The following is a 489,604-nucleotide window of genomic DNA, read 5'->3' as shown; positions in this document are numbered from 1 at the left end:
CTAGAACCTCATATCAAATTAAACAAAGGAGTAACCCATCCACCAAATAATTCAGCTTGAAACATTACTGATATGCAGTGACATCTACTGTAATTTATTCCAATTTATAGACTATCCAAAAGGATACCACACTCATATATTAGCAAAATGAGATTAGGAAAGCATTTAGGGCTGAGACTCTATTCTACTTTCAGATTTAATTATAGGTATAGGTGTCTTGAAGAGAAAGATAAAATAAGCTTAATAACTGTAATAACTGTTCTGTAATAACTATGGTAATGTCATGTTCTGATTATAAAAAATTCTCTTATCTGTTGATGAGAGGTTGGAATTATACAGTTTATAATAAAAATTTAGAAGTCATTAATAGATTGTGCTAGAAGTATATACTTTCCTATATGTTTCACACATAAAAGAGACACTACTACATTGTTTAATTTGTTGAACTAAGTAGTTGCTTATTAGATGTCTTTCTCTTTACCTAGTATTGCTGTCTGGTGCAACATAATAATTATTCTGTTTTCTATCAATTCATGTGTTAAGTTCATATTTAGCAGAGGCCAAATATCTATATAATTTGTGGGATAAATAAAAATTATATATGGGATATATAAAAATTATTATTTTTAAACTTTCTCAAATCTTGTGCATAATGTTCTTTTCCATGAGTGCTTCAGGGCCTCACACATACAGAAACATTTTTAGAAAATGAAAGCAATAGAAGCTGAAACTTTTCTGCTAAAGCGAAGGTTCTCAAACATTTTGGTCTGAGGATCTGTTTACATTCTTTAAAATTATTAGGATCCATAGAGTTTTAGTTTGGGTGGGCTATGTTCATCAATATGTTTTAAAATTGTTTTAAAAATAAACTCTGAGAAATTTAAAATTACCTATTTCACTTGTGGACTTCCTGAAAGGGTCTCAAGAATCGCACTTTGAGAACTGTGGTACTAGTGATATCACCATTTTGCTTTTTAGTAAATCAATATTTTATATTGGGCCAAGTCTATTGGGCAACTATTTTGTGGAATTAATTATAATTTGCTAAAATTCCAGATATGTTCACTGCTTAAAAAAGCTAAAAGCTGCAGCCAAATAATGCACAAAATGTGTCTTAATGAAAAGCAATGCTTAAACATCTTCTGTTTGAAGATGCTTTGCTTCCTGCTTCACCAACTATTCTTGAATGGGCTGATTGAATTTCTGAATAAAGCACATACCTTTGCTCTGGAATAAATAAAATATACTCATGAATTCTGATGAAGCAGAATGAACCAACTGGGCAAAAAAGAGTTAGACTGACACTGAACCACACAGAATCATATTACCTATCCACACTAACTGTCCATTAACCATTCTTTCTAGGTTACAGTGATATTGTAGATAGTCATGAATAGGCATAAAAAGCCTCATGAAACTTTCAGCTGCCAGTCCTCAAGCTCAGTGGTATTCTTATGCTACAAATTAAAGACTGCAAGGGCAATCATGTCACCTTGGCGAACTCAAAACCAACAGGCGAAAGGCTGACCTCATCATAAACAGGGAAAGAGATTAATCCAAAGCATGCAGTCAGCATCAATATTTCAACCAACCTATTAAGTGCAGTCAATTTCAGTTGGGGCTGTTCTACTCTAATGCATAATTCAGTAGTGCAGCCCTAGCAGGGGGTTATTTTCTCTACAACCTTATGGCCTTTTAAGAGAAGCACTTCATGCAGTGGGATGGGTGGCATGAAGAGTCAATGCATAAAACAATACATTAAGCGGCACATTTCGTGAATAAGCCACATGGCACTTGGGGAAATTACATGCTGCCTCTTTGCCCACAAAAACCATTCCAGCCACTGAGCAAAAGCTTGCCTAGCTTAGTAAAAAGCACAACTGTTTGATGACTAGCTGTGCACAAACGAAATTCCTGCCTTTCTTTCATCAGACAGAAACCACTCTTCCTCCAGGGAGATTTGGTTTGATGGTTAAGGGTGGGAGATGTCTAGAAGGGCAGAAAATTGTCTCTCTGTATGTGCAAATGATAGTAATGATGGCAGAGATGAGGCAGTGTTAGTAAATGAGGTGGAACAGTTTGTTCATTAAAAGAAACTAGGAATGGCAAGAAGAAATCTGAATTCTGAGAAATAAAATAATTGAGTCAAATCACTTAACTGATTTGCCACGTAACATTTATTTCTGGCTAATAGATAAGGGTTGGAAACAAACAGAGATTCTATTCAACCATTTGGAAATCTTTACAAATCCATCAGTTAGTCAGCATCTTTCTCAGAATTTCAAATTTTATAAGGATATAAACATAGGCTTTTCTTTTAATTTGCATCTTATTGGAACTGTAATCCTTTTTTTTCTCATTGTGTTTCCTTCCTTCAGAGTCTCATTGCTGCTAACCAAGGTGGAGGATGGTGAAAGTGGTAAAATACTTATGAACCCTCATGCACATTCATGCGGGTTAACATTACTGATCAAACACACTGGAGCCCGGTGTTTTATTACTGTATACATGTAAAACTTGACTTAAAGGATTACCACAGTAACAATACAAGATAAGAAGCATGCATAATTCATTGATTATAAACAAGAATTCAATCCACTATACTACTCTCTACAAGTCATAGATGATGTTTTATTTGGAGTCTAGATGTTGAGCTACTGGCAATCATGCAGCAAATAGCATTGGTTGGGCAATGATTATAGCTCAGGAATTGTAACACAGCTTCCAATTCCAACAGGAGTAACATCCCCTTTCTATATGTCTTTATTCTTTAGCTGATCAATGTGTCATGAATGAGAATGAGAAGGTTGCTCCTGTTTCAGCTATTTGTCGTTAATGCTGGTTCTCAAATTAGGGATGAAAGATCAACATGAATGTAAGTTACAAAACGTTACTGGTGTTTGTTGTTGTTTGTTGTTGCATCCACTATGCGGATGTTTGTTGTTGCATCCACTATGTCATTATGTGATTTGCAAGCGTTTGATTATGTATGGCATTTCCTACAAATATTAATCCTAAAACATTCTCCAGTCTGAACAATCAGTCCATTTGTAGCTGGGTGCTGATGTTACAGGGAATCCTCAACTTACAACAATAATTGAGCCCAAAGTTTCTATTGCTAAGTGAGACCATTGTTAAGTGACTTTTGCCTTTACAACCTTTCTTGCCACAGTTATTAAGTGAATCACTGCAGTTGTTAAGTTAGTTAACATGGTTGTTAAATGAATCTAGCTTTCCCACTAACTTTGCTTGTCAGAAGGTTTCAAAAGGTGATCATGTAAACCCAGGACACTGGAACCATCGTACATGAGTCAGTTGCCAAGCATTTGAATTTTGGTCACATGGCCATAAGAATGCTGCAATGGCCATAAATGTGAAAATGGTCAGAGTCTTTTTTTTCCAGTGACATTGTAACTTTGAGTGGTTATTAAATGAACTGTAGTAAGTCAAGGACAACTTGTATTTTACATGCCTGATTCTATTTTTTTAGCAATGTATGAAAAGATTCGGCTACAAATAATGATTATATTTTACTAACTGTTCTGGAACACCTGATTCTCGCAAAAGGTCATCTCTATATTTACAGTGTGAGTGACTAATAAAATAATTGCAAACACCTCTGGATACTCTGAACATGCATTTATTAAATCTGAAGAGTGTGCCTGTAAATGGTCTTACAACATTTTTATGAATTCTTTGCCATCAAGACAAATCCTATCTATGTGTAATTTACTCCCAGGTACAAAACAAAAATTCAAGCTAATGCTTTCATCTTTTCTCTTGTTGGAAGAAATATCCATCTGGTTCATTTCCAAGCTGGGAGAAAGACACTGGAAACATGGAGGTTGACTGGAAAGATGGATTATTGATGAAGCAGAACCACATGTGATTCTGTGCAGCTGACAAATGGAGTTGAGAGTGGGTGGGTTTTATGTCTTCTTTGGGCTTAGTATTGAGCTTCCTGTTCCTGTGCAAGAACATGTCCTTTAATATTCTTTCGGTTGTTGTCAGATTCCTATGGGGTCATGTCGGGATTATGTAGGGGTCATAGCTGGTTCTATAGGCAAAAGAGGAAATGCAAATCCTAGGTGTTTGTCTGAAGTAATCTGGTCAAACTCTGGCTTATTGTTTATCTGAGCTCCCGGGTTTCTGTGACTCTGAAGTTTGGATTGCAGCAAAGGGGTTTGTGTTCTGAAAGGGTGTTGGGCAATTCCTATTGTGGCTAATTGGCTTTCATCCTATGTTGGATCTTGGGTGAGGGGCAGCTTCTAATCCTATCACTCTGCTTTTGTTAGCTGTCAAACTTTGCTGCAAGCAGTTTCAAAATATTCTGTCTTGAATGGATTTCTGCCTGTAGCATTTGCTTTGCTTATGAACAGAGCAACCTAGATAGTCAGTTTCTTCTTTCTCTTAAGTGCTGGTATCTGCTGTGGACTATTAAGAAAGACTTTGGGGTGCTTCTTGACTCTAAAAACACATTTCTCCTATTTCTCATTTAGGGAAATATAATATTCTGCCTTTTTAGTATTCCTCAAAATATTTCATTCATCTAGGAGGAGGAGACTTCCCACACTCCAACAAGTAGTTACTGCAATAGTTGGGCTCTCAACTTGTTATAATGACTTTCAGTTGCCAGATAATACAAATACAAAACTGTGTAAACTGAGATTTTTACTCTATGTTCTCCTGGCGGATCTGGCTTATTGGGTAAACTTGAGACACTGCTGCTGTTCCAAGTTTCTCTTAGGATCATCTCAATTGTGATGGGAAGACTCTTGATCTCTGTGAGGTAAAACATGCCAAAATGATTTTTCAGATTCTTTATCTTGTGGACATTTGTGTGACGTGTGCCCTTTGGACTTTAAGTTTTGTATTTGTGCTGCCCATGGAATAAAGCCCAAGTCTACAACGGAGCAGCTGCTGTAAACACATCTCTTTTTGTGGGCAGTAGTGAGAATTGACTGTAGTGTCGTATAACCAACAATGAGAGTAAACACCCTTCTGTACAAGTACTGTTGAAATATGAGCTCAAAGGCAGCTCAGCACTCCTGCTTTTTAATAATGTTCTTTGTAACAGTGATCCAAAAGCTATCAGGTGTTCACTGCCATCTTTCATGAAGTGTGACATAATTACAACAAGGCATACTGGGGCTTTACAAGCCAGCTCACTGGTAAGCGCGATCTGAGCACATGTCAGATGTCAAGATTTTCTTCTATGAAAGCTTAATCATATAGTTTGTCTACTGCTAGGCCTATCCCATTAGTAACGTGTTAAAAGGGTATTGCTAAATTTAGCAAGAATTTATTATAATTAGCAAATCCTAAAAAAATAATAATGTAACATTCCATTTATTTTATTTTATTATTTTTTCTATAACTAAAAGAAAGTTCAGGGCCATATAGTTTGGAAATACGCGAAAGAGACAATGGCTAAAATGATAGTGATGATGATGATGATGATGATAACCTCTCAGCTCAGCCAAGTGATTCTGGGTTACTTACATTTCTAAAACCAAAAAAACAATTATTTATTGCAAAGAATTAACTACATACAGCAGTCAAGATAGTTAACCAACTAATAATAAAGCTAAGAATCAGGGTCCTTAACACATCCTGAGCCCCAACCTAGGTATATAGTCAGATACAAAAGATCAAGAGGGTTGAGGTGTATTTTCTGTGCAGTTCACACCCCTTGCACCAAATCTGGATGTCACAAAGCAAAGCCCACATTTTGCAATTAATACCCGCACCTCGTTTTGACTGGCAGAGTGCTGCAGGAGACTGAGTGCTGTCATACACCCTGGCCAGACCCACCCAGCCATGCCCACCCAGCCAGTGATTAGGGCAGAGAACCGGTGGTTAAAAAATTTAAAGCCCACTATTGGTTAAGGCAAGCATAGATGCCTTGCATCTATATATCAGAGGTATCTTGCCAATTCTTCAAGGTAAATTGGATAAGAAGACTGTCTCTTCAAGATCAGAACCATAATTTTAAAGAGATGGGCTAATAACAAAATCTTGCCAGTCTGACTGTGTCTCCTCTTCCCTTCTTATGCATTTCTAGATTTGTTTTCTTTTTTTCAGGATCTCATTCAGTAAAGATGTCCACTAGGTTTAAAATCTAAACATGCCACTTGACTTTCTAGTTGTTTGCTTATTAAACTAAGCTAGGGCTGGCTCTATCATTAATCCCGATGAGGCGACTGCCTTCTATGGCAGACGCTGAAAAGCAATAGTGCCAAGCCTTCTGGCCATTTCTCTCCATTTTTATTTATTTGTCTAATTTATATAGCCATCCATCTCAAATATACCTGACTGCAGGAAGCTTTTTGGCTGAATTCTACCTGTCATATTGCAATATCCTACATCTATGACTTGCAGTTTGCTTTGACTCTTCAAATGGAAGCAATATTTCTATCAAATTTCTATTTTATTTCTCTGTGCAGCACCAAAGGGAAGAGAGCCTTACCTTTTCTTTTGCCTCAGATGGCAAAAATATGTTTGTGTCAATCTTTTCCCTATGACGATTTTTCTTCCTGGAATTCTCCTCATTCAGACCTTAGTTACAGTGTTTACCTTTTATCCGAAAGTATCAAAAGGAGTTTGAAATTGTGAGGGAAATAGGATGGGACTGTTTAACTTTTCCCTTCCTGGCTGTTTCTTTCTCATACATTGCATTTGAACTGAAAACATATAAAATCATCTCTATCATTTTTCCTGTAGGACAAAAAGCAATACCTATGATGATATGATTTTGAATATATCATAATCCTGATGAATTGGTCATGGATTGGATCGTCTGGTTTATTTATTATATTTCTATACCACCCACCTCTCCAATATAATGATTCTGGGCACCTTACAATATAATAAAAGACAATAAAGTAAATAAAATTATAACCTCAGTAGGCCAATTGCTACATTTTGTTCTCTTGATTTGGACTTAAAGAAAATTATCCCATTTCCAAAAGGTTTAATCAAGCAAGGGATAAACATGCTATTCCACATTATGAAAGGCAGAAAATATAAAGTTCTGCATGAAGAAAAACTGATTTTATATATTATGCAAATTGAGCATATTTTGCATTTAATCTGTTCTACTGTGGCTAATCATCACGGCAACAAAGTTACTGAAGCTCTATGTTGCTGGCCATCAAAATATCTGTTCATGTTTTAACGGAGGCGCAGAACTGGCTCTGAGATTTTTGTCATCTTTTCCCTTCCATCTTGACATCTGGAAAAGCTGAGGTGGGAAATTCTTTGAAAGAAAGATGATGCTAAGTTTTTCAGAATGCTAAATTCATCACCCAACAACAGGATTTGATTTATGCCACAATTATAAGACCCTCATTTTTCTGATCCAATACATTTCAAGGGAAAATTTAAGATTCCAATAAAATTGCTGAGCCAATCACAAGTAGACTAGTTTAACTAGTCCAAATGGTAAGAGAAATTTCATGATCCTGATGGAGTTGACGTAACTCAAATGGAGATGTTTTGCAAAACACTTGAAATCTTGATCACTTATAGGGGATCTCCACACACATTGATTGCATCCCCAAATACTTTTAGCCCTATTACTAAACTAATCCATTTTATTTGTATAATATATTAAACTATACAGTCATCAAATGGGCAAGATCTTTCCATGATTAAACTCATTATATGAATGTACTAATTTAGATCACCCAGGAAAGGACAACATGCAACTACTTTTCAAACAGAAGCTGGAAATCCAGTAACCCTCAAATCAAAGGCTGATTCCATCTAGAGCAGGTCTGTTAATCTCATGGCCCATGAGTCAGATGTATCACACATTGGCCATGCCCATGACAGGTTTAGCAAAGAAGGAAAAAGTCCTAATACTTCACATGTCACCGTGAGTTTGACACCCCTGATCTAGAGTAATGCCACTCCATCCATAATAATAGAAATTACCAGGTTCAGGAAGCCCTTAAACCCAAAGCCACTGTTTTGCTAGAGCTGACCTGAAACCTGCTTATCCCTGTCAATACCACTATGGTCTCCAGGCACTGAAATATAGCCTCCACAGGATCACTCGGCCAGCCAAGGGCAGGAGTATCAGCCTATGGATGATATCTCACCCCATGCCCTTGAATGGCTTCTCTCAGTGGCTTTATGTAGAAGTGAGGGAGTGGAAGGAAGGCGACTCCTGAGGTACCCCATCTAAGAGAGGTCACAGGATAGATATTTCTCCCCTCCCTTCAACACTGACTGGGTCCAACCCTGGAGAAAGGAGATCAACTACTGGTAACATAATACTGTGTTCCCAACTCCCAAACTGGTCCATGGTTGGTAGATGGTATTAAAAGCCATTGACAAATCAACCAAGGCAAAGATGAATGTACTTTCCCTACCTTGTTTCCTTCAGAAGTCCTTATACAAAAGTATAACCGATGCTGTTTATACACCACACCATGGTTTAAAATTCAACTGGAAGTGGTCCAGAAAACCTACTTCATTCAAGGCTCTCTGAAGCTGAAAGGAAATCATTTTTTTCAATTACCTTCCTAAAAAGAAGAGATTGGAAACAGGGGGAAATTATCACTTCCTAAGAAGGAGACACACCACTGCCTTCATAAGGCATGACAGAACTGCTCCATCCCTCAAGGCTGCCATTTTCATTACTCTGACTCTAGTGTCAGAGAAGGCAAATTAAACTCCTCTAAGGCCAGAAACCTGAAGAATTCCTCTGCATATTTGCCACAGAATCCAAGAGCTCAGACTGGAAGTTCACTACATAGCAGAGAGGCTGGTTCAGAAGCAAAAATCCCATCTGGTTCCTAAAGGCTAATTTTACACACAGGTCATCACATCCAGTCACCTGTGAGGCAGCGCCTGTGAGGCAGCGCCTGTAAACATCACCAGAGTCCTGGGTGACATGAGCCACTCCAATCCTCCTTGCCCTGGGATTAGATCTGATGCCACAGAAAAAAACCAGATAGTCGTATTGCAGAGGGCAACCTCTCCCTCAGCACCCATCCAGATCTGGGTAACTCATGCTAGGTTTGTCCTTGTGGAAGAGAGATGTTATTACAGGCAGGCCTGGCATTTAGCAACAGCAGAGAAAAACATGGGCCTCCAAATAACGAGGCCTTGACTGAACAAAGTTCTATATCATTACTCTACTGATAAAATGAGTGTTAGTTATCTATTATATGAAAATTGATTCTCATGTTTCATCAATCTTATTTTATCCAAATTTTCTTCTGCAAAATAGTTTTTTTCTGCAGAGAACCCACCTCTTGCAGATCTTCCAATGCACTGCAGAAAATGCTCAGGATGGAACATATCTCCAGGGCATGGGTTTCTTATATGAATGCAGTATATGTTGCTAATAGGGATGCATTGCCGTCCCATTCCCCCCTCCCCATCCCGTACTAAAAGTACATCTGCTGCTGGCATCCAGGATCAGCATTACTGAGCACTGCCCCACACCCCACTCTTACTCCCTGAGGCTTTCTGCTTGATTGTTTCCTCTTCCTGTTGTTATCTGTCTTGTCCAAGGAAGAGGGTAGTGAGAAGAGCCAGGAGAAGTAGCTGCCTTCCTCCTCCTGTTCAGTGTTGCAGTGATTACACTCAAAGATTCAGTCAAGTGAACAGGCAGCAGCAACAAAATATGGAAATGATGGCAGCTGAGGAATGGTCCTACTGATAGCATCTTCCCACAGGCATTGGAAAGAGCACTAAGCAAATCCTATATATATCCCTGCATGGGAAGAAGACTGGTAGTTTGGAGCAAGATGTCTTCAAGCTTTCCAGAGCTTGTCACATGTGAAAGATATGGCAGATGCGCAAAATCTGTTGTTTGCTCTATCTGTCTCCATCTTGGGAATGCAGGTTGCAGAGAGGCTGGAGTTGAATGATTAACTTAGAAATCCTGATTCCCCCAATTCTCTAGCAATATAAACCGGGGCAAAGTACAAGGAAAAGGCTGAGAGGACTAACAACAGGGAGTGGGGGAAGCTAAATGATACATTTTAAAACCATATTTTGTAGTAGGATGGGAGCGGCAACGATTTCAGCCCACCCTCTCAGCTTAGCTCTGCATAATCAAAATGTCGGGTGGGAGGTGGAAACACGCTTCTGCAGGGCTTGAATTCTTTTGATCAGACCCGAGAGCTGTGGCAGAAGAGTCGCCCAACCCAATTATTACAATGCCTTCTCCCCAGCTAGCAGCGAGCGCCTTGAAGTTTCAAAGCGCTTTGAAGCAGTGTGAGACCCACCGTACCCCCCGGAAGAAAGGGAGACGGCTCTCTGAAGATCCCACGCCGGATTGCTTTTATCTTCCCAGACGCGCACACGGCCCAGCTGTCGCAACGCAGCTCCCGCTCGGTGCCATAATGAGCCGCGCTGCCATTTATTCATTTATTCCGCGCCCTTCTGCCGTCGTCGGGAGAAGCGCGTTAGAAGAGTTCAAAGCCACGTGAGCCGGGCTGAGAAACCCGTCAGGGGCACCGCAACGCATAGGGCAGGGTGGGGAAGGCGGCTAGATAAGGCGGTCATGAAATATATTTGGAAAAACCTCCAAAAGAAGTATGCCGCTGAAGAAAGGTCAACATCGTCAAGTCAGATGCTATCCAGGACCAGCCAAAACCAAGTGCCTGGATTCCTTTGGCATCAGAGATGTGGCTGTGAAACCCAGGAATCCTTTGAGTCAATAGAAGCCAAGTTGCTGGGAGGGCAAAATGGTTTTTAGGCTTGCAATAATAGTCCTGTTTCGACATGCTCAAGAAACTGAATTGAGACACTTCCTATTTCTCTGCCATTTTTCTCAGTGCTCTCCCTCCCTCCCTCCCTCTCCAAAATCAGGTTTTTAACGATTTTTGAAAGTAACGGCAAAAAAAGGAAATATTTTTGAGATGTATTATGTGTGATTCACCATTTGAGTTTAAGTATTAAAGCCTGGCAGGTTTTAAGTTTGTTTTAGGAACCTGACAGACCTGTAACAAAGTCTTGGGGCCAAATGGGTGGCAAACATTTAATAATGATGATGGTGATGATAATAATAGTAATAATAATAGAATAATAATAATAGAATAATAATAGAATAATAATAGTAATAGTAGTAGTAGTAGTAGTAGTAGTAATAATAATAATAATAATAATAATAATAATAATAATAATAATAATAATAATAATAGCTGCTGTGGCTGCTGCTGCCGCCGGAAAAGCAAGCAAAGGTAATACCAATAGTAATAGGCACCAGGTGAAATCCCAAAACAACCAGAGCACTATTTGGCCACCATTGGCATTGACAAATGCACCATCAGTCAATTGCAAAAATTGGCCTTATTTGGAACAACTCTCATCCTGCAACTATACCTGTAACATCATCAAACACCCCGATCTGCCTTTTCCAGGTCTTTGGAAAGGACTCAGTAGGAAGACAATCCAGTCTGAATCAGATTGATTATACAACAAACCCAATAATAACAATAATAAAAAATAAAAAGTCATAAAAAGATGGCTCTCCTTTCTTTTTGCCTGCCAAAGGATTTTGCTTTCCAGGGAGTGTTGCACATCAATCTTACATCCAATTTTTTTTCCTTACCTGATGGGTTACGATTACAGTTATTAATCAATGGTCAATAATGATCTCTGCAAATTAATGTACTCATGCTGTAAATACAAGGTAATGCTTCAATGGATTACAACCCTGACAGGCAGAAACCTTGTTGGGGGTTGGATTGTAACAGTACCGGCAGCAAGAAAAGAGCTGAAAAAGTATACCTAATAGAGGAAGATACTATAGTTCTTTAATGGCACAGTTGTGCAATTTTTGCAGTCTGAAGGTCATATTTAATTGTTGGGCAGGGCATGTTATAAAAATGGGTAGGACCATGATGAGAAAAGTAGGTGTGGAAAGTGAAAAAAAAAGGTAAGTATGGTACAGAAGGCACTGTGCCAATTGTTTGCACTGCATAGGCTGTATATATTCCCATCACAAACCTCCTGATCAGTCTTGCTACAACTCTGCTGTAGGAACTGTGTTGGAAACCCAGTGTGTTTCCAAATAAAAACAATACATGGACCAGAAGCTTAAGGGTGAAAGAATGATAAAGAAAGCAGCAGAAAGAATGATATGGTCATAGAGTATGAAATAAGGATTGCCTGAATATTAAGGCAAAAACCAGCTTGAGGGACAATATTGTCAGGAAATTGATAAACTACATATAGGGAGTACAACCATCTACGCTGCACACATTCAGCTGTGGTCTCTCTGCAGCAGATTATTCTGCTTCAGTGTGGGGCGTATCTGCATATGTGAAACAAGTTGATGTTGCCATCAGTGAAGCAGTAAGTGACAGGTTGTCTCAAGTCTACACTGATTGAAAGAAAAGATGTCCTCTTGCTGGCATTGCCCCACCTAAGATTAGGAGAGAAATAGCAGCAGATGTTGGAGAGAACTAAGCAAGAGAATTATCCTTGCCATCCTCTCAATCGACATGTGCCCCCAAGTCTGCCAACTTAGATCTAGGAAAAGTTTTTAGATCTAGAAAGAACAAACATTTTGGGGGGTACACAAGAACAAAATTGAATTAAAAGATGGAAAAAGAACACCACCGAGTAAGGAATAATATTAAAGGAGGACATAGCTGAAGGATCTAACCTCTCTTATACTACTTGGAGGATCCTGAATAGGTTAAGCGTTGGAGTACCTAAATGTAAAGCCAAAATGCTAAAATGGAAGCTCTTAGTGGATAGCAACACACCAGAAACGTATAATGATTTATTTTTGGTGAATGACAAAACCAAGAAGATGGCTTCATTCTGGCAATTTAAAGTTTGATCTAGACATGGAGGAAAGGGAGGAGGAGGAGAAGGAGGAGGAGGAAAAAGAGGAGGAGTTAAGGGAAACCATTTTGAATATGGGTAATCTGGTGAAGGAATGGAAAATGGGTAACTATTGAAATTCTTTTTATCTTCAAATTTTGGCTTTTGAGAAGAGTACTGTCCAACTTCCGGTTTGAGCTTCTTCAGCGACAGACCGAAACCTCATCTCTGCGAGGCTTCGATCCGTGCTTGCCGCTGGAGCGCCCCGAGCCGGCTGGTTTCGGGGCTAAGCCACCCCGTAGAGGTGGTGAAGAGGGGGGAGACTGCCAGCAGGGTTGAGGAGAGCCGCTTCTCTCCTCCCCAGCTGGCCATTACTCCCTTTCCCGAAGGCGGTTGCAGCGGTGGTCAGAAATGGCCACCACAAAGAAGAACTCGACCGGAAAAGAATGTGCAGGAGGAAGATAAGAAGAGAAAGTTTTGGTTCACCAGGTCAAACAGCAAAAGCAACAAAAAAGGTACCTTGGAATTGGAACTGTTAAAAAGCAATAACATTTTTACCTAAGAAGATTTTTAAGCTACGAAGGAGAGAAAAGGGAAAAGATTTGGTTTTCTCCTTTTCCTATACTGACACCCAAGAGACTTAAGCAAGAAATTGGAAAAAAATCCACTTTGACATCAATAGGCATTTAATGCTGAAAATAAAAAGTCAAAGGGATAATAAAGATTTCTGGATAATTAAAAGCTTTTGAAAACAGGAAAGGAGAGAAAAAGAATAAAAGGGTAGGATCTGGAAGGGAGGAAACTGCCTGGAATTAAAAAAGAACTTACAGCAAAATCTCAACGAGACTTCCAAAAGATACATTCTAACTGAAATATCACAACTCAAATCCCAGGAAGAGAAAGTCGAAAAAGAAATAAGAAGATATAACTCGGGACTATCTGGATTGCTTGATGATTTCTGGATTCTTGGATTTCTGGATTTCTGGATTCTTGTTTTGAATGACTAAAATCAATTGGGTGGTTGTTTAAAACTGTTTAAAATGGCTCCACTTTTAGAAGAACTGAAAATGGAACTTAAAAAGTACAAAGAAGATGCACAAGAATGGAAAGGTTCTTTTGGCTTCGTATTTCAGTTTTTAGAAATGGAGATTTGGAATTATGAGATACAACAAGAAATGCCTGCAGAACAAGAAGATTGCGACAAAGAAGAAGCCATCTTTAATGAACAAGTAATCTTAGATGGGGGAAAAAAGGAAAGCGGGGGAAAGAGAATGGAAAGTTTAAGATTGAGAAAAACAACTCCCCCCCCCAAAAAAAAATAGAGTGAAAAAAAAGTATAAAATCAGAAAGTAACAGAAGAGGGAAATTCAGAAGAGAGAATTAGAACTAGAGAGACAAGGGGGTAAAAAGGGGAGGGAGAAGATGAGAGGGAAGAAAGAAAGGAAAAGAAGTTATAAAGGACAGAAGCAAACTATAGAGAAACAGGGTCTATTTAGAGATAATGGGTGAAAACTTAATGGAAAAAGGGATTCTGTAAAGGTACATAAGATAGTATGGTTATATTAGAAGCAGAAATAATTTTAGAAAATATGAAACAATGTATGATTAAAATGTCTGATAAAATAGCTATTGTAATTCAATGGAATGCTTGTCAATAAATAAATGTAACAAAAGATATATTTAATGATTTATAAAACATGTGAAGAGAAATAAGGGAAAAACTGATTATGGAGATTATATGTGTTTTTAAGGAAGTATGATATTTAATTGAAAAGAAGTGTTAAAGATGTTAAGATTTTAATGATTATTAATGATAGAACTGAACTGGAATGGAATGAGGGTTTATAATTACATATATTTACAATCTTTCTTTTTTATTTTTTTAAAGAATATAGTGTGTATTATAAGAATGTGCCAAGCAGAATTCGATTGGAAGTTATGTATTATGTATTATATTGAAGGTCATAAAGTTAAGGTATATATTGAAGTTTAAATAAGAGTTGAATGGATGTAATTAAAAGATATAAAGGTGTCATACTCCAATTAGTAACTACAGGATAAATTTGTTTAATGAGAAAAGATAATATGAAATTGAAACAGAACAGACAAAAGTATAAATATAATGATTTGAATTGAGATGAGATCATCAAAATAAAATCGAGAAAATCAAAAGAGGGGAAAAACTATATAGTAAATGTAAAATAGTATAAGATATGGAATAGAATACAAAAAGGAGCATGAAATTGAGTTTTGTGTCTGTATAAAGAAGTTCAACTCGGGACCATGCTATTTTCAAAAAAGATGTTTTACTTGTATTTTGTATGTGTGAAAACCCAAATAAAATTTTATTTAAAAAAAAGAGAGAGAGAAGAGTACTGTCTGAAAACAGATCCTTCTGATCAGAAAGCTGTAAGTTGAAGCATTCAAAATCAATAGCCACTATCAGTTTGTCCTCAACAGATATTATTTCCTGTAGGATTAATCCTCATGTTTTGGGGTTAATGCTGAAAATTTGAAAACCAGGAGCACTGATGAGCAGCCGTGTGGATTTTTTCATGTCTGTCTTGAGTTAACATTGGTGAACTAGGGAAAGAGAGCTGGGAGGTGCTGTGCTCCGTCCCCACTGTAGTAGAGGCCCTGCCCCGCTCTGTTACCAATCCTTAGTTTCAGTGCTTGCAGCCAGAATACAAAAATGCCAGGTTCAGCAAAAGAAAAGTAAGGATGGGCAAGGGCGTCAGCACCAGCAAGCTTGGGAGAGATCTGGCTACAGTATAGGCAGCAACCCAGGGGAAGCCCAAACAAGCTGGCACCGCCTTGCCCTGGAGCTCCTGGCATCTTCAGCACCAGAGCAGTTAGACATCTTAAGTTTCCACCTTCAGTTCCTTGATGTTCTGCTTGCCTGGTCTCCACCCTATTCCTTATCCAGCTGGCTCTTGCGGCCATCTCACAAAATGCATGGCAGGAGTTTCCTTTCTTCATGCTTGTATCAGAAAAAGCAAAAGTCTGCTCCGGCCTAACAGAGCCTGCTTTGACATTTCAACCCTCCTTTAAAATATCTGATTAAAACACACATGCTGGGGTTGTTTCACACATGGCAGAGTACAGGAATTCTGCTTTTCATTTATTTGAGAGCTTTCCCTTTTTTTACAAGCTGCCTGTGTGGGGCATGCACTTTCGTTTTTATCTATTTCCTGCCATGAGCTGGCAGGAAACCCTGTGGGTTTTTTTTTTTTTTTTTGCCAATTGCTACTGAATGGAAGTTCAAAAAATAAATACTTCTGCTTCATAAACTTGGCCAGTGCTTTAGATGCCAATATTTTATTTAATCAGAAAGACAAGATAACATTTTACAGCAGAGATTGTATCTAGCTTTTGGCTTGCTCAACCTATTTGGGGCTTCTGAGCAGAAAACAGCCTCTATGTTGCTGCAGATAACCTCATTAGACAGCCTATTATAGTTATAATAAGGGTATAGGATTTCCAGAAGTGGAGTTCTTCTTTCATCCCTAAAATGATAAGCCTTATCTGCCAAAACTCTCTCTGCTGTGCTGCTGAAGGCAACCAAGGCATGCCCTTCCCTGCCTCTGTACTTCCTTCCCTGCTGATTAATTAATACATTGATTTATTGCAAATATCCAGCCAGTTATTATTGAGAAGGTATGATGGGGATTATGCTCCCATGCAGAATTCTTTGGAAATCAGGCTTGGGTTTGTTTTGACATAGTGGGGTACTACTGTTAACAGACTGGGAAGGGCTAGAAGTTCCAGGAGGAGCATGGGGCAAGGACAGAGGTGGAATTCAAATTTCTTAACAACTGATTATGTGGGCGTGGCCTAATTTGTGGGTGTGGCTTGGTGGTCATGTGACTGGCTGGGTGTGGCTTGTATGTAAATATTGTAAATATATATTTATATATATTTATATAAAAAATTCAATTTTTTATTTTACAAAAAGAGCAACTTTTATCCAAAATCAGGCAAAGCAGGCAGGCAGATTGAGCTGCTTGCAGAATCACAGCTTCACTCCCAGATCTACCTTTCTGCAATCTGCTGCCTGAGTCTACACTGAAAAGTAGAAACTTCAATCCTAAGAAAGGTTCAGCTCTGCTCTCAGGCCACTTCTCCCTCCCCGAACCCCTGAATACCACCCCTGACTAGGCCTCAGGAAAGCCTCCTGGGCGGGCGGGTGGGGAGAGGGGAGCCAGCCAGTGGTGCAATTTGCCAGTTCTCCGAACTGTGCAGAATCGTAACAACCGGTTCTATAGAACTGGTATGAACTGGTAGAAATCCAACCCTGGGCAAGGAAGACTGGTGGAGGTACCTAGGCTGACTGGAGGAGCCCAACCAGACCTGCTGTTGTTTACCTATCTGGTGACTGCATGCTACTTTGGAGGTTGGGAAGCTACTAGGTATTGCAGCCGTGCCCTGATGCAGACAATGTGCCAGCAGTAAGGACCCAGTTATTGTTGGTGAGATCCTGGTCCCACGTTTGTTTGTATCCTAAAAGCAGAGGGGCTTTGGAAAGCATAGTTTAAGAGCATAAGTTGGGACCAGATGCCTTTCCTTTGAGCAGTGTGAGGGGGTGTTTGCACTGAATGATTGTCAGATTGTTTGATGTGGGTTTGGAAGGCATATGAGTGGTTTGTGCATGCACTAGAAAGATTTAGGAAGAAAGAAGCGAACTAGTGGATTGCCAGATTGTTGACTTCCAGTTGATTGTTTGGCTGGAATTCTATACCAATGATTTTTAAAAAATATGTTTTGCTATTTGGAGTTATTATTTTTCAGTCTAGCTCATTATACTATTTTGTCATTATTATTAACTGCTTCTCCCTGTTGTAGGAGGTTAGACCATCAGACTGGGATATAGTGTATATGCAGGTGGGGGAGCTATATTGATACTAGTTGTTAAGGGCTAAAGGAGATATGGCTATTTCAGGGGATGGAGGATCTATAATTTGTTATTTGTTATATCAGCATCTCTGGCTCAATTCCTGATAACCTCGGCCTCGAGTTTTTGATAAGAAATGTTGGTTCCATTTTGTAACAAGGCTCTTCTCACCCATGATTTAGTGGTTGATTAGCACGGTAGACATGACATGGATTATCAAAAGCAGCTTGAGTGGGGGCAATGATGTAATCCATTTGCTCACTTTGATTCTAAAGTCCTTTACCAACCTCATCACCAAGGCTGAAGTGCAGGCATAGCGTTGACCTATAATGACATTTTGCTTGTGATTTGGGATTCTTCTGTTGAAGCATAATGTGAGTGTTTGTTTATTAAGTTGGGCCATAGAGACAAGATTAGAGATTCTGTTGGTATAATTGACCTACTGCTCAGGACAATCCCTAAAACTGCTGGACTTGGTCTTGGGACTGGTATTGGTATCTCTAGGCCAGTGGTGGGATTAATTATTTTTACTATTGGATCTGTGGGCATGGCTTGGTGGGCGTAGCAGGGAAGGATACTGTAAAATCTCCAGTCAGAGGTGGTATTTGCTGGTTCTCTGAACTACTCAAAATTTCTGCTACCGGTTCTCCAGAATTGGTCAGAACCTGGCTAAATACCACCTCTTCTCTAGGTCATTTGACTTTGGGCAACTTTAGGTTCCATGCCCTTTATCTAAGAGAGTTTAGGCTTTTATGGCATCCTTTGAAAGTATGGGATTATCTCAGGTAAATTTAGTCCTAAATTATGCAGCTGGCCACATATTGGACCTCATTTTTAGCTCATATGAGTTGTGCAGTGATTTGGATATGGATGGTATAACATCTGGTCCTTCATCATCAGGTCATGTTTTAGATGACCACCTAAATGACTGACCCTTGAGACCTCTGTAAGGAGAACAGTTAATTTATATTATTTGCCCTAGGTGTCTTATGGATCTGGATGGATGATCTGACAATAGAAGACAACTCAAGTTCTTGATCTGATTGGCCCTGAGCATCTTCCATCCCTATTTCAATCTTGGTTAGTCCCTTGGTTTATGGAGTATCTCTGAGATTTAGAGGCAGGAACAATATCTGAAACAATGGTTGAGGAAAACAAAAAGTGAACCTGACCAAGCTGGGTACAAACTTTGATTTAACATCCATCATGGCAGGAAGGGAGAGATGAAATGACCTTGTTTAAAATTACAAGTTCCTTTTTAGGGAAGGAACAGCAACTAAATGTGACTGGCTGGATCCAGAATATTGCTAATAGCTCTCTGCTGGAGAGCAGTCTGGTAGTATTCAGAGATACGGTGGCACTCTCCCTCCTAAAGAGGTACTTCCTAGAGTTAGCAATATTTTATAATTATAATATTGGCAAATCATCTAGAATAAACGATTACCCATTGTAGTCATTTATGTTGGGATTCAAGCCTGAGCATCAGATAGAGGTGGCATTGATCATATTGATAGATTTTCTTTACAAGCTCTAGGTGGAAGTAGTGTGGCCATTCTGGTCCTGCTTGACCTTTCAGAGTGATCGACTATGATATCCTTCTGGATCATCTGAATTGGCAGCAAGAGGCAGTGCTTTATAGTGATTTTACTCTGCATAATTGGGGAACAAAAGTTGGCTTCATGGGTCTTTGCATGTGAGGAAACTTAGAGATTAGGATTTTTTTTTTTTTTTGGAAATATCATTAACTATCAACATGAAATCACTGAGAGAAGTCATCCATCAGTTAGACATACAACACCACCAATATGCTGATGATGTCAACCTTGCTTTGCTACCTTGGCTGTACCACTAATGCCACAAAAGTCTTATCTCAGTGTCCAGTCTAGATGAAAAGAAACTGGCTGAACTGAAACACAAACAGCATGATGTTGCTGCTCGTTCCTAAAGAATCTTGTACAGTTCCAATGTTGACTTTCAAAAGGATGGCACTGCTCCTAAAGGAAAAGAGCCATGACTCGGGAATCCTCCTATGCCTGCTGCATGAGCAGGTAGAGATCATGGCCTAAAGATTGCTTGCTCCATTTTTATTTGGTATGCAGGTTGCAACCCTATCTAAATTGCAGGGATCTTGCAAGTGTTAACCAGTACCCTTAACTCTTAAGGACTAAACTGCTAGTACGTATTCTACATGTGACAGCCTCAGAAGACCTTACATACAATAAGTTATCAACTGATACAAAATAAAATAGTTTGATTATTGTTGGATGTTGCTTACCAACAACATTGTTACCTTTGCATTTTAGGCCCTGCATTGGTTGCCATTAGGTTTATAGGTACATATCAAAGCACTGCTGGTTTAACTTATGTGGCTTGACGCAAGATCCCTGCGGAACCATTTTCACTTACTTGAATCAGTGTATCCGGGAGAAGATTATATTTATTTCCACCTCTGTAAAGTTACAGAGATTCCACTTCTCTATTGCTGCATCAGACTTTCGGAATATTCCCCTCTTGAAATAAGGACGTGCACCATCTTCTCAATATTCTGGAAGCTGCTTGGGATAGAACTCCTCTAAGCAACATCTAGTGATTAGTTATTATCATTATTATTTATGATTATTATTATTTATATGTGTTTTTTCATTTTGCTTTGTATTTGTGTTATTTGTTGTTACTACATACTAATTACATTTTTTTCATTTTAATGATGCTTACCATATATGCTTTACTTGCTTGTAGATTTTTACTGGATTCCTATAAACCACTACAAGCCTTTATTGATTTGATGGTATACAAATAGATCAAATAAATAAGGAAAGAGAAAGTGGTAGAGACAATACACTTCTAAAGATTTATCAAGGGGTCCTCACTGTTGAAGAAAAGAAGATATAGTAAAGAGCAAGGTCCAGCGGGACTTTTAAAAGTCTGTAAGATTTATCTTTTACTACCCCCTACTTTAGGTAGCTATAATGCTTAAAAAGTAGGAAAAAAGAGAAGAAGGTGATCAGCAGCTGGCTTCATTACAGTGGTGTTGAGTGCACAGTTGGAAAATCTGAAATATCCAAGTTAAGAACAGATCATCATCAAGAAGAAAAATTGCCTATGGTCCGTGATTGCGAGAGGTCATAAACAACTGCACAGCAAGTAATTGTGGCATATATGTTTTAGTGGTAATCAGTACTCTAGTAAATAATAAATCTAGATAGCATTTTATAAATAGTACAAAATTCATGGATGACATTATTTTCCTTCAGTAATAATTAACCTAGAGAGTTGTAGGCCCACAGAACCAAAGCTAGAACGAGAACCCTGAAAAAAAGAGGAAAGCATGTTTAGAAGATTCTTAAAGTTTACAAAAGTAAAATACGATCTCAAAATACAATCCAAGGAGTATGGAACAAATTTAATTGGCACAAAAGGTTGATGAGATGTTCTGGATGAGTTGCCTACATTTTGGGTGGTCTTCCAAATGTTACTGAACTACGACTTCCAGAATTTCCCTCCATCGGCTATGCTGATGGGGATTGCTAGAATTGGAATTTCTCCATCCTACTATACAAGTTCTAAATAAGCGTATTACAGGCAGGTGTAGAATTAGTTGGAAGCTTCAAAACATCTCCTGCTGGAAACTAAGGCTCACACTGCCATATTTTGATGCAGTTTTCCTGTGTCTATCAATAGTGTTTAGCCTTGATAAATACATGAAAGCATAAATGCTGGCTACAGAGGACAACAAATATTCTTAGCAGCATTCCTTCATTGAAAGTACTTGGAGACACCCAACATGCTATTAGGAAGTGTGTTTAAAGCAAAACACTAGAAAAAAAGCAACAACAATTTAAAATTCCTTGAAAGATTTATTGGTTTGTTCTTTGTAGCAATTCCTGGAAAAAATATGTTATATTTTATAAACTGCAAACAAGGTGCAGCAAGAGGGACCAACTTTTCTCCTTTTACTTCCTTAATGAATTTCTACTTCTGAGATCCCCCATTTTTTAAATGCAGGAGTTACTTGATACATGGATTAAATGCTACTTCAAGTGCTTAGGTTTTAGGGCAATTAGAGGTTTTAAAAAGTGGAATTCATAAGGGGATATCCAGTCTTGTCAATAAAGTACTTTAAAAAGAGATATAGGAACATGAGCCTAGAAACAAACCAATTAAAAGCTTAGCTGCCATTTCTTGCAAAAAATAAATTTTTAAGTCATCTTCAAAGGCAATTTTGCATTATAGCATGTGCCAATAATCTACCTGGAATAATTTTGCCAAACGCAAATAGTAATCTTCCCATTAAAGCACACAGGAGCCTTATCCATGTATTGAAATTCCCAGGTGCAATGGGATCGCACACCCTGATATTTCCAACTTCAGCGTCCCTGAATAATGCTACTTTGGAGAAGGCAGTTAAGTAAAGATCACTTTATAGAAGTACTAAAACCATTAAAGTTGGCTCTTGTTCTTTGGATGGCATTGTTAAGTGTGGGTGCCAATCTTCCAATCCTTCCCTCCCCCACCCTCATTTCTACCCTGGCCTGTCAGTTCTGGTTTCTAATAGTATGGAGGTCTGGTAGTAAAGAATCCTAAATGATTCTATCATGAGGACTAGCTAAGATCACTACCCTTTGGGAGGATTTTCAAAAGCAATAAGAACAATAAAGGTGAATTTCACACACCTGCCTAACCTCTGGAATGTTCATAAAACGGTTGCCAAGGTGTGGTACATGGTTGCTAGGTGGTGCTGAGTACAGGTGGAGCCCGGTGAATCATGTGACAGACAATGAATAAGCTCAAGTGCTGTGGTGCCAAAGGGTTTCAGGGAAAAGTAGGTGAGGCCCGTGGGGGAAACTGGGAGAGTGGGAGAGAAAGCACCAGGCAGCAGCAACTTGGGTGAGAAGGTGGGGAAGAAAGTGTCTTTCAGTGATTTTCCAGGAAGAGGCCAGCTTAGAAAACAAGAGATTTTATCTATACTGAGTATGAACTCAGTGACAAATATTGGTTTACTCCCTTGTTATCTTGTTTATTCCAAAACCCGATTGTACATGCATGCGTACGGACGTCTAATGGCCATTCGATTTTCTTACATTCCATTTTGTATTTCCATTGAAAAGAATTAATGCATTTGGCTGACCTGAAAATCTTTTATAACCTGGCACTTCCCTTATGCCAATAATCCTTTGATGTTAATGTCATTGGGAAATGATTAATCTCTAAGCAGAGTTTCTCAACCTGGGCCATTTTAAGATAAGTGGTATAAAGTGAGCCTTGATGGGGTGTGCTGTTCAGAAGGTGCCTAATGCACTGAGAGGAGATTCTACCCCATCCCCTTGCTCTCTTTCTTGCCATCTTTGTCAATTTTAATGTTAATATTCATTATCATTTTATTTTAATGTTTTGGTCTGGGGATTTTAACTTGTAAGCCATCTAGAGATGCCTCTAGGCGAGTTGGACAGCATATACATTTAATAATAAAATAAATAGAATTTACTTTATCCAGAATTACAGGAGTTGAAAGTCCACCCATCTTAAAATGGCCAAGGTTGAGAAACACCTATTGTTATGTCCCTGGAACTTGCCAAAGTCCCCACCCAGGTCCGTTCATGCTGCGGGGGCGTTTGCTGCCCCTCATTGGCTGGCCTCCCTCGACAGCCGGCTATAAAAGCCAGCTGCAGGGTCCGGCCAGCCGCTGATCGCTGGAAGCCTGCTCCAGGCAGGGCTAACATGTTCAGTCCTTTACTGTACCAATAAAGTCTTGTTGCACCAAGCCCTGGTCTAGCCTCTCATTGCTCAACTACAACACTGGCGACGAAGGTGGGATGGCTACCAGAGGCAATTCGCAACAGCTGAAATCACTAAAATAACCGCTGAGCCGCAGCCGCGCCGCCGGAGAGCTCGGTCAGCAAAGAGCGAAAGTAATAGCGTCTGTAGCCGCTTTATTAGCAAGCTACAGAGGAAAGTGAAGCGCTGCGAGCCGCAGCCGCTCAGCACAAAAAGAGCGCGAAATTCAAACGGCTGTCGTTTGATTTCTAGCCGAATACAGCGCGGTGCTGTTATTCCGAGCTACTGACACTCACGCAGGCGCGATTTTCAAAGCGCTATCAGAGGCGGCAAGCCAGCACCGCCCACGCCTCCCCAGGAGCGCGAATTTCAAAACGCTGCCAACAGTCGTTGCAGCTCAGCCAATTGTAGCCCAGAGAGAGAGCAGAGAGGTCCATGAAGCCTCTCCAGAGCTGAAGTCACTAGACTAACAAGAGCACAAGTGCCACTTGTGTCCCAGAGAGATTTCTCAACAGCATATCACACAAGAGCCCTCATCATGAACTCCAACCCAGCCTTCCCACCGTTCAAACCGGAAGAAGAAAAATGGGAATCATACAAGAATCGCTTTTAACCACTACATCGACGCTTATCGGTCTGGCTGATGCTGGGGAGCACAGAAAAAGTCATTCTTCCTCAGCTATTGCGGAGCCATCGCTTTTGATACTGCCACAGCACTCGCCGCTCCACGTGAGTTAAAAAATGTCCCCTGGCCAGAGTTGCTAGAAATTCTCACCAACCATTACTCCCCCAGGCCCTCACAAATCGCGAGGCGTTTCACTTTCCGGATGAGGAAGCAAGCAGAAAAGGAAACCATCAATCAGTATATGGCTACCTTGAAGACTGCAGCCCTCCACTGCGGGTTTGGGAACTATCTTGATGACATGCTCCTCGACCAGCTCGTCTGCGGGGTCAAAGACCTTCACCTCCAGAGGCGACTACTCGCCAGGAAGGACCTCAACCTATCCCAGGCCGTCGAGGAAGCCCTGGCAGCAGAGCTGGCAACCCAGTCCGCCTCTGAAATTCAAGGCCCCGTTCCCAAACAAACCTGCGCCACCGTCCATTCAGAAGAAGTAGTCAACGAAGACGACCCTAACGAGCAAACAGACATCCACCGCCTCACTCATGCCAAACAACCACAGGCAGGAGCCAGGCTAGAAACCAACAGTACACCCAAACACATCATCCTATGCCTATCCTGTGGAGGACCTCACTCAAGAGCTACGTGCAAATTCAAGGGGGCCATCTGTAACCAGTGCCACAAAAAAGGCCACATTGCTAGAGTCTGCCAGGCCGCGCACAACTCAGCACAAAAGGTTCCTTCCTTTTCCCATTCTGGACCTCAAAGGCAAGTACTCAATTGTCACACTTGCTACCATGCTAACCACACCTGTCACTCTATTAGTAAAATAACACTTTCCGTTCTATTAGAAGGTAAACCTTGTCGTATGGAGGTTGACACAGGGTCAGCGCTCTCAATCATCTCTTGGAGCACCCTCAAGAAAATCCAGCCCAGACTATCCAGGAACCAGCTCCAGAAGTGCCAGATCTCCTTGAGGGATTACCAGGGAAAAGACATCCCAGTGCTCGGCAAAGGCAAGTTCCTCGTTAATTTTAAAGCTTTTAAAGGCCACTTGCCTCTAGTGGTAGTTAACGGCAACCTTCCCAGTCTTCTGGGGCTTGATTGGTTCCCCTACCTTGGCCTAGGGTTAACAGGAGTCCATGCTGTCTCAGCTTCTGACACTGACTCCTTATTCACTGACTACTCAGATGTATTCAGCAATGAGTTGGGGTGCTATAAGGGGACCCCCATCTCATTTACAGTTGACCCCCAAGCGGTTCCAGTCCGGCTGAAACCGCGTAGAGTCCCATTCGCCATTCGACCTAAACTGGACGCAGAGCTCGATAAATTATTAAAACAGGGGGTCATCGAGCCGACAGACTTCGCCAAATGGGAGACGCCAATTGTCACACCCCTCAAAAAGGATGGCAGTCTGAGAATTTGTTCTGATTACAAAACAACAATCAACCGCTTTCTACAAGTTAGCGCGTACCCAGTCCCGGTCATTCAACATTTACTGCATACCTTTGAGCCTGGCAACATTTTTGCCAAATTGGACATGTCGCATAGCGTATCAGCAGTTCCCGTTGACAACCAAATGGCGGAACTGCAGACCATTGTGACCCACAGGGTGCCTTCCGGTGCAAGCGTCTCCAGTTTGGCGTAAGTGTTGCCCGGGGATTTTCCAATCCCTCATGGAGCGTATACTACAGGGCCTCCCTGGCGTAGTACCCTACTTCGACGACATATTGGTCTCGGCCAGGGACAGACCCCAACTCTTCCAGAGAGTCAGAGCAGTGCTAGACAGATTCAGACAGCATGGCCTCAAATTAAAAAAGGAAAATGTGCCATTGCCACTAGACAGGTGGACTTTCTGGGCTATAAGATTGACGCCTCAGGCATCCACCCCTAGAGTCCAAGGTCAAGGCAATTCATGAGGCACCCACGCCAACCTCTAAAGCCGAGCTACAAGCCTTTTTGGGATTATTGAACTTTATGCATCATTTCTACCTCACAAAGCATCAGTAGCAGAGCCTCTACACAGGCTCTTAGATAAAAAGCGCCTTGGCACTGGGGACACGAGGAAGACACCGCTTTCCGCGCAGTCAAATCACTGCTCACATCTGACGCGGTCCTCATTCAATTCGACCCACACCTTCCACTGGTACTAGCCGCGGACGCTTCCCCTTTTGGGATTGGCGCCGTATTAAGCCATAGACTACCCAACGGCTCTGAGGCACCGATTGCCTTCTTTTCCAGAACACTCTCAGCAACAGAGCGTAACTATAGTCAGATCGACAAGGAGGCTTTAGCCGCAGTGGCCACGGTTAAGAAATTTCATGAATTCCTGTTTGGCCACAACTTTGAGCTAATCACGGACCACAAGCCTCTCCTGGGTCTTCTTTCTGGGGACAAGCAGACTCCCCAAGTGTTGTCTCCCAGAATGATGAGGTGGACTTTATTCCTGGCGGCTTATTCGTACAAGCTCATCCACCGCCCAGGAAAACGTTAAGTCACGCAGACGCCCTCAGCTGCTGCCCCTGCCAGCTCCAGCAGAAGACCCGGCCCGGTCCACGCCATCTTCGATGTCACCGAACTCGACCTCCTGTCACCGCTCTAGACATCGCCACCAAATCCAAGACGGACAAAACCATCGCCCAGGTACTGGACTGGGTGAGGAGGGGGTGGCCGGGCTCAAACCTCTCAGCCGAATTCACACCTTTTAAGACCCGTCAACAGGAGCTGTCTAGCATACAGGGCTGCCTGCTGTGGGGCACCGGGTGGTTATCCCGCCGCACCTTCGCACACCAGTCTTAGAGGCACTACATGAGGGCCACCTGGGCATCGTCCGGATGAAGGCGCTGGCACGAAGCTACGCCTGGTGGCCGGGCCTGGACGGCGACATCGGTCAAGTGGGTAAGCTCATGCCAACCCTGCCAGGAATCCAGACCATCCCCTCCAGTCACCACCCCCACAAAGTGGGAGAGCGCCAATGCACCTTGGTCAAGGCTACACATTGACTTAGCGGGTCCAATTCATGGCAAGACCTTCTTGGTGGTCGTAGATTCATATTCAAAATGGATCGATGTGGCCCAACTATCCACAACCACCACGCTAGCAGTTACCAAGGCTCTAACTCGCCTATTCGTAACACACGGGTTACCTGACACCATTGTTTCAGATAACGGCCCCCAGTTTGCCTCAACAGAATTTAGCCGTTTTGCCACAAATCTTGGCATCCGACATATCTTCACAGCTCCTTCCATCCTGCCAGCAACGGATTGGCAGAACGAGCTGTCAGGTCCACAAAAGAAGCATTAGCCAGATTCAGCAAAGAAGATTGGCATCACAGGCTCTCCCGCTTCTTGCTGAGCCAACACTCGACCCCTTGCATGGTCACCAACAAATCCCTGCAGAACTTCTAATGGGTAGGCGCCTAAGAACTGTGTTGGATAGGCTCCACCTCACTATTGTCCGGACACCCTCTCGCTTCAATGACGGGGTCAGAGATTTTGTCTTGCAGGAACTTGTATTTGCGAGGAACTATGCCGGAGACCCACTGTGGATCCCAGGAGTGATAGTAGCCATCACCGGTCCCCGGTCGTACCGAGTCCAGCTGGAAGACGGCCGCATCTGGAGAAGGCACCTGGACCAGCTAAGGAAACGACAAGGTACCCTCGCCAGTGTCGGATCGTGGGCTCAGGTCGACCCCAGGTGCCACACCAAGCTTCCATCGAGGACCATGCCAGAGCCACTGCACCACCTACACCCGGACCCGGAGAGTTGGCAGTAGACCGGGACTGCCAGATGGATCCGCCACCGGCACCAGCAGACGGGACCACAACATCGCCAACCAGTAGTACCACACCGGTGCCAGTACAAACCCCAGAGCGAGACCGCACCCCATCACCAACCCTACCGGGTTCCTTGGACTCTGAGACACTTGGTAACTCACTAGAGTTACGACGCTCGGGGCGCCAGCACAGACCGCCCGCTTATTTAAGTGACTATGCGTGTTCGCATCTGGGGGAAGGGGTGTTATGTCCCTGGAACTTGCCAAAGTCCCCACCCAGGTCCGTTCATGCTGCGGGGCGTTTGCTGCCCTCATTGGCTGGCCTCCTCGACAGCCGGCTATAAAAGCCAGCTGCAGGGTCCGGCCAGCCGCTGATCGCTGGAAGCCTGCTCCAGGCAGGGCTAACACGTTCAGTCCTTTATTGTTCCAATAAAGTCTTGTTGCACCAAGCCCTGGTCTAGCCTCTCATTGCTCAACTACAACACCTATTGTATGAACCAGCCTGTTTGCCAACCACATGCCTACCTACTACTATTATTTATTCCTTTGAGCAAACTGATCTTTATTCAATTATGCAGGAGTTCCTTCCTTAACACCAATTGTTCAGCAGTGTTAAAACTTATGATGATGCTAATCTGAACTGGTCCTCCTATATATGTTGGCCACAGTATCCCCCGTGATCACAATTATGGGATCTTTGCCAGCTTCCTCCAAGTAGTCAATGAGGAAGCTGACCGGAGGTCATGAAATGGTAACCATATGATGTCCTTGTTTAACACCCCTCGCCCATTCACCTAACAACAGCAAGTGGAAGTGCCAGAATTTCTGACAGTAAATGAATGGCGTGCTTTCTTACAACATTCTGGTCTCAGTTGCTGTTAGCTGACTACCTGTACGCAACTTGGATAATATGCATTATACCCCGTCATGTCCTATTCCATTTTATTCAGGAAAGTTGGTAAGTTCTGAGAACAAAAGGGAGTGTCAGTGATTCATATGTGGCATGACTGCTACAGGATTGCTATTGGAAAGAGGAAGCACAAAAAATGTCTGTGAATTTCCTTAAATCAGCTTATCAACTGACATGGTTTGATAATTTTTAACCTCTGGTATTCTGAGTTTACTAGAGTCTTTCTCTTTAGATGGAAATTCCAATGAGTGACAATGAGACAATTTCGCTGTGTTTGGGATGTGCCTTCCTCCTCTTCCTGCTACAGAGGGCCATACAAAATGGTTATCTTTGAACAAATACCTCCTTGTTCCTAACAGAGACCAGTGATTTTCACATCTCAAATCTGATGCAGATTATTATACAGGTATGCGGATTTAAGGAAAAGAACCATCCCACCAATCTGCATCCAGTTCACAAAATGAAGCCCGGAAACTTTTTGTTCCTACCATGACAGAAATTTAGTCTAGAAATATTTAGCTCTTGACAGTTACACTCTGCAGTGGCAGTAGTAGTAATAAAGGTTGATACATACAATAGCTTTCATAACAGGCTTATATAAAGCCCAAACCTGCCACCTACTGGAGAATTCATTAAAAAATCAGAAAGGCCACAGGTAGAAAATCAATGAACAATGAAGAAAAAGCAATGGAGTCATGACTAGTGTTGTGTGTGTCCTGAACATACAAAATCGTTGTCTTCTCTCTTTTATTTCTGAATCAACCATGAACATTTATTTCTGAAACTTCACTCTTGCTGCTGCAACTAGTTGCCTTACTCAAGCTAAAGCTTAGAATGTGCGTAGGTCACATACTACCATGTTTATCCAACAATACACCCCCCAATAGGAAGACCCAGCATGTTTTCTAGGCATAAAATAAAATTAAGCTCCTCCCCCCAAATTTAGGCCTAGTTCAAAACATGCGAAATTGGGGGGGGGAGGTGGGGGGGGAACTTGCCATCAGGAGTGCCCCGCAGGCAGCTACGCCTCAACATCAGCTGCTCCTAACAGCCAATCATGGTGGAGCACAGAGGGCTCCCTTGCTCCTCCTTTACCTGGGTCAGCAGGCAGGCGGTGTTGGCGTGGATGTCTGGCATTTCAGCTGCTTCTCAAGCCTCCGTAGCTTCCATGGTTCCCACTGGTGCTGGCTCCTCTCTTGCCAACGCTGTCTCCAACAACAGCATCTGAGTCACTCCTGCTTTCCCCCCGTCCCCGTAACAACAGGAAAAAAACACATTTTGAGGTACCTGGGAGCGCCGCGTGCTGTGTTTTGGTTTAATCCCAAGCGGCTGGGTGGGCGTGAGAAGAGCCGAGTGAGCGTCTCTGCTGCTGCTACCCTTGGTGCTCCAGCCTTGGGCTCTGCAAGTTTGCAAAAGTCCTGGTGCGCAGCCCGTTCCTGCATTCCAAGCACCCAGGCTGAGCTGCAGCTGTCCCTCTCTTGCCAACGCCGTCTCCAACAACAGTGGCAGCAGCAGCGGGAACCGTGGAAGTTACGGAGGTAGCTCCCTCACCCGAGAAGTGGCTGAAACGCTTCCACAGTTCCTGCCGCTGCTGCTGCTGTTATTGGAGATGGCGCTGGCAAGAGAGGGACAGCTGCTCAGCCTGGTTGCTTGGAATGCAGGAACGGGCTGCGCACCGGGACTTTTGCAAACGTGCAGAGCCCAAGGCTGGAGCACCAAGGGTAGCAGCAGCAGAGATGCTCGCTCAGCTCTTCTCATGCTCACGCAGCCTCTCAGGATTAAACCAAAATGCAGCGCATAGCGCTGCCAGGTACCTCAAAATCTTTTTTTCCTGTTGTTACAGGGACGGGGGAAAAGCGGGAGCGACTCAGATGCTGTTGTTGGAGACGGCACTGGTGCACAGGTGTGGGGGGAAAGAGAAATTAATTCACCCCCGAAAAGACATCCTAGTCGTTTTTTCGGGGCTCAAAAAAAAAAAAAAAAAGGCCCGGCCTTATTTTGTGAGAAACACAGTACTAAAGCATCCTTCAACACTGTGGAAGTCTTCAGAAGTACTGCGGTACAATTCCTTGCTTGCTTACCAGGAATCCAAGAACATCTGGAGGATGATAGAATGAGAAGACCAACCCAATGAAATACATTATGACCTTAAGTACACATGCTTATATCTATGTTCTCTAAATAGGAAAGAGAACATGGAGGTCTCAAAGCTCATAAACTCCAAAGACCTATCTGTATTAACTAATGTAAATTTCTGTAATTCTTAATCTGGTTCACAAATACCTGCCTCTTAATTACTTCTTTTAGTATACGGCATTTTTCAGATAGCTGTATAGCTGGATCTGCAGATGTTGAAAATCCATGAAACACCCCAAAGCAATTTAGAGCCGTGATAAGAAGCTAAATTGATGACTCCAAGCTGCCTGCTTGTGCAACAGGATAAGCATACTGTGATTCAATAAAATTGGAGGGGAACATCAGTGAGCTCATCAGATGTGGAACCATCCCTGCTGCTTTCTATATCTATCACTTAGTGACTCAAGGCTGAATGTAGAGATTTTCTGTATTGTTGAGAAATATTATGATGTAAATAGAAAAACTGTGGCTGAATCCAGACTTGGTCACAGGAAAAACCTCAGTGAAACTAGACAAGTTATTACTAAATGCCAAGTTTCATTGATTTCACTAATTTAAGCTACATTCAGTCAGCTAACTATAGCATTGGATATATAATTTACTACTTTTATAGATCAGTTTCTCACGTTGAACTTATTTATAGAACAACAACGGTGCTTTTCCCAAAAGGCAACTGGTCTTTACTTTTTTTCTCTTTTTCTTTGAAAATGTTTCGCTTCTTCAGTTCTTCTTGGATGAGAAATGAAAGTTTTCATAGAACCCCACCGCCAAAAAAATCTATTTGCCTTTTGGAAAAAGCACATTTGAAACAACCATGATCTGGATGATTGATAGACATTAAAGAGCAAGTGTAATTGTGTTGATCAAGAGTTTAAAAAAATATCCAAAAATCACAAACCCATTGGGACAACACTTTTTATTATGGCACCCATAATTTTGTAATTGCAACCTTTCAAGCTTTTCTGAACATTTCTTCAAATAAAATGGTAAATACATAGAAAAAGAGGAGAAAAGACATTAAACTGGAATGAATACCAGTTGCGCTTTTCTTTCCTTTTCTAATTTTTTATCATTTTGCTTAAGGATGGGTTCTGAGACCACCTAAATTCTGCAGATTATTACTGACCAATTAAAGCAATACCATTTTTAACATTGCAGGTAGCCAAATGATTTTCTCCTAGTAAGTTTCAAATATACTGCACCTGAGGTTTCCGTATCCAATTAATTGTTATGGTTCATTGCAGTCAAACAGATATTCAGACTGGATTTGGCACTTTGTCCACATATTTGTCCCATCTCCTCCCACTCCTCCTCAAACCGTAAGTTTGTTGCTTGTATCCTAACAATTTTTATTGTTTCCTAGTATGATATTTTTAATGTATTTTATTTTTTTATATTTTATTTTATGCATTACTATTAATCTTCCCTTCCTTTCAGGCATCTCCTCCCACTTATGACTGTAACTTTGTTGCTTGTATCCTAATGATTTTTATTGACTGTTTCCTAGTATGATTTGATTACTTATTGTACCCTGACTATTATTAAGTGTTGTACCTGATGATTCTTGACTCTTGACGAATGTATCTTTTGTTTTATGTAGACTGGGAGCATATGCACCAAGACAAATTCCACTTGGCCAATAAAGAATTCTATTCTATTCTATTCTATTCTATTCTATTCTATTCTATTCTATTCTATTCTATTCTATTCCTTCCCAAGGAACTGGAATAAGCAGATGGTGTTACAGATATTATTGCAGGATGTAAACTGTTCTGAATAAAACTGCCTTTTGCAATCGACTAGTGGTGAATTTGTTAATGCCGATGGTGTCCAAGTGGTGCTCCAATTATTTGGAGATTGCACCCCAAAGCGCCTATTACTATTGGTAATGACCTTTGCTTTCTTTTGCCACAATCGTTTTATTTCTATTTGCAGGTCTTTGTATTTTGTTATCTGTTCCAATTCCTTCCCTTCTATTCTGCTGTTTTCAGGTATTACATTTATTTGCCACCTTTCTCATCATGAATCCGCAGACTGACATCCCCCAAATGTTACTAGACCTGCACCCAGAATTTTCCAGGCAACAGCGCCTCTATTTTTCTAGGAAACTGTTCCTTTTTTGGGAATTACAAAGACATGCTTTCTCAATATATCAAGGAAGAAATTTGGATGACAGCAGCAAAAACTTATCCAGAAGACACAGACTATATTTTATTAAAATATAACTACAACTAATAAAAAAAATCTGTACAAAATAAACATTTAAATTAACTGAAAAACAAAGGCAGCTCTTGAATGTAAAAAAATATCATGAAACTGCTTTCAGAAAAGTTAAAGAATAGCCCATTAACTGCAGGTTTTCAGTTAGACACATGGGGTAGGGGAAATGTCAGAACATCAGCCATCTTGGGAACGTGACTCTTTAAAAGCTCCAAGCCAAGGTTGAACACAAGGAAGACCGGGATCTGTCAGAAGATTTGCAGCTGTCCTGCAAGTATTTTCATCCTCATTAAAAAAGAAATGTAACAGTACAAAGAACTATTGCCCAGTTTTGTGAGATGAGTGACGTACGTAAAGTTTTATGGATAAGGGAAGGGCAGGAGTAAAAACTTGCACAAAAAGGACATTAAAGCAACTCATCTTGAAAGCTAATTATTGAGCTGAACATGTCCCCAGCTCTAAAAGTACAGAGCTCTCCTTCAACAAGCCATATTTCTGCATGCACACTTTTCATGTTTCTGATATAAAATCTGCTGACTCCTAGTTTCAGAGAAAAGATTTAGTTGTTTGAACTTTATTTAGTTAAAAGGAAGTTAATCTTTAATTTAGGACGATTTGCTCCCTGGCCACAAAAGGGAAAGTACACACACACACACACACACACACACTTTTCAAAAGTTCTCTTCCCCATCCAGCCAGTCTCCAATCCATCTATACACCTGCATGTGAAAGCATGTGACTGTGCTTGTGTGTATACACACAGATCAAAAGGTGCTCTAAAGATATTTAAGGCTAGGACTACAAAATAAATTATCAGTTAAACTGGTAAGTACTTTAGTAAAGTAAAATAATATAACATTAATTTCCTATATGCATATGATGACCATTCTATTTTTTTCCATACAAACCACTCTCATATGCAGAACCACATAAATACATTCACACACATTTACACTGCCTTTTTTCCAGTAACAGGAAAAACAGAAAATGAAGGTAAGTTGGGAAGGGAAAAGAAATACTCACAAGGAATAGCAGAATTCACAGGGAATAGGAGTTAGAATAGCAGTAGTAGGAGTAGCAGTGGTGAAGAATGGACTAATGGTGAGTAGTAATACTGTAGTGTGAATGTTTGTGTGCGTTGTCTAGGGATCTATATTGTTGTTGCCCCTTTTGTGTTTGTAGCCCAGTAAATTGAGTTTAGTTAAAATAATCCCTGACACTGCAGGTAGATTATATCTTCTCTGCTATACACACATTTAAAAGTTAATGATTGAGAGGGGAAGTTGTCCTGCCTTTGGACAAACAGGGCATTTAATAAATCTGAATATCGGAAAATCCAGTTATGCACATGCTACCTTTCATAAATGGGTAAGAACTTTGGTTCTCAACATATATGAGGTCACAAAGCAGAATATATTAAACCAGAAATAAATGAAGCATTTGCTTCTTCTTAGTTCTTTGTGTTGAGATATTTTTATTCCAAGCCCATTCACAGTACTTTTTAGAAATGAGGTTCCACTAGAAAGTGGGAAGGTTCCTTTGGTTTAACCCAGAGTTGTTCTTTGTTACCCATCCATTTGCATAAGAGGAAGTGGATCTAAATATTTTGCATAGAGGTTCTGCTGATGGAATTTTCCCAGTCTTTGGAGATATTAATGTGAGGTCAAAAGGCACAGAACATGTTGGAATGCTGTCAAAATTCATCTTGCCAGTTCCAAGTCTACTTTCGTAGGTCCAAGAAAACAACAATGCCTCCCCTTCACCTGCAGATGTTATTGGAATCGTATTACTCAATCAAGTCTCTCTGTGAACAAACAACAAAGGAGATTAAAATACATTTTTGCAGTCTTTCTACAGGGACAGTTTGTGCCAGGATTATCCACCAAGAGGAAAATCAATGGAAAAAAAATCCATTTTCTCACTGCTGCCTCCTGCAGGTTCCATGCAGCATTCACAATAATCAATTGCAAACTACAGAACTTTGCAGTGAAAGAGGAATAAAACAAGAGGAGAAACAAACGGTACTTGTGCATAGATCAAATGTGAAAAAAGGCTGAAGAGAGCTCCTGCAGCCAAAAGTTCAGACAGATACACTTCAATATAAACAAACTAAAGACAGACATGCAGGAGAAATGAGACAGCAAATAGGGATGAAAATCCAATGTAAGAGATATAGGCAAGAATGAACAATCAGTCCTTCAGTTCTGTTGTCAATTACCTTCGTCACCTTTGTCTCCTTTTGATCTAGGCTCCTGCCACCATTCAGACAAAAAACCCTCTTCATAGTCACCAATGTCTTCAAACTCAGCATCAGATGGCAGTGCAGATTTTTTTACTCCGTCAACTCCTTCATCCACCTCTCCCTGAAACAGGATAAAAGAACTAATCAGAAGCAAAGCAATCAAGAACCCAGACTATTCCGGAAGGCAGCTGACCTCGCGGTGAAGCGGTGTGGATGGGTGGCAGCTCCATGAAGTCCCACGATTACTTCAAGCCTGGAGACTCTATGGGGCTGAAAGTCACTCAGTAGGGGTGATGAAGATAGAGAGGATGCTTCAGTGGTTGCGAGGAGAGCTCAATCTCCTCAACTGACCTGAAGAAAACCCCTTGAACTGGCAGAAAAGAAGACAGCCATTATGGCTGAACCAAAGCCGGGAAGACAGCTGAGACGGAAGTGAAGAAAGGAAAGATGTTGTATCAGTGTGTTCAGTTCGGGTAAGGATTCTTCTAACTTTTGCCATGGAATTTTCCCTAAAACATCCCATTTGGAAAGTGGGACTCAACAGAGGTAAATAGCGGTGACTAATGACCTGGAGCTACTATCAGACTTGGTAAAGAAAGAAAAGAAATTGCAGGCAGAACTAATTTTAAAAATAAAGGACAGACTGGATTGGTTAGTTTTGTGAAAATTAAATTGTTTCAAATTTCTGGATTATACTCTTATTACCACCTTGACTTGAAGAACTTTGGGAAACTATTGGAAAATATTTTTATTCAGAGACATTTTGTTTGCAGCAAAAGTGGAGGGGGGGAAAAGTAACAGTGACACCTGCTGGCTGAGGAAGGCAATACAGAGTTGGAAAAAGTGGATGAAGTGAAAGCTGTTATGATCAGGGTAATTGGCTGGAATATACTAACCACCTGCAACTAATTAGAATAGAATAGAATAACCGAGTTGGAAGGGACCTTGGAGGTTTTCTAGTCCAACCCCCTACCTAGACCGGAAATCCTACACCACTTCGGACAAATGGTTATCCAACATCTTTTTAAAATGTTTAACTGTTGGAGCATTCACAACTTCTGGAGGCAAGTTGTTCCACTGATTAATTGTTCTAACTGTCAGGAAATTTCTCCTTAGTTGCTTCGCTCCTTGATTAGTTTCCACCCATTGCTTCTTGTCCTGCCTTATTAATAGATTACAGATAAAATTGAACAGATGGTCTAATCAAATAATGTAAAATTCATAACAAGCATAAGTGAAGATGAATAGATATTGAGAATAATAGTTATAACTACCGTGTGTATAAGACTTACTATTGGTATTCAATAGAGAATATAGAGATTCTACCCAGACAGTATACTGTTACTATGAATATAGAAATCCTATACATAACCAAGAAAATTGTACAATGAAAAGTAATTAATAACTATTCTATCTTCTGCAGATGGAGCAATTCAGATGGACTATTTGGTACAGAACCCAACATTCAAAAATAATCATTTGCAAATTTCTAGGTTTTATTCCTGAAAATAATGGTATGGGTAATGCCTTGGTAAAATCTTGATGGCAAGCCAAATCTTTTCTTTCCAGCTGAGAAAATCTGAAAATGAAACATTTCCCTTTCATTTTTCAGATTTATCTAGCACTTATTATCCTCAAAGTAAATTAACAGGGCAAAGTTGGACTAAAGGAAACAAAAGCTAGCTCTTAATTTATCACATTTCTGTTTCCCAAGTTCTCACCTCATCATCTGGCTGGAGATATTGCCTGGCAAACTCCAAGAGTTTCTTCTGTGTGGATGTCCAGTTATGATAACGCAAGGCCTCCTAAGAATATCATAGAGAAAACAATCAGACAGAACAGGTGAGAGAACAATAAACAATATTTGTACTTTGTACAATTGAAGCCAGTGTTGGTGCCATCTGAAGAAAGATACAATCTACCAAATAGACACAAGCATGCAAACACTTGTCTAGCCTCCAAGTTAGAATAGTTCTGGACATTACTGCAGCTGCAAATCATGTAGTTTAAGGGCTCTGGCACTTCCAATTGTAAAGCTGCAGGGAGCAATGAGGTCATTGCATAGGGAAAAAGTAATTGAATAGTTAGGAATGCATCTAACATGCACCCCTCCTTTCAAAAGTTTCCATTTGGGTACTATAGTGGTATCAATATGGAACAAAAATGAGAAGCCTTAGCAGATCAAGTTTGCTGTCAGTTACCTCAAATTTCAAGATCAAATTGTTGAACTTCTTCACACTTAAGTAATAATTAAGTAATCAAACTGTTTTCACTCACTTACATCCTCTAGTATCCTTCTTCTCTTGGGACTTGTTTTATTACAATCAGAACCACAGACAGTAATAGCACTATATAATAATTATCCAAAATGGTTACTCTAATCCATAGTGGACAATCTACTTTGCTTTATCCCTTCAAGGAACAAAGACATCAAGCCCCCCTCCAATATCAGAAACTAGAAAATGTGACATGCACCATTTCTGTGGCCTTCCAACATTTTGCAGACTCCCGATGCTTCAATCTCCCATCCTCCCCAGCCCCCATTGCATTTCTTTTACAGATTCTCAAATAATTAGACGTGAAGGTTAATTGTTACAAGTTCAGGAGCGAGGGGAGATTGATACTAGTTCTCCCACCGTGCCTTTGATAATCAACAGGAAAAAAAATCTAGAGAATCACATTGTCCCTGGGATGATGTAAAAGGGTCCCCACAAGCACTGCATCCAAAATATATCAGTGCTCCAAAACAAGGTAGTAATTCTTAACCCAACCACCATTCCTGTTCCTACTGGTCGTGGGTTGAAGTCCTCCTCTTCCAGATGCCAGCGTTCACGATAGAAACGATAATAAACCAGATTTTGCTGCATGACTTCATCTCCAGGATCAAAGAGCATGTAGCTAGCTACACTCTGAACTGCATTCTTAATATCATTCACTGTGCAGAGAATAATATGCCAAATTAGCGGGAAGATACATCTTAAGTACAACATGAAAAATAGGGAGGAAAGAAAAAAAATCAGGAAAAATAGTTTCTCACCAAAACAGTATGTCTTTATAAATATGGCCTGAAAGCAATATTAACCTCTACTGATCTTATCAATTTTTAATCACAATGTATTCAAAAAAAGTCACTGCACTTTCTTAAAAGAGAAGAAAAACGATTTCTCTCTGTATTTCCGGGTAGGGACTATTTGGCCATCCAGAGCTTTGAATTTGGAAAGGGGACCTTACTTCACTAAGAGAACTTTTTTTACAAGCTTAAAAAAATAGGACTTATCCTAAGGTACAACTAGAAAAACTCATGTTTTAAACTTTGAAGTGTCATTGTCAGATAGCATAGATGAGGCCAGATGGAAAAGCAATCTAACTTTTTAGATTCCAAACACTAGATTTTCTGTTCTTGATATGGGCAACATTAGATTGTTCAATGAGTAAAAAAAACAACTGGAAATTCTGTGAGTGGGGGATAGGAGACAAAGGAGGAAGTGGAAAAATATCTACTGTCCTGTCCTATCTCAAACCAGTGGATTTTGACCCTATGCCTCCACAAGGCGGCACTACTTCAAATCCTATCCTCTCCTTGAATCAAGGCTTCCAAATCAAATCAAGAACTCACATTTGTAATATGCAAACTGAAGATAGTGATACATCGTGGCCACAAATTTCTCCACAAAATAGCCACCAACATTTGGGGTCAGGTCAACTTCACAATCTACTTTACATTGCAGGACAACAACAAAACGATCTGGGGACATAGAAAGAAATAAAGAAAAGAATTTTAAAAATTAAATCACTAATCCATCATCACTTAGAAAAACAGTTTTTGCAACCCAGTTCCGTTCATATTTATGTGGATTCCGTGATCAGCGTATTCAATAGGGCTTCCATACAGAAATGGCCATAATTTCGTTTCAGTGCCAACACCTTTGGCATTATCTTTCTACGCTTACTTCCAGTATTTGCAAATTTTTAATGTATTTTTGAATTTGGCTCCACTTTACCATTCTTAACATTTTCGTTTCATCTAGATAGCCTAAGCAACCACTTTCTTTCTTTTTATATTATTTATGCCTATTCATATACTGACACTATTTTACAAGGAAAGATTGCATTTGCAGATGGTTTGTTGGCATTATGAAGTTATCCCATTTTGGGGTCAGTCAATGCAACTAACTGTTCTCTTTTACACAGTTGATGAGGGCTCTTGTTTTGGAAGTGAATATAGGCTGGATTTATTTACAGAAGGAGGTGCTAGAGCTAGGTAAGGGGGAATTAGTATTTCAGAAGTACCTCTCTGAAAAACCAACAGGTGAGGTGGGATAAGATGGTATTTGAAATTTTGCAGATATGATTACAAAGGTCAAAACAAACAATGCAGAATTTTAAAATGTGTATCACTACATCAGAACTGCTCTGCATCCAAATGAACTTATACTGCTGTAGTACTTGAAGTCATTCTCGATCTAGAGTATCTCTTTTACTCTGTGCAATAGCTCCATAATGAATCCTGCATCTGTGAAAATCCTTGCTACACCCAAAACCAATTAAAAATTAGGAGAAATAATTGTATATATGTTGCATAATTGACATTTTGAACTTTATATCAGCAAGAAAATGGATAGTGGATCAGCATACTGTATGTATGATGGCTGATCTCTCCCTGGTGCCCTTACCTGCTATGGCTGGATAGAAATCCTTAAATTCAGAGACCTCATAGCTACCCTCGCAGCCAGCTAGGCAATTTTCATAGGCCTCATAGTACTTGGACAGTGCATGCTCCATGTCAGCAATGCTACTCCTAAAATCTCCACTATTGTAAAGCTTCACTGCTCTGACAAAAACCGTCTGCAAAGAATAAATGGAAATTAACAGGGTGAGTATATTTTGTTCTTATTTAGGTATTTAATCTTCTTAAATTTAAATTAATATTTTCCCTCTTTCTAGTTCCTGCATTTCTTAAATTGACCTAAAAAGGCAATTTATTTTTTTTTTTCTAAAAATGCTGGCAGGCTACATAAGGTTGCTTCATAGGTCACATGGACAGTCAGGAGCCGTCATAAATATTTGCAGGAAAGCGGGCAATGAATATTACTATTCCCTCCTACTGATCATTAGCAACATGAAATCCAATTAATTCATCCCTGAATATTTAGAGCAGCATTCCTCAACTTGGTACCTTGTGCTTATTGTGACTGCAACTTCCACAACAGTAGTTGCAAATCCTGCTCTTCTGGAGGACATCAAGTTGAGGAAAGCTGATATAGAGTGGAAGACATCAATTTAGCAAACAAAGATTTCTAAAATGACATTTTTCATACATGTAGCAGAAGGAAAAAAAACATACAAGAAAGAGCATTAAAGTGCAATCCTCCAACATCATCTGTTTTGTGTTCAAAACTCACTGGGCTTATCTTTCCCAGGTTCTTGTTGATTTTGTTTGGTGATTGATATAAACTTCATTTTGAACTCCAAAAAACTTCAGATAATTGAATATAATGAAGAAGCGGATTCTCCAACCCCTATTCAATTGGGGTTCAGAACTGAGCATAAGAAAGAAACTCTATTTATGATGTTGGTTGATGGCCTTATTGGGAAGTGGGCTCATATTAGACTTCTTGGCTGCCTTTGACACTATCAACCATGAAATCCCTCTAAATTATCTGTGAGGATTGGAGGCACTATGTTTGAATAGTTTCACTCCTTCCTTTGTAGCCAGTTCTAGTTGATGGTTGCAGAAGAGAAGCTGACCCTATCTGACTTACATGTGGAGCCCATGTAAAACTTGATTCTCTCCCCATTACTTTTTAATGCTAACATGAAATACTTGGGATTGGTTATCCATTAGTTTAGGTGAGGTAACATCACTCTGGCCCACTTTGACAATACAGCTGTTTTCTCACTCCAGTATCAGAAGGTTCCAAGTATATGGATAGGTAGGAAGGAGCTGAAATTAAATCTAAGCAAGTGCAATTACTATTTCTTCACCGATATTTTCTGCTAGCTCTGATGATATTGCATGAAGGAATGGTATTACTCCTAGAGCATGTCATGATTTGAGGGTCTTTCCCGCAACTACTACTAAATTGGTAGGCAAAGGCCATAGCTGGAAGGCATTTTACTGACCTAAAAAAATGGCAGGGCACCACAATTTTAACCTATCACTATCTGGTTGGACTTCTGAAGTGTGCACTACAAAATTAGCAACTCTTTAAAGCTTTCAACTGTAGCCCCATTTTGGGGATAAATTTTTTTCTTTCCATAGTATTCCAAATAAGTACCTCATATGGTTGTGCTTCCAAGTCTACAAGGTACTCATCTACATCCACCATAGTTTTATAATAATTGAGGTACTTTTGAGTCATCTCATGCTTGGGGTTTTTCTGTAGGAATGTGTGAGCAGCTGATACAGCTTTCTCAACCTTATTTGCCTGGAAAAAAAAATCACAAAAAATTAGAAAGCAGGACAAAGTAGACTTTAGGCTTCTGAAACTTATTTTATTCTTTTGTTTCCACTAGAACTGTTGCAAAGGCATATGTTTAGAGTTAAATAACTTTAATTGCAAGAATTTGTTCTGAGTTCCAGGAACCTAATTCAGGACAAAAATTCACTACTGGTTACCACAAGTATTTCAGCAGCGAGCCATGTGAATTCATCAATCAATCAAATGATCTAGGCTTAGTTAGTCCAGTATACACTTTGTCTGAATATCCCAATGAGATTAGAGGAGCTTGCTTAAATAAAATGTACTTAAAACATATATATTAAGTTGCTTTTAATAACTGCAACAGCTATGAAGGTACACTTGTCAGAAAGTTAGTGTTAGACTGGGTATCAAAGATACTCAGATTTTTTTCCATGTTCAGACATGAAAGTTTACTTTGGGCCAGTTAACAGGATTATTGTGGGGAAAAATGGGAGGAAAGAGCACTAAAATACTACCTTGAGCTGCTGGATAAAAAGAAATGCATGGATAATATTTTGTTTCTCATTTTACGGTTCCATCACTGCCAACTGTACGTTTAAAGATTGAAAAGTTGACCAGGCTTTCATAAGGTGTGATCCATTAAACTGAGCTCAGCCTATTAGCCATATCTTGGATAAATAGGTCATTTTTGACTGCTGCCTGCAACTATCAAACATTCATTTAGAGATAAGTTATTTAATCAATGACTCTCACACTTTGTGCAATTTTAGAAAAGGCTTTTTATTCATCAAGCTGACCATTCTCCTTTTCTCTGAAACTGTAATCAGAAAATAAAATTGGAGATATGTATGCAAAGTTATGTCAATCATTTTGACTTTTGATTGTGGTGAGATAGACATGTATCACTAATAACTTATAAGTCTACAGTGGGATCAACAGCTGGGAGATGCCATGTAGTTCTGAATAAAATATTCCAAACAAGAAATATAAAGGGACAGTTCAGTATGAACAGAGGACTGGAATATTAATATTGACAGAGGAACTTAAGTTTAATACTTTCACTTTTAGTAAAAGGCTAGTGCATGGAACAAAATGGAGCTATGCTGTAAATCCACAGTATAGAGCAGGGGTGTCAAATTTGATTTAATTGAGGGACGCATCAGGGTTGGGTTTGACCTTTGGGAGCCAGGGTGGGTGTGGCTGGGGTGGGTATGACCAGCTCAACATCACTTGTGTCGGGGGCGTTGGTGATGACATGAGCGCTCTGCCAGCAAAAATGGACTCCCAAGCTTCATTTTCGGCTGTGACGGCCTCTTGCAACCCTCTGCCAGTGAAAACAGAGCTTGGGAGGGTCAAGCGTGGCCCTCCTGAGCTCCATTTTCACTGGCAGAGGACTGCGGGCTGGTCCTTCACTGTTTCTAATCACCCAATGGGCCAGATCCGGCCTCCGGGCATTGAATTTGATACCCCTGATAAAGAGAAATAAGGAGGGAACACTTTTCTTCTTTGAACTGTACTATAATATTGGAATGTTGGACTCAAAAAGAAGGAGCTATTTAGTCTCTCAGAACCAATTAAAACATTGATAAAATAAGAAATAACATTATTTACAATAAATAAATGGGTAAGAATAATGTACCGCAAATTATTGAAAACAAACTTAGTAAAGTATTTACATTTACTTTCATCCAATAACAAATGCTGAACACAATTCTAAAATAATTAGAATTGAATTACAGGCATCTGAAAAGATTGAAGAGCATGAAATTAACAGACTAATACAATAAATCTAATTGTACAACAGAAGATGAAATCAAACGATACAAAAAATGAAACTGAACAAAGCTTTAGAACCTGATGGCATCTCTATAAGATACCACAAGAATTGTCAATACATTTTGATAAATCAGTAACCCAGGCAATAAATTAGATACAGCAATATGATAAAGGAAAGAACATTTCATTCCTCTGATCTACAAAGAGGGACCCATTCAGTCCTTCATACATTAAATCCATTAAATGTAGATATACTTTATAGCAATGCTTGCTAAGAGAGAAAAAAAAAATGACATTTTAATTGAATTGGTACATCTTGGTCAGATTGGAATTGTTCCAAAGAGATGCATAACATATTCCATTAGAAATATATTGAAAGGCAACAATAATTTTACTTAATGTGAAGAAAGCTTTTGATAATTTGGAATCAGTCTTTCATTCTTACGATTCTGAAGAAAATGAATTATAGATCTTTTTTTCATATGGATACAGAGTATTTATGAACAATAAAAAGCCAAGGAAATGCGGGGAAGGTATATTACAAAAATATATCCTAGTGAAGATAAGGTTGTCCTCTTTTTCTTTTTTTTATTCTTATCCGTAGTTATTGGCAAAGACGATGCATAAAGAAAATAAAAATTCACAAAATTTCAGGAACTAAATCAGCAAGAACATAAATAAAACTATATGCAGTTGACATTACACTTACTCAGCCAAAAATCTGAATAATAATAAAGATTTATTTAAAGATTTTCTCTTCCAAATGACTCCAATTAAAATATAAAATATGTGACTGGCAGAAACAATTAACAGACTTTACATAATGCAGGTAATAAAAGTACAAAGTGGCCCGGTAGTTCTGAATTTCAAATTATATTACGTACTTAATCAAAATTACAAATTGGATTGTATCACTTTACTGTTAATTTATTTCTACTGAGAAAGCAGATCTCCCAAATAATTTGCACAAATAACTGAGGATTGATACAGACAAAAACAGACAGTTAGTTCATATGAGATTATACAATAAGCAGCCCATTGATCATCTGGAATAAATATAGGAAAAAAAATAGAAACTTAAAGCATTTAACTTTAGGACTAAGTATTTATTTTCATAAAGAGGAAATTTGACTCAGTGGAAAGATGACAAACTTTGCAATATTTAATTACTGACAAAATGAAGATGAAATTATTTTCTCTTCAGGCTAGTCATAACTATCTGGTTCCAACACCTTCCAAAGAATTAATTAAAAAATTGGAACATTTAAGAGATTTGACTGAATCTGAAAATCTTATAACACAAAATTTGGAGCATTTATTGAACTTTATAAGTTGTTGGTGAACTACTCAATAACAGAAAACAGTAAAGAACTATTTATTTTACTTTTATTTATAGAATTTAATACCACATAATTTATAATTTAATAAATAGAATTTAAACACAATAATTGATATGCAACGGTGAGACTTTCAAAGGGAGAAAATATTAAATTTATACTAAATATTTACTTTCATAAAAGTATTATATTTTTCTGCTGATATATTTAGTATTGATCACTAACATGAAAATGCAAAATGGAACTATCAGCTTATATTGCTTTTTCATATACTGTGGCAAATTTGAAAAACACAACAGTTTGAGAAAATGATATAGAAACAAATTCTAAGAGCTGAGTTTCCTTTCTAGCTTATTTCTTAATTAAATGTTGCTGAACAAAGTATAACATATATGTCAAATGCATTTTATATGTGGTTACTGCCACAAGTACATTTTGTGCTTCTTATTGGAAAGTATGCATAATTCCTTTGCAGATGAATAGCTAATTAAGTTTATGGGAGTAGGCCTTAATCCAGCAGTTTCCAATGTTTCTGGCTTTGCGGACAGACAGGGGGAGAGAGGGGATGGTTCCGCATAAGCAGCGGTGATCACACAGAGCTCCATTTGCACAAGTAGTGTGCATGTGTGCCTGCCCCTTGCACAAATGGACTTGCGCACATGCACGTTCACCTGCTACTCTTACAAGTGGAGCTGCATGCACATGTTCATGTACCACTTCCGCGGCCCGGTTCCAAATATGCCATGGCCTGAGGGTTGGGGACACACCCTTAATCCAAAGTAACTTCATTTTCAATCTGGCACAGACTTTAATGCAATCTGAAAACCATTTGGGGGTTATGCTTCTATATATGGGCTTGCATCACACTCAAAATCCATGTTACACATAAATATGCTAATGTTTTAATGATCTATTAAATATTAATGTCTTAATATGCTAATGTTTTAATGATCTATTAAATAACAATGGATCTTCCAGGGTTTGAACAGAAGTTACTATAATTCCTTATTATACTGATATGGTTTATACTACAGTGGTGAAAAGTGTATTACTGCTTGTATTTGCAGTTTTTCAAAGCTCATAGAATATATAGAATGTATTCAGTTACAAGGAATATTGGCTGGAGGGACTAGGAGAAGTGGCTTCTCTCCTATAGCCCTTGTCCTGTGGACATTCTCCCTTCAGAACTGAAGATGACCCTGATCCTGTTGGCAAGATCTTAAACATCTGGTTTTGTGCCCTGGTCTGGGGTCCAAAGTGTAGGAAGAACCTGTTTCCTAGCTATATTGATATTTAGACAATTCTTGTTGGTTGCCATATATATTTATTTTTGTACCATATCACAATTGTTTCTAATTGCTTTATGTTCATTGCCCAGAGTCAATTGTTTCAAATGGGCCACTATAGAATTGGAAAAAAAAAAAGTATTAAAGTATTGAAAAATCTTATGTAACAAATCTACTTCAGTATAATTTTATGATGTTTGCAGATACTCTTTTTATTCATTTTGCATAAACTAAATTAAATTATGACTAAGTTTCAAAGAGTTCTAAATGATAGCTGCTGGAAAATAAACAGGAATAAGTTGGCACAACATTTCCATGGAATCAACATTTTACAATTTTATCTGCAGGGGCTGTAGGAGTTCTGTTGAACTAGAATAGTATATATACCATAGAAAATAGATGGAAAATAGGGGAAAACTAGGCTACAGGTACTCCTTAACTTATGACCACAACTGAACCCAAAATTTCTGTTACTAAGCAAGATAGTTCAGTGAATTTTGTCCCATTTTACAACCCATTCTTGCCACACTTGTTTAGTGAATGACTGTAGTTGTTAAGTTAGTCACACAGTTTTTAAGTAAGTCTATTTTCCCCATGGTTTTGTTTTCAGAAAGTCACAAAGGGACCATTGTGACTTCGGGATTCTGCAACAATCATAAATATGAGTCACTTGCTAATTGTCTGAATTTTCATCATGTGACCATGGGAGATGCTGCAACAGTTGTAAATGTGAAAAATAGTCATGTCACTTTTTTCAGTCTCATTGTAATTTCGAATATTCACTAAATGAACTGTTGTAAGATAGAATAGATAGAATTCTTTATTGGCCAAGTGTGATTGGACACACAAGGAATTTGTCTTGGTGCAAATGCTCTCAGTGTACATAAAAGAAAAGATACATAAATCGTGGACTATCTGTAGACTGTTTTGTGGCATACAGCAATGTTGATCAAACAGACTTCGGCAACTTTCCTGGAGGTCATTCCTAAGAGGTCTGCTAAGACCAGAAGAATAAGATTGGCATCTATTATGCACTCCCTGTTAATTAAATGGGGTGTAATTAAACCTTTGAACTAGCTTGAATAAACAAGTTAGTGAAGAAGGATGAATAGTGATTTATTTTTTTTAAAGGACACTGGAATAAAGTGATCATAAGAAACGTACTGCCTCCTTCCTTTGAAAAATAAATGGGGGAAAACGGAGATTCTCAGAATATAAAATTCGGTATGTAATAGTAATAAAGTGCAGTATGTTCCAGGAGCCATCCTGATACTCTGGCTTTTTCATCAGCCTACTTGTTTCTCCCTGAGTAACACTGAGACCTCCTGAGGCAGTATCATGAGTCAAACTGTCTATGACTGAAAGCGTCTGCTACCAAAGTTTGCTTTGCAGCCTATCCTAGACATGTTGGAGAAATATTTGCCTCTGATGAATTATCTCATCAGTAAAGCTTCTCCAGCCCCCACCAATGTCTGTTTCAGTCATCATCGTTTAGAATTTCAGGGTGCTATGCTCTTTGCGGAAGAGAAGGCTTGTGTCTGGAAGGATCTCATCTGCTTCAGGCGAAGAAAGAAACTACTGTCCTCAGGATGGCAGAGCATAGAAGCAGCCTTCTATCTGCTGACCTGTTTTCCTTCAACCATTCAGGGAGACTGGGAAAGGTTTTATAAACACTGAACGTGCACATTAGTCCTTCCTTGACGATCTTTTCCTTTCTACTAAAGTCCTAGTTATACATGGATATATATATGGATTTCTTGACAATAATGGGGTCATATGCCAAAAGTGATGGAATATATGAGAAACATATGATACTTCCTTTTAAATCACTCTTCTATAATCATGGCTTCAATTCCTCCTCTAACTCAGGGGGCGCCAACCTTTTGGACCTCAGAGAGCACCAAACTCATAATTTAAAATCCCACGGACTAGAGACCCTGGGAAAATCCCCCAAAAAGTCTGCAGGAAAATTCTCCACCTCGTTTACCTATCAATCAGTCATTCTTTATTTGGGATCACAGCTCCGTTTTTAGGGGGAGGGAGCGGGAGAGGGGGGGGGACTCTTTTGGCTTCATGAAAGGAAAGCAGCAGAAGCAGCATAAGTTTTTCTTTCTCTCCCCCAAACTCCACCAGAAATGAGTCTTCGTGAGACTTGTCACGCATCCCAAGGACTCATTTCTGGCGGAGTTTGCGGGAGAGAAAGAATTTTGCTGCTTTTCTTGTGTGCAGCCAAAAGCAGAAGAAAGAAGTGGAAAGAAGCAGTTTGGTGGGCAGGCAAGAAGCGTGGGGCAAGTTCCCCGCTCCCCTCACTACTTCATGTTGTTTGCAATGCAAGCAATGCAAGCCTTGCGTTCCGAGCAGCCTGGATTAATTGCTTTGGGGGATGCTTTAGGGATGTCATTTCTTTGCGGACCACCAAAATTTTCTTGCAGTCTACTAGTGGTTCCCTGCTCACTGGTTGGCGACCACTGCTCTAAAGCACTATAGGACTGTCATGCAGCAATCTATCATGAGTCAAAGTTTGAGTAAAAGATACTAACTTCAGGGTATGGCTGAAAGTACTACTTTTCTAAGATAAACCTGGGCATCAGGATGTTTAAAGGTAAAATGAGTTTACCAGTTTTTTAAATTAAATATTTTATTTCCTTTTCTTCCCTCTAAGTCTTTTTAAAAAAATGTTCTTCTGTATTGTTTCAAGTGCTTTAAAATGTCTTCAATATATTTTAAGCACCTTTCTCTATCTTGTATTCGTCTGCCCATCCCCCCCCCAATTCATCCTTATGTGCATTCAACAAATTATGAACATGCCAAGAAAGCCAAATAAATTAACCTTTTATCACAATGAGTCAGTATTAAAACATAGCTTTGGAGAAATAAGGGAGACAATTCCCCCTTTGCATATTGCAAAATGTGCTCATATATTTATTTATATGAATGTATGGAAATTTTATCAAAAAATATGAAACAAGGGATTTCTATATATTCATAAACTAAGTCAGCATTGTTTAACATAGTGTTTCCAGATTTTTGAGGCTTCAATTCACACTATTTTAATAGACATGTTGGCTGATATTCATGAAGTCCATAGAAATCTACTTTAAATTTTGAATGTGTATCAGCATGGTGTTTGTACCTCTGGCTTGTAGGACATGTGTGTTGGCTTGCTAGACAATTTATAAATTAAAGATCCTGGCTTGCACAGAATAGTATGAGCATGCATTCGGTAAGATTGAGTTTTGATAGTGCTTAATACATACTGGCCAAAATGTGCCCAAATATATCAGCTTTGTCCTTACAACTACTAGGAACACTATATGTGGCAGAGTTACTATTAAGGCTGGTAACGTAATCTATTCATTCTATTTTACAAAGAACATTACATGAAAGCTTTGACTGACCAAGTCCATGATAGATGGTACATGACAATTAAAGATACATTTGATGATGACTACAGTATATAAACCTGGCACACTAATATATGCCCCTGGCAGACATCTATCTAGCTGCAATGTGCTCTTTTGGGGCTGCACTTCAAAATGTTGTTTTATGACACTTTCAATAAGATGGCTATATGTACAAGAGCATTATCTGATAATTTAAAACTTCATACCATAAACATTGAAAGGAACTTTTTTAAAGCATTAATATCATTTTTTGATATTATTAATATCAATATGTGGTTTGACTGTGACAAGCTAAGTTATTGCAGAAGTGCAGTTTGCTGTTAACAAAGAATGTAAATTAAACATGAAACTCTCAGCATATTATTTTAGCTTTCCCAACCATAACATAGACAACCAGTTAGTAAAACTGAGAGCATTTATTGCAAAAGGATGGAAGAATGATTGAGAATATAATGTGAATGAAGGCTGTTATTAGTATTTAATACTCAAAATAGTTTCATATGGGATGGCTATTGTTGACTAGGATTAGGACCAGAATCTAGAGTAGCAGAAGAGAGGGGAAGTCAATGCCAAAATCACGTATTTCCCCCTTCTTACAAGATTCTTATCTGAGAGCCTCACCTAACTGAGTGTTAGTCTGGCCTAGAGATTAAGGCATTAGGCTAAATAGGAGGAGGTCACAGGTTCAAGCTATGAAAACCAGGTAGGTGACTGCCAGTCATACTCTCAACCCAATTTACATCCCAGGGTTTGTGTTGCAGAGCAAATAAGAGGAGACATGTGTGTTGGATATGTTTGGTGTCTTGATTATTTGCAAAAATAATAAAAAATACAATCAGGATATAACTAAATAAAATAAATGAACTCTTTTTAAGATAATGGCTAAGATGTTCCAAGTGAAGAACCTATAGCGCTATCATTCATAGCTGATCATTAGGACCCCGCTGTATGTTTACAACAGAGCAAACTGAAATGGAATTAACCTAGACAAAGAGCTTGTCTACATGGGTCAATAATCGTATGTTTTGACAACAAATCATACTCCCATTGAGAGGTGCTGTATTTCGCTGAAAGATGATACACTTAATCACTGAAAAACTTTATTAATCATTTCATGTGTTTCATTGCCTCCTATGTAAGTCATCAGTTTTTATTTATTGTTGTGGTATAGAAATACACTTAATAAAAGATAAATAAATATGGAAGATTGACATGTCGAATGGAATAAATTGTAAAAAGCCTGAATTAATGAAAGAAGGAAATAAGTTTAAAGAGCAAAAGGCAACATTTGAAGTGATAGATAGGCATGATAGAAGCAAGGATAGTTTGGGAAAATAAGAAAACTTGGAAGATATAATTAATGTGTTAGTGTAAAGTAAATTTAGCTGTATTTTTCTTTTCTTATCTCATGTCTTTAAATTGTTTTGCCTAGTAATTCTTACTGCCTTGAAGCAATTTGAATGTTTATCCCAAAAGGGAGCAGTGTGTGTTTTACACAGAGAAAGGCAAGGTATCACACATTTCAGAACTCTTTAAATGTATAGTTTATAGTAATATACTATAAATATATAAACTATTTGCATATTAAACTTGAGTGGGAGTCATAGCAATTCAAGACAAAATGATGGAAGGGAGAATGCCTCATTTTCTTTTAAAATATAAATTCTCTGTGGTTTAGAGAAGAATCTTTCCTTGTCTGATAATTTGATATTCAAACTAATTTAAACATCAATAACTTTCTTCTATGGATATCAGTCAATGCCCACTGACATATAAATATTAAGAATGCCCAAAATAAATTTTGTGCAAGTATAACACGTTTAGACCCAAAGGTACTCTTTCAGGAGGCAACTGGACCTTCTTGTTTTTTCTTTGAAGACATTTCGCTTTTCATTCAAGAAGTTTCTTCAGCTCTGACAGGATAGTGGGGAATGGAAGGATTTCTATTCCTTGCAGACAGCTGATCATTTGCATCCTTTTAGGGTCGTTGAAGCACTTGGAGGTTTCTCTGTGCCCTCAGGGTCACCTGAGTAGTGCTCCTGGTTTTTGTAGTGTACAATTTTTATTTTCTTCCTCTGGAAATCCATTCCTACTTCCACACCATTCAAAGTAGAAGTCTGAACCATTTTCTCCTTTTTGGCCTCCACGCACCTCATTTCCGGCTTCTGGGCAACCCATTTTTGGCCTCCGCATGTCCCATTTCGGCCTGTTCCAGGCAGCAGGGATCGCCACTGATCGCTGCCACCCATCATTGCCGTTCATTGCCACTGCCATTTGGCAGTGATGAAAGGCAGCGGTGATTGGTGGGGTTCGGCAGTGGTGGTGATAGATGGCGGCGATTGGCGGCGATATCCACCTCCGGAAACGGGCTGAAAACAGGATGCGCAGAGACTGAAAACGGGGTGCACGAAAGCCGAAAAGTCGAAGGCTGGGGGCTGGTGGGTGGGCAGGGCTCTGGCAACGTTTGCTCTATAAGACGCACAAACATTTCTACCCATTTTTGGGGGGTGGGGGAGTGCATCTTATACTGCAAAAAATACGATAGTCATTAAGGCCTGAGACCAGAAAGCAAAGACTGGGAGTTAAAGTATTGTCTTAGCCATTAAAACCAGCTAGATGACTTTCAGCCAGTCACTTTCTTTCGGTCCAACTCACCTCACAGGATGTTGTTGTGGAGAAAACAGGAGGAAATTGTGTTGAATATGTTTGCCGCCTTGAGTTATTTGTAAAAATAATAATAAAGGTGGTATACAAATAATATTGGCACAAACTTGTAAACACAAACATAGATAATGATGAAATAGCCACATCTAGGTGCATCTAGGTACAAAACAAAATTTACAGATCACAGAATTTGATTCATATAAGTACACAGAAATTACTATCCATGATAGAAAAGAATAATAAACATTATAAAAGAAAGATGGAATTCTCCATAACCTCACGTTACTATGAATATGAATGAAGAACTTGAATGGGAAAAACTAACAAACAAGCAATCCAACATGCATAAAGAGATTGGTGTTCATTGCTTTGCACATAAAAGCTATTTTCATTTGACAGTTTCTTCCTTGGAGAAACCTGCCTCATGTGCATTTAATACCAAAGTACTATGTAACCGTTGTGGTACCTGTCACATGACTTTCTGCTAAGAAAAAGAGTAAATCAATTAACTTGCCAAAGAGGGAGGGAGGGAGGGGTCAAATGAGTACTGAAACTCATTCGTTCATACTCTCTTTGCCCACTTGAGAAAGTCAGGGATCTGTGAACCAGAGAGACGTGGCATTAAATACTTTTGTTATAGAAGAACTCCTGCATCAGGAAAGGAGGCAGAGAGAGGGAGGGACAGAGAGAAAGAAAGAGAGAGAAAGAGAAAGAGAAAAAGAGAGAGAGAGAACAGAGGAAGAGGAAACTGAAAAGACCAGAAGCTTCTGCTCCCTCCAGATTTAAAGGGCCAGAGCTCTTCAAAATCAGAAAGAACCACAATGTAAAAAAGCAAAGGCAAAAAAAAAGAAACACTTTTTTTGACTGGCAAATGTAGCTACACAAGAAGCTAGAAAGTGACAAGAAGAAAATGACTTCACTCTGTTTCATAGAGCCAAAGGAAAGGGCTTCAAACCCAACAAGGAAAAAAATCCTGGGATGACATAAGCATGACACTTCTGCTACCCACCCCCAATATGGATCCTCAATTCCAGTGAAGTTTTTAGTTTCATTTGGAAAGCATGCTGTCAAAGGGAAGGCTGTTCAATATGGAGAATTTACATGTTTCATGATCATCCCTCTATAAAAACATGTATTTTGGAAGGATCAGGGAGTTAGAAGAGATCTACGTGAGGAAAAATGTATGCTAAAAACAAACTGAGACTTTGGCTAATGTAATGGCTGAAAGGGAGCTGCCAAATGGGTTGGTTAATATGGAATAATGCTTAATATTCATATGCAGGCTTTTGTGCATTGACAACAGAGCACTCACTGTTAAGTCAGAATAAACCTTAGCTCCTTGGAGTTCATAATTTTTATTTCTCATATTAGTATTTTATCATAAAAAATACAAAATACTAAAACAAACAAAAGCATACATTCAACCCTAACAACAACAAAAAGAAAAAAAATGTATGCAAAAAAAGGAAGAAAAAGTGATTAGTGCTTTTTTCCCCCTTTCAGTACTCAGACAGGGTGAATCCTACATATTAAATGGAGTTCATGTTTTTACTGATTACATTGTGGAAATCAGAACTATTGCATCATTTTGCATTATTTTTTAAGAGATAAGAACCTATTTAATACATCAACTTTATTCCCACCAGCCCCTGAATTTCGTTTCTGATCTGTCTGAGGTAACAAAACTTTTTGCGATGAGTCCTGCAGATTTCTAAAGCTGAGCACCACATACAGCCTCCCCAGACATGCCTTCTGTTCATTCTATGACTGAACTTATCTACTTTGGGCAAACAATAATGTTCCAGAATTTTTAAAGTTAAATGCCAAATTTTGGGAGCACACAATCATGATTTCAGTGCTGCATTTGGCCAGAGAGGAAAGGAGGATTCTGCCTTCTCTTCCACTGGTGCATCGATTTGCATTAAGGAATTTAACTTCCCAAATTGTTGGCCAGTGTGAGTACCAGAATGTGGTCTTGGCCTAATTGAATGAGCACTTAAATTCTCCCACTGGCATTGATGTCTACTGTTAGAATACGGAGATGGAATAAATTAAAATCAATTACCTAAATTAGGCCTGACTAACCTGTCATCTTTCTGATATGGTTATGCCACAACTGGTCACCTCCAAGGAGATTTGCCTTAAATAAAGCCATTCAAAGAAACAGCAAATGGAAATGAGTCCTGCTCAAGGGGTACAAACCCCATAGTAGCAGTGCTTTATTTCCAAAAGGATGAAACAATAATATTAATAGCAATATTATTCTTTGCTACACACATCCGTTTTAATACTTGATAAATGGAAACACCTTACACACACACACACACACACACAAATACATATGCACAAAACCTACTATAGGTACCCTTTGACTTACAACAGTTTGTTTAACAACCATTCAAAGTTACAATTGCACTGAAAAATGTGACCTATGACCATTTTTCACAGTTACAACATTTGCAGCATCCCTATGATCATGTGATCAAAATTCAGATGCTTGGAAATTGGTTTATAGTTATGACCTTTTGATGTCTCAAGGTCATGTGATCCCCTTTGCGTCCTTCTGACAAACAAAGTCAATGGGGAAGCCAGATTCATTTAACAACTGGTTTACTTATCAACTGCAGTGATTCACTTAACTGTGGCAAGAAAGGTCATAAAATGGGGCAAAACTCATTTCACAACTGTCTCATATAACAATATAAATTTTGGGCCCAACTGTGTTTGTTAAGTTGAGGACTACCTGTAGTCAGTCAATAAGATAGAAAACGAACTTTCCTGCTCCAGGAGTACTTTGGTCTATTCTTAAATGACTCTAGGACAGCAATCCTCACTTAACAACGTTCTCTTTTAGCAATTATTTGAATTAAGATGATCTTGAAAAAGTAACCTTACCATTTGTCTTCACTTTTATGATTCTCTCAGCATTCCCACAATCACATGATGGGAGATTTGGGCGCTTTGCAACCAGAAAGCATTTTAGTCATGGCAGCTCTCCTCAGTCCCATGACTGCCCCTTGCACACTTTACAGCCATCTTCTGACAGCTAGTCAATGGAGAACCGGCAGTAAAATTGCAAGTCACCCTCATGAGACTGTCCTGCTTAACCGGGACAAGGTTGCAAGCCCACCGCAATCACGTTATTATGTCTTAACGATGCTCAGTTACTAAGTTGCCTGTTCCAATTATGGTCGTTAAGCGAAACCAAATGCCAGACATCGATTAAGCTCCTCCTACAGAATCATCAAGAACTAAGCAAACGCTTAATTGGAACCGTCCATACTTAATGGTGCAAAGCTTCTGCATTACGCGCCCCGAAGCGCGCGCTCCCTACCTAATCCCATGCTCACCTTGAAAAGCGCGTAGTGAAGGTATTGGTAAGGAGTGCGCCGCTGAAAGTCTCGCAAAGTCTCGGTCGGCGGGTAGGTGAGCTGAAAGACAGGAAGGTTGCTCTTACATCTCCGCAGGCAGGAGGCCCGCTGGAGGACGAGCCCGAAGTATTCCATCTCCTGGTCTTGGAGACCCTCGCCGGGCGTGACCCCTGAAGCATTTTCGCCGCATCCCGCGCTGCCTTCAAGCTCTGCAAAAGAGTCGCTTTTCAGAAGCAGCTCCGAAGGAGACGGGCTGCCCTTGGCAAGCTCTGTAAAAAGTGGGCCGGTGCCTAACTTTTCGCTCCCCGCGCATTCCTTATGGCAGTGCGCCTCGCTGTCCTGGAGCAAGCGGTGAAGGCGCAAACTCGCCTCCAAGTAGCGGATACTCTCCCTCCAGTTTTCGCCCTCGTACTGCTCTAACGCATAGGCGTATGCGCTCTGCAGAGGCATCAGCTCAGCTTCTGGAAAGCCGCGGAAGCTGTATTTTTCGTATTGCGCGCCCACTCTTGGCGCCGACGCTATTAAGAGTAGGAGAGCCAGCCATCGTCTCCGCTCCATGCCGACTCTGCGGCCGGCGACTCTCTTCCCCTGACCAGACCAGCTACTTGGAGGCCCATCAGGAGTCTCTGGGAAGCAGGGGGAAGGCAGACGGGACAGACAGATTTGGATTCCGCAGGGTCTTAAGCGCGCCCTGATATAGTTCCTACATTTTTAAAAAAAAAAAGTGGGGGGGGGGCCTTCCAGGAATTCTTTCCTTTTAAAGTTGAAAAAACGCCTGATTTGTTTGTTTTTAATTCTATCGGTAAAACGAGGCAATGTGATGATTATTTGGCTTCATAATGAGCCAAACCAAAGTGCAACCCCCCAATTTTCTTCAGGCTTCAGGAAAGACACACAAAATGTATTAAAAGTATCTCTTTTTTAAAAAAAAATCAAAATACAATAAAACAGTTAAAATATAAAACTGGAGCAAGTCACCTGCAAGATAGAAACAATGACAGAAAACAAAATGAAAGCCAATATTCCCAGAAGTCCAAAGATGTACACTTGAATTATCTTCAAGTGCATTAGATTATAATAGATTAATTGGCAATGCTGATTGTGAAAGATGGGAAATGCTAGGTTAATACTTGATTAATCAGACAAGTCATTCTTTTTCAGCTTTTTTTTCTGATTGGGCATTCAGACATGGATGGTATTATCTTGGTTTCAATTAAGCTTTTGAGAATTCAAGATGGGTTTGCCAGAAGCAAAATATATTTTTAATACAACACAAATTGAAGAGCCACAGAAGAGAATAAAAATAAGAAAGAAGAATTTTAAATCATTCTTGGATGCTTCATAAACTTTATAATATAACTTTTGTAATAAATTGCCATATAGATGTCTTTTTGCAAATACCTTAAATTACAAATCATAAATCAGCATACATAATATTTTCAAATTGTATATTCTCATTGTGGAGCTAATTTAGCACAACTACCCTGCCATAAAATAAAAAAATCCAGATGTAAAAACCAAAGGATGAGTAGTTACATGCACAAACAACTTCTATTATTTAGAGCCATGAAAATTCCCTTGTTTCACTTTGACTTAAATGTAATAAAACATAGTTTCTGGTAAAAAAAACACAAGTAAAATCAAAATATGTGTGGGAGAGTAGATACAATGGATAACTGCAACATATGAATTTGTATGTCTTCTATAAGTTGTTAAAATTGGCCTAACAAATCTATCTTAACCGTATAATGGTACACCCAAAGTAAAACAGATGTATACCCTTCAGAGGAACTTTGAAAACTGAGGCCGGGCCTTTGGTCTCGTTGCAAATGGTGGTAGTCAGAATCCTGGTTTGAATTAATGTTTTTCTCAGCTGCCCCTTTTAAAAAATCTGCTCCACTCTTTGCTTTGTAATACTCTTTTAAAATAAAAATAAGACGTCATAAATTTGTGGATATTTCAGCAATGTCTTACTCAAGTGTATGATCCAACAGATCATAAACTTTCTTGCAGCTGTTGTTTTTATGAAAAGCAAAGAAGAAATCCTGTTTTATAAGACACTTCTTATAGAATTTTAGAATCAGGAAATTCTGTCTTTTTTCAAGTTTTGATTCCTTACTGTAAAGCTTCCAGCCATTGATTTTCATCTGATTGTTGAGTGCTCTGGAGCAATGGCCCCCAACTTTTCTGGCTTTGCAGACTGATGGTGGTAGTGGCAAAGGTGGGGAGGGAGAAGGAATGGTTCTGCACAAGTGGTGAGTAGGTGCGCCCGCTACTTGCATATGCATCAACATGTTCATTCACCCATAGTTTGTACAACCTAGTTCTCAATGGGCTATAGCCCGGTACCGGGCCATGGCCCTGCTCTGAGAATAAATTCACATCCTGCCACCCTCCACTCTGTCACCCTTTTATGTGGGTGATCATGTCTTCTCTTTTTTAAGCTAACCATACCAAATTCCTTTCACTGTTTGAAGAATTTAGCTTCCTAACCCATATCATTTTTGTTGCTCAGGGGTGGTCTGATTTGTGCAAAATAGAGTGGTATTATCACTTTCTGAGAGCGTGACCCTATACCTCTGTTGATGCAAGCGAAAACGACATTGGTTCTTTGGGCAATGGAAGAACATTGCTGGTTTATGCTTAATCTGTGACCTACTAGAATATCCTTCTTGCAAATGCTTCTAAGGCAGGTAAGTAACTATATGTGATTGCACAACTGCTTTTTCCTCTTTTAAGTGTAGAACTTTACACTTTTCATTGTTGATTAGGATTTTTTGGATTAAGGTCCAATGTTCAAGTCTATCAAGATCCTTCTGAATCTTGAGCTTGTCTTCTAGGATGTTAGTAATCCCTCCCCCACTCAGCATTGTGTCATCTGCAAATTGTATGAGTATTCTTTCTATTCCCCAAATCTAAGCCATTTATGTGTAGGACTGAACCTAGGACAGAACCTGCATAACTCCTTTAATTCAGACATAGACCCATTAAGAACTACATGTTGGCCTCAGTTGCTCAGCAACTGGGAATCCCATTGGGTAGAGAGGTCATTCATCCCACATTGTTCCACTTTATTAACAAGTCAAATGCTTAATAACATCTAAATACATAACATCTGCAGCATTCCCTTGTCCCAACATCTAATCACATTGTCAAAGAAACCATTAAGATTTGTCTGGCATGGGCTTTTTGTGACAAATACATGCTAATCACCTTGTTTGTATTTTGTGTGCAAACAAATTCTTTTCTAGGATTTTCTCAGTTATTAATGCGAAGTTGATATTTGTATAGTTTCCTGAGTCTACTTTCTTTCCTGGTTTAAAATAATGAAGCAGCATTGGCTTTTTTCAAGTCTCCTGGCAATTCCTCTATGCTCCAAGCTTTCTCAAAACTTTCAGTCAGTGAATCTGAAGTGACATCTGCCAGTTTTTATAGAATCATGGGATGTAATCCATTTAGGCAACATTCAGTGCACCTGAAAATTTGGGCTTCACCATTGATATGCAACTTTTTTGTCCTGACTTGATTATGCATGTGGGGTCGAATTAAGGGAAAATATTAGAGGCTTGGTTGTTTCCTTGCAGATGTTTCATTACTCAAACTAGGTAACATCATCAGTGTTAGTAAGAAAAGAAACATTTGCAAGAAAACAATCAAGCTCAGAGAGCACCAAGAACTTTCTTTAATTTTTCCCTGCAAAAAAATCCAAAAACATACTGAAAAGTTCTAGCTCCTGTGGATTATCATGCAGAATTGGCATGCTGATAGATTTCCAGGGGATCTGTTTTGGATAATTTTGGATATTTGAACAGGGGTCTTTTTGTATTTTTTCTTTCCCCAAACATTACCATGTTTTATAGTGCTTTGCCTTTTGATCTCCTATTGATAGTATGGAACAGCATGTTTTGCTTAGATTAATAGGAAACTGAAGTTAGAATGGCCATATTTTTTTTTCTAGTTTGATTAATTGCAATTGCTTATTAAATCATATTTGATTGGGTTCATGCCACAGACAATTTTAGCAGGTTGTACAAACAAAGCATTTGAGAGGCTGTTTAAAGACTTGTATGTGTCCCTATATCTGATAGATCCACTTAAGTCCAAAACTAATTTATAAATATTTTTTAAAAGGTCATTTACAATTAGTCTTGGACACCAGACACTGGAATTAACATACATTTAAATTCATATCCAAGTATGTCAAATAACATATACAAATAGCAATATATTTTATATTTATTTTCTAATTATACTTTTCTCTTTTTAAATAATACATAAGCAGGTGATTAAAACTTGGAGGATTAAAAAAAATAGCAAAATTTTGGTTTAAAAAAGCAAAGCAAAAGTTATTTGGTTGTATGAACAACATAAATATGTTACATTTTGCCATGAAAGCATACATTTGTTGTTAGTCGCAAAGTCATGTCTGACCCATTGTGACCCCATGGACAAAGTTCCACGGACAAATCCAATAACTCTCCAATCTTTCCATCTATAAACCACGCCAACGCAGTTATCAGTAGCAGTAGTATCATTTTTATTGGAACAAATAGGCACGAACACATCTTATCTAAACAGGACCAAAATGATTATCAAATAACTATTTAGAATGTCTGCTTTCTGCCTATGTCTACCAGACATTTGCCTGGGGCTTAAGCTATCCCTGCCCCAGGGTAACTTAAGCATTTCCATCCTGATCTTCAGAGCTTCGTCGTCCAAAATCCATCCAGTTCGGGAAATGTGTATCGTCCTCATTCAGATTATTTCCCGTAGCAGCAAGTTCAGCTGTTGGAGAATAGACGTGTGTTAATGGAAGGCCGGTAAAATGGTTCTGACAGTCCTGAATCTTTGGAATGATTCGTTTGATTCTCTGTATCCCAGAAAATAATACCATGGAGTCTTTGTGCTCTCTGGGTTTGACTGTTTGTGTGGTAAAATTGTTAGGGCATTGATGTTATTGCCTAGTTAGGCAATGAAATGTCTGCAAGCAAATAGCCAAGCTCAGAGAGCACTAAGGACTCCACAGTTCAGTCTTGAGTTACATATATTTTCTTCTATTCGAGTAATACTGTCATTAAAAGCTTTGGTTTCCAAAGTACATTTTTGGAATAGAAAGGGGAACTTTCAGAAAGAAAGACTAATTTTTTCTTACTACATGCAGTGGTATCAGTTGCTATTAAAACTTAGTTCCTGCAATGAATATACTCTGAATTTTATCCTCAATCTGCTGTTCACATGGCTACTTGATTGAAGAGACAAAAGTAATGTTGGAATTTTGAAAATTAAAACTAGAGATGTTGTTGCCTGCCAAGGTAATAATGGAACAAAAACTCCTTCCCTCAAAAATTACTCAGGCAAGTTAATTAATATACTAAGAAAGCTGCATTAAAAATAGATTGACACATCCATTAAAATGTACTTTTGGAGGAATGTCTGTTGTAATGAAAAATACCAAGTAGTGTTAGTAGCAGGAGCTGGTTACTTGTCAATTCTATATGAGATCAACTGTAATCCTCCTGTGCAGGATATTTACACCTTAGCAAGAATTCTCCCCCATTCCTTTTAAAACAAGAGCCCAATAAATTACTAAATCCATACAATACAAACAAAGAATAAGCATGATAGGAGGGAAATGACTGAAAACTGAGCAAGAATTTGATTTATTACTATCTTCCAGCCATCATTTCATCTGTAAAATCAAATTTTATTCCATTGCCTTAAAAAACCACATTCACAAAGGTGGTTTTTCAGGAGGCAACTGGACTTTCATGTTTTTTCTTTTGAAGATGCTTTGCTTCTCATCCAAGAATACATACAAGTGTTGTATTAACAGAGGGATACAATCAAGATCAAGGGAAGTACTAATACCACTCTATAAAGCCCTAGTAAGACCACACCTAGAGTATTGCATCCAGTTTTGGTCACCACACTATAAAAAAGATGTTGAGACTCTAGAAAAAGTACAGAGAAGAGCAACCAGGATGATTAGGGGACTGGAGGCTGAAACATACAACAAATGGTTGCAGGAGCTGGGCTTGGCTAGTCTAGTAAAAAGAAGGACCAGGGGAGACATGATAGAGGTCTTCCAATATTTGAGGGGCTGCCACAGGGAGGAAGGGGTCAAGCTATTTTCTAAAGCGCCTGTAGGCCAGACAAGGAATAATGGATGGAAACTGAACAAGGGGAGATTTAACCTGGAAATAAGGAGAAACTTTCTGACAGTGAGAACAATCAACCAATGGAATAGCTTGCCCTCGGAAGTTGTGGGAGCATCATCACTTGAGATTTTCAAGAAGAGATTGGACTGCCATTTGTCAGAAATGGTGTAGAATCCCCCGCTTGAGCTGGAGGGTTGGACTAGATGACCTACAAGGTCCCTTCCAACTCCGATTATCTGTTATCTGTAAGAAGCTTCTTCAGCTTTGACAGGATAGTGAGGCATGGAATGATTTATATTCCTTGCAGATAGGTGGTAATATAAATATAAATTATAAAGGAACATAAATCCTCCCATTCCCCGTTATCCTGTCAGAGCTGAAGAAACTTTCTGGATGAGAAGCGAAACATCTTCAAAAGAAAAAGCATGAAAGTCCAGTTGCCTCCTGAAAAATCACCTTTGAGACAAACCATGACCTGGATGACTGAGAATCTCTACAAACTTTTAACCATATTTACAATTCAGGTGTTGCTGATACAAAAAGAAAAGTAATGCCTATCTTCATTCTTACTAAGCACCCTCTTCAGAAATGTCCCCCCAACCCGTAATTAAAAACTTCTAAGAGAGTGGAAAAGAGGATGTGCCATTTATCTTACAGTCATACAGGTGAGGCAAGAACTGGGAGATCAAATGCTTCTGATCCTGAGTCAGCTGCATCGGCCAGTTGCGCCGGACCAGTCCCACACCTCTTTGCATCCTGTCTGGTCCTGGAACAGCCTTTGCTTGAGATTCAGATCTTAAAATGTTGATGCTGAGGAAAATGGTCAGCAACAGTCCAGCAAACATCTTGCCATGCATGTCTAGGAAAAAAAAGTAAGAATGCTGTTTGTTGAGTAGCCCATCCCCTCCGGTCTTTTTCCTCTAACCCCAAAATGACTTCTTCAGTCCACTCTCCAGAATGATAATTTGCCTAGATTTTCTAAACTGTGCCCTGGAAAAATGCAATTTTTGTTTTAATTCTAGTTACTCTAGTTATATAGGAGCCTCTGTGGCGCAGTGGTTAGAGTGCAGTATTGCAAGCTACTTCTGTAGCCAGCTGCCTAAAATTTGGCAGTTCAAATCCCACCAGGCTCCAGATTGACTCAGCCTTCCATCCTTTCAAGGTGGGTAAAATGAGGACCCAAATTGTTGGGGGCAATATGCTGACTCTGTAAACCGCTTTGAGAGGGCTATAAAGCAGTATATAAGTGCTATTGCTACTCATTTTAAAATTTTAAAAAGTTACGTAGCACCTTCTACTATAGCACCAGGCTTGAATTTCAAATGTGTCTGCAAATCCTCCATCCACTGCATGAAAAATCTGGCTGTGTATTTGCTAGTTGCTCATTCTGCTAATGCAAAAATAAAAATGAGGGAAGAAAAATACACGGAGGTATAAATAAGAATGGACTGATGATCTGGAGTGGATATTCCAGAAGGAAGGTGTCTTATTTAATAGCATGGCAGTACTTATTTGAGTTTGACTGACTTGTGGGGAGATAGAATTCAAAAGATTCAGAGGAAAGCATAGCAAACCATATTATTTCCCATATACATGTAAAAGACATGAATTGTTTTTTGCACTAAATAGCTGGCTTAAGGTGGCCTTCCTTGAAAGCGTAATTTGTTTTGATTTGTATATACATCAAATTGTATTGTTCCAACAACATCTGGAAATGTAATTGTTTTGATCAAGTTTAGTGAGATAAAAATAGTAAAAAAGCCAAAGCTGAAGGGGCTTTGGGTGATGCTGTGCATGAAAATCAGTACCGGTACTAATAGTAATTCTGAATCAAGGGGACTGTGCGGGGAGGGACTGGGGATATTGTGGGCAGATGAGTTGTTGGAAGATGTTATGCTGAAACATCAGTAGTGGTGATTGAAGAAAAGGCGAAAAGCTAAGTTGGATTTCATCTATCTCAGAAAAATTGCAGCTTGAATACTGCCACCTTAAAGAAGATCATGATTCAGTCCAGATTTTTGTAGTTAGTGGCTCCCATTGGAACAAATGGTAATTGTTCTGATTAATTTTAAGTCTAATTGTTTTGAATATTGATGGTAGGGCTGCTTTCAATGGTAAAACACCAGCCTTACAGGCCTGCAATTCCTTCTTCATTCCATAGCAGTCAAACAGGAAATATGTCAAACTAAAATCTACGGAACCACTACAACTCAGTATATGGATAATATTGGACTAAAAAGATGAATGGCTTCCCATATTACTAATTAACATAACTGTAGGCTATTTAATTTTTCTCTTTTTGATGGATTTTGGGGTAAGAAAGAAGATAGGGAAAAAACTGGTGAGAAGGCATAGGAGAATTAGGCATACAAGACAATATGTTAAGTCCTCATCAATTTTCTATGAGACAGTAGATTAATAACAGTCCATTACTCAATTAGAGCCACAATGTTATACCTAGATTATTTCTGTTTAATTTTAATATTCTGAAGGGAACCCCTTCCCCCCAAAAAACAACCTCAATATAATTTATGCAGATATGTGAAATATAATTTATACAGATATGTTTGTTTGTCTGTCTATAATATCAATGATATTCTTCATAATTTTTTTCCTGTTTCTTGTGAATATTTTCTTCTTCCAGAGCTTTATTTCTTTAAATCACATTTGCCCAATCTGATATGCTCTGGGTATGTGTGAGATAACAATTCTCATTTTTCTTACTTGGCATCTCCAATTTTTATGATGTGGGATTAGTAGGAAGGAGTAAAGTTGCATTTAAACATCACTCTAATTGTCCTGGGAATATAGAATGATAAATATTTAAAACTTATTCATATCTTCCATCTTATTTTGCTTTTTAAAAATCAACGACTCATTCACAATTTTCTATCAAGAGAGCATAGACATTTGTGCGCTGGTACAGTTTAATGAACAACCTAAGCTTCAAAAGATAGAAAAGAACTCATATACATAGTTAATAAGCCAAAAGAACGAATCTTCTAAATTAAATTAGCATTTCTGTGGAGAAATAAGATAGAAACCCTGACACAACAAGAGAAAGTATGATATGACTTATAATTTTTAGTCTGGCAATTTGCCTAAGCCAGAAATTCCATTATCTTACCTATGGAAAGGTTCGGTCCAAGCTGTGCTTCACTTGCAACACGAATTCTGCTTCTTCCAACTTTGCAAACTGTTCTTTTAAAGACCAGGGAGTTGGGATGGCCCTATCCACTCAAGAAGAACCTCCCATAGTTCTTCAGCAACACCCTCTAATGTCAATGTTGTCCCACCCACTTCTTCTCAATGTTTTAATGTTGCTTTCTGGATAGCAGGATTATTTTAATTAAAATTACTTTTCTTGAAGCCAGTAGATCTGCAATTCCTTGTTGTTGTTTTTGACACAAAAATATTTTGCTGATAGAATAGGAGGACAGGTGGAGGCCAAAGTAACTTCTTGACCAGGTTTCCATTTGGAATGGAACAGAATAGCATGCCAGGCTGTACTTTAAAAAGTAGCTGATAGGGACAAGATGCATATGATCTGATTTAAAGTTATATTTAATCATATAATTATTCTCCAGTCATTCAATTTCTCTTACATTAAACATTATAATTTAGTGGCAATATTTGGACATATTAGGGTTTTTATGTGCACCTAAGTTTTTGGTTTATGCATCCCTGCATGGTTTCTTTTAAGGAACCATAGGAGCCCTTGTACAATATACTACCCCATAAACCTTGGATTAAAAAAACACCATTGCAAGTTTATTATGAAAGTCAAAATTAATCAACCTCTAGGGAGATAGTGCGCTGCTCTGATGCATGGACAAGCTGGATGAACATTTGTTGAAGGTGCTGTGGCTTTTCTCTACTAGATTGGAATTGGCCTGAATGACTCAATGTTTTTTATGGCAGCTTAAAGTTGGATTCAAAAATCGTACTAAATCACGGTTTCTTGAAAATCCACAACAAAGGATTCACAGTGATGAACAGTAGTTTAGGCTGTAAGGCAAAATAAATGAATTCCACTGGCATGAGAACTTACTGGCAGAGCTGAGTCAAACCATGTCCATTGCTTCCTCAGTGCTTTCCCTGCTTTTCATGCATCTTCCACACTGCCTGCCATAATAGAATTGTTCAAAAATTCAAAAACATTAAACATCAATATTTCGATGCAATGATAACAACACATATTATTAGAGAAAATCACAATCAAACAAAATTGCTTTGAAAATAACAGTAGCATGAAACTACTTCAGCCACAAACATTTTCTGTTTTAAGACAATATTCAGTACTCAAATATAATCTTTTGATTATCTTTGCTTCACTGTGTCATCACTATAATTTTCCAGATTCCTTTATGGACAGGGTATTTCACTGATATCTAGATAGATAATTCAGAATTTTTTTTAAAAAAAATTATTGTCCTGTTTGGATAAGCTCCTAGATTTTATCACATTGTTGCCATGGAACTATTAGAGCTATAAAGCACTACATTTGTCCCAGTCCATTGATTGATGATATATCCCAGGCTGAATTGCCAGTTTCATTCAGCTGATCTGAAATGCCACACTGGGCCTTGGTTTTGGAAAATAGGCATTCTCACAATGGCAGTAAGCATTTTTCAGAAGAGACCTTTTATGCAATCTTCTCTTGATCCTGATGATCTATAATGGCCTCCACCTTCCAGTCCTTTGCTGCCTTTGCATGGCATACCAGATTTTTCTTGTCCTTTGTTCCTGAAGAATCCAGTGTGGCTGAAGCATTAAAGTAGAAAGTTTGCAACAAAAAATAGTACACAACATTCTGGTTTTTTTTTTTAAATTAGCACAAAAAGCTATAGCCTCTCATTTTGTCACCTTTGGGAATTTTGTTTGTGTAAGGGATTTGAGGGAAACTTCTATTTTCACTGTCTATTGGGAACATGAAGGTATTCATTTGTCCTGGTCCATTTGGTGTAAGGAAGTCATGTGAATCCACCATCCTGGATCATCTGAGCTTAAGGAACTAAACTCAGCAGCAGCTGTTTCCTGTGCCCCGAGCATATTCTTTCCTGATTGATACACTTTTCAGGAATGGGCCTAGTTAACGTTCATTTGAGTGCGTGGCTTACAACATTCAGACAAAGGAATTACAGCAAAATTAATAAAAGACTCAAGATAAAAGATAGCAAACGTGATGAAGTGAATGATCTCATTTTTCCCTGCCAAAGGCTTGGTTAAGGAACCAGATCTTCATGGATCTTCTAAACCACAGCACAATGGTGTTGTGATGAATGGTGTTTGTCAATTTTGGCAACTTTAAGATGTGTAGACTTCAATTCCTAAAATTTTGCAACCATCAAATTTTCTCCTAAATTAAGTATAGTAAAAGCATCACATTTTCTGTAAGGATCATTATTACAATGTTTTCAAAGATAAAAAAAGTAAATACATTTCTGCCTATTGTTTCAGTACCCAAAGAATAGGCAAGTTTGCAAATCAAATACAGCATTGCGATGCCAATGATTATATTTTTTTTTCCTGTAGATTTTATTTTATTTTTATCTACCTTCTCTCCTGGTAGATAAAGTTACTCATCTAAAAAAATATTTAGAACTGGAATGATGGTTTTGCCCATCTGAAGTGACTATGCTCGGTTCAGAACCATATACAATTGTATGAAAACACTTGGGGAACTTCAACTGCCATACTGTCCTATAATGATATTGTCAACAGATCCTGAGAATGATTTAAAACTTATTTTAATTTCCCACCTTTTGCAGCACTTTCAAGTAACTTTTTAAAAGTTTTGTCTATTTCCTTATATCTTTTTCATTCAGCTTAGTTTCTCTACTCTATTTTTATTGTATTATTATTAAAAATGATAAATTTCTTCAATCCTAACAAATTCTAGATAGCAAACAAAATATTTTTTTAAAAATAAAACCAAATATGAAAAGATACTTTATATTGAATATGGATTGATTGGATTCAGTCAAGAATTTTCTCTCTGAAGAATCAGTTACAATGAAATGCCCCAGAATGGTTAATGGAAGATCCTCTCCTTTATAATATATGTTGCACACTTCATACATCAATAAAAAGAAGTGCAGTCCTCATTGCCCACTTGTATCTGTTACTCTGATGCCTCAACTCCTCTCTGTGGACTTTCCTGCCTTAGACTACAGTATGAGTAATGGACATTTAACAAGGCATGTTATGTCTATGCTGTGACATTTTGGACCAGCTATGGAAACCAAGGCCTTAGCTCAACTGCTCACCAGTTTCTTAGACTTCTTTCAGTTGTTGGACTCCCAATCTTGTTTATTTCATCATCATTGATCTCTTTTTTCATTGGTTTCTCTGAGAATAGCAACCACCAGGTATGTCTACAGATATGTTAAAAAAAGTCAAGATGGTAATTACAATGGTATGACTGAAACTCTACCTTACAACAAATGCAAACATAGGCAAACTTTGGTTGCATCACAACTACCATCTTGATTTAACCACACTGGTTATTAAAGATTTAACAACCAACCCAACAGTAATAGAAGAACTCAAGAAGCCTAGTTATCTAAATTTGTCCCCTCCAAAGAATTGGCTTCACAGAAACAAGTTTCTCTTCTCTTCTCTCTCTCTCTTTTAAAAAATGCCTAGCATGTATCAGTCTAATCAGAAAAAATTTAAATCATTGCTAGAAATAGTTCCTGACATGAGGAGGCATTAGATTTTTTAGAGTGTCAACGAGAAGATAGTGAATGGTACAGGTAGTCTCACTTAATGACCATTAAAAGTTATAATAGACCAAAGTACTTACAATCCAGTTCAGAGTTCCAATTGGTGACTACCACCTGCAGTCACATGACTACATTTCAGGGCTTGGCAACTGGTTTGCTTTAACCACCAGTTGCGGAAATTCATTGATGAGTGCTGTGAATTATCACTTTTTTTTTTTTTTTTTTGCCAGAAACCAGTCTTTTAAGCCAATTTCCAGCAAAAATGCTCATAGGAGTTGACTTGCTTAACCACTGCGGTATTTACTTATGGACCATCATAGAGAAATGTCATAAAACTGAATTGGTCTCATGAGTGCCTCAGCTTATGACTCTCATGACTTATAATGAAAGGACTCCATTATGATTGTAAGTTGAGGACTACCTATAGCAAAATGACTTCCTTCTCCATTCCCCATAACCGCAGATATTGCTCTGTAAACATGTACAACTACACAGATTAGTATTTTTAATTTTTCCCACCATAAGTAACATTAGGATTTCTTCCTTCTACCATCTTGCATAGCGCACGTCAGCACACACTTTGTCCTTTCATACTTGGGAATAATTAGAATTTAATATTAAAGGAAAAGGGCAAGTAGATGGGAAAATGGCCATTTCATACTTATCAGAGATTGTTCAGTTCTCGCAAGATGAACACAAACAATTTATTCTGCCATTACCAAATGACCAGGATGTGCAGAATTTCTAACTAAAAACATGCATCTATTTGTGTTCAATTTATCATTTTCCACCTGGATGCCCTTTGTTGTTTTAATAGTTTCTGGAGTAGAGATAAAACTGCCACCTTTTCCCTCTGACTGAAAGCACAACAAGCAGGTAATCAACTCCTACACCATTTCATTAATGCATTCTATACTAATAGAACATTAGAAATATTTTCCCCACAGAATAAAATAAAATGTCAATTTGTAGGAGATAATGATGGGGAAAGCAACCTTTAAAATGTGTCAGTTTAATATCTGGTAATTTCTATGTGTCATGCAAAATGCTATTAAAGCCAGAAACCAACCAGGAAAAAATAATGTCAAGAGCTGTGAAGCATAGTTCACCAGAATGATCTATTTCCTTTTCAAAGTGATGACAAGAGCATTCTCTGAATTTGGAACGTATGCACAATGAACGAACCACAATGGACTATTCTCACACTATTACAGAAAGTAGAGTGAATTTTCTAGAATTTTGGTTGTTGCTAAACTTTGGTTGTTTTTTTTTAAATTTTAATTTTTTAAAAACATAAAATAAAACTTTATAGATCATTATATCAATGTCAAGACATCTTTTATATTTCCTTACCATCTTTCTATATTCATTTCTTTCATTATACAATTTCAACTTAATATATAAATATATATAGATATGAATATAGATATAAGTATTTACATAATTCTTATTCTTTACCTAATTGCCATTTTGATTTCTTTTTGTTCTTAAACCATTCATACCAGGCATCACAGACATTATATTGACTCTTCTTTGTCTCTTAATTTCATTGTTAGTCTGTCCATCTCTGCACAGTCTAATTTTTTTTTTATAACAACACCCCTCTGGTGGTACAATTTCTTGCTTCCAGAATTGTGCATAGGAAATCCTAGCAGCTGTTAAATTATGTAGCATGTATTTATCTTTTTATTATATTTTTCCATTATTATACCTAATAGGAATAGTTCTGGTTTGGATTCATTTTTCTGTTTTATTTCTTCTAAACACAATCAAATTATATTCCAATATTTCTTGACCTCTGGGAAGGTCCACTACATATGAAAATAGGTATCTTTTTCCTTCTTACACTTCCAACAGCTAGGGCTTAGGTTGAACATTTTTGCTAGTCTAGCAAGAGGAAGATGTCACTTATAAAACATTTTATATAGATTTTCCCTGTATGCTGTGGACATAGTTAATTTTTAATTTAGTCCCCACTTTTAATCTGATGGAATAGATTAAACCTTTATGGTCTAATAATCTTATAGCCAATTTCTTCTAATTTGGTTCTTATTTTTTTCTTTGTTGTTTCTCTCAGCTGTACCTTTCTGTAACTCACTGCAGTTTATAGAACCTTGCTATATAGCTTTTTAAAAAATGTTATTTGAAAAGATGCTACTGAAATCTTGATTTTGTGAATTGTATTATTGACTAGCACAGTTCTTTTCTTTTACAATGTCTATAACACAAAGGGCCAAGTTCAGCTTGATGGGATTTGATGAAGAGCAATTCATGAAAGCTTATGTGTTTTATTAAAATATGTTAGTTGTGAAGGTGCTACCAGATTCCTTTTGAGTTTTCAGAGGAATTGTTTCCTATATTAAAATAATTTTTGAGTTCAGGAATCACACTCATCCTAAAGTAATGTTTCACAAACCTCAACTTGCAGAATTCCTCAAGCAATTACCAAATTTAAGAAACATTGTTATAAAGTGTCCCAAAGGTGCTTTTCAAAAGGCAACTAGAATTCCTTGGGTTTTCCTTTGAAAAGGTTTGACTACTCATCTAATGACTAAGTTTCTTAGATGAGAAGCAAAACGTTTTCAAGGAAAAACACAAGGAAATCCAGTTGCCATTTAGGGACAACGGGACAACAATGACGTGGATGATTGAGAATCTCCATAGAGGTTGCTGCTATATAGTGTCCCAGATTTCCTACAGTATTCAGAAAGGGGAAAAGAAAATGCCTGTAAGATTAAGCCCTGGACACTACGCACCCTCTTGTGTTTAAACAATGGCATTGCAATGATGTCATCTGCACTACATACTGTGTTCTGGGTGCTTCAACACAATTTAAAAACAAAATGAGTGCAAGCTCATGAAAGCTTTTAAATAAAATTAATTGGTTGAAATAGGTGCTACCAGACTATTCCTGATTTTTTGCTCACATAGCTAATCTATCCTGTCCCAGTGCTGCTCTTTTACTGCTTCTTCCTGTGCTGATCTTGTTGTTTTAATTATTCAGGATCAATGGCAGCCCTGAGCAAATAAGAGATGTAATATTATGTCCGTCAACACCTAAGAGGGAGCACAAATGCCAATATAAGTCCAAACCTCAAATGTATAATCTTTTTATTAAGTTTAACATTTGATGATGGAGCAGCTGCAGCCAGATTATAAAATAATTTCATGTACACCACCCATAAATTGGAAAAAATAGGCTGGTTTTGTTTAAAATAAAATTATATTTTAATATAGTGCTTTCTGGAGGACAGAATATAGCCCAAAAGCTTAAACTCTATGAATTTTGTTTTCAGGGAAAACAACAATAACAAACCAATTGAGAATGATATGCAATTGGAAATGATACAGAATTACAGGAGTCCTTGACTTACAACAGTTGGTTTAGTGCAGGAGTGCCAAATTCAAGGCTCATGGGCCAGATCCAGCCTGCGACTTGCTTAGGTCTGATCTGCAGAGCCAGCCTGGAAATATCAAAGGGCCGGCCCTTCTGCCAACCAAAACAGCATGTTGTCCCCCCATGGCCCATTTTTGGCCTCCATGGTTTCCTGCAGCACTCTGCTGGCCGAAATCAGGCCACGGGGAGATCTCACAAGCCTCCCCAAGCAGCCTATTTTCAGGCTTATGAGGCCCCTCCATTGCCCATTTTCGGTCTCCACAGCCTCCTGCAGCACTCTGTCGGCTGAAAATGGGCACCCTCTTCCCTTTCTCTTTAGCAGCATCTGCCAACCAGAACTAGGTACCCCTCCAAGATTGGGTTACTCCCCTCCCCATATTTCCACTCAAATACTAACTAGGCTTAACTCTGCTTAGCTTCAAAATCCAGATAAGGACCAGATGCCAAGCTTTGAACTATTGAGATACGTATTGTATCTAAACCTAAATCTAAATCTAGACTCTGCTTTCTGAAACTGATCTAATTTTTCACATTTGATTCATTTAACATTTGTTCTTTTTTCTCCTCCAAGGTGATGTCTAAATCACTTGGCAGCAGCATAATGACATAAATACAGTTGTGTCAAAACTGACTAGGCCCCAATACAGCAAAGTGTCTTATATCATCTTTCAAGTCATTTTCTAAATAGCTCATTAGAAGATACATCGATTTCCGTGGCCTATTTTGGCTGGCAGAGTGCTGCAGGAGGCAGCAACTTCTTTACCTTGTCTTTAGTGGTATCTGCCAACTAGAACTAGGTACCCACTAAGATCTGGGTGGCTGTTGTTCAGAAGAGCCAAAAACATCTGGCTCATCACCAGGTCTTTGATGAGAGTGAGCCCACTCATATCATGGAGTTTGTCATCTTTTATCTTAATCTTTTTTACTTGTGATTGATTTAATTGTAATTTTTTTGATTGCTGTGAGCCACCCAGGGGCATTGAGAATTGGGTGGCATTATCAATTTTGTAAATTATTACTAATACTAAGTCTTCCTCTATGGCTGTGTCAGAGGTAGTAATAGAGATTGTTGGACAGTTAGTTTTTAGAGACATCTGGAGAAATGGTCAGTGCATTTATGCTCTGCTCCTATACAAAAGACTCAAGCCCCCCTCCACCTGCCCTTCTGAGGTAAAATACAATTCTGATGCGTCCCTCAATGAATGACCCCTGGTTTAGTGACTGTTCAAAGTTACAATGGCAATGAAAAAAGTGACTTATTATCTTTTTCACATTACCATTGCAAACCATTTGAGTCATTTGATCAAAATTCAGGTGCTTAGCAACTGACTCATATGATGGTTCCAGTGTCCTGGGTTCATATGATCACCTTTTGTGACCTTCTGATGAGCAAAGTCAGTGGGGAAGCCAGATTCATTTAACAGTCATGTTACTAACTTAATATTGATTCACTTAACTCTGGCAACAAAGGTAATAAAATGAGGCAAAACTCTCTTAACAAATTGAGCTTAGCAACAGAAATTTTGGGCTCAATTGTGGTTGTAAGTTGAGGACTGCCTGTGGTAGAAACTGATTGAGATGGATTTAAGGGGTTTGTTTGTTTAATAATATAAACAGAAAAAATCTAAATACAAAATTACCATTGTGTGAAGCATCTCCCTTTTTGGTTAAGAATTATCCTTATCTCTCAAGTTGTAACACTGGCAACAAATAATTTAATCTTGCTAACTCTATATAAGATGGTCCCAATGTAGATGCACCAGTTACACCATTAGTGATTAAGGCACGCAAGTGTTGGCTGATGTTGAATAATTGTAGTATTAGTTAATAAAATTGGAATAAAAAAGTTCCATCCATCCATTAGACAGACAGGTTGATTTATAATGGAAAGCATAGTTGGTTGTTAACATATAAAAATCCCATTGGTTTCCTAGCAGAAACAAGATACCAATGCAAACATCAATGGATGAGAAAAGCCTTAATGAGCCACTGACTTATATTGCTTATTTAGAAAAGTATTAACAAGCGATCAGTTATTGAAAGTCTGTTGACAAGCCAGAAGTAGATGTAATAAATATGGTACTTGGCAGCCAAATCAATTTTCAGGCCTTTTACAGGTGCATTACTTTTTTTTAGATGCATTACTTTTGTGATTACATCCTGTCAAACATTTCCTTACGGTAATTCACCATCACCTCTGTCCAAAATCTGTTGTGTGCATAAGCATTGCATACTGATTCGAAGAACATGAAAAATACATTGGAAAGTATGTATCATTGATACATGTGGCAATTGTCCTGTTTGGAGGGCCATCCCACCCTTGGCCCCAAGGAATTCTAGGTTACTTGGTTAGGCCTCCTTATTGATCTTATCAGCTATGTCTATGTTCATATTTATTAGATGATTCAGAAATGTTTTTATTTTCTGCTGTCAAAATGCTTTGCTAGTTTCATGGCAACCATATTCAAGTTAGTTTTTAAACAATAATAAGTGAATGGCTTATTGTCTCTGGACAATTCAACGTAAATTGTATAAACTTTCTTAAAATGCTTAGGAATTAATATTCAATAATTGCAACCCTTGGGTCATCACCAATACCTTCAATAGTGACAGTTTCTAATCCAAGAGATCTATCTGCCTTGGAAGTAGCCCATGGAAAGTTGTGTAACACTCAAAACGTTTTGAATTTTCTATTAAATAAAATGCCATTTATATCATGTTTTACAGAATTCACCAAAGTTCAGTTTGAGTTGAGTCCTGGATTGGTTGCCCTATGTTGCACTGTTTTAGAGTTAAGGGTTACAGGACAATTAGAATTTTAGCAGTACATATAAGAATGATTTTTTTTCCATAAAATGCATGAAATTTCTCAGAAACAATGTCCTGATTTTCTTGAGGGAGAGGCGATTATACTTTTGAGTAAAGTGCTTTTGTCTTTATTGGGAATGATAAATTTCTATTAATACAATTAAATATTTTTTCAAATTATTAAGCAAATATACTTTCAGCTACTTGAAATGTATACCGTATCTTATTACCATTTTTAATGTACATACCTAACATTTGGGAATTATGTTGTATAAAATTGTAAACATGACTACAGTGTACTTGGATAAATGATGCAGTAATTTTTGAGATTGGAGGAGCAGAAAGAGGAAGCTGGGGATATATCATGAAGAATCTATATGCAATTGCTGACGTCAAAGACAAAGGTACACAACCAGGTTTTTGATATTTTCACTATTACGATACAGCTGTAAGATTAACAAAAATCACACTGAGAAATGGAGTACTACTTTGTAGCATTCAGACAAGTTGAACTGCAAACGTTATTCTTTTTGGAAACACTTTCCATTTCCTTGAATCTGGCTTAAAGGACACATTTTTGTTTGAACTCAATTTCTTTTCAGTGTATTAAAATATAAGGCAAATATTTCTGAAAATCATTTTTATTTAAATAAAAGTTTAAATACATTACACATAACATCAGGATTCCAACCGAGTTATCTGTTGCTTCACACAGCTGTTAGTTGCTAAAGCAGTACTTTGCAATGACATTCTTTAAAAACTGCACCTTTAAAAGTTTAAGATTAAGATTTAAAAGATTAAGCTAACACCTTTCCTGAATTCAGTCACCTTAGTGACTATTTAAAAGAGACTTTGATTTATTTAGCCCCAATACCTTTGCACAAAGATGCCTTCAGGTACACAAAGGTAGGTGAGACCTAATCTTTCACAGTTTGTAGTTATTTAGCCTCAATTTCTGTGACAAAGGTGGCTTAAAATATTAGATGTCCCTAAAACAGCCAGAATATTTAAAATCTAATCAGCAATGTCTTAAAAACAAACTTCTGGCATGACATCAACACTACCTGACCTGGTTTAAAAATGAGGGACAGCAACACAACACGAGTTCTTGTCAGTTTATTACATTGCCGAGTTACACTAGTCCAAACTAAAAGGAACCTGATGTGATTACATTATGCAAGCTGGCTTGGTTAAAACTAATGAGGCAGGACACAAAGAATCTTTCATCGCGGGGAAGTCATCTTCCTTGGAATTTTGGTGACACACAAATCTTAAAACCCATGGACTTTCAGCTGGTCGTCTTTAGCCAGTCCAATCTGAAGGGAAAAAATGTTTGACTTAGATTAAATATTAAAAATGTGACCCACTCTAGTAAAATTAACAGCTGCATTTATTTTACCCTGACAGCAAGATAAAACCAGCTACTTCTGAATAAAATCTTTTGACTTTAAGTTTAGTAGCAGAAATCAAACATATAAATTATGTGCACAAGTCGAACAATATTGAATGATAAAACTCATAAATTTTAAATAGCTGTGTTCACCTCAATGAGGAATTGGCATATATTCTTCCGTTGGTCCCCTTGAAGCTGAATCACTTCTCCATACTCTGGGTGCTCAATCACAGTACCATTGCAGGCAAATTTCTACAGAAGGAAAAAAGCAGATATTAACTATTTAGTTCTAAGCACTTAACAAAGGTAAAGTAATTACTGTGGATTAAGAATTTCACAAATACCTTCTTGAAGGCCTTCACCAGTTTCTTTTTATCATAATCATCGGCAATGCCTTGGACTGTGGTGAGGGTTTTTCTGCCGTTCCTCTGCTGGATCCTTATATGGATGTAGTCCTCAGTCCCAGCAGGAAGTAAGTCATCACCCTTACTTGCATCAGCAAAGGGGTCTGAAAAAAGTTGAAATTATATATATAGATAAAATGTCAATCAACAAGAGGTGCAATTTCAGGATGTATCAATGTTATGTGAATGGAAATCACCCTCCTAAACCGAACAAGGGCTTATGCCATAGTTCGAGAGGGGAAGAGTGATTGAGAGACTTCAAGGTATGAAAATGGGCATCTTCAGCTACATATTTGAAGTTCAGCCACTCTGAAGCAGGAGGTCCCGGGCATCCAGTTTTGAATCAATTAAAAGTTCGTAAAACTCCTTTCTTCTCACCCCTGTTAAAGCAGGAAAAATAGTTCTTCCCCACTTCTTGCAGATGCGGAAACAAGGCCGCTTCCAGCGGAGACATTCTTCACGTTACCACGTGACTCGAGTGAGCCCTCCCACTTGCAGGGTGACGCAACCGTCAGGAATTCGCAAGTGCGTCAACAAGGGGGGGGGGAAGAACAGAAGGCGCAAACAAGATGGCGGTCCTTCCTAACAATGCCGTCTTCTTACATTCATCCTAACAGCTATCAGTATCCATCTTTCAGGCGCCTGTCTCTGTTTCCTATCCCTTCTATGAGGCGCATTTTAGGCCAAGCTAGGCCAGGCTCCACCCCCCACCTCTACCGGCCGAGTTCTTGGAATAGCTGGCTTCCTTCCTAGCTTGAGTTCGACCAATGAAATCGCTCACCGCCCCCCCGTGGAAGAATCCCCCCCCGCTACCAAAGTACCTCCTCCTGGCAGGCCTTCCCCTTCCCCCCTCATGTCCAAACTCCGCCTCTCGCCGCAGCCCTCCGCCTTCGCTCACCCCCCGTCCCAGCTCTGAGGACAATTGTTTCCCTCCCCCCTCCGGGATTCTCCGATGACCTTCCCGCTCCTCTTCCCCCCCGCCATCGGGGCCCAAGTGAATTCCACCTCTGGCCTGACGCGGCCTCCCGCACCGTCCGTTTTCCCCGCAGCTCGCCAGCCATTCCCCGATCCCCCTCACCGAAGGAGTGGAGGTTCTGGATAGCGGACATACGACGCGCTTCGCTTCCCCTTTTCCCCGGGTCGGAAGCAACAACAGCAACGGCGACAGCAAAAGGCGGGGCGCGGCAATAACAACAGCAGCGACGACGGCTCCTGAGCCTCTCGAAACGCCTAAAAAGGAAAAGGCAGCAGGAAGGGCGGGTTTAAAACGTCCGACGGGTTATATACAGCGAGGGGTTTATGACGTCAATGCACCTCGGTAGGCGGGCGCAAGGATTGGCTAGGAAAAGGAAAACTTGGAGGGGGGGATGGGAAAGGTTGGGCTTGTGGGCGTAGCTCAGTCAAGCTCAGCTCCTCCCTTCTCTAGCTTCCGCATTTTATGATGCAGGCGGTAGCGCAAACTGGACAAAACTGGCTCTCCTTGTGACGCCACGGATGTTGGCGGGGATTGGCTGAAAAGCGCGGAAGGTGGGGAAACGGCCGTACGTTGCAGCGGTCGCGGGGAGTCTGCACCATTTTCAAGAGACGGGAGGGGCAGTTCAAATATTTCCACAAAGGAAATTTGACAGTCGGCGCATGCGTGATAGGTCGATTTTTTTTTAATGCTGCCCTTCCAAGGGTATTTTCTATAGGGATTAATTATGTTAATAATGTTTTATTTCTAAAATGAAAAGTACTGGGATCTTGACATTCCACCCCATCAAATTTAAATACATAATAATTTAATCAAAGAAAATGTATTTTTTAAGCACACAGATAACAAGATCTTTGGTCCATTTTGGGGGAAAATACTTGAACAAAAATCTATGAAGTAAAATCCGTTTTGTTAAACCAACAATATAATTTCAGTGTCTGAATCCAGCCTGCTTTGAAACCCAGAACTGAAAATTGTAGCAATAATTCCCAGCTTATAAATGAAAAAGTCAGATATAGCAGTAAATTATCTCTCAGTTATTATAACTGAGTTTTCAAAATATATTAAAAGTGTTCCCATGATGCCTCTTGCAAACAAAACTGAAGAGTACAGTGGAATCTCAGGTCACAAATGCTTCTGTCCCTGACCAAATTGGGTTCCGACCAAAAAATCTACCCAATTTTTGAATGGGTCACAATTCAAAAATCTGGTGGCAAACAAACCCAGCTTTGGTAGATTCCCTTTCTGTACAGATTTCCCCTTCCACGCAGTCTGCAAAAAATTTTTCCCGTGCATTTGCAGTCGGTCATGCTTCCAGTCACGACCAAATCGGGTTGCAACCATAGTCCTAGAATGGATTACAGTTGCAACCTGAGGTTCCACTGTAGTTTAAATTCCCTTTTTCTGCTATTGTTTATGGAAGATTTTAGTGTAACCTTTAACTTTGGTGAATTATATTGATCACACTTATAATATTGGCTGCTTCAGAGAATCCTGAACAGAAACATCTTTTGCACTTGGATGATCTCTGTCAATTTTGAAGTAGGGATGTAGAGCATCCTTCCTTGGTCTCTTTGACCTCTCATAGTAGCTTTTGATACCATTGACCGTGGTATCAGTTTGGGGCTGTGTGGCACAGTCTTGTGCTGGTTGCCTCCTTCCTTCAAGGTTGGTCCCAATTGATGTTGCTACAGAGTCAAAGAGGCACAGCCTCCTTTGTGCTGTGCTGCAGAGCTCAGTACTCTCTCCATTCCTTAATGTTTACATCAGGGGTGTCAAACTTGGTGGTGTCCCATGACATATCAGGACTTTCCCTCCTTCACTAAACTGGGCAGGGGCGGGGCCAGCACATGATGCATCTGGCCCTCAGGCTGTGAGTTTGACACCCCTGGTTTACATGAAACTGCTGGATGAGTTCATTTGCTACCATGGGATGAGGTAGCATGTGTATGCTGATGATATTCAAGTTTACATCTCTGTCTCTGATCCGAGAGATGCTGTTGCTGCCATTGCTGGGGACTATGAGAGGGGTGAGCAGACTTTGGCTGAACCCTGGTAAGAGTGTTGAGTTTCTGGTTCTGGGACTATCATCTTTAGATCTAAAGGGAATGGCATGACTCCAGACAGTCCCAATGTATTCATCCTCTTGGATGTGTGACTCTTGGCCCATGACGACTGACTTGGGGACATGGATGAGGCAGTCCCAGGTTCCTCAGGCCTTGGAACAGTAGGCAGGGAAGAACAGGAAGTGGGGAGCAGATGGAGAGGGTAGGCAATGGAGCAGAGGAGCGGTGGCACTCTGGAAATGAGCAAATGCTTTCCTCACCCGATTCCTGAGTTTAGAGAATGGAGAGGAGTAGAGTCAGTGCAGGGTGACCTGACTACGCAGGATGAAAGAGCGAGAGGAGCAGTGATATTCAAGCCAGTAGCTGGGACCACCCAGCCCCCAAGGCATGGGAGGGTGCCAAGGCAGTCCACAGGTTCAGGAGTGGTTTGATGGGAGCCTAGCGGCAGAGGTTGCCAGAGAGTGATGGAAAAGCTCAGTGGTGGCTGCTGGCACTGGGGCTCTGCTAGTAACGCCGAGCTTTTCGTGCTCACTTCTAACAGGATGGAGGAAGGGGAAGTTAATGGATGCTGATGAGGCGGAGTGAAGTTATTCAGCCATCCTGGGGAGCCAGACTATGGAGCTGTTGTGGGAGTGTTTGGGTGAGGCAAGCTTCCGGGATGCTGGCTTTTGGCTTCGGGAGCCAGGAGTGAGGCAGCTACCTGTTTGGCCAGTGAAGCCACTACTTGACCAGATGCTGGTTATCCCGCCTATGCGGTTCTCCCTAGCTAGCTCGAGGCTCCGCCTGGATGTCAGCTATAGCAGTTCCCAGGAGGCCTAGCTGGTGAGGGGAATGGTAATGCGGCTTGCATCAGCAGAACCAGGACTGTGGAAGGGACAGGTTATCAAGGAGATGGCAAGGTTGGCAGACAGTCACTCCCAGCAGATGAGACAACGGCCAGCTAGTCTCCATCTGGCAGGTAGTAAGCGTCTCTCCCTGGAGGGCCTGAACATCATCCAGCCAGTTTGGGCCCTTCAGGTCAAGGTGGCCAATAGGCTATTGGCAGCTGTAGCCATGGCCCTTGGAGCTCCTGTACTTGAGGGCCACCTTTGATGGTGATCCTGCCAGATGGGCTCTCTTCTTGAATTGAGTAATTAGCCACCTGAACCATTATCCCGATCTATACCCCAGCCAGTGCGCCATGGCAGAAGTGGTGATGGCTGCACTGGAGGGGGAAGCTGCGGATTGGGTAGCAGATCTTTATAACAAGAACGCTCAGCTTTGGGGGATGCTGGCCTGCTATTAGAAGCCTTGTAATACTGCTTTGAGGATGTGACCCAGGCTGAGGGAGAGATTAAAGAGAGGGCCTGACCGGCGCCAGACTATGTCCAGGAATTCTGCCAGCTTGCCAGCAAGTTATGACAATGGCCGGAGTAGCTGCTGGTCTATCAGTTCAAGGTGGATCTTGATCGGAGTTTGCGCCAGGCCTGTGCATACTGGGGTCTACTTCCTTGGCTGAATGAATGGTACCAGACAGTCATCAAATTAGATACCAAACTGAGGAAGTGCCATTCCAGTGGGGACTTGGGGTCTAGGCTAGAGGTTCCCTGAGAGGTTCTCTGATAGGCAGCTGACCATCAACCAACCAGGACTGCCTGTGGTCTCCAGTCCCCCAGAGAGACATACTCACTTGCCTATTCAGTGCTTTAGGTGTGGTCAACCAGGCCACCCGTTGGCTGAGTTTCCGGCTCCTACAGTGAGGGAGAAAATTGGATTCCCTGGCCCAGGGAAGCTAGGAAGACACCCAAGAAATCCAGGGCACCAAGCAATAGAGGCCCTGCAGCTGGACGAGGGAAAGGCGCCAGGTGAGGGAGAACACCCACTGCTCTCATATGACAGCCTGGATATGGGGGAACAAGTCCTGATGGTTAGTGCCCCCATCTGTCTTTTCATGATCCCAGTGACTATCATGGCCTCTAAATCAGAGGCCTGTGAGATGTTTGAAACATTGATAGAGTCTGGGTGCACCCGGTGCCTGATTAACCTGTCAACTGCCACCAAGTTGCGGGTTAGGATAAGGAGGTTGGTCAAGCTGCTGCGGTTTGAGCAGGTGGATGGTTCCCTGTTTTTGGGGTGGTGGTGTCCAGCCATCCATATCATGGAGCTGGTGAGATTAGAGATGGCCCTGCATTGGGAAATGATCCACTTTGTCCCTGTGCCTAGAATGACCAAAGCAGTGGTCATAGGCTTGGAATGGTTGGATAAGTGGGGCCTAACTATATGGTGAGAGGGAGGGTACAGGAGACTGAAGATAGGCCTAATCCTAACCCTAACCCTGTCAGTACCTCAGGACCTCCATTCAGATGGCAGTCTCTTGCGTGCTTACCAAAAGCATATTTTGAAATGTTTACAGAACTTAATCTGATAGAAATTTGGAGAAAACTAAACCAAGAAAAAAATATACTTTTTAGTCCAACCCACACAAATCATGGTCATGCATTGATATGGCCTGGATGGGAGGAGAAATAGGAGAGGAAGTGGAAGATATTGAAATTTTACCAAATTGCTGACCATAACCCACTTAAAATAAGTTGGAGAGGTAGAAAGAAAACAAGATGTAGATGGACTCTAAAGATACAAATATTAAAAGAGACTGAATTTGTTCAGAAATTGAGAGAAGAACTATCATTTCTTTAAAGAAAATAATGGACAACACACGTTGATACAGAACCTATGAGATACCATGAAAGCAGTTACTCGTGGGATCATAATATCATATAAAGCAAAAAGAAACAAAGAAAAATTTGCTCAACAAAATAGTTGCAGGAAACAGTCAAGAAACTAGAAACTAAATTACAAAATGCTCCACAAAATACTAAATTAAAAGAACAATTGATGTTAACTAAACACAAACTTAACCTAGTAGACCATGAAAATAAATAGCTACACATTCTTTGAACAAGCTAATAAACCAGAAAGGTGGCTCTCACATAAACTTAAGAAAGAGAAAAAAGAATTATCCACCAATTACAAGATGAAAATGGAGAATATCAGCATATAATAGAAAGAAAAAAAAGATTGTACACCAGTATTTTGAGAATTTGTATAAGAGAGAGGAGAGAGATGAAGAACAGATAAGGAAATATTTGAGAGAGGAACAAGACCCATTGATAGCAGAAGATCTGAAGGAAAATTTAACTAAAGAGATAACAATAATAGAATTAAATCAAGCAATTAGAAACCAGACAAAAACACCAGGACCACATGGTCTCCCAGGGGAATTCTATAAAATGTTGAAAGATGTATTAGAACCATTGATGACCTTTATAATGGTGTTATGATAAATGTTAAGATGCCGGATACATGGAGGGATGCACTCATCTTGCTAATCCTGAAGGAGGGCATGGATACAAGACAAATCTAAAATTATAGACCAATATTGTTATTAAACACCGACTATAAAATATGTACAACCATCATAGCGAATAGACTGAAGAGACTTTTGAATGAATATATACATACAGACCAAAATGGATTTCTACCAGGCAGACAAATTAGGAACAATTTGAGGACAGTAATAGATATTTTAGAATATTATGATGCCCACCCAGAGAAACAAGTATCACTTGTCTTTTGAGATGCTCAGAAAGCATTTGATAATTTGAATTGGCAATTCGTGATACTGCAAGTTTATAACGTGAATTTAGGAACTAAATTTGAGCACATAATAACAATATATTCCAATCAGAAGGCAAATATTATAGTGAATGGTGAAGCTACCCAGAGCTTAGAAATAAGAAAAGGAGTTAGACAAGGCTGCCCACTCTCTCCTCTGCTTTTTATGTTATTACTTGAGACCCTTCTTAGACGAATTAGGCAAAATTCGGAAATAAAAGGATTAAAAGTCAAGAAAGAAGAATACAAATTACAAGCTTTCGCGGACGATATGGTCTTTGTTATTGAAGATCCAATAGAAACAGGAAAGGATCTAATTAATGAATTAGAAAGATATGGGGAAATAGCAGGTCTGAAAATTAATAGACAGGAAATTAAACTCTTGTCTAAAATCTTAATGAAATTACAACAAATAGAACTAGAAAGAATAGCAGGACTACAAACAATAAAGAAAATTAAATATCTGGGTATATGGCTGACCATGCAATGTAAAACAATAAAGGAGAATAATTATGATAAAGTATTACAACAAACAAAAACGATTTGAAATTATGGGCTAAATTGCAATTATTTTTACTAGGAAGGGTAGCAGCTATTAAAATGTCAATCTTACCCAAATTTTTATATTTATTTCAAACGATCCCTATTAGACTATAGAAATCTCTTATTAATGAACTCAATAAAATTACACTGAAATTTATTTGGTTAAGCAAAAAGACCTAGAATAAAGATAAAATGATTACAGGATGTAAAAAACAGAGGAGGATTCCGAATTGGGAGTTATATTTTTGTGCAAAGCAGCCTACACACCATCTGGTGGTCAAGTAGAAATTTCACAAAGAATTTAATTTTTTTTTTCCTTCTCTTTTTTTAAAACTGGTCTAGCTCCACCTCGTGGCCGGTAATGAATTTACAGGAGGTTTCCTAAATTTAACCAGTGTTCAACCAGTTAAAATTCTATTTTTTTTACTCTTGTGGAAACATCTAGTAACTTAATTCAAGGGTCCGGCACTACCCGCAGCCCAACCTGTGCTTAGCAACAGTGTCTTCCAGATCTAGCGAGTATCACAAACAGGCAAAATTTGTGCACTTTGTGCCAACGTCTTTCAGACTTCACAATGCACCTTATAGTGCCAACTTGTGTAGCAAGCAACATTTCCTAAATTAACAGGCAAATTTGTGCTTTGCCTGAAAGTCTTCCAGACTCCGCAGTGCACCCTAAAAGCAGTCACATTGTGTACTGTGCTAACACCGCCCAGACCCTGCAGCGTCACCTATGTGCTCAAGTATTAAACATAGCAGAAACTCCTACATTCTGCTACCTACGTGCAGTGCAGTCTACTGGCAAAAAGGGAATTACACAGAAAATCACTAAATTTTCCAAGATTAACCTTTTGCCAATTTGAAGCATGGCAACTGCTTCAGCCATGACAGATGTCTCTGATGTACCAGAGGACTCGAACCCTCCAAGCACCCTCGAAGTTAATGTGGAGCCTGGTTCCCAAAACCCAGTTTTAGATGTCCAAACATCTGGAGATGCAACAATACCTCAGAAAGTCTATGACCTCAGACAACATAGGAAGCCTACCACATCCATGGACTCCTTATTGAGGGAGAAGTGGGACAAGGAGCATTGTCATTATGTAGTATCATGGACAGAACAGGAGAAGATCTGCAAAACTCCCAAACGCAGGCTGAGACGTGGGAGACTACGCACATTGCAGGAAGACCTACAGGACCTTCTCCCACAGTGGAGAGACAGCAAAAATAAACTCAAGTACATCCAGTCGAGGCTGGGTGACCCAAACCTTGAAGAACACCTTCAGTGCTTTGAGGAAGTACACAAGGAATGTGAAGAATGCATTAGGGAAGGCAAAAATGCCCTGCAAGCAGTGATCAACAAAGCTCTAAATCTGGAAGAAATGTCAGGGGACAAGGCCACATGTGACATAACCACACGATCACAAGCAGCTTCTTCCCACTGTTCTCAGAAAGCCTCCTCCCTCCATCCCAAACTGGCTAGATCGCATTCGGTTCCAGTGTCTCATGCCAACTCTCTGCTGCTGGGTCTTACCATCCTTCCAGAGCATCCTCCTGTCGCAGTGGTGCATCTAAGGCCTCCAAAGCAGCAAGTTACGCCAACCGAGCTGCAGAAGCTGAGTGGAAGCTGCAGTAGCAGATGCAGATCTATGTGCCACAGAGGAGGTGACATGGCAGAAGGAGGCAATAGCAGCTCAAGTAGCTGAAATGGCCAAAGCCCAGGCCACAGAGCAGGCCAAATTGGAGTTGGCCAAACAGCAAAGAGACTTGGCAACGAAGATGGCATAGGCTACAGCATGGTGGAAGATGGCTGACAATGCCCCCTTCAACTTCAACCTTGAAGAGTTGGGAGAAGAAAGCCCAGATCAAGGCCTACGTGGATGAGCAGCACTTGCTACAAAATGAGCAGGTGGAACTGCCTCAGTAACTTAAAAATCTCCCACAACCAGGGGCATACAGGGGTGAATCTCAACCACAGACTCTAAATGTCAGTCATGCAACTGATGTTGTAAGACCTAAAGTATGAGATTCACTTCCCACCAACAGCAAATCTTCCCCAACTGATGTTGCATAATCTAAAGTCTGAGATTCTCTTCCCAGAAACAGCAAACCTACCCCAACATCTCACGGCCTGCTGGGTAAGCAACTTAGCCCTCCAGTGATCACAACGACTTCTTGACAAATAGACATGCAACCAACCACAATTGCCACACTCAATCCACAGGCAAATGAGTTCTTGACATACCCACAAGACAACTCTAATGCACAGCATGGAACCCACACCCAACCTCAAGAGGTACTACCTGCAAACGTGGGGACAGATAATGACCTCATAAAGTACTCTGAGGAACCACGTACCGCCCACAACACATGCCCTTGAGCCAGAACACTATGCCTATAGGATGTCATACGAAGAGATGACCGGCCCTCACAGTGAAGTAACAGAGAACCATCACTAAGGTGTGAAAGGTTAGACTTAGCAGCTAACAGTGTGTACAAATTCAATGAAAAGTCAGGTAGAGAATACCTACTGTGGAAGAACATTTTCACAAGTACTATTCAACGTGAACAGCTGCTGCCCAGCGAAGAACTTAAATTTATATTGGCATGGCTAAGACCATGGTCTAGTTACATGGTGAAACACATTTACACAGGCATCCTCAACAACCCAGACACCACTCTAAAATGAGTGTGGGATGCTCTGGACCGAAAATATGGTGATGGCACATTGATGGAATTCTCGCTCCTAGAACGACTTGACCATTTCTCATGTATCGCCATCCATGAAACCCAAAGACTGGAGGAATTTTCCAACATCCTTACGGAGCTGCGAACAGCCAAAGAATGTTCCAACTTACCAGGACTGGCTTGCCTTGGTCTCTTCATCACGCAAAAAGCAATCATTGCCAAACTCCCAAAAGAAATATTGGAACGATAGATTGTTTTGTCTGATGCCTTTCTGGCCACAAACTGCAAAAGAGAATCACCTTTTGCCTTTTTCCAAGAATTTGTTGTCCGGCAAACAGAGTCCTGCAACAGCTTTAAAAACCTCTGCCTCAGACACAGTTTCTTCCCAACTAACGAAGAACACAACCGTAACTCTCCGCCTCTCAGGAGTATACTGCAAATCACTAGAGATCACAACCACACAACAACACATGACACAGAGGTTGCAACCTCCTCTATAAACAGTTCGGGAGAGGACTCATCAGACACAACCCAATTTAGATCTCCAACTACTAAGAGAGTTGAGCTTTGTCCTTTACACAACACTCAACACTCACTGAACATTTGTCAAGTGTTTACAAAGAAATGCCTGGACCAAAGGAAAGATTTGTTATGGGAGTTCAGATTATGCTACAAGTGTTGCGAATCTTCTAAACATACACCCAAAGACTGCACAGCCAAGGTGCAATGCCATCTATGCAACAGAAACAAGCATCCAACCGCTCTACATCCAGCTCTGAGCCACCACATCAGACAACTCCTAACCCTCCTTTGAACAAGGAACCTCAGTGTACTGCAAAAGCACACCATGCACCTTAGCGCACCACAAAAGCACAATCAGAGCCAGTGGTGGTTGTCAATTGCACGTCAGTGTGCAATAACACACCAGCCTCTTGCTCGTGTCATCAGATCTGCTTAGCCAAAGTCTACCCTGATGGACGCCCAGAATAAGCAGTGAAGATGTATGTAATCCTAAATCGCTCACTAGCCAGGTCTGCATTCTTTGACCTCTTTGATATTCAGAAGGAAGAAGCGCACTTCACAATATCAACATGCACTGCACCCAGATGCATGGCGGGGAGGAGAACTACTGGACTCTGTATAGAGTCATTAGATGGACGTTTCCAGTTCCTACTGCCGCCCGTGTTGGAATGGGATGGGATACCAGATGACCGCAACCACATCGCAACATCAGAGCTAGCTAGCAACATACCTCACCTGAAGCATATGGCTCATCACTTTCCCACCTTAGATCCTGAAGCCAATATTTTGCTCTTGCTGGGAATAGATGCCCCTGACGCTTTAACATACACTGAAATAGTCAGAGGCCCGAGATACTCACTCTACGCCTTCAAGACAGACCTGGGTTGGGGAATCTCAGGAATTGTCTGTGTCGATCAGATGCAGGCCCAAACACAGGCAGATGCCTTCACACCATCCATTCTGACAGCCTTCCGACGCACTTTAGCACCATCAAAAACAAGAATACCAGTCCATCCTAAAAGACTGCTGGTGACCAGTAGACTTTCACTAAGAAACCCTGAACGGCTGCCTGCGACCACCAGACTTCCACGAAGACGCTCTATACGGGCAGATGTCTTCACAACATACGGTTCAACCACTTGTCAACACTCCTTAGAACCATTGGAAGCAAGAGTATCTGTCCACCTTAAATGGCCACCAGAGGCAACCAGCAGACTTTCACCAAGAAGCTCTACACCAGATTGGTCACTGACTTAGTGCTGCTGCGGAGAAAGGCTGAACTTGAAAATTGAACTTCAAGCTTTGCATGCTTTGCTTTGTTTGATACTTTATTACTATATACTGTTTCTCTTAGTTATATATAACTGTTTATTTAATTATATAGTTAACTGCTATTCAGTTAGTATTACTGTTACATAGTTAACTGATATCCAGTTAGTATTACTGTTTACTGCTTATCTTAGTTATATAGTTAATAGTTCTTTAGTTAGTAGTGGAATTTACAATTCCAGGTGGGGAGTGTGCTGTCCAGACAGATTAGAGTTAATGGGATTTGGGTTAGTTAGTTAGGAATTGAGAGCTGCCCCTTTAAGGGAATGCATCATGGTAAATGTAATTAAGGTATCCTGGGGAATGTAGTTCATGTCATGTGATCACATCTGTAACACTGATTGGTCACTGAATTGACCCTTAGTGGGTTGGGGGAGGTTTCTTCACTCTTGCCTGAACACAGCCTCATGGTAGCATCTCTACCCCCTGCTTCTACGATATGGGATGAAAGAGATAACCATCTTTTTAACCAGAAAGTCAGATATACAAAGGATTGAACATTAAGAAGAATCTTGTCATAACTGTGAATTATCTTGAGAATGCCTAATGAACCAATACAAAGACTTTGTATGGATGCTTTGTAGAGTTATCTATCTGCCCCTGTACATTACAGAGGACAGTTTGTACCGGACAGAATAATGGGAGAAAAATAGAGAACACCACTACTTGAAGATACCAATTTGGCTTTCGACAGTGGAAGCACTTATTCATCCAAATATTGTTAATATGGGAAATATTATTAGATGCAAAGATATTTTGAACGAAAAGGGTGAGCTCAAAACTAAGCAAGAATTAAATGAGCAAGGGATTGATATGGTTTGGTATTCCCATGTACAGTCTAGATATGAAAAAGATTTTTTTTGGTTATACCATAGAATTAGACAAATGGCAGAATCTATGGGAGAGAAACTATAAATTAACAATGTCAACTGCATACAAAGAAAATCTATATAAGATTTTTTATAGATTGCATTTTGCACTGGCAAGACTGGTAAGGATGTTTAAAGATAAATCAACTAAATGCTGGAAATGCCATCAGGCACCTGAATCATATTACTATATTTGGTGGTCATGCATAGAAGCTAAAAGATATTGGACAAAAATACACACGTGGTTGGAAAAGATGATACCGCAACACATTGATTGAAAACCTGAAATATTTCTGTTGGGGATTATATCTGAAACTTATAATAAAGAAAAGGCACACTTAATTATTCATGTATTAACTGCAGATAGAATGTATTTGCACAACATTAGAAAAGTGAAAAGATTCCAACAGATGAGAATGTGATCAGGAAAATATTAGGAAGTGCAGAAATGAACAGGCTAACATTTGTAATTAAAGAAAAGGAACAAACTGAATATTATATGATATGGGAACTATTTTATCAATGACTCGAGAATAAATATGTAAATTAGAAATTAAAGAAAATTAGCGAAAAATAGTAAGCATGTGAATAACATGAACAGATAATCACACTATTTCTTTGGGTACTTCTATTCTTCTCATTCAGTTGTATGTTACTTCCAGATTCAAAGGGATGAAAATAATGCTGTTCTGTATCAAATGATCTGTGCAATAAAAGGTTATATTAAAAAAAACCCCTAAATATGCTAAGATGGGGATTATGATAATTAGATATATTATGCATAGTAGTATAAAGTAAGAATAGAGTATTACTACTATAGTAAAGAATGTGTATTAACTGTAATTGTTATTGCACAAGATATTTGTACCCATATGATACACTGTGTCAAGCCTGAGCTATGGCTTGCCATAATGAGAGGAGGGTGGTGGGAGGCATGTTTGGCAGATGAAGACTGCAGGGCATCCAACAGCTGACGGTTGGATTGCGGTGGCCCCGCGTGGCATCCAGCTGACGTTTGGACATGCAGCTCACAACTGGCACATTGGATCATAACCCCATGATGTGCATAGACGAGGCAGCAGGATGCCTGAGCCAGTTGCTGGCCGGAGATTCCACTAGCAGTTGGCTGAAGAGGGAACAAGCCAACATGAGGGAGGGTTTCTGAGTGGGTGGAGTGGCCAGATGTGCAGGTTGTTTTGTAATGGGATAAAAGTGGCTCTGGCAGGCAGAGCTCCCAGTGCTAGCTTTACCTGGGATTATCCCAACTCACAGTCTGTTGCTGCTGCCTTGTGTTTTTCAAACCTGGATTAAAGGATTTACTGCCTGAGGTACGTTTCCTGCCTTTTCTGTGTATTAGATATAAGTGCTGGCCAACGACTGTTTGAGAGAAAGCTAGCGCTGGCCCTTTGTATATATAACCTTCTGGTTTCTGGTTGATGTGTTGTTGTTACCTCATCCTGCCTGTGAGGGTGTGGCATTGGTGAAGATGGCAGAGGGAGTGGCACAAGACTTACCTGTGGATCTAGAGGTGGTGGAGGTGGAGCAGCAAGGACCATAGGCAGTGGTGCTTGGGGATACAGAAGCAACTAAGATACTGTCATGCCCCTGGTGGAGACTGACTCTGAGGAAGAGGAGGAATAGCCAACAGGGAGTGGGAGTGTGGGTCCAGAGGTGGTGGAGGAGGCCGGGGGAGGGCAGAGACCAGCTAAGCAATCAGAGTAGGATCCAGGCCCATTCCCTATCCATCCTAGGCCACACAGGGAGGAGAGGATCAGGGAAAAGCGAGATCTACTCAGGAGGAGATTATCATGATCCTCCTTGTGGCTTGCAGCTGGGAGCTATGTATATAAGTTTGTAACTGCGTAGTCAGAATCGCTGGAGTCAAAGTTTATTGTTTTCTTTGAAGAAGGTTTATCTTTTTTGGCATTTTCCCCATGGACTCTTCCTGTTATCTTCCTGGAATGTATGGCTAATTATCTTGGCTTGCTTTGGAACTCTCGTCAATGTGGTTTGTTTTGGTTATCTCTTGCCTCATTATTTACTTTTGTGATTTTAAACTGTGCCTAATAAAACAGTGAAGTTAAGTTGAAGGTATTACTGGACTTTAATGTATGTTTTGGGTTTGGGGTTATTTTGAGAGATGATGGGTCATCACATTTTGACTCCAGCCACCCCTTCAACTTATTTTTGCTTTTTGTGGGGTGACCATGGATCATTTCAGAGCAGAGATTGCCTAGTTAAGCCAGCAAGTGGCTCTTTTCACTGCACAGATGGTACAAATGCAAGCTGCTCAGCCACACCGAAAATGCCCAGTGGCAGTGCCAGATAAATTTGATGGTTCGCTGGCCCAATTTCCAGCATTTTTGGGGCAGTGCCAGCTTTACATGAGCCTTTGGCCTGAGGGCTTTCCTACTGAGTGGGATAAGGTGGGGTTTTTGATTAGTTTGTTGTCAGGATCTGCAGTATGTTGGGCAATGTCTCTGTTGACCCAGCCCAACCAGGTGTTGGACAATTATGCCGAGTTTTGTCGTCAGTTTCAGGCCATGTTTGAGGACCCTGTTCAAAGCCAAACAGCAAACAGACATTTCAGAAAGTTGAAACTCACTCATGGATTATATTGCTTGTTTTCAGCTGGTTGCTCAGGATGTACAATGGAATGATTACAATTAGACCAGTTCCAGGAGGGTTTGTCATCAGAGCTCCTGGATGAGTTGGCGCACACTGAATGCTCTCGCACCCTTCAGGAGCTCATGCATCTGTGTCTTTGTATCAGTGCTAGACTTCAGCAGCGACGGGTGTGATGATGGACAGAAACCGTATCTGTTTCCCGCAAGATGGCGCCCTTGGTAGAAGTGCCTTTGGAGGAACCCATGCAGTTGGGGGCTGGCTGCCCTCACCTGACTCAAGTAGAAAAGGATAGACATCGTTGTGATGGTTTATGCCTCTATTGTGGCAGTCGAGACCATTTTGTGGCCAAGTATCCTGTTAAGACATCCATAGCAGTGACGCCTGCGGAGGCGGGAAACAAGCATCGCTAAGCCTATGGGGGTCTGTAGGTCAGGGTGTAAAGTCCTTAGGCCTGCCATCTTCACCAACCTTGCCATCCTTGCCACCGTTGACATCTCCACCACAATTGTTATTGGTGAAGCATCTTGTGCTGACAGAAAGTGTGTTCATGCTTGGTGTGGGAGTGGTGGAGATCCAAGCCTTGGTCGACTCAGGAGCCACAGCCAATTTCATGGATGCTCATTTTGTAGAGCAGTGGTTCATTCCTCAGCAACAGGTGTCCCCTCCAGTAATGTTAGAGGTGATTGATGGTCGGCCCCTTCATTCGGGACCTGTGGTTGCTGCAACCAAACCCCTCTGCATGCGTATTGGACAGCATGTGGAAGAAACTGTGTTCTACGTTACCGCAGTGCCTTTTTTTCCTGTGATGCTGGGTTTGGAGTTGTTACAGGCCCATGATTCACAGATTGTCTGGTCATCTGGAGCTGTGCAGTTCCTTGATAGGAAGTGTGCCAACCATTGCTTGCGCTTCTGTGCAGGGAGTGTGGCTACACCCGTGAACCTGGATCTACCTGCAGAGTTGGTGGACTTTGCTGATGTGTTTGGGGAGAAAGAGGCGGATCAGTTGCCTCCGCATTGGGCATATGACTGTCCAATCGACTTGTTGCCTGATGCAAAATTGCCGGTGGGTCGGATATATTCCCTGTCAGAACTGGAGTTGGCTGTGTTGCAGGATGTTATTGACAAGAACCTCTGGAAAGGATTTATCCGGCCTTCTACCTCCCCATTGGCTGCACTGGTGCTTTTTGTGAAAAAGAAATCAGGGGATCTATGTTTGTGTTGTGATTACCGTAAGTTGAATTCAATCACAGTGAGGAATCATTACCCACTTCCCCTCATCCCTGAACTGATTGAGTGGCTTCATCAAGCTAAGACCTTTACAAAGTTGGACTTGCATGGGGCCTACAATCTGGTTCACATTTGTGCAAGGTATGAGTGGAAAACAGCTTTCTGGACAAGGTACGAGCATTTTGAGTATACTATGATGCCTTTTGGATTAACCAATGCCCCAGCTGTGTTCATGCATTTCATGCACAATGTTTTCCATGATTTGTTGGATCAATTCATGATCATTTATTTAGATGACATTTTAATTTACTCAGACTCTCTGCAGGAACACTGGCAACATGTGTGTCTGGTGTTGCAATGTTTGTGTGATAACCACCTGTTTGCTAAGCATGAGAAGTGTCAGTTTGCACAAACCACGATTGACTTCTTGGGACATTATATTTCACCTGCTGGGATGGAAATGGACCCGGAAAAAGTACAATCGTTGCAGGCATGGGAACCTCCACAGCGGGTTAATGATGTGTAACGACTGTTGGGGTTTGTGAACTACTACCACACATTTATTCCCCGCTTTGCTGCCTTGACTTCTCCCCTTTCTAATCTGCTCAAGAAGGGGGCGAAGTTCCATTGGGGTGCTGAGGAGCAGGCAGCTTTCGAGGCATTGAAAGTCACCTTTGCTTCCAAGCCTATCCTCAAACACCCTGATCCAGACCAGCCATTTGTGGTGGAAACAGATGCTTCTGATGTGGCTGTTGGTGCGGTGCTCCTCCAGGCCTATGCTCCTGCAGGCACCCTGTTCCCGTGTGCTTATTATTCCCGGAAGTTGTCGGCTCCAGAGTGCAACTATACGATTTGGGACAAGGAGCTATTGGTGGCTAAGGTTGCTTTTGAGATATGGCGGCACCACCTGGAGGGGCCTCGTCACCAAATAGAGGTTCAGACGGATCATTGCAATTTGGAACACCTACGTACAGCTCGGACATTGAACCAGCATTAGGTGAGATAGTCCTTATTCTTTGCTCAATTTGATTTTTGGGTGACCTATGTTCTGAGTGGAGGGAATCAATGCACCGACTCCCTATCTCAGTAGCCTGAGTATACCTGAAAGGAGGATAAAATCTTGTCCTGGATGGTGATTCCATTGGAGCGGTTTGCGGCCACTGAGGAACCTGTGGACCTCCAAGTGAGGATTCAGGAGGTGCAGAAGCAGGACCCATTTGTAGCAGCTCGACGTCAAGAATTGGATGAGAATGGGAGATAAGAGACTTGGGTGTATATTGGGGACCTGTTGCAGTTCCATGATCGCATTTACATGCCTGGAGTTTCTCTTCATGGCCTTATCCTACATCAATGTCATGATAGTCCGGCGGCAGGACACTTTGGGGTGTTCAAAACACTGCACCTCATCTCTAGGACTGTAAGCCCTATTTCAGAAATCCAGAAACTCAGTCAACAAACACATTTACTCACAGGTTTGGTGAAAAGTAGTTTATTGTAGATTGTTTTCTTCCAGTGAGCAAACAACAGCAATCCTGAGCAAAGCCAGTGCTGAGAGTGAATGCCTCCCAGCGCCTTTTATGCCCCATCCCCTTCCCAAACGAGCATCTGCCTAACTAATTAACCACATGCCGCTGCCCCACAATCCTATATTCGACACCCAGAACACACCGAACCCCGAAAGGCTAACTCATAAGCCAAAGAAAAGGAAACCACAGTAAGATGAGTTCACCCCCTCATCTCTGGAACACAATACAATCCTTACGCCCTGTAATTAAAGATAGTTCAGCAGGAACTTGCAATGGATCCACATCGTTACATGCTGTAACTGGAACAGGCAACAGTCCCATGTTGTTTCAGTGAGGGGAACAGCTAGTCAGGTAGGAGGTGCAGGTTCAGAGACTTATCTCCCTCTCCCTATTAGGTGGCTGGCAATGTGTCGGGCATGATTAGTGAAGCCCAACAGGTGGCCCCCTCTACCATGGCTCCATCTGTAATAAAGATAATATGGTTAGGATGATGTAATGCCCCTTGTTAATACCTCCTGCCTGCCTTCTTAGAATATTTTTTATGGAATTGTTGATGTAGATGAATAGCAGACACATCTTTATATGATACCCATGAAGCATCTGCTAATGGACAGCCCTCCCACCTCACTAAATATTGTAGAATTCCTTGCTGACATCTGGAATCAAGTATTTCCTTAATCTCGTAATGATCATCATGGATTGGGCCAGGGGTCCTTACACTGGGCTCTTGTCTAGTCATATCAGCTTGTTTAAGAAGACGGATATGAAATACAGGGTGAATCCTTTTAAAACATGAAAGTAGTCGAAGCCCAACTGTGACCGGATTTATAACTCGTATCACTAAGAATGGTCCAATATATTTTGGACCTAACTTTTTATTAGCAAGACCCAACTGTATGTATTTCGTTGAGAGATATACCCAGTTGCCTACGTTATATTGGACTTGTGCGGATTGTTTTTTATCTGCCTGATGTTTGTACTCTGCTTGTCCTTGTTTTAAGGCAACTTTTATTGTTTCCAATTGTTTACGTATCTTATCCACCCAGGTTGAAACAGTACTTGGTTCCTAAGTTGCATGAGGCCATTCTGATATTGGTAAAAACTCCGTACCACTAACTGTCTGAAACAGAGAAAATCCCGTACTGCTATGGATTGTATTATTGTATGCTATTTCAGCATACGGAAGTAGGTCCCCCCGTTACTCTGTTGGTAATTTACGTAACACTGTAGATATTGCTCTATAGCAGCATTAGTTCATTCCATAGCTCCATTGGTTCACGGGTGTTAAGCCATACTTAATCCGTGTTAATTTATACACTTAATCATGTGTATAAATTCTCTCCAGAATTTTGCTGTGAACTGTACTCCATGGTCAGATAAGATTTTGCGTGGTACACCATGTAATCTATAAACACGCTTTATGAATAAATCTGCTAATTGCCTAGCAGAAGACAATCCTTTACAAGGGATGAAATGTGCCTGCTTGGAAAATAAATCAATGACATTCCATATAACGTTGTAGCCATGAGTTTTGGTAGTTCCACTATGAAGTCCATACCAATGTCAGCCAAGGTTTTATGGGGTCAGACATGGTTTGCAATAATCTTGATGGTTTCCCTAATTTTATTTTATTAACCATACAGGTAGGACATAATTTCACATAGCATTCTATATCTGTCCTCATACCCGGCCACCAAAATTGTTGTTTCACAAAGTGCAATGTTTTTAAAAACCCATAATGTCTTGCTGTTTTGTTGTCATGACAACGTTTCAGTACTGTCAATCGTAGACTATTCAGAACATACATTTTATCCTTTTGCCATAGAATCCCATTTCTCATTTCAACTTGACTTTTATTATCGATCAACCATTGATTTTCTGCTAATATAGTAGGCCAGTCACTGGTGAGTATAGTAGTTTTTAATGACTTGGCATGGTTACTGCATGGTATAACTGGTTGTATTATATTAACCCTTTGTTATTGTATTGAGGAAGCTGCGATAAGGTGCCCACCATGAAATTTTTTCCCGATGGAACATATTTTAATGTAAAATTAAACCGTTTAAAATACAATGCCCACCTAACTTGCTTTGGGGATAATCGGTGTGGGCTATGCAATGCTTCCAAATTCTTATGATCGGTCCACACCTCAAACAGAAAATGGATGTGGACCTCCCTCCAGTAAATGTCTCCAGGTGAGCAAGGCCCAATGAACTGCAAATGCCTCCTTCTCCCAAATTGCCCAGTTGCGTTCAGTCAAACTAAATTTTCTGGATGTATAAGCACACGGCTACAACAGTCCTTTTATGTTTGTCTGCAATAGGACAGCTCCCACTGGCACAGCGCTTGTATCTGCCTGGATAATAAATGGCAGATTTGGATCAGGATGTTTCAACACTGGCTCTTGAGCAAACAAACGCTTTAAATTTTCAAAAGCCTCCTGACATGTAGTCCATGGTAATCCAATTCTTGTTTTCGATTTTTCAATATCAATAGATTTAGTACGCAATAGTTTAGTTAAGGGTAAAGCTATGTCAGCAAAGCGGGGTATAAATTGATGATAGAAATTTGCAAACCCCAAAAATCCTTGTAATTGTTTATTTGTGTTCAGGGCTTTCCACTCCAACACAGTTTTAACTTTTGTGGGGTCCATTTCAATACCCTGTGCAGATATGCAATATCCTAAATAGTCCAACTGCTGGGTGTGAAACTTGCATTTTGACAATTTGACATACAACTGGGCATCCAGCAATTTTCGAAGCACCTGTCGTACTAATTGAAAATGCTCATATTTATAACAATGTTTGTTATAAATGTTTTGTAATGCAAAATGTTTTGTAGTGCAATGTTTTTAAAAACCCATAATGTCTTGCTGTTTTGTTGTCATGATAACGTTTCAGTACTGTCAATCGTAGACTATTCAGAACATACATTTTATCCTTTTGCCACAGAATCCCATTTCTCATTTCAACTTGACTTTTATTATCGATCAACCATTGATTTTTCTGCTAATATAGTAGGCCAGTCACTGGTGAGTATAGTAGTTTTTAATGACTTGGCATGGTTACTGCATGGTAAACTGGTTGTATTATATTATCCCTTTGGTTATTGTATTGAGGAAGCTGCGATAAGGTGCCCACCATGAAATTTTTCCCCGATGAAACCTATTTTAATGTAAAATTAAACCATTTAAAATACAATGCCCACCTAACTTGCTTTGGGGATAATCGGTGTGGGCTTAGCAATGCTTCCAAATTATTATGATCGGTCCACACCTCAAACAGAAAATGGATGTGGACCTCACTCCAGTAAATGTCTCCAGGTGAGCAAGGCCCAATGAACTGCAAATGCCTCCTTCTCCCAAATTGCCCAGTTGTGTTCAGTCAAACTAAATTTTCTGGATGTATAAGCACACGGCTACAACAGTCCTTTTATGTTTGTCTGCAATAGGACAGCTCTTACTGCCACATCGCTTGTATCTGCCTGGATAATAAATGGCAGATTTGGATCAGGATGTTTCAACACTGGCTCTTGAGCAAACAAACGCTTTAAATTTTCAAAAGCCTCCTGACATGTAGTCCATGGTAATCCAATTCTTGTTTTCGATTTTTCAATATCAATAGATTTAGTATGCAATAGTTTAGTTAAGGGTAAAGCTATGTCAGCAAAGCAGGGTATAAATTGATGATAGAAATTTGCAAACCCCAAAAATCCTTGTAATTGTTTATTTGTGTTCAGGGCTTTCCACTCCAACACAGTTTTAACTTTTGTGGGGTCCATTTCAATACCCTGTGCAGATATGCGATATCCTAAATAGTCCAACTGCTGGGTGTGAAACTTGCATTTTGACAATTTGACATATAACTGGGCATCCAGCAATTTTCGAAGCACCTGTCGTACTAATTGAAAATGCTCATATTTATAACAATGTTTGTTATAAATGTTTTGTACTGCAAAATGTTTTGTAGTGCAATGTTTTTAAAAACCCATAATGTCTTGCTGTTTTGTTGTCATGATAACATTTCAGTACTGTCAATCGTAGACTATTCAGAACATACATTTTATCCTTTTGCCATAGAATCCCATTTCTCATTTCAACTTGACTTTTATTATCGATCAACCATTGATTTTCTGCTAATATAGTAGGCCAGTCACTGGTGAGTATAGTAGTTTTTAATGACTTGGCATGGTTACTGCATGGTAAACTGGTTGTATTATATTATCCCTTTGGTTATTGTATTGAGGAAGCTGCGATAAGGTGTCCACCATGAAATTTTTTCCCGATGAAGCCTATTTTAATGTAAAATTAAACCATTTAAAATACAATGCCCACCTAACCTGCTTTGGGGATAATTGGTGTGGGCTTAGCAATGCTTCCAAATTATTATGATCGGTCCACACCTCAAACAGATGTGGACCTCCCTCCAGTAAATGTCTCCAGGTGAGCAAGGCCCAATGAACTGCAAATGCCTCCTTCTCCCAAATTGCCCAGTTGTGTTCAGTCAAACTAAATTTTCTGGATGTATAAGCACACGGCTACAACAGTCCTTTTATGTTTGTCTGCAATAGGACAGCTCTTACTGCCACATCGCTTGTATCTGCCTGGATAATAAATGGCAGATTTGGATCAGGATGTTTCAACACTGGCTCTTGAGCAAACAAACGCTTTAAATTTTCAAAAGCCTCCTGACATGTAGTCCATGGTAATCCAATTCTTGTTTTCGATTTTTCAATATCAATAGATTTAGTACGCAATAGTTTAGTTAAGGGTAAAGCTATGTCAGCAAAGCGGGGTATAAATTGATGATAGAAATTTGCAAACCCCAAAAATCCTTGTAATTGTTTATTTGTGTTCAGGGCTTTCCACTCCAACACAGTTTTAACTTTTGTGGGTCCATTTCAATACCCTGTGCAGATATGCGATATCCTAAATAGTCCAACTGCTGGGTGTGAAACTTGCATTTTGACAATTTGACATATAACTGGGCATCCAGCAATTTTCAAGCACCTGTCGTACTAATTGAAAATGCTCATATTTATAACAATGTTTGTTATAAATGTTTTGTACTGCAAAATGTTTTGTAGTGCAATGTTTTTAAAAACCCATAATGTCTTGCTGTTTTGTTGTCATGATAACGTTTCAGTACTGTCAATCGTAGACTATTCAGAACATACATTTTATCCTTTTGCCATAGAATCCCATTTCTCATTTCAACTTGACTTTTATTATCGATCAACCATTGATTTTCTGCTAATATAGTAGGCCAGTCACTGGTGAGTATAGTAGTTTTTAATGACTTGGCATGGTTACTGCATGGTAAACTGGTTGTATTATATTATCCCTTTGGTTATTGTATTGAGGAAGCTGCGATAAGGTGTCCACCATGAAATTTTTTCCCGATGAAGCCTATTTTAATGTAAAATTAAACCATTTAAAATACAATGCCCACCTAACCTGCTTTGGGGATAATTGGTGTGGGCTTAGCAATGCTTCCAAATTATTATGATCGGTCCACACCTCAAACAGATGTGGACCTCCCTCCAGTAAATGTCTCCAGGTGAGCAAGGCCCAATGAACTGCAAATGCCTCCTTCTCCCAAATTGCCCAGTTGCGTTCAGTCAAACTAAATTTTCTGGATGTATAAGCACACGGCTACAACAGTCCTTTTATGTTTGTCTGCAATAGGACAGCTCCCACTGGCACAGCGCTTGCATCTGCCTGGATAATAAATGGCAGATTTGGATCAGGATGTTTCAACACTGGCTCTTGAGCAAACAAACGCTTTAAATTTTCAAAAGCCTCCTGACATGTAGTCCATGGTAATCCAATTCTTGTTTTTGATTTTTCAATATCAATAGATTTAGTACGCAATAGTTTAGTTAAGGGTAAAGCTATGTCAGCAAAGCGGGGTATAAATTGATGATAGAAATTTGCAAACCCCAAAAATCCTTGTAATTGTTTATTTGTGTTCAGGGCTTTCCACTCCAACACAGTTTTAACTTTTGTGGGGTCCATTTCAATACCCTGTGCAGATATGCGATATCCTAAATAGTCCAACTGCTGGGTGTGAAACTTGCATTTTGACAATTTGACATACAACTGGCCATCCAGCAATTTTCGAAGCACCTGTCGTACTAATTGAATATACTCATATTCATTATCTGAATAAATTAAAATATCACCCAGATAAACCAAAACGCCCCTATATAAATGTTTGTGCAACACTTTGTTTATCAGTTGCATGAAGACCACTGGAGCCTCCTGTAAGCCAAACAGCATCACACTGAAATAATAACTACCGAGAGGGCAATTAAACATTGTTTTCCATTCATCTCCTGTCCATATTCTCACTCTACAGTATGCTTCTCTTGAATTGGGTTTTGTAAGTATTTGTCCTTTTGCCAAGGTAGATAGTAAGTCCTTAATCAGTGGTAATGGATACAATGGTTCCAGATAGATCGCATTTAGGCCTCTATAGTCACCTAACCCCGAAATGCTAACTCATAAGCCAAAGAAAAGGAAACCCCCCCAATCGCTGGAACGCAATACAATCCTTACGCCCTGCAATTAAAGATAGTTCGGCAGGAACTTGCAATGGATCCATATTGTTACATGCTGTAACTGGAACAGCCAACAGTCCTGTGTTGTTTCAGCAGGGGGAACAGCTAGTCAGGTAGGAGGTGCAGATTCTGAGACTTATTTCCCACTCCCTATTATGTGGTTGACAATGTGTCGGGCATGATCAGTGAAGCCCGACAAGGACATTTTGGTGGCCGAGACTTAAACATGATGTTACAGGATATGTGGTGTCCTGTAGGATCTGTTGCCAAGCCAAGTATGCTCCTGGTGTGCCCCCGGTCTATTGCAGCCCTTGCCCATGCCAGAACGACCATGGGGGGCAGTTTCATTGGATTTCATCAAATGGTGCTACAACCATTTTGGTGGTGGTGGATATGTTTACTAAAATGGCCCATTTTATTCCATGTGCGGGTCTTCCATCGGCCAAGATAATGGGTCAATTGTTTATCTCCCATGTTTTCCGGTTGCATGGGTTACCAGACCGCATGGTATCAGATCGGGGGGTGGGTACAATTTATGGCATGCTTCTGGCAGACCCTACTTGCGAAACTGCAGGTTCAGGCATGTCTGCCGTCTGCTGATCACCCTGAAACTGATGGGGGGACAGAGAGAGTGAATGCTATTTTGGAGCAGTACCTCCACTGTTTCAGCAATACTCAACAAGACAATTGGGTGGAAGTGCTGCCGGTGACAGAATTCACTTATAACAATGCTCAAAATGCATCCACCCGTGTGTCCCCTTTCTTTGCTAACTATGGGTTTTATCCATGCCTTTTCCCTTTAGCCCCATCTGATTCCCCAGTTCTGGCAGTGAATACAATCTTGCAGGAGTTAAAAGCCATGCACTACATGGTCTGCGATCAACTGGAGAGACCCAAGGAGGACTATAAACAGTTTGCAGACCCACATCATCGCGATGTTACGCCTTTAGTGGTAGGCGATTGGGCTTGGCTCTCTACTCAATATTTACCAATGACACGACCATCGAAAAAGCTCGATCACCATTACTTGGGACCTTTTCCAGTCAAGGCGGTGATCAATCCTGTGGCTTATCATCTCTCCCTGCCACGGACCATGCATATCCATCCTGTTTTTCATTGTTCCCTGTTAGTCACTGCATCGGCTGACAGTCCGCATAGACTGGCTCCATCATAGCTGACCCCAGTAGCCCCTCTGGGAGAGGAGGAGGATGAAGTGGATAGCATCCAAGATTCATGCCAGTTGTGGGGCTGATTTCAGTATTTGGTGGCATGGAAAGGTTATGGACCAGAGGACTTCACCTGGGTCGATGACACTGATGTTCATGCTCCTCGTTTGGTCCAGGATTTTCACGCTCAGTTTCCTCAACGTCCTCGTCTGCCTGGTCCCTGAGAAGGGGGCCCTGTGGGGGAGATAGTGTCATGCCCCTGGTGGAGACTGATTCTGAGGAAGAGGAGGAACAGACAACAGGGAGTGAGACTGTGGCTCCAGAGGTGGTGGAGGAGGCTGGGGAAGGGCAGAGGCCAGCTGAGCAATCAGAGGAGGATCCATGCCCATCCCCTATCCATCCTAGGTCACATAGGGAGGAGAAGATCAAGGAAAAGCGAGATCTACTCAGGAGGAAATAACCATGATCCTCCTTGTGGCTTGCAGCTGGGAGCTATGTATATAAGTTTGTAACTGTGTAATCAGAATTGCTGGAGTCAAAGTTTATTGTTTCCTTTGAAAGAGGTTTATCTTTGTTGGCATTTTCCCCATGGATTCTCCCTGTTATCTTCCTGGAATGTATGGTTAATTATCTTGGCTTGCTTCGGAACTCTTGTCAATGCGGTTTGTTTTGGTTTACTTTTGCCTCATTATTTACTTTTGTGACTTTAAACTGTGCCTAATAAAACAGTGAAGTTAAGTTGAAGGTATTACCAGACTTTAATGTATGTTTTGGGTTTTGAGAGATTACGGGTCATCACAGATACCATTGAAACTACCAGAGACTGGGATTGAGGGTCTCCACCAGCAGGTGGTGCAACCAAAAGAATGTGGGGAAAAGGTATCAGGCAACTAGTGCCCCTTGCAGGAGGAGCATGGTTCTAGGGACTCTGAGGGTGCTAGACAACATAAACCACCACCTATATCCCAGTGGGCCCCAGGGGTTTTGAGAAGTGGAGAGAGGAACATATCCTTGAGGATGATGAATGGAGTTATTCCCCAGTTGCTCCCCAGGACTGGGGAACAGTACATTAAACGTGCTTAGGGAAAGGCTTGGGGAGCTGAGCTTCAGAGATGCTCCAGTTCCAAGCAGATACTCACGGGAGATGACTGGAGGGCCTACAGGCAGCAGACACACTCAGCGGACATCAGCTTTTGGGTCTCCCAACTACAGCAGCAATCAATCTGTCCTTCATAGTTGTCCCATGGGTCCCCGGAATCATCATTGGCTGAGGTAATGGGGTTGTTGAGTCATCATGACAGAGCTCATGTAGGATCTAGAGAACAAAGAGGTCCATTTGTTCTCCCACTCATGGCTCCACAAAGTTCAGAAGCATGTTGGATGGACACAGCCCTGGTAGGGTTGGGGAGGGTTCCCCCCCAGAGAAGGTGGGGCCCCTTCCTATGTAGACCTCATTTGACAGCAATCCGGACCAAGTAGCCTTGTTTGTGAGTCAGTTCATTAGCCACCTGTATGATCACTATTATCCATCTCAGTGGGCAATGGTCATGGCTGTGACAGGGGTGCTGACTGGGGAAGCCGAAGAATGTGTGGCAGAGCTACATAGTGCTCATGGTCGAGAACTGGTGGATATCAACATGTTTCTCAAGGCATTAAGAGCATGCTTTGAAGGACTTCTGGTTGGGTGCTGTGTCGGTGCGGAGCTGATGAGCAGATCGCTGCTCTGATTGATTCCGATTTTTTCTAGTTGGTGGCTTTTTGGAGCATGCCGGACCCCAGATGGGTAGGCAAAAGAAAGGGGAAGACACGGAGGTCTTGGGGAGGTGCCCACAATCCCGGAGACTGGAAGAAGAACCCCCTGAAAACTAACTACAGAAGAGGGAGATTGTGACAACTGTGACGATTGGAACCAGAGACGCAGCAACCCAGCCGATTAAAAGAAGCGAAAAAAGAGAAACAGAAGGCTGAGCACTGGAAAGGTGTATTTAAAGAAAATCTTCAGAATATTGGTGCATACTTCAAAATCTCTGGGATACAACAAAACTTACGTGAGAGGTTTAACTATTGGCTATAGTATTAAAAAAAATAAAGAAAAAAAACAAGAGAGAAGAGTGGAGAGAGAAACTTAAAGACTTACAAGTAAGTAGACAAGTTGATCCAAATAATCAAAACACTAGTAAAGAAATAGATTTGGTAAAACATAGTATAAGTTTAAATATGCAGGAAGACCTGGCCCGAAAAGTTAAATTAGTAAAACAAAATTATTTTGAAAATGCAAACAAGCCAGGGAGATGGTTAGCCCATAAAATAAAAAAAGAACAAGGAAAAAGAACAATTGTAGCTCTCCAAGACCAAGAAGGGAAAGTATGTACCCAGGCTAAGGAAAAGAAAGATATTGCCAAGGACTTTTTTTTACAAATCTATACAATCAAGAAGTACCAGAACAACTTATTAACCAATATTTGAAGGAAAAAAGTTTACCGGAAATTACGGATGAAGAGAAATGTATTTTAAATAATAAAATATCCACAGAAGAAATTAGAAAGGCAATTGGAGCCCAAAAACTAAATAAAACCCCGGGCCCGGATGGAATTCTGTCTGAATTATATAAGGAGTTCCAAGAGTTATTGGAGGAATTAATGACAGATCTATATAATGAAGCCTTGAATAATGCTAATATACCAAAATCATGGACTGAAACATATATAACTCTTATTCACAAAGAGCAATCAGACCCACAAAAAATCCAAAATTATAGGCCAATATCACTTTTAAACGTAGATTACAAGATTTTGGCCACAATATTGGTGAAAAGATTAAAGAAAATATTAAGTAGGGTTATCCATACTGATCAGAATGAGTTTCTGCCATATAGACAAATAAAGACAAATACAAGAATAATTATGGATGTTTTAGAATTCTATGTAGTACACACAACTAAAACAATAGCACTGATGTTTTTAGATGCCCAGAAAGCATTTGACAATTTAAATTGGAATTTTCTTATTAAACAATTGACAGGCATGAAATTTGGTGAAAATTTTTTAGGATTCATTAAAACAACATATAATACTCAAACTGCAAAAATATTAATAAATGGGGAAAATACAGATAATATCAGGATAAACAAGGGTGTAAGACAAGGATGTCCCTTGACTCACCTACTTTATATATTAGCAGAAGAGATACTATTAGAACAAAACCAAGAGATCAGGGGGTTAAAAGTTAAAAGAGAGGAGTACAAACTTCAAACATTTGCTGACGATATGGCCTTTATAGTGGAAGATCCCCTGGAAACGACACCTATCTTGATGAAAGAAATAGAACAATATGGAAAGGTGGCAGGGTTAAAAATTAATAAAGAAAAAACAAAAGTGATAACAAAAAACTGTACAAATGAACAAAAGGAAGAACTAACAAAAATTAGGGATAAAGGTGGTAAATAAAGTAAAATATTTGGGGATATGGCTGACAGCTAGGTGCTCATCAATTAAAAAAGATAATTACAATAAATTAACAATCCAAATATTTAAAGACTTAGATAATTGGGCTAAACTACAAATATCTCTATTAGGCTGCATTGCAATAGTAAAAATGAATGTTCTACCAAAATTGTTGTTCCTATTTCAGACCGTGCCAATCAAGTTGGAAAAAAGCTTTTTTGAAGAACTAAATAAACATATATCCAAATTTATATGGCAAGGGAAAAAACCCAGAATAAAATATAAATTATAACAAGAAGATAGAAAGAAAGGAGGCTTTGGTCTTCCAGATTTCAAAATATATTACTATGCTGCGATAGCAACTTGGCTTAAAGACTGGGTTAATTTGATAAATAAAAGGATCTTAATACTAGAGGGTTTTGATCTCCAACTTGGATGGCACACATTTATGTGGGATGGAAAGAGTAAACACCACTTTCAAAGGCATTATATAAGGAATGTGCTATTAACTATTTGGGAAAAGATAAAAAAGTACATAACTGTAAGGTCCCACTGTGGTTATCTACAATGGAGGCAGTTACACATCCAAATGTTTTAGATTTTGATAATGTAAGATATAAAGATTTATTACATCAAAATGGAGAGTTAAAGGCTAGGAATCAAATACAAATTCTAGGAAGAGAGATAGCATGGTGGCCCTATGCGCAGATACAATTGCATTACAAAAAAGATAAAGAATAATTTGGCTTTAACATGACCTACCAAGAATTAGATAAAATTTGGCAAGGAGAGGAAAGGAAGGTGATTAGTAAAATATATAAATATCTATTGGATTATAAATTAAAAGAAGAAACAGTCAAGGAGTGTATGATAATTTGGGCAAAAAATGTGGGCCGCAGTATTGAATTAGACAAGTGGGAACATATTTGGGAAACAAACTACAAATTAACTATGTCAGCCTTGTATAAAGAGAACCTCTATAAAATGGTGTATCGTTGGTACTTGCCACCCGCGAGACTGGCTAAGATGTTCCCAAACCTCCCCCCAAACTGCTGGAAGTGTAACTGTGCCCAGGGAACATATTTCCATATGTGGTGGACCTGTCCATATGCGCAAAAGTTTTGGAAAAATATCAAAAATTGGATTTTAAATATAACTAAACAAGAAGTAAAACTTGAACCTGAAACTTTCTTGCTGGGTATGATAGATTCAAAAATGGAAAAAAAATACCAATATTTAATTCTACACATTATGACAGCAGCTAAAATAAGCTATGCACAAAATTGGAAATTGTCTACCATCCCTTCAGAGGAGATGGTCATCAAAAAAATTTACGACTGCACAGGGATAGCCTAACTAAACTACTAAAAACTAACCAAGATAGCGATTACTATAAAACATGGTATTGCTGGTATGAATGGTTAAAGAAAAGACAATATTTGAAAACTGGATAAGTTACATAGTTATGGAAGACGTGCGTTTAATCATAAAGCATTTTGTGAAACAAAAACATTGAAAGAACGAAGAAGGTATTGTAACAAGGCAGATCATGTCAATGTTAAAAAATGTTAAAAAAAATGTTAAAAAATGTGTAACCATTGCTCAACTTTTGCTGCAAAATGTATATATGTATATATATCTGTTTATATGTTCATTTGTTTTTTAAATGTTTTAAATGTATGAATCTTAAATAAACTTTATTTTTTTTTAAAAAAAGAGCATGCTTTGAAGATAGATGCAGAATCACATAGGTGGAAGGAGAGCTGGTGTCACTGTAACAACGTGGAAGGCCTGTGAAAGGGTACATACAGGAGTTCAGCTGCATAGCAGGTAAGCTGCAGTCATGGCCAGAGTGCATGCTAGTACAGCAGTTTTGACTTCGACTGTACTGAAATCTAAGACAGGCATGCCTATATCGAGGCTTTCCTAATCAGTTCCTGGACTGGTTTAAAGCAATGATTGAACTGGATAGTGGGCTGAGAAACTTTGGCAAAAGGGGTTGGTGTTGGTTGGAACACGAAGAATGACAGACAGGCCAAGAGCTGGGGTACAAAGCAGATTCAATGTATAAAATCCCACAGACCCTTGGGTTAGGCCTCTGCTCCAATGTTTTTGATGAACCTATTGGGTTACCAGGCAGCTGAGTGTTCGATGCTGGTATCTTCACCCCAAAAACAGATGGCCCGGTTGCCATTGGGAGGAGTACAGGCAAAGCAACGAGTCAATTGAATTTGAACCAGGAGCGGCTACAAAGAGTATCTCAGGAGGATATGATGGAGTTGATGCCAGGATTGGCGGTAACATGGGACCAATGGCAAGCCCTCGTTCCCCTATGGGTACAACCCTGAGAATCCTGAGAATCCCGTGGTGAACAGCCCTGTCTATCCCTCATCGTTTCAGTATTTCTTCTAAATGGAAGATAGATTGTTTGTATAAAATAAAATAAACTTTTTAAAGAAAAGAAAATGTCACCACAAAGACTATTCCACATAGGAAAGAAGGTGTACCTCTCCTCCAAATATTTGAAACTGAAACAGCCATGCAGAAAGCTGGGCCTAAAATTCCTGGGTCTGTTCCCCATAGTTCACTCCACTCATGGTGCAGTTGAAGCTTCCTTGCCTATTAGGGGAGATCCATTCGATTTTCCATAGCAGCCTGCTGAAGCTGGTGGTGACATCAAGCATTAGGCCCTCAACCCCGACTCCGATAGGCCCATAATAGTGAAGGGGGAATCTCATTATGAAATAGACCAGATATTGGATTCCCAAGTGTATAAGGAGAAATTGCAATATCTAATCCTCTGGAAAGGGTACCCCATGTCTGAAGCCCCATGGATGAGGAATAGAGATGTGAGAGTGAAAGGGTTGATCAAGTTCCATAGGGAGAATCCCCAGATGTCCAGGGAGGGAACCTCGGGAACTGACCCTGACCATGTATACACTATCCTGTACATGTGCTTAAACTTTTCCAGATGTGTTCCTCTGGTAGAGGGGAGCTGCCTGTCAACGTCTGAGATGGTGACATTGAGGCCACGCCACTGCACACTGTTTCAAGTTGCCATAAGCGAGGAGTGGGGAGGGGATTGTACGGGATTCACAGATGAGTGTCCTGGAGGAGGGGCATGCTGAATCTTTATAATCAGCTGGAGGGCAGAAGACTCTAACACTGACTAAAGTTGTGTCACTGCATGCCAAGTTGAGAAAAAGTAAAGGATAATTGTTCTACTGACAGTGTGGTTTCTTCTCTTATTGACTAGGCTTGGAATTACGATAACTAGCCTGCAGTCTCAGTTGGGATTTGGCACTTGGAGTAGATAACACCTCACCTCTGTGAGGTGGCTGTCTGTATCACCTCCATCTTCATCCTTCATTTTATTTTAATTGAATTTTAAATTTAAGTTCCTTATTTTTTTTTAATGTTTTATGGTGCATTTTATTCAATGTCTGTAAACTACCTTTGGTGAGATGGGCAGCATATAAGTTTGATAAATAAGTGTAAAAATATGCAACCCAATGATGATCTGCTCAGAGGGCAAGTACCTGAAATATGTGCTGGGCTCCAGATGCTTTCCAACCCACTTTGGAGCCCGACACATTGGCAGGGTGCATGAGGGCATGATATCAGCAGCCACGGCATGCTGTAGACATGATATAGAAACCCATGTAAAACAATGTACAGTATGTGCTGTTACCAAAATATAGCCCAGAAAACCGTTAGATAGAGGGGTACAGTTTCTTGCCTGATTCTGGTGTGACTTCTTCCGATCAATTGGATCTGCACAAGGTTTGAATGCGGTGAACCACCCCAGTACAAATGGTGTGGCAGAATGAGCAAATGCAGACATTGAGCGGTATTTAAGTTGTTATGTCACATATCAGCATATGTGACTGGGCAGAACTTCTACCATTGGCAGAAATAGCCTACAATAATGCAATGCATAAGAGCACAGGATATACCCCTTTCCAAATAGTACATTGACTAGACTTTGTGCCCATTCCAGAGTGGTCCTGAATATCCCAGAATCCCGCTACCCCTCAACTTGGGCTACAAGTATACAAAGCACATGGAAAGGTATACAAGAAGCGTTAAATGAAGCTTCTAGAGCATACAAAAAACATGCCGATAAAAAACAACCAGACCATACGTCTTTCAACATAGGGGATCATGTTTACCTATCTACCAAGTATTTAAACATGGAGCTGCCATGTAAGAAACTAGGCCCTAAATATGTCGGACCTTTCCTGGTAGTACAGGTGATCAATCTGGTAACTGTTCAATTGAGATTACCCTCAAGTTACTTTGTGAGTGACTGCTCAGGAGTTCAGAGGCAGCTGAGATATAGACTCATTAAATTATTCTTTTAGCCTAGTCACTGGGGCATTCTCTAAGCAGTTGAAAATAACAGATGCACACTTTATTCCCAAATAAATACCATCTTGGTCAGCAATACATTAGTAAATGGAATTATGCAACGTAAGGTCAGAAATAGTAGAGAAGTACAGTACCACAAAATAGTTTCTGATATTTTTATGACTAATAATGTTACTCACTTCAGATTAAATACCTAAGAGTGTATAATGTATTCTCAATCCAAAACAATTTGTTGCTTTTACTTCTTTGGATTCCTGAACTGACTTACATGCAATTGTTCTGCCTCTGGATCTGATGCAATCAAATCTGGAGATGCAGGTCTTTATACACTGCCCTTTATTCCTGGGATGAGATTTTAAGTTTTTAAAAAAGAGTAGTTTGGAATGGAACATTTGCTCAAAATGAGGCTTTCTATTGTGGCCTTTTGAGAGTGCTTCACCTGGCACAATCCACGTTAGCCATTCTGGTGTTTTATGTATAAAATTGTAGTTTAGAATGCCTGCTATTTAAACTTCACAAATAGTTTCCTATAGACAATTGCTGTTTTCTCTGTTTGGAATAAAGAGAAATGGGGACATAACTGTTATGAAATAATCACACAAATACTATGACCTTGGTATTTGCATCAGACATCATAACACAAGTATATGATTGGGGCATTCATTTGATGAAAACATTATGCATGCATTATTTTAATGCATAATGATCATGATTGGCTCCACGTGTTACTGTAATTTTTCTTGTCTTGGGTTTGATTCTGGGATTGCTTGACTCTCTATAATAAAACAATGAACAAAGACATCTGGGTATTATTTTTCAAAATACCATCCACCATAGCACAATGAACAGAGACTTGCTAAAACCTGATCTTGTTTTGTATAGCATGTAGGGGTGCACAAACAAACCATTAGACAGAATCATTGGTTGCCTTTGTGTTTAGTTTCCTCCAGAAGAATGTAGCTTAGTCAGTCTTTATAGGTTAAAGTGTAAAGAATTAATTAACTCTTTCTGTTTAGAATAGATTTAGATAGGTGATGTTAGTTGTTACTGCTTGAAATATGATTTGCAAGGTCCTGTTGTCATGTAACTATAATTTGTTATGGATGTAAGTGAGTTGCAATGCTCATTTGGAAGAATGGATTTAAACTTAAGATTGCATAATTTGCTTTATGAATTGCAGTAAAAAGAGTTGTAACATTAGATTCAGTCACCTAAGTGCTTTGACAATTGTCATGACTATAACCAAAATTCTGATGCCAATTGGAGTTGTAAATGGAAAACTACCTATCTGTGAGCATGTGAATGAAATGTGCCTGACATTCTCTACTTGCTCATTGCAAGCACTAGATGAATTAAATATTTTTGTGAGTAAAGGGCAGGAAAGAAAAAAATACTATCCATAACATGTAAACAAATTAAAATGTTATACTAACTAGCCACATCTTTATAATAATTGTATAATACCAAAACTTCGTATAGTAGATAAAGAATTTTTCTTCAGCCTTAATGCCTTCTAGATGATGCACAACTTCTACTAAGTATCTTCAACTGAGTAATGTTTTTAATGTTGTAGTCTAATGTTATAGTCTAACGCAGGCTTGTCCAACCCGTGGCCCACGGGCCGCATGTGGCCCAGGTCACCTTGTAATGCGGCCCAGTGCCCACCCCAACCTTTGTGCCAGAGCCAGCGAGGTGGAGGAGGAGAGGCAGGTGCGAGGAGGGGCGAGGCGAGCGCCAGGCCAAGCAGCAAGAGAAAAGGCAGGTGCTGTCAGAGCGCCACCTCCTGCTGTTGCCGCCGCCGCCCCCACCCCCGCCGCTGCTTCTGCCCCTGCGCCGCTGCTTCTTCCCCCACCACCGCCGCCACTTCTTCCTCCGCCACCGCTGCTGCTTCTGCCTCCACCGCCACCGCCGCTTGTGCCCCCGCCGCCGCTTCTGCCCCCACCACCACTTCGAGGGAAGAAGCGGCGGCGTGGGGCAGAAGCAGCGTGGGGGCAGAAGCGGCGGCGGTGGGGGCAGAAGCAGTGGTGGGGCAGCGCGAGGGGCAGAAGCGGCAGAAGCAGCCGCGTGGCGAAGGAAGAAGCGGCGGCGGGGCAGAAGCAGCGGCGGGGGCAGCGGCAACAGGGGCAGAAGTGGCGGCAGGGGCAGAAGCAGTGGCGGGGGCAGAAGTGGCAGAAGCAGCCGCGGTGGTGGGGGAAGAAGCGCCCGGCGGCGGGAGCAGAAGCAGCGGCGGGGGCAGCGGCAGCGGGGGCAGAAGCAGCAGCGGTGGTGGGGAAGGCTTCTGCCCCCGCCGCTGCTGCTGCTTCTGCCTTCCAGTCCTGCCTCATCCAGCCGGGCCATTTGCAGGAGAGGTAGGCGCAAGGCGGGCAAGCTTTCTCTCCTCCCCCCCCCCTCAAAATTTGGCCGGAAAATAAACCGTGATAAAAAAACTGTGAGAAAAAAGTGATAAAAAATAAATAATTTTTAATAAATAATTAATAATAAATAATAAAAACATCTCACTGACTTCAATTCCAAATAAATTTAATATGTTAACTATTTTTTCTATGGTTTTTTTGGATGATCAGGTATCGTTACTGTTATTTTATTTTATGTGCGGCCCAAACCAAATTTTCATCTTCTAATGTGGCCCAGGGAAAGTGAAAGGTTGGACACCCCTGCTATAAACCAAGAAGGAAGGAACAATGCAAATTTCAAGAAATCAAGAGAAGGAGAATAAGGAAGGTGTAATACCATCAAATTTTGATGTTAATTTGAATTGTTTTCATCATAAAGGGATTACAAATCCTATTCAACAGAAACATTCATTCTATTATCTGAAATGGGTCCTCTCAGTTGGCTTGTCATCCCTCTCTCCTTCCTCTCCCCATAATCTGTACAATGACCTAGCACATAAAAAAAATAAATTCCAAAATTAAAACTGGCAATACTATGAAATTGTAAATAATGAATTCTCAGGACTTTTTCATCATGGACACCTTTGCTTTCTATGTAGGCTGGTAGAAAGGGGAGAATATATATATTTTCTCTAAGCCAGCAAAGCCAAACTTGTCTATGTAGCTATCTGTTTTGAAGCATTATAGCAGACCAGGAATGAATGAGGATCCTATATAAAAAAAATCAAGGCGCAGGTAGCTAAGTTTTTTTCTGGCTCCAATGTATGGCTCACTTTCTTAGTGACAGCAAGCTTACCTGTGCCCAAAATCTTTGAGGGTCCTCTCTTCCATGGCTGTTTCACTTTAAGCTGCTGTTGCTATTCCTTATCCTATTTCCACTTCACATGTACAGCCTACTTTTTTTCCCATGAGGGTCATCCATAACCTAGCTGCCTTTCTGACACATGGCACATCATAATGTAGGACAGCCATTTTCCTTCCCACACATCTATCTTAAAGCATGCCATAAATAATGTAGAAAGCAGAAGTATGTGTGACACACTATAATAATAGCAGCTGGGTTTTGAGTCACCAAATCTCACTGCAATTTACTACCTTGCTTTTGGTCTGTAAGCCTCAGAGGGTGATTGTTGTATTGACCAAAGTCTTATATTTCATTGTAAGCCAAAATGTATTTTCAGAGATTTACTTTGGAATCTCTTGTTGAAACTATTAATGTATTACTAGGGATTTTCCACCTCAATTCTTTTGCTTGTAAAATACAATGTATTGGGGAAAAAGCCATGGAAAATTCCAGGCATTTGAAGATTTTACATTCTTTTGCTTTTGTTTTTAGAAGTTTCCCCTGTTGCATTAATCCCTATGACTTACTTACTGGAATATCCACATATTTCATGTAATATCACCTTGTTTATCATTTTTCTTCTAATTTTTAAACCAAGCATATCCAAAGACAATTTTCACAAAATTCTGAATTTAAATCAAAAGGTATAGCAATATCTCTGCAATATTTGAGAAAAAGTATATTTAATTTGGTAAATACAATTTGAAACATGTTGTAAGGTGTAATTTATTATAATTTATTGTAATTTATTATACATTCCAACATTAAGTCATCTAAGGTATGATGAAGAATGTATTATTAAATTCAAGTATTACTGAAATTCATAGACAGTTCTCTGTGGATTTTGCTCCATACAAGTGATTATTATATGTCTTACTGCCTCATACAGTACATTGAACTGATAATAAATCTGATCGTTTTATAGGCATAGCTGAATGGGAATCATGATCCCTAGAACTCAGTTAACAAAAAATGTCTCAAGGTGGAGGTTTACTATAGGAGTCTTATATTTGCCTCTAATGCTTTGAACAATAGAAACTTAATTCTTATCAAAAAATTGGGACAACAAAAGCATGTCTATATTATTATTTTATATATGTGTAAAATACCATTTGAATTTCATGGGCATTTTAATGGATTCTCCTCTGCCTTTTTATCCTGTTATTCTGTTATTAGTCTGCTCAATGGAAGCTACACTCTCCCATCACACTGGAATTCACTGACTTTCACTCCAGCTTCTGCCCACCTGAAAGCGAGTAATCGTGAGAAAATTGATAGGTACCATTTTGTTGGGCACATTTATGGGGTCATAAAAGAAACCACCAATTGGGCATCCCCTGGGCAACCCCATGATGTTAGTGGCTAATCTTTTCAATCTGGAAGTGCCTTTGGTGCTTTCAACACGAACAGGAATGGAAGATCATCAAAAATGTTCACCATGATGGTAAATTTTTTCATAGAATTTAGAAATGATGTTTACATAACAGCTTTTAAGGACCAATGCAATATGTAGTATTTCCGTGCATTAAAATAGATTGCCAGGCCATTAATTCAATATATTTCACATATATATATATGGGAGAGAAGGAGAAAGAAAATTGGTTAATTAGGACTACAGGAGTACTCAAAAAATCTCCCCCCCACCCCAAAAAGGAAAGATTAAAATGCAGGCACAATAACTTAAGAATTTAAACTAGCCTACATTAGGAACATTGGAAAAGCACTATTAAGGCCAAGTATACTTGTAAAATTATTAGTTCTGAAAAAGGCAGAATATCCTCTAGTAAGGAAACTGTAGAAGCAGTAATGAGAAAATGTGGGAGTACTACAGATGCATGCCAGTATCATGTGGTTCCTCCATAAAATGTGAATGACTGAATCATAGCAATTTCACAACAAGGGCTCAAATGAAACACCTCCCCTCCCCCCGGATTTCTTACTAAACCTCTTCCATTTTTATGGAATCATTCCCAACCTATTTGAACCATTTGTTTTCTTTCCATTATCTTTTGAATCATTGTACTTATTTGGCTTGGGAACTGTAAGGTTAATGTGAGCATTCAGTCTGGTGATATTTTGATGAGATGGACTGAGATCTGATCACAGAATTTTGCAATGGCACTGCAAACTAGCCTCAAGGATTTGGGCAGGAGGGGACGACCTTGGGCTTGGTTTCCAAAACAAACTTTTCTTCATGTTATTATGAGGTATAACCAGACAATCCAGTAAGGGGAAGGCTAAAGATTAGTTTTGCCCTTAACTTGCCTATATAAGGAGACTCTCAAAGATTTACTTTGCTTTTACTCTTTTGTTTTGCACTGCTTCTGTAGGTGAAACCATGCCTACTACTTTTTCCAGCCACAGCATGTCATCTGGAAGCATGCAGGGACCCAGGGGAAGACGTCTGCTTGCCTTGGGCAGGTCTCAGGCAGTGCCAAGTATCCACAGGGTTGTTGGGGACATGGCTGGACTGTCATTTGGTGATGGGCTAGCATTGACGGAAACAAATCTTCTGGACATGAATAAAAAGGGCACCATGAAAAATCTGAATGACCGTCTGGCTGCCTACCTAGACAAAGTAAGTAATCAGATAATGTTTTCCTAATGACAATGTCAAAGAAAAAGTAATACTATAAAGGTATATCTACCTCTGTTTTTGTGGAATATGGAAGAATATAAGACTGCTACTTGAGAAGGAAGATGCTAAGTGACAAACCTTTTACCATTTTTTTCTGGAAGAAAGATTCATGTTGTTATATCCAATTATTCAGTGCTAAAGGAAAGATGTTGATAAATGTTTAGATAAATTATTAGTTCATATCCCTTCCTCTACCCAAGAAAGACAATGTTTGTTAGAAAATTATGGAAGAGCATGATTTGAGAGGATAAGAAGAAAAGAATAGAGTCAAAAGCCAAGAATTTTTCTTTGTTTCTGTCATGGGTGTTCTATCTGTTCAAGCACACCAGTGAATACCCAAGGATTAATTTTGCAAAGCTGAGTAAGGGTCAAGATTCTTTGAATGCACTTTATTTAGTAGTATATTTCAAAACAAAATTCAAAGTACCTGATCTACAATGGAACCCTGGCAGGCTATGGGAGATCTTTTTTTTTTTTTGAAGCATTCTGATCTGCTTTATTTAATGGTTTTATTTATTGAATAAACTTTGTTTTTATATGAGATTGGGGGCATATAACCCTGGGAAGCTCACAACATAAAAATAAACACAAAAAGAAGATAGGAGTATTAACAGTAAAATCATATTTCATGGTGCTCTAAGGCAACATCCCCATACATCTGCCGTCAAAATCAAACCTTATACCTTCCATTAGAAAACCTCATCTTGTGTGAAACAGAGGTACTCTAGAACACAGCACAGTGATAATTATTTGAGCTTATGGACTAACAATAAATAAATACATTTCTATAAGTGATTATGGTTTGTGTTTCACTGATTTTTGTGGTAAAATTCTTTAGTTATGTAAGATTTATTTTCTTTGCTTTATATTGCAGAAAGTTATAAGCGAGACACTGAATGCAAACAATTTAGAAGTTAGCAAGGAAATTGTAGGTTATTTGCAATAATTGTAGTTATTTGCAATGGCCAGTCATTGCAGTTTTAAATGGTCTGGTACATCATCTTTTTTTGAGATAGAAGTGGGGTATGCAAAGTATAGTTTTCCCTGAACTCCATGTGTTTGCTATCACAGAAACATTATTTGATTGCACTTTGATGCAATGTGTCATTAGCATGACAACATCCAAGGTGGAATTGTCTTCTCACCATAGAGATGATATTCTATGTCTACATGAATTAGAATCTCTTGTTTTACTCTTCTAACAACTTCTGTCACTATCTCTTGACATTTTTCTCAATTTATGAGCCTCTTTAAGAGCTATAATCTAAACATGGTTTTAGAAGGGGCAATAATTAACCCAGAACATTTAACAGAGAAAAATAGAGGATTTTGAAGTATAATTAATCCTCCAGTGCAGAAACAACTGACTAGATTACAATCCACTATCTCAATATGGGAACATGGAATCGTGTTTGATTTTTAAAAGGACAAAGTATTCTCATTATCATTCTTTCTACATCCAAATTTCAAACTGGAACCAACCTAGGATTGATCAATAGGTAAGTATAGGATTAAGGTCTCTTTCTCTTACTTTTTCCCTCCCTTTCTGTACTCTGTATTCTTATCAACCTGAGTAAAGCCATTTCCCCACGGAGGATTTCCAATGGCATTACTAGCCATTGCTGGGGGAAAATAAAGCCTCCTTATAGTCAGTTAAAGGTGTGATCAAGGAAAGAAAATTGCAGGAGGAAGGAAGGGCTGATTTTCTTCTCCCCTTAATTCCGTCTTTCAGGGGTGGGATTCAACTTTTTTAACAACCAGTTCTGTGGGCGTGCTAAGTTGGTGGGCCTGGCTTGGTGGTCATGTTATTGGCTGGGCGTGGCCAACTCAATATCACTCACATTGAGGCACACATCTCCTCCCCTGGCCTTTCATGACTGTGGGGATGCTGCAACAGTCGTAAGTGTGAAAAGTGGTCATAAGTCCCTTTTTTCAGTGCCATTGTAACTTTGAATGGTCACTCCACACAAGCAAAGTACCAGCAAAGGAGGGAAAAAAACCTCCAGAGATGCTCCTGAGACAGGAAGTCTAGTCCTGCCAAGAATGTAGTAAGGGTTAACAGAGAGGCAGTTTCTGTAAGCAACACCAGAATATTTCCTTCCTGCCTTCCTTACAGGATTAGGCTAGTCATTTCTTCTAACAACCAGTTCTCTGAACTGCTTAGAATGTTATCAACCAGTTCTACCAAATAGGTGCGACCTGGTAGAATCCCACCCCTGCTTCAGTTAGGGAAGTCAGACAATTATTCATTCAAGTCAGTCTGTGTATCTGTTGAACTATCCATTTATCTATTCATTCCAAAGCAGACAGTTCAGAGAACTGATAAATTGTGCCACTGGCTGGCCACGCCCCTTCCTGGCCGCCCAGTTGCCCCGCCCTGCCCAGTTATTCCTCATCTCATCCACCGTTGCTAACCTTTGCTAATCTTTGCCCACCATTGCTGCCTGCCTTCCACTGAAGCCCTGATCTCCCTGGGCAAGCAAGCCCTGGTCGAGGCGACTCCTGGGACAGCCTAGGCTGCTGTGCCCCCTGGGCTTGCCTGGATTGTGTCACTGTGACCTAGCTAGCTAGCTGTCCCCCACACCGCATGCCCAAGGTAGTGTTGGCTGGGAGAATGTTCTCCTTTTCCCCCTGGTCATGAAGAAGTTGCCATGGGGCCATGATGGTGGGATGCTGGCTGGGAGAGAAGGGAATGTTCTCCTTCTCCCGCTGGTGCTGACGTGGCTGGATCCGGCCTGGGGAATGCCCCCCCCCGGGGAAACACCCCACCATTGCCACCCTGGTGTGCTCTGCTGATGCTGAAGCTGCCCAAGAAAACTCCCCACTGCTGGGAAGTTCTGGGATGCGCCACCACCGCTTGCCTTCTCTGCAGCCCCTCTCGCCGATGAAAACAACTGGAGCATGCCACCGCCATCCCCGCCACACCCCCAGGTATGGAGAGCCCCAGATGGGGACTCTGCACATAGGGCATTGCTGGAGCTTAGGGGGCTGGCTTTCCCCTCTGCCACCAGCCACGGGGGGAAGGTTGGACAAGGTAAAGCCAAACTACTGCCCAGGCAAGAACTGCCAGTGGGGATGGGTGAGACTGCAGGGCGAACTTGGCTGGAAGTTGTTAGTAAATCTTCCCAAAAGAGGGAGGGGAGGAAGTTCCACAGCTGTTCAGGATGATTTTATAATAAGAGAAGACCTGGGTACATTTTTATTAGACAGCCTTTCCTAACAAGACTGATTTTTGCTTGTATCACTGTTGGTCTCAATGAGCAACTCATCTGCCTTTTGGTGCTATGCAGTTTATCATGCATTGCTTAAATAGTTCATTAAATCCCCATCTTTTCTAAGAGCAAGATAATTATGTTTATGAATTGCTAATATCACCCTCTCTTTGGAGCACTTTCCATTTTGACAACTTAGGAAAGAAGTATTGTCTTTTGAGTTTACTTGAATTAAATGCAGGTGTAGGCATCTGGGGAGGGTTAATTTGAAAAGAGCAGTAAAAGAGAAGCACATTTCTGTACATAACAGAAAGGAAAAGAAAACATTGAAAAGTGTTGAGGAGCTGAGGGGTGTGATGTGAGTCAAGGAATTCCAGACCAGAAAGATTGTTTTGTATTCCAGTTAAATTAGAAATGGTTCTTTGTGAAGGATCTGTGGAAATTTTGGAATATTGCAATAAGGCCAAAGGAAAAAATATATAAAGCAGCAAGATTAAATAAAGGAGAAGAGAAAGATATCCACTAGCTGACTACTTTGAAAATACCTTTCAAATGTGTTTTCAATTGAAGGATTGGAAACATTTGCTTGACTGTTTGCTTTAATGTTCAAAAAGAATAATCTTTATCAGTATAAGCAGAGATGTATTCTTCAAGCTTTAATGCATTTTGCAAAAATCATTGTAGTAAACTGAATACCACTGTAGAACAATTAAAATATTTAATGGAGAATAAAATAAGATTTTACACAGGCAAGAAAAAATGTATAGAATAGATGGTGCCTGGCTCAATTGGAAGTAACTGTGAGATGGAAATTTATCTAACAGATCCAACCTAGAAACAAGAAGAAATTTCCTGATAGTGAGAACAATTAATCAGAGAAATGGGATGCCTTCAGAAATTGTGGATATACCATCACTGGAGGTTTTTAAAAAAGAAATTTGTCCATAATAGTATAGGGTCTCATGCTTCAGCAGGGGTTGGACTAAAAAAACACCAAGGTCTCTTCCAACTCTGTTATTCTTTATAAATCTCTCCATCCAGTCTTTCCAAGAGAATGGTGATAAACAATATTTGGAAATGTCCATCAGATCTTTGGATAGCAAAATCCCATCTTATTGGCTAGTATCAAGGGGAAGGTGACTTTGAAAAAGCTTCCTCTCTCACCATAACATGAAAGATGAAGTGAGGACTGGATGGCGAGGCGCCCCTCCATGTGAGTGACTTTGAGTTGGCCATGCCCAGTCACATGACCACCAAGCCACATCCCACCTGGTCACATGACCACCAAACCATGTCCACAAATTAGGCCACGCCCACAGAACCAGTTGTTAAGAAATTTGAATCCCAGCCCTGCTTTTGATGATACTAAAGTCAAATAGCTAAAGCGCATCTAGAGATTTTAGGATTCTGCAAGCTATTCTTTATTCTGATATTCAAATTCTCTTTCATTTTCTTTTCCTTAAAACAAGGTGCTGTCCCTTGAGAAATCTAACTTTCAACTGGAGCAGAACATCCAAGAATTCTACACAAAACGAGCATCAACTGGTACCCCTGATATGAGTGCCTATTTCAATACCATGGCCCAGCTGAAATCCCAGGTATTATATTGAAATGTTTTTTTTCTTTTTTCCTGTTAGGGAAAATATACTTAGACACAGGATGTATTAGTGACCTGAAACAGGACTGTCTTGAAATATTTTGTTTTTGAGGAAGAGATCAAGATGATGTCTGTTAAGTTGGGTTGATTGAAGATGCAGAACTCCAGCTAGTGACTAACAACTCTTTATTGAGTAGACCAGTACATAGAAGTGAAGTGCCTATCTGATAACTCCCTCTTTTAAAAGAGATTACTTCATTTTCTCACCTGGAAAATGAACCAATGATTTTAAAATAATTCTTTTTCTGCCAAGACGGTGGACTGGAGTGAAGTCTTTGTTCCAGACTTCACTCCTCATTGAATATTCAACATCCCTCCTCTCTTGGAAAGAGCATTACCCAATCTGTGAGGTTTACTTGATGTAGTCACACAGGTAGGTGGGGCTATGGTAGTTGCAACCTGACCTGCACAGCTCAGTCTGTTCAGCAGTGGTGGCCTGAGAGGTCAGATCTGCTGCTGCTCCGGAGTCAGGCAATGGAAATGCCTGGAAGTTCTCACTGGGTGTGGCTGACACCTCCAGAACTGGCTTCTCAGAGACTCACTTCTGGACTCCTGGTTCTTCAGGTGGGTGGGTGCATTGAACATTTGGGCTTGAGTTTAGTGTAGATGTAATTTCATACTGGTTTTCTGACTTTTCAGGGCTTTTAGTTATTAGAGACAGTTCTTCTTCTGATTGTCTTAGGTCAGAGTGTCCTAATTGTCCCCAGAGTTGATCAACATGCCTCCTCTAGATCTTACTGTTCTCTAATTCTACTCAGTATGATCGGGGACCTGTAACATTGATTATTTTGGCCAGTACTCAGGCAGCATCACTGGTACAATTGCAGGCACAGACTAAATCCCCTATGCCAAATGACTGGCACTGGCTGGTTGAATCAGTGGGTACCTCTGCATTGTAATTTGGGTGTAACCTGTCCAGTTGCAATCTTAGTTTGCAGCCCATTAGCAATTTCTGATGATGCTAGGGGTTATGTGTAGTAACAAGTAGTAACTTATTAATTTTAGCTTGCCAATCTTCTGGGCCCATCTAGGCAAGCATCTCTTTGGTTGACTACTCTCTGTGCTTGACTACTTGTGGCCATATGGAATAGCGCAGACAAAGCATGGCAGATTCCTTGTTTTGCTAGAAAGGTTTCAAATAGCTTTGCAATGAATTGTGGCCCATTGTCTGATATTACAATGTCCAGTAGGTTGTAGGTGGAGAAGAGTCTCCGCAAAGCTTTGATGACCACTTCTGCTGTTGTGTTGGTTATGATTATTACTTCAAGCCATTTGGAATACACATCTATAACTATAAGGAGTGTTTGCCCTGTACAGGTCCTGCCAAATCAATGTATACCCATGACCATGGTGACTTTGGGGTTTCCCATTCATGTGTAGGTGCGGTGGGTGGTACCAGACTAGATTCCTGGCAAGGCATGCACATAGCAACCCATTCCTCTATGAATCCCATAAATTTGACTTGTGGCACACCAATTTGGCATTTTTCTTTCTTAACTTTGAGTCCAGCTTTTTGAAATCAGTTCAGGACTATTCTATGGATTAGTTCTTCTTTGTTGTTCACAGACACAAGGATATCATTAAAGTATGGTACCACCCCTGGAATGCCCTGTAGGAGGCATTCCATTAAGCTTTGAAAAAGTCCTGGCACCACACTTACATCAAACTGCGGCATTTAAATGCCCCCTGTGTGTCACAATGGTTTGTGCCTCTATGATGGCATCATCTACCAGCAGTTGTTGATACTCCTTGGCTAGATCAAGCTTTGCAAAAGTTCTGCCCTTTCCTAGGGAATGTAATAAATACTGTACAACCAGCAAGGGATTGGCATGCTGCTGAAATGCCTTGTTGATTGTGCATTTATAGTCTACGCAGATATGGATTGAACCATCTGCTTTGACTGGCGTGGCAATGGGTATCTCCCATTTTGCATGAACAACTGGCTCCAAAATTCCCTGGGCAATTAATTTGTCTAATTGGCTATCAATTTTGGACCGGACAGCAAAAGGGACCCTTCACGGCTTTATTTTAATAGGGGTAATTTTGGGGACTAACTTGAAAGAGATAGGGGTTCCCCTGTACTTGCCTAGACTCCCATTGAAGACATCTGTGAATTCCATGAGTAGCTCCTCTTTTGTAAGGACTTGGTTGCCCTGGTGGGGCTTGGAATGTGATGCCAGGCTGATCTAATAAATGGCTCTATAGGTGTAGGTGTCTTAAACTCAAAACGAGCCTATCTCTCATTGCCACATTGCCTCTTCATGGCTAATGAATTTGCAATTGGTTGCAATTTCTCTCAACATTGCAACAGTCATAAATGTCTCACCTGCTAGTACTTTACTTAAACTTACACTTGTATATGTACGTATAATGTGTTTTATTAGTGTTGTACATGAGTGATTGCATGACCTCTATAGATACCATACCCTAAATAAATTAAAACAAGCTGGAATCATGTATTGCACCCATCTGTTATCCTGGAGTCCTTCACTGACATTAATCAGAATTGGATAATTAGTATACTTATTTAACAATTTCCTTGCTAAATGGTATTTGATAATGTTTTGAAATTTACCCCCCATAGATTCAAAAGGAGACTTTGAAAAATGCTGGACTGCTCTTACAGATCGATAATGCCAAACTTGCTGCTGATGATTTCAGGGTGAAGTAAGTTTAGTTAATAGATGTTGTCCTTTACTTTTTCATCACACACATAGCCAATTTGTTTCACAGTAGGTTTCCTAACTTTAAAAAAAAATAGCCATGTACCTGTGTCTTTATTTCTTGGCATCCTGACATGATGAAAATATTAAATGATTTCTTAACGATTTAGGTAAACAGGTACAAGGTAAAAACATGGTTATTCCCCCCTTCCATGTGAGCAGCTATTTACAGCTGATAACAAGCAAAGCCTGGGCTGCTGGCTATACATGCTGTAGAAAAAAAAAAGTGAAATGCTAATTAGATAGGATTTTTTCCCCTTATTCAATTATCATTTATCATTGATTGTGACATACTTTTCTACCAACTCACAGAGGTCAGCACATTAATGTGATAGATTAGTTGTGCCCTTAAATAAAGTTTGATTATTGAAAAGCTATCACTAATAGGAAAGAATTAAAATTAAAATGACCCCCTCAAACTACTTATTACAATTCTGTGCAAGGATGCTCATATTTCACTCTGGTCTACATTTGAAAGCAAATCAGCCAGTTTCACACCTCTCTTATATGTTGATCACAGTATAGTTACCCTTGGGATTCAGCACTGTATATATCAGGTAAAGCCTAGTGGCAGGTATGCATAAACACACAGGTGATCTTAAGTATCATGTTTGGGACTTCATATCCATTTAATTCTGGTTTATTCATAAATAGTGGACCTGAGTTTCCCATGGCTGACTTGCAAGATCTCTATGATACTTAACTCTCTTGACTGTAATTGGGTGAAACGGTGCATCACAGGGCAAAACTTTTTCATCCAAGTTAACTGAAAAGGACTAATTTATAGAATGCATCCAGAATCTGGGACCCATGACTAGTGTGGCATTGAAGCTTGTCAAATTTTATAAAGCATTTATGACATAATGCAAAATGTGATAAAACCTTCCCTATGGTTAACTTCTGATGCTTGACTGTGCTATATTGTTCAATATGGGCTAATTTCAAGGTAAATACATTGCTGAACATATCCTTGTATTTTTAAGAACTTTTCAAGTATATTAAAATTGTTGTTGGTATTGAGGAATCTGGTAAGGAAATATCTCTGAAATGATGACCAAACAGTCTACTATTAAATATAACTCATTCCAAGACCTTTATTTTGTAAATCTACTCAGTTATTTAAAGAAATGTTTGTTCCAGTCCAATTCTTCAATATTTTTGGAGACTGTTTAGGAAAAATTGCTAATATATTTCAGCTAATGCTTTCCTTTTCCTTTTCCTTTCTTTCTGTGTATTGGCTTTGGAGATCTACTAACTGATTGAGTATCCAAACTAAAAATATGGCATTATATTTATAATTGTTAGGAAATCTTGATTTCTGCATGTTCTATGTATCTCTAACCAGACATGATTTCCATGATTGATTACAAATTGGACTGAAGATGACTTTATATATTCCATAGCTTTCTTCCTATAGATATATGACCCTCTGTAGTGGACGGTGTGAAGAAGTAGTTACAAAAATTGAAGCATGCGTTAAGCTTGGGAAACAGAGAAAGCATGAGATAGAAGCTCAGACTGGGCAATGAGATGTGGTCTTTTTTATCTCTTTAATTGTCCTTAGATCTAATACCTTCTGAACTCTAGCCAAAAGAGATTAACTAAAAGAGATCTGGGTACGACCATTGTTTTTTGCTTTGAAGAGACCTAGGTCCTTGACTTCAACAGTGACTAGAGAAGCAAGCATTTGATGTTCTCAGTTATGTAGCCATCAAGAACCATAGTTAGAAATGTGCTTTGAGGACCCTTTTGCCTTTTGTAGGCTGCAATCTGAGGTAGCCATGCACCTATCTTTGGAGGGAGACCTTGGGGGGCTGCGTAAGGCCCTAGAAGAAATGAATGCAAGTCGAGCTAGCTTGCAGGTACAAGCTGAAAATCTCCAAGAGGAGTTGGCCTGTCTCAAAAGAAACCACAAGGAGGTAAATATGGATATAGCTGTGTGAAATTTGTCTATGATATTATGCAAGTTAAGTTACATTTCCTGGATAAATGTTGGAGCCACACAGTGCTTCAATAGTTCTTTTAATTACATGGCTGCTGGAGTACAAATGTTTATCATGTTTCCTTTTGTTAGTTTGGAATCTAAGTAATAAGGAACACAGGTTAAAATCTTTTTTTTTCCTAATGGGCCTACACAAAGTTCCAATTTGAAGGTGAAAAGATGTTTCATAATACATGTAAGAATTGCATCTATTGGCAATTCTTTAAAACAAATGCAGTATTTTCCAGGATTGCTCTGCTACTGCAAAAAGCAATCACTCATTCTAGGAAAAGAAGCAGTTGCTTTAAGGAGTTGTTGAGAGGTATGACTAGATGCCTCTGTGTGTTCCAATGCATCCTCTATCTTATGAACCCTAAGCGTTGCACAGTCCTACTTACTAAATAGTAAGGAATATGAAAATAGTTTGAACATTCTATTTACTTTCTCCCTACTGAATTTTTTCACCTATGTTTTATAATATTTAGGCAGGGCTATAGTAATACAATAAGACTAACATGCTCAACAGCCGAAAAATACTTTTTTCAAAGGCAGGATTGGAAGCGTAGGTGGGAGGGAAAATGGTATTAAAAAGCAATGAAAGTAAATTATGCTGACATGATTTGAATTTCAATCTTGCACCCATGAAAGTCATAGTGCTGATCCATATCTTGTAATACAAGGGCTACAGACTAAGAATGCATGATATTATCCTCTCCTGACCAACCATTGGAGACACATCTGCCCACTCTTTTCTGCTATGGGACACGTTACTGTCTGCCTCACTTGTTCTTCTTTTAAATATAGACAAACCTTTCTATCTAATTAGTTATTTTGGCCTATGGTTAAAACATTGCCTTCCCTACTTTCACTGATCGTTGGCTTCCACTACCATTTTTAAAAACCAGTGTAACTGTGAAAAGCTGGACTTCTTCAGTTGTATGGGTCTGAGAATCCAAAGCATGTGTAGTCTTTGCTTCCTTGCTTGTTTATGCCCAGTTTTTGATTCAGTCTTCATGCAAAGAAGACACGAGGAGAGAGCGCTCAGAGGAAAAAAAGAGAATAGTAGTCACGCTTTGGATTCTTCAAGTTTAGAAAAAGAGAAAATCAGCAAACTGTGAGTGAAGCGAAGGGGCAGAAGCCATGAACGGAGAGAGTCAATATGCATTTATATTAAGAGAACAAGGCCCATTTGAAAAACAGAAGCATTGTTCATCTTGTTTAAACCAAGTTCTTTAGGCCAAAAGGTTTCACCATCCACCATAGGCAGGTGGACCAGAACATGTATTGCAAAGGCTTACGAAAGCCAGTCATTACAACTGCTGGGTAAAATAATGGCACACTTGACCAGGAGCAAAGCCACAACAGTGGCATGGAATACACAGGCCCTGATTGAAGATATCTGTAGAGCAGTAATGTGGGCATCACCATCTCCATTCATCAGGAACTATAAGCTGGATACTTTCGCATCAGCGGAGACATCCTTTGGAATGAGAGTAATACAAAGAGTTCACACGGAGGTGGAAGCTCGGGACCAGGATATAGCCCACCCTTAGGACAACTAGTTTGGGTATGTCTCATGCTTTGGATTCTCTGACCCATACAACTGAGAAAGAGCATTGGTTCTTACATGAAACGCATCTCCCAGTTGTACAGGAGGAGAATTTAAACCCACCCAAGTAAGGTCAGTCCTGAGCACAGAACAGTCAAGAAAGAGCACCAAGAAATCTCCAAGTCAATCATCAGCCTTCATCAAAAACTGAGCATGCGTAGTGGAAGGAGACAGGACTAAGTTTTGATTGACTCAGTCTTCAAGCAAAGAAGCAGAGACTACCCACGCTTTGGATTCTCCTCCTGTACATCTAGAAGATGCGCTTCAGGTAAGAATGAACACTCTTTTTGAACTATTTCATAGATAGACTTGTGAAACTCTTCATGTGTCTTTTTTTCCTTTTTAACTGAAATTGATGAGACTATCACTTTCCTTTTCTAGTCCAAGTGATGGGGAAAATAATGTGATGTTGTATTGATCTAGGAGGGGTAAAGAAGAAGAGGAATCCAGCAATTAGGGGCCATAGTAAATGTGATCTGGACAGAACATCAGACCATGCTGGCCACAAGTAGAAGAAAGCAATGAACTTGGGACAGGGACTTTTTAAGCCTTTGTCAGGTCTGCACCTTCAGCTTCTTTGCTTCACTGGCATCCTGTCATAAATTGAAAAGTGTAGCGGTGGTAGAGGAATGGGGAAGTTAAGCTTGGGCTGGGAAGGGAAAGAAAAAGCTGGTAAGAACCAGAGGTGTCAAACTGTAATAATCCAAGGCCAGTGACCTGTGACTGCCTACACCCAAGAATTTTAGAGCCTGGCATGCAGACTAATCACTTGGCCACAAGACATGCTGATAGAGTTCTTCCAAGATGGGCCGAATGATGACTTCTATAATACCTACATCTCCAGGGCTGTTCTCCATGGATGGTAAGCCAAAGAAGTTGAAATCAACCTAGTCTGATCTCACAATTTCCCCAACCATGGGTGGTGGAGGTTCCCATCAGAGAAGAAGAAAACCCCAAAGCTTGGGGAAGGGGCCCAAGCCTACATCACTGTTCCTGGATGCTTCAAATGCAGAAAAGAGAGGCACCAAGCAGCTGACTACTGATCATCACACCCAATGTAAGAGGCCACCCCAACTCAAAAGGCCACCCCTAGATTCTCAAAGAAAATGGGAAAAGCAACCCTGAGGACTTTGGAGATGGCTCTAGAAAGAGAGGAGGTCATTGAATTCACCCCATCACTTGGCAATAGCAACATCAACCAGCAGCCTGGTGGAAAGTGACACTGACACAGATGACACCCCTTGGTAAGTCACCCGATGATACCCATGATTATCCCGATAGAACTGATGGTGTCTTCCTTGGGAGATAAGGGGACCCTGGTTGTCCTCCTGGACTCGGTCAGCCCTGGCTTAATCGAGAAACTGGGTCTGCGACTCAAGGAACCTAAAGTACCTGTGGCTTTCTGCCAGCTGTACAGTCAGTAGCAGGGAAGGCATGCAACATTTGTTATTGAACTGATAAAGATGAGGATTGGGTCCCATAAAGAAATCCTAAGATTTATTGTGGCACCAGGCATGGACACCCCTCATATTAGAATTGGCGTGGCTCCTAAATGAAACTTCTATGTAAATTGGAGGAGAAGGATATTAAAGATTCAGTGGAAGATATCTCCAGGAACCCCAAAAGAAAACAGGCCGAATACAATCTTACACTGTTTGGTGGGAAGGCAAAGAGAGAAATTGAGAGTACGATGGGGGCCCCTCCAAAGTGCACTCCTGAATCCCCAAAGAATGCATGCATTCCTTCCTCATCATCCCATGGACTGCTCCATAGAAATATTGCTGTGGGCCAAACCTTCTAAGCCTGAACTGTATTCAATGGCCTTGAGAAAACTTGAGGAGCTATTCATAGACAAAAACCTGCAGTGGGGGTTCATTCAACTGGCCAAACCCCAAGTGGACACCCCACTTTCCAGGAAAAGAGAAATGGGTCACTTCATCTATGCATGAATTACTGCGGGCTAAATACAATGTGGGTTGAGAATGTCTATCCCCTAGCTGTAATGAAAGGGATGCTGGCCCACTTGGCAAAAGGGAAAATTTTTACTTAACCGGATTTGAAAGAGGTGTACTACTGCATAAGGATTAAAGTGGGGGACAAATGGAAAATCATGTTTAATTGTCCTTTAGGTTGCTTTCAATTCCAAGTATTCCCATTTGGACTGGGAGCCCCTGCCATCTTCATGCAGCTGATTAATGAGATCCTGCAAGAGCACCTATATAAAAGAATCCTAGTTTACCTAGAAGACATTCTTATCTACACTGAAACTATGGTGGAACATATGAAACTAGTTGGAATGGTGCTCAAAAAACTTCATGCCATCCAAGTGTATGCTAAACTTTCTAAGTGTGAATTCCACAAGAGTAAAATTGACTGTTTGGGATATTGGATCTCCCATGAGGGGATAGAGATAGAGGTGCAAACTGTTTTAGAATGGGCTCCACCATGCATCCAAAAGCAATAGTAGTTTCCTGGGATGCACACATTTTTACTGCCAATTCATCTCATCCTTCACCCCAAATAGTATTGCCCATCACCTATCTTTTGAAAACCAAAGGGGAAGGGAAATCTAAATCTAGCCAACTGCTAAAGTGGACAATGGAATTCCAAACAGTGTTTGAAAAACTCAAGCACTTGTTCATAGTCGAGCCTGTGCTATAGTACCCAGACCTGAATACACCCTTTGTCACCGAAACGGATGCTAGTGATCTGGCAATAGGTACAGTATTGCTGGAGAAAAATGACCAAGGAGTCCTGCAGCCATTAGCTCACACATCCAAGAAACTGACCAAGATAGAGTGGAGATGGGCACTGTGAGAAAAGGAAGCCTATGCAGTATGCTGGGAACTCTTAACATGGAGACATCTTTAGGGGGGAGTAAAACTCCTTTCAAGGTGTGGAGAGACCACAAAACTCTGGAAGTATTAAGAACTCTCAGAAGGCTGTCCCTGAAACAGGTCTGTTGGGCTCAATACTTCAACTGCTTCAATTTGCAGTATCTCTCAGGGGAGAGGAACTATAGATTGTTAAAGAGAAAATTTATATCAATTGGATTTAATCTTTTTGGGAGATTGTGGTTTAAAAAGCTCTGAATAATCGGGAAGGAAAAGAGGATTTCTTAGAACAAAGAATGCCATCTGAGTTGAATTTAACTTATTTTCTTTTAAAAGACCCTGTTTTTTAAAAATACAAGGAAAATTGATACAATAAAACAAGAACTTTGAAAAATTGAAACACTGAAGCAAAGAAAGATACATGAATATTCTTAATTGTTGATTCTGATATGGACTTGGCATCGGATTAGTTGAGGATTAAAACTTGAGAGAAGAAAACAAAAGCGGAATGTTGGAAATTAATTTTAAAGATACTATTTGGACTAATTAGAAAACTGCAAAATGGCGATATCTCTTCAGACATTAAAAATGGAACTTGGAAACATGAAAGAAACTCTACAAGAAAAAGGTGAAACTTTGGGCTTTGTTTTTAAACTTTTTGAAGAGACGATTGTAGAGTATGAACAACAAAGGCAAAGGACAGAAGAGGAGGAGGAGCTAATCTTAGAAGGGGCCTATTTTAACTACCATCGAAAACAAAGGAATTTGGGAAGAAAGAGAAAATAGTTGGAAATAAATACCGGAGGTTTGAGAAATTGAATAAAGAGGGAAACATTCAGAAAATTAATAAAGAAGAAAAGAATCAGCAGAAATTCGAAGGGCGGAATGGAATTATAAATAGAGAGGGGGTTAAAAACTGGAGTGAAATAAAAAAGGGGGAAATGCTAGGGGAAAGAAGGGAAAAGAAACAGGATCTGGGGACAAAGAAATATGGAATTTTTTTAAAAAATTGCTTAACTAGACACAGAGATAATGGCTGAATGATATTTAGAGAGGGGATTCTGTAAGGTGCTGGGGAATAACATAAATAAATTTGTAGTTGTGAAGTAGGGACATATAGATTGATAAGATGGAAAATGGAATTGTTATTTTTTGGTAATGCTCTTTCCTTTATGTATAAGAGATAAATGCAATAAATATATGGAATTAGTTTCTCTTTTTGTTTAAATATTAATGAAATAATTAATAGAATATGTGCATTAAATATATTGAAATAAATGAAATGATACAGAAGGAGAGCTGAAATGGTCAACATCAAGGTTTAGGATTAAATGAGTTGACTATATGTCCCTTTGCTTTTTCTGAAATTGTAGATAAACTTTAAAGGGGAAACCGTGTGTCATGTCTCCAAGGCATGTTGGAGCCGTGACACCACGTGTTGTGCCATGTCAGACTATTTGTGATTAGAGGAAATGATGGGGCTAAAAATAATCTAAACCTGAGTTGTTCTTATTGGGAATCATGGCAGAGAAGTATAGTAATGCTGATACCTATCTAATAATCCATGTAATCAGGGTGGCAAGAATGATGTTTGCCCCCAAATTGGAAAGCTCGAGAAATCCCTAGGGAAGACGGGGTGACAGATTAGATACTACAATGCGCTGAAATGGAATTGAAGGAATTCCATTGGAATTGAAGGATAAAGGTGAGTTAGAATACTATATAATATGGAATACATTTTACCACTGGAGGGAAATGAAAGGGAATTTACAAAATGGAATAAGGACTAAAGGAGAAGTAGGAAGGATATAAGAGTTTATATGATTTCCCTGAAAGATAATAGAAAGGAATTAAAAAGTATAAAGATTAAATGTATATATGTATATAAATGTATAAAATCCTTCTAGAGTACTTAATATAATATGTAACGACAAAAATGTATGTTAAAGAAGTCCACCATGTTCAATGTTTTTAAAGATTATACCTAATAAAATTATTAAAAAGAAAGAAAACGAACCAATTGTTTTATGTTTTTTTTGCCCTTTTCTTGTAGGATTGATGTCCCTGTTAAGGAGGGCAGAACGTCAGCTCTGCCATCTTCAGCTTCTTTGCTTTACTGACATCCTGCCATAAACGGGGAGCGGGGGAGGAGAAGAAATTTGGGTTCAGGCTAAGATGAGGAAGACAAATGGAAGTGGTGGGGGAAGGGGAGATAAGCTGACAAGAATCAGAAGTGTCAAACTGGAATAGGCCAGCTGCCAAGGACACCTACACTGTGGGGTGTGAAGCATCAAAGTGGTTCCCAAAACATCAACATGGAATACTATTGGGCATTGTTGAAGAGGGGCAAGGAAAGGCGAATAACACAATCTTAGTGTGGGAATATTCAGATCTAGCTTTATTTTCACTGCGACTGCTTGTCTTTAGTAGAAGAACCTATCACTTAAACCAAATGAAGTTAAGGGTGTTTCTTTCATACATGTCTAGTATGTGGCGGATCTGACAATCAGTTTCATTTCCAGATGGTATAGGCATAGAAGTTTTGTAGCTTAAGCAAGCAATGTGAAGAAGCCCAGAGCTGCATTACATACTGTAGTTTATATTTCAGTTACATGTGGTAGCTGGAGTCAATTTCATGATCCGGGAAAAGAAGCAGTCCTTTAAAACATTCCAGACTGGTGTTTGTGCTTCTCTCCTCCCCAGTTTCTGAAGCATCTTGGAATCAAATTCAAAATGCTTTAGAACCCCTGTATAATCCGGATTTTTCTTTCTATTTTGTTTTGCTTGCTTTGGTTTCAGTTCCTTGCTTACCTTCTCATTTTAAATAAAATTAAGCATAAAACAAGGCATGTTGACTGAATGCTCTCACAATTGTTTTGTAGAATCACAGAATCATAGAATCCTAGCATTGGAAGGATCTTAGAAGTTTTCTAATCCAACCCTCCCTCCAGGGCAGCAAGCCTTAAAACCTCCCAGACAAATGACTATTGGATAGAATGTGATCTAGATTCTCAGGAGGGAGAGAATACATATTCCTTCACAATATCCAGTCTTTGAAATCCTTCAGTGAAGAAGCAGGAGCTAGGAATCAGCCTGTTGCACCGCTTAATTTCCCAAATGCAACCTTTTTTTTTTATCCAGGGCCCACCTATGACAATTTAATTTGATTTCATGTAATTAATATTTTATTGTGACATTGCTGGTTGCTATCCATTGCCATCCAGTTCCTTCCCTGATGAAATTTTGCTGGTTTCCAATACATATAAACTAATCCATTCTGAGCTCTTTTTTTTCACTCTGTAGGAGTTGGCTCCTCTCCAGGCGCATCTGGGAGGCACTGTCAATGTGGAGGTTGACTCCATGCCTGGCATTGATTTACAAAAAACCCTGAGTGAGATCCGTGACCAGTACGAGGATGTCATACAGAAGAACCGCCAGGAAGCTGAAGCTTTGCACCAATCCCAGGTGAGGAGAGGTTTGGCAAAGCAAAATACTAAAATGCCTCTCCCCTTTCAGAAGAGGAAGGATACAAACATTATGTCAACTTATACACCTCTGTACGAGCTAGAAAGAGCATAATGTAAAAATTAGAAGAAATTTGTTTTGACTGAATTCTCATGACATAGTAACAAGCTATTCTCAAGTATTTCCCTTCTTTGATTTTTTATTTTTATAAAGATTTTTTATTTGTACCACTTGTAGGCCTTTACCCTAAAAACTGTCATTTCCTCCTTTTTGTGTTGCTACTTTTACACCATAAAATGTGTCCTCAGAGAAAGAGGATATGATTGATAGAAATAAGGGAAAATACAAGTTTCCGTTTTTTATCTTAAGCATATATGTTTTATGTTTAAAATGCACGCACAATTTTCTCTGATGTAAGATGCAAGGAGTAGCAATGAGATTTTGGATGATACTGCTCTGTGCTATGTAATTAATGGTCCAACTGATATCTGTATGGAACAACTTCTAAAAAGTTTATTGCTGTTCACTTATAGAATCTTGCCAGACTAAAGCAATACTCTGCACAACTATAGATATATTCTGTGAATTGCTAGGGAGAATCTATACTTGCCCTCTTCTTTCCTGAAAGCTCTGCTGTCTGGGAAAGAGCCTGTCCCGCCTGAAACTCCAGAATACTTTCCACCTCATACCCTATTTGATCTGTTTCCTTCAGGTATAACTAAAAATGTGGTCTCATTGCCCAAACACTGTCTGTGTTTAGGTATATGGAATGGAAGCAGAAGCTATGCTATCTTGCTTCAGGCATCAGCAGGTCATGATAATGGCCTGGACAACATGAAGAGCCCGTATACCCTTGTTTGTAATACTCCTAGTAACTCAGATTCCAAGTATCTATTTCTTTTTAAAGGGAGGAATACAGGATGAGGGGATGATGATGATAATGATGGTGAAGATTGTATCCAATACAGATACCAATTCAGGTGCATTTCAGTGATACATTTGGGCAGAAGTACCAACCTAAGTTGACAAGGAGGGAAATAACCTTGAGACCCAAGCGTATATATTATTCTTTTTTAAGAAGACAAGTATTTTACATGCAGCTTCCAAGAAGAGCTGTTTCTGTAGCATCTCCCATTCCACATTGCCAGAATATTCAAAAATATTTTCATTCAAACTACCAAAGCTCCATGTTTCTGCTATGATTAGGCTTCAAACATTTTTGGGCGGTAATAAGACTTATGAAATCTCAGAAACCAGCTAAGGGACAAATTGGCAATAAATGGCAGCAGAATTAAAGGTCTTGCGATCAATGCTCTGCATTTACTTTTTTTGCTGCTTCATAGCCAACAGAAGCCAAACTAATGATATCATAAACAAGCACAGCATTCATCTGCATTAGGCTGGATTATTTAAACCATAAAAATGTTGGACAGATTGCCTCAAAAGATGAATGACCTTAGTAGAGAATTTAATCTGACTCATTTTATAATATGGTCAGGATATCTATTGTGTAACTTCTCCTCCCTTTCACAGTGTGATGCACTCAATCAGGAGGTTTCTGTCAGCAATGAGGCTCTACAGAGTGCTCAGATGAAGACGGTGGAGTTGAAACGGCTGGCCCAGGCTTTGGAGATAGAGCTGCAGTCTCTTTGGAGCATGGTCAGTTCCAAATATTTTCAAATTTGTGGATTAGATGCTAAAAGCTCAAATGCAGGAGGTGTTTTACTGTCCTAAAAATTAATATAAATTTATTTCTCTCATGGCGCAAAGAAGGGATGCCTCAATGTTGGGGACTGATGGACATATTTGGAAGTTTTAGAGCAGGTTATGAAAATGTTCACAAAGTTTACCACTTAGACGGCTGATTTCCACCCTATCTCTTCTAAGATGCTGCCTGTCATTTCTACAAGCATGAGACTGTCAGGCTTCCTGTTTTTATATTTTAAGAATGCCTTGAAATGTTCCTTTAAATAAAGATTATGTACAAGATATTTTCCTTGTAATAGGCAAGTTTCCAAATTATTTTATTAAAACAATCTAAGACAGGTTACTGTGGACACCATCAGCTGGTATCCTCAATGACACATTTGTGTAGGGCTCCTATAATATCTCCTTGAAGGCAAGTCATGTTTGCAAACTGGACTCAATCTTCTATTCTCTCCATCTATCCTCTGCTTCTCCTGGGCCCTGCAAAGCATCTTTAGACTTAGCATCTTCAGAAAAACAAAAATATTTTTTTTTCTTTGTTCCTAGAAAGGAGCCCTTGAGGGGACCCTGGCCGAGGTGGAATCCCATTATGGGTTGGAGTTGTCACAGTTATGTAATCTTGTGGCTGCCCGGGAGGCAGAGCTTCTGCAATTGAAGTCAGATGCCCAGAACCAATCTGAGGATTACAAGCGACTGATGGATATTAAAAACAGACTGGAACAGGAGATAGCAACCTACCAATGCCTTCTTGAAGGGTAAGGAGTAGGGAAGATTGCTGCCATCTGTCCAGCTTGTTGATCCATTTATTTCTATTCCTACAATTTAGATGTGGGGGAGGCAAGTGCTGATATCTATATATAACAAACAGCAACATTTGCACTCAACTGGGAAATATCGGGAGGTTTGGAAAAAATTGAATGAATATGAAGAATTTATTTTTAAACCAATGATCTCTAAGAGAGATTTCTTCCTCCATTCACTGACAGCCATGGATTGCTGGTTGACAGTTGAAGAAGGGAAACCTGGTGGCGAGTGAGAGGAGTGAAATAGAATTTCCCAGAGGAAGACTAGTTGGCTGAACGTGGCATGGAACAGAAAAATATCTTTGCCTATCTCCAGCCAGTAGTCACCATTTGGTATTAAAGTCTTTTAGAGTATGTGTTGTATAAATTTACTATATGAACCCATGTGGAATGCAACTTGGAAAGAAACTTCTAAGCTGGAAATGATGGAGCATATTTTTGTTTAAGTTTTAAAAATAATATATTTAATTGTTGCATTATTTGTCTATTTTCTAAACTATCCTTAGATTCTAGGTAGTTCACTACTAGTCAAATGTTTTAATAAATACACAATTAAATCAAAAACACGTAAATAAAGCTTCCAGAGTAATCATAGGCTGGATCAAGTCCCCTATGAAGAAGAACTGTTAAGTTTGAGAGACTTTTTAGATTTTTTTAAAAGACCAAACAATGGGAGGCAACACAGCTTGATAACAGTTATGACTTCAAATAAATTCCTGGAAAGTAAGGTATCAATGGCTACTAGTAATGATAATTACAGATTATCTCAAGTATAGTCCTCAATGTATCAGTGGCTGGACAAATTAAATTGGAAAATATGGTTTTTCTGAGCTTCCCCATGAAATCTGGTGGGTTACTGTAAGATTAGAATGCCAGATAATGTGGTTAAATTGTTGAACCAGGTTTGGGAAAAACCAGCTTCAAGATCACCTCTCAGCCATGGAAACCCTGTGGGTAGTTTTGAATGATCATATTGTTCAGTCCAGCTGCCACTGGAGAATTATTTTTGTGGGAAAAGCTGGTAGAGGAAATGTTATATGCAATGCAAGCCTCAAGCTTGTCGAAAAAGGCAGGGTAGCTAATAAATAAAAATAAAATAAAATGTCAGACAATATGGACCTTGCATGCTAAAACAACTTCTGTTACCATTTTATTCTTTGCATCTTTTATCTGGCCTCATACATTTTCTTCCAATCTTGCTCCCAATCACAAATCCTTTATGTTTGTCATATGTGTAGCTCCTAAATCTCTGCCTATAAGGAGTTACATTGCATCTGTATAGAATTATCTCTTTAATATAATAATAATCCATTACTTCAGTAACTGAAAGAGCATTGTAGGCTTTTAGAACTTTTCCTCTTAAATATGGGGCTAATCTGGCCACCTGTTCACTCTCAGGTCAATCTCAGTTTCATTCTCATTTACAAGAGGTAGCAACTCTTTCAAAGCAAAATATAGTAATACAGGCTTCTATATCTTCTTCCTCTGTTAAGTTAGGGATTTTTATCTCTTTGGAACCACCTTCCCTCTCAACATGTTCTGAAAATCCTAGATGTGAATATGTCCCTTCTAGTGATTGTACTTCTTTAAGATTATGAGATCCCTAAATTCTTTTCTAGCCCTCACTCTTCCCTCTTTTTGCTACTTTTCCTCTTTCTCACTCCAAAGCTGCTCTTCTTTCTCTTTTTTTTAAATTAACAAACGTTTCCTCTTTCTGTTGCTTCAAATATCTGAGCCTAGCTCTTTTTCTGGCTGGTCTACCGTCTTCTTTGCTTATTACATGAAGTAGATACCTGCTTCTAACAAAGCAGCAGCCTCTTCTGTGTCTAAGGTAGAATATTCCTGGTTTATTTTTTCCCCCATCTCTGTTTAGTGTAGACTCTTGTGAAGACTCTAGTTTCTGAAGTCAGGATGTTAGTTATTATTTGCAAAGTCCGATGTCTGAAAGGGCCAAACTCTTTTGCTTTTGGAGTTAAGGTTTGTTTGTTTTTTGATACAAAGTACTTAATGAACTTCTCGAGTTTGAGCCAATTTCATCCCTGCAGATATTCCACTTTTATCACTCCGTGACAAATTATTTTAATCTATACCTAATTTGTCTGGCTCAAACACCAAAAGACTAGGCCACAACGCAGGTCCCTAGACAACACATACAAGCACTCATATACTATTATTCACTACTCATTATCTTCATCCTTTCCCACTGCTACTCTTCCTTCTGCTATTGTAGTTCCTGCTATTGCTATTTGTGCAGGCGGCTAGAGAATAACATTCTTTTCTGACTGCTTTAGGCTGCTTTACTTCCACACACAAACACTCCTCCTTCTCTCCCCCACATGTACTGTCAGCTCTTTCACAGCACAGCTTTTATAGGCAAAATCTGCGCTGCTGCTGGTGGGAGGGCCTAAAGAGAAAAGCCAAGAATAGCACAGGTGCCTTTCATTTTTCTGAGTGGCTGGCTCTCCCACAAGTCTGCTTGAATGTGACTAATACTGCTATGATCTGTAAGACTGTAGAACTGTGGCTTGATTTTGGTACATTCATTCCTGACCTTTTTTATATTCAGTATTATTTTTACTAATAAACAAAATATTTGTGTGTGTGTGTGTGTATAAATAATATTGCCTAGGGGCTAAAGCCCCCCCCCCCAAGTTTACTAGAGTTATCCTGTGAAAAGACTATTTATTAACTGTAATTTGATTGTAAACCAACTTTTTCTAGCTTGACATTATACTTGTATTGAGACTGCAATTCCCAAAATACTAAACTGGCATGAGCCATTCCTTTGGGAAATGGATGGGGTTCAAGTAGGAAATGTGAACATTACACACAGACTCTTTATTAGAGAATTTGGTAACCAGAATCTTGCTTACAGATCTGGAGTTCTTTTTTTTTTTTTTTAGGTCTGAATCTGAACCACCAACTTCTCCAGGTATGCTAAATAATTTGATATTGAGGTTGCTCTATAGGGAATATACATTCATGCACACAAAATGAAAATCAGTTCATAATTGTGCAGCAATTTTAGACAGAGATTCTTATGCAGATCTATAACAAGAAAACTGTTAACAAGGAAACTTTATTTAGTCACTGAATCTTTTCTAGAGTGGAATGAGTCTTGCAATGGTTTGGATATCCCAGTTTACCTCTCCTTAACCCGTGGTCTTCCAAAGTTGTATTCAAGTTCCATGAAACCCAGTTAGCATGGTCAGTGATGCAAGTTATACTTTCAGTTTGCACATCAGCAGTTTCCAGACTTTGTCACAGCATTCCTTAAGTTGGTGTCCTCCAGGTGTGTTGGACTTCAACTTTTAGCAGTTTTACTGAGTATTGCTTTTACATCACACACTGTAAAAATTAACAATGATTTTTTTTACTGGGTGTTGTTATGTTCAACTCATCTTTAGCTGATCCTGCAGAGGGCATACTTTCATTCTAAATTTAAATTAGTTTCAGTCTTACTTAATTATCATGTCTCCTAAAGAAAGAATCCTCTAAAGATCTCAGCGTTGACATAAAATCCCATTCACCATGATTATTTGCTAGTGATGATGATTATTAGCTATAGTGGTGTAGTGGTTAAAATGCAGTATTGCAAGATAATTCGGCTAACTAAGCCTTCCACTCTTCTGAGGTTGGTAAAATGAGGACCCAGATTGTTGGGGGCAATATTCTGACTCTGTAAACTGCTTATAGAGGGCTGTTAAGCAGTATATAAGTCTAAGTGCTATTGCTATTATAGATATGATATTTGTTTGATGAACTGCAATATGAACACATGTTGCATGGATCATGGTTCCATTCCCAATGTTGTGCAAGGCAGGCATCATCTTTGAAAGGAGGCTAAATTGGAATATACTTAATGAGTGGTTAAAATTAGTATGTATGATATATGTGGAGTAATCAAACACATTCTTAAACCACTGGTGGAAAAAGCAGTATGGGACATAAATAAAGCATCCCATGCTGTGTCAGTCTTCAAAGACATTATAATGGGATAATTTTAACTCTGGGATATAATCTCCAAAGACTACTAATGATAAGACTTTTCTATCATAATGATATTGTCTTTGACCCTCATAGAACCATTTTGGCATCTTTGCCAAAAGTTAGGGCTATTTTATTTTACTAGATCCTCATAAAAGTAACAGATTTCAATTTGTAGGATTTTTTTAAAAAAAATTAGGAGAACCGGGTGGAAAAGACATGGAAATAGAATTAAATAACTTTGATGACAATTTTTTGGGGAGTGCTACTAACACTGTCTACATTGTCTTTTTACTTTAAGTCTATCAATTATTGACTAAAATTCCCTTTCCCTAATTTAGATGAGAAGATATTGTTATTGTTATTATTATTATTGAAGATGATGTGTTTAAATAACAAATAGTCAGGGGTATAGCAAAATATTTGTATCTACCTTTAATATAGATTATATGTTGAGGAAGTGGTTCATTCAATGAAATAATAAGGGATTCTTTACAGTTAAACTAGAGAAAATTTCTTCTAAAGACAATCTGAACATGAATAAATCATAGAGGACTGGATTCTCAAAAGAACTTCAGTGAATGGCTAAAGTGGAGATCTGCATATGTGTCTCTAGTGTAATGTCCAGCAAATGGATAGTTAGTAATGCCTATCACCTATTACTTGTACTATGTAGTTTTTGCAGCCTCCTATCATAAATATGGATTGACAGCTGTATGGAAAAAATTGGGGGCTCAACAACATGTATAGATATATAGATTTTGTGGGAAACAGAACTCAACTGTGTTGAGAATACAGAATTAATAATGGATAAATTCAATAGGATGATTATGGTGGCTTTAGATGGTGAATATTTAGAATAGAACTGGTTCCAGTAAAGGTTAAGTCTCTCTGATAAAATAAAGATGTGATATACTATGTTTAAATTGAACAAGATTGAAGTGGTATAAAGCAAACCTTGTACAAAGTGTGATTCTTAATCGCAATAGCACTTAGACTTATATACCGCTTCACAATGCTTTACAGCCCACCCTAAGCAGTTTACAGAGTCAGCATATTGCCCTCAACAATCTGGGTCCTCGTTTTATTGACCTTGGAAAGATAGAAGGCTGTGTGAGTCCAACCTTGATCCGGTGAGAATCGAACTGCTGAACTGCTGGCAACCGGCAGTCAGCAGAATTAGCCTGCAATACTGCATTCTAATCACTGCACCACCATGGCTCTAATATAATATGTAACATTCATTTCAAAATCCCAATTGAAGACATAACAGGTATAAAAAAAGCTATAAAACACTATCTCTCTGAGTAAGATGAGTAGTTCAAAAATGTGAAATATGAGTAAACAAAACAACTATTTAGCTGAAATATCAGTTGACAGCTCTGGTTCGTATTTGTGTATATAATCACAGTCTGGAAAGGTGCCCTTTTGTGGTTTATCCATTCCCTAACACCTTAGATATTCCATGCTGTCTTTCTCTTCCCTCCATCCCTGATACCGGTGCCTTCTGTCACTCCTTGCAGAACCTTCTGTAAGCCGACGGGTGAAGACTGTCATTGAAGAACTGGTGGATGGCAAAGTGGTGTCATCCCGTGTGGAGGAGGTGGAGCACCAACTTTGAACGATGCTGCCTTTCCTATAGCAGTGTTGGTGGCACAGTGAGATGTTGATGATGAGAAAGAGGGGAAGGGAATAGAAGCTCTGGATGAGTTTTTTTTTAATTGGCCTGCAAATAAATGAGCCTTTCATTTTTTTGCCTAGATATCTGTTGATTGTGACTTTTTGAATTATCTGAAGTCCTTAAATTTTATTAAATTAAATTTCTCAATAAAAACACAATGCAACATAATGTGTCTTCTTTGGTTCTGTATTAGTACAGGTAGTCCTCAAAATTAAACCACTCATTTAGTGACCATTTGAAGTTACAATGCACTGAAAAAAGTGACTAATGATCGTTTTTCACATTTAACCACCCTTGCAGCAGCATCAAGCTCACATGTTCAAAAACCAGACCCTTGGACACTGACTAATAGTTATGATGGTTGCAGTATCCTGGGGTCCTGTGATCATCTTTTATGACCTTCTGAGGTCAAGGGGAAGCCAGATTCACTTAACAACTGTGGCAAAAAATTCACTAAACAATTATCTAGCCTGGCAACAGAAATTTTGGACTCAGTTGTGGTCATAAGTGGAGGACTATCTGCATAATCTGAATCATGAAGCATTAGAATATCTATTTTGGGGGAATCAATGGATCCAGGTATTAAGAAATATAAAATATGATTTAAAGATGAAATGAAATCATCAGAAAATACTATTTCCTGTTTATTAGACACACTAAGAAATGCTTAAAGGGGATGAACATTAAATTTTTACGTTGGTGTTACGAGAAATTTGAAAATCAATGATTTGGTGCTATCCACTTATATCTTTGTTTTGCCTTCATATTACTATATATATGTTGCTATAATTATGGGGAAAGATATTATAGTTAAGAATTACATCATTACATTCTGAACTATATTCCTAAAACAGATTTTATTATTTCATGAAAAGCTTTGGCAAAGAGGATTATTTTACGTATTTGGAAAGTAATTTACTCTCCTGATTTTAAGCTGCAGGATACGAGACTGTTTTTGAAAAGTCTGCAATTCTAAAAATGAGAAGATGACACAGGATATTGCTTCATTGTCTAAATTTAATGATAAGTTTAAGAATTAATTTTATGTTATTATTTATAGTAATTATATGGATCTTTTTTCAGTCATTCATTTTTTTCTTTCTATTTTGTCATATTTAGTTAATTTTAGGCACTGCAGCATGGTTTAGGTTTTCTTTCTTCATTAAATTTTTTTAGTCTGTTGGTGATGCTCAGTATGATTATTTTTTATTTCTCTCTTTAAAAATAAATTGTTTAAAACAATTGTCTTCAAAAACCAATTGTCTTGTCTTGCCTGTGAAAAAAAAGCTGCTAGTGTTTTTTTAAAACAAAAAAAAAATGGGAAAAATGTTCCAAATGGAGGTTTGCCGATTTTCTGTTTCTTCTGCCAACAAGGAGTTTTGCACAGTTCTGCTTTCTGCTATTTTTGGGAAAGAGGCAATCCACCTACTCTATCACAATGTTGTATATTCTGTGGAGTGCATCCATGTACTGCTGATTACAGCCATTTGCTGCCATTTTCTTGCTATTTTAATTGGGAACTGGGATAAAAATGACAAAGTTTTGCTAGTATCCCCTTGCTAAATCGAGTGACTAAAAGATGAGCAAATCTCACCTACAAATGGGATGGGCCAGGATGAAATGTTAGCTCTCTCCTCTACCTCATATATCTGTCGGCTCGATTAACTTTTGATACAAGTCTGACAGACTTCCAGAAGATGAGTAGACTTGTGTTCAGCAATAGCTCCAGTAATAGTTTACCAATGCTAAACACCATAGCACTGGCAACCTGTCTTCTGCACAATATGGATATGAATAAAACTCTTACATCTTTGCACAAGCCCAAACTTTCCACACAAGAAGAGAGGGTAGAAGCATAGAAGCAATCTGGAAGTAAGGAGAAATTTCCTGACAGAACAATTAATCAGTGGAACAACTTGCTTCCAGAGGGTGTGAATGCTCCAACACTGGAAGTTTTAAAGAAGAGATTGGGCAATCATTTGTCTGCAATGGTATAGGGCAGGGATCTTCAAACTTGATAGCTTTAAGACTTGTGGACTTCAACTCCCAGAATTCCACCTCTAGTCATGTTAGCTCAGGAATTCTGGGAGTTGAAGTCCACAAGTCTTAAACTTGCCAAGTTTGAAGACCCTTGGTATAGAGTTTCTGCTTGGGCAGCGGGTTGGACTAGAAGACCTCCAAGGTCCCTTCCAACTGTCTCATTCTGTTATTGTAGAAAGTTGTTGTTCTTCTGACAAACTGGGTGATACTATGTGGGAAAGGAAGTCATGGAAATCAACCAACTCTGCCATTACATTGTTCTGTAATAAAGCTCTAAGAATATGACTTCTCACAAGCCTGTAAGCCAGAGAAGCACCTGCCATGATTTTCTATCAATTGAACAATTGGAAGAACACACATTATATTTTAATCCATTGACTCTATGTACATTATCACTATACATTTATTTGGGAGGTCTGTAGCTCAGGAGTTTTCTGCCTTTTTATGCAGAAGATCCCAGCTTTAATCCTTGGTATCTTGGCTAAAACAATCTCAGTTTGTAGGTGAAAGGTGGTTTGCCTCATGGTAAGAGAGTCACTGTGTTCTGAATACACCAGACTTTTCAAATGGCTACTCCCTATTGTAATTGAATTACAGCTGCTTGCTGGTAATTCTGGGAATTGTGTTTTCTATATATATATGGAGCACATGAGGTTAAAAAGAATATTAGACTGAATAGATTAATTGTCTGACTTGGTATTTTCCATATTTCTATGAAAACAATTTTATGGTTGGGCAATGAACACTTCTAAAAGGGTATTTTATATTGAATTTAGGTTTGTGTTAGAGTCAGATGTATTTAAACCTGAGCTGATTTATTTAGTTTATATCAACTTCCCTACATATAACCACTTCTAGCCACAAGATGGTGGTAGAGGCTATATAATCAGATCATCATTGGTATTTAAATTCTGACGCTTTAAATATCAGGACAATTTAAATTGTTAAAATTAACCCTTGAACCTGTAGTCTTCTATGAATTTATTTGTAGCCTTAAATCTAAGCAATTATATTGAAGACCATAGTCATATGCAGGGTATTCAGGGATTTTTATTTCTTAAGAATGTGAAATAGAACCTGATATCGGAAGGGAAAATTAGAAATGGTTCACATCAACTGCTTAGGCCCTAGTTAGTAATGGAAGCACAAAAAACTGAACTACCGTAGCCATTTTAGTGCACTTTGATATAGCCTGTTCCTACTGAAAAATAGGTAGCGTAGGGCTGAAAATTATTTCATGTATCATCACGAGGTGGCAGTGCGCCTATATCGGAAAATTAAGGGAAATGGGCTAAGCTACGTTTTGCACAGTTCTCCAGTTAGGGGAGCAAGAGGGTTAAGAATATATTTCACAAACCACCTTCACAACATGTCAAAGTGAATTAATTCAGGGCCAGATTAGATCAAAGTCTGATTCAGAAACAACAATTACCCTGTTTCTTTAATCACTATTATTATTACTGTTACTATCACTATTACTATTATCTCTTTTATTCATTAAACATGAAACTCAGTCAACTGAACATTTAAAAATGTATCACAAATACCAGTGACTGGCGCTGATGATTGATACAGGTTGCTGCCAGCATCCTAGGTATCAACCAAGTATCTTCTTAAAATATATGATGTTCTGAGTAGCACAATTTTTTGCAGTTCTGCTGGTGTTATTGCAGGAAGCTGCAATTTCTCGGTGTATTTTGTAAAATTCTTTGACATGGTACTAAGTGCCCCAATGACAGTCGGTATCACTGTTACCTGTTTCATCTATAATCATATAGTTTCGATGGCCTGGTCACAATATTTCATGATTTTTTTCCAGTTCTTTTTCTTCAACTCTGGCATCTCCTGGTAGACTGATATCAATAAATTGTATGTTTCGGTTTTCGACAAGAGTGATATCTGGCATGTTTTGTGCCAAATGATGACCCACCTGTTTTTGTTATATTATTATTATTATTATTATTATTATTATTATTACTATTATTATTAATAATAATAATAATTATTATATTTTCTAATAGCTAAATAGCAGAGTTGGTGGACGAGTGCAATTCAATCTGGGGGCCCTGGCAGGAAAAGAAATTAAATAAAGTGAGGCCTGTCCAGAATTTTGTATCTCTTTACTGGGGATAATGAGAAAGAAATTTCTAGGCCAGTGATGATGAATCTTTTTCTTGTGATATGTGTGCATGCCGGCACCCACAATGCAATGTGCCCTGCGCATGCATGCACACCTCCCACCCCCTTACCTGCACTGCGCATGTGCATGCCTCCCAGCTGATTTTCGGCCCGTTTTGCAGAAGTGCTGATACAGGCCCATTTTCAGCCTCCCAAGGCTACAGAGGTTTCTCTCGAGCCTGAGGGAGGGTGAAAATGGCCTTCCCCGGGCTTCAGAGGCCCCCCAGAGACTGAAAACAGGCATTTCCAGTATTTCTGGAAGGCCCCTTTTTCAGCCGCCCGAGGCTGCAGAGGCCTCCCTCGAGCCTCTAGGAGGCTGAAAAAGGCCTCAAATGGGCTGAAAATCAGCTGGGAGGCGTGTGCATGCGTAGTGCAGGTAAGTTTGGCAGGGGCTTGCGTGCCCGCACAAATGGCTCTGTGTTCCACCTGAGGCACGCATACCATAGGTTCTCCATCATGATTCTAGGCCATTGTAGGGCTCTCTAACTGTTGCAGAATTAGGATTTTTATGAACCTGCCTGGAAATTTCTCAGAAATGTTTTTCATATGCTCAAAAGGCATGTAGTTTTCTATTTTATTCCCAGTGCTTGAGAATTTATTTGGAATTTTCCTTGGTATGTTTTGGGGTTTATTTTATTGCTGGAGAGGACAACAGGAATCTTGCAGTTGTGATGGTTATAGTTGTATATCTTTCCATTAATGTTGGAGTCTCTTTGACTGCCCATGTTTGTAATTTGAAAAGCTATTTTTCTTGGGAGTCAAAGGGAGGGTAAGTAGGCAGAGAGGCTGCAGACTATGGAGAGATTATTTCAATTAATCTGACATTTGAACAGACAGCTTGCCCATCTTGTAATTAAATAAGAACATGGTTATCCCATTCCATTCATAAACATTTCATGATTTTTTTTGTCTTTAGAGAAGCCAATTCATATTTATCACATTGATGAAGAGCTGGTAGAAATTTATTTATTACAGTGTTATCTTGCCTCTATAACTTGTTATAACTATAACAAGTTCTATAACTGTTTCCCACAACAACATCCTCTGAAATGAGAAAATGACTAGCCCAAAATTAGTCAGCCAACTTTCATGTCTAAGATAGGATTTGAATTCACAGGCTCTTTGTTTCTCGGCCAGTACCTTAACCACTACATCAGCTCACTGTGTGTGCAATCTGAGATGACTGAGAGATAAGAATTCATTGACTTTGGAAAATTTTAGGTGCCCCATTGCTATTTTAATTTTTGACAAAGAAAAAGAGATCAGTCGCCTATTTTTGTATGGAATTTTAATTGTATTAGGAAGCAAGGACAAATTATAGGTGTCTCCTTCACTTTTATTAGTCTTGGTGAAGAAGCTTAACAACAAGATTTGTCTTTTGTCAGAACAGCCATGAATCCACAAAGGAGCAAGGGAGAGCTCAGTCACAATGGCTTACAGAGGAATAGCTTATCTGCAAGAACCACGACAGTCCAGATTTCATGAATCCCATTAATACTTACCTGGGAATAATCTCCTTTAAACATGATGGAATTCCATTCCAAGTAAATCCACAGTGATTTCCACACTGCACCGTTTTTATCACCCAAATTCGGAGGAACTCTTTTAAACAGACCCACAATGTTCTTCACTGTACCCAGTCTTCAAAATTTGGGAATTGCACATGAATCCTTCAGCTGACCTGTGAGAGAGCATTAAAGAGTGACAATTGTCTCACCTAAATCTTGGCTGTTCTTTCATGATTTATGGTCATCATGCTTGATAAAAGGAAGGAAATTTACCTTGATACTTTCACCCCACAGTTTAAAAGAATAGTGAAATGTGAATGTCTTGTTAGCATACCACTTTGGCTAAATCTCATTTGGGGGGAAGAGATAAAAGAAGATTCCTAGGAGGCAAGAAAATGGTCTAAGTTCTGTGGAGTTAAAATGTTTTGGCTGAAAAATCAGACTTGCAACGGTTTTGGTTGTGCTGTAACTGAGCTGGAAATAAATGGACTCGGCTGCTTGTCATGGCATCAGAAAGCACAGAACTGATTCTGGAACACAATATATATGTGTGCAGGAGGAACCTACTCTTCCAACCAGTTGTCCTTCAGATGTATCATGAGTGCATCTTCCAGAATATCTTGACTGAATGCCCACCAGTTTCAAATTTCTACTGTTTTGACTCTAAGAAATTAGGATGAAGAAATTAAAAAGGACAAAGATGATACAAGGCAAACTGAGAATGTCCATCTCATATGAAAGCCATAACTTCGGTGACAGTTTGGTGAAGACCCTCTTATGACTTCTAGTCCATCAAGGATCTGAGGATAAAGGAAACAATTTTTTGATGATAAACATCTGGAGGGCCAGCTTAATGTAATGGTACCAGATGAGAAACTGGGAGATTGTGGGTCCCATCATAGGTACCAACCCAGCTGAGTAATCTCGAGCCAGTCACTCTCTCTAGGCCTAGGAAGGAGGCAATGGCAAACCATTTCTGAAAAATTTGCAGAGAAAACTGCAGGGACTTGTCCAGGCAGTCACCGTAACATTGACTTGAATTCATAAAATTAAAATCAGACAGAAAAAAATATGAGATTATTTGTTCCACCCCTAATCATTCCAGATGTTGGGCATCCCTAAAACCGATGCCCAACATCTGGAAAATTGCCATCCTTCTGCATCAGTAAAATCAAATAAGCACAACTATAAGCACAGCAATGGAGGTACCCGGCAATGTAGCCTATTTGGGGAAAAAAAAACCCCTCCAATTCAGCATTCAAACCATATTTCTGAATATGTGGGACTTTAGACTCAACCTTGAAAAATGCCACATGCTTTCTGCCTCAACAGATGAATGAACTAGTTTGCATTTCTTCCACGAAGGGGGAAAAACACTAATGAAATTCTGAACCAATACAATGATGTCCTTCATCTCACTACCTCAGCCAAGCGTTTGCCACTTTCCATAGCAGCTGCAGTTTCTGCATCTCACTGAGTTGTGATTTGTGCTTCGGTCTGGTACTGTAGTTTGCTCTATAAGTGTAATCCACTGAAGTCTCTTTTTTCCTTGACCTTTGTGAGACCTCAGTAAAAAAAGAGAATGGCTGGAAGCAGAGGGCCTTATGCTGGTTTTGCGATATTTGCAAATACAGGTTGTCCTTGACTTACAATTGGTTCCCTTAACAATCTCAGTTGCTTAATGACTGATGCAAAAGAGTTTGTAAAATTGGGTCAGTCTTGGTTTATAATGGACAGGTTCCTTCATGGTTTTATGTTGAAGACTACCTTTGGTTACTTTTCTATGACCCCTGAACTAGTTATGGATGGGAGTGCAAGAAATCTTTAACCTCAAAATATGTTTGTGCGCGGAGGGACGGAGGAGGTAGCATTAAAAAAAATGGTGATTTTTCTACACAAGTCTTCATTGGCTAAGAATGAAAGGGCAGTTCTCATAACTGCCCTCGCTAAATACGTAAGGAAAGCACAACACCTGTATATCAGATCAACCACAGTGAAGGCTTTTCATTTCCAGTGTAAGGTATAATTGATAGTTTGGGCTTCTGAGACAAAACTTTGGCATCAGAAACCCAACCCAGAAAAAAGCGAATTGCTGAGAGCGTTTCCAAAGACAGGCCTGTCCCTGCCTGCCAGGATTTCCTTTTGCAATTGCACATGGAGAGGGAACCTGGGTAATGGGTGTGGGACCTAAGCTGCAACTCATAAGTAGAAAGGAATAACTTTGCAAATTAATATTTGCATTGACAGTTTGCTTTGCTGTCAGCACATTGCAAAATTTATTTCTAAATACATATTTAAGGTTGCAGATCTATACACTGAGATAAAATGTTTTACAACACACAAAGTACAGTACTACTTCATGCTGGATATGTTGGCATGTTTGAGTATTCTTGTTGCGAGTGTGCATAGTTGAGTGTTCCCCATAAAATTATACAAGCTCACTGAAACTTAGTGTATCAACAAGAAGGCAGGGCAAGGACCCTTCATCCTAGTTTTGTTCTAGTGCTGAATCTATTTAGAGGACAATGCAGAACTTGCATATCATTTATTTTCCCCAAACTTTGATATGGTACCATTTATTGATGATTTCAAGATGGCTTGAAAACATTCAATTTCAAGTAAACCAACAATAAATACATGCCAAACCAATATACATAAAACTGAATAAAAAGATATTTCTTAATCACTTAAGTACACAATGCAATTTAGTACTGTAATGATTTAAATTGACATTTCCTTAGTTTTTGCTGTGGTCATTGTCTTCAACTTTCTTTTCCCAGTTATGATTGTTGGTCATCTATATTATCCACTGAGAAGGGATAGAAACAGACACGGAAAAATTTGGCAACATTCACAAAAATCTAATTTATCTAATGTAGATTCCTGTGATATTCAACCCATCTATCTATCTGCTTTCCATCTTCCACCTTACCCACTTCACTGGCTAGTAATGAGATCCACAGTGTGGCAGATTCCAAAGTGAATGTCAGTCTGAATGCAATCTCTATGAATTTACATCGATCTGAAGCCTTGTATTTTATTGGTATTTAACTTTCATATACTGAATATGCTATTCAGGTGATGAGGTTCAACACATTTGGAGGAGATCAAGTTGTGGAAAGCTACAACAGGTTGAGTTTGCACAACCTTCTAAAAGGATTCCTCTATGTTCTGTCTTAGACCTAGTACTCTTCAACACCTTCATAAATGATTTAGATGAGGGGGTAGAAGGGGAACTCATCTAATTTGCAGACTATGTTAAATTTGGGCGAATAGCCAACTCTATAGAGATAGGCTCAAAATCCATAAGGATCTTGCGAGACACGGGGCCCTTTTGAACAAAAGACAATTTAGTGATGAAAAAAGTAAGCTGCTTCAGTTAGGCAATAAAAATAAAGCACACATGTAGAATAGATGGTACCTCACTCAACAGATTATAAAAAGGCTCTAGGTGTCCCAGTGGACAACCACTTAAGTGTGAGCCCAGCAGTGAGCTGCAGTTGCCAAAAAAAGCCAATGCAGTCCTAGACTTCATCAACAGAGGGATAGTATCAAGATCATGTGAAGTGATGGTACCACTTTATACTGTGCTAGTGAGGCCGGATATGGAATACTGTGCCCTGCTGTGGTCACTACAATACAAAAATAAATAAATAAATAAATAAATGCAGAGACTCTAGAAAGAATGAAGAGAAGAGCAACAAAAATGACAAAGGGTCTGGAGCCTAAACCAATTAGTGGTTGTAGGAATTATGTATCTCTAATCTAACAAAGAGAAAGATTAGGGATGATATGATAACAATATTTCATACTTGAGAGACTGTTATAGAGAAGAGGAAGTCAACCTATTCTCCAAAGCACCTGAGGGCAGAACAAGAAGTAATTGGTGGAAGATTGTTCAAGAGAAATGCAACCTAGAATTCAGGAGAAATTTCCTGTTAGCAAGAACAAATAATCAGTGGAATGGCTCACCTCCAGGAGTTGTAGGTTCTCCTACACTGGAGATTTTCCAGAAGAAATTGAACATTTGTCTGGAATGGTAAGGGTTTCTGGACTGGACTAGAAGACCTCCAAGGTCCCTTCCAATTCTGTTATTCTACATTCTGGCAACAGCATATGTTCATGCACTTTTCTTGGCATTAGCTCAAAAATGCTTTGTCACTGCCTTCTTCTGGGATGTTTTGGGGTCCTAATATAACCCAAAGCCCTGGAATTTCTTAGTATATCCCTACAAGTACAAACCACAAACAACCTGCTGATGTTCTGAACCCAGACAAAATCAGCCATTTTTTAGTCACCCATTAACATGTAACATCCTAGATGAAACTAAAATACAAATTGGTAATTTGTGGGTCATTGACTTGTAGGAGCTCAGCCAATGTTCACCATGTTGTATGAATCAAGCAATCAAATAGTTCGTTTGCACGTAAGTGAGTACAGCAGTTGGGCTCCATGAACCTGGGTTTGTTTAGGATGTTGTTCAATGTAGGCCAATGAAAGACATGCAAATGGTGAGAAATATACTATTTTATTCTGGAGTACTTCATATCCCTTGATATTTTGATCTGCTAAGCAGCAGTACTGTTAGGGTAGCCAACTTTAGGACAGAAAGTCTCATGTAAACAAGTTTAATATGACCCAAAGTCAATACTGCTATATAGTGAATGAATAATGTGATTAATATTGCTAAGTATATGGATATGTTGTTCTAATGATTGAACAAAGATATTCTCAAAGTAACCAAAATTTAAATGGTAGAAAAATTAGTCCTCTGATTCTGGTTTAGTGAATACTGCCATCCGTCTGACCCTCATTATAACTGCCCCATGGAGCTGCTGTTTTGCAAAATCCAAGTGCTGTGTACAGGAAATGCAGGAGAGAAACAGGTAATGGAGCCTCCTTGACAAATTTCCAGTGAATTAAACCCTTTGAAAGGGCCCTTAAGAAAAGGGTTGGGTGTGGAAGGTTTCTCTAGGCATTGGGCAGGGTTGCTGTTTGCACACAACTCACCCAAAGTGAATGTTTGAAAATCTGCTGCTGTTTAGCCCCGAGGGTGCCTAAGCACTGTGGGTGGGAGCAGTCTCAGTTTCTCGCTCTCCCTGTTTTCCACTGTCTTTGCCAAGCCCCGCAGGAACCACGGAGGGTTGGAACCAAGGCTGTAGACTGAGACACACCCTGGATTCTGCTTTGTCAGTGAAATATCTCACCGGAGACAAAGAACAAAGAGACAAAGCCTTGGAAGAACAGGCTCCTTCTTGTTTATAAGGTCAAGAGGTAGCCCCACTACTTTTATCTCCTCTGGGCCCCTTGTCCACGATGGCCATAAGTTGTAAAAAGGAAGGAAGCCAAGGAAAAAGAATTGTCTTTCCTTAAGACCTGGGCCAGTCCTACCATTAGGTATAATGAGGTAGCTGCCAGGAAGACAGAGTGTGGAAGATAGAGGCAACGTTTTAGAAGAGAGCTTGGTATCTGCCACATGATTTGCCCCATCTCTCCTATATTATCTTGTTTTGATGAAGCATTTGATGGACGCTACTATTCACCAATTATCAGCCCATTAAGTTAATGGGAATAGGAATCCAATGTCATATAGATCAATACTATCCTTAGTGAAAGTTATCCTAAAAGAATCTTGCTGATCTGAATGTGTTTCTCCCCTTCTCCCCCTTTACCTTGGTGAGAACTAGGGAGGGTCTTGTCTGAGCTGTTTATTCATGTTACATTTCTGCCCCAGACTCAGATTTTTGTATGTGTGACCATTGTCTAGACTCTGATTCTTTCTTCTGTCTCCAAAGCTTATTCTCCCAACCCACTACAAATAAGAATAGGTTGCAGACTTGTTGGCTTTTGTATATGAGTAGGAAGGCAGGATATCACCTTGTCCTTCAGCCTTGATAGCAAAATGGTTCTGACTAAAATGTAAGCTCTTGTTCTAAATGTTTTTTTTAAGCATCATTCTTCTTCTCAACAGAGGACTGTTCAAAATAGTGTGTTGCTCAGAGTGGTAAATACTCCCTTCTAGCACCACGACAAGAGGCACACTATCCCAAGCTATTTTGGCACAATAGGCAGGGAAAATCCTCTAAAACGTTGATAATTAACCATTTGCTGACATTTCATATTTCATGGTGCCAAAATTAGTTGCCTAAAGCATCCACCTCATTTGAACTAAATCACAGGTAGCTCCAAAAGTAACTTACCTGGCATTCCACCAGAGATTTATATATTCAAGGTGGTCCATTAAAGTAAGTCAAATAACAGGGCCAGTGCAAAAACAACAACAACCCCCCCCCACCTTGCAGATCACCAGGGCTAATAGGCCCATGCAACTGATCTTGTGTATTGCAGTAAAGCTCATCTATTTTCTCAATGAACTTGGTGGCCTACATGACAAGAATAATAGATGTGTGTTGATCTTTCAATGGTCACTGGTCACATCTAACAAAGAACCAGTTAAGTTGCATGGAGCTCAGAGATTATTCTTGGTGGTTCCTAATCAAATCCAACTTCTAAATGCTTCCACACTTTCCTGCAAAATCATTTGACAAGCTTATAACTTTGCATATAATTCACACAAATACTTGCTTGGGTTCAGTCATTTAGGTTTTTAAAAGACAGACCCCTTTGGATCTCTCTCTCAGTGAATCTTATATTTCTTCTGTATTGCCCAGCCTTGTACCTTCAGTTATAAGGGCTTACAATTCTTATAAACCATAGCCAGCGTGGCTAAAAACTATTAGTATGACACGCCAGCATGTTCCATCTTCCTCTTTCTTTAACCAAATCTTTCTTCTCTTTTATTACGCTCCCCCTCTCTCCTTCTCTCTGTTTTCTACTGACTTCCTAGACTCATGCAATCATTTTGTCATGGCCATGGTCAGCATCACAGCAAAAAAGGAAAGAAATGTTACTTTTTCATGAAATTGATGAAGAATATTGGAATGTTATACAAAGGAGAAAAACATTCCAGTCCAGAAATGTCCCTATTCAGGATTCTGTGCATTTGCTGTTCCACCTACTTATTTCCATTGCTATGGAATAAAAGACACCTGCTTTTCCAATAGACCAATAGATTACTATGAGCTTGAATTGAAGACCATTCATCACAAGGCTAAGGTAAAGGAAAATCCCATTTGTTTTATATGGTTGTCTGGAATCTTCTCCTAAGAAGAGAAATATAATGTCATTTTAATATAATGTAAGCACATTATTCATACTTTTGACTGGGACCTTGGAAATCGGATTCAAGCAGTGGTGGGATTCAAATTTTTTTACTATCGGTTCTGCGGGTGTGGCTTGGTTGGCGTGGCAGGGGAAAGATACTGTAATATCTCCAGTCAGAGTTGGTATTTGCTGGTTCTCCGAATTACTCAAAATTTTCGCTACCAGTTGTCCAGAACTGGTCAGAACCTGCTGAATACCACCTCCGGATTCAAGGCACTTCTACTCAATCACAGAACCTGCAGGGCACTTTTGGGCCAGCCATCCCATCCTTTCCTACACACAGTGTCTTGGATGGAGAGAAAAGGAGGAGAATTCCTATGGATGCTTTTTTGAACTTCCAAGGAAAAGGCCAGATATAAGTTTAGTGATAAAGAAATACATATTTCCCCCCTCTTCAAATGTGAAGAATGAAACTGCAAATTCTGTTAAAGGATAATAGATGATGGTTGTATCTTAAGTTGTGGTTTAACTATCTCCAACTCAGGTTTGTGGAGAACAGAAACAAAATATTGTGCCAAGGCCATATTTGTGTAATCTGGATGCATCTTTGGTTTTAACTTTCTATAAGATGTCAGGTCTTTAAAAGCAATAATTCATTCTACTTCCTTGGCAGCTTGTAATTTCTATTATGTTTGCAAGAAACATTGTATTCAATGTTGTATATAGTTTTTCATGTATATACAGGAACAAGCCCACTTTCCTGGGCTTTTTATGCCATTATCCTTAATACGTATTTTGAAGATATAGAAAAGAAAAGAACTTTCTGGGGAATTTGAGCATCTTTTTTTCCTTAAAGTGCAGAAATGGTCAATATGCAGATTTAACAGGCAACTTAGAAAGAGTAAAATATCAAGAGCCTGTTCAGAATTAAGCATATAGGTCTAAAAGATGCTGCTGCTTTAGGAACTACATGATAGGTCCCCTAATTTTCACGTAGTAATAAACTTTCTGCTGCATCAAAAGTTCACCTGATTGCATTTTCATTTTTTTAAAAATAAAAACGTATGTGCCTAAATCATCCTTCCATGAAAGAAAGGCATAATTTAATTTTCTTTCCAACATGCTTGTTTTCTATAAGCAGAGACAACATATTCCAGCATTAGGGAAGAATTGCCAGTCAAACCATTCCTGACCACCATGGCTCCTCATTTATTGATTTTCCAAAGTAGAAGGTTGTGTTCCCAAAGAAGGACAGTGCATTTTAATGATGGCACATTTCTGTCAAACAGGCAGTCTCTAGGTTTAGCTGACTTCTGTTTTTGCAGAACATGCCCCAGCTTAGACACTGATTAATGGGAAGAGTTGGGTGCTTTCTCTGGGAGAGGATTCCAGAGCCCTGCCCAGGGTGTTCCTTTTCTTTCAGGTGTTGCCAAAGTGATTAAGCAGATGGAAAGCGATATTTGTATAAACCTGATATGCCGCACCCTTTATGAACCATGATTTTAACCGTATAAGGAAGCAACTTGCAGCATAGGCATTTTTGTAAGAGGAGCCTGAGCTGTCGGAGATTATCTAGGTCAACAGATAGTCTAACTTTGTTAAAATGTGAGAAATATTTTATCTGGAACCAGCTAAATATATGTCTGATCTTGGGGTCCAGTTCCTGCTTGGTTTTGGCCTCTTTTAATAGCTGCTTGATCTGGAATCTGCCTGCCACTGAAATTTCCCATAATGCTTTAAAGCAGTGCTAGCATTTGTAAATGATAGGCAGCTCCCCAGATGTAGCTGCCATCACCAGGCTAACCCTTAGCCAAAGTAATTCTTCAGATAGCACAAAGTTTACCTAGTACTCCTGGCTGCAGGTCATCAAGGATGGCAAATATTGATTTAGCCTAATGCCACTCCTAGTAGAGCTTAGAGCAGAAAACGAGCAAGAACATGGAGAACTTGGATCTCTGCACATTATGGACTGCAAAAAATAATAATAATTGATTGCATTGCTTCTACAAATCTCTAGCCAAACAGTTCTGTTTGACTTCTCATCAGGTTTTCCCCTGATTATGTATTCCAGGAATGACTTAAGATGCTTAGATTAGTTCCCCCACACTTATGCTGCTTGAGAAGTTATAGTTCCAGCACATTTGTAGAATATAAAGTAGGGCAATGAACGTCTTGATAATCAACACAAAGGGCCTTCAGCGTTCTAAAATCTCTTATCTTTTGGTTTGGCACACAAGTTACCATTGCATTCTCTCCCCCTGAAAATAGCTAGAAACTGAACCTAATTAACCTATAGTTTAAATAATGGATTTATGTAAGGCAAAGAAAACTGTAGGGTCTATATGTATATGAATTGTATGGACCAAAATTGGCTACTTGAGAAGGAGCATATAATGTCAGAAAATGATGGGGAGGTCTTCTACATGCTTGTGCATGACATTCAGCTCTATTATCTTAAAGACAAAGAAGAAATGAAGACATTTCTCAGGGTTGCTGCCGAGTTTTTAGGTTGACAGCATGGGTTACACAGATGCTAGTAACTCTTAACATTGTGGTTCAACAAACATTTGGCCAAAGGTCTAAGCATTTATTTATTTGTTTGTTTGTTTTTGTCAATTGCTTACAAGGTAATAGGTATAAGTAAAAACATAGTTATGAATATATGGATATATATAAGAAAAAGAAAAGAAAAGAAACAATAGGACAGGGACAGTAGGCACGTTGGTGAGCTTATGCACGCCCCCACAGACCTCTTAGGAAAGGTCAATAGTAGACAGTCTAAGGTTAAAGTTTTGGGGGTTTGGGGAAGAAACCACAGAGTCAGGTAGAGTATTCCAAACATTGACCACTCTATTGCTGAAGTGGTATTTCCTGCAATCAAGTTTGGTGCGATTAACCTTGAGTTTCTATCTATTGTTTGCTCTTGTGTTGCTATGGTTGAAGCTGAAGTATTCATTGACAGGTAGGACATTGCAATGTATGATTTTACATACTATACTTAGATTGGACCAAAGGTGGCATAGTTCTAGATTTTCTAGGTCTAAAATTTCAAGTCTGGTGGCATAAGGTATTCTGCAACGAGTAGAGGAGCGGAGAACTCTTCTTGTGAAATATTTCTGGACTTTCTCAACTGTGTTAATATCAGATACATAATGTGGGTTCCAGACTGATGAGCTGTATTCAAGTATTGGTCTAGCAAATGTTTTGTATGCTCTAGTTATTAATGTAATATTACCAGAGAAAAAAACTACGTAAGATGACATCAAAACCTAAGCATGACATCAATAGCCCTATGCCAAATAACTCTTGTTAAGCATATACAACAGTGACCTGAGCTCCATTTTGTCTTTTTCAGAAGGTCCATTTCCCTTTCAAATCATGTCTATTTTGGGGGGCAAATAATGGTTAGTTGACTAATAGTGGTCTGTGCTCAATTCTATTTTCTCAGCAGGTTCTTTGCATGTATCTTTTCTTCTGTTATTTAAATAGTATGGAGTAGCTAGTACATCCCAGCTATATTGCACCAGAGTTGAGCTTTGGCAGCATTTAATCTTTTCTGCAGTTAATCAAAAAGTCATCTCAGTACAGAGATGAGAAATTTTGTGGCCTATCAGATATTGCTCAACTATCTCCCAGCAGGTAGCAGAATTGTTGAGACTAAAGTACCAGAAAATATGGACTGCAACCTATTTTTCAGCTTTGTCTTATGTTTACTATAAAGTAGAAAGCATGTAAAATTATACACAACTATTTTCCAGCTGATAGATTTACTTCTGTTTGGCTTCTATGTGTCTAATAGTGCTTTAGATTCATTGTAATCCAAGCCTTATTCCTCTGCAAAGTAGGAGCAACACTTGGTAAGGCAATTTGGTGCTTAGAGCATTATGTCAATACATCCGTAGTTAGGAGTTGTTATCACCAAGTGGGGATATTTGAAAGGCTGATTATAGGGATATGGAGCTATTTTGTCCCAAAGTTGAAAAGGTGCTTTGGACGTGGCTTTTATACTTGCTCAGCTGTCATTTTTTTCTTTAACTCATATAAATATTGTGGTGGGACTGAATAGCTACCATGTAAATCAATGGTATCTTCTTTAAGGATGAACTAACAGTTGCAGACATAGTGGAAGAAAGGATTGCTTTAATCATTTATGATTCTCCTTTACTCTCAGGAGAAAAAACAGGGTTATTTAAAGACAGAAGGACTGAAATGAGCTCAGTTGAAATTTTGGAATTCAAGGTATATAAAGCCAAGCCTTTATAAAATACTTTCAAAGAACTTCAAAAGATCAGTGATCTCTTTCGCAGAAACAGCTGATTCTCTCTTGGTAACCTTTGTTCTAGTCCTTACAAATCTTCAGAGAATAAATATCAAGCTTGTTGCCCTATAATTTTCTCTCTTATCCACTCTTTTATTCTATTTGAGAGTTTCTGCACGAGAACATGCAATGGCTGATGAGTATCTTGAACTGAATGCAACTGAATGCATGTCAGTCACTTAGAATAAAATGGTTCAGAACTAGGAAAGCCTCTTTGATCCAGTCTGGATATCTGAATTTTTCTCAGTCTCTCTGAGGATTAAATCTGGGATAGAACATGTGGGGCCATTCAGAGATTGTGGAATATTTACTCCCAGAAATCCTAACAGGGTAGCCAATCATGAGGAATACAGTAATACATGGGCAAACAACCGATACAAACTCAAGGTAAACAGCTCCAAACTCGATTGCAGAAAAAACGACTTCAGCAACAGAGAGCTAGACAGGAAAATTGTTGCACCTGGAATGCCTTACCAGACTCCATTGTTGCAGCCTCAGCCCCTCACAGCTTCAACCTCAAACTGTCTAGCGTGGACCTCACCCCATTCCTAAGATGTCCTTAAAGGGGGCATGCATAAGTGCACCAGTGTACCTACTGTCCCTATCTTACTTTATCTGTATTTACTTCTTTTGTTCATGTTCATACCTATACTTGTTATCTTGTACATGTTTGACAAAAATAAATTGTATCATTGTATCATGCCAAGTGTTATAGTTCAGCAGTTTCTGGAGGTCCCTTCTAGCCCATCTCTGAACTTTTAGTTCAGGGGTCCCCAAACTTGGCTCCAGCTGTCTGGAGAATTCTGGGAGTTGAAGTCCACAAGTCTTAAAGTTCTCAAGTTTGAAGACCTCTGTTTTAGTTAGTTTTTAACTGTGTTATCATGTAACTTGCTCTTTGGAGCTGATTATTGCTGGTTTTTATCTTGAGAGCAGCATTGCTCCAAATAAAATTTGTTCCTACTTAGATTCTTTTTCTTCAAAGTATAGTTTTTTTCCCACAACGAGTAGATGTTGAGTGAGGAGAGACTCCCGATATGTTTACTTGCCCCTAAGGGCTAATTGGAAACTATTGTTGCAAGTCCAGATACAAAGCACAGGCTGCTCTTCCATGAGGCATGGAGGACCATGGGCCCATAGAGTTGGTGTATTTTCATCCACAAAGATGCATTCCCTCAAAGGAGTGGAAAGCTACCACACAGCTTGTTGAGTAATTACCGAATTTTTGAGAGAACAATTTGACATGGGTGTAACTCAGTGGGAAGGAATGCAAAGCCTTGACATCCACGCCTGTCCTCTAATTAATTTTTTTTGCAAGCTTCAACAAGCTTGATCTGGGCTTGGTGAATGCTAGAGCAAGAAGGCTGAAACAAACAAAATGAGTGAGAAAAATTACATGTTCCTTTCTGACATAGACATGGCTATGATTCAGAGGGATGATATGTAATCCTTTGTATGGCAGGTGGTAAATCCTTTCAGAATACTGGTTTTAGGCATACATCCAAAAGTAAATACACTTATCCCTCATTTATTGCAAGGAATAGTTCCCATAAGAAAGAACATTTTCACAGGGACAAGATTTTTGATAGGAAATTTTATTTATTTCAAACATTTCATGGCTCAAGCTGAATAATAACACTACTCAGTCCACTACCTGGTTCAATTATGTGACTAAGAGATGATGTGATTGACTTGCTGAGGCTTAACTTACGATGTGAACCCAGCCAGGCATTGTGATGGTAGACCACAGGTGATACAGCACAATGTTTAATTACAACTAATAACAACTTGACAGCAAATTATAATTATTCCACCTCAGGTTGAATTCAGATGCTGAGAAATCCAGAACTTTAATGAAACCATACTTCTTCCCAGAAAGATCACAGATTTTGTCATGCAGTGTAGTTTTCTTTCTTCTTTATTCCAGGTAAAAATGGCATGAGACTACAGTGCAGTCTCACTCATGTATGAACTGAGCCATTCTTTATTATAACAGTGAATGTGGTTTTTCAGTTAGCTAGGAGAATGAAGTTTACTATGTTATTATGAATGCTAAGTTAGAGCCAAAATGCCCCAATCTACATTATCATTTAATAGGTAGGAACCTAGATGATATCTGTAGCTAGAAAGGAAAATTGTTGCACCTCTTAGTAGATAGTGCTAAGTAGGTTTAGATCAGTCTTTTTTCCCAATCTCCTCCTTAAATATGTTCTAATTTCTGGCTGCAATTTCTAGGAATTTTTGTTCAAATTTGGAGTCATCCAGATGGAGCAAGACAAAGTCAGTTGTACTAGTGATCTGACTCCATATAAGGCAACTTTATGTACAAAGTGTAGCTTCATAAGTGACATAGGTATTTATTGTCCTTTCAGAATGAACACAAATATGCCTGCAAAACTTGTTAGGATCCTTGTGACCTGATATACAGTATTTTAGAAGCTGATCATGAGCACATTATGAAACACAATGTGGATATAAATAAAACCAAACAACAAACTTTGAAAATTTACAAGTGCAATTGCAAATATCTGCATATTAAAAATGGTTATGCGAAAGTGATATAAAGAGGTATAGAAGTTTTGTCTCTGGTATTTAAAATATAAAGATGGATATTTCCTACTAGCAAGTTACTACTTGATGATGTAGTCGTCAAAAGAGATGGAGACATTACTCAACCAGGCACAAGTATCTCTCTATTCCTGTTCAGATTAACAGATCTGTTAACAGATTAACAGATAATCAGAGTTGGAAGGGACCTTATAGGTCATCTAGTCCAACCCTCTGCCCAAGTGAGAGACCCTACACTATTTCTGACAAATGGCAGTCCAATCTCTTCTTGAAGGTCTCAAGTGATGGTGTTCCAAAGAGAAAAGTCTAGAGACTTTTCTCAATCTGTTTCTTCCTCCATGTCCATGAACCTTGTACAGAGTCTTTAACATGTTCAGTTATTCTAAGTACTCTTACATCACTTGCTCAGACAAGGAAAGAAAAGGAGAGAGGACAGACAAAACTAGAGAGGACAGCTGAAAATTACTGTCCAGATTTTCCCCTCTTCTCTATAGATCTGCACATGACATGATGCTTGGCTTGTTTAATAAACCATTGGCTTTTTGCAAGCTGCTATCCCATGCCATAAATTAGAATTCAACTTGGAATTGCAATTAAAAATAAAATGCTCTGTAAGTCTGCTGATACTATGATGACACTGCAGATATGCCATAAACCATGTTCTTTAAGTATTTGGGTTAACATATTGTGCTAAACCAAAACTAAACCAATAGTGTTAATTATATTTGGGGTTACCAATAGTTGGGTTTAGCTATCTCTTTCTCTTTTCATTATTGTAGGGATCTTTGTTTAATAAACAATTGTCAGTCCAAAAATCATATCACAGGAGTTCTAGATCAGGACAAAATGCTAGGTATTTTAAACTCCTTGCATTGGGACTTTGTAGAAAAGCTATTCTTTTCTGACCTCATAAATTATCATGCAATGTTTGTCCTCAAACACTTCCATTTTGTAGCCTACCTTTGCTATCATCCTTAACTAATCATTCACCCGAGATCTTTAATTTGTGGTCTATTTAAACCAAATGACACCATATTACAATATTCCAATGGCAGTATTTCTCTATGCTCCATTCAGCAAAACATTATACATTACAGAGCTAAAGAGATAGTAAATAGGCATAGTAAAATATTTTCATTTTACTACTAGAGATGCCCATATTAGGACCAAGGTGCTGCTAAATATAAATATTTTCCCTAGGGTTATCTTGAATAATTAACCTGTTATCTATTTTACTTTTTTTTTTTACTGTTTGGCACCTGTTTTAAAGAAAGCATGCATAAACTTGTACTATGTAGTTAATCCCCTAATTTAATTTTTCTTGTTGCATAAATTATGTCCTGCTTATGGAAGTTTTGATCGGTCTGTTTCTGTGACATATTGACATGGTGCAGAAGGCAAAATATGGCTGTTTCACTGAAAAATAAATACGTGTGTGTGTTTGTGTGTGTCTTTCATTACTTACATCAAACATAAATGTAGGTGATATAGGTGAATCTGTATAACAATTGACAGATTATTTTGCGGTGAGCACCATTAGTAGTCCAAGTCAGAGCATCTTCAGGAAAGTGCACTGATTTTGTGTGATACACTTGTGGTTTTATTAGTTTATTTCTTCAAAATGTTCAGAACTATCCCCTGTGATTTTATGGGGAAAAATAAATTAATCTTTTATACTTCTGTCCCAATCAGCTTTACCACATTTAAGAAAGAGCATCAGCTTTCTTTATGAGTCTTTTTCATAATTAGCTTCAACTATCAGTCTGAAATTTGCCACAGATAACCCATTTTACAAAGCACTCTTGGTTGCAAAACAAAATGGAATATAACAGAACATCCCTTCCAATTATTGAAAGAGGCTGGTTTGGACATTATTCTGATTTTTTAAAAACTTTTTCCGTGCTTAATTCTTCTAATGTACACCTGGACATTATTGTCTCTGCACACTCCTGTTAGAAATCTTTTGACTTTCTATATGTCATTTTAAGCATATGTATTGGTTATGTGATTTCTCATTTTGCCAGGAATGTAGGGCAGCCTCTTCTATATTTGAAGCAGAAGTCTAGCACCATCTCTGGGTAAAAACTGGAATCACACATATGCTTTGGTTTTCATTCCCATGCAGTATAAAAACCAGTGATTACAAAGCAAACACCCTAAAGATGAAAAGAGAGTTTAGAATTTAGAAAGCAGTTAAGAGTTAGGAACAAATTAAGTTTTATGTTTCCAGAGACTGAGTGTCATTGATGTATAGTGATTAAAGTTCTGGATTAGGAAACAGAAAGACCTAGATAATTTTATCTCTTCAGAGTAGACTAGATTAGGAAACCAAACAAATGCTAATGATTCTTTTATTATATGTTTATACTAGAATCTTGCAAATTTGAAAGTGCCTCCCCTCTCTCTGACTATACATACAAGAGATCAAGGGATGGTCTTGCTCAGACGCTTTCTCAGATTAGAATTCAGATTTCTTTTATCTGACTGTTCTCCTTGTAGTGAACCTTCCTCCTTTTTCTCAAAGTTATCTGCCCATTGCAGGCCCTGTTTTTTTAAAAATATATATTTTTGTCTAAACTTTAAACCCCCAAATAAAAGCCAATACAAACTGACAAAGTAAGAAAAAGCAAGGGATTTTTGTTTTGAAAGTTAAAGAAATGCAGAAAAGAAAGAAAAAGTGCAAAGAAGCATTTCCTGGTATTTTTCAAGAACAAACATATTTTAATCTTTCTCTAGAGTTGCATCAAAAATTTTTTTATAATCTACCCTGATCATCAAAACTATAAGACACAAATTCATTGCCCAAGAAAGGTTCTAATTCTCCTTTAGGCATGGAAGCCACCTGGGTAACATTTGACCAGTCACTTTTTCTCATTCTTAATCACTGTCAGCTCTGCAATAAGATGGTTAATAAGTAAACCTCCATTTTGCATCAGACGTTGAGAGCTTCACTCTAAGTGAGCAAAATTAACAACAACATGAACTCTGCAACAACATGGAAAACATTTAAAGAAATCATATTTCCAGTGATTGGTGGGAAGGTAACCCTGTTCTGTGTGCCTTTGGCATTTAGTCATGCGGCCACATGGCCATGGAGAGGTCTTTGGACATAGCTGGCTCTTCAGCTTTGTAAGAGGGATGGACACCGCCCCCTAGAGCCAGAAACGACTAGCACATATGTGTGAGGGGAACCACCTTTACCTTTAAAGCTACAAGGTGGGAAGAGTGCTTTATAATGCTTGCAGAGGTGGAAAAAATGGACAAGAAAAAAATAGAGTAGCAAAAAATAAAGTCAAGCATGATTCTGTAGTGTGAATATATTATCATTTTAAAAAGCAGGAAAAAAGTACAAGGTTTAGTTTCATAATAAAAAGCCTCTGCATGGAAAGATGGAAGAGTGTCCTGGTTTTTAGTTCTACCCGCAACAGACAGATAATAACACAATCCTTTTGGGAATGATTTTGGGCTATATGTTTTATATTTAATCATGCTTGATTGATATTTTTTTTACTTTCTTCTTATTAATATGTACCAAGCCAGCAATAATAAGATATGGAAACTGTTTGTAAGTGAAGCATAGTGGCAGCTTTTTCCAATGCAAGGGAAGAAGGTGTCTAATTTGGTGTGGCTCTAGTTTCACTATGCAGGCACGTAAGTACTAAGCTATGCTTAGCTTGTTAATCTGCAAATAGTTCTGGTTTTCATATGAGGGGGTGGCCCATATGGCGGGTATTAAGCTTTGGTCCAATTACTGCAGGGTTGTCAAACTCAAGGCCTAGATCTGGCCTGTGGGGCCACCCTGGAAACAATGAAAGACTGGCCCGTGGCGCCTCTGGCAGTGAAAACAGGCTCGGAAGCTCCATTTTTTCGACTGTGATGACCTCCTGCAACCTTCTGCCAGTGAAAGCTTGGGAGGGCCGCAATTCCTTGGAACTGAGGGAATACTAGATCCTTGTTGGCTTCAGAAAAATAGTTGGTCATGTGGCCTGAGACACATCATCTTTCTTCACATACTAACTGCGCCAAGCACAGTAGAGAAGAAAAAAAATGGTGCTAGTATGTAACATTTATGTTCCATTGTGGAAAAGGTATTTTGTCTCATACTTTTTCCAGTCTGTAAACTCAAACACAAAAAGCAGCCTTAAACTTAATTATACCATTAGGCCATCTGATTTAATGTTATCCCTATAGGCTGGCAGCAACTTTGTGGGTCTAAAGATAGTACATTTTCCTTGACTTTGCCAAAGATGACAAGTAAACCAAGCATCATCATCAATCAATTCATGATCTTTGCACTATAGAGTTTATGTATAAATTTTTTAGATATTTTTCTTTTTAGGATGACCTCTTGTATTGAAGTATTTTTACAAAATCACAGAGCAAAGACAACGACATGAGGTATATACCACAATTTTAAAATAAAAGTACCAGTTATTTATACCTCTTATCTGTAATTGCAATCTGGTACAGGTATAATCATTTAATCCTGATTGATTTTAAAAATACAGACTTGAACTGTCTGTTCCTGCTGAGAGCAGACATTCAAGGTTATGAAATCTTTCCATTATCTGACACCAGATGAGGGAGCCCTTGATACATATTTGGGGTTGCTGCTGATCCTTCTTACCTAAGATCAGATAGTCTTTTGGCATTATTTTAGCTTTCTGGCTGCATTTGTGTGATAGGAAATGAGTTACAGTCAGAATTTGTGCCTCTCAAGATCATAGGGTCACAAACAGAACCTCTGTCTCCCAGACGAAACAGCATTTCTTAGCCAAGTAGGATCCAAATATTTTAAATTAAAACTCCCATTGTCTTTAGACACAGTGGCTCAGTGGCTAAGATGTTGAGCTTGTCGATCAGAAAGGTCGGCAGTTCAGCGGTTCAGATCCCTAGCATCGCGTAATGGAGTGAGCTCCCATTATTTGTCCTGTTAGATTTGAGCAATGAGAGGCTGAACCAGAGCATGAGTGCAACAATACTTTATTATAACAATAAAGGGCTGACCGTGCTTGCCACGCCTGGAACTGGCTCGCAGCAATCAGCAACTGGTTGGACCCCGCAGCCTGCTTTTATAGCTGGCTGCTGGGGAGAACCAACCAATGAGGAAAGGGGGAAGAACGCCCACACAAAGTGAGTGGACCTGAGTGAGAACTCCTAGAGTTCTCAGGACATAACACCCCTTCCCCCAGATGCAAACATGCATAGTCTTTGAGGTAGGCAGGAGGTTTATGTTGGCGCCCGGAACGGCGTAACTCTGGAACATCGTCTGTCCGTCCGGGGTCTGCCTGGGAAGGCAGAGTCGGCAAAGTGTCACCAGTGTGCCCTCGGTTTGGGCCTGCCCGGGGCTCGTAGGGTTGATCACTGGGGATGTGCTCCGTAGACTGGATCGGGCTGGTCAACTGTCTGGGCGCCGCTGTCTGTGTTCGGGCTTCGAACCGGCTGTAGGTGTGAACTGATCGCCGGGCGTGATGTGGATGTGAGGCTGAGGATGAAGCCTCCCCCGTCTTGTGCCTCTGGGTCCCTGCTGGCGATGGTGCTGAGGCGCTCTACGCAGTTGATCTAGGTGCCTTCTCCAGACGCTGGCCATCCTCCAGTCTGACCCGATATGACCGCGGCCTGGTGATGGCTACGATCTCGCCCGGGATCCACAGGGGGTCTCCAGCGAAGTTCCTCGCGAAAACTGGCTCCTGTAAGATAAAATGTCTAACCCCGATGTGGAAGCGAGGGAGAATCAGGGCAGTATTGTGGGTGTAGTCTGTCCAATACAGTCCTCAGACGCCTGCCCATCAGGAGCTCAGCTGGGGACTTATTGGTGACTGAACAAGGAGTTGAGTGCTGGCTCATCAGGAACCGCGAGAGTTTGTGGTGCCAGTCACCCTTGTTGAACCTTGCCAGGGCTTCTTTAGTGGTCCTGACGGCCCTTTCAGCCAATCCGTTACTGGCAGGATGAAATGGGGCTGTGAAAATGTGGCGGATACCCAGGTTGGCAGCAAAACGGCTGAACTCCGTTGATGCGAACTGTGGGCCATTGTCGGAGACAATGGAGTCGGGTAGCCCGTGCGTTACGAACAGGCGTGTTAACACGTTGGTGATTGCTAGTGTGGTGGTCGTGGATAGCTGTGCTACATCAATCCATTTGGAATAGGTGTCCACGACCACTAGGAACATCTTCCCATGCAGAGGGCTGGCCAGGTCGATGTGAATTCTGGACCAAGGAGCGCTGGCGCTTTCCCATCTAGTAGGGGTGGCAATGGGGGGAGCAGGATGGGATTCCTGGCAAATGCTGCAGGAACTTACCCAATTGACAATGTCCTCGTCTAGACCCGGCCACCACATGTAGCTGCGTGCTAACGCCTTCATTCTCACGATGCCAGGATGTCCCTCGTGCAATGCTTCTAGAACTCGGGTACGCAGTGAGGCCGGGATGACCACTCGAGTGCCCCATAGTAGACAGCCCTGCAGACTTGACAACTCCTGCATGCGAGTCTTAAAAGGTGTGAATTTGTTATCAACATTGCCACCCGGCCACCCCTCCTCACCCAGTCGAGCACCTGGGCGAGCGCTTGGTCTGCCTTGGTTTTAGCAGCAATGTCCAGGGCAGTGATGGGTAGGTCCAACTGGGTGAGCTCGAAAATAGCGTGGACAGGAGCAGGGTCTTCAGCCGGGGCAGGCAAGGGGCAGCGACTGAGTGCGCCAGCGTGGGACAGTGTTTTACCCGGCGGTGTATAAGTCTGTAGGAGTAGGCTGCTAGGAAGAGAGTCCACCTTGTCATCATAGGGGAGAGGACTTGAGGGGTCTGCTTGTCCCCGGCTAGTAGGCCCAGGAGGGGTTTGTGGTCCGTGACCAGCTCGAAAAAATGGCCAAAAAGGAATTCGTGAAATTTTTTCACGGCTGCAACAGCTGCTAGGGCTTCCTTATTGATCTGGCTGTAATTGCGCTCTGTTGCAGAGAGCGTCCTTGAGAAAAAGGCGATGGGAGCCTCGGCGCCATTGGGAAGCCTGTGACTTAGTACCACCCCAATTCCAAAAGGGGAGGCGTCTGCTGCCAGTACTAAAGGGAGGTTAGGGTCGAATTGAATAATAGTACCGCCTGACGTGAGTAGTGATTTGACGGCATGAAAGGCATGGTCTTCTTTGTGCCCCCAGTGCCACGGTGACTTTTTATCCAGTAATCTGTGTAGGGTTCAGCTACTGATGCTTTATGGGGCAAAAAGGATGCGTAAAGTTCAATAGCCCCAAGAACGCCTGTAGTTCAGTTTTGGAGGTTGGAGTGGGTGCCTCGTGGATTGCCTTAACCTTGGACTCCAGGGGGTGAATGCCAGAGGCGTCAATTTTATAACCCAGAAAGTCCACCTGTCTAGTGGCAATGGCACATTTTTCTTTTTCAACTTGAGGCCATGCTGTCTGAACCTCTCTAACACAGCTCGAACTCTTTGGAAGAGTTGGGGTCTGTCCCTGGCCGAGACTAAGATGTCGCCAAGTAGGGTACTACACCAGGGAGGCCCTGCAAAATCCGGCCCATGAGGGATTGAAAAATACCCGGGCAACACTTACGCCAAATTGGAGATGCTTGCATCGGAAGGCACCCCTGTGAGTGACAATTGTCTGGAGTTCCGCTGTTTGGTTATCTACAGGGAACTGCTGATATGCTTGAGACATGTCCAATTTAGCAAAAATGCTGCCTGGTTTGAATGTGTGTAATAAGTGCTGGATGACGGGCACAGGATAAGCGCTAACTTGTAGAAATTTATTGATTGTCGCCTTGTAGTCCGAGCAAATTCTCAGGCTACCGTCTTTTTGAGGGGTGTGACAATGGGCGTCTCCCACTTGGCGAAATCTGTTGGCTCAATGACCCCTTGTTTTAATAGTTTATCCAATTCCGCATCTAGTTTTGGCCGAATAGCAAATGGGACCCTACGTGGTTTTAGCCTGATTGGGACTGCTTGGGGGTCAACTGAGAATGAGATGGGGGTACCGTTATAACACCCCAGCTCTTCGCTGAATACATCTGAGTAATCAGCGAATAAGGAGTCAGTGTCTGAGGTTGAGACAGCATGGACTCCTGTTAGCCCTAGGCCGAGATGGGGAAACCAATCGAGCCCCAATAAGGTGGGTAGATTGCCGTTAACTACCACTAGAGGTAGGTGACCTTTAAAAGCTTTAAAACTGACCAGAAACTTGCCTCTGCCGATTACAGGAATGGTCTTCCCCTGGTAGTCCTTCAGGCCAAACTGGCATCTCTGGAGCCGGCTAGTGGATAGGCTTGGTTGGAGCCTCTTAAGGGTGTTCCACGAGATAATTGAGAGCGCTGACCCTGTGTCAACCTCCATGCGGCACGGTTTACCTTCTAGGGAAACGGAGAGAGAAATTTTACTAACAGTGTGGCAAGTGTGCTTGGCAAGGTGGTGCGTGCGACAGTTCAATACTTGCCTCTGTGGTCCCGAGTGCGAGGGAGGGTGCCTTTGTGCTGCGCTTTGGGGGCTTGGCAGACTCTCGCGATGTGTCCCCTTTATGGCAGTTATTGCAGGTGGCTCCTTTAAACTTGCAGGTGGCCCTCTGATGAGATCCCCCACAGGCTAGGCACAGGGTGATGTGCTTGGGTGGACCGATGTTTTCTTGTTTGGCTCCTACCTGCGGCCGTCTGTCGTTGGATAGGCGGTGGACTTCGTTTCATCACTGATGGTTTCCTCTGCTACCACCTCCTCGGAGTGGACTGGAAGTGATGTCAGCTTGGCACTTGGGCCCTGGATTTCGGTGGCTGAGTTTGTTGCCAGCTCAGCTGCCAAGGCCTCCTCGACTGCTTGTGCGAGGTTGAGGTCTTTTTTTGCGAGAAGGCGCCTTTGCAGGTCTCCCCTTGACCCCGCAGACTAATTGATCGAGGAGCATGTCCTCCAGGTAGGTTCCAAACCCACAATGCAGTGCTGCTGTTCTGAGAGCGGCCATATATTGATTGATGGTCTCCTTGCTTGACACCTTCCTCATACGGAAGGTGAATCTCCTGGCAATCTGTGAGGGCCTGGGGGAATAGTGGTTAGTGAGAATTTCAAGTAACTCAGACCACGGAACGTTTTTCAACTCACGAGGAGCCACGAGCGCCGTGGCAGTATCGTAGACGGTGGCTCCACAGTAGATTAGGAAATACGATTTTTTCCGATGCTCTCCCGCATCCGCCAGGCCAACTGCATTGATATAATGATTAAAGCGGTTCTTATACGATTCCCACTTCTCCTCGTCTGGTTTGAACGCCGGGAAGACTGGATTGGAACTCATGGTGCTGGGACCGGTTGAACAACCTGTGGAAAAATCTCTCTGGGGCAGCAGACAATGTTTTAGTGCCCGTGGTGGGCAAGTGATTTCAGCTCAGGAGAGGCTGTTTGCAATCCTCTCTTTCTCTCTGGGTTAACCACGCTTGGCTGTTAGCCGTTGATGGCGTTTGGATTCGCGCCTGTGTGGGCGCCAGTGACTGGCTACAGCGCTGTGTTGTACCTTTAGGTTTGAAATTCAAATGACAACCGTTTGAATTTCGCGCCTGATACTGAGCGGCTGCGGCTCGCAGCGCTTCACTTTCCTGTAGCTGGGCTAACAAGCGGCTACAGACGCTTCTAACTTCGATTCTGACCGCTCTCTCTGGCTGCGGATCAGCGCTTGTTTTATCGCTTGCTGGCCGCTTTCTCTGTCAGCGGATCAGCGTTTGCTCTTTTGTTTGCTCTTTTTGTTTGCTGACCGCTCTCTCTGGCTGCGGATCAGCGTTTCTCTTATCGCCAGCCGATCGCTTCTGGGCTGCGGATCGGGCGGCTAGTGACTCAGCGGTTGCATGGTGCTTCTGGTAGCCATCCCATCCTCGTCGCCAGTGTTAGATTTGAGCAATGAGAGGCTGAACCAGAGCATGAGTGCAACAATACTTTATTATAACAATAAAGGGCTGACCGTGCTTGCCACGCCTGGAACTGGCTCGCAGCAATCAGCAACTGGTTGGACCCCGCAGCCTGCTTTTATAGCTGGCTGCTGGGGAGAACCAACCAATGAGGAAAGGGGGAAGAACGCCCACACAAAGTGAGTGGACCTGAGTGAGAACTCCTAGAGTTCTCAGGACATAACATGTCCCAGCTTCTGCCAACATCGCAGTTTGAAAGCAGGTAAAATGCAAGTAGAAAAATAGGGGCCACTTTGGTGGGAAGGTGTTCCATGCACCTTCGGCGTTTATTCATGCTGGTCACATGACCACAGAGACAGCTCTGGCTCTTCGGACAGTGCTGGCTCTTCGGCTTTGTAAAAGAGATGAGCAACGCCCCCCTTAGAGCCAGAAACAACTAGCATGTATGTGTGAGGGGAACCTTTACCTTTAAAGCTACAAGGCAGGAAGATTTCTTTGAAATGCTTGCAAGGGTGGAAATAAATGGACAAGAAAAATATAGAGTAGCAAAAATAAAATCAACCATGATTCTGTAGTGTGAATATGTTACCATTTTAAAAAGCAGAAAAAAGTACAAGTTTTAGTCTTATAATAAAAAGCCTCTGCGTAGAAAGATGGAAGAGTGTCCTAGTTTTTAGTTCAACCCTCAACAGACAGATAATAGCACAATCCTTGTGGGAATGGTTTGGGCTATGTGTTTTATATTTAACCATGCTTGATTGATATTTTTTTTTTACTTTCTTCTTATTAATATGTACCAAGCCAGCAGTAATAAGATCTGAAAACTGTTGTAAGTGAAGCATAGTGGCAGCTTTTTCCAATGCAAGGGAAGAAGGTGTCTAATTTGGTAGGGCTCTAGATTCACTATACAGGCACGTAAGTACTAAGAATCCAGTTGCGTTATGGGATCATATGAAATTGTTGGGGAATATGGAGAGAACCTTGAAGAAGGAATGCAAGGATAAATATATAAATATCAGCTTAGCCTGAATTAGAGGAGAGGCTGAGCAAGAAACTCAATTGCTTTCCTTTAATATAAAGAAAAGGTGGGAGTCTATAGAGAAACCCCATCAGATTTGAACATTTCTACTAATATACTCTGTAACAGGGGTGTCAAAGTCAAGGCCCACTGGCCAGATCTGGCCTACAGGGTGCTTAGATCTGGCCCATGGGTCTGTTCAGGAAACAGCAAAGGACTGTCCTGTGGTGCCTCTGCCAGCGAAAATGGAGCTCAGGGAGGCTACACCCCGCCCATCCTGGCTTTGTTTTCAGCCATGACAGCCTCCTGCAGCCCTCTGCCAGTGAAAATGGAGCCTTCCCGGGCTCTGTTTCCACTGGCAGAGGACTGCAGGAGGCTGTCGCAGCTAAAAATGGAGCCTCGATGAGTGACATCGAACTGGCCACACTCCTGGCCACACACCCCAGTCCCCCAGTTCAAACACAACCCTGATGTGGCCCTCAATGAAATTACATTTGACACCCTGCTCTATAACAATAAAATAGACTTCCACTTGTCCTTGTGGACTATTACCTTACCTAGTCTATGCTGGAGACAGATAGGTACAAAACAAGAAGGAAATTGGGAATGCAATTTAAGCAAGGCTGAAATGTTGGCCTGTTCTACTTTATAGAACAAATTTTCCTGCGGCCCACAAACATTTTAGTAGGATATGGGTTGGTCTTGGATCCCATGTTAAAATGCATACATTATACATCTTGGTGCAGAAAGATCTATGAAAAACTATATATTGCCAAATTCAAATCAGTGCGTTTATGATATAGACAAAACTGAAGAACTTGCTAGGAGCTTTTGATGTACAAATTCAAGAGAATGAATAATGCACAGTGGAGGATGACTCAGATCAAGGAACCAATTGCTGTGAGTTTTGTGGGCATCTTGAATCATGAATTTCCTTTCATACGTTACGAGTTGTTATGCCTATGGAACTGTAATTCTTGGATCTCTAACTTGGTAGTAACTACCTAATCAATGCTCATGAGTTCTTTATTTATTCTCAAGTAGACCTTCATTCATAGCTAATTTAATTTTCAAGATTCTTTTATTTTTAAACAGAAAGTTAGTGTGCTATAAAGTGAAGGGCCAAATTTTTGTATTCGATTTATACTGGGGCTAGCTTCCCATAAGTCCCGTAGATATTTTTAAATCACTAATCCTAATGACAATGGGAAAGTACACTACACTAAACTACAATTTGTTATCCCCACTTGCAAACTCTGCGATGTCCCAGGAGCAATGCGGGCAAATATGGTGCCCTTATTTGTAGTGTATAAAACAGGGATTCTCCTGGCTTAGTTTTCCTCCCTTCCCATCAAACTTCTGTAGCTGATAGGAAAATATCTACTAATCTTTCTCCTTGCATTGGGAATGTTGCTGGGCAAGATATAAACTTTGACAGAAGATTAGACCAGCTGTAAATGGAGTTTTTCAGCTGATATTGGACTACTTTCGAACATGAATTTAGTGCTATTCTAGATTAGCACCAACTCTCTATCCAAAATGAGCTCAAACAACAATTGAAAGACATGGGAAGACCTGATCCATGAAACTGAAGGGAGCTCTTCTGCTTCACCATACAAACTCTTACAACAAGAGGGATGTTTGCAATGTATAATCAACAAAATCAAGATAGTGGCTGTATCAGTGTGACTGAAACTCTGTCTGTGTTTATATATGTACATGAATAAACAGAGACGAATGAGTACACAAAAGTATTAACTGAAATAGAAAAGAAGTAGAGCAGAACAGAATATAAAGCTTTGTTTGTCTGATTGTCATTAGACTCACAAGGAATTTGTCTCCAGTGCAGAAGCTCTCAGCATATATGCAAAACAACAGGGTAATAATAATCGCAGCAATGATACCAATAAGAGGGGATAATAGAGGAGATGAGAAGGATAATAATAATAATAATAATAATAATAATAATAATAATAATAATAATAATAATGATGATGATGATGATGATGATATCCATACAACATGGGTAAATATATTTAGATATAAGACAGCACTGTGAGAATTAAATGTTCAGAAGATTGATGGCATGTGGGGCGGGGGATGTTCCAGTGTCTAGTTGCTTTGGCATGCGATGTGGTGTTGCATGTGATACACTTTGTAAAAAAGGATATTTGAATGCATTATCATAGCATTAAATATTGGCAAATGCATTATCGAATGTGCAAGTCCAGAGCAACGTGAGTGCTTCAGGCCCTATTGGGGCAGAAACTGATGGGAAAGGGAGACTAGCATTACTCACACCCCCTCCTTCTATGCTATAATGTGCATTGGGAGGAAGGAATATGCAACTTTGGTACTGTATATCTTGCAATGATGGGAGTGTAGTTCATTTTGTGAAGTTGCCACCAGATATGTCGCATTGCCAAGTGAAAATTAGAATTGTAGCCATATTACCTCTTTGCATGCTATAATGCTCCTTCCTTTTTTGAGATTTTGCATTCTCAGAGTCTCTCTGATTCTTCCTGGATGCAATTACTGTTCTCTAGCTAAATCATGCCTGAAGGAAACATAAAACCCTCTTTTATGTAAGGTATATCTTCTGAAAAGAAGCCCCTGTATGAATAGACCTAAAGTTTAAAAAAAAACATTTGGAGAAGTTGACCTTGATATTGAGGATGATGAAAGCAACTGGGAATGCAAGTGAGAAAATGAGGCCATTGCCATAATAATCCCATGTTGAGGTTAAAATAGCATGGAACTAGATAGTTTTCCTAGCTTCCTTAAGTTTATTTTGATCATAGCAGGATGTCTTGTTTTGGCTTTATTGCTGAGCAAGACATCCCTCACCATTAGATAATAGATCTCATCCTCCTTAACAACCAAGAGACCTCGGTGTTCAATTGGACAAAGTACAAGCTCTGAAAGAAGCCAGTACCAACCTGGAGTTCAAGATCAAGGTTGGTACAACAAACAAGAAACTGGACCAGACCAGACTGGAAGTTTGCATTTCATTTTAGAGGTCTGGCAAAAAATTGTTTTTCCATTCTAGGAGCATTTCTTTCCAAATGCATATTTATTCCTGCTTTAATATGTTTTTCTTTAAGCATTTTCTTCTACTATAGTACCATGTCATTCCCCCCCACCACAAAAAAAATCCCCATATTTGTATGCAGGTTTTTCGTGTGTGTGTGTGTGTGTGTGTGTGTGTGTGTGAATTACATCTTGAATCTGGGAAATGCCATATTTTTTTCACATTGATTTTTTTATATATATTGTGAAAATATTCACACACTGCTGCTCGTCAGAACCATTTTATATTCATAGTGGATTGATTATGAGCCATCAACAGAGGGAGTAACCTGAACCCGAGTTCATTATTTCTTAATGCCACCCCCTTGAACTTTACTTGTAGCAGACTGATAACCAATGCAAATCATTTAACATAGATATAATGTGTTTAATGAGGCATTCCAGTCAAGGATTTGACCATTGCAATCTGGACTTTCAATAAAGTTTGGTCTTTTTCTCTGTTTTAGGAGGTGCACATTGGCCAGATGGTTTACAATAAAATAAATTCCAAATGGTGACACAATTAGGTAATTACAGGTGAATTTATGCAGAAAAGGCAGATCCATTTCTTAAAAGCTTTCAGTCTGAAGCACACCTGTGGAAAATATGAGGAAGTAAAGGATGTCTGATACCAACTACAATTCACGTCACACCAGCCAAGGTTAGACATGGATGAGAGGGAGCTACTTTAAACATCTTCATTTTTCAAGTCTGATTCACTTACTTTACAGGCTGTTGCTAGTTGGAATGAGTGTAGTGAGATGGGAAAAACTTTGCATGCAAAGTAAGATTACAGAAAGGCAATGAACTAATATGAGAAGAGTGTTTGGTACAAACTCATGTAACTTTTCTTACCCAGCTGTCATTGTTGTGAACATGAGGTCATGCACAATGAAATAAAAGGGTTTCATTCCTTTTTTTTTTTAGGCAGGATGGTTTCCCTCACTGGAAAAAGGTCATATGTGGTAAACTGAAGCTCCCCTCCTCATTTAGAGGCATGGGATTGACTAAATCGATGAACTGTGGAACAGAACCCAAACTAAAATCTTTTATATTGTTAAATGATAGGGCTCTCTCCCCCCTCAGATAGAGAACTAATTTTGTGTGTGATAAGTACCCAGAAATAAAGCTTAAGCATCTGTTTTTCCTTTCCTTTAACAGTTTAATCTGCAGAAATCAGCAGGGGATGATTTTGTTGGAATGCTGATAAACATGAAAGTCTGCTGACATCTGCAGATCAAATCAATGTTAAAAGCAGAAGAGAATGTTGTATTTAAAAAAGTAAAGCGTAAAGGAGTCCCTGCGGATTTTACTCTGCTAGTTGTTGCTGACTGTAGGGGGCAATTCACATCTCTGTTTCAAAGCCACTGAACCAGTGCTGTCTGAAGACATTTCTGTGGTCATATGGCCAGCATGACATCACAAAAATGCTGTTTCCTTCCCACTGAAGTGGTACCTATTTATCTTCTTATATTTGCATGCTTTCAAACTACTAGTTTGTCAAGAGTTGAGGTGAGGATGGGAGCTCATTCCATCTCATGACACTTGGGTCTTGAACCTGGGCTACCAGCTTTCCAGCGGACATGTCCAGCATCTTAACCACTGAACTACGCTGCTCCTATTTAAAAAGTGTTCCTCAATTTAAAAAAAAGAGCACTCAACTATATAATTTTTTAACGTTTTACTAATTTTCCTTTACTGTTGATACTTTGTAAAGCCATATACAGTGGTCTTATCATTTGTTCTCGCTCCCTCAGTGATTGCATTTTACATACGAGATAAATAGATACTTTCCATATTTCAATCAGTGGCCAGATTACATTTTACAGATGATGAAACTGCAATGGAAAGACAGTGGCAGAGCTAAAAGCCATAATCTCATATGCAATATAGCACAAAGAACAATCCATAGTCTATTCAAATCTATCAACTGAACTATGTATTTTACAGGGGAATGCTTGGGAAAGGTCAGGGCAAATCTTAACTGCAGGCCACTGTTTACGATGTCTGTTTCTAAATGAGTGCAAAAGATTACAGTATATGCTAAGTGGGATCTTCAAATGATGCTCTCCTGTGACCCAAGGGAAGAACCAGATTCTGGTAAAAGATCAAGCAATATCCTAAAAAGTCAAAATGTGGAAATAGCATCAGCAAACAGATTATATATAGGGAATAAAAAGAGTTAGATCTTTGTTTAAGTCATGCCAGAATAGACAAGCAGAAAAGGGGATTTAGTTTGCTTTTATTCACAGACAGACAGGTATTATAGCAGAATGGAAGCTTCTTTCATACTGAAGAAGCTTCTTGGATGAGAAGTGAAATATTTTGAAAGAAAAACCAGAAAGTCCAGTTGCCTCTTGAAAAAGCACCTTTGAGACAACTATGACCTGGATGACTGAGAATCTCCATAGACAGTTTTACAGTTTTCGTCAATCTAGCATCAACAGCGATTAAGTTGAAACCATCTCCTATATAATTTATATACTGATACTGAACTACTTAGACATTTTTGCTTAAAAAAAAATTGAGCTCTCTCCAACTGAAACTAGATCTCTTTCGAATGCACTCTGTGGTAGACACAGAGATTCATACTCTGGGGAGTGTGACCACAGGGAGAGGTAACCACAGGTTCTATGTATGATCAAAAGAGGTTCTGCAAAACTCAGTTCAAAGTATTAGGTGCAAATTTGATGGTGAGGCATTAATACATAAAAAGTTCAAATCCTCCTCTCTCTTGTCTGCCTCTCAAATTCTTTCAGCCAGTATTGATAATGCAAATCTAACCCTGCAGGCTGACAATACTAGGTTCTGAGAATTTCAAGAGGTATAATTTCAAAACTTTACAATACAAAAAATGAAATATAAAAAATGATACAAAAAAAGTTGTTGAGATTCTAGAAAGAATGCAGAGAAAAGCAACAAAGATGATTAGAGGGTCTCTTAATCCTTAAACTTCCAGCATGATGCTCCCCTTTTGGATCTCCAAGCCAACTGGCAGAACCAGTCTTATAGAGCCAGGCCCTCATAGAAAGTAAGAAGGATAGGAGCAGATTTCATCTCAGGAGGTAAGATGTTCCAAAGATCAAAGGCCATGACAAAAAAGATTCTTCTTTTGGACCGAACCAGCTCGAATTTTTTGACTGATGGGGCTTGTTGCATGCTCCTTCTGCCAACACGGGTGGGGTGGGCTAGTTCCATTGGTAATATACAAAGTAATTCAGTGTTGGGATTCAAATTTTTTTAACACCGGTTCTGTTGGTGTGGCTTGATGGGCGTGGCATAGCTTGGTGGGTATGGCTTGGTGGGCATGGCAGGGGAAGGATACTGCAAAATCTCCATTTCCTCCCCACTCCTGGGAGAAGATTACCACCGGTTCTCCAAACTACTCAAAATTTCTGCTACCGGTTCTCCAGAACTGGTCAGAACCTGCTGAATACCACCTCTGAAGTAATTCCTCCTTCCATTTTCCTCTAGAACATCAAGAATGTGAGGTAGGCTGGAAGGGGAGACAGTGATCGTCTTGAAATATCCCAATGAATCACATGGCTCAGATGGAGTAAAATCTCAGATGGAGTAAAATCCAGGACCAGTCTCATACTTTGCTATTATCCTGTCTTACTGGCAGACAGCATGATGTCACTATAGGGACCATGGGCAACATTGGAAATAATTTAATCTGGTGGCATAAAACATTTGTTGTAGATTCTTTCCTTAGTTGTTACAACAGGGGAGGACAAAAGCCCTCTCTGGCCACTTCTGCTAACAATTGTTAGTACTGTTTTGTACTATTTTGAGGTAGGAAAAGTAATTAGTATACGTTCTAAAATAAATTAGAAATTTCCTCCAAAATCTAGGAAAACTGATCTTTGTCCTACCTGTTGCGTATGCACATTCATAGTCGGAGGGTTTCACTCCGCTCCACATTATGCACGGGAAAATACTTTAAATTGATTGGTCAGTGGCTGACAGCATTCTATAAAGGAGCACCAATCAGCATGCTTTAGCTTTAGCCTTTACTGTGTTCCTGTTCTGAGCCAATAAAAGGCTACTGCTTGAATCTTTTGGCTTCGCCTCCATTTTTGCCCAGAATCCAACACTACCCACAACATTGTCTTGGCCTCTGTCCAAAGAGTGTGGTACAAACTCAGGTTCCCATCCAAAGACAGCCAATTCCTGGAAGAACTGAAATGCTGCTAATCTTTTACCATGAGCGGCAACACAATTGTAGTTTGTGCGATTTGAGTGTTCTAGATATGTAAAGCTATTTTAGGAACAACACAACATTTTTTACATTTCCTGTCTTAAAAGTGGGAGGAAACTGTATCATTGGGACACACACACACACACACACACACCCAAAATATCCTCTCTTCCACCACCCCCAAACCACATTAAGGCAACAAGGGCATATAAGTGGATTTCAGTTCCCTGAATTCTCAACAATGGATGGGAGAATTCTGGAAACTGAAATCCCACATCCGAGTGTGACTTAAGGGAGGGATTGCAGGTGCTGCATTTGTAATTTACTGCTTTGTACAATGTGGCTTTGTACAGCCACAGTGGCTTTGTACAGCCACTGTGATTTAAAAAACATGTCTAAGCACTTCAAAGGGTTGAACATTGTGTAAATCTAGCCATTGTTTAACATCTTCTTGCTGTCAGGAGTGGCATTTGGGGTTTTTAATTGTCTTTGGCTTCTGAGATGAGAAGGGGAAGGTGAATTTTCCAGCACATTAAAGGGTTAAGGGATTTCAGGGGCAAAATGAGTAAGTTAAATGCTCCAGAGACCTAGTGTTACTATTTAGGTCTTTCCTTTGCCAACCAAATGAGGAACATAGCTCACCTGGAAATGTGTGGTTTCAGTTTGAACTGAGAGTGCTTTGGGGCTATGTGCATGTGAAATGATAGGTTGCAGATTTCCCACACTTGCTATAGACCAAAATAGCTGCAGGTGTTCTGGCTGACAAAACTTTACAAAGTCACTAATATTCAGCAAGCAGAGGAAGTCACCATTGAAATCAATAGGAGAGATTTTAGGGCAAGTTTCAGATGAATAAAGTTTTTTTCTGGCAGCTGAATCTAAATGGACCAAGCTGAAAGTATCGGTTCATAAGAAGTACCGAGTTTGCCAAATATAGCTTTGTAATCCAGCCCCAGTGGCAGCCTTAAACCTGCCTGAGTACCTGGCACTCTAGGTGAAAACATGCAATTATTGCTGTCCCCTAATATGTAATTTTTTTCCCCTTTTGGGCTTTGGCACACTACTTAATTTGGTACCCTAGGCAATTGCTATGTTCACTTACATGGGTTGGCACCCTTTGGTCAATACTAAAAGCTGCCACCAATGTTCTGCCACCTGGCTGTTCTGAGGTAGATTTTTGTATGCTCTAAATTATCAATTTAGCTAGCATTGGTCAACTCTGATTGCAGAAGTCAGATGATTTAGAACAGGGGTGTCCTGTGTGTAATTAGGCACTCTGCCCTCATACGTTTGATATTGTACTTCCAATGCTTTCAGTTAAGGCAGTACATGAGGGTCAGAGACATCAGGAGCAATGGATATGATTCTTTGGTATTAGGTCCTATATTTCGGAAACAATTATGCCTGGTTTTCTAGATCTGCTTCTCATTCTATTTTTTAATGAGGATTCATATGTCAGGATATGGTAACAGAGCAGTATTTATGAACATGCCTCATATTGAAACAAACTTTAGAATCACAAAGCAAGGAATACATAGAATCCATTGTGTCCCTCCTTTGGGTCTTCATAAGACAGGCATCATTAGGTACACACTGAGAATCAGTGGCTGATGCAATAACACAGAGGAGCTTCATCAATGAGGGGAGTTGAATCCAAAGATACCTAGCCTTGGTCTGATACTCTAAGACAGCCAACTAAATTTGTGGCCCTCAATTGCATATTGGTGGGAGGAGATGGGGATTGTAATTCAACATGCCTGGAAGGAGCGAGATTGAATAAAACTCTTCAGTGTAAATTGTCTCTACATTTCCTGGGCCAGAAGGAGAAGTTCAAAAAACATACAAATCTTTGATAAAAGTATTGGGAATGAGCGTAAGCAGTGATTTACAAATCGGTAAAAAAACCCATAGATTTCAGTTTGTCTCTGTTAGTGGGACAAAATTCTGGCATGTCTTTGATGATGACAAGAACAATCTGTAAAAAGAAGTTCCCTTTTTGCAATTTTCTTTTCTATGAAACTTTCCACAACTTACATAATTTGTAATGTAATTCCCCCCTCCTTTATGTTAGCATAAGTTTCCTTGAGGTTATTATTGCTGGAGATTTCCTATTGTGAGTTATTTCAATGTAAATTGTACTATCAGACTATTAGGTGGATCCAACAAGAAACATGGCCGGATGAACTAATTCTATTGTATGACAAGGCTACATCAGCAGAATCTTGCAAGTCCAGGTACAATTGTCCTCCTTTCTCCTTTACTTCCTGAGAAATTAGGGAGGACCTTGCCAGTATCCAGCTGTGAAATATGCTCTTTCTTATCAGACTGCTCCCTAAGCAATGTCTCTGAACCTAGTCTCCCAAGACTATTTTCACAATTACATTATCAGCAATTCATTTTGAAAGTATACCTATCATTTTGTACTTTTTGTTTGAGATCTTTTGCAAGTATCTTTCAGAAACAAAGAAAATTTGGGGGCACGTTTTGTCAGAAAAATGATCAGGGATGCATTTGCTCGGCACTGAATTTCATGTTGAAGCAGATTCTGCTTTGGTGGATTGTTGCCCTTCTTGATCAAATAAATCTGTAACATTTTGTTCAGAATTCATCTCTTTCCCAGTCAGTCCCCAAACATTCTTGAGTGCAATTAAGAAGGCAAGATTCAGAATTAGGGATGTCATATTCTCCAGCAAAAGCTGCGTTGCACATTGTGTTGCACCAGAAGTCTAGATGCTGCTATTGCAAAGAGAAGAATTCAGAAAAGGCTAAATCATGGCTCACCTTTTAAATGTGATTCACCTAGATGAGATAGAAGCTTAGTGTGGTAATGATGGATATTCCTTATCACAGCTGTCATGAGTTTGAGCAATCCATTCTGCTTTGCATTTTCCACCAACCCCTACTTCATATTTGTACATATCAGCTACAGATTTCACAGATATCAGAAACGCCTTTATTTCAGGAAATAATTTGAATATAAAGATACAATTTTCCACCAGTGAAGAATAATGCAAGAATAATTTACCTTGTCCAGTTGTGCTCTTTTCTAACTGATGGTCTCTTCATGATCATTGTTGTAAAGTGTTATGCAAAGTTGTCTTTGCATCCCCCACTTTAAAAAACACATTGAAAAGCATTATCAGATCTCACACATTACTATTATGGGAACCAAAGATAAACACAGGATCAGAGGTGATATTCAGTAGGTTCTGACCAGTTCTGGAGAACCAGTAGTGGAAATTTTGAGTAGTTCGGAGAACCAGCAAATACCATCTCTGATTGGTGAACTTCAACTTCTAGAATTCCCAGCCAGCAGGATAGATGGTGAATTCTTGAAATTGAAATCCATACATCTGAAGTTGCCAATTTTGAAAAAAGCTGTTTTAAATCAGGTATGGAGAGCCTAGGCTCTCCATGTATGGAGAGCTGCACTCCCACCAATTCTATCCATCACAGTTATCAACAATACTTCACATATCTGGAGAGTTATAGGCTCTTATTAAACAATAGTATTCAAATTTGAAACTTTATGCATGGAAAGGGATTTTAAATATCTAATTATTTTCACTTTTCCCCATCACTTCATTACACTCTCCTTATTGTTGAAAGTAAATTTGGAAACAGTTATTTCTTAAAATGATAGAATGTAAGCTTTAGAACAGAGTTCCCCAACCTTTCTGGCTGTGTGGACTGGTGTGTGTGTGTGGGAAAGGGATGGTTCCACATAAGTGGCAGGCACATGCACCCACCACTTGTGCAAATGAGCGTGTACATGCCCACTTACTACTCGCACAAGTGATGATACATGCATGTGCCCATCCAACAGGTTTTTCAACCTTGACAATGTTGGGATGTACAAATTTCAATTCCCAGAATCCTTCTGTCAGCATGCCAGCTGGAGAATTCTGGGAGTTGAAGTCCACCTAATTAAAAATGACCAAGATTAAGAAACATAGATCTAGTCAAACTCTGAGTACAACAATAAATCCCTATGCAGCTTTCACAAATAGGGAAGAATATAACATTATAGACATCCCGAAAAGTTTGGGCCAATCAGGAAATAGTCTAGTCCTTCACTTCAGCAAAACTAGAGATCAGATTCTGGAATATATTCTGTTTATCAGAATATCCAAACATAGCCTGTGCTTTCCCCTTGGTAAAAAGTACTCAACGTATTCAGGCACAATCAAATCCTATTATTTTCCTATATTTAAGAATTACCATTGAAAAATAACGAACCATTTATGTAGAACCATTTTTTCCTTCCCACATATAGGCTATGATCGTTAGAACAACAGTCTCCAACCTGTCCAGCTTGACCTGGTTGTGGGGGGAGGAGAGGGGATGGTTCTGTGCAAGCAGTAGGGGTATATGTGTGTGTGTGTGTGTGTGTGTGCCCATGTGCAGCTCCATTTGTGTAAGTGGGAGATGCAGGTGCCGCTTGCACAAATGGAGCTGTGCTCGCATGGCCTGGTTTCAAACAGGCTGCGGCCCAGTGTGGGGCTTGGTGACCCCTGCCTTAGAAGCTCTTTGCTTCAATTTCCAACTTGCCTTGAAAAGAAAACGATCAATTGAACAAACTTACATATATGACTTTGTCATTTAATGTACGAGAACAGAAGCACTCTGTAAAATCTGCAATCTATAAAGTAGCCTTCCGAACTGTCGATGTTCCAGATTTTGTACAATAACTGCAAAAAGCCTCCGGCTCTCTATAGAGTCTCATTTCTGATGTGATGGTCCCCTCCTTGCAAGATCGCATTTTCATTGTCTCTCCCTGGGTGCATTTCGCACATAAAAATTTCATCATGTTCAATCAACTATACCCTTGAGCAATGCTAGTCCTGTTTCTGAGGCACACTTGAATGTTCAAGGGGGAAACACAAAACTACCTTTTATAGGACAAGGTGTATCTACAGGAAAGAGACAAATGCATGATTAGGCCACCGAGGAAAAAAAAGTGATGATTGTAGAACTTGGCTTTGATGTCTGAGATGATGAAAGCTCTGGGGAATGCACGGGAAAGAAAAGGCCTTTGACATAACGCCCCCACAGTGGGAATAAAAGCAGCCTGGAAGGAGAGAGAATTCTTAGTTTTTCAGTCCTTTCAGAATTTTAACAGAGCAGGTTTTTTTTAGGTGGCTCCATTCTCTGGCAGGATGTCTACCATCATCAGGCACTACACTAGCACTTCCTCCTCTTCTATGAAAGGGCCTGTAGGTTTTAGTGGGGAAAACCTGGCCCATTTTGGTAGAGGGTGCCATGCCCCTGGCAGTCATAGTGGAGCTCGTGGTGTTTCAGTCTCTACTGCTCGCTGCGTCTCTGGGATTGGAAATACCTCGGGTGGTACTTATGGGGGCAGCAGTTACTGCAGCACCTTTACTGGTGGCCTTGGTGGGGGCCTTGGTGGAAGCCTTGGAGGAGGATTAACTGGTGGCTTTGTGGGTGGAAGTGGAAGTGATACTCTTCTGACTGGGAGTGAGAAGGAAACCATGCAGAACCTCAATGATCGCCTGGCTGCTTACCTGGACAAGGTGCGGGCATTGGAGGAAGCCAATGCCAGCCTGGAGGTCAAGATTAAGGAATGGTACCAGAATCAGGCACCTGGTCCAGACCGTGACTACAGCCACTATTTCAGGATTATGGAGGACCTGAGGAGCAAGGTATGGCAAGGAAATTTTATAGGAAACCATAAAGAAACATATGCTATTCTTCTGAATGTAAGCAACCGGTGTCCACAAACACTTGTTAGCAACAGCATTGGGCAGAGTACATTTAAAAGAAAATACTGTAGCACATGAAAAGGAAATTAGCAAAAGTGACTCCTTTGGTGGGTTCCTCTTTTTCAAGTTGGTCTTAAGAGACCAGAATTTAATTGCTGTGTGAGTGGAAACGGCTAATATTTTTCTGGTGAATAGAATAGAATAGAATAGAAAAACAGAGTTGAAAGGGACCTTAGAGGTCTTCTAGTCCAACCCCCTGCCTAGGCAGGAAACCCTACACCACTTCAGACAAATGATTATCCAACATCTTTTTTAAAACTTCCAGTGTTGGAGCATTCACAACTTCTGGAGTCAAGCTGTTCCACTGATTAATTATTCTAATTGTCACGAAATTTCTCCTTAGTTCTAAGTTGCTTCTCTCCTTGATTAGTTTCCACCCTTCTTGTTCTGCCATCAGGTGCTTTGGAGAATAGCTTGACTCCCTCTTCTTTATGGCAGCCTTTGAGATATTGCAACACTGCTATCATGTCACCTCTAATCCTCATTTTTATTTTTATTCCTTGTAATTTCAGAACAAAGCATTCCTTTCCATTGTGGATGTTAAATGATTAGTCTGTTAAGTGTGTATGAACATCAAATTGGTGTTATAAATGAGTCAATATTTTTCGACAAAGCTTGACTTCGTGCAGAAATGACATGACCTGTTCATCCCACTAAATGTTATGGTCTCTGTAAATCTGTGAAATCTAAAATTGTCTTCACTTAATTATTACCATCATTATGTACCATAATTATTGACTCAGTATGTTTCAATCAATACTGAGGTGATTTATTTGAAATATGAACAATTATCTCTATATGCTTTGTGTTTATTTTCTCATTCATAACATGTTTCTAACAATTTTTTCCAGTGTGATGCAATATTGTTCACATCAATGTTTTCTATAAGCATTTTTGTGCCTGTTTTTTTCCAGACATGTACCCATGTTTGTGAATACTTTGGGACTTGAAAATTATCCTGTAAAATCCAAAAATGCACATATTTTCACACAACATTATATTTTGGATTACATGTATATTAGTTTTCTATGTATATCATTGAGACATACATTGAAAAGTTTTCTACTTGATTTCTATTCAATATGCTAACAGTAGATGTTTTAAAAAATTATTTCAACATTTTAAAATACATTTGGAAAGCTTAGAAAATAGGATAAATAATCCTTGTTCATTATAGAGAAAGGTAAAAATATATTTCTACCAGTATCTAAAGTCCAACTAAATGTGGGAGAGATAAAAGTGAAGACAAAAACAAAAGTAGACAAGGCATCAAAGGAGAAATAAACATGAGACCAAGCATATTTATAAGTAAATATAGATAGCCAAAAGTGAACAAGTCTTAGTTTGTGAATGTAGGTCTTGATTATCTATAGACTGTAGTACAGGCAATTGAATGAGAATTATTTATGTCTTGAAACAATCTGCCAAAATGGGAAGCTAACTTTGATAGCTTTGCATGATCCATTAAATTTTAAACTTGAAACCTTTTAAGATGTTTTGTTACTCAGTTCAAAAACTCTATGTGACACCTTCACAGGGAACATAGGAACAATGCTGTAGGAACATTTATTTGATACAGCTTGGCAAAGTTTCAGTGGCCTTGCAGAGGAAAATGCTGTTTTGCAGAGTGAATCAATGGGGTGCAGAAAAAAAGGACAAATGTTTCTTCTCTCCCTCTATCTTCTTCTGGATATTTAGCTTTATGCTACAGAAAAAGATAAAAGCATCTTGCATTTGACAGGGCATTTTATCCATAGATCAATTGTTTATAGGCTCCTTGAAAAAAAATCATATTGGACAAGTGGTAGAGATTTCTTTACATTCAGCTCTATTAATCCAACTCCAAGGATCACAGTTCCCTGTCTGCAAAAGGGAAATCAACTCTGAGCACCTGGGAAGTAGAACAAATGAGACATTTTCACAAATGAGGTAGCTGGCATTAATCTTTTAGCTCCAGGAGAAATGTTGTGAAATGGTTGCTTTCAGTGTGCTTCCTCTGAAATAGCAGATGAACTCAATAGTTTGGTGTGCTGACAAGACATTTACTAAGATACAATGTTGATTTTGGAGCATTACAGTCACAGTAGAAACTCTACTCAACACACTAAACAGCTGAGGATTATCGTTTTCTGTGGTGAGGGACAGACAACTGCAGGCACAAACATTTCAAATGTGAAGGCATTCCTATAGAAACTCTTGATTTCAATCAGTTATTTCTATACTGTTTTCAGATTCTTTCTGCTACAATTGGGAATGCTGACATCCTCTTGCAGATTGATAATGCAAAACTGACTGCTGACGATTTCAAAAACAAGTATGTTTTTGGTGGGTTGCTATCAAGCCATCATCATGATGGCAACAAATATTGTCTCTTCTACATTTTTCATCATCACTCACTCATCCCTTCTGATTTTAGGCTTGAGACAGAACAGGCATTGCGCATGAGTGTTGAATCTGACATCAATGGCTTGCGAAATGTTCTAGATGATCTAACCTCAACCAGGATTCACCTAGAAAAGGATATTGAACTTCTCACGGAGGAGTTGGTTCACTTGAAGAAGAATCATGAAGAGGTAAGATACCCCACTGAACTTGCAATTAGTTTATATTGTATGGTAATCCAATAACATATATATTTTTTTTAATTTAAGTTTTATTTGGGTTTTCACACACACAAAAACCATAATATAGTAAAACATCTTTTTTGAAAATAGCATGGTCCTGGGTTACACTTTTTTATACAGACACTAAGTCAGTTTCATGCTCATTTTTGTGTTCTATTCCATATCTTATTACTATTTTGCATTTTCTATATAGTTTTTCCCCTCTTTTAATTTTCTCAATTTTATTTTGATTATCTCATCTCATCTCAATTCAAATCATTATATTTATACCTTTGTCTGTCTTGTTTCAATTTCATATCTTTTCTCATTAAACAAATTTTCTCCTGTAGTTACTAATTGGAGTATGACACCTTTATATCTTTTAATTTTATCCATTCAACTCTTATTTAAACTTCAATATATACCTTAAAGTTGTAACATTCAATATAATACATAACTTCCAATCGAATTCTGGTTGGTACATTCTTATAATACACACTGTATTCTTAAAAAAAGATTATAAATATATGTAATTAAAACCCCCATTCCATTCCAATTCAGTTCTATCATTAATATTCATTAAAGTCTTAACATCTTTAACATCTCTTTTCAATTAAATATCATACTTCCTTGAAGACACATATAATCTCCATAATTAATTTTTCCCTTATTTCTCTTCACATAAGTTTTATAAATAATTAAATATTCATTTTATTACATTTATTTACATTCCATTAAATTACAATAACTATTTTATCAAACATTTTAATCATACATTGTTTCATATTTTCTGAAATTATTTCTATTTTTAATATAACAATGCTATCTTATGTACCTTTGCAGAATCCTTTTTTCAATTAGATTTTCACCCATTATCTCTAAATAGGCCCTGTTTCTCTATATCTTGTTTCTGTCCTTTATAACTTCTTTTCCTTTCTTTCTTCCCTCTCATCTTCTCCCTCCCCTTTTTACCCCCTTATCTCTCTACTTCTAATTCTCTCTTCTGCATTTCCCTCTTCTGTTGCTTTCTGATTTTATACTTATTTTTCAATCTATTCTTTTTTGGGTTTGTTTTTCCCAGTCTTAAACTTTTCATTCTCTTCCCCTCCTTTCCTCCCCCCCCCACCTAAGATTACTTGTTCATTAAAGATGGCTTCTTCTTTGTTGCAATCTTCTTATTCTGCAGGCATTTCTTGTTGTTTCTCATAGTTCCAAATCTCCATTTCTAAGAACTGAAATACAAAGCCGAAAGAACCTCTCCCTTCTTGTGTGTCTTCTTTGTACTTTTTAAGTTCCATTTTCAGTTCTTCTAAGAGTGGAGCCATTTTCAACACTTTTAAACAACCACCCGATTGATTTTAGTCATTCAAATGCAGTAACCAAGAATCCAGAAATCACCAAGTAATCCAAATATTCCCGAGCTATTTCTTCTTATTTCTTTTTTCACTTTCTCTTCCTGGGGTTTTATTATTTTGTTGCCATGTTTCAGTTAAAATGTATCTTTTAGAAGTCTTGTTGAGCTTTTACTGTGAGTTCTTTTTAATTCCAGGCAGTCTCCTCCCTTCCAGATCCTGCCCTTTTATTCTTTTATTCTCCTTTCCTGTTTTCAAAAGCTTTTAAGTATCCAGAAATCTTTATTATCCCTTTGACTTTTTATTTTCAGCATTAAATGCTTATTGATATCAAAGTGGATTTTTTTTCCAATTTCCTCCTTAAGTCTCTTAGCTGTCAGTATAGGAAAAGGAAAAAAAAAACAAATCCTTTCCCTTTTCTCTCTCCTTCGCTGCTTATAGATCTTCTTTGGGAATAGTATTACTTTTTTATAGTTTAAATTCCAGGGTATCTTATTTGTTGCTTTTGCTGTTTGACCCAGTCAACCAAAACTTTCTCTTCTTATCTTCCTCCTGCACATTCTTTTCTGGTCAAGTTCTTCCTTGTGGTGGCCATTTCTGACCACTGCTGCAATCGCCTTCAGGAAAGGGAGTAATGGCCAGCTGAGGAGGAGAGATGCGGCTCTCCTCAACCCTGCAGGCAGTCTCCCTCTTCTTCACCACCTCTACGGGGTGGCTTAAGGCCCGAAACCAGATGGCTTGGGGCGCTCCAGTGGCAAGCACAGATTGAAACTGCACAGAGTCACAGTTTCGGTCTGTCGCCGAAGAAGCTCAAACTGGAAGTCCGGTAATCCAATAACATATTTGCACTCATAGCAGATAGTGCCCAATGAGAAGTTTGCATCACAGCTATTGAACAGTTGAGAGCATAGAAGTCTTTGGATTTGTGATTTTATTTGCAAAATAAGACTTTGGCCTGATTCACACATAAACATGCCACAGTTGATTTGCCTGCTCTTGACTCTTCTTTACTTGATTTGGCAACTCAAGTGTGTACAGGAAGTCCTTGACTTACAGCAGTTCATTTAGTGACCATTCAAAGTTACAATGGCACTGAAAAAAGTGACTTATGACTATTTTTCACACTTATGACCTTTTCAGCATCTCCATAGTCATGTGATCAAAATTCAGACCTTTGACAACACCCATACCTATGATTATTATTGTGTCCCAAGATCATGTGATCACCTTTTGTGAATGTCTGATAGCAAAGTCAATAGGGAAGCCAGATTCACTTAATATCTGTGTTACTAACTTAACAGCTGCATTGATTCACTTAACAACTGTGGCAAGAAAGGTTGTTCAATGGGGAAAAACTCATTTAACAAATGCCTTACTGAACAACAGAAATTTTGGACTCAATTGTAGTTATAAGTCAAGGACTACCTGTATTCTGATGCCATTGAATGCATTGGGCTTAATTCTATTTTATTTTTCTGTTCTATTTTATCACCTTGTTCTCAAGCAAGTAATTAAGTATTGAATTCACATGAAAAAAAAGGAAAAAGGAAGTTTTTTCTTGAAGGTGGCCTCAATTCTGTGAGATTCAATTCTGTTATTTTTCTTAAAAGTCCCTCTTTCTTTCTCCCTGAAAGAACTTTTTATTGTTCTGCTATTTATAGCTATACCAGAAGGTAAAACCCATCTTTAATTGAATAATTCTTGGTATGTGTTTTTCTGGAATCAGAAAGCACCATATGTGTATATATAATTATAGGTTTCTTGCTATAGTCATCCCCATAATGAAAAGCACTTTAGTGGAGAAGCCAATGGTGAAATAGTTTTTTTTTTAAAGAGCTCCAACTTTTTTTCAAGTTTTGTTTTGGAATATGCCCTTCTAGATTTTTATCTTCTTTTGTTTCCTTATATCATAAACACCCATGAAGCCCTACGAATACCTAAAAACCTGCTAGCTAAACCGGTTCCTTTTAATATTGACATTTTGCTATTTGGGATTTTATCCATTCTATTATTCATGACAGCTTGCATTCTGAAAAGATTTGAAATTTGGAAAAACAAACTTAACTTTGTCTTCTAAATCCTATAAATTTTTGAATTTTATTTTTGTTTTTCCCCTGCTGCATATACATCTACTAATTTTTCTTTGCAGGTTTAAAATGTATGTCATTTGGGTAATACGTTAATTTTGAGAGTCATAATATTTTACTTACACACACACACACACACACACACACACACACACACAAACACGCCTCTCCAAAATTTATTATATAATTATATAATTTATTATAATTGTTTGAAATATATCTTTATTGCATCTCGTCAAACACAATCCCAGATATTTCACTTTTTGTTATCTGGCATCTGGGCTCCTTCTATTAATTTTGAATCCAGAAAATTCACCAGAACTTTAAATTGTTTTCATCAGCAGTCACAATAATAATAACATCGGTATTGACAAAAAAAGCATCGTCAAGTCAGTTGCAAACTGGGCAGCTTTACAGGGCACACTTAACATCCTGCAATGCAGAGGTGGTATTCAGCAGGTTCTGACCAGTTCTGGAGAACTGGTAGCAGAAATTTTGAGTAGTTTGGAGAACCGGCAAAAGCCACCTCTGAATGGCCCCACCCATCTATTCTCTGCCTCCTGAGTCCCAGCTGATTGGCTGGGTCTTTTTTTGTTGCCCTGCACAGGAGAATGGAGCTGGAAACAGGTTAGTGGGGTGGGGAGGGAATGAAGATTTTTCTTCCACTGCCATGGCCACCAACCCACTTCATGACCACCAAGCTACTCCCACAGAACTGGTAATAAAACTTTTTGAATTCCACCACTGCTGCAATGATACGTTTAACACCATCAAATATCCACACCTGCCTATCCCAGGTTCTTGTGAAGGACTTGATAGGTGGTTAAAAATGCCGAATTCAATCTGAATGTTTGGCTGACTGTGTGACAAACCATAATAATTCATTAAATTTATATGCCATTTGACCCACAGTAATTATGGGCAGTTTAGAATTGTTTAAATCATTTAAAAACAAAGAACAACACACACACACACACACACACAGAGAACAGGACAAAACAGCAATTAATGGCAAAGAAAACCAACTCAAAGGGGAACAAGCAAAGGGAAGAAAGGACTGCCAGCTCTCCTGGCCAAAGGCCCTAGACAAAGAGCCTATCAAAGCATTAAACACCTGCCCTTTGGAATCCCAGCAAGATGGAACTGTTTGATTCTTGTTTGTTCCAGAGGGCAAGCAATGCTACAGAAAAGGTACACTTCCAGGATCCTGATAGATGGCATTGTTTATTCAACGAAACCCAGAATCTGCCAACCTAGCTAGATCAAACTGGCTGGGTAGAAACTATGAGAGACAAGAGGTCCCTCAAATAACCAGACCCTGCTTGCCACATGTCTAAAAAGATTACTGATGCTTTATTTTTCTTGTTATAAATATATCCTAAAGCATTTATCTGTTTTAATCCTTTCTTTTGGGATTATAACCTGTCTGATCTATATGTACCACGTTTGGAACTTCTTTGGATGTTCAACAAATATTAAGATAAAAATTTCTTTGTTTTCAACCTGGTTGTCACCCAGATTTTCTTGGATAGATGAGCGGCCAAGTAGACTGGATCAATAAATAAACCAATTAACCAAAAATTAGATACCACGATGGATTGAAATCTCCATGCTAAATAAAGTAAACTAATATTACTTATTCTAGAAATAGTGTGGTTCCTGATATTACTCAGGATAATAGGAGGACTTTTCTTTGGTGTTTCTCAAATAGGAAATGAGACTTCTTCAAAGCCAAATGGGTGGAGAAATCACTGTGGAAATGGATGCTGCTCCTGGTGTGGACCTGACGAAGATCCTGGCAGACATGCGAGAACAGTATGAGAGCCTGGCAGAAAAGAACCGCAGAGATGCTGAGCAGTGGTTCTTCACCAAGGTAGGGACTTCCTTGAGATGAACATACTCTCTTGAAATCACTATTTTGATATGTGCACTGTGATGTTTCAGTGGTCCTTTCTTAACAGATTGAAGAGCTGAATCAAGAAGTTGCCATCAATACAGAACAACTGCAGAGTGGCCAAACAGAAGTCCTAGAACTGCAACGCAGCCTTCAAGGACTAGAGATAGATTTGCAGGCTCAGCTTAGCACGGTACAGGAACAAGACTGTTTTTGTTTTTCGCTATTTATATTCTAAATAAGAAGACTAGAGTATGGTGCAAAATATGTTTCTGCTTCACTGAGAGGACAGAAATACTCTTGTTTCTTCCCTGAGTTGCTCTGTATTCCTGTGTTGAAAACTACCTTTTCGCTTGTGAGTGAAACTGTTTTTTTTCCATCACATTCTCAGCCTGTTGAGCATTCAGCTGATTTTACTGTTGAATGGGATACAGAATGGTACACTTATGTTGCTGCTCTCTGTTATATATCCTTCTATTACACTCAAGCCTTTTTGGCTTCCCAATCTAAACAATCCTTTATGACATCCTCACAAAGAATGTAGTCCTAGTGTGGAAATCCAGGGAAGCTGTTATGGAGAGTCATTTAGGTCATGGTTGTCCTAATGATGCTTTTTCAAAAGTTGCCTCTTGAAAAATGTCTTGGGACATATTGTAACAGCTATGGAAAATAAATCTTGTAAGTTTGAATTTGCTTCCTCCTCCTTCACCCTATCTTCATGTGAACTAGAGAGGGGCCTGTTTCTTGCAATGGGCTCAGTCCCTGATTATCTGAAAGTTGCTTTGATACTAGCTTTTCTTTCTGTCCTTCAAGGCCATTCTCTATGCTCCCTATGCTCAAGACTTCTGGAAAGTCAATTGGGGTATGAAAGCTGAGGCATTCCTATATGCTCTTTGGCTACTTCATAGTTAAATAATTATCCACAATGTCAGATTCCTGTCTAGAGAACTTTATCCACATTCTTTGTTCTTTCAAACAAAACTTCAAAAGCCAATTCTTTTTTTATGAAACAGATAAACAAATCGGGTGAGGAAAAATGAGGCAGTTTTATTTGCCAAAAACTTATTTGTAGTTACTATATTTGTAGCTACTATAAGAAGGTACCTTTTTGATAAGAGGATCAATCTACATGCAAGAAGTTCTCAGTTTCTATAGGTAAATCATTTTCAAAGAGTGTCCTGAGGCCCCTGTAAGTAAGCTTATCAAGGCAGATAGATTTCTTGGGTGAGTGGGGGGATGCATTTCTCCCAGGATGTTCATGTTCTCTTAGGTAATGCACCAGGAAACATTGGTAGGATCTTCTACTGGAATGACATAGTGTGCTAAATTAGAGTTGGGCAATTGTATTAGGGTGACAGTGTATTTGATCTTTGAATGATATTTTGGAAGTAAAACTACCAAAGCAGACAAGGCTATGACAAAGAAGTGGTTGAGGGTAGGATAGAAAAGTTACTTTAAAAAAGAAATGTAAAAATGTTAAATTAAAACGTCAAATGAATACTGTACAAATAAAGTGAAGAATGTTCTTATTCTCTTATAATACAGAGGAAAATTTAGCAGCTCTAGCAGCTAATATCAAATTGCTGGGGTGAGGGCTGCATGCACTTTTGTTATGCCACTATTAGGTTAATCCATTATGAGGTTGATTTGCATTAGGCTTCCAATAATATGTGTACCCAGCCATTTGGCTCAATAAATAATAGTTTGTAACCTAGTGCTGGTTTTGCCCCATATAATGTTTATATTCCTTTTTAACACGGATTCTCATTCATCCCTCTTCCCAGAAAGCAGCACTGGAAGGGACTTTGGCAGACATAGAATCTCGTTATAGCATTCAGCTTGCTCAGATCCAAGGTCTTATCATCAATCTGGAAGAGGAACTGGCTACCTTGAGATGTGACATGGAGCGCCAGAATCATGAATACAAGATTCTTCTTGATGTCAAGACACGTTTGGAACAGGAGATTGCTACCTACCGTCGTCTGCTGGAGGGAGAGGAAGCTTAGTATGTCAAAATGGTCCCATCATTTGTACTCAAAATGACTAATTGGGAAAATGATGAAGGTTAGGGGTCTTTCAGAGTAAAGTTCACCAAACTGAAGGGTTTCTGAAATATATTCTAATGCCTGAGTAGGACTAACAATAATTATTTAAGATGATTTTTGTAGTTTTCCCACCATTTCAAACTTTTGTTAGTGCATATTGTTGATACAATAAGTTGGGCTATTGTGATTGCAATGGTTGTAAATCAAATACAATTAATGACAAAGGCGGTGTTCAAACAAGATCTTATTCTTTGTCTTTTGCCTTTACTAGTCTATCAATAGAGTACTGGGCCACAGGTGAAAATGCAATGATTATAACTAAAGTGGTCCAGCATTCTAAAATAGCTCCTGTAATTTTATTATAAAGAAATTATCATCAATTAAATCAGACTTAGATCAAGTATCATTGTTTCTTTCTTATTAAAGACTAGCAACTTTGACAATCACTTCTGTATTTGTTTTTTTGCATAGCTTTTTATGTTTCTCTAATTGGTCTTTTTTATTTTTCTTCTTTTCATGTAGTATTTCTCCCCAGTACTCATCAGACATAGAGGGTAAGGATCTACTAGAGTTTTGATTTTTAATTACTGTGTTGCCTGAATCTATTCTAGTTTTAAAAGTTTCCTTCTTGGAGTATCTAGATCTGCAAAATGAATAGACAAGTTGATGATTCAGTTATTGTGAACAAACCTACAGGTCACTCAAATCTCCTCATCCATATCTCCCTGCTTCATCTCCAGATTGAATTCCTTGCCATTGGTAAAAGATGTGTCCTCACAACATTTTCTATATCTCAGGGCCAGCCTACCATTAAGTCAGGCTGAGTCTGGAAAAAGCAGTCTTCAAGGAATCTAGCACTTCCCAATTGTTAGGCAAATATTTTATATTCCATGGAGAGCAACTAGGTGAAAGGTGAAAGTGCCTACTTCCATCAGCCATAGGGCTATATTAAACTATGACCATTTCTGCTTTTGCATCATCATCCCACTTGGAAGCCAATGGGTTTTGGTTTTTTGCTGTGGTAGAAATTCCTATTGGCAGCTTCTAAAGCTTCACAGCATGTGGACTATGGGCTTTGTGATCTGCACCAGTGAGCTGCAGCAGAAAGTCTGCCCATCAGGTGCTTTGACTGATCCATTCTTTCATGCTTCATGTGTTTGAAAAGAGATTGCAACATAAATTGGATGGCAACTTTGCAATTACTACTGTTTACTCCCATATCAGAGCTTTGACTCTGGTAGAAGAAAAAGAAGGGGATCAGACTGGATGCATAATGTCAATGGTTGATCAACAGTATCAAATTCTTCCTGATCCTCTTTATACAAAGAACACTTGAGCTGGAGATATTTTGAGAAACTGAGAAGACCCACTGTTGGAATACTCTGCAAAAATGACATGATTGCTTTGCCTAAGGAAAATAGAGCGGGTTGAGCAAAAAATAGGAGAAAGAGAGTGGGGGTAAGACATATTAGGAAAAAGTTGAATAAGATGAATCCCTGTCGCATTTATAAACATGCACTGCTGGGAATATATATAGGTGTTTGATTCTCACTGGATCAAACAGGCCATCTCTAATCAGCCTCAGCTCCTTTGCCTCTACCCTGATTATTATTATTTTATTAATTTTTTAATTAAATAGTCTGGTATAAATACTGCCAGACTAGAAGCCTGCTGCTTAAAGCAAATAGGTAGATGAAGCCTTGCTTCTTCCCCTGAAAGGAAATAAATTATGCTGAACTACTCAATCTCAGTTCTAGAAATGAAAATGTATCCAAAAATTATTTAATTATCAGATAACAGTATAAAAGCCTTAGAAACAGCTCTATTTTCTGTAAACAAAGCACTATTCTTGAAATCAACATCCAATGAGCACTGAATCAATGCAGACCATTGTCTTCTTTCCAAATGGTAAAACCTTCAGTGTAAGTGCTCTGAAAAGGAAATCACTTGGGTGAAACATTAGCCTTGCTACCTTTTGTTTTCTTCTGAAAATTCTGTTTAGCTGAGTGCTGAAGAAGAGAATGTTGGATGATGGAATTCTTTGTCACTTTTCTATTTTCCAATTAAGTTTTGATTCCTCCTCTGTTTCCCTGCAGGATCCAAAACTACCCGTCAGATTCGCACAATTATTGAGGAGATAAAAGATGGAAAAGTGATCTCGTCCCGTGAACAAGTTCATGTCTCTGGGAATTAAACCCACACAGTGAACTTATCAGCTTTTCCTTCTTTGCGAAGCTCCTCTTACTACCAGATTTTTGCTCAGTTCTTTTTCATCTACAGTTTGAACTGCCTTTGGTTTATTGCATGAGCTCTAATAAAGCTTTGTTTTCATCCATTTCATTTAAAGAAAATGACTGATTTAACAAAATCCTTAGGTTTTTTTTTAAAGATCTTCCTTTTAAAGTAACTGACAGAATAAAGTACCAAAACAGAATCTCTGAAGTGAATTTTACAATGAAGAAAAGTTAATAGGCCATTGTTGCCTATATCATATCACCTTTATTCTTTTGAAACCAAAAAGTACAAGGAATTATATGTACTGATAGCATCTATAGCTTCTTTTACCTGTTCTCTCTCCCTAATTAAGTTTAGTTCATTGATTATCATGTCGCTGACATAAAGTTCTTGATGACTCTGGAAAATAACCAGCAGGGAAATATTTATGAATACAAGACAATGAAACAGACAGTTATATGTTCTTAATTGCAACATACACCAGAATCATAATCATGGTATTATTTTTCCTAAAATGCCCCAGTTAAAGCCATTGTCATGCATTTCATCAATTTAAAGTTTTAGTTTATCTCACCCAATCAGTGTTCTCCAGATCTGTTGGAATATCTGTCCCATCAGTGCTGAGAATTGTGAGCGCTATAAGCACACACATATGGAAAGATACCAGTTACAAAAGACTGCTATAGCTAGTGTAATCTTCAAATTTGCCCACTGCTTGCAAAGTGAACACTTACAGTACCACTCTTGACTAAGTTCTTCTGAAATGGCAAAGCCTGCTTAGTTTATTATGGATTTAGACTGCAGCAACTTAAAAACAGTATAAACATAATAAAAACAATACTTTCACATTGAAATATAATACCACTACAGTAATATACCAGGCTTACCTAGCTTGAAGCAATGATACATTCCCCATTGTTATTATACACATTCTTGTTACACTATCTGAGTAAGCTTAATACTGCGACCATCTCTGTCTTGGTAGTAGTTAAATTCCTGGAGAGACACCATTCATCATAACAGACATTTCTGGCCTCAATATCCCCACAAAAAGAGAGAAAACTCAGGGGTTTTATTTAGGTCAGGGCTGTCAAACTTACGGCCTGTGGGCCAGATGCATCACACACTGGCCATGCCCACGCTTAGTTTAGCGAAGTGGGAAAAAGTCATTATACATCGTGTGATGCCACTGTGACAATGCGAGTTTGACACCCCTGATTTAGGGGATGGTCATAACAGCATTTGGTTTTGAAAGACTCCAGTACTTAAAGTAGGAATTGTAAAACTTGTCCAAGAAAATGGAATGGATACCAAGATACCACAGAGTTAGATGTTTGGTGTACTAATAGCAATATACATTATCAAATAATGATGCATTAATGTATGCAAGCATGGGCAAGGCTAATATTTTCTGAACCATAATGTGCAGATTGAAGAGATCTTATGTTGGATTTTTTTGAAGTAAACTTTGCTTGTCATCACGTCAGTGCAGGTCTTTTTTTTTTTTTTTAATGTGCCTTGGGAGAAAACAGAAAGAATGATTCATTCCTATGTCCAAAATAATTTGCACTTTGCAGTCTGGTTGAAATGTATTTATTGGCTAGGATTCAAGATAAATAGAGATGGGTTCCAATGGCATTTGAAAAGCAATTTTGTGGGTAGAGATCTTGGCTCAGACCATTTGTGGCAAACATTTCTCCAGGAGAAACAGAGCTTTTCCAGCAGTTTCTTCACCTTGTTTGGTGGAATTGGTACAAAGACAGAAATATTGCCACCGAAAAAGCTCAGTGAGAGTCATTGGTTCAAAATATTTTTGCTTGGGATCTGACTGAAACTAGTAGACTGCAGAATGCTGAAGACAGGAAAGTAACCACCTGATCCTCAGATGGGCAAAACTACTAAATTGTATTGCAAATTGCAACAGAAATTTATTTTTTAAAAAATGCTACAATTCAAAAAGCAAATCACCTTTTCTCAAACGGAATTACAGTCATCTGCCTGGAGAATTCTGGGAGTTGAAGTCTATACAACTTAAATTTGCCAGGGTTTGAAAAATACTGGTCTAAAATATTATTCCTCAAGCTGGTATCCTCCCATCAAACACAGACTATCATCCAGCCCAATGGAGGCAAGAGCCAAAAATGCCCTCTTTGTAAACGGTGCGAAGAGAAATGTATATGAGAAAAGTTCCCACACAGTTGCTGTCATAGGCCTGTGTTGCTTTGTCAATATTTTTTCCTGTCCATTAGTGATTTTACTTATTTAGTTATCAAATTTATTTGCTTTATAAATTTATTTTATAAAATTATTTTTCTTTCCATTGATTCCATGAAGTCTTTGTTAGGTAGCTGCAGGAAGACTATTTGTTACCAAATGTTATCACAGGATAACATTTGTACCTCTGTACAAAACTATACTGTGACTCTTTTATGATAAAGTTAGGACCTAGAGCCTTTTTTTAAAAGTGATGTTTTACTATCAGTCTTTCAAGAAAGGCAAGCTCAGAAAACAGGGTTATTAAGAGTCTTAAATGTTCTCTACTGCCATTTAGGTATTGTAACAGAACCTCAAGAGCTGTCAAAACTCTCTACTTCAATACATACTTAACAAAATCAGGATGGAAAGTTGAGTTTCTTGTTAATATTTTTTACTTTCTCAGAGCTCAGATTTATTTTCTGTTACAGCTTAACATTCTTGACATTCTTCACACCTAAGGAAAATCTAAGGCTGCAGAGTTATAGACACTTGTCAATAAGCTAACTGAACATAATGAGATTAAATTCTGTTAATGAATGAAATTCCACTGTAAAGAAGTAAGTGTAGAGTAAGAGTAGCTTGTAGATGATTTCAGATTGTTTCTCAGCCAAACCACTTTTATAACCAAGCTGTTCACATTCATTTGTAGAATTGCATAACTTAATTGCATTGCTTTAATTGCTTTATAGGAATGGCAAGAAATTTTTCATGGTCAGGGGCTATACTTTTAAAGTATTACCTCTTTCTTTTCTTTAGCTCTTTGGAGCAGTTTCATCTTAGGCAGAGTAGTAAGACTGTACAGTCCAAGTGGCTGGAGCCATAATTTTCTTTGTTTCTCAATTGTCAAAATGTTTTTCAAAAACTGTTTCTCAATTTTCTGTAAGTTATTTTGTAGTAGCTAATTTAAAAAAAATTTTTTTAAAGCTTTTTGTAATGTGCAAAATTTTAAAATAATAGAATAATGAGAAATGGTACCCTCAATTGTAAATGATTTGTCAGATTTCGCTGGTGCTGAACTGAAGCAATTCAAAATATAACAGAAATGGACATAGGATCACATGCTGCAAATTTTTGTCTTACAACAATAGTTCTTAAGTTGATGTTGGGTAAACATATAAATAAATAAATAAATAGGTAGACAGACAGATAGATAGATAGATAGATAAATAAATGCAAAAACATAATAACATAGATTAAAACAATCACACAAAGAAGTACAGACTATAAATAACAGATAAAGCAAATGAGCTGGAATCATGTAACTTTAGAAATCATTCCAAATTAGGGTCTCTTTCATTTTTTGTTTGATGTTTCCAAAGATGTTACATAGCAGCCCCTTCTCTATTTTCTTCCAAAGTGATTGTAGATTTGTAAGTATTTGTAAGCATCAAAGGCGATTTGAGACTTTCAAGCTGAAATACAGATCCAATGAAAAGAATTGCAGGGTATGAATGTGATTTATAGTTAGAACATGTCTCAACAGTTCCCAAAAGCACAGCAATTAATAATTCAAAAGTGAGCTGGTAATTCTAATAGAAAAAGAATATGTTTAGTTTAATTATAATTTAATACATGCTGTTGGTACAATTATTGGCTGAAAAGGAGTCAACAAAATTGTAAAGACTTGTTTCAATCCATTTAACTTGATGTGTACTTCTAAGGAAAAAACTCTCATCTCTGGTCTCTTTGCTTCACTCTTAGGATGTCTTTTCAAGTTACAGCTTTTCTTTTGCTCAGAGAGGTCCTGCTGTTTGAAGGAACCAGCACATATTATTTGTAGGTGGAATTGTTTGGACCTGCTTTTGAAAACAGTAAAGGATTGGCAGAACATTCATAGAACACTTTCGTACAAGCTTGCCTGGTCTTTCATAGGTGTATGTAATGGAGAATGGAATCAGGAGACCTCTAAAGAAACCTAAAGAAAAGACCTCCAAAAGTAAAACCTGGCAGATGCCATAGAATGTCACACTTAACATGTGAATAATATAAATGGTCTTTATATTGATTATTTGTAATCTGTGGTCCCACATTTCTGTGCATTACATCAACTACCAAAATAAATTGGGAAATAAGACTTTCTTTTAAAGAAAATCAAAGAACATTTCTAGTTATAACGGTTGTAGAAACAAACAAGGAAAAAACTAAAGCTTCCTGCTTCTTTGACTAGGTTTTCAATTATAGGAATTTCCTCAAATCCCTCTCCCTTTATGACAGGGTTTGTAATATAGCTGCTTTATCAGGTGGTCTTAGTAAAAGCTTCTGGCTTCCCTCAATAAAATGGCTTCAAGTATTAGAACAAAGTGGATGGTTGACATTATGGTAAATGAAAAACATGGGACACTTTCCACTTTTTAAACCAGGATCCTTCTGCTCTATTCCCATAAATTATCTACTGTATATACAGTGCAGAATGTGAGAATCCTGGGTATTATATCGCCTTTGCAAAAGTGGCATGGAAGCATAATGTTTGGCAACAATGTCAAATAAAGTTATGGCAAGTGTAGTTTCCAGTCCTGTGCTGGTTATCAAATATATTGATGTTATAAGTTTGAGCTCAAACATGACAGACATGAAAAACAGCACGCTTGGATTAGAAATTAATGGAAATATTGTTTTGTTTGTTTTCTGATATTATTTCACTTTTTACACATTTCTTACACATAGATAAAGATGGTACAAGTGATTTTAGAGAGAGGAGATCTGAGAATGTGGGAAAAATCAAACTTGATGAAATGTGTTAATCCAGCATAGGATTTGGATTACTCCACTCTTAAAAATGTGACTTTGAATCAGCCAGATTCATGATGTGGAACAAAGATTGATGCATCTTTTTCCTGCACTTTGCTGTCAGAAGGAGAACTTTGTTCTCTATCTTCTAGAAATAAATTTATCTATTGGATTTGGAATTGGTGAAGATAGTTGAGAACTGTATTTGGACTTTTTAAAAATAAGAATTTACCAGAATGTGCACATTTGTATAAAAGCAGGAGACAAGGAATTTAAGAGCTGAAACATGTATGTAGGAGGAAGCAAAAGGGAAATAGTCATTCATCCTCATGAATACATCATCCTGATCACTCGTTAAAGCTCATTTTCTCTCACCTGAATTTGGGTTGAAAACATTATTTTTGAGTTTGATAATCACGTGTTCCTAAAAGGGCTGTCTGAAAACTGAAACTCTTGAGCAGGAAAAGCCAGGTTTCTCATTAGCTCATGTTTCTGGGCATGGGGTGAAGCTATCCAGAGTTGAGACAAAATTCTCAGCCATGTTCGACCTTCTTTATCACTCATAAGATGAACAGATCCCTGATAGTTAACAATGGATAAGCTTTGTGATAATAAGACCCTCATCAGTGCCTATTTCTAACCAAGCTCTACAAAAAGGAATTGTGCTAGAAACAGTTTTGGTCTTACACCTACCATTGAGTTTTGTAGAGTTAAGAGGAAAGCAAAGTCTGTGAGGCCATATTTATTTAGGACAGCTTGTTATACATTCTCCTAGGGTCAAGAGGCAACTGGGTATTGTTTTATTGGCAGAGTTTTCATTTTACATTCCAAAGAAATCTGAAGAAGGTGAGAAGTCCTAGAACAAAGCCTAAAATGTTACACAAAGAGAGATATCTGATTTTTAATACAAGTGTAAGGGAAGAACATTTAAGAGTCCTTTTACATCCTTCACATTTTTAAAAGGTTCTCCTGGGTGAAAAACCCCTTTCTCTGAATAATAGATGGTGATGCACTTAGGAGGAAAAACGGAGCAGTAAAATCAAAAGAAAACCCCACCCTCTCCTAAGGCATAATCTTTATGCCAGAACATGACATCAGCATGAATAAATGCATCGAGGGAAAGGGATAGTCCTGGAAACTGACTTTGATTCTGGGGGTGTGGGGGTGTTTCTGTGATGAAATCTTGAGGAAATGCCAAATATTTGTGAGTTTAGCAACACCTCCATCCTAGATATAAGGCAGGAATTCAGAGAAAGAGCCACTATCCCTCTCAAGCTTTTAGAATTTAGCAGGGAAGTCTGTATTGTGTGGCTCCATTTTTTGGCAAAATGACCACTTCCATCAAGCAATACACTTCCTCCTCTTCTTGTAAGAAAGGGACTTCATGCAGTTTTGGTGGGGGCTCTTCCCGTCTCTCCTCTGTCCCTTTGGGTGGAGGATGCAGAACTTCAAGCATCTATGGAGGATCAGGTGGCATCTCTGTCTCTTCCTCTCGCTATTCCTCTGGGGTTGGCAATGCCCTTGGTGGTGGCTATGGGGGTAGCAATTACTGTAGCAGCTATGGTGGTGGATTTGGCACCGGTTTTGGTGCAAATCTTGGTATGGGCTTTAGTGGAGGCTCTGTGGTCAGTGGTGATGTCCTTTTGACGGGAGGTGAGAAGCAAACTATGCAGAACCTCAATGATCGCTTGGCTAACTACCTGGATAAGGTGCGGGCATTAGAAGAAGCCAATACCAATTTGGAAATTAAGATCAATGAGTGGTATCAGAAGCAGGCACCTGCTCCAGACCGTGACTACAGCCACTATTTCAGAACAATTGAAGATCTGAAGAGCAAGGTATGACTTAATGCCTATTAGAGGGGAAAAATTTTCTCAGCCTGGATATAGGAATGAATTCTTAAGGTCAGAAAAAAGAATTTGAGATTCAAAGATTCAAAACCATATCGGTTTATAAATAATAGAAAAAACAAATATGATGTTCAAAGTCTGTTGTTGACTGCTGTCTTAATTCTCTGTCACTGTAATGCAAATGAAAAAGCTTGCATTATTACAGTTCTCTGTGTATTTGTTGAACAATTCACACTTATGTAGCTTTATCACATTGTTTCTCTGCCTCTTGCAATCCTTCTACAAATCTAACATTGCCGGTTTGTGCTTAAAGTCCATAGAGAACTGTAGATTGTTTTTGCATTACTATGGTGTTAATGTGTGCTTAAAACAATAATGACAAAACTTCTTAGATGCATGCATCTCTAATTGGTACACACTTTGTCAAATATATTTTGTGCCAGGTTAATCCACATTCTGTATCCAATGAGGATAAAGTCTCTGGTCATGTGCATTATCTAAATATTTTTTATAAATATTATAAATCAATATTATAAATTTTATTTCCATCTATACTGTTTTTGCAAAATTAACTTCAGTTCTTCTTATCACGGGGTGAGGGATGGAGTGATTAGGCCTACTATTGAAAGGCAAAATTCACAACAGTCCATCTGATTTCTGGTACACTGAACATGTTAGCAAAATGATTCTAGAACTTGCAGTGGGAAACCTGGATGGATTTGAATTACATTTTGGTGAAAATTCTTATACATCCTTAACAATATGAGAGGTTTCTATGGTAGATTTTAAGTTAACACTTGTACATCATTATCTAAAAAGGACAAGGGAAGACCTAATAAATATAAAATATGTATGTACTACAAAATGTAGTTCCTGCCATAGAAATCCATCTTGCTCTTGTGGGGAATGGTGTGAGCAAGTGACCTATGTGCCTCCAGGATTACTTGTCCAGGTGGTCACTATGAATGGCTAAATTGAAGATCATTTTCCTTCTAAACTGGCCAAGTTTTAAATCAAGTGGATCTCAGAAAGGAAGGATGCACTTAGCTATCAATCAAATAGATAGCGGTCCTCTGCAAAGGTAGATGTTATGGATAAATGATTACCCTTGTCTTTTATGACATTTAGAATAAAGGTAAGGGAGAAGAAATTGATTTGTTTGTTAATCAGATCATTCCTAAGAAAATGGCAAACTGAGTTCCAAGAAAACAACATCGAAGAGCAGATTGCTCTAGGATATGAATTATTTAATTCTAGTTGTCTACTGATGGAAGCCTCCAGAAATCATTAAAAAGTTGCAAATGAAGTCTGTATCATTCTGAATAGGAGCCTGATGATGCATACCGGATGTTACTCACATCCCAAGCTTGAATTCCTGAGAGCTCTTCAGGGCAGGGCAGGGCAGGGCTCTGATACAGCTCACCTTTTGTATAGTCTTGTCTGATGGATTCAGACTCAAGTACTGAGTAATAATAACAATGATTTTGTACTAGGATCAAATGAAGGATTAGCAAAGCTCTTTGAACACTAAAATTTGCTAAACAAATAAAGATCAATATGACAAATGTATTACATTTGCCTTGTGAATAGGTACTTGTCTTGATAATTGTTTTCTTAAGTTTTTGTGGGTACTTACATATATGGTATTATCCTGATTATGTATGGTATTATCCTATAAGTATCCACTCATATTTCTGCTTTTTCTGTTTACTGCTTTTATTTCATGATTGCTTTTGTCCTGTATAGAGTTAGGATGCTGTCATAAATGGTAACAGCAATGATGGAGAATCCATATGTCACTGAACTATAATTCTCAACATCCCTCACTATGATATAGCCATGGTAGCTATATTACTGGGATCTATAGATTAGCAACTTTAAATTCACAGCTTCTCTATTCCTGAGTTGGTGAATTGGATGATGATAGGAAAAACTCTTAGGATTGCTTCTTAATTTACCCTGTGTTTCCTCCCTAGATTTTAGCAGCTTCCATTGACAATGCTGGTGTTCTCCTTCAGATTGACAATGCACGCTTGGCTGCTGATGACTTTAGAACCAAGTAAGATTTTGAGTTTTTTAATTCATGGACAAATGGAAAACAATAACACCAGGCTCTTTTACATAGTTTGCTAAGCGGATGGAATTTTGTACACACTAAGTAACTAGATTTTTTTCTTTCACATTTAAGAGATAAAAGTTAGATTAAAGAATGAAAAAAGGGGTCAAGGCAGGTAGTGATACCTAAAGATTTTGTCTGGTCTCCATTGAGAATAACCAGAACACAGCTTCATTTCTTAATCCATGGTTAGGAACACAGCTCCCACAGGTCCCAAGTCACTCTTAAAAATTATGGATGGTCCAGGAATCTCCTGCATTAATTAATTTTTTAAATGTTTGATTTTTTTTAAAAAAATATGGCTGCAATCCTATGAGATGCAATGCTCTTTAACTAGATCTTGACAGACCTTACTCTTGAACACAAAAGTCTTGCAAGATTTCATGAGTATTTAAGAGATATTGCGTTGCTACATTAGATTTGGCAAAATCTCATGATAAAATTGTTGGAATTTTGTAATTGTTGGAAACTTGTAACACTTGAAGCAATAAGTTTTGTTGTCAATATTGGGTATTCAGAAATTGAAATCATATATATATTAGTGCTCTGTCAATTCTATTATATATTTCTTAGCTGAATAAGCTATCCCTTGGAATTGTACAGCTCTGCTCAAAATATATGCCAAAATGCACATTTTTAAAAATGCAAATATGCGTATTTTGTGGGACAACATATTCAAATTCATATGTTTTAATAAACTTTCATTCTTTGGAGATGACTATAGATTAAATAGACCCCTCTAGAGGTGGTATTCAGCAGGTTCTGACCAGTTCTGGAGAAGCAGTAGCGGAAATTTTGAATAGTTTGGAGACCCGGCAAATACCACCTCTGACAGGAGATTTTATAGTATCCTTCCCCTGCCACGCCCACAGAACCGGTAATAAAAAAAAATTGAATCCCACCACTGAACCCGTCTCCTCCTCTTCCATTCTTTCCTTTTCTGGATTTGTAAGGCCATCCAATTCAGAACACTGGGTTGGAGTACAGTATTAAAAAGAGATAAAAATCAGGTTTTAAGTAAAAATCCCCCAAAATAATATGGGAATAATGGTGATACAGAAGTGCTTCCTAGGTTCCATCAGTTGGCATATTTTCCCAAAGGGATTTGAATCACACCATATCTGTTAAACTAAGCAGGTGACAGATGGTCCCTCAGGTAGCAAGACCATGAAACACTTGACAGAATATAACTAATAACTTGACTTGACTGTTCACTGTTCATGTGCAGTTTCTAAACCAGAATTTTTACATGGACATACCCAAACATGCCAGTGATTCCCTGGGCTTCTTGATCCTTATGTGTGATTTTTAAGAGCAACACCACACACATTGTAATAATCCATGTGCAATGTGACTAAAACACAAGAGATTGCCTGAAAGATATCTGATCCAGAAAAAGCTGCAATTGTTCCACAAGATGGAACTATATAGAGGATCTTTTCACTACAGCTACCATCTGTTCTTCACATAGAAATGAAAGTATAGTGGTGAAAATAATTGATGAAGAGCAGGTATTAAAAAAAACAAGGATTACTTGTTAATTAAATTTAAAAAAATAAGGATTACTAGAGCAGTTTAGTACTTTGCTGATATTCTGAAACTCTACAGATAAGATTAAGGAACTTGTGACCATCCTATGTACATCCTTCTTCGTCTATAAGTTAAACAGGGCATGATGTCTGTCATGAACTAATTTTGTATAGCTAAAGATCTGTAGCCTATGATTTAAACTCTTTTCTGAACAGTACTGCTTTGGTGCTAAGCAATATTACCACCTCTCTTTATAGTGTTCATATAGGAAGTCTTCTATCAGTGCTAGTGGAAATTTTCCCTCCATTGCAGATGGAGGTTCTGCTCCCACTTTTGCTCAGGAATCTGGCAGGCTAAAAAAAAATCAGCTTCCCCCCCCTTCCCTAACAATGTATTTAAACAAATGAACAAGTGAAGAAGATAAATAAGAGTTGTAGTTTGGCTTTCACTGAATCATATATTTCAAGACAGTAGGGGTTGATTTCTGCAAATTTCAAAATTTTAAATGAAAACAGGCACATATTAGCCATTATGAGTATCAAAAGGAATGGAGTTGATTTTAATCTTGAGAATAAACTTTTAAAATCACAATACCTAGCTAAGACGCAAATGATGGCAGATTAAAACCGAACAATAGTTTTTCTATGTTGATTTTTCTAAAATATTTTTGCATTTATTTAATTAAACAAAATAAAGGAAAAAAAGAAAGTAATAGAAAAAAAGAAAATGAAAGAAAAGCAAGATGACAATCATACATAAAGACTGATCATACGTGTTTATATCTATATAAAGTTTCATATAACAGTTTCCACAAAAGATTATCATATTGCATTTTAATGGTTCATCTAATTATGTCTGTAAATATTTTTTCATTAGCCGCAAGTAACATCAGGCCTTCAAAATGGATATGTGGTTTAACTCCTTGCTGAATTCTTGTATTTCCAGGTTTGAAACAGAGCAAGCTTTGCGTATGAATGTTGAAAGTGACATCAATGGGCTGCGCAGAGTCTTGGATGAACTGACCTTATCTAGATCAGACATGGAAATGCAGATTGAGAATTTGAAAGAGGAGCTGGCATATCTCAAGAAGAACCACGAAGAGGTAAAACATCAAGACAGCAATAAATCTATCCATCACTAATGAAAGTGTAGGGAAGTTGTTTGAAATTTTTTTCCCACATATTGGTTCAGGCCATTTAGTCAACTGCAAAAGGATATTTCTTGTTGTCGGATTCAGGATTTGACATCTGAATTCCAAATCATATTACTCCATGTTTAAAGCAGATTGCGATGATATGCAAATACTTAAGTCATAAGTTTTAGGTGGTAGTGCAGGAAGAGGCTATGGTCTTAAGAAAGAAACATGAGTCTATGCTAAAATTCATGTTCTTATGTAAAAAGTCCCATATTCAATTCCTGATATTTCCCAAAACAGCAGGTGGGGAAAAAAGATTTCTGCCAAGGATTTCTGCCAGTGGGCTTATTCTCACATCCTTGTAACTGCAGCATAGCACAAAGGTGGATTATTTTAAAATGACATGTCCTCAGGAGTTTTATCTCATTCCTAGAACACAGCTGAGAAACTGAAAGTCACCCTTTGCTGTTCCAGGGTTAAAGGAGTATTTTTCCTTTTCTGATACAAAATGTCCTGTGGGGATATGATCTCTGATGCTTCCTTAACATTGCTAATATAATCATGGGCTGGAATCTCCCATTGATCACTTGAGTCAGCTATGATTTTTGAATACTGTTTTCCAATATAATTCCATTAGTCCAGAGTTACTGGGAGTCAAGCAACATAATCATGAAATAAATCATCATCATCATCACTATCCTCATCATCATGTTTTTAATCTCTGAAAAATCTGAAGAATATTTTGAAACAACCTTTCTTACATGTCATATATCAGCTCCAGGTACAATCAGGCAGCTGTTAAATGGTCTCCTCCCTCTCTTCTCTTGCCATACCTCTCAGTCTTGACAGCTTGGTCTGGGAGAAGAAAGAGAGAATAGAGGGAGATAGGATTCGTCATCCAGAAGGTAGCCAATGACAGAGCTCTGATCCTTTGTTCCTTTATTGGGTCCCATCATCCCCCCCCCCAAATTAATTCTGTTGGAGAGACTTAATCTCATCAACGTTGAGGAAAATGCTGAAGAAACCAGTTTGGTGCTGCAGTTAATAATTAGAAACTGGGACACTGTGGGTTCCAAACCCACAAGTGGGGAGGGGGGAGCTTAGGAACAAAGTAAACTGGAAGTGTGAAGACATTCCTTTGGGCTCACATTGGAGGTCTCATGGTCTGTGTTCAAACAGCAAGAGTTTCTCAATGAACTAAAATGTAAAAGTACTATACAGTGTTTTGCTCTTTGTTTTTTGGTGGGTTTTCTTTTTTGAATTTGGTTTTGCTGAACCAAATAAAAATTATCTTAGAGTCAAGAAATTAAACAGACACCAAAAAACAATCCTTAAAATATCTACTTCAGGAGAAGGCAAAACATGTTAGACAAGTAGGCTGAATAATACAGCTTCCTATGAATTTTTGTGTAGAAATACATATGAATGATAAATATTTTCCTTCCACAGGAAATGAATGCTTTCCGAAACCAAGTCAGTGGAGAAATCACTGTGGAAATGGATGCGGCTCCTGGTGTGGACCTGACAAAGATCCTGTCAGACATGCGTGAACAGTATGAGACTTTGGCGGAGAAGAACCGTAGAGATGCTGAGCAGTGGTTCTTCAGCAAGGTTTGCTTTTTAAAAAACAAACAAACCAGAGGGCTTTTACAGAACATAAGCCATATATTCCCCAGAAGGTGCTTAATGCTCTCACTATAAGTCTTCTCTCTTTTTTTTTCCTTATAGACTGAAGAGCTAAATCGGGAAGTTGCCACCAATACAATGCAGTTGCAGTCAAGCAAGACAGAGATCGTGGAACTGAGACGTACTATTCAAAGTTTAGAGATAGATCTTCAGGCTCAACTCAGCATGGTATGGGAACACTTAAAGTTTAATGACATTTCCTCCCTGTACCATAGGTATAATCTGTGATGTGATTTTGGTTATTTCAGTGATGGGGGTGGGTGAGGAGAAATGATAGGTCAACATGTTGCTAACATGTTCTCCTCAGTAACAAACAAATGAAACACCTGTTATTGAAAGGAGAGAGAGATATAGAATCTAATCCAGAAAAGTTTAGTTGCCCTCATTAAGCTTAGTCCTATTAAAAGTAGAAGCACAATTTTTCTTCTGCCTTCAAGATCAATTGAAGGAACTTCTTTCCTCTGCTGAAGCTGCCTGGCCCTATCTAAACCACAATTCTTTATTTTCTGGAGAATGTGGAACTTACTCAAACTAGGATAGTTTTTTTTTTTTTAAATGTGTGATACAGTTGCATTTCCTTAGCATTTGAAATAGTTGATGTTATTCATGATAGCACTAAATATATCTGGAACCCCAACTCAGATTCCTCCTGCTCTTCTCTTTCCCCAGAAATCAGCACTGGAAGGCACATTGGTGGACACAGAAACTCGTTACAGTACTCAGCTTTGCCAGATCCAGACCATGATCTCCAATGTGGAGCAGGAGTTGGCTGGTCTGAGATGTGACATGGAGCGCCAGAACCATGAGTACAAGGTTCTCCTTGATGTCAAGACACGTCTAGAACAGGAGATTGCCACCTACCGTCGTCTGCTGGAGGGAGAGGAAGCCCAGTATGTAAAAGAGAATGGGTTGAGATGGAGTGGGATGGGGTTTGACAAAAATGGCTGGATTGGGAGGGGAAAACAAGAGATGTAAAATGACATATACGTAATGAAGGGATTTAGATGGGAACAAATTTATTCCAAGCTTCCATCTTTAATATTTGTTTCATTGCTAAGTAAACAGTTTTCCAGAAATCTTGAGCTTCTTTCTTAAGAAAATCATCTGTTGGTAGACTAATCTTTTTACATGTTGCCAAAAGTTGCTTTATATAAATACTTTATTGTAATAGTATCTAAGAATGTTTTTAGTAGACTCTTCTATTTTGGTGTTTAATAAGACATATTGCCACATTAATTGAATTGTGTGCTAGAAAAACTATCAGGGTTTCTAACTGGTCCATGCAATTTTGTATTTCTTTCAGCATCACCTCGCAATACAATGCATCTAAACCTGGCAAAGAAGGTAAGAGTGAAATTCAATTAAGCAACAGTCATTTAATTGTATCCCAATTCTCATTAATTTATTGCAGTTTAGACTGTACTGGATTGTAATTCCCTTGATCAATAGGTCATAGGGTTGATGGGAGTTGTAGTCTAATTATTAGACTCTAATACATCTAGAGAATTTCAGGTTGTGAAAACTTTCTGGTACTTACCCAGGAGTGAAGCCATTGTACAAAGAAATGTAATGTCAAAAAAATAGTTGAGGGACCAGTGAGTGATAAACCCAACTCTAGATATTTATTTTTCAAATCAAAATATTGCCCAGAAACCTTCTAAAATCTTCTAAAACAGCAAGTAGGCAAATTGATTGTTTTATATATACCCTCTGTCTTTTCTGTAATTCAGAACATACGTACTGATCTTGTATAAATCAATACATGGTAATTAGCTAAATAAGCCAAAAGATATTTCAAGAAAACAAAGTATGCCAAATCTTCATCAACTTGAACGACATACTACTAATTATAATATTACATAATCTTAAGTGTATTTCCGGCTGTTCAACCTTAAATTTCAATCCCACACATCTCTTTCAAAGAATAAGCATATTTCTGAATGAACATGTGTGGTACTATAGTAGTTTTAGCCTGTTCCCAACCTCCACTGTAGATATTACAGAAGAACTCCACTGTAATATTACAGTCTTCCCCAAATTAGTGTCTTCCTGACACGATGCTACTGCAACTCCCAAACTTTCCTATTAGCATGAAGAGAGTACTGTTAATTCTGGGACCCAAAGTCGTAACAGGAAAGCACCCAGTTAGGGAATTGCATCACAGTAAATCTATTTTTTCCCCTTCAAGTTATATACTGTAATAGAAGCATTGTTAATCCAGAAAAATGGTGGGATTTGGAAGCACTTTCTGGTTCTCTACATATAAGAAGCATAGGAAGCAGGGGAAGCCTCTTAGAACAACCTCCTGGTTAATTGAAGCTGCAACAAAAGCTTCTTGACAGCTAATGTCATTTTATGTCCTGATCATTACAAGCTGATGTCAGCGACTGTCCCTTTGGGTCTAGCTGAAGAAAATGTGCCCTTTATGCCTCTTTTTCTAGCAGTACCAAAAACAACTCGCCAAGTCCGCATGGTTGTTGAGGAGCTTGAAGATGGAAAAGTAATTTCTTCACGTGAGCAAATCCAAAAGAATTCATACTGAAAAGGATTCTACCTACTCCAAGACATATCTGAAAAAGTAGTTGTAGTGCATATTTTTGTGTAGTCTGTAGTTTGGATGTTTGGATCAAAAAGGGAACAAAGTGGTAGAATTATCTGGATTTTTCAACAATAAACTTGTATGTCAGCAATTAATTTATTTGTCAACTTTATTTGCCATCCATCTCATGATTCAAGACGATTCTTAATAAAAACACTGTTTTCCTTCTCATGCAAAACACAGGTTCTTACCATGAAACACAATTATCCAGAGAATGTAAGCCATTGTTAAAGTTTTGGCTAAATGACTTCAGGGAGGTCTTTCCTAAATTAGTTTACTTTCTTTTCTGGGTCCATTGTCCAGCTCGTTGCCATCTTCCTCTGGTCCCATTTGGGTATACTACTGTTTGAGACACATGAAAAATGCTGTTTTACCTTCTCATCATTATCTCTGCGTCAAGAGGATAGATAAATGTTGATGTATGTTAAAAACCTTTGGATTTTCACTTGCATCATCAGCTCTGCCATCTTGACAAGCTTAAATTTTAGTAAAAGGAACTAAGAGTAAAAGCAGGATTCAGGCAGTGACATTGTCAGCAGGTCCCAATTATGCCCATTTCTGAACTTGGCCTGGAACCTCATCAGTGGTAAAATTCTGATTTACTGTTTACTCAGCAGAACATCTAAATTTCCAGTAATCTGAAAAAGTCATGTCCTTGTAGAGATGAATCACATTCTTTTTTCCATCTCCATTGTTACATAACAATAAACATACTTTATTCCTCGGAAAAGAGATTAAGCAAGTGTGAAAACATTGCTCTGTCTTTCCATCTAGACTCTAAAATTTGGGGCAATTCTTGCTAGTTGTCAGACTAGCGAGATAATCCAGTCATGAAGCACACCCAGAAGAATTAGCTCTATCTTTATTTTAAGGTTTTTTTGCAAGTCTGAAAATACATCTGTCCCTACTTGCCTAGAAAACCTAACAGGGTCTCTTCTGAAATATTTGACATATCCTGATTCTTTCTGCAGATTCAGCTGCCCCTTATTTGTTCTCTACTCAGTGGATTTTGCTCATGTCTCCCAATGTCATCCGTACATACATTACATTACAGTACACCTCCACATTACTGTATTTACTGAAAATTAAAAGGCACATCCATTCTGCATAGAGGTGCTTTGCCCCTCCAAATTTTGGTCATACTTTTGTGGATTGTAAGCAGAAACCAGGAGGCTATTTTGGGGAGGGTGTGGGAAGGGGGGGGGGGGCAATTGAGCATTTTCTTTTCCTTAATAATTTTTGTCAATCTGGTTTCAAACAGATAAACATAAAATAAAAATGAACAATTTTGCCATATGCAAAAAGAAAAGAAAAAAAATACCCCTGAAGTAAACAAATTTAAATAAAAGAAGCCACTCAAGGCATTAATATCTCAGTGAGCTCAAAGGCACTTACTCATTCATTTCAGAATCTGTTGCCACATAAATGTTTGCATGGTGAGCAGACATGCAAAGTGGGAGCAGGCAGCACATGCAATTGAAAGAAATACATAATATACACTTCAAATTTCTCGGGTAGAAGTAAGATTCACAACAAATTTTAGTGACTTTTATATGTTCAAAATACAGCTGAAAAAAATGCATGTTAAGAAGACTTCTTATTACATACCTGATAGCTTAATTTTGAGCAGAAATAATGAAATGCTAATATGACATAATATATTATTATGTATTATATATATATATATATATATATATATATATATATATATATATATATATATATATATATATATATATATATATATATAAAAAGGAAGATCATTTATTCTGTGTTCTCCAGAGTTAGTACAATGTTTTCAAACTTGATAATGATAAGATGTGTGGCCAAAGGGCCAGTTCAATCTCCCTTCTGTGTGCAGACTCATCACCGTCTCAAATGAGACCAATAACTGCAAACTTCAGTACTTTAACAGAAGGATCCTTAGAGATGCAGCCATTGGTATAAAGAGAAAAGAGTAATGGCAAGAGCACACAGCCCTGGGGTGAGGGCACATGTACTAATTGTTCAGGCAAGTTGTTCGTTGTGATTCCCTCCCTTCCAAACTTCACCTGTTGCTTTCTATCTGTCAGAAACAACATCAGTTAAAAGCAGTATACCATCAATAAAATAGCACAAATCTATTAAAACCATAAATATTAAAAATGGCACTAAAGTTAAATTTCTAACACCTTCATTAAATCCTTTGGTTCACCTCAACCTATTCCAATGCTTGGGGGAAAGATCAGAACGTAAGTGCTTCTTGGAAGACTAGAAGAGAGGTGGCCAAATTTCAAGGAGAATGATGTTGGGTTTCAGTAAACATGAAAATAAATGCAGATTTTTTTAAAAAAGTAAAGAGGTCCTAAAAATATTATAACAGCCCATACTCAGTGAATAAGAAATAGATAGTAAATTTTCCTTCAAATTTAGGTGGATCCTGATTTCTTCTTTAATGTTTCCATATAGAATCTTGCGGGGTGGGGGGTGGTAACAATGTAGAACAATATAGATTTGGAATTTGTTTTGTTTTGCTTTTGATCTCTAAGCTAACTTAGGCAGCTTCATCATAAGATTTCATGGTGGCTTCTTACCCATGTACTAATCAATCTAATTCTGCTGATCTTCTAAGATTCATTAACCTACTAATGAAAAAAAAAGTAAAAACATAAAAATATCTTGATACTTTGTTATGTAGATCAGATCAGGAAATTGTGTGCCACCCTGAGGTTTTAATTATACCTTATACAATCTCCAACTAGATCTGATGGGAATTCACATCCAGAGACTTTGCTTTCACCTAGTCTAGATGATTTTTCAAATTCTTCATACCAAATTCAACAATCACAATAAAGTACAGCAGAAACGGACAGCTTGGCCTCATATATATCAAAATATTGATTGCTACTTAACATGTTCCCAGGCCCACCTGACAATAAATAAAATGAAATTAAAACAATACATTTATTTGTAGAAATGCCTTAGGGTCTTATAAAGGTCATCAAGAATATCCTTAGTTAGTAAAGAGTACCCCAGGTGAATCCATAGGTTTGGGGGTAAATGGGATTTATGGTGACTCTCTATAATAATCTAGCAAGCATTTTGTCAGTGTACCTCAGAAAAGTTGGATTAGCTGTATTCCTTCATGATTGGTTTCAATACATGCCTGCTTAGTATAAAACTTTCATTGTAATAGTAATCCTTGTTTAAGGTTAAGGTAAAGGTTTCCCATGCACATATGTGCTAGTCGTTTCTGGCTGTAGGGGGCTCATTAACTGGACCCTAAACAACTGTAAAACTGAACCCATACATGCGATCTTCTACAATGCTGTAACAAACCTGGGACTGGAACAACTAGTAACCAACAATACTAGACTTAACAACTGCCTCGATCTCATCTTCTGCAATAGTTTGAATTCAATTTATAGAATACAAATTAAAGAACCCTTTTCCAACAGTGACCACAGCATGATTGACTTTTGTCTCAACATACGTCCCCACAAAAATCAATACAACGATGTGATCCCCAATTATAACTTCAAAAAAGACAACTATGATCTTATAGACAACGATCTCTCCTTCCTTGATTGGCAATTTTAATTCACTGGATGCAATACTGTTGAAGACCATTACAACATATTTTTACTTGAAGTCAAAAGAGTCATCAAACTATATGTACCAGTAACAACTCCAAAAACCATGAAAAACAGATTACCTATAACAATAAGGAAGCTTCAATCCAAAAAGAGATCACTTTGGTGGAAAATTACAAACTACTCCTAAAACTAAAATCTTACGGTATCTCTGGACACCTGCATAACTGGATAAAAGCATTCCTGTCAAACAGAGAACAAATGGTCAAAAGTGGGAGCGTCCTATCAAATTCTGGACCTGTCAATAGTGGTGTTCCCCAAGGCAGTGTTCTAGGACCAACTCTCTTCATACTGTACGTAAATGACCTCTGTGATCATATTAAGAGCAACTGCATTCTCTTCGCTGATGATGTAAAGCTATTCAACACCACAGACAATACTGCTACCTTTCAAAAAGATCTCGACTATGTATCAGAATGGTCATACAAATGGCAACTTCAAATCTCAACAAATAAATGCTCTGTCTTACATATTGGCAAAAAAATCAGAAAATAAAATACAAGCTGAATAGTCAAGACCTTGTTGACAATCCAAACTCTGTCAAGGATCTTACAGTACTCATCTCTAATGATCTAAGTGCTAGAGCCAACTGTAGCTACATAGCCAAAAAGGCATTAAGAGTTGTTAACCTAATCTTATGTAGCTTTTCCTCTGGTAATATTACATTACTAACTAGAGCATACAAAACATTTGCTAGACCAATACTCGAATACAGTTCATCAGTCTGGAACCCACATTACGTATCTGATATTAACACAGTTGAGAAAGTTCAGAAATATTTCACGAGAAGAGTTCTCCGTTCCTCTACTCATTGCAGGATACCTTATGCCACCAGACTTGAAATTCTAGACCTAGAAAACCTAGAACTACGCCGCCTTCGGTCCAATCTACGTATGGTATATAAAATCATACATTGCAATGTCCTACCTGTCAATGAATACTTCAGCTTCAACCATAACAATACAAGAGCAAACAATAGATACAAATTCAAGGTTAACCGCACCAAACTTGATTGCAGGAAATACGACTTCAGCAACAGAGTGGTCAATGTCTGGCATACTCTACCTGACTCTGTGGTTTCTTCCCCAAACCCCCAAAACTTTAACCTTAGACTTTCTACTATTGACCTCACCCCTTTCCTAAGAGGTTTGTAGGGGGTGTGCATAAGCACACCAATGTGCCTACCATCCCTGTCCTATTGTTTCTTTTATTTTTCTTATATGTATCCATGTATTCATAACTATGTTTTTACTTATACCTATTATCTTGTAAGCAATTGACAAACCAAATAAAATAAATAAAAATAAATATCTGGCTCATCTCCATTACAAAACTGAAGAGCCAGCACTCTGAAGACATCTCTGTGGTCATGTGGCTGGCGTGACTAAACACAGAAGGTGCATGGAACACAGTTACCTTCCCACCAAAGTGATCCCTATTTTTCTACTTGCATTTTTACATGCTTTCGAACTGCTAGGTTGGCAGAAGCTGAGACAAGTAATGGGAGCTCACTCCGTTATGCGGTGCTATGGATTCGAACCGCTGAACTGCCAACCTTTCTGATCAACAAGATCAGCATCTTAGCCACTGAGCCACTGCTTCTCAATAGTCCTCGTTTAGTGACTGTTTAGTGAGCATTCACAATTTTCTGACAGTGACAGAAAGGTAACATTATGACCAAGCCTTACATTTATGACCTTTGCGGAACTATAAAGCAAAGGAAATCTGAATATTACTTCATTTAATGAGTGAGTTGCTGGTTCCAGCTGTGACTGCTCTATCCTTTTAGTGATGCCTTTTAGTGATGCCAATATGATAGAACAGAGAAAATCAGTTCAAGTGGAATAAAAAAGCTGATTTCCCAGATTTAGTCCCTGTAGGTTTGTGTGTATGTCCCAAAATAAATCAAAGTACCCACCGCGGCTGCATCAAACCTCCAGTTGTTTTTATTGTATGTACCATGCACAACATATGCACAAAAAAGAAGGCAGATTTTGATCATACAGCCCCAGCTGCCATCCTGATATGTTTACCCCAATTGCAGTACAACAGAGTTCACTCTTCTATCTGTTATTTCTTAACTTAGCATCCCTGCAGCCACTATACAGAATCCTCTTTCAAGTCGAGGAATCACGAAACCCCAAGAACATGTTTGCTCAATTAAACATATCAGCGAGTCCACAATTCTACGGACTTTGATGCTTTCAGATGGTGTGATTTCAGACCTTTGGATGAAAGTTTCTGCTTGCTTGCATATGCAAAATGGTGGTCAGAACAAAGTGCCAGTCTATCAAAAAGAGTATATTAAAAACACCAGTGAACCAACCCTTGCACTGAGCAAAGCTTTGAAGAGCTGGAACAAAAATATTTGAAATAAACTAAATTTTCATTTGTAACTGTGATTAGGATGATGATAATTATATTGCTGCAGGTGAAACTGTGTGGTTAATATGCAGATTAAACCAAGCACACAGACAGGTTTACCTAAACATCAAAAGAAAAAGAAAAGAAAAAGAAGTCACTGCCTGACTTCCCTTCCCTTTACCAATTCCTGAGAACTGGGAAAAAAAATGCTAGCGATGATGATCTTGAGATGATGCAAATGGAATCCTACATGGATACCTTGTACACGCTACAATGAGAGAGGAATAATGAAATATGTGCCATAATATCACAATAGGTCTGGCCTTTTGTACTTGCATCCCGAGGTCAGATCCAAGTATGCAGGTCATGTGGTATGTATCACAATAAACATTTCCACTCTGCCCCTTCCACCTTCCCCATGGATATCTGTGATCTATGATCCATCATGGTCAAAGATGAGAAGGGACAAATGGAGAGACTTCTTGCTATTTTCTAGTTTAATTGATTTGGTTTACAATATGAATGTGAAAGTAAACTAAGTTCACATTCAGTAAAAAGTGCTATATAGCCCTGCTATGTTTTCTGCTCTGAAGGATAGGAATGAACTAACTAATAAGTGAAGTGAAAGAAGCTTCTTGGGTGAGAAGCGAAATGTTTTCAAAGGAAAAAAACCAAGACGGTCTAATTGCCTTTTGGAAAAAGCATCTTTGGGACAACCATGACCTCGATGATTGAGAATCTCTATAGATATCTAATTTGAATCAGTTTTCAGCAGTGGTGTGAAGGATTCCTCCTAAAAATGACAACTGACCTTCAAAGGTTTGTCCTCCTGATGCTCATGTATATTAGCAGCATTTCCTCCCTTTAACCTTAGCTTTAGTTGCCTACCCGATAGACAAATACACACCCAGTAGACTAGACTTGATGCTATGCAGTCTATGGTTCTGGAGGCATGTATTGTAACATCCTCCTTCAATCCAGGTTGTATCCCTGTTTAGAGAGTGTTGGCTCTGCAAGTTTTTATTATATTGTCCTGATGCTCTGCCCCTGCTAACTAAATAATGGATCAACTGGGTGAAGAAAATACTAGTCTCTTCTGCTAGCTTATAACCAGGAAAGTACTTAAATGTTGTCCATTGTCCATTGTCCATTGTCCAAAAGGAGGACTTCAATTTCATGCTGGAACTGTTAACTTCTAATTTCTATTGTTATCTCTTTAGGTATTGCTGTATGCTCTTGATTATTGGCTTTTTATCCCTAATATTCTTTATTTTTACCTTGTAACAATTTTGGACTCTGACTGCAAATAATATCCATTAGCTTGTGTAAATTACCCTAATTTTATTTAGATTGAGATAGGAGATTTGAAGTGGATATAATTCACCTTGGGTTCATGGTTGGAAGCTATTTGATTTCAAGTGCTGCAAAATTTGATTTGAAAAGAGTTGTCCACAGTTTATAGTGCAGAAGCACCAAAAACCTAGAAGGGATGAACTTGTTTATGATAATAGACCCTTTAGCAAATACAAAGACTTGTGAAGTCTCGATTTTAGTATCTTCTAAGATTTCACTGCAATAAATGTTTAACTCAGGCGATAGCAGGGTTGAAAAAAGGATATCTCGACAGCATCCAAACAGAAAAAGTTTGAAATTTCACTAAGAAATGCAAAAAATGTCTAACTTATATTCAGGTAGTCCTCAAAATATGACCATTTGTTTAATGACAATTCAGAATTACAATGGGTTTGAAAAAAGTGACTTTCAAATGCTCCTTACACTTATACTCACTGCAGTGTCCCCATGGTCATATGATCAAAATTTGGACACTTGGCAACTGACACACACATATATATAATGCTTGTAGTATCCTGGTTCAGGAAATCATCATATGTGGCTTTTCTAAATGGCTTTTGATTGGGTGTATATGTTTGGTTTTCTTCATCATGTTCTTTCCATATGCTAAATAAACAATGGCATTTGATAACAATGATGTAGTTCGTTTAATGAAAGAAACAAAAATGTTGAATGTGACTCACTTAACAACTGATGCAAGTTCTGATCCCAATTGTGGTTACAAGTCAAGGAGTGTAATATTACAAAGAAAGAGTGGCATAAAAAAAGTGGCATTTGTAGCCTTGCCATCCCAATCTTAAAAACAGAACACTCTCACCATTGTAAGCCTGGCCATTTATTCATTGCTATAAATCTTAATCCAAATGTGTCCCAAAAACACATTTAAAAGTACAGTAAAGTTTGATCCAAAGTGGTGTATTGGTTTGATCCAGGAGGGGTCAAAAGAATTTACATGACCGTAGCAACCACACAACTGGAGCCTTGTTCCCTTTTATATTCATTACATATATTGCTGTGTTGGCAGCATTAACACTGAAGCATAACATTCCATTAGCACAAGAGATTAGAAAAAAGGCCCTTGTGGCTGGCTACATTAAGCAAATTGAGATCTGAGAAACTGAAGAAAGCTCAAAGGAACATTACCCTTGCTACCCCAAGAGAGCTTTGATATGCCCAAAATGAGGTGTTGGCTCATTAGCCAACTATTGTTTATTTTATGTTACAAGCAAAAACCAGGCCAAAAAAAAAAAGTCTGAGTCTATACAAAATCATGAAAGAATCAACCTGACCTCAGAACTGAGAAGCATTGCATTAATATGGGCAAGAAAGAAAAGGATGGAAAATTATGTTTATCATTCTATCCTAAATAAAACAACTCCTTATTCAAAGGTCTTATTCTACAAACTAGTATTACTAAGAAAGTCCATTACAATATGCAACATTCTCCACTCAATTGTTCTGCATATTGTAACGGTATGAGGGAATGAGAGATCTTTGAGAGATCAGGTCATCCCCACCTACAGGCAATATGTCATTCCCACAGATTAGGAAATGGTCTTACATGAAGCAGTTGAATGTGCAGAGGGAATGGGGATATGGCAAACCTCTCAGAAGGGACCCTTCCTATTTTTTTTAGATTGTAAAGGCACGGGGGAGAGGTATACTTTAAAGGACATCCAGAAATACTATATAATTGTTGTATTACATTTACAGAATCTTGCAAGTCTGAATGTACGTGTGTGTCTCTGTGTGTGTCTGTGTGTGTGAAAGTGCCCTGTGGGCCTGGTAAGGGTGCGTGGGTATATACAAGAGATGTCGCATGGTTCTGAAAAGGCGCGTGGATGGGTAGCGTGGATTGAGAAGGGTGCATGAGGATGTATGAGAGGTACCACACAGGTTGGAGAGGGGGCATGGCATGTGATAAAGTTGGGAAGGGTGTGTAGGGTCCATAATATGTAGGCCTAGAAAAGTACGTGAGAGGTTTTACAGGTCAGAGAGGGTCAATAGATGTATGTTAGATGTATTGCACAGGTCAGGGAAGGCTTGTGGGGGATGATGTGAGTCTTTTATACAACCCTGTACCTTTCCTAACCTACTTGGCACTTTTCACACACAGCCCTGAAAGGATATGCAAGATTTACCACAGAGATATGGGAAGGTGCGTGGGAGTGGTGGTAGTGTAGGACACAGAGGACATGGGGGAGACATCATGGAATTAGGAAGGGTGTGCAAGATTTCCTTCCACCCTGTGCTTAACTTCCTTCTTTCCTTATTTAAATAGAGAATTGAATGGCTACAGGCAGGCAAAAAAAAAAAGATGGGAATGGGAATGCATTCCAACTTTCTATTGGTTTTGCCATTGAATTTCCTTAGGGAAAACTGACAGTGAGCATTAGAATACTCCCTCTCTTCCTCCCTCCCTCCTTCCCTTCCCTTCCCATCTCCTCCCTTCCCTTCCCCCTCTTCTCTTCCTTTCCCTTTCCAACAGGCTGGTATAAGTGACTACTGCTGTGCAGGTAGGTGGGGAATGAAGGAATGTGCAAGTGGCTGGAAATTGTCATGACATGTTGAAAAATGAGCATAACATGACTTTAGTAGCAGAGGTGAAACAGCAGTGGCACCCCAGCAGCAGTGAAGCAGCCACAACTTTCCTTCCCTTGGGATTATCAGAGCATTCTGTAAATTACCCCACTTGAGTACCTTTATTGACAAAATATTGCCCTATGATGTACGTTTTTGCCTAGTTAAATATTACATATATGAGAGCTTTAGAAGTATACAATTTATTTTTCTACATATTCTGCCTTCTCAATCAGTAAATCCATCTATTACTAGTTCATTTTATCCATTTTCCCAAGTCCATAAAAGGTTTTGAGGATCTCATAAAAATAGTAATTATTCCCTCTCTAACCAAACAAATCAGTTTAGCCATTTCTGGCCAATTTTAATCATCTTTACATCTATTCCTTTTTTGTACCTATTTCTATATTTTTTCATCTTTATGCATACTGTTAACCCTCAATTTACAACCAATTCACTTAGTGACTGTTCAAAGTTATAGTGGCACTGGAAAAAGTGTGTTATGATTGGATTTCATGCTTAACAATTGCTGCAGCATCCCCACAATCACTCAATCAAAAATTTGGTGCTTGGCAATTGACATGTTTTTATGATAGTTGCACTGTCCCAGGTCTTTTGATCACTATTTGCAACTTTCCCAGCCAGCTTCCTACAAGCAAAGTCAATGGGGCAAGCCAAATTTGCTTAACAACATGATTCATTTAACAAGTGCAATGATTTGCTTAACAACATTGGCAAAAAAAAGCTTGTAAAAAGGGGGAACTCACTTAATAACTGCTTTGCTAAACAATGGGATTTTTGTGCTAAGTTGTGGTTGTAAGCTGAGGACTACTTGTATAGTAACTTTGCTGTCATTGCCATATATAAAATCAATCATCCATAAGAGTTTTCCATCTGTAAATCCTAATACAAAATGTTCAAGTTCCATCTGAACTTTATTTTTTAAAATTCTTTGCACTATTATATATATTGTTGACCAATTTTTGTTGCTTTTTCACAAGTTCACCTCACATGGTAAAAATGTCATTCATCCTTCATCCTTTTCAATATTTCCACAGAAAAATCACAAACATACTATACTACAGAATAAGTAAAATTAACATAAAATTAATACTAACTAACCTTAGTGCATTAACTTACCTGGCTATACAAAATATGATGTAAAAATACAAAGATGAATATGTTTGTTGCTAACAGAATTAGAAGGTAATTTCGCTTTCTCATGAAAACAACAGACACAAATCAAGGTGAATTTGGTTAGCTTTGCTGGTGAACTCTCCGAGAGAAGAAGGGAGGTAACATACACAGAGCCATAAAGATTATAATCCTCATCTAAATAAGAAACTTTTATTAAAATCATTTTTGTTGAGGAGAACAAAGAACTAGTCTGAACAGGTGGAATCCTTCTAGCCTTCAGGAGTGAATGTCAATTTTAATAATGTTTAGCTAGTATAGCCAGTATTTAGTAATGAGGAGAGCTCTGTAACAATATTTGAGGCCACAAATTTCAGAGCCTTGGCTTAGAGTGCTATTTTAACTTATAATTCTAGACAGCTGTGCACAGAACCATGGTGGCCTAATTAGAGCCCTACCTATAGCATCAACAGGAGAGTGAGATTAAAATTTTAATAATAATAATAATAATAATAATAATAATAATAATAATAATAATAACAACAACAACAACAACCCCTCCAAGGAACTTTACCTTGTCTTGGTGGAGGGGCTTGCGTGTCCTACTGATCCTAAGGGCTATGCTGAACAGGTGGAACCATATCAGACAGGTCTTAGATGAAGGGCCAGACAAAATTTGCTCCACAACCCATTTCAACATGGTGAATACAAGAAAAACGAAATTTATGCCAGCTGAATTGTTGCCCAGGGTTCCGATGGATGCTATGGCTCCTGGGCATTCTTCGCAAAATGAGCTACAGGGCCCAGCTCCTTCTCCTTGGCAACCAGGGCATGGAGCTCAAGAGATACTGGAAGTAAAAGCAAAAAAGCAAAAAACCTGGACTAGGGAAGAAAATATCTTGATTATGGAAGCTTACTACCAATCTGAGCCAGAAAAATGTGGATTTCAAAATGAATGTATCAGATCTGGAAGGCAAATTGCACGGACCTTGACATCAGTGAACAAAGGTTAATGGACCGACAACGTGTGATTCTGAGCCACAATTTTTTTCACTGCAATAGAATTAAGAGAAATTAAAAAGAAAGCAACTAATGGCCTGAGCATATCAACGAAAAATAATAATAATGTGAGTGAATTGCAGACTCAAGAACAACCTGCAGAAGAAAGAGGGGAAGAAGTTGCTGAAATTGGTGAAGATAAAAAACAAGAAAAAAGTGAAGATCAAGAAGCACCAGCAGATAAAGATAAATTAGCTGAGAAAATAAAGGATTAAATGGAAGACACTGAAAGAATACGCTTGCCAAAACTCAACCAAGTTAATCAGAAAGCACGAGCAAATTCACTGGAGAAAGTCAATGAAGCTATGCAAACCATCCCAACTACTACATTAGCTGAAACAAATCAGCTGATGTATGCATCAGCCTACCTAACCACTAAAGAATTGGGTTTGAAAATACAAAAGAACCAAAGATGCAAGAAAGGGAAGCCAAAGTGGAAAATTCAGTTGGAATTGAAAATTAAGAACTTCGTGGAGACTTGAGCAACCTGAAGAACCTAAGGCAAGGCCAGCTAAAGAACAAACAGATCAAAAGGAGCTTGGCAACAAGATATGATTTGGAGAACAAGGAGATTGCTGTAGTAATTGAAGAGCTGAAGCAGGGGGTTGTTGCCATTACTGAAAAGATTAAGAGTTACAAAAATCGATTAATCCAGTTTCAACAAAACTTGCTGTTCAGAGCGGCACCAATTTTATAAGAACCTGGAAAAGGAAGAAAGCGTTACAGCAAATGAAAAGCCCGATAAAGAAAAAGCTCTGAAATCCTGGAAGAACCTGTGGGAAAATGACATGAAGCACAAAACAAATGCAAACTGGATCAAACAGATTGAGTCCTCAGTGAAAGTGCCCAAAATGGTAGATGTGAAAATAACAAAGGAAATGGTTCAGAGGCAGTCAAGAAGAATAAAGAACTGGAGCGCACCTGGACCAGATGAGCTACATGGCTTTTGGCTGAAGGCAATAGCAAGTTTATATGAAAGACTTACTGTCCAAATGAACCAAATTATAGAAACACCTGAAAATGATGAATGACTAACAACTGGAAAGACTTTTTTAATTCAGAAAGAGAAAGACAAAGGAAATGATCCAGGATATTACTGACCAATTACCTGCTTGCCAACAAGCTATAAGCTTCTTACTGGCATAATTGTAAATCAAATGTATGGATACCTGAAAAGGAAAGATCTGCAAAAACTGAAGAGGAACAAAAGACCAGCTGCTGATTGACAAACTAATTCCGAACAATTCGAAGAAAAGGTGAACCAACCTGTTCATGGCATGGCTGGACTATAAGAAAGCATTTGATTCACTCTCCCACAGCTGGATTAAGAAATGCCTGGAAATCTTTGGCATGAGTAGCAACATTGAAAATTCATGAAAATTTTTAATGAACCTCTGGAAAACAAAGCTTATGGCTAATGGAGAAGAACTGGGTGAAGTTGAAATTAAACGAGTCATCTTCCAGGGTGACTCCCTTTCACCCCTACTATTAATTCTGTCAATGCTACCACTGACAACCGTTTTATAGAAGGTAAACTGTGGATATGAACTTGCAAAGAAAGGATTGAAAATTTCACATTTGTTCTACATGGATGATTTGAAGCTGTTTGGTAAAACAAAAAGTGAATTGAATTCACTAATTGAAAGCACAAAATAATTTAGCCAGGACATCGGCATTCACTTTGGAATTGACAAATGTGCAACAGTGGCAATCAAAGCAGGCAAGGTCATAGAAAATCATGGAACAGAACTTGAAAATGAAGAAATTATAAAGGCAATGAAACCAGAAGCAGGCTACAAGTACTTAGGGATTTTAGAAGCCTCTGATTTAATACATAATAAAGTCAAGGAATCAACTTCAGCCAAGTACGTTAGAAGAATTCGCAAGATTTTAAAGTCCAAATTGACCTGGGCTATACCTGTGATTCGATACTCTGCAGGAATATTTGACTGGACCCAGATGGAGCTGGACAATTTGAACAGAAAAACAAGGAAGCTTATGACTATGAATCATGCCTTGCACCCTAAAAGTGATGTTGATCAATTATATTTACTAAGAGCAGAGGGTGGTCGAGGTCTCCTACAAGTAAAGCAGACTGTAGAAGAAAGACACAGCTTGAATGACTACATCCAGAAAAGTGAAGAGCCAATGATTAAAGAAGTGCATAAAGGAGGCCTTTTGAAGTCAACCAAGTCAAAACTTGGTTACTTTTTTGAATACAAAAAAGTAATTGAGAAGTGAATTTAAAATTGGAAAAGCAAAGCTATGCATGGCCAATACCTGAAAAGTATTGATGGCAAAGCTGATCAAAAGCTTACTTGGAATTGGCTAAAATTAGGAATACTGAAAAAAGAGATGGTTTTATTTTGGCTGCATTTAGCCCACAACACACCTGACATAACAATAGTTGAGAAGAAAAGGGTTTGGTTCATTAACATTGAAATACCTGGTGATGCACGAATTGTAGACACACAGCAAGAAAAATCTCAAAGTATAGGGACTTACAAATTGAAGTTGAGCAACTTTGGAAAAAGAAATCATGTGTTATCCCAATTGTAATTGGAGCCCTTGGAGCAATACCTAAAGGGCTGCCTTGCTATTTGGAAATCCTGAATTATCAGACCTGAATACCTTGATTCTACAAAAAAACAACCCCCCCCACCCTACTTGGAACAGCTTATATCCTCCAACACTACCTGAACAGTTCCTAGGTCCTTGGTTAGGACTTGAGCTGTTGAGCTACCAACCAGCCCCAAAGGCTGTGAATCTCATTAAAGATTAAACAACAACAACAACAATAAAAATTGCCAATAGCCTGGCAATGATCAACTGCATGGCTTTTGGCTCAAATATGTGACCAGCCTGCATGAAAAAATGGCTGAACAATTCTATGAGATGCTGCAGTCAGAAAACATCAGTGAATGGTTAACAGCTGGGAAAATCTACTTGATACAGAAAGATCCAGCAAAAGGGGAAACACCTGCAAATTACAGGCCAATAATGTGTCTGCCAACCATGATCAAGTGCTGACCGGCATCATAGCTGACAGGATCCAGGACTATGTATTGTTCTGCACCTGTAGACAGAACATTGCCAATTTAAACACACTGCTATCTACATCCAAGCATATATTTTTAGAATTTTTAGGGAGAGATTGTCTTCACCTTCTTTCTCTTGCACAAAATATCTGAATTGAGCTGTGTCTTATTTATCTGGAAGACATCCCTTCGCATCAGGAATCCAGTCTATTACTTTCCATCACAGCTGTAGTCCAAATTATCTGGAGAATGTTAAGCTGGAGAAAATGGATTAAGTAGCTGTGTGTATGGTTTTGCTTTTTCATAAATGTCCTTATATTAAGAATTGCAGAAAGCTGTATATTACCAATAAGGAGAATATTTGTAGCCAAGGGTTGAAATGAGGGGTTCTTGGTATTCTCTGAGCTTGGTTGTTTTCTTGTAGACATTTCATTAACCAAACTAGTTATCATCATCAGTGTTAGTAAGAAGCACCTCCTCTTCTTCCCACATTTTCTCTAAGGGTTATATTTCGTTTAGAAAGTCCAAAATTGCAAAAACATATTAAAACGTATTTCTCTTGTTGTTGACGTGTCAGCTATCAAAGAAAATGGTGGTTAAAAAATACTATTAAAAATACTATTAAAGAGATTAAAGCAACACCAGAAAGGTGAAGGTAGAAAAATATAAATGTCAGCTTTTCTCATAATGATCTGGATAGGACAGTTGCAAATAGAAATTGCTGTTAGTCAATTTTAGATTTTGCAGTTATTATTATTGCATATGTTCTTGAAATAAAGATTTGTTAAAATATTATGGTTGAAAAACTAGTCTTTATGATGCTGGAACAAGTGATTTCATAAGAATGTACTCCTAAAGACTTTTTTTTTGCACATTTTTTTTCGCTGTACCTTTTGTTCTGGATGCTAAGAAAGTTGTTAGTTCCAGTTATCCACGTCCTCCTTTACCCATTTGGATATTTGTCGACCCTATAAAGGAAGCCATTTCTCTTCAGATTTTCCATGTTGAGTGGTTAAGATCAATAAAAAGAGCCAAAAAGGAACCCTTCTTTATTCTTTGAATTTCTATTTTTTCAGCACTAAAGAATTGCTCTTTCTCTCTCACTTTAATCTCCTGGAATCATAGAGCTGAAAGTGAATCGAGGTCTTTTACTCCAACTATCTGCTCAAGATAGGAATATTTATTCCTTCTTGGACAAATGGTTGTCCAATCTTTTCTTGAAAATCTCCAGAGATGGAGCACCCAGAACTCCATGAGGCAAACTGTTCCATTGACTAATTGTTCTGTCAGGAAATTTTTCCTTATTTCCAGATAGGATCTCCCTCTTGTGAGTTTCCACCCATTGATTCTTGTCTTTCCCTCAGGTGCGTTGGAGAATAAATCAACCTCCTCTTCCTTGTCACAGTCCTTCAAGTATTGGGAGGTGATTATACACTTTCTTTTTGTTAGCATACCTACACACATACAGGTAGTCTTTGAGTTACAACCACAATTGTGGTTGTAAAATGTATATTGCTAAGTGAAACATTTCCATTTTATGACCTTTCTTGCCAATGCTGTTAAGTGAATCACTGCAGTTGTTAAGTTAGTAATGCAGTTGTTAAGTGAATCTGGCTTCCCCATTGATTTTGCTGGTCCGAAGTTTGCAAAAGCTAATCACACAACCCTAGGACACTGCAACTGTCTTAAATATGATCATGTTGCCAAGTATCTGAATTTTGATTATGTGACCATGAGGATAATGCAATGGTTGTAAGTGCAAAAAATGGTCAGTGGTCACTATTTTCAGCGCCACTGTAACTTTGAATGGTCATTAAATGAACTATTGTAAGTTGAGGACTACCTGTATAGGTGAGAGAGAAGTTCCCTGAGGATGAAAGCTTGGAAGATTAAACCTCTGGTCCTAGTGACTGACCCAGATTGGATCTTGCAACATTATTTGCCTTCATTTGTAAACATACCTAGTTGTTCATCACATTGATTAGCCTCCAGTTCCTTATCATTTTTATTGCTCTTATTTGCACATTTTCTAAGGCCTAGATAAGCTATCATATCTGATAAGGTATTATCCATCTCAGATAGGCCGAAGCAGGGAATGAATCAATATGGGATTATTTTGAGTTTCTTGCTCACACTACCCTTCTCTGTGTTGGGACTTTTTCTTTACATTCATAGTTTCTTGATCCCTGGGACCAGCTCTCAATTCATTTAAACTTAACAACATGGAACCTCTCAAATTGTCTCAATGAAAAACAACATCTGTGATTTTTTTTTGTTCATACTTGAGCGATTTAGGTTTAATTCACACTTGGGTTGATAAACAATAAAAGTAATAAAATGAAAGTAATTCATCTGTTATTAGATAATAGAATCTAGGGAAAGAAGTATTGTCATTCTACAGAAGTATTGTTTTCCTAAAATTGAGGAACAATGGCATCCAGCTGAATAAGGGAGATTTGTTTTTATCCAAGCATAAATGGTTTTGTAGAAAAAGGAAAGAACTTAAGATATATTTTAAATTTTCCCACTACAAGTAGCAGGGGTTCCATGGGGCAGATAAAGGAAAATTAGGAGGTGGCACATTGATTTTTTTGCCCTTCCTCCCCCCGACCCCACCTTGAAATATGTTTTGTTTCTTTTTCACAGTTTTTATTTAGTGAAACTTGTAAGGGAATACTTCTGTTTTCTTGCCATGGAATGAGCTCATTGATTTTTTAAATGTCATTCTTAGAATGCTTTAGAAATTGTTTTATTCTTTTGAGAACACAAAGTTTCTATCTAGAATGTGTCTAGACAATGTCTTTGAACGGAATTCTCCCTCTCTTCCAGCTGATGTGTTATTATCATCTTTCAGATTCCTTGGTTACTTATCCTTTCTAATCCCTATTACAAAGACGGAGGAGAGGTACTTTCATGAAAGCAGGAAGTCATCATAAAGAGTGGACAGTGCAACCTTATATGCTTGCGGGCACCCACCTCAATCACTTTGCAGCTAAGGACAACAAAAGAAGCCTATTGCCAATCTATGAAAACTTCACCGAAAAATTTACAGTCTTTCGAAAAATCAAAATCAAAATTTCAAATTGAATTTGAAAATGAATTATGCACAAATAATGGGCAGGTAATTGCAAATATGTTCAAATGTTGATTGAAATTTGAAACAGAAAAGGAAAAAGTTAAGGATTGCGTAATAAAATGGGCTAAGAACTTTGATTATAACACAGAGATGGATAATTGGGAAAAATATTGATAAATAGGATGTGTTATAATTTAAGAAAGAATTTCTACAAAATGATGTACTATTGATATATGACTCCAGAGAAATTACCTAAGATGTATAAAGGTACTTCTAGCACCTCTTCAAAAGATTTTAAAAATTCATATTGAGAAGAAACCAAACCTCTTTTTATTATAACTTATGGAGAGTACCACCCCATCCAATCCAACATCACTCAAAACTAGGCACACATGCCCCTAACTACTCTATTCCAACCACAACTGGCCTTAAATACAAGCTACTCAATGAGAGAAGCCTTGCAGATAAAATACCTGAATTTCTCCTCTTACTAAATACAGCTAAATTCGACATTATATTTGGCTGTGAAACATGGCTCAACGCATCTCTCCCTGACTCCATTACCACAGTAAGAGACTATCATGTTTACCGATCAGATTGTGAGATCCACAGAGGAGGTGGTGTTGCTATCCCCTATATAAATATATCTATATTTATCCCTATATCTAAAAAACATCCAAGTTACCGAGGAGTTTGCTATTCCTGAGACCATCGTCTGTGAACTGTCTTTAAATATCACATTTTGGTTCTTACTATGTTATAGAGCCACTGATTATGACATTGAACATGCAAACAAGCTAAATTCACTTCTAACATGAGCAGCATCCTGCTCACATGCTTTTATCTTTCTTGGTGACTTCAATCTACCTCATATTAACTGGACCCTTAATGAATGTACAGCTGAACCCACACATGCAACCTTCTACAATGCAGTAACAAATCTGGAACTAGAACAACTAGTAACCAACAACACTAGACTAAACAACTGTCTTGATCTCATCTTCTGCAATAGTTTGAGTTCAATTTATGGAAGACAAGCTCTCGACTATGTATCAGAATGGTCAAACAAATGGCAATTCAAATCTCAACAAATAAATGCTCTGTCCTACATATTGGCAAAAAAAATCAGAAAATAAAATACAAGCTGAATAGTCAAGATCTTGTTGATGATCCAAGCTCTGTAAAGGACCTTGGAATACTCATCTCTAATGATCTAAGTGCTAGAGCCCACTGTAACTACATAGCCAAAAAGGCAGTAAGAGTTGTTAACCTAATCTTACGTAGCTTTTTCTCTGCTAATATTACACTAATAACTAGAGCATACAAAACATTTGCTAGACCAATACTCGAATACAGCTCATCAGTCTGGAACCCACATTACGTATCTGATATTAACACAGTTGAGAATGTCCAGAAATATTTCACAAGAAGAGTTCTCCACTCCTCCACTCATTGCAGAATACCTTATGCCATCAGACTCGAAATTCTAGACCTAGAAAACCTAGAACTACGGCGCTTTTGGTTTGATCTAAGTATAGTACCATGTTTCTCATATAATAAGGCCAGGTCTTATATTTTTTTGAGCCCTGAAAAAATGGCTAGGCCATCTTTTTGGGGTTGACTTAATTCCCCCCCTTGCATCCTCACCTAGAGTGCCCCACGGGCAGCCTCGCCACCAGCCACTCCTAACGGGTGATCATGGCGGAGCGCATAGAGCTCCCTACTCCCACCAAACACCTTTGCTGCAGACCCAAGACCTTTGGCACCCACCGCTATTGCTTTCCCTTCTGCCCATTCCACCACCACATTTGGAGCTGCCGCTTCTGTGTTTGGAGTGCTGCTGCCATTTGGAGTGCTGCCGCCATTTGGAGCACTGCCGCCATGTTTGGAGCTGCCGCTTCCATGTTTGGAGTGCCGCTGCCATTTGGAGTGCCACCACCATTTGGAGCACCGCTGCCATGTTTGGAGCTGCCACTTCCGTGTTTGGAGTGCCGCCGCCATTTGGAGCACCACTGCCACCTTTGGAGCTGCCGCTTCTGTGTTTGGAGTGCCACTGCCATTTGGAGTGCCGCCGCCATTTGGAGCACCGCTGTCATGTTTGGAGCTGCAACTTCCACGTTTGGAGCTGCCGCCGTGTTTGGAGTGGTGGCGGCGCTCCAAATGGCGGTGGTGCTCCAAATAGCAGCAGTGCTCCAAACGCGGAAGCGGCAGCTCCAAATGCGGTGGCAGCTCCAAATGCGGTGGCAGCTCCAAATGTGGACATGGCAACTCCAAACAGTGGCAGTGCTCCAAACAGCAGTGGGGTTCCAAACGCAGAAGCGGCAGCTCCAAACGTGGCGGCAGCTCCAAATGCAGAAGCAGCAGCTCCAAACGGCAGTGGTGCTCCAAACGTGGAAGCAACAGCTCCAAATGCAGTGGCAACTCCAAATGCGGACATGGCAACTCCAAACAGCGGCAGTGCTCCAAACAGCGGTAGGGTTCCAAACGTGGAAGCAGCAGCTCCAAATGTGGCGGCAGCTCCAAATGCAGAAGTGGTAGCTCCAAACAGCAGCAGTGCTCCAAACAGTGGCAGTGCTCCAAACAGCGGCAGCTCCAAACGTGGCGGCAGCTCCAAATGCAGAAGCGGCAGCTCCAAACGGCAGCGGTGCTCCAAACAGCAGTGGTGCTCCAAATGTGGAAGTGGCAGCTCCAAACACAGCGGCAGCATGGGCAGAAGTGAAATCAACAGCGACGCATGCTGAAGGTCTTTGGTCTGCCGCAAAGGTGCTTGGCAGGAATAGGGAGCTCTCCACGCTCTGCCATGATTGTCCATTAGGAGCAGCTGGTGGTGAGGAATTGCTGCCTGCAGGGTGCTCCTAATGGCAAGTCCCCCCACCCTTCCCCCCATTTTGCATGTTTTAAAATAGGCCTAAATTTGGGGGGAGGGGCTTAATTTCATTTTATGCCTAGAAAACCTGCTGGGTCTTCCTATTGGTGGAGGCTGTATTGTTGGAGAAACACGGTAAGTAAAATCATACATTGCAATGTCCTACCTGTCAATGAATACTTCAGCTTCAACCATAACAACACAAGAGCAAACAATAGATAGAAACTCAGGGTTAATCGCACCAAACTTGATTGCAGGAAATACGACTTCAGCAACAGATTGGTCAATGTCTGGAATACTCTACCTGACTCTGTGGTTTCTTCCCCAAACCCCCCAAAACTTTAACCTTAGACTGTCTACTATTGACCTTTCCTAAGAGGTCTGTAGGGGGCATGCATAAGCTCACCAACATGCCTACTGTCCCTGTCCTATTGTTTCTTTTATTTTTTATTTTTCTTATATGTATCCATGTATTCATAACTATGTTTTTACATACCTATTATCTTGTAAGCAATTGACAAAAATAAATAAATAAATAAAAATAAAATAAATTTAAAAGCCTCATGAAAGATTGATTTTATGTAGACTAACTACAGGAAGATTATGTACATGCAACAATGGTGAAATACTGAAACATACATAATGGAAGAAAGGATTGTGAAAATGATAAAAATCGAAAACTGACCTGTTTCATCAGGCTCAAAAAATAATTCCCTTTACAAAATACTTTATGGACTTTTCACTAAAAATAGAAAAAAATAGAAATGACGATTTTGGGATTTGAGCCTTGAAAAAGAATTGGGTTTGAAGGGATTTTTGTAATACTTAAAGAGAGAACAAGAATAATTCAGTTTATAATGGTTGAAAAGAAGCTTGGTTATTCTTCTTTTATCTTTTTCTTTAATGGATTGCTTTTGCACTTTGTTTTTCTCTTTAATTTTATTTATTTTTATATTGACTTTAAAAGAAAAACTCAGTAAAAATAAGCTGTCTGTTTATCATCTATCAAAATCAAAATTTTCAAATTAAGAGATAAATTCCCAGTACCCTCTTTGTTGTCATTACTGGATAATATTCTGCAGGTCCTGCCCTGGACTTATTGAGTATTCAACTTCCCTAATTTAGGGCAGTTTCAGTACATCTGGAATGAGGAAACTGGGGGTAGAAAATTGTCATGATTCCTAAACTTTAATCAGGTTTAAATTTACATTTTTTAAAAAAAAATCCCTCCTTTATTATTTTTACAGATAAGTTAAGGTGATACTCTGTTCTTGTCCTCTTTTCCTTACAATAACAATCCTGTGAAGCGAGTTGAGAAAATGTATGATTGGCCCAAGTCGCCCAGCCGGCTTTCATATCTAAGGAAGAACTGGAATATGATTCAGTTAAAAAAAAATGTTATTCTTATTGACAAGTTTCTCTGAACTTAATGTTTGTTACCTTTATTTTTCAGAAGTTTTTTGAAGAACACAGATACCATTCAAATGGTAATCTTTTAACAGAATTTAAAACCAATCTTTACAATCTCTTATATACAATGTTCCAAAATATAAATGACTATACATGATGCAACTTTCAAATTCTTAGGTTTTCTGCAGTGAATTTTTAATTATGTGAAAGTTTAATCCACAGCAGCTGTGAAGGTGATCCATTCTGATGGTTCCTATAAAATTCTGCTTGTAGAACTCCACATTGGGGTATCTTTATATTTTTAGATCCATTTAACCTGGTTTTGATGGTTTTATTTTTATTTTTTTCCAGCTGGGATAAAAATGGAAATAATATGTTTTGGACATCTGAGAAAAACAAATCCTTGCTAGTATCCAGAGGGAAAAAATTACCTGTCTGACTGTGCTGAAGCTAAACTTATGGTATGGAGAGTTAATTAGCTTCTGCTTTGCTCCAAAGAATGGCCAAGAGCCCGAGGTTTATTTCCAAATCATGACAATCTTCCATCCCAAATCCTTTTAATATATTCTTACCAAGCTGGTATTTCTTTCCACTCTCTTCCCCCAAGTGTAGAAAAATATTAAATTAAACACCAGCTTCAAAAGCACTGGGTGTTGTGCCTTCATGATTGTTCAGAGAGAATCCCTGGGGCTGCATTCTCAGCTGAACTCGAAACTCTGAACTTCCATGACTATTCCTGATTTTTAACTTCTTTTAGTTTAAAGGCCTTCTTCATGCTGAACTGAAATGCTGGAGTGACACCCATCCTGAAGACCAAGCAGCAGAAGACCAAGCTGCTTGAAATATGCTGTTTCTCTTGCTGATTCTTAACCTGCCCGCATTACATTCCCCAAAACATAGTGGGCTTTAAAATCTAAATGATAATGTTCTATTAATATAATCAGCTCCCTCTATCGTGCCTTGGCAATAGCCATTCTGTCAAGTTGTAGTAGAAGGAGCTATGCTAGGACACTCCAACAGGGTCTCTTTTTTCAACTATTTCCAATCCATCTAAGAAACAGCAATTTCTTTAAAAGGACTAATTGTATTCTCCAGGCCCACCCCTTAAAGTAAGCATGCCAAATGTAATTGAACCTTTATGTCGTTTTCCCAGATTCCATCAACCAGTTGCATAGAAAACCAGTTTGACCTATTTTGGGCTCTGTGATTCAATTACATTGCTTAGATAAAGAACTCATGTTTATGTGCATTTCACCCACTGTCAGTTTCCAAAAACAAATTTTGTTTTTCTTTAGATTTGTTTTTCTCACAAGATATAATCCAGTTGCTTGAAAAGTTTTCAGATTTTAATATTAGCACATTATTTTGCAACAAAACAAAACAAACAAACAAATCAAAAAACAAAAAACAGTCAATTCTATTTTAAAGTTCCCATTATGCTCTATGGAGGATCTGATCCAGAAGTGGTATTCAGCAGGTTCTGACCAGTTCTGGAGAACCGGTAGCGGAAATTTTGAGTAGTTCGGAGAACCGGCAAATACTACCTCTGACTGGAGATTTTACAGTATCCTTCCCCTGCCATGCCCACCAAGCCACTCCCACAGAACTGGTAGTAAATTTTTTTTTGAATCCCACCACTGATCTAATCCATTATATAATTTCCTCCAGTTAGGACTTTTTCATGGTGACTAACAGTCAATAAGTGAACCAATTAGGACTAGAAGAACCCATTTTTCCCATCTGAAATACTTCCAAGCAATATTTGATTAACAGGATGACCTGTTTTTCATTTGCCAAGAAATATGAGGAATGGAGCTTCTCCCTATAGGATTTGCTTTCATCTTTGTGACAAAAGTAGCGTTAAACCAACACAATGCAAGTTATGAGCCTTTCAAAGAAGGTTGTAGTTGATCATATTGCTTCAGCAACTTGCTGTGGAAATCTCAGTTGACTGCCTTTTGGGCAATCATAAAACAAAATTCAGCCCCATTGCATCACTGGACATTGTGACAATGACTTTCCTAAATCAATTTAAAAAGGGTATGGGTTCCTTATCATGGTTTAAGTGGACAAATATCTATCTTTTCAACTTTCAGGGTGTAATCGGAAAGTGTTGCACTTTCATTTTGTCCAAACTTTCATAAATTTTATGAACATCTGAGAAATTATATAGGCAACAATATTGTTGGGATATAATGTTCATAAAGAAAATAAGATTGATATCAAGGTTTGCCCAAATCAAATATGTCAACAACTAAGAAACACATTTGAGAGTCAAATTATATTAGCCGAGCCATATGCATCTTAAGCAAAATCACAAAATATTCATGCTTGAATTATTTTGGTGAACAAGAAGAGTTATTAGTAAGATTCAAACTAAAGATGAGAATAAATTGAGAAATGAGATAAGAAGCAAAATGAAAGACATTCAAACTGTTTTATAGGTGACTAAGTTCTAACTTTAGGTGGGCGGCTGATAAGATCATAACAGTGCACCATCACTCCCATCAAGAATAATTTACAGAAATATACTATAATCAATTTGCTCCTTGAAATTCTTACAAAATCATCTGCTTTCTATTTTGATAAGTATTGTATTTTCACATGAGTAATGCCATACTATTTACTAATGATATTTGGCACTCTGTACTATTTTTCAGTTCTTTTATAGCTCGCTTTATTATTTGGGGTCAATACTATAAATAGATACCTGACTAGTGAGTGATAGCAGCTGATAATCTGCTCTGGCAGAGTAAGATTTCCAGATTTGATTCTGCTCCATTGTTAGATAGAAAAATACATTACAAGACAAGAAGGATTAAAGTGGGAACTATATAACTGGGTATACTGTATATGTCATCTAGGTGTAGTGACATTGAAATATCATTCAGGTGTAAATGAAGAATGCAGAATACAGATGCTAATTTGAAACAGTTAGGCGATTCTTGCCTCATTTAGAAATCATGACAATAATGCATAATCCATGTCCTGATCTGATGATTTCATAGCAGGGAAATGAAATAACTTTCAACGGAGCGCAAGTCATTAAAACATCTGTCTTCTGCCTGTTCTATTAGAGCATCAGGAGTAACGCAAGGCTGCTTCTTAATTTTAGAAAGTGACTGGCCCAAAGGTAATTTCAATGGCCAAATTAAAATTGGATTGTTTCTGGCCCAAATCCAGCACCTTACCCATTACATTATGCTGGCCCTCTCATGAAATGTCCAAAACGTGCAAAAAAAAAAAAAAAGGAAAGGAAAGGATAGGAAAGGAAAGGAAAGGAAAGGAAAGGAAAGGAAAGGAAAAAAAAGGTAGAGGGGGGACTTTGAAAGTATGCAATACTTTTAAATGAGGTGGTCATGAGGACTCCTTGCTTCACTCAGGTTGAATTTTACTCCCGGCTTAAATGGCATGAGTCCACATTTTAATTTCAGGAAAATAATGAGGTTGAATCCGGAAAGTTATGTTTCCTCTTGCAGGCAAAAGAGGCTATTATTCATTGCAGCATTTCTGTTTGTTGCCAACTATACTTCACAAACACACACACACACACACACACACACACACACACACACACACACTATCTTCCTATTTTTTTTTTCCCAGGGAGCTGCTGACATATGCAGCGTCTTCTTTGAATCCTATTGCATCTGCCAGCACCTTGCCTTTGGGAATTTAGCTTTGGTTTGAATAATTACAGCATCCTGTATTAGAAGGGGGTGTGGGGAGAACCCCAGAAAAGGAGCTCTGGCAGAACAGGTGACACCCTTTGAAGAAAGTATAAATAGAGATAAGTGGGTAGTGGATCCAGCAGTCTTACTTTACGTCAAGTGGTGCCTCTTGCTTTCAGCTTAGCATTAAAGAACTTCTCTGCCACTATGAGCTGTGGTCCAAGACACACGGTCCTAACAGCTGGGAGAAACAGCAGTGGGAGCGGCAATCTTGGAGTGGGGGTTTCTTCTGTTGGCTCCGGGCGATATACTTCCTGTGGGCTAGGCAATGAAAGAGCTAGTTTCTCTGGACGGAGTCATCTTGGGGGGAGAAACCATTTCTCAACTGGCAGCTGCAGTGGGGCATTTGTTGGTGGTGGACATGCTGGGACAAATGGTAGCTTTGTGGCCGCCGCTCACATGGGGAATTCTGCTGCTAGAAATGGTATGGTAGGTGGTGCTGGTGGTGGCCATGTAGGTGTGGTAGGTGGTATTCCTGGTGGTGTAGTAGGTGGTGCCCATGGTGGCATGGTTGGTGGTGTACCAGCTGCTGTGGTTAATGGCATGGGTGGTGTAGTTGGTGCTCACCATCCTACTATGGTAGGTGGTCCTTGTGGAGTGGTTGGAGCTGTCCCTGCTGGCATGGTAGGTGGCATGGCTCATCCGGGTGTTGTTGGTGGCATGGGTGGTATAGTAACTAATCCTGGAGCAGTTGCAGGATTGATTGGAGAACCTGTTTGTGGAGGTATTTTCTCTAATCTGGATGGGAAGATGACCATGCAGAACCTCAATGATCGCCTGGCCAGCTATCTAGACAAAGTTCGATGTCTGGAAGAGGAAAATGCTGAGTTTGAGAGCCGAATCAGAGAATTTTATGCCAAGCAAGGCCCTTTGTGTGAACCAAAGGACTATGGTCATTACCATCAGCAAATTGAAGATCTTAAAAACCAGGTAGATGCCAGTTATCAATCTTTTTTTTTTCCATAATTTTTACATGCATTTGTTTGGGACAATTGCAGATAATAATAATTCCTGCTTAGTTAAAGTTCATAATTCTGTAAACTTATTTTGCTGATTTCTAAAGGTCATTTTATTCTTCTGATCATCATATACGAAATAAGAACCAATTAAATTTTGTTAAACATGTTCTTGCACTCTAAATTCTGTAGTCAGTCTGCTTTCTCAAAATAATGGTGGTAAGGGTTTGGTGATGTTTCCATATTATTCTGTCATTTGGATTCTACAAATGAATGCAGAAATGAATGAGAAAACTTTATTTCAAAGGACTATCAAAGGATTATTTATATTAGGTAGAACTCTAGGTTTATCTTATCTATAGATGCTGCTCCTACTGTATTATGTTGACATGCTGAGCTAGTGAACCTTTTGACAGTTTAAGATTTTTTTGCTAGCTTGGTACAAAGTCATCATGAAATGCAATATCTAATCAATTTTCTACATGGAAGTAATCACCGTGATGAAAAATTAAAGGCATCCCCAAGTTATACAAGTCAACCTTTGGAAGAGGAGAAAATTAGCTATGAATTAACTCCATTTTAGTCACCACTTCCAATTATTTACAAATAAAGGATGAGGATGTAGAGGATCCGCACTCACGAGGTTGCTTGATTATTCTTTTGTGCTTTCAAATAGCAATTTAAATGTAAATGAGCATGTATCCATAACCTAAGCAATGAAGCTTGTGTTAGTTCAATGAACATCTGATATGGATAGCTAAATGTTAATGCTAGAACTTTATATGAAAGGCAAAATCAATATATATATTCAGCAATGCATTTTCCCCCATTTATGCAGCTTATTTGTGCAAGTGTGGAGAATAACAAACTCCTTCTGTGCATTGATAACAGCAAACTGACTGCTGATGATTTCAGATCCAAGTGAGTACTTTTCAATAAATTAAATGCAGATAAACTAAAAAATATTTGTTTTACTGAAAGTGCAGGGATACTTATGGAATTGCCTCCATGCGCATTATAGGTCAAGACTTTTAGAGAAGAATGTCTTTTATTTCAAACAATAAGGCAAGAAGAAGAATCTTGCCATTCTCTATTTTGGGGTGTTGCTTCTGCTTTCTCTAACTTGGAAATGCTTCAGATTTATGGGGCCCAATTTCCAGAATACCTTAGACAATATATTGTTGTGAATTCTGGGAGCTGAAATTCACATACTTTGAGTTTCGTCAGAATTGGTAAAGGCTGCTGTAAGACAAGGAAAAGAAAATGCAGTTCAATATGCCTGGACTAAGAACAAAGTTGGTTCTAGTGGTGTTATAATCAATGAAATATTGTTGAAATATTTGGTAGCTTCTTTTATTTCTATCTTAAGCTTGCCTAATATGAGATATGTTTTCCTATTATATGGTATTTAAAACCTAAGAAATTCTGTTGTACTGAACTGCTTGAATAAAATCTACAAATTTCTCTTGTGCAGGCCTACAAGCCAACCAGCAAAACTTCCATTATTTTCTCTCTCTCTCTTATGGCTCAGGTATGAGACGGAATGCTGCCTCCGTCAGAATGTAGAGGCTGATATCAATGGACTACATCAAATCCTGGATCAGCTGACTGCCTGCCGATCTGATCTGGATATACAGTGTGAGAACCTGCAAGATGAACTATGCTGCCTAAGGAAAAACCATGAAGAGGTGAGGGTGACCATTTCCCCATTCAACAAAATCTAAATGCATCATGGAAAATAATAATTACTTTATTAGAAAAGTCAATAGACTTCTTCCTAGGTCAGTATGGAAAGCTATAGACCTCTAAGTCAATGTTTCTCAGCCTTGGACTTTTGACAAAAGGGCTGGCTGAGGAATTCTGGGAGTTGAAGTCCATACATTTCAAGTGTCCAAGGTTGAAAAACACAAAGCAGTGTCACTGAAATAAATTCATTCCTCACAAATAACTACCTGATTGCAGCTGCTGCAATTAAGAATTGTATGGAGGTCTACAATTTCATTACCTCTATGCTAGAGGGATAGACAATTTCACTGAGTTCTATTGAGCAAAAATGCCCATATTACAAAGACTAATGATTAAATGAAGTTTGTAAAGGTGAACATTAACTAAAACCTCTGAAATTATTATTTGATCAATTTTGCTAATGCAGACTTGTTAACTAAAGATCTTGCCATTTCACTAATATGGTATATTTGTACACATCAGGCATTGCTATTTAATATCATGATCAGTGTACTTCAAGAATTAGCAACAAGCTACTTGGTGATACCATTGCATTCTTTGCATCTTAAAAATATCTTTATATTACCCCTCCAAAAAAATAAAATGTGCAATATAAAAAATTAGAACAGCCAAAGGTTCATAAATTAATTATTAGATTTTGGAATTCCTGAATGAGATCTTATGATATATGAGCTCAAAAGATCTCCCAGCTGACATTTCTATAATCTCATTTGATATTTGGCAATATGGTCAAATTTTGTGGAGTAGGCAGGACTGGAATAGATTTCTAGCCACTTGTCTATGGCACTGAATAATATCAAATAACTTACAAGATGGGGAGATCCAGATTTTAATTCTTCCTTAGGCATAGGAGCCAGCTGTGAGATCTTGGGCTAGTCATACTTTTTCAGCTCTGATTAAAATAATAAAAATAATAATTTACCAATGTTCACCCTGCAGTGGACTGATTTGGAAGATGACGATAATGATAATTTATTAATATACATAGACATACACAGTTACAGTGCAGATATATTAGTAAAAATAGGAAATGCTGGGAAAATAATAAAATAGCACTATTAAAGTGAAGTTATAGTTTCACTAATTTTGTGCATCCAAAATTCATAGCATTTTATGTATCTTTTCATGCAAGTGATATTTTTCATTTTTTTAAAAAATGCACAATTTGAGTTCTACTGGTTGGGAATATTTGTGTATATGTGTGTTCCAAAACAAAAATGGAGAGATTTGTAGATATTGTTGGACTAATTCCTACCAACTTCAGCCAATTAGTAGAAAGAATAATGGAAATTTCCATGAAGATTCTCAGTCATCCAGATCATGGTTGTCCCAAAGGTGCTTTTTCAAGAGGCAACTGGACTTTCTAGTTTTTCTTTAAAGATGTTTTGCTTCTCATTCAAGAAGCTTCTTCAGCTGGAAGAAGTTTCTTGGATGATAAGTGAAATGGCTTCAAAGAAAAACAGAAAGCCTAACTGCTTCTTGAAAAAGCACCTTTGGGACAATAATGGAAATTGTATTCCAACAACAATCAGAAAGCTACAGGAACACAAGTCTTCCTTAGTTCAAAAGTGGGCCAGCTAGATGCCTTTTCAATTACTGAAGAAAATATTTCCTTTTCAATGAACAGCAACATATATCCCTAGGAAGTTATCTGAAGATTCTTTCTTTCATTGGCATCATCATTGCTATTGACACACTTAAAACTGGGGGACTGCTACAGCCCTAGAAGCAATGCATCTTGCCTCTTTGAAGTTGATTTGCCCTTTATAGTCTCCATCAACTTTGTTTAACCAAGTTGTCAGAAATTTTATTTTGGTTAAGAAGAGTTGAACAGAAAAAGAAAGGTCCAAATGCCAAGCACTTTCTTTTATTTGAGTAGGAAGTTACCTGCCTGAAGAACCAGGCCTCCGGAGATGTCAGTGTGGAAGTGAATGCCTGTCCTGGGCCAGATCTTAAGAAAATCCTGGAGGAGATGAGATGCAAATATGAATCAATGATTGAAGGAAACCGCAAGGAAGTGGAAGCATGGTATGAATCCAAGGTAAGTGAAACATCAGTTTTTCTTAACCTGGAGCATATCTGGTGTGCTCTCACATTCACCAAACATCACGGGAATTGAATCTCAACACTTCTGAGATCATATAAGATAGCATTGTTTTGCAGAATTTTTTTGGATTGGGCTGTAATAATAATTTTTTTGATTACCCTTAGTCTTAATTGGAGAAAGAAGGTTCTGTAAATAACCATGTCCAATCTATGAAAGGCTTCATAGGTCATAACCAGCACTTTGAATTGCACCTGGAAACCATAGTAAATAACAACGATAGAAAAGTAGAGATGTCACAAGTCTTACCAAGATAAACCATATCTTGATAAGATGTAGTTTCTGAGCGGTCTTTAAAGTTAGAAAGCACATTGCAGAAGTCCAAATCAGAGGTGATGAGGACTCCCAGATTGTAAACCAATTCTGTTTGGAAGTTATACCCCATCAAACCAGAAAAATCTCTGGAAATGGTTGATTCCTGAACCCCAAGCCACTATGGTTGCAGCTGAACTTTTTCTTCCCCATCTAAACTCCTACAGCTTCTTAGCACATAGATGATGATGATCGTGACAGATAGATAATAGTCAGTTAGTCAGTGCAAATCTGCTTGGAAATTTTTTTTGTGAAACTTTCTTTGGTAGGATTAACTCAAGAGTTAAATTGTATATATTGCTCAGCTATGTATCTCTTTTAATTGTATGCCCTCCAGATCGAGGAGGTGAATCGTGATGTCTGCACTAGCAGTCAGGAGATTGAAGAAAGCAACAACAAAGTCACTGAATTAAGACGCCAACTACAAGCCCTGGAGATTGAGTATGATGCCCAGTGCAGCCTGGTAAGAGATCAAGAGTTTCTATAGCGTTGGAGGCACTTGGAATAAACTGCAGTGGACAAAGCATTGCTGCATCATGTATAGGCAAAGCCTACTTTATGTTAATCATTTTCTCTCATCCCCAGGTTGTGGGACTTAATCCCCAAGGATTAGGAGAAAAAATGAGACATAAATGCAACAATCCATAAATTATTAAACCATAGCTTCATTTCATTTTTGCTAAAATGGAGAAAGCAGGTAGAGGATGATGAAAGCAGAAATGGGAGATTGTAGATATTATCACAATCAAAGCAGTTACTAAATTGCAGTCATAATGTGATAAAAAAAAGCCCTTTGGGCTCTCTCTGACCCTTAAGAAACAGGTTAAACCTTTCATTCAGTTCATGTTTGCAAACTCTCAGCGTCCCATTAAATCATTTCCTCTGACACTCTCCTTTTTAAATAATTATTGTGTTCTCTTTTATTTGTCAGAGGGACACCCTGGAAGCTTCCCTGGGTGAAACTGAGCTTCGCTATAACAATCACTTGGCTGACCTCCAGGACCGCATCTCCTGTCTAGAGCAGCAGTTGGCAGATCTGCGGTCAGAGATGGAATGCCAGAACCATGACTACACAGAGCTCCTGGACGTCAAATGCCGCTTGGAGAAAGAGATTGCCACCTACCGCGGCTTGCTGGAAGGGGGACAACATGACATTGTGTAAGTGCCATCCAGAAATGATGGTGTTCCCAATAAATCCTTGAATGGAAATTTTAGTTAAAATAAAATAGGAGAGTAATCCAGAATTGTGGAGACTTTGGTGATGCAGGATACAATCTGGGTCAATCACCAGGACCAGATGTCATCTAAGCTTTTAATTCATTCTGGAGCCCATCATCAGGCTCTTATTCACAGATGTATCTTGGGCAGCCCATTTTCTCTTAAACTAATCAGCCTCTTGATTTTTGTGATGTTGAAAGCATTGCTCAGTCTTTGTGAAAGAGCAGAAAATTCTACTAGCAGCTTAGAATTTTCTTTATCATTGATAACCCCTATCTTATCATTATTGCCTTTATTCCCATTCACCAAGGTCACCTGCCTTCCTCCACAGTAATAGGTAACAAAGCTGAACAGACTCTATACAGTTTGAAACTACCATTGGATAGTGTTTAAATTAGAAGAAAATATTGCTTTAACATGGATATGCCTAAGAACCTAATGGATGGGTTTGAGAAAAGAAGAAGGCAGGATCAAGGGAACACAGCAGAAATAGGATGTTGCCAGGGCATGTTTTCAGGTGATTAGAGGCAAGTGGAAAGGCCTCAAGATACTACTGGGAGATGGTCTCTTACAAGATCCATATGACAAGGAAGCTGAAATAGTAAATTGACCTTGAGAAAGGGTCTGGACTAAGATATCTATGAGTCCTTACCATCTATAATGCTGTGATTCTATTTTTGGTTTCTGGCATAAGGGATCCAACAAGAGATGAATGATAAATCTACAGACATTGCTTTGAAACAGGATACTGTATATTTTGCTTCTACTCCTTGGACAAGTGTCCTGACAAAATTCCTCTATGAAAATGAACTTTTCAGTAGGCTGCAAGGCAAATTTTGTAAGCTGAAGTTGTTAGTTGACTATGTTTCTATAGCAAGAAAAAAAGAATGTACTTTGAGATCATCCTTTTTTAGTGGATGCCAAGAAGTTCAGGGAATTCTTGCTTTAACCTTAATCTCTTCAATTAGATTTGAAAACAGTTGATAGCCAAGATGTTGGTTGGGTGTCTGTTGCTGAATATTGGTTTCTAGTGTATGATTTGTTTTTAAGTTAATATCATTTTCTCTCTCCCCCCCTACAGTGGTGGTGGAGGAGTCAATAGAAGCAGCAGTACATCAGGTGCAAGATCCAGTGAAGCTCGGACACCCCACACTTATGTGACCCATTCATGCCATGCAGCCCATTTGCATCACTAGATGTCATGAATATGAGGTCAGAAGCATTTTTTCTTGTCTGAAAAAAGGGTGAAAACATGGTGGGATTTTGTCATCTATGTCATGTGCTGGGACATATGTCTAGGAGCTCCTAGGTCAAGGCCCAAGTAAAATGTCAGAGGGGAAACCTACATCAAGGAAACTTGATGTATAGGTTGTATAAGAATCTAGTTGGAAGTCCAGAACTGGATGCAATAATTCATAACTATAATCTCTGATGCACTTTGCTGAATTAAATAAAACAACATATAGGTATTCCTCAACTTACAACCATTCATTTACAAATGTTCATTGTAACATTTGAAGTTATAATGGCACTGAAAAAGTGACATGAACAATTCTTGTATTTATAACTGTCACAGAATCTGCATAGTCTTAAAAAAAAGGATGCTTAGCAACTAGCATGAATTTATAATGGTTGCAATATTCCACGGTCATATGATTGCCATTACATCCTCCTGATGAACGAAGCTAATAAAGGAAATTGGGTTTGCTTAAAAACCACACAATTCACAAAACAATGCATTGATTTGCTTAGCAATCATGGGAAAAAATATCATAGTTTTGGGTGCAATTCACTGAACAACTATCTTGCTTGGCAATGGAAATTCTGGTTGTGGTTGTAAATTACCCTGTAAACACTAATATTCCCATCTGAAGTCTTTCAGTCAGTTCCAAACTAAAACCTACTTTTCATTTATTTAATGGAAAATAAATTTGAAGACCAGCAAGGAATTAATCATTTAATTTAATTAATTTCTTCATTCACATTTCTGAAGCAGGAAAATTTCCTAGAGCAAGTTGTACACAAGTACAACTAGAGCACCTGCACTCATATTTATTAATTCAGTGTAGACTTGATTCAATTTGCTTGGCATAGATGCAACGACACTTTCTTTTTCAAGTCTAAAGAATGAAATACAGTGAAAAGGGGAAATCTTAAAACATGTGCCAACTATGAACAAGTCTGAAAATTTTATGAAAAATATAAATATATCTTCTTAAAAAATAGCAAGATGGTCTCATAAGAATGACTTAAAATATAGTTGTTAAGCACAAGTGGTTTTTTTTTTAAGATCTCCATCAACTCCAGCTATAACAATAGCAACACTACTGAAAAAGCCCTATGAAAGTGTTCCATAAATACATGGGAAGCAGGAAGCCTATATAGGCCATAAGAAAGAGGGTTGTATGGCGAATGAGATGGCACTCACACACACCTTTTTTTCTCCTTTCTGGGTGTGGTCCACTCTAGCTTTTTGGATATCTTAAAACTCCCACCTGTTTGCAACATTGTTTTTCACTAAATGGAATAACTGATGGAAAATATACTAGCCATTAAAACAATCTCTTCAGTAAATTTCCTGAAACATATCAAGAGCAAGGAACACAATGTTTGAAAACAATTTTCTTTCAGTCCCACAACTTCAACCCAGCCACACCCAGTTGAATCTTCTTGTATGAATGTTGGGAGCTTCCAAAATATACTTAAACTGTTTGAAATTTTCTATTGTTTTGAGCACTTGTATACAATAGCACTGGAATCTCTTTCTTTTTAGTAATTTCATCTTGTTTCTCTTTATCTTCAGACAGCTGCAGGAGAAAGGACAGAGGGTTCCTTGCCCCCAATGAAGCATTCCTGATAGTTCTTCAACCTTCTGTCACTTTACTATCCCGTGGTATTTTCAAAGCGGATGCGAGGGCGTCCACTCCACTATCTCCTGCTGAGTCTTTCCCATTTTTCTGCAACATAGCTTTGTTTTTTACCTAAGAAGTATCAGTGCCGTGGTTGCCTATCTTCTGACCACTGAAAGCAACAAAAATGTCCAAAATAAATCTGCTTTGCTTTTGTTGACATCAAAGGCTTGTGTGTATTAGATGTGTCTTTTCTTATAAAAAGTAAAACATGTTAATAAGGCCAACCATCAAGTCATTTTAAGAAAAGAAAGTAGCCTAAGATTTGTATAGCATATCAGTTCCTTGACTAAGAGTAACAAAAAGATATAAATTGTAATATATTTAGACCTATACAAAATTTTCTTGTAAACATAGAAGAATGCACATATCTATTAATATAGTACAGAATGCCATAGTACAATCAACTGGTTTCCATGCATATAGTCACTGTGTTTCCAGAACTGGGAAACAGGACTTATCTTTCATGCTTCTGCTAGACTGATACTCAAAGAAAATCTTCTAGGCAGAGATTCAATGACATGGCCCTTGATAAACTAGTTTTACTACAGATACTGGAAAGTGAAGAAATATAGCAAGTGCAAAGTGTAATGTATAAATCATGTATATAGCAGAAGAAAGATTCAGGAGTCAGGTTTTTTTCTACTACCCATGCAGTATATGGGGCTAAGAGCTGCTTGTTTTTTGATGGGACAAGAAGTTGAAATCCATTTATTGTTTCTATAGTGGTTCATTCTCAGGCTCTTTGTCCTATCTCACTTTCACACTATTCTGGCTGCAATACTGATCCTGATGCCTGGTGAAAACAGAGTAGCCTGTTAGCTTCCGGTTTCTACAATGTTATCACTTTCTGACTTTTCATCCTTTTTAAAAATTTGGCTAAAAACAAATGTACAATAGCCATATTGGAGTCAGCACCATAGCAGATGCAACAAACCACACTTACATTCCTTCCCTTTTTTTCTTGTTTCACACCACTACCTCCTAACATGTGCAAAGTAATAGATTTTCAGATTTTGTTTAGAACACTAAACACTAAGGAAAGTAAGATTTTGTACTAGCAGCAGGAAAAAGAGCAAATATTTAGTTAGCCATCTGGCGTATGTTCCCTTGGAGATACTGGATCTAAAATTAACCCACCTATATGATATATATTGCTGACTGGGTTTAGTTGTTTGAAAATATCTTTCCATCCAGTTAAGCATGTGGTGCAAACAGGTCTTAATAATTGACTATAATCTTAAATAACTTGATCCCATTGATTTCACTGATTAACTTTGTATCCAATCCATTGACTTATTCAGCTTTTACCTAGAAGAAATTATAAGTGCATTTTCCCAAGCAAGCAGAATGAAGAGAAAGATCTTAGAATTTTTTGAATATGTCTTTAATTGCTTGTTTCCTCACGCCTAGAAATAAAATAAAGCCAGTAACATGACAATAGAAATTAAAACTGGGCTTGCCATAATGTTTTCATGCTTCCATAAATAACAAAAAATATTCAAAAACTGATTTTTAGGGGCAATGTAACTCTCAGTCCCAGTCTTAGGGGATCAACATTCTTAGTTCCTGTTTGGGGATCAATAGTGAAAATATTTTATTGCATGCATTCCTAATTTGTGTTTTGATTCACAAATAGTAATTTCTTGAGAGTATAAATAGTATTATAAATAGTATACTATTACTACAAATAGTAATTTACATTTCTTGAAATCCAGGCTAAAAAATTAGATTACCAATAGATGGCAATAAAGATTTAGAACTTTATGTGACTGATGCCATTTAGTAGTCATCTGCATTTTTGCAATCTAACTATAATAGCCTTAAGGAAAAAGTCTAATTGAATTTTCATGTAGACTCCTACAAAAAATTCAGAAACTGATGATGAAAAAGAATGACATTAATTCAAGAAGGAAGAATAAGAAATTGAGCAAAATCCAAAATAACAAGAGTCATCTTAGTCTAGCTTCTTAACTGTTTATTAAGCCAAGTAACCAAATACAGTTGACCTTTGTTTCTTTAATAGTGAACTCGTGGCTTTTTAAAAAATTGGTTGATGAATAGATGGATGAAATTATTCTGTATATTATTAGCAGCCATAGATATAGAGATTTTGAAGAACTGAAAAAAGGGACTTAAGGTCACAAAACATATCGCTGTATCAAAGGGGGCATCAGAAAGGTTTATAGGAATTAGTCCAAAATTGGAGAATAAAAGTGTAGTTCAAGATAAATATGAAATAATGTAATTTGAAGCAAAACTTATTCCTACTTTTACATATTTTTATTTTCGTGTATTTCCTGAGGTGATGGAATCTTGTGGAATAGGTGGCTTATTCAGTACAAATGTTGACCAAGATATGATTTCAGTGAAAAGCCAAAGTCAGTGCTGAGTCTCCATGGTGATAATGGGGAGGAAGTCAAAATCTAGGTGAGGAAAGATGTGGTCACAGCCTCAGTTCTGCCCCTTTTGTGTATGTATGTGATGCTGATTAAATACAGTAGCTAGTATTTTGCAAATTATGATTTCCCCTAAGGATATTGTTATAGGGAATCATAAGAAGAAAATTAAAAAAAAAATAAAACTGACCATTATTCTATCCTGTTCTATTTTTGGAACTTGCTGCAGACATTTCACCTATCTTGGCGGGGACAAAAAGTTGTATAGATCAACCTTTCAGCCTGAAACAACAGCTTTTCAAGGTTGAATAGAAGGGACAATGGATAATGAAGGTGAGTGATTCCAGTTGAGACTTTTGTATGGGGAGGATCTGTGGGTTGGGTGCAGTTTATAGTATCCTAGCTTCAAAAACATAACTGCAATCTGAAATAAAAACTATATTTACCTTTTATGAAGTTAGGGTGCTTCAGAGATCTGATGCATCCTTTTCAGACAAACTGGTTCACAACTATAACATCAATCATTTAAACTCACCTTGAGACTACCCTGAAATAATTTTTCCTGCAATTACTATGCATCAGTTATGGCTATTTATCAAAACCTTTCCATTTTAAGTATGAAAAAGCACACAAAAATAGTCAATTGAATTGTACAGCATTAAAATGCTATGTTGCATAACAAATGAAGGAAGCAGAATAGTTTGCAGATTATACAAATCCTTCTAGCTATTGAATAATCAAATTACTTTGTTTCTAATAAAGTGTTGCTGACCAAACCTGGAAGATAATTTAGTCAATTCAGGGAAATACTGAAGTGTCAGCTGTCTGACAAAGCACATTTAATAAGCATTGCAAATGACATTCTTCATTCACTCTAAATTTAGGTCATCAACTTGCCTTAAGGCAGCCTCATAAAACTGATTCAGAAAGATAAGTATCAGCATGTCATCATCATCATTGTCATTATCATCATCATTGTCATTATCATCATCATCACCAACCCCTTTGTTATGGGCCATGGATGCAGATAAGTTTAGATAAGCCCTTATTCTCATCTCTCCTCGGGTATCCAGAGAATAGGAAAGTAATCAGCATCATACTTGAAAGCAGAGTTTCCCAAGTCCCTTTTGTTGTAGAGCGATGGTAAGGAAGAGGCATGAGACCAGAGCGTACAACTAACAAGGCTTTATTGCGGGGAATAAAGGGTTGTCGCGTCTGCTTGCTAACTTGCAGACCAGCGGGCGACAACGGGCTGGCTCTGCCCGACAGCCGGCTTATATAGCCGACTGTCAAACGGAGCCAACCAATGGGAGCGGCTGGTGCTCCCGCTCAAACACAGCGGACCTGGTTGGGAACCCCCACCAGTTCCACGGACATAACACTCCTTTCCCCCAGCTGGGAACACGTGTAGTCCTGCAGGTAGGCCGGCTGTCTCCGCTGGCGACCGGAGCGTTGCAGTTCGGGTGGACTGTTGGCTGGTGACAAGTCCAGGCCTTCGGGGCGTGCCTCGACGGTCGTCGGGGCATGGGCTTGCTCTGGCGCGGTGTCTTGTGAAGTCGGCGAGTCCCTTTGCTCGGGCTGATCCGAGCGAGTCTCGTGGTCCGGTTGGCAAACTGGAACGCTCGGCTGCTGAGTCGGTGACCCTGGCCGGAAACTCGGGTTCTCCAGTAGACCTTCCTGTTCGTCGGGGAGAACCAGGTCCCACAGGGAGCTTCCGTCTGGCACCGGCAGGGGGACGTTGGCGCTGGCCGGTTGGGTTGGGTTGGTATCAGTCGCACGCTGCCTTCTGAGTTGGTCCACGTGCCTTCGCCACAAGCGTCCATCTTCCAGGAGGACCCTGTAGGACCTTGGACCTGTGACTGACACAATTTGACCTGGTACCCACAAAGGATCCCCTGCATAGTTCCTGGCGTACACCAGGTCTTGCAAGGCAAAGTCTCTGACCAGACTGTCAGACCCTAAAGGGGTGTCTGGGCAGTAGTGGGGGTGTAGCCTGTCCAGGGTGGTTCTAAGGCGTCTCTCCCCATTAACAGTTCGGCAGGAGATTTGTTAGTGGTGGTGCAGGGCATCGTATGTTGGCTAAGCAGGAAACGAGACAGTTTAGAGTGCCAGTCTACCTGGCCAAACCTGCCGAGTGCCTCCTTGGCTGACCTTACCGCCCTCTCTGCCATCCCGTTGCTAGCGGGGTGAAAGGGAGCTGTAAGGACATGTCTGATGCCCAAATTAGCCACGTACATACTGAACTCACATGACGTGAACTGCGGGCCATTGTCAGACACCAGCGTGTCTGGAAGTCCATGGGTGACAAACAAACGTGTCAGGGCTTTGACTACTGCTTGGGTGGTGGTCGTGGGAAGCAAGGCCACGTCAATCCACTTGGAGTAGGAATCCACGACCACCAAGAAAGTCTTGCCATGCACTGGTCCAGCCAGGTCGATGTGCAGGCAAGACCAAGGGGCACTAGCACTTTCCCACCTGGTGGGCGTGGCGCGGGCGGGGCAGCCCTGGTTTCTTGGCAGGGTTGGCAAGAGCTTACCCAGTTGGCGATTTGAGCATCCATGCCGGGCCACCAAACGTAGCTGCGGGCCAACGCCTTCATCCTTACGATGCCCGGATGGCCCTCGTGAAGCACCTTCAGGATGAGTACTCGGAAGGGTGGCTGGGATGACTACTCTTGTGCCCCACAATAGACATCCCTGTAGCCTCGACAGTTCCTGCTGGCGGGTTTTAAAGGGAACAAAGTCAACTGTACATTGAGTTTCCGGCCACCCCTTCCCACCCAGTCCAGAACCTGGGCGATTATTTTGTCTCTTTTGGAGTGTGCCGCGATGTCTTCAGCTGTCACTGGAAGTTTGAGTTCGTTGACCTCAAAGATGGCGTGAATTGGTGCAGGGTCCTCGACTGGAACTGGCAGGGGGCAGCGACTGAGGGCATCGGCATGACTCAAGTTCTTGCCAGGACGATGCACCAACTTGAATGAGTAGGCGGCCAGAAACAAAGTCCATCTGGTCATTCTGGGTGAAAGTACCTGCGGGGTTTGCTTATCTCCAGATAAAAGTCCTAGGAGAGGTTTATGGTCAGTCACAAGTTCAAAATGGTGGCCAAATAAGAATTCGTGGAACTTTTTAACTGCAGCAACTGCAGCCAGGGCCTCTTTATCGATTTGGCTGTAGTTCCTTTCTGCCGAGGAGAAGGTCCTAGAAAAGAAGGCAATTGGTGGCTCGGAGCCGTTGGGGAGTCTGTGGCTTAGGACAGCCCCAATCCCAAAAGGGGATGCGTCAGCAGCCAGGACCAGAGGAAGGCGTTGATCGAACTGGACTAAAACCGCTTCCGATGTGAGTAATGATTTGACTGATTTGAAAGCGTGGGCTTCTTTGGGTCCCCAATGCCAGGGTGAGTCTGATGCTTTGTGCGGGAGGAATGAGGCGTAAAAGTTTAGAAGCCCCAGAAAGGCTTGTAGTTCAGTCTTGTTGGTTGGTGTGGGTGCCTCGTGGATGGCCTTCACCTTGGACTCAATAGGGTGGATGCCGGAGGCGTCTATCCTATAACCCAGAAAGTCCACCTGCCTAGTGGCGATGGCGCACTTCTCCCTTTTAAGTTTGAGGCCATGCTGCCTAAACTTCTCTAGCACTGTCCTGACCCTCTGAATGAGTTGAGGTTGGCTCGTGGCTGAGACTAAGATGTCATCGAAATACGGGACAACTCCCGGGAGACCTTGGAGAATTCGTTCCATGAGTGATTGGAAAATACCCGGAGCCACACTGACCCCGAATTGGAGGTGCTTACATTTGAATGCCCCTCTATGTGTGACTATGGTTTGTAATTCAGCTGTCTGATCATCAACAGGGAACTGTTGGTATGCCTGGGACATATCTAACTTGGCGAAAATGGTGCCGGGCTCGAATGTGTGTAACAGGTGCTGAATAACTGGGACGGGGTATGCGCTGACCTGTAAATAACGGTTGAGCGTGGTTTTATAGTCTGCGCAGATTCTTAAACTGCCATCCTTCTTGAGTGGGGTGACTATGGGGGTCTCCCATTTGGCGAAATCAGTAGGTTCTAACACCCCTTGCTTGAGTAGTTTGTCTAATTCTGCGTCCAATTTAGGACGGATGGCGAAAGGCACCCTGCGTGGCTTAAGGTGGAGAGGAATTGCCTGGGGATCTACGGAAAACGAGATGGGGGTGCCCGAGTAGCAACTCAGCTCGCTGCTAAATACGTCAGAAAATTCAGAAAATAATGTATCTACGTCAGAAGTTGAGACAGCATGGATCCCAGTTACACTAAGGCCAAGGGAAGGAAACCAATCAAGTCCCAACAGGCTGGGGAGAGCACTGTTAACAACCACTAAAGGCAAATGGCCTTTAAAGGCTTGGAATTGAACGAGGAACTTGCCTTTCCCGAGGACCGGAATGTTCTTGCCCTGGTAGTCCCGCAGTGTCAGGTGGCATCTTTGGAGCTGTTTCCTTGACAGTCTGGGCTGGATCTTCTTCAGAGTGTCCCAGGATATGATTGAGAGCGCAGATCCCGTGTCTACCTCCATCCTGCAGGGTTTACCTTCTAGGAAAACAGAAATTTTAATTTTATCGGGGTTTGGGAAGTATGGTTAGCGTGGTAGCAGGTATAGCAGTGTCCTCCACTTGCCTTTGGGGAATAGAAGGTGGCGGAGGTCTTTGAGGCAAGGAGCGCCCTGCTTGGCATACTCTAGCGAGGTGACCCTTCTTTTGGCAGTTCAGGCAGATGGCGTTTCTGAACCTGCAGGATGCCCTAGAGTGGGAGCCTCCATGAGGTTAGGCTGGGCGGTTGTTTGAAGTTGTTTGTCTGTCCCGCTCCTACCTGTGAAGGCTTCTGGTGTTTAAGGCGGTTGATGTCTGACGAGTCTGTGGGTCTTCTTCACTGAGCACTTCTTCAGAATGGACGGTTGGGCTGCTGGGCTTTAATGGAGTGCCCTGAATTTCAGCTGCTGACTGGGCAGAGAGCTCAGCAGCCAGGGCTTCCTCCATGGCTAGGGCCAGATTCAAGTCCTTTTTGCCAGCAAACGTCTTTGAAGTCTCAGGTCTCTAACCCCACAGGCGATCTGGTCCAACAGCATGTCTTCCAGATATTCTTTGAAACCGCATTGTAAAGCAGCTGTCCTCAGGGCAGCCATGTATTCGTTGATTGACTCCCCCACTGCCTGCTTCCTGATTCTGAATGCATACCTTCTAGCGATCTGGGATGGTTTTGGCGCGTAGTGATTGGAGAGTATTTCTTGTAATTCATCCCATGGGACGCTTCTGATGGCGCGTGGTGTGACTAACGCTGTAGCGGTGTCAAAAACGCAGCCCCACAATAGCTGAAATAAGACTTCTTCCTATGTTCCGCATGGCGTCAGCTAAACCGATGGCATCGAGGAAATGGCTGAAGCGATTCTTGTAGGAGTCCCACGTTTCCTCGCTTGGCTTGAATGGCGGGAATGGTCGATTAGCATTCATCGTGGGAAGTGTCGGGTTCGTCTTCTTCAATCGCCTTTGAAATCGCGCTCTTAAAAGAGCGCAGGCTGTGACTGTCTCTCTGGGTTACGTAGCTCTTTTTGAATTTCGCGCTCTTGGTGAGCGTTGGCGGCCGCAGCTACGGCGCCTGGGGCTCGTTTCAGTGACTGCGGCTCAAGTAATGGTGGTTTGAATTTCGCGCTCTTTGTGAGCGTTGCGCGGCTGCGGCTACAGCGCTCGTGACTTCACTCTCAGTGATTTACAGCTCTTTGAATAGACGCGTCTGGCTAGCCTTCGACCATCCCATCCTCGTCGCCAGTGTTGTAGAGCGATGGTAAGGAAGAGGCATGAGACCAGAGCGTACAACTAACAAGGCTTTATTGCGGGGAATAAAGGGTTGTCGCGTCTGCTTGCTAACTTGCAGACCAGCGGGCGACAACGGGCTGGCTCTGCCCGACAGCCGGCTTATATAGCCGACTGTCAAACGGAGCCAACCAATGGGAGCGGCTGGTGCTTCCGCTCAAACAGCGGACCTGGTTGGGAACCCCCACCAGTTCCACGGACATAACATCTTTATTATACAACTAATTTTGTATGAAGTTTATAATGAAACAAGAAAATGTAACAATCTTAGTTTTGGAGCTCCTATGCCACCCATTTTGCTCTGCCAATGAAAAAGAGGTCGAGTGCTGGGGAAAACAAGATATTCTTATGACTTTGGAGAATGTCTGGGAAAAATCAAGGCTTGTTGCACTAAGCTGATGCCCTGTTCTATGTGCCGGGCCCAGCAAGTCTAAGCAGCTGGTGCATAGAATGGGGCTGCACCGGACCATTGGAAAAGTGGAGCAAAGCCGGAGATCAGTAGCTGCCGCTTTTGCAGTGCAGAAAGCTTCCCCAAATTGGCCGGCTGGTATTCTCTTTCTCTGTCTGTTTGTTTTGTATGACCAAGGAGGAGACCAGCTGGCCAAAAGGGCGGCTGCTGGAGGTGACTCTTTTTCAGTCTCCAGCCGCCTCTTTCAGCATAGAAATCCTCCCCGAATCAGCTGGCTGGTCTTCTCTTTTTCTGCCTGTTTGTTTTGTATAGCTGAGGAGGAGGAGACCAGCTGGCCAAAGGGCAGCTGCTCGAGGTGACTCTTTTACAGTTCCAGCTCCCTCTTTCAGTGCAGAAATCCTCCCCGAATCAGCCGGCTGGTCTCCTCCTCCTCAGCCATACAGAATAAATAGGCAGAGAAGGAGGAGACCAGCTGGCTAATTTGGGGAGGCTTCTTGTGCTGCAAAAAAGGTGGCTACTGATCTCTGGCTTTTCTCTGCTTTTCCAATAGTCCGGCTCTGCCCTGTTCTATGCACTGGCTTCTTGGACTTGTTGGGCCTGGCATATAGAACATGGCATGCTTTTTTTGGTGTGGCTGCTGGGCTGCATCCACACTGAAAAAAGCATGCAGCAGCTGCAGGCATCTCGTGACAAGGGGGACAAGAAGCCCCGGGATTTTGCTAGCTTGCCGGGCTGGGCCGGGCTGGAAGAGATGCATCCACCAGGAGAAGGAAAAAAAAAAGTGCTCCTGGAGGGCGGGCAGCTGGGCAGATGTGTAGTGGCTGCACATGCAGTGCACATATGCAGCAGCCCTGTGACATCTGCCCAAGCTGCACCACAGCTACCATGTGGTAGGGAAAGCTAGGAGAGTGACTGGGGCAAGTGAGTGACCGGGTGACTAGGCGACTGGGTTGAGGGTGTGGCCAGCCAGGGTCACGACCAGTTCGGTGACCCATGCCAAATCACTGCTACCAGTTCACCTGAACCAGTGCGAACCAGTTGAATACCACCTCTGCTCTAGAGACCCCAATATGAAGAAAAAAATTACTAATTTTGATTTGCAATGCATCTTTCATTTCTTTTAAAAAAGGAGCGCTAGACTGCTCAAATGATCAGGAAGGAATATCATTCAACAAGGAAGGGGAAAAACAAAGGAGAAGGACAGAACTGTTTTTAGTTGTCATCTATATCAGCTATGACTGTTGAAGGAAAAACATACTCTAGAAAGTCATTTAAATGGTCTTGAAAATGAATACATCCCTAAAGTATGTTGCAACTCCTGTGAGAAAAACAGCAGGATGAGAAACTTCTGCAGTCTTAATAAAATAATAATTTATTGCATTTATTCACTGCCTGATTTCTAGTGACTATGGGCAGAGAGAAATGTTTTGAAGCATTTATTTTTGCATGTATGAAAATGTTTGGCAATTTCATTTTGTCCATTTGGAAGATATCTTTTTGTATATCTACCCAGAATATGAAAACACTCTGAGAATAAGAAGAGAAAAATCATGTGAAGTATGAATTTGAATATGAGGCATGTTGGTTAACAATATTTGACAAAAGTTTATTAATGAAACACTGAACAACCACATTATTAAACATTTCAAAAATTGCAGTCCTAAGTATTTCCATGTTTTGGCTATGCAGTCTGGACTGTAATGAATACACAAATTAACTGAACTTACAATATAGAATTAATTTAATGAATCTCTCTGTATACTACACATACCAAACAAATTAAAAAAAACCACCTTATTTTTTTCTGCTGTGTTAATTTCTAGCTTGCATTATCTTCCTGCACATATTAGTCATGGAAAAAGTCTTCATCAGAGGATGCCTGCTAGGCAATATGCAAACCTTGCAAGTTAAGATGACAAACAACAAGATAAAAGTGATGTTGAACAAGCTTTGCCCAAGCTTTGCTAGCAATACCACTATTATGAAATCCAAGAACTGCTCATGGAACAGGTCCTTTTCAGTGATATGAGAAGGACCTGATCCATGTATTTCTCAAGCATATCTTTCAAGTAGAAAGATATGCAATGTATTACGGTGCAGATATTCATCTTTCAACCAACCTTTATTTTATCTGATTTTCCAGACCCTATCCTATTTATATGAATTTGGCCAGTTACATGCTCTCTCTTAGTCCTGAAAAGTGGCAATAGCAACCACTTCTGAAAAAATATTTCCAAGAAAACTGCATGGACTTGTCCATATAGTTGCCAGAAATCTGAAAGTAATATTCATCAAGGAAAAGTATATTATTTAAAATAGAAAATATTGAATAAAATATTCTTCTTTTTGTTAAAAAGAAAGGTCTAAATTGAGAGGGTATGAGATGAAGGTTGCAGAATTTGTCAAGGAATCTCTATCTTTCCAACACTACCACTTCCTTAAAATTGATGTACAAGAAAACAAGGGATTAAGTATCTTCCGAGGACAAATCAAGTCACTCAGTTTTTATTGTTCAGCTAATAATAAACAATAAAAACTGTCCCAGAATTGGTATTTAGTTTATTACAATAACTGGTTAGAATAATCAGAAAATTGCTATCACTGAGGATATTGCCTCAAAAATGGCACTCTGGATAGCCTAAAAAGGGGATGAGGAAAACCTGGCTTGCCCAAATGAACATATTAACAATTTCTTTCTGGAGTAGAGAGCTTGCATAGAAATCCAGGAATCTGATAATGTATGTTGGGGTTTTTTTGTTGGGTTATTTTTTGCCAAGTGTTTTTAGGATGTTTAATTTCAATAGTAAAGAAACAGCAAAGGTACCTTATACACAGAAATGCAAAAAAATAAAAATAAAAAATACTAGTAGGATAGAGTAAGTTAGAAAATGAGGAAAAGTGGGAGGGAAAAGAGAGGAAGAACATTTTGGTCTGGTCTTTGCTGGCAACAAAGCACTATGGTAGTTGGATCTTACTTGATTCTCTTTTTGCCAGGTAATTATTATATTTTTAAGGGCAGAAGGTGAAGGAGTACAAGGAAAGCAAAAAGTTGTTAGGAGAACTATTTAAATAGGTAGGTAGGTAGGTACAAATGGTAAGTGGATTAATGGATGGATGAATAAATAGATGAATTTATACAAATAGAGAAGTGCAGGAAAAGGAAGAGGCCATGAAAAGGAAGCATGGGTAAAATGGTATTTATAAAAGGTGAGAAATTTTGGAGACTTAACAGATAATCAGATTTGGAAGGGACCTTGTAGGTCATGTAGTCCAACCCTCTGCCCAAGCAGGAGACCCTATACCATTTCTGACAAATGGCAGTCCAATCTCTTCTTGAAAGTCTCAAGTGATGACGTTCCCACAACTTCCAAGGGCAAGCTGTTCCATTGGTTGATTGTTCTCACTGTCAGAATGTTTCTCCTATTTCCAGGTTAAATCTCTCCTTGTTCAGTTTCCATCCATTGTTCCTTGTCTGGCCTATAGGTGCTTTAGAAAATAGCTTGACCCCTTCCTTTCTGTGGCAGCCCCTCAAATATTGGAAGACTGCTATCATGTCTCCCTTGATCCTTCTCTTCACTAGACTAGCCATGCCCAGTTCCTGTAACTGTTCTTCATATGTTTAGTCTCCAGTCCCCTAATCACCCTGGTTGCTCTTGTCTGTATTTTTCTAGAGTCTCAACATCTTTTTTATAGTGTGGTGACCAAAACTGGATACAGTACTCCAAGTATGGTCTTACTAAGGCTTTATAGAGTGGTATTAGTATCTCCCTTGATCTTGATTGTATCCCTCTGTTAATGCATTTTAGGATTGCATTAGCTTTTTTGGCTGCTGCTGCACACTGCTAGCTTATATTTAACTGGTTGTCCATTAAGACTCTGAGATCCCTCTCACAGTTACTGCTGTTAAGTCTGATTTCACCCATTTGTTATGTGTACTTTTGTTTTTTCTTGCCTAAGTGTAGGACTTTACTTTTCTCTACATTGAATTTTATTTTGTTAAATATGGCCCAGTGTTCTAATCTGTCAAGATCCATCTGGATCTTAAGCCTATCTTCTTGGGTGTTACTAGTATCATCTACAAATTTGGAAAGTTCCCCTTCTATTCCCTCATCTATGTCATTAATGAGATATTGAAGAATACTGGGCCTAAGATGGAACCTTGTGGCACCCCACTACTTACTTCCTCCATTAGACTTAGACCCATTAAGGACTACTCATTGAGTACAGTTTGTCAGCCAGTTGTGAATCCATCTGGTGGTGCTACTATCTATCCCACTTTTTCCACCTTACCAAAAAGTAGGTTGTGGTCTACTTTGTCGAATGCCTTAACATCTCAAGACCTAATAATGGGTATAGTATTATAATTTGGGGGTTAACGTGGCCTTTAAGTGACAATGTTTATATTTCCAAGGACAACAATCCTAGAGAATAGGAATCTGGAATGTCATGTAAGCCAAGTAGTTTCCTAGCAATGTGCTTACTGAAAAGAAAGCCATTATGGTGAGTGCCTATCCTTCCATACAGCCACTCCCCACACCAATTTTAATTCCCAGACTCTCCCTTCCTTGCCCAGAGGATCTTTCCATCCATAATTTCATTTTAGTGCTGGCCGATCTTTGCTGAGTTTGTATTTGTGGAATGATTTGAGTATTTTTCGAAGGGAGCAGCAAAGCTCAAGAATTGTCTGTACATCAGAGTTTCTGCTCCTGCATTGATTTCCTTGTAAAATCTTATTTAAACTACCAGGCTCTTTCAGTGCTTCACACAATTAAGCAGCTGAATAGAGCTTGAAGTATCTTAGTACTTCATGAGAGATCTTTATTAGCAAACTATTAACATCAAGCAAGTGGTGCACAGCTTAGAGCACTTGTCCATGACAACAAATTTAGAAAAAGAAAAGGAAATTAAGAAAGAGCAAGATTTCTGATGGTAAAGGTTTCCTCCCAATTCAAGATATAAAAAGAGCAATATTTTCCAAAAGCCATGCACATATCTAACTTTATATTTCAAATGTTAATATGAAAAGAGAATCAAAAAGACTGATTCCTGGTAGCAAGGCCCAACCTTAACAGAATACAAACAATAATCTGAACACCATTGCTGTAGTACCAATATTAACGTGAACCTCAGCCAATTGGATGTCAGAGTATACAAATCTAGAAATATTATCCCAGTGCCTAAAACCAACTCTTTGTCTGATGTGGGTTTTTAGACATCATTCATTCAATATTTGATGGGAAATAATATTTCCTATATTTAGCATGTTAAAAACATGGGATGGGTTATGTTACTGGAGAGTTGGATCATTGAAATTGAGAAGCATTCCAGATTTCAGCATTTGGTACACATGTTTTGCTCTGAGGACATATATTACACTATTGGTTAGATACAGTATATGCATGCATGGATGCATATTCTTATAAATGTCTGCCAGTGTAATTTTATTTTGGAAATTACTGTTTATGTCCTTGGTTTTAGGTGATGCATTTCCTTCTTTGATTAAGCAGAAGTAGCTACTTCTAACAACTCAAGGGTGGCCGAAATATTTGAAAGATGAAGGGAAATGATTTTCTCCCTCCCCTTTCAAATACTTAGGGCTACAAAAAAAAATCTAAATGATTTTTGAAATGTATATTAACCTTGTCTTTATTGTACCACAAGCATCCATGCCAACCAAATTGCAGGTCATGTCCTAATTCTAAAAATCTTTTATATCTCAGAAACATCTACTCTTTTATCCAACCAAATAACAAGCTTCAACATACAATTTCAGATCAAATATATATATTCTACATAATTGTGCATAATTAAATAAATGACTAGTATAAAACAATGATTAAAATATATAAAAAACATACTAATAAATATTCCCCAAGTCCCCAGATGCAATCAGCAGTGGAGTCATCTAGCAAAATCTCCAGTTCCATGAGAGCCCCAGGCCTGGTCACATAACCAGCTCTTGAAGTCCTTTTAGAAGGTCAGAAGGAGTGGGTCTAATCTAACTTCAGAAGTAAGGATGTTCCATAAGGTGCTCAGCCATTGTGGTTGCTAAACTACAACTGTAAAACTCTCCCAAACTCAGGAAAACAAAAGCAACAATTCTAGGTTCAGCTATTTTTTTTTCAGGAGAGGTAGATTATAGTTGACCAGAAGAGTATTTTCATTCTTGAAGAAGAAACAGTTGTAACTATCTCTCTGCCCACTATATCTTTACGGGTTGCTCTCAAATATTCAGTGCAGTCTTAGTCACCAAAAGATTTGCCAATCATACCCCAAGGAAATTTCTTTGCGTTTATGAGAATTGTGTGGATTGGTTCTAAAAGCGTTCTACTACAGAAAAACACTAAAGGTACCTCATGAATTATAATTATTGTATCTTACTTGGTAACAAAAGCATAATCCAAGCATTAGGGATGCCTAGATAAGAGATGCCTAGATAAGGTTTGTGTTTTTTTGCCAATTGAAACCATTTCCCCCTAATTATTTATTTTTGCAACCACACAGTAATTGCCTTCACATGTTTTATGTCACCCATGCTGTGAATTACCTTTCTTTATTGCCATTAGTCAATAATGATACACTTTAACATATAATCCCTTGAAGGAACATTAGATCCAGTTTGAAAACCAATTACTAATAACAAAGTACAGAAACTTTGGAGGAGAAAATGCCCTGTGCTTCAAAATATATTTTTAAGAAAAAAAAATGTCCTGAAGATATATTGAGTGTACTTTAATTTGTTAATTTTGTTATAGTACAATTTTGTGGTACTGATTTCTAAGCTGCTAAGGATGCTTCAGACAGCTTGGAGGGTAGGAATGGGATAGTCTATATCCTCCAATTAGAATTTGAGATGCTTCACATATTGAGGATTCAAATTTCATGATATTTCAAGCAGGCATGTGAAATCAGTGTCATTAATGGAGGATTAATATATTCAATTGCCTGCATTGGGGCTCATTTAAGTATGATTCACTAAATCAAGATTCAACCAATTTCATTTTTTTTCCTGATGTATATCTATGAAAATAAGTGGGCATCCAAAGCAGTATGATCTGGGGCCAATTGTACAAATGCAATTTCTATCCTTGAGTTTTACTGTGTAAGTAGCAGCAGTATAAGTATTTGATACAGCATTGGGATGATGAGAATAAATTTGGTAGACTGCCTGTGTATTCAGAAGCTTCCATTCGAAGGACCTTAAAACTAGGCCCTGCTAATTGGCTGGGGACAATGATGTGGACACACTATTTTGAAAATAGTTGGTTGAGTGAAAGATAAAACCCACCCCTTTATCTTTTTGTTCTCTTGGTTTTTATCTGTCACTTAATTTATGATTTTATGGCATTGTAAATCATCCAGAATCATTTTGGCTAGTGGGGTAGGTAGAATATAGATTTAACAAACAAACACACACAAACATTGAACGAGGGAAGATGTATTAATCTGTGCTGGCAAAATAATGAGGAGAATTTTAAAGTGTATTTTCTAACTAACTAATGTTATTAAAAGTCATAAGCTTTCATCAGATGCATCTCATGAACATTTATGTTTTTTAATAAAAGTAGTCAGAAAAGATTCTTAATTCTATCCACCATCTGCAATGCACATAGGAGTACCAAAGTAATGTTAGCTATTAAAAGTTCCCTGTGGGTGTCATTTACATTGCAGAAAATAAAAATAACTTGTTCCCCCCACTCTTAATGTACCTGAGATTCAGTTTTGGAAGAATGTTCATCATGCAGATATGTTGGAAAACTGATTGGCTGCCGGAAAATTTTCCTTCTGACTTTCATGGTCTGCCAATAAGCTGACGAAAAGTTTTTTTAGCCAAGTAAAACTGAAAACAATAAATGGAAAAGGTTTCTATCAGTGTGATCATCCTCATCCTCAATTCAGCCACTGAATTGCCAATTTCAAAATAAATAGGATAAGTTTGTTTTGGATCAAAGTATGATGAGATAGGGAGAAGGTAAGTGAATTTAAAATGCAATATTACATAAAGATTATTCATCTAAATAAAATCTGGAGAACTGTAAATATTAATAAGAATGTTTTCCAATGGCAGAACATTAAGCATCTCTACACAGTATTCTGTTTGTTTTCACAGCACAAATTTTGTGAACTCATACTGACATGTTTTTAGGCATCTTTTAAAAAAGCATGGTAGAACAAAGCAAAATTTAAAAGGTAAAATCAAACATAAAACATAAAATAAAAACAATCCATTAAAACTAAAAAATCAGTGCAAGATAATGACTGCAAAATCTCACAGTAAGGTAGTTTTTTTTTAAAGCAGAATAAGGATTGAAAAAATGAGTGTTGTATCATGCTGTCATCTGATCACTATCTCATTGTGACTTGTTCTGGGACTGAAAAATAGAGTGAAAATCAAGTTCTAGCCTGTGATAGAAAATTGAATGCTGAATTTAAGGAAAAAAAAACTCAATCTACCATCTTTTTCTTGGGTCACATGTGGAACCCTCAAAGCTAAAATACAACATTTAAAGTCCTTCTAAAGCTTGCTGAATTTATTTTGGAGTTATGCATTTAAATTTCTTCTAGACTCTTTAGAAGATCCTATGGCAGGTTCTAATCCAATAGCAATTCTAAAGGTGGCAGGTTTTAACCCTATACCTAAATCTGACTGGATAAATATATAGGCTGATATCATTTAGTTAATTACACACTTAGTTAATTACACATTCAATTAAATCTTGTTTCTTCTGACCCAGCTCATTTTCTTTTTATTCATTGGACTGCACATCTTCTATAAGACTGCACGTCCTCTATAAGAGGAAGAATGGTCTCCCCAGTACTGAAGTTAAAATGGGAGAGAGAAAAAAAGAAAAGTGGTTTAGGAGAAAAAAGATAATAAGAGGCAATCTATACTAGCTTTGTTCTTTTCATAAACAGAATCACAAAATATTTTGGGGGGGAACTAAGTCTTATAAAGTTAATGAAGTGTCTGTCAACTTGTAAAGCATTCCTATGCCTGTTATAGAGTTGCCATAGACAAGAGGAAGGGAGGAGAAGGAAATCTGAAGGAGCAGTTTAAAACCAGAAGTACTTTCCAACACCTTTTGGTTTCTTTCGAAGCTTGGCTCGAGGCTCATGATTCAATCGACAGAATCCTGACAGTGCCTTTCCCAAAGAATTATTCAGAGTTTTTGGGGACCAAACTTATTTGCCCAGACTCAGTTTCCTGGACAAAATATGCCTTTGTATTTTGTATGTAAAAAGGAGAACATAAGCATGCATAAGCGCACCAACATGCCTACAGTCCCTGTCCTAATGTTCCCTTTTATCCGTATCCATTTCATAAAGTCATAATCATGTTTATATTTATACCTGTTATACATGCTTGACAAAATAACTAAAAATAAATAACTAAATAAATAAAATAGAACCAGTTGATTGTTTTTTAATCAATATACTACTAATTTCCTTGGTTTCCTAATATTTAACTGGGAAAAATTATATATCACCGCAACAATTTTTGAACCAATGTACCTCAAAAAGTTTACAGTATGTACCCAAAATCTGGGACCTGTTACTCCTGAAGGAATGACATTGGGGAAAATTGTGGTTGCTTTAATGCTGCTGGTCTGCTACCACTTCTATTTTGCCAGCTTGTTGCTACAGACACATGATGCTCATTTAAAAACTTTTGTAATAGTTTCCCAGTCATTTTCTCAGTTCCTCACTGTCTCCCCCACTCAGCAACAGTTAGCAAAAAAGGAATCCCTGTAATCCCTTCCTGGGCCATGCAACTCCCAGTACACTCCCCTGATCTGTGGGGCATCTTATCTGCACCCGCTACACGCCCTCCTGACCCCCAGCATCCCTCACACCTTCTCCTTCCAAGTGATACCACATACTCTCCCCAACCACGGTGCCTAGAGCTGTACAGCAACTTTTTTTTGCTCATTCTGTTTCTTTATTTAGATAAAGAAATACCTCCGAAACAATGACCCAACAGGGAATGGATTGCCTAATTTAGTTTGAAAGTGAAATATGTACAGCCCTAACAATGAAAGGTTATGAAGAAATAAACTAAATGTATTATCTTGATTAAAATATATTACATGTGTCAAAAGAAAAAAAAAGACTAATTGTAAAAAAAAAGAAATTATCTAACATACAATTGCATAGATTTCAATCCAATTCAATGCAGTGCAATATTCTTAACACATGAACCCATTGATTCACTAAATTTGGAGAGTTCAATTTTTTATTCCACACATTCATATTTATAATGTTTAACTTTTATTTTTCAGATGCTCTTGATAAAATTGGATTTTTGGTTTCTCTTCAAGCACTCTGTCTCTTAAGGAACCTAAAATTACATCACTCTTCAGCTGATGCTCTGCTGAAGCATCTGGACTATTCAGCATATATTTCAGTTGCGTATGTTGCCAAGTGAATTTTGTGAATAAATCAAAATGCAGCTTCTCAATAGCTTTATAACAGCCATTAAAATCAACTTACTTAAAGTATTGATCGAATGGTTCACCCAGGGATTCCAGTAAAACATATTCCTTACTATTTGCAAATTAGAGTTGTTTCACAATGTTAATTTCTTACTTGATCCAGGTTCAAAATGTAATCACTTACCTATTTAATAACCAAATGTACTTGGCAGCTTTCAAGAATAGAGACAAAGATCTCTGTTTAATATACCTGGACTTGAAAACTTGACAAGATTACAGAGGTGTTACATGCTTAGCCTCCAAATGAGCCCGAAGAGGGGAAAATTCATAAAAGACTATCTTTACTGTAGCAAAATAAAATCAAGATGAAATCAACACAAATGATCCCTAATAATAGTGGAAGATATTTTTGTTGCAATAGGCTGTAATTATTTCTTGCCCTTGAATATTTTATAGTCATACTATTTTATGATACTTTTTAGTGTGGAGCAAAGAGAATGATTCACTTGATATTGTGACTGATGTATTTGGGAAAGAAATTTGCTGATACCTCAGAGTGTAGCTGAGATTTCTGAAGGCAAATTTGCCTTCAGAATAATTTTCCTTGGCTAGGGAAAGCCAGATGAGCCAACCTTATGAAAGACAAAGTAACACCCTTATGGCAACACCCACACTGCAGAAAGTATAAATAGATACTTGTGTATATGTAAGCATCTGCAGTCTATCTTTGCATTAAGCTGTGCATCTTTGGCTTTGTTATTTATTTCTGGTTCCTTGATCTTGCTTCTAAAATTCATTTGATATGAGTTGCAGGTCCAAACAGACTATGATGTATACCAAGGGGAGAAGCTCCAGTAGTAGCTGTGGTGGAATAAGGGTAGTTTCAGGAATCTCCGGAAGAGGTCCCTCCTCTGTTGTAAGTAGTGTTGGAGGTGGTGTATCTGGGAAGACCTTTTCCAGTGGAGTCTCTAATGGAGGGGCAAGTTACACTAATGGTAGCTTTGGAGGGAGCTACATGTATGGTTCTGGGGGCAGTTTCCGCTTTGGGCAAATTGGTGGTGGCTTTGGCATTTGCAATGAAACCCCCTTGATTTCTTGTGATGAGAAGATGACCATGCAGAATCTCAATGACCGCCTGGCCTCTTACTTGGAGAAAGTGCGAAATCTTGAGGAGGAGAATGCTGAACTTGAAGCCAGAATTAGGCAGTGGTATGACCGACAAGGTCCACCATCTGAGCTAAAGGATTATAGCTCTTATTATCAACAAATTGAAGAGTTAAAGAATCAGGTATGAAAATTGTTCCTCTATAATGTACATCTATATTAATTATCATTATAACCATGCCATTGATTCTTTGGAATTTAATATAGAAATCTATGTTACATTAACTAGAAACAGAATGGCTATGGTTAGAGTTAGCATTAAGCTTGGGAAGTACAATTTGGGAAATGGGTTCTCGCCCAAAGCTAGAGAGTGAGACCTCAAGAATTTGGCTGAAAGAGGAAAGCATGGAATAAGTTCAGTGTATCTCTTCTGGGTAGGGAACACAAAGAGGTTGAGTAAAAATAAAGGCTAAATTCCAAGTACAGTGTTGTGACAACTAAGAAGTATAGATGGCAAAGTTCAAACAACATTATTCTTTCCCTAATGCAGATTGTTTGTGCCTCTGTGGATAATAGTAAGCTTATCCTGGATATTGATAACAACCGCATGACTGCTGATGACTTCAGGTTGAAGTAAGTCCTACTTGAATCACATAATAATAACCATTACAAAAATTACAAAGGTCACACAGCTTTGAACCCCACACATATTATGCCAATACATGCTATTCTAGGTTCTTGGAAAATGATATGTATAAAGACCAATACCAGCTAAAGAACTGACAGCTGTGATTTCACATTATTGTGTATATAATATGACTCTTGCAAGTTTGGGTGCCTCACAACTTTCCAACAAGGAAAGTACCGATAAATATTTAAAAAATACCAATAAAATGTAAAAAAACAATAATAAAACATGAAACAAGTGCCTTTTAAATTTTCATTTTCCATAATGGGATAACTAGTCCATGAACACTCCACTCCAAAATATGCAACGAAGCAAAAGCATCCAAATCTATTTCAGAAGTATTGATTTTGGTAATGATCCCTATGGATCTAACCGTGCTCCCCCCCCACCCCCTTCCTTAACAATGATGCAGGTATGAAACTGAATTGGCTCTTTGCCAAAATGTGGAAGCTGATATCAATGGATTGCGCCAGGTCCTGGATCAATTGACTCTCTGTAGATCTGATCTGGAGGCACAACTTGAATCCCTCCGGGAAGAGCTGTGTTGTATCAAGAAGAACCATGAAGAGGTGAGTTTCCCTTCTCCACATTGATATTATTCTTGGTAGGAGTGAGTCTGAAAAAAAATCCTTATTTTCTGACTGAGCATCATATCTTTTTGAACTTCATTTGCAGGAAATTAATAGTCTGAAGAGTCAGACCTGTGGTGATGTTAGTGTGGAAGTTAATTCTTCCCCAGGTCCAGATCTGAAGAAAGTTCTGGAGGAAATGAGATATCAGTATGAAACTATGATTGAAAACAACCGCAAAGAAGTTGAGCAGTGGTATGAACACAAGGTATGTTGTTCCTGATTACAGTAAAATAAAGTTTACACAGTGACGTTTACACTGTAACAGCTGGCAGTGCAGTTCTGGGGGAAAACCATCACTTAAGAAGGAAGACTAATTTTCATAATTGCACTATTTCAGTGCAATAAATGCACATTGAAGTAATGCCACATATTCATTAGGAAAAATAACTGGACCAAGTAAATTATGTTCAGGATTTTGCTGTTGAGGGGCAACTTCAAGACTATTTTTGTCCCTTCTAGTTTTGAATTGAACACCTCTTCATACAGCATATTATAAAAGTAGGATATATGCTTCCCTTATTATTAAGGGGCAGTGCTGAGCTAAAACCTAGCCCTTTAGGGATAATAATTTCTCAGCTCTTCCTCCTATTTGTATTGTGAAATTGTTTATAGTATAATGGGAGAGAATAAGCAAGATAATCCTACTTTAGTCATTCTGGGATATCCCACTATTTTGGTCTGGCACCACTCTCTCATTTAAAAGTCCTCAATTGTTTTGGTTAATGACTGAACTTCATTACACTATTAAATATACTTTTGGCTTCCAAAGACTGAAGAAGATATGGCAACCCATCAGAAGGAACAGGGTCAAAAATTTGAGTGTGTTTTGGGAGTAGCGTTTGTGGGATATTTTCAGCTGCTTTCAGAAAACTCCAGTTATGCGTTAGACCTACAGAGACTAAATGAATCTATTCTCATATCTGGTCACTCATCTAGAATGGAAAAGGCCAGACCAGAATACCATGCTTACTTTTGGTAGTGCCTTTTATGTATAGAAAGGACAACTCTAAGTTGGAAATGAAATAAAAATGTAATACATGGTAACAGAGGGCTGGTCCTGTAAAGAAAGTTCTTCTGCTATGGGCAGAATGATTCTACTTCTTATGTAATTAGTAGTGAGATCATGAATGCAAGTAAATGCATTTATTCACATGAACTGATAACCCTAACAACTTAAAATAAATGTGAAAATTCTCCATTTAATTTTCTCCCTGCCAGTTTGGCAGTGTTTAAGGTGCTGGACTCAAAAGTGAAAGTTCGTACATTGTAGTCTTCCTTAGGCATGAAAGATTTTTGGGGATTTGAGCCAGTTATTCTTTCTCAGCTCAATTCATGTTGCATGATTGTTGTGGTTCAGGAAATAGGTAATGGGAGAATACCAAATTTATGCTGCCAAAAGTTATACAAAATAAAGATGGGGTATCATCATCATCACTATCACCCTCATGCCATCTTATTGTTCTTGCTATGAATATAAGCCTATTTTAATAATTAAAACTGATTATTCCTCAGCATATTTAACAAATAAGACAACACTTAGAGCACGCCCTTATTCTAGTTTTTAAAAATATTTCCCCTTACCAATATTTTATTTTTTTCAAGGTTCAAACTCATCTTAATGTCAGTAGTTTTCTCAGTAAGGAAACTGCTTCTCAATTTCCCCATCTTATTTTTAATGTCTTTTCAGATAGAAGAAGTGAATCAGGAGGTCTGCATTAGTAGCAAAGAGGTTGAGGATTGCAACAATCAAGTTGTTGACCTAAAACGTCAACTGCAAGCCATGGAAATAGATTTGCAGGCTCAGCTTTGCTTGGTAAGCATCTCTCTTTATTTACACAATAGACTTTAGTTTCTGATCTGCCTCTTGCATGAACTACTTATTAGATTTTTAATACTTTTTCTACAGTATGAAAGATTACAATTCTAGAAAGTTACTTTCTAGGTGAACCTGCAGATCTTTAGACCAGTCATCTCATGAGACAATTTTACAAGATGGTGATTATTCCTGGGCCAGCACTAACCAAGGGGACAGTTGAAGGCAGGAGGTGGAGGGTAGATAGAAGCAAAGAGAGGTAGACCAAGAATTGGGGAATTTGCAACAAAAAGAATATCAAAAGTAACTGATGGGACAGAGAAAAGATTTCTTGCAACACTGTAAGTTATTCTCCATACCATTTGTATACATGTAAATGCCAATGACTTTGGTAAAGGGCATTTCATCTCTTCACATGTACAAAAATCAAAGCATTGTTTGTGAAGTACCAGAGATTATCCTTTTCTTTCCAAAAATGTAGCACATAGAATACATTCTTGATTTTTTTAAGTCTTGTTTTTCTATTGATAACCTTCACTTTTTAATTTCTTAAGAGGGAATCACTGCAAGATTCTTTGGGTGAGACTGAAGGTCGCTACAATACCCATCTGGCTGAAATACAGAACCAGATCTCTTGTGTGGAACAGCAACTGTCTGAGTTGAGGGCAGAGATGGAGTGCCAGAATCGAGAATACAGAGAACTTCTAGATGTCAAGTGTCGCTTGGAACAGGAGATCCAGACCTACCGCTCCCTGTTAGAAGAAGGGCAGCAAGATATTAGGTAGGTAGATCATAGCAATCGTAAACATGTTTAGATTTTCTAATATTTCTTCTTTCCTACTAGGCCCATAACTCTTCTGAGGCAGGATCAGATGCACCACTTTATTAAGGGAAGCAGCTGCCTTCGACAGTGAGCATAGGGTGCAACTGTAATTTATTTAAATTTATTTGTATTTTACTTCCAGAGAAGTGTATGAGAGATTTTATTCCTTGTGTATTAGATCAATTTCCTGCCTTTACTTATCATAGACTTTCTGTGGATGGGGAGCCATTTATTATCCTATAAGACTAGATCTGATGATGATTAGCATCTAACTTAAAGTGTTCATCTGCTCATGGTCACATTTTTAAAGGGTTACTATATGGATGCCTCAAACAAGGTGGTTTTATTTTAATTTTAGGAAGAACAAAATTTCAAACTGTCAATTTTGAAAATCAATACTATTGCTTAATTATCAAATAGAAAATAACTAAATTTTCTGGTACACCCAATCAGTTTCTCTAGATGATGATGATTCCAGTTTATTAGATTAATTTGTCTCTGGCCTTCAGAATCTGCTTCTACATATGCCCAAGCCACAAATGCCATCTTTTAAAAAGGACAGGGCACATTACAGTGTCATTATATGATAACTAATAATAAATTAAATGGAACTGTCAGATGTACACATTAGCTTCTTCGGAGTTCTGCATTCTTTGGGGATTTGTAGAAGCCTAGGGCTGTCATATGTGCAGCCTGGGAGAAAAGATGATAGACTAGATAAATTTTGGGGCTAATTTAGTAGATCTCATCTTCTGCTCATATAAATTCACCCAAGGAATCCTCTATTCCTATTCTTCTCCTACCCTGCAATCATATACCGCACAGATAATTTTATTTAATACTATTAACATATATTTAATAATTATTTTGATCTCATTTGAGGATATTTCCTTCTTTTTTCCAACAGTAGTCCTAGCAGCAGCTCTTCTGGAGGAGGACATTCCAAACACTCAGGAAGCGTTAGACTCATTTCTCATTCTTACACCTCTAATTCAAGCCAGGTCTCCCCTTCAGACCTGAAAGGTAAGGGGGAATCACAGTGTCTCTATATTAAAGATGGAAACTAATCCTTAAAACAAACAAATATTTTGCTATATATGCAAAATTGAAAAATGAACCTTTTTTGAAAAGGCAATATAAGCTATTTTAGCTAAGCTTTGGCCTGCCGAATCTTTCTATTGTCCCTACAGATTCTGCAATCATTCTTATTTCATTAATATTTTAGATTGATATCCAGACCTTTTCCTTTGAGCCTCTGGTCCATGAATCCATAGATTAACCATTGTGGCTCTGTTCCTCACTTACTGAAATTTATTAGGATTGTTCTGTCCCAAACGTATCTGAATTTGTTCTGAATAAACATGTTACAAACTTAGCAATGAGTACACTTTCTTGTTTTACGCTGCATTTATACTTCCAAACTGAAAATCAATCATATTAACAAGTCAGTCATCTAGCTAGCTTGCATCCCCTTTCCTCTTTTGTTTCATAGTTCAGGAGGGATCTTTGAATTACTACCTCAACATCTTCTATGTTAAGAGGGCAGGCAATATTTATTAATTTGATATGTTTTCATTTCTACTCACAATGTTTTTTATTTTATTTTTTTCCTTTCTCTAGGATATAGCAGATGAATGAAGAATAAGATCTTCAACTAATAAAGGCTTTGCAACTCTATTCTATACTGCACACTGGTTTATATCAGTTAGCAAAAGAGGACTCTTCCCTCTAGTTATTGAACACTGTTCATGGCAAATATCCATCAGTGGTCTGTCTTTTAACTAGCAGACCTACCCTCTTCTCAAGTTTAGATATGACCATTAACGTGCATTTCTTAATTTCTGTGGTGTTACTCTTGGACATTCTGCTGAAAATGGGTTTTCAATAAAGCTGTGCTTCTAGCAGATGCAAATCAAACCTATGCCTCTGTGTCATGCTCTTATAGATAAGAAGCTCTGTGTTTGTCCTTTCTGAACGAGAATCCTGCATAATTGATTATTAAAATGGCAAAATATGATCAATGAAAGTTATCTAAACATTAGACTATATGGCAGTATTTGCTATTTATTCCTTCTAGAAGAAAGATGAAAGGAAGGTATTAATACTGGATAGCTAGTCATCTGGGCCAGGTATCTGTGGACAGCTTTCAGGGAACCAAATATATGTTCCAAGATTGCTCAGTGGTAATATTTATTTTATGTATTCATTACATGAATCTATATAGTCACCCAACTCACACATAGGTGACTCTGGACAGCTTCAACATTTAAAAATCCACCATATAATAAAAACGCTTAAAAGTCCCACACTACACTCAATATGGCAAACAACAACACCACAATCAAATTAGTCACTTGATCAGCTCCATCTTCATTTGTGGTCCCTAGGCCTACTGATAAAGTCCGGGTTTTAGGATTTTTTGGGAAGGCAAAGAGGAGGTTGTCAACCATATCTTAAGAGGGAATGAGAAGGCCTTTTTCTTGTGGTCACACCAAAGGTGCATCCCTAATCGATGGGACCCATAACATGCACTGTCTTCCTCTCCTGGTGGGCTAGGTGGATATAATAGGGGAGAGGTGGACCTTCACTACTTGTGGCAGATGGTTAGGGCTGACATGTCCACATTTCAGATTTCTTACACTGCTATATTGGATGCATTATGGAAAATTTAGCTATTCATCTGGAGGCCTTGTGTAAAACCCCAAGATTAGAGAGGTAAACAACTTAATACTACTGTATCGTGTGCAGTTCTTAGTTTACTTTCAAGATCTCTCTGCAAGAAATTAGAGCTCTGGTAAAGACCTGACCCTATTTTTTTCTGCAGTCTGATGCCAGAGAATCAAGAGGTATTCCTACCTTGTGGTATAACAAAAGAAAAGCATCCAGTCTTTTCGTCTGCGGTTTCTGCCATCATGTAATCAGAACCTCTCATGTATTTGGTCCCACAATTAGCTTGTCAAAAATGAGTTCTCTCATGAAAACATCAATGGAAAAAGATTACCCCTTTCTGTTATAAAGCCCAGGTGACTTTAACTTCTTTATCAGTCATTTTGAGGGAATGTCATTCTATATTTTGGTAACATTTCCTTATTCTATTAATTAGAATTGAAGGTGTCTTGACTGCTTTGATAAAAAATAAAATAAAATACAGACACTACTTCATTTTATGTCTCAACTTTCTATTTTAAACATTATTCTGGCTATGTAAACAGCATGCCATCAGAAAGTCATGCAAGAAACCCAAGACCTGTTTGTTCTTGTTACAGAATAGAAAATGTGGAATAACAGATATAGGTTACAGGTTTTTAAATGTTAGAGAAATAATCTTGCTAACAATAATTTTGACAGTGGAATCGGTTACTCAGAAAAGGAGGCAATCTCTCCTTTATTTGATATATTTATGTGAAGGTTAGACAGTTATTTGTGTGGGTTGCTTTAAACAGGATTCCTGTACTGTATTCAATCATGGCCTAAATGTTCTGGTCCAACTTCATGATTTTATCATTAACTTGATGATTCTACTACCAAGTGAGGAGTCTTCAATTGTTGTTTTTATTATTAAATAATTATTGGCCGATAGGGATTTAATCAATGCCAATAGTGCTCTAATTGTTTATTGCACCTATTACTATAGGTATGTCTGTGCCTTTCCTTTCTTTTGTGACAATCATACTATTTCTATATGTGTTTGTATTTTATTATCTCTCTAGTTCTTTCTCTTCTATTCTGCTGTCTCCAGGCATTAATTGTTATTATTACAAAAATTTAATTATTATTCATTAAATGCAGACACTGCTTGATCCCAATAATCCTGAACATTTAGAGATAAAAATGTTAAAACCAATGGAAAAAATACAGGAGTAGACAAAAATGTAGAGGGAAGAGGAGAAAGGTGACGAAAGTCAAAAGAGAGAAAACCAGGTGGGAATGAAAAGAAGGACCATGAGTTGGCAATTTATGTTATTGCAATTGGAACAAATGGGCTTTGGTAAAAAATTCATTCAAGCCATTGAAAAGATATATTATGAGCAAACTGTAAAAGTTATGGTAAATGAAGAACTAACAGAATCTATAGATATAAGAAAAGGGACAAGGCAAGTTGTCCACTGTAGCCCCTGCTGTTTGTGTTAACATTGTAAGTGTTGAATAGGAATATTAGAGAAGATAAAGAAATAAAAGGAATAACAATCCAAAAGGAAGAGTATAAATTGCAAGCTTTTGCAGAAGACCTGATATTTATATTAGAAGACACATTGGAAACAGCACCTAAATTAATAGAAAAAATAGAAGAATATGGAAAAGCAGCAGGTTTGAAAATAAACAAAGATAAAACAAAGATACTAACAAAGAATATGCTAGTAAGATGAAAGAAAGAGTTGGAAGAAGTTTTAGAAATACAGGTCACAAACAAGGTTAAGTATTTAGGGATATACATTACATCAAGATATAGTACACTGAAGGAGGATAATTATTTTAAACTCAAACATCAGATTGCGACAGATTTGACAAAATCGGGAAACTTACAATTATCATTGATTGGGAGAATATCTACAATTAAGATGAATATATTGCCTAGAATTTTATATTTATTCCAGACAATTCCAATCCAACTAGGGAAGGAGGTTTTTTTGAAGATTTAAACAGAATTGTGTTGAAATATATTTGGCAGGGCAAAAAACAAGAATAAAATTAAAAATGTTACAAGATGCAAGAATAAGAGGAGGGTTTGCCTTGCCTAACTGGGAGTTGTATTACCAAGCAACAAATCTGATGTGGGTAAAGGAATGGATAACATTAAGGAACAATAGACTATTGACCTTAGAAGGGCATGACTTGCTGTTGGAATGGCATGCCTTCTTTGGTACAAGGGAACTAAAACACAAGGGTATTTTAGAAGACATTATATTCGAGAGGCATTGTTTTTGAATTGGGAGAAGATAAAAAGACAATATTTAAAAATTCCACTATGGATATCTACCATTGGAGCTTTTTCTTTTCCAATAATATATAAAAAGGAACAAACAGTTAGATATGGTGAGATATTGAATGAAAAGGGTGAACTTAAAACTATGCAAGTGTTGGAAGAACAAGGTATAAAAATGAATTGGTTTTCATATTTGCAAATACAATCTAGATTTGACAAAGGTGTTAAAGCAGAAGGTATTTATGATAAATTGACTGACTTAGATAAGATTTTGATGGGTACTGATGAAAAGGTAATTAAAAAACTTTATGGACACTTATTAGAATTTAAACTGGAGGAGGAACAAGTTAAAGAAACAATGATTGCTCGGGGGAAAAATTTTGGATATGGGATTGATTTAGAAAAATAGCAAAAATTGTGCTCTCAAAATTATAAAATGGCAATGTCAACTGCATATAAAGAAGATTTGTATAAGATGTTTTACAGGTGGCATCTACCCCTGACAAGACTTGCGAGAATGTTTAAGAATAAATCAGATAAATGTTGGAAGTGTCATCAGATACCTGGTTCATATTACCATATGTGGTGGACATGTTTGGATGCAAAGAAATATTGGACTAAAATCCACACGTGGTTGGAAAAAATGATAAAACAACATATAGACTTTAAATCAGAGATCTTTGTATTGGGAATTATACTGGAAATATACAACAAAGAGTTGAAATATTTGATTGTAAATGTACTAACAGTGGCTAGGATTGTATTTGCTAAGAATTGGAAAAATGATAAAATACCTATGCAGGAGGAAGTTATTAAGAAAATTATGGACTGAAATGAGTAAATTGACATTTGAAATTAGAGAACAAGAAGATAAACAAATTTACATGATATGGGATTTGTTTTATCAATGGTTGGACAAAAAGACATGGTAATGTAATAGACTAGATAATTTTGTGATAGAAATTTAATAGCTTGATATAAGACATAATATAGACATATATAACCATTGGTTGAAAGTATAACATAAATATTAAGATAAAACTTGGAACCTTGTATAAAATGATGGAATAAATAGTTTAGTCATGGATGATTAATAACTGATAAATATACAAGCATATGTTAGTTCGACAATGTGAAAATTGATATAAATTATGAGTATAAATGACTACAAAAGAATAGCACAAAATATTTGTAACTAACCGACACACTGTACGTATATAAAATGGAAGATGGTTTTATGTTTTTATGTTATGTATGTGTATGTTTGTTTTTAAAAATACAAATTCTTTAAAAAAATAACAACCATATTATTGACTTAACAACTGTAATGATTCACTTAAAAACTATGGCAAAAAAAGATTATAAAATGGGGCAAATTTAACTTAACTGTGTTAATAACAGAAATTATAAGTAGGCCTCAGCAGTTAAGTTTTGAGGAATAGTATTTTATTTATTTGATTTGTCAATCACTTACAAGATAATAGGTATAAGTATAAACATGAGTAAGAATACAGGAAGTGGGGGACTTGGCTGTGTTTAGAAATGTGCTGATCTTCTCTGTCTGGCACTAGTTAGGATGCAGGCATAAAACTGCATTTTATCCTTCTATGAAGGTAAAAAGTGACTTTCCTCAACCTGTGTCCAAATAGAGCCATGTACTATTTGTTCTTTGAAGAGATTCAGTGCATTTTGCTGTTCCTGAAGAAAATAAAATATTTTTGGGAACAGGAAAGATTGTGAATCATTTGGTGGAAGGCACACATATTAGCCATAACTGGCATGAAATTGCAATGCTTGAATAGAGGCACAAGCTAATTGTTATATGTGAACTCAGCTGTAAGTGAAAGATCTGCCTATTATCTTATTAGTAGATTATTTAGCAAGAAAGATTCTGTTCTGAGATGACATTTCTTTTAAATAGAGCTAAACAACCAATAATAAAAAAGAGCCAGCATGTTCAGCTAATTGTGTGCTTGTCAGAAATGGATTTGGAAAAGTTTTTGAGTAAACAGTGGGGACCCATAGCAGAGAATGAAACGAACAACCTTAGGGAAAATATCCATTGTCATCAGAAGGCATCTAGGCCCTTGATATATACTAGGTTGCAAAGATGGCACTTAGCAGGTTCTGACCAGTTCTGGAGAACCGGTAGTGGAAATTTTGAGTAGTTCAGAGAACCAGCAAATACCACCACTGACTGGAGATTTTACAATATCCCTCCCCTGCCACGCTCACCACAGAACCGGTAGTAAAAAAATTTGAATCCCACCACTGCTAGGTTGACAACGTAATTAAAGGAAACTCAATTATCTCACCCATAGAGAGAAAAGAATATTACGCTCATTGGTAAGAAGCTTGGCACAGTTATTTGAAAGTTTGAAAAGGAGGAGGAGGAAGAGGAGGAGGAGGAGCTTTCTTTTTTAGAAAAGTTTTATTTGAAAATAGCCAACTGAGTCAAAATGGCTGGATAAAAGTTGCTAAAGACCTCTTTACCCAATGTCCAATTCTTCTGACCTGGAGTTTGCAAAGAAATAGATTCAACTTAAGCTCTGTTGATCTTTATGTAAGGGATTTGAATACAGGTATGGGTAAAAAAAAATGTACATGAATAACTGTCATGACCAGTGGTGGGATTCAAATTTTTTTACTACTGGTTCTGTGGGCGTGAAAGGGGAGGGTTACTGTAAAATCTCCAATCAGAGGTGGTATTTGCCGGTTTTCTGAACTATTCATAATTTCCGCTACCTGTTCTCCAGAACTGGTCAGAACCTGCTGACTATCACCTCTGGTCATCACCCCATCTATAATTTGCCCATCCACTAACTTTCTTATTCAGTCTTTTCCACTTGAGCACTCCAGAAGGAGTCTAAAGGAGCCAATGGATTGCTTCATTTGAAAATTTCTAAAATGGGTTGGAGCCATAATTATAAGCCAAGCTCATTAAATGGTTTGTTAATGAGCCTTGGCTTATAATTATAGAATTAATTGGCTGCTTATCAGCAGTATATTTAAATGCAAATAAGCTTGCTTTGGGAGTAGTAACATAGTAATGGTTACTGAACTACAATGTCCATTAGCCATGTAAGAGAGCATTCATTTGCTTATTTGGACACCAAAGTGGTATCCAAAGCCTTTGAACAAAATTAAAAAAGGACTTTGGATAAATGCTTAACATCTGCTTTTTCTGTTTGCATCTTCTAAACATTTTTGCTCTTTGACACACCTTAAATATTTGGACTTGCTTCATGAATTATAATCTGTAGAGGGCGCTCATAACTGAGTCTTAAATTCACAGCCAAATATACAACTAATTCTGCTTAGAAAACTTGAAAAAGATACGGAAAGATTTTTAAGAAAATATTTGAGGATACATTATGATCTTTCTGACAAAACATTTGTTTTTTTTCTCTTTGCTTTTTATATGGGATTTCTTTATATTTTAATTTAGAAAGATAATACAGGTGTGTGTGTGTGTGTGTGTGTGTGTGTGTGTATGTATGTGTGTGTGTATCTTCATGGTACCTTAGGAAGCACTACATACAACTATTCCTCCAAATGTGCAGTTGAAAAAAGTCAAATTAGTCAGCTGTCTACAGATGTCTCTCTAACTTAGTGATTCCAGAGGAATGAAATCTAGAGAACAATAATTAAACTGGAAAGGGAAATATACAAAAGGATATATAAGGATACTTATATATTATATTATATAATATATAATACTATATATTATATAATATATAAAATATCCTTATTTTATATATTATTTTATAATATATAAAAGGATAGATAAGAAATAGTAATAAATAAGATAAGAAATAGATAAGAAATAGTAATAAATTTTAGTATACACTATAAATAGTTATACTAAATACTTAATCTGCTAGTTTAGATACAAGTTCATTAATTAGCTTTTCCCTAGCAAAGCTAAATATCAAATCTCTATCAACTATAGATTAAAAGGAAGACACCTTCTGGTGACCTGCCTATGCATGAATTTTAAAATCTATTTTGACTTCCATTATTAGTGTTCTCAGTGCTTTTCCTTTGACTAGTTGCCAAACATGATATGATAAATCTTTAAAATCAGGCAAGGGGCCAACAAATTCTTGGCAGTTGTAAAATGCCTTTATGCAATAAATATTACATTGCCTATTGTAATGTAGTGAGGTAAAAAATGCCAAGCAAAACAAAATGAACTCTAATTAGTCCATGTGTTCTTCTTAGTATGACATAAAGAACTAGTTTGGTATGGCTTTGTCTTAGTTTTTTTTTTAAAAAAAACTTGTCAATCTAGCCTGAAGACCACAACCCTAGAGAACCTACAGAAATGATCTGAAGAAGCAGTGCATGAATTCAGTCAGGAGAGGAAGAACACTGAAGAAAGAAACTTAAACTGGCTCTGCTATAACTCTCTTTGGTACAAGTAGAAGGAATGGAAAACATATCAGACTTTCAATATTGGAGCCAACCTATTAGATCAGCCAGTTTAGAAAATAAGAGACCATAAGATATACTAGAACTTTATTTAGATATGTTATAATAACAGAGTCATTATGTTTTATCCCATAGTTCATGTTTTGCTACCTGTTTCATTCCTTCTTCAAACTCTTCTGTGTATTTCTCTACAATCTCTTCTCTAGTTTTTTTTTCCCCTTTTTTTAGTGATGATATTATTAGGAACTGCCACTTAGATAGGCTTGGGGGTTAAACTAAAATTTAACAAGACAGTGAATAGGCAATTAAGAGACAGAAGAATGATAAAACACCAGGACCAGATGGCCTACTGGCAGAATTCTATAAACAACTACAAGATTCCTTGGGACTATTACTGCTGGAAGTTTACAATGAAGTCTTGTTAGAAGCTAAAACACTAAAATCCTGGATAGAAGCAAATATCACCCTCATACCAAAAGAAGATACAAACTTATTGCAGATTAAAAACTATAGACCCATCTGGGCAGGGCGGAGCTGACGTTGCGATGATACGGCTGCAATCTCGGGGCTCTGAGACAGCAGCTGATATCTTCATCCCTGTTCGGTCCAAATGGCCCTAAACCATCCCGTAGAGACAGTGACAGTGAAGGGCACCTCCTGTGGATCCCAGGGTCCCTGGTTGATTCAGGAGAAGCCCTTCTTGCCGGCGGCGGAGAGGCAGCCATCAAGCTGCTGAAGTTGGGACAGCTCCGGAACGGAAGAGATTGAAAGAAAAAGTGTATCGGCTTGGTGAGAATTTTTTTTTTTTACAATATTTTGAGATTTGAAAGGACACCCTAAGAATAAGAAGAAATCTGTAAGAGTTTTGGCAAAATTGAATAAGCAGCGGTTTTTAAAGGGAAATGTCAAAGTGGGGCTTGGCTTTTTATTTTTTTTTCTGTTACTGGACTTCTATCACGACTTAGCAATTGTTAACTGGACTGGTTTTTCTCTTATATATATTTATCTATTTTCTTCTCTCTCTCTTTTTTTTAGATTAGAGGCTCCCTTTAGTAATTTTATCTATCTATCTATCTATCTATCTATCTATCTATCTATCTATCTATTCTTTTTTAAAAAATCCCTATTGCGTTTTTCCTGGGAAAGGAGGGGGGACATGAGAACAAAGAAACTTTGTAACACTGCCAACTAGAGGCTTGAAAATACTCCATTTGAAGTTGAGAGAATTGTGAAAAACTCTCTCTCAAGGACATTGCAACTTGATAAGATAGAGGGAAGAGCACGGGAGAGTGTTATTACAGGTGTTCTTCTGAACTTCTATCAACAATCGAATACTTGAAGTTTGGCTTTGAAGCTTGTGGATAAGTCATAACAAGAGCCTTGGATAATTAAACAAAATGCAGTGTTTTTTTTTTTACCCCTCCTTACCAGTTCTATTGTAAACCTTTATTTTTGTAATATGTTTACGTTTACTTTTTATTTTAAAGGGAAGGCCTCAGAATTTCTCCCTTTCTTTTTTTATTGGGATTTTTGCTTCTTCCATTTATATTTTTGGGTTACATTTATGGTTTTTCTTTATTTCTGAGAACTTTCAATTGGATTAAGGTGTGAAGAACCTGAAGAAACTTTTTACTTATTCTTTTTTTATTACTATTGTTTTTTTTTTCCTTCTTCCTATTTTTATTTTTTACTTTGGATTACAACTGACTATCTCATAATTAGATTAAGGTTCTGAAGAACCCAAAGAATCTTTCTTTTTTTTCTTTTTTATTATTATTGGGCTTTTTATTTTCTACTATTTTTATCTCCCATTTTTACTTGGATTATAACTGGCTACTTTATTAATTGGACTAAGGATTAAAAGAATTTGAAGATCTTGAATTGCTCAAAATGAGTAAGAAACCCAAACCTCCTGGCGTCTCAACTTCTGCTTCTGCCTCCCCACTACTTGGAGGACAACGCTTAATCTAGACAACATTAAAGCAAGATAAAGAACAAGTGACTTTACAGATGATTATGCAAGGAATCCAAGATCTTAAAACAAAATCAGATACTATTGAAAAGAGAATAGAGAATATTGAACAAAGAACAGAGAACATTGAACAAAGAACAGAGAACATTGAACAAAGGACAGAGAAGACCAATGAAAAAATTGAAAACATTCAACAAATGACGGTGAAGTATGATGAGAGATTCCAAAAAATTGAAGAAGATAAACAAAGAGATTAGAAGATTGGAAACATTGACAGTAGATTAACAGTGGTTGAACAAGACAAAAGCAGGATGCTGAAGTGGGAGATGGACAGGTTAGAATTTTGTCTCAGATTTCAAAATATAGAGGAAGAAAAAGGACAAAATCTAGCTGCGATAATGATAGAAATTTTGGCAGAAGCTTTGGAAATAACAGAGGAAAAGATGATGGATGGAGTAGATGAGATATATCGAGTTTTTACAAGATATGCGATGAGAAACAACCTACCAAGAGAGGTTCACATCAGATTTACAGAAAAAGCCATTAAAACACAAATATTACAAGTGGCAAGAGAGAAGACGTTGAAATATAAAGGCAAAGAGATTGTGGTTTTAAAACAAATACTTAGAAGAGTGAGAGAGATGAGAAGAGAATATCGATTCCTGACCAAAATGCTACTGAAAAAGGAGGTGAATTATAGATGGCTGATTACTGAAGGACTAATGCTTACATGGCAAGAACAGAGACACAGAATTGATTCAACTGAGAAAGCAGAACTATTCTACACTGAATTTTGTGGAAGGAGAGAGGCAGAGGCAGAAAAAGAGATCTCACCAATTGAATCCCAAGAGGACCAAATGGGGACCGAAAAAGAAGAAGTCGCAGTAGGTGGACAAGTGGAGATTAAAGAACAACATGAACTAAGATCTACGAGAGCTGCCAAACCTAATTACAAAATATAATCATGGAAGAGAAAAAATTGATTTCAATGAATATAAATGGACTTAACTCAGCTGTTAAAAGAAGAAAAACTTTTCATAAATTAGAGAAATTAAAATTTGATATTTGTTTACAAGAAGTACATATTAAAAAACAATATGAACAACTGTTGATACAGCCAAAATTAGGGAAAATATTCACTTCCTTGACTCAATGTAAGAAAAGAGGAGTGGTTTTATACATTAAAGAGACTATCCCAGCAAAATTGATTCATACTGATGAAGACGGAAGAGTACTAATGGTGGAAATAGTGGATAACAATACAAAAACTCTCCTGATTGCAATATATGCTCCGAATGATAAACAAGAAGAATTTTACAAAAAATTACACATGAAAATAATTGGACTATTAATATAGTTATGATGGAATTGTAGACAATAAACTGGACTAGGCAGCAACGACAACAAGGCAAAACAGAAAGACTCTCCCCAAATCTTTTTTTAAAATGATAGATGAATTAAATTTAAAAGATATATGGAGAGAAAGAAATGCTAAAACCAAACAATATACTTTTTACTCAAATAGACATTTATCATGGTCCAGATTAGATATGATTTGGATCTCAACAGAACTAACATCTAACATTCAAGAAACAAACATTGAAACAAGTACTTGGGCAGACCACAATCCAATGACAATTAAATGGAAAGGACAAAAAAGAAGATCGAGATGGACGCTAAATAATACCATTTTAAAGGAAAAAGACTTTACACAATGGATGGAGAAAGAATTGGCCTTTTTCTTTAGAGAAAACAAAAAAGAAGATACTTCAATTCAGAATGTCTGGGATACAATGAAGGCATACGCTAGAGGCTTGATAATTGACTATATAAGGAAAAAGAACATCAAGAAAAGGCAAACCATCAAAGTTTTAGAAGATGAGCATAAAAGACTTGAAAAAGAATTATAAAAAATGCCACAGAAAAAGGACAGTAAACTAAAATTGGATATAATTAAACATAAAATGGGTCAAATAGAGAAAGAAGAATTGGCACAGAAAATTAGAAGCTCTAAACAGAACTACTTTGAAGATGCAAATAGACCAGGTAGATGGTTAGCATACAAATTGAGAAAAGAGAAAGAATCGAGGAAAATATTACAGTTAATAGATGATCAAGGCCAAGTTTGTTATGGCAATAAAGAGAAAAAGGAAATTATTTGAGACTTTTATGGACAACTATATAAGCAAGAGAATATCGACGAGGAAAAAGTCAAACAGTATTTACAGAATGCTAATCTACCTAAGATACCTAAAGAGACTGAAAAAATGTTAGAAAGTACTATAACAATGATGGAATTAGCTGAAGCACTTAAGAAGCAAAATAATGGGAAAGCACCAGGTCCAGATGGGCTTCCGGCAGAATTTTACAAAACATTACAAGAATCGTTGAGCATTTCATTGCTAGAAGTCATGAATGAAGCTATGTCAAAGAAGATGATACCTAAAATATGGTCAGAAGCTAATATTACACTTATTTCAAAAGAAGAGGCTGATCCATTGCAAATTAAGAACTATAGACCTATCTCTTTACTAAATGCAGACTATAAAATCGTTGCTTCAATTTTGGCAGAAAGACTTAAAAAATACTTAAATAACTTTGTTCATCCAGATCAAAATGGATTTCTGCCAAAGAGACAAATCAAAGACAATATGAGAGTAATTCTGGACACTTTGGAATATTATGAGGCACACCCCGATGCTCAAAAGGCATTTGATAATGTGAATTGGAGATTAAATGATACTATTATTGGATCAGATGGGTTTTGCCAGAAAATTTATCCAAGCAATAGAAGCCATATACTATAAGCAAACAGCTAAAGGTAATGATAGAGGGAGAATTTACAGACTCTATTAATATAAGAAAAGGTACAAGACAAGGATGCCCACTATCACCTTTGCTATTTGTATTGACTTTGGAAGTGTTGAATAGAAATATTAGAGATGATAAAAGCATAAAAGGAATGAAAATCAAAAAGGAAGAATTTAAATTACAAGCCTTTGCAGATGATTTGGCTTTTGGGTTCCTGGAAGAACCCTTAGAGACAGCTCCAAAATTACTGGAAAAGATAGAGACGTATGGTGAGGTGGCTGGTTTGAAAATAAATAAAGATAAAACAAAGATCTTGACAAAGAATATGTTACTAAGACGGAGAGAAGAACTAGCAAACCTATTGAAAATTCAAGTCACGAATAAGGTTAAGTATTTGGGGATATACTTGACACCAAGATGTAGTACATTAAAAGAGAACAATTACATTAAACTTAAACAGCAGATAGCATTAGATTTGAGGAAATGGGAAAATCTACAATTGTCATTAATAGGGAGAATCTCAACAATCAAGATGAATATCCTACCCAGAATCTTATATTTGTTTCAAACAATACCAATTAGGCTTGGAAAAGACTATTTTGAAGACTTAAATAAAATTGTGTTGAAGTATATATGGCAAGGCAAGAAAGCCAGAATAAAGCTAAAACTTTTACAAGATGCTAGAACTAGAGGAGGATTTGGCTTGCTTAATTGGGAGTTGTACTATCAAGCTGCAAATTTGATGTGGGTTAAGGAATGGATAACATTAAGAAAGAGTAGATTGTTGACACTAGAAGGACATGATTTGTTGTTGGGTTGGCATGCTTTTCTATGGTATAAGGGAACTAAAACACAGGGTTATTTTAGAAGACATCACATACGGGAGTCTCTGTGGCTAAACTGGGAGAAGATCAAAAGACAATGTTATTTGAAAATTCCAGTTTGGTTATCAACTATTGAAGCATTCTCTTATCCTATAATATATAAGAAGGAACAAACAGTTAGATATGGGGAAATACTGGATGAAAAGGGTGAACTTAAATCGATGCAAAACTTAGAGGAACAAGGTATAAGGATGAATTGGTTTTCATATACGCAAATACATTCAAGGTATGATGAAGATTTAAAAACAGAGGGATTTTATGACAAATTGACTGATTTAGATAAGATTTTGACAGGTACTGATGAAAAGGTGATTAAAAAACTATATGGTTATTTATTGGAAATTAAACTAGAGGAAGAACAAGTTAAAGAAACTATGATTGCTTGGGGGAAGAATTTTGGATATGGGATTGATTTAGAGAAATGGCAAAAATTGTGGTCTCAAAATTATAAAATGACTATGTCAACAGCTTATAAAGAAAATTTGTACAAGATGTTTTACAGGTGGTACTTTCCCCTGATAAGAATAGCAAGAATGTTTAAGAATAAATCTGAAAAATGCTGGAAATGTCATCAGATATCTGGCTCATATTACCATATGTGGTGGACTTGTGAGGACACTAGAAAATACTGGACTAAAATTTGTATGTGGCTGGAAAAAATGACAAAGAAACACATAGATTTGAAACCAGAGATTTTTTATTGGGAATTTTACCCGATACATATAGTAAAGATTTGAAATATTTGATTGTAAATGTATTAACAGTTACTGGTGTGGTTACTGGTTACTGATGTGTCAGCAGGCATTTAACTCACTAAAACAAATGTTTGCACACAAACCTGTGTTAAAACATCCGGATCCAGAAATACTGTTCATGATCCAAGTGGATGCCAGCGATGTTGTGGTGGGGGCTGTATTGTTGCAAGAAAACATAGAGGGCATATTACAACCATGTGCTTATACCTCAAAGAAATTCAATCCTACCGAACATAACTGGCCTGTTTGGGGGAAGGAAGTCTTTGCAGTTCATTGGGCATTATTGACTTGGGGGCATTTTCTGGAAGCATCCAAAATACTGTTCGAGGTGTGGATAGACCATAAGAACCTAGAGGCTCTTCAAACTCCCCCAAGGTCATCGCCCAAACAGGTTCACTGGGCACTGTATTTTCATCATTTTAACTTCATTTTGAAATATGTATCTGGAGGAAGAAATTTTCTTGCTGATGCGCTTTCACAATTATCTCAATATGAAGTAAGTGAGATATAGTGATACAACCTATTATTCAAGGAAAAGAAATACTGCAAACATTGAAAGTCAAATTCATGACAGACAAATTTCCAAATGCTATAAAAGATGATTTCTGGCTAGAAGAAAATAAAAGTCAGTGTGATATCTGGAATGGAGTGGCCTGGAGAGGAATGAAACTCTACATACCAGAACCATTGTGAGAGAAGGTACTTCAAAGGTGTCATGACATTAAACAAGCTGGGAACTATGGTTTCCTAAAAACACTACACCTTGTCAAATGACAATTTTGATGGCTGGCAATGAGGGTAGATATTGAGCGTTACATGAAGGGTGTAAAGTGTGTGCAACTATGAAATCCTGCCCTGGGAAACCATTTGGATTATTACAGACAGTGTCTAACCCTATTGGACCATGGCAAGACATAGCCATGGACTTTTAGTGGAGCTACCCAACAGTCATGGTTATACTGTGATTTAGACAGTCATTGACCTCTTCTTAAAACAGGAACACTTTATTCCATGTGCCAGACTTCCATCTGCCCAGAGGTTGGCACCCTCTTTCTTAAACATATATATCAATTACACAGAATGCTGAGATGAATCATATCAGATCGAGGGGTGCAGTTTTCTGCTCAGTTTTGGCAGTAGTTCATCCAATTGCTAGATTCATCCCAGGGTTTAAGCACTGCTTACCACCCAAGTACAAATGGGGCCTCAGAACTGACAAATGCAGCAATTGACAGATATTTGCATAACTATGTGTTGTATCAGCAAAATGATTGGCTGAACTGTACTGCCATTTGCTGAGGTGGCATATAACAATATTGCCCATAATAGTACAGGACAGACCCCATTCAAAATAGTACATGGAATGGACTTTGTACCTATTCTGGAATGGCCACACACAGTCAAGAGCCCATAATGACTACTAAATGGTCTGAAGAAATAAAAGAGACATGGGGAACAGTACAGAAATCCTTGCATGAGGTTTTTCTTGCATATAAGAAACAGGCAGATAAAAAGTGGGTTGAAACCAACTCTTTCAAAATTGGGGATCTGGTATATCTTTCTACCAAATATTTAAATTTGGGGTTACCGTGTAGGAAACTTGGTCCAAAATATATTGGTCCATTTCCTATAATGAAGTGTCACCTTGCAGCTAAAACTGCTTTTATGTTTTAAGTGGGTGTATCCCATTTTCCATATAAGTTTAATCAAGCCTGATAATAGGGAAAGACCAGACATCTGGTCCATACCACCTGGGCCGATACAAGACGATCAATATGAGGTGGTGGATATTCAAGATTCACAAAAGTGTAGGGGTTTGTTACAATATTTGATATGGTGGAAGAGCTATCCTCTCAAGGAGGCCTTATGGGTGGTTCATACCAATGTCAATGCTCCCCAGCTCTGCCGCCATTTTCACCAGAGATATCCTATGAAGGTGGGTGGTAAACAGTAATGTTATAGCCTCACAACTCTATTTCTCTTTCTCCAGGTAGACCTGTGGTAGAGGGGGCAGCCTGTCGGGCTCCAAATGCAGTTGCCCATCAGCAGTAGAGCTCTACACTTGGATCCCTCCAACTTGCGATGTTGAACCTGAGCAGTGGGAATGGATGGCAGTATGGGGGCTCCCAAATGCTGCCTTGCAACATTGCCTCATGTTGGTACCTGGGATATGGAGGCTGCAGAAGGGATTCCCCAAGGATGTTGCTGGATGCTTTGAGGGGGGGAAATAGATGTTTGTTATGGCAGGGTTCTCACGGGATGGTGGTAGATAGGATGAAAAGCGTTATAGGCTGCGGAGGTGGGATATAGGAACAAAAGCCTAATTAATCATATTAGGGAATGTTTGTTACATGGGGATTTAGGATAGGGCAGTCTGCAGGAGGTAGCTGCGATTAAGAGGGTGGGGTAATGCTATAATTGCACTGGAAGGCAAATGCTTCCAGTGCTAACCTAGTTTGGATTTCAAACCGTTACCGCCAGATGGGATGTGAGTTACATGTACAAAATAAATGACTACCTACATCTCTATATATTGGTTTGTGGATTTTGTATCTCAGGTCTACTAATGTCCAGAAGACCAGCTAACAGAAGAGATTCCTGAATGAATTTATGCACTTAGACCAGAATGATTTCCCTCAAAATAGACTAATTAAAAACAACATAAGAATAATTTTGAACACATTGGAATATTAGAAGCATATCAGGAAAAACAAATGGCACTCATGTTTCTAGACACTTGTAAATCTTACAAAGGAACAGAAAAAAGATTTAATGGAAAAGATAGACATTCAGATAACTAAAAAAGTAAAATACTTGGGAATCCACCTATCAGCAAAATGTGTAACCATAAATGAAGACAATTACTTAAAATTAACACAGCAAATCAAACTGGATCTGGAAAAGTGGAAAAACATGCAATTATCACTGTTAGGAAAAATAGCCACCATCAAAATGAATATCTTACCGAGACTGTTATACCTGTTCCAAACAATATCAATAAAGCTAGAAAAGAAATATTTCAAGGAACTAAACAGAATGTTAACCAAATTGATATGGCAAGGTAGAAAGGCAAGAATTAGGCTGAAATTAATGCAAGACTGCACCAATAGAGGAGGTTTTGGTTGCCAAATTGGGAGCTATATTATCAAGCAGCTGCTCTTACTTGGCTAAAGGAATGGATAACTCTGAGACATAGACTTGTACTGTAGGGACATGATTTTGTGGCATGTCTTTCTATGGTACAAGAAACACAAAACACATAAATACTTTCAGGCACAGTACATCAGAAATGCTCTGCTCTCGATATGGACAAAATTCAAGGACAAATATTATTTGAAAATACCAGTCTGGCTCTCCATGATGAAGGCACTAACATTCCCAAAGGTGGTGGATATGGGAAAGATGGTAAGATAATGAAGGAGAATTGTAATAAGGATATAAAGTAATAGCATAGAATATAACATGATAGCATTACTAGAAACTTGTTATTCTGTAAACATTTGATCTCTATAACACATATATGCTTATTATGCCTCTGTAAAAGTATCTCCTGTAACTTCCTGTATTCTTCCTGTATTAAGGCATATCAAACATATGCTCCTGTTATCTGAATCAATCATAAATCTTACCCTTTCGTCATCTAGAAACTGGCACATATTTCAAACCGGAGCTAAATACATCATCAGGGCAGTTCACACATAAACTCTAACTTACACCTTTGATCTGTGTTCTATGTAGCAACAGGGGACCAAGTGGCTAATTGGGGGAACAAAGGAATGCCCCAAGAATAAGATAACATTAATGGGAAGGCATCTACCTTTTCCAGGACTATGAGAATCTAAGTTAGGAGGCTGGAATTATGGAATAAGCTAATGATGGTTTAAAGGTATAAAAAGAAAGCCACATCTTCTCTTAGATGTAGCCTTCCTATCATATCTCTTTTGATTATGTTTGAAATTGTTTACCTAGATTCTTTGCTTTGGTCTGATTTTTGTTTTCCAAGACTCTGTTTAAGTCCTTAGTTTGTCTCATTGTGGGCTTAAGCATATTGCCAGACCTTACACTTTGGTGCCCATAAATGCGGGGCTTGAAGGCACTGTTTTTCTTTGAGGTAGCTGCATTAGGCTTCCCACAAGTTGATTCCCTTTGAGGCTCAGCAGCGACCTTCACAATAGTGGATGAAAGAAACCAGCAAGGACCAGTGACGATGTCAAGAGTGCTCCCCGTAAGTTTGAACTGGTGACTTTGACCTGGTCAGACGCTGGCAGATTCTGCTTCCAGCCAGATCTGAATGCCCTAAAAGAGGCTTAAACTAGGTAGTGAGGAAGATTGTATTCTTCTAGGTAGATAATGGGGGAGGAAAGGAGTGTTGCCTTGTGTGTGCGTGAATGAGATGCAGGAAATTCCTACTAGAAGTTTGCCTGTGACCTGAGTGAAGATATCCAATGTGTGTTTCTGTTTTTCCATGAGGGAACCAGCCAGAGATGATCGCTTTGAAAAGAGTGTAACTAGTGGAATTTTTTCTTAAAGTTCAGGTTCTGACCAAACTTTGAATTGGCAAGGGAAGTCTGGGATATCCCTTAAGGAAAGAGGATCAGTTTGGTTAGGCTTTGGACTGACAGAAAAGTCAGGCTTTGTAGTCCTGACAGAGAGAAATTCCCTGGAGAGAAAAAAAAAAAAGAAAATGGGGAACCATACTGGTAGCCTGTTTGGAACAAAGAACCTCATAAAAAAAGGAGACCCTTATCCCCCTCTGGGCTGTGTATTAACACATTGGGACACATTAAAACTATTGCAACAATCAAAGTTGTCTTTAAAAAGAAAAAGCTGAAAACCCTCTGTACATCCATCTGGCTAACCTCTTCATTGGTCCTAATGTAGGAACATGGCCATCAGAAGGCAGCCTTGATTTAGATATAATCAACAAATTTACTGATTTTCTGACCACCATCAGGCGAACTAAAGAATAACTCTATATTGGTTTCTTTCTTCTCCTTTGTCAGTCAGTCATTCAGAAAGTGTGTAGACTCACTCCAACATCCTCTTCGAAAATTTGCTGAACCCCTGGAATCATTGAGTCTTTATATGGGGTTTCTGTAATTAGTGATGAAATTGCTCTGGTGTCAAGTAGGCAGTCATATTTCTTTCCGCCTATGATCAGAGAAATCATGGGTTCCCCTTCAGGGCCATTCCTTAAGGGAATTGCTAGCCCAGTAAAGGTAACAGTGTATTCACTGTGTTCATTGGCATTTTCTAGTCAGGAAAATTTTTCATCCCTTCCCCTTCCCTGGCCCCATTGAGATCTATCTTTATCTCTGTGCTTGTTGTTATGGGGAAAAGGGGCTGTAGGAGCCTCGCAAAGTTGGTTATATTTCTGCTTGGCTCTGTGATTGTTATGTCCCTGGAACTTGCCAAAGTCCCCACCCAGGTCCGTTCATGCTGCGGGGGCGTTTGCTGCCCCTCATTGGCTGGCTTCCCTCGACAGCCGGCTATAAAAGCCAGCTGCAGGGTTCGGTCAGCCGTGTTCGCTGTGAGCCTGCTCCAGGCAAGGTTAACACGTTCAGTCCTTTATTTCTTTAATAAAGTCTTGTTGCATCCATGCCCTGGTCTAGCCTCTCATTGCTCAATCTACAACACTGGCGACGAGGGTGGGATGGCTACCAGAGGCAATCCGCAACAGCTGAAGTCACTCAATTGCTGAGCCGCAGCCGCGCCGCCGGAGAGCTCGGTCAGCAAAGCGAAAGGAAGAGCGTCTGTAGCCGCTCGGTTAGCAAGCTACAGGGAAAGTGAAGCGCTGCGAGCTGCAGCCGCTCAGCTCAAAAGGGCGCGAAATTCAAACGGCTTTCGTTTGAATTCGAATCGGAGTACAGCGCGGTGCTGTCATCCCGGGAGTATCTGACGCCGGCACAGGGCGCGAGATTCGAATCACTGTCAGAGGCGGTCAGCCATTACCGCCTACGCTCTCCAGGAGCGCAAAATTCAAATAACGCTGCCAACGACCGTTGCAGCCTAAGCCATAACGTAACCCAGAGAGAACAGAGAGATTCTGTGGAACCTCTCAAGAGCTGAAGTCACTAGCCTGACAAGAGCACGAAGGGCCATTTTGTCGTCCCAGAGAGATCTCACAGCTGAGTAACCTGCAGAAGTTCACAACATGAACTCCAACCCAGCCTTCCCACCGTTCAAGCCTGATGAAGAAAAGTGGGAGTCATACAAAAATCGTTTTAACCACTACATTGATGCCATTGGTCTGGCTGATGCTGGGGAGCACAGAAAGAAGTCATTCTTCCTCAGTTATTGCGGAGCCATCGTTTTTGATACCGCCACAGCACTCGTTGCTCCACGTGAGTTAAAGAACGTTCCTGGGCAGAACTGCTGGAGATCCTCACAAATCATTACTCCCCAAGCCTTCACAAATTGCGAGACGTTTCGCCTTCCGGATGAGGAAGCAAGCTGAAGGGGAAACTATCAATCAGTACATGGCCGCCTTGAGAACCGCAGCTCTCCACTGCAAGTTCAAGAACTACTTAGATGACATGCTCCTCGACCAGCTTGTCTGCGGGGTCAAGGACCTTCACCTCCAAAGGCGACTGCTTGCCAGGAAGGATCTCAACCTCTCCCAGGCCATCGAGGAAGCCTTGGCAGCAGAGCTGGCAACCCAGTCAGCCACCGAGATTCAAGGGTCAGTTCCCAAACGAAGCTGTGCCACCATCCACTCGGAGGAGGTGATCAACGAAGACGATCCCAACGATCAAACAGACATCCACCGTCTCACACAGGCTAAGCAACCGCAGGTAGGAACCAGGCAAGATAGCAGCAGTGCACCCAAACATATCATCCTGTGCCTATCCTGTGGCGGACCACACTCGAGAGCTTCATGCAGATTCAAGGGTGCCACTTGCAACAATTGTCACAAAAAGGGCCACATTGCCAGAGTCTGCCAGGCTGCTCACAGCTCCACACAAAGGGTTCCTTCCTTTACCCATTCTGGGCACCAAGGCAAGTACTAAAGTGTCACACTTGCTACCATGCTAACCACACCTGTCATTCTATTAGTAAAATCACACTCTCCATTTTATTAGAAGGTAAACCTTGTCGTATGGAGGTTGACACGGGGTCAGCGCTCTCAATCATCTCTTGGAGCACACTCAAGAAAATCCAGCCCAGACTATCCAGAAGCCAGCTCCAGAAGTGCCAGCTCACCTTGAGGGACTATCAAGGAAGGACATTCCAGTACTCGGCAAAGGCAAGTTCCTTGTTAATTTTAAAGCTTTTAAAGGCCACCTGCCTCTAGTGGTAGTTAACAGCAACCTCCCTAGTCTCTTGGGGCTTGATTGGTTCCCCTACCTCGGCCTAGGGTTAACAGGAGTCCATGCTGTCTCAGCTTCTGACACTGACTCCTTATTCACTGACTACTCAGACGTATTCAGCGATGAGTTGGGGTGTTATAACGGTACTCCCATCTCATTTGCAGTTGACCCCCAAGCAGTTCCAGTCCGGCTGAAACCTCGTAGAGTCCCATTCGCCATTCGGCCTAAATTGGACGCGGAACTGGATAAATTATTAAAGCAAGGGGTCATTGAGCCGACAGACTTTGCCAAATGGGAGACGCCAATTGTCACACCCCTTAAAAAAGACGGCAGTCTGAGAATTTGTTCGGATTACAAAACAACAATTAACTGCTTTCTACAAGTTAGCGCTTACCCAGTCCCGGTCATTCAACATTTATTACACACTTTTGAGCCTGGCAACATTTTTGCCAAATTGGACATGTCACAAGCGTATCAACAGTTCCCTGTTGACAACCAAACAGCTGAATTACAAACTATCGTGACCCACAGGGGTGCTTTCCGGTGCAGGGGTCTCCAATTTGGCGTAAGTGTTGCCCCTGGCATTTTCCAATCCCTCATGGAGCGTATACTTCAGGGCCTCCCTGGCGTAGTACCCTACTTCGACGACATATTGGTCTCGGCCAGGGACAGGCCCCAACTCTTCCAGAGAGTCAGAGCAGTGTTAGACAGGTTCAGGCAGCATGGCCTCAAATTAAAAAGGGAGAAATGTGCCATTGCCACTAGACAGGTGGACTTTCTGGGCTATAGAATTGATGCCTCAGGCATTCACCCCTTAGAATCCAAAGTCAAGGCAATCCACGAGGCACCCACACCAACCACTAAAGCCGAGCTACAAGCCTTTTTGGGATTATTGAACTTCTATGCGTCATTCCTACTTCACAAGGCATCAGTAGCAGATAAAAAATCACCTTGGCACTGGGGACACAATGAAGATACAGCTTTTCGCGCAGTCAAGTCACTGCTCACTTCAGATGCGGTCCTCATTCAATTCGACCCACACCTTCCACTAGTGCTGGCAGCTGACGCATCTCCTTTTGGGATTGGAGCTGTTTTAAGCCACAGACTGCCTAATGGCTCCGAGGCTCCAATCGCTTTCTTTTCCAGAACGCTCTCAGCAACAGAGCGTAACTATAGTCAAATTGACAAGGAGGCTTTAGCCGCAGTGGCAGCGGTAAAGAAATTTCATGAATTCCTTTTTGGCCACAACTTCGAATTAATCACGGACCACAAGCCTCTCCTGGGTCTTCTATCCGGAGACAAGCAGACTCCCCAAGTGTTGTCTCCCAGAATGACGAGGTGGACCTTGTTCCTGGTGGCATACTCGTACAAGCTCATCCACTGCCCAGGAAAAACGTTAAGCCACGCAGATGTCCTCAGCCGCTGCCCCCTGCCAGCTCCAGCTGAGGACCCGGCCCCGGTCCATGCCATCTTTGATGTCACCGAGCTCGACCTTCCTATCACCGCCCTCGACATCGCCACCAAATCCAAGACGGAAAAGACAATCGCCCAGGTACTAGACTGGGTGAGGAGGGGGTGGCCGGGCACTAACCTCGCAACCGAATTCACACCTTTTAAGACCCGTCAACAGGAGCTATCTAGCTTGCAGGGCTGCCTGTTGTGGGGCACCAGAGTTGTCATCCCGGCCTCGCTTCGCACACCAGTCTTAGAGGCACTTCCACGAGGGCCACCCGGGCATCGTCCGGATGAAGGCGTTGGCTCGGAGTTACGTCTGGTGGCCTGGCTTGGACAATGACATCGTCAAGTGGGTAAGCGCTTGCCAACCCTGTCAGGAATCCAGACCATCCCCTCCAGTCACCACCCCCACAAAGTGGAAGAGCGCCAACGCGCCTTGGTCAAGGCTTCACATTGACCTAGCAGGTCCAATACACGGCAAAACCTTCTTGGTGATCGTAGATTCATACTCTAAATGGATCGATGTGGCCCAACTATCCACGACCACCACACAAGCGGTTACCAAGGCCTTGACCCGTCTATTCGTGATAATATTGATCTTTCCCTATAGTTAGGTCTTTGGTTCTGGCTAGTTTGGCCCAGCAATACCAATAGGGTATTTGGCTGGGGTTGATTCAGGGTCTAAGTGCTTTTAAAATTTTAAAATCAAAAGTACCACTGTCAGGCCAAATCTGCCTCCCAGTGTCATCCCTTAGCAAAGCCCAATTTCTACATATCTTCTTTGCCTTCCTCTTCTTCATGCCAGCCAGGACTGGCATCTGCTTTTCGTCCCATGCCTCAAGCAAATTTTTGAAAGGGGTATCTACCACCCTCAAGTTGCAACTTCCCATGTTTCTCCTTCTGATGTGGGGTGTGACACTTCGTTTGCAGCCAGGCTACATTTCAGTTTTCAGAAAAAAAAGTCTGAAGAGGATTCTGGTTTCTTCACAGAGTAGACACACCTCTTTTCTTAGGGAATTCTCTGCCACCAGTTTTCAGATCCCTTTAAAAAGTGGGAAGCTGGGAGGACCTGCTGCCCCCAATGCAGAAGAATATGCCCCCCCCCCTATAACTTCGTAACTTCACAACTTCACAAATTCCTAATTATCTAACTAACTAATTTCAGAAGTATGTAGAAATCCCTGGATTTGCTCTGGGAGACACTGGAGTTCCCTTAGTTGTTTCTTTTCTTGTATTATCCACTTTTCACTTCATAGCCCACTCAGCTTTTCCTTGCGTCCTTCAGAAGGTTTTATGCTCTGTGACCGCCCCCTTGCTTTCCCAATCTTGCCAGTCACTGCTCTTTTCAAGCTAGCAGCAGGTGGGGTGCAGCTAGAGGTCAACAGAGGAGGTTCCAGCTGTTTTCCACAGGCAACCCCCCCCCCCAGAATTTCATTCTCTCTTCCACTCCCTACGATTCTAGGGTTTTTTAAACTTAAAGCAGTACTCACCTGCTTTCAAGCAGCTGTTGAGTTCAAGTCTCAAGGATTCCCTTTACTACCCAATACCTCCCGGGCAGGGTCCATGGATGTTTTCCCTGGACAAAGAAGGTCCATGCCAGCTGGATTTTTAATCTCTGGACCCTGTCCGGTGGCTAGGTTGGCCAGGAAAACACTAGAGTTGCCAATTGTGGAAAGGTAAGGGGAGCCTTGCCCTTTAAGAAAAAGGCAGAGCTCCTTCCTTTGTGAATTCAAATTTCCTGGCTGGGAGATTCACTGCAAAATAATTGATCAGCTGCATTGGAAGCCAGAATCAGTTTATTAATAGGAAGGCAGTAAGAACAGCATTCCTGAGGCTAATCTAATCTTTTGTGAGTAAAAACATCCTTTTTATACCCTTCAGGTCCTTTTGATTTGTATGTGTGAACCCTTAAAGTCTTTGATTTGTATGTGAAATCTTTAATTTGTACGTGTGAACCTTTAAAGTCTTTGATTTGTGATGAGTTTTTATGGTGTTAGAATCTTGTCTCTTGAGATTGGGATCTTTTCCTGGGATCTTGGTAGGAGTAATTTTTTATAGTCCAATCTCTGTTTTTCCTGACCCTTTGTAGCTGTTCGCTATAACTAATCAGTTTGCATTTGGTTGCAATACCCTGAGTTTTCTGTTATGCCTTTTGGTTTCCTATCATGGTTTTAAGCCTTTTTCTTCCTGCCATGCTTTTTATGACTGTACTTTGATGAGTATTTCCTTTTCTCATGTGTCTTGATCCTTTTCCTTTTGGAGTTTGCTTTGCACAAGTTTTTTATAGCTTGCCATCTATTTGATTTCTATGGGAAAGGATCTTAGCTAATTTGTAGGCTTTTTCTCTGTATCCCATGCACCGTGTAATTTTAGCCTTTCTTTGTTGTGAAAAATAGGCTGGCTTCAATTATTTCAATGGTCCTATTTGGCAAAGGTGGGGGCTGATGGAGCTGAATCCCTGCCTGTGCTTTCACCTCTCCTTTCTTTTAGGGGAATTTTCCTTCCCCTTTTTATTTTAAAATTTCTTTTCTCTTCCTAGGAGAGGAGGGAATCATAACTTCCAACACCCCCTTGTTACTTTCGAAAAAAGGAAAAAAAACTAGCTAAAGTGACTGAAGAGAAAGAGGAGTTTCCCCCACCATATTACATTGCTCCCCCTTCTCCTAATGCAAATGGTGTGCTAGCTGCCACTAGCTCAAGTGTCTCCGGCAGCATCACAGCCTGCTTCCCAGGATCAAGTGCTTCCAACAGCAGCACCTCAGCCCGCAGGATCAAATGCTCCCATCAACATCACAGCTGTCCCAACCTGCTTCATAGAATTCAGTACTCCAAGCAGCTCAAGCTCTGTATCTGGATCTGTCTGCTCTAAGTCCCCCTCACATCAGAACTGGACAAACCTACTTGTCTGCCGGTCAACCAGGTCCTTCAGTACTAGCCCCACTTTGGCAGGTTCCTATAAATGATCAACTGGTGTTTGTTCATACACCCTTTACTACCAATGATCCTTTAATTGGAAAGCAGGACTTCCCCCTTACAGGAAATCCCCTAAAAATTATGTGGAACTCGTTTAACCATGTAATGGTCACCCATAGAGCTAATGTACCTGATATTTTTACTCTCTTATCAGCACTTTTGTCTACTGAGAGAGGCCAACCATCATTTCTGCTCACTTCACCCTGTGGTGGCCAATTGCTGATTACACTCACTAGTGACCAGAATTGGTATATGGTCATAAATTTAAAATAGAGGTTCCCAAACTTTTTCAGTCCACCTTGGTGCTACAAACTCATCCTCAGTGCCCCCCACCCAGGGATGGGATTCAAATTTCTGTGGGCATGGCCTAATTTGAGGGTGTGGCTTTCTGGTCATGTGACTGGGTGGGCATGGCTTGCTAGTCATGTGAATGTGTGGGCGTGGCTTGCTGGTCACATGACTGGGTAGGTGTGATTTGGTGGTCATGTGACTGGGTAGGCGTAGCCAGGTGACTGGCAAACCAAATACAAGTGGCCCTCACTTAATGGCCGGTTGTTCTAATTTATGACTGGCTTCCCCAGAGCTAATTGATCTGTTTTTGGAGTTTTGACAGCCATGCACACACATACACACACACTCCCTTCCAACCCTGCTGGAGCAGGTCATTGGTCTAGAATCGGCAAAGCATCTCTGATTAGATTCTAGTAGTGAATAGAATCTAATCAGAGATGCTTTGCTGATTCTTGTTGATATTTTTTATTTGTCTTTCTTTATTTTATGTTGCTGAATTGCATTGACATGTGTGTCCCTTCTTGTGCACAGCCCAGAAGCTTTTGTGATTCTTTGCAGCAAAAATTACCGACCTCTGGCTTTGCTCTACTTTTCAAACATGTCGCCACTGCTGCGTTCTAGGTTCCAGCCCCGCAGGTCTACCCCATTGAGCCCACTGTACCGGAGGGACCTGCCCAAGCAAGTCTGAGCGGAGCAGTGCACCAAGTCAATGGGGTGAGCCTGAAAGAGGGAAAGAGAGAGAGAGAAAGAGAGAAGGAAGAAAAGAAAGAGAAAAGGGAAAGAAAGAGAAAAGGGACAAAGAAATAGGGGGGAATGGAAGGAAGGGACAGAAAGAAAAAGAAATAAAGAAGGAGGGAGGGAGGGAGGGAGGGAGGAGAAAGATAATGGGATATCTATTCTAGTCAAATCACCTGCTCCAGTAGGGTTAGAAGGGTGTGTGTGTGTGTGTGTGTGTGTGTTCTCCTTGTAATTTACCAGTACATTTTAGTTTTGCCTTCTTCAGAATTGGCACTATAATTCATTGAGGAAAAGTAATTTTTTCGGGTGGAGATCTCGTCCAATGGATCCTGTTTAAAACTCAACAAAATGTGAGAGCTTCCTGATAGTCTTGACCATGTTTTGTCCACAAAACCTTTAATAGAAGCCAAAGATGTTTCAATGTGGAAAAGGACCTCAATCTAAACTAGGCCTCATTTCAATCTGATGCATCAGGTCTCTTTCTCTCCCTCTCCCTCCCCCCCTTCTCTCTCCCACTCCCTCCCTCCCTCCCTCCCAGACTGGCTTTGCTCTACTTTCCTAATGTGTTTGTGGAGCTGGCACCTCAAACAAGGATGGATGGATGGATAGATAGAGACAGAGACAGAGAGACAGACAGATGGGTAGGTAGATATATTGATAGGTAGGTAGGCAGTCAGGCAGGCAAGCAGGCAGGAAGACAGACAGACGGACAGACAGAACTTTTGGATGGATGGATGGATGGATGGATGGATGGATGGATAGATAGATAGATAGATAGATAGATAGATAGATAGATAGATAGACAGACAGACAGACAGATAGATTGGTAGATAGGTATATTTGTAGATATATTGGTAGATATATTGGTAGGTGGGTAGGAAGATAGATAATGGATTGATGTATGTATGTATGGATAGATAGATAGATAGGTAGGTAGATCGATAGATAGCTATGTATGTATGGATGTATGGATGGATGGATAGGTAGGTAGGTAGGTAGACAGACAGAAAGACAAACAGACAGATAGACAGCCCTTTTGGATGGATAGATGGATAGGTGGATGTATAGATAGATTGGTAGATAGGTAGAAAGGCTTTGACCACATGCCCAATATCCAGGATCCCGCTCAACCAAGCCCGCTCCTCTTTGTAGTTGCCGTGCCTGACAGCAAGTTCACAGGCTGCCCCTCCTGCCAGGGATCAGCCTCCCAAGTGCCCCCCAGGGCACTCACATCGTAGAGGGTGGTGCTGTTCTCTGCTTCCTGGAGCCAGTACAGGCAGGATTGAGGAAGCCCAGGGCAGGCAGTGGTGCAGTGTTAGAAAAGTAGAGCAAAGCCATGCCACCACCATTGCATTTGAGGCACCGGCCCCACAGGCACATCAGGAAACATCAACACCAGAGCCGGAGCCGGAGCCTCAATGGGTGAACCTGCAGGGCCAGCCGGTGTCTTGAATGCCCCCCCCCCGGTGCCTCTTAGCACCCCTCTGCTGGCCCCCTTGGGGACGCTAAGAGGTGGCAGGGGGCAGCGCATTGAACATGGCCATGGTGGCAGATAACGTGCCACTGCTTCCGCATTAGAGGCGCCAGCTCCAGAGTGTTACTACAGACAATGGGTGAACCTGCAGGGCCGGAGCCTCATACACCCCCCTGCCACCTCTTAATGTGCCACCACTTCTGCATTGGAGGCGCCGGCTCTGGAGCGGTGCTAGTCAATGGGTAAACCTGCAGGGCCAGCCAGTGCCTCTAATGCCCCCTGCTGCCTCTTATGCCCCCCTGCCGGCCCCCTTGCCTCTTAGTGCCCCTATAAGGGATACCCCCAGGGGGTGGTACCACCCTCTTTGGGAACCACTAATTTAAAAGATGCTTTCTTCTGTATTCCTCTGGCTAAAGACTATCCATCTTACTTTGCTTTTGAGTGGGAAGATCCTTCTGATGGTTCCAAGTGCTAGCTGACTTGGATTCTCCTGCCACAGGGCTACCATAACACTTTTCACTGCAGCCCTTGCCCAGGATCTTAAAGACTTTGACACCCAACAAACTTCACTTTTACAGTATGTGGATGATTTATTGATAGCTGGCAAAAAACTGAAAGACATTAAAAATACTTCAATCAACCTCCTCAATCATTTGGCTGAAAAGTATCTAGAAAAAAAGTCCATTGGGCCCCTCAGCTAGTTTTGTTCTGGTATCTGGGTTTTGTTCTGAGCAAGGGCTGCTGTTTACTCCTTGAGAGCTGCCTACAAGCCATCTCAGCTCTGCCTGTACTACTAACTAACATTAAACAACTGCAAACCTTTTTGGGAATTACTGGCTATGCATGATTGTGAATTCCAATGTACTCTGTTATTGCTAAACCACTTTATCAATTGACCCCAAAACGACATGGCCTGGGATTGGACAGGGGAACATCAGAAAGTATGGCAGGACTTGAAAGATGCATTAGGCCATACTTCTGCTTTGGCTTTGCTTGACCAAATGAAAGGCTTTGAATTCTTTGCCTCTGGAATGAAAGGATGTTCCCTTGGTGTTTTATTGCAAAGACTAGGTCCTGAAAAAGTTCCTGTGGCATACCTATCTAAAGTCCTGAATGGTGATGGTCAGCCTGTCTCCAATCCATTGCTCCCACAGCTATCCTCATCCAGGTGACACACAAAATAACTTGGGGGGCACCCCTTAATATTTATATGCCTCATTCAGTTCAAACTCTCCTTGAGCAGAAACTCCCAGCATGGGCCACCTCATGCTGGATTTCTAAGTATGCAAGCCAGATTTTAGAATCAGACTCTGTTCAACTTCACAGATGCAAGAGGCTAAACCCAGCTGCCCCTTTGCCTTGCCCACCTGATGATGATCCCAAGCATGACTGTTTGACTGTCTTGGAATCTGTGGTGGCATTTGTGTGGACCTTAGGGCAGAGCCTTTTGACAATCCAGAGTCTTAACTCTGGACTGATAGCTCCTCATTTGTAAAAAAATATATGGAAAAAGATACACAGGACTAGCCATAGTTTCTAAAGATAGGCCCCTTCTCCTATGACAACTCACCTCTCACTGGTCCACTCAAGTGGCTGAGCTTCTAGCTCTGATTGAAGCATGCCACCTGTCATCTGATCTGCACACCAACATTTATACTGATAGTCGTTATGCATTTTTGGCCACACACACCCATGCAGCTGTGTGGGAAGCCCTTGACTTTACAGGAGCTGATGTTTAAAGGTGAAGCCTTTGATAGAAAAATTTGTCATGGCTGTCAGAAAACCATCTCAGTTAGCCATCACTCACTGCCAAGGATACCAGACAGATTGCAGTGAGATTTCCTGAGGAAACAGGGCTGCTGATTACTGGGCCCACTAAGCTACTGAGTCGGGCCCTGCTCTCCATTCCACAAATTCCAACTTTTTAGCTCTGCTGCCCTGTGATCCTACGCACCACCTGCCTGCCCCATACAACAATATGGATCAAATACATCCTGATGGTTAGTGGTGTGATGGGTTGTCCAGAACAGGATCCAGCTGCCTCAACAAATGTTGTGAAACTTGTCCAATGAGGGTATCGTATATCTCACAGTGGTCCTTGCCCACTTCAGATGTGCCTCACATCCCACTATTGCAATCCAAACTTGTGTAGCCTTTGCAAGACTCTTGTTTCTCAATTTGAACTCTGCCAAAGGAATAACCCCCATGGGGGTTGTCCACTTCCACCCAGCCATCACTGAACTGCCTAATACCTAGGGGAGGCCTGGCAGGTAGGCTTTACTGAACTCCCCAAAAGAGGAGTGAAGACTAACCTTCTTGTATTCATGGATTTATTCGCTGGGTGTCCAGAAGCCATTCCTACTTCCACCCAAAAGCCAGAGAGGTGGTAAGTGCCTTAGTTGATCAGATCATTCCAAGATTTGGACTCCCCAAGGGTCTTGAGTCTGACAATGCAACCCAATTTCATCTCACAGGTTACCCAGGATGTCAGTAAGTTTTAGGCATCCCTTGGCACCTCCACTTGAGTTATTGGCTACAATCTTCACCAAATGTGAGAGATTGAACAGGACCCTGAAGACACACTTGTCCAAATTATGCCAAGAAACCCACTCCCAAGGCCTAAGGTGCTCTCAATAGCCTTAGCAAGAACCAGGGCCCTGCCTTCAGGGAAATTAGAATTGTCATCCTTTGAAATGATGTATGGTAGGCCCTTTATTGCTTCTGCCCTACCAGACTCTAGTGAAAAAGAAAGAAACATCTCATATTTGCATAATTTGGCACAAGTAGTGTCCTCTATCTCTAAACAGGTCCAGTCTTCTTTGCCTCCAGCTGCTGATGTGCCACCCCTGGCCGAACCAGGCCAGTGGGTAAGGATTAAAGAACTATCTCCCACCTGCACCGAACCCAAGTGGTCTACAGCCCACCAGGTTTTCTCAGCACTCTGATGACAGTGAAAGTGGAAAGTGTCAAAGCGTGGGTTCACACATCCAGAGTCAAGCATGTCCTCGAGCCCCCTGAACAGTGGCAAGTCAAACAGTTGGAAAGACTCAAGCTGAAACTTCACCACTCCCTAAGATCACCTGCTGACCTGTTCTCCTAGATGAACTGGATAGACTGGACACCCATTGTGTACATTTGGTTTGCTGGTTTTGTTGTCTTTGCTGTTTTTCTACTCTGCTGCAGCTGGTTTCCCTGCCCTGTTTTTGGAAAAGGAGACAATGGCTCTGACCTCTATTTCAGTTTTACCACTTGTCTCAATGTTTTTGATCCTTGGAACTTCTACACCTACTGCCAAACTCTCCCAGCCCCAGTGTGAACAGTGTTTGGTTACCACCTGCCAAGGCAACGCAGTTACCAAGACTCTTGTCTATCACTCCCATTATGACTGTCAGAACCACAATACCACACTGTGTATTGTGGTATTGTAGTGTATTGTGGACAGGTAGTATCCACAATACACTATCTTTGTGATCTATCCTAATAATGGAAATCCCATATGTTTCAACTCTCAGGGGTCCCGATTCATCCTGGACATCGAATTCACCAGATATCAAGGTAGCAAAATGCCCGATATCCATCCTGGGAGAAACCAGAATACTTCTCTTACTTTTCAGGTTCAGATCTGTTTTGATGCTTGTTATGCCATTACACAAGGACAAAGAGGGGGTGGGGTTTTGTATGGTTCTATAGATTGACAACAATCATATCGCATGGAGGAAAAATCCCACTTTGACTTTTATTACAAACCTCCTGCTCTCTCCTATTGTGCTTCTCAGTCTTATATGTACTGGCACACTAAAAAATCCCAACCTCACCCAGAACCACCCATAAGTGAGTATTATGGTTCCAGCTTCTTCTTCTTTTAAACAAGTTTTATTCAATTTTTCCAAAACAACTTAAAAAAAGCTCTTTTCAGTGTACAACATAATTCCGAGTCACCACTTTTACATGCGAATATGATAGTAATTATATATTCATTTTTACATTCAACATTCTGTCTGGTCCATTTTAACTTAATTCTATTATTACTTCTCCATTTCAACTTTTACATAAGAAAAGAAACACATTAATTCTGTTAAGTGATATTACTTTCATTCTAAGCATCTTTTCAATTAATTTCACTTTATTTCAAATATATTTCTTAAACATTAACTTTTTTTTAAGCATGGCCTTTTCCAAAGTAGTCTTTTTTCATTTTACCTCTCAACTTTTACATAAGAAAAGGAACAAACAAATTAATCCTATTCATTAATATTACTTTCATTCCAAAAATCTTCTGAATTCATTTCAATTTATTTTAAATGTATTTCTTAAGTATTAACGTTTCTTTTAAGCGTAGCCTTTTCCAAAGTACTCTTTTCTCCTTTAAATCACTAATAGTTCCCATATCCTTTTAATTCTTTTTTATCTTGTCAAATTTGCAGTTCCATCGCATATTCTTTTCATGAAGCCTAAATTCATACAAGCTGTTCACATAAAACAAAACATAAATTTCCCCTCCCCTTTTACTAGTTTGGGGGTGTCACCTCAGTGGTTTAAGTATGTCTTAATTCCTGCATCTGTAATTCCCAATTAAACATCTATTTTACTTAGTTATAGTAATAGTCAATCCCTAGAAAAATAAACTATTTTACATTGTACTTTTCAGTCAGATTCCACAATGTATTTTCTCCCTTTACTTCCATAAAATCTTATTTATAATATCAAAAAAATAAAAAAAATAAAAGAGAAAGAAACAATCCATTTTGCTTGGTCACTGATATTAATCTCATTTTTAAACCTCCTTGCAATTCATTTCAATCATTTCAATATATATACTAAAAACATTAACCTTTCTTGTAACAATAAAAATAAGAACATGCATTCATCTTCTAAAGAGATATCAGTGCCCCGCTCCTCTCAATAGACTATACTCTATAATTTGTAATTACAAGGTACATTATTATTACCCCTCATATCAATGCGGAATCCCCTTTCTTAATTCATTAACCATTGTCCCGATGTATTCTAGGTAAAGAAAATTTTTCCTTTATTTTACAATTCCCATATTTCTTCCTTTCCTGTTCCTGTTCCTCATTATCTCTCTTCCCTTTTGTTTTTCCAAATCTTTTCTCTCTCTGATTTATATCCCTCTCTCTAAATATATTTTCCTTCCCTCTTTTACTTTTCTGCTGTTTCTTTCTGTCTTTCTGATTTTTATAAATATTCTCCGTTTTAGTTACTTTTTAAAATCTCCCATTTTTAAACCCCCTTCTTTTTCCTCTTCTTTGTGGTGTTCTTTATGTTGATTTGTTTAAGATGGCTTCTTCTTGAACTAACTCCTCCTTCTCTGAGGTTTCTTCTTCATATTCTTCAATCGCCATTTCCATAGCTTTTAACACAGAGGCAAGTAAATCACCTCTTGCATGTACTAGTTCTTTCAAATTTTTAAGTTCCACAGAGATATCATTGTTACACAATCTTATATCTTATAGTCATTAAAATCCACCAATCAGCTTCTCTCTTTCTTTTTTCTTCTTCAAATTTTCAGGATTAACTATTCCAGAACTGGCTTATAGCAAAATCACCAATCAGTTCAACAATCCATATTTTTTCTTTTATTCTAATTCAATTTTCACTTTTTAGGGTACTTGTTATATTGTTTCAGTATTTCCTTTCGATTGTATCAAATCCAATTCATAGAGAAATAGGAACTTTCCCTTTTTCAGCTTAAATTTTTGTCCACTAGATGGCATTCTCTGTTATACAATGTCCTCACCTTTCCCCCCTGCTTTATTGTTCAGGACTTTCCAAACCTCGGTATTCCAAATCAATTAAATCCTCAATTTAAATATTTCCCCCTTCTTGTTGAAAACTCCTAAGTCCAGCTTTAAATTGTGACTGTTTGTTACCAATGTATTTTAATTCAATTTGTTTGGATATCTTATTCCAGCTTCTTCCTATCCTGGTTTGAAGCCCTGTTCAGCTGTCAAAGATATTTTCACTTTTTTTCCTTTCCCTTTAAAAATCCACTGCTTTCTTATTCTTTCATAAAAATTCTTAAAATACCATCCTGGGGCACGTTTAAATTAATTGTTGCACCAAGTTGTCCCCGGTTCTTATGTTGTCCACCTCTTTCTTCTCTCCTGCACAAATCTTAGTCCAGCTAAGTCTTCCTCTTCCAGGTAGCCCTTTTGGACCACTGCTCGGTCTCTTTTGGGGGAAAAATTGCCTAGCCCAGGGCGGGGGGATGCGGCTCCCCTTGACCTGGCTGGCGGCTTCCCCTTACTCCGCTGCCCCTCCAAGGCAGCTTCAGCCCCTAATCACAGTGATTGGGGCTCTCCAACAAGAGAGCATGGACTGAAGCTGCGGACAGTCACAGTCCCTGGTCCATCAACAAGGAGGGCTTAACCCAGAAGTCGGTTCCAGCTTTTTAAATATTTCCCAGGGGAAGGCACCACCAAATTGCTGCCCCGACAGATGTATCCTATATGTTTCCTTTTCAATACTCCCCCTCCATGCATGCTAAATGTGTGTCTTGGAATAAATGGATGAGGGGCTGATTGATATTAATGGTCAGATTGAAATTAAAGTCATCAGAATGGTTTACCAGCCTCAGTACTTCACAATTTTTCATTCATTTCATGAAGAAATGGAAAAGAAAGTAGAAATTCCTTCAATAACTAAAAACCTCTTCACAGATTTAGCTGAGAGGATTGCCTCATCCCTCAATGTGACTAACTACTACACCTGTGGAGGAACTAATATGGGATAATGATGGTTATGGGAGTCCAGAAAAATAAACATGACTACTCTTTCCCAAATGATCCTCACATGGTCCTCCGTGGACTGGTCCCGAGAACAGTTTCTTCAAACCTCCATCATCAGGATGTATGTTTTCAAGGACCTGCCTCCTGACTGTTTATGATCCCTTTAGGAGACTTAGTATGTCAAAACCTTATTGTGGCTGCTAAAGCTAGTACCACTTGGTGGTCTGGCTCTAATGCAACCCAATCTAAAATCCCCCTTTTTGCCTATAAACAACTTTCCTCCATTTGGGATCACCTCCATAACATTACTTTATCCTGGCCTGCCCCAGATGGATTCTTTTGGATCTGTGGATGAAAGGCCTATGTGGAGTGGTACTTGTGCATAGGGGGACCATTAAACCCAGTTTCTTTCTTTTACTCATCATTCAAGGGGAGAGACATTTGATGTCCCAGTATATGACAAGGTAGGACACAGGGACAAAAGATTCCTCATGTTTGAAGATCTTAAGGTCACGGACCAGAGAACTTCGCATGATAAAGATTGGCATCCAGAATGAATAATTCAAGTATATGGCCCAGCAACATGAACTTTTTGAGGCTACTGTTTGAGAATCATGGCAGAAGGTAAAGACCAAGAATGTTTGGAGAAAGAGGGGTCCGAGGAGGTTGATGATAGTAGTGAGAAGAGACAGGAATAGGCATATATGGGGGAGAAGAAGGAATCTATCCCAGTGACAGCGCAGCCAGCAATGAGACCAAAAACAACCTGAGATGTGCGATTGAGTGATCGGAGCCATGTTCCTAAAGGAGGTAAGCCTCAACTAATGGAACAAATGTTAGACTGGAAAATCAAATACTGGCCTGGAGTTGAAGATTACTGGTGGGTAGTTCCGCGAAGTGATTCAATGGAACTTTTACATCATCAATTTGGGGAGATGACGTTGAGGGGGCCAACAGATAGTGGCTCTGCGGGTCATAGACAAGCATTGGCTTCCAACAGTAGTTCTCTTAACACATCTAGCCCACTGGGGTTTCAGGTGTCTGATATTGGAAGAAGGCTGGAATGTTCAGATTTACATTCTAGGAGATTGGATGAGAGAGATGTAGGGCATGAAAGTTATTCCATGAGATCTAGTTCAATGGAAAGATGAGACATGGATTATGGGCCTTGTTGGGAAGGACAAACACATGGGAGGTGGGGACCTCCAACCCTGGCAGCTACTTTTGATGGTTCTGCGCATAAAGTGGCTGTGTTTTGGGGTCAAATATTGGACCATTTTGAACTATATGGCCAATGTTATCCATCCAATTAGTCTATAATTATTGCTATTACTGGAGTATTGGTAGGGGAGGCTTACAAATGGGCAGCTGATTTATTCCGAACTAGGGCAGAAGAGTTGGGGGATATAGGACAATTTTTAGCTGCCTTAATAACTTGATTTGAGGATACAACTGCAGACAGATGAACAGAAGAAGACTTGCTGGTGGTGAAACAAAAAGGAAGAATGGCTAGGGAATATATAAACAAAAAGGAAGAATGTCTAGGGAATATATAAACAAATTCCGACGGGTGGTCAGTAAGCTTCCCTTATTACCAGAAAGTTTGTTGATACATCTATTCAAAGAAGGTCTGGATCCTAAATTACATCAAATTTGCCTTTATAGGGGGTCCCATGTTAATCTAACTGGTATTGAGTATCCATAGAACTAGATGATGGACTTCAGTGTCTGAAACCAAAACTCAAAAGCAGGGTCCAAACATGGAAACCTATGGATCCAGTTATCAAAACCCAGACCAGACGAGTCCCAATGTCAAGTGGTAGGGGTGTACTGAAATGTTTCCAATGTGATAGACTGGGATACCGGACTGTGGAATGTCCCATACCACCTTTGACATTGGCAAGAATGCCTCACATTGGCCTTGAAGTAATCGAACCAGATCAGGAAGAAGTGAATGGTGTGGATAAGAGAAAGTGAGGGGTGTAAAAGGCAAATCCCCAGACAGTCACATCGAAGAAGAGAGTTCCAGGATGCCGACTACAATTTTGATTGACAGTGAATTAGAAGGGGAGACACATGATGATCCAATGGTAAGTAAACCCATCCATCCTTTTATTTACCCATTTATTTATAGAATGAATGAAATGAATAAAGAATCAAGGTGGGGGCACTCATTGATTCTGGGTGTATAAGGTGTTTGATAATTAAAGCTGTGGTGGATAAATTAAATTTAAAAGTCATCGAACTGGGGGTCCATATCAAATTTGAACAGGTGGATGGGTCTATATTAGGTGGGGTTTCAGTAACTCGAACTGAATATGTTAAAATGGTAATGGGTGAACACTGGGAGTGGATTTCTTTTGTGGTGGTTCTGCATATAAGCTGTAATCCTGGGTCTAGCCTGACTTGATAAGTGGGAGCCAACTATAAAATGGGAAGGAGGGTATCATAAATTGAAATTAGTTGTTGGTCCTCACCCACCAATTCATAATGAAGTACAGCAAGCATCTCAACATATATTAAAAGAGGAATCACAAATATTGCCAGTATGATCCTATCCAATTGAATATGAAGATATGGCTGATGTATTTAAAGAGGATGGGACTGACTGTTTTCCACTGCATCATACCACGGATTGTGCCATAGAATTGATTCTAGGAGTCCCTTTGCCCAAGCCACGAATGTATTCTATGACCCCAAAAGAACTAGAAGAAATGAGAAAATATATTGAAAAAATTTAAAGAGGGGTTTTATCACCCCAGGTAGGTTCCACATGGCAGCACCGGCGTTGTTTCATGAGAAAAAAGATGGTAGTTTATGCCTATGTGTGGATTATCGAGGTTTGAATGCCATCTGTGTGGAACCCTTATATCTGTTACCACTAATGAAAGACTTGCTTGCCACATTAGCACAAGGCCGCATATTTACAAAACTGGACTTACGAGAAGATTATTATAAAGTACGAATTCAAGAAGGAGATGAATAGAAGACAATGTTTAATTGTCCACTTGGTAGTTACTATTATAATGTGATGCCGTTTGGACTGCAAGAGGCTCCAGCTGTATTTATGCAGCTGATAAATGAAGTGTTATGTGACAATTTATATAATGGTGTTTTAGTTTATTTAGATGATATTTTGATTTATTCTAAGTCTGAACAGGAACACATTACATTAGTAAGGCAAGTGCTAAAAAAGTTATTAGACACTCAACTTTATGTAAAACTCTCAAAATGTGAGTTTCATATGCAACAACTGGATTATCAGGGTTACTGTATTTCTGAACGAAGTATTGAGATGGACCCCAAGAAAGTAGAAACTGTTAAAATAGCAAACCCCTAGCACTAGGAAACAGCTGCAAAGTTTCTTGGGGTTTGCCAACTTTTATTGACAATTCATTCCACAGTTTGCCGATATCAATTTACCTTTAAAAAGACTACCAAGGAAATTGCATGTCAGCCTTCAAGATTTTCTTCCTTTGCTTTGCATCTTTCGGCTGTCATAAGTAACAGGGGAGGAGGGGGGGAAGTATGGGAAGTGAGCTGGGGGTGTTGCAAACTACTACTGTAAAACTGAGGAGGTGGGAGAGTACATTCTTGCTTAGGTTTCTATTTCTTGCTTAGCTTTCTCTTCTCTGCACAGCTGCAAAGCTTTATCAAAGTATGCCAAGGTCAACAGACAGAAGCCTCATCACTACCTGAAGATATCTACATGATGACATTCACAACTTTTGATTGGAAGAACCATTTGAACTATTGGGGGTGGGAACATTGCCATCACTTTGTATAGGTGATTTATGCGCCTATTTTCTCAGATTCAGAATTCTTTTGTTGCTACCACTTGACTTCCAGTAAAAGATATCTTTTCTCTAACTAAAAGAGTCTAAGTATTTCTTTCTTGGATTTTGAATGGAGCACCAGCTGACATTATTCTGAATCTGACCCTACCAGCCCACCCAGAGAGATAATACAATTTCTTATGAGGGGGTCTGAACATCATGTCAACTCTAGCCAGCGACCAAGAAGACCTGGGAGCCACTGGCTGCTGCTAGAGGAAGCAAGGAAAGCTGACTTGTTAGCAGAACTTAATCTTGCAGAGAAACCAGCTGTAAAACCCAAATGGTCCTTGGGAGTTGGCTGGAAGGATCCTGAGGAGAAGCCTCTCCCAGGAGTCACCACTACCTGTCAGCGTGGAAGAGAGGAGCCATGGCAAGAGACGGAAAGGAAAGACTTTTTACTAAATCAAGCCAGGCACCTCATAGATGAAGCTCTCGGAGAGCCTCACGCTGAACAAAGGTATGAGGGAGAGGAGGAGGAGGCAGCCCCAGCCAGAAGAAGCAGAGCAGCCACCCCCATAAATCAACCTGGGCTAGTGCAACAGGCAGCAGCAGCCCCAGGGGCTCCAGTGGGAGGAATAATTGCCAGAAGACGTAGAACTCCAAAGTTGCCTCCATTGGAAGTAAAATATGGGGGGGATCCCAAGGAGTTGGGATTTTTCCTGGCACAAGTTTGGAGCTATATGGAGGAATATGGAGGGGATTTTCCCTCAGAAGCAATCAAAGTTAGATGTGTTACCAGGGCTCTGGAGGGAACAGCTGCAAAGTGGATAGTGACTTTGCATAATGATAATGCCCCCCAGCTGATGAATTATGATCTGTTCATTACTGCGCTGCGGGCCAGGTTTGAAGACCCACTGGTGGAATGTAAGGCCAGGATTAGGATGAAGACCATAAATCAGGGGTGGAAATCAGTGGCTGACTACACCTAGGAATTTAGAGAGCTGGCGTGTCATATTTGAGGCTGGTCCCAGGTAGCCCAGGTAGATAGAAGCATTTAAAGATGGGTTAAATGAAGATGTATACCAGAGCTGCATTGCCAGAAGAGACCCTAATGATTTGCAGATGTGGTACATGCTGGCAGCAGAGGTGGAAATTTATCTAACCCGAAACAGATGCTGGGGGGCCTCTGGTTGGAGCAAGTCCTCCCCCCACATCCTCGAGAAGCCTTCAAACCCCAAAAGGGAGGGATGGCAGCGAGACCCAAGGCCACTGCCTGTTTCCGATGTGGGAAGGAAGGTCACCGGGCTGCAGACTGCCAGGTCAAGTTGGAACCAAAGGGGGCACCAGGAGGAGGGAAAAGACCTGAAAAAACCCCAGCGAAGCTTCGCGAAACGGCGCTTAAAGCGGAGGAGGTTGTAGAGATCGCCCCTCCAAAAGGAGAGGAGCTGGGAACTCCGATCTCCTCTGAAGAGAGTGAATTCGATTCAGAAGACGATTCACCTTTAAGTCCAAACAAGGGCCCTATGACCATTCCAGTGAAATTAAGGGTACCCACATCGGGGGCCAAAGGGAAAATGCTGGCCTTGCTAGACTCTGGGTGCACAAGGTGCGTAGTCAGCACGGAAGTAATAGAGAAAATGGGCTTAAGACTAAAAATCTTAAAAATGCCCATAGCTTTTTGCCAATTGGATGGATCAGTAGCGGGGGGTGGCCCTGCACATTTCATAATGGAACCCATAGAAATGACAATGGGGAAGCATAGAGAGATTTTGTGGTTTATTGTGGCCCCTAGGATGGAACGGCTGCTAATGCTGGGATTGTCTGGCTCCAGAAATGGAACCCCATGTTGATTGGAGGAGGGGGTCATTGCGCATATGTACTGACCAACGCCCAGAAGGGGAGGGGTGATCTCAACCAAAACTCAAGAATCCCACTGAGCTGGCCTCCACGGGTACTGAGAAACTGAAGGGGGAGGAGAAAATTCCAGAGGAATATTGGTACTTAAAGGAAGTATTCAGTGAGAAGGCCTCAGATGAACTTCTCCCTCATCGTTCAATAGATTGTAGCATTGAAATTTTACCCGGGGTGAAACTCCCGAAACTGAAGCTGTATTCGATGACACCCTGGGAACTAGAAGAGCTGCGGTCATTTATCGATAAGAATTTGGAACATGGGTTCATCCAGCCCACTAGGCCCCAGGTAGTGGCCCCAGTGTTGTTCCGTGAAAAGAAAGATGGCTCCCTTCGCTTATGTGTTGATTATAGAAACCTGAACCTGAATTTCCATGGAAAACGTGTACTCCCTCCCCCTGATGAAGGACATGTTGACCCATGGGAATGTCAAGCTGCCTTTGAAAAGCTAAAATGACTGTTTACTGCTGAACCAGTGCTCAAGCACCCAGACATGGATGCTCCTTTCATGATCCAAGCTGATGCGAGTGATGTAGCAGTTGGAGTGGTGTTACTGCAAACCAATGAGACAGGGATTTTACAACCATGTGCATATACCTCCTGTAAATTAACTGAAACCGAAAGGAGGTGGGCCGTCTGGGAAAAAGCTTTTGCAGTTCGCTGGGCCCTGTTAACTTGGAGACATTTCTTGGAAGGGGAAAAACACCCATTTGAGGTGTGGACTCATCATAAGACTTTGGTGGCCTTGAAAACACCTCAGAAGCTGTCCCCTAAACAAATTCACTGGGCACAGTACTTTAAGTGTTCTAATTTTTCATTGAAGTACATTCCAGGGGGGAGGAATTTCATGGCAGATGCTCTATCTAGACTACCTCAATATAATAGTGCTTGCCAGGAAGTGGTACAGCCGATTGTCCCAACCAAACAGTTGGCAGCTCCAGTAGTTATTAGAGCCCAAAAGAAGAAGAAAGTGGATCTATTGAATGATTTGACTGCACAATTAAAAGAGGCCCTAAAACTTGATGACTGATTCCTTGCTCACTCGAATAAATATATGGTTAAAGATGGATTGGCCTGGGTGGGAGCCAAGTTATATGTGCCAGAGAAACTGAGGAGCCAAATATTACAACAAGCTCATGATTCTAAAGTGGCTGGTCCTTTTGGATTCGTGAAAACCTTACAGTTGGTTAAGTGGCAATTTTGGTGGCCTACCTTGAAGAAGGACATTGAAACTTATGTAGCTAGTTGTTCTATCTGTGCCTCAGCCAAACGGCCTCCTGGCAAGCCAACAAGATTGTTACAAAATGTGGCTAGACCAATGGCTCCATGGAAGGAACTCTCTATGGATTTTATAGTGGAATTACCTGAAAGTGGAGGAAACACAGTTATTTGGGTAGTAACTGATTTGTTTTCCAAACAAGTATATTTCACACCTTGCTCGAAGATCCCATCTGCAATAATGTTGGCTAAACTGTTTCTTTTACTACAGGTTACATGAGGTTCCTGAATGCATAATCTCAGACAGGGGTGTCCAATTCACCTCAAGCAGGTCCTTCCAAATCAAGTTTAAAAAAATTTCTGGTCTGCTACAACTAACTGTAGTGGGTAGTGACCTACAAAGCCTGCTCAGGGTAGAAAGGTTTGATGCTTCAGGTTTAAGAGTGACTGCCATCCATGCCATCCAAGAGGACAACATTGAGGAGCTACTAACAGACTTTCAATGGGAATCTAGACAAGTATAATGGAACCCCTATCTCTTTCAATCTAGACCCCAAAGTTATCCCTGTCAGAATAAAGCCGTGAAGGGTTCCTTTTGCTCTTCGGCCCAAAATTGATGAACAGTTAGACAAAGTAATTGCCTAGGGGTGGGGTTTGGAGACAGTTGACCACACTAGGTGGGAGACACCAATTGTCACATCAGTCAAGCCAGATGGCTCAATCTGCATCTGTCAGGAATCCAGGCAGGCCCCATCCACTCCACCCACACATGAATGGGAGACTCCAAAATCACCATGGTCATGAATACACATTGATTTTGCTGGAGCGATGTAAGGCCACACATTCTTTATTGCGGTAGATGTATATTTCAAGTGGCTTGAAGTAATAATCATGACCACTACCATGGCAGAAGTGGTCATTAAAGTGCTACGGAGGCTTTTCTCAACCCATGGCCTACTGGACATTGTGGTATCAGACAATGGGCCCCAATTCACTGCAAACCCATTCAAACAGTTTTAGCAGGACAACTCTCCCCTGTTAGCCCCTTTACACCCAGCCACAAATGGCCAAGCAGAGAGGATAATGTGGTTAACCAAAGAGGTGGTGACTTGAATGGGCCCTGGGGATTGGCAAGCTAAAATTGATAAATTACTATTAGCACAACACATAACCCCTAATGCCACCACAAACCACAGACCAGCAGAATTGCTAATAGGCAACAAACTAAGATCTCAACTGGACAGCTTACAACACAGTGACACCCACTGACTCAACCAACAAATGCCGGTCCTTTGGCACAGGAGATTTAGTCTATGCCCACAATTAAACCGGTCATGTGGTCTGGGTTCCTGCCAAAATAATCAACATTACAGGTCCTTGATCTTACCGAGTGGAATTATCAACTATATAGCCATTATTGTTGAATAAGGCAATATATTGCTACTCCTAAATGACACTAAAATGGTTAAAGCTGAAATTGTTTTAAATTTTATTTTAAAAAGAATAAAAAATAAGTCATGCTAATCTTATCATTTATAAAAAATAGATTTTGATAACAAATTTCAATCTGTTTGTCATCCCAAAAGGAAAAAAAATCTTTTGCTTAAATTGTATGTTGACTTCTGAAATCTTTTGAATCAATGTAGTTACAGCTGAAATCTATGTATTTTAAAAAATTATCTGAATGTTGACATATTTTGAGTCTAATTTAGCAGGTTGCAATTTATATTTTGAATCTTCTTTAACTGGTATTTATAGACTTGCCTGCTTAGGGATAAGTAAATTCTATTTTTTTTAGAGTTCTTCTATACTAGTAGCCTTTTTTCCTTATGAAATAGTTTTCAATTCTGTACAAGTCCATGTGAGTTGCCTGAAGAAAGATCTTCTTGATTATGTGGGAACAGTTTGATCCTGTTGGACATGAGGAAGTGGACAGGGTCCTTGATGCTCTTAGTGCAATCTCCTGTCAATTAGAGTCATGTCGCTCCTGGCTGGGGAAGGTCACCAAGACAGTGAATAGCAGGTGGGTCCAGGCAGTCATAAATTCATCACTGCAGGAGGGGACACCCTGGAGGCCTTTAAAAGAGGCCCTACCCCTCCTTGACCTCTCAGCAGCCTTCAATAGCACTGACCATGGTGTCCATTTAAGCCAGCTTTGGGGTCTGGGTCTGGGTCTGGGCAGCATGGTCTTGCAATGGTTTGCCTCGGTTCTCCAAGGCTGATCCCAATCGGTATTAATAGAGAGAAATCTAGTCCATGGCCATTCATTCAGTGGCATTCCTTTTGTCAAGTAAGGTGATGCAAGCCAAATGGGAAAGACTGGAGAGAGACTACTAGGTTGGGTCACTGGCTGAAATGAACAGAACTCACTGCTGCCACTATTCTCTTCGCTTCTCAATCCCGAGACAGGATGAGGCCTTGGTCAGTATAGGACAACTGCAGTATCCTGGACAGTAACCACAGATTGCTAGAGTTCTAACATATATGAAAGACCTGCTTTCCCCTTGGTGAACATAACTGAGAGCTATAGAAACAGACCTGAAAAATGTCCAATAACTATTGGATATAGATGTATGGAGTGTTAGTAGAACCATGGCTTCCCCACAACAATTGTCTTTAAATTCAGTAGGCCTCAATAGGAACCTATCAGGAGAAACTGCTACACAGCAGGAAAGAGTGCTCCAAGACACTGAAAACTAAATAGCATTGCACCTAGGTAACCTTCTTTTTGGGTCTTTGTTCCTTTCTGCAATGGCTAATCCTTGTCAATGTTAACAGGAGAGAGAAACCTCTACATGTCTCCTTAACATAGAATAACAGAGTTGGAAGGGACCCTGAAGGTCATCTAGTCCAACCCCTGCTCAAACAGGAGAGTCTAGCTTCTACCTGGGATTGAACTCAGCCTTCTGATTGTGAGGCGAGAGCTCTACCACTAGGCCTTGTCACCATGGGATGAGATGCATTGTATTCTAATAATAGTTTTACATCGCCATTGGGGTGCCTGGAGGCTTTGGGAGCATGGATCAGGGACAATACCCTTCAGCTGAACCCTGGCAAGACTAAAAGTGCCATGGTCCCATCGAAGCCTGGGACCAAGGAGGATGAGACGAAGCTAAGGCCAATGGAGGAGGATGGTGCGGCCTCTCTTAACCCAGAGGAGTGGCTGGGGGAGCAGGATGAGACAGTCCCAGGTCTTTGGTGCCTTGGAGGGGTGAGGACGCAGGATGACCGAGTGAGGCAAGAGGAGACAGAAAAATTAGGCAGCAGAGCAATGGAGCTCTGGGGAGAAGTGTTTTCCTCGTCCACCTGATCCTCAAGCACAGAAGGTGGAGTGGAGGCAGGGTCAGTCCAGGGTGAATCAACAGCTTGGGGGCATGGCACCCCACCCTCATCACAAAGCTCCCCTGGGGAATAAGATTTAAAGAGACACCAAAGGATACAAAGGTTACCTTTTTCCACTACACTTGCAGTTGTTGGCATCTTGCCACCTGGTTTTACTGTGCTTAACTTTTCTTTACCTGGGTTCAATTTGTCTTGTTTTGCCTTTCCTTGCCACGGGCTCTTCTTTGTGTTGTGCTGCACCCCAGTGGCCCCTGTGTTTGATGATGATTCCCTGGAACCAAATTTCCTGAACTGTGTTTGGTCTCAGAACTGGCTGCTTCTTTGGACTCACAGCAGCCAGGAACTAATGGAGGCATGTGTGTGTGTGTTTGGAGTGTTGGTCTTGGACTTCCAGTGGACTGTGGGAACTTTTGGAGAAAAAGTTAGAGCAATAAAGGGGAGTTAATCCTTCACTCCAGCTATGTTACTTTTGTGCCCAGCCCTGGGGTCATCATAAATGGCTCAGAATCAGTGATGGGATTCAAAATTTTTTACTATGTGTTCTGTGGGTGTGGCTTGGTGGGTGTGTCATGGCTTGGTGGGTATGGCAGGGGAAGGATACTGTAAAATCTCCATTCCCACCCACTCCTGGGGGAAGGTTACCATCAGTTCTCCAAACTACTCAAACTTTCTGCTACCGGTTCTCCAGAACTAGACAGAACCTGCTGAATACCACCTCTGCTCAGAATTCAAGATCTCAGATTTTGACTCCTTTAATTTTGGATTTAGCACTAGCAGAGACAGAATTGGTCCACAACTTGGAGGTCCTGGACTTTCAACTTTTGCTCAAAGATGGCAGTTGCAGCTAGGAGAGTTTAGCTTACATGCCAGTGGAGGCCTTTGCTGATCCAACAATCTTTGCATTCAACCATTGAACTTCTACTCAGCTCACACCTGGACAGCTGCAATGCATTTTATATTCTTGAAGAGCATCCAGAAGCTACAAGTGGGTCAGTCTTTGGGGCCCATGTTACACCATTGTTCTGAGAGTTACATTGGCTGCTGGGGTGATTTTCAGATGCAATTGAAGGTGTTGGTAATCACCTTTAACATGCCACATGGTAGGGTACAGATTACTTGAGGAACCATCTCACCCCAATTGGACCAGTCCAACCTATCTGTGCCATCAGGGGAAGCACGTAGACCTAGTTTGTCAAGGAATTCTGGTTAATAGAAGCCAGGAGAAGATTATTTTGCCGTGCTCTCCATGGTGAGATCTTCTCATACCCCCTGACTATCTATATGGACCAAAAAACCTGGTTCTGCCACTTGGCTTGGAGCACCAATGGCGGAGTTTCGCGCTGGAGGTGGTTGATGGACCAATAGTAGATCCCCATGCATATTCAGCTCCCTCCCTTCCCATTTTTTGGTCATAAGTTGTATTTTTATTGTTATTAGAAATATGTTTTTATGTTTTTATTCCTTTTAATACTGTAAACAGTCCAGAGTCACCTGATAGCAAGCGGCAAACAAATTTAATTAAAAAAAGAAAAAAACATTTTAAAAAATCTTTGCTTTCTTTTTAATGTTTTGGATTAATTGAATTCTATTAGATCTCTGAGCAACATTCTTTTTTGTGGGACCATTGCTAGAGTGAGCATTTAAGATTATTAATATGGCTATAGCAAAAGGAAGTACTTCAAGCAGAGCAATAGATAGCTTTAGTTACCAGATAAATTCCCAAAACACCCTTGAACACATAATTTTCCACAGTGTTTTTGAGTCCAAATCCTAGCTACTTGGATGGGAACTTTTTTGAAGCAGAGGATAGATGAGATTTTGGGACATGGAACATTGCAAAATTATGGCAACTGTTCTTTCTGACATCATCCAATATTTTGAAGATATGTCACTTTAATTTGCAAAGTGTTCCTCATTGAAAAGCAATAGGCAAGAATGGCAATAAGATTAAAAGAGAAAATAATAGGTATCAAATCTAGTTTTCATCTTTGCCAGAATTTTAAGAAATTTTAATAACTCCTTTTGGCAAATCAGCAAATTGACCAAATCCAAATAGGATGGAGAAATATCTTGGGCTGATGCCATAAAGTTTGCTGTTGAAAAAAAAAGTGAAAGAGATCCTGTAATTTCTTCCTCCAATGTTTAGTTTGTCATCAGCATTTCCACATAGCTGGTGCCATAAGCCACAGCTTCAAGCAGAGTAAACCTAGTCAGTGGTAGGGTAAGTAGGATAGTGGTGGTGGTGGTAGAATTTAAGGTGGCTGACAAAATAGCAGCAACTGTAGCAGCAGAGGGACTCCCTTGGCTGTCTCTCAACTATACACCTCAACAGAAAAACTCTCAAAGGCTTTCTGCTGAACCCCATTTTGAAGATCAAAGCAAAATCATGTGGCTTTTTCAGTGGCTGTGTTGGTAGCAATCACAAAAATGTAAGAGATAGCTTTGGACAGGCTTATTTTAAAGGTGATGTTGTTGGATAACCCCACACATGGGGAAAGCACCATGCAAGATCTGAGCAACTGTTCGATTTCTTACGTGGACAAAATAAGAGACCACACGACATAATAGAACTTACTTTGTTGAGGAGGCTATATAAAGACTCTTGATGTTTTACCACTCAATTCATGTTTTGCTATTGGCTTCATTCCTTCTCCAAACTCATCTCTGTTCTTCTCTATAATCTCTGAGTTTGCCTAGTTTTCCAGATCAGCCATGAGATGTTAGGAACCACCAACTTTTTAGGATTAGTCATTAAGCTAAAATTTTAGAAAGTCTATATTTGAGAACAATTTCTTTGTATTTCTAAATATTATAGAAAACTGATTTGGTTTCATGATTTCCCTAATTTTAAATGTTTAAGAGATTGCAGGTTGTAGGGTCTTTGATCTTTGAGGAATATTCTTCTTTGAGGAATAGCACTGTCAGACAGCCACTCAATTTAAGAGATGCAATTTATCCCAAACTCATGATATAGTTGATTGCAAAACAGGGAGAGGTAGCCATCTCCCCAATCATCTTGTTAATGTCAGATTAGTTATTCCAGTTTGTAAAATGACAAAGTAGTAAATCATATTAGCTGACATCAAACATTTTATGGTTGTGCAAGCATCTGCCTTCTTGTTCCATGTCAGAAGTGAGTTTAAACTCATTTATAAGCCACAACAGCTATTATGTTACTGCCTTCTCTTATATGAACAATGCCGGATATCAAACATGAAACTGAACTCCTATGCAGCAGTGATAAAATCATTTGAGTACCATAGAGTGTTTGTGAGAATAATCCAATTCATGATGATCCTACTTTGGAAGCGAGCCAGTGTTTACTCATCAGATATATGCAGAATATTACTGGTGATTAGACAGTTCACATGGGAAATAAAATACACACCTGCTTTGGAGAGCCTTAGTAAGTGTGATTGTAAGTTTAGCTAAGTTTATGAATAAAAGTTGATTATTTAAGAGGTACAACTAGATCTCTCAGTACAATATCTTCTCCCTGGTCATAACCTTTTGCTATGGACCATTCTTTAATGCTGCTAAATCCAACATTTTGGGTGCCAGGGACTGATTTCTTGGAGGGTAATTTTTCAGCAGAGGAGGGAGACATGGTTTGTGCACTCCCTGGACCCTGCGCTTTTGTGGATGGGGCTTCGTTCGCATGGCTTGGTTCCTTGTGGGCCATGCCCCAGTGCCAGTTCATGGCCTGGGGGATCAGGGACCTCTGCTTTAATGGTACTGTATAACAGCTAATCTCTAGACATCTTCTCTTCTATATGCTAATCATGACAATCCTACTATGCACTGTAGGCATATTTATGCAGATAAACACACACTTGGATCTTCAGTGAGGACATAGGAATTTCATTCAAACTAAAGAAATGTAGCTAGATGATAGTCAAGAGAAGGAAAGTAATTAAGACTTATGGGGGTGGAACTATTGAGGGTCACATAGCAGACATAAGACTAGTTTCAAGTATCTTGGTATCCCACAGCCACATGGGAACCACAAAGAAGAGGCAAGGAAGATAGCAACATCAAAGTATCATGAAACATCCTGACAGATCCTGAAGAGCCAGTTCAATAGGAAGAACAAGATCCATACCAACAGTATATATGCCCTGCCAGTCATCAGATGGCAGCATGACAGCATAGCTGGCTGGCCTAACAAGGACATGAAAGCTGCTGATATGAAGACCTGTAAGCTCCTCACAGTGTAGGTTCTAGCCCATATCCAACACCCAAGAAACTGTATACCAGATGGTAGGAGGGTGGTTGGGATATAACAAGTATCAAAGTCATTGTTATGGATGAAACCCAGATCATCCAGGAGTACAACAATAAGATGGCACCCAAAGTTGAACTTCTGAGAGAATGCCTGAGGCAGCAGAAGATGCTGGAGAAAGATCAAGTGAAGGAAGGATCATAGCAAACAAGGCCGTACATGGGATATACAACAGACAGCTGAGGTGGTAGATTGGTAAATCCTATAAATGGCTGAGAAGTGCTGGACTAAAAGATAACACTAATCATTGATCAGAGCAGCACAAAAATAGGCACTAAGCACCAGATCCATAACAGTAATGATCTATTATACTAGACAGGATCCTGAGAGAGAGAGAGAGAGAGAGACAATCCAAGACATATCAGGAACAGCATATACTGAGTGCAAGGTATATCATAAGTCACTTTTTCAGTGCTTTGAAGAGTTATTAACTGAATGGTCCTTAATTTGATTTGAGGACCATCTGTACAATACCATACTAGCTCTCCGAAATGTGAAGACCTTTCAAAGACTAATGACTATAATTAAACAGTTATTCACTGGAAAAAGATTCTGTCAGGATCCCTGTTTGTTTCTGTCAAAATATTGTGCAATAGTACCTGTTGGAGTAGCTGTCAGTTCATTTCCTTTTTAGGCTCCTTTTTATATCCCACACATGCTTCAGTAGATTTCTATAGATTAACTTGAGAAAGATACATGCTAATGTCATAATTATTTAATCAATTTAATTTGCCAGCATCAACTCATATTTTAAATTAGGTTAATCTTTAAATGTCCCATATTTATAGGCATATATTGATAGGCATCTTCATATTTAAGAAAATGCATTGTTTGCTACGACAGTGTTTAAATTCATGACTAATACATTCACAATTAATAAAATGTAAATGGTGCAAAAATGTTTGCAGAACAGAGTTGGAAAAGAGGCCACATTCAAGCATGTTGCTTCTGCTGCTCCTTCCGATTCTTTATAGAATTCTGTAATCACAACATTGAATGAGTTTCTTTTAAACGTTCTAATGTATAAGAGGCTTTTCTTAAAAATACCAGTGAGGACTCCTGTCCTGGACTTGCTAATCTTTAGCCTTGTGGCCTTGTGGAAAGCTCTCTTAGCAGATAACCTTTCTTGCCATTCAACAAACAAGACATTATTTCACCATCTTTATTAAATGCTGCAAGATCAGTAAAACTGCGATAATGGGACGAGATGGCAAGCTGGATTGCTGTGAATGGCTGCTGCACAGGGAATGGAGAATGGAATCACCTCACTTCCTTTCTTCTTCCCATCAATGCTTGCAACAGGGAAAGGCACATAAATTTCTTTTAAAGGCACAGTTCATTTGAGCACACAAACCCTAGTGGTAGTAATGGAGAGAAACAGTCTTGTCTGTCAGAGCAGTGAGCTTTTTGGAGCCAGAATAGCTTCCGACACTTCAGAGCTTGTCCCAAATTTATTTAAAATGTTTAAACTAAGGCTGAGCACAGGAATATATAACATTATATGTATGTAGGCAGGTAGGTAGATGGTTATTTCTCAAGTATAATTGAAGATTCCCATTTGCATCTGGATTTCTTAATATATCCTGTATTAAGAAAGTCTAATTTTCATATTAATTGAACCCTGACTAAGTGATCAGAAAATTGGGATATGTATATTTGTTCATGTGCATATAGCCAAGTCTTGCTACCGTGTTAAGTTTTTTATACAGAAATCTGCTCTGGAACTTGGACATAAATTTAAATGTAGTCTTTTAGACATCCACTGCACATTGTCTTTGCCAGTTTAGCTTATTGTATCAGCAGTTCAAGAGAGGCCCACTAGACTCTAGAGTGTAGTTTACCTCTACTTTTCACTACTTATTCCCTTCATGTTATCGGGTTTCATTTAAAAACATATTTCAGTCATTATAAATGTTGAAATTCATATTTTAAATATGAAATTCATATTGGGATTACAGAAATCCTGAATATAGAGACAAAAATATTCTATGCAATTATAGAATGATCGAATAATTCAATATGATTATAGAATCATGATCTCAAGGTCAGACCCAGCGTGGACAAAGAACCAGACTCCAATTCTCTCTAAGTTACATAATGAATGAGATCTGAAAAAGGCTGGGTTGATCTGAGCAAAGCTGGTCCCTCCCATGAGTCTGGGAAAGAACCACATTCAATAGATTAGCAAGCATATATACTTTATTTGGTTACACTAGTAAGGAAACAAACTGACAAAGAAGGAAACACATTATCTGTTGAGTAGTAAACAAACAAAGAAGTTACTAAAGTAACTTTATCACTTCCTTTCATTAGCGAACATAAACAATTCCAGCAAATTTTATTTAGAGAAACTACAGTGATTTCCAGAGAGGCCAGACCAATTTTCTTTTAAATATTTGATGCTGCCTTAACAGACTCTATCACCATCTCTGCACACTCAGGGAACCTGTCTCCCAATTTACCCAGTTCAACATATAAACTTTCATCAAGGTTACTTGTGTTAGCCTGATCAACAGTACTGTCTATCCCACTTCATTCTATCTTATCAAGATACTTATTATACTTATTATGTTTATTCCATAATCTCAAATTCCGATTTTCTGCAGATGAGTGCTAGAGGAGAACAAAAGAGCATGCATTTTCCATATAAATTGTTATCAACTAATGATTATCCAGACTTCTGTAGCTCAAATCTGATAGCCTTATAGTCCAGCCAAAGATCAATCAAATAGATGATTATGTCATTCTATGAAAAGGGTTTAAATGTTATCAAAGTCAATTTCATGCAACTGGCATTAGGCAATTGAGGCATGCTTTAAATGTGTACAGTTTCCCTTTTCTGGTTTTCTATCACAGCAAGTAGGAATGATTTGTTGATTGCAACTGTTGGGTTGGGCACCATGAAGAAAGGAGGGATAACACTGGTAATGCTATGAAGATTGCTAAGTAAAGCTGCAGTAATAGAGACCTTTCAATTAGTGTTCATAAAAAAGATTATTTCCTTTACATTTCCCTTTATAAGAAAATTCAGTTCAAAATTAGATCTGAACTGCAACATCTGACACATAGATCTAAATTAATAATTATTAGGTGCTGCTGTATATATATTTAAAATATGTATTTACTGTTCAGTATTCTGTAGAAGATGAGTAACATTCAAGATATGCTAGGGAAGAATATAACTTTCAAAATATGCTTTTTTGAAGATTTAAACAAAATAGTACTAAAATACATCTGGCAGGGGAAGAAAGTGAGAATAAAACTTAAATTGTTACAAGATGGAAAAACAAGAGGAGGATTTGCTTTGCCCAATTGGGAATTATACTACCAGGTGATGAGTTTGATGTGGGTAAAGGAGTGGATAACCCTAAGGAATACTAGACTTTTCAATTTAGAAGGACATGACTTGCTGTTAGGGTGGCATGCCTTCTTCTGGTATAAGGGAACAAAAATGCAGGGGTATTTTACAAGACATTATATTAGAGAAGCATTGTTTCTAAATTGGGAGAAGATAAAAAAGCAGTATTACTTAAAAATTCCACTATGGTAATCTACTACTGAAGCTTTTTCCTATCCAATAATATATAAAAAGGAACAAACAGTTAGATGTGGTGAGATATTGAATGAAAAGGGTGAACTTAAATCTATGCAAGCGTTGGAAGAACAAGGTGTAAAAATGAATTGGTTTCCATATTTGCAAATACAATCTAGATTTGACAAAGGTGTTAAAGCAGAAGGTATTTATGATAAATTGACTGACTTAGATAAGATTTTGACAGGTACTGATGAAAAAGTAATTAAAAAACTTTATGGACACTTATTAGAATTTAAACTGGAGGAGGAACAAGTAAAAGAAACAATGATTGCAAGGGGGGAAATTTTGGATATGGGATTGACCTAGATAAATGGCAAAAATTGTGGTCTCAAAATTATAAAATGACAATGTCAACTGCATATAAAGAAAATTTATATAAGATGTTTTACAGGTGGCACTTTCCTCTGATGAGAATCGTGAGGATGTTCAAGAATAAATTGGATAAATGTTGGAAATGTCATCAGAGACTTCCGGTGGCAGGACAGGGATGTCCAGAGGTGGAGAAGCCCAGCTGTGCCTTTCGAACACCTCTTCTCGCGTTTGGAGGGATCCCAGTGGATACACGAAACCCGTGAGAGCTTCGTGTCAGAATAGAGGACCCCGGGTTGCTGTTTGGGGAAGGCAACTCCCAGCAATGAAGGAAAGAGCCTCTGAGACCAGCGCGATTGAGCCAGCCTCCAGCTAATGGCGGCTCCAAAGTCCGGTCTGTCACTGAACTGACAAAGCAAAATGTGACAGCCTGAAAGATCCGAGCAGAAAAGGGCAGAAGGACTACAAAAGCTGTGAGAGAGATTGGTCTGACTCTCCCTGTTTCATTGTGAGTAACAGTGGGGGAAGCTGGAGACAAGCGGCTAGAAAAGCGGTTTGAAAAGTGAAAGGGGGATAAACACGGATAGAATGGCTCGACACTTAAAGTGAAAGTGTGGATTGGAGCGTTTGGAAGAAGATTGTCGAGGAGAGAAGAAGGTGGTGGGAAATTTAAGAAGCTTGGGAGTGGATTGCCATCTTGGATCAGCGCCTGAGAAGACTAGAAGACTAGGAGAGGACTATAGCTGCGAAGGAGGGCAGAGCGAGCTGTAGAGAGTGAGATAGCGATGCACTGACTTTTATATGCAAGGTCCTCTTCCTTTTAGCAACATTGCCTACAAACCTGATTTCTAAAGTGATCGATCTGAGGCGGACACCCAAAGTGACTGTGGACTGACAATTGCTGGCAGAAGGGAAGAAGAAGAGGGAAGAAGAAGAAGGAAGAGACAGACGGAAACCTGGTAAAGACTGATCGCTGAGCGCTGACAGCAATTAGTCAGCACTTCCTCCCCCTGCGCCTTTGGTGCACCCAGGAGGAAAGACTATAAGACTAAAATGCCAGCCCCAACTCAGACTTGTTTTTCTATGGAACTAATCCCACAGATACGTGTCTAGTGATTCCCTGAAATTGAAAAGATCCTTTTCCTCCTCCACTTTTTCTCTCTCTCCCTTTCTCTCTTGGTCTTTCCTTTCTCTCTATAATAATTATAAATATAGGTGTAAAGGCAAACTGCTTATTATAGTTATTAGGGTTTACTGATTAGAGACTCTTGAATATACAAAAATTTTAAGGTCTGTTAAATAGGGTTGTCTCAGATTAATTGAAACCTTAAATATTAATATACATTATAGGATAAAGGTATATATAGAGTGAGAAATTCTAGAGTAGGTTGTTAGCTTTAAACAAGTTTGATTTGATATGGTAATGATTTATTAGGGGTAAAATATAATTAACTCTGGTATATGAACTTAGTATAGAAAAGGATATATAATACATAATACATAATATTTGATAACATTCTATTGTATAGTATCTGATAACACTTTATTGAATTGGAATTTAACTTGCCTAAATGACAGTTTGGGCCGAAGAAAGAGATCTAAAATAACTTGGTGTGTAAGCTTAGCAAATAGACTTGTAATCACACTTAAAGGGCTACTGCATCGAATGGTGATTTGGGATAATATTCTTAACATTGTCCAATTGCAAAAACAAATCTTATCAGAGATGACTTCCACAACAACCATGGCCCTGAAAACGGGAAGGAAGAACACCCTGACCTTGACGACAACTTTGGCAACTGCCTCCCCAACAACGCAGAAAACCATAGAAGAGACCTTGACAGGAGAAAAACAACTGACTGTCACTGATGCCAATCTACAAGTGACATTATTATCCCTGCAAGAATCAATGTCTAGAATGCAGGAGATCATGATTAGGAATCACAATGAGACCAGAGCCGATATTAGCGAACTGAAGGAAGAAAGGGTAAATTAAAAGAGTAGATGAAAGCAGATATACAGAAAATTGAAGATAAGATTGGGACAATGCAATTGGCCATGGAAAGAACTGAAATAAAAATAAAAGAAATAGAGAGGAGGACAGAACGAGCGGAGAGGAACCTAGAAAGGACTGAGGAAGACTTTAAAAATGTTAATAGAGAAATGGAAGATTCCTTGGTCCAACTTGAGATGGACAGAGCAGCTGCATACCTAAGGTTCCAAAATGTGGAGGAATCCAAAAATGAAGAACTAGAGCAATTAATGGCAGGTTTCTTGGCTGAACTAGTTGAAAAAGAGAAAGATGACTTACTCAAAGAATTCGACGAAGTCTATAGGGTGAACACCAGTTACGCAAGGCATCACAATTGCCCAAGGGAGATCCCTATCCGCTTTTCAAGAAGATGCATGAGAGATGATGGTGGTGGCTGCAGTGATGGAGGGCAAGGCTGCCAACTGGATTGCTAATCTCTACAGCAAACATAGTAGGGAATTGGGGGACAACAGTTTGTTTCTAGCAGTCCTGTGGAAGTGTTTTGAAGACAACACCAGGGCCCAGTGAGTGGAGGAGAAGTTGTTGGCAGCCCGGCAATGTGGCATACCTGTTGATGAATACATCTGGGAGTTCCAGAGGTTGGCTAGAGAGTTGTGGGGCTGGCTGGAAAAGTTGTTGGTACACCACTTTAAAACTGGCCTTGATTGCATGCTGTGGCAGGTCTGTGTGTATTGGAGCCCACCTCCACGCATGCCAACTTGGTTCCAAGCAGCTACAGAATTGAAAGTGGAGTTATGGAAAGAGAAGCTGAGAGGGGAGTAGTCCATGTGAACCCATAAAGCTCTGGACTGACCAGCCAGCTCCGCCTCCAGGGCCCAACCAAACCCAGTGACAATGCCCGAGAAGACTACACTGTTCAGCCACTGATATGTTTCTGCTGTGGAAAACTGGATCACCAGATGGTGGAATGCCCTGAGATGGTCCCTAAGAGATCCATAAGCTCCTTGGGAATGTGGCAAGGAACAGTGAGGAAAATGACCAAGAAGACCCAGGAGAAATTGCGGGGGGCTCAACAAATAAGCATACGAAATCTGGTGGGGGATGCAGTTGACATGAGAGGCCGAGTGGACGAAGGGTCCGATACCAGTGGGAGCGATGATGATGGAGAGGCAGATCCTATGGCAAGTTGAGGGGGAAAATGAAACAACATTCAGGACTCCAGGAAGAGAGCCTAAGTTTCCAACAATTACTTAAAACTCAATTTGTGATTGGAGCTTGGGATGATGTTAAGAAGAAAGTCCAAAAGATGGAAAATTGGGGAGAAAAAAGAATATAATGGAAATTTTGTCAGAAGTGTTGTTGTCAGCAGTAGGGGTAATAATAGATAAGAAGTTTAATGAGCAAAGAGTCCAGAGGGGATCAGAAAGTGGAGGCAATAGAAATGAGAGAATGAGAAGGTGGAACCAGGGAGTGACAAGGGGAAGAGGACATGGTGATACAGGCAGGGATAGAGGAAGGAGATGTTTGATTGGACATTTCAAGAAAGACTGCCCGATCCAAAGAAGGGAGACACAAGTGTATAATATGATGACAGAGGATGAAAGTCAGTACTAGGGGCATCAGGGGTGATTCCTTTTTGAGTCCCATGGAGAGCCCTTGATAAATTTAGTAGTGGGGTCTAAGGAAGAGGGAGTTTTTAATTGATACTGGGGCAGCGAGAACTTCAATATCTGTATTAACTGCATGAATGAAATTAAGTGGATAAAGTATCTGGAGTAAAAGGGGAAGGATTTGAAGCACCCAAGTTAATGCCCCTCCAATTGGGAATAAAAGGACACAAATAAAAAGATAAAGATAGAAATGTTATATATACAGAAGCAGGTGTTAATGTGCTGGGAAGAGATTCCCTAGCTGATCTACAATTGAGATTTGAATTTGGACCAGAAGGGATCCCAAAAAAGTAGTTAGGCAAAAACAGTATTCAATTTCTATAAAAGATTAGAAGGGGTGGCGTCCCAACCCTTACCTATCAATAAGCAAGAATTAAGGAAATTCCTAAGCTTGGTGAGATACTGCAGACTATGAATTGATAGGTATGCTATATGCAAAGCCAATTGAATCTGAAATTTGAAAAACTGAAACAAGCGTTAACCAAGGCTCCTGTATTAAATTTGCCAAATTTGGAAAAGCCATTTCATCTCTTTATAAACACAGAGGATGGAATTGTGCAAGGGGTGTCGGCTCAGGATTGGGTGGGACAAAGGAAGCCTGTGACATTCCTGTCAAAAATAATAGATCCAGTGATAAGGGGATGGCCAGTAAAATATGAGGCAATTTTGATACAGAAACAGATTTGGTTTTAACAACAGACCATAATTTCAGTCCAACACAGTTCTTAGCCAACACTATATCAGTGGAGCAATATGGATTAGAACACTATTGTTCGATAGTCTTAACAAACTAAAGTAAGATCTGATTTGGAGGAATACCCCTTTGAGAAAGGAAAGGCAATTTTTATAGATGGTTCTTCTAGGGTAGAGGGTGGAGTAAAATATTTATTGGTCATAGTAGACCATCTCACAGGGTGAGTTGGTTTTTCCCTGCAGTAATGCTATAGGAACAGTGGTGTCAAGAGTATTGTTAGATCAAATTAATATTGGAAACACATATGCCATGGACTAAATATCTTCCTTTAAGTCCTATTGAGAATATGAACTCAACCTAGAAAAGATGTGAGAATATCGCCATTTGAAATGTTATTTGGAATACTTTATATGGGGAGGGAAGGCTTACCAAGGATTGAATTAAAAGACATATGTGACGGGTTTTAAAGACCAGTCATTGTGCAGGGTGCAAAGATGTCTGACTGCCTAGGCAGCATTTATTCTTTTATACCATTTTTACAAGTAAGGAAGAGTAGCATAGATACAGCATTTGGATTGGAGAATAGATACCACATGGCTGAAACCTCCCAACCAATTCTTAAGACTAGTGGTGATGTTAATAAAATGAGATCATCTATAGGTCTGGAAAATCTGCGACTTTCCAACCCAAGATAGAGAATGAGATCATGTAATAACAAAGAGGCCCCCTAGGCATCACAGACACTGCAGTTTGCTGCTAGCATCTAGCACCATTTATAGGATCTCAGTAGCTACTACACATATGTTTTTCTCTTTTGTGACAGAAAGGCATTCTTTCACAAACGCCACCCTTGGATTTTGCTGTTCACCAATATACAGCAAGACAGTGGGTGTTGATAAAGGCCTGGAATGACCAGTTCATCCCATCCTTTGCCTGCATGGCTCTCCCATTGATGGACCTCCTACCAACTAGACATTTGGCTGGGAAGCTGCATCTAGCTCAACCCATGCAGTGGACATTAGCATGCCAACAAGATTTTGAACTCCTAAAAATGTTGTTCGCCTGAAACTGGTGTTAAAACATGCAGATCCCAGCAAGCCATTCATAGTACAAGTGGATGCTAGTGATATGATGGTGGGAGCTGTCCTGCTGCAAACCCACAATGGGGGCCCCTCTACAACCGTGTTCTTACATATCCCGTAAGCTAAACGACACCGAACACAAATGGGCAATATGGGAGAAGGAGGCCTTTGTGGTTCAGTGGGCCCTCATGAACTGGAGACACCTACTGGAAGGGGGGGGGATATACCGTTTGAGGTCAGGACAGACCATAACAATCTGGAAGCCCCACAGAAACTGTTGCCCAAACAAGTCCAGTGGGCATTGTATTTCAGACGCTTTAATTTCAAACTGCAGTATGTTCCTGGTGGAAAGAACTTCTTAGAAGATGCACTATCCATGAAACTGCAGTATGCTGGCAGTTGGGATGAGGTAGTTCAGACCATACCAACCCCACACCACCAGATGCAGGTAGCCCAACAAGCACTAGAGATATCCCGACAGAAGAAACCAAAGAGAACCTACCCTGGGCCATCCAAATTGACCTTACGACTGATCTCTGGTTCCAGGACAACCAAAACATGCTCACCCAATGAGATGGCCTAGCTTGGAAGGGGTCAAAGATCTATGTACCCAGTTCCCTCCATCTGGATGTGCTGCAGCACTGCCATGATGCCCAAACAGCTGGACATTTTGGGTTTATAAAGACTCTGCACCTAATGAATTGGCAGTTCTGGTGGACTCATATGAAAAAGGACATGGAGGAGTACATATGGACTTGTGTTGTGTGCACTACTATGAAGAAGCAACCAGGAAAAAAAAACCAGTCTTCTACAATCAGTAGAAGACTCCTGTCAAGCCATGGGAAGAATTGGCCATGTATTTTATTGTAGACCTCCCAGAGGCAATATGGGGATCTGGACAGTCATAGATCTCTTTTCCAAGCAGGCCAACTTCATGCCCTGTCTGGCCTCCTGTCAAGCAGGAAGTTGGCAAAACTTTCCTCATACTGCCTATATGGCATGCCATGGAGAATTGTATAAAACAGAGGGGTGAAATTCACTGCTAAATTCTGGCATACATTTCTAGCCATGATAGGATCCTCCCAGGGCCTCAGTTTGGCACTCCACCTTGCTACTAATGGGGCTGCTGAATGAACTAATGCCATGGTTGACTGGGCAGACCTTCTGCCCTTTGCCAAGGTCACCTATAATACCATTCACAGCAGCACTGGCTTCATACCCTTTCTGATTGCTATAGGAGTAGAATTCATTCCAATCCCAGAGTTTCCCCAAGAGGTTCCCAAAGGACTAGGATTGTAGGAGTAGATGAAAAAGATGCAATGGGTGTGGGGAATAGTTAGAAAAGTTTTACGGAAATTGCCAGAGAGTTATAAATGCCAGGCAGACAAAAAATGGAGGCTACAACCCCCCTTTCATGTTGGGCAACAGGTATACTTGTCCACAAAATACCTCAAAGTGAAGGTACCATGTAAAAAAAAAAATAGCACCTAAACATATTGGTCCATTCCCAATCATAAAAATCATCAACCCAGTCACTGTACAGCTCAAGCTCCCATGACTATTAGGAAAGACCCACCCAGTCTTCCATTGTAGTCTGCTATATCTGGCTAGGCTAGTGCCTGTGAGGTCCACCCCTCCTCCAAAGCCCCCTCTTATAATTGTGCGAGAGAGCAGCATTACGAGATCGACAAGGTATTGGACTCCCGGTTGCATAGGGGTTGGCTGCAATACTTCATCCTGTGGAAAGGATACCCATTGTCTGAAGCATCTTGGGTACGCAGCACAGATGTTAGGGCAGCTCAACTAGTTTCCAAATGCCACCGATGGGAGCCAACCAAACCGTGGGAGTCATTGTCCAGGAATCATCTCATTCTGCTTTTTGTTTACCAGGTACCATCTCCATGGTGGGGGGGGGCATGTTAGCCCTGAGATGGTGGGAGGCCCAGGGCTACCATTCTGGTGGGGGTGAGGAAGATTGAGTGGGGTCTGGAGGGCCAAGAGACCATGCCTCACAAACCACACACCCTACCTCCAGAGGGATGCAAGGCCACTCTGCACCAATGTGACTGATTGCTACAGCACTGGACATTGTTACAGCGTCCACAGCAGCTGAGAGGCAGACTAGTCTGAACAGCTGAGAGGCGGGGTCAGCACCTGTGTGCCAGATATGCGATCGCATGTGGCTATGTGTGAGGGTGGGGTAGGTTGGGTTGCAGCAAAGCTTAAATGGTGGTAGGGAGCACTGTGCAGGTAGCCCTGACTTTCACTAGTATACTTCGTGGTGGTGGTCATTTCGGACGGGATGATATTTACTTACCAAGGACAAAGATTCAGATTGAATTCTATAGAGAAAAGTCAAGGATTTCTTAAATATTAAATATAAGCTAATTTTGGACCCAGCTGAAAAAAGCAATTAAGATGTAAATCAACCTCAAAAGTCTGATATGGAAGAGAAAGAGGTGGTAGTGTCAGATTCCTAAAAGTGATACTGCCATTCAATTTGAAGAAGGTGGGCCTTGAATTTGATTCATTACTATTGCCTTTGACAGCTGTTATTTTATAACTTGTATCCTGGAACTGAAGCACCCTGAGATGTTCTCACATCTTGGGGAATGTTGAGGGGGGAGGGCCATGTGGGTTGTTTCACTTTGAAAGCCAGCAGAATTGTATTTTGATGCCTGTTGTTGTGTCTGGTTAAACGAGCGGGTGAGTCTCCAAAATAAGAGGCCAGTGGACCATGAATTAAGATATAGATGACATGGCTATTTATGTTATTGACAATGTTAAAGTAAGTATTGATTTTAATAACCACTTTGTTAAATGTGCCATCCTAAGAGTTCAGAATAAATATAAAACAAGATTCCTCTTTGGATGTCTCCCTAGGAAGCTGTTTTTAGAAAAGAAATGTAGTGAGGTCAGGCTGGTAGACTTATAGCCAAATAATATCTTTCAATTATAGTGACTGTATCCTCAAATCTAAAGGAGTTGCAATCAGGATGTGTTTGCTATCAGTTTACATATTTACAATTGAAAGAAAGGTTTAAACTAGACAGAGATTTTATTTTAAAAAAATGAATTGGAAATCCAGCAGGTGGTAGTAATGAACACGTTATTGCAAAAATACATGTTATTGCTAAAATTTATGAATTGCTATTGAAAATTGAACTTGGAGAATGTAGGTAAAGCATTGTATTATTCAGTGGGCAAAGAACTTTGGATATAATGCTTGAACACAATGGGAGAATATGTGGACAAAAAGTCTAAAACCACCATTAAATTATAATTTAAAAGAAAACATTTATAATATGATGTACTGTTGGTATCAGACAAATTCTCAAGAATGTACATTGCATTGCAAATGAATGTTGAAAATGTAAATGTTAAAGGAGGAACTTTTTATCATTTAGGTGGACATGTGACAAAACAAAGAGATATTGCAGTAGGATGCACATCTTAATACAGAAGATTCTTAAAGTGAATATAAAGATAAAACCAGAAACTTTTCTTATAGGTTCAATGGATAAAGAACTTAAAAAATGGGCCTAGGATGTTATATATGTTGTTGTCAGCAAGAATACTTTATGCATAGGGAGACTTCCGGTGACATCACGTCATGGTGGTTCAGGAGAAATCTGCTCTGATCTCCTGAGCGGGGATTTTCGCCTCTGGACAGCTGTTCGTGGTAGTGTCCAATCCTGGAGGGATTGATAAGGCGAGGAGAAACTCTTGGAGGCAATTTGGGAGGTTGTGATCCTGAAACGTCGAAGAAGAGAGCCCGAAGTCCGAGATGAAAGAAGTCAGCCTGTGTGGCCAGACCCGGAGATGTGACAAGCCATCTAGCAGGAAGCAGCGAGATGGCAGTGGATGAAGGGGTGGTGATCATATGAAGTTGGAATCTTTATTTGGACTACAATTGACATAGACAACCGTTTAAATGGACAATTAAGCAGATTAAGGAAACCCAGGGTGAAAGGCGGGAGAGTGGAAATCGGCAGCAGTGTTCTAACGTACTACCCCTAACACTGGGACAATAGTGAAATTAATAGTGAAAATAAGAAAATAAGAGGAATCTTGATGGAAAATCTTCTCCAGCTAGTGAAGACGACTACCAGGTAGCTGTGGCGGGGAGGGGGGCAGTCGATGCTGCTACCGGAGGTGCCAGCTGCCCATCTGCTAGCCGACCTTACTCTGGAAGAAGTTCCAGCTGAGAGGCCCAGATGGTCGTTGGGTGTTGGATGGAGGGATCCCGAAGACCTCCCCCCTCCTGGAATCACCATAACCTGAAGACGTGCGAGAGAGCAGCTGTGGCAAGAAAGAGAAGAGAGGGAATGCATGCTGGATCAAGCCAGACAGCTCCTCAATGATGCTTTTGAGAAGCCTTGCATCGCTCCAAGGTAGGAGGGAGAAGGGGGAGAAGCTTCAGCCAGGGGCAGCTGGGCAGCCCCCACCCCCCAGCTCAGCCTACACCAGCACAGAAGCTGGCTGCAGCTCCGGGGCCCCAGCAGGAGGTGTGATCCCTGGAAGGTGCGGAGCCTTCAACCTCCCCCCTTGGAAGTGAAATTTGGGGGAAATCCCAAGGATTTGAGTTTCTTCCTGGCACAAGTTTGGAGCTATATGGAAGAATATATGAGAGAATTCATCTCTAAAGCAGCCAAGGTGAGATGTGTTACCAGGGCCCTGGAGGGAATAGCAGCAGAGTGGATGGTGACTTTGTATAATGATAACTCCCCCCAACTGCGGAATCTCAATGTCTTCATGACTGCATTGAGGAGAAGGTTTGTGGACCCTCTAGTGGAGAGGAAGGCTAGGATCAGAATGAAAACCATAAATCAAGGGGGGAGGTCAGCTGCTGACTACACCCAAGAGTTTAGGCAACTGGCATGCCCCATTCGAGACTGGTCCCAGGAGCTGGGACCTCTGACCTTCCTTGAAGAGAGTGAGACTGACTCGGGAAGACGATGTCCCAGTAAGTCCTAACAAGGGCCCCATGACCTTCCCAATAAAATTAAGGGTGCTTACTTCAGGGACTGAAGGAGAGATTTTAGCCTTACTAGACTCTGGGTGCACGAGGTGTGTAATCAGCATGAAAGTAGTTAAGGAGATGGGCATCAGACTGAGAACCTTAGAAACGCCCATATCCTTTTGCCAACTGGATGGATCAGTGTCGGGAGTTGCCCTGCACGTTTCATAACGGAACCCCTAGAGATGACCATGGGAAGCCATAGCGAGGTCCTGTGCTTTATTGTGGCTCCTGGGATGGAGCACCCATTAATATTGGGGCTGCCCTGGCTTCGCAAGTGGAACCCCATGTGAACTGGAGGAAAGGGTGGTTATGGATTCGTACAACTCAGTGGCTGGAAGGGGCAGAGCAATCCCATCCGAAGCTTCAGAACCTGGTAGAGTCAGCCTTCACAGGTGCTGAGAGCTTGGAGGGGGAGGACAAAATCCTGAAAGAATATTGGGACTTAGAGAGGTGTTTAGCGAAAAGGCTTCTGATGAGCTCCCCCCTCATCGATCAATGGATTGTAGCATGGAAATTCTACCTGGGGTGATGCTCCCAAAACCAAAATTATATTCGATGATGATGCCACAGGAATTGGAGGAGTTGAGATCGTTTATCGATAAGAATTTGAAACGTCATTTCATCCAATCTGCTAGACCTTGGGTGGCGGCCCCAGTGTTGTTCCGTGAAAAGAAAGATGGCTCCAAACGCTTGGTGGTGGACTACCAAAATTTAAACGCAATTCCGTGGAAAACGTGTACCGCCTCCCCCTGATGAAGGACATGTTAGCTCACCTGGCCAAAGGGAAGATTTTCACGAAGTTAGACCTGAGAGAGGCGTATTACCGAATCTGAATTAAAGAAGGAGATGAGTGGAAAACTGCGGTTAACTGCCCGATGCTTTGTTTCCAGTTCAACGTTCTCCCTTTTGGCCTACAGGGGGCTCCAGCCGTTTTTCATGCAAATGATGAATCAGGTGCTCCATGAACATTTATACAAGGGGGTTTGGGTTTACCTTGGTGACATCCTTATCTACACAGAGACTAGAGACGAACATGTGAAACTGGTACGCTCAGTGCTGCACAAACTGCGAGCTGCCAAATTGTATGCTAAACTGTCCAAATGTGAATTCCATCAAGAGAAAATTGACTACCTAGGATATCGCATTTCACACTAGGGCATCGAGATGGACCCAGGGAAGGTGCGAGCTGTATTGGACTGGGCCCCACCGAGGACCCGAAAGCAGCTTCAAAGTTTCTTTGGATTTGCCAACTTTTATCGGCAATTCATCCCGTCTTTCACTCAAATAGCAATGCCTATCACCAATCTCTTAAAGACAAAGGGGGAGATGAAACCAAAGCCCAGCCAACCATTGAAGTGGCCATGGAATGCTGAGCTGCTTTTGAAAAGCTAAAGCACTGGTCGCTGCAGAACCAGTACTGAAGCACCCAGATATGGATGCCCCTTTCGTGATCCAAGCCGATGCGAGTGATGTGGCTGTTGGGGCAGTCTTACTTCAGTTAAATGAGAAGGGAACACTACAACCTTGTGCATACACCTCCCCTAAGTTGACTGACACTGAGAGGAGATGGGCCGTCTGGGAAAAGGAAGCTTTTGCAGTTCGTTGGGCTCTACTAACTGGAGACATTTCTTGGAAGGAGCTAAACACCCATTTGAGGTATAGACTGACCATAAGAATTTGGAGGCCTTAAAGACACCTCGAAAATTATCTCCTAAGCAAGTTAGGTGGGCCCAGTATTTCAAACGATTCAATATCTCCTTGAAGTACATCCTGGGAGGAAAACTTTTTATGGCAGATGCTTTGTCTAGAATGCCTCAATACAACAGTGTTCGTCAAGAAGTGATAAGGCTGATCGTATCAACCACCCAGTTGGCCGCTCAGGTGGTCACCAGAGTGCAAAAGAAGAAGCAAGAGGTGGAACTGTCCAATGACTTGATGGAGCGATTTAAGGAAGCGCTAAAGACAGATGAGTGGTTCCTAGCGAATGCAAATAACTGCACCGTTAGAGAAGGCTTGGCCTGGGAGGGAGCAAAATTGTACGTACCACAGACCTTGAGGAGCCAAGTGTTACAACAGACCCATGATTCCAAGGTGGCTGGTTACTTTGGTTTCGTGAAGACCTTACACCTGGTTAAGCGACAGTTCTGGTGGCCTTCATTGAAAAAAGACATTGAAACTTATGTAGCTAGCTGTCCAGTTTGCGCCTCAGCCAAAAGACCTCCTGGTAAGCCACCGGGTCTGTTACAGAATGTGGCCAGTCCAACTGCTCCTTGGAAGGAAATCTCCATGGATTTTATAGTAGACCTAACCGAGAGCACTGGACACACGGTTATCTGGGTGGTAACCGATTTGTTCTCCAAGCAGGCACATTTCATACCTTGCTCCAAGATTCCCTCAGTGAAATCATTGGCTAAACTCTTCATCATACATATCTACAGACTGCATGGTGTCCCTGAGCATATAGTTTCTGATCAAGGGGTCCAATTTACCTTGAACTTTTAGAGGGAATTTTTGAAGTTAATAGGCTCCACACAGAACTTAAGCTCTGCCCACCATCCCCAAACTAATGGGGCCTGTGAGAGAACTAACGTGGTATTAGAGGAATACCTCAGGTGTTACATAAACTATTAGCAGGACAACTGGGCTGATCTGCTGCCTTTTGCAGAGGTGGCATACAACAATTCCATCCACAGTAGTACTGGTTTTACCCCATTTAAGGTGGCCACGGGGCAAGATTTTGTACCCATACCTGAGCTTCCTCGCAAAAGACCCAACATCCGGTCGTTGGACAAATGGATATCTCAGCTCCAACTCAATTGGCCAGTCGCCCGTAAAGCATTGGATGATGCACATCAAGTTCATAAGAAATTTGCAGATAGAAAGAGAACTCTACAGAAGTCTTATCAAGTGGGCGACAAAGTTTTTCTCTCGACCAAATATTTACAGACCACCTGAAAGTTGAAGAAATTGGGCCCTAAGTATGTGGGTCCCTTCCCAATTGAACGGATTGTGAACCCTGTGACAGTTCAATTGACATTGCCAAAAACTCTTCGTCGAATTCATCTGGTTTTCCATGTTAGTTTGTTGAAACCCGAGCATACCTCTACACTGAGACCGTCCCAGAGTGCTCCCCCCATACCATTGCTGATTGAGGGTGAACAACATTTTGAAATTAAAGAGATTTTAGACTCTCGGAAATGGAGAGGTCGTCTCCAATATCTCGTAGCTTGGAAACATTTTCCTTCATCCCAAGCCGAGTGGGTAAATGAGAAAGATATTAGGGCTTCTGAACTGGTCAAAGACTTTCATATAAAGTATACTGAGAAACCGTAGAAATGTATGCAGTTGTTAACATGTATTTTATGTTGTTCTCTCTTACAGGGACAATTGTCTTATTTCTAGGGGGTCCAAATGTCAGCCTTCAAGATGATCTCTTCTACATCTTTTGTGCTGCTTTGCATCTTTCTTACTGCTCCATCTTTCGGCTGTCATTAGTAACGGGCGGAGGGGGGAATTGGAGAGGAAGAAAGCTGGAGGTGTTACATTCCTATGCTGTAAATGGGAAGTAGGAGGGGGAATATAAATTCCTGTTTTTAAGTTTCTATTTCCTTGCCTAGTTTTCTATCCTTTACACAGCTGTGAAGTTTTATCACATAGCCAGCTTGGCTGTAACCAAGGCCTTTTTCATTGACCTAGGAGGACAAATCCTTTGAGATATCTTATCCCATTGAACCACATTGACCAATTGCCCTGAAATCCTTAAGTAGGAAAGACTGAATAGCTAGGTTATCAATTTATCTTTGTTTTCGGGGAGTTGTGGAAGTAGCAGTGGAGAAAGAGAGAAGTTCTCCACCTCTTGCCCATGACACTCTGATTCTCTGCACTCTCAATGGCTTGGGATCCATCCGTGTCTTGAGATGTCTGTCTGGCAAGGGGAGATGCGCGATTAGCTCTGCTTTGAGGCCAAAGCTCTGCTCCCCTTTTTCACAGGGCCCAAGCATTTTTGGGTGAAGTGATACAAGCCAAATGTGAAAAAGTAAGGAAAGGCTGCTGGATTGGGCCACTCACTACATAGAGCAATGAACCAAATGCATCTGTTGCTACAGCTCCCGTCCTAAATCGCAAGACTGGATTCTGGGGCTATCTAAAAGTCCGATAAGTTTTTTAAACTTGGTGTCTCTAAACACTCCCAAACAGGGAAACATTTCCACATGGAACCCTGGGCATGACAGATTTTGACTGGTCGGGCTAAGCAGCTCAGCCTGCAGCCTAGGCCTTTTTCACTGACCTGGGGAAGAAACCATATGAGATATCTTATCCCATCGAGTCACATTAACATATTGCTCTGAAATCCTGAAATAAGAATGACTGAATAGATAGGTTATCAATTTATTTTTGCTTTGGAGAATTGTGGAAGGAGCGGTGGAGAGAGAGAGAAGTCCTCCAACTCTTGCCCATTACAGTCTGAATCTCTGCACTCTCTATGGTTTGGGCTCAATCAGAAGCTGAAGAACCAAAGCTCTGCTCCCTTTTGCACGTGACTCAAGTCTGGTGAAGGGAATGTGTTTTGCTTTGTTCTGAAGAATTCCGGGCTTCCTCTGAAGATTGACGACATGAATCCTGTAAAATGTGTCTTGAGCAATGGAAACTCTGTCTGACTGGCAGAGGGAAGTGTGCAATAGGCTCCGCTTTGAGGCCAAAGCTCTGCTCCCCTTTTGCACAGGGCCCAAGCATTGTTGAGTGAAGTGATATAAGCCAAATGGGAAAGCCTGGGGAAAGGCTGCTGGATTGGGCCACTGGTTTAGGGTGGTAATGAACTGAACGCACCTGTTGCTGTTGTTCCCATCCACAATCCCAAGACTCAATTCTGGGGCTAACTAAAACTGTGGCCAAGTTTTTTAAACTTGGTGTCTCTAAAAACTTCCAAGTTTGATCTTTAGTCTTAAAGAAAAGGGGAAACAATAAAAATCAACAAATTCGGTGGTTTCTCCAAACAGTACTCTCTCCACATGTCCTTCAGATCTCCATGAAGCTTCTGGCTGAGATCATTTGCCGCCATGGGATGAGGTGTCACTAATGATACTAACAGATATACATTTTCATGTAGAAGACTGGGTGTGACAGATTGTGACTGGTTGGGCTAATCAGCTCAGCCACATAGCCAGCCTGGCTGTAACCAAGGCCTTTTTCACTGACCTAGGAGGACAATCCCTTTGAGATATCTTATCCCATCAAATCACATTGAGCTATTGCTCTAAAATCCTGAAATACGAATGACTGAATAGATAGGTTATCAATTTATTTTTGCTTTGGAGAATTGGGGAAGGAACGGTGGAGAGAGAGAGAGAAGTCCTCCACACCTTTCCCATGGCACTCTGATTCTTTGCACTCTCTGTGTCTTGGGATCCATCAATATGTGATAACCAAAGCATTGCTCCCTTTTTACCCATTTGCCACCATGGGATGAGGTGTCACTAATGATACTAAGATGTATGCATTTCCACATGGAAGACTTGGCATGACATATTGTGACTAGTTGGGCTAATCAACTCAGCCACATAGCCAGCCAGCCAGCCTGGCTGGCTGTAACCAAGGCCTTTTTCACTGACCAAAGAGGAAAAACCCTTTGAGATATCTTATCCCATCAAATCACATTGAGCTATTGCTCTAAAATCCTGAAATAAGAATGACTGAATAGATAGGTTATCAATTTATTTTTGCTTTGGAGAATTGTGGAAGGAGCGGTGGAGAGAGAGAGACGAGTCCTCCACCCCTTACCCATAACACTCCGATTCTCTGCACTCTCTAAGGCTTGGGCTCAATCAGAAGCTGAAGAACCAAAGCTCTGCTCCCTTTTGCACATGACCCAAGTCTGGTGAAGGGAATGTGTTTTGCTTTGTTCTGAAGAATTCTGGGCTTCCTCTGAAGACTGACAACATGAATCCTATGAAATACGTTCTGATCAATGGAAACTGTCTGTCTGGCAGAGGGAGATTCGCGATTGCCTCCGCTTTGAGGCCAAAGCTCTGCTCTTCTTTTGCACAGGGCCCAAGCATTGGTCAGTGAAGTGATACAAGAGAAATGGGAAAAGCTGGCGAAAGGCTGCTGGATTGGGTCACTGGTTTAAGACAGTTGTGGAGGGTGGAAAGTTACCAGAAAAGTATTCTTATCATTAGCAGAAGTTCCTTGGCTTATGTCGCAGACATTATAGAAGTTTCTTAATATGATATTTTGAAAATCAGGAAGTTTTCTGAATCTAAGTCTAAGTATGATGACCTATGAACTAAGTATAATGACCTATTTTCTGTAAACAGCTAAATGGCAAGGGTGGCAAGGGTGGCTATGGAAAATAACAGATGCTGAATTGCGTGAAATGACTAATTAGACTTACTTTCCCCTTTTGTAGTATATATGTTATGTTATAGCCTGATAAGAAAAATGTTCCGGGAAAAGCTGAGATTGTGAGCTACATGAAAACTTTGGAATAGCCGGGGCTTCCAAATTTGCCATGTTAATGCGCTGAACCTTTTGCGCAAATAAACCTGTATTCTCCTCCCCTTCATGGTCTTATGTTCTGATTGGAAGCAGGATCTGCTGCAACATTTATGGTGATCGTGGCAGGAGACAAGGGGCCCTGAGGCCCACTGGAGGGTCCACCCCAGGTGCCGGTGCTTCGGTGAGTTGAAGGGAACATCCCAGGTGCCATCATCCTTTCAATCAGATGGACTTCCCAATACTGCTGGGTTCCCGTGATGGCGGTTGACACGTCCAAGAACCACTGGTGAAGGGTATGGAGACCAGGACATTTTCCAGCCGGCCAGTGGAGAAGGAACACACCTGCAGGCAAGTATTGGACTTGGGAATCAATCCCTCCCTGTAAGCAGGGACGGAGGAGAGGATCACCCTCTCTTAAGCAAAGGTGATCACCCTCTCTTAAGCAAAGGTGGGCGGTGTTAGAAATATAAGTCACCTAACAGGTATTTGGGTTAGAAATATACAACAACTACAAGCTCTTAATAAGATAGTCCAAAGATTACAACAATATGTATTAACCTGTAAAGCCCATGTCCTAGTGACCTCCCCACATAATATACATTCAGAACAGGAGGTCTGGGTTAAAGATTGGAAAAGGGAAGTATTGAGCCCAAAGTGGAAAGGGCCGTATACTGTGGTTATGTGTTCTCCCCTTGCTGTTAAGGTAGCTGAAATCAAACTGTGGATTCACTGGTCTCAAGTTAAGTTGGCTGCACCTACCCAGTGGAAAGTAGAACCCCATGTGACTCATCCATTAAAGGTGTCTCTCCGAAGGACTACACGGGATATCGCCCCTTTTGGTGACACTCCAGAAGCTGTCCCTCTACAAACAGGAGACAAAGAAGAATGGACCCCTGCAGATGTTACCCCAGAAGCTAACACCTGATGCACGGGCCTCCACTGGAAACTTTGATCGCAAGTCAAGTGTACGTAAGGATTGGAATTTTTTAGAAAGAGGGGAATTGGTGGTGGCAGGAGATATTCTATATCCCCATTACAATATGGAGGCTAACCAAAGGATGCGGGAGACTGCATGCATCCGCAGAGGCCTTATGCCCTCTGTAACCATCCTGTTAGTAATAATTGTTGTCCTTAACGCCATGTACTTATATGAGATGTTAGTGGCTAAGAAGGGTAGTACAAAGAAATACCCCTTGATAAGGATGCAGTTGATGAGTGGTATTCACCAGACCCCACTGACCTGGAGAAACCCCAGGACCTGGAGGAGGACCAGGATAAGGGAAGGGACACCAGGCCATGTGGCATGTGCTTTATGGTGCTACCCACAGGCAGGCATTTTATCTATAGTGTAACCAAGTTTCCTAATTGTTTCACTACTAATCTTCCTCAGCATGAGCATGAAGGAACTAGATGTTTGCAGTGCATGTACAACAACACTATAAGATGCCATCTTCTGCGCACTCCATGGGTACCCATTAGACATGTCCGCATATCCCAAAGTACAGTAGATAAACAAAATCCACTTAAGAAAAAGGCACTTTCAGGATTAGCTACATGTACTCAATGCATAACTAACGAAGGGGCTGTACATGTCAGGATTGGGAAGTCAGATTCATGAACCTATTTCCATGTACCCCCCGTACATATGGTCAAAGGACATATAAAAGGTGCAATGGGACGGAGGAAGTTTTATGTTATAGAGATGATCTCCTGCCTGTCTTTCACATAAAAAGCAAAAGGCAAACTGAAAGACCAAGTGCTGAGCTACTTATGCCCCAACAATTGCACCGTATGTATTAAATCTGTGTTGAAAGGGAGAACAGTTACCACGACTTTGGTGTATCATACCCATTACAGATGTCAGGGAGAAGTAACTCCTTGTTGCTATAAAGGAACCGGCTACTCTATCTGTGCCCAAAAGAATGAATGTTATGACCCCAGGATTAATCCAGCACAAACATGGTACTGATGAAAAGGTAATTTAAAAACTTGATGGGTATCTATTAGAATTTAAATTGGAGAAGGAGCAAGTTGAAGAAACGATGATTGCTTGGGGAAATTTTTTTGGAGGTCTTTTTATTGGGAGTCATACCAGACATATACAATAAAGAACTGAAATATTTGATTGTAAATCTCTTAACAGCAGCTAGAGTTGTATTTGTGAAGAACTGGAAAAATGACAAAATACCTATGCAGGAGGAAGTTATCAAAAAATTATGGACTGTGCTGAAATGAGTAAACTGACATTTGAAATTAGAGAACAAGAAGATAAGCAATTTTATATGATATGGGATTTGTTGTATCAATGGTTGGATTAAAAGGCATGGTAATGTCTAGATAATTTTGTGATAGAAATCGAATAGATTGATACAAAACATAATACAGATATATATAACCACTGGTTGAAAGTATAACATAAATTCTAAGATAAAATGTGGAACATCTCGTATAAAATGATGGAATAAATAGTTTAGTCATGGATGATGACTAATAACTGATAAATATATAAATATATGTTAATTTGACAATGTGAAGATTGATATAAATTGTGAGTAAATGACTACAAAAATATAGCACAAAAGATATGTAACCAACTGACACACTATGTATATAAAATGGAAGGGGATTTTATGTTTTGATGTTTTGATGTGTATGTTTGTGTTTAAAAATCAAAAACTATCTACAAAAAAAGCAGAAAAACCAAAGCCCTGCTCCCTTTTGCACATGACCCAAGTCTGGTGAAGGGAATGTGTTTTGCTTTGTTCTGAAGAATTGTTCTGAATATTATTCTTAGAAGGCCATGACTTACAGAGGGGGTGGCATGCTTTTATATGGAATATTGGGAAAACTATCCAGAAATATTTTCACAGACACCAAACAGGGATTCATTATTAACTAACTGGAAGAAAATATGAAAAAACCCCACTAAAGATACTAATCTGGATCTCAACAATGGAGGCAATTGTCCACCCAAATAATTTGGATATTATTAAAATGATTAAATATAAGGACCTATTGGATACGCAAGGAAATCTGAAATCGTGTCAATACCTTCGAGATCAGGGATTAAAAATTGATCGGTGGGCATATCTTCAAATTCAAAATAGATACAAACAGGACAAGAAAGAATTTGGAATTAATAATAAACTCCAGCAATTAGATAAAATTTTTATTAGGATCAGGCAAAAAGAAATATAACAAAATGTTATAATTATTTATTAGAGGTAGAATTAGAGGAAGAAATTGTTAAAGGGAACATGATAGCCTGGAGTAGGAACATAGGATGTAGTATCACCTTAACAGAATGGGAAAAGGTCTGGGGTAGAAATAACAAAATCACAAAATCAGTAGCATACAAAGAAAACGCCTAAAAAAGGTTTTACAGATGGCACATTCCTCCTTCAAGATTAGCGAAGATGCACCCCAACATGAGTCCAAACTGCTGGAAATGCAAAAGAAAAAAGAGGGAACTTTCTTCCATATGTGGTGGTCTTGTACAGAAGCTCAAAAATATTGGCAGAAAATTAGAAATTGGCTGGAGGAAATTACAAGAGAACAGATCGAATTTAAACCAGAGTCCTTTCTATTAGGGATCTTTGATAAAGAACTACCAAAAAAAGTGAAATATATAATAATACATATTTTGACAGTGGCCAGATTGGCTTTTGCACAATGTTGGAAACAGCCTCATGTTCCATCAGAGGAGTTGATTATTCAAAAAAATTCAAGTTGTGCACAAATGGACAAATTAACCTTGGTATTAAAAGATAAAGACACTTCAATATATTATGACAGCTGGAACTGCTGGTACAAATGGATAGATCAAAGATAGGATTCACACTAAAAGGCATAAGAAGATGTGATAGAATCATAGTAGTGATATACAGATATGTGTAAGGATTAATTGTGTATATGGTATAAAATAAGGATAAAAAGGAAGTGTCATAAACTGTTGAAGATGAAAATGTTTTTAATTGTTTTCTATCTTTTTCTTTCTACTCTTTTCTCTCTTTCTTGTTTTCTTTTTAGTTGGTCTATTTTAATTGTAAAATCAATAAAGTATGTTTTAAAAAAAAGAATTCTGGGCTTCCTCTGAAGATTGACAACATGAATCTTGCATCTTGAGCAATGGAAACTCTGCCTGACTGGGAGAAGAAGATTCACAGTTAACAATGCTTTGGGGCCAAATCTCTGCTCCCCTTTTGCACAGGGCCCAAGCGTTGTTCGGTGAAATGATACAAGCCAAATGGGAAAGACTGGGGAAAGGCTGCTGGATTGAATGCACCTGTCGCTGCCACTCCTGTCCTAAATCCCAAGACTGGATTCTGGGGCTAACTAAAACAGTGGCCAAGTTCCTTGGTGTCTCTAAAAACTCCCAAGTCTGCTATTTAGTCTTACAGAAATAGGGAAACAATGAAAACCAACAAATTTGGTGCTTTCTTCAAGCAGTACTCTCTCCACATGTCCTTAACATTTGTGTGAAGCTTCTGGGTGAGATCATTTGCCACCATGGGATGAGGTGACATTGTATACTAATGATACTCAGGTATACATTTCTATGTGTAAGACAGTGCGTGACATATTGTGACTTGTTTGGCTAATCATCTCAGCCATATAGCCAGCAAACCAGGATGTCTACAGCTTATGTCTTTTTCACTGATAAAAAGCAAATTTGTGGAGAAAGCTAAACATTCTTCAGAGCAAACCATTCCATTCATCCCAGAAGACTTGGTTGGTTGGTTGGCCGATTGCTGGCAATGTGGCTGATGTGGTGTAGGGTAAATGGAACCAATGTTAGACAGAGAGTAGTGAGGGACATACTTTGAGGTGACACAGTATGAAGGAACCAGAAGGGAGGAATTAAGAAAAATGAAGCAGTTTGTGTGCAGAGAACTCACGTGTTAGGAGTATTATTACAAAATACAACATGGTGTCAGAAATTCCTTAACATGGTAACTGAACAACGAGGTCTACCCCAAAGAGAAAAATGAGCGGCAGTGGGGATGAGCAGAATGAGGAAGGAGTTCACAGAATGTCAGAACCTGGATAAAGCTATTAATATGGCAAGACAATCAGAGGAGATTAAAAAACAGCAAACCACATTGAGAAGTGATGCTAGTGCTGTAAACCGAAAGGATGTGAACTCTTTGGATGGATTGTTTAAAGGCAGGCATCAGAAAGAAAAGCAAAAATTCAGCAGATCAAAGAATGATGGAGCAAAGCCTCAAAGCAGGCAGAACCAAAACACTAAAGGCCCCCAGTGTCATAAATGCGGTGGCATGCTTCACCTTAGACAGGAATGTCCTGCTAAGGATGCTTAAATGCCATACATGTGGGGAAAAGGGTCACTATCAACGTGTATGTTTTGCAAGCAAGGCTGTGCATGGCATTGAGGAAGAGGAGAGAAGCTTCTTTCTCGGCTCTGTGACATCACATGCTGATCCATGGACTGTGGAAATCAGAATGATGAATAAAGACATCGCGTTCAAGTTGGATACTGGAGCAGATGTCACTGTTATTTCACAGAAGAAGTTCACCAACATTTTTCACAACACACAGGTGCCGGTGCTGCAAAAAGCAGAGAGAACTCTACCGGGTCCAGGGAGAATTCCACTGGAAGTGATGGGGTTTGCCAAACTACAGCTAAAGAAAGGAGCAGAACAAATTACAGAGAAGGTGTATATAGTCAAAAACCTAAGTATGCCTTTGCTGGGACTGCCAGCTATTGTAGCTCTTGGTCTGTTGGTTCGTGTGGACACTGTTGACACGGAAAACTGAAGTCAAGCTACCCTAAGTTATGCAGCAGCCTAGGGGAGGTTCGACAACCTTATTGTATTAAGCTCAAACCCGATGCTGTGCCTTTCTCTTTGAAAACCCCAAGGAGGATTCCCCTACCATTGATGGGGAAAGTCAAAGATGAGCTTCAACGCATGGAAAAGGTGGGAGTAAACACTTGTGTGGAAAAGCCTACAAACTGGTGTGCAGGCATGGTAGTAGTGCCCAAGAAGGACAGAAAAAAGGAGCGTTTGTGTGTGGACCTGACTGGCTTGAACAAATATGTGTGTCGTGAAAAATGATTTTACCATCAGTAGAACAGAGTCTTGGAACACTGGCTGGTGCTAAAATGTTCAGTAAATTAGACGCCAACATGGGGTTTTGGCAGATACTCCTCACCGAGGATTCAGCAAAGTATACCATTCATTACACCCTTCAGGCAGTTCCACTTTAACCATCTTCCATTTGGCATTGCCTCAGCACCCGAACATTTCCAATGTATGATGGTGGAAGTTACACAGAGGCTAGTTTGCCACATTGATGATCTACTGGTGTGGGGACGGGACCAAGAAGAGCACATGACAATCAACTCCATGCAGTGCTAAAAAAACTGGAAAAGGCAGGAATCACGCTGAATGTGGATAAGTGTGAACTCTCCAGGAGTGAGGTGGTCTTTTTGGGTCACATCATCTCTGATGCAGGGATACGACCTGACCCAAGGAAAACAGAGGCTATCAAAGCTATTAAGGAGCCTTCTAGTGTGAACAAACTGAGGAGTTTTCCTGGCATGGTAAACCAGCTGGGGAAGTTCATCTCTCAGTTGGCAGAAAAAGACAAGCCACTTCATGATCTCCTTTCTAAGAAAAACTGTTGGGTTTGGGATGTCAGGGCATTTAAGACATCGAAAGATGCTTTGTCTTCTTCTCTGGTGCTGGCCATGTATGATCCAAACAAAGTGATGAAAGTGTCATAGGATACATCGTCATATGGCTTGGGCGCCATTCTTCTTCAAGAGCTCGGAAATAAATGGAAGCCTGTGGCTTACACGTTGCGTTCACTCACTCCAACTGAACAATGCTATGAACAGGTGGAAAAAGAAGGCCTGGCTCTAACCTGGGCATGTGAAAGATTTCAGGATTTCCTCCTAAGAAAAGCATTTCTGCCTGGAGACTGACCACAAATCACTTGTCAGTTTGTTTGGAGACCAAGCACTAGATCTTCTACCCTTGAGAATTAAGCGATTCTGGATGAGGCTCACGTGTTACTCTTTAGTACATTGTGCATGTGCCCGGAAAGTCACTTTGGACAGCAGACACATGGTCACGTTTGCCTATGGACTCTCACATGTCCAAAGCAGAATTGGAGCTGATGGAAAGCACTAACATATATGTGGACTGTGTAGTAGACACCTTGCCTGTTAGCCACACATATATGGAAATCATAGAAGAGGAGTTGCAGGCTGATAGTATTTGCTCTTGAGTCATGAAATTGTGTGCAGATGGATGGCCAGTACATGCAAAACAGGAACTTGTACTGAGAGGATACTGGCCAGAAGGAGCTTCACTCACTGTACAAGATGGATTACTACTGAAAGACACTAGGCTTGTGATCCCATCCACTCTGAGGAATGAGGTGTTGGAGAGGCTGCATGAAGGACACCAAGAGGTGGTGAAATGCAAAGAACGTGCTCCTCAGTCTGCGTGGTGGCCAGGACTCAGTCAACAGGTCAGTGAAATGGGGCTCAAATGCAGGACATGTATTCAAGAGCATCAGAATCTTAAAGAGCCACTCATGACATCTGAGTGCCCTGAAAGACCATAGCAAAAGTTAGGGACTGACATATTTGTACTTGGAAGGAAAACATACTTAGTTGTGATAGACTATTTCTCCAGATATGTCAAGATTGCACTTCTATCGAACACTAAGTCAACTGATGTCATTGTCTATCTGAAGTCAATCTTTGCCCAGCATAGGATTCCAGAGGAGTTGATGTCAGAAAATGGACCACAGTTTTCTGGTCAAGATTTCTCTCATTTTGCATCCACATATGGGTTCAAACACGTTACCAGCAATCCAAAGTTTCCACAAAGTAACGGAGAAGCTGAACGTGCAGTTCAGACAGTGAAAAGTCTCTTGAAAAAGGCTAGTGACCCTTATCTGGCCCTGCTTGCCTACAGAGCTACCCCTCTCCGGAGTGGGTCCGGCTCAGCTGCTTATGGGGCGACGTCTTCATACCACTGTGCTGACTCTTCCCTCTCAGCTAGACCCAGCATTGCCATATGTTGACCATTTTGCTCGTAAAGAGAGAGAGAAGAGGAAATTGAATACTGAATACTACAACAGGAAACATTGTGCAAAACCTCTTAGTGATTTGGTACCAGAGAGCATGTATGGGTCACTGATACAAAAGAATCTGGGACTGTGCTGCAGAATCACACGAGTCCAGGGTCGTATCTGGTGGATGTACCTAAAGGTGTGGTGAGATGCAATCATCAGCACTTGATACCCTTATACACACAGGCAAGTGAAGGAGGAGCAGCAGAGCAGCAGGAGTTGCCAGAGACAAACGCTGAACAAGTTTCTACATCACCTGGGAAAATACTTAAAAACTTTCCTAATGTAACAGCTACCCCAAGGACAAGGTCTGGGAGAGCTATAGTTAAACCAGAGAGACTGAATCTGTGAACTGAGAAAGTGAAAAAGAGTTAATGTTGATGTGTAAGAATTCTGAGGTGCAGAATAGTTTAAACACAGTTAGGTGTATTGGATTAGTAATAGTTATATGATAACATTTTCTTTCCTACAGGATTTAGATAGGAACAGACCTTCAAGAAAAGTGGCAGAATAATCCTCTAAGGTCTGGTGAGACAAAGGTAGCCTATCCTTCGTTCTCAAGAAAAGGGAGATGTGGTGTAAGGTAAATGAAACCTGTTGATGTTTAACTGTGAAGAGGAACCAATGTTAGATCAATGTTAACCAATGTTACTCCCTGTTAGACAGAGAGTAGTGAGGGACATATTTTGAGGTGACACAGTATGAAGGAACTGGAAGGGAGGAATTAAGAAAAATAAAGCAGTTTGTGTGCAGAGAACTCATGTGTTAGGAGTATTATTACAAAATACGACAGCTGAAATGATAGCCAGCCAGCCTTCAGCCTAAGCCTTTTCCACTGACATAAAGCAAATTTGTGGAGAAAGCTCAACATTCTTCAGAATAAAGGAAACCACATTCCATTCACCTCCAAGGCTTGGCTCGTTGGTTGGCTGACTGGCTGGCAATGTGGTTGCTTTGAGGACTGCTTTAGTTTTGATTTGTTTATACCAAAAAAAGATGACAGCATGAATAATAAAAAATGCATCTTGTGTGACCCATTTGCATAATATAAGTATTTAGGACCAAAGCTCTGCTCCCCTTTTGCACAGGGCCTAAGCATTGTTGGGTGAAGTGATACAAGCCAAATGGGAAAGACTGGGGAAAGGCTGCTGGGTTGGGCCACTGGCTTAGGATGGTAATTAACTGAACACACCTGTTGCTGCCCCTCCCATCCTCAATCCTAAGACTGGAGTCTGGGGCTAACTAATGCATTTTATAAGGAACTATCTTTGAAGAACATTTAGAAGCTGTAAGTGGGGTAGTCTTTGCAGTCCATGTTACATAGACTTGAATATGGAGAGATAATTGAGAAAAACCAAAGCAATTGAGCAATGGTATGTAAGGAAAGTAGGTTACCTTTGAAGAATAGCATTTTTGTCAAAAGCTGTATTTTCTGTTGCTTAAAAAAGAATTATTCAGCAAGTCACCCAATGTAACATGTAAATATCTGATTAGTAGTGCTAATTGAGTAGTGATGGGCAGCTGTGTCTTGTGGAAGAAATGAAATGGAAGATAAATTTGATGGAATGCAGGCTCGCCCACCATCACAATCAGTATCTAATTTACATTTTACTGTATACCCCCCCAAGAAACAGAATATCAAATGTTGCCACCACTAAAGGACAAAGAATTGTCAGCTTTTGATAAGAAAGACATTGATGTGTCCTAAGAGCTTTGAGCCTGCTCAGACTTGGTTTTGCTCTACATGTTAAGGAAATGTTGATATTTTTTCTGCTTTGTGACTGAATAAATACTATAATATCAGTTTCTCTTAAGGCTCCAGACTCTGCAGCCCCTGGAGAGAAAGGCTGATGACAAGCAAAATGTATGGTTGGTCTAGAGTGTGATGAGGTATATGTTTGACATGAATTTGAATCACCCAAACCTATATGCTACGAGTGAACAAATTAAAGCCCCAGCAACACCTGTCCCCTTAAGTCTTCAATGTAGTTCTCAGAACCTCATCAAATTTAAAGAGAAAGAAAAAAACAGCAATGGAGAACAACCAGATTCAAATTAATTGCAATCAAATCAAAACTAGCTTTTACTTAATTTTCCCACATTTTGTAGAGAAACATATGGTGTGTGCCCCTCAAAGACCAAATATGGCTGCTTGATTTGAAAAACTTGTGTTCTCTTGCTACTTCTACTGTATATGAAAGCACACTTACATTTGTATATCTTCAGTTTTCAGAATTTTGCTAAGATATATTAAAGGAAAAAAATTTAAATAAAATTGCTTGCAAAAAAATGTCAGTGAATATAAAAATAACCCAAGCAAGGTTACAGTTGAGGAAATGAACAGAGCAAAACACTGAAATTTTTTTTCATCCATTATACGGGTTGCAGAAAAGATGGTTACCAAATTTATCAGCCTTTCCCCCCTTAATATATAAAAACCTCAGATATTTAACTTCCTTTCACAATTCATTTAACCAAGCAGAATAATCTGGGTCTATGTATATATGTGTGTGTATTTGTTGGAATTAAAACTAGTTCATTTGTTCAAGCTCTTGATAACTTAGCCTCTATATTGTAAAAAGTATCTTTGCGAAACAGCTTGAACACTACAGAAGTAAACTACAACATAGCTCATGAATGTAGCAGAGACATTAAAAGGGGAGCTAGCCTGTATCAAATGTGAGATTCAAAGTCAAAACCAAGAGTACAAATATACTCCTTGCTATCAAGAAACAGTTTGGTCAGGAAAGGGAAGCTTGAGAAAGGGAAGCATCCTGCATATGTAGAAATGTTGAAAAAAATAAAATGGTAGCTAATTATTTTAAGAAATGAAAACTGGAATTTCCAGGTTAGTAAAGTTTTGCTGTTCTAATAAAATGCCTGATTTTATCTCTTATCAAAAGGACTATCATACAGCAAGGAGGAAAGAGTGGAAGGATTCTTTAAAATGAAGAGAGTTTTCTTTTAAACTACACCAATTTGGTGGACAACAAAACTACTAACTGCCCAGCTCTTACAAAACACACACTCACATAATACTACTAGCTCCACTCTTCCCAATGCTACTCCTACACCTAGTGAGTACTGTTAGAGAAAATCACCCCTTTCACCCCCCTTTTTTCTTTTATGCTGTTTTACTTCCCTCCACTCCTTTTCCCTTCTTTCCCACAATAACCTCGTCTGTTTCACAGCACAGCTTTTATAGTCTACCTTGTCAGCTGATGGGGAGGGCTTAACTAGCAGAAAGCATCCCAGGTGCTGAGAACTTTCTAGTTAGCTTGCTCTCTCTCAGAGTTACATCATGAAAAATGAGTTGAGACAGGGAGGCTATAAAATCAAATAGCTACGTGGATTAAGTCTAGAATAATAATCAGGATTGAACAAAGGAGCAAGAACTTGAACAATTGTTCTATTGCTTTTGATTCCTGGATTACTTCAGATTTTTGCTGAATCACAACTGCCAATGTTGTGCAGCAAATATAGTCTATGCAATTCTTTGATATTTTACTAACAGTAGCATCCAGCATCTTAGGGCTGATCATGATCCAGCAAATGTACTGGACCTCTGTACATTACGTTAAGCTGTAATGACATCATTACATCAAGCCATAATGTAACAAACTATGTTGTGTGAACATAGCACCTATTAACTCAGATTGGGATTTATTGTGTTCTTTGAAGCCAGCCTTTGTTTCACTTTAAAAATTTGATTTTGATAAAAAGTAGTTTTAGCCCTAATTAGGGAGAAGGATATTAAGCCAATATTATTTAAAGCAAAAACAAAAATAAAGGCCAAAGATGAATTTTATGCTACAAAGGCAGTAATAATGAGATTATACTCTGGAATTATTAAAGAATAGAATAGAATAGAATAGAATAGAATAGAATAGAATAGAATAGAATAGAATAGAATAGAATAGAATAGAATACCTTTGTCATTGCATTCAAAATACAATGAAATTTGAAAGCTACTCTAGCCTAGTGCCCCAAACACCACATCACAATCACACTACAGAGTATTTAAAAATTAAAATAATTAAAGTAATAATAGTAATAATTAAAAACTTAGTCTAAAACCTATTTAAAACATATATTAAATTAGTTTAAAAATGCCATTTTATACATAGGACTAAATCACAAATGTACTGTTTGATTCAAGACAATTATTGCCTTGGAAAAGAAACTGTTTCTCAGTCTATTAGTCCCCATTTTAAGACACCTATAACATCTTCCTGATGGTAACAATTTGAAATATGAATGATCAGGATGAGAATGGTCTGTGGAGATTTTTAGTGCTCTAGAGAGGAGTCTGGTCTTCGCAATCTCTTCCAAAGAAGAAAGAGAGCAACCAATGATTTTTTGTGCTGTATTTATAACTCTCTGGAGCATCATCTTATCCACTACAGAGCATCCAGCATACCACACAGTTACACAGTATGCCAAAATGCTCTCGATGGTAGAACGGTAAAAAGTAACCAGCAACTTCTCACCCAGACCACTCTTTTTCAGCAGCCTCAGAAAATGAAGGTGCTGTTGGGCCTTCTTTGCAGTGGCCATAGTGTGGACCGATCAAGTAAGGTTGTCAGAAATAGGAGTTCCTAGAAATTTAAAACTATGAATCATAAAACTATAAAATTACTAAGTGACAGAAACTAATATGCCCACTAAAATGGATTGTTGTTAAAATGCCAGTTTGGGACACCTATTTCAAATTCCCACTCAACCCTGGCGTTCACAAAGTGACCTCATGCTATTCATAATTCATCACTTCTCAGTTCAATCACAAGGCTGTAATGGGATTATGGTTATGGAAAAATTTGAAATTGTCTTTGCTTAGCATTTCTAAAAGTCTGAAATGCACCAAAGCGAAGTATGGTATTTAAAAAGCATTTTTACTCATTTTCATTTAAATTCAGTCCTGAGAACCTCATTGAGTTAAATAGAACTTGTTCTCGAGGTAACAGATTATCAGAGTTAGAAGGGACCTTGTAGGTCATCTAGTCCATCCCTCTGCCCAAGCAGGAAACCCTATACCATTTCTGATAAATGGCAGTCCCATCTCTTCTTGAAAGACTCAAGTGATGATCCTCCAACAACTTCCGAGGGCAAGCTGTTCCATTGGTTGATTGTTCTCAGTGTCAGAAAGTTTCTCCTTATTTCCAGGTTAAATCTCTCCTTGTTCAGTTTCCATCCATTATTTCTTGTCTGGCCTAGAGGCGCTTTAGAAAATAGCTTGACCCCCTTCCTCCCTGTGGCAGCCCCTCAATTATTGGAAGACCACTAGCATGTCTACCCTGGTCCTTCTTTTATTTTGCCCAACAAAATAAATTAGAACAAAGAATCAAAGAAGTAGAAATTCAGCTGCAAAACATCCCAAAAGATTGTAAATTGAAAAAACATGATAATAATTAAACATAAATTAAATTTAATCGAACCAGAAGGAATGGCTTCAAAGTTGAGTACAGCCAGACAGATATTTTTTGAACAGGCCAATAAACCAGGAAGGTGGATGGCCTACAAACTTAAAAAAGAAAAACAAAAAAGATTGATCTACCAATTAATAGATGAGAACGGGGATGCCCAACAAGGAATAGAACAGAAAAAAGAAATTGCATGTAACTTTTTTGAAGATCTCTATAGAAAGAAGGAGGTAAATGAAGACATGATAAGAAACTATGGGTATTACTAAAGATAAAATAATCAAGGAGGAGATGAAGGAAATGTTAACTAGAGACATTACGTGGCCCGAGTTAAAAACAGCAATAGAAAACCAAAAGAACAGTAAAACCCCAGGACCTGATGGGATACCAGGGGAACTTTATAAGAAAACAGGAGAACAAGTAGGACCTCTCATGGTGGAAGTTTATAATGAGGTCCTACTTGCAGCAAGAATGCCAGATTCATGGAAGGAGACACTGATATCGTTGATCCCGAAAGAAGATTCAGATCTATGACTTATACAAAATTGTAGACCAATTTCTCTGTTAAATACTAATTATAAAATATTTACCACAATTATAGCAAATAGATTAAAAAAAACATTGAATGAATATATACATAAGGACCAAAATGGATTTCTTCCCAATAGACAAATTAGGAATAATTTAAGAATAGTACTAAATGTTTTGGAATACTACGAAGCCCACCCAGAAAAATAAATAGCCTTTGTATTCTTGGATGCACAGAAGGCCTTTGACGATCTGAATTGGCAATTCCTAATCCAACAAATTTACAATGTGAATTTAGGCACTAAATTTGAAAACATTGTGACTACAATTTATGATTCACAAAAGGTGAATATTATAATTAATGGAGAGTACACGCGCTCAATAAAAATAGAGAAAGGAGTTAGGCAGGGTTGTCCATTATCCCCCCTGCTCTTCATATTATCTTTGGAAACATTGCTTACACGAATTAGACAGAACCCAGGAATAAAAGGACTAAAAATTAAGAAAGAAGAATATAAACTCCAGTCATGTGCGGATGATATGGTATTTTTCATAGAGGAACCAATTGAAACAGGTCAAGAACTATTGAAAGAGTTAGATCCATTTGGGAAAGTTACAGGACTTAAAATTATTAGGGAAAAAACAAAATTAATAACTAAAAAATTAACAGAAAAACAAAAACTAAAATTGGAAAGGATAATGGGATTACAAATAGTGAAAAAAGTTAAATACTTAGGAATTTGGTTGACGGCTCAATGCAAACGCTAATGGAAAATAATTATAATAAATTATTACAGCAAGTTAAAAAAGATTTAGAGATATGGGTTAAATTGCAAATCTCCTTATTAGGGAGGATTGCCACTATAAAAATGAACATTTTGCCCAAATTTATTTACTTATTCCAAACAATACCAATAAAAATACACAAAAATTACTTAACAAGATAATCACCAAATTTATTTGGCAAGGGAAAAAACTGAGGATAAACCTAAAGGCAATGCAAGATATGAAGAGTAGGGGAGGTATGGCACTCCCAAATTGGGAAATATATTATAATGCAGCCTCCTGACTTTGGTTGAAAGAGTGCGTAAATTTGTCGAATAAAAGAATCTTATTTCTAGAAGGCCATGACTTACAGAGGGGATGGCGTGCATTTTTATGAAACACTGGAAAAATTAAGCAGAAGTATTTCCACAGACATATAATTGGAGCTTCTTTATTGGCTAATTGGAATAAAAAATACATTATCTAAAAATCCCAATCTGGATCTCAACAATGGAGGCGATGATACATCTAAATAATCTAGATCTTAATAAAATGATAAAATATAAAGACCTTCTTGATGCGCAAGGAACTTTAAAATCACAGCAAGATCTCCTAGAACAAGGGCTACAAGTAGACCGGTGGGCTTACCTGCAAATTCAAAATTCATATAGCCAGGACAAGAAAAATTTTGGAATTTATGCTAAGCTACAACAATTAGATAAAATCCTATTAGGCCCAGATTAAAAAAATATAACAAAATTTTATAATTATTCATTAGAGATAGAATTAGAAGAGGAAGTAGTCAAAGGCAACATGATAGCTTGGAGTAGAAACATAGGACGTAGCATGACATTATTAGAATGGGAAAAGGTCTGGACAAGGAATAATAAAATTACAAAATCAGCAGCATATAAAGAAAATGCTTATAAAATGTTTTATAGATGGCATCTCTCACCCTCGAGAAGAGTGAAAATGTCTCCTAACATGAATCCAAATTGCTGGAAATGTAAAAAGAAACACGGAACATTCTTTCACATGTGGTGGTCCTGCACTGAAGCCCAAAGATACTGGCATAGAATAAAAAAATGGTTAGAGGAAATGGTGGAGCAAATTGAATTAAAACCAGAATTCTTCTTATTGGAGGTATTTAATAGACAAATTTCTAAAAAAGTCAAATATATAATACTGCACATTCTTACTGCAGACAGAATAACCTTTGTACAGTGTTGGAAACAAGCAGATATTCCAACAGAGGAAATGGTCATTCAGAAAATAACAGCCTGTGAAGAGATGGATAAGTTAACCTTAGCACTTAAGGAAAAAGAAACTTCAGAATACTATAGAAGCTGGGAATGCTGGTATGAATGGATAGAACAAAAATAGAAAATATATTAGAATATAATGTAAAATGTAAAAGAGGAACATCTTATTCGCAATAAGATGTATTTGTAAATATATCACCAATATCGATAACAAACAAGGAACCATAGACTCTCAATAATAGAATTGCTAGGTTTTTTTTAATCGTTTTTTTCCTTTTTTTTTTCTGTGTGTTGTGTATGTGTTTGTTTGATCTTTTAGTTGTATAATTCATGAAGTTTGTTAAAAAAAAAAAATAGCTTGCCCCTTCCTCTCTGTGGCAGCTCCTCAAATATTGGAACACTGTTATTGTTAGATCTGGGAGGATGGTTCAAGAATGGAGGCAAGACTCAGATAGCAACAACAGCTCTTTATTAGTGACTTCAGATCTGAGCAAACTATCCCAGCCGCAGCAGCCCCTTATATAGGGCTGGCTGCGGCTAGGAAGCCAATGAAAGCGATTTGAGTTTGCCCCTCTTGGCAGGGCCAATCACGGCAGCCCATTTACTGGCCAATCACATCAGTCTATGGTGACCAATCATGATCGGCTATTCACGGGCCAATCAGAGTTGCAGGCTTTCGAGCCTGCTAGTCCGGAACACCCCTCCCCTCTCGGTTCTGTTTAAGGGGTGGAGTAATATAGTCTCACAGGTAGGCAGGTCTTCGCACCTATCTACCTGACTTATGCAATTACAATTGTCCATGTTCAAATTCGGGTTCAGATGGACTGTTTGCTGGATCTAGCAGGAATGGTGAACTGGTGCCATGGTCAGGGCTCTCCTCTGGTGCTCCCGGGGTGATAGAGTCCTCAGCTTTGTTGCTACTGCCATGGCTCCCCGGGCTCACTGAACTTGCCTGGCTGCCATTTCTTGGCGAAGCGTTCGACTGCCCCGGCTCAAATACAGCTGGTAAGTGTTGCAAGTTATGGTGTGGTGATCTCGGTGTTACTTCAGAGTAAACAGGTGTTGGTTCTAATTCTGGGTTCATGGCTTCCCCTCCCCCACTGGTGTCAAAGTTAGGGTCAGGGGTGGAAGTTGTGGTTAGTCTGGAGCGTAGCTGGTCAATATGACGTTTCCACACTCTGCCATCAGTGGTGAGTAGACGGTAGGAGCGGGGACCCATAACTTGAGTCACTTGAGCAGGAATCCAGAGGGGATCCCCAGAAAAGTTTTTCGCAAATACAAGGTGCTTGGTGCTTGCTGCTGGAACCCAGGGGCTTTTCTGGGATGTAGGCAGGGTGCAAACGGTCTAGAGGCGATCTGAGTTTCCTGGCCATCAGGAGTTCAGCTGGGCTCTTGTTGGTCGTTCTGTTTGGTGTGATGTGTTGCAGGAGCAGCATTCTAGTGACTTTGTCGTGGATGTTACCTTGTTCCATTTTCTGTAGGGTTTTCTTTGTAAACTGAACCATTCGTTCAGCCCTGCCATTTGCCGCAGGATGAGCCGGCGATGTGAGTGCGTGTCGGATGCCTCATTCCGCTAAATACTGTTCAAAGGCTAAGGCAGTAAATTGGGGCCCATTGTCAGAGACCAGGAGATCTGGTAGGCCGTGTGTGGCAAAGAGTCTGTTCAGTTTTTTGATGACTGCCTCAGTAGTGGTTGCTTTCATTTTATTGACCTCAAGCCAATTAGAATACGCATCTACAGTTATTAAGAAAGTGTGGCCTCTCGTAGGTCCCGCAAAGTCAATATGAATGCGAGACCAGGGACCCCTGGGTGTTTCCCATTCTGCTGGTGGAGCTTTTGGTGGGGCTGAGTGGTTTTCCTGGCATCTGTTACAAGAGGCGACCCAGGTTTCAATTTGTTTGTCCATACCTGGCCACCAGGCGTAACTTCTTGCCAGCGCTTTCATACGCACAATGCCCGGGTGTCCATCGTGTAGCATTTGCAGGACTTTTTTTTGTAACTTAGCTGGTACAACAACCCGGTCTCCCCACAAGATGCACCCTCTTTGTGAAAAAAGTTCTGTTTGTCTGTTTTTAAATGGCTTAAATATTTCCTTAGTTTCGTAATCTGGCCATCCCCTCTCCACCCAGCCAAGAACTCATGCCAAACAAGAGTCTCTTTTGGTTTCAGAGGCGATGTCCTGGGCCGTTAGTGGAGGTGAGGGCATTGTCTCTATTTGAAGTACTGGGAGCGTGGGAGCTGGGTCTTCCTGTGGCTTGGGTAGTGGCAAGCGGCTCAAGGCATCTGCGTGAGGAATAGATTTCCCTGGGCGATACTTTAATTGATAGTCGTAGGCAGCGAGAAATTCCGACCATCGCGTTATTCTGGGGGAGAGAATGTGTGGAGTAGGTTTGTCGCCCGCCATAATGCCAAGTAGTGGCTTATGATCCGTTATAATAGAAAATGGTCTCCCATAAACATATTCATGAAACCTTTTAATGGCAGAGACAATAGCAAGGGCTTCCTTATCTAAGTGGCTATAGTTTCTTTCTGTTTTTGATAGAGTTCTTGAAAAAAATGCAATTGGTGCCTCTGAGCCGTTTGGTAGGACGTGGCTCAGGATGGCCCCCACCCCAAATGGTGAGGCATCACAAGTGACCGTCAAGGGGAGTGTCTCGTTATACTGAATTAGTACTGCATTAGAGGTAAGGAGGTCTTTTACTTGCAGGAAGGCATGTTCCTCCCGACGTTCCCAAATCCAGGATGCCCCTTTATCGAGTAGTCTATGAAGGGGCTCAGCACCAGTCGCCTTCTGGGGTAGGAAGATGTTATAAAAGTTAATAAGTCCCAGGAAGGGTTGGAGGTCAGTTTTGTTTTTAGGTCTTGGGGCATTTTTGATAGCTGCCAAGAAACCCCACCCTTTCTGTGCAAAGCTTGCATTTTTCCTTCTTAACCTTGAGGCCAGCATCTTTGAACCTCTGTAGGACTGTTCTGGGGCGTTTCTCTAATTGATTTTTTGTGGGTGCTGTCATCAAAATAGGGCACAACCCCTTTTATACCTTGTAATAGTCTCTCCATCAGGCTTTGAAAGATGCCTGGGGCTACGCTTACACCAAACTGGAGCCTGTTGCATTTGAATGCACCCCGATGTGTGACTATAGTTTGGGCTTCTGCAGTCTCGGGATCAACTGGCAGCTGTTGATACGCTTGGGCCAGATCTAATTTTGCGAATATTTTGCCACCCCCAAGTGAATGCAGGAGAAGTTGAACAACTGGTACTGGATAGGTGCTCTGCTATAGCACGTGATTGAGGGTGGCCTTGTAGTCACCGCAGATTCTTATGGACCCGTCAGGCTTTATGGGGGTAACAATTGGTGTCTCCCATTGGGCGTGGTCAATGGGCTCTAACACGCCTTGTGCAATTAATTTGTCCAGTTGCTCATCAATTTTGGATTTGAGAGCAAAGGGAACTCGGCGTGGCTTTAGGCGAATGGGTGCAATGTCGGGGCGAAGATTAAATGAAATAGGGGACCCCTTGTACTTGCCTAGGCTTTCGTTGAACACTTCTCGGAAGTCATGGATGAGGGCCGCCTCCCAGTCATCATCTTCAGTATGATGGATGCCAGCCATTCCGATTCCTAATGGCGCAAACCACTGAAGGCTCAATAGACTTGGCCGGTCTCTGTCTACGATGGTGAGTGGTAGAATTGCATTATGTCCCTTGAAAGAGATCTGGAAATGGCGAGTACCTGTGACTGGAATCCGGTTGCCTTGATAGTTTTTCAGTATGAGTCTCTGACTGCTGAGGTCTTGGTGTCGGATGTTGGGAATTAGCTGCTTGAGTGTTCTCCAGGATACTATGGATAGTGATGACCCAGAGTCGACTTCCATGATGCACGGTTTGTTTTCAATGGTGACCTGTACTCGGATTTTTTTAGGGGGCGTAATGGTTGTGCAGGATGGGAGCAAGGGTGTCCCAATCCATGGTTTTAACCTCAGCTGGCTTCGCTAATGCTTTAGCCATCTTAAAAATGGCTGGCCCACAATGGGTTAGAAAAATGGCTCGTTTCTTGCTGGGCGTGGCATCTTTGAGGTTGTTGGACTCCAGGAACATTTGAAATCTGTCCATATATGAGTCCCAGTCCTCTCTAGCTAGATCGAATGGGGCGGGTGGTATAGTGCTGCTGGCCATGTCGCCATCGTTGCACTCTGTCAGCCACGTGCTCCTTCAGCTAGCTCAAATTAATAGAGTTCATTGCCTCTGAATCCCATCCTCATCGCCAGTGTTAGATCTGGGAGGATGGTTCAAGAACGGAGGCAAGACTCAGATAGCAACAACAGCTCTTTATTAGTGACTTCAGATCTGAGCAAACTATCCCAGCCGCAGCAGCCCCTTATATAAGGCTGGCTACGGCTAGGCAGCCAATGAAAGCGAATTGAGTTTGCCGCTCTTGGCAGGGCCAATCGTGGCAGCCCGTTTACTAGCCAATCGGATCAGTCTGCAGTGGCCAATCATGATCTGCTATTTGCGGGCCAATCAGAGTTGCAGGCTTTCGAGCCTGCTAATCCGGAACAGTCATAAACTGATGGTTATAAGTTGAAGTTAAATCTAGTGGACCTAAAACTCTCACAAGAAACTTTCAATCTGTCCTCTCTAAATTTCTCATAGCCTGGCTGCTTTTGAGACCTGACACTGGATCCTTTCACCTGGAGCAAAAAAACTAGTGGTTGGATCTATTTTGAAGATAAATCTCTTAGTTCATGGTAAAAGCCTAGAGGCCTCTATCTGGGGGAGAGGATAACAACCTTAATTGTCTGTTCATTACAACATTCTTTTTATTGCTAACAGATTTAATTTTCAATGAGGTGGTAAACCTAAATCTGCAGTTACCTATCAACTTGCTTGTAATCTAAATTGTAATTCACTGCAGTTGTTAAGTGAATCTGGCTTCCATACTGAGTTTGCTTGTTCAGAAGCTTGCAAAAGGGGATCCCATGATCTAGGGACACTGCAAAGGTACATGCCAGTTGCCAAGCGTCCAAATTTTAATCACATAACTATGGGGAGGCTGCAACAGTTGTTAAGTGTGAAAAATGATTGTATGATACTTTTTTCCCCAGTACTGTTGTAACATCAGACAGTCACTAAACAAATGCTGGTAAATCAAGGGCTACCTGTATAGAACACAGGATAATTGCAGGCAAGCTCATTTCCCCTGAAATGCTTTATATGTATACAGAAAACCTTTTTGTAGCACGAGTGTACATCTTCAATTGTTCCAAGGGTCATCTTAGGATGTGTGAGGCATCTTAAAGTCTGTAGTTCAAAAGCAAGAGGATCCAGGGCGGGGGTGATTTAATCATCTTCTAATTCTTAAGCCTAGACTTTAGAGGAAGAAGCACTACTCCACTTTTCTCTTTAATACGATTATGCCCTAAGTTAAGTCAATATATATACATATATGTCTCATCTGTTGCAGGTGTGGGAGCATAGTGGCGTTTCATTTTGCAATTAAGCTTATCTTCCTAATGTTAATAACATGCACCTCTATCTGCAAAATCTTTCCCTTACTCCTCCCTAATTGACGACTCCTTTATCTTCATAATCACAATTGGTCTTTGCTTTCCTGTTCTGATTCAAGTGCATTAATTTTCCCTTTCTTACTGCTGCCCTTTTTGAAAAGTGTTTGCAAAAGAAACCACAGAATCCTAGTCTAAACAGAAAGAGACCTTTTATTGGGCAGGCATTTTTCAAGTTAAAGTCCTTCCCCAAGTCATACTTTTCCCTCCTCAGGTCAGGGCTAATGATAGGGAAAGGAAAAGCCATTTCAGACACTTATAAGCAAATTTTCCTCAGCAAGATAGGCTTATGAGAAACAATAGATCACTCATATTTAATCTGCAGCATCAATTTTTCCCTAGTTACGTAACTTTTCTGAAGCAACTTGATGAACAATCATTGCTAGACTTCAGCTTCGATACAAACTGTGGAAGATCCTGCCATGGAAAAAGCCTGAAGTTTTTAACAACCCTGTAGTGTCCCTCTGTTATGATTCTAAGAACTTATCTTAGAGTAATACAAGTAATGTCTCATTCTTGTTTTATCATCTATTAAGTAGTTTAGAAATGTAATGTTAAATGCTAAAACAACAATCTGCTTATATGTGTTCAATGTTACATTATGATTAGAATTATAATGTACAAATACATTGCAGAACAATTAATAATCAATGGAAAAAAGTTTCAGGCATGTAGACAATCAGCAGAAAAAAGAGATTGTATGTAGAATTTTTAATAGAAGGATAAGTATATATGTTAAAAGCTATTTTGGATTATTCTGAAAAGGGAAATAAATTTCTGCATTGATTATGATAGACCAGTGATGGCAAACCTTTTTGGCACCAAGTGCCTAAACTGGAATGCGTATGCATGTGTGTGCATTTGCATGTGCCGGAGTATTGGAAAACAAAAGACCAGGTGGCTGGTGCGTGCATGCCTGTTTTTTGGGCATTGTGGCTGTTTTTTGGGCCATTTTCAAGCAGTTTTTTGGGCCCTTTTCCTGCTGGTTTTCAGGCCATTTTCAAGCCATTTTGGGGCTTAAAATGGCCCAGAAAAGCCTGGAAAAGCCCCCAAACACCTATTTTTTGGCTCTTTTCCAGTGCTTTGGTGCCCATGAAAACCAGCTGACTGTTGCACATGCGTGTGTCAGAAACCAGAAGAGCAGCTGGCGATGGCGCGTGTCCCCCACTGTGTGGGCTCTGTGTACCACCTCTGGTACGCATGCCACAGGTTCACCATCAGGGTAATACAGTCTAGGAAGAGACTGTGAAAATTTCATATGAAACAACAACAATGTATTACAGTATAAACTTTTGTGGTTTCTAATGCATTGAAGCTTCTCTTACAACGGCATTAAGGCTGTTATTTTTTGTCATAATAGGTGAGGATATCTATCCTTCTGGGCTCTCTTTGTTCAGCTGCCTCTCAAATAAGAAATTTTGATAACTGCTCATTTAGGACTTGGGAATATTAAAATAAGGCCAAACTATTCACCCTCATCTCTTCAAGTTATCATCCTCTCCCACTTTCTGTACAAAGGTTAGGGTTTCCAACTGTATTAGAACAAATAACTATTAGGTCAGTCTGCAAGAATAGCAAATTTTGTATTTTGTCAAGCTTCAGCCTTAATTCAACAGATTCTGCTTTCCTATGGAAACAGGCAGTGATACTCCATCTTGATTTCATCCTGATTTGATAGCAATTCTTTGAATGTTTGTATTCAAGAAGCTGATACTTATTTAAATAAAACTTGGTAATTTCATCAGCCTCTCTGGCTGGTTCTCCAGTGTATGAAGAAACACAGGGAAGCCAAAATGCAACACTTCGCATAAAGTTATCAGTATGGATCACAACATCTTGCAAAGAGTCTCTTGGCAGGACCATCAATGGAATCCTGAAGGAGGCAGAGAAAATGAAAACAAACATTGCATCTCTCCCTGCACTCCAGAGGTGGTATTCAGCATGTTTTGACCAATTCTGGAGAACTGGTAGTGGAAATTTTGAGTAGTTCAGAGAATCGGCAAATACCACCTCTGACTGGCCCCGCCACACCTATTCTCTGCCTCCCAAGTCCCAGCTGATCAGCTGGGCCTTCTTTTGTTGCCCTGCACTGGCGAACAGAGCTGGAAAGCAGGTTAGTGGGGTGGGGAGGGAATGGGATTTTGCCATAACTTTCCCCCAGGAGTGGGGAGGGAATGGAGATTTTACAGTATCCTTTCCCTGCCATGCCCACCAAGCCACACCATGCTCACCAAGCAACAGAACCTGTAGGAAAATTTTTTGAATCCCAACTTTACTGCACACTACCGTATTTCGAGTGGGAACTGCATCTTCTGTATCTTCTCTTAAAATTTGGATTGCTTTGTGTGATGCATCCAGTATTGCATAGATTTCTTATGCCTATCATGGAGTTAGGTAATGACATAAACATGTCAGTCTGAAATCTGAACATAGATATAAACAACAACTCTTCTCACAGGCACTTTGCAAAATAGCTTGCCCACACTAATGAATGTTGTTCCATTCATTTCTTGTCAAAAGTATTACCATGTACCATAGTGAGTAAGCTGTTATAAAGCAATCCATTAATAAAAAAAAAATATGTTAATCTGTTTCATAAGTAAATGTAATTGATGTTAGAAAGACAGATATGTCAACAGAGTTAAATCAATCCCTAGATCAGGGAGGGGAACCCACTGCATTTGGCTTTATTTTTAAAGGGCTTTTACACTAATTAGTTCAAATCCTTAACAGACTGGCTGGGAAGAATTGAGAGGAGAGAAGGAAAAGTTAGGGGAAGGAAGGAAGGAAGGAAGGAAGGAAGGAAGGAAGGAAGGAAGGAAGGAAGGAAGGAAGGAAGGAAGGAAAGAAGGAGCTTGTGTCTCTCTCTATAACTAAGTAGTTGTTCTTTTGTATCTGATGAATGACATCCATATCCATCCCTAACCAGATTTATAGTATTCCACAGCAGACGAACCCTTGTAATTGCTTCACTATTTTAATAATTTAGTTAATCTGTATGATAAATCAAGTGGTGCTTTTTATGTGAATAGGGCAGAAGAACAAGTAGAACCAAGTGACACTTCGTAGATGTAAATGCTGAGTTATTTAGTGCACTCATTATCCTATGTTGAAATCCAATTGTTAGAAAAATATTTTGATTTTTTTCCTGTGCATATTGGTAGTGGGAACAGGAATATAAAAATGGTTTGAAAATCTATATGGCATATCATGTTTCCATCTTTCTAAATTTGCCCCTTTTGTGGTTTCTAAAAAAATAAAGGAAATCCCCTCCCCTGACATTTGGAAGTCCAAATGTGATCTCCCAGGATCAGTTACAGTATAATACCAAAGGTTGTCTGATTTTATATACTCTTGGATACCATGAAAAACTACACACTGTTTTTGAGGAAAAGCAAAGTGTGAACTATTTTAAATGAGCATCCAATTCGAAAGCATAGAGCAGAGTCATCCACAGGAGTAAAAAAAATAATCAAGATAGTATGTATGACCCTATGAGCAAAGTCTTTCTCTGCATAACACAACACACTTTAGAAAGGTTTATGGTTTTGATCACATGGTTATGGCTTCCCTCTTGCCTATTTCAACCTGATAATCCCAGCATTTACTGACCATGACAGGTCCTAATAATACGTCTTTTTTGTTTGATAAATATCAAATATCTTTAAAAATCCTACCAATATTCAAATATATTGAGCAAAGGTGCATTTTTTTTTCAGTCTGAGGGATGCATTGGAAATTTGATTAGTGAGCTAGAAACCAAAACTTTTACTTGATTTCATTGAGATTTAACTTTAATATAAATTCATTTCTCACGACTATTTCTATGTGCTGAATAACTGCCCTGTTTTATCACATTAAGTTATAAACTTTTAAACAATGCTGTGAATTATGCACAAGCTTTTAGTAGTGCAATCCATAGCGCATGCATCCATGGCTCACATAATATTTTGGCATTAACATTCAAAAAGAGGGATTTTTTTAAATCTGTCTAATAAATTAAGCCAAAGCTTTCTTTTCAGTTTTCACACTCTCTTCTCTAATCATCCTTATTTTATAACAACTACACTTTCTAGTAAGTGTAAGGGAATACCAGATAATAAAAGGTATGATCATGAAATGGATGCTAACATGTTCTTTCATTGTAACCACTTTCAAATGAAAAACTACGTTATGAACTTCAAGATAGAATGAAGTAAAAACATAAAGGAGTCCCTGTGGATTTTACTCTGCCAGTCATTGCTAAGTATAGGGGGCAATGTTCATTTCTGCTTCAAGGTCATTCAGCCAGTACAATTTGAAAATAGGAACATGGTCATGTGGTCAGCATTGACATCATGGGGCACTGTTACTTTCCACTGAAATGGTATCTATTTATCTAATTACATCCGCATGCTTTCAAACTGCTAGGTAAGCAGGAGCTAGGGCAAGGATGGAAACTCATCCTTTTGCGTAATGCACAGATCTCAAACCTGAGCTGCTGGCTTCCCATCCAACAAGCCCAGCATCTTAACTACTGAACTACTGCATTGCCCCTATCTTATGAAGTAGTTGTGCATAATCCTAAATCAGCTTTGTAAGTGATAGCAAGTAGACATTTTGTGTGTAATACACCATACCTGATTTTATGTTTGACAATGGGCAAATATTTACATTAGATATTACACTTTGGACTTAATTATACAATGGGAAACTCTTTCATGTTGATAATGTGCATTGTGTCAGTTTCACCCTTACAGCATAAACCAGACTTAGAAACCAATGCCACGATTATGGACTATTTTTATTGTAGCAGTTGTAATAAGAGAATATTAAAGTTTGAATGTGCTTTCCATATCTTCATGAGAACTAAGGGGAAAAATTATACATTTTCTTGAGTTATTTTCTTGGGCTAGGCTCAAGCCCAACTTATCTAACCATTCTCTTACTAATGCCTCTTTCTCTTGTCCTTTAAGGACATTCCTAGGTCCTCTACAGTCAGTTACTTCAAGAAATTAATCAGCCCCAAATATGTGGGAATTTTGCAATTCATTATGTTGAGACAAAGCTTCTGCCAGAGCTTCATGAAGGTTCAGAGGACATATCAAAAAATAAGGAGTAAGCATTTAATCTTGCTCTTCTAAGATAAGTTAAAATCTAGAGAAAACATGTAGGGAGGTACCCTTCTCTCAGATCCCACCCCCACAAGTCTGTCCTAGAAACCTACCACCATTATTCATCCTCTTCAATCAGCTTAATAACCTGAGGCACAAACTCTTCTTTGAGCATCATGATAACGCCACCTGGGTGGAGACTTGGCCAAGCCTTCACCAGTCATAGTTTTGAGTAGGCTTCCTCTTAGGCAAGAATGCCTTCCAACTGAGATTCAGAACTCTGTTCCTGCTACACCCATAGTCACCTATATTAATCAGCATCATCACAAAACAAATCAAGATAGAAAGTGAAGCATTGTTTTTCCATACATTTTGAAGAATTTCTTTATGTTTATAAGAATTCCGCAAGATAAACAACTACAACCAGCTGATACAAAAGTAGAAAGACTCACAGTAAACAATCAGAAGTTAAAGAACAAAGCAGAACAACAACCAGCAAATATAAATGATAATATCTATTCATCCCAATAGCTATTAATTTAGGATCCATTAATCCCAAATGTGAATTTGAAAGATTTGAAAAAGGGGTCAAAGAGACCATCTGTGTTAAAACTGAGCAGTCTTCCCTCAACAATGGGGGAAGGATAAGACCCAGTCCTTTCAGCAATTCCAAAAAGATTCCAGACTCACTTGCACTCTGTTTCAGGTGACCCTGGGGTGCAGATAAAGTGGACTCAATGGCTCTCATAAAGAGCAGTAACAACCAGATGACTGCAAAGAAATATGTTCCTTCAGGAACCTTTTTCCATATGTGGTGGTCCTGTACAGAAGCCCAAAATTATTGGAAGAAAATCAAAATTTGGCTGGAAGAAATGACAAAAGAGCAGATTGAATACAAACCAGAGTCCTTCTTGTTAGGGATCTTTGACAAACAAATATCAAAAAAAGCAAAATACATAACAATACACATTTTAACAGCAGCCAGATTAGCCTTCACCCAATGTTGGAAGCAGCCTCAGGTTCCATCAGAGGAAATGATCATTCAAAAAATCTCAAGTTGTGCAGAAATGGACAAACTAACTTTGGCACTAAAAAACAAAGACACCTCAATACATTACAATAGCTGGAACTGCTGGTACAAATGGATTGACCAAAGATAGATTTTACACTATAAGTCAAAAGAGGACAGGATAAACCTATAGTAGTGATATACAGATATATGTAAAGATTAGGTGTGTGTGTATGGCATAAATTAAGGGTTATGGGAAAAAAGTGATCTTACAAACAGTTGAAGATGAGAATGTTTTTAATTACTTTCTATTCTTTCTTTCTATTTTCTTTTCTTCCTTTTTTTTCTTTTCTTTCACTTGTGTATGTGTTGTTGGTTTGTTTTAATTGTAAAATTAATAAAATTTATTTATTAAAAAAAATATGTCCCTTCCATTCCCCACCCCATCCTCTCAGAACTAAACCTTCCACCCTCAGACCCTACCATCCAGTCAGAACTGATGAAGCTTCTTGCATGAAAGTGAAAAGTTTTCCTCAAGATAAAAAACATAGACCAGCTGCTTTTGGGGGTGGGAAAACGCATTTGAGAAAACCATGACCTGGATGACTGAGAATCTCCATTGACATTTAACTTTTGGAAGGCTATCCAGAAGAGATTGATCATTTGACAGATCCCTCTAGCTTTATGCGGAAGTCAGGAGGGTCATGGATGAAGACCACAGATGGCCAGAAACCTACGAGATTGTTCTAAATTGTACTTAAACGATTTTTTGGTTATACTATAGTTCCATGTTGAAAGCACCAAAGAACTGCCATGATGAAAGGATCAGCCAGTGACATCACTGTTGCCTGGTGGATGCTCAGTTGGGGCGGAGTCCTTTCATGTCCCTATTAATGAGCCCATTAAACTGGTACCTATTTATCTACATTATTACCCATTATTCCCGCCAGTGGCTAAACCAGTGAGTAGAGCCTGACATCAAACTCCACTTTGCATCTGGCATTACTCACGTAAATGTATTATCACACATATTTAACACATGAAATAAATGGCTACCATGGGACAAGGTTGACTCCCCCTAAAAAGAATGTAGGGTAGGATATAAAGGATTCATTTATCAAGAGACTTATGAAATTGATCATCATTGTCTGTTTCATTACACAAGGACGTTTCTTATTAAATACTTTTAGCTTTTTTTACAAAATTACTTTTAGCCTACCTCTCCCCCACTCCCTTGGGCAAGTTGAAATAGTACAAATAAAATACTGGGCTAGTTACCATTTTAAAATGTTCTAACAATAAGATCAGATTGTGGCTAGAGGTGCAATATATTCATTTCCTTTAAAAAAAAAGTAATCAAGTGGAAATGGAAGTGAAGGAAGTACCTATTTCCAAGTTTCCAATCTCCTTTCCAAGTTCTCCCTTATATACCAGTTATACAGAATCACTGATCACAGATAAATTATACACATTTGGTTGGGAAGTTTGAATGAACAAATGAAGGTAGGGACAAGTAATTCAACAATGCCATCCCCTTCTCCATAAATCTTTCATACATATATGAGACTAAATCTGCTTTGAATTTAGCTTCATTCCCATTAAAACCATCCTTCATCCCTGATAATATAAGTTCCTGCAGTTCCTATATCTGGTTTGAATCCAAATCTTTTCTTTGCCTATTCTGGATCCAGATCCCAAAGCTTCATTTCCTAATATCTACACTGTATGTTTGGCTACTTTGAGACATTCAAAGAAATTATACTTATAAGTGGAACAATAAATGGGTGGATGAGTTATGTATATAGAGAGAGAAGGAGGAAGAGAGAGAGGAAAAAACACTTGTTAGAAGGAAACAACTCTTGTTTTCTTTTTATGCTCTATTAAATTAATGCACTTGAAATAAAATAGCTCCAAAGAGATATATACCTCTAATCTGAGCTTTATTGGACTGGATAAATCCCTTAATTATATATTTTCCATATCTGAATTTTTAAATCTCAAATTCTGCCATTTTTCCAAATGCCAGTAAAAAATGAAATAGGTAAATAATCATCAGTGTTTACTACATTTTGTAACCTTATAATTCCTAGTTCATTTATGTTATAAAACATTTACATTTCAGGGATATATTGGCCTTTTGCACTCTAATTTTCATTCCTAGTCAACTATTTACCCAGCAGAAGACACGGGAACAAGTTCTAGTTTGTACAGTGCTATTATTTCTAGGACTTTGACTCACAAATATTGAGCCCTTTATTGACCTTATTGCCTGTTTGTAAAGTTAGCGGGAGACATGGGAAATATATTTACCACTATTGAATACCTAATGATTTTAGAATTATAAGAGTTAATTTCAGCTGGTTCTCCCACTTTTTAACCTTGCACGGTGAGCCAGAAATTCTGAAAGGGTTCCAAACTTTAATATCCTTTCAGTTAAGTATTATGTTGAAAGCACCTACTTGAAAATAGGACGTTTGTCTGTAGAAGCTATTGAAGGACAGCATGACTATTTTAAGGTATTTTCCAGACAGTTGAACCAAGTTTTAATTTCTCAGCAAACATGCAGACACTAGTACACAACGAAAATCCATGTTTTGCAAGAGATCAGATTCAGCTGCCTATTGTGGAAATTCCAATAACCTTTATGATATTACTGTTCCTATTCAGTATGTTTTTGTTGTTTAAAATTAGCATCAAATATTATAATTCGTCAAATTTTGTCAGATACTTCCATTTCTTTTTTGGAGAGCTCACTAACGCGCAAGGTAAAACAAGATTTCTAGAATGCCCCTTAGCAAACAAAAAGTCTACAAGGTTGGAGATACCACACTTCTGTGCGGCAACAGCCCCAAAAGCTAATACAATCCTTAGTTGTATAAATAGAGGCATAGAATCAAAATCATGTGAAAGTATTACTATAAGACCACACCTGGAAGACTGCATCCAGTTTTGACATATTACAAAAAAAGATGTTGAGATTTTGGAAAAAGTACAAAGAAGAGCAACTAAGATGATTAAAGGCCTCCAGACAAAAGCATATAAAGAACGGCTGCAGGAATTGGGTACGGTCAGTCGAGAAAAAAGAAGAACTAGGGATGACAGGATAGTATTCCTGTATTTGAGGAGCTGCCACAAAGAAGAGGGATAAACTTATCTTCCAAAGCACCAGAAGGCAAGCAAGAAGCAATGGATGGGAAACTCATCAAGGAGAGAAGCAACCTGGAATTAAGGAGAAAACTTGTACCAGTGCAATTAGGCAGTGAAATAGCTTGCCTTCAGAAGTTGTAGGAAAAGACTAAACGGCCATCTATCTGAAATAGTATAGGGTTTCCTGCTTGAGCAGGGGGTTGGACTAGAAGACCTCCAAAATCCCTTCTAGCTCTATTCTGATTGATATATTCCTAGGAATCACAGCTGTTTTTGCATTTAGAAAACTATTTACTTGCTATTTAGAAAACAAATAGCAAGAACCATTGTGCTTATATTCATTTCTCAGGTCTCTTTAACATGTGTTTCAGCATATATAACAAGTTCTACACTCTTACAAGAACCACACCGTATGGGAAATTCAGAGTATTTGATTGTGATGAATTCTGTTATATGAACTAACTTGATCTCATATTCTGCGCTGATATGTAAATGTAAATGTAAATGTAAACATGTAAATGAGTTTTCACATATTCCAATGCAGCCCTTAGTTCAAAACACGCAGGAATGCATTTGAAGCATTTTGAGCCTGTTGAGGCCTCTAGAAATATAGGTTTTGAGAAAAATACATTTTAAAAAGAAATGGGTAACTCCATATTCAAATGCAAATTTTCATGTGGGCTTTAATCCTTTTTTTCGCCAGGTTAATGGACAAAAAGTTGGAATTGATGTATTAATGGTTACTGACAATTAACAGAATTGGATTAGAGTTGGATTTAAAAAGTGACTGTAAAGCAGACACATCTGTCCATATTGAAGAGATGCTGTGCTCATGTTTCCATGTCTCTGAAGGACCTCCTCTTTCTAATCATTCTTGAAGCATGAATAGCCATGCTGCAGACAATGCAATGGAAGGCTGAAAGCATTTCCTCGCTATGAAATGACAAAGCACCATAAATCACAATAACTCATCACAAAGTAATGGTCCTTCAAAATGCATCTTCATAAACAAGGAGATGCTCATAAATCCATGTCTTCATTCTTTTAAAGAGGATGCCTTCTGAGACAATCTAAGCTGAGCTCAAGCAGAAAATTGTTTACAGGTTGTCCTCGACTTACGACCAAAACTGAGTCCAACATTTCTGTTGTAAAGTGAAACATTTGTTAAGCAAGTTTTGCCACATTTTACAACTTTTGTTGCCATCATTGTTAAGTGAATCATTGCAGTTGTTAAGTTAGTGGCACAGTTGTTAAGTGAATCTGGCTTCCACCTTGACTTTGTGGGAAGGTGATCATGTGACACACACACACACACACACACACACACACACACACACACACACAGGATACTGTAACCGTCATAAATATGAATCAGTTCCCAAGCATCCAAATTTTGATCATGTGACCATGGGGATGCCACAATAGTTGTAAGTGTGAAAAACAGTCATAAATCACATTTTTCAATGCTGTTGTAACTTTGAACATTTGTGAAGGAACTATTGTGAGCCGAGGACTACCTGTATGCAGTTGTATAGATTGGTTAAGAAAAGGAGAAATTGAAAGAGAAAGGACTTAGAAAACAATTCCATCTAATCTTGTTTAAACAATGAATAAAGAGGAAAGCAGAGTTGAAGTAAGCAGATAACTAGAGTATGCGTGTCTTAGCAAAACCACATCTGTATAGTTTAGACAGTTTAGGGAAGAATTATTAAATGATATGTTTGCTTAGTATGAGATGCTTAGTAAGGAAAGGTAATCGATGAGGAAACACTGGGTGTGATCACTGTGAGTTGCATACAGGATGAAAATACTTCTTTTATCAAGTGTTTAAATCTTAGCCATAGAGAAGCACAGCCCAGGGAACAAAAGAGGGTTGGAACAGCTGCTCTCTTTTTTCCCTCCCCTCCTCTTCCTAACTTAGTTAACAGGCAGTGGATGGATGCTGCTGAACCTGATTTAGCTGCTATAATTGCAGCAAGCTGCATCTTACCAAAAGTCCTAATTGCAACATTTCAGGAAGGAACAAATCTGATTGGGGAAAAAAAATCTGACGTTGGCTTTTGGACTTTAGAGGCTGGACTGTATTAAACAGCATGAATATGTAACAAATAAGAAGGGATGGTTGTGTACATTTTAGTTTTCTTGCTTCTACATTTTTTTCCTACTGGTTATGAACGTGAAATGTTCAGGTTCTTTTTGCCTCAGTTTGGGATATAAAATAAAATCATGCAGGTGCATATACAGTGAGAGAGAGAAGAAGAGAGAGAGAGAGAAGGAGAGAGAGAGAGAAGAGAGAGAGAGAGAGAAGGAGAGAGAGAGAGAAGGAGAGAGAGAGGAGAGGGAGAGAGGAGAGAGAGAGAGAGGAGAGAGAGAGAAGGATATATATATATATTTTAAAAAAATCTGCTGATTTAGGATTATTGTAGGATCTACTCATGGTCATTCACCACCAAAATCTTTAAATCTACCACATTCAAATACACTTTTTGAAATATGTACAAACATTCAGATGTATAGAATAGCTTCCAATTATGTCAGTTTACTGGAGTACAAACAGAGGGATAGAATCAAGATCACGTGAAATGTTAATACCACTTTATAATGCCTTGGTAAGGCCACACTTGGAATACTGCATCCAGTTTTGGTCACCACAATGTAAAAAAGATGTTGAGGCTCTACGAAAAGTGCAGAGAAGAGAAAAAAAACAGATGATTAGGGGACTGGAGAACGGTTGCAGGAACTGGGTATGTCTAATCTAATGAAAAGAAGGATTAGGGGTGACATGATAGCCGTGTTCCAATATCTCAGGGGCTGCCACAGAGAAAAGGGAGTCAAGCTATTCTCCAAAGCACCAGAGGGCAGGACAAGAAGCAATGGGTGGAAACTAATCAAGGAGAGAAGCAACTTAGAACTAAGAAGAAATTTCCTGACAGTTAGAATAATTAATCAATGCAACAACTTGCCTCCAGAAGTTGTGAATGCTCCAACACTGGAAGTTTTTAAAAAGATGTTGGATAACCATTTGCCTGTGGTGGTATAGGGTCTCCTGTCTAGGCAGGAGGTTGGACTAGAAGGTCCCTTCCACTCTGTTATTTTATTCTACAATGTAACTGTTTTGTATACTATTGTATACTAGGTACACTAAAAGAAGATCTGAAAAACTACTATATGGTTTATATCTAGTAGTCATTCAGACTTTTTGCGGCCTAAATGTCTTATGGTAATATGTATGCCCACTTGGACAATTTTCTACAGAATGGAGAGATGAACTATGAAAAAGATCTTGTTTGAACTGGTACATCATAATGAAAGACTGCATAAAACAGAATCATCTGTTGAACTTGTTGATTTGGACATCAATATTATCTGCATGAAAACAATAATATATGTGAAAACATGAAATACAATAAGCTATCTAAAGATGATCAATGAATTAAAGATGGTAAGCATTGGTGCACCTCAGACTTTTCCTCCCCTTCTCCACCTCTTTATTCACCACCAGTCAGCTAGGTTATGAAAATGGTTCAGCAATTCCAGGTAAATATTTTTTAAAAATCAGCCAAATACCAATTTATTAAATGATACAAGAATATTATGAATGAAAATTTATAAAACTGCGAGTAATGCACAGGTTTTCAATGCAGCTGTCCATGTGGTGCTAAGTGGAAAAGAACCACCCAAAGGAACAATGTAAATTAAAAAAAAAAGTACAAAGGCATCTAAGGAAAAAAATTAATTAGTCAGGAAATCAATTTATGTTAGCCTCCTAGTTTTCAAAGTCTTCTGCTGAAAGAAATATTTGACAAGACATTGGAGTTAAAGACTGTTGCCACTACATTACAAAATTTAAACAGTGGGGAGAGGGGGGATATCCAGAATCTCAAATCCAGAAAAATAAAAATCAAGCTAAAAATCTTAATTCCACTTTTTTTATGACATTAGCATGCTATTGGCCCTCCCATGGGGTGATTTGGCCATTCTTCCAAATTTTAAAAATAATTCTCTTTAGTGATCATATTCTATTATGAAAAGGATCTATGCAATTTATTTAATTTTGTGTATTTTAACTACCACTAAAACAAAACATATAAACCACAAAGCTATTTACATTAATTAAAAATGTATTAAAGTGTTAAGAGCATCCTCCCATGAATCTTGTTTGTATTAATTTATAACATCCAAAAACTGTGGTTGCTAAGAGTCAATGTGGCAATTAAGAGTTGATGTCAACTTCTCTCTTAGTCCTTTTCTTTCTGATGCTTAATTTCCATTTTTAGTGATAAATTATGAAATTATAATCTTGACTGGATGCTTGTATTTTAAAAGATACATTTTTTTATATTTGTTTGTAAAATTGGTTGCAAAAGAATTCTGCTAAAGGAAATATAAAGAATATCTGTTCCATAAAACTACAGTGATGATATTGAGCAGTGAGAATTAACAAACCACATTTGTTCCTTATTGGCATATCCTAAAATATAAAACGAAGAACAAAATTGGTTACACAATCTTGCCCTATTGATTTCAATGTCTCATCACTAAGCATAACTAATCTGTTCAAGGATGACCAGCAGAAGACAAAACCACCCTTTTTCTTTCATGTGCAGACTTATGAAGACATTTTCCTTCACTGCCAAAGATGATGATGTGCTAGCAGACAAAAGTTGAAACATACAGAAGAAATTAGCCAAATATAAGGCTGAGTATGCAGCTATATCTTTATCAGCACTTAAAATTTCTGTGGGAGTGACAAAGCCAGCTATGTATTAGATTGCCTTTGATAACTTTAAAAAAAAATCTCCCGTTGGGAGATAAATCTTGGCATAAACAAAGGAATTGGCAAATGCCATGGGAGGGACCAGGAACAGCCTTTGTAGCAACTCCTTCCACAGGAGATATAAATAAGGACAACTGGGATGAAGGATTACAGTCGGAATTCCAGTAGCAGGCTGTGCAGCTAAAGTGGGGCTTTTCTAAGATTTGGATTGTAAATCTAAATCACTATGAGTTGCGGCACTAAAGGTGGTGGAAGCAGTGTTGGTGGTGGCAGGATCTGTGGTGGAGGCAGTATCAAGATTACATCCTCGGGGTCCTCAAGAGGACTTTCTGGAAAATGTTATGGAGGATCCAGGAGTGGATACGCAGGAGGTGGATTCAGCAGTGGTAGCTGTGGGAGAATTAGTAGAGGGAGAATAAGCTATGGAGGTAGCTGCTATGGTGGTGGCAGCTATGGTGGTGGAAGTTATGGTGGAAGTGGATATGGTGGTGTTTGCTATGGCGGTGGCAGCTACGGTGGTGGCAGTTATGGCAGTGGCAGCTATGGTGGAGGTGCCAGCTACCCATTCAGCAGTGGTAGTTTTGGGGGTGGTGATGGAAGTCTCCTCTCCAGCAACGAAAAAGCAACTATGCAGAATCTTAATGATCGCCTGGCTAATTATTTGGACCAGGTGAAAAGACTGGAAGATGAAAATTGTCAGCTTGAGATCTGGATCAAAGAATGGTATCAGAAGCATGGTGATATTGGACCAGACAAGGACTATGGTCACTATTACCAAGAAATTGACCAACTCTACAATGAGGTATGTATACCACCTGTGATCATAAGGTAGATTGCTGCTTTGGGGGCATCCCTGTAAAAAATGAAGTGGGAAAGCCCATAGAAATGAAAGAGAATTTGGAAGGAGAAATGGCGAGAAGAGAAAAAAGAGATTACAATCAATACCGTAGGACATGAGATGAGATAGAAACAATCATTTTGTAAATAAGCATAGAATTTCCTATATTAGTTGTTTCTCGCACACTAAGGTTAATTTAATTCTTTATAATCTGCAGCTTCCTTAAGTCAATGAAAATGAAAATCAATCATATTCCTGCTCCTTCCCATATTACTATGCAGGAAAAGAGCTAATGAAAAAAAGACAACATCAGTATAAGAATTTGTTCTTTTGTGGTGGCAGCAACTTTTAAAATTATTTATTAGAACTGTGCAGTGAGTCACTGAAGTTTGAAATATGACTTGACAACACCTAAAACCACCTTGAACAATGCATGTCTTTTTCCAAGATTGTGCTGCAAATGAGAAAGGTTGCCATAGCAGTCTTGGAAGAAGATATTCTTGTTATGGATGACATACATCCTTTAAATTACATTTGCCCTTAGAAACTGGATTATTTCACAGATTTTTTTTTATCCCCAATGTAAGTTTAGATTAAATTAGGTCATTTGAGACAAATCAAACTACCACATTATGATATTTTAAGCAGATGCTGTAGAAACTGAGGTTCTTATGCTTCATTCTGTTGTTTGTGATTAATAATGATAGTGATGACTTAAAAATTAGTTATTAATTTAAGTTGTTAATTATAAATATTCTTAATTCTCTAAGTGTATTATTTAATAATTCAGTCTGTATTTAATACAGATCAGTCATTACAGGTTGATATCAGTAGGAATTCCAAAATATATATTTTAGCAGGGATTTTAATTTCCTCTTATAGATTTACTGAGAACATCATATATAACAATACTGAATTATTTAGAATTATTTGTTTAGAGATGAAACAAAAAGGAAGAAATATATTAAAGATCAACAGAGAGGTATTAGGAAAAAATGGGACCTCTGGCAGGCAAGAAAACTTGCTGTGAAAATTAGCTATTAAGTACACACATTTTATTTACTTTAAAATGTGAAATGTTACATTTACTTTCACTCCCTATATTTTAGGATTTCTCGATATCTTTTCTAGCAAGGGATAAAAAAAGAACACAGCAGATAGAATATTGATAGACATCAGTTTGGGAAGTGGATCCAAATCCTTATTTACCATAGTGAAAGGGGGCGGGCAGCACAGATGCTTCCATGTCTAGTGCATCTAGATATATGTATCAAGCATGTATATTCACTAGTTCACACTTGGAACACCAAATGGCTATAGATGTGGTTGGTCAATCTGTGATCCTTCTTTTTCAAGTAAAATGATTTTCAATGGGGACTGTCACAAACTCAACAGCCAGAAAAACTAAATAATGTTGGTGCATTGATGCAGGAAGTCATGCCTTCAAATATAAGCAAAACACAACAGATACACATAAAAATAGGTCTGAAAAGCAGAACTAAACCAAAAAGTAACAGGAGAAGAAAGACAGAAGAAGAAGAAAGTGTTACTTTTCCAGATATCATATTTTTAAAATTGTAATCTGACAAGCAATTCGAAACCACATGTTTCAACATCAGCTGTAACAAGCGATCAAAACAATCATGACAGTTTACTTATTATTGTGCCATAAACATCTCTATTATTCATTTATTTTTCAGCTGATTGCTGAAACAGATGACTATAACAAAATTCTGCTGAATATAGATAACACCAGGATGACTGCTGAAGATTTCAAGATGAAGTGAGTATGATTCACTTCTCACCTGCTTCCTTCTAAACTTGCTGCATTCAGTGATTTTATCTGATACACCACTTTCTTGATTACAAACTCCAAGTAGCCAGTAATAGTACAATTCAAGGGTGGGAGGTTTCACACAATCACATATTGCAAAGTGTGCCTTCTCAGAATTTCTCCAGGTTGAAGTGCTTTCATTTGGAAGGACACTCCATTTCATCCCCTTTCTTTCCTATTTTTCTATGTGTTCTTTTTACTCCTTAAATAAATAGCCAGCCTTCAATAATCTCTTAGCATCTTCACTCTTCATTGTGCTTTGGGGGATTGTTGACCTTTTCCCAAGAGGATTTGCTTCGGGTGTAGTAACCATGATACCTCTTGTAAACTCTCCTGTGAAATAGATATAACACTGAAGCTGGTCTCCGTCAGAATGTGGAAGCTGACATTAATGGATTACGCCCACTCTTGGATCAACTCACTCTTGCCAAATCAGATCTGGAAATGCAATTTGAATCCCTCAAAGAAGAGCTGATATGCCTGAAGAAAAATCATGAGGAGGTAAGAGCACCAATGAACAGAACTCTAACATTCAGAGCTTCTGACCTTTACTTTTCAGATAATAGGCCATCCACCACCTAGTTTGTTTGGGAACAAAATTCAAAGAATGAATTGAATGACACTCAAAAAAAGCTTCACTGTTGTTCCTTGATGTATCTTGGGCCAGGCAATACTTCTGTGGTAAAGAGTCAGTGACACAATTCCCAACCATATAGCACCCAGGAAACAAATGTATTTGAAGTGGCAGCTTGCCCTTCATTTTATGAAGATGCAGCAATCTACCTTCTCACAAATCTTATATTTCCACATTTTATAGGCCTACTTCCTCTTTTAATTTTTCCATAAAGATGGGGTATAAATAAATATTATGCAGAGAGAGAGAGAGAGAGACAGAGAGAGAGAGAAATCCCTGGTCTTTTGGTTCAATAGGCAACTCAGAATTTGGGGAGCAGATTGTGCCTTGAATGTTCACAAAATTGTTGCCACAGTGAGACTGACCAATCCTAAGGGCCCATGCATAAGAAAATAAAAATAGTGGCTACAGCTACCCATGATTATTATTTTTTAATTGTTTTTCCAAATTTTGTTCTATTGTACTTTACTAATTTATTTGATTCTTTTTGTTAGCTTTCATTGTTTTTTATTTTTTGTTTTAAATATGGTTTTACATTGTGTAAGCCATCTCGAGTCACCATGGGCGAATAGGTGGCAATATAAATTAAATAAATACACAAACAAACAAACAAATAAATAAATAAAAGAATGAATGAATGAATGATCTTTATTGGAAATAACCACTCAGTAGTTTGTTTGTTTTTAAGCATATTTTTACATAGGGCCCAAAGGCATGTTAAGTTCTTTTGCTTTTCATGTCAGAGAGAGGGAAGGGAGAAGAATGAAGAAATCATGAAACTATAAGAAGTGATATTCTCCATGGATAGACCTGGATTGCAAAACAAATGTATGCCAGGCATTGAGCTGTCATAAAAACATTTTCTTTCATGAGGAGGAAATGTAAAACATCCTTCTACTCTGTTTTGGGGTTGTTGTTTTTTACATTACAAATCAGGTTATTCTGCCCATAAAGTACTTTTTAATGTTGTTTCTTATGATTCGTTTCTTCATCCCCATTGCTACAGACACTGAGAGGACTCCGAGGCCAGAGAGGCCATGGTGATGTCAGTGTAGAAGTGAATGCTGCCCCTGGACAAGACTTGAAACAACGTTTAGATCAGCTCCGGTGTGAATATGAAACCATCATTGAACAAAACCGAAAAGAGGTTGAAGCCTGGTATGAAAGCAAGGCAAGTGAAGTATATTTAGGCACTCTGTTCATCTTCCAATGATCCGAAAATGTAGACTCTTTTCATCACCAGCAATATATAGAAATATTTTGTGGGGCTTGATGGCAAGAGCCTAAGAGAAGCCCAAGTTGCAGGTTGCAAGTAATATCTATTTGTACATCCCCAAGACATCCTAGAAGTAATCTGAATGAGGTTGGGGAAATGGAAGCTAAAAAGCAGGAAATGTGGGAGTCAGTGTCCAACAAAAAATGTCTGAAATTGCAGGTGGTGAGAAAGAAATGATTAGCATAATTCTTAACATAAGAACAGCTTGTAAGGATCAGATCAATAGTTCATTGATGATAATAATAGCTCAATTCTAGGAAACCCATAAATGAGGAGTAAATAACAATAACCCCTTTCCAGTCCCTTCCCCATGCAAAACATGTAACTAGTCTCATTGTGTTCCTTTGAAGGGTTGTGCAGTTGGAGCAGTACAATGGAGTAGAGGCTATGAAAGGGGAGCTATGAAGGAGAAGGGCTTTGGAGAAAGAGACAAATAAACTAGCCTGTTAGGATGAATCTGGTATTTTCAGAAGAAGACATCAGTATCCCAATTTGGTCTATTTCACTACCATGCCTCCCAATTTTCCCATGCTACATTACCATCTTTTTTCTTCTTATTATTCCTTTGTACCTTTGCACCACCTTTTAGATGGAAGAGGTTCGTCAACAAGTGAGTACAAGTGATCAGGAGATAACTTCAAGCAACCATCAACTTTCAGAACTGAGACGAGAGTACCAAACCCTTGAGATTGAGCTCCAGTCTCAAATCAGCATGGTATGTGACAGCATGTGGGAATGATTACAGTCAGCATGTTATACAAATGATTGTCTAGTAGCCAAATATTTCTATTTTCCCTTCCCTTCTGCTAAAATAACTTCAGCATTTTCTTGAAAATTAGGTCCTATGTGTTGCCTTTCTATTTTCAGATTCAGTCTCTGCAAACCAATTTGGAGGATACAGAACGTCGCTACAACATGCAGCTACAACAGATTCAGGCTATGATTGAACCAGTGGAAGGAGAATTGGCTAGCATCCGGTGTGAGATTGAAAGTCAGAATCAAGAATATCAGCTGCTCCTTGGCATAAAAACTCGTCTGGAACAGGAAATCTGTCAATACCGCCGATTGCTTGAGGAAGGGCAGCAAGAAATGTATGTTGACTAGAAAATGTCAATTGATTGCTTTCCAAACAGAAGTTAGGATCTGTGCTCTTGAACAAAGTTTGTTGATAATCATTTATTATTAAATCACAAGCATCTCCTGAAAGGTTCTAGCCCTTTTAGGATGTCATATTATACTTAACAGGTGAGCATCCTGCATAATCTTAACACAAACCTTACTGATATTGCTTCAGTGACATTTTTTAATCAGAAGTTATTATTACCTTTAGAGTAAAGTAATACTGCACGTTTTCAGTTCATATGGAAGCCAAGAAGGATAAAATTGAGTTGTACTCCAGTCAAACTCCAATCTTGTTGGTTTCCCTGTGAACTGAAATTCAGCCATATTAAATCTCATTGGAAAAAACAGGACAAGAAACAGACAGAGTTTATTCAATTTGGTTAGAAGATGGGAACTCTACGTGTATAATGCCTAAAGAAGGCCTGGGTATTAAGAAGGAAAGGGGCGATGAACAAACCTAGTGAACAGAACTACAATATTGCGTTGAATTGACTTAAACCTCTAGTCCATGTAGACAAATACTGACAAAATCAACTGTGAGCTGATTCTCCTAGTATTCAGATAGACTTCTTTCCCAACTTAAATTATAGTTATATTACTGAGTTTGATGAGAAAATCATAATAATTTGTTTGAGGGGCAGAGATTCATCCCCTGGGTAAGAGTTTTTACTATTGGTTGATAGATGGATGGATTCTACTTATATTAGAAATATATTATATTATAAGAAATTATATTTCTCTTCTTCCAGTGGCTCAGGAGGATATGGAGGTGGTAGAAGAGGTGGAGGAAGCATCAGCGGAGGAGGTGTCTGTGTAGGAGGAGGTATCAGTGGAGGAAGCCTTGGTGGAGGAGGTGTCTGCATAGGAGGAAGCCACAGTGGAGGAAGCATCGGTGGAGGACATATTGGAGGAGGAATTTGTTCACGTCCTCAGTCCTACCCTACGTCTTCACATTCCCAGGCATGCAAAACAGGTGAGACTTATCATAACCAATATGGTTTTTCCTGTTCTTTTTTCTGCTTGCAGGAAAGAATAGTATTAATTAAAAAAAAGGTGACTTCAAATATGGCATATTTCTTTTTATAACAATAGAAATCTTTTAAAGGGAAAAATATATAGAATCTGGTTAACTAAGGAAAATCAGAAATAGGAATCCTGGAAAATTACCATGTTGCATCAGACCATTATTTATGCAGCTGTTTGGCATGCTAAGGAATTATGTATCATTTGGTTTACAAATAATATGGCCTCTGTGCCTACTATCCTAAACAGAGATTTCATTTCCATCCATTTGTTCAACTAAGGTTGCCCACAAAGTCTGGAATTAGTGGTGGAAGCTGTATTTTGCAGGTATTTAGAGTTTCTCAGGTAAGTAGTAGGAACCAAAGTCAAGGTTGGAGTCTATGCCAGGCAGAGAACATCACTTTGTTGGCTTGGCAAAAGGGCAACAGATAGGCAATGTAATATTTGTACAAATGGCAACCAAACTGGAGGCTTCATGAAGATTGCTGTTTGGGGGAGTAGGGTCAGGCAAGATTTAGCATATCTTTTGATCCTTTAATGTCAAAGACAGTACCTCTAAATCCTGAGCATGCATGATTCCAGGCACCTCCTTAATTTTGGTTTTTGGCTTAAACCTTAGATTCTCAGGACCCTATGTAAGAAATCCTTCCATTTTCTTTGTCTCATCTAAAGTGGATTATTTAAATGGTGGTTAGCCCAACATAACAGCTACGTGTTACCATCCCAGTCTTCTTCTGTAAATGTTGAAATTTTGTGAGGTACTTTATTTCACCTGCAAATATTTTTACAAAGCATTATCAAGTTTTCTCAACATTTACTTTTAAAGGGTTTTTTTTTTTAAAAAAAAAAAACCACTCTCCTCCAAATACACACTTTTTGGTCCTGGAGTCTTGCTTCTTTTTGGAGGATTGCCTTTGATAGGCTACTCAAAGGCACAGAAATCCTTTATCAGCAGTGCCTACAATGTGCCTAAACAAGGGATGAAGGTTTGATCACTTGAGTTATAACTGTCATCTCCTCAGGTGCAAAAGACCAGGTCCACATGTGAAGGTCCCATGAAACTTTTATATTACTAAACATCCTATGCACAGGAATCTTCTCAGCTAATGATTAACACTTGCTTGGAGTTAGATCAGGTCAATGGAATTAAAGGGAGGTTGGACTTGTTTCATTTGTGGCTACATAGAGATTCTAGGCTGATCCCGCTTCTAACTCCATCCCACGTTCTGTCACACCTTCTCCTACACACCTTCATTTTCTGTTACCCTATGCAGATGCCCTGCCATCAGTCTGGGCAAAGATAGATTACCTTTGAGATGAAACAAAGAATATGGAATGATCTGAAAGATGATGATTGAAACTAAATATTGTTTTGTCGATTTAGATCAGTTCTAAAAAAAAATTAGAACACCCTAAGGCAGCTTGCCTATTTTTCCAGAAATTTACAAGAGCCTTTAATTTAAATGAATTTATAACATTTGCTGCTTTACAGTATCTGAAAAGTTTTCCTTTTTTTCAGTAGTTTTTTTTTAAATATTTAAAGTAATATAAAATCTCAAAGAGTTTGTTACTTCTTTATTTCATTCTGTCAAGATAAAGAGAGTCTCTACAGGGAACATACTATGTCCTGGTCTTTAGAAAATACATTTGACCACCAAAAATATATGAGTATTGCTTCTCAGTTCTTGTTGCTTGTATTTGCCAGTTTCATCATAGATTCAGTTTCCCCCTCTTTGTCTTTTTCAACAGGACTGGGAAGAAAATCTTGTGACTGATACTTCCAAATTCCTCCAAGAATTCATATGATCAAAAAGGATCACATCTGCTCAAATTCTCTGCATAAATCCTAGATAGGTCTCCGCTCTTCCATTTCTGTGTCAATGACCATCACAAAAGATTTCTCTGTTCCCCTTAATCCTTGTGTCAGCCACTCTTTAAAGCACTTTCTTGGAGGATATGCTTTCTCTTTCTTCAGTTCTTTTATGACTGTCCTTTGGCTTCTGATACTGATGAGAATTGTCCAATAAAGCTCTGTTGCTGCTTGTTGCAATGAAAAAAAAAATGCGTCTCTTGTTATTTTTGCCATGCAAGCATTTAATTAGTATAACTAGTCTATAGATGTGGTCCAGACTTTGCAGAAGGCTTTGCAAATCTCCACTCACAGCAGGAATTAAAAAAAAAAAAAACTTTAAATGTCACACATCAGTTGTGCATCAACAAAGTATGTGTGGTTGGATCTTAAGTGACTCTTTATGTGTAATTAAGGATTGAATTTTTGTTATCTGAAGGAAAGAAACTGTATTTTGTTTATTTTATTACGTCTATATACTTCTCATTAGAGCCTTAGTGGCATAGTGGTTAGAGTGCAGTATTGTAGGCTAGTTCTGCTGACTGCCAGCTGACTGCAATTTGGGCAGTTTAAATCTCATCAGGCTCAAGGTTGATTCAGCCTTTCATCCTTCCGAGGTGGGTAAAATGATGTCCCAGATTGTTGGGGCCAATATGCTGACTCTGTAAACCGCTTAAAGAGGGCTGTGAAGCACTGTAAAGCAGTATATAAGTCTAAGTGCTGTTGCTATCAAGTGACTCTGGGCTTTTATTATTTTTAGGGGGGAAAATGTTGCTGATTTTCTACCAACAGTAAAAATTACTTTACAAAAATCTGGATTTGTGCCTCCATTTAAGGACAAGATAATTATATACTTTGACAACATAAAATAGACCATAAGTCTTATCCACTGTTGTCCTGATTAGACAGTATATAGTCAGTTTGGGAATGGGAGCTGTCCCCTTAAGGGAATGACTCATGAGAAATGTAGTTAATGCCTCATGGGAGATGTAATTCATGTCATGTGGTCACATCTGTACTCCTGATTGGTCACTGAATTGAACTCTGGTTGGGTTGGGGGGAGTTTTGGTCATTTTTACTTGGACCCAGCAACATGTTGGAGTCTTCCCTTGCTGTATCATTATGGGATGAAGATAACTATCTTTTCACACTATGAAGACAACAATGCAAAGGTAAGTTATACCTTGAGGATGCCTGATATAATCCAATAAAGAAACTTTGTATGGAAGCCTTTGTAGTGTTTAACTACTTATCGCAGGTATTTTGGGAAGATAAATATTGCCTGAGACAAGACAACTGTGATCCTGAATGCTTAAGTCTAAAATAGCATTGCTTACCTCTGTCTCTGTCCCTTATGCATTCATTTCTTTGAGGAGAAATGGATCAAGTCTTACAATCTCATTTCTTGATTGTTGTCATCGATAGTCTTATTGGTGGCATATTATGTGTGTGTGGGGGGAACAACACAATAGTGATAGTATGACTATACCTAATAGTAATTTAAATAATCTAAAACCTGAGAGGGAGAGAGAAGATCCAGACATTATTAATAAAAAAGTGCAGTCCTTTAACTTATTAAATCCAGTCACAAAAAAGTATATTTTCACTTCTTGTTTTTAGAATATAAAATGCTTCAAAAATAGGTAAAGCTTCATTTTTGGGAACTTCATGAACAGCCACATAAGGTTTTTGGCAACAGTTTGCCTTTGTTTCCTATTTGACAATGGTCTGAGATTTCCTGGACATTTCCTCCTTCCAAATACTGATCGGGCCTAACCTAGTTTGACTACATGACATGACATAACTTGTGGGGAGGAAGAGAAACAGAACAAAATGTAATTGTTATTGATGTAATTGTTGTTGTTGTTGTTGTTGATGATGATGATGATACAGACATTGTTATCATTTTAGGACTTTAATTTCATTCATGTTTTGAGCTACTACTACTACCACTCTTTCACCAACCTGGGAAACTTCCAGAACTACAAAAGTCTATTGCTAAGAGCTTTGGGTATTCTTATACAGGTCGCTTGGTGACTGTTCAAAGTTATAACCAATCCTAACCCAATTTACAAGGGCCACAACATACAACCATAATGGGCAGATTCCATTATGATTATATGTCGAGGACTAGCTGTAGACAGTGATAGTATGGATCTAGGTATATGTTATCCTGCTACAGATTAGTGTGTGAAAATGTCAAAATGGCAGTTGTGACTGGAAACACCCTACCTCTTGTTTCCGTGTCAACATAGAAGGGTAGAGCTTTGATCATACACACAAACACCCTCATGCCTTTTTTTGACAGCTCTCCTGGGGCTACTGCTGCTGTTTTGCATGTACACTTCCCTGGCATGTCCTTCCCATTTCTCAGTTACATTTTCAAATAAGAATCATTTTCTCCTCTTTCTTGAGTGTAGAAAATATTTGTTAGGTGCAACAACCACTTTTTAAAAAATCGGACAATAATAATCTCCATATTATTTTTTTTTGAAGGTTTTCTTTAATGCTTTTACCAAAATCAATTTAGGCCACCTGCAACAATGTTCCTTAGTAACATTTGCAAAAATAAAATGTTAAATACAGGTAATCCTCAACTTATGATTTGTTGCTTAGCAACCATTATCGTAGGCTACCTTAGGGCTACTAATGACCCAGATTCAAAGTTATAATAGTTGTCACTCCCTTTGAGGTCATGTCACTGAAAGACTGGGTGCTTGGAAATGGCTACATTTATGACTATCGGTAATGTCCTGCTGTCACATGAACATATTTTATGATGGTTTTGCCAAAAACCGGCACTTATTTCCAGTTTCAAACCAAACCGCATAGTAAATTAAACTATTAATTCTCTTGACAACTGTGGCATTTGCTTAACAACCATGGAGTTGCTTAATAGCCATGGTGATTTATTTAACAACCACTAGAAAAAGTCATAAAATTGTGTCATCTCATTATATTACTATCATGACTTATGACCATGATAGTCAAGTTCTATTACGATAGTAAACCAAAGACCACCTGTATACCTGCTTCTCTCTAGTGTTTTGTCTCAATGCAGGTAGATAATACAGACCTCAACAATACAATCTAGGGCCCAGCTAAAAAGAGGAGCAGAATACAGAATAAGAAAAAGAATGCCATAATGAAAACAAATAGACAAGAGTCTGAACTTTCATCTGTTCAGATGCAGCTCAGAAGCCTCCCTAATTCACTGGATTATAAGAAAGGAGATGGGATTATATAACAATCAGTTTTGTAAGTTTTTATTATTATGACCCATCTCAATAAAAGTAGCTTTAGCCTTCTTGTGGAGTTGACTTCTTGGTTTCATTTACCTAGTGGGATTGTCAAGGAAGAAGATAGCTCAAGGAATTCAGACCTGCTCAGCCTCTCTTTGTTCTTTTACTTTGTGCCATGTTCAAATTCCAGCCAAAAATCTCTACTTGTAAATGAACACCACTGAATTTAGGAATAATCACCTATAAAACTCAGGCTCCTGACTCAATATTTCAATTTATGAAATATGATATGATTGAAAGAGATTAGTGCTTTTCCACACATGTAGAATGACTTTATTCCACGCCCACTGAGTCACAATCACCTCATATTCTGTTGAGTAAGTGGACCAGTTGCAAGTTTCACACTCTTCATCCTGAAAATCCCTGCTAAACACCGGGAATCATCTTCAGAATGTAAAGGGAATCCTAATGATGTTTTACGTCAGACCCACATTATACAGTGCTTTCAGGTGAAAACTGGATCAGGAATTTACATAACCAGCGACTTCTTTTTCAAGCTACGTTGAATAGATCCTAATACTAATTTTTTTTAAAGCCTTACATGAGGGTGATTGTTAGAAGAGTCAGGGCAAAAATAAAATTCAATTGAATCTAAATGTAATAAACATAAATTAATAAAAAATATTAATTGAACTGATGTAATTACTTGTTAGGCATTAAATCATATTCTTTCCTGACTCAATAAAAATGTGCACCTTGTTTGGTGGTTCAGACTTTTAATCAAAACTTTAGAGAGCTATGGACCAGAGTTATGTGTTTTTCTGTTTTACAATTGTTATAGCTTGGAATAAGGGGAGGCCACACCAGAGCATTACAAGAACACACTTTATTCTAGGAATAAAGGGGGCTGTCGCGTCTGCTACTAACACGCAGACATACCCAGCGAACAGCGACTGGCTCGACCTAGCAGCCGGCTTTTATAGCCGGCTGTCGAAGGGAGCCAGCCAATGGGGGCTGCAAACGTCCCTGCAGTAAGAACGGACCTGGTTGGGAACTTGTGTCAGCCCCAAGGACATAACACCCCTTCCCCCCAGATACGAGCATGCATAGTCCTTTAAATATGCTGGTGGTCTGTGCGGGCGCCCGGATCGGCGCACTTCCGGTGAGTCACTAAGTGGCACAGAGTTCGGAGAACCAGGAACGGGGTCTGCTGGGGAGCAGGATTGTTCTGGGTCCTGGCTAGGTGTCAGAGAGCAGTCACAATCCCCGGGTGGGGTTGTCATACAGTCATTGTCCAGCAACCCGGTGGCATCGTCGGTCGATAAGGCTGGAGTCTCAGGTGGACGGTCCCGGTCTACCGTCCGCTCCCTTGGTTCAGCCGGTGGTGACTGGTCCCTCTGGTGGTCCCTGCTCGGATCCTGGTGTGGTACTTGGAGAGTTAATGGTGTCCATGGGTCAGCGTTGTCATGACCGCTCAGGCGCCTTCTTATCTGGTCCAGATGCCTATGCCAAATGCGCCCGTCCCTCCAGCCGAATGCGGTACGATCTTGGACCGTGATGGCCATGATCTCCCCTGGTACCCATAGCGGATCGCCGCGTAGTTCCTACAAACACCTGGTCCTGCAATACAAAACCTCTGACCCTACTGTCAGAACCGATTGGCATGTCAGGGCAATAGTGGGGATGCAGTCTATCTAACACTGTCCTTAGGCGTCTGCCCATCAGTAGCTCGGCAGGAGACTTGTTTGTAACTGTGCAAGGGGTCGAGTGTTGGCTTAAAAGGAAACGGAGAGTCTGGAGTGCCAGTCTTCTTGATTGAACCTGGCCAACGCCTCTTTGCTGACCTAACGGCTCTCTCCGCCAACCCATTGCTAGCGGGATGAAAAGGGGCATAGGATGTGCCGATGCCCAGGTTGGTGACATACCACTGAATTCTGTAGATGTAAATTGGGGGCCATTGTCTGAGACTATGGTGTCAGGCAACCCGTGTGTAACTAATAAGCGGGTCAGAGCCTGGGCAACTGCTCGGGTGGTGGTCGTGAGTAGGAGGGCCACATCAATCCATTTGGAAAACGAATCCACGACCACCAAGAAGGTCTTGCCGTGGAATGGCCCGCCAAGTCAATGTGCAGCCGTGACCACGGTGCGTTGGCACTTTCCCATTTGGTTGGGGTGGTGATTGGTGGTGCTGGCCTAGATTCCTGACAGGGACGGCAGGAGCTTACCCATTTGGCGATCTCGTGGTCCATGCCTGGCCACCAGACATAACTCCGAGCCAACGCTTTCATCCGGACGATGCCAGGGTGCCCCTCGTGTAGCGCCTTCAGGACGGATGTTCGCAGGGGGTTTGGGATGACAACTCTGGTCCCCCATAACAGGCAGCCCTGTAAATTGGAAAGTTCCTGCTGGCGGGTTTTAAATGGTGAGAATTCAGTTGAAAGGTTAGTGCCCGGCCACCCCCTCCGTACCCAGTCCAGAACCTGGGCGATAGTTTTGTCTTTTTTGGAGTGGAGGGTGATGTCGCCAGCGGTGACTGGAATGTTGAACTCGCTGACATCGAAGATGGCATGGACCGGGGCCGGGTCCTCCACGGGGGCTGGCAGCGGGCAGCGGCTGAGGGCGTCGGCGTGGCTAAGGTTTTTTCCTGGGCGGTGAACGAGCTTGTACGAGTAAGCCGCCAGGAATAAGGTCCACCTAGTCATCCTGGGTGACAAGACTTGAGGTGTTTGTTTTTCTCCTGAGAGTAGCCCCAACAGTGGTTTGTGATCTGTGATAAGTTCGAATTTGTGACCAAAAAGAAATTCATGGAATTTTTTTACCGCAGCGACGGCGGCTAGGGCTTCTTTGTCAATTTGGCTGTAATTACGCCGGTTGGTGAAAAGGTTCTGGAAAAGAATGCGATTGGAGCTTCGAGCCATTGGGAAGCCTGTGGCTTAAGACAGCCCCAATCCCGAAAGGTGAGGCGTCTGCGGCTAAAGACTAGAGGGAGGCTCTGGTCGAATTGTATTAGGACGGCGTCTGAGGTGAGCAGTGATTTGACTGCTTTAAAGGCGTATTCCTCTTTGGGTCCCCAATGCCATGGAGTGTTTTTGTCTAGAAGCCTATGCAACGGCTCGGCTACTGACGCTTTGTGGGGTAGGAATGACGCGTAGAAGTTTAGCAAGCCCAGGAAAGCCTGTAATTCTGACTTGGTGGAAGGAGTGGGTGCCTCGTGGATTGCTTTGACTTTAGATTCCACTGGGTGGATGCCAGAGGCGTCTATTTTATACCCAAGAAAGTCCACCTGCTTAGTGGCGATGGCACACTTCTCCCTTTTTAGTTTGAGGCCATGCTGCCTGAACCTATCCAATACCGCTCTGACTCTGTGGAAGAGTTGGGGTCTGTCCCTGGCTGAAACCAAAATGTCATCAAAGTACGGAACCACGCCAGGGAGGCCTTGAAGTATCCGTTCCATTAATGACTGAAAGATGCCTGGGGCGACGCTAATGCCAAATTGGAGGCGCTTGCATCGGAATGCCCCTCTGTGAGTGACAATAGTTTGTAGTTCGGCCATTTGGCTGTCAACAGGAAATTGCTGATAAGCCTGTGACATATCCAATTTGGCAAATAGAGTACCAGGCTCAAATGTGTGTAGTAAGTGTTGGATTACCGAACTGGGTGCACGCGCTAACCTGTAGGTAGCGGTTGATTGTGGTCTTATAATCAGAACAAATTCTCAAACTGCCATCTTTCTTAAGGGGTGTGACAATTGGGGTCTCCCACTTAGCAAAATCCGGGGCTCAATCACCCCTTGTTTGAGCAATTTGTCCAGTTCTGCGTCCAGTTTAGGGCGTAGAGCAAATGGTACTCTACGCGGTTTTAAACGGATGGGAACTGCTTGGGGGTCCACAGAAAAGGAAATGGGCATGCCATTGTAACAACCTAATTCATTGCTGAACACATCAGCGTAGTCTGCAAATAGTGAGTCGATATCGGAAGTTGAGACAGCATGAACTCCCGTTAAGCTAAGACCGAGATAGGGAACCAATCTAATCCCAGAAGGCTAGGGAGGGCACCATCTACAACCACTAAAGGCAGATGGCCTTTAAAGGATTTAAATTTAACGAGGAACTTGCCTTTACCAAGTACTGGAATATTCTTTCCTTGATAGTCCCTCAAGGTGAGACGACTCTTCTGGAGCTGGTTCCTGGACAGGCTGGGTCGTATTTTCTTAAGTGTGCTCCATGAGATGATCGAGAGCGCTGACCCGGTATCGACTTCCATAAGACAGGGTTTACCTTCTAAATGAATAGAGAGTGTGATTTTATTAGGTGTCAAGAAAGTGTGGTTAGCTTGGTAGCATGTATAACAATTTTCTACTTGCCTTGGTGGCCCCGGAGGGGGGTAAGAGGACAACGACCTTTGTGGAGTCACGTGCGTTGCCTGGCAGGCCCTGGCGATGTGGCCTTTCTTGCTGCAATTGTTGCAGGTAGCGTTTCTGAACCTGCAAGTCGTCCTGGCATGGGAACCCCGCAGGAGAGGCACAACAGGATGTGTTTAGGCGCGTTGCTGTTCCCGGGCCTTGCTCCTACCTGTGGTTGCCTGGATGGTTTGAGGCGATGAACTTCTGAGTTTTCGGTGGGGTCTTCTTCGCTCACCGCTTCCTCGGAATGAACAGTGACCGGGCTGGGTTTGAGCGAGGTCCCTTGGATTTCAGCGGCTGACTGTGTCGCTAGCTCTGCGGCCAAGGCTTCTTCAACCGCTTGGGCGAGGTTGAGGTCTTTTCTGGCCAGTAAACGCCTCTGTAACCTTAAATCTCTGACTCCACAGATGAGTTGATCAAGGAGCATGTCTTCCAAGTAATTTTTAAATTTGCAGTGGAGAGCTGCGGTTCTCAGGGCGGCCATATACTGATTGATAGATTCCCCATCAGCTTGCTTCCTCATACGAAAGGCAAAACGTCTCGCGATCTGCGATGGCTTAGGGGAGTAATGGTTGGAGAGTGTTTCCAACAGCTCGGTCCAAGGGACGTTCTTTAACTCTCTTGGGGCGAGTAGCGCCGTGGCGGTATCGAAAACTGCAGCCCCACAGTAGCTCAGGAAGTACGACTTCTTCCTGTGTTCGTAGCATCGCCAGACCGATGGCATCAATGTAGTGATTGAAGCGGTTCCTGTAAGAGTCCCACTTTTCTTCATCTGGCTTAAATGGCGGAACGCCGGATTTGAATTCATTTTGGGTTTTCAGTCTGTTGGTAGACTGACCAATCTCTCTGGGAATACGAGGCCCTGATGAGTGTGGCGGCTGTAACTGCAGCGCCAATCTAGCTCAGTGCTTACAGCTCTTAGAGGTTCTCTCTGTGTTACACGCTCTATGTGTCTTTTGGTGGCTATGACTATAGCGCCGTAACTGACTTCAGTTTGAATTTCGCGCCCTCACAAGAGCGTTGGCAGCTATAGCTGTAGCGCCGTGCTGACAGTCATTCAAACTGCGCGCCCAATGTATTCTGGCGGCTGTGAGTGCAGCGCCGAGCTTCGCTAACAACAGAATTCGAACAGCAGCGGTTAGATTCTGTGCTCGTAAACACTGGGCGGCTGAGGCTCTCAGCGCCTTACTTTCACTATGTAGCTTTCTAACTGAGTGGCTACAATGCTCTACTTTCACTTCCGCAATCAACGACTGACCGAGCTCTCAACGGCGCGGCTACGGCTCAGCGTTCAGATGTGTCTTCAGCTCTTTTGATTGTTGCTGCTGGTTGGCCAGATCCCATCCTCGTCGCTAATGTTATAGCTTGGAATAAGGGGAGGCCACACCAGAGCATTACAAGAACACACTTTATTCTAGGAATAAAGGGGGCTGTCGCGTCTGCTACTAACAAGCAGACATACCCAGCGAACAGCGACTGGCTCGACCTAGCAGCCGGCTTTTATAGCCGGCTGTCGAAGGGAGCCAGCCAATGGGGGCTGCAAACGTCCCCGCAGTAAGAACGGACCTGGTTGGGAACTTGTGTCAGCCCCAAGGACATAACACCAATACTTCCTGGGTTTCATCAGAATGACTAATTCAACATAATGTTGCTGTCAAACAATCTGGGATCAGTTAATGGAGAAAATCAGGCCAATTTCTCTCACTTGATTCAGAAGTGATAAAAATGAATTGTTCAAAGGAAAAAAGATAGTATATTTTGATCAAATTTTAATTAAAGCTTTAGGTATACTGATATGAGTTGTGATCTATATCAGGATAAATTATATTCTTTATGGACTAATGCATTGGCAGTTTCCCTGAGCCATCTAGTATGAAAATACAAGAGTGACACCTGCAGGAAATGGAGAATGAGGCCTCTCACAAGCCCTGTTGAGATGTCATAAAGAATGTTTCCTTCCAGGCACTCATGAGGCAGAAGTCACAAAACATCTCTTATTATGTGTCATTCAACATCCCATGCTGCTTTAGGACACCATGTAACCCTGACGCACCACAAGGTGGTGCAGCTAGCACAATACTGTCAATCCACATCTCTTGGCAGCCATTTTTTAAATATAAAACTATAAATCACAAATACCGGCCAGATTCCAGCAGAAGTCAACAATATTTCACTTTAGGTCAGAAAAATTAACATATTCATATGAAGAACAACATCATGGACTTAGGAGGGGAAAAATTCATCAGGGCTGCTGAACATTGAATCTGTTTGTTTAGTTATGTATGTATAAATGAAGATACCTTCACATTCACAAAGAGAGGATCTGGCAGCAGATGGCCACATCTGGCTGACCTTGTCTGGATGCGCAAACTGAGCAAGATTGGCTACTGCTTAAATGAGAGACCAGCAGGCATACCAAAGATATAGGTTAAACTGGGAAGTTATATACAATTGATGCAGGTTTCTCTTCAAGCAGCTTTTCTTTCAACATCAGAAAAATGAAGGAGAAAATTTGTGATCTGAAAAAATAATTTCACTGTGAAATGAGGGGTGGGGGGCATGCTAGTTTTCTGGAATTACCAATAGAATTTTTTGCACATTTGATGCCTTAATCCCATCTCCCATAAAATAGGTTGGTACTGGAAGCTGAACCTATTGTTATGACTCTGCGTCTGCTTTATGGATTCTGTTACAATGAAAAGCCTTCACTCCAGTAATCCAATTTATGATCCAGCCATGCATCTACAATTCCATTGCTCGTTCCATGTATGAAAAGCTTGCTCCCAAAACTTGCTTCGAGCATTCACTAGACATATTTGGCCATTCCAAGATCTGCCTAAGAAGACAGTAAAATAAGTTATTCTTTCTAGTCTATGATTCAAAGGAAAACTGAAATCCTATTTCTGATGTATAACATTGGGCTCAATTGCACCTGAAGATAAAAAAATTATTATAGGGCTGAGAAGTGAATAAATGGAGGAAGAGTTAAGAAGACGGAGTGACATAGGCATACATACCTCAATAATTCAACATCTTGGCTAGGCCTCCATTGCACAACATGTTTCAAACATTATTATTATGATTATTTCTAATTAATTTAAATGTACTCTGAGGCATCAGCCATTCTTGATTACAGTACATTTATAATATCAATTAGAAATAATAATTTGAATATTTATTTCTAATTAATATCTAATTATTATTTCTATTTGATAAATGTACTGTAATCAAGAATGGCTGATGCCTCAGAGTTCTGGAGATTGAAGATATTCTCCCATTCATGTGGGTCAATGAATAATATGACATCTCTCCCTTACATGTGCAAAAGTATAGTAAGTTGATGTGCAAAGCTTTCTTTAACACAGGCAGGATTTTCTGCGACATCAGAAAGCAGATGGTTAACCATATAGTTGGACAAGGCAAAGTATGGACATTCTTATTTATTTATTATTAAATGTATATGCTGCCCATCATTATCTTATGTCTACTACTACACTTGAGATAACCACTTCATTCTGCCCAGTGGTAGAATTGGTCTTGACAAATATGAAATGATGACTGCATTTATTACAATGTGTTACTCTTGTTGGGGAATAACACATTTTGAAATGGGCTTCACCCATCAGGTTTGCAACATCTAAATTTGTTTATTACCCATAGTCTGGAACCCTTTGCATGGTGCCAAAAACCATGGACATTATGCATCTACCTGAAGATTATTATGAGCTTGCACTGCTTCAGTTTACAATATTGCCCCACAGCTGATGGGGAGAGATTGTTGCTGAAACTCAAGTTGCTGCCGTTCTGAGTGGAGCTAATTATTGTGTCTTTAATAATTAGCTCCAATAACAAGAGGAAGGAATTTATCATATTCTCCAACCAACACGCCCAATGAAAATGGATGAAGCCTCTATAACTGTTACAAAGGTTGCTACTAAATTTTAATTTATAATGCAGTGAAGCAGAAAATGATACATTTTCAATTTCTTAATTATTTTTCTACAAGTATTTTCATTCCCACATGGAAACCGCTTCTCAATGTCATGCTTGATATGGAAAAGAATATAATTTTGACTTTGAGTTTTACAGATTAGATTGATAGATCTTGATAGAAATGACTTGTTCTTATTATTATGGAAAAAAACAAAAAACTGTGATTTGATGTTAATGCCCTATTTTACTACAACAGAGAGAGTCAGAAGTCAATGCTACTGCTTCTTTTCTTTTCCCTAGCCTTCCACACTTCTCTCTCCCCCTTTCCCTCACATTTCTCTGTTCTTTCATTTACTTTTGTATTTTATAATATTTTATAAACTAATAAAAATGCTTGAATTGCAAAAAGAAATCATTATGATTTTTTATTTTATATTGAATTTGAAACATATTTATTTTTGGCCCTGACCTGACCCTGATTATGCTATGCTACTCCAAAAACAAATTTAGCCTTTGGGTAAGAAAATGTTGGGCAGCTTATTTTAGGAGAAAGCAAAGACTCTTCTCTACTGTGATGACATTGATTTTGTTTCCAAGGGCAACAAATTGTGTTTTGAACGCTTAAATGCATTTGGCTTTTTTTTTTTTTTTTTTTTAGAATCTGTTGCTTCAGGTTGTGCCAGAAAGGTATGCTGAGTAGAAGATGAAGCTACTCAAGTGGAATGCAGATCATTCCTCACTCAAAAGATTCTGAGCTGAAAACAAAACAGTGATTGATCCCTGGGGATACCAAAGACAGCCCATCCTCAGGTCACTGAGAGTTCAGTCCATGACAAGTGCCTCCCCTCCTTCTCAGCATGAAGCTATGTTTGGCCTCTGCCCAAATACTTTAAGAAGTTAGAGGGCAGTTGGAGGAAGTTTCTAGCATGCCCAAAAGAACTTCATTGTGTGCAAAATGTAGTATAATGTAGCAAAAGTATAGCCATTTTATAAGGCTTCCTATGTGCTTTGATTGGTAAAAGACAGAAATTAAATAATTTCATTTATATTTCTAATTTATTAAATTGAGTTGTTGTAATGTTATTCTTTACATTGGTGTTATTCTTTACATCTTTAGGCATTTAGTAATTTCCCTTTCTATCACAATACGATTTAAAATTTGGTTGCAACTTTTGACAATTGCAATTGATGCATGAGCATTTTGAAGGCCAAATGTGTTCATGGGGCATCAGTCTATCCAGTTCTATATGATAATTATTAAAGGATAAGAAATCAAAATCTTAACATCAACAAAAATCTGCCTTTGAGAATAAATGAAATTAAAAGCAAAGCCTTCTTAAAGGTATACAGAAATTTTAGAGGATATAAAAGTTTGCTAATAATCCTGAAATACTGTATGTTGGGGCTAAACTAAATATGGAACAAATCACATGATTGTACATTATTTGTGTCAATAACAAATCCATTTTGTGACAACAGAATAGGCTTTAATTTCTGACACACACTTCACAGCTAATCCTGATTCTTCCCATTGTACCTGCACCTATAGTTCCTATTTGCCTTGGAGGAGAAGCTTCACTAGTAGTAAAAGCTCTTTCTTACTATAACTAACAGCACACTCAGTTTGAAATGGGAATCTGCAGGGACAAAGGTTTATAGCTTTCTCCATTCTCAAACCATTAATAATAATCTGCTTGATGCTCCCGAGATAGTTTCATTCATAAATAAAATATCTTAGGGGAGCAGTCCTTCTAAATTGCTTTGAGGTTTTCAGTGAGAAGGAAAACTGTTATGTCCTGGGAACTCTAGGAGTTCTCACTCAGGTCCATTCGCTTTGCGGGGGCGTTCTTCCCCTTCACTCATTGGTTGGTTCTCCCCAGCAGCCAGCTATAAAAGCAGGCTGCGGGGTCCAACCAGTTGCTGATCGTTGCGAGCCAGTTCCAGGCTTGGCAAGCACGGTCAGTCCTTTATTGCTATAATAAAGTATTGCTGCACTCATGCTCTGGTTCAGCCTCTCTTTTCCCAAACTTAACACTGGCGACGAGGATGGGATGGCTACCAGAAGCACCATGCAACCGCTGAGTCACTAGCCACCGATCCGCAGCCAGAGAGAGCGATCGGACGGCGATAAGAGCAACGCTGATCCACAGCCAGATAGAGCGGTCAGCAAGCAGCAAGAGCAAACGCTGATCCGCTGACAGAGAAAGCAGTCAGCAAGCACTAGAAGCGAACGCTGATCCGCAGCCAGAGAGAGCGGTCAGAATCGAAAGTGAGAAGCGTCTGTAGCCGCTTGTTAGCCCAGCTACAGGGAAAGTGAAGCGCTGCGAGCCACAGCCGCTCGTTTGTTTAGGCGCGAAATTCAAACGGCTGTCATTTGAATTTCAAACCTAAAAGGTACAGCGCGGTGCTGTAGTTAAGTCACTGGCGCCCACACAGGCACGAAAACGGCTGCCAACGACTGACAGCCATCCGTGTGCTAACCCAGAGAGAGAGAGAGGATTGTGAAAAGCCTCTCCAGAGCTGAAATCACTTGCCTGCCACAGGCACTAGAACCTTTTGCTGCTGCCCCAGAGAGATTTTGTCCACAGGTTGTTCTACCGGTTTCATCACCATGAATTCCAATCCAGCCTTCCCAGCATTCAAACCGGATGAGGAGAAGTGGGAATCATACAAGAACCGCTTTAACCATTATATCGATGCAATTGGGCTGGCGGATGCTGGGGAGCATCGGAAAAAATCGTATTTCCTGATCTACTGTGGAGCCATCGTCTTCGATACTGCCACAGCCCTCGTGGCTCCACGTGAGTTGAAAAACGTTCCTTGGTCTGAACTGCTTGAAATCCTCACTAACCACTATTCTCCCAGGCCTTCACAGATTGCCAGGCGATTCACCTTCCGTATGAGGAAGCAATCAGACAAGGAGACCATCAATCAGTACATGGCCGCCCTCAGAACAGCAGCACTGCATTGTGGGTTTGGAACCTACCTGGAGGACATGCTCCTCGATCAACTAGTCTGCGGGGTCAAGGACCTCCACCTTCAGAGGCGCCTTCTCGCTAAAAAGGACCTCAACCTCGCACAAGCCGTCGAGGAGGCCTTGGCAGCAGAACTGGCAGCACACTCAGCCACCGAAATCCATGGCCCGACTTCCAAGCTAACGACAGTTCCAGTCCACTCCGAGGAGGTAGTAGCAGAGGAAGCTCTTAGTGATGATAACGACGTCCACCGCCTCTCCACCGCCAGACACCCGCAGGTAGGAGCCAAGCAAGAAAACATCGGTCCACCCAAGCACATCACACTGTGCCTAGCCTGTGGTGGACCTCATCCAAGGGCTACCTGCAGATTCAAAGGAGCCACCTGCAATACCTGCCATAAAAGGGGGCACATCGCGAGAGTCTGCCAAGCCTCTCAAAACTCAGCACAAAGGCACCCCCCCTTCTCTCACTCTGGACCGCAGAGGCAAGTATTGAACTGTCGCACTCACCACCATGCCAAGCACACTTGCCATACTGTTAGTAAAATCTCTCTCTCCGTTTTGTTAGAAGGTAAACCGTGCCGCATGGAGGTTGACACAGGGTCAGCGCTCTCAATTATCTCGTGGAACACCCTCAAGAGGCTTCAGCCCAGCCTATCAACTAGCCGGCTCCAGAAGTGCCAGTTCAGCCTGAAGGACTACCAGGGAAGAATCATTCCCGTAATCGGCAGAGGCAAGTTCCTTGTCAATTTTAAAGCTTTTAAAGGTCACCTACCTCTAGTGGTAGTTAACGGCAATCTCCCCACATTATTGGGGCTCGATTGGTTTCCCCATCTCGGCCTAGGGCTAACAGGAGTCCATGCTGTCTCAACCTCTGACACTGACTCCTTATTCGCTGATTACTCAGATGTATTCAGCGATGAGCTGGGGTGTTATAACGGTACCCCTATCTCATTCTCAGTCGACCCCCAGGCAGTCCCAATCAGGCTAAAACCGCGTGAGGGTCCCATTCGCTATTCGACCAAAACTAGATGCGGAATTGGATAAACTGTTAAAACAAGGGGTCATTGAGCCAACAGATTTCGCCAAATGGGAGGCGCCCATTGTCACACCCTCAAAAAGACGGTAGCCTGAGAATTTGCTCTTCCGGACTACAAGACCACAATCAATAAGTTTCTACAAGTTAGCGCTTACCCAGTGCCCGTCATTCAGCATTTATTACACACTTTTGAACCTGGCAGCATTTTTGCCAAATTGGACATGTCTCAAGAGTATCAACAGTTCCCTGTTGACAACCAAACAGCGGAACTCCAGACCATTGTCACTCACAGGGGTGCTTTCCGATGCAAGCGTCTCCAATTTGGCGTAAGTGTTGCCCCAGGCATTTTTCAATCCCTCATGGAGCGGATTTTGCAGGGCCTCTCTGGTGTAGTGCCCTACTTCGACGACATCTTAGTCTCGGCCAGGGACAGACCCCAACTCTTCCAGAGAGTTCGAGCAGTGTTAGAGAGGTTCAGACAGCATGGCCTCAAATTGAAAAAAGAAAAATGTGCCATTGCCACTAGACAGGTGGACTTTCTGGGTTATAAAATTGACGCCTCAGGCATTCACCCCTGGAGTCCAAGGTTAAGGCAATTCACGAGGCACCCACTCCAACCTCCAAAACTGAACTACAGGCCTTCTTGGGGCTATTGAACTTTCAGCGTCCTTCTTGCCCCATAAAGCATCAGTGGCAGAACCCCTACACAGATTATTGGATAAAAAATCACCTTGGCACTGGGGTCACAAAGAAGACTCTGCTTTTCACGCCGTCAAATCACTACTCACGTCAGAGGCGGTACTTATTCAGTTCGACCCCAACCTTCCATTAGTGCTGGCAGCAGACGCATCCCCCTTTGGAATCGGGGCAGTATTAAGTCACAGGCTTCCCAATGGCTCCGAGGCTCCCATTGCTTTTTTTCTCCAGGACGCTCTCTGCAACAGAGCGTAATTACAGCCAGATCGATAAGGAAGCTCTAGCAGCTGTTGCAGCAGTGAAGAAATTTCACGAATTTCTCTTTGGCCACTTTTTTGAGCTGGTCACGGACCACAAGCCCCTCCTGGGTCTACTAGCTGGGGACAAACAGACCCCTCAAGTCCTTTCTCCTAGAATGACGAGATGGACCTCTTCCTAGCGGCCTACTCCTACAGACTCATACACGCCCAGGGTAAAACATTGTCCCACGCTGACGCTCTCAGCCGCTGTCCCTTGCCGGCTCCAGCGGAAGACCCTGCTCCTGTCCACGCTATTTTTGAGGTCACCCAATTGGACCTCCCCATCACTGCCCTTGACATTGCTGCTAAAACCAAGGCAGACAAAACACTCGCCCAGGTGCTGGACTGGGTGAGGAGGGGGTGGCCGGGTGGTAATGTTGAAAATAAATTCACACCTTTCAAGACCCGCCTGCAGGAATTATCCAGTTTGCAGGGCTGTCTACTGTGGGGCACTCGAGTGGTCATCCCGACCTCACTGCGTACCCGAGTTCTGGAGGCGTTGCACGAGGGACACCCTGGCATCGTCAGAATGAAGGCATTAGCACGCAGCTACGTATGGTGGCCAGGCCTCGACGAGGACATCGTCAGATGGGTAAGCTCCTGCAACATCTGTCAGGAATCCTGTCCAGCTCCTCCTATTGCCACCCCTACTAAGTGGGAGAGCGCCAGCGCTCCGTGGTCCAGAATTCACATCGACCTGGCTGGCCCATTGCATGGGAAAATGTTCCTAGTGGTCGTGGACTCCTATTCTAAATGGATAGACGTAGCACAGCTATCCACGACCACCACACAAGCAATTACCAAAGTATTAACTCGCCTGTTTGTAACACACGGGCTGCCTGACTCCATTGTCTCTGACAATGGCCCACAGTTCGCTTCAACCGAGTTCAGCCGTTTTGCTGCCAACCTGGGCATCCACCACATTTTCACACCCCCATTTCATCCTGCCAGTAACGGATTGGCTGAAAGAGCCGTCAGGACCACTAAAGAAGCCCTGGCTAGGTTCAGCAAGGATGATTGGCACCACAAACTCTCGCGTTTCCTGATGACCCAGCACTCAACTCCATGCTCAGTCACCAATAAGTCCCCAGCTGAGCTCCTGATGGGCAGGCGCCTGAGGACTGTATTGGACAGACTGCACCCACAATACTGCCCTGACTTTCCCCTCGCTTCCACATCAGGGGTTAGACATTTTATCTTACAGGAGCCCGTATTCATGAGGAACTTCACTGGAGACCCCCTGTGGATCCCGGGCGAGATCGTGGCCATCACGGGACCCAGGTCGTATCGAGTCAGACTGGAGGACGGCCGTGTCTGGAGAAGGCACCTGGACCAGCTGCGTAGGCGTCACAGCACCCTCGCTAGCAGGGACCCAGATTTACAAAACGGAGGGAGGCCTCAGCATCAACCCCACATCAACATCGATTCCAGCGACCAGCTTACACCAGCAGCCATTCCAGAAAGCCCGAATACGGACAGCGGCGTCCAGACGGCTGACCAGTCTGATCCAGTCAACGGGAGCTCGTCCCCAGTGACCAACCCTACGAGTCCCGGGCCTGCCCGAACCGAGGGGCACGTTGGTGACACTTTACCGGCGCTGTCTTCTCAGACAGACCCTGAACGGACAGACAGCATTCCAGAGCTGTGCCGTTCCGGGCGCCAACATAAACCTCCTGCCTACCTCAAAGACTATGCGTGTTCGCATCTGGGGGAAGGGTGTTATGTCCTGGGAACTCTAGGAGTTCTCACTCAGGTCCATTCGCTTTGCGGGCGTTCTTCCCTTCACTCATTGGTTGGTTCTCCCCAGCAGCCAGCTATAAAAGCAGGCTGCGGGGTCCAACTCAGTTGCTGATCGTTGCGAGCCAGTTCCAGGCTTGGCAAGCACGGTCAGTCCTTTATTGCTATAATAAAGTATTGTTGCACTCATGCTCTGGTTCAGCCTCTCTTTTCCCAAACTTAACAAAACAGTGTGCAATTTTAGAATTATAACATGTATATAAATCAATGTCAGTTTGTATCCTCCATTTTTGTATAACTGAAAGAATTTGTTAAATGTCTCCTATTTTTCTCAACTTGAATCAAAGCTAGAAAATTAAAAGAAGGTTTCAGCCTCTGCGCCCTGGCTCTAGTTCTATCTTCTCCAAACTGTTGATTTCCAGATGTGCCAGGCCACAGCATCCATGATTTACAACCAGCATAGATATGTTGACAAGGAATAGCAGAAATTGAACTCCAGCACTTCTGGAAGGCAGCAGATTCGAGAAAGATGGGCTAGTCCACCTCTAGATCACTCTTTCTGTTTTCTAGACTTTCAAACTAATCTCTTGATTATGTAGCTCTTTGTAAGTGCTGATGCGGACTCTAATGGACCAGAAAGGTCCTCAAATCTGTTCCAAATGAATCATGATTTTCAGAATGCTAAAACTGATGTTGGAAGAAATGTCCATCTGGATTCAGTTCCAAGTGGGAAGAAAGACACTGGAAACATGGTGACTGTTTGGAAAGATGGTTTAATGGTGGATAGAGATCCTGGGCAAAAAAAGCACATGGGTGAGAGAGGGAGAGAGATTTATAACCTCTTCTGAGCTTTGAACTTGCTTCCTGTTCCTGTGGCAAGAAAGGTATCTTGATTGAGCTATGCAGGGGCAACTTTGTAGGTTTGTCTTGAGTCCCAAGCTTGATTGGATTACTCTTATGTTTAATGGCTTTGTCCTTGTTTGGATCTGAGTGACAGCTAATCCTATTACCCTGGAGCTGAAGCAGGGTTGGGATTCTACCAGTTTGCACCTATTCGCTAGAACCGGTTGTTAACATTCTAAGCAGTTCGGAGAACCGGTTGTTAGAAGAAATTACTGGCCTAATCCTGTAAGGAAGGCAGGAAGGAAACATCCTGGTGTTGCTTACAGAAACTGCCTCTCCATTAACCCTTATTACGTTCTTAGCAGGACTAGACTTCCTGTCTCAGGAACGTCTCTGGAGGTTTTTTTCCCTCCTTTGCTGGTACTTTGCTTGTGTGGAGTGACCATTCAAAGTTACAATGGCACTGAAAAAAATGACTTATGACCATTTTTCACACTTATGACTGTTGCAGCATCCCCACAGTCATGAGTGGCCAGGCGAGGAGATGCGTGCCTCGATGCGAGTGTTATTGAGTTGGTCACACCCAGCCAATAACATGACCACCAAGCCATGTTCACTGAGTCACATGACCACCAAGCCATGCCCTCCAACTAAGCCATGCCCACAGAACCAGTTGTTAAAAAATTTGAATCCCACCCCTGAGTTGAAGATCTTTTGTATTGTAGATAAGACGTCTTTTGTCTCTCTGGGGCTATTAACAAAGGTGGGAGCTGCTTTCCAAGAGCATGTTTCTCCTTTTCTCATCCATGGAGGTATATATTCTGCCTTTTTAATATTTCCTAGAATATTTGACTTTTCTAGGAGAAGGGTGGGTGCTAACAGTCTACACTGAAAACTGAAAGTGTTATACATTAAAATATAACTAGACAAATCTGCAGCCCATTGGGTCATTCTCTGATCATTAAATGTTAGTCTGACCATTTATTTTTACCTGGTCATTCCCATAATGCTCTAAGAAAAGCATATAATGTAAATAAAAAATAACTATGGTTACAAACAAACTTCAAGAATAAATCAATATCTACTTATTTAAACAGATAAACAGAAAGACCAAACATAGGCAAAAAAGCAGTGGGAATGGGAATGACTTTCTCAAAGGAACATTACAACAGCCACAACTTTGCAAATAAAACTGTCTGAATATCATGGAATTTTCAATCCCATAGGTTACGGATCCTGGGTTTTTTAGCCGTTCTTTAAGTTAAGGATTTTTAGATCCCTTAATTTTAATGTTGCAGTATAATGCACCATTTCAAACAGCTAAACAGAAGTGTAGTGTTTTAGTAGTGTATAGATGTACTTCCCCAGCTTAGGATAGCAATCAGGGACATTAACTGACTCATGCCAAAAGGCTTTGCAAGGTCAGAGTTTCAGTCTCTCACCACTTCAGGGGTTTCATTGACAATGTGACTCAAAGAAGTGATTGATAGTGACAGTTTGTGCTAGGTTAAGAAAAACACTGTGGGTGTTACTACAACCTGAATGGCTGGCAAGCAAGGAGATTAAAAAGGCAGGGACTACAGGGAACAGATGGAGTAAAGAATAGACAAAGGTGGTTTTTCCCCCGCTTTTATTTGTTTGTTTAAAAAGGTAATTCACTGACAGGGTTGGGAACCATCTAAGGAAGGGCAAAATGGTTCCATTTCTTTCTATTTTCCTATTTAAGAATCTGCAAAATTTCAAATTTCTGCCAGTCTATTAAGTTAATCAGGGATTGCTTTTAAAATTCATATTAAACTATCATATATAAGGGGCGTGCATAAGTGCACCAGTGTGCCTCCCATCCCTGTCCTATTGTCCCCATTTAATCGTACCTTTTTGCTGTATTCTTACTCATGTTTATACTTATACTTATTATTTTGTAAGCAATTGACAAATCAAATAAATAAATAAAAATAAAATAATTATTAATAAACCCATACTCAGGAAAATAATCCTGAAAATTTCAATTAAAATACCATGAAAAAGGTATCATCATGGGGTAAGACAACCCTTGAATTTTTAACTAGAGGGATAGGAAGAAACTGGAAACTGAACAATTTTAAGGCCAGATCACTTTTTAATAAGTACAGAGACAGATAATCAGAGTTGGAAGGGACCTTGTAGGTCATCTAGTCCAACCCCCTGCCCAAGCGGGAGACCCTACACCATTTCTGACAAATGGCAGTCCAAGCTCTTCTTGAAAGTCTCAAGTGATGACGCTCCCACAACTTCCGAGGGCAAGCTGTTCCATTGGTTGATTGTTCTCACTGTCAGAAAGTTTCTCCTTATTTCCAGGTTAAATCTCTCCTTGTTCAGTTTCCATCCATTATTCCTTGTCTGGCCTTCAGGAGCTTTAGAAAATAGCTTGACTCCTTCCTCCCTGTGGCAGCCCCTCAAATATTGGAAGATATTTCAGATATTTTTGCTATCATGTCTCCCCTGGTCCTTCTCTTTCCTAGACCATGTCAGGCTTTTTTTAAAAAATGAACTCTGGATCACAGATAAACTGAACCCATTCTTGGCTTATCTGCAAGTCTAAATATGTATGTTTGCACATATGCATTTTTGTTGCCAGTTTTGCATTACTTTTATTTTTCATAATGCATTTTGTGCATTACTTTATGTTTGGATTTTTAACTAGTGTGATTGATTGATTGTTTATGTACCATCAAATCATTCTCAACTCTTAGCAACCACATCAAAAGATTTTCTCTATGAAGATGGGTTCCTAAGCTTTCAGCTCTTCCAAATGTGCATTTATCACTTTGCTGCTGGTCGTGTTCTTCTCTTCCTTATACCTTTCCCAACATTAGAAGTTTCTCCAAAGAGTTAGATCTTCACATAATGTGTCTGAAGTAGGATAACATGAGTCTAATAATCTGTTCTAGAAAAAAAACTGGGTATGATCCATTTGTATTTTATTTCTTGGCTGTCTACATCTGATACCTGTACAATTAGTACAGGGGCCCCCAAGGCGGTATGCTTTCTCCTCTCCTCTTCTCCCTACATACCAATGACCGCATCTCAAATGATCCATCTGTTAAAATACTGAAGTTTGCAGATGATACAACAGTGATTGGTCTCATTCGAGACAACGACAAATCCACATACAGACATGAGGTTGTACAAATTGCCTCATGGTATAACCAGAACAATCTGGAACTGAACACACTCAAAACTGTAGAAATGGTGGTAGATTTTAGGAGAAACCCACCCATACTACCACCTCTTACAATACTAGACAACATAGTATCAACAGTAGAAACCTTCAGATTTCTAGGTTCTACCATATCAGAAGACCTAAAATAGACACCTAACATCAAAAACGTCATCAAAGAAAGCACAACAAAGAACGTTCTTTCTGCACCAACTCAGAAAGCTCAAACTGCCCAAGGAGCTGCTGATACAGTTCTACAGAGGAATTATTGAGTCTGTCATCTGCACCTCTATAACTGTCTGGTTGGTCTGCAACCCAACAGGACAGACAGAGACTTCAGAAGATAATTAGGACTGCAGAAAAAACAACTACCACCAACCTGCCTTCAATCAAAGACCTGTATACTGCACAAGTCAAAAAGAGGGCTGTGAAAATATTTACAGACCCCTCACATCGTGGTTATAAACTGTTTCAACTCCTACCCTCAGAACAACACTACAGGGCACTGCACACAAGAACAACTAGACATAAGGACAGTTTTTTCACAAATGCCATCACTCTGGTAAACAAATAATTCCCTCAACACTGTACAACTATTTACGAAGTCTGTATTACTATTACTATTAATCTTCTCATCACTCCTTATCACCCATCCCCTCCCACTTGTGACTGTATGACTTTGTAATTTTGTCGCTTGTATCCTTACGATTTACACTGATTGTTTCCTAGTATGATTTGATTGCTTATTGTACTCTATGACTATTATTAAGTGTTGTACGTTATGATTCTTAACTCTTGATGAATGTATATTTTCTTTTATGTTCATTGAGAGCATATGCACAAGGACAAATTCCTTGTGTGCCTAGTTACACTTGGCCAATAAAGAATTCTATTCTATTCTATTCTATTCTATTCTATTCTATTCTATTCTATTCTATTCTATTCTATTCTATTCTATTCCATTCCATTCCATTCCATTCCATTCTATTCCATTCCATTCTATAGTATTCTTAGAAGTCTTCTGTATGTTTCCTATTCTGCTTCTTCAAAATTCATTTAAAAATAGCAAACATATTGCAGTTTTTTAAAGAAAAGATATACTTCAAACAGTCTGTTACAAATTTGATAAATTTATATTCAAGTTTATATGAATAAAATTCCTCTCTGTCCAAATAGCAATAGCCAGAGAAGTGGGTTAAAGGTCGATTGGTCTGGAAACCCCTTAGATTGGACAATTCTGCAGCTAGCCTAGATGGAAGGTAAATTTTGAGCTGAAATTTGGGTCACACTCACAACAACACACTGAAAAGTATCAACCAACCATAACTGCCTTTGTTTCTTAGACTCAAACCCACCCACCCCAAAACCAGCTTGACATACTTTTAGAACAAAGCGTGCAATTGACAACCTACTAATTGCTCAAGCTTCTGTCTGTTTCATGGATTCTGGAGCAATATGATTCCTACTACTGCTTACATTCTAGTGTCAGTACCGATGCTCAGGGAGAGAAAATGGCATCATGAAAAGGAAGATCTTTATGAACGCATTAAGCCTTGATGATTTGCCAAAATACAAAAGTTAAAATCTCAGGTTAAAAAAAGAAAGCTAAATGTGACAAGGATACTGAGAAAATGTCTAGTGATGACTGGGGTGTCTGTAGGGTATAGCAAAAAAATCAAGGAGGCAGAGGGATTGGTGAAATAAAATCTCTACTCACTTTTAAATGTTTATCTCAAAAAGCATATACAAATAATTGGAGATTTGATTGAACTAATGTGGCAATCAGCCATCATTTTGACTTTTTTTATTATGCCCCACAGGCAACCCTGATGATGTGTGAGCAGTTAAGGGCTACAGATAGTTCATTGGTTCTTTGGAGAAAAAGATGGGCAAAAATAGTGTGAGTGAGGTAGAGTCAACTCCCCTTTTTCTTGTTCTTTTAGTATCACAATTTTACATTATTATTGGCTTGTTACCCAGATGTTTATATGGGATTTGGCATTTTTATCCACCTATCAAGTCTTTCCCAAGTTATTATTATCAAAAATTTATGCACAGAGTATTAAACAGGACAAATTGTAAAATAAGTGCCTAAAATAGAAATCTGAAAAATCTTTCAGGAGCCCACTTACTATGCAAAGTTAAATAAAAGCTGAAGAGTTCCAGGATTAGATAAAGTATTTTGCAAGGAGCATTGCCTGGAAGGGAGTAATCTGGCAAATTGTTAATAACAATGTGGTTTGGCATGGCTTCCATGAAATCTTCTATCAAATAAGATAAGTGGGGGCAGAAATTCACAGCTGCAGATTGCCCTTTGGCTAGTCAGCAAAAGAAATTTGTAGTAACACAAATTTCCAGCAAAGAAATGACTATGTGTTGGGTGTGGATTTTTATGCTTACTTCAATACTCTCTTAACAAGTGGCTCCTAGTTAGATAAGAATTTCCCTCTCCACCTTCCTTCTAACCCACTTTATTTGTACAGCACTGTGCTACTGTTGAAACTGAGTGCTATTTCTAACAGTTGCTTCTCAAGAACAGTAAATAAATAGTTTCTTTAAACATGCACAATTCTAACAGCATTCCTGCAAGGTATACCATTTTCTGAAGGTACCATGGCTCTCCAATTACAACAAACAATAAACAAGGTTTACTTTCTTTTCTGCTTCTTGGCTTAATAACCACCTATTTTATAAGTGCTGCTTCTTATTGGCCATAATTTCCTTCCATGTATTAAATGTTTAGCCTAGCTGTCTCCTTGCCTTCTAAAAAAGTCAAAACAATTTTACTCTTAATAAAACTTTGGGTAGTGAAGTAAGGATGAGGCACAAAGCCTTTCCCCATCATCTATTCCTCTACAATTTACAATCCTTGAGCTGGTGGAAATGACTTTGTCATAATCTTTGCTGTCTCATTTCTGACCTCTATCCTATCTCTATTGCCTCTATTCTAGGCACTATAATCAACCAACTTCTTGCAAAGAAACAAAGCTGGACAAATTTCACATAACACTTTTGCATAACACTTTTGACACATGGTAGAAAATGAGCAGGAGAGGTTGCCCACCAAGTGGACAATATGTGTCATTCCCCTCAGGAAATGACCAGCAGGCTTCAACCAAGCTGACAATGTGAATCAGCCCTCAGCTCAGTTCATCTAATTTTATGGCTCAGGATAGGTAAGATGTTGACTGTATTCCACAATTATTTCTAAGGCAGGAACGAGTGCTCAGGGGCATAGTAGAGCAGCTGGCTGTAGGGAACATGTAAACACGGCTATAAGTAGTTTATGAGATAAATTCTCATCAGAAAATGGTGCTTTCCTATGCTTTTTCAGTCACGTCAGTCTCCATGGTTAAGAAAGTGCCCTCAGAGCTTATATTTCACTTTGGTGAGGGAGAGAAGCATTGCCAGCAAAATGAAATTACCAGTTATCAGAGACAGAATTCCACTGCAGCCTATTCCTTTATTCATTCATTTTGAAGGCAATGAAAGACTGAATTCAAACATCACATTATCATAACCATACCCTTTTAAAAAGAAAACTACAAAAGTTAACAGCAGCAAAGATTAAAACAAGACATTAAATCATAGCTTTCAGAAAAATTAGAAGTTGCCACATTTCTTAGGTTTTCACAAGGTAGGAAAAGACAGAAAGAGTGAATTTCAAATTCTGGATGGAGACAATGAAAGGAGCTTCCTTTGATTTGGAGGAAAGAAATCAAATATTTGATTTCTCTGAGGTTTTTTTTAGTGAAGGAGAAATTCTGCATTATTTTTTTCAAAGCAGAAGTCCTCTAGTATCACTGCTCCTGGAAACAGCAGCAACAGGAGGAGGAGGAGGAGGAGGAGGAGGAGGAGGAGGAGGAGGAGTTTACTTAAATCAGTGACGGTATCAGGGATTGTCAGGGACAATGAGATAGGTGGCATATAAATTTAATAAATTAATAGAATAAATAAATAAGTCTTCTTTTGAATTTAATTGAAATGTAGGAAATCAAGGAATTGGGGAGTTGGAGGAAAGATGACCCAGTAAATGGGAGAGTACGTATATGATCTCCTTGGCCCAAATTTATAATTTATGTAAATGGAAACTCAGGTCATAGTGCTAAGGGAACCTTGATACAACAACGCTTTAAGATAATTTCTCAAACATGTTCTCTTATATTAAATTGGATCAGAACTGGTAAACAAGATAATTTTTCTGCACAACAATAATTTAAATGATTACTGGAATATGATAAAGAATCTTGACTGATCATTGTAATAAATCCCAAATAAGCATCTTCTACATTATTAAACTTACACCCTTCCTAGTTTCATTGTTGATTTGGACTGGACAGTCTCAGATAGTGGGTTAATCTTTTAAAAGAACAAGATGTAGGCAAGCTACCTATTATTAAAATAGAGAATTTCTTCAGAAGTTGAAGATAAAATATTGAATTTAAAATAAAGTTGTTGCAAACATTCAAGATGCCATGAGATACCTTCATGGAAGTTTAAAATTTGAAGATTTGAATAAACATTATTACTTGCTTACTTACTTGCTTGCTTGCTTACTTACTTACTTACTTACTTACTTACTTACTTACTTACAGTATATGCTACCTATATCATTGTTGAGCAACCCTACGTGGCTGGCCTTAATCAGACTTTATACAAACTATGATAAGACCAAAAAAAAAAAAACATTCAGAAAGAATGTTTTATACGTGTTGATCAGTATTTCCAGAGGCCCTTGGACTTATTTTGTGACTTCTCCGCACCTCTCTTTGAAAGTGATGCTACAGTTCCCTGCTATACCTAAGGCAGGAAAATATTAACAGGGTAAATGTAAAATTCTTTTTTAAAAAACTTCATTCCTCTCTCATAACTGCTGAATCCAAGAAAATTCTGGTTTTGTCCATGCATTTGAATGGCATTGCCTGCTTTACGTTACAGTTCTAGCCACTTTAATTTTATTCCCCTCACTCCCAAGTACTAGGCTGTGATAACAGTTTTCTAAATGGGAATAGTGGCTGATAGAGCAAAAAAAAAAGCTATGAAAGAACAAGCCATAGTAACAAGAATTATTGAGGATTGATTTGAGTAGATTGTATGATGAAATCTGATATTTCTGATCTCCACCACTGTTCATAAGAAACTCTGGGTCTGATTTATTTTCTCTGAGATCCATGGCGAGTGTGCTTCTTTCTTCTCAGTTTTCAAATTTTCTCTTGTAGATCACACTCTTGTAATATTGTAGAAATGTTTTATCCCACAGCTGTTTACTTTGCAAGAGGATAAAGAAAAAAAGATGAAAGATATTCAAACCCAGTAATTGCTCCATCTGAAAAAAACCCCATAAAAGCCAATCCTTCTCATAAAACTTTTAGTATATACCTAACATTGAAACAAAGGGCATCTTTCAGGTTTTGGTCAGTTGGAAAAGGGAAGGAGGGAAGGAGGGAAGCAAGGGAGGGAAGGGGGAGGGAGTTGGTTTTTATTTGGCAAGCTTGCAATTGTCAGAATGTCTTAACAAAAGATGATGAGATGATGTTGAGAGAAGCCCTTAAAATGATGAGAAACCCCATAGTTTTTTTTTTCCAAATGTGCCAGCTGCCTGATTGCTAAATTTGGCTGTGGAAGAACTCATCCATATCTGACACCAGCAATATGCAAACTTATTATAGGATTCCATATAGCAGGAGACAGGTTTGACATTTACTTGGCAGTTGGCCTCTCAGCAGAAAGCTTGCCTGAACTTGACTTGTGGGACAGAAGAGTTCCTTCGCTTTCGTAATTTGGCATTTAATTAAAATCACTAGTCTCAGCAAATCCCTTTAGGGATTTTTTTTTTTTAGGTATTGTTCAAGTATTGGATTATCTGAGTCATCATGAAAGAAGGATCTGATATGAAAAAATAATAAGTTGGGGGCATAGTGAAGAGCCAGAACCATATTATGGAACAGATTAAGCTCTTTTGCAGTAGATTGTGGGAAAATTCTCCCTTGAAGATATGGAAAATTAAAAAGAAAAACAACCTAGGGAGCAAATTTAGTGATTTTTTAAAGGTTATATTTAGAAAGCATATCCTAGGGAAAGTTATTTTACCAGGTAAGCATAAATAGAAATAGAAACAAAGGTTTCCTCAAGAATGCTTCCAGGCATCAGTTTGACTGTATAATTGTTCTACTTCCTCCATGGAATTTTCCAGGAATCATTGTGTCTTCTTTTTTCTGACTCCTGTATGTTTTTCTTTTTTCTTACCAGAAATGTCAATCTGGAAAAAAAAAGCATGGTTGTAGGATATCTTTTAATTAGTAGTGTTATGAGATGTATCCATATAGACACAACCAAACTGAATGGAAAACAAAGAATGTCATTAGCCTTTGTAGTTACCTGGTGTGATAAAATCAACCAGGAAATAAATCAGTGCAAACCAAGGCCCATTGGCTTATACACAATAAGATCATGCATGTGAGACCTCTAATCCCACACCTCATTCTATCCAATGCTAGATAGGGGCAGCTACAGCTGTAGGTGTGACCACTGCCATTCGTATTACAACCAAAGGAAATCCTCATCCTTTGCTGTATTACAAAGCCCAGTTCCATATTTTTCCACTGATGCCTACAAGGAAAATTTACTTTAAGCAATGTTGTTACGACCACACCTTCATTACTTCTCCTCTTCCCTTTGGCAATGTTGAATTCCTTTACCAATAAAGGCAGATTGCATCTTTCCATACTTTCCTGGCAACATATCTGGGTGTTACTCTGAATGATACATCACTGCACAAACTTATCCATGCTATGCTTAAGATTCAATTGATCCCAATCTATGGCTTTCAGTAAGTTCTTGAGAACTTCTTTTTTTTCCTCTTGGGCCACAGCATTGAGTGAGCATATCCTCAAATAACTTCCACTGCAATAAATCGTAGTTTGGAGTGAAAAACCTGTATGGGATTTTGTGAGAATCTTGGGTGATGGGATATCTACTTTTTATGTTTTTTTCTACATGTAAGGCATCCCAAGTGCCTATGTATGACTTGAGTAGTTGTGCAAATCAGCTAAATTAATTAAATGAATAAATATTTAAGTCAGAGGTTTGGTGATGAAAAGGTAAATATTCAGAAACAGAAGAGGGTTAGTTATAAGATAAAAAAATTAGATTATAATATTCTTAGTTCACAGAACAGATCAAAATATCACTTTATAATGTATTTTTCAAAAAGATTGGTTGAGAAATGTATATTTTAAGGGAAAATGTGTTTTTTTTAAAAAAAATAGCTAGCTACTTTTATAAGTATTTAAGAAATTTATTAAATATATTTTTTCTCAAAAGAAAATGAAATTAAATCCAGAAATGTAACAGACATTATAGTTTGTTGGCTGGGTGACCTTGGTCCAGTCACTCTCTCTTAGCCCAATCCATCTCACACAGACTTCTTGTTGTGAGAAAAATAAGAGGATGAAAGAATATTAGGTATTGAGTTATTTATAAAAACAATAAAAACAGGATTAAAAAATCTAAAGGAAATAGTTACATTATATTGTACTGAATGTATCGAAAGAAAAATAGATTAATAAAGAACAATTTTTGGAGAGACTATACTATCCTAAACTCACATTGTTACCAGTGACTTTTATAATAACATTGCTACTTGGAAATGGATAAATAAGACTGCTGGTTACCACAGTTTTCTATGTTCAGAAAACTCCTTCTGCTCAATTTCTTAAAGAATTATATATTTACTGAAATTATCTAGCCATCTAAAAAAAATTTTTCCTTCAAATATATAATTACTTATCTTTTGGGAAAATGTGGTTTAAAGAGATAAAAGGTGTGATTATGTAAGTGGGTTGTTTCATTATATGCCTGGTATGCAGAGTTAATTCCTTAGTAGGAACTCCTAATCCTGAGTATGACATTCTGTGGGTCGTCCTGACTCATTTGAAAATTTGCAGGAAATGAAGGGAAAGTTCATGTACAACATGATGTTTTCATGAGGTCCTTCCAACTTGTACTGGCTGTAGAAAGCCTATGGTTGAGGTTGGTGCAGCTGACGGATCATTGTAGATTACAACCAAAAGATGCCCTTACCTAAACGTATTGCATCAGTGGCATTTCTGTGGCCATTTCATTTTCTATTTTAAAAAGAGCACCATGGAAATGAGATTTAAAAAATCAACAGCAGGTTCGATATTGCAGGATGTGGTTAAAGGTGCGTCCAGAGACTGAAAAGATTGAGGATTACTAGCCTAATCCTATTAAGATTACTCTACACAGAGAGAGAGATGCACATGCTCAATTTACTACTCATACTTTTGAACAAGGCAAAGCATCATTTTTCCCAGGCTGTATGCTTTATATGTTGAGACCTGTCTGTTGAGTTATCCTTACATTCCTGTCTTTTTTATGATTATTATTGTTGTTGGCACCTCTGCCTGAATATCCGGTGGAAGCTAACCCCCCAGGGATTTCTAGGTGCCAGATTAATTATAGGATATGCATCTCAGAAACCTCAAGGAGATTATCCTGAAGAGACATTTCCCAAATGTTGATTTGGATGGTAAGCACCTTGGAGCAGCTACTTTTCTTGTGCAGTCTAGTCAAATATGATGGATGCTATACTGTACACCACAGAACACACAGTTTTTCCATTTGATAATCTAGCAAGGCTAATAAGATTGCTTTTCTAAAGATAATATCACAAGCAGCAATAGTGATGGTGATGGAGAAAGAGTGGGAGGTGGAAGTGGATCCTTGCAAATATGTTGATCAGGATTAAATAACATTTCTTGTGCCTTAATTTACACAATTGGAGCTCTCAGGAAAAGTAATGCTGACCAAAAATCCTAGGACTTGTGGTCCCACTACTTTGGAAGGCTGAACTGAAGAAGACAACAGTGAGATTAGATCATGGGTGACAAACTCAAAGCCCAGGGCCCACTTTGGAAACAGCAAAGGACTGGCCTGCAGTGCCTCTGCCAGTGAAAATGGAGCTCAGGAGGGAGGGTTGCAGGAGGCCATCGCAGCTGAAAACAGAGTCTGGGAACCCGTTTTCACTGGCTGAGCGCTCGGGCCACCACAGGCACACACACCCTGCATGAATGATGTTGAGATGGCCGCATCTACCCCGTCCACACCCACTGTAGCCACCCGAGGTCAAACACACCCCTGATGCATCATCGATGAAATTAAGTTTGACACCCCTGGATTAGATAGATCAGGGGTGTCAAACTCACTTTGGCATCACATGACATATCGGGACTTTTTTCTCTTTTGCTAAACTGAGTGTGGGCGAGGCCAGCACATGATGCATCCGGCCCATGGACCAGGAGTTTGATAGCCCTGTGAGAGATGGGGGGAAGAAAGACAGACAGACAGACAGACAGACAGACAGACAAACAGATATGAGATCAAGATTCCCTGATTGCTACAGCAGGATTCAAAACTTACCAGTTCTCTTCAAAATCAGCAGCTTGAAACAAAAGTTTGTAGAATCCAACAGACCGGTTCTTCCAATTCAACCTAAACACAGTATGACAGGGGTGTCAAACTTGATTTCACTGAGGACTGTATCAGAGTTGTGTTTGACCTTGGAGGAGTGAGGAGTGGGTTTGGCCAGGGGGAGCATGGCCAGCTCAACATCATTCATGTCAGGGGTGCCTGTGGTGGCCTGAGCCACACTGCTAGTGAAAACCGAGCTCAGAAGGGCTTCCCCCAGTCCTAGCAAGCTCCATTTTTGGCTGCGATGGCCTCCTAAAATTCTCTGCTAGCAAAAGCAGAGCTCAGGAGGGCTGCATGCAGCCCTCCCAAACTCCATTTTGCTGGCAGAGGCACCGCAGGCCAGTCCTTCGCTATTTCCAGGACAGCCAGACAGGATGATGATAATGAGATGGACAACTGTTGTTGAATCTATATATCTAAAAGCAAAATACCACTCACACATCTTCACGAAATCTTCAGAACCGTAAAGCCTACAAACTTGAAGTTTGGCACATATGTTCCTCTTGGCTTCCGGGTGCTTGTTAACAAAGGATTTTTCAAAATGACCATCAGAGCATTAGTATTTCCTATATTATTAATACACATACTGATGCTAAGGAGTTCTACTCCCCCTCCCCACCTAAAAGGAAATATCTCCCAACTGCAGTTCAGCTAAGCCACACCCAGGCTCCTTGCTGTCTCCTTGCTCACAAAACAAATACTGTTTCAGTTTCCAAACAGCCCTGAACTCTCTCATACACTGACAGGACACTTGCCAGATGAATACCAATGGATGCTGGTAGGCAGAGGCACAATTCCCCCCCTTATTTTCCTTCCCCATGCTTTCAGGTCTTTTTTCAATCTCTATGGCTTCTCTGATAATTCTGTAGCTGGGGTTTTCTATAGTGGCTAGGGTTTCGGTGCCATTGAAGTTGATGCCATGACCTGTGGCTTTCATGTGTTGGACTAGTGAGGAAGTGTGTTCCAGCTTATTCAATTATCAGAAAAGCCATAGAGATTGAAAAAAGACCTGAAAGCATGAATAGAAGAGATGACTCCACCAGACTGTCAATTATTTGGAAGCCTGCACTCACAAACAAAAAAATCTCCACACCACTAGCCAGGCAAACACCTGGGCACAAACAGACACCCCCCCCCCCCCACAATACCTTCAGTGCAAACACACCCCAACCAGGCACCCAGATGAAACCTAGCTTCCTAATAAATGATAGCTGTCCGTTTACTTGGAGCCAGGCCGCACTAAAAGCCTCCAAAACAGGAAACACAATTTTGCCAGCCAATCAAGACCAAAAAAAGTTACAAAACAGACAGAAGATATTAGAAACACCAATCAAGCAGAACACACCAAATTCCAAGACCAATAAACACAGACCATGACTCCCAACCAATCAGGATGAAGAAAAAAACACTCTGGCACAGCAGTAGACTAGCACCAAATTTAAAACAGAAACGGCTGTGAAAGTCTGACTCACTGATGAACACAATACAGAAGCCTGATGATAGCAGATGAGATTCTGCCATAACGTTACTACAACATTAAAAGTACAACTATAATGATGTGGGAAATTACCCGAAGAAAACTGAATACCATACATGTAAGTACCCGCGAAAACTTAAGAAAATATATATGTGTGTGTGTGTTTTTTCTTAAGTTTTCGTGGGTACTTACGGCAGAATACCATACACACACACACACACACACACACACACACAGATTGAGAGAGAGAGAGAAATATACCTTTACATAATAGAGAAGCTTGTGACCAACTGATCTGTATGCTTGCACAGTGTATAAATTAAGGAATTCTCCTCATAGCCTTCAAACCATGATATAAACAAGCTCCAGTAACTGTTTCTGCATGATATATACTTATAATATTGCTCTTGGTTGATCCCCAAGCCACATCTTAAAGTTATATTTAGCTTTTCCCAATATGAATGTTGTATTTTTTCATGTCTCCTGTTTTTGACTGTTTTTTTTTACTGTTAATAAAATAAACACTATTGACTTCATAATCTCCAATGCATTTCAGCAGGATCTGCCCAACTTCTACTGGACACATTTGACTGAAGTAGATTCTCCTTACCCCCATCCTTTAGTTCCTATGGTCATTTTGGCTTATGTGTAGAATAAACTAGGCATCTGGTTTCTGCAAAGGCATCTGGGTATGTTATACCTGATTTCTGAAGACCGAAAGTGATCTAAAAGTGAATTTAAAAATGAGAGCCTACAAGAATGATACAGGAAAAGATGGTACACTGGATATACAAAAGAAACTGGTTGGTGCCTTGATAGTTCACAAGGATATACAAGTAACAAACCAAGGGAGTGACTTGGATAATTTTCCTGCATTGGATTTACAAAAGAGGGTTGTTAAAGCTTTGAAGAATTTTGGGAGAAGAAACAAAAAGAAAAAATGAAAAAGAATTTATTTGAAGGAACTAAAGAACAAGATTGTTAAAAGTAAAAGGGAGAAATATGAAATTGGTTTGTTTGGTTAAGGTTAAAATAGATGTGTTGATACCTCTGGTAACTTTTAGTGGATTTTGCTATTGAGAGCAGAAAGGACAAGGTTTTAAGGATTTGTTTATAGTTAAACATGAAATATGAGATATGAGATAAAGAAATCTTGTATTTTAAGATGTGAAAACATACTAAAATTGTTTATACTTGTGATGAAGGGGAAATTATCTGTGTGTGTCTGTCTGTTTGTCTGTCTCTCTCTCTCTGTGTATAATATTTAGTTACTATATTCTTATTTTTTCCTTATTTTTTATTTTATACATTTTCTACCTTTTCTTTTTATTCCTTAATTTTGTTTGGTTTGTATTGTTTTTATTGTTGTAAATGTAATTTTTTGTAAAATTACCTTAGATGGGTTCAGTGTTGTTTTTTTGAAAGAGAGTTAAGTCTGTAGTATATAGAAAGTTGATTTTAAACAGGGGAAAAGAGCTGTGTCTATGCACAGAAGTTGGTCTTTTCAGTCCAGGAGTGTTCCCCAGACCACTGTCATCCATTCCATCAAAGCTTCAAGTGTGAGCATTTGTTGGAGGGAAATGCAGGATGCTATCATCTTGTTTGGACAAAGCTCAGAGGACTAGCAGCTTCACTTAGGTACGTACCCAGAAGCCACGATCCAGAAGGAACAACAGCCCCATGTATGGGAGTGAAAAGACAGGGCTACAGATTCCTAGACTACTACACCTTCATTCAGCTACAGGTCAAGTCATGGAACTAGCCCAGGACAATCACAGACAAGCAACATGCAGTTAATCTGCATAGTAGCGCAGTTCCTAAGGACAACCATCTAGCAGAGCCCCAAGCTTCACGTGGCTTCTTTACTGAAAACAAAAGGAAGGGGTGGATTAGGCTAGAGCAGGAGTATGCAACCTTAAACACTCAAAGAACCATTTGGATCCGTTTCCCACAGAAAAGAAAGCCCGGGAGCCAATAATTTAGCAAACGGTGTGACTAGGTAGGTGTGGCCAACTCAATGTCACTCACTCCCACCCAGTCACCTCCTGCTCTGGAATATGGAGTGATGGGGAAGGGAGGGACCAGCCAGTGGTGGGATCAGCCAACAGGGAGCTGCAGCAGAAGACCGAAAGAGCCATATGTGGCTCCAGAGCCACAGTTTGCAGACCCCTGGGCTAGAGAATAGGTTATAACAAGAACAAATATAAAAATGAGAATGTAAAAAATAAAACATAGAAGATACAGGATACTGTAGAGCAGCCGACCTCAACCTTTCTGGCACTGGAGACCAGACAATTTTTCCATGGATCATGGGTGGGTGGGGTGATTTTGTCTATTAGATCCTGCACATACATAGATGAAGCTTTACTCTCTCACCCACTGTATGCACAGCCTATTTTCAAGCAGGCCGCAGGCCAGTATTGGACTCACAGTCTGGGAGTTGAGGACCCCTGCTGTAGAGGATATGGGACAAAAGGGAGGGAATAGTACAGAAAGATGTGGATGCAGAGTTGGGTAGATGGTCAGTCTGAGAACCACTGTTGTTCCAGAGATTCTAAGAAAATTTTTCTTTTGAGAAAACTTGTCATTTGTTGATACTGGTCGATTCATTAATGTTTGCTTTTTAGTTTCAGGAGTAAAACAAGCTTACCCAAATTGCTTCCAAATAATATTCTTTAACTACTCCCTCTGTGAGGGAGAAGGGTGGTTTCAAAAATTGATAAATAAATAAACAAACAAAGTTGTGTAATGTGATAAGGCATATGAACTAAAGTTCATACACCTTATCACATTACATAACATTACTTTTTGTTTGTATATGCTCATGAAAAAGAAAAAGAAATAGATGCCACATGGCATTTTCTTAAGGCAAAAATTTTAGAGTCTGTTTATTGGAATCAATAAATGTTTGCAACAAGTACAGGTAGTCCCTGACTGATGACCACAATTGAGCCCAAAATTTCTGTTGCTAAGTGAGACAGTTGTTAAGTACATTTTCCCCATTTTACGCCACAGTTGTTAAATGAATCATTGCAGCAGTTAAAATACTAATGCGGTTGTTATGTGAATCTGGCTTCACCATTGACTGCTTGCTAGAAAGTCACAACAGGGGATCACATGACTGACCTCAGGACACTGCAACCGTCATAAATATGAATCAGTTGATCATTTGACCAAGGGGATGCTGCAATGGTTGTAAGTGTGAAATATGGTCATGTCACTTTTTGCATTGCTGGTGTAACTTTGAACACTCATTAAGTGAATCATTGTAAGTCAAGGACTACCTGTATCATTGTAAGTCAAGGACTACCTCTCTCTCCCTCTCCCTCTCCCTCTCCCTCTCCCTCTCCCTCTCCCTATCTCTATCTCTATCTCTGTCATTATTACCTTTATAACTATAGCTGATAGTTGAACCTTCTTTTCTCTTTTGATAATTTTTAGTAGTACTTTAATTATTGCTGTCCAGAAGAAAAATGGAATGCAGACTTTCCACTTTCTTGAGAAACTTCAGATGAATGACTTGTTCAGCAGGTTTTCCTTGTCATGGGAAAGGACAGTACATAGAAGTAAGAACAATCTCATTATCTATCAAGGAACACCATTGCATATCTTTCAGATGGGACATTTCCCATGAAGCCTGTGCAAAGCCTCTGAGGGATGTTTCACTTCAACTGTGTTCCAAGCAGAATCCACTTGTAAAGCAATGCAGCCTTCACTTTGAAGGCATGGATCAAAGGTGTTGTCTTGCTTAGCTTCAGGTTTTTTTGTGGAAGCCCAGTAACCAGAAGACCTTTCTGTGCATGATTATTGTATGTCTATTGAACTGCACAGAGGACTACAGAAGTAGACCCAACTCAAAAGTCATTTGATCAACTCTCTGCTAATGTAGGAAACCTGATAGTAAAATCTTCCTGATGACTGGCTATCTAGCTTTTGTTTAAAATGCTAATGAAAGGAATCTAACATCATTCATTTATTCATTCATTCATTCATTCATTCATACATACATACATTCACAAAATCTCTCATATACAATAATCTTAGGCAGCTCAGAACAAAATCAGTAAAATCAGTAAAACAAAACAGTCACATGGAACAGCACATTCTCCAGAGAGCACCCATCAATTTGTATATCTATTGGCTTCTCCCCATCCTAGTTCTTCCCTTGGGGGAAGATCTTTATCACATTTCAGAAATAAAAAAGGTCTTCTAAATCTCAGGAGAACGTTTGTTTCTCAGGCATGGGATAGTTACAGAGAAGGCCCCTGAGGTAGCAGTTACTTATTTATAACTTTTGTATATCGCCCATCTTAAAACCAAATTCTGGATTGCTTACAACCCAATACGTACAGTTTTTTTAAAAAAGCAAGAAAACCAAAACAAGAAAAATAGAGAAGATTGGTGCTACAGCCACAGATTCATGATATCATCCTGTTCTGAATTCACCCTTTCCCAGATTATGGGGAAGAGCTATGAAGATTGAAAGAGGAAGGTCTTCCCTCACTTCCAGGGTGTGGGGGATGTTTCACAAGGCAGGGACTGTAATGAAAAAGTCCCATTGCTAAGTATCTTCAAGGTGGCAACATTTAAGGAAAGAGACTTGCAGTAGGATGGATAGATACCCTCAGGATCAGGACAATCTGTTTCTTGTGCCCCATAGGGCTTTAAAGGTAAAATATAACATTTTGAATTGCACCCAGAAGGAAGGTGGGAGCCAATGCAGCTCACATAATAAGAGCAATTATAGCCAGAAGTGCAGGTGCCACTACATTCTGAACTAGTTTTAACTTCCAGATGGCTTTAAGAGTTGTTCCATATAAAGCATGTCCCACTAATCCAGTTGGGAAGTAGATAAGGCATGAGACTATGAACAAAGCCTCTCCGTTCCAGATCCCACAATTCAGCCCTGAATCAATTCAACTCAACTAGTTCAATTTTTGAATCTTCTTCTCTATCAGAAAAATATTGGGCTACAGGGTCTTATTTTCAGTTATTCGTTTTCATAATAATTGGAGCAGCCATTGACTGTTCCCATAATAAATGGAACAATCCCAAATTCCACTTAAAAACATGCTTTCCTGATATGAAGAAAGGAGAACAAATAAAAAACAGCCCCGGATATCCCAAATAATTTACAGTAATTTGCACAGTCAGCAAAATTTTCTGGCTTCCATTTTTTAAACAACTATTAGAAAAATGCACCTTCCAGCCTAAATCATGCTACTGAAGTAAAGACAGGTGCAAAAAAAAGTGGCTTTTTAATTGAATTCTGTCATAGAAAACAAATTCCTGGTTTCAGAATTGTGTAATTTTAACTATTCACCTTTTGTGTCAGTCTGGGAGGTTCCAATCTGAAGGCCTGAAGTCTGCTCATCCTTGAACACACTGTATCACATCTGTTTAAGCATTCTATTACTATTCTTTGGAGTGAGTTGTTTATACTTTTGGCAAGAAAATGCATTCATCTTTTAAATGAAATCATAGGTGCTATGCTGTAATAATTTCTTCACTGTCTAATCTGCCACAATTCTTGTCTTCTAAATCAGCTGTTTTGTATTGATGTGTTCATTGATTTATATGTTAGTTATAGCCACCCATTCCAGTAGAATCTGGACATTTTACACAAACCCCCTCCCCCCAAAAACCAATAAAAACATTTGAAAGTATAAAACACATGACAAGTCTGGTCCAAAACAATCCTAATAACAATAGAACAATACACCAGGCCCCCAAAAACACATTAATCCCAGGCCTAAAACTAAAGTCAGGTCTTCAGAGCTTTTCAGAACCCATCCAAATCTTGGGGAGGGGGCAGGGACATGGGAGAGAAGGCACACTTCTTTGGCCCCACAAGATGACTAGGTTTATAGAAGGGATCTGGAATGAATCCACTCTATTGGAATGTACCAGGCAGGCAGAAACAATTGGAAACAGAGGTCCCTCAGACATCCAGACCATAAGCCATATAGAGCTTTATGGGTATCAAATGATATCTTAAATTGCACCTAGAAGACAAATGGCAACCAACGCAGTCTGCATAGCAGCAATAACACATGGACAGATCAATAAGTGCCTGTTATTGTTCATGCTGCTGCATTTTGTACCGGCTATAGTTTCAAGGACACCCAGGAAGGAGTGCAGATGATTCACATGATGAACCTGTGCAAAGGCCCTCCTGGCCACTACTGCCACCTGCTCTTTGCAATAGCTATTAGTCTAGCAGAAGCACCTACTTTTGATGAAGTGATGAATGGGGAAGTGCAGCCCCATCTAGGACTATTGATGGAACTATCCCTTGCCTTGGGAGATTAATCAGCAGAACTAGTCAATTTTGAATGAAAGTTTGCTCCACCCCATCCTGACCCAAACAGCAGATCAACAGTTTACCTGTGCAGACCAATTTGAGATATCAAGCTGCATATGGTTAGTGCACTGATGTTTACAGAATTCCAGATCACAGATGACTTCACCCAGTGGTTTCATGTACATGTTAAGTGGGAGAAGGGAGAATGTTGAGTTCTGAGACACCCCATAACTTTTAAGATGAATTTATTTTTCTTCATATTCATCATATATCGTATCACTCCCAATATAGTTATATACTTGCCTATTCAAAAGTAAGTCCCTAGATCAGTAGATTCATTCCCAGATAAATAGAAATGGGATTACAGCCTGAGCTGCTATATTCTCTATCTATTATATTTGTACCAGAGGTGGTATTCAGCAGGTTCTGACCAGTTCTGGAGAACCAGTAGCTGAAATTTTGAGTAGTTCAGAGAACCAGCAAATACCACCTCTGATTGGCTCCGCCCCCATCTATTCTCTGCCTTCTCTGTCTTAGCTGATCGGCTGGGTCTTCTTTTGTTACCCTGCACAGGAGAATGGAAATCTGGAAATCAGGTTAGTGGGGTGGGGAAGGAATCGGATTTTGCAGTAACCTTCCCCCAGGAGTGGGGTGGGAATGGAGATTTTTCGGTATCCTTCCCCTGCCATGCCCACCAATCCATGCCCACCAAGCCAAGCCATGCCCACCAAGTCACGCCCACAGAACCGATAGTAAAAAAAAATTAATCCCACCACTGATTTGCACCTAACCTGTGAGAAGAACAATGCCCTTTTTCTGTTATTGTATCACATTTTACATGTCTCTGAAATAAATGCAAATAAAAGCCCAGTGACTATGAGGCAATATGTGAAAGGCATATTAAAATTGTCCGATGAATTGAAAAAGACCTGATAACCAGTAATGATTTAAAATAGAATATTTGCACCATAATTTTGCAGATATTCTCTACAGAGAATGCAGAGATTCTTGTAGAATTCAAACTTTGCAAATTTCTATCACATATGGTTGGTTGAACAGCCAGCCAGATGTTTAGACTGGATTTGGCAGTTTTATCCAATTATGAAGTCCTTCCCAAGGACCTGGATTAGACAAATGTTGTTTGAATATGTTAATGGTTAGGGTTAGGGTAAAAATCATTTAAAAAATCACAAAACTGTGTTTTACTTATTCTAGCTATATCATGTGGAGGAATTCACTGGAAAAAGCAATTATGTTTTGAAGAGTTAGCAGTAAAAGGAAACCAGGTTGCCAAAGAACACAGTGCCAAAGCATAGAACAACTCAAAGAAGCAGTGCAAGATTGGAATATGTGGAGAAACCTGGCCCATAGAATTGCTAAGAGTCGGACATGGCTGAATGGATAATGTGTCATCATAGGATGCAAGCTGTTCCAAATAAAACTACTTTTTGCAATTGACTGATAGCTATTTTGTCAATGCTGAAGGTGCTCCAAATGTTTTGGGTTTCCACCCAAAGTGCCAATTACTATTGAGACTATCTTTGCTTTCCTTTGCCGCGATCACTTTACTTCTATTTGCAGGTTATTATATTTTGTGATTTGCTTTAGCTTTTTTCTCTTCCATTCTGCTGTCTCCAGGTTTCCAATTGAAATTTCCACTATCCATTGGCTTTCTTACCAAAAATTTTTAACTGTGGTGTGTTATGTGAAAGCAGTTTGTCTACGTCAATTCTGAGATCACAGAGCACTTCAGCTTCTTCATTTTCTATTACTTTGTCTATTTTGTTATCCCATCAGTTCTTGCTTCCAGGCAAGTGGTTTTTCTTGCCAAGTCTTCCAATACACCACTGTTGCTAGTTGATCATGCTGCTGTTTGTAGTCAGTCTGTGCATTCTTCTTGGAAAAATTAGCTGTTTTTCTTCAGCCTCTTTGCAAAAGCAGCTTTTGCCGTCCACTGCTATCTTCTCAGTTCTGGCTTTGTATGCTTTTCTTCTTAAGGACTGGTCTTGTGCAGCCAGAATTCTGCATCTTTCTTCAAGTTTTCTACTCTTAAATTATTGCCAGGTCTTGCTACTATCTGCTTTGCCTACTAATGATTTGGTGTATTAGTCATGTAATGCTTCTCCTTGCCATGCCTATTCATTATTTTTCCTTTGGTCTTTCTTAGTCTGGCCTCTGTGGAATTCAGTAAGCCTCCAGAGTATATTTGCTTCAGTTCACCTTCTTCACTGTCCTTCACATATTCTTTCAATGCCTTTTTTCTTCCTAACTGTAATTGCAACATTCCATGCCCACTTATGCTTCCTGGTGCATAGAGTCAGTCAAAATCGCTACATGGATGAGGACATGATGAAGTTGACCTTGTGAGAAATAGGACACTGAGTAAGTCTTCAGTCCGATCCAGTACAGTTTCACTTAGAAAATGCCAGTATTAAGTTATGAGAACAGGGTCTATTTATTATATCCTTTCCTTAAACCCCTGTGCTCTAAAACTGGCGCTCTTGAAATCTGAAGGAATATAATTCCCAGTCACTTTCTTACTTTAGTGAAATGTTGGCTTTATCTAGCTGATCTTTTGGAAGAGTTTTCTAACAAAATGATTCTGTTATTTGATAAAGAAATAGATTACTAGTAAAACAAAGTTGGTGTAACTTGTTGGACAGGTCTATCCTGGTCAATCTATTGAGCTTTACGCTACACCTTCCCCTAAGGTAAGGTGTTGATTCATTTCATGATAAGCCAAGAGATTTGTGAGAAAATATGGGTCAGGTCAAATTAAGAATGAGATCATGCGGAGGTCAGCATGGAATGGATGGAAATTTCAAAGTCTTCATGGACTACAAGACTGGCCCATCCTTGTTTAAAAATGAACTACTAATTTCTTAATTTTCTGGTTTAAAAAGGGTTAAATATGGGAAGAAGGAATCTATACAATGCAATTTTGAAGAGGGAAAAATAATAGAAATTATTTTGTAACTGCTGTAAAGAAGATTGGAAGCTACTTTTCAACTTTGTTTTTATTTTATTTGTTATCTGTACTGTTTGTAGCATTTCATCTTTTGCCTTTTTCTAATTTCTTTATACTTTTTTATTTATCTTTTAATTATGTCAAATGTTTTAATAAAAATATACTAAAAAGAGAGAGAAAGAAGGAAGGAAGAGAGGAAGTATATGTAGGAGGGAAATTGGAGAGGGAGAAAAAGGGAAAAGGGAGAAGGGAAGGGAAGGGGAGGGGAGAGGAGAGGAGAGGAGAGGAGAAGAGAAGAGAAGAGAAGAGAAGAGAAGAGAAGAGAAGAGAAGAGAAGAGAAGAGAAGAGAAGAGAAGAGAAGAGAAGAGAAGAGAAGAGAGAAAATAAAGGGAAATGTATCTTTGGGAAATGTATCTTACATTGAAACTGCAAACATCCAGTTGTGTGTGTCCCGTATTGCACATTTAAATAAACTATACATTGCAAATATGCCATAAGCCTTCAGTAGCCTCCATAAGAAACATCTCAAACAGGACTCCAAAAGGCTTGTGCAGAAGCTTTTTTAGTTCTGCCTCTAACCAGCAATAAAAAAAAAAAGTTCTTGAAGCTTATACTGCCCCACCCCCAGACAGGACTTTTGACAGTATAAGTACTCCTCAAGTTATAACCATTTGTTTAGCTACTGTTTGAAGTTACAGCAGCACTGAAGAAAGTAACTTACAACTTACAACTCTCAAACTTCTGACCATTATAGAATTCCCTGTGGTTACAAGATCAAAATTTGGGATCTTGGCAACTGGCATGTATTTGCGAAAATTGCATTTCTCGTGGCCATGTGATTGCCAAATGTAAGCTTCTCACTTGGCTCTCAACAAGAAAAGTTGATGGAGAAAGCTGGATTTGCTTAACAACTGCATGATTAACTTAATAACTGCAGTTATTCACTTAATAACTGTGTCATAAAATCAGGCATTACTTAACAATTTCTTGCTTAGCAATGGAAATTAGGGTTCAAACTGTGGTCGTACGTCAAGGACTGCCTGCAGTCCCCAAATGTCATGATATACATTTAGCCCTTTCATTACTGCAATTCTGGGAATTATTCTTTATTTATTAATGAACAGTTTTTTCATATTTTATATTCCTATTTATTTAAAATCAATGTGCTCTTTCAGTGCCCTTCACATGCAGGTCTCATGCAATGGGCGGGAGGGAGCTTAGCTTGACAACAAGTTGTCTTAATGGCCTCCCTACCCTTTGGAACTCATATCTCCTGAGAAAAAGTATATTCCTAACATCTGGACTATCAAAAATGTTCTGAGAACTTTCCTTTTTACACGCAGAGTATCTGCTGCTAAAGCTGGCCTTGGTTAGGTTAGATCAGTGTTTCTCAACTTGGCAACTTTAAATTATCATGGTGACTGGGTATTTCTGGAAGTAGAAATCCACCCAGCTTAAAGTTGCCAAGATTGAGAAACAGTAGGTTAGATCAGTTGATTAGTATTCTGAATTATTGTTATTAGCCTCACTGTAAACAACTTCAAGTCAATCACTTTTGAGTAGCTTACTGGAAATTGCAGGTTGACCTAAGAAGGAATGGTTGCTGAGTTATCACAGGCTTTGGGAGCAGGACATATATAGTTTCTAGAATTGTACTTGCATATGTATATGTATATATTCTAGTATATATATATTACTAGAAAATAAATTCAAATTCTCTCCACCAGATATTTTAAAGTACTCTGGCAGTACTTCAGCTTTCCTTTGTGTTATAGACAAGCAAAGGTTGTAAATGCAAGGATTGTCCCAAAGTTGTTTTTTTTTTATCACCATCATAACTGCAACAATTGGTAAACAAGACTAAACAAGAACTCCCTGAGCAGGTTCATCCAAAAGTGTTGGACTACAAGTCCCATCATTCAGAGCCATTCATGGCAATTAGAGATCAGGTATATTTTTTTACACTTAAAAGTGTTGGGAGATACTGCATTCAAATCATTGGGTGACATATCTTTAAAATCACAGCAGGCCAGAAGGTTTGCAGTGATCAATGCACCTTGCCAATCTTGGGGCTTTTGGTGTATGGAGAGTCTCATTTTTAAAATGCCAAACCAACTTGAATGTTGGCTACTGAACAGCTTCACCCTAGATTCCCACTTTTTCTCTAAATTAACATATTATACGAACAAACATGATACACAATCTTTGGCTTAAATTGCAGCATTAAGGTGCAACATGGGAGAAATCACACAGGTTAGCTATGCATGAAAGGGCTCATTCACGTGAGGAAACAGCCTCAAGAATTTCCTGTTTTCCATATAGAAAAGAAGCACTTGTATGCTAGAGTTTCCCTCCCCAGGTAAAATACTTTTTTGAGATATTAAGGATTTACACATTTATGTATTTGAGAATTTATACATGTGGCTAGAGTCAGTTTTTTACCTTCTTCTTTCAAAGAAACCTGTTTTTACAGCAACTGGGAGCAACTGAGATATTCTGGGTCTATGTTCACAGCCCTTTAATAAGAAGATGAACCTTGCAGAGGTGGAGTGGGGGGCATGAATTCCTGTCTCAGTTTCACTGTAATCTATTATCTGCTTCAACTGCTGGCTTTCTGCTCCAAGTTGTTTCCCTCCCCCCCCCACCCTTTTCACAAAAGAACCAGTGTGTGTCAGGGCAGGTATGTGTGCTCAAAGTTTTAGCAGAGGCTTAAGGAAATGATCACCTAGCATTTATCAATGTCTTGCTTTTCAGCATAAAGCCACCTACTGTGAATCACAACTTTTGTTCTAAAAAGGAGGAGGGGGGCACATTGTCAGACAAGGGGAGGGGAGGAAAATATTTCTAAGCAAATATTTGGAAAAGAAACAGCCCATTTCTTTCTGACTGACCAATGAGAAGAATCTGCATGCTGGCAAAGGGTTTGGTCCATTCCAGAGGGCTCACATATCAGCAGGTTGGATGGACAACTCCCACAACAGTACAGAATAAAAGAGACAGGGAGAGGGGAGAACTGCTCACAAACTTGGTTGCCAAGAGCTGGTCTGAGATATCCCTTCATCATGAACACCTACAGCTTTAGGCAATCTTCTTCTACCATTAGTGGTGGAGGTTTGGGTGGTTCTTCCTCCTTCAGAACTCCAAGCATCCATGGGGGATCTGGTGGCTATGGCATCTCTGTCTCTTCTGCTAGATTAGGCTCTGCAGGGTTGGGAGGAGGCCTAGGTAGTGGCCTTGGTGGTGGAAGTTTTAGCTATGGGAGTGGCTGCTTTGGTGGAGCTGGTGGGACTGGAGGTGCCTTTGGCGGGAACCTAAATGTCAGTGATGGCCTCCTTTCGGGAAATGAAAAGATAACTATGCAGAATTTAAATGACCGCCTGGCAAACTATCTGGACAAAGTGCGTGCCTTGGAGGAGGCAAATACTGAACTAGAGGTTAAAATTCGAGAGTGGTACCAGAAGCAGGGACCGACTGCGACCCGCGATTACAGCCCATATTACAAGACCATTGAAGAACTTCGGGACAAGGTAGGACTTTGGACTTGGAGAAATTGAATCCTGAGGGGTTTATTCATGTTCCAGCCTCTTATGAAAGGTTTTTCATTTGTAATATGTGGGATCTAGCAATAACAGTTTTTGGACAGCCAGTGACTAGTTATCACAGATCATGCTATACTATGAAAAGGTTTAATTAATCACTAGATTAATATAGTGTGCAATTTTTGCTTTGTACATCGTGGATTATAGCTTTATATACTGTTCAACTCAGCCAATTGTAGGTAATGCATAAGGAACCATAACTTAGCACAAAGTGTAAACTTAGTCTGTTCTATGTTTGAAAACTTCCTTATACTTCAGAAGTTCCTAAAATGGCAAAGGGCTCTGACCTTGAAGAAAAAACTAAATTGCAACTTCCAACATACCCTGCCATTGACCATGCTAGATAGGAATTAGAGATCAGGCACTAACAGCCACAGATTTCTCTTAAGTTCAACCCCTGCAATTCTTTTTCTGGCTTTGAGCATGCCTTGGTGAGACAGGCAATCATTTGAATATATAGGTGCTCTGCATTTCCTTAAAAACAAGGAAGTATTATTACAAAGGGGAAAGTCTTGTATGGCATGGTGGCATTAATATGACAAACCCAAATTCCAGTATCTCTCTGAAAAGAGCTGATCAATTTTTAAAAAATAAATCCCTAACATTCACTGTTCTCATTTGCGAAGAGAGCGTAACAGTAACTTAGCTTGAATCATTGAACACGGTTGGCAAAACCTTCTTGCTCACTGTTCATTGCAAAGCATCAATATTAGCCAGGAAGCATTCAAGTTCTTCTACTTCATTTTTATTATACAGTTAGTCCTTGATACATAAGCACAAATGGGACTTGAATTTTAGTCACAAATCAGTGCAAGTCAAATTCACACCTGACCATACCTGATTTTATGTCCATTTTTAGAGTGATTGTAAAGCAAATCTAGCTTCCCCAGTGAACACTTTTTTTAAAGGTTGCTAATCGCAATCACATGAGCACAAGATGCTGCAATCAGTTGTAAATGTGAGCTGGTTGCCAAGCACAGAATTGTGGTCATGTGACCATGGAGGTGGTACAGTGCTCATAAGTGCAAATACAATATGTAAAGCACTTTTTCCAAAGCTATTGTAATTGTGAATCATGGTTAAATGAACAGTTTGAGATCAAGGATTGCATGTATTTAAGAATTACTATCCATTTTGCCAAACTGTAAACAAAGAGCACAAAGAGTATGTGCACAGCATAATTCTGGCATAATTCACCTTAAAGAAACTCAATAAAGGTAATGAAATTATGTATATTAGATAGGAATCAAAACCAGATTTTTGTACCATAAACAATAGTTTAGCTGCATCTGTGTCAGTCAGATGTTATTCAGAGCAATATTTGATTAATTGATTTATTGAATAATGCTTAGTAATTAATTAAACACTATGCTTGAGCAGACTTTTCTCATGTAGCTACAAGATCTTACATTTCCAAATTTAGTTCCATGTGCTGTTGAGAATTAAGGTATCTCTTGATTCTTGAGTTAGCACTTTTTTTTGGCTATTAGCACCACTCTCATATTAGCTAAATCCTGGACTATTGTATTTTCTAAGCTGTTCATATTAGCATTTTAATTTATTTCCCACACTATTGCTGCAGATAAAATCATTACATGCTCTTTAAATACTGTAATGCCTGTATGTTGAGAAGATAGACTTAAATGCATTTCTGAGCAAATCTGTAGATATTTGCATGTTATCTTGTGTACATTGGGTTGCACCAAATCAATGGGATATAAATTAGTCATAATTTACATCATTCCCATTAATTTCACCAGCTCTATTTTAAAAGTGTTTCAATTTGGAGCCCATGCATCCTAGTTTATTTCTTATATTTGTTTCCAGCCTTGGGCCATCCCATATGCTGCTCCATTTTACATCAAAATAGTGCACTTCTATCAGTTCAAAGCTACATCAAATTTTGACATATGAAATCTCTCAATAGCAACTTGTCGAATAGTTTGACAAAAAAACCCCCCATCCTTACTTCCCCCCACCACCACCATATATGGTGCTAACTTGCTGTAGTTTGCTATTTCCAGAAATGCTGTAAGTTTTGTTTTACAGAGGATATACAGAGGATGTATTTGAAGGGGCTAAGAAATACTCTCTTCTTGAAAGTATCCTGTTTGAAAGATTGCCCAAGGACAATGCTTTATTTGAAGGATATTGCTAATACAAGTCCGCTTTAAACATTAAAAGAAAATATGTGAAGAGGAAAAAAAGGCTAATAACTGTGATCATTTAGACAATGGGAAGCTGAGGTATCCAGAGGAGAGGAGTCAAAAAAGTCAAGATGATTCTTTTGATCACATTAGGACCTCTTAATTTTTGTAGACTCTCCTTTAGGATGCCCTGGCAGGAAGTGCATCTGATCTCAATCTTCTCCATTTCAGCAGGATATCTCCTATGTCTATTTAAATTTTACAACTTATTATTAAATAGGTATCTCTATTTGTTCAATGTGTTTGTTTGCTATGTATTTTTTTTTCCTGTTCTGCAATGATACATAAAGCCTCCATCCTTGAAGACGGAGTGCAAACATTTTCCTTTGGAATTCTTTGAGATAAAGATCTCTGAAGTTCCTCCCTTCCTTCATTGCATTAATATTCCTAAAGGCCTCCTATATATCTTGAATTGAAATCTGAGTAGAGACCTCCCATTCAAAACTTCAGTTCGCCCACAAAGCTTTGGCTTTGTTTCTGCTATTTATTAAAGAGGAAAAAGAAGATAAGAAACCAGTCATTATATAAACCTTTTTTCTACACACATACAATCAAAGTTTATTTTGTGACAGCAGAATCACTAAACCTCCAGTTTGTTTGGACAGGAAACACATACACACCCTAAAAGTACAGAAGGTAAAAGAAAAACAAACATTTATTATACAGAAATCAATACAGCTTAGCAGTTAATGATTACCAACTTCCAAGCTGGCTGTTAGTTTAAAAGAATCTGACAGGTTGAAGTTGAGCCACAAAGAAAGTTAGCATGTAAAGTGCTGAGCTATGCCAAAACTTCTTTGTGATAGGTAAAGTTGGACAGAATCTCAATGTGAATGTTTGACATTGACTGTGGTACAATAGTTAAGGTGCTGGACTAGGATCAGAGACTCAGTTCCCAGGTGACCATCAAAAAAAAAAAACCAGGTGGAATTATTTCTTTATTGTGTTCTTTATTGTTTCCCATTTATAGACATAAATCTTGCCAAACTAAAGTGAAATTTCCATTACTATAGATATACTCTGCTAGGCTTCTTCATTGTCTTTCTCCTAATCAAGCTTCTCTCTGCCTCTTTGTCATCTGAAATGCAATTCCTCCTTCTGGAATCCAGACTATATTCACCACAGTGACCTTGGGTCAGTCACTCTCTCTCAGGAAAAACAATAAAATGTAGATCCCAGAGTAAACTACCCTGGACACTTGGGGAAAAGGTGGGATTAGAAACCCAAGAAATGTATTTTAATAAAATAAAAAACCTCTGATAGAGCACTACATTTTTGGCTGGATAATTATCTTAATCCTATACCTGCGGCTACTTGAAGTTAACCACGAGATGGGCTTTAAGATGTAGCCAGTAATTTCAAAGTAGAACCTCATTTTATCACTTTTATTTATTTTAATGTTTGTTATGTTGAATTTACATTGTAGCTTTTGTAAAAGTCTCATTGTAAGGAGTAAGTGATAAAATATCTTATTGTCAACAGCCTACAATGTTCTGATAAGAGTGTACATTGAATTTTTCAGGTGAATCAATTTGTTATCTGCATAGTCCAATCAAACTAGTAAATAGTACCTGTCTGATTAATCGAATTGGTTTTATTAGTCTAATGGATAATGTAAACTGTATACTATGACAAAAGAGCCATATTTAGTCATAAAATATATCCTTAGAAATAAAGGAATTTAAAGAATTTTAGACCCATTGATTTAGTCAACAGTCAACTGGATTTTTTTTTTTTTGGGGGGGGGAAACCACAGTTGTATCAGGTAAACAGGTAAATTGAAAATACAACATGGATGTCTAGTGGGTCAATTTAGAGAAGAAGTCAGTTTACTCCAAGAAGTCTAAAGACACACGTACACACCCCATCAACTGTCTGCACGTGGAATCCAAAGTAGTTTTTTTTAAAAAATGCTATGACCAAAAACAACTCTCTCCAATTGTGTGTTACTTCTTGTCTTGCAGATCCTGGTTGAAACAATTGAAAATAATAAAATGATCCTGCAGATTGATAATGCCAGGCTGGCTGCTGATGACTTTAAAACCAAGTAAGTACATTTTTCATGGGCCAGAAAATGGGGGAGAAATGGGGGATAATTTGCCATTTGCAAACTATTGAAGGGAATGGGAAAAGGAATCTAAAAAGGATCTATTAATGAGTGATCTTTTACTTAGCACTGTTACCTGTTACAAAAGAAGTGGTCACATAAGTAGCATAATATCAGTCTTCTGCATCCCTATATCTTTATCCCCTCATCAAACAGTCTAACATTATAATCATCTCTATATTAGGAAATGGATCAACAAAATTAAACAGAATCCATGACATTTAAACTATGCCTAAGAAAAGTGAGGTATTTCTTTCTTTAACCAGGTTTGAGACTGAGCAAGCCCTGCGCATGAGTGTGGAAGCTGATATTAATGGCTTACGCCGAGTGTTGGATGAGCTGACCTTATCTAGAACTGACCTGGAGATGCAAATTGAAAGCTTGAAAGAAGAACTGGCTTATCTCAAGAAGAACCATGAGGAGGTAAAGAAAGAGCCAAGTGCTTCCTGGGCTGGAAACTCATTTTGTTATGATTAAAATAAAACCAAAGAGTGAGATTGAAGTTATATGTAACTCACTTAAATTCTATGAACATCACTCAGTCTTCTTAAGATCTCACTGAAAAGCATTACGCAGTCTCCATTCTATTTCCAAAAGCTAACTGCAACAGGGGCTGAATCTTCAGCATTGTCAATAAGACAACATGCTACACTAAATCTAAGGTCAGCAGAAAGCTTTTTCTATCAATAGCAATAGCACTTAGACATATATACCACTTTATAGTGCTTTACATCCCTCTCTAAGCAGTTTACAGAGCCAGCATATTGCTCCCAACAATTTGGGCCTTGTTTTACCGACCTTGGAAGGCTGGAAGGCTGGGTCGGTGAAACTCGAACTGTAGAACTACTGGCTGGTAGTCAGCAGTTCGCAGAATTAGCCTGCAGTTCTGCATTCTAACCACTGCACCACTACAACTCTACCTTTCTAGCATCTCGTATAACAATTGAGTGGCCCCTACAGGATTCAATCAACTGTTCAAAATCAAATCATTCTGCAGGTTTATATACACAGAATGGCTTATAGGAGATGATAACTTTAATTTCTCAGCTATTAAAGAGATAGAGAAATCACCACTTCTGCAGGATGAATTTGGCTGCACCACATGTAGAATTAAATGGATCAGTCATAAAGCTATACAGTTCTGGGTTTCATATATTTCTTCAAAATTAGTTCTGTCAGAGCAATCAGATTTATGCTTTCTAACCACTTTGGAAATGTGATGTGAGGGAACTGTAGTCCTATAAATGTTGTAGTACTCCAATTCCAGTCAGGCCCAGCTTTCAAAGCTGTTGATAAGAGATAATCAGAGATGATGGGATTTTAGTCTAATACTAGAGTATTTTGTGAATTTAACTGTTAGGATTGCTGCTAATAAATGGCAATGTTGTTATAAATGGTGAGAGGAGATGTTAAGCTTTCCCGTCTTTCCTCCTTTTTGGTCATAAAAAAATTAAAAACAAAAACAAGAAACAAAGGATGGAGAGAGAGTAAAGCAGCTTTTGAAGGCAGGAAAGTTTTGGTGAGAAAAAATAATAATTTTTTAGAGGCCTTGAATTCTTTGAATGTTTTTAACTGAAAAAAAACCACCCTCAAATCATGTCTGAATTAATCCTAGATGACTTATGGATACTCACCTATATCTATAAACAGGGAGGAGGGAGTTATGCAAATAGATCCTCAATTAATATTTGGTCTTTTTTTCTCATTTTAAAGGAAATGAGTGCTCTTTCTGGCCAACTGGGTGGCCAAGTGAGTGTGGAAGTTGATTCTGTCCCAGGCATTGATCTCACCAAGATCCTGGCAGACATGAGAGACCAGTATGAGCTACTGGCTGAGAAGAACCGAAGGGATGCGGAGGCATGGTTTTCGAGCAAGGTGAGCTAGAAAACTGGGGGAGAGAATGAAATGGAACAGGGGGATATCCTTCAAGAAAACAATTTGGGAAGAGATAATTGGGCTGGTATGGTTTTCAAAATCATGATCTGACTTATAAATGTCACCTTCCTTTAAAAATATATAGACTGAAGAACTGAACAAAGAGGTTGCCATCAATACTGAACAGCTTCAGACCAGCAAGACTGAAATTACTGACCTGAGACGGACTCTCCAAAGTTTGGAGATAGAGCTGCAATCCCAGCTTAGCATGGTACGTGGATCAGTAGGAGTAAATTAAGTCCAATATCTGAATCCTGAAATAAGTAAATTAATGTTATCCCCTGAGCAAAGCATGTATATGTATATGCACCCACATACACATATGAAGTGCAAAGAGATATCAACTAAACATTCAGGGGTTTAACTTCTGTCATTTCCAATAGATCTGAAGAGGCATTGCTGGTCAAATATTCATCACTCTACATATTAAGCTATTATTTAAGTACAGCCTACTAAATAAAACAGAGCAACTTGGATCTATAACAAACTAAACTGTAAATATGATATTCAAATGACAGGAGCTGGAATCAATATGCTACACCATAAATTAAAAAATAACTGCATTAAGGCTGAAAATATGTGTGAACCCAGAAGGTGATGGCAGTATTGAACAAGAAAAAGTACACTTTATAAAGCAGCTTTTTCTGTTTTTTTCCCCATCAATATTAGGCAGCTTAACTATATCAAGGTCCAGAAGCCACATAGCAAACAAGTGAAAAAACTATCAACCACATAGCAAACAAGTGAAAAAATATCTAGTAATTGTGAGATATAAAAGAGCTAGTAAATAATTAAATTTTCAAATCAATCTAACCAATGCTTCTGAAAAATGCTGTATCGTATTTCAGCAGTTCTCTTATGGACTTCTGCTACTCAGTGCAAGTTAACCAAATGTAACTCTTACCCCTTTACACCTAATTTCTCTTCCTTAAGCTTATCTTGCCCCAGTTTTTAAAACAATGTTTGACATTTCTTTCAAACTGATGCCATGGATATATTTCAGAAGGCACTGAATTTTTCTTCTCACCAATGCCTTCTCCTTCTCAGAAAACTGCTCTGGAAGGCACCTTAGCGGATACAGAAGGTCGCTATGGCGCCCAGCTCTGCCAAATCCAAACTCTGATCAGTAACATAGAAGCCCAGCTGGTTGAGGTCCGCAGTGACATGGAGAGGCAGAATAACGACTATAAGATGTTGATGGACATCAAAACCCGTCTGGAGCAAGAGATTGCGACTTACCGCCAGCTCTTGGATGGCCAGGACTTCAAGTAAGTTGCTTCTAAATATATTTACTATTGAGCTTTAAGCATCTTCATTTTAGAATTGTTATATCGTGTCTATCTGTCTATATACTATATATGCTGTTTTGCAGCTATATAGTTAGCTGCCTTGTACCTTGAGCAAAACAAATTGCTGATCCCTATTTTGCCAAAATAATGAGGCTGGAAAATAGTGCTGTCCTTATTATTTGCAACCAAATTAAGAAAAGGAACCTTTAGATACCCAAACTTTGTTTCTCTTTCCACCAAACATCAACAAGCATGGGAAAACAATGACCAAGCACTATCCTTAATATAGGGTGAAACAGGATAGGGTCATAACATTTTTCTCAATGTGGGCAACTTTAAGCTGTGTGGACTTCAACTCTTAGAATTCTCCAGCAAGTCATGAGAACCATTGCTTTGGAAGGATGCATGGAACGGTGGTTTAACACTATTCAAGTTGCTTAACCTACAGGTTGCAATCAGTGGAGATGAGAGCGAGACAAGATTATTTTTTGTATGGGAAGAATACTTATGATTCTCCCAACAGCCCTTTCTTTGTATTTGCTTCCTGTCAGTTAGACTAATTCTGAACATAGTTTGTTTGTTTATTTGTTCATTTTTAAAAAGCACAATGCCTCAACTTGGTTTGAAAAACAGCACCAGTCAACTGGGTTACTGTTGTTTGTTTATTTGTCTGTTGTGATTTTGAGTGTAACTACTCTTTCTTTCTTTCTTTTCTCCCTACAGCTTTTCAGGTAACGCCTCACAAACGTATGGTAAGGTTTTGTTATTTTGAGGGAGGGAAAATTGTGGAAAGCAATTTTAAGTTTGCTAAATATGGGCTGGATGGTACGTGATGAACAGCTATTTTGCTAAAGGTAATCAAATTTAGATCTGGCCTATGCCTAGGAAGAAGACTGTCTCTTGTGAATTCTCCTTAGAAGAAATGATAGAAGAATATCAGAAGTGATGGATTATGTTACAAAATATACTACTTGTCATCCCCTGCCCTTTAAAATCCTGATACTGTAATTCTTTGAGTCTGAATATTCACTAAAATGTGACAGTTTTAGGGGAGACCTTCACTTCTCGTTCAAGAAGCTTCTTCAGCTTCAACTTCAAAGCTGAAGAATTTTCTTGGATGAGAAGCAAAACATGAAAAAGCACCTTTGGGACAGGTATCAAGATATTTATCATTCCCTACACTGCTACTATCATTTTAACTTTCAAGAGAATGACTGCCAAAAGAGATAATCAAGAACTTGCCAACTTTAAAATTTGTAGACTTTAATTCACATAATTTTCAATCCAGTGTCTGGGGAATTTTAGCAGTGGGCATACATCTGAAAATTGCCAAATCGCTATTCTAGAAATTAGACAAGATAAATTAAATCATATTTCCATCTGGGGCCAGTTCCAATGCCATTTCTGTCTTTTGCATTGAAAAACAATAATCATAATGCAATAAAATAAAATGCAGTAAAAGTACAAATTCCATTAAGAGTCCATGCAGGTTGGCCAGAACCAGAGATAAGTAACAGATATCTTGCAGTCCCCTTGTTACAGTGGCATAGAGGCAGACTTATTCATAGAAAGGCTAGGAAGTATAATGAGGTATTGCATGTTCACTGATCATTCCAGGACATGCTTCAGAACAGAAGCAGCTTTTGAGAGATGCTCCAATAAATTATGTTCTTTCCTTCAAGTACAATTGGTTTATCAATATATAATTTGAGCCTAATAAATCTTCATTTCTTCCTTGTTTTGTTATAGACAAAGCATTTACTGATAAGAAGCCTTGAAGAACACCCTCTATGTTATACACAAATACTAAATACACAGATTTCAATGGGTAGATGCCATCATCAAGAGATGGAAATGTAGAATTTCACACAGCAGTAGTTTCTTAAGCACTTATACTTGGTGGCTGGAGATCATGTAACAGTTTGACTTCGTTGTTCTTGCTTTTGCTTTTCTTTGTGGAGTTTCTACTGTCTAATAAAGTTCTTTTGGGTCTTGCAAATTATAAATGGAGACTTATTTCTAGCAATAAACTCTTTGAGTCTGAAGAGTGGGTTGGGGAGGGAGAGTGTAGCTGGATGGATTCTTCATGTACCATGTAAAACCTCAACTTTCCTAATCCAATTTCATCCAGTTTTTGTATTATGATCCTCATCATTCCTGGATGACAAGATCCATGTTATTAGACATGAGCATTTTGAGCAGAAAACACTCCCATACAGACCTATACACATACATGCACACTGGACTGATGGCTTCTGTGCATGTAACTTCTGGGGCATGGGGAATCAATGTTCGATGTTAATCTACTGAATCAGATCACAACTAGAAAGGGAATTCAATGGCAGACATTATTAGTCCTGCAAGGTATTCCAGACAAGAGGCAGAAACAGGAATATTAGTTCTACTTTTATTGTAAGGTTACATTAACAGAATCTTGCAAGACAGAAAGTATTTCTCCCTTCCTTTTATTCTCAGGAAAACTATGAAACGTTCCTTTTTAAAAATGCCATGCTATCTCCTCTCCCAGGGCTGAGACACATCATTCTATACATCATTACAAACACACAAGAGGGGAGTACTATATAATATACCTTCTTGCCACACCTGCCAAGCATGGCCCAAGGATAGTTGATGGCATCAAGGATCAAGTCATGATGTTGCAGAGTATGAGATACCTGGAGCCTGGATTGACCTCTGCAATCCACTGAGATTATTATATCATGCTTGATCAGAATACTTTCCATCTCTATATAGGCACAGTATTATCAGCATATTTACTGTCAAGTCCTAGAGATTATTCTTACATAAAAATGAGGCTTTCTCTGCAGCAGCGCAAGATTGTGTTCCACTCTTGGTATTGATGAAATAAACTGCTAGCTCAGACAGCTTCTGGACATGACATGGAGTGATGTATACACTGATGTATTATTTGTTCTAGCCAGCAAAAAAAATCTTAAGAAAAAAATGCATTTGCCAGCATCAGTGAAAAATTTAAGATATATCTACACCCAATGTAAGTCTGTATGGAGAAACTCTAATTTAGGCAAAATTACCCAAATTCTATCAGATGTTTTTCCAATCTTTCCTTTTTCAATGTCTGAGTGGAAACTCATCCTAAAATGCCCTACAAGCTGCTACTACCCTTTGAACATTTCTAAAACCACTATTTTAACTTAATTTAATCTCCCACTAATTTTAAAATGTCATGTTTATTTTAATCTTAGGAAAATACTGTATTAGCAGGATACATAATGGCAATGTAGGTGTACTTCTTCCTCGTGTGTAACTGTTTTTACACAATTTATAACAATTGGGTAGGTTGGCAAGAAGATTATTTGCTGTTCTAGTGAATGCATGTGAGTATTCTAGTATATATTAAGTCATGGAAATACAAAAGTTTTGAGATTGTTCCATGTTTCCATTAGGGAGAGTTCAGGAATGTAGTTCAAGGGCTAATTATATAGTTTGGGGTATATGGAGGTCAGGATGAAAGCATAAAACATGGCTGTGGGATGAAAGAAATAATCTGAAAAGCATAAATAATAATTTCTGAGAGAAAATCACCTCTAGCTTCACTTAGGCTAGTTGAATTGAATTAAATTAAATTGAAAGGTTTTGTTCTACTGAACTCCACAGGACTTAAAACATAGTTCTGATCTACCTATTTTAGTATGATAATAGCTATTTTAGCTATTTAGGCATTACCTCTGTCAGATAAAATCCAATCAAAATAACAGTTCAAACAAGATCCAACCATACCAACAACCAAGAATAGGATTTTCATGAGGGTAATTAACTTGCTCCTAATTTCAGCATTTAGCACACTTTAAGACTTAGCATCTTCAATCTTATACACTTCATTAAAATTGACTGCTGGATGGCTTGAATTGTTTGTGGAATCTATACCCACCTTTACTTCATTTTTTAAATATTTATTCCAATGTTCAAGGAAGCTTACATCATAACAAATTGGCTATAAACTGCAACAAAAGGCATGCAATTAATACAGGCATCCTTAAATAATAAATTTTATTTCAGAGTCAATATTTATACATATTTACTCCAAAAATATAACTTAGGATATTACAAAAATACATTTAAATGACACATTATTATCTTTGCATGTGTTTTTACCATCTTCCATAACACTGGGGGAGCAGAAGTCAAACCTCAGTGAATGTATTCCAGAGCTTGAGAGACATATAGGTATCAGCCATTTAAGGTCAAGCATCACAAAACTATTGGAACATTATTTTAAATAACAAAATCTTGAAAGCCTGACAGAGATTCTCTCTGCTGCTCTTTGATAAAAAGAAATCAAAAAGAGTAGCCTTGAGTATTCTTGAATATTCTTTCCTCTCTTCCAGGGATAAGCTTCTGCTAATGTAATAGTTGTTGAATATCTTCTTCAAAGCTATCTCTGTATCTATTCACAACAAATCTTTCTTGTATGCTCTTCCCCACTTTCTAGCAGCTGTAGTAGAGATCTTCAGATGAGTCCTTCCTACTGATCTGAATGAATAACAGGGCAGTTTCATAATGAGGGAGACTGTTAATCAGACCCAAAGCAATTTAGGATTTTAAAGGTCAACACAATAATTATTAAACTGTATCCAACAAGCAATCAGTAGCCAGTCCATATTTTTAGTACAGACATCATATAATTTTTATACATGCATGGTAGGCAGTCTAGCTGCCACATTTTGCATAAATTGCAATTTCTGAATACTTTCCATGGGTAGTCACATATCAAGGATATTACAGTAGCCATGATGATGATGTGATGTATTGTTTTCATTGAAAACAAATTTTCAGATGTCAAAATCTTAATCTTTGAAGGCTTAATATGCTGTTAAGGACAGAAACAAACTGTGTGATACTCTTAAAAAGGTAAAAGGAATATTTAGTGATAAGCAGACCATTAGAAAGTTAGCAAAAGCAACCAAAGATCATAATAGTTCTGCAAAAGATGTACACCTCAATTTAACATTGCAGCACAGTTGAATTCATGAAACCAAGCAATGATTTCACCTGGTAGCAAGCAATGAATCATCAAAGAAAGCTTTTGACTGCTCTATGACGCAAACAAATTAATATGATATATTAGCACTAAATTAGATTAGGGATGTGCTGCAAGACTCTGAGAAACTATAACCTGAATATGTACAAAACTAATCCGAATGCTTTCCATAGTCTGTGAACTCAGTATGAATGTCTCAAATCCTAAAAAATTGTATAGATCAAGCAATTATGCTTTTGCTAATATTATTGAATCATCTACGTATTTGCTGGTCAGTTAATTGTGTTGAATATCGATTTATATAAGATGCTAAGCCAAAACTATTATAACATTATAATTTAGCATTGTATGCTAACTAACTTTGAAGATCACAGTCAGTTTTTACAACTTTTTTTTAAAAAGTTGACTGGGGCACATGAGCTATGTAAACAGCAAATATTTGCCATCAATCTCCTATTGCAGGGGATCTATTTCATTGAGGGCCAGTTCAGCATTGTGGTTGTTCTCCCAGGCCCAGGGGGAGGAGGGGCATGGCTGGAATGGTTGTGGCTGACTGGGCATGGTTCAGGGGCTTGGCCAGCTTGATGTTACTCGCATGGGTGATGCCTGTGGGGGCTGGGTGAGGTTGAGCGGAAATCCAGGGATCTTCAGTGGGTGGCACGGTGGGCAGAAGTCTCATCCCATGGGATGAGGGGAGGGGAGGCAGGGGTTAGGGCTTCTACAGCCAGAAACCATCGGCCATCACACACTCGCTGCCCTTTATGTGCAGGGGGAATGGCTTCCAGCTGTAACTCCAGCCTGCAGCAATCACGCGAGATGGGGTGGGCCAGGCAATGCTGGTCCAATGCCTCCTTGAACAGGGCCTGTGCATGTATGTGCATGCTGCCTCCTGTGTGCATGCATGCAGCGACAAGGGCCAGCCCCTCACAGTTTCCAGGATGGCCACACGGCCCAGACCCAAACACATTGCAGGCCTGATTTGGCCTGCAGGCCTTGAGTTTGACACCCCTGTACTATTACATTAGTGGCTAATTCAAGAGTGATAAAGAACATTGATACCTCATTTTCCTTATGATAGATTTAAATCTAATGTGCTTATTGCATCCAGTGGTGGTATTTGACCAGTTCTGCCCTGTTCTGGAGAGCCGCTAGAAGTAATGAGCAGTGGAGACTGAACCGGTTCTCTCTGTTGCTCTAATGGCTCTGCTGTTGGGCCCACCTGTCCGCATGGGCTCCCATATTCACCTTTATCCGCTGAATTTGAAGCGCAGCTGCTTTGCGTGGCACAGAATAGTGCCATGTGGCAACTGTTGAAGCAACCAGGATCATGCAGGCTTGCAGGAGACGAGTTAGAACACCTCTGTGCCTGCTCAAAGTGTGCGTTTGGCACATGCAAAGCGTACCCACCAAGCCACGCCCACCAAACCGGTGGCAACAATATTTGAATCCCACCACTGATTGCATCCCAATGGATATTCTTGGCATGTCAGCAAAGCCAAGGTGGCAGCATCTAACACAAGTTGGTAGACATATGTTGACCCATGCGAGTAACTTACTTCCTAACTTCTGCACATGCTCATGTGCAGAATAGCATTCAACAATGTTTGATCTGTGTGACCTGTTTTACAACAGTAGCACTAGTCTGCACAATTTTTCAACAGGCAAAAATAGGGAGTGGGGAGATTGTTTGGTGTTCTTTGGTTTACCTTCCAAAATAGAAGTTAGGAGGGAGAACAAAAAGGAAACTGTAAGAAAGTTATCTGGGTAAAGTTATGAAGGAAGTAGGTAGAATTGAAAGGGAAGAAAGTAACGATGGAATTGGGGAAAGAAGCAGGATGCTGGATATAAATGTTCCACCAAATTTGTGGTCAGGGAAACTGATTATTTTCCAGGAGAAAGCAATTAGGAGTCCCCCTTAGCCATGACCAATAGCAAATGAATTGGGGGGAAAACCCAGTAAGAGGTATTTTTCTTACTGTCTTCCTTTGGGAGCCTGTGAAACCAGGAGACTGTAAAACAAAGGAGAAATATCAATATCCTGGTTCAGCATCTCAGCAATGTTGAACCAATTCAACCAACAAACATTCTTCTTAGTTTTCTGCTGAAATTATTTCTTTAGAAGATATATTTTTCCAGAACAAATGAATCCAGATTTATATCAAATCATTTTAAAAACTAGTTCAACATGCCTGCATGTACTTGTATGTTCAATCACAAGTATTTATTCCAATTTCATTCTACAACAGAATAATCCAAGACACTGTTTAAATATTTTTTTAAATCTGGTGAATCATGATTGTATCATAGGTTCAGCTATTATTGCAACGAATTCTTTGACTGTGCAGACAATGAGAATGAATGCATATCTGATCCTGCCAGAGAAAGGTCATTAGGTCTAGCCCATTATCCTATTTATTACCTCAAAAGATGCAGTGAGTGTAGTTAAACAAAAGGAGGGATAAAAGCATGAAAATAATTGGAGAGTATACTTTAAGAATAGAAGGTATAATGGGATGAGGTGCCCAGAAATGGCTGATGGATTCTGGGGATTGGAAGCAGTGAAACTAGCAGATGAGAGGTGGAAAATCAGAAAAAAAAGACTTTCTCTTAAACAATTTTAGATTTTTGGGGAGGGGGAGGGGTTGGCAATAGAATTCGGGAGAAAGGGGGAGATCAAACTCAACAAGGGATTTTGACCTATTGATATAAAATTGTTTATGTGCTTCTCAATTATTAAATTGCAAGGTTTCTGGACTGGTATGAATTTGAGCTACAGTAAATGCTTGTTTGAACACTGATAAAATGGACTTTTAGAAAGGTCCCTGGTACCTTTTCCATTAAGTTTTGTTCCAGAAAGATGCCTAGCATGAACGGCTTCTCATAATTATCTCAACCAAAGACAAGGGATCTTTTGCAGTGTTAACTATGTTATTGAGGGTGGGGGTGGGGTGGGATGTGAATATGAACAAACTTGAGATAGCCAAATGTAATTATTTCCATGTTTAAAGTTCATGCATTCATTCCATTTATATGGCTGCCTATATGAACGTATTGTCACCCCTCCCATAAAACAATGCAACAATGCACATACTCAATAAAACATTGTCATTAGTGCACATAGATCAATATTATAAACCAAGACAAAATCCTTAAGAGAGGGTAGAGTCTCACTCTGGGGACTTTAACAGATAACAGAAAATCAGAGTTGGAAGGAGCCTTGTAGGTCATCTAGTCCAATCCCCCCACCCAAGCGGGAGACTCTACACCATTTCTGACAAATGGCAGTCCAATCTCTTCTTGAAAGTCTCAAGTGATGGCGCTTCCACAACTTCCGAGGGCAAGCTGTTCCATTGGTTGATTATTTTCACTGTCAGAAAGTTTCTCCTTAGTTCCAGGTTAAATCTCTCCTTGTTCAGTTTCCATTCATTATTCCTTGTCTGGCCTACAGGCACTTTAGAAAATTGCTTGACCCCTTCCTCCCTGTGGCAGCCCCTCAAAAATTGGAAAACCGCTACCATGTCTCCCCTGGTCCTTCTCTTTACTAGACTAGCCAAGCCCATTTCCTGCAACCGTTCGTTGTATGTTTTAGCCTCCAGTCCCCTAATCACCCTGGTTGCTCTTCTCTGTACTTTTTCTAGAGTCTCAACATCTTTTTTATAATGTGGTGACCAAAACTGGATGCAGTACTCTAGGTGTGGTCTTACTAAGGCTTTATAGAGTGGTATTAGTACTTCCCTTGATCTTGATTGTATCACTCTGTTCCCTAAAACTTTTCTACGAAAGCTATGAAACTCTGATCTGAATATTAAGTAAACCAAGCTGAAAAATCTGTGAATGAAAATGAATATGAAATTGGATTTGTCAGAATTGTTATGTGACTATAATAGTTTCAGACTTCCTTAATATTTCCAGAAGAAACCTGGAAGTGAGAAGCACAGAGCCGAAGACACAAGCCTGAAGATGATGAATGAGACTTCATCGAAACGTTGCCTAGATACTTCCAATCTTACGTGGGAGAAAACCCGAATAACAAAAGACACACACACACACACACACACACACACACACACATATATTAGAACCAAGAATAGTTCAAAATGCATTTTCTTATGTAAACATTGCTTTCAAGAAGGGTGCATATTAAGAAAAGTGGTCACGTATTCTTTGTCAATGCACCTTTAGAAAAGAGCAGGACTATGTGAACAATAATAATATTGTACTTCATCCTGCTGAACTCTTAAACAAAATAACCAGCAAGACCTGAGACTGATAGATGAGAAATCAGGTAAAATTAACAGAATTGCCCATCCCTACCGTGAGAGCTTTTCCTTGATTAATCATTTCACATGTTCCAGGGCTGTCCCTTGGCATTAAAAAGTGATCTGAGGGCTAAATGCCAGGGCAAGCCAAATCCTGCTTTTCCTCTCCTCTCCAAACCTTGTAAAACTCCATCAATGAAAAGAAGAATTTAGGCCCAGTTTGGCAAGATCGAAAGTTGATCTATGTCAAAATTATGAATAAAATCAAGAATGTTGTTTACATGGCTCATCAAACTTAGGAGATGAAATGCAATTATTTTAAAACAATCTTAGCAAAACCTGGACAATCTAGCAACAGTGAAATCATGCTTTAGCACATCCACTTACCAGAAATATGTCACAATACAGTGTGAAATAAAATCTAGACGATGTTAGAAAAAGATCTAGGGAGGACAGAGACAGGGATTGCCATCCACTGTAAATGTAGCAAGACAGTGAACAGTGACAAACAACAAAAACCCTGGAAAGAAAACTAAACAGACATCAAGAAGCGTGTGGCAACTTTATCAGTGCTTACCGGAAAAAGTTCTTACACATGCAAAAAAGTTCAATGTCATTTAATTAGCTCTAGACTTCCTTATCTCCAATCCTTTCACTCTAGCCCTCTTACTTTTCAGTACCTACCAATGTAAAAGAAACCTGTCACAGATTTATTTTCAAATGAATTCATACAGTATTCCTAAAAATAAATCTATCACAGAACAAATAATGGTATTTACTCAGCTCCAGATTTTTCTCTCACAAAAATACATATATTTGAGGAATTTTCATATTAAATATATGTATTGGAGAAAATTAGATAAAAGTTTCACTTGATTACATATATATATATATATATATATATCTATGAAGAAGAAGGAGGAGGAGGCCACAAAAACAATGAAAACAACAGCAACAACAGAAAATGTTGCGCATGCAATGAGAAAGATGAAATAGTGGATCACCTTAGTAGTGGTTGCACAAAATCTCACAGACTGATTATCTAAATGTCATGATTGAGTTGCCAAAATTATACATTGGAAGCTTTGCCAGAAATTTGGATTTGAATGCAGCAAAAATTATGGAGAACACCAAATTGACAAAGTTCTTGAAAATTAGCAAGTCAAGATCCTGTGGGACTTTTGGATCCAAACAGGCAGATATCTGGCCCACAACACTCCTATTCCACTATTGTGGAAAAGAAAAACGTCTGATACATTGACATTGTAGTACCAGGTGACGTAATGAGTCTGGAAAATTTTAAGATCAAAGCTAAGTGGAGGAAATATCATAAAGGCAATTATCAGCTGGGCAGTGCCTGTAATATACCCAGCTGGAATAACTGAATGAACTTGGCTACAACTTGATAACTTGCATTGAAAAACAAGAAAACTAAGGATAATGCTCCATGCTTTGCACCTAAAAGTGATATTGATTGATTATACTTGCCTAGATCTCAAGGTGGCAGAGGACTCCTATAGGTGAAACAAACTGTGGAAGAGGAAAAACATGGCTAAAATGACTACATTAAAAAAAGGAAAAGAGCCTCTGCTGAAGGACGTAAACAAGGGGAACTTCTTTAAAACGCAAGATTGAAAGCAGGATATAGAAAGGAAACAATTGAGCATCAAGTTTCTCACTGGAAAAAGAACCCTATGCATAGTCAATACCTGAAGGACATTGAAAGAAAGGCAGATACAAAGCTAACATGGAGATGGTTGAGATCAGGGTGCTGAAGAAAGAAACTGAAGGCTTCATTTTGGCTGCCCAAGAACAAGCCCTGCAGACCAATTTCATGAAAGCAAAAATTCAACATGTTAGTAACAACAGCGAATGCCACTTATGCCATAGAGTTTTGCTAGAAATTTGGATTCAAATGCAGCAAAAATTACTGGGAACACCAAATTGACAAAGTTCTTTAAAATGAACAAGTCAAAATCCTGTGGGACTTTTGGATCCAAACAGATAGACATCCGGCCCACAATGCTCTTGACATCACCATTGTGGAAAAGAAAAATGTTTGGTTCATTGATATGGCAATACAAGATGATGCACAAATTGAAGAGAAACAACTAGAAAAAATAACAAAATGTTGCGATCTGCAAATTGAATTGTGGAGGAAGAAATCAATGATTGTACCAATCATTGGTATAGATCCAACATGATAGTTTACAAGTCAGTTGAATGCAATTGCTCTATTAGGCCATGGACTGCCTTTCCTATTCTGAACTAGCATCCTAGAAGCAAAATTATTCTTAGCAATCCAATCCAACCAGCGATTAGATAAAGGGAAAAGGGGAGTAAATATCCATGAGATAAAGTTTAGTGGCCATTGTTTTCAAGCCTGGGAAGAAAATTCATCTGCCTTTTCTGATGTAGTAACTTCATTATGATTATAAATGTAAGTATTTTGAGTCAGTATAATTTTATTATCTAGTTTTCACTTTCAGAGTACTTATATTAAGAAAAATCTGTACCACAATTCCAGGGAATAATAGGATGTAACATTCAACATATTTTGAGACACCAGACTGGGAAGACTGAATTGTATGTACTGGACATTTTGAGTGGAACAATGAATATTGTTTCCAATTTAAATCTGTAGATGGTTTGAATTATTCTTGTGCTACAAGAATCAAAGGTCTTAGAAACATTGATAGAATGCTGAAAAAATAATTAATTAATTAATAATAGTAGTATTCATTCAAACAGAGGTGGGGATTATTTTACAATAGTCATTTTTTAAATCAGCCAGTCGATCAACAAATCAAATTTTATTATGGTCACCACCCAACAAAAGTTATACAACAAAGTATGAGACACTGATGTCATAATTAAGAGACTGAGTAATTCTGAACTGATTAAATTCAAAGCAAAAGATATTTAGGTATAGATTAAATTTCTGATGTCACAATCTATTAGCTGTCAGACAGAAAGAAACTGCATAAAATTAATCAGTGAAATCTAAAAACAAAGGGACTTGAAGTTATCAGTTGTGTCATTCTGACAATATTGTAATGCACAAAGAGGCAACGAGATATTAAATCCTGATCTCCCGCCCAAGCTATATTGTATATTACATTACATTCCAAGAATAATTTTTGTTCAATGTTAATTTTCATCATTTTCTAATGAATGCTTATTCTTCAATTATTCTTCAACAAATCACAGCTTAACTCAGTTTTATCATTAAGTAGAACCAGGAGCAGTCCATGCCTTTATGGTCCCTTCAATCATTCCTTTCTGTTGGAAGACAGATTCTGCTATATCTTACTTCCTGCCTGAACTAATTTCATGTAGGGGTGAAAAAAGATTACGCTGGCTTTACTATCTGTTCCTCCTGTGGAAAAACATTTCAAAGAATAGAAACTGCCATTGAAAAAATGTGTTTTCTCAAAGAATAGAGACTGCCATTAGGAAAACAAAGCTTTATTTATACCCCATGCCGCTCTCAAAGAGGTGGAGATTCAACAACAGGTCATCTCTTGAAGAAAGTTAAGTTGCATTTTAAATTATCCATTTTCATCAGTGTGATCCAAAGTGGACAGCTACTATATATGTCAAAAAGGCATTGATGGGATTGCCTATTTAATCTTCTGCAGCAAGAACAACAGTGTGTTTTCTGGTTCCTTCAGGGCTAAGAACATTCATTATTGCTGCTGCTGTTGTTGTTTTTAAAAAAAGAAATAAAAGAGGAAGACAAAAGAGAATCCGGTTTTAGATTGAAATGTACATTTGTTAATGGATATGTTTTAAGGCATTCCCAGGAAGCAATGCTGTACTTTATATACAAGATACTTTGGTCTGCTGCCCAAATGCTGACATCTGATGGGAATTTCGATATTTCTGGTTTTCCCATATTCTAAAGTTGCTTGAACTTGCACTAGGTAAGGCTATCCTTTCAAGAGAAGACTGCCTTCTGGATACAGTATTAATGATCAGCTTGGGACGCAGTTAAACAGTGACATACTTGAAAAAATATTGAATTGCAAAAAGATAGTTAATTATCTAGGGTAAACATTTTAACTTTACACACAATGAATGAATTGTAAGCTGTCCATAGTCACTTCATGGTGAGATGGGTGGCATATAAATTTAATAAATAAAATAAATGCAGGGAGGGAGGGAGAGAGAAACTGACTGACTGACTGACTGACTAACTGACTGACTGACTGACTTACTGACTGACTGACTGACTTACTTACTTACTTTCTGGAATTATTGCACCAATGGAAATTCTGTCTCCTCAAGCAAAGGGAGGAAGAACTTTCATGGAAAATTTACTTTTTACTTTTTGTTAAGACAGAAATCTCATAAACTACTCTCATTAGTTATGCCTGCTGACTGGAAATATTTGGACAAAATATCATCTTGGCTAGTTATGACCGCTTGGAAAAATGAGAATTGTAATCCCACACATCTGCTGACCTGAGTTATGAAAGTTGGACTCATAGCCTCAGTTTTTAAGACTAACAATTTCAAAATTCATGTTTCATTGTGACATTACATATAAATATGGATAGGACAGAATTTGCTTCCTGGTATTGGAATTCAATATTCTTTACTTACCTCCTAGAGCTGATGTATGCATTTTCTATTACTACCTTATGAAAGACAATTATTCCATCTCACTGACCCACAATCTAGTCATATAATATCATATATATCCTTATTTATCTCATACATTTTCTCAGTCTCAATGTAATCAGACTAACTCATAGACTGGTTCATCTGTCAAGTAGTTATTTGCTTTCATGACTCTTGTTCTTTTTTGACACAACTAATATTAAAACCTCATGGGCAAATATTTTGTTGCCTGCTGCAGATGTTAACAATTGGGGCAGTATCCTTGTGATTATTATCCATGTGGTGGTGACAGGGAAGAAGCAAGAGACAACAAAATGTAAAAAATGAATAAATAAACATAATGTGATACTCTTTAATTGGCAAAAACTTTTTGGCGGGCAAAAAAACCCCATCAAGATCCAATTTTTGCTTAGAGTATTTGAAAACACAAAGAGTGGTTTTAAATGATGGTTTATTCCTCAGTGTGTTGACATATCCAAGCAACTGTATTTTTTTCAATAAATAATTGATGTGTGAATCCAGTCAGAATATCCCTAGCTAGTTTCAAAATAGGCCAAACAACAGAATTACCATTAATGAAGAACTGGCTAGCAATAAGATGGATTTTAGGATCAACCATTAATCACATCTAATAAATCTCTTGGAAACTTTTTCATAATTTTCCATGACTTGTCTAAACTTGCTTCTTCCAGTTACAAATCTGTAGTGATATATAGATCTGGCAAGATGCTTGCAAATATCAGTCATTTCCCTGGCACATTTGCTGATATTCCATGGCTCAAAGCCAATCTCCATTTGAAGCATGTTTTTTCCAATCTGACAATGCAATACTGTAACTTCTTTCTGAGGCTACAGGGACTACTTTTCCCATCACACAGAGAAGCTATTGGATCCAAACCAGTTCCTAAGAAAGAAAGTCTGAGCTTAAGTTTCTAGTCTCAGGAACCAGCACTTCCATCTTTTGTTTTGGCTGCCAGGAACACATATGTGCAATTCAATCTTCACTCTTGTTATTAAAAAATATTGCTTGGCTGGCATATACAGCTCTTGATTAAGAGGAAAACTCCCTAAATTTTGTCTGTCTCTCTATCTATGCAAAGTGCAAGTGCAAGTGCATCCATAAATATTGTCACAAGGGAAAACATTAAAAAAAATCCCTGTCCAATACTAGCATTAATATCTCAGTTTAATGTATAAATAATTAAAATGGGGCAAGGGGTATAGATATCTCAGAATCAGAAAGTTGCAAAGTTCCTGATGAATTTTTTAAAGAGGAAAGAAAATTATTCAACACAGGCTCAAAGTCAAGTTTAAAGAAAATTTCTCAAAGGTTGAGAAATTCAGCTGAGTAATCTGCATATCTAATTCACTATTATTTTTAGGCCAGCCTGCCCTTGAAGCCCTATACTTTTTTACACATCCAAAGAACTTTTTATTCCAATCAGTGCAAGAATTGGCCTCTCAAAACTTTGGGATTAGCTTTGCATGTGCCTTTTATTCCTTCTATCAGCAAAGTCCATCTGTATGAACTTCTCAATTTGGATATGAGAATAACTAAGAAGTATGAATTCTGGATAAGGAGTAATGCTAGTTTATCCTTGTGGGAAAATGCAAGAATGTTTGATGCCATAGGACCTTAAAAAAAGGCCATCCAAACTTCAAAATACAATACAAATCAGAGCCTCCCTATTAACATTCTGTAGTGCATGTTCTGTGCATGCATACATACATATCCAATCTTCTTCCTTGTTTTGCATCAAAGATATAAAATCTATAGAAAAACTTCACAATGCTTTTTCAGCAGCTCCACATTTTATATTTTTATGTTGTACATCTAACGATAAAATCTCTTGGAAGATATAGCAAAACCCATGGTGTGTTATTCTCTGTGTTTATATGTGAATGAGGATTTTGGGGTGCTTGTTTGTGGGGGGGTATAAAGGGGATTAGGTTTAGGGTTTAGGAATGACTGGTCCTCCTAGTGACACAGCAGGATTACAGGCTGTGTAGACCAACAGCAAATCTAGGCAGCCTCCTTGACACCTTGTTCTTAAATGGCATCTGGGGGAGTTATAAATGAAATGAAAGGCAGTTAAGAAAAGTGCAGTGATGGGAGAAAAATAGCAAGAGGAAATCTTTAACGTATTTGTGGAGAACATGACACAGAGATAGAGCATGTGTAGAGAGGGGCTGTTAGCTACTGTTCAGCTGTGCCAATAGTATATGTTGGCAAAAATCAGCTTTTTTCAAGGTTCCATGAGTCCTCTCCTTTCAGTCTAGGATCTGGGCAAGGTTCTTCCTTCACTTATCCATGGAGGAAATATTTAATGTATCGTTAACAAGGAGAATGTAGAAGAGAAAATCAAAAAGCATGAGAAACCTAAATGGATCCCACTCTCTTATATTTTACTTTCCCTTTAGTTTTTAAAATATAACTTTGCACACACATTCACTGCACTGCATCAGCTCCAATGTATCATTCTCCTATGCCTTGGAGACATATGATAGAGAGGAACTGCAAGGAACAAGAAGGTGGGATGGTCAGTGACGGACTGTCAGCCTGACTATTTTCAGTCTTTGAAGGGGAGCTTCTTTGCTCAGGACATCCTTAGAGAGTTGAGTAAAAGCGGCCATAAGTGAACCCTATGGGAAGAAATGGCAGGATGGACGTGTTCAATTAACTAATTCCTAAATATTTTGCTTGGAACAGAGAGAACTGAGTGAAATAAGATCTTCTGACGAAGGAACTTGCTTTTCTATTTTGAACACTGCAATCATTTACCCATGGCTTTTTAACTAATGAAGAAAGGAGTTGAGAAGCCTCTATTCCCCCACTCTGATTTTGTACAAATGTTTAAAGAAATATAAGCAACATGAAAGGGCTCCAGTATCAAAAGAAAAATAAGCCAGGCTCTCCTGGGTGAAATATTTTATTTTGCTGGCTGTAGAAGTACACATACATACAGCCCACCTGAGTTGGAACTGTTACATTTCAAAGTAAGGAGATTATTCCACTAAGCCTCTCCCATCAGGGTGTGACTTGGCAGGCTATGCTTTGGGTAATGCAACAGAGCACACCCTCTGAGGACTATAAATGGAGCCAGGCAACACTGCAAATGCTAGCTTCTTCACTCTAAACCAAGCCGAGTAACAGTCTTGCATCTGAGCTTTCTTTCACGATGTCATACTATTATCAAAGCTCCTCTTCTGCTTATGGTGGTGGTGGCGGCGGAGGTTCTGGCCGTGTTGCTTCCGTCCGCCTTGGACCATCCAGTATCCATGGGGGAGCTGGTGGCCGTGTATCTGCCTCTTCAGCTAGGTTTGTATCTTCTGGTTCAGGATATGGAGGCGGTTATGGATATGGAAGTGGCTTAGGAGGTGGTTGTGGTATTGGATATGGTTCTGGAGGTGGTGTTGGCTACGGAAGTTGCTTTGGTGGTGGAGTTGGTGGAGGCTATGGTGGTGGTCTTGACTTTGCAGTTTGTGGTGTTGGTGGTGGTGATGGAGGCCTTCTGACTGGAAATGAGAAGATCACCATGCAAAATCTCAATGACCGCTTGGCAAATTACTTGGATAAGGTGCGAGCCCTAGAGGAGGCTAACACTGAGTTAGAGATCAAGATCCGAGACTGGCATCAAAAGCAGGCACCCTCTAGCCCAGCCAAGGACTACAGCCATTATTACAAGACAATTTCGGAACTCCGTGACAAGGTAGGGTCCTGAACAAGGAATCTCATATTTTGGCTGATAACTCTTATGCTTTCAGGTTGTGATTTTTTAAAAAATTAGATCAAGACAAAGATCTTTGTATGTGCATGTGTACACACACACATAGACACACACATATATTGCTTTTCTGTAATTTTATTAGGCTGTTAAAATAATACATATTAAGAAAAAACAATAATATTTATATCATTACTATTTGTTGTTTGGTAGCAATTCAGATTTGCACCAGAATGGATCCCATTTCTCTCAAATGTCAATGATTGATGCTACTTCTTACACCATTCAAGGCAAAGAAATTAAGAAATTCTTGTCTTCTCTGTTTTGCCACTAAAATGTCACTAAAATAAGTGCAACCCTCCCTGATGTAAAAAGTTTGCACTTTGTTATTTAGCTCCCAAATAGGTCTTTGCAGTGTGAAGAAATAGCTAAACCTGTTATCATTCATCTTCAATCACTATTTCTATGATGTGTTCTTTCCATTTAAAAAAGAGAGAACTGGAAAATATTGGGTATAATGAATCTACTAGAAACAAATATGAATATTCCTATTTTTGACTGACTTCCTTAGAATCAAAATGCTAAGAATTTGGGAAGAATTCTGGGAGTTGAAATCCAGATAGCTTAAGGTTGCCAAGTTTAAGAAACACTGATCTAAAGGATAGAAACCTCAAATCTTTTTTACATCACTCTGTTATAGTAGGGTAGGTGAAGCATGAAATGCTAATATGTAGTTCACACAATTTATCTTATCTTAAGTTATACTGTCAAAGTATTCATAGCATAATAATGTCAAGGTTACCTAAAGGACTGCTTAAGTTCTTACCAAGAGCAGAATCCTATCCAATATGTATATCTGGATGACTGGAAGTGATACTAAGGAATTATTCCAGTCAGTTCCTCAGCATCACCTAAATTATTCCAGTGATGCTTTTCTATTCTTTTATTTTTATTTTAATATTTTCAATTGACTTGTTGCTTACATAAATATATTAGCACAGTATAAAGAACTCCTCTTAGTTTTATGTCAAGAAAAATCAGACAGTTGTTATAAAAGACTTCATATAGTAATGATGGGAGCAAGGGAAAGACAGCTTCCACTGGCTGACTGAATATGATTTCTGGGCAAATCTATAATGCATTGCAGATTATACCATCCTAAAACTTTCAGTTATCCATGAAGACTGACTAATATTCCTTGGAAAAATCCAAGATAGTCCAAATCATGAAACTGGCAGCATAAAAAGCCTAAAACTATACTTTATTGACACAGGTTATAATAACAGCATCTTGCAAGTCTGCTGATCTTTTATGTTCCCTCTCTCTTATAACCCATGGAATCATGATTTAATACTCGTTTCAACACCTTTTGCTGTCATAACAGGTTCTGAATATCTTCTCCAAAGTCATCTAGATGCCTCCTACACTAAACAATTAAAGGAGAAAGTGCATACAAATTGCCTTCCACATGTTTTAAAGACTAAGCCAAAGCATCTTCAATGACTAAATTTTTTTCTCTATATTCATGTTTTGTCCCCTGTCTTCTCTCTTCTTTGGTAGATTCATGATGCTACAATTGACAATTCTAGGATTATTTTGGAGATTGATAATGCTAGACTGGCTGCTGATGACTTCAGACTGAAGTGAGTTTTTTCACAGTTTGTTTTTCTATTTCCCAAGGAATCATTCTGAGCTAAAGAAAGGAAGAAAAAGATAATGGAAATTTTCAGATAAAAGTGAACCAGAGCCCCATTAAAATGTACATACAAGTCTATGTCTCCATTAGTTAGCCCTATCCAAGGCTGGAATAAATGCTAGTAGGTTGGTGGCCTTGAGCAAACAATGGTAGATAAGCAGAAAATGAGAGAAAAATCTTGGTCATTGTTACTTGTATGAAAAAGCACAGCAATAGCAACAAAGAAAAACGACAAGATGGAACCGGCTAGTTAAGCATGCAGGGGCCCTTGAAAAGAACATTGGCCCTCAAACCTAAGATATGTAGTATTTAATGAGCTTAAAACATAAACAGAATAAAGTAAGATAGCTTCTCATCCATTGTCAAAAATAAAGGGGAAAGAGTACAGATAGAAATGCTAATCTGCATATAGCATGCACATGCTGCGCTATATGTATGATGCAAATTTAATAACTTAAATGGTAGTTGAAACTATTTCATCTTAATGGGTCAGATGGGAGGTGATTAGTATGTCTGCTAAGTATGTTATCCAAGTTCTAACTGCTCATCAGCAGTTTCACAACCTTCAAAATGGAGTCACGCTGGGTAGGCCCTTAAATATAATACTGTCTTTTGTAAAGTGGATATGTGACCTCCTTAAAGAAGAAAAAAACATTCTAGAGAAGAAATGGAGAAAAAATGGAAAAATGTTTCAGATGTTGTATCTTTCAATACATAGGGATAGCAAAACTTATGAAAGACTATTTAGTTACAAGATGTTTTGTTCCTATTTGGAGTTCTTGAACTTTTTTCCTGGTATATTTTCAGGTATGAGAATGAACTGCATCTCCGCCAGGGTGTTGAGAGTGACATCAATGGTCTGCGCAGAGTCCTGGATGAACTAACTCTGTTTAAATCTGACATGGAAATGCAAATCGAAGAGAAGAAGGAAGATTTGGCCTACCTCAAGAAGAACCATGAGGAGGTGGGTAACTAGGAAAAGGAAAATGGAGAAGTCAATGGCAGATACATTGAGAAGACAGTATAAAATATCCACCTCCATCCATAGGTAGATTCTTATTTTTTTATGAGTTCTATAAAAGTTGATCAGCAGATAGTGGATGGCTGCATTTTAAAAAAACTGGATGGGCCAAGACAAAAATATGGATAAGAACTAAAGCGGAAATGAAATCTGACTGATATTTTCAAATTATTAATTCAACACAGCCAGTAAGATAACAATTTTGGAAGAATTCTAGGCTATTCTAGAGGAGGCCACACATTGCACTGAGCTAAAGATTAGTCATCTTTACATAAATAGAGGTTGTACCTCTTTCAAATGGTACCAGGTTCCATCTTATAGTAAGATGGTACCTATGTGGATTGCTGGAAGGGCTGCTGGAAACCAGCATCTACATAAATGTACACCCTGACTGTAATTTCTCTCCAAAAGAAATTCTCTTCCCAGGGAAAGATTGAGGCAGAGAGAATTGAATATTATTATTTTCTTTTTGTAGAGCTGGAAGTAGGAAACCAGCTCTTGTTAGAAATGCCAGTTGGCTTTTAAGTTTAACAAAAACATATAGAACTACAACCAATACTGTTGCTCATCAGAAGATTATTCTAAGCATTAAAACCTTCGGGGACACAACTGCTGCTTGCAGATAACAGAAAAGAGGTACTATGTGGAGAGAAAACTAATTGCCTGTCTTTTTTGCCTCCCAAAGTTAATGAAAGAATATGGTACTCAGCTAACTGGAAAGGTCAATGTTGAGATGGATGCTGCACCTGGAGTTGATCTCACCAAAATTTTGTCTGACATGCGAGAACAATATGAACAAATGGCTGAGAAGAACCGCAGAGATGCTGAAGCCTGGTTCTTTACCAAGGTACACTGCCCTTCCAGAAATTGTCTGTCTTTCCACGAGATCCTGGGATTTTCATTCAAAAGGTTCTTCTATGCTACTAATAAAAAATACAGAACATTCTTCCCTCTCCTTTTTCCTGCAAAAAAAAAAGTAGAAGTAATAGGAAAATTCAGGATATCCCCTTCAATATAGTATTCCAGATATGTGTTGGGTTACAGCTTCAATGTAACATGTAACAGATGAAATTATTTCTATATCCCTGTACAAACATGTTTCAGATTGTACTGTAAGTCTATGGATGTTCCTAATTATGTATATCTGATCTACCAGGGATTAATTAGGCATATACTAGTCAAAGCCTTGCAATATTACTCAGCATATTTTATTTGTTTTTAATTCTTCCTGCACCCAGACCGAAGAACTGAATCGTGAAGTTGCTACCCACACTGAACAACTACAGACCAGCAAGACTGAGATTTCAGAATTAAGACGTACAATACAGAGTTTGGAGATTGAGCTGCAATCACAGCTTAGCATGGTATGTTGCTTTCCTCAAATTTTAAATGGGAATAAATCAGATTAAGAAGTATTTTTATAGTTTATAGCTTTTCTTTTCAAACAATGTAAAAAAAAATCAGCTATCCACTGAAATTCATAATTCTCTGAATTTTACAATGCAAAATTTAAAATGGTGTATATCAAAGAAATAGTTACATTCCAGAAATAATGTAACAAATAACGTTAGGATAAATATGCTAAAATTGCATACACATTTTACTCTGAATTTTAAAAGCAAACATCTCAACTGAGTATAGAAATGGGATGATCCTAATGGAAAAACAGGAAACTGAAATTTAGTAGGTTTAGAAAAATAAGAAAATGTGGGACAGTGAAATTGCAAGATTTATCATCCTTCAATGGGTAAAGATATCTATCTAATTAAAAATAAACTAGCTTTTAAAGCTTTCCAGGTTAGATGGAAATAATTGTAACATTACAAGATACAATAGTATTATCTGTCCCCATTTCATAATGCTACAAGTAAGTATTATCCAAGTTCTTAGAGCTGGAATCCAGCTGCTTTATAATGGAGATCAGATTCTGCAATTCAGTGTTGGTAGCTGTTCAGATTGCTAGATCCTCTTATTTTTCTCTCTTATTAGAAAGCTGGCTTGGAAACCAGTTTAGCAGAGACAGAAGGACGGTATTGTGCTCAGCTAGCACAAATCCAAACCCTGATCACCAGTGTAGAAGAACAGCTGGCTGATTTAAGGAATGACATGGAGCGCCAGAATCATGAATACAGGATGCTCATGGACATCAAAACACGGCTGGAACAGGAGATTAGCACTTACCGAAACCTCTTGGAGGGTCAAGACTCAAAGTATGTAATTGATTCACAATGAAAACAACTTAGTAATGTAAAAAGATTTCATGAATTTAGTGGGGTTTTCAATTGCTCATCTTGGTGAGTGAAATTACGAGTTCTAGTTTTGTCTTAAGCACAAAGCCACCTGGGAAACCTTGGATCATTCCATGAATCTCACTTCTAGGAAAAAGGGAAGAGAAAATCAATTCTGAAAATGTTAGCAAGAAACAGTCCAGGCAGACACCAGGAGTCAACACAAATTTGTTGACAATCTGACAATCTAAAAAGAAACCCTCTCCATTTGCCATGCTGTTTAGAATGTCAGAAAGATTAGCAGGTTACAAAGTTAGCAATCTCAGCAACCCTTCACAGCTTATTACTAAGGCCAGAAGTTCCTAAGTCTTTGCTCAAGACCAGGTTGAGGCCAACTGATGCCCTAGACACACCGCAATAATAATGCTCCTCAGCCTTCCTGTTGCTTAATTGACAAGACATTAAGACTCAATAAAACTAAAACTGAAAACCGAATGTGGCTGTTAAATGTGGCTGTCAAAATATTACTGGCAAAATAGTTGGGGAAGGAGGGGAATCTAGGCTGTCCCCCTTCCCTTGGTGTTCTAAGCACATACTTATTTTGTTCAATGGCTAATCCAGGACTACCTTTGTCCTACCCCATCACAACTTTTTTTTTCTTTTGCAGATTCCCAGGCTGGTCTCCAAAAGATGGTAAGAAAAACTTCAGTTAAAGTCAGAAATATTTGATAGAAAGATTCAAAGGAGTGCTTCACAATTACTATAGCCTGGGTGAAACTTTACTTGGAAGTTGCATTGCAACTACTTGGCAACTTCTGTGCAGAAGCCTATTCTAATTACTTTGGTTCTGGGATGAAGTTCACAACAATGCAAAACTCCTTGTCAAGTAAAATTGTGTTGCCTCCTTGCTGATGTATTGTGAAATACTCATGGCTCTCATTGAAATCAGAGAAATGTGTCAAGATTTAGAGTATACTCATTGACAACCTTACATCTCATTGATTCCAAGTAATTTTTCATACTTAGAAGACAAATAACATGCTAAAAATCATCCATAGATTACTATGACTTTATTCATACAACATTGTAAACCTAATCAGGCAGAGTTAGCAGTTGCATTTGCACAGTGCTAAGTTTGGTTGGTATTCAAGCTTGGTTAAAGGAATATGCACAATTCAGGGTAAACACACACAAACACGGGATTATACCATTGGACGATTAGCTATCAGTTAGAAATTATTCTTTCTGAACTGAAACACCCTGATTAGGGAATGAGAAACACCTCAAAGACTGAATGGGAATGGCCGTGGGCAACTTTCATTGCAATATGTGAGTGATAGTGGCATTCGAGTATTTATTTACATCAACTTTCTGTCTTTACAACAGCATCCTATGGAGGAGGCAACATAATCACCTACAGTAGTGGCGGCAGTGGCAGCGGCAGCGGTGGTGGTGGTGTCGTCAGTGGTAGCAGCTACGGCAGTGGTGGCAGTAGCGTCACTACTGGCAAAGTGCGTTCTGGAAACTTCTGAATCTCCTGAAAAGTGCATTCCTTCCTTAAAGACCAAGCAATTTCAGCACTGCCACAAAATCCTTCTTTTTGCATAAGTATGCCTCGGCTTGGCTACTTTCTTCACAGTGATCCCTTTCCAGCTTTGCCTGACTCATCTTAGCTAATTCTCACTCTGTATTGCTCATCATAATAAAAATCCTCTTTGGGCTTGATTTTGCAAGTAAAACATGGCTTGGCCTCTTTCTTGTTTGCTCCACAGGTGTTTACCACTCTTCGGAGTTTGACATAGGCATGGTTGTTGAATAGAAACTGGCTCTGAAAAAAATAGCAAGCACGCAAACAAACAAACAAACAAAAGCACTGGAAAGAACTTCCCTTTAGGGAAGCTATGATCTTCAAAACTGTGCTCAGTTGCTTCAGTTTTCACATTCAAAATTTTTAATTTTGTTTAAAAGGTACCTGAAGAAATATTCACCAAATCCAAATGGATAAGGTGAATGTTGTGCTTTCTTTTCCTAGAATATACAAAGAGCTAAGAAAGTTATTGCACTTTTGTTTAACTCCTTACATCCCTAGTGCATTCTGGAGTGACCATGTGATTACACCACATTACATAACCATCTGCTTATTCGGGAAACTCTAGAGAAATTAGTGTTTCTGCAAGAAGTCTTCTAGAAAGGCACTATGCTCTTTAAAGGTTAAACAGTTTTGGTGAAAGATATCTAGTCCGTTACAAGCATTTTTTTAAAAAAAAATCCCACCTCTGTAATTTTGTTATTGTTGAATACTAATCAAATACTAATATTCATCCCACAATTGGTCCTTTGGGGTGGGTGTGGGGAGACAGTATTCTGAAACCTGCTTCAAGAGACATTTGAGGCAAAACTCTTTTTGCTCCTTACATCCATTCAGAGTCTGAAGCGGAGGTGGCATTCAGCAGGTTCTGACCAGTTCTGGAGAAACGGTAGCAGAAATTTTTAGTGGTTCAGAGAACCAGCAAGTATCTGCTCTGACTGGAGATTTTACAGTATGCTTCCCCTGCCACGCCCACCAAGCCATGCCCACAGAACCGGTAGTAAAAAAAAACTGAATCCCACCACTGGTCTAAACCCAGAGAAATACAAGGCAATAACTGTGTGAGCACATTAAAACATTTGATCCGGCGTTCTCTGCATTTTCTTCTTATAGCTGGGATATTTTTCATAAATGGTTCCTTTAAAGGGTGTAAATGGGAAGTAGAAATCCTAGAATAAAAGAACCCCAAAAGTCAACTATCATTGTAAAAACATGGGCAGGAGAATAGTCTTATTTGTTTTGTAGAATGAAATAGAAAGCAGCACAAGGCATTAAAACATTGTAAGAAAATAAATATTGTTGAAAAAAGATTAGTGAACTTTTAAATAGATGGATGCAGAAGAAAGCAATTCCCAATTTGCCCTGAATCTTTCACGATTCATTTTTTTCCTTCCTTGATTCAACAGACTTTGTCTGTTAGGGTCTCTTTTTCTAGCTTACAGCCCTTCATTTCAAAGCTACATGGTTGCTCTGAGGTATATGGGGGTGCATACCTAGCACCCATCCACAGCTAGGTAATACATTACAACATAATGCAACATGTCATGAATTATTTCTTCTGATATCATTTGACTGATACTATATAGTACCCCTCAATAAGGGCCATCTCTGATTATATGCCCAGCTTTTCAAGTGAAGGCATCAGCATTGGGATCTTCATCCTTGTTGAAGGTGCTGAGAATCCTGGTAAGGATGACCTAATGGGTCACAGGTTGACTCAGAGATATTTAAAATTAAGTTTAAAATTAAGCAAAGATCAAAGTCTATGTTTATTTGTTCAGAATGTTTCCTCCTATACATTGGCCCTTTGCAATCTTGGTGGGGAGGAGGGAAGGCAGTACTGTGGATCCTCCTAAATAAAGCATTGTGATGTCATCACCCATCCTGTATTCTGCTCCTGTAGGCCACAGAAGCATTCGTGGAAATAAAGGTGAGAGAGACTGGCATTCTGCTTTGCAGCCTACCAGATTTATAATACATTTTTACTTTCAGGATTTATTTTTGGCATTCACATTGGGTGGTAGACACCTTGGTGGATGTCTGTAAAACTGCCTGCTGATCCTTGTCTTAAAGGCAGATAAATTTTAGTAGGAATGTAGAACAGTATGAAGACCTCTGTTCTGATGAAACTTTGGGGGTGGGGGGAAACTTGTTAGGCTACCTTTACAGTTTGAGAACAAAGTGAGAATGTTTCCTATACATTGTATCCAAATCTTTACCTCTAGAAATTGTTTTGAATTGTTTGTGCCTGTTGTGGTATGAAAGAGAGAAAAGTTCTATGGATTGAAAGATTCTTCACAGGTAAAATTTATCGTCAAATACATAGATTATTATAGATAATTTCTTCACCATTGAAAAATATTGACCCAGATTCTTAAGAGTCTGTAATGAATATTCTGATATCTATTTATCCATCCTTCCACCCACCCACCCAACCATCCTAGATTGCATAATAACATATTATAAAGATAACCAAAGCCCATTGATATTTATTTTCAAAACTGGCATTCTCTTGATATTTCAATCTATAATTTCTATAATCCCCACTAGAGTATTCAACTTGACGCCTTCTACAAATAAATGGGAAGATCAAGAAGCAGGAAATTTACAAATCAGGTCTTACAGTGATCATAATTTACTGAGGGTGGAATAGTTCCTGTACTGGGATGGGCAAAATCTTTTGGCTGGGAAACATTTTCTTTTCTTTTTCTTTTCTTTTTTTTTGAGGTTGAAGAAGGCATGTCTGGAATGCAATGACATTTCCAGATTGGCAGTGCCTCAATTTTTCAGCATATCTGCAATCTGAAGGGATGTTGGAAACACGGTTTTAGTTAAATGTTGTCTAATCCTGTCCTATGTAGTTCAGTGATGTTCCATTGTAGGTTTCCCCGCCCAATTTTTAAATTTTACCCAGTTCCAATTATCTTTTGCTTGAAATCTACCCTTCTAATTGAAACTCTCCTTGGCACCCAGCTAGAGCAGCTTCAGTAAATGATCAGTAACACAGAAATACAGTTAGATGATCTGCAAATAAAATGTAAAACAAGGGCAGTTCTTAGATCATAGAACATGGAATAACAGAGTTGGAAGGAACCTTGGAGGTCTTCCAACCCAACTCATTGCTCAAACAAGAGATCTGATGCTATTAGAGACAAATGGCTGTTCAATCTCTTTTTGAAAGCCTTTGAAAGCCTGTGATGTCAACAGTCAACTAGAATCAGAGACTCCAACATACCAATCTCTTTTGGACGGAGAAAATTTGAAGAATGAATAATAGAAAATAGTGAAACGTAATTTTGCAGGCCTCTATTCTAACATTTAGAATAGGGATGTAAGAAAAGCCAGGGACTACAGGTAGTATTTGACTTAAGACCAGTCACTTAATGATTGTTCAAAGATATGATGGTCCTCCCCAGAACTACATAAAACCTGTTTTTGAAGTTACAGTGCCCCCCTCCCCTCCCCGTGATTACATTTTGGGCACTTGGCAACTGATGCACATATGACATTTTTGTAGTATCCTGGGGTCCTGTGACCATAATGTTTTGCAACGTTTTATGCTCATTTTTAGTGTTTATTTCCAGTATTTTAGCTCATTTAATGATGGTGGCTTTCACTTAACCAGGGGTGGGATTCTACTGGTTCAGAATGGTACTATAGAACCGGCTGTTATGATTCTGCGCAGTTCGGAGAACCGGCAAATCATGCCCCTGGCTGGCCACACCCCTCTCCACCCTCCCCTCCCCTCCCAGTCAGTCCTTATTGCGCATGTGCGACATTGTGTGCATGCCCAACATTGCTGACTTGCATTCTCCCTTGCCCAGTCACTCCTTAAGGAATTCCTTTCCCCCAATGATCAGCTGTGCCAGGATCCCCTTCACTGTCTTACTGCTTGTCCAGGAGGCTTTCCTGAGGCCCAGGAGGCAAAAAGGGGAATGTGGGGTGGCGGCAGGGGTGGCGGGGGTGCTGTGCGCTCCCTGCACTCCATCTTTTGCCTTCCTGGGCCCCAGGGAAGCCTTCTAAGAGCAAAAACACCCCCCCAGGAGGCTTCCCTGAGGCCCAGAAGGCAAAAGATGGGGAGATGCTGCAAAAAAAGGAAGCCACGCCCACCCAGTCAGATGACCATGCCCACCTAGCCATGCCCACAGAACCTGTTGTTAAAAAATTTGAATCCTACCCCTGCACTTAACTACTGCAGCAAAAAAAGATTGAAAAATTGGGTCTGGTCATATGATCCCTTGCTTTATGACTACAATCACTATAAAGACTTATGGCTGTAATTACAGGCTCAATTACTGTCATAAGTTGAGAACTACCTGTTCTTACAGCGATTACATTCCAATATAGCAGTACCGAGGAGTTTTGAAATCATGTTTTTTTAAATACTTGATGCAACTGCATAAACCATAGCCTGTGTATGACTATATTATTATGTACAGTAGGTGCCATCATTGTCCCCTTGTCTTGTGGTGCCTCTGGAATCACATTTACTGCATGTGAAGAATGAAAACTTATACATAACCCTGAGTATCAATGATGAATTTAATAGATACCTCATTCTTGTTCCTACCTCTACTTGGAAAGGCATCCTGGTTAAACTCTTAGTGCAGGACAGTTGGAAGAAGGCTCAGGCAGAATAAATCTAATCCATCTCACTTCCTTATGGATCGGGAAAGAGAAATTCTTTACCAATCCATGACAAAACTGAACTGAAACCAAATAAGAGGCCAGCCCTTCAATTTTCTTTCTACTTTCCCCCCCTATAAGTTCCTTGTTTGTATCTGCTAGAAAGGGCAGTGCCATGCCTCTCATAGGTTGTGAATATGCTCTAAATTATTATATATGCTGAACAAAGATCCATGATTAGACATGTTAGCTTACTGTAGAGAAAAGTGCAGCCACGTTGTGGGAACATTTTCACAAGCACAATGTGATCTACTTCTAGAGGCTCCAAGCATCTTAAACTTGTGAAAATGAAAAACCAAACTGAATTACTTTGCAAGTAAGCAAGCTGTGTTGTTGAATTATTCAAAGCACTGTATGCTCACCTGCATATCTAGCTTCTGATCTTTCTTTATTAGCACAAAAAAACCTGGGAAAAGTTGAGAAACAGCCAGAAGACTATACACTTCCTGCAAGATGTGATAATACAGATGACTAGAGGATTTCTGTTCTAGAAAGACCAATGTTGACTTAGGCAACCGCGTGATGAGAAGCCATTTTGCATGTTTGTCCAAAGAAGACAGGATTTCTCCTTCAGTGATACAGTGAAAAAACAGTTTCCTTTTTTTTCTTTGTCTGTCTCTTCTAGTATGTGGAATTCTAGTAAAGGGCACAGGAAGAAATGCCACTTTGAGGTAGTCTCAAAGGTAGTCTTTGAATTATGACCATTAATTGAATCTGCAAGCCTTTGTGTGGAGGAGATGATGGATGCTTTCAAAGTGACAGTAGAGGAAAGAGGTTTGGGAGATATACCAAAGCGTTTCAACTCAAGAAGTTGTTATAATCCAGAGATAACAAAGCTGGTTGAAGAGAAATCTTTCTCGAGCCCCAGGCAGATTGCTATTCTGTCTGATTGGAGGGAGGAGACTATACAGATGCCAGTTAGAGGAAGCCAGAAAGATGCATCAACTGACAGAGGTATGTTGCAGCCTCCGAGGCAATCCCCTCATTTTCCAGAGGGATTTTTGCCCCCTGCAGAGAGTATCCCTCCAGGGTGGGGATTTTATCCAGGCCAAGGATGGATTCAATCAATGCCAATGGCAGCCAGCACTAACCCAGCCCTGGTCTGAAGGGGGGTTGCCCAGATAACTGGGCATAGAGCAGCAAACTGTCTGGCCCTGCTCCTGTACCACAAGCTCCGCAGTCGAAGTCTAATCCAGGTGTTAGAGGTCAGAATAATCAAGAAAGCCCTCTGGCCAGGGATGGGTTTGCCAACCACAGCTGGGAAAGCCCCCTCTGCACAGATGGGAGCAGTGAACCACCAGACCACCACCATGTGGTCACCACCCCAAGAACCTGACCTGCAAAGATGACCCAATGGTGAGTGATCCCATCATACCTTTTACAGTCAAGGTCAAGTTAGTGGTACCACACACAGGGGAGGCCAGGGAGTTAGAAGCTGTCATTGATACTGGGTGTTCTAGATGTCTTACTGGACTCCCTGTCATTGAACAATTGGGCATAAAGACTAATCCGCTAAAATGCCTAATCAGATTTGAGCAAGTGGATGGAACCTTAATTGTGGGGGGGTAGCCACTCAGCTGACTTAATTGATCAAGATGGAATTAGGGCCCCATTGCAAACTCATACGCTTCATAGTGGCCCCCAAGATGTCAGAATCAATCATACTGGGACTTGCTTGGCTAGACAAATGGGCCCTGATGATAAAATGGGAGGATGGATTCAGAAAAATCCTCATTGGATTGAGCCCATTGCCCCCTCTTCCACCCACTACAAAACCACCGGTCAGCTTGAATCCAGAGCCTGAGCCAGCATCCATGGCATCCCACCTTCTCCCAGATAACCCCCAGGTATCCGACCAATACAAAGACTTGGCTGAAGCATTCAGTGAAGAAGAGTGTAATGTCTTATCTCCCCATCAAGCCACTGATTGCGCCATAGAATTAGAGCCCAGGGCAAAATTACCAAACCAAAGATGTATTCCATGACGCCTGCTGAAATGACTGAATTAAGGAAATACATCAACAGCAATTTGGAACAAGGTTTTATTGTGCCTGCCAAATCAAGACTAGCTGCCCCCATGTTGTTCAAGGGAAAGAAAGATGGCGGGTTGATATTGTATATTGACTTTAGAGGCGTGAACGTCGTATGCGTCAAAAACATGTACCCTCACCCCCTTATGAAGGGCAAGATATTCACCAAGCTAGATCTCAGGGAAGCTTACTACTGGGTCTGCATCAAAGAAGGAGATGAGTGGAAAACTGCTTTTAACTGCCCTCTGGGTAGCTTCCAATACAAAGTCATGGCTTTTAGACTTCAGGGGGCTCCTGCAGTGTTTATGCAGCTCATCAATGAGGTGCTACACCCACACCTTTACTGGGGGGGGGGGTCCTTGTGTACCTGGTGACATCCTTATCTTCAGCAAAACCATGAAAGAACATGTTCAGTTGGTCTGACAAGTTATAGAAAAACTTCTAGCCACCAAATTATATGTGAAGCTCTCAAAATGCGAATTCCACAAAGAGTTGTTGGACTACTTAGGCTACCGAACATCCAACCTGGAGATTGAAATGGACCCTGTAAAGGTGAAAACGGTGCTGGACTGGCAACCCTCCAGAACCAGAAAACAACTTCAAAATTTCTTGGGGTTTTCCAACTTCTATAGACAATTCGTTCTGTCCTTTGCTGAAGTTGCCCTCCCGTTGACAGAGCTATTAAAAACAGGCCCGTCATCCACCAAACTGAAGCCATGTCAACCCCCTGGCTTGGACTATGGACTGTCAGAAAGCTTTCGAGGCCTTAAAACACCTCTTCGCAGCTGAGTCCATCCTACAGCACCCAGACACGACCAAGCCTTTTATTGTCCAAACAGATGCAAGTGATGTAGCAGTGGCAGCTGTTTTGCTGCAAAAGGACTCTCAAGGCCGACTGATGCCTTGTCCTTATGTGTCCAAAAAGCTGACAGACACAAAGCGAAGGTGGGAGGTCTGGGAGAAAGAAGCATTCACCATACGATGGGCTTTGTTGACTTGGAGGCATTTTCTAGAAGGGGCACAAGAGGCCTTTGAGGTATGGACTGATCATAAGAACCTCGAAGCTCTAAAGACCCCTAGGAGATTATCGCCCAAACACGTCTGCTGGGCCCAATATTTCAAGCGATTCAACTTTAACATTAAATATATCCCCAGAGGGAAAAATGTACTGGTGGATGCTCTGTCCAGAAAACCTCAGTTTGACAGCCACTGAGAGGGAATAGTACAAGCCTTAATTTCAGAAGCTCAATTGGCAGTCCAAGTGACCACTTGAGCCCAAACCAACCGCAACCTCAAACACCTGGAAGATAAACTGACTACAGAATTGAAAATGGCCCTATTGACCGACCCTTGGTTCCTGGACCATCAAACTGAGTTGACATTGAATGATGGACTAGCTTGGAAAGGGACTAAGCTTTATGTACCCACAACCCTAAGACTACTGGTACTAAAGCGTAGCTATGACTCCCGGCTGGGAGGCCACTTCGGATTCCTAAAAACCCTACATTTACCGAGAAGATAGTTCTGGTGGCCAAAAATGAAAGCTGATGTTGAGGACTATGTAAAAAGTTGCTCAATTTGTGGCACAATGAAACATAGAACTGGAAAAACCCCTGGCTCCCTGCAACAAGTTGTTGAACCAACCCAACCTTTGGAAGAGATCGCAATGGACTTTATTGTTAAATTACCTAAGAGTGAAGGGAATATGATCATTTGGACTATAATTGACTTATTCTCTAAACAGTCCCATTTTATAGCCTGCAAAGGACTTCCATGTACGAAAAAACTTGCAAAGCTGTTCATGAAACATATCTATAGACTACATGGAGTACCTCATAGAATAATATCAGACAGAGGGGTACAATTTACCGCAAAATTTTGGAGGGAATTTCTGAAATCCATTGGTTCCTCTCAAGGGTTATCCTCAGCTTTCCATCCTGCTTGTAATGGAACAGTGGAGAGAGCTAATGCCATGACTGAACAATACATTAGATACTATGTAAATTATCAACAAGAACATTGGGCTGAGTTATTACCTTTTGCAAAGTTATTACCTTTTGCAAAGATTGCTTACAATAATGCAGTACATAGCAGCACGGGATTGACTCCATTCCAAACCAACACAGGAATGGATTTTGTCCCAAAGCCAGAGTTACCTAGACAACCTCCCTCATCCATGTCCCTAACAGAATGGATGAACTCGTTAAAGAAAGGATGGGAAGATACAAAAAAAGCTTTGATCAAAGCTGCAAAAAATTATAAAAAGCAGGCGGATAAACATACATCCCTTCAACCGCCTTTTAAAGTAGGGGACAAAGTATATTTGTCAACCAAGTATCTTAGGTTGAAACTGCCCAGTAAGAAGCTGGGTCCAAAATTCTTGGGTCTGTTCCCAATTTCAAAGATAATCAATCTAGCCACTGTCCAATTAAGTGTTCCTCAAAAATTGGGGAAAATTCATCCATATTCCATTGTAGTTTACTAAAACCAGCTACTACATCAATGATAAGACCACTTCCAATTGCTCCCCCTAAACCGTTAATGGTACAAGGGGAAACACATTATGAAATTCAAAAAAATTCTCGATTCTCAATTACATCATGGCTGATTGCAGTATTTGGTCTTATGGTCTCTTGGGTGCTAGTTGGGTAAAGAGTTGGGATGTTCATGCTGATCAATTGGTTAACCAATTCCATGAGGATTTTTCCCACAAACTGAAGGGTCCGCATGGTGGGTGGGAGAGGGGGTTAAGGAAAATGTGTTAACCCCTGTATCTGGGTTTTTTCCCATTCTTTTAGGAGGAGGAGTTTTCAAGGGGGGATGCCTGTCAGCTTTAAAATTCATCTGCCACATTTTTTAAAGAGAGTTGGAGGAGTTGAAAAGTTCAAGGTTATTCTGTATGTCGTATTAAGAAATTCCAGTGGTAATTAATTGGTTCTCGTGACTTATGAAGTGTAGAAGTGGGAGAAGAGAAGGGAGGAGAGAAGTTCTGTGTAACGCGCAAAAATAATTTCACTTGGGAAATTGCCTTTGACATGCCAGATCTGTTTCTAAATAAATCAATTGGAGAGAAAATGTCTCGGAGTGATTGATATCATGAATACTTTCTGGATGCCTTACAAAAGGTTGCAAATGGAGCAAAATTCTTTTAACAACTGTCTCACTTAAGTAATAGAAATGTTGGGCTCATTTGTGTCGTAAATCGAGAACAACCTGTAACCGTACAGCCTGATGCATGAGACTTTTGATTGTAATCAATTTCTGATAAAAATCGTATTTGTTATATTCTGAATACAAAGATCTTTTCCTGATTTATCACATGATGCTTTGGCTGCTTCCCAAAAGGAAATGAAGAGGAAAAAATGCTTAATTTTATATACATGTCGCAATGCAGCTCTCCCAAATCTGTGACCTTTTTAGATGTGCTGGGCCATCCCCCACACAATCCCAAAGTGTGGAGGTGATAGATAATTCAAGCTGAAGTCTGACATAACTTAGGAAACACCAGGGGCAGGGGTGGAATTCTACCAGTTTTCACCTATTCGCTAGAACCGGTTGTTAACATTCTAAGCAGTTCGAAGAACCGGTTGTTAGAAGAAATTACTGGCCTAATCCTGTAAGGAAGGCAGGAAGGAAACATTCTGGTATTGCTTACAGAAACTGCCTCTCCGTTAACCCTTATTACATGCTTGGCAGGACTAGACTTCCTGTCTCTGGAATTTCTCTGGAGTTTTTTCCCCCTCCTTTGTGGGTACTTTGCTTGTGTGGAGTGACGATTTAAAGTTACAATGGCACTGAAAAAAGTGACTTATGACCATTTTTTCACACTGAGAACTGTTGCAGCATCCCCACAGTCACAAGAGGCCAGGCAAGGAGATGCGTGCCTCGATGTGAGTGATATTGAGTTGGCTACACCCAGCCAATAACATGACCACCAAGTCATGTCCACCCAGTCACATGACCACCAAGCCATGCCCACCACCTAAGCCACATTCACAGAACCGGTTGTTAAAAATTTTGAATCCCATCACTGACCAGGGGAATTCTTTTACATCTTCCTAATGCTTCAGATATTGTAGAACGCTGCAGCTGATGCTTTTCAGGCTTGTTTGATCTATAAATATCTAATTAAATCTTAAGACTACATACAATTATTTAAGCAAATATTCCTTTGCTGTACTTCACTTTATACTGTATTTTATACTGTATTTCATTTAATACATTTTTCTCTCCACCCTGTGAGACCTTTGACCTGGTGGTGTAGGGTTTTCTTCACCGCCATTTTGTACTCTAGTGGGTGGTGAGAATCAAAATTTAAATATTGATCTGTGTTTGTGTGTGTGTGTGTGTGTGTGTGTGTGTGTGTGTGTTTGGATTTTATGTAAACTTCACTCTTAAGGTTTTTTCATTCCTTAATGTGTATTGCACAGTCCAGAAAGGCCAGATTATTTTCCTTAACATCTTCCCATGTGAATTTGCTTCCAATTCCTGTGTTTTAATCTTGACCCAAATATCAGCCACATAAACTTATACCAGTAAGTAGGTGGAATTTAGTTTAGGGCTTCAGCTTCTACCCTCTTCCATATAGAGATTGGCCATAATGGGGAACACAAATGAACCGATGGCACAGCTGTGATTTTGTCTGTAGAAACTTCAAAATAGGTAGTGGTCAGGAAGAGGTCCAATATGACACATTTGTGGTCTAGGCTGAGGTCGGTTCTGTTTACCTAATGTGCTATCTTATAGCAGTTGTTTCTCCACTACTGTGACAGTTTCAGTTGTCGGAATGCAAGCGAAGAGTGAAATCACATCTTAGGAAACCATAGCTTCATCCAGATCCAGTTTTAGTTACCAAACCTTGCTGGCAAAATCCTGTGAATTGTTGATGTGGTGGGTGATGTTGTCAAACAAAGGAGCTACCGTGTTTCCCTGAAAATACAACCTACCCCCAAAACAAGCCCTAGCCGATTTTTACACCTGTGCTGAATATAAGCCCTACCATTAAAGTAAGCCTTACTTAAGATCCTGTGGAGTTGGCTGCCTGCCCATTCTGTCTGGTTGCTGCTGGCATAAAGCGGGGGGTGCTGTAGATACTAAGTGAGGTGGGGGTGGAGGACAAAACAAGGTGGAGCTTCTTCTTGCTTGCCACTGCAATGAAGCAGGAGGCTAAATGATACACTGGTGCCATGGTCACTAAACGAGGTGGGCGGGTGGAGGACAAAACAAGGCAGGGGCTGGAGGAAGAAGTTTCTTCTTCTTGCTCACCACCACAACAGAATAGGAGGCAGAGTGACGCACTGGTGCTATGGCCAGTAACTGAGGCAGTGGGGGGTGGAGGATGAAACGAGATGGGGGATGGAGGATGAGGCTTCTTCTCCTTGCTTGCTACTGCAATGAAGCAGAAAGCTGAGTGATGCAATGGTGCTGCAACCACTAAACAAGGAGATGGGGAGATGGAAGATGAAGCAAGGCAGTGGAGGGGTGGAGGAAGAAGCCCTTTTATTATTTTACCCCCCTCCCTAGACCTGGGTTCTCCCTGCGTCCTAATCACCGAGCAATTGCTCTTTCCTCACCATGAAGAAAAGAGCTTCAGTTGCAGTATAAAAGAAATGATAGAGTTCTCAAATATCCACTTCAGCAACTACCTGAAAGGAGTGCACACCCTGGAATGTGAGAACACTGGTCTGGAATGCAAGATCTGAGAATGGTTTGAGTCTGATGAGTGCATTTACTTCATGTGTGCACTTACTTCAAAGTTTTTTTAACTGCACCATTGATGAACTCCTGCAACATATAATGAATCGGCACAGGGAACTTCCAAAATCAGTATGCTCTTGTGATATGGGGAAGTTCAAAATCTCTTCTCTGCTCTTTCTTTTTTTACTCCCAGGATCTGATTTGATTCAATTTAAAACAATACTTAATGAAAATTAAACAGATTTGATAGATGATCAGAGTTGGAAGAGGACTTGTAGGTCATCTAGCCCAACCCCCTGCCCAAGCGGGAGAGCCTATACCATTTCTGACAAATGGCAGTCCAATCTCTTCTTGAAAGTCTCAAGTGATGACGCTCCCACAACTTCCGAGGGCAAACTGTTCCATTGGTTGATTGTTCTCACTGTCAGAAAGTTTCTCCTTATTTCCAGGTTAAGGAAGGACCCAAATTGTTGAGGGCAATATGCTGACTCTGTAAACTGCTTAGAGAGGGCTGTAAAGCACTGTGAAGCGGTATATAAGTCTAGGTGCTATTGCTATTGCTATTAAATCTCTCCTTGCCCAGTTTCCATCCATTATTCCTTGTCAGATGAAAGCCATTCCTCCTGGGGTGGCAAGAACTCAGTACAAAAATCAGTGTATCAGTTAGTGGTTACCATATCTATAGTTTTCCCAGGAAAGGATGCTTGGAAAATCAAGCTGTTCTTTTTAAGCACTGAAGTTCTATTACTAGGGAAAACTGATATTGTTTAGAAGACAAAAAAGCAGCTTCTGAAAAAACATACATATAATGTACAGATATGCCAAAGTATATTGGATGAAAAGCCCAGCTGGACTCTGAGCTTGCTGTTTACTGCAGTATGCTAGACGGAGAAGACTGCAAGCATGAATGCAAACCAATAGATGCTGAGTTCAGTTTGTGAACTTGGCTCCTGTTGTGAATCAGCAGGGATACCTTTTTCTTTGTAATTTACAGGTGAAACTCGAAAAATTAGACTATTGTGCAAAATATCATTTATTTCAGTAATGCAACTTAAAAGGTGAAACTAATATATGAGATAGACTCGTTACATGCAAAGCAAGATAGTTCAAGCTGTGATTTGTCATAATTGTGATGATTATGGCTTACAGCTCATGAAAACCCCAAATCCACAATCTCAGAAAATTAGAATATTACATGCAATCAATAAAACAAGGATTGTACATAGAACAATATCGGACCTCTGAAAAGTATAAGCATGCATATGTACTCAGTACTTGGTTTGGGCCCCTTTTGCAGCAATTATTGCCTCAATGCGGCATGGCATGGAAGCTATCAGCCTGTGGCACTGCTGAGGTGTTATGGAAGACCAAGATGCTTCAATAGCTCCGTTCTGCATTGTTCGGTCTCATGTCTGTCATCTTTCTCTTGGCAATGCCCCATAGATTCTCTATGGGGTTCAGGTCAGGTGAGTTTGCTGGCCAATCAATCACAGTAATCCCATGGTCATTGAACCAGGTTTTGGTGGTTTTGGCAATGTGGGCAGGTGCCAAGTCCTGATGGAAAATGAAGTCAGCATCCCCATAAAGCTTGTCTGAGGAAGGAAGCATGAAGTGCTCCAAAATCTCCTGATAGACGGCTGCGTTGACCCTAGACTTAATGAAGCACAATGGACCAACACCAGCAGATGACATGGCTCCCCACATCAACAGAGACTGGAAACTTCACACTAGGCTTCAAGCATCTTGCAGTGTGCCTCTCCATTCTTCCTCCAGACACTGGGTCCTTGGTTTCCAAATGAGATGCAAAAGTTGCTCTCATCAGAAAAGAGGACTTTGGACCACTGAGCAACAGACCAGGTCTGTTTTTCTTTAGCCCAGGTAAGACGTTTCTGACGTTGTTTGTTGTTCAGGGGAGGCTTGACAAGAGGAATACGACATTTGAAGCCCATGTCCAGGATCTGTCTGTGTGTGGAGGCTCTTGATGCACTGACTCCAGCTTCAGTCCACTCCTTGTGAAAGCCCCCAACACTTTTGAATGGCCTTTTCCTGACAATCCTCCCCAGGCTACGGTCATCCCTGCTGCTTGTGCATCTTTTTCTTCCACACTTTTCCCTTCCACACAACTTTCTATTAATGTGCTTTGATACAGCACTTTGGGAACATCCAACTTCTTTAGCAATTACCTTTTGAGGCTTTCCCTCCTTGTGGAGGGTGTCAATGATGGTTTTCTGCACAACTGTCAGGTCAGCAGTCTTTCCCATGATTGTGATTCCTACTGAACAGACTGAGAGACCATTTAAAGGCTCAGGAACCCTTTGCAGGTGTTATGGCTTAATTAGCTGATTAGAGTGGGACACTTTGAGATAGAATATTGAACCTTTTCACAATATTCTAATTTTCTGAGATTTTGGATTTGGGGTTTTCATGAGCTGTAAGCCATAATCATCTCAATTATGACAAATCATGGCTTGAACTATCTTGCTTTGCATGTAATAAGTCTATCTCATATATTAGTTTCACCTTTTAAGTTGCATTACTGAAATAAATGAACTTTTGCACAATATTCTAATTTTTTGTGTTTTACTTGTATATGAAAATAAGGAGATGTGGACCACAGATTCTCATCTGTAGGAAGTCTCCCTTGTGTATTGTAGGTTTTCTAGGAAAACCTTTAGTTTAAAAGTTGGCATATAAGTCAACAAGAGCAAACATCTAAACCATTGATTGCACTAACATTGTTGATACTATTCCTGATTTGGGGTTCTAGATGTTGTTGAATAACAATTGTGACATGACTGGTTACTGATATTATGACTATGGAGGCTGCGGTCAGAGTTCAACAATATCTGTAAACCAAAATGGAGAAGACTGTAACAGACTCTATAATGTAAAAGTAAAGCTCTTGAGAACTGAAGTACTTAAAGAAAATCCACATTTAGCATGCAAAGGCTACAACATTTGCAACTGTTTGCAAAGGATGCACTTTGAAATTCACATGTTTACTGCAATGTCAAAAACAAATAAAAGGTATTGAAAATTTGGCATTTTCCATTAATACATAATTTTAAGGAATTTGTTTTGAGATTACTGTTGCAACTCATGAAGGCTCCAACCTGATTGGAAATAACTCCAAATATCATAAATCAAAGCCAAGATTTCCCTGTTAAGGTTCCTATTTATTCCCTTATCCTTGCAAGCAGGAGCACCAACATATATTGTGACATTAATGTAAGAATAACCACAACACTTCCAAAGATCAGAAGCTCCAGTCTTCAGCATTAAAATAGGTAGCCCAGCATTGAAATAAGCAGGTAGCATTGAAATAAGCAGACCTAACCCCCCCCCCCCTTTTTTTCCCCGGAGCATTGAACACTCAGGCTGCCAAAATCCTCAGCAAAGTGCTGATAAATGGAGGTATAATTTCCTACCCAGTTCAGCAATAAATGGTTATGATAAAACTGTAAGATGTATACAGGTTTATTGAAAAAGAGAAACTTTATCTGATTTTGTAATCATTCCATCATCAGGTGTCTATTTTAAAGATAGGCAATCTCTAAAACTTCTTTATTTATTTTTTAAGCAGTATGTCTCCTAGCAGCCAAAATAATAGTCACCTCTGTAAGGTAAGTGTTCTTGCAATTTTTTTAAACTGTAGTCTTATATTCTCAAATGTTTTGCCAAGAACACAGCTGCCTCCTGTAATAATTGATGTTTGCTCTTTGTTTTTCCCCAGGTTTTTTCCCAAATAAGCTCTTTGACCCAGAGCAGGCAACTACTGCCTAGTCATTTATCTGCCAGGCAGTTGGTGGGCAGAATCCAGCATGTGCTCCTGTTTGCTCACTGGATTGCAAGTCCCAAATGGCAGGGAAACAACCCCCCCCCCCATTCCAGGCTCCATCCAATGCCAAATCCTGGGGTCAATGTGTGCCCCTTATAGTCTCCAATCTATTCTTCCCTTCCTGAAGATAAGTCTATCAATGTCCCTGCAGTCCATGCCTCCCTGGCCCATAGATCATCCTCAAGAATGCCACATGCGAAATCTCAAAGCTCAGGAAGAAAATGGAAAAAATATCTATGAATACATCTGGACCCAAATTCAAATAAAAGGGAAAAGCAAAGCAAAGGAAATAATCCCCTATTCTGCGCTTAGAAAATTTCTGCAAGAAGACTACTAAAGTTAAGTGTTTGGCCTCCAACTCTTTCTCCAATGTGTTACTCATGATGCAATCATCCACCCTTGCCTTGATTCATTCAAGAATTAAAGGATAATCAGAAGACTCTGGCTGATTTTTAATAAAACTTAGCAAAACCTATTTGTTTCCAAACACTAGATTCTTTATAATCTGAATGGGCCATCTTTTGCAGACTGTGTGTCATACTTGTGCACAAAGGGAGGCTCAGCCAATTGTACACATATTGTACTCTGACAATAAAGGTAATAATAATAATAATAATAATAATAATAATAATAATAATAATAATAATAATAATAATAATAATAATAATAATAATAATAATAATAATAATAATAATAATAATAATAATAATAATACTTGCTCTAAGGACTGTAATTCCCAGAATGGATGGGGCTGACAAAAATTTGATTTGTTGTATTTAAAAATACCAACAGTATTATCCAACAGTAGGATGAGTTTTTCCCCAAATAATGACCATGACTGGAGTGGTCTTTAAGAATAAAACCACATCTTCCTTTTATAATACCTCTTTCACTAACTAGTTTTCTTGTCCCAATTTCTCTTTCTTTCCACTCCAGTATGGTTACCTTTTAGTCCAATTCTTTTCTGCTTCCCTCATAATTATTCTGCTGAAAAAAGGAATAAAATATATCTATTTACAAACAATGAAATAGTTGGTACATGTGGACTGGGATCGATTAATTTACTAAATAACCTAAATCTATAGGCAATTAATTTTAATTAAACATTATTTACTCAGTTAACATGAGGGGGTGTGTGCCCTTTTTGTAGTGTAAAATAAACCCACAATGTATACATGTGAAAATGTATCACAAACATCCATTTAATAGAGGAATGAGTGAGCTTCCAAATTCCAGATTCTTACAATGATAAGATGGGGAAGCTGGATATTGTGTTGCTATGCCCTCTTCTGTCCATTCTTTCTTTTGGGAGGCCACCCTAAACTGAGAGTCACATTTACTTGGGTTAAACGCAGCAGATTGGTAGATGTGTTATTTGTTTGTTTGTTTGTTTGTTTGTTGCTTTCCTCCTTTCTTTAAACATAATTCAGAAGAAGCTTTAAGAAGCACTTGGAGAGATGTAATAATGCTCAATATGACTACCGGAAAAGAATGTAGTCTAGACAAGTCATCCTTTTCAAAATTCCTTCAACTTGTAAAGACATTCTTTAGAAAAAAAGAGAAAGCATATAAATATGGCATATAAATCTATATAAAGTTTTTTCTACCCCGTATTTATACAGGTCTGGCTACACCAGTTCATAAGAAAATGAGAATAGGCTGGTTATTTGCAAATAGCAGGAGGGTTTGACTTTTCTAAACCATAGTATTCTCTTCATCTTCCTTTGGTTGTTGAAATATCAAGTACTTGTTAAAATCACTTCCATAAAATTCCCCAAACTCCCAGTAGTCACCTACTTTTAAAATTTGAGAATAGCTTGCTCAACTATTCCTTGATCTCTCTGGGCAGTGCCATCCCCAGAGTTTTTCAAACTTGGCAATTTTAAAATGTATTGACTTCAGCTTGAATAATAAGACTCTAGTGCAGTGGTGGGATTCAATTTTTTTACTACTGGTTCTGTGGGCGTGGCTTGATAGGCATGGCAGGGGAAAAATGCTGTAAAATATCCAGTCAGGGGTGGTATTTGCCAGTTCTCTGAATTACTCAAAATTTCCGCTATCGGCTCTCCAGAACTGGTCAGAACCTGCTGAATACCCCCTCTGCTCTAGTGTCTCTATACTTGTGAACTTGCCATCTGTTCAACAGATAATTGGAGTGATCAATGGTAGGGATAGGATGATGCAATTTAAAATATATATCTTCTTATTGGTTATTTTGCAACTCGAAATTGTCGTGTTACTTACGGAGATCTTAACTGGCAGCAGGGATGTTTAGAGCAATTTGCTCTACCCTGGATACATGAAGATCTTACTGTTCACACTATACTGTTGGAAACCACTGTTAACTAACAATATGGATGTAATCCACACATTTTAAAATCTCTCAGGATGAAGCAGTCTCCCCTTAGGCGTTAGCGCCATCTGCTGTTGCAGAAAAGGTTTGAAGAAGCAATGCTTTCCCTGAAAATAATAGGCACATAGTTTACTTAACCCGCTAGTACAGTCTTCCGGACTTTATTTTCCTCTAGATTTATTGGGGATTCTGACAAACCCCTAGATAGATATCACTGGTTCAGAGTTCTGAGAATGTTAGTCTCAATATATCTCAGTATAATCACAAGTTTCCATTGACAATGTAAGTCATTTTTGCTGTTATACTTTAGTTTAGTTTTGGAGGCAAATTGGGTGGTTGCCAAAGACATATTCTCCTTCTCACTGTGCACATTCTGCAGAAATCTTTGAATGTGGTGGCCAGTGGAACACAGAAACTTCTCATTATATTTTTTTCATACCATCGCTGGGATTTCATTGTCACAGTTCCTATGGCTCATTTTCTTTCACCCAATTCTGTATCCCTCTCAGTGGTGTATTAACCATTAAGCAGACTAAGCACATGCTTATGGCACCAGGCCCAAAGGGGGCGCCACAAAAACTTTTACGTAGCCCACACTTGGCTTCGTTTGTACAGTATGTACAAAGGAAGGGACACTGAAATTCTACCAGTTTTGGAATTCTGAGAAGCCAGTGTAACTAATTGTTCTCCTGATTGTTCTCCAACACAGCCAAAAGCTGTCTAAGCCCTAAATATATCATAGGAAGCACATGACTATGACTGGGGAGGCAGAACATTCAGAGAAAAATCACCACTTTTGAAGTCCCTTATAGCTTGAATGGGCCAGGGCAACATGTGAAAAGAAATAGCTTTATTAAGAATTAACCTCTTTTTACTTATAGGAATGAAAATATTCAGTGTACCTGCTTTATATCTACCTCCCCTACTCCTTTTTCAGGGAACATTGGCAAGGAAGACCTCTGGGCTGGTCAGCTATGGTGAAAAATGTTCAACATGGGAAAAATTTTCATGGCTGAATTTCCTGTTCTTCTCACTAACCTCATATATTCCCCATGCAAGAAATAATAATAATAATAATAATAATAATAATAATAATAATAATGATGATGATGATGATGATGATGATGATGTTATTATGCACATGTGAAGGAGATAAAGCCCAGGAGCAAAGTGTCACAGTAACAGTCACAATTCCATGGAGTATGGAATTTCCTACAGAAGCCAGCTTAACACCAACTCTTACTTTGGAAACTGGTTAAAATGGAATTGTCTCAGAGAAGTTTTGAGGAACGGGAACTTTTTGATTGTGAATGTTTCATTTTTTGTTGCAGATGAATTTTATGCTTCTTGCTATGTTTATCACAATTTTAGATCTTAATGACATTAATCACTGAGAGTCTACTATGTGATCTTGGCAGCATACGAAGTGGACACATTAGTAAATAACATCTCTTTTTGCCTGTGAAGAGTGCTCAGTTCCTTCCAAGGGTGATAAATTGGCATTTGGAATGGCAAAAGATGACCATTCTCAAATCCCCTCCTGCCCACTTCTATCACTAAAAAAAAAAAATATGATGAATTTTTGAAACCCATGCTATAACAAATAACTTCCAGAAAAATAAAGTACAGCATGTTGGAATTATAAATTGGATAAAAGAAATCTGATTAGAGAAACAAAGCCGATGTTCAGAAATTACATATAACCACAAGAGGGGGATCAAGTACTGCTCAGCTTGTGGAAATTCAGATTACAGCTACTCGTGTTTAAATACTGTAGATCAAAATGTCCAACAAGCCCACAGACCACATGTGGCCCTGGACAGCTAGTAATGAGCCTGCACAAGATCGTAAACTGTTAACATTATTATGTGGTTTTCAGATATTTTAAGTATATTATATATTTTATATGCATCCCCAGAATAATTCCTCTTCACTCAGTGTGATCCAGGCAAGCCAAAGTATTAGACACACCTATGGTAGACTGTTTGGGAGTGGATAGAAAAAGTTCCAGTGGCTATAGCTAAAGGGAAAAATTAATTTTAAATGTTTTTGATCAAAATCTATAATTTGGCTGTCAAGACATTTGGAACAACTTTAATTTTAAATTTCTATGAATGCTTTTCCTGCACAACCAAAAACTTATTCCCTTTAATATTTAATAATAATTAAGCCACAGACTATCTAAAAAGATGACTGTGCGATAGTCACACCAGACCTTATATTTGGAGACATGTGCTGTTTCTGCATGGCTACTCTGCTATGACACCCCAGCTATCTCCCTTACAATGCAAATACTTGACTGTAAACAATTCCCAATGTCAACTCTGAAACGAACCTAACTGAAGCCATCTTTTTTTTTTTGAACAAATTTTATTGATTTTCCAAAACAATACACAGACAAACAAAACATAAAATATAATGACATAAGAGTTTTTTTTCTTAAAAAGCCAATACAACATCTTATTTAAAGACAGAATTATTCCAAGTTATCACATTTCCAAACAAGCACAATTTGATATATATATTTACCTTATCTGTTCATCTTCATATCTTATCCCAAACTTCTCTTTATTACTTCCTTTCCTTCTATTTATTCAAATTATATCTCTTTAACTTTAGATTGTGTACATTTTTATATCCATCTGTCTTATACATTTTCATTATTCTCTTCCAGTAAAAAAAAAAAACCAAGACATAAAACATAAAAATCTTTTCTGAAAGTTGCTTGATCCCGGGTTAAAACTCATCGTACAGACACCTCTTCAAAAATCATGTTCCTTTTATATATCATTCCATATCTTATTACTGTTTTCCATTTTCTATATAGCTTCTTCCTTTTTTTAACTCTCTTAGTTTTATTCTACTTATCTCAGTTCAAGTCATAATATTTAACATTCTTTGTCTGTTCTCAGCTATCCATTCATTTTTTCTCTTTAAACAAAACCTCTCCTGTACACTAATTAGAGTATGACGCCTTTAACTCTTTCCCCTAACCTAATAATACTTAATATCACACATAACTTGTATTGGGATTCTGTTTAGCACATCCTAAAGTCACACAATATATTATATAAAAAGAAAAAGAAAAAAGAAAGAACGACAATAACAAAGAAATTTATAGATATATAATATAGGTAGTACCCCTGTCAAAACCATTTTAATCGTACCTATTGATACTTATTTATATATTTATATCTTAAACATTTTATTCTATAAATGCCTATAATAACACAATCTTATGTACTTTACAGAATCCCTTTTTCAATTAAGTTTACCCATTGTCTCTAAATAAATTTTGTTTCTTCAGATCTTGCTTCCCATCGAGACTTCTCACCCTTCCTTTCTCCCTTGCTTATTCTTTTCCTTACCCTTTTTCCCCTTTGTCTTTCCACCTCCCTTTCCTTCTTGTGCTTTCCCCCTTCCTGTTGTTTCCTAATCTTATATCCACCCTTCAACTCATTTTTATTTTTTTTTGGTTGTTTTTTTAGGTTTTAAAATCCCTTTTTCCTTTTCCTCTTCCTCCTTCTTCTCCCCCAATAGGGTCACATGTTCATCAAAAATGGTTCCTTCTTTGTCCCAATTATCCTGCTGCACAATCAATTCTCCATAGGAATGCA

At 39.4% G+C, this 489,604-nt stretch overlaps 11 protein-coding genes and 1 long non-coding RNA gene across 15 annotated transcripts; 9 read left to right on the top strand and 3 right to left on the bottom strand.

The window, feature by feature from the left end:
* Nucleotides 1-32,078: 32,078 nt before the first annotated feature.
* On the top strand, nucleotides 32,079-33,280 carry LOC148124155 (uncharacterized). The gene is made up of 2 exons (XR_015739932.1): nucleotides 32,079-32,223; nucleotides 32,896-33,280. It is a non-coding gene; the product is annotated as an uncharacterized LOC148124155 (long non-coding RNA).
* P3H4 (prolyl 3-hydroxylase family member 4 (inactive)) lies at nucleotides 33,097-56,278 on the bottom strand. Its single transcript, XM_026720512.2, has 8 exons — nucleotides 55,609-56,278; nucleotides 41,645-41,794; nucleotides 40,040-40,211; nucleotides 38,983-39,111; nucleotides 38,156-38,301; nucleotides 37,088-37,171; nucleotides 35,343-35,487; nucleotides 33,097-34,928 (listed from the first exon to the last, which is right to left on the bottom strand). The coding sequence occupies exons 1-8, from the start codon at nucleotides 56,185-56,187 to the stop codon at nucleotides 34,915-34,917; spliced, it is 1,419 nt and encodes a 472-aa protein (XP_026576297.1). The 5' UTR covers nucleotides 56,188-56,278; the 3' UTR covers nucleotides 33,097-34,914.
* A 3,871-nt stretch (nucleotides 56,279-60,149) lies between these two features.
* On the bottom strand, nucleotides 60,150-68,147 carry LOC113449421 (gastrin/cholecystokinin-like peptide). 2 transcript variants are annotated; one of them, XM_087915487.1, is made up of 4 exons: nucleotides 68,057-68,147; nucleotides 65,839-65,912; nucleotides 62,443-62,646; nucleotides 60,150-60,414 (listed from the first exon to the last, which is right to left on the bottom strand). In XM_087915487.1, exons 3-4 carry the CDS (start codon nucleotides 62,642-62,644, stop codon nucleotides 60,308-60,310), a joined length of 309 nt encoding a protein of 102 aa, XP_087771613.1. In that variant the 5' UTR covers nucleotides 62,645-62,646; nucleotides 65,839-65,912; nucleotides 68,057-68,147; the 3' UTR covers nucleotides 60,150-60,307. The 2 variants fall into 2 exon arrangements, with proteins under 2 accessions (XP_087771613.1, XP_026576305.1); XM_026720520.2 differs by lacking the exons at nucleotides 65,839-65,912; nucleotides 68,057-68,147 and adding an exon at nucleotides 64,915-64,997.
* A 7,198-nt stretch (nucleotides 68,148-75,345) lies between these two features.
* Nucleotides 75,346-348,603, bottom strand: EIF1 (eukaryotic translation initiation factor 1). Of its 2 annotated transcripts, XM_087915486.1 has the most exons (5): nucleotides 348,588-348,603; nucleotides 77,596-77,737; nucleotides 76,458-76,621; nucleotides 76,264-76,365; nucleotides 75,346-76,036 (listed from the first exon to the last, which is right to left on the bottom strand). In XM_087915486.1, exons 2-5 carry the CDS (start codon nucleotides 77,624-77,626, stop codon nucleotides 75,992-75,994), a joined length of 342 nt encoding a protein of 113 aa, XP_087771612.1. In that variant the 5' UTR covers nucleotides 77,627-77,737; nucleotides 348,588-348,603; the 3' UTR covers nucleotides 75,346-75,991. The 2 variants fall into 2 exon arrangements, with proteins under 2 accessions (XP_087771612.1, XP_026576285.1); XM_026720500.2 differs by lacking the exon at nucleotides 348,588-348,603 and having other exon boundaries at nucleotides 77,596-77,775.
* Nucleotides 115,652-142,799, top strand: LOC113449413 (keratin, type I cytoskeletal 17-like). The gene is made up of 9 exons (XM_026720506.2): nucleotides 115,652-115,895; nucleotides 120,637-120,765; nucleotides 123,409-123,491; nucleotides 125,310-125,466; nucleotides 133,275-133,436; nucleotides 134,970-135,095; nucleotides 135,690-135,898; nucleotides 138,850-138,878; nucleotides 141,457-142,799. The coding sequence occupies exons 1-9, from the start codon at nucleotides 115,656-115,658 to the stop codon at nucleotides 141,552-141,554; spliced, it is 1,233 nt and encodes a 410-aa protein (XP_026576291.1). The 5' UTR covers nucleotides 115,652-115,655; the 3' UTR covers nucleotides 141,555-142,799.
* On the top strand, nucleotides 184,422-197,644 carry LOC113449407 (keratin, type I cytoskeletal 14-like). Its single transcript, XM_026720497.2, has 8 exons — nucleotides 184,422-185,214; nucleotides 187,566-187,648; nucleotides 187,751-187,907; nucleotides 193,088-193,249; nucleotides 193,338-193,463; nucleotides 195,055-195,275; nucleotides 195,838-195,869; nucleotides 197,412-197,644. The coding sequence occupies exons 1-8, from the start codon at nucleotides 184,711-184,713 to the stop codon at nucleotides 197,507-197,509; spliced, it is 1,383 nt and encodes a 460-aa protein (XP_026576282.1). The 5' UTR covers nucleotides 184,422-184,710; the 3' UTR covers nucleotides 197,510-197,644.
* On the top strand, nucleotides 203,769-213,544 carry LOC113449410 (keratin, type I cytoskeletal 17-like). Its single transcript, XM_026720501.2, has 8 exons — nucleotides 203,769-204,371; nucleotides 206,360-206,442; nucleotides 208,975-209,131; nucleotides 210,614-210,775; nucleotides 210,893-211,018; nucleotides 211,520-211,740; nucleotides 212,154-212,194; nucleotides 213,295-213,544. Exons 1-8 carry the CDS (start codon nucleotides 203,862-203,864, stop codon nucleotides 213,390-213,392), a joined length of 1,398 nt encoding a protein of 465 aa, XP_026576286.1. The 5' UTR covers nucleotides 203,769-203,861; the 3' UTR covers nucleotides 213,393-213,544.
* Nucleotides 239,792-249,156, top strand: LOC113449408 (keratin, type I cytoskeletal 19-like). The gene is made up of 8 exons (XM_026720499.2): nucleotides 239,792-240,622; nucleotides 241,487-241,569; nucleotides 242,180-242,336; nucleotides 244,274-244,435; nucleotides 245,148-245,273; nucleotides 245,742-245,968; nucleotides 247,110-247,240; nucleotides 248,832-249,156. Exons 1-7 carry the CDS (start codon nucleotides 239,840-239,842, stop codon nucleotides 247,222-247,224), a joined length of 1,653 nt encoding a protein of 550 aa, XP_026576284.2. The 5' UTR covers nucleotides 239,792-239,839; the 3' UTR covers nucleotides 247,225-247,240; nucleotides 248,832-249,156.
* Nucleotides 268,161-274,989, top strand: LOC113449422 (keratin, type I cytoskeletal 19-like). Of its 2 annotated transcripts, none has more exons than XM_087918472.1 (8): nucleotides 268,161-269,300; nucleotides 269,667-269,749; nucleotides 270,217-270,373; nucleotides 270,480-270,641; nucleotides 272,124-272,249; nucleotides 272,804-273,030; nucleotides 273,989-274,095; nucleotides 274,693-274,989. In XM_087918472.1, the coding sequence occupies exons 1-8, from the start codon at nucleotides 268,815-268,817 to the stop codon at nucleotides 274,704-274,706; spliced, it is 1,362 nt and encodes a 453-aa protein (XP_087774598.1). In that variant the 5' UTR covers nucleotides 268,161-268,814; the 3' UTR covers nucleotides 274,707-274,989. The 2 variants fall into 2 exon arrangements, with proteins under 2 accessions (XP_087774598.1, XP_087774597.1); XM_087918471.1 differs by having other exon boundaries at nucleotides 273,980-274,095.
* A 32,194-nt stretch (nucleotides 348,604-380,797) lies between the features above and the next one.
* LOC148124154 (keratin, type I cytoskeletal 19-like) lies at nucleotides 380,798-390,289 on the top strand. The gene is made up of 8 exons (XM_087916776.1): nucleotides 380,798-381,703; nucleotides 383,440-383,522; nucleotides 383,918-384,074; nucleotides 385,214-385,378; nucleotides 386,073-386,198; nucleotides 386,351-386,574; nucleotides 387,355-387,578; nucleotides 389,378-390,289. Exons 1-8 carry the CDS (start codon nucleotides 381,128-381,130, stop codon nucleotides 389,401-389,403), a joined length of 1,581 nt encoding a protein of 526 aa, XP_087772902.1. The 5' UTR covers nucleotides 380,798-381,127; the 3' UTR covers nucleotides 389,404-390,289.
* A 44,566-nt stretch (nucleotides 390,290-434,855) lies between these two features.
* Nucleotides 434,856-445,226, top strand: LOC113450740 (keratin, type I cytoskeletal 19-like). Its single transcript, XM_087918428.1, has 6 exons — nucleotides 434,856-435,610; nucleotides 439,854-439,936; nucleotides 440,263-440,419; nucleotides 441,710-441,871; nucleotides 442,017-442,142; nucleotides 442,979-445,226. Exons 1-6 carry the CDS (start codon nucleotides 435,146-435,148, stop codon nucleotides 443,201-443,203), a joined length of 1,218 nt encoding a protein of 405 aa, XP_087774554.1. The 5' UTR covers nucleotides 434,856-435,145; the 3' UTR covers nucleotides 443,204-445,226.
* Nucleotides 445,227-460,243: 15,017 nt separating this feature from the next.
* On the top strand, nucleotides 460,244-467,534 carry LOC113450741 (keratin, type I cytoskeletal 19). The gene is made up of 8 exons (XM_026722026.1): nucleotides 460,244-460,835; nucleotides 462,411-462,493; nucleotides 463,354-463,510; nucleotides 464,253-464,414; nucleotides 464,806-464,931; nucleotides 465,557-465,777; nucleotides 466,463-466,488; nucleotides 467,182-467,534. Exons 1-8 carry the CDS (start codon nucleotides 460,305-460,307, stop codon nucleotides 467,325-467,327), a joined length of 1,452 nt encoding a protein of 483 aa, XP_026577811.1. The 5' UTR covers nucleotides 460,244-460,304; the 3' UTR covers nucleotides 467,328-467,534.
* Nucleotides 467,535-489,604: the final 22,070 nt, after the last annotated feature.

Source organism: Pseudonaja textilis, chromosome Z (genome assembly GCF_049901715.1).
Source record: "Pseudonaja textilis isolate UNSWEBS1 chromosome Z, rPseTex1.2, whole genome shotgun sequence".
Classification (NCBI taxonomy): domain Eukaryota; kingdom Metazoa; phylum Chordata; class Lepidosauria; order Squamata; family Elapidae; genus Pseudonaja; species Pseudonaja textilis.
This window is presented reverse-complemented; position numbering and strand designations above follow the sequence as displayed.

Coding starts and splice junctions, on each gene's coding strand:
- EIF1 (XM_087915486.1), bottom strand. CDS start 77,626: ATGTCCGCTATCCAGAACCTCCACTCCTTCG. Junction 76,366..76,457: donor TGGTGAAGGCCTTCAAGAAG/GTATTTGTGAAA, acceptor TTCCTTCTGTAG/AAATTTGCCTGCAATGGTAC. Junction 76,037..76,263: donor TATGCCAATTCCTCATTGAG/GTGAACACAGCT, acceptor TTTTCCCTTCAG/ATTGGACTGGCTAAAGACGA.
- LOC113450740 (XM_087918428.1), top strand. CDS start 435,146: ATGAACACCTACAGCTTTAGGCAATCTTCTTCTACCATTAGTGGTGGA. Junction 440,420..441,709: donor TCAAGAAGAACCATGAGGAG/GTAAAGAAAGAG, acceptor CTCATTTTAAAG/GAAATGAGTGCTCTTTCTGG. Junction 442,143..442,978: donor TGCAATCCCAGCTTAGCATG/GTACGTGGATCA, acceptor TCTCCTTCTCAG/AAAACTGCTCTGGAAGGCAC.
- LOC113450741 (XM_026722026.1), top strand. CDS start 460,305: ATGTCATACTATTATCAAAGCTCCTCTTCTGCTTATGGTGGTGGTGGC. Junction 463,511..464,252: donor TCAAGAAGAACCATGAGGAG/GTGGGTAACTAG, acceptor TGCCTCCCAAAG/TTAATGAAAGAATATGGTAC. Junction 465,778..466,462: donor TTGGAGGGTCAAGACTCAAA/GTATGTAATTGA, acceptor TTTCTTTTGCAG/ATTCCCAGGCTGGTCTCCAA.
- LOC113449407 (XM_026720497.2), top strand. CDS start 184,711: ATGTCTACCATCATCAGGCACTACACTAGCACTTCCTCCTCTTCTATG. Junction 193,464..195,054: donor TGCAGGCTCAGCTTAGCACG/GTACAGGAACAA, acceptor CCCTCTTCCCAG/AAAGCAGCACTGGAAGGGAC. Junction 195,276..195,837: donor CTGGAGGGAGAGGAAGCTTA/GTATGTCAAAAT, acceptor CTTTTCATGTAG/TATTTCTCCCCAGTACTCAT.
- P3H4 (XM_026720512.2), bottom strand. CDS start 56,187: ATGGAGCGGAGACGATGGCTGGCTCTCCTACTCTTAATAGCGTCGGCG. Junction 41,795..55,608: donor TTCACTACGCGCTTTTCAAG/GTGAGCATGGGA, acceptor TTTTTTTTCCAG/GCAAATAAGGTTGAGAAAGC. Junction 40,212..41,644: donor TGGAAGCACAACCATATGAG/GTACTTATTTGG, acceptor TATTCTTTGCAG/ACGGTTTTTGTCAGAGCAGT.
- LOC113449408 (XM_026720499.2), top strand. CDS start 239,840: ATGAGCTGTGGTCCAAGACACACGGTCCTAACAGCTGGGAGAAACAGC. Junction 244,436..245,147: donor AAGCATGGTATGAATCCAAG/GTAAGTGAAACA, acceptor TATGCCCTCCAG/ATCGAGGAGGTGAATCGTGA. Junction 245,969..247,109: donor GGGGGACAACATGACATTGT/GTAAGTGCCATC, acceptor CCCCCCCTACAG/TGGTGGTGGAGGAGTCAATA.
- LOC113449413 (XM_026720506.2), top strand. CDS start 115,656: ATGCCTACTACTTTTTCCAGCCACAGCATGTCATCTGGAAGCATGCAG. Junction 115,896..120,636: donor TGGCTGCCTACCTAGACAAA/GTAAGTAATCAG, acceptor CCTTAAAACAAG/GTGCTGTCCCTTGAGAAATC. Junction 120,766..123,408: donor TGGCCCAGCTGAAATCCCAG/GTATTATATTGA, acceptor TACCCCCCATAG/ATTCAAAAGGAGACTTTGAA.
- LOC113449410 (XM_026720501.2), top strand. CDS start 203,862: ATGACCACTTCCATCAAGCAATACACTTCCTCCTCTTCTTGTAAGAAA. Junction 211,019..211,519: donor TTCAGGCTCAACTCAGCATG/GTATGGGAACAC, acceptor CTCTTTCCCCAG/AAATCAGCACTGGAAGGCAC. Junction 211,741..212,153: donor CTGGAGGGAGAGGAAGCCCA/GTATGTAAAAGA, acceptor TATTTCTTTCAG/CATCACCTCGCAATACAATG.
- LOC148124154 (XM_087916776.1), top strand. CDS start 381,128: ATGAGTTGCGGCACTAAAGGTGGTGGAAGCAGTGTTGGTGGTGGCAGG. Junction 381,704..383,439: donor TTGACCAACTCTACAATGAG/GTATGTATACCA, acceptor TTTATTTTTCAG/CTGATTGCTGAAACAGATGA. Junction 386,575..387,354: donor GAGGAAGGGCAGCAAGAAAT/GTATGTTGACTA, acceptor CTCTTCTTCCAG/TGGCTCAGGAGGATATGGAG.
- LOC113449421 (XM_087915487.1), bottom strand. CDS start 62,644: ATGCATGGCAAGATGTTTGCTGGACTGTTGCTGACCATTTTCCTCAGC. Junction 60,415..62,442: donor CTTGCCTCACCTGTATGACT/GTAAGATAAATG, acceptor ATTCTCCAACAG/CTGAACTTGCTGCTACGGGA.
- LOC113449422 (XM_087918471.1), top strand. CDS start 268,815: ATGAGTTGCAGGTCCAAACAGACTATGATGTATACCAAGGGGAGAAGC. Junction 269,301..269,666: donor TTGAAGAGTTAAAGAATCAG/GTATGAAAATTG, acceptor TCCCTAATGCAG/ATTGTTTGTGCCTCTGTGGA. Junction 270,642..272,123: donor AGCAGTGGTATGAACACAAG/GTATGTTGTTCC, acceptor ATGTCTTTTCAG/ATAGAAGAAGTGAATCAGGA.